The 457,107-nt window shown below is 39.4% G+C and overlaps 1 protein-coding gene and 2 long non-coding RNA genes across 5 annotated transcripts; 1 reads left to right on the plus strand and 2 right to left on the minus strand.

Annotated features, from left to right (window-relative positions):
• The first annotated feature begins 30,976 nt into the window (after window positions 1–30,976).
• On the plus strand, window positions 30,977–85,684 carry LOC142088214 (uncharacterized). Its single transcript, XR_012675772.1, has 5 exons — window positions 30,977–31,063; window positions 33,497–33,622; window positions 37,063–37,166; window positions 43,752–43,864; window positions 85,672–85,684. It is a non-coding gene; the product is annotated as an uncharacterized LOC142088214 (long non-coding RNA).
• Window positions 85,685–132,798: 47,114 nt separating this feature from the next.
• On the minus strand, window positions 132,799–142,100 carry LOC142087990 (uncharacterized). Its single transcript, XR_012675686.1, has 3 exons — window positions 141,927–142,100; window positions 140,227–140,351; window positions 132,799–135,349 (listed from the first exon to the last, which is right to left on the minus strand). It is a non-coding gene; the product is annotated as an uncharacterized LOC142087990 (long non-coding RNA).
• A 14,817-nt stretch (window positions 142,101–156,917) lies between these two features.
• Window positions 156,918–451,203, minus strand: NELL1 (neural EGFL like 1). Of its 3 annotated transcripts, none has more exons than XM_075163306.1 (20): window positions 451,010–451,203; window positions 446,460–446,588; window positions 425,401–425,551; window positions 409,685–409,855; window positions 390,355–390,451; window positions 384,281–384,353; window positions 383,952–384,034; window positions 378,383–378,517; window positions 377,419–377,521; window positions 373,860–373,933; window positions 367,027–367,126; window positions 357,685–357,813; window positions 303,772–303,897; window positions 272,033–272,155; window positions 225,661–225,756; window positions 177,339–177,413; window positions 168,043–168,236; window positions 162,189–162,365; window positions 160,221–160,445; window positions 156,918–158,953 (listed from the first exon to the last, which is right to left on the minus strand). In XM_075163306.1, the coding sequence occupies exons 1-20, from the start codon at window positions 451,056–451,058 to the stop codon at window positions 158,903–158,905; spliced, it is 2,361 nt and encodes a 786-aa protein (XP_075019407.1). In that variant the 5' UTR covers window positions 451,059–451,203; the 3' UTR covers window positions 156,918–158,902. The 3 variants fall into 3 exon arrangements, with proteins under 3 accessions (XP_075019407.1, XP_075019406.1, XP_075019408.1); XM_075163305.1 differs by having other exon boundaries at window positions 177,339–177,479; XM_075163307.1 differs by lacking the exon at window positions 177,339–177,413.
• Window positions 451,204–457,107: the final 5,904 nt, after the last annotated feature.

The raw sequence follows: 457,107 nt of genomic DNA on the forward strand, positions 1-457,107 counted from the left end.
ATTAATTTTTGCTATCTTCAAGTAAAAAATGAGATCCTACCTGATGGTTAGAGTTCTGTTCTGGGAATGATGATTGTACAGATGTATTTCAACTTGTCTGCAGACAGTTAAGTCAAGTTATTTAAGACGAAATTGGTAAATGACTTCTGTTGCTGGGAACCTAACAAGAGATTTCCAGGATTAACAGATTTTCAGAGGTATTAAGAATAGCCACTTGTTTACTATGGCTATGTCTATGTCAGCAAGTGATGCAGACTGCAGGCAGCAGCTCTGTGGAATGGAGGAGCTAATGTCCGTGCTGTATGAATTCCAGGAGGGTTTACTTCACAGTAGTCTAATTCTGGGTCCTGTGGAACGAATGCACATAGGTGGTTCAGTGTCGCTAGGTTTATTTCCACCTGAAGAAGGACCAATTCATGCAGTCCAAAACCACACTGCAGTGAGAATGAAGAAGCAGTAAATGGGGATGTTTCACAGACTGGCATCAAATCTGCTCTCCTGGTGTACTCTAAAATGCTAATGCAGAGGTGCCCTGTTTGTTACATGTTTCTCACCAATAAAAACAGTGCAGTGCAGTATGCTGCTGGTGCAGAACAAGCTGCTGTCTCCTTACATTTAGTGGTGGAGGCTTTTATTTTGGTGCTCAAGGTCTCGTTCTTATAAGGTCGTTACCTGAGGCAACATAAGCTGATTTAGAATGGCAAAATGTTTAAAAACAGATAGCATTTTCATCAGACTAACTGAAAGAGTTAGAAAGCAGAGACATTTTTTGTCATATAGTCCTTTATCAGTTCATATTTGGAGATGTATGTATTCAACCCTAGGGACCTAGGGTTTTGGTAGGTACCATACACTGATAGTTTTCATTGTCTTAAAACGGATTTGTTGGTGCCAATTATTGCTAAAAGGTAGTGCAAAAGCACTTTAGATTGCACCCAAGGCATGAGGGAAGCATTTTGAAGACATGGGTCTAAACACCTTGAGACAGAAGTGCTTCCTACAAAAAACAATTTTGTTGAGCAAAATACTGTAGTTTTGAGCAGCACTTTTCTGTCTTCAGAAAGAATGTGAGCAGCCCAAAATATTCTGTATTATTTATTGTTAATAACAAATGATTGTAATGCACATTTACCAAATCACCATGATTTAAATGAACAATTAATCTAGTTTGATCATCCTTCACCTCAAAGGAAACTTGCAGCCTTCTTAATCAGCAAAAGATTATGTTTATGGTATGACAGTGCACTGTACCAACCAATCAATGAAAACAAATGCAGTGCTATATATATATTAAAAAAAAAAAAAGCAGAGAACATGACTAGTATTTGAACTAATCCCGTTCAAGAATATACAAAGAAATCACAAGTCTCAGTTTTCCTATATAGTTGCAATTACCGCAGTCATAGCAGATGTATAAAACTAAATTGTGGCTCTGAATTACCATAAGCTTAGGGAAAAAAAGGGCATATTAAGTGGAAGCAACATAAGGAATGAAAATGGGGTAAAATAAGTAAGTTGCATGTGGATGTAAAAGAGAACTTAGGGAACCATGTCTGATAATGAGTTAAAATATAGCTAATTTTAATAATGAAACAGAAGGTTACTTGCTCACTTCCAGTACATTTAAATTAGGGTAAGAATGAGAAGTAGCAGGGAAAAAAACCCTACTTTTCATTAATAAAATAATCTGGTAAGATAGGTGGGTGAATTAGAGAATAACCTTGCGTTAACACTAGAAAAAGTTGTCTAGAGGTATAAAATGAGCATGATAGGGTTAAGATGAGATATGCTGAATGGGTAACTCTTTAAATCTCCTGTGTGGTTTGTTGAGGTGAACAGATACTGCTCATGTACAAAAAGCAGTTTGGATTAAATGTGTGATAACAGTATAGATCAGATAGGAAAAAGTTTTGTCAGCTGAAAGTCTATAGTGCTAATTTACCCAAAGAGATGAGCTCCCTATAAACTAGATGAGCTCCTTATTAGTTCTCTTGGCAATGTTTGATTATTTTTGATCAATAACTAAACATTGTCTGTGCAAGTAGCAGGTTTTAAATAGTTTTCAGCTAGGTAGTTCTAGTCAAAGTTATAATTACTGTACTTTGAGCTTCATTCAGGTTGTCTTAAGCTGAAAGTTTTGGATTTGAATGTATTTCTATTTCAGTAATCTCTGAAAACATCAAAATAGCTAAGTCTACAATCCACAATATTTCAGTGGAACACTTCCAGTGTCCATAATTCCTAATAGAATTTGTCATATTGTGTTTGTTGTGTAAAACTTTTAAAAAATATATTGAGTTTACTTTATGATATAATTCTTAATATGGAGAAGCGCAAAGAATATAGGCATTTATCCTGATTTTATCAGTCTCATATTTTTGAGTTTTGGACTTCTATAATCTCTATTTGAATAATAGAAAAGATGTCTCAAAAAAGGGTTTGCCTTTTGTCTATATTAATTATTATTTAAATTATAGTATCACATTTTATATTATCCATTATAGGGATATGTGAAAAAGATACCACTTTGTCTTGAGAGCTTGTATATTGGGATTTATTTCTGGGTTCAGTAAATGCTATTACATTATCAACTTTGTGCATACCATTCCTCATGAGAAAATATATAATACCTTTTATTGCTGTGAGACACTCAAAGTGCTTCGAAGTATGATGCATTGTGCCAAAGTGTAATATTTTTATTACTTAAAGTGTAATAAGGAAAGTGTAAGGAAAACTTATATCAAAAGAAAATCTGAACTGTTTCTTTGATGTTTCTTTATACCAATATTCACAAATAGTCCAGTACAAGATCTTTTTACCTAAAACAGAATGGAAATTAAACAAAGTGACAAGGCTTGGAAACAATCAACAATGAGAACTCTGATTTTTTTTTTTTTTAATTGTATTCTCAGTTTAATATCTTTGTGTTCAGATATCAAACGGAGGAAAATGCAGAACAAGGCCAAGAAGTTCTGTATATCTTTAATGACCATAGACTCCATTAAATTAAATAGGAGCATTATATGGAGCTAGTGGTAGATAAAAATCTAATTACTTTTGGCAATGTGCTCATATCAGTGGAAGGAAATATGAACTCAAAGATAAGACATAAAATACTGAAGTTGATAGAAAGCTGTGATCCTTTTGGGAAGCTCTAATGTTACCTTTATTTATGATGGCTCTCTGATACTTAATAGGGATAGTACCTCAGAAATAAAGTACCACCTTTGTCTTGTCCCATGGAACTCCATGCAGTTCTGCTGCCTTACTGATCATAAGAAATCCCTATTTCCTTTTCTTCCTTGCACCTCTCAGTAGCCGAAATACTAACTGAAGTGGCATATTTTAAAAATCATGGCCCAAATTGCTTACGAATAGTGATAAAAGAAGCAATGGAAGCCCATTTTGTCCTTCAAGCACTTGTAAACTTTTGACACTTACAGCCATGTAGCTGCAACCATGGAGAAATGACATGAACAGAAATAGGCCAGATCAAATCTGAGCTAGATGTAGAATATGGCTCCCAACATTTTAAAAAAATACTATATGGGAATGGAGTTTTCTCAAGTGCTGGAGGAGAAAATGAAGGAAAGGATAAAGCTTGTGCTTCCCTAAACCACCTATTCCATCTTCAGACCTTGCAGAATTTATGGCAGGGAAGAGAAAATGTCTGTATGTGAAAAACAGAAAAGACTCTGTCCCCCCCACACACACTTTTTTTTTTTAATTGCTTTCATTAAATATTATAGTGAGTAAGCCCAGTGGTATCAATAATCATGGAAAGAATTTTGGAATTACACAGAGCACATTAAAAGCTTGCTCAAAGCATTCCTGTGAAAAAAATTGATTCTAAAAATTATGTTCTACTCAGAGAATGGAAGCCTATGCATAAGTTATGTGATCTGTGAATTAATGAATTGCACAGTCCAGGCCAAGAATTTCTCATGAAATGTTGATGAATCATGACTAAAATGGAGAAAATAGCAGTCTTCATATAGACACATGCCAGTAATTTTTGTAACATTACAAACTCTCATATGTCCTGAAATTTTGCCTAAGTCTTCTTGGCCTGTATTTAGCCAAAGTGTGTCATGTTGTACCAGAGAACTATTCCCTGTGGGAGTTTCACCTTCTCACACCAGAGCTGAACTTGTTCCAGTGTCTTCTGAAATTTGATCTTGCATTCTTTTGATTTTCTTTTTAGCAGTCTCAAGCACAGTGCCAAGAGTATTTAGTTTTATCCACCACCATGCTACATTCTACTCCTGCTCAAACTTTTGCAACATATGGCCTGTAAGAATAAATTTCCCATCCAATTTTTTTTCCCCACAGGCTCATTACCTTCCACTTCTCAATGCTGAAATGCTTAGTATGCCCATGCTTCAAGTCATTTTAAGCCATTCCAAATTTTATTGCCCTCCTGCTTTGTACTGACTATTCCTCTCTCTGTTAGACTCATTATCAAATGCAGTTGCCCTCCATGCTTGCTCCTTCCTTCTGAAGTCCAACAGTTTCAGTTGATAATATGTACAAATGTAGTAGTCCGTTTGCTGTAACCTTTTTTCTTTTTTGCTTGGTCAATAATTTATCTATGTTCTTCATCAACAATAATGTACTTGTTAACTTCTCATTTAGTACTCTGTGTTTATTTGTCATTAATACTTTGTGAGTATAATTATAATTCTTTCTCAATTATACCATACTAGCTTGAAATAGAACATCTTTTTGGTTCCATTTTGCTTGTCCTTTTAGTGCTAATGCTAATGCTTACAATAATTTTGCGTGCATGTTTACAGCCTCCGTGGTTAGTGCTTGCTATGGACATAAAGCTTGAAAGTCTGAACTGTCATGTCTTGTTATCCAATTGTTGTATGGGTAGAAAGGAAAATGTAGGTGGAGACTCTATAAGTACAGTGGTAAAATTATTAATATTTAAGATTGAGAGGTCTGGCTAAGAAGTTATCTTTACTAAAAGAACATTCTTTTCTGACTGAAACCTAACAGCCTATGATTGTTTCCAACTCCCCACTTCTGAGCTAAGATAATACTGGGTGTGCCACTCCTGTAGACTCCATCGAGAGCCATCTCTCCATTTTGTCATGTTACTTACTGTGATTCCTTGGCAGTTAGCAAGCTGCTTAAGGAGTCCATCCCTCCCAGGGATGGATACCTGGCTTTGTTAACATTGACGTGATTATTTTTCCTCCTTTCTTTCTTTCTTCTCTGAAACAGTATATGGATAGAGTTTCTGCAATCACTTGGGAGACAACAGGGGAGCAGAGGGGGAGATGCTGTGCAAATGTTCTCTTACTGTGATCATAGTTAATAAAGCTGTCTGACCTGTCCTAAATTGTACTTGCGTTATTATGCACTTGGGATCCTCAGATTCTCCTACATAAGAAAATGATGCTTTATGATTTACTATAGGAACTCTGTTTATATATAGTGCTAGCTGTATGTTGGGGAAATTTTTGTAAGGTATATAGCTCGTGTTACTTTCTTACAGAATTCTTTTTGTATAGGTGATAATACCTACCAGATCTTCTGAGTATCTGAATGAATAATAATTTCAGGGTACTGAATTAGGTGAGATGCTGAAATATAAGGGAAAAGGAGTAGTTTAATTCCAAAATACAGAAATTACCATAAGAGTAATGCTTTTTAAAAAAATATTTATTACAAGATGTTACAGCATTAAGGCTTTTTAATGCTCTAGGTTAGCTGTCCATGCTTAGACCTCTTCTCAGTTATTGAAATCGGTAAGAACTGTTCTTTTCTGGCAATGTTAGCATTAATCCTAAAATTTTTCAGTGTTATGGTTGTATGTTCTGTACTGATGCTGATTTCTTAATAACTTTTTATTGTTCTGTGTACAAACCTATTATCAATTATCTGTTCAATATAATTCATAAATACTTGAAAATACATTTGAATTTTATGGGTAGGTCAAGGATGTGCCATTGAATTGCACATTTTAATCTGATGGAATGATCGTCTTATTATTATCTACATTTATTCATTCAATCTCTATTTTCTTTATGTTCTTAATATTTCTTGATATTCTTACATTAGTGCATTTCAAGATCAGTTTAACGGTTTGTCAATTCCATGTTATATTCCAGATAGCTGTAGGACACTTAAGTGTATAAAGCTTGTATTTTGGAAGAAGCATTCTTCTATTGCTTTAGCTTCAATGGATTGCAATGACTATCACTCCAGTCCTTTGAACAGCTTGGTAAACTAAACTGAAAGCTGTCCTTTTAAATTGTGATCTCTCTTGGTGAAGAAAAAGGTGATAAACTTCTGAGGTTGTGTTGCTTCCTCTTAATTGCATTATTCAGCTGTTAGTAAACTCCAGGAAGCCTAGTATAGAAACTAAGCTGAGAGAGATTAGGAACGCAGCTATGAGACTAATGTTTTAATTTCTTATGGAAACTTGTAATATGCTGTGTTTAAGCAAGGAAGCCTTTGAGGGTTAGCCTGCTGGACAACACTGATAAGGAACTATGGAGCACATGATCACTTCAGGACTTCCTTCACCAATTTATTGTTATTTTGTAAGGTCTTAGTCTAACTCCCTGCAGCTGCCATAAGAATCTGGAACCTCTTCACTGAGTGCTGCATATTAAGTTACCATGTGTGGTGTGGAAATTGCCATAAAAAGTTTAAAAAAGTAACATAGAAATTGTGATTGGTATGGAGAAATTATTTAGTGAGATATGTACGTATTCAGTTTGCTTGACTGGGGAAATGTTAAAAAAAAAAATAATGAAGAAGGAAAAGAAGGTGACTTCCTGGAGTTTCATAATATCGCCAACTTACATTTACATTGCGGGCAATAACAGGAGCCCCTGTTATATAGGTTTAGGCTTAGCCTGTTTTGTCTTACCTATTCACGTTATGCCAGTCCAACACTTCTCACGGTATGCATCATGTTTAACTATCATAGCTGAGTTGATATAATTTGGATGATTGAACAATCAGAATAACTGCATACTTCCTTTATGTCCTTGGTTAGAATATGCTTAATGTAACTGGAAGCTGCCAAACTCGTAGTGATGGTATAGGCCAATATTGCAGAGATCAAGAAAACTATTTGCTTAGTATTTTTAAAAATCATGTTGATTATTATATTGTGTGGTATGTGTAATCTAAATATGGATATCTGCCTGAGGGATGAAAACAGACTAGGGAAAGAGAAATTATTACAAATGTCAAAGTGCTTTCGAAACAGTCTTCAGTGGATGGAAAGTCATCAAAAGTTAGTACTATTCAGCAGAATACAGAGATTTCTTGAGCTCAGCAGAAACACTGAAAGCTGCTTGGCCTTTTTTTTTTTTTTTTTTTAATCACTTACCCTTGTGTAATGGACTTGAATTGACATTGGGGAAATGAAAGATGAATCAAATGCATTTTCTGTCTTTTCATCAAAGCAGTCCTTTGGCAAATCAAGTGTGGGTCTTCCTTGACCCATTTCCACTTGTAAGTTGCATCTTCAGGCAATGAATTCATGCCAGTAATATTTCAATAAATGCCAAGCTGAGAATAACTGTGATAGTCTGGAACGCGATTAAGGACTTTCTTTGATTTCCCTTGTCTTTAACTTCACTGGAATACTGGAAAAGTACCAAACCCAAAAGCTGATGCAGAGCTGACAAAGTAATGAATCACCATTTCCATCTCTATCAAATTTTAAGAATTAAGAATGACTGCTTGATTCCCTCTTCTAGAGAAAATGCAGCATCAGAAGGATATTAAGTCAAGATGGAAATTTGGAGAAGCGATTTCTGTTTAAATAAATTTGTTCTGTGGGAGGAGGACATGAGGACATGGGTAATTTTCTTTCTGTGTAACAGCCTGAAAAATGTCATGATGCTTCATGTTAGCTAGCAGATGAGAGAAATGTGTTATCCTGTTTACCTGTTATAGTACAAGCAATAACACAGCACATTTGAGTACTCCTTAAAGAATATGCCAAACTCTATTGATTCAGTTTAAGAGGACTGGTAACAAATAGCTAAGGTTCTGACATCCAGGCTCTCTTGAATATTCACCACTTGGCAGTAGGTGCTTGTTTTTATTTGGCTTGTGCCTGTGAACATTTGCACAAACCAGAGTTTTATTTGTTATGTATACTGGAGAGTTTCTGTAAATCTTTTAAGTTGCTGTTTATTGATATACTACAGGTTCAAGTACTACTTGCAAATAATAGTACAAATTCCTGATTAATACATTTTTTTTTTATCCCTGAAGTCAATCTCTTCTAGTAGTTAATATATTCTGACCCCAAAAAGATCTTAGGACTCTTTTGATCTTCATAGTTTTGAACATGTAGCTCACAGGGAACAACGTTCTCGTGTTCCACTGCATTCACACTTCTGTACTGGCCAACTCTGCACAGGTATGTCTTGAGGCATTGAGGCCAATCTCCAGAGTCAAGCTGCCAGGTCAACCTCCACAGCCAAGCTTCACAAATCTCTTTTTCATTCTCCAGAAGCAGAGAATGCTCAGCTGTTAACAATCTGTATTTTTAGCTCTGCAATGATTTGGTAATATGTCTTAAAGATCAAATACATATGAAATGATCTAAAAAATAAGAAAAAAAATAGTCTGCAACACCAATAGCATAGATTCAGTTGGTATGATGTTGGGTCATTTGCAAGCAGTTTAATTCCAGGCATGTGAAAAATAAAAATGGCCATTGGTTTGACTAACTTGTGCCTCAACAAAGCCCAAGCAGGAGATATAACTGCTCAGGACTTGAGTTCTCACTGTTTGCATCCTCAGAGCACTGGTGACAGTTACCAGGATTTGATCTCTAGTGTTGGCCCAGTTGGAAAACAAGAGACTTCAATTAACAGATACATGGAAAGACCTGAATTAGGTTTTGTTTTCTTTAAATGCATAGATCAGCAAGCATCATAATTTCCATTATAAGGCCAAGAAATTTTAGCAAAATCTGGCAATTTTTCTCATCTTTATCCATATCAATTTTTGCATGCAAATATAATTTGAGCAAGGACAGACTTGATGATATTCCAACTTAACTTCAGAACAAGGGAACCTGCAAGCAAACATATACTAGCAGTGCAAGTAGTGTGGCAGGACTTTCTGGTTCTTTCAGAAATGAATCATGCTTTCATACTACGTGCTACGTAAGGGTTTGAAAAACGCTCTGATTTATTTCAAAAGCTACATTTACACTTGGAGCAGCAATACAATACCTCAAAGCCGCCTTTATGTAACTTTCCCTGTAATTTAGACTATAGGCATACTTCATACATTGACCATGCTTCCAGAAGGCCCACTAGAGATACTTTCAAGTTTTATGTTTATGTAGGATGCTGTGATTGTGTTTTTACAGGGAGGTAGCTCAAAGACAATTGTAAAATCAGGCTACCCGCTAGGTGGCAGAGAGACAGTGATTTGCAATGTATTTCTGCACATGGGAAAAAGAAGGTGAAAAGCAGCCAACTATAGAGCCAAGTTTACAAAAATATATTGTGTTTTACTGGCCTAGCCTTCTGGAGTGAGACTGAGTTTTAGTAAGTGTGATTCTGAAAGACTGGAAGGAGCAGATTGATTAAGGCAGTCTAGACTAGGGAAGAAAGCTATCTGCATGTAAAGAAAATGATCTAATTTCAGTGTGTCCATTTTAGTAGCCTACTTGAAAGGTGTTTATTTCTCCAACTAATTTCTTACAAATTGTAATATTCAGTGTAGAAGACCGTGATGTTGTGGTCAGCTCAGCTGAATTGCTGAAACAATAAGCTTTTTAAAAAAGTAGTATTTTTAATGAAGAAATTCTACTAGCCACACTACAGAATATTGGAAATATGGGCTATCTCTACTGCAATTATTGGAGTTATTATAGAAATCCATTGCTGCAGGTAAAGCCATATATAATCCGTGCATTTACAGCCCACACCTGCAAGGTACTTCCTTGACCGTGCAAGGTCATACCCCAGGAATGTGAAGTGGAAGCTTTCATAATGAAACCAATTCAAGATTTTGGGGGCTTTTTTTTTTTTTCCATTTTTAGTGTTTTTCTATACCAACTCAAGGCTCAGCTGAGATTTCCGTGGGTTTGGATGTAAGGTGATTGTGACATAATACTTATTATAAAACAGCAGCTATATAGAGCAGTTCAAATTTGTTGTCAGCATTCTTTTTGTTGCACTGTCGAAATAAATTCTTTTCAGGTTTATAAAGAATTGTAACTTTCCTTTGGAATGAAAAGAATGAAAGCTTCATTTGTGGAATGTAAACAAAGCACTACTATTGATATTATTAGAACTGTGTGATTTTTTTTGCAAAATTCAGCTTGTTTTTCGGGTATTCTTCCTCTTTGTAAGGTAACAGAGAAGCTCAAGAGGCTTTATTATAGGTAATGGGAGAAAAACCTTATATTTAGTTTCTCTGTACTTTCAATTATGAAATTCTCTTTGCTTATTTTGAAGAGCTCTAATATCTCAATGAATTTTAATAGGAACTTGAAATTTGGAAGAGCTAAATAATCCTGACACACAGCTAGTCTTTTGTTCAGAAAAAATACCCCTACTTCTCAGGAGAAATTTTGAAGTAGTAAAAAACAAAAAGTGTTTTGCACTTCATATATTTAAGAATATTAGGCTCGTGTTTATAAACTTATTACATAGAGAATGGCAATAGAACATGGTGGGAACAGATAATGGAGAAAGAGAAAACTAGTCTTAAAAGAAGATAATCTTTCCAGTGGAAAATGAAGTCTATTTTATGTATTTTATGGTGAGGCACAGGAATAGATAGTACTTCTCACTATCTATTGAGGAAATTTCTGTGCTAGGAAGTTTTTAAAAAGTGTATTTGATGAGGATCTTGAAAGAACAAAGATAAAAGTACTTTTCTTTTTCTAGGAAAAAGGTTGATAGTTCAAGTGTAAGGAAGCTAGTTACAAGAATGGCAGAGGGGGGAAAAAGGACTATGGAGATAAAGAATATGGAGGATGGCAGTAAGACATGAAAGCTGAGACATTTAAGTCACTAGGTCTACATATAACTTTTCAGATAAATATGAGAAGTTTGATACTGGTATGGGAAGTGTCAGAAAGCCTCGAAGACACTCGGACGAGTCAAGGTGAAAGGATGATTCGATGGGAATGGAAGAGCTGCAATTTGAATAAAATAAGGAAAATAAGTAGCAAAGGCAAGAGGCTTCAGCATTTGACACACAGGAGGATGAAGCTAGATTATAGAATGTGTGCATGGAAGAAGAGGAAGAAACTACTTTTAGAACTGTTGAGGAAAAAAATTAAAATATTTGATAGAAACAGTGCCTGTGTGGGACTAAAATTCAAGGACAAAATTTCACTGTGAAGAAGAAATTGCCTACTGAAAAACTCTCCCATATATTATGCGGAATTAACACAATAGCTTTAATCCTGTTGTGACAAAGAAAATATGGTTTATTATGAAGAGGATTGTTTTGGAAAGGCAGTCTCAATTTTCTTGCTAGATAAGAGAGAAAATGTTCTCTTGGCTTCCCACAGCTATCTGAGCCCCCAACAGAAGTGAACTAATCAAAGAGAAACCTTAAAATAACAAGAATAAAGCTTGTGTGAAAACTCATTGTTCTGTATAAAATATAATAAGATTTGGGGTTTTTTTTGAGGAATAACTATAGAACTGTTAAAAATGTGTATCATCCAACTGGATTCATCACTATTAGATTCAATAGATTTTTTTTCCATAAGGGTACCTTGAAGAAAAAAATCTCTCCCTAAATATGAAGGTATGAACTGCATAATTCACACTTACTCAAAGTTTTCTTATGTCTGGGAGAATAATTTTTGTTCATTTAAAAGCAAATTCTTTGCTTATTTTACAGGCTCTTTCACTTGCTTTCACGTGGCTTGGTTATCTCATTGATGACCGCTTTGTTCAAATGTCAGTCAAGATCTGGAGGAAAAATAAGTTTTTTTATAGTGTGTTTCTTCAGTAGAGAAATTTAAAATGCACAGCCTATTCTCTACACTTCTCTAATGAGGAGATAATCTGAAAAAGTCCAGAAGGATACATAGAGGCATGGTTCTGGAATTTCAGAGGTGCTTTGAATGCTAATTTCTCCTCACGGTGCAGCAGCTCATTGGAGAACCAAATATTCAGGCCAACACAGTCAACAAAACAGTATGCTTTATGCACCTTCACAGAACACATCTAGAGGATAAGCAAGATCCAATTTTTTGAGTGACTGAAGCCCGCTGAAATCACATTCAAATTTGACTTTACATTTCACTTAAACTAAGTTAATTGAACTGTATTTTAAAGTAGGTGGGAAAAGATAACTTTTCCAGTTTGCCAAAGGGTACTCAGGAAAGCTAAGCATGCCAACGTTTGTGAATAACTACCAGGAGACGTCTGATGGTACCTGCTACCTCCGATTTAGTTTTATCGTATGACTAGAACTGTAATTTACAGGGCCTCTTAAAAGCTACTAAAGAGATCTAAAACTTTTCTCTGAAAATGTTCAGTTGACAGAGTCCACTGATACAGCTCCAGATAACGTACAGTATTACAGACATGCTGATAAGTGTTAAAAAATATTGAATAGGACATTTTGGAAAAACAATAAAATAATAAAGAATCCCCCAAAAGCATTGCTTCTAGGTAATATCTATGTGTCACTTAAACATCTATACTCAGCTTACTGTAGAGCTGTGGCTGTAAAAGTCCCATTGATCTCCATGGTACAAATTCTAAAATACTGATACAGATTTTATATATATATGTGACATTATAAATATATTGATATATATTTTTCTAAATATATTTATATTTTAAAATGGTGGTGACATGCTTTCTCTTACGAGACTAACTATATAAATTGAACATCTTAAAACCTAACCTTCATCAAATGAATTTTAAAACAGCTAGCAAAAGAGCTTTTTGGATTGTTAATATTGATTTTTCTATACATATTGGAAAACCACAGACATTTCAAGGATTAGAATCAAGCTAGTACCATGACAGTTTTGTTTGTTTGAGGTTGAGGACAGCCATTTCACGATGTGATCTCTGGAAGAACAATGGATGGATTGATACAGGACTCTATTTATAAAGACTTAAAGGTCAGTAATATAATTAAAGCACAAAATTTGGTAAGAAAAGGATTTTTAGTCAGGCAGAAGAATCCAGGAAAAACAGAAGGCTAAAACTCGAGAGAATTTTGAGAATGTTATTCTGTGTATATTTTAAATGGTGAGGATAATTAAAAACGGGAGCAGTTTACGAAGAGTTCTGATGTATTTTTTCATCATTGGGAAATAGTAAAATCAAGACTGGTTATATTTCTGAAAGAGAGTGTCTTGTTCAAACTCAACTGTTGGACTGTGGGGCTGGAATTAGTGCATGAAAATCAACTAGTGCTAAACAGGAGATTAGAGTACATAGTTAAAATGGGCTTTTCTAGACTTAAAAGGCTGTGTGAAAGAGAAGCATTGCAATACCTAACTGTGAACTCAGTGCATCAATTCCCTTGTACTCTCATAAATATATATATAGTAAGCAACAGTTCTGGCTTCAGCCTCACATTAATTTATTTTCATGACAATACTTTTATGTTGGAGTAAGTTAAATGGTGAAAGTCTGTGTCCCAAGAGGAATGCTCAAAATGTGTGTATGTTTAAAAAAAAAAAAAAAAGTAGCCTGGTGGTCTTTAACTTGTTATATTTAATTTGCAGTGGGAATCCAACTTTTTATTATAGTTGGTACTAAACCAGTGATTTTGTAGAGAGCTGAGATGAATTCCATTGTGTCAAAAATTGCAATTTCAGATTTGGACTGCAAAATTATTATTTGAAGTGGTGCAAGAAGTACAATGAGCACAGGCTGACTTTCAGATCTTGAGGATTCTGTATGCTAGAGATGACATTTAGAAAAATCATTTGTTTTGCAAGCCTATCGGATTTGATGTAGAGTCACTGGGGGGAGAACAAAACACAGAGCCCTATGAAGTAATTTCTGACACAGTGCTTTTCTTACTTGAAACACATTTTAAAACTAGAACTTTGCTTTGTTGTGCTGTTGAAGTACTACTGCCATTCAAATGATGCTAAGCTCTTTATTGTCAGAGCAATAGTCAAAGGCAAAAAGATGCCAGTGTCTCCAGCACGTGCTTAGACATTCTTCAGTCCTGACAGTGCTGAGCAGCTCAGTGCCTTCCTCATCCCTAAGCCTTGCTGGGTTTCACAAGCAGGCATTTCAGTGCCCATCTCAGCGATAGAAAACACTTGATGAAATCTGTTGGAAAAGCTCTGCCAAAAGCATGCCTGGAAGGTGTAGGGGTAAGAGCATTCCTGCTGCGTGTGGGAGACCCAGTTTGATTCCCCTTTGCCAAAGTGGGTGGTAGCCCGTATCTCCAGTCACCCGGGAGAGTGCCCTCCCTCTTGCAGCACAGGATGTTCTGGTTGCTCCTCAGTCTCAGATGACTGGTCATACCTATTACTGGCTTGTGGGTCTCTCTTTCTTTACTTATGGACTAACCCAAGTCAATTGCCCTTCCTGAATTTAAGAAAAAGGAAGAAAGCTCACACGAATGTATGTCCTTCAGTCCTGAAGCTGATTTATGCCCTGCACAGCATTTGTAAACAGCACGTAGAGGGCTGCAGTTGTCATTTTTCAGTCATCCTTGCACAGCTCCTGAGGTGTGTTGTGTCCTGAGTGTGCATTATCACACTTCGCTCAAGCCCCTAATTTTGAAGTCCTCACTGTTTCCATGCATAGTGTAAGGAGAAATAAATACTTTACTCTCTGCTCTGGTTTCCAGTTATTTTAATGGCAATCCCAGCACACGAGTCCTGGTGTGAACCTAGTCCTTCAGGTTGTGAATGCTTTCATCTGATCATCCGTTAAAAGTTGTGACCTGTCATATAAATGCACAGCAAACTGTTTTGGAATAAACATTGTAAGACACGCATTATAACCCAGCAGACCATAACAGTTGCATATCAAACATTACAGTATATCATGAAAACATTTACAACTAATTAGTTTAAAGCAATAGACTACCATAATTATCATCTACTAAATAATTAGTATTAATTACTTAGAGGATTAATTAGTTTGCTTCTGAAGTACTTTGAAGAAGCCAAGCAAAGAATAACTGCCACGTGTCATGACCTGTGTTCCCTTATAACTGAATATAACATATTGTCTAAAATGTGTCGTCTTGTTTATACAAAATTGTGTTTCATTAGGCCAGTGTGTGGCAGCATTATTGACTGGATCTAAAAGGATTTTGTTGCTATGAAACCCATTCAGAAAAGTGGCTCTTTTCTCCAATCTAAATGAGTGATCGCAGCTTTCCTATGGGGAGATCTAAGACTCGGAGGAGAATGCAATTAAGATTCATCATGCATAGGGAGTGAAATTCATCCCCGTGCATTGATCTGTAATATATTTTTATATGCGTACTAGCATTACGAATCTAATTACTACATACTGAGAGCAAAATTCACCCCTGGAAGGATTAGCTAGAACCAGTTCAAAGGTGCTGTTCAAGAATCCTGGGAGCACTTGGGCCTCACAAAGCCCCACATTAAAGTTCCTGATTTTCTAAAGTACCAAATGCTAAGATGTCTTAATGATCTTAGTGGGAACTGTGGCTGCTTTTCAAATCGCTGAATCCAGGGCCCTTTGAGGCATGAGGGACATAGACAACTTTGCATAGGCTCTGAATTTATCTAGTATGAAACAGAAATTTGGGTATGTGAGATACCCATTGGCTTGTCAGTGCTTCTTAGCAGGTACGCAAGACTGTGCAGAACTAAAATAACTGTTTAATTGTGATTTTCTTTTGTATTCCATGTATATAAGAAAGCAGAATGATGGGCAATGCTGAGCGTTAGACATCTGCAAAGGTTTGTATGTTGACCTCTAATCTAAAAGCAGTAGGTTTCTGAAAATTGAAAATAATCTGACTTGTCCCTTCCACAAATGGAAAAAAAATCTAGTAATTAAATCCCATTGTACATGATGGCAAATTTACTGCATTAATATTAAAGGATGATTAATGGAGTTATAAATCTCCAAAACCAAGGAATGATAAGGAAAATCCTGTGACAAATCCGCAACTTCAGCAGCATTGGCAGACAGCATTATATCTGGATATTGCAACAGTCTTGATCAGTTTACTGTCAAGAGACAGAGGCCAACTGCGGTATATTCTTAGACATGAAGGGTCAGCAAGTGACCTTCAGCTCTTTTAAATATTTTTAGAGCAATTATGTTAATACTTGTTCTTAAGCACCAAAACCCTCTATGACAGTTTCATTTATCCTTTCTAAAATTATGTCAAAGTGCGCTTTTTGTATATTAACTACAGACAAGTGATGAGCTATTCAGCAGGATCTTAAACCTCAGTGAAGAAGAGGTTTAATCATCTGAATATGATGTTGGTATTATAATGCCTACAATGCTTAAATATTCCCTATTTCCTTCAGATTTTTGGTGAAGGAGATTAAAAGCACAAGGAAAGGTGTACTGCACATGGCAGGAAGTACTAAGGCCCAGTGTTAACATAGCATGATTCTAACTTCAGTGAGTTATGTATCAGTTGCAACTGTGATTTTTTTTCCAAGTGAAAGCATACTGTTCATTCAGTGGGAGTTCTGATTTTACTTATGGACTTTTTATAACTCTGAGGAATTCATTAAAAATGTTTGTAACCCTTTGATGTTCCACATGTTCTACCATACATAATAACTAATCCATAAATTTATTCTTTTCACTTTCCTACTTTCAAGAAAGGCTGGTTATTTAATCTGGAAGTTTATAAAGACGGTAGACTTAGATGATGAATCACGTAACATAGCTATCAAAAAATAAATGCTGAATACCTGACATAAAGAGTATGTGAGCAGTCACAGTATAAATTCTATGTAGCTAAACCATGTACCACGTACTTTTAAAGTAATTAATACATTAGAATCATAGAATGGTTTGGGTTGGAAGGGACCTTTAAAGGTCAACTAGTCCAACCCACCTGCAATGAGCAGGGACATCTTCAACTAGGTCAGGTTGCTCAGATTAGCAGACATCTGGTTTGGTTTGCAGTTTTCTCCTCAATGTAAGTGTTTGCAGCGCCTTTGTTTGAACCAGCTGTTAAAAGCATAGCTGGTTTTGAAAAATTGACTCGCTTGCACCTTTCTCCCCAATTCTGCTGCCTGTTCTTCCAGGATCAGCTTGGCAAGAGTTTCCTTCTCCTTCTACTCAAACAGGCTTGGATCTGGAAGGTCTTGGCCCCAGGTGAGGGGAAACAGGAAAAAATCCCTGCCAACAACTTGTTCTGACATCTGCCTCATTTTCCTCTCTCTCTCTGAAATCCTCCCACAGCTAGGCTTGGGTAGATCCCCACTCTGACCTAGAGGATGTAGGAGTCTCCTCTTGATCCTGCTTCCTACCACCCCCCACCTACTCTGATTCAAATCTGGAAGCTGCCAGATGGTTTTTAAAGTGCAGTAGATCTCCACTCTAAATGGTAAAGAGACTTGCCCTAAAAGGAGAAGTCACAGCTGAAAGCCCTTACACATTCATTATACGTTCTCACGTGCCTATTCTTGGAGCATTTGCACCATTTTGTTTCAAATGATAGACACTTGTCAAGTTGAGACAAGTTCTAAGGCCTCTGTTCCAATGGCAGCAGCATCTACAGAATTAGGCTGTCTCTAATCAACACATTTGTTGGCAGTTTCTATAGGGAGATCCAGAACTGAATAGGGCTGAAGATGAATACATTCCATCCTTTTCAGAACAGTTGTTTCTGGCCAAGGCTTATTTGCTGTAGCCGGAAAGAAAACTGGTCCAGGTTCTGCCTCTGGTGTGACAATCCTCTGAATAAAATAAATAATCTGTCTTCAAGACCATCAGTTTGATGTCATCGAGAAGCATTTCATTTGCTTTTATAACAGGTAATAAAGAAGGAAACTATTTCTAGTATTAGCAAATTCCCTTTTTTCAGTGAGAGTGATAACAAAGAAACCTGGTCGACAATGGTTTTCAGAGACTGCCTGCTGCTTCTGCTGAGGAGGCAAAGATATTGTACATCATATCTTTGAGTCACATAACTGCTGAATTTAAATCAGCATTACTACCTCATTCATCAACATGATGTCTTTAATTGTGGAGCTGGCAGATTAATTTACAATGCCTGGAAAATGGCCCAATTTTCAGGAGAAGCATTTGTATTAAATTATCAATCCACAATGAAAAAGTGATTGTATGTAACCCTTGAATCTTATTTTGATCCAAGAAAAAAAGCAAAGACCACAGGCATGAATAGCAACTATTTTTATTCCTATAGGTTCCTGGATCCATTAAGATTATCATGCTATTTAAGTGTTACATCATTGCACCTGACATCAAGTTCATTAGTATTAATTTTTGTTGATTGAACAAACCAGAAGAGCAGTATATTAAATATTAAGCTATGTTAAGAGCTGGATAGCATTATTTTCTTTCTTGCCTACAGTCTTACAAATGTAGAAGCTTTGTTCTTAATTATTTAACTGGTACTGAAATTTCTCTTTTCCTTTTGTGAATCCCCAATAGAAACAGGACAAACTCTGAAGATGGATCAACAGTAGGACATACTTTATTTTGACAATTAGTTGCAGTGACTTAATATGGTCCTGGTTGCAGGACCTTCTGTATGTAGTTCTGTAATGGAACTACATTTCCAGAACATACATAATCTGGTATGTTTTACTATGATTAAAGCATATAAAAATAAGAACTGTGTCCACATATGACTGGAGATGAGCATGGGAAAATATTTTCCTTATTTTTTCCCTTTTAGAAAGAATAGATATCAGGATTCACTTGAAAGCCTCTTTCACATGTTTCTTTAGTCATCCAAGCACACATTGTTGCCCCTCTTCCATTTCAGCCCATCTGAAAGCCCGGAAGAGTGGAGAGCAACAAAACACAATTTCCACCATGTAAAATGGAAGCAGAGGGAGGAAGGAAGAGTGAGGTTGTATGAGTAAAGAGCTGTGAAACAAATTGTAGTCAAAGTTGGCACAACCTCCACTGACTGTGAAGTTTCTTATGAGCTCTTTTTTTAAACTGAAATGTTCTGAAATTTCTAGAAGTAGACTGGAAGCCTTTTTCTGTTAGCAAGACCATTAGTGACTATGGAGACACTGGCATAGTGTTTACCAAACAAGAAAGGATGTATCCCTGAAGTTAAATCAGTTAGCTTCCATCTTCCCAGCAGCTAATAGGGTTGCTCCGGGTTTGCATTGCTCCAACCTCACAGGAGGATCACATAAGAGCTGTATGGAGGACTCAGTGACTTGACCCTATGAATCTTGATCTCTTACAGGAGCACAGACCAAGGAGCTACCACCATCAGCAGCACTAGCTTCTCCTCACAGAAAGGAAGGTGTTTGAATGCAGAAGGTAGTCTTCACAATGTAATAGTTATTTTGAACAAAGGAAGATCATGCTGAGAAGTGCTTTCTACGAATCTGAGTCAGGAGAGCCCTTTTCTTATGAAAATGTAGTTCTGCACAGCATGATCTTGTCCTGAATATTTTACTACTATTGGGGAAAAAACCCCAACATGAAAGATTAGATGTATATCTAGTATCTTTTGAGAGCTGGTTACAGTGACTTTGTCCCGGCGGATGGTCCTGTCCAAACCGGAACACAGGAGGTTCCGTCTGAACATCAGGAAATACTTTTTCACTGTGAGGGTGACCGAGCACTGACACAGGTTGTCCAGGGAGGTTGTGGGGTCTCCATCCTTGGAGATATTCAAAAGCTGTATGGCAACGGTCCTGGGCAACTGACTATAGGTGGCCTTGCTTGAGCAGGCGGAGAGACCCAGATGACCTCTGGAGGTCCCTCCCAACCTAAGCCTCTCTGTGATTCTGTGATGTCTTTATCTTTAAAAAACTTTGCACCTTACATGAATGTTTATACAGCAGCAACAGACTTTATTTATTTAATTTGAAGCTTGTTATTGAGAAAAATAATATATTGTTTGTAGCTGATCCTTGCTCATCAAAGTGGCTGTTAGGTATATTACCTGTATCGTTTCAGGAGCTATGCAGTATAAAGAAACAGCAGCAGAAGAGCAGTAGCTGTTCATGAGACCATCCTTCCAATTATCTGCTGGGTGTCTTCATTAGATGGCAGTCTGGTGTGCCATCTTTCCCTTGGCACATTGCTAATGCACTATTTTAACATGCATTCTTCACTTTTAAGCCTTACACTAATAGGAAGGTTCCTGACAACAGCTTGAAAGTTACTTCTTAGTGGTTTCACTAACAAATGGCGCCAGAAAGATCACGCTTGTGTTGGCACCTTCAAGTTATCATTTCAAATGGATGAATGATGTTAGCAGTGAGGATAACATGATCCTAGTGGGTGGTAGGAAGGACAACATCTGTCTTTTTTTTTCCCCCTGTTGCTTGCCAAATGCTGTAAGCACAAAAGGGTTGTGGCAGATTTTATGATGTCCCTGAAGCGTATAGAAAAAGGAGTGCCAATAAGTTTTAACTTCCAGCTTAGGTAACTATTTTAATTGACTTGCTTTCTCTAGTTGACTCAACATTTTTCCACTTTTTGGGTACCAGAAAAGAGGCTTTATAGATATTTGCAAGGAATCCATAATGGATATTCGACACTGCTGAATAATTGTTTGAAGTCTTTTAACGACATTTTTGCAATGGAAATAAGTCGTACTATTTCCTGTAGTTGTACTATTATTACCTGGGGAATTCTAGGTTCAGCTCAGAGAGAAACTGTCAAACTTTACTGTGAGTATGTTTGGATCTTAATATTAGACTACTTATAGGAAGAGAAAAGCACAAAAAGAATTGGAAATCTGGATTGCCTTCTATTTTGTGTTGACATTTTTCTTGATTATTCTTTGCTTTAGACTCTAAATACACATATAATTTTCCCAATGTCATCTCTGTCTAGCAGTGTGGGCTCAAGCCTACGCTTCCATTTCGGTATAGACATACCTTGTATTTCCATCCCACTAACACTGCTGCAGTCATATCAGACATGCTAAATGACATGATACTAAATGATTTGGAAAACCATTAGAGACTTGTTCCCTGCTCTATGATGTTCATATAGGCAAAAAAAAAAAAAGTCTGTAACTCACTCTATCAGTCAACATGCAACAGTGGCTTTTTCCTGCAAAGAACGAAGTACCGGACATGTCAGACTATGTACTGACACCCATCAGTATTTTCTCGAGTACTTTTTTTAGTTTTAGATTAACTGGCTTATATTTTAGTGTAATAGACCTCATTTTGCACTTTGTTTTTTATTCAATTTTAAACTACTCTTTTTTTTCTTTACTAGTTCAGGATTTTATAGACCAGTGGTCCGCTCTAATCTCAATTCTTATCACATTTTTTCACATCTTTCAGTCACCACTTAGCCATGTTTTGTACACTAATTTATCTCAGTTCCCCTTTACAATTCAATCCTCTTAGCTGTATATATTCTTGTTGTGCTAACATTCTCGAGTTCAGTATTGTTTTTCATGTATTGAGACAGAACACTGGAATGTGGCAGACTCTAAAAGAAATTCTTCTTAACTTGTTAAAAATGTTATTTGGCTCAGTTGTGCCTTCCGTGTCTGCAGTCTTCCTTTCTCAGATTTCTCCCATGGCTACATAGAGTCCTTAAGCCAGGTACATTTATTACATTCTCCAAATTCTGAAATCATACAGCTCCCATTTAAATTTTTTTCAAATATTTTCTTAATATGAATACTAGGCATCCTGAGTAACAGCTAACACTGGCTTCATCGTATAAGCTCGTGCACACATCTGGCTTGCAGTGTGTTCCTGACAAGTGTTTTATTTTGTCTCATTTTCCTATGCACATTCTACCTATCTTGTCTTTTTCAGAATTTCTGTTTTGTTTGACTTGCTCAGCAAAAGTTTTAGGGGATTTTTATTTTACCTGGATGTTGTAGAGATTTATAATTATTACAATATAAAGCCACTTTCTGTGTGTCCCAAAAAATATTTTATCTTATCTGTAGTTGTCTGTTAACTATGTTCTTATGTATATATAAAAAACCACTAACATGATGTTCTAGGTAGTGCAAGCATTTGGTCTAAACAGTTACTTTTTTGCTGTAACTGCAAAGAGAATTCTCTAACAGGAGTTAAGAGAATGAATCCTTCGCAATTCCTAACCCTAAAATAATATTAAAACAGTATAAATTTATTTATAACGTTACCAAAAGCTTTTTCTAGAAAGTTCTAATAATTTTTTGAATGTTTAGGGATTTTCCTTCATCTAATAATGTGAATGATGTCTCCATGAGTCATCATCTGCGTTGGGAGAAATTCTAGCTGATGACAGTCCTATCTAGTCAAATATCAAATGAAATAATGAGGTCCTCCTCATACGTATTCTTCTAGGAATGAGTCAGATGTCTGGCCTTTCATAGAGAAAAGGTATATAATGCAAAACGAACAATTATCACCAGATAATCCCATTTCTACAAGGCTCCACCTTTTTGTTTGAAACTTTCATTAGAAGCATATCAGACTTTTTCATTATTGTGATTAACTATCTCCAAGTTTTGGACATAGTCTCTGTGTAGAGTAGATACAACTACTAAAAATACAGAACAAGATTTTATTACCTGACATGAATAGAATAAGACACTTGGAAAGAAAAGGAGCATTAGAGAAAATACAGCTATAATTTACAGGAGGAGGGCTAACCCTTTAAAATTATTTGGCTATTCACTGTAATGAATTATGATAGCCTTTGACAATTAGAGAGGATATCCTTAGTTACTAAGAATGCTGCTATCATTTGACGTTACAAAACTCTCTTCTCTCACTGCAAGATATGAATGCAATTTCCATGACCATCACTGGGAATTACTGTGGGCTGCCATGACAGAGTAAGACCTGCCACTTATGAAATTATATTGTACCTGTGCTGTAATAAGGTCTGAAAGGGTAGCATAAACTCTGATACACCATGAGAACCCCAATAAACTTTTGAGAAAAATAGTTAGCTAGATCCTAGATGCAAGGAAAAGCTGTAAAGTCTGCCTGCTGCCTGAAATACACTTTTTGTTTAAAACCAAATTTACTTTTCCCCATTCCGACTGGATATAGTGCGTGGTACAGGCTGATACAGGCTTACAACAGAGCTATAAGGTGTCATCCACACTGGGGCTAGGGAACTGCCCCAAATCATCCATACTATTAAACTAGTTTATTTAAACTAGTGCAGATATAGCCTGGAAGTATTCACCTGACTTCAGACGGTGAATACGTTGTTTTAAAAGAGTTAAGAAATAGTGAGAGACATACCCAGTAAACTTTGTATCTTTGCGCACTATAAATAATTGCAGCTTAAATGCATTTTCTTGAGTGTTTGCATACTCTCTGGATTTGCATTTTTACCTCAATAAAATCTATCACTTAGACTTAGCAAGCATTTGTCCTGCTTTACATCACCTATAAAGTGTGTTGACTTATTGTAAGCATTCTCCATTGTAGCCGGTACAATTTAACATACTATGAATCAGCCTGGAACTTGTCTTTTGTCTGTCTACAGCCGTAATATTTCTTACTTGATTGTCACCTGCAGTACAATTATTTTATTCAGGGCTTCTCTAGATTTGCTTTTGTTAGGCTCACAAACACAGGTACTGCCTAGTGGAAGGTATATTATCTGTATGATGTATGTGAATCTTTTCCCCAAGCTACTCAGAAAAGCACAGGTTTCTCTGTGTGATATTGTTTTATGTTGGTCAGGTAGTATGTTACAAGATAATGCTAAGTAATTTCCAATTCTATCACTAAAGTTGAAGTAATAGAATGAATGTGTCTAATAATTCGTTGAATTTTTTTAATTATTTATTTCATGGTGATTAGCATATATCATCCAGAATATTTTTACTTCTGTGACATATCGCCCCCATTTTGTTGTTTACTTTTTAAATTTCAGCTACTGTGCCCTGCATTCTTCTGTTTATTTCAGTTCTACCAGGTGAAATGCAGTAAATGAAAAAGTAGACCAAGGATAACTTGTGAACTATGTAAAAATCTTATTTTTGGGGGAGGAAATTTGTTTTGGGAAAATTAATTCCTGTGTACAGTTTGGCATCTTTGCGACAAAGACAGCTGTAGGAAACCAAAAAACCTGCATGCTTTATTGAAGTACTTTAGCTGTCATATGGGCTTCTTTATGTTACACGTCCTTTGATAGTAATGTTAAATGGAAATCATCCTTTAATCATTGGGATGGGTAGATCCAGATTATCTGTATGCCCTATCCATGAAGACCTACATGAAGCCGACATGTTGTGAACCACTATGAAAACTGGGTGAACATAGACTTTTTATGATGTTTTCTCTTGAGTGTTGCAAGGAGGTTATAGAAACACAGTGTTCTGCAGTTGTTTTCTATTGCTGTAATTGTCACAACCAGCAATAAAAAAAATTGTTAACATTGCCATTGAGCAGCAACACATAAAGTTCCAGAAGGCTTTCTAGAGCACCTGCTTAGGATGTAGAAACAATTCTTTTTAGCTCGACAGTTATGGATTTGTAACAAGAATACCACCTTTTTACAGTTCATGCAAGTAAGTTTTCTAAATTCATATTGAAAAGAGCAAGGGAATGTATCTGTGGGTAAACTAGACTTCATCTTATGGCTGTTGCCCTGGTGAAATATTTTCAGTAAATCACAGTCTTTATGTCATCCTTGGATCTTCTGTAATCTCAGCTGCCACTGCTGTATAATGTACATTGATTTCTGTTTGGTATTCAGTCAGAGAGAAAGCTGTTTAATCATTTGGTTTCTGACTTGTTAATAAAAAATCTGTCTTCTTTAATAAGTTTATTTTAGATAAAACTACAGTCTCTGCCACAACTTGACATACTTTCTTATGTCAAATGATGCTGAGGATGAGACAATATCACTGTAATTTCCTCTTACCAAGTGAATGCCTTTGTGATTTGCAGTACTGCTCAACATACAGAGAATGAAAGCTATTTAATCATTCTCTATATGAATTGTAAATAAAGTTTTACAGTTGTCCCACATCGAGAGAAATGAAAGAAGAAAAAGGAGAGAGACCTTTGCTCATTATAAGAAAACCTTTTCTAATAGTGCAGAACGACATGTCTATTCTAGAATGTGAACATCTTTTATATCACTAACAGTTTTCCATCCCATCACGTCTCATTGATATTCTGCTTCATTAAAGTCTCATGATAGAAAAGTTATTAATATGCAGAGGTAATTTTATATCAGATTGGGAGAAAAAACGCAAGTCTAATAATATAATTACTGATGTTATATGATGGTAAATCACTAATATGATTAGAAGTGCCTGACAGATTGTAGTAAGAGATTTGATAAAGTCCACCTGGGTTTGGAGGATTCAATTGATCCAAGTCCCAGCTACTGTAGGGAATAGTGAATGGAGGAAGCAGCAGGGTTGGACTCCAATTAGAAGAGCATAAATCAGTTTGTTTTAATGGGTCTGCAGCTGGTTTGCACTTTGTAGCCGGACTGTTCTCTGCATTAAAGATGTTCCTCCAATTTAGCACTTGGTTCTGTAACAATGATTATGATCTATATGTGTAGATAAAACTTTGGCAATAAGGTAATGAATTATATTTTGAAGTATTCCAGGTTAAAGTTTTCAGTAACATCTACTGTTCCACATTTCTTTGACTGAAGAAGAAAATTTAGTCATAGAGCCAGATAAATCCCTTTTGCACATCTACCAGTGCAAACCTGGGAGATCTATTGTGAAATTGTAGGACAGCAACTGACCCAACTAAGAGGAGTTTCAGACAAAAGGTATTTAAAAGATTTGTTCAGTGTGAAGGCATAAGAATTTTGTTGTTTTAGACATTCAACATGCATCAACTCAATGGACCAGAATTCTTCAGGCACGTATAAGAATAATTTTTAGACAAAGCAGCTCGGAGCGAGCTAATAGCTTCCCAGAGGTACCTTGTGCACAGCTTCTATGTTGCATGATGTGCAACGGCTTGACTGAAAATGCAGAATTTTCTAGATTTTGTGAAATCTCACAGGGAGTGAATTTCTGCTGCTATTGTCATGTAAGTGACAAAATGGTTGCTTACAAATGTCTTAACATATTTTATATTTCTAGCTTAAGGAAGATGCTGTCTGACACTCTATAAACATATTTTGTGTTTCTCAGCTGGAAATTTATAACACAATATGCTTGGCATTGTGGGAAGTTTGTCAGATATGTACAACGAAGTTGCAATAGAAATCAATTAAAGGAGAACCAGGTTTCACAGTATCCATTGAGAACAGATCAGAGAGAGACGTATTAACAGGGAAAAGACAAAATTGAGTGTCAGAATAATATGGCAAGGGAAGAAATTAGATATTGTTCTCTGTAAAAGGCTGAATAACTGGATGGGATTATTTTCTTTATATTATCAGAGCAGATTAAGAACAACTTTTCTCAAATAATTGGAATTATGTCAATATAGTTCAGTTCAAAATAAGATAATATGATCTTTGATCCCTCCATCGCATACCCACCAGTTCAGTGAGAAGTTCACAGGCCTGTACTGATAATGTAGGCCACAATATTTATTAGTATTTTTTTCTCAAGAAAGATTAAGAAAATGGTATATGTTTTGTTATCGTGCATTTATGCACTTAAGCTCAACTGCTTCTTAGTGATAAACAAAATAGTGCCAAGGCATGGTCTTGGACTGTTTCCCACGGTTGCTAATTTATAAGCACAGCTCTTGGCATGGTCTTGTCTTGTGACAACGAGGAATCTCTCAGACAATTACGAGACTCAGCCTGAGGATGAGCATGAGTTAGGGACTATCTACAACAGGTATTTTGGCTACAACCTTTCTGGTTTGGAAGGTAAGAGAAATTAACTATACAGACATGAGACATACTGTGCCAGATAGGTTCTTGTCCATTTTATTTACTAGTGTAGATGAGGCAACACTAGCTATGAGATTTTAAGCAGGAGTAGAACAACGCAGCTTCTTGTAAGCATCCAAGAGTCGTGATTGAAAAACCATTGTCTTCTTTGAAGATCAAAAATAAAACCAAAACCAACTGTTTTTTTGAAAGCAAAAGATTTCAAAAGGTAGCCTTTTGCTTTATAATGGTCTGTGGCTTTTTTTTTCCCCCCACCTTGGCTTAAGTTTCTGGTACTGCATTGATGCAACCTTATAATTATGGACTTACTTATATTAATTATGGAGTAGCTACCAATTATGACATAATATGCATATAGCATACAGAAAGAATAGTATTATACAAAAAAATCATCCACAGCAGTGTTGGACATGTGTTTAAGAGACGCTTGCCTTTGATAAAACCCTCTCCTCTGCAGAGAGTGAATGTACTGTTCCACTTAAGCCCCATTTGCACTTCCTGTCTACAAAAAAGAGTGGATTTAAGCCATCTGATCGAAGAACCCTCTTTTATTTCAGAATTGTGAAATCTAAGTGATATAATGCCTATTATGGTCCTTTATTTAAACATTTACTTCACCCAATTGGTCTTGTCGCAATTGTAGAAGGTAAGTAAAAATCACTAGATTTGTTTTTCCCTGTCCTCTCCTTTTGCTATCACATAACTGTTGTTAAATTCCAAATAATGAAAAGTCTCTACTTGTGCTTTCCTTCTGCTGGTGCCGATTCCACTGTGACTTAATCTCAGATAAGTGGTTCTTTGGATGTAGTGGATATGACCCTAGCTTAACAAACAAACTGAAAATAAGCCTACGTTTTTCCTGCCAAACTCAAGGTGTGAGAAAAAGGGTCAGGGAGTCTCTGAGCTTTGAAATGATTCTGCTTTCTTCTCAAATGTTACAGTTTGCATCTTAACTCTCTCAGCTTGGTGGCTAGTGAAGGAAATGCCCCTTCACAGCTGGAAAACAGTGTAACATGAGCAAGCAAGGACCCAAACCTGAAAGTGAAAATAAAAATTTGCATGCTAATCCTGGAGACCTCAGAGTTTATCTCCTCCCAAAACAGAGATAATTATAAGAAATCAGACTATTTAGGTAAACCTCTGCTGAGAAAGTGTGTGGATGAATGATTCCTAAAACCTGTTTTTGCAAATATTATACTGAGGAAATATGGCATGACTGTGAAGAGCAATTATTTTGCTAAAAAAGTGGTAGTTTATACCACTGTGAGATATCTGTAATAACTGTGGATCATATCCTTACCTAGAGACAAACTTTATGCACTGCAGATTAGGGGACAAGGAAGAAAAAAGTTAAAAAATTTCTTATTCCTTGGGACATCTTCAGCCTGCGGGAGTTCTGTCAGGAATCCCTTGAGTACAGCATTTCGAAATGCATGACAGGTTGTAAAGCGGTGCTAAAGTTTCCTACCCATTCAATAAAACCTGAGGATTAATTCCTTTCACGTTTCCTGCAGAAGCACGTATTCTAGAGTTAATATCATTAGAGACATATACCCATTTCTTTTCATCCTACTGCCATGCACCACTGCAAACAGCCCGGCTCTGTCTTCTTGAGGACCTCTTCTCAGGTATTGGAAAGCTACTGTTCAGTCCTTCAGTAGCTGGCTCTTCTTCAGGCTGAACAAGCCCTGTTCCTCAGTCTCTCCTTGTAGGGCCAGTGCTCCAGCCTCCTGAGTATCGTCATGGCCCTCTGCTGAATTTTCTTCAGTTTGTTGATGTCTTTTCTGAATTGGGAGGCTCAAAACTGGATAGGGTATTCTAGATGCAGTCTAAAATGTTCCAAGTGAAGGGAGATAGCTGATCTACCAGTTGTGCTTCTGCAGCCCAGGATGCTCTTGGCTTTCTTTGCTGTGAGAGCACCCCGCCGACACCTGCTCAGCTTGCTGTTTACATGGAGCCCCAGCTCCTTTTCAGCAGAGATTCTCCCTCAGACATGCTGAATTTCATCATGGTCCTGTTGGCCTGTTCCTCCAGCATGTGTAGGTCCTTCTGAATGGCAGCCGAGCCCACCCTGCCGTTAAGAGTATCAGTTAGTCCCCCGTTTATAGTCATCTGTAAATTAGCTGAGCTCCCTCATGTCTTCTTCATCATTGTGGGAGGTGAGTGAAGATCGATAAAGATGTTGAACAGGAGAGGTCACAATACAGTCCCCTGAGGTATCACTTTGTCAGACCCGTGCCAGGTGGTCTACCCCATACAGGTAGAGAATGACCATTAACTGCTACCCTCTGAACCCAGCCAGCCAGCCAGTTTTTTTTACTCATCTAATTGTTCACCTATGCAGACTATAATGTCCTAACTGGGCTACAAGAGTATAGTGTGAGACAATGTCAAAACTGTTGCTAAAGTCAAGGTAAATGACAACCACAGCTCTCCCCTTGTCCACAAAACTAGACATTTTATCACAGAGGGCAATCAGGTTGGTCAGACATTATTTACCCTTGATAAACCCATGCTGACTGTTCCTGATCACCTTCTTCCTCTTGATGTTCCCAGAAGTGTGCTCCAAAGGACTTGTTCCATGATATGCTGCCTGTGTTCAACATCATCAACTCAGAAATTCTTTATTACAGCCAAAAATGAGGCATATACTTAAAAGATCTAGGTGTCATGTGTTTTATAGCATTTTATAGCAAAATATATTTATTATCCCTCATTTTGTTGATACTTCAATAATGCAGGTGCTTCATGTATGATATTTTCTGGTCTGGTAGTCAGCAATAATGAAAGCTAGGTAATTGAGGCAGGTATAATATGCCACTTGTCACTATCAAAGCTTTATAATTTTGATGCCTGGGAATCTCATATATGGGCTCTCATATCAAACAAGCAGTTGTCTTCCTGCTGGAGACAGGGTCAGAGTTTGCACTGAAATCCTAAAGGTGTATATGGGTGTCCTACTTAGTGCCAGCTGGCTTCTGAATGATGTTTACCTAAGCTCTCTTTTTTATTGATATTTTCCAGACAGCAAACATAACTGAAAGTTCTATTCTTGTGATTCCAAGATATTGTGGGTGATTGTCAGTCTGATGCAGAAATTCTCTGTGCCTCACTGCTTCACTGCTTTTGAAGTACAATACAAATTCTACGGTCTTTGGGGCATGTAATTTCAGTCTCCTGTTTTTGAAATTAATTTCCGTCATTGCAAGAGAAAGAAAGCAGTAATTTTCGTATTGTCTTCCCCAATAAGTATGAAAACACAGTTTAGGCCATTAAGGTTGTGACCAAGTATCCCTAAAAGCCCAAATAATAAAATTTAGCAATCCTTCTCAGGACAAGTCAACCTGAGAGTAAATCCAGATGGTAATTTCGCACTATTTCAGGGATACTGTAAGTTACAGTGGCTGGAATAGTCCCTTGATGCAAGCCCTGTGACAATTACATTTTCCTTTTCATGACATGTTCTTTCACTGTAATTTCCTTTTCCAAATATGATCATTTTCCCCTACATGGGAGAGAGTGAGCTCTAGCATATGGATTTCCCAGTGTTTTTCATTGTCCAAGGGGCAACCATGAGTCATTGCAAGGCTCCAGCCTTTAGTGGCAGAGATTCAGTCTTCAGTATTTTCTTCCTCGCAGATACTGATGGTGGAGTGATCTAAAACATCTGAAGCAAGGTAGACAGGCTTAACGCTTTTTTTCTAAATCACATATAAGGATAATTGTGACATGTATCCATCCATATGCTGTCTGAAACGAGGTGAGGAAAGACGCTGAATGCGGGTACATTGGCAGGGTTTTTTTGAGGAGATTTACACTTAATAGAGCTGTGTCTGACACAATTGCTTTTTTATGCATGTTAAAAATAAAACCTGTGTATCTCAGATTTGCTTAGACCTGTTTTCTGTAGAACATAATCTACTGGTATGTCCTGCCAGAATATTTAAGATACACCACTTTTGCACCTTCCAGAGGCCTAAATTCATGTCTGCCATATATCCCTTACAAATATTAATTGGTGTTACTCCAGGGATGAATTTGGCTGCTCAGTGCTGAAACAAGCCAGTTGTTCATCTGGATGGATATGCTTCCTTGAACACTGGCCAATGCCTAATGTCTGAAAGGTAAATTAAACTTTTCCTTATAAAGCTTTTTAACTCTATCATAATTTTGTGGGGAAAAATAATATATTTTTCTATGCCCATTAGCGTTACTGATGACTTTTTCAGATGCAAAATAGAAGCATAAATTTTCAAAGCAAAATACAAGGTGAGAGTAATTGTTCTGTGTTAAACCCTTTCTGAGAGAAAGACTGGGAGGAATCAGAGGCAGCAATCGTAGAGGCAACAACGAGATGCAGCCACTTGGCCAAGCCCATGTATATCACTTGGACTTGAGGTAAAAAGACTTTGGGAACCCTAGTACAGCCCTCAAAGACCTCTAGGACTTGCTGTGCACCCACAGCATAGTCTGCATAGAAAGGTAATTTGTCTTTATGTGTACCAAACTCAGGAAACTGCTGTTATATCCTTTCAGAACAAAACCACCTCCAGATCTGTGGGTGCACTGGCATCCAGCTAGAAAGAGCTGAGGTTTGATCCCTAAACTCTAGCTCTAATCCCAGTCTCAATGCTAACCACAGCTGTAGTTTATGACCAATCCCAAAATAAAATGCAAGGTAGGGTACTAGCCAATGTCGATGCCATTCTTCTTCCTAACTGTGTAAGCATGTAGAAGTTAACCCAAGTTTTGCTTTTAAGATCTGTTCAGTTTTCCAAACCTTAACCCTGACCATAATTATGACTCAATGCAATTCTCTGAGGAAAAGGAACAAGTCAAGCATTACTTATAATCCCTAAAAATTTGTATTTTGAAGAACCCAAACATAAACTCGATTCTTGAGCATTTAGATTCCTCTAACTTAATTATACCTGTGAGACTCGTTCCTACAGTAAACAATAACATTAGGAATTGGTTACTGCTGACATCATCCTCTTCATAACTTTGTGGACTAAGCAGATTCCAGTCATGTAGACGACTTCTGACATTTTACTTTTTCAAATTCTAATTGTTATCCTGACCTTAATTTTAACCTTAAATATCACAAGGGTATCATTCTTTAGGTTAAAATGGAAAGTAAGATATTGGAGCCTTTTGACTCCAATAGTCTGTCTAACTCTGCTGAATTTTAAGGATCCATCTATTATTCGGTTTAAATTTTAGCTTCCACTGTCCATAACATTATCCATAATTTTAACTTCAGACAGGGAACCAATACTTAGATTAAAATAGATGGATTAATACCCAAGGAAAAATAAGAGAAAAAAAATCATGATATATTAACACCAGGCCTCTTCCTAATTTGTTAACTGTGTACAGGACAAAAGCTTTATCTTTTCCAAACTTTTTCGTCACCCCTGTTCTATCCCAAATTTAAAGAGCCCAAAATCAACAATGAAATAGAAAATGATGTACTGAAAGTTACACGTGCCTTCTTCCTAGTGTTTCAGCCTGTTGCATTCAATCATCGTTTACACTGCTGAAGTCCTAATCTTTAACCTCCACCTTGATTTTAACTTTAAATATAGGCAGAATATCCAGGCAAGCAGTAGAATAAAAAAGAAGTTATTAGGAATTGCTGATAAGAGACATCTTTCTAATTTTCCAAGTTCTGAAAAATCAAGCTATTAAGATTGGCTGTTGTCTTTCATCTCTAAGACTTTACCCTCACCAAATCAAAATTCCAACCTTAAAATGGCCTGGGAAGTACAGGGGAAAAAAATTTTGAGTCTATTAACATCATCCATTTTCCTTATTTTGTGGCACGTGTAGAATCTAAACATTATCTCAGCTGCTGGAGATAGAGTTTTCTAAACTCTGGCTAACTCTAACCCCAAATAATACATGCTGCTAGTATGTCTCTCTCCAAAAGAAGACAAAGCTCAATTAAGTGGCCAGTACACAGGAGTTTATATAAAACAAAACTATTACTTTATTGGTATTTTTTTTTCATAATGTCTTGCTTCTGACTGGCTATATGGTCATTCCTGGATGGACTCCAAGCAAGGACCATCCTCAGACAAGGATGAAATAGTTGGTTTTCTGGATCGTATATGCCTGGGGATGGAGGAAGAGAGCACCTTTGTTTTAGTGGACCAGGTGTGACCAGTTGCCATACCTCAGTGGCTTCTCCAAGGATATATTCACACAGACCCACGCCTGAACTCAGGACCATGCTCCAGCTGCCTTCCTCATGTTTAGATTTTTTTTGTTCAGAATTATGATACAGTCAAAGACACATCCCATATGTAGATAATAGCATTTGGTTTTCTATAATGTGGGACTAGTGGCTGTTTCTCAGCTGAAAATGACTCGAGAATACTCCTCTTCCCAGACCTGTGAAAAAGTTAGATTTACAACAAAACAAGTGAAAAACACCTGAGGAGCACGAGCTCTCAGGTGAGGAGCTACTAACTGTCAGAGCTCCCAGCTGATTCGAATGCTGCCTTCTGTCTAGATACAGCCTCTGCTAACAATCTCCCCTTTCATTTCAGCAGAAAATCAAACAGGTGAGCTTAAATCGCTGAGATGCAACTATTGGATGCAGCACTCTGGATGGAGTGGTAGCTCATCAGCCTGCTATATATAGAAGCAAGCTTTAGGAGAGTCATCTTGTTTCTGAGGTATGTTTAGTTGTGGTTTGTACTGGGTCAGGACTGCTGATGTTAAGGTAAATTTGTCTATTTGAATAGTTTGCTTGTTAAGCATCAAGCAGGAATAGAGTCTTGAATTACATTGTTATCATACCATAAAGTACTTAAAGAAAATTGAACAGTATTGTTATGTGCTAAGAATGTGGAAGTATATAGAGGAGTGGATTTCTTCCAGCTCTATGGCTTCCCAATATATTTTTGGTGGCAACTGACTTGCGGAAAGAACCAGAAACTATTGTGATATTCCCTGAAATCTGAAAGAAGCCATAAAGAAAAGGTTTGTTAGCAGTTCTTTTGGTCTCTGTATGTATTTCAGTTGGTGTAACAGCTGCTAGTCTGTTTTACTTAACAGTAATTGGACAGGTGACCTCTGAAAATTAGAAATGGGAGCTGTTATAACTATTCTGACTGAGGCTGTAGCACATTTCTACTGTCTTTGGTATAGAGAGAAGTCAATAATGTGTCACTTAATGGGGGCTGGAAAGGATTTGTGTTCCTAAAATGTCTGGGACTAGGAAGATATCAACAATTATGATCTGATAAAGGACAGATCATGCCCTTTATGCCTATCAATGTTGACTTATGTGTGTTTATTATTGTTTGCATTGCAGTATTACCTATGTATTTTAGCCCTTAAGACCCACTCAGGCTGTATATCATAGATATAGGCAGTCAAAAGGCAGTCCTTGTTTCAAAGAGCCTAAAATCTGAGTAACTCAATGTAGCAGAGATTAGGTGTGTTCTTTTGGAGAATGTGATGTATTTTTCTCATCTTATGTCCTTATCTCAAATGAACAAAGTATTTGTTTTACAACACTGCAGCTTATGAAATTCCTTTTTGTAGTTAATGATTCATGTAAGTGCTAACATGCAGTAAAAGAAAAAAAAAATTCAGTTCACAGTGTGATTTGACTATTTCATTCTTTCTGCTGTGTAGATCCTATTATGAGACCCTTGATGAGGCACAGAACAAATTTGGAATGTGCAACAGCCCTCCATCAGGGCAGGCTACAAAGATCCTTCTCTTTGAAAGGCTCCTACCCCAGTTATGTTTAGAATAAACAGAACAGTTGAAAGATTGGTATGAAAATAGCTTTGTGGCTGGTTTGTTTCTGATGTAAAGAGCGATGACAGAGGTGATTGTTCTAAAAGAGCAGCGAAATTTGGTATTGTCCCTTTTGATGCATAAAATGCATGCAAAATTGTTTGAAAAGTGCAAGTTGATTAGTAAGAAGAAATTCACAGTAATTGTAGTGAAATAAAAAAAGGAAACAAGGCAAGAGCATTGGAAAGAATATGTTTAATTGTATGTAATTACTTGATGTATATTTCCATCAGGGGAAAGAAAGGGAAAGGAGCACACTGAATAGTGTTAGTGTGACAATTACTCTAAGATGATTTTCTCAAATGACTGAACTTTGCGTGTTGGTTTTAAACTTCAAAAAATAATAAAAAAAAAAAAAAAACACTACAAACCAAAATCAAACAAAACCCGAAGACTATTGTGAGTTCTTTCTATGTACGTCTGAAAATGGTCATAAGAGCTTCTTTGCTGTGATCAGTCAAAATGCTCCCCCATGTCCTTCATCACATGCATTTGTATATGTAGACAAATGAACTTTCTTTTCTGGTAATGCTCTGTAAGCATGTTAGGTAGAAGTAAGTTCAACAAAATTTTAACCATCAGCGTATAAGTAAAATATTGTATGTTGTTATTTGATGTTGCAAGCATTTACATCTCCAAGCACTCTAAGACTGAGCTGCTCAGTTGAACAAGTTTTTGACATATCAGGTTTGCTATCTTTGAACAAATTGCAGTCTGGTTTAAAATAAAAACACATGTATGGCAGGGGGAAAAGTAGAAGCAAACTAGAGGCCAGGCAGGGTTCCTAGCACTAATTCAAATGCTTTTGTCTCTAAAAAAGTAATCAGACTATGCTGAATAATTAATGAATTATTAATCTATGACTTTAATCTGTATTCCCCATAAGCAGTAAAGTTCAGGGTGGAATAACTTATCCTATTTTTTTTCCCACTTTTTATACTGGAGAAATTCATATGAACACTTTCCCTTTTTGGATTTAGGGTTAATGCAAGGGCATAGTTCTACCAGTGACAAGGGCATATGTATGCTGTTGCATGATTTGGGGCAGGGAGGGCAGGTATGGGAATGCACTTTCTGAGTTGCGAGGGGATGTTTTTCTTTCTTTCTGATACCATCTAATAAGCACATTATACACTTCTAAGGTGGTAAAGAAAATGTACAGTACTACTACCCAGAGATGGTGGAATCCAAATGTAGATAGGTGGGTGGTTGCCTAAGCATGGATCTCAGCTTGTGTGTAATCAGGAGACCTCACCAGGGGCAATCGTTAGCGATATTGATTGGAAGGTCTTGTGACTTACCATACCTTCTTCTTCCTTGTGCCTTCTAATTGTATTTAATCTGGAAGAAAAGCTCTCCTGAGACTCGTATTGAAGTTACATTCTGGAGGATAACACTTTGGTCTGTGGACATACTAAGCCTGGCTCTGGCCAGCACAGTAGCAGCAGCTATGTAGGGTTCAAAACGCAGGTCAACTCTCTGGCTGCCTGGTGTGAGCCCTGTAGTGAGCTACTACCCCTCTCCAAGCAGGGAGCAGTTTAAAACTGCCTGGACTGCAGTAGTGCTGTTTACCACAACTGAAATATATTCCAAACCTTGGATGCCTTTTAAAATAGGCATCTGAAAGCCATGTTACCAAACTTAAGCCTAATTGCCAAGCTATTTGCAGATGTGAGATTTTGATGCCTGTCCTGGCTTATGAAGGTTGAAGGGTTGGATGATCAGGTCTAATTCTGCTACGGTTCACCCCCTCCCCACCCACCAAAGGCATGGGTTCTCCAAAAAGGTCCACTGTAAGGAGTTGTTTTCTGCCAATGGACCAAACGTGGCTCACAGCAAAAGCTGAACTAGACTTATTGGGGGACTTAATAGGCAATATATGCAGATTCCCTTTTCTGCAGCAAAAGAGCATATTGAGACTTTCAAAGAGATGAAAAGAGCCCTGGGGGAATACCAGGTGATGCCACCAGAAAGTGTTTTGAGATGCCTGCGGCTACAGGGAAGATGCCTGTTGGTCTCTGCCTCCCCTCTTGCTGGGCCTCTGCAGCCTACAGTGGGCTGCATAAATATACACTTACCAGAGAACTTGGCACGGTATTTAGGTAAAGGTACTTTTATTGCATATCATTTATTTGAAGAAGAAACTTCCAAGTGTTTATATGTTTGAGAGAACACATGGGACTCCAGTGTATTTTTCATTGTCTTAGCTGACCTGGGAAATTTTCCAATAAAAAAAAAGGAAAAATGTTACATAACTTTGTTTCAGTGATATTGAGTCCCTTACAATTGCTGTCTTATTCTCTAGGGAAGCCTTATCTCATCTGAATCTGACACTCCAAAAAAAAATGAAGAGAGCCTACTGGGAGATCCGATAGTTAAATCTGCATTTGTGGAGGATCTGCTGTGCATGTAAGTTTACAAAATGAACGTCTTTCTTTCTCCCAACCTATGAGATGCAGATCTGGAGGAAAACTGAAAATAACAAATCCGTCATGGTGTCATAAAGTATCTTTCTTGTCATCTTTAAGGATGAAACGTCTTAAAGCGATACAACTCGGAAAGAGTTGATTGATGCGTCAGCTTTGAATGGAAGCTGCATGGACAAGTATGTAAATTCTCACACGTATGTTCATATGGTACCTATGTGATTTTTTTCCATAGCGTGATGTTTAGCGTACTTCAGAGTGTGACTTCCTTTCCGCTCTAGGTCACCAGCTTGGCTGTAGCTAAATAGCTGAGAGTGGGTTGCAAGTGAGGGGACCACTGCAGCAGCATGTAACCCTGTGGGAGAACACTGCTGATGGGGTCCTGCACTGTCGGGCTACGCTCCTGCTCCTGTCACGTGCAAGACAGGCTTCACATGGGGCTTCGGAGGGTGGAATTTTACAGTGTAAAACTTGAGTGCAAAACCCATCCATCAGCCTTCAGCAATAAATAGGAATTTGGAATGGACATCTGGTCAAGGTGATTTTTCACGCTCTAGTCCTGTAGTTTTCATAAAAACTGATCTGTTTGCATTGTTAAGGACAAAGGGTTGACTTCAGAAACTGAGCCACATTTCTCAAATTCATCAGTGAAATTGCCTTTGCCCTGAGGTAACAGGCTCAAGTTCCAAGATTTTATTAAAATAATAAACAAGTAAGTAGGAGTTAAATGCCAATGATGCTAAATTACTGCAGCTTTGCAACGATGATTAAGAACAGATCAAATCAACTTCTACCATGGCATTCAAAATTGTTACTGTAAAAAACACTATCAAATTTGACAAAAATGTCTTATTTCAGTATGAAGTCTCAGGTCTTTCTTAGCCTTGCATAAACATGTGGAAGGAATAGTTGTTTTGCTTTTAACCAGGACTTTTATTGATAATCCACCAAGAAGTGGGACATCAGCCCTGCTGGCAAAATAAATGAACGATTTGTTATCGGGGATTGATGGTTAACTTATCTATGTAACTCTTCTTCTTACGGCAAGAGTTAAATTACTTTTTTCAGTTTACCAGATCATACTTTTTCCTTCTATATCACCGCTGTTTAAAAAGCTATTGTTTATGCTTATCTTCTAATATGTAACAGTGTCAAGATTACAAAGATTTAAATAGATCAGTGATTCCCATATCGTAACAGCTTCTGATAATGCCTCACCTTCACTCTGGAGGCTTCCACTAAGGAAAGGACAAATGTGGGTATCTGGGACTTTCCTTCTAAGAAATGTTGGTAATAAAATAACATACCTCAACAAACTTACACTCACGCAATATTCATACAGTAGTGAGGCTGTTCTTCTTGTAAAACTTCAAACTGTCCTCTTTGACACATATAGCTGTACTTTCTGTACCACTAGAACCAAACAATGGAGATTTGCTGAAATGTTAGGTTCCCTGGGTACCCCTTGGGAAGTGATGCACTCGTCTAATGTATGGAACTGATCACACAGAAATAATGAATGAACTAAATACTGTACTTATGGCTCTGCAATGTGTGTGAGATAATTTTGGTAGCTTTCAAAGGAGTATACTTATCTCCTCTGTAGTTGTGAACTTCAAAAAACTTCTTCTTATGCCTCAAAAAACATCTTCCTTCTTTAAGCCCAAGGCAGACAGTCATGCTTTCTGGATTCAGTAAGAAAGCTTGATTCTCCTGTGACTGTCAGATCTTTGGCTGCTATGTCTGTGAATGTCTGTACTCTTGAGATATCTGCTGTTGTAATTGATCTCCAAATTGAAAATAGTAATGGGAAAAGGCTAGATAAGGACAGAGGAAACGGATACCATCCTTCTAAGGAAAGAATTGAACTCATAAATGAACTTGGGACTCTTCCTCAGCATCTTTTAGAAACCTATCGATGTGTCCATTCTCAATCATGGCTATGACTCCTGTGCTGGACAAGAAAATTAGGAGTAAATTCTAAAGGGCAAATATTGAGGAACCAGTCCAAGACTTTTAACATATGAATACAGAATTACTGTTACTTCCCTATCAGAATAAATTTCCTTTATTATAATATTCTTAAAGTTTTCCCAGGCCTACTAATGTGGGTTTATTTCAGTATGAAAACTAGTTATGTTCTAGTCGTGTTTTGTTTGGAAAATTTTGCTCTCTGCTAAACCAGTGTCGGAACAGGTTCATTGGTGGAATTTACTTCGGCGGATGTGTGTTTTCTTCAGGTCTTAATCTGGTGTATTTCTTCCTTGTGACAAGAGTTATCACAGATGGGCATGTAATTGGTAGTATTTTTCTGTTCAAATACAAGCAATGCAAGTATGTTCCTAGAAAAATGGAGGAGTAATTAAAAAAAAGAAGGGGCACAGCAAACTTAGGTCCTCAAAAAAAAAAAGATCTTCTGTGCTGCATCTCTGTAGCCTTTTTTATTTCACTGTGATGGAACATGATGCAACTGAGTGGGGAAATATTATTTAGTTCAGAATGTAATTGAGTAGAATTTGCACACAAAAGTGAGTATAAATCAAGGAATTAACAAGACCAAGAGGAAAGACAACTTTCCAGATCCCAGAATGCCCATGCTGGAAAGTTTATTGTCATAGAATTTCCAGCCAGAATTTACAGACTCAAGAGGTTTAGATATTTTGGATACATTTCAGATCAACAGAGTCTGCTTGGCATGCTGTCTGCTCTTATGGCCGCGTTCAGTTTTATGACAGTGTTTTATACAAGAAACAAGATAGCCTATATCAGGAAACCTCAGCAGCTTTATTTTAGCAGTAACGTTTCCAAGAGGAAGACCCACCACTACTATTGCCTATATCCATGGGTCAGTGTCTACGCTGAAAATGGTTTAGAAGGATGTACAAATTAAAGGCCTATTTTCCATAGGCTGTAGGTGGTGTCAGCTCAGCTGCTGGCCACTTTTAATACGTGTAGTGTTACAAACAGTTTGTTTGTGGTAGTGAACTAGATACTTGATTACTTATCTCTCTGGCTTCTCTTTTTCTTTTTTCTCTTCTTATTGCTCTGAAATCAGCAGTTGAACTATGGGGGCATGCAGCTCACAGAGCCCTGGGGAAGGAATACTATTAGTGGAAGTTCAGCAATTATACTTTATCGTGAGACCTGGAGTGGTTTCTTTGTGGTGGTTATCTTAGGAAGGTGCTCACTAGGGGATCCACATGTTCTTACAGACTTCAGAGGATGACATTTGCTAACAGGGCCAAAAAACCCACAGGTTCAGTGTATGTGAGCAGAATTTTTGAACAGGCGGTGCAACCTGCTATAATTGCATTTCCTTTTGTCTATAATCATCTGCCAGAGTATTTCTTTCCCAGTATTTTGGGTGAGTAGACCCACTCTAAGATCCCACTTCTCTTATCTTTGCAAGGATTCATCCAGCACTGAGTACCTAGCCCTGCATTGCCTGAGAATGACTATCACGAAAGGTACTGTTAAACTTGTGATCTCTTGCCTTCCTACTCCATAAAAGTATTTAGCCATGACAGTACTTCAGTTCATGTCCTAAGAAGTATCCTAAGTGTTAGTTGTGGGGTGGTAGTGCAGAAGCTCTTGACCATACTGTTATTAGATGACCCCTGGCATTCCTCAACTAACTGAGAAGCTAGAGACCATGAATTTCCCATGTGTTGTGAGGTAAAATGCAAAAATCACTGTCAGGAATTACTGCAAAGCTTTCTGCAAAACCTATTACTTAAAGGCAGAGATAAAAATTTGGGTAGTAGTGACTGACTTCCAGCTGAGATAATTTTGCAAGGCTACTGCTAGGGAAGAGGCAAGAGTTCAACCCCCCAACTGGATTTAAAGCAGCCTTGCTGTGAGCAGCTACTGAACCTGGAGAGAAGATCTAGGTACTTGTTAAGCTACTGAAAGGTGGATCTGACAGCTACTCCTCATGAGTATAAAAACATAAAAAGCACGCAGTCTTTTGAGAAACGGATAGTTGAATATTCATTGGTTCTTTCTAAGTGACTTTTAGTGCCAAGGATGCTTGATATGGGATGACATTAGGGTTATAAATAGCAGGAGAGGATTAATTGCATATTGTGGATGAGGAAGGACTATGGTGTTCAAAAATGGTTTCTGCTTGGCTCTTAGCATGCAGAAATGTTAATTTTTCTACCTTGGGTTTACTTCAGGGTGGTGATGCCACTTAAATTTTTTTCTCAAGTCTGAAACTAGTACTATGTTTATCTGTGGCTAATCTTTTGAGTATCTTTTATCAGGTTAGTTTTAACATATATTCTGGGCCTTGGTCTTTTATCCCTAGGAGGAGCTGGTGATTCTATTAAACGCATCAAAATCAATCTCATAATATGTTCTTCCCTTATTAAAATTTTTTCCTGATATGTGAAGTTGCTTTTTCGTTTCTTCTAGTCCCTCAGTGGCATAAGGGGGAAAATTCTTTTTGAATAAATGCCTGTCCTTTTTCTGCTGGACACAATTGCTTTCAATCTTATTTTTACATTCTCTTTTCATGAAGAGGCACTGATGTTGTAAAGCGTGTCCCTTCTCCTAAGAGTCTCATCAGTGAGGAATTTTATTAAAGTAATGAGGCAGAAATTAGCTGGAATTCAAGAGTTATAAAAAGGGAAATTGCTAAAAATGAGGAGGTTTTCTCTGAGCACAAGTATCTAAATACAGTGTTCATATAATAGCAATAAAATATGATCCAGTGATGATAAATCTATAGAAGGAAATGATATGTGGATATATTCCTCATTTTCTTACTGTGATAGAGGAAATTGCAAGAAATTCATCGCTGTCATCACAAAATGATTCATTCTGTTTATGATTGCTCTGCTTAGTATTACTAAAAATTAAAATTGGTTTACTGAAAAAGCCTGCTATGAACTAGTCACAGTTCACTCATCTCCAAAATGGCACTATTACATATCCTTAATCTCGGGAATGTGTGTGAGAAGGTGAAGCAGTGCAGTGAGAATACTTGCTTCGTGTCTGCTCCATCTCCCCATTTTCACATGGAAATAATATAAGACAGTGTTCCTTGCTCTTTCCTTTCCCCTGCAAATGACTCCAATAATTAATAAAATAAATAATAAAACTTGCAGATGACACCAAGTTGGGCGAGAGTGTTGATCTGCTGGAGGGTAGGAAGGCTCTGCAGAGGGACCTGGACAGGCTGGATCGATGGGCCCAGGCCAACTGTATGAGGTTCAACAAGGCCAAGTGCCGGGTCCTGCACTTGGGCCACAACAACCCCAGGCAACGCTACAGGCTTGGGGAAGAGCGGCTGGAAAGCTGCCCAGAGGAAAAGGACCTGGGGGTGCTGGTCGACAGCCGGCTGAACACGAGCTGGCAGTGTGCCCAGGTGGCCAAGAAGGCCAACGGCATCCTGGCCTGTATCAGAAATAGTGTGGCCAGCAGGAGCAGGGAGGTGATCGTGCCCCTGTACTGGGCACTGGTGAGGCCGCACCTCGAATACTGTGTTCAGTTTTGGGCCCCTCAAGACAAGAAGGACATGGAGGTGCTGGCGCATGTCCAGAGAAGGGCAACGAAGCTGGTGAAGGGTCTGGAGCACAAGTCTGATGAGGAGCGGCTGAGGGAACTGGGGTTGTTTAGTCTGGAGAAGAGGAGGCTGAGGGGAGACCTCATCGCGCTCTACAACTACCTGAAAGGAGGTTGTAGCGAGGTGGGGGTTGGTCTCTTCTGCCAAGTAACAAGTGGTAGGACGAGAGGAAATGGCCTCAAGTTGCACCAGGGGAGGTTTAGATTGGATATTAGTAGAAATTTCTTTACTAAAAGAGTGGTCAGGCCTTGGAACAGGCTGCCCAGGGAAGTGGTGGAGTCACCATCCCTGGAAGTATTTAAAAGATGTGTAGATGAGGCGCTTAGGGACATGGCTTAGTGGGCATGGTGTGTTGGGTTGACGGTTGGACACGATGATCTTAGAGGGCTTTTCCAACCTGTATGATTCTATGATTACAGATATTACTGTAATCAAAGCATAGGGTCTTCATAATGACTGTGGATATTAAAATATGTGAGCTAGCTCTGTCTCTTCTTTACAGAAGGGAATGTTTATCCAGTCATTCTTGATCATCTTCAAATTCTATTGCAAAAAGAAGGGCTTGATGAATAGCTCAGAAATCAGCTACTAAAATCCCTGCCTTGCAAACTAAATGGTCATACTTCTACCTTCCTTGTGTTATCTGTAACAGACCTTTGCCTTGCTGCATATTGCAGGCACAAATGCTCATCAAAATAGTTTTAAAGCCTTCATTATTAATATTTATTAATATTACATTTTCTTATGCAAGTGTTTTCTGGAAATAACTGTGAATCTTCCATTAATGCAACAAAAACATAACTATGTGATTTATCTGCCCCGTTGGAATTGGCCATCGAAGGAGGAAGGGTGTATGTTGAAGTGCCAAAACAAATTGGGATATATTAAAGTTGGAAGGCAACTCCAATTTTTGTCCCTGTGAGAGCATAAAAATGACACTTTTCTACATCTATGACCTATAAACTGTATGTATTGTGTGATTATACCTCTGGTCCTCAGATGTGCACCTACCTACACCACAAGATGCGATCTGAACACTCGCTATGCCATCTGGTTTCCCTTGGAATTAAACAGGGCACTCGGAGGGAGGGAGCCTTAATGAAGTCTTACAGGTATCTTGATGTGGATGATTAAGAGATGGTGCCTGCATCTGCACGGTACCTCATGAATGAACCCTTAGTATCAATTTTCACAACTACAGGGAAATTTCTTTTTTTATTCTTGCAAGTTACGAATCAGGCCAGAGTCTCATTTGGGCCTCATTAAATTAGAGCTATCTATACCAAATAAAGAAGTTCAGTAATGTGAATATACATGGAGATGGAGCAGTTCATAGTTCTTGATTTTTTAATTGACTGAAGAGGTATTGTAATGAAAAATGAGTAAGAGGAGTGAAAGGAGTTAAACTACCTGTTTCTGATCCTGGATTTCCTGTAACATATGTGACTAAATTAGAGTGTCTAAGTTAGGCGCAGTGTATTTTAAAGCTACAAATGTGTGGGTAGTGCATTGCCCACCTAGTAGGTTTAACAAAAACTCTGCACACCATTTCCCGAAAGCTCATAATTTAGTCAAATCAAGGCCTTTTTTTCCATAATGCTATGCCTGTTTCTCAGTAGGGACTATCATGGTGACAAATTGGAACTCTTTAAATTTTCAGTTATTTAGGTTAAAATGTTGCCCAGAAAATCTTTGCTTTTTTCTTATAATGCAGAAAGTATTATTTTTATTCTCATCACAACAAAAATGGGTGAAGTATCTTACTCAAGCTATGGAATGGATAACGGTAAATTATTAAATAGAAACCATTCTTGGATAGAGACAGGAAATAGATAATTTTGGATCAAGCAGTGACTGTTTTAGAGGAAACAATTTGGCAACCTCAGTTACAGTAACTGCTGTTACCCTATTATAGCAAATTTATGGAAAGTACACTTTTATAGTGCTACACCTAAATAGGGCCACTGCTTAAACAGAATGAGTCTTACAGGTTAAATGATGGATGTGTTTGGAACAGGGCTGCATTTCTGAATCTATTAAAATACTGTATATTTTATTTCATACTTCCAAATTGTTTTGTTAAAATATGGTATTACAGCATGAGTACCAGTGGCACATCCTTATCACTTTTGCTTGTATTGAACAGTTCCACATAAATGAGGAAAGTCTGTCTTTTGCTCACACTGAATCCTGGTCCGTTGCACTAGAATTTTATTTCCAGTGTGGTTGGGTGTCAAGCCCAGAGTAGTTCTCCACACAAATCATTGTGTCTATCTGTGAGAATGCAGCTGTTGTCTCGTGTTTGTTCTTTTTTTTTTCCAGAGAACTTCAGTCCTAATGTACCTATATGTAAGTGTGTACGCACTCACCTGTGCCTGCACCCTTGCAGAGAATATTCATATGTGTAGGTGAATGTGTGTACATACATAGGCATAAAATATACATAAATGCTTTAGAAATATTTTCATTGTTTTAATATGCATCTGTCTACATGTACCTGAATATATATGGGCAGTATGTGTGAATCTACAGCATGCACATACCTATTCCTACACATGTGACATACTTAGGGCTCTCTAAAACAGGCAGTTGTACCGGGGTACGAATGTCACACTCATCAAAGGAATGCATTCTCAGTTTCACTGTTTGCACTGCCACGTTTGATGTCTTTTTTTGATAATTTAAAGCAGAAGAAGTCTTCTGCATTGCCATGTGACATAGCTGTGCCCTACCACAGGGAGTGAATCTGTAAAGAGACACACAGGGGTAAGAAGCAGCTTTTCTGCCCTGAAGGGACAAGGAGGAGGAAGGCTTGAGCAGCTGCTCTCGGTGGCCCCCTGACTGTGTTTAGCAGCTGGAGCAAGGGGGATGTAATGGGAAGATCCTCCCCTCCGTAGCTGTGTCAGCCTCTCAGCTGAGATGAGATGTTGAAGAACCTGGTGTGAAGAACTAGGAATGAGTGTCTAGGGACGATACTGCTGAATACAATCTTACCTTTATCGCTTCTACACTGTTAAAAACTTATGTTTTAAGTAAACAAATATTCTTTCATTCTTTGATCTTGCCTCATTCAAAATCTGATTGTGTTTAGTTAAGGAAATGGAGCACACCCTTCAGATAAGTAATTCTTGCAGCTTCCTGGTGGACTATTTTTTTCAGACCCCACAATGCTAATGTTAACATGGTTCATTTCTGTGTAATGATGTCTGACTTAGATTCATAACACAGTAAAACAAGTATTTTCTAGTGATAAACAGTGGATAGAAAATTCCCTTGGCAAGTAGCAAGATAATGCAGAGAGCGCTTAAAAACAAATGTTGGTATTAAACAGCTAATAGTAATAGTGGTATTTGTACCTTTACAAATAGCAGTGGTAGTCAAAGGACATAAGCAAGCAGTCTGTAGGTGGAAATAATACAATTTAGTAAGACTTTATTTTATGTGAATAAACATAATTGCAAAATACATGTGCCTATGTATATGTAGATAGATTAATTTTAAGACTAAAATAATTTCCAAAAGCAAAAAGTAAAGTGGCATTTCTATTATACTGACTGACATTTCATTATTTAAATGCCTAATGTGCATTTTGCTTTTGGATAATTAGTTGTCAGTTTGCAAAAGCAATTACATTTTAAATGTTACCAGAGTTTTTCCAAAGGGAAACTTAGCCTTTTTATCTTGTGGCTGAATTGGTATTCGGATCTAAGTAAAGACTTGCACAAAATGCATTTTCCTCAGAGGAATATGTATTGGCAGACAATAGTAACACATGGGCAGGATTCATATGTCTCGGGAAAATAAAAGATAAATAAGGATTTATAATCAAGCTAGCTCATGCTGCCATGCCAAGTACAAAGTGTGGTTCTTCATCTGAATAACCCCATGCTACACAAACACGTTGTTTCTTACATACCTGCAGAACTTCCCCTCTATTACATGGATGCAAACGGTTTTGCTTAGGTTCTTGCACAGTGGTGTCTCCCGCGAGGCTTGAATGTTCCCCCCTGCCATCCCCACCACCCCGGCCAACTATATTTTGTTAAATTATTCTTTTTTTGTCTGTGTTTCATTCATAAGATTATTCTTAACCCTTCAGTGCAGGTTTATACAGAACAGTTCAGCTAGAAGATACAAGCATGAATGAGGGGAGTTAAAACTATTGCAGTAACATTTAGATAATGATAAGCATTTTTGCTGTATAAGACACCTTGTAGGTATAGCTGCCATGCGGTATGTGCGCCCAGTCAAAACATAGTAGAGCCGTAGACCCAGTTATAAGTGTGGGGAAATTCCTGAGAATTTACTTGCAATAGTCTTGGAAAAGCACAAAGCTAAAGCAGCACCACAAGTTTTGTGTTCAATGCTTTTCTGTAAGGCAGAAGTAATTGCATCTCGATTGTCCCCTGCGGAGGGCTTGGTGCGCTGGCAGTAGAGGAGCACACAGGGCTCAGATGCACGCTGCTACAAAGCATGGGAAAATATGCAAAGTCAGAGCTGCAGTACAGGCAAATGCAGCATTCAGTCTAGCATCTAGGGAACAGTTTTCCACATCTGGTGTTTTTTCCTGAGATTTCAGAAGTGGTTCTGTACCACTGTGGGATAAAACTGAGGCTTTTCAAAGCTTTCTGTGAGAAACAAGATGGAAAGAATACCTAATGGTAAAGACCTTCACCTATGATGTCGGATATCCAAGTCCAAATCACATTCCAGTTGGACTTGAATTTGGCTTTTTTGATATGTTTATGCTTTTATCTCTCTTGGAGCTTTTCCATTTACTGCAAATTGATATTCATTGAGAAAGCCCAAGTGAGATTGATAATAGCATTACAAGAGAAGTCTAATATGAACGTTCAATTCCTGCATTCTTCCAGGTATAGAAGATTTCAGGGCTATCCTAATAATCATATGGATTTTATAGTATTTCAAAAAGGCATCGGTTAAATATGAAGGGTCTCTGCCTATCATACTCTTTTTGCTTATCACGGAAGTGGAGTTGAAGACGGTAGCTTTTAAACATCCTGCTGCGCCCCAGACCAGAAAATGGAAGTTTGCCAGTTAAGAATGTTTTGGTTTTGATGAATAAACTACCTGGCAGTGTTGAGGCAGGCTGATGCTAGCTGTTATGTTACCAGGCAAAGTGCAGTGACATTCTTAATGTCCAGATTTGTTAGGACTTTGTGTTTCTTTCTCATTGGAAAGGTGACAGCATTAGCACTATGTACACAATCGGCATTGTTGCTCCTAGATTTTGCTTGGAAACACGTTCCCTAAGGACCTGGTTATGCAGTTGAATCTTGCTGGGCAGAGCTCCGAGCTTCCTTCAGAAGTCTATGCCTGCAATCGAAAATGAAACTTCATGCTTAGGTTTTGTTGCAGGATTTGGTGTCTCTCCTCCTGTTATCTTCCCTTACAGATGTCATAAGAAAATAGGAAAGCAGACAAACATCTAAACCGTTCTTAATTAATATTTATACTGCCTCTGCAAATGATGATTTTAGCTATATTCCCACTTTATAAATGATGTATGTAATTGGGTTAAACAGACTCACACAAAACATTTGTTGGTCAATTACCTCTTAAATTATGTACATTTCTGTAATTAGAAAATGTAATTTTTCTTCCACACATAAAGCTTTTTCTAAATATGTACTTAGTATATCTGAAATTATTACTTGTATTTGTACACAGAAGCTAAATTGAAGAGAGTTTTCCTATTAAGTGTGTATGATTCTATAATCAGCAAAACAACTTTATTTCTGTATGTATGGGGTGTTCTCTGAATTACGGACTGAGGAATCAATGGGTGGTATGATTCCAAGGCAAGGAAATCTTGAAAACCAAATGTGTTCACTCAATCAACAAAGAAATCTGCATATTTATTAAAAGAGCAGAGAATGGATGTTATAAAGTTAATATTATCCGAAGGTTCAATTATTTGTGAATTTACGACAATTCCAGTAAGAATGTTGAATTGTCTAGGAAAATGCATTCTTGCCTGACACCTTTAAATACTCATAACATGAAATCTCATTTTACAAAAATAATTGAGCTCTACCATGAAAACATTAACTAAAGATGTTAATATTTTTACATTTGTTTTCTCAACAAAACAAGGTGAAAACTATCTGACGACAACATCCATGATGTGTGTGATCGCTGTCTACTCCATGAATCTTATCTTTGGATATGTCCTTGAAAAATTTACAGAGCGAAGGTTTGGTTTCTTTGCTTGTGTAAAAGCTGATGTTCTTCCATTAGCACTGCTGTGTTTATAATGAGTTGTACCAGATAATTTAGTATTGGATTTTTATTGTGAACAGCACTGAAACAAATGATTAATTCATCCCTACTGTGAACAGCATTTAAACATGTGCTCAACCTCATACACATTTGAATGTTTTGTCCCAAATTCACATTCAGGCGTGAATCATAACAAACAGCAGTATGAATTGGCAAATAATATTTTTACTTCTTAAACATTAATCATTTTTTTTCCCATCGTTTCCCTTTATAATTATACTTGAGTTGGCGACTTCAATGTCCAAGCCATGTATTTTATTTCTCTTCTGTTTTGGTGCAATCTGTCAGTTTACCAGATTTACAAAAGTATCTGCATTATTATATGGGGCAGAGGATCACCAAGGGAAGGGGAGCTTGTAAATTGCATTGTACAAGCAGGATTCTGAAAATAAAATCAAATGCTGTTTTTTATTACAGGTTGACTCTTTGCCAAGAGCTATGTACTATGGTACATAGTACCATAGAACATATTCATAGTACTATGGTACATGTACCATAGAGATACAATTATCAATATTATAATTGTCTACTAGATAAAATGCTAGAAAAGCTACAGGACGGAGTTCATGACAGATTATGCCAGCATTATGCCAGATTATTTTGAGACGCGCAGGGAGTTTTTGCTGTACGGTTCATACTCAAGTCTATCAATGTGCTGTGTCTAACGCATGCTTTTGTTCAGAGACACTCAAAACTCCCTCCCCAGTCTCTTAATCGCTTCCTCATCCCTGTCTCTTCTCAGTGTCTCTGATAAGCATGGGATTCATCCATTTGAGAGGTTGCGAATAGGAGAATACTGTCTTATATGTTTGCCAGTTGTTTAAAACTCCGTCTTATCAAGTTATTATGCACTTTCATTATCCTTCCTCTATCTTTCCTCTCTAGTATATTAAGTTTTTATGGAGAGAAAAGAGAAAATGCAATGAATTAGTCTTAGCAGTCAATCTCTACTTACTTAAGTGCAAATTAAAATTTATTTCATTGTAGTGCTGTAGATAAGTCTTGTGTCTCTAAATCACAATATCTTGACAGTTATTTCGGTGAAACTAATATCTGAGTAGCCTAACTTTCATTACTTTTACACTGGGGAAACATGCTTAAGTTACAAGGAGTTACCAACATATTCTTGTTTAATGTGGATCTGAAAAACAGCTACGTAAGTGTAAAGCATTTGGATTAACTTTCTTTTCTCCCTCTTTTGGATTTCCTGCTGGCTTCCTTGCTGTACGATATTTTTTGCCCTCAAAGTGGGTTATCTGGTCATTCCACCGAGGCTACCGATTTCCCTTGAGGGATAGAAGATTGTGGTGCTAAATCTGCCCTTGAGTTTACTCCTACCCTGCTGACTGCTATACCTTTAAATTAGATTTCTATTTTCTTTCTTTTTAAAAGCAATATGTTCTCAGGATCTCCCATACCCCTCTCTGCTGGAAGGCTGTGTCATAATCTGACTACACCAAAAATTAAGAAACTTATTCTAATTTCCTGTTGAATTTTATTATGAATGCTCGGTACCTATTTACATTTGTACTAATAGAAATATGTTTAAGCAAGTAAAGATATTACCCCTCAGCCTCCATTTTGATTGACTAATCAGGTCAGTCTTTTTTAGGTTCTCCTCCCAAACAAGCTTTCAATTACCCTCCCAAACCAAGCAGGCCCTTATACTTGTTTCAGTTCACTTTATCTATTTGTAAACCAGTATTCTAGGTGAAATCTCCTCAGTGCTTGAGTTATACTAATGTTTCCAGTTCTATTGTATAGTATCTTTTCTTTACTGTGGGAGTACCAATGATATAAAAGTAATAGGTGGGACATGCTATTCTAAAAGGACAGTACTTTATATTCAGTCTTTACAGCCACTTTTGCATTTCTTGGTAACTTTTGATTATTTAATGGTCATTCTCTTCCTTAGTCATTTCAGATTGATGAGTTCCCAGCTTATAAAAGAAGCTTGGGGTTTTTGCCTAGGAGTTGATCTTGCACATTGTATGTTTGAACTTAATTTCTATTTCGGAGTTTTATAGCATGATATATTAATCCTTTTGAAGATTGGCAATACCTTTTACCTGCTTATTGTCTGCAAATTCTGTTAGGACATTCCTACTTATTGTTTCAGGACGAAGAATGAAAACTTAGTCTTACAAATTCGGTACTTAAGGTCTTCAATTGCAGCCAGATATTCCCCTTTCAGCTCTACCTACTGCATTTCATGTTTATTTTTAGTTCTATCTCTAATCTGTATCATGTCCAACCTTGCGCGGCACTGCAAAATAGTGATATAGACAACTATAGTGTCATTAGTCTGACCTCAACAGAATGCAAGAATTTAAGAGATCTTGAAGGAAGAGATAATGAAAGCAGTTATAGGCTTGTTATAATTGCTGTCATTGAGGGATATGCACCAGACAAGTTGTAATTAAAGAAAGAGAGATAAAGAAAAAAGAGTAGAAAATGAACCAAGGATTTGCCAAAGATAGATTGTGTCTGAATAATCAAACAGCTTTAAGTATGCTAACCGATTTTTCTAAGAAATGCAGTAGATTAAATCTATCTGGTCTTCAAAAGTTTTATGATTCCTCTGTCTAGAAAATCAATTGTCATTTTGAAGTCTGCTGCCATGAAACCCACAAAGCGAGGAGGTTAGAGCAGCTTTCTGCTTCTACCCTCAGGAGTGGTGGAAGAAGAAAATAACTCTAGTTTCTGGCCTCCTTCTTCTGGAGAGGAAGGTTATGTCACTGTCGCTGCTGCTTTGAACGTGTGTAGGGTCCAGAATCAGTCTTAGTTTTTTCTGCTTATAAGTGCACTTTTTCTATTCTGGGGGGACTACTGAGAACATTTTTGGGTATATCAGATAATCTGAAGAAGTAACTTAGTAAATAATTTCTTGGTGCAAGGCATTCAATCATATTCATGACAGAAAGGTCTGCTTTGTACTGAAAAAAAAAAACCTGCTGTTGCTTCACCTTTGTGCTGTTGTCCTAGTCTTTTCTTATTTCTGTGTTAGTCCTCTTTCTTCTGTTCAAGGAAGGAGAGAGTTGCGTAGCCAATGTCCCAAGCCCACCTTCAAAGACTAATCTCATTTTAAATGTTCCTATTACTGAATCATAATCAAAGAAAAAGTGACTGATAAAGGACTACAGGAAGCTAGCTAGTCCTCACTCAGCTCTACATAAAATATTCATGGCTCTGTGTTTCTCTAGTATGGTTTTTTTCAAAACTTCTAGTGGTGGAATCCATTTCCCTTCTCAGTGAAATATTTAAACTTTTACCTACGTTTATGGTTAGAAAGACTTTATGTCTTATGGAGCACGTAATCCAACTGTCTGCATCAATTTGTGTCTATCACTTTTTGGCCTTCTCCAGCTGAATAGGGAGAACAGTTTATTCCCTTCCTCTTTGTGGCAACCTTTTAACAGTTGGTGCTGTCTCCTCAGTTGTCTATAGTCTAGACTAGACTGAGGGTTTTTCCCGTTTTTCTTTGTGTATGTTCCGTCTCTTCTGGAATTTTGATTATTTTGGGGGCTCTTCCATCGATTTTCTTAAACAGATTCCCACATCTTCTAAAGTGAGATGTCCCAGTCTTGACCAGGACTTCAGGTGAGGCCTTATCAGTATTGTGTCCAGTAGAAGGGCTACTTTGACCGTCTCTTATTTATAATGCTACTTTTGTGCCATGTCAGAAGAATTATGCTTTTCTTAAGCACAATACTACTGAAAATAAGTAAATAAAATACAGCTTGCTTACTATGGGACTTTTTCCCAAGCTTTCACAAAGATTTACAAATACCACACTAGCAAAAATGACTAACATGAAATTGCATAGCTCAAATCCTTCAGGTTTACCAAGGACCCCAAACCCTGTTGACAAATGCTATTTACACAGTCCCAGCAATTTATTACTGGTAATGAAACCATAGAGAGGCATAATCTAGTGTCAGACCTCACTAGGCTAAAGTAAGATTAGTTGGCTCAGCATTTCCCTACCTGCCAAATCCTTCATCAGCGTTGCTGTCAATAATTCTATTTGCTGGCATTAAAATGCAAAAAAATCCATGAGGTATCATAGCAATACAGCATAACTTCCCATTAGCAAGTACAATTAAATAATTTTGTTACAACAAAATAAAAAAGCAAATACAGAGGGTGTGATGGCAAAGTGAAATATGCTGTTTTACAGGAGGTCCTAACTAAATATTTTTACTGTGTTCACTCCCTGCTCACCACCACATCTCCCTGTTGTGCTGGCTGCAGATGTAGTAATAAGTAGAAATTGTCTTGATGGATGGTTTATAAGCAGAAACAAAAGGGAAAAAATCAATTTAAGAAAAGTTAGTACTTCTTTGAGGAGGTGTACCAAAGCTGTTGAAAATCTTGTCCTTTTTTCCAGAAGTTAAAAACAATACATTATCTAGAAGCAGTTGTAAATTATCCTTGTACCACCTAAGAGGACAATTTCTCCCAATCCAAGGTATATTTGTAACAAACTGTATCTGTACTAGCCACAGAACTCTTGCAACTTAAAATTTCTTCCCTTCTGTTTTATCCTTTCACGAATTCTCCACTTTGGAGAATAAAAGTTCACCAAACTGTCAGGAGCATTACAGCTTGAAGGTGCTCTGGTTCTTTTGTTGACAATCCCTGTCTTTGCTCAGAGAAGCATATTAGTTTTCCAAGAGAAGCCAATGAAAGTGGTTAAGTCAAGGACTGTCAAGTGCGATCTGACAGACAGATGAGTTTCTGCTCGGGCGTTTGCCCCTGGGAATTTGAGTGAATAAAGTTTGAGCAAAAAGAAAGCAGACTGGAGGATCTGGACCTGCATGATGGCAGCATATCCCTCTAGAACTCATTTATTAAGCTCTTGAGGCTTATTAATTTTATCCTCCTCGCAGACACAATGTTGTTAATGTGGAGGAACTTAACAGAGTTGCTGAGAAATGGTATCTAGGCAGTTCACCCAAATGTCTGAGTCACCCTTGTGACCTTCTCAAAGTCCCCGATCTGCAGACTTCCCATTTAAGCAGCCAGAACCCTAGACACAGAGGACTTCGCAGGATCATTTAACTTTGGTGGCTCTCTCCCATCATCATTCCCTGGAACCTCAAGTGGCACTAGTGATGGAAGTGCTTTACAGAGGAGAAAACGATAGGTTTTAACCTCATCCTCTGAGAGTAACTGCAATGCACAGAGAATATCCGACTTCCATGGATATTCATATTCCATTGAATATGATGAGGGGATGATGTCAGCTGCTGCTTGGGCTACTAGTAATGAGACTATAGTTTTTAAATAGCCTAGTACACCAAACCACACTTAAATGATTGAAAACAGAACAAACCTTTTGAATGGTGTTTCAGTATGAACCAGACTTGAACATATATATATAAAAACTTCCTTAACATGTATTAATTACTAAACTATGGTTGTCCCTTAGAAGCAGACATTAGGCTGTTTGCAAATGTGTACGTTTAACTGAGTTTCTTGTTCTTTCTTACTGATTTTCTTTGTAGATTGCTATGGTTTTGCTATTTTAAGAGCATTGATTTAATGGGGCTCCCTTGACAGCCATGCACCAAGGATGTGAGAGAGAGAGGGGAACATGTAATGAAAATCTAGTACTATTCTCAGGAACACTGTGTGAGGAATATACTTGCTCTCCTGGTAAAAACATTGATCCCAGGGGCGCACAGAGGATGTGCCTACACTGACCATGCAGCCCCTGGGTCACGTAGCCAGGCTAAATGCTTGGACAATGCTGGTATCGGGCAGTTACTGCATCACTGGGTTTCATTTTGCAACTAGGTAGGTTTTTAATCCTATTTGAACAAGGCAAAATATAATCTGTCTGGGAGTGAACTTCCTAACTAAAGTCTATTCTGTAATAAGGTTGTGCCAAAAAATGACAGCTGCGGTTTTACCAGGTGCTGAGCCCACTCCTAGCATAGTTTATGGCTTTCTGTTCCCACTGTAATCAAGACTGAATATATTGATGTATTCATCAGCATTACACAGAAGAGCTGGGCTCCACTGAAATGCAGTTTCAGTCTCAACTCACTTTTGATGGATGGTTTTTGTTTGTAAATAATTCTATTTATTATCCCAAGTCCTTAATAAACACTGCATCTTCATTCATAGCCTCTTAATCTTTCATGAGATTGCATCTTGATGTGATTCTTCAGCCTTGTTCCTTACTATGTTTTATTGTATCTGCTGGATTGTATGTCAACTGGAAATAAAACAAACTCAGTGAGCAAGTTTCAGATAATCATTTGCTATCCAGTCTACAATTTTGGACAGTAGCTTGAAATACATAAGATCTTACTATACTCTTCAGTTCACTTCTCATAGCTGAGCTGAGGTAAATACTTAAAGTGTAAATAAAATGCAGAAAATTACTACCAGACAGATAGAACAATATAACCTCAGAAATTGGAATTTGTTTCCGAGTTCACTGCCTAGCAGTTACAAGAATTCCTCATATGGAAAAAGCATTTGTTCTGTGTTACTTTAATAACTGGCAAGACCCTCTGCAGGGAGTTCATATACTCACTTCATATTAGAATTCTCAAAGCCTTGCCGTATAGTAATATGCTCATATTCTCCCCCAAAACTAGATTAAGTAAATAAAATTTAAGACACTTTTTCTTATCTATTTCTTCAGCAAAATAGTAATGCTGGCAGGCGTGCCTGTTTTGTCGGTATTAATGCAATCTGCCCTTGCTGTGTAATGTTGATGAATAGATCACTAAATGTGTAACAGCATCTATTTACTCTGAATGGCAACATTTTAGTCCAGACAGGAAAGGACTGTTCTTATTTTTTTTTCTTCTCCTACTGACTGAAAATAAATTAATTGTGTTGTGTGTTGCCATTATAGAAATATGTAAAATTACACCTCGCAATAAAGTAGCGGTGTATTTTCTAGTCTCAGTGTGAAAGTATTTAGGTTCTAGTTTGCAAGTAAATGGCTTTTCTCACTTTTGTTGCAGGGTGCCAGGATTGTAACAATTTTGTCAAAACAAGGCCTTTAATTACCACACCTTTGCGATGATAGGTTATTAGTGTCCACAAAATTCTTGACAGATTACATGAGAAGTTCAATAGAATAAAAAGTTTAATCATCATTAAAATGTGAATGAAATGGATTCCAAATCTGATGGACCTGTCATAGGAAAAAAGTTATTAACTTGATTTTTATAGCTTTTGCTTGTCCTTATGTTCTTACTGTACCAGTGACAAATGTATCTGGCGCACCGACTACTATTCTACAGGAATACAAAGGGGAAAAAGAAGGTCTGTTTTACACTGCTTTGAAGTCTATTTAATTTATAGCTGTGCAAGAGTTCCAGAGGAACTCACTGTCTTGCAGCTGTGTGCAAGTTTCTATTGAGTATAGCTGTTTTAATTCCTTACAATGAAGCACCACCATTTTTATTTTTAAAATAAAGGCTAAACAGTACATGATGCGAAATAGAAAATGAATAGCAATGTTAGTTAATTTTCCTTTTCTTCCTCTGCTTATGAATTGGCTAGAAACAGTTATGGCAGTGTTAGGTTTACGGTCAGACTCGATCTTAAAGGTCTTTACCAACCTAAATGATTCTATGATTTCATTATATGAAATTAGTGGTCACAATATTTGAATAATTCTTGATCTGTTTGAAAAAGGTCTTTTATGAATATTGGATACTCGGTTTTCTGGATGTGTAATAGGGTTATATTCTGATCACAGACTTGTACAAGTGTTGGATTCTGTGGACAACTAAGTTTACAAATTTCAATTTCCTGTGATTTATAAACATCAGTTCTGTAATGCACTAAAATATCTCTCATAACAGCTGATTTTTTTTAAGCAACTGGAAATACTGTTCTTCCTTTTGGAAGGACCACTCTGGTTTAATAGCACCTGTGAAAAAGCATAAGATACTTTTTCCCCCCACCTTTCACTTGTCATTTAGTTTTCTTATATAGTAAAAAGGCTGAAAAGGGAAAACAGTTGCAATTTATAGTAAGTAAATTGTCCATGATGAAATTCTAGTTTGTGCTGAGTAAATGAATTCATCCTTACAACATATCTACTTTTTTCCTTGCCATCGGCTCTAGTAAAAATTTTCACCCAGAAGTTTATTATAGAGAGGAATCTCTTAAGGGAAACAGCAGGAAAGCGATGACAGAACAACTGGCCATTACATTTTCAGAGTGCATTACTGTATAAACGTATAGCCGTACAAAACAAGCACACTTAAGTCCATTAAGTCAAGATGCCAAAAAAAACCCCACCTGAAAAGCCGGAAGAAAAACAAAACTTTCATTAAGCATGACATTTGTTGCCAGTGTTACCTGCCATAATGTCTTTCTCCCCGTTACATCATATATTCTGTGAGAATACAGGGAGCATAAGTGGGCTGGCATTATCCAAAATCTTATGCTGTTTGTGGTCTGGGAAAAAAGTTGGGTGGACTTGTGCTTACGCTGGCCGTTGTGGAACGGGGACTAGTTCATAATGACGGTTGACCATGAGCGGGTGGGCTTGCTCACTTTTTTCTTCTCTATTTTGGAGCACCAATTCTTCCGTTGTTTTCAGGCTGCATGTTCCACAGAAGACAAAGTCATCAAAAGTTTCCGTATGGGGAAAAGCTGTGGTGTTTCAGGCAAAGCTTGCTATGCCAGTGATATGTACAGAGGAAATTTCTAGGAGCCTGAGGACGGAACAGATTATTAGAGGGGAGAAGGGTCTAATGGCTTGCAGAAATGGACCTACCAGCTACTTTGATAGACAGACTGGGATTCCTGCTTCATGAAAAATTTACAAGCATTGCCTTCCAGGATTACAGAAAAATTGGGAGAACTTTGATGAAATGCTGAACTAAGCAGAGGGTGATTGATAGCCACAGACTGCCACTAACCCTTCTCCTTGCAAAAGCAGTGCAAGTTTCCCTTGAAAGGACAGAAGAGAGTGGCTAGTAATTGAAGTCTGGGTGTTTTACTGCCAATGACTTGCTTAATTTATGTTCAGAGTGACTTTTATTCATGCCCCAAGGATCTAGGATGTTGGTAGACCTCTTAGAAAAGAGACCACTGGTACCCGGTGTCTGAAGCAGTTAGAATGAAGTCAAACTGATGAGTCCAGTAAAGCGTAAACTCTGATAGTATGGGTATAAATAAAAGCAAGTGCATTCGTGCAACCCATTCACAAATTGCAGGTTATTTGCAGATAGTCGTGCTTGTAAAATGGATGACTCCATCATCGCTGATAATGGTAAAGCTAACACTATGAAACCAGCCATGCTGGTTTTCTTTATTCCTCCTCACACTTGTAAGATGGTTTTGAACACCTGCCAGGTTGGGGAAGTAGGCTTTAGCAGGGGAACTTGATGGGGAAGGGGGAGCAGGCAGCAGGAATATATTATATGCCTTTAACTGAAACTGAACCTGCTTGCAGGAATGTAATGATCTCTTTAACAATGAATGCATTTCATATAATCCAGGAAATCCCCCTCTCTTCAACCCAAAGCTTCCTAAGCAGTGGGCACTGCTTCCTGTGCTACGCTTGTGCCTATGGATTTTGGGGCCAGCCCAGGATTCCTCCTGGCACAGAGGCACCTCAGAGCATGTAACAGGTCTGCTTGGCAGGGTGTTTCTGTCGACATCAGCTGAGATGGACTGGGTATTGTCCACTCTAAGGTGTCTTCTCAAGACTATTTTCTCACTCTATCTAGGTCAGGATCAGAAAACAGGAGGGGTCTTTTGGAGTCATTTGGGTCTGGGTAGTATCAGGAGTGCCTTTCAACCATCTGAATTTCCATTTCCGAACAACTTCTCAGTGTTCTTAATTTTGCTGTGCTGCTTCTGAAGTACATGGTCTGCTCCTGGCATTGGAATTGGATGTCCTGGATGACTGGTTGTGTCAAAATAACTTTGTAATGGTATATGTTATTTCTCCTCTGTTTAAGACAAGATCATTAATTGCATGTATTTATAAGGCTCCCTTACTTCTTTTTGACCATTTAGTAGCACACAAGACTCAAAACTGGTGTTAGGAGTGAGCAGACAATACAGAGGAGGCAAATGATGAACGTAACATAAAGTAACTGAAAAGTGTGGGGAATAGAGGGGAAGGGTGAGTAAGTGGTAGTATGTGGAGGGTAAATGATCTGTGGGAACACCATGGGAAGATTTTTTGTATTTCATTGCAATAATTCAGTACAGCAAAATTTCACATACCGGTCCTTTAAGAGTGTTAATACACTTAGGATAAAAGCTACTCATCTTACTGAAAAGAACACTGACTCATCTGAGAAGGACTATTCACATAAGCAAGATTTATCCACCAATCTCCTTTCTTTGAATAGTAATATTGTACACTATTAAGCCTGAGTAAATGTCAGCTGATGATACTTTTGTATCTCCTTTAGGTAAATATTTCGTGATGTATTCTAGATTCTGTTCCTTTTCTTGGAGGCTTCAGATGTGTTTTTATTTTGCTTTGGTGCTCCATGCTGCTGCTAGCTTCTTCTGGGTTCTCTTTTTTACATTATATCCAAAGAAAATACTAATTCATTTAAGAAAATTACCTCTACAAGCAGACTTTGACAGCAATAGCTGTGAAAATAGTTGCATTCACTGGAGGAAGCACTTCGCAAATTGCCAGACTATTTCAGTAGAGCTCGCACAGCATTTCAGTGAGTGAAACGATAGGGTTCATTTTTTCCTGTGTTTCCAGTGCTGAAGCATGTAGACTACCTGATTTGAACCTTTAGATAATTAATAATAGCCTTATATCATTAATGATTATATGCATGTTTAAGTGCTACTTTCTCTTTCTAAACTGTTGGCCATCTTTAATTAATACAGGTACAGCAGAGAGCACTTTTCTGACATTTGACGAAGCCCCTCAGAGCTGCAGTGATATGCTAGTGTATCTTCTGAGGTTACAGAGTTCATATTAGGACACAGTAGCGCTTGGTAACAATTGATGCTCCGGTTTTGAGGTCCAGTATCTATATAGGGGCTTGGGGGGCAGGATTGTTCTTCTCTTTAATAATGGACTTTGGGTATTACTATCAAAAGAAATGCTTTTCTTCTGTGAATTAGCAGCAATAAGTGCAGCTTTTCAGTGATGGTAACCAGGTGACTCAAAATGGTATTTGTTTAATTGGCAAGTCTGTGATCAAGTTTCAGTATTTTATCTGTATCTCAGACACAGAGATAGTTCTAAGGAATACACGGCGTAAATAGAAGTACAAGTTTATTTGATTCAGAAATGTCTGGTCTCTATTGCTTCACTTTGGCCAGGTTAACAAGTTGAGAGAGAAATGCTCAAGTAAATCTGGTAGTTTAGTCTTCCTCATAAAACTTTTTGCTTTGAACTTCCTTCATTGTGACCAGTCTCTTGGGTTTTCTACCTCTTTCCCCTTGCTTAAGTCTAACAGAAAAGTTCAGGTTTCTATTCTTTCCATTTTTCTCAGAGGTATCACTGAAGTTAAGTAGACTCAGCTCAGCTGAAACTAGTGGAATTACTGCCACAACTCTTCTTAATGGATTGTGTCTGTGCTGTGTACCTTGTTCCACAGACTCACCTTTTCTGAGTAATTCTATGTTGTGCAATACATCACTGCTGGTTTACACTAGCAGTTTCTTATTAACATCCAATTTAAGAAAGATCCACACTTGGAGAACTTATCCTTTGCTTTATGACATAATTATACATAAACCATTTAGTGCAGAAAATAACGGGTTTTTTCCCATCTGGAGCTGAGGTGCTGAGACTGCTAGACTTTGCTTGTAGGGCTTTATGCTTAAAAAGCAAATCCAAAGTAAGCTGAGGCATTTTTCAAAATTTATTCTCTTTAATTTAAAAATAAGCAACCTGATGCTTAATTTAACATTATGTTTTTGATTAAATTAATTGTTGTCTTTGACTATGTCTTATAGATTTATGTTCCTAGTAAGCATGACTAAGCCAAATTCTCTGTTAGCTGAACACCAGTGGCTTCAATTAATTGTATGCATTTGTAGCTTTGCATAGTTGTATTTTAAGGCTAGATAGACTATTTAAAGAAACATCAGGAAATTTCCAATTTAAGGTCCTCATTTTTGCCCCCTTTTAAAAATGTATCATGCTCTAAACATTTGACTTCAGGCTTCATACATATATGTTCTTGTTTTAAGTTCCTAGCCACAAGCAAATAAAAGTGACATTTATAATATCATCTAGTTCACTAAGCAATTGTTTCACAGCAAAGGCACAGGTGTTAATCTTCCACAATCTGAGCACTACATATCACTAACTATTAGAGTAGTGATTGTTGTTGCTCACTATCCGTCTTCAGATACGTATTGAGACTGCTGTTTTCCTGGATGTATTACATGACAGGACCATATGCCTTTTTTGATCAGCAAAACCTCAAGATCCTTCCTGTCCTCAGTTTCTACAGAAAAAGCTGTACTCTTATTAGCTCCTGTGCTTTTCTTCCCTGTTAAACTTTTTGAGTTCATCCTCAATGTTTCCATGCCAGGTAATGCAGCAGTCCCCTATGCAAATTTTGTCTTTGGACCAAAGGCAGCCATACCGTGACAACCAAGCAAGGCCAGCCCGTGCAAAGCAGCAGCAGTGATCTGCGATTTGCTGCTTTCCCCTTTAGAGACTACGTTGGAAGATGGAAGCAGGAAACTGGGATCATTCTGTACCATTCCTGTGCGTAAGATGTACAATGCAAGCATGATTCAGGAAAGGATGGGCGAGAGAAAAAGCTGGTTGAAAGCTTGACCTCCTGTCTAAAAATTAAATAGAGTTTTACAGCCTTAAGAGGGCAAGTGTCTTAGGGTAAAACTTGAGGATTTATAGTATTACAGGAAGGCAGAGAAGAGTTGAATAAGGTTTCATAATGAAGCTTAAGGTCAACATAGTCCAACGCTGATCCTTCCTTACAAGTATCAAATCCCATGTAAACTCCTCCCTTTCCTTGCTGTCTATTTTTAGCTCCATATCCAGACATATGAAAGATATAGCTGACTATGATTCATCTGGAACTGACTAACATTAAAATACAAAGGAAGATAATCTCAAAAAAAAAAAACCTTTTCTGATTATTGTGTTCATCTAAACCACTTCAGTGAAAACTAATAGTGTGCAAATTTCACAGAAAGTATTTAAAAGCTTATAAGAATAATCAATAAATGTCAATTAAATAGGGTTTGGGTAGAGGTTTTTGTCCATATGGTTTGAGTGATCACATCCATGTTCATAAATGTAATAACTGTATGCTCATGACAGTAAAATTTCAGTGGATGTTAATTGCTGTAATTGCCCCTCCATTATTCAAGAATCTTAGATAATGGACTTTCCTTCTGTTAAATTCTCTTTACTAATTTTGTCCTGGACTAATGTTGTAAGGTACTTAACTTTGTTAATTAAAGATACTAGCCATGCATGATGCTTAAGGATGATGCTGCCAATGACATTCTGTATTCTAAAGAACCAGACTAAGGTTTTTAACCAACTGCTCTCTAAATTCTGTGGCCAGTTACTAGGTACTGAGTTATAACAGAGTAGAAGATATAGACCTTGTCTGCATATCTGGATAGTAGCCATGCATAAAAAGCTAGATTAAGAGTTAGCTTGCTCGTTAGAAGCAAAACTATTGTCTAACCGGGGTAGGTTATACTTTGCCCTATTATTTCCTTGTAATCCTCTTTGAATACATGCTATTCAGCACCTAAAATAATTTTCTTTATGTTGATACTTCTGCCTCCAAATTGCTTCACTGTCTTTTTTTAGGGTGAGTCCTACTTGATAGTAGACTCATTGCCGGGTTCATCTTCCTTATCCCTCAGTGTGAAGTCCCAAAATGGCTTGATGAATTTTCACCTTGAACCTTTTTCATCCTTTATTCCTTTGCCATGTATGCCACATCCCTGCTAGTGGCTTGCTGTCTTACTGCACCAGTCTCTGACATTCATCTTGTTTAATCTCCTCAAGATTCAGTGCTGCCAGCTGCCCCAAAGCAGACCCAGACGTAATCTCCTATTGAGGTTATTGTCAGCAATGCTATCTCATTTCATGTTTTTACAGCTCCAAGCACAATTAGCGTTCAATCTTGACTGGAACCTTTGGGCACCACAGAACACATATAATGCACAGTAAGTGAGAGGATGGATATTTCTTCTTTTTTTCTTAATAACTCTTGCACTTCTATCACAGCGTGATCATAAGCTAATGAGAAACACTAGATGACAAAATCCAAAATTGATTTTTTTTCCAACAGAAAAGGGATGCTGCTTTCATAAAAGCTCTACAAATGACCTTCAAATCCTAGTACTTCTAATTTATAAGATAGCTATGAATGGCCCAGTACACTGCCTATGCATACAGCATTATATGATATGAAATATATATGACCTTATTAGTCACTCCATATGGCTAAATGAGTGTTGTATCACAGGATGTTATTTGAGAATGAATTGAAAATGTTATATTCTGCACTGTAGCATATTCCAATGGATTCTTTCCAGAGTCAGTTTTGTGGCAAACATGACTTAATGTGACTTCAAGGTATAATAGATCTTCATGCAAAATTAAGAGCTTCACAGCCCTTTTTTTTTTTTTTGGGGGGGGGACGGGTTTATTTTTAGCTAAAAAATTCTCAGGACTCAGAGATGCGCCTGCTTTCTCTCTCCAGAAGTTTATATCCATCCTGTTCTCTTCCTTTAGCCTTTTTAAAGGTCTCATAATTTCTTGCCTTTAATTGCTTCTTGGTTTTGTAAGTTCCATAGCTTTACCATAAGTCTTCCGGGATGATTGCTCTGCTTGCAAATATGGGCCATCTACTGTCTATGAACTGAGATATTTACAAGGGAGAATACTGAATCCTTATGAGAGTTGAATTCTATAATAAAACAAAAGCTATGTGATAAAAGTAACTGCCATGCATCTTTCAATAGGTCAGCTGTTCTCTGTTCAGTAATATATCTTCGCTGATGGCTTCTGAAACTCTGTAACGCTCTAAGGCACTTCAAACAGCTCACAAATCAGCCTTCTAGTTTTTAATGTTTCCTCCTTTTCCCCACAAATGAGAACTTCCCCCCACTTTTTTCTCTAAAATTTGTCTGAAATTGTGTTTGCATGCAGGCTAGTGTGAGATTGTTTTCAGTATAAGGTAAACTGAATTTCTTTCATGAATCTTTGAGGAAATAGTGCAATTTAAATCTGTTGGAATAATTGGCTTTTAGAGAAGGAAGAAATGCTTGAAAACAGTATATACATGTTACATATACAAATATATGCACACTGACATGTGTAATGAGCAACTCCTCTATAACTGTTACTGGGCTGCCAAAGTAAGATTTCATGATGCATTGAAAGACAAGCCATGAAAGTCAGTTGTTGTGGGGTTTTTGGTTTGGGTTTTTTTTTTTGATTGGTTTTTGTTGGAGTAGGGGGTTTTTTTTGGCAGGACATATAATCAGTTAATAAATTGATATAATGATAAATTTTAATATATCCTTCAAAATAATAATCTCACCTGAGCAAGTGGTAGTGCTGCTTAAGGAGATTGCTGGTTATCACCGTATGAAGAAATGGAAGCTGTTAGAAACAACCTACCTCCTATAGAACAAAAAGAAGAAAACTCCCATTAAATGCATCACCACTCAGAAGTTTCAGTTTATAGGAGCGAGAAATTGTGTCCTTGTGCCACAGAAGACAAAGAAAGGAGAGTGCCATTTTGGAGGGGATATAGGGTAGGAACAAAAAACTGCATAAGCTCTATCAACCAATGTCCACAGCTGTTGATGGGGCTTAGAGCTGCTGTTTACAGAAACATTCTGGTTTAACCCTAATTTCAGGTACCTGTCAGATGTCTAGAGTTCTATTTAAACCATGTATACTGCCTAAAGAAAGAACCCTGCCAAGGTATGAGACTATTTAAACATATACTATTAGCATATGCCTGATGTCAAGGGGCAATTTAAACAACAGCAATACAATTACCTGCACTGGTCAAACCAGGCTACAGGTTGTTGGGTTGAGGAGATTTTGGTTTTTTGTTCTTGGGGGTTTTTTGGTTCTTGGGGTTGTTTTTTACAGGTCTTCCAAAGCTTCCATTTATTTACTAAAATCTAATCTGGAGATATAGAGACAGTGCCAGATAATAGAGGTTTTCTTCTATTAAAAGAAGAGCACAGTAACACATTTTTATACCATTTTGTGATTTGTGTATGTCAGGCGTGCACTCTAGTGCAAACTGTTTCTGGTATTAACCACTATAGGATGCAGGCTGTATTTGTTTTGTCACACAGACATATTCCTGCTATTAACTTTTGGATAAGACCAGTGCCTCATCTAATGAAAAATAATGGCTTAAACAAAGGACTCAAAATAGTTTGCTTCTGGAAGAATCCAACTGTAGAAGAGAAACACATCACACTTGGTTGACCAGTATTTTCTACCTTGCTCTGTTTCATTGTATTCAATCCTTTTTTTTGTAAGGATGAATGAGAGAAAAAATTCTATGAGTACCTTTTTTTTTAACTCCTGCAGTCTCTAAGGATCTAAGCATTTGATATGGTTGATTATAACATTCTATTGGATAAATTAGCCTCCTAGGGTTTGATGGTTCAACTCTGAAATGGATCACTACATAGGCAAATCTAATATGCTAAAGAGAGAATACTCTTTTCAGGGACTTCTCCATTTATTTTCTTTTAAAATAGCCAAACTGGTGAAACTACTACATGTCATTTTGCCTAATATTTCTGCATTTGTATATTTTTAAATCATAATTCTGTGCTGTGATATGCTTCTTGTTAATTGCATAAATACCCTTGTGCTGGCAATTCTATGAAGAGAAAGGGGGGAAGAAGGAAATACCCATTAAAAACTAGCCAAGGAATTCCCTGTTTATTTCTCCCATTCTAAAATTGCAGTTGTTTTAGAAGTGAGACTGTTTATCATTGCTTAAAAATGCTGAAGCCGAAAAATCTGGAGACTGAAATTCTCTCTGCATGAAGTCAGTAAGGTCATTAGCAGCAGTGCTAGTTTCCCTCATGTTGTTCTGCTAATACACCTTAACCTGTCCTGGGGGACCTGAGCTAATAGCCTGAACTTTTCTTGAGGCTGTCAGCAGGGATTTCAGTCCCTACTAGTCCTCTCCTGGTTTCCCCAATTTGGACACTTGTCTTGCTACAATAAAGTCATTAGAAGAACAACATTCATTAAGTTTCTTCATAAATACTTACTATTCTAGATCTAGAGATACCATTGTGAAGTAATCCAGATCTTGATCTGTGTTGCAGGGTGCCTGTAGCAGGAGACACACTGAGTTACTGGACTCGGTGGCTTTGGGTCTCCTCTAATTTATGCTAAGTCATTTCAAGCCTCAACCTATTGAGAACTCACAGAACCTTATTTGCTCTGCTGCTGATTTGCCCCCATCATCGAGGTGAAGGCTTTAGATCTAGGAGCAGTTGGTCTAAGGATTATTCACATTATTTTATCTCAGCTTTAAAAAGGAGCGTCTTCCTATGTGGTGAGATGGGTCTATGCTCCACTGCTCTGCGCCATTTGGATGGTACCAAGCATCTAGAAAGCTCAAGCAAGAATCTGGTCTCATATAAGTAAACAACGACTTTAGCAATGACAAAGTCTTGTATTTTGCCCTAATTTTAAAATAATCCTGATTTTTGAACATTTAGATTTATGCTATTCATAACTGACTTAAAACAAGTATTTTCATGCAAATAAGATAGCAACCTTTTGAATGTTTTTCTAATGCATCTTATGTTAATCATTTTACCACATTTTTTTCAGGTGAGGAATTAGTAGGATTTAATTTATTTACATCAGAAAATATTTGGGATCTTTAGAGTGATGGCAATATCCCACTATGACCAATACCCTTCTAGATGAAGAAAATAGGGCTTTAAGAAAACCATGGTGACTTATCTGAGCTAAGGATCAGGCCCTTTTAGTGCTAGAAACTGACTCCTGAAACATATGTAACCCACAACCCCCAAGCTTATAGGATGTATGATGTTTGTTCTGCTCTGTCCTTCTACAAAAAGATGATAGAACTCAAACAGAATTAACTGCTTCGTGATTTCCCACGTGATGAAGGTATGTGGGGAGGGGGTGGTTGTGCTGCGGAGTTACCATGTCAGTTTGCTTCTTGATTGCTAGATGAGGGATGTGGAAGGAAATGGAGAAATTGCTAGGCTGCCTTGAAATTTTAAGGATTTATTTCTACTGGAATAGCTCCTAAAAACTGTTGACAGAAGTATGCTTCAAGCCTGCTAGTTCCAAATCAAGTAGCTAAAAACACCACAAGATACATTAAAGATGGCTTTGAATTCACCTGCAAATACAGATATGTACTGTAAAAATAAAATCACCTTTGGATGATTTTTAAATTCTCAGATTTGTAGAAGGCTTTGGACTCAGAAGAAAAAGCAGAAATGGTTCATAAGGAATATTCATTTGTTCTTTTGATAATCTCAGAAATAGGCTACACAGCTTGCAAACAGTAAGGAAGGTGCAATCTTTTTTGAAGAATTCCAGTCTAAATGGAAATTCAATCAGGGAATGCAATGTGGGGGAAAAAAGAAAATAAAAAAATCACGTGCTTGAATAGCATCATACTTAGGGCTGACCAGGAAAAACTTGGAGTCTTTCTTTTCAGAAAGAGTGGACTAGAAATGGCTTTTTGGAAGAATTTTCTGAAGCAGCTTTAAGCTATAAGCCCTGGCAAAACGGAGTAAGGGAAACATGGAAGAAGACTAAGGTAAAAGCAAAAGAGACAGTAGAAAGGTTAACTGTATGGGTGAAGCGATTGGCAGCAACTCAGAAGTTCTGTTTGTATTGACAGATGTGAAATTTTACAGCCAGTGTTTCCATACCACTGCGTAATTGATACAATTCTTGTGCAAATTTCTGCTTCTTAGTATGTACATCATTTTAATAAATATCTTATTAGAAAACTTTAGTTTTCTAATAATTTTTAAGATTCACAGCAATTAGAATTAATTTGCCTTTCAAGATGTCTCCCTCAATCTCTCCCTAGCGCCCTAAATAAAGCAACGGACATATGGCTTATGCAGCAGATGGACTGACAGTAACACGTAGACAGCTGTATATATTTGGCACGCAGGTGCCAATTGATTTTGCTAGGAAGCAAAACCTGACTGATGTCTTTGGTTCGTGAGAGTGGTTTTGCATTCTTTCCTTCCTGCACGAGAGGAAATTTCTAATTACTTTCTGTAGCGTCATACTTGATCCTCAGCGTTTTGTACCTTTTCAGATCTGTGAGTTGCTATAAAAATGTTGATGCGCGTGAGAAGTACCTTAATGGGTCAGAGCAAAGGATGGGCTAGTTCCCCAGTCGTCTCTGATGGTGACCACCAGCAGATGCTTAGGAAAAGTGTATCAGAACCAGAACAAATTTATAGTGATCGTGCCTTGTACAGCTTCTCAACTTCCAACAACCACAGTTCAAGAAATTCCTGAGCCAGAAATGTCATCCGGCCTATGGTGTTCAATTGGTCTAACCTTCATGAATTTCTCTCATTGACGTTTTTTTTTTGAGCACGTTTATATTTTCTGGTTTTCATGATAGCTTATGGCAGTGCCCCAATTCATTTGTGTTGTGTGAAAGAAAACATTGTTTGGTTTCTTTTAAGTTGGCTTCTTGATAATCAGGTACTGCTGAATTATGTACTGTGAGAAAAGGCAAATAAGCATACCTCAGTCAGCTTTTCCAGATCATTCATGGTTATATAGATCTCCTCAGCAGTTTGAAAAATCAGTTTAATTGTTCCTCAGAAAAGCCATTCCATACTTTTGAACATTTGTGTTGTCATTTTATGATAGATGTTTCAAAGAACGTATTACAACTAGAAAAACATAAGTAAGATTACGTTCAGTGTAAAGGAAATACAGGCATATATATATAATATATATAAAAAAAATATAAGATAGCATTAACAGTATATTCTGTTTTGTTCTCTATTCCTTTCCTAAAAAATTATATCAAATTTGCCATTTCTTCTGAGCGTTCAGATTGCATATCCAGAGATGTCTTCAAGAATTTTTTTCCACAAGAAATAATTAATTTAGAGCCAGTCATTCAATATATGGAGTTAGCCTCTGATATTTTTTTCCCATATCTACTAATCCAAATTTACTGATGAGCAATTTCATCTGCCAGTTTATTATTAGCCATTCAAGTATCATGAGACCCTTCTGTACTCTTCACAGTCAGCTTTTAGATTTGATTACCTGCAGTAATTTTCTATCATTAGTAAACTTTACCACTGCAACATTCACTCCCTTCAAAGTTTTTTTTCAGGAGATGCCCCCCAAAACCTTGGTTTCTTGGTGATCTCCTTGTTTTGTGAAAACTATTCATTTATTAATTTTATTTTTTGATTCATTTTGACCCCAGTGGCTGTTACGTATGTGTGCTTTCTCTCTTATCCATCGTCCGCTTAAACAGCACTTCATAATAAAACTTCTCAAAAAAGTTTGGCGTTCAAAGTATTCTATTGCAAACTACTCATCTTATTAATATGACTATTGACTCCTTCAAACTTCATGAGATTTGTAGGAAATAACTTTTTTTCCTACAAAAGCTGTGTTCATTCTTTCCCGTTATATCACGTCTATCCACTTGTCTAATAAATACATTTTTACTTATTACCTTCTATTCCTCTGAAACTGAAGATCATTTAATGATGACTTACATACCATAGGTTGTTACTTGGAATTTTCATATTTGGGTTCTGAAGATGAAGACCGTGTAGTAGTCCAGGGGATTTTTTTATTCATTTTGTTGATTTGATCTTGAACCGCTTCTACTGATAGTTCCTGCTTAAGACAGCACTTTTACTAAAGTATCTTTGAAGTCGGTGATAGAGGAATCTCACTGATGGCTTTAGTGAACATTAGTGCAATAAATTAATTTAGCTTTTCTGCTTTTACGTTATTTTTGAGTGCTCCTTTTATGCATTGATCTTCGAATAGCCCCACCTGGGAGACTTCCTTTTTCTGAAGTGTTGTGAGAGAAGGTGGGTATAAAGTAAAGGGGATGCAGCTGTTTATGCTTTGTGCCATTTTGTGCTTTGCTCAACAGCTTTTTTAGTCTGATGTATCTGGTTCCATTTTTAATTAATCAGTCAATCTTCTATTTTTTTTTCATTTTAGCATTACTTATTTTTAATGATTGAAAAGCTCTTTAATTTTCCAGTTTAAGTGTTTTATCTCATTTTTTGTCTTGTTTTACTCATTACTGAAACAAGATATACATTACCGTAACCTGGTGAAACCCCATAACCAACTCCATGCTGCTGTATTTTACCCTTTTAGCTGTTTATTTTTATTGTAACGATCTCATTTTTACATAGCTCTCCTTTTTAAAGCTAGCCCTTAGTTTTAAAGGTAGCTTTTTTCTCTCTCTCCTACAAAAAAAAAAACTATTTAAATATTTCATAGTCATTATTGCAGAATGACTTTTGTAATTTATATCCTACAAGAAGCTTTTGTGTACACTGTATTGGCTGTGCACTAATCACCAGGGGTTGCTCTTCTTCCTATGGGTTCTCTGGCTAGTAGAGTCATTGAAAAAAAGTCATAAAACAAGTGTTGAAGAAAAATTCTTTATGATGTGTAAAAATCTTATGTTACACATTAATATCTGAAGTGATATTTAGGTAGTTTACCTGGAGATGTATTTACTGCCTTCATACCCTTTCCCATGGAAGCCATGTTCCTTTGCGTTTGCTTGTTACTGTCCCGTTATGATTAGGTATTTTAGTTCCACAAGGCTTCTGATTTGGGTACTGATTGGCGGTCCTCACGTGTGTTATATTTTAATACATTCACTATTTATATTACTTGACAATAACTATTCTTTAACTTTTGTTTGTCTTTCTCCTCTGTCAGTATGATCTGTGCTTTCAATTGTACTTAGGTTTTTTCCTGACATTATACCCCTTTTTGTTACAATCCTTCCACTAAATTTCCGATATACTTTTTCCATTAGCATCTTTGTTTAAGGGTTGTTCTTGATTCAAGACCTTTTAGGCTCCTAACATTTATATTAGATATGCTTGGTCTTGGCTTAGATCCCTATTTTTGCATGTCTTGCTTCATTACAATTTCTTAAGTGTTCTTCATTATTTCCTACCTTAGTTGGCTTATTCCATTTGCTTTTTTTTTTTCTGAGATGGAGTTTTTATCACTTCATTACTAGAAAAATACGTCATCTCAACCTATATGCTCCACTTGTCAACTCTTCCAGTCTCTCCCATCTTCCATCTTTATAAAAAAGCAAAACCAAAAAACCCCATCTTCTATAATCTTTTAAATGCTAGTGCTCTGATCTAGTTTTGGCAGCCTGCTCCTTTTGTTTTGCTTTTTTTCTGTTGTTGTTGTTTATATATTTGATCTGTTAGTATTGGAGTGGGAAGGTACCACATTTATTAAACCTAGTTGATAAAACTTAATCCCTGATATTTAAGGATTCGTTAGGGGGTGTGAGCATTTCCATGTACAGCATCAGTAGCAAGTTAATCTCACTAGGAATAGGATAAATTCTTATTATGCTAGGGTACCTGCTTGTAATTTCGTTGTACTGCTGGGAATCAGGAAATAGTATACTTTAATATTAGGCCTGGTAGTGACTGTGGGTCCTAATAATTCAGTTTTTCAGATCGAGATCACTAATAGTAGTGCACTTGCTAGCCAGTGTGTTGGGACAGTCTGTAACCTGATTCATTTTCATCCTCAGCTGGATGAAATATAGCTTAACTTCAAACAACAGAGAGGTGCTGATTTACAGCAGGCAGAAGTGTAGCTATATATTTCAAATGTATTTTGAATACTGAGGCTTTCATAACTGAATGCCTATTTTTTTTTCAGGCCTCCTTAAATGTGCAGAGTCTATAAAAATTCAGGATCATGCAGATTGCAGTATCAGAGAAAGTTGTCCCAGCTGCCTGCTCATTCACTTATTCAACTGTAGTCCATGTTGGATGTAGGACCACAAAACATTATGCCCAGCTTAGGAACTGAGTCTAGGTCTCGTGAATCCCAACCCAATGGTCCAGCCATTACACCTCTGTTTAAGGAAAATTACTTATTTAAAACAAAACAAAACCACAGAAGAAAGAAAAGAGACTTTAAAGGAGACCAATAAGGTCTTATCAAAGGAAATTAACTTATCCTGTTAATGATGACCATGTAGGTGCAATAAGGAAACTTTTTTTTCAAGGCTATATCCTGCCTGGTCTTTCACAGATGTTTTTTGACAGTTGCTTGCACTGTCCGTAAATTTAGAAACCAGCAGCTCCTGGTTCCTGTTCTGAGCCTCTGTGGGAGTGCGTGTGTATCATTGCCCCTGGATGGACGGCCCTCTCCCAGTGCATCTTGGTTTCTTTGCTTTGAGTCGTTATAAAGGATATTTCCTCAGGGAATTATGTGGACACCTGGAAAAAGGAGGGAATATTCTTCTGGTGTATGGTATAACTACCATCTGCCTCAACTTTGTGCTACAATGAGCGAGCTAGCTAGCTTAGAAAACGAAACCATGATAGACAGGAAAAAAAGAGAGGAGGAACCAAAGGAAAATGAATACAAACTAAAACCAGTGCAGAAGTAAACCTGAAAAAGGATTCTTTTGAGGAAAAGCAAAAAAGGAGAAAATACAGGTCAAAAAGAAGGGACAGATGAGACTTGTACATCTGTCCCTTGAGTAGCTGAATTTCCCATAAACTTCCATAGAGATCCGATTACCTCTGCAGGGAGCAATCCAAGTGGGAAAGCATTAGATGTAACTGAACTTGTGATAAATCCTCCTGCAGTCAAGCATTAGTCAGAAATATACTGATCTAATAACACGTCATGATTACAGTTTAATCCTGACTGGGGTACTTTCAGAATTACAGATAAAATGGATCATTTAGTGTTGAAGTTTACAATTCCCCAAGGTAACAGTATGGGGTTCTTATTAACTAAAAGAATTCTTCCATTTGAGGCTGAAGCCATATAACTGCATGCTTTTTACAGGACTGGGATCATTAGTGTTGTCGCAGAGGTGTATGTGAACGACTTCGAAATCAGGTACTAGTCACATCCCATGTAGTAAATTCCGAAGCATCTTACTTAACATTTTTACAGCTGTGATATTAAGTTTTGAAACTTCAGATGGCTTTCTGATGTTCAGTTTGGGAAGAATCCTTCTTGCCCCACCTTCCCAGATGTGATAGGCATTGCTTGACGGCTTGATTCCTCCAGTGCCTGAAAGTAGAGATGCAATATAATGAATCTCTGGTGTTCTTCATGATGTTGGGCGTGATGAATAAGGGGAAGTAATAATTTATATTTATGGTTGTTTGTACGCCTTAAAGAAAGTGCCACTGGTCATTAGAGATAAGATTGCTTCTTTTCTTGTCTTGCGTGTGGGATCTAGACTACATCTCTTTTGATTCACTGTGGTTAAGACCTGTCGTTTTTCATGGCTCAGCAAAAGAGAACATTAGGGAGCCCATTTGCTTGAAAATGGAGATTTAATTGCTCAATTGTCTCTCAGGTAAAGTACTTTTTGAATCAAAATTCACAGTTTTCTCAAAACTCTTGGTTTTCAATTTTTTCTACCAAAAAAATAAGCACTTTCTGGAAGGTATAAGATAAACCAATTCTTCACATATGTGACTTCATGTAATCTTAAGCAGCCTTTAAAATTTAACTGAATTTATTTTGTACTATAAACAGATATTATTGTTGAACGCTTCCTGTGCATATGTTTGATTTCTACAAGAGTTGCATGCAGTATATATTCTAAGATTGTAAAGACACTTAGCATTAAACTTATTAGGAGAAAGATTAACCTGTCACTGACATCTGTTTGGTGGAATCATAGCAAACGGTGCTTGCTTAGTACCTGCTTGGGTGGTGATATATCTTAAATGATATCTAACTAGGATCGTTACAGATACATATTTCTTTTTCCAAAGCTTAGTGCATTCTCTTTTGTCATCGTGATAATTCCTAAGTCATTTTCATTACTGCATGACCAAATAATATATCCCTAATAGGGATATTTCTCATGTGCATATAAGCAAAAGTTTTCAGACCTGGTCTATATTGGGATATGAAAATAAAAGAGACATTGACAGTTTTAAAGCAAAATACTGTTTTGCAGGTATTTTTGTTTTTCAGCTTTCTGAAGTTCTCTACACATCAATAATTTTCAGATTGGAAGTATCCTAATATATTTCATGTCTCCTTTTTTTCTGTTCCCTAAAACGTCTTTTGGTTTTCTTGAAATCTCTCTCAGTATCTCAGAAAATATGGGTTATGATGAGGTGGATGTCTGACTTAATTTTAAAAATGGAATGATTTCTGGGGCAAAGAGGTGAAGAAATCATTTGTTTCGGAAGAAAAAGCACCGACATGGAAACGGAGGGGAGTTAGGGGATCAACTGATCGATGGATAGGTGGTTCTCTCTGCAGCTCTGTTTTGAATCGGGAAGGAGAAGTTAGTGAGTCTTTTGGGGAAGGAGACCAGAAGTGAGGAATCCAAGGTGTAAAAAGATAAGGGAGAAAGAGGAATCTGATCTGTTGTGGGCGCTGAAAGTGCAGCCAAGAAAAGCCTTGAACAGTCTGTCAGTTCAAGCTCAGCACTTGGTTAGGGTTATATAAATGCAATAAAAATATCTTCCCAATTCATTCCTGCAAAAAAATAAACATCCTGTAAACTTGTTTAGTACCGTAAGAACCTCTCATGAGATCCTAATGTAGAGCTTGGTGCTCATTACTGGCTGGGTGGGAGGAGAGGAGGTCCAGCCGCAGTGGTGCAGGAGCCATCTGTTATTACCAAACCTTCCTAACCTGGAAGGAGAACGTGAGGGCCTGAGGTCACCCATCTGCGTTTCTGCTGCCATGTAGAATGGGAGGGCCTGGAGGATGATGGCTGGGAGAGATGTCTGGCTCATACAACCATGAGAGTGGAGAGGGCTAGACTTGATTGAAGAACCAGTTGTTTCTCTCCAGCTGAGGGGTGGCTGCTGAAGACCTGCTCTGGGGAAAGGGGAGAACCTGGGGCCATCTTCACCCAGGATGTGCCACAACCCAATAGGTTAACTGATTTCTTTGCTCCCACTTGGCACCTGGGAACTAATTGACATGCACACATTGAATCTAGTTCATGGGACCAGTGCATCGGAGGAAAAACAGGCCAACAGTACAAAGGGATCCAGACGGGTTGAGGGGTCAGCTGAACTCCTGTCTCATGTCAGTTTGACAGCAGAATTACACTGGCTTCAGTAAATTTAAATTTGTGTAATTTAAAATTGTGTAACTGCAAATTGAACGGCACCCACTGCTGTGATGAATATAGGGGGGGATTTTTTCCGTACAGACATATAAGTGTTTATTTACTTATTTATTGTATAGAATATCACTTACAATATAGTATTTTATTTAATTTCCTAGTGGTGGTGGCTTTCCTGCTGTATCTCACAAGGTAGTCTGTTTTCAACATAAACAGTGTTTAATAACAGAATGCTTAAAATAAGAATACATACAGACCATCATTCCAACTTCTGTGCTTTTCAGTGTTAAGCAACAAATTGTTTTTTAAGATGTACATGGCAACGATTGTGTTGCTACAAATATATGAGCAGATAGAAAGCATAAAACAATTTTTAAGGTACATGTTTGTCTGAAAATCTCTTTGGTGAATAAAAACAAAGCTAAAGGACCTTGAGTCTCCCACATATTGAGGTGATTCATATGTTGCACACTTTGACACATTTGTCACTGTCTAATGAAATGACCCTAGTATCGAAGAAAAGATTTATTTTAAGACACTTTCTTTCATAGCCATAGTTCTGAAAGATGAAAAAAAAACCTAAAGTGCTGAGAATTATAACGTATTAGCCTAACTGCTGAGCAAAATTAAATAATTCTTTCTAGTATGAAGTAACCAGGATTCTGATTTTGTGCGATGATTTACATTCAACTGTGATGTGGCCTGTTGCAAAATTGCTGTAATAAGAGTTGCAAATATTTGTCAAGGAGAAGGGAGGAATTAAAAAATAAAAGCCTGTTTAGGAAAATCCCATGCAGTGTATAAATATGTAGATCCTAGAGTCCAGATAAGCCGCCCCTGAACAGCCTCTCCTGAATGTTCCACCAAGTTCAGGTGCCTAATTAAATAGCAGAAGATTATATCATATCTCTGGAAAGCCAGCTGCTATGTAGCATTATTCAAGGAAACCCCTTTAAGTGTGAAGACATCATAAACATTACTCCAGCAGTGGGCTTCTAGTGATATAGTCTCTCCTTTAGTAGCTAAGGACAATCTTTTAAAGAAAAACCCTGATGTTAGACATTTTGGCAAAAAAAAAAATATTAATTATGTGGGTTTTGTCTGAACTTCACCCTTCTGCTGTAGCAGAGGTTTGTCCTATAGCTTTTTTGAGACTCTTCCAGCAGTATTTTAAGGAATGTTTTAGTAGGAAACAATTTTTGTATTTTCTTATAAATAGAATTATTTTAGGTAATGAAGAATTTTTTTTTTAAAAAAATGAATGAAGCAAACAATAAAAGAGTTGCTGTAATAACAGATATGTTCCTGTTAATTTCCTAAGCACTTCCAGAAACCACCTATCATATGGTCATTTGAGTTGTCTTCTGGAGTAAGTTGCCTTGCTATATATATTCCTACCTGTAGGTATAGCATAAAGAAATAATAATTTAGATTAGACATGTAACTTTTAGACAGCTAAAGCTAAGCCTGACTTTTAATCATTATTTTAAGAGTTGTTGTTGTTCGGAACCCTTGGTTGCTTTGCAATTGCATGTGATAGAAATCTATTTAAATCAACCTCTTTTCATATTCTTGTTTTGGCAGCTGAAGAGTTGCTGTTTGTCAATCCTTTTGACTAGCAGTGTCAGTATAAATTCTTTTATGCCTTTATTGATGCCATCAGAGGAAGGTAGCTGGCAAGCTGATTGGTTTGGAGATGTTAAAACTTCATATGGGATCAAGAGGAAGCTAGAGAGTTTCAGGGAAGAGAAATTCAGGGAAGAGAAATCCACTGAGGGTTTCTATGTATGTAGAGAAGATCTCTTGATCTGGAAATAATTAAAGTACTTGGAAAGTAATACAGTGTGATCGCCTTGTTCTGAAGTCCTTCCCTAGCATCCTCTTTTGGCACCTGTACAGGCAGCATCCTGGGCTAGAGGATCCTTTGTTCTGAAGCACTGTGGCCATATTCATGTTTTTAAAGAAATTTGACGTTGTGAACATAAGAACTAACAGCTCTAGACATGGCTGAGTTCAGTAAAGACAACAAAGTGATTTTTCACCTGAGAGAACTGATTTCTAGAGGATGTGGTGAGGCCAATTCTTGCCAGATTCGTATGGAAATAAATCACATGGGAGGTGTCCATTGCCTTTGGGTAGGCTGCAAGCACCACTCAAGCCATCTGTTCATAAACTGCCTTCTGAGGAGTGCTCTTCATAGTTCTCCCTCCGGCAACCTGTGTATATTCCCTTTTCAGATGGCTGACCTCGTCGTGGCATTTGTGGAAAGCACAGAACAGTGTGTGGAAAATGCCTGGGTTGGCAATGAATTTGTTTCCCCTTTGCTTGGAACCACAGATCAAAGGCTTCTGTAATTTTCACTGGTAGAAATAACTTACTAGTACAGAGATCCACCTAATGAAATCAAGTCAGTGCTTCACAGTGTGTGTTTGCACACACGTGTGCAGACGTACCCCTATACCCAGCACACAGGCATGGATTTTGTTCTTTCCTGTTGTTTTCCCTAAAGCGTTTTGAGGCTGAAATTCTACGGGGCTTTTTGTCTGTCTTGTTTATAGAGAGATGCTAAACATTTTAATGGAACTCTGTGCTTTGTAGACTCCTTTTTAATACATTGTTAAAAAAAATGACCAGTGCAGATTGTTGAAATGACAGAGTTTCAAAACCTGATTTTATTTTATGTCTACAGTTTGCAAGCATAAAATAGAAACAAGTTTAACAAATATGACTTTAATTCAGCTACAAACATTAGTGGTTTTAAATGCTCTTGATGACCTAATAGCCAAATATACAGGGTTCTTAAATCCCTCAGTCTCCTTCAAAAATCCTTGCTCTCATAACACTTGTTACTAAAAAGGTAGTGACTATGTCCTTGACACCAATGGTCTTGATAAGCCTAGGTTGAAAATCAAGTTTATCTTCATGGAATTTCAAGCTAGGATTTAAAATATCCGTAGGTTTCTGTTGTTTACTTAGAGGTTATTAAAGCACTGTCTTTAAGCTTCTGATTTTTCTGACTCTCCCACCAGTTCAACAGATGTGCTTTCATTACCTCCACTAAGCAAGACTGTTCAGGTCAGGTGTTTTGGGTCATCTGGTTCAGTGTATCATATACAAGGTAAAAGTACGTACAAGGTATTAGTGTGCCTATCAGAGAGAAGTCAACAACAGTGAAAAAGCAGAGGAAGTTACGAAAAGAATGTATGCTGCTCTCAACCTGCCACCATCACCTCATTTGAAATTGCTCCTATGAGGAACACCACTAGCAGGGTTTCTGCAGGCAAAACTCTACTTAAAAGGATATCTTAGGTCCCTTAAGGTACAAATCTTAAGAAAAAGACAGCTAAATACTCAGAGACCTGTTAATGAATATCCAATGTGCTGGATAAACAATGATTTGTTGTACTCAAAATTATTCTTAGAATTGTTAGCTAAGATACTTTAAGTTAAGCATCCAACAGTAATGCTCACTGTAAATAAACACTGCAATTTCTGGTACTGGTCTTTTTTAAGGTCTTTTGTAAAGTCATGGATCCTTGCTTGTACAACAGTTACTCATAGGTGGCTCTTAGCTAAAGAGTTCATATCATCATCTCAGTAATCTCCCAGCAGGTAGCTGAACTCAGGGTTTTTTTTCCAAAAAAAAGGTATCGGCCACTACCAACTGGTGCACGCTATTCCGGTATTAAATATTTTTATGTTCCTGTCTTGTCCACAACAGAGAATATTCTTCTTAAACCTCACCGCTGTTCTAGCAGTCAGTTTCCCTGGTAACAAAGCCAATGAAACAAGTTTCTGCTGCAAATTAGACCAGGGTAAATATGGAGCCATATTACTGACTTAATTTAAGGCTATATTCTGATGCACCTGGAAATTGAACTGGTGTTAGTAACATTGCATGATCTCTTATTTAAAGCTTTTTTTGTCTCAGGTAACTAATTCATGACCAGTGAGCCAAATAAAACCCCAACCCCCTCCATGCCTCTTGCTGTCTTTGGACCCCTGTTTCTCTCCCTTGTCAAATAATTAAAATGCAACTCATGTCCAGTAATATGAAAAGATTTGTCTTTGTTCCTAGATCACTGCCCTATCAGTCCCAGAGTAAGGCCTTTTAGCATGTCTGTAAGAGAGGGTATGTGTCTGTTCTTCTGACTAGGATCCATTAGGTGAAGATTTCTCTCAGAAGTATCCTAATTCCCTTCCACATTTTTTCTAGAAAGCCGATCCCCACAATAATTCTATTAAAATTAGAGTTGTAAGACATATCTACCAATGCAATTTAACAAAGTTTCAGTGAGAATTATAGTACCAAAATTTGAGAGACGGGCAAATTAAGTCCTTCTGTCTTGTTACCATATGTACTGGTTTTGGCTGGGATAGAGTTAATTTTCTTCACAGTAGCTGGTATGGGGCTGTGTTTTGGATTTGTGCTGAAACAGTGTTGATAACACAGGGATGTTTTCGTTATTGCTGAGCAGTGCTTACACAGAGTCAAGGCCTTTTCTGCTCCTCACCCCACCCCACCAGCGAGCAGGCTGGGGGTGCACAAGGAGTTGGGAGGGGACACGGCTGGGACAGCTGATCCCAGCTGACCAAAGGGACATTCCATACCATATGATGTCATGCTCAGCAGATAAAGCTGAGGGAAGAAGAAGGAAGGGGGGGCGTTCGGAGTGATGGCGTTTGTCTTCCCAAGTAACCATTACGTGTGATGGAGCCCTGCTGTCCTGGAGATGGCTGAACACCTGCCTGCCAGTGGGAAGGAGTGAATGAATTCCTTGTTTTGCTTTGCTTGCTTGCACGGCTTTTGCTTTACCTATTAAACTGTCTTTATCTCAACCCATGAGTTTTCTCACTTTTACCCTTCTGATTCTCTCCCTCATCCCACCTGGGGGGAGTGAGCGAGCGGCTGGGTGAGGCTTAGTTGCCGGCTGGGGTTAAACCATGGCACCATGCCATCTGGATGTTTACCCAGGCTTCAGGCATGCCTTGTCAATGGACCTTGCCATGTATCAATAAAATGCCTTTATTTAATTCCCTGTCCCTTCCACGTGTAGCAGGCAGTCCTTCGTTTCTTACCCTCCACACTCTCAGCTCCGTCTTAGAGGAACATTGGTACAGGTCTTCGTTTTATGATTCTTTACTTGCTTTTTCATATGCTTTTGTAAGCAGTGGAATACTATTTGGCTTCATGTCAGTAGTTGCTGAATTGAAGTTGCTTTATTCAATACAGACTGCTTAAGAGAGAATAGCCAAATAATAAAACAGCACGTGATGTATGCTTAGCAATTGAATTTGCTCACTTAGTTTGTAATCTGTAGCTGCTTTTGCATAATGCTGCAAATTCAAACATCGGCACTACTTGAGCTTCGTTTCATGGTTTTTTTGATAGGCCAGCTATTTGGAGTTTATGGAATTACTTAACTCAATTTTGTTGTACAAATGTTCAAGTTGCATCTTGACTTAACGCTGCACTGAATAGAAGCCAAAATTAGAAATACTTGTAATTACAATACCGTCGTCATCATCTAAATCACTGCCCTTCTGAATGAATGCAGGCTGAAGTGCATGATACGTAGGTATGCAGAGATACAGTTTCAGACTCTGTGCAAATTCAAGCATTTATGCATCTTTCTCTATCAACTACACTCATTTGATTGTTTAAAGTTTACTTCACCACACTATAACAGCTGGAGACTTGCTTTGCTTTAAAGAACATGCAATAACTGCAAGAAGTATCCAGACCTGACACACATGTGAAATGCTGCCATTCTCTCAAGGCACCAAGCCAACACCAGAATGGCTGCCACAGCATCTCATGCCCTGCTTCTTCCCCTGCTTGCCAAAATTAGGCTTGCATGAGTGCCAACATCTGGTGCAAGCCATACTGTACCCTGGATCTCTGCCTTGCCACCACCTGGAAAAAAGACTGTAGATGAAAGCCTGGAACTGAAAGGCATTTGGTTTTGTGAGCTGTAGGGAACATAACATTTCTGTTTGTGTCTGCTGCTCTTTGTATTTCACATTAGATAATAAACTGAGAGGACTGCATGTATCTAAATCTAAACTAGCTACTTAATGATGAAACTTGTTATAAATTAGTTAACAGCAGCTAGCAGTCAAACCGAACTGCAGCAGATGGACTTCATGGTGCCTATTCCAAACTCTTTGCCACTGTGCTAGTCTCTCCAAATTCCACTCTGGTTGCGACCTCTTTGTTTTAAATACAAGCACAGTTGCTTTCTTTTTCCTAACATTTGCTTGGTTGCTTTACCCAGAGGATTCTATTGCAAGGGATTGCAAAGGCTGCTGGACCAGTATATCCTCTCTGGCTTCATTGTCCTTCCAGTATGCTGGCTTTTAAGCAAGCATCTAGCTTCTCATCTGTTTTCTCAAATTTAATGAAGGATTTTCTCAGTGCTATGCCTGTATTTCTTTTTTGGGAAGTTTCTTATTTGCCCTTTCTAGTTGCATCTACATTGCCACGTGCCCTGCAGTGCTAATCCTCTCATCATCCAGACCTGGCACCCTCCCTGTCTATGAGTCAGGGTCCTTTACAACAGAGTAGGTGATAATAAAAAACAGGCCCTGACATGCAATCATTATTTAGCCTACCCGCAAGTATGAACCATGGAACTCCACAGCTTCTGCTACACCACCTTCACTGTTTGATTTGGGTTTTAGTTTTTTGTTGGCTTTTTTTTTGTTTTGGGGCTTTGGTTTTCTTTTTCTGTGCTAGGGGTTTTGTAAGCTTGCTTGTTGTGTCCGTGCGTTAGTTGTCTGTCCCTTGGCAGCAGTGGTCAGTTATGGTTGGTACTTGCAGCTCCCTGAGCATGACGGTCATTCGGCTGTTGTCTCTGAACTGCTGTTCTACACTTGCTTCTGGCCATACAGTGTCCTGCTGTGCTTAGGACTCCTGCTTTGGCTACTGATTTATGAATCTTTTTGATAGATGGGGAGTGCCTGTTCACCTATGGCCTTGGTGTCTAGTAGCCTGTGATGCCTTCTGTGGTGGGCTGTGTCAGGCTACTGTGGTCTTCGTAACATCTTGCAGTATGCCTCTGTAGTCATTCTGCCACAGATTTACTTGTCCTTGGAAGCAGGGTCTTTGTTAGGTTCATGCATCATGAAGCTTGGTTGCTTATGTTCTTGGGTTAGTTTATTGAAGTCCCTCAGCGATGCCAGGTGGGAGCTTTTCCTGGCTGTCAGACTCTGGATTGTCCTTACTACCAACCCTGCTCTGCTGTTACTTCGTGGGTGAATAAAGGAGGATAGCTGGGAAAGCGGTTCACATTTGTACTCGCTATTTGAATTCTGCTGCTGGGAAGTGGGCTCGTTGCCTGAGCCCAGTATGGTGGGTCTCCTGCATCTTACAGATGGGATTTAGAGTTCCTCTGTTACATTTATTGTCTAACCCAAATCCAGGTGGCCTGAATGCCTCCTTATCTCTGTGCCTTATGACGTTTGTTGAAGAGACAGTGTTAGTAATAAACACAAAGCACATGGAATCAGACAGAAATTGGGCAATCTGAATTTGAGTGCTAGTTTGCTATCTTACAAAATAGACTAATACCATGTAGTTTCTTGTCAAACTATCCCCTAGGCTTTTTGGGGGCATTCCTGGGCAGTGAATACTCTTTTTCTACATAATCTGCTGTTCCTTACATGTGCCAGAACAAATCAGACATGTTATTCCAGAATATCCCAAGAAAGTATTGACTGCACCTGTGAACAATTTCCTGTGGCACTCTGAACAATAGGGCACACCCCTTAAAATCTCAGTGTGTCTCATGGATGAGTATAGCGCAAATTGAATCGTCAAACAGACAGGCGAACCCTCCAAATGCTATACTATTCTTATTCTGTGGGGAGGCCGTTCTCCCTCATAACCAGCTAATGAGGAGTTATCTCTCAAGTAGGTCACTTCAGTTAATGCCATACCATGGACAACTCCAAAGTAGATCAGATACTGAGAGAGAGAGAGATTTAATTTAGTAATTCACTTTGCAAGGCTCTGAAGTAAATGAGTACATTAAAACTGGTTTTAAAAAAGAAAAAAAAAAAAAAAAAAAAAACCAAAACAAAACACAGCATTATCACAGAACTGATTTTGCTAAAATAAATCAAAGTGTAAGAAAACTTAGATAGGATTAAACACGGAAAAGTGCTATGCCCTTTTAAAATTATTTGGTACAACACAGAAAAAAATAACACTGAGATTATTTCTCTTGTTCTTGTAAAAAGTAGATCCACTTCTGTGAGCATCAGACTTGAAACATTCCTAGAGTATCTGATGTAATCAAAGGGATGGGAGTGATTTACTGGTCTTTGCAAGTAGATGTTGTGCTCTCCTCATTTACAAAATCTTCTCAGATGTTGTACTTCAAACCCTCTCTGGATACTTGATTCTGTGAACGGCTGCTGAACATTCAGATTGATTGCTTCTCCTCCACATACTGTTGAAGAGTTCATTTATGTCTCCGAAGTCTGGCGTGGTTTGTATTTGAGTGCCATCCTGAGCCTGTGTTCAAGCCCAAAGCCATTCTGTAGATTCAGGGTGCATCCATGCTGCTCAGACCTCTAAACCTGTGCTCCGCAGCAGGCCTTAGGAGACCCTGAGGGCCCGAGAGAAGAGTACGCTAAGAGCCCTAAATTAAGGTCTTCAGAGCGTAGAGGGGCTGGACAGGGCCTGGCTAAGTCTTCCACCAAATGTCTGTTACAGTTTGGTAGCAACACTAGATGATCGGTGTTAGGGTAGCAAGTTAGGCTTTATCATCCATCAGCATAATATGCAGATGATAACGCAGTCAAATAGGAGGCATGCTTTTGCCAATGAAGTGGACAAATGCACGACTAAGGGTGTGTGCAGTCTTTTAGCACCTCGATCTATGCTCACACAGACATTAGCACATGGCATGGCCCACCTTGGCAGCAGCAGTAGTTGGAGGCACCGCTGTGCCTCTGGATGCCAGGCAAAATATGATGGTAGGGGAAGCATGCTCAGCAGCCCACATGTGTGGAAAATGTGGATTCCTTTAATACCCCCTTCAGAAGCAGCATGCAACAGGCATATCTTCTGCTGGTTCCTTGCTGAGCTCACCTGGCCCAGGTCTTCATGTTGCTTAGCTATTCAGTCTGCTCAGTAATTTAAAAACTGGAAAATAATTCCCAGTACTTTTCCAAAATCTTCATGCTGGCAGGAAGGTTTCTTTTAAAAGTAGTTCTAAAAGAATTAATCTTTTTTTTTTTTTTTTACTGTTTGTTTTTCCTTAGTTTTAAATGTAATGATGCAACATTTAACGAAGGGGCTGGTTGAGAAGATACAGTAAAGAACTTCTTCAGCCCCAGCCACTTGGTGCTTGGTAGTAATATGCAATGCTGGGTTTGGTTTAATGTTAGAGCTGAACAGAAGCCCCTGTAACTTTCCTAGAGACTGGGTTTGAGTCTTAACTGTGGCTTGTATCTCCAGAGTAGTCATGTAAAGGTGCCAGTCTAGATATAAATCATAGGATCATAGAATCATTTAGGTTCAGAAAGACCTTTAAGATCATTGAGTTCAATTGTTAACCTAGCATTGCCAAGTCCACCACTAAACCACATCCCTAAGCACATCTACACGTCTTTTAAATACATTCAGGGATGGTGTCTCAACCGCTTCCCTGGGCAGCCTGTTCCAATGCTTGACAACCCTTTTGGTGAAGAATTTTTTCCTAAAACCCAATCTAAACCTCCCCTGGTGCAACTTGAGGCCATTTCCTCTCGTCCTACCACTTGCTACCTGGGAAAAGAGACCAACCCCCACCTCGCTACAACCTCCTTTCAGTTAGTTGTAGAGCGCGATGAGGTCTCCCCTCAGCCTCCTCTTCTCCAGACTAAACAACCCCAGTTCCCTCAGCTGCTCCTCATAAGACTTGTGCTCCAGGCCCTTCACCAGCTTCGTTGCCCTCCTCTGGACACGCTCCAGCACCTCCATGTCCTTCTTGTAGTGAGGGACCCAAAACTGAACACAGTATTCGAGGTGCGGCCTCACCAGTGCCCAGTACAGGGGCACGATCACCTCCCTGCTCCTGCTGGCCACGCTATTTCTGATACAGGCCAGGATGCCATTGGCCTTCTTGGCCACCTGGGCACACTGCCGGCTCATGTTCAGCCGGCTGTCGACCAGCACCCCCAGGTCCTTTTCCTCTGGGCAGCTTTCCAGCCGCTCTTCCCCAAATCTATACAAACAATGAGGCAGCTAGCATAATAATACATAATTTCCCTTTTCTTGTCACAAACTCTCATCTTCTCAGATGAAGGAAGAAGGTGGATTTCTACCAAGAAAAGTTGAAACGCAGCAAGACCTCAGTGTTGGTACTACCCAATTGCTAGAAGGGCTTGGCTCAGCCATGCTGGCTGGTGCTGGAAATCCCCTGCCTGGGGAGAAGATGAGCACAGTTTGGTCTTTGTCAACTGGTGCCTGCTTGACCAGAGAGCTGCCATCCCTTGGATTGCTGCTCCCCACATCAAGGAAACGGTCTGTGAGGTTGGAGCTTGTGTGGTGGAATATATGTAAGTCCCAGGAGCGCAGGCTGTAGAGAGCTGTAAAAATTGGTAATACAAGTCAAAATAAAAACTGGGAATGCCTCTAAAATTTATTTCGTCAGTCTGAATTTCAATGCTAATTAGTTCTGACAAATTAAAGAAGACTTGGACACCCTAGGTCCACACAATTTCACATTTTATTTCAGGTTTTTTTTTATATTTGCAAGGAATAAGGAAATGTATGTGAAGCTGCAAAATTCTTTTTATTCTTAATTTTTTTTTCCAATTTGGTTGTATCAAAAACAATGCCAGATTAATAGAAACCATTGGAGAGAGATCTGCCCTTCTCCCCAACACCTTTTAGCTAGTGATTTTTTCATATGAGTATTTTCTTTTTTTTTTTTTTCAAAAAAAAAGTAGAATCAAATCAAGATAAGGTGGTTAGAATACTTTTTTCATTTCCTCTTGAAAAACTATAAAAAGTGTCATTAATTTTAGCCAAAATATCATTTTTCCTAAATAATTGTGATAAAAAGCAGATATTTGTGTGGTTATTTTAACTATTGTGATGGTTTGATGGGGCTTTTAGACTCAATCATCAGTATTGCCACACTACTGAAACGGTTCTGGCAGCTAACACAAAACTACACAGTTTTGAAGTCCTTCCTTCACTTTTTCCTATCTTACTTCATATAAAAGATTTTTCAAATCTTTTAATTAGTTAAAATGTTTGCTAACTAGATAATCATTTGGAAATTAATTTTATGGTATGCGAAAGGTAATTAAAAATGTAAATCAATAAAATGCAATTGTGGGTGGCCATTTTATAACTTTAAAAATCAACTAATCAGTATTGAATAGAAGCAGCAATTTTTCATGCATTCAGTATTATTGCAGAGGTTCTCAGGCAGGGCACATTAATTTTCACATTAGAGATGGGCTGTTGGAGAAAATATAACATTTTAAATGTAGCAACACTTTCAAGGAAGGAAGGAAAGTTCGGAATTTTTACTTGACACAATGTTAGGTTACTTTAAAAGTTACATTTTCTACCAACACAGTTCAATATAGGAAAACTTAAGGATAAAATTCTTGGTTTCCTTATGGAATTTGGAAAGTGGAAACAAGCTCTTTTGTAAAGCCTTCTGCAGAGTGGAATCCTGAAATCAATGGACGTCGTTTAAACACAGCAGCCCAGTCAACTGTGGAAGTGGGAGCCTGGTTTGTAATTTTAGCAATGGGACAAAATGTAGTAACAAGTAAGGGGAGAGGCCGGTTGTAGTGATGACTCTATTTTGCAAAATGGCTCCACCGTAGCATACGCTGTGGTTTATTTCATCTGCCTGACTAATATTTTGTACAAAAGCCAGCCAACTGATTTCTCTGCCCAGGTTGGTGTTTGCTGATCCCAGGGACCCTAGGGCTTTGAGATTTAAAGCTATGCGCTCTTAACCTGTTTGTGGAGAGCTCCTGTTCGTAGCCACGTACGGTCAACTTCTCGTATTCTTTTGCCTAAAGCTGTCTTCCGTTACTAAATAGGTATATCTCGAGGTGGATATTCTAGCAAGTCTTTCAGCATATCTTCTAGGTGTATCTTCTACAAAATGTCCTGACGTCCTGTGTTTTGCTGTGAGCCCTTAGTGCCTTTATTTGGCCACTCATTTAAATGCCTGATTCAGAGCACATTGCTGTTACTTATCTCTTTTTTCTTTTTTTTTTTTTTTTTTAACTTCAGACTGTTCTACTGCAGTTTCATGCAATACTGGTAGCAACTTAAAATCCATTCTTTCAGTTGCTTCATTTTCTGACTGTCAGCACTACCAATTTGTTCTCTGATGTAGGCATGTAAGAGAGCTGAGCAAAATATTCACAAACATACTTCCAAATTCATTTAAGTCTTTTCTTCACAAGCAGCTACCCTCACTGACAGTTCTGTTTGAAGATTTTTTAGTTATTATTTGTTGTCCAGTAGCATTAGTGGATCTCGGAGGGAGGTCCATTGCATCAAATACTGAATAAATAAAGATACATTTTGCTCCCTAAAATACACAGTGTAAAGGAAGTCTACATAAAGAAGTCAGGTAGGCCTAGGTTGCTGTCCTGATGGGTTTTTCCAGCGATCTTTCAGTAAGGTGGAAAGCAGTGTGAAATGCAGTGAAATGATCTCCCTGCAGGCATGTTTAGACATATGTTTAACATGCAGAACAGAGTTCAGAAACTGATGTTGATACTGCTCCACCGTCTGGAAAGGGACATCCAGGTATTTGAGATATGAAGAAGTGATGGATCTACGTTTTCCTGGTTTTTCATTTCCGGTTCTGAAAACACCGAATTTTAATATCTCACTAGCCTTTTAATAACCTCCAAAAATCTACTACTACCCTTTAATTAACAGAGAGTTTTTCTCTGGTATAATTGCTCTTCCCAATGAAGCCTGAATAAAGCCTGAATTCTGAATAATGTTGATATATTGGGTCACTTAGAAAAGCATTGTTAGCAACTGATTGCTTATATAATCTCCTTGGCAATTTTTTACATTTAGGTTGTCCTTATTTTGTTACAAGAAAAGAACATAGAGGTTTTTACTTCAATTTGGTCCATTAATTTTCGTAAGTCATTTGGACAGCAAGGTATTTAACCAACCTCCTATGCCGTTTCAATGAGACACTATTTCTAAAGAACCTAAATTGAGTGCTTTTAGTCTAAGGCTTACAGCTTTCATTAGAAACGGGCCACGTTATCCGTGAAAGATTAATGCCCATATGAACAAGAAGGGGTAATGTAATCAGGAACAGTAGTCTTATATCATCATAAAAAATGGGGCCTACTAAAAATCACGGTAAAAAAGATTCAGAGTTTTAAACAAACCTCCATCACTGGTTCTTTTATCATTAACAACAAATTAAAACTAATTACCTTCTAATCACAGAAGAACACAGTCTGATGTTCCAGTCATACTTTGTGGTGATTGTAAAGGCAGGTGTGGACCAATGGGAATGCTCAAGTAACACACGTGAAAGACATGAATGACTCGAATTAGTTCTTTAAATTGTACTAATTTTCTTTTGGGGTTTCCAATCTGTATGGAAGTAGGAGGATTTACACTTTTCTTTCTTTTTCAAAGACGTTCTGTTCAGAGAAGTAGATTTTGGTGATTTGTAGACACACAGCATTTCAGCCAAGCAATTTGAAGATGTATTCAAGCTGGGTACATTTCCCTGAAATTTTAGGAACTGTAATGATAGGGAAGGTAAAGCGCAACTCCAAAATTCCTCATGCCCATTCAGTTTCCTTTTGTTAAATTTTCTAACATTATGTTGGAGAATGAAGAAGCCTTTGAAGCAGCCAAAGAAGCAAAAAATCCAAATCAAAACTTTGATTACAGTTTGCTGCAAAGTCTCTTTTTAATCAGTGTGCTTTTGATTTTGCTCTACGTGGTATATAATATTCTGCTGAATATTTCCTTACTTTTCTCTTCCTCTACTTTTTTCTTTTTTCTGTATGAATGCTCTCGCTGTTATACATGGATATCATGGAACTCAATTCCCATTCATTTTGGTTAATAATCATATCAGTTTTGTTTCGATTTCTTTTTCTTTTCCAGTGTGACTGTTCATCCAAGAAAGGTCAATTTTTCTGGTCAAGCATTATCTTCTTGAATCCCAAATATAAGTGGGGAAACCAGTTCCTAGGGGGAAAAAAAATATTCCAAAGAACAGATTTTTAAAAAGCCACTTTACTAAACTGATCATTAAATATAACAAAATAATGTCAGTAGATACTGTGTTAAAGAAATACGTAAGAGAGAGAATTTTATAAACTTAATGGAAAGGGAAAGTCCTAATGCTGAATATTGTAAGAGGTTGAGACACACTGGTGGGTGGCCAAGTGGTAAGCTGAAAGGAGAGGAGGGTGTCATTGCACCTGCAGGTGGGAACCTCAGCATGGATGGGGGTTCAGTGTCAGAGGAACCCTGCTCCAGGGCAGAGTGCATCTCTGATTATGCGATCACCAATATAAGGCATTTTATTCCAACTACAGTAAATGTATGTAATAATGGGGGTTTTTATTTTTTCCTGGTTGTTTCTAAGCAGTTTAGTTTAACCCTCCTATTGGGTAGTTTCCTAAAACAGTCAGCTCTAAATGTGGAGGTAAAGAGTTAATTCTTCCTACAATCCTTTGCTTAGGCTTTCTTTGCATTCTCCATTCCCTGATATCTCTTTTTGATTTGATTTAAACTAAAATGTTTTACTCATAAAGCCATACATTATAAGCATCTTACTAAACAACCTACAAAAGTGAATTTTCTCTAGTGTTACCTGTGTATATTTCTAATTTATTTTTAGAATACTAACAAATCTCTTGATTTTACATTTTCACAGCTCCTAGCATAACAGAATTGTGGCATATGACTTTGATTTCTAGATATTTCTCAAGATCCACGCTCCTTCCATAGAGAAATATTCTTAACAGATCGTATGACACTTTTACGTGAGTCAAGCTCTCACATTAGATCAAAGCGTGTTTGTGCTATTCATGCAATGCCAAAGATTATAGTTGAAGAGAGGCCTGGATTCTGCCAGGAGCTGTCTGAGGAAGGTGCCAGAAGGATGCGTTAGTGTAGGACCCTCTCTCACCTCAGTATAGGAGGTATGCTGGGAGTGAGTTTAGTTGGCTAAACTGTACTGAGCTTCATTGGTCCTCCAACATCACCTCCACCCTCTGATCTTTTCTTTCATAATCTAAACTTATGGGCAGATATGCAAAGATCAGCTCTGGTAATCCTGTCTTTCCCAGAATTTAGTGGAGCCTAGGTGCAAAAGAGAAATTACCTTGCTATTTTATTTTTGTGTTCTTTGCCCCCGTACTGCATTATTTATGCATAGCAACATTTCATGAATTTTTATATCCTTATTGATCATTAAATAAGTTAGGCTGGAGGGGACCTCTGAGGGTGGACTAGTCCAACCTCGTGATCAAAGCAGGACCAACATTGAAATTAGAGCAGGTTGCTCAGGGCCATGTCCCGGTCAGATTTTAAATATCTCCAGTGGCAGGGTGGGCAACCAGCTCTTCATCAGTCTGACTGTGAAAATATTTTGCCTTACATCTAGTTGGATGCCCTATGCTATAACCTGCGGACGTTGCCTCTTGTCTGTTCACTGTGTGCCTCTGAGAAGAGTCTCGCCCTGCCTTCTCTCTATAACCCTCCTTCTTGCAGTGGAAGACTGCAATTAGATACCCTCTTAGCCTTTTCTTCTCAAGGCTAAGCAAATCCAACTTTCTCGTTGTACCTCATGCACTCTAGCCACCTAACTATCCTCATGGGCTTCTGTTGGACATGTTTTGCTTGTACAGGGACAACTGGAGAATGTACTGTCCTAACTGGAGAATGTTTTACTTGTACTTTTCATTATTTCATTTCTTAACATTCTTGTCAGTCTGTTTCTCCAGTCAAGGTAAACATGATCCACTGTTCTCCTCCCACCCACAAAGCAAGTCATCTCAGAAGGCAATTGGATTGATCAGGCACCAGTTGCCCTTAGTAAATCCATGCTGACTGTCCCCAGTCACCTTCTTGTCTGACAGGCCTGTGGTTCACTTGATCTTCCTTCTTACCTTTTTTAAATATTAGCCTTTTTTTCTCCTTTTTTTCCTGAGTCATCAGGAACCCTTCCAATCTTTAAAATGTGGAACTCATGAAAAAATGTTTAGTCTTTACTGAGCAATGTGCAATTTCAGGCAGAGTAACTGAGTGAATGTATTATTAATAACTCGGGCAATCCTCTAGGTGCAGGGTAACGGTGTTATCTATGCCATGAGGAACACACACACTGGAGCCCAACATCAGATTTTCTGTGTAGTGGATATGTGGAATTGAATGAAACGTGTAGAGTTTGGCATGAAGTTTTCCGCTGTTACTTCCACTGTCTTTTGTACTTCTATTTGCATATCAAGTACTCGGACATTTTGTGAATCAACTGCAAGATCTTTTTTGAGGTTATAGTGTCATAATTTAGGATTTCATAATACCTGAAATGTCATACAGAAGCACCAACTTTGGCAATGCTGGTTTAAGGTAAAAAGGATGGAGAATAGCAAGGATTCTCTGTCACAGCTAAAATCCATAAGAGATTCTTCTCTTTTCAGTTTAAATTTCATGCAGCCTTTCATGCAGTTTTGACTTTTTTAGCTGGGCACTGCTGTAAGTAGCAGATTTAGTTAATGCCATAAACTTGATAAGTTATGACACTCTCGGCGTACCAAATCCCTGTTAAATCCATGTCTTTTAAGCTCTTTTGTAATTTTAAAATTCTCAATAAACAGCACACAATGCAATTACCAATAGACCCTAGTTGGTCTTTTTTGAAATAAACAATTATACTTCAATGTTCGTTTTGTGTCTGGTACTGATAAAAAAAAAAAAAAAAACCCACCACAACAAAAAACTCAAACCACAATCATGATTGGAATTAGTTGTCAGGCAATTATGTATTTAAGTAATTAAAACCATCATCCATTGCATTGAATGCTCTAAAAATTCTCACATAATTGATGTCAGTCTTGTCTAGAGAGTAGGCTTTGTCTCCAATGGAAAAGAATATTATTCCCAGATTTGAAATTTAAGTGCCTGGCTTTTACTGCATCCTCTTCTTAGCACTGCTTCCCCCCACCTCCCAAGCAAGTATGCAAATCCTAAGTGGCTTGAAAATAAATTCTGTGCTTTTAAAGAAATGTAACTTGAAGTTGTCCTGGTTTCGGCTGGGATAGGGTTAAATTTCTTCCTAGTGCTGTGTTTTGGATTTAGTATGAGGGGAATGTTGATAACACACTGATGTTTTCAGTTGTTGCTAAGTGCCCTCCTAGTCCAAGGACAGCTCCCGTGCCTACTGACTGAGCTAGGTACACAAGATGGGAGGGAACATCATCAGGACAGCCAGCCCAGCTGGCCAATGGGGTATTCCATACCATGTGACGTCATGCTCAGTATATGAAGGGTAGGCGTGATCCAGGAAGTACCGATCGCAACTTGGTTATCGGTCAGCGCGGGTGGTGAGCAATTGCATTGTGCATCACTCATTTTGTATATTTTATCATTATCATTATTATTTTCCCTTTTTTTCTGTTCTATTAAACTGTGTTTATCTCAACCCACGAGTTTCTCTCACTCTTACCCTTCCGATTCTCTCCCCATCCCGCTGGGGGTGGGGAGAGTGAGTGAGCGGCTGCGTGGTATTCGGCTGCCTGCCAGGTTAAACCACAACAAAGTATAACAAAGCATTTTCAGATCATGCTTCCCAGATCCTATCCCTGTGTAATATTATAAAGAGCACAATGATATCATTTTCTTGAAAATGCTAGCAGTGGTAGACAAGATTTTACATAAACAAATGAAAGAAATGAAGTTGAATGTCAGAATATAAATGCAAATTTTGACCAAGAAATCAATTTCTTCTTTGTTTGGATTCATGTAAAACATATCAACAGTAGAAAGGTGCTCAATACTAGTTGCAAATAGGAAAACACTGATAGCAAATTTAGTCTTATATGTGTAGCATTGAGCTGTGAGACGTTGAGATGACACTGTTCTGTCAATGTTTTAGAAATGTCATCTGGGGTTGGAACCTGCTTTCAAGTTGACTTGTCAGAGGACTTGCACTCAAAAGGCTTTTGTTAATTGGTTTTATTAATACGCTCTCTCTCTGTATTCCTTGCCTAACTGAGGAGACCCACCTTTCTCCAACACACCATATCTGGCATTGTGCTGATTTAATCATGGTGTATTAGAAACACAGAACCCAAACTCAAGTGAATAACGAAACCCCCGAAGATGTGAAATTCTGCGGAGGATAGTGGAGTTAGTAGCAAAGTATCCCTGTCTTCTATGCTCTTACTGTTCCTCCAAGCAGATGCCATAGTGCTTGCAGCACTAACTGTGTGGGTGAAAAGTTCATGTCCATACAGTATTATGAAGAAGCCTACAGAGACAGTCCTATCTTCCTTAAAGTCAGTAACTCATAACGTGTAGCATTAACTAGCATTACCTACCATCAGTTATTTGTTTTAATTTTTTTGTTTCAAAAATAAATAAAGATTTAGAAAATGAATAAAACCATGGAAACCATTTGCTAGTGAGAAGATATGTTAAAGATGTAAATAGAATTATGAAATTTTCCTGTAGCTTTTGATTTCCATGAAGGACAAAAAAAAAATAGTCCATTGAAATTTCCCCTACTTCTGTATACGAAAACTCAGTAGGAATTTTGATTTCCACATGGCTTCGTTTGATGTTTTGTGAGATAGATATATCTGAATATTAAGACAGTGTATTGAAAGACAAGTGAAGCCTGCTACTGCTGTACTATCAGCAAGGGAACATCATTATTGTTTAATCAGTTTTCAATGTTTCGTATGTGAGTTAGTTTAACTTGGCTCTTCATAACTTTGTTTAAATTAACATTAAGGGAATGGTCTCCCTTTTAAATAGTGTAGAATAACTTGGGATTTCAGTTTCTTCTCTTTAAAAAATCATTAGTGGCAAAATAATCTTGATATGGTGTCGTAACACATATCCCATTAGCAGCTATGTATTTATATATTTAAAACTGCTAATAGCTTACAATGTGATCATTATGGCTAATGCTCTTGAACGGTATCCATCTGATCTTTCATTACCTTTTTCATAAACTCTAACAACCACTCAACTAATATCAGCCCCCATACACAAAAGTACATGTGTACAGTACATTTTCTAGTATTTTTTTCAAGGTGCTTGCTTTCCAAACTTATTTATCCTGCATTCATTAGAACTGTAGTGTAGTTTAAACAGCCTGTAAGCAGCCCTTATCTCCAAGGAGTTTGAATGGCTGAGTAATCTAATTGGACAGTTAAGGATTTTCTGTCTAAGCTGACTGATGTTAATTTTAATAATGCTAGACTTTTTTCCCTTAATGTTTCAGAGAGTCGTTAGCAGAGTTCAGCCTTTTTTTTTGCTCCATTACGAATAACTCTGTATACCTGCTGACCCTTAGGATAAGGAGTTGCCTCGCTTGAAAAAAGAGATGATGATGGTAGTGTAAATGTAGAGGGACGATTTCACACAAGGAATTTTGCTTTTAATGGCGTATCTTCAGTACTGTGCTATCTGTTTCCCAATTGATCAAAAGCATTCTACAAATTCCCTAGGCTAAATTAAAAAAAAAAAAAAAAAAAAAAAGGAAAAAAAGAAAACCAAACAAATTATACGCTACAGTTTATATGCAAGATGAATTTGAAAGCTTTTGTAGACTGGTCACTGCTGTGAAACATGAGATCCAGAACCAACAGGTTCTTATAAGGACATGAACTACATTGATTTGTAGTAACTATGAGTTTATATTCATCTGCCTAAAGAAAGGTAGTTTTCTTTTCTTCAGCATAAATAACACAGACAAGTACTTCTGACAACATTAGTTAGTTACAAGGTTGATATTCCTTGGGATCTTTTTAGGATGAAATTTACTACTTTAGATTCTAGAAATTGGCTCAGATTTCATCCTAATACTCCTGGACTCTAGAATAATTCAGGTAAAAATTCACACTTTATTTCCCTGCCGGCAACAGTATGCGTGTCTTTTAGGACAGTGCAGGCACAAGGGTACGTCTGCAGCCATTCGTCCCTCTTTTGTGCTGATAGGCTTCACAATAATATTAGGTGCAAATTTCTTGCAGGCAATTGCTTGTCTGCCTGCCTTTTTTTTTTTTTAAAAAAAACATAGGTCTATACTTAGGATTGAAAGAGGGATTGCCACAAAAACAGCGTATCCCTAACAGCATATGCATTCAGAGTAATTCTCTGATTCTCAACCATATTTGGCCTGTTTATTGAGTAGTGACTTTACGCTATTTTTCTGGTTGTACTGGTTACTATTGGATCAATTCATCCATTTTAGCCAGTCAACCTTCAAACACAGAAATACCTGATTTTGGAAGACTGAATTAGTTTGTAGATTGGCTCACACATCAAAATTGATAGTTGAATTCAGATTGCAGAGTCGTCTGTGTTATTTATTCATGTTTTCAGAAAGTACCCAGTAAGACTCTAGGCCCCTGAGTGTGTAAACTTTTAAAATGAGTTAACTTGATTTAAGACGTCAAGGGAAAAGTAAAGTACAAATTGTCATAGCCACACACAATAAATTTTTCTCCAAGTACAAACCTAAATGTATATATAGGGACCTGACCTGCACATAAATATTGTCAGCTTTCATGCTACGATACATTATCTATGTCATGAGGATCTAAGAGTTTGTGCTTAACAATATATATCCTCATGATGTTATTTTTTAACATTCATTTTACATTTCTCTTTGGTTGGTTCTAAGCCTGAAATTATGGTTTTATGGAGATATCCTTAGTAGTTATACAGAAGTCATGAACAAGAGGTGTACATGATCCAGTTTTAGAATGATGGGCTTTAGTAGCGCTAAGGATCATAAGTATTAGGAGCAAAAAGTTTTCTCCTATGTTTTAACCTTGACATTCAGTGAGTAGAAATGAGAGTAATGGATCACACAATCTTCTTCAACCTTGTATATTTTTCAAATCCAGGGCTGAAATTACACTTTTTTCATATCTACAAATGGAACTAATTTGATTGTAATTTTTATTTACTTTGTAGGAGGAGGTTGCATTTCTTAATCATATATAGTAAAAACTCATTAGCTAAGAATGAGTTTTTAGCTAAGGATGAATTAGCTAAGAATCCTCTTTTATTCTATCATTGAGAAAGAACAGGTTCTTGGTATTTCTCACACCTGTAAGTGTATTTTCCAATTCCTCATTACTTCTCTAATTACGTTTGATTGTGGGGTAAATTCTCTAAGCTGCATTGGAAGGAAAATCATTGTCTTTTATTCCCCTCTCTGTGGGGAATTCATTCCACTTGTTTACTGATGTGTGTGGCAGACTGAATAAAATGATTCCTAATTAGCATATATGAAATAATCATTGGTCTATCTGGAGTCATAATTAATGCATTAGGAAGAATTTACTGAGTGTCAAGGAGAAAGACATTAGCATAAATGAGCTTATTTTAGATGGGCTGCAATTGAGAGACTACTTTCCAAGTAAGAATGTTTACCAAAATTAAGCAATAATAACATATCAATTTGCTAAGAACCATTAGTGTGCATGATCTGAACTATTAACTTCTGCAAAGAAGCTCCAGCCCCGCTTTGAACACCTTGCTAGCCAGAAGATTTTGTTGGCATCTTAATAAAGTCACAGCAGCACAAAAGGATGTGGGGATGAGGAGCAGAGACAGTCTGTGGATGCACAGAGAGGCTTTCTTTAATATGTTTATGGACCTTAAGAAAAGCAGATGCTGCAGAATCTTATTATTGTCCTACCTGGTAACTCTGAGGCTTTATTGATTAAAGCATGTTCCTACTGAGAGTGTAACCTGTAGACAATAGCGAAATGAAGATTATCCTTATGCAGGCAAAGGTGTTTAAATAACTTTGATTTCTATATTGATACTCTGTGAGTGGGGAAGTGACAAACTGTGATATAAACTTTAACTATTTTCATTCCTTTTTTCCTTAGTCAGTCACCAGGCATCTGATAGCCTGAAAGGAGATTTTAATCTTTAGAGGACTCTGTATGTTGAAGAATGAATGTTTTAACCAGGGAAGAGGCGAGATTCAGGAGACTCAAAAATAGGCTTAGTCTTGTAGGACTTAGGTTTATAGGACTTCTATCTAATATCTTTTAGTATAGTCATCATGACAATGTTGAAAAGACGTGACTGCAGATAGAGCTTGGCAGTGGGTCTGTAAACTATTGGGTCTGGCCTAACTTCAAGTGAGGAACTGACTGAAAACTGTTAAAACTGACTTATTTGACTCCAACGAGAGTCACTTTAGTCAAACTAGGGTCAAGTTAATAGAAGTGGACTCTAGTATTGCACTTGCTTCAAGAAATGGTGATACGTTACAGGATTATAAATTTACGGTAATCCATCAAATTAATATAAAATCTTCCAAGAACAATCTTAACTGCTGTCATTAATTCATGTGGGGAAAGCAACAGTCCAGTTGATATCTCCTTCACTGTCCCCAGCTTCTGTACCACTTCCCTTGTGTATTTCCAGTAAGACAAATCACTGTTATGTACTTTAAATCTTTGCAGCAGTTTTTGCATCATATTCTTTGCTATTGACTTTCAAGTGAAACACCACACATCACCAGTATATTGGCAAGGCTACTGATGGTAAGAAACCCACAAAACACACCTAACCATCTATATAGAAAGCATAGACTTTTTACAGCTAAATTAGAACAGGTAAGTGTTTTGTCGGTCATAATATTTGCGCTTCATTAAGTGGTATGCAAGATGACTGACAGTATGGGAAAATGCCTCTTTTGGTTGATGAGGTCTTTGTTGTTATAGTCAGAACAGCCAGTATATTGATTCATTGTAGTATTGACTTTCGAAAATTAATTGAAAAGCAGCGTTATTGAGGGGGACTCAGGAAAGGAAGAAGGCAGTCTTAATAATGCGCCATGGTTCAGATGAATGCAGCCATTCAGATTATTGAACAAATCATCACAAAGTGTAAGAAAGAAAAAAAAAAGGCAGGGAAACTGTCAGCGTCACAGTACTGGTAGAGAAAACCTATTTAGGCTTTCCTGCTGCCACCTTTATTGCCTTCATAGACATAATATATTTAGCAATAACAATCTTCCCTGACCTTTTTTCTAATCAAGTTGTGTCTTTATACTGGCGAAAAGTGATTGTGATATTCCATTTTGCTTGTGCCCCTTCTGGAGGAAATACCATATCTACCAGCATGTCAGAAGCTCCATTTCCAGAATTACATGCAAGCCATTGTAACAACTGCTGTTAAAAAAACACCATCTACAGTGCTGACATTTTGGCCCCGTGACAAATGTTCTAGCAAAGACTATTTCCTCCAGAAAGGTCAAAGCCGATGGAATCAATTAATGTAGCACCTGCTTAAGGAGGAAAGTTGGTGTGTTGGAATAAAGAATTGTCTTCATTTTTCTTTTATCTTTCCATATAAGAAGATTATTAATTTGTGCTTCCACAAAGTAAGCTAAGAAGGAGGAATGGAAGGAAATCCTTAGGCTTGATCCTGCCCATCTCTGTAACTGTTAAGTCCCAGAAACACCATGGGCTGTATTCCTTCATATCAGTTGGTCTTAGTCCTGCAATGGGGCCAACGTGCCTGTTGATTTCCAGTGTCTACATAAGCTGCTTTCTTAAAATATCTTTAAGAGGCTAATGTATATAGAAGAAGGATTAGAGAGAGTCTTAATTACCAAGAGAAGGGTAACGGCCCTCAAAAAAGATATCTTTGTTCTTTCTCTCCATCTCCTCTTCCCATCTTGGCCAAACAGCTCTCTTCTGCCGTTGTTCTCGCTTCTGAAGGATGTGCTGGTACTATGATGGGAATGGAGCTCTTCTGCCTCATTTTTGCCACTAAAAATGTAGAAATTCATCCTCTGGTTTTGCTGACCTTGAATGTTTGCAATTCAGTAAATAACTATCAAGTTATGAATTTTTAGGCACAGTCTTCCTGATAGGTGGATACAGTCTAACTCCAGGTACTTGGCAGGAGATCAAAAAGTGCCCTTGTACATTTCTGGTTCTCACTGACTTTCTTTTTAATTGCAGTTTTCAGGCACTGCTATTGCTGGGCATTTTCTTAATATTATTTCCTTCCTTTAATGTGTTCTGATGTATTATTCTGAGAATTTTTGACTTTGCTGCCAGAAGCTAGGATGACAGGTGTGGAGAATTATCCTCAGAAAATGTGAGACTTTTACAATAAAAAAAAATTAAGCATTTTATTCAGCATAGTGAAGATGTCACGCCTCAATTGTGGGAGGCTGTTATGGATTCTGTGTGTAAGATTTTCCTGTCCCAAGAGGAGCTTTAATAGATCTTGTCATTACTGCTGTTCTGCATTCAGAGTGATGCCCATATCCTCTCTGCACCGCTTCTCTGATGACTAGCATGAGAGTCCCCCTCCTCTCAGCGACGAGAACATCGCTTTGGTGATTCTGTTCACTCCTCATCTCTGCTCTCTCCTCACGCCAGTTGATCAGAAGAAGATGTCACACAAAAGGCAGGAAACTTTTTAGTTCAGGAGAGAATTAGGACATGATTTTGTTTAGCCTGTGCATGAAAGAGATGGTGAATGAAGGATTCTTGGTGGTGTGAGTAAGGAAGCAGCCATACAGGCAGCCACAAACCTTTGTCGATCGGATACAAAGCAAGTGAATACCTTTTCAAACAGTGGCTGAATTTACCGCTGGCGTTAAGTCAACTTGAAGGAGTTGCACCTGCTTGCAGCTTTTGGCCCTGGTGATGGTATCTTTCTTAAAGATGTATGGATTTCTGCTAATCTGACTTCAAACCCCAGCATTCTCATTTGATTTCACACTCGCTGCGTAATTGCAAAATAAGAATGAAATACTTTTTATAATGTAATTCATAAAGCAGCTTATAGCCTTGCGTAATTAAAATGGCTAAATGGAAACAGCTCACTGCACTTTGAAATGCATACTAAGCTAACCAGAAATTTATCAGTGAGTGTAGTTTCTATGAGATTGTGGAAACTTTGGAAATTTTTTATAACGGTGCAACCTAAATTACTCTAGGAGGTGCATAAAATTAGCAGTAATTATTACATGAGAGTTGTATCACTGTATCATCATAAATGGCATATTAGATCTGGCAAAAAGCCTTTCAGTTTATAAGAAATTGGATTGGTTCTGCATTTTGTTCTCTGGCTCGCAACTGTTTTTAGCTGTATGCATGCGATTCTGCACTTCCAGGCTGTGTTTTTTTAAAAGAAATTCAACAGGGATTGGATTCAGATACCTTATTTTTAAAAGAGGCCTAACCATATACGCAAGTGATGTGAGAAGAATGGCATGATTGACCAGAGCTTCCTCCAGCCCATCATATTCACTTCTCTGCTGCCCAACTAGAAAGACAGAGAAGACACAAAAGCTTTGCTGCTGTGAGTAATTAATTAGGAACCATGTAGAAGTCTGCGAACTGAAACTTAGCAGCATACTTACCATGAGCCAATTAGGCTCTCGTCTTGAAGTGTCAATCTTTGGAGCATACTTTCAATGTATAATGCAGCATTAATTAACACAATTAAATGTGTAATTAATCACTTAAAGTAATCATTTTTCCTACTCCCAATATGAAAACGGAGAAGCTGAGGCATTGACTTAATCAAGTTACAGTGTACCCAGAAATCGGGACCTGCCGTTTCTCAGCCCGGTATTCCCGAGATGCTACGTACCATTCTTCTCCTTCCCCTTCCCAACAGGATGCCACGCAGCATCTCCTGTAGCTTTATACATCACTCTGAGGTTAAACGGCACCAGGGAATACAGTTCTCCGTGGTCTGCCACCATCTCAGGGCTCTCCATGAGGTTTACCAGCCCGCTCAAGAGGCTATCAACAGCATGTTCCCATCTGTGGATCTCCACTCCAGTTTTTACAGGCAGCTGCATTAGTCTTTTTTGAGATATGAAGATTCACAGAGCAGCTGTACTATTAAATCCTGAATAGTGTGATTTTGAACACACAGATTTTTTTTTTTTTTTTTTTTTTTTTTAAATTCAGCCCATTTTCATGGAAATGGGAGGTTTTGTTCTTGGAAAACAAATAAATGGTGTATTGCCCCCCTCTTTACCCCCCTCAGTGTGCTGTCACAATTCATGAAAATTCTTCTTCTTCTGTCCCCCTCCCAGTTAATGGACTCTAATTATCATGCATATGAGGGATATGAACTTCCAGCATAAATGGGTGGATACTGCCAATAAAAATCCTACATTGCTTTCAGTGAATGCTGTGCATGTGTCACCTCCCCCCATCATTAATTTTCAAGCACTGAGATTGCCGTAATTTCTGCTTATAAGTGGCATGTTGATGTGTTTATTACTCCGCAGTTGAGTTCAGGGCTGTTTCTCATGTCTTTTTGCAGTGCTCATCACCACCTCGGTAGCTATAGACTAACAAAGCTGAGGCCCTAACACCCAAAGAAGCTGATGCCTGGGGAATTGTTGATATCAACCTGCTGTTCAAACAAACTTTCTCTGTTACTAATTCTTCAAGCAGTCACAGTCTTTCAGACCTTAATATGAAGGCTGTATCATGGAATTTGAGCTTCCTATTAAGCATTTTTGAGGATTATTCTGTTTCAAACAGTGATTCCTGATTCTATTTTAATTGGGTGTTCTTTGGGAAATACTGCAGTCGTATCCCTGGCTGTCTGAGAGCTCCAAGTGTTCTCATAAATGTGATAGAGAAGATACTGATCCTAAAAACAACGCAGTGAGGCACAGAGAAGGGGGATTATGCTATCTCCCTTGTAACCCTTCACTATTTTCCCAACTATTTGATGCATCATCTCTGTTCATTTCCCAGTAAGCGTTAGCCACTTTTGAGCCAGCATGGGTTCTGTGCAGGCCTCGGGTGCGCAGGACTTCGTAATCGCTGCAATGCTACATTGCCTTCTGCTAGAGTCTTTCTGTTGCAGAGATCTCTCTGCTGGCATTGGCAGAAGAACCTGGCCGAGCTCCATTGCTACCATATGGCAACCGGTTGATACACAGATGCCTCTTAGCCCGTGCTGCAATAGGATGGCGGACTCCTCTGTCAATCCTCCACGTGAGCACATACTGAAAATTTGCTTAAAAACATTGATTCCAAAGGATGCTTAACCTTGATTTGTGAGGGCTGCTTTTAAGTCCAAACCGCTCTCTGGAGAGCCAGGGACTCTCCAAAGCAGAGCCCCTCTGGTAGCGTAACCCTCTGAGTGGGGTCCGTGCCCCTGGCAGGCGAGGCAGCCCCATCAGAGCAGGGAGAGAGCAGGCTGTTCCCGAGGCACCCATCTGGATGGCCGTCAGGCAGATCATGGGGCACGTGGTGCCTGTGAACAGACCTTGAGCTTTTACTGGATGTAGCCGTTGATTTCCAAGGTGATGTATTAACCCTGCACTTCTTTGTTAACGATGAAACCAAAAAGAGCTAAGGTCTGCAGCGGAGAAATCTGAAAGAAAACCTAAGCAGCACATTAGTTTTAGAAGAAACTTCATGCTGTGGCTTTCATTGGGATTTTATTGGAGTTTGAATTGCTAGTAAAAGAAGAATCACAGAATGGGAAGTGGAGTCAGGCACCGGAGCTGGAGCACAGTTCTCACACATGAATTTTATTGCTAGATGTTCAAACAGGACTGATCTGAAAAGTACCAGAAGATCATTACCGTTCACAGATTGTTGATAGCATCTTGGTTTTAGAGACTGATTCTGAATGATCCTTCCCAAGTAAATTGCACGGAACTTATTTTACTGCTCCAAAGGGCTAAAGGACAGAGGCAGCTCTGCCAGGACTTGAAGCAGAATCTTGCAGGGCCCCAGGTGATACAAGCCTCAGGGCGGTGCCAATAAAGCCGTAACGACATTCTTCAGTACTGTACACCTCTCGTGAAAGCTCCCGGTCTGATGGTTTTAGGGGGACAAAGATGTTTCAGTGGTAACAGATAGGATGGGAGCACTTTAAAAACAGTATATCCCATCTCGATGCTTGTCTAAGTTTAAGATTTCCAGGTATAACAGGCAATATTAAAAGTTTACGATTTTCACCTATTATGATTACACATTTCCATCCCAGGATTCTCTACACACAAATGGAAAGTTATTGTGCACTCTGTTTAAAAAGCTGAAAAAAAATACAACAGAGTTTTGGATCATTTTGTAAGCCAAATTAAATAATTTACGTACAGGATCAAACATATATCCGCTTTTACAACACATAAAAACCTTTGAAAGAACAGAAAGATATGATATTGCTATGACTGGCCCGTACAATGTAATTGTTACAATTCTGGCAGTTCTGTGCTGAGAGTGGTACTCCAATATTATCTCACAACACCTGAAATGAACTCATGAGTCTATAAAACTGTTTAGCAAGCAGTGACTGCCTTGAATATGAAGATGAGAGACGATGGTTAATGCTGGACAATTCTGATTTTTGTTACTGTCATGTACCAGTTATTCCCACTCAATTAATGATAGTCAGGTGGTGCTCAGCATGTCTGAAAATTAGTCTGCAAGTGTAATTTCTTTTCCAATTAGAATTAACACATTTCTGGGATTTCTGGGAAAATGGGATTTTAAGATGAGACGCAGCAAAGAACCAGTAGAACAACCATCTTTGTGTACTTTCTCGTGACCCCAGAAACCAGTAAACTTTTGTACCTGACTCTAGGATTAAGTAATTAAGTTATTTTGCAATACTTTTATGATAGTCAGAAAACTTTAACCTTTGCTTATGAATAACAGGCAAATTATTAATGAGGTCTTGAGGTGCTTGAATTAATCACGCTATTTTGTAGCTTTTGGGAACCAAGAATGGAAATGTGTTTGACTTTTGTCCTCTCCTCTCAAACAGCCTCTTCACTTCCCCACCTCCTCCCTCACCCCCAATGCCACAAGACTCAGGAAGAGGAAGGCTTGGGACTTTGTAAATACTCCTTGCATCATCCTAAAGTCAATATTATTGGATACCTTATTGCATACAAGAGTATGACCCCAGTTCTGCCTTCATATCCTAGGTCTACCACAATAAAAAGGTATCCTTGCATTTCACATAGTATCAGGAGAATAGATGGGAGCAAAAAGGTTGAGTCTTACCTTCTCTCTGTCTTCCCTCTCAAAGACTCACAGAGTACAACAGGTTAATGAAAATGCTGGATGGAAGAAGAGAAAGGAGGACTGGTACTCTAATAAAAAAATAATTATGTGAAACATTGTGAGGTTTTTGAGTGGTGGAGTCTTCTGCACAAAGAGTTGTGAGGTTTCTGAGACAGGTGAAGACAGATGAGAAAGAGCAGGTTTGTAAAGAAATTACCTATATAATCTGTGCAGACATAAATGTTATCTAAACCAAATCCAAATTTAGAAAATGGTTTTAATCACCATCTCCTCCACAGAATATGTGTATTTTGAATTTATAGTGAAGTATTGTTTAGCTGTCCTCTTCAGCACTTACTTATATAACTTATATGTAGTAGTCCAAAGTTAAAACCTTGCTGTCCTGTTCCTCTCTGGTTTGGAAAGAATGGAAATTATTCTTCCTTTTCATTTTTATTTTCAGAAGGTTGTCTAAATCTGAGAAGTGAGAACAAGGGGATCTGAGTGCTGTCCTTGATTTTGCCACTGATTTATCATAGTTCTTTGAAAACTTACTCTATTCTGTGCCTCAGTTTCACCATTAAGAGGGGATTCAGTGCTTCTGTACTTCATATTGCAGATAGCGATAGTTTATTAATATTTACTATCACTTTGTGATTCTTAGGTGGAAGGCTGTATTCAGATACAAAATATTACTTCTCTACAATTATTATTTCCATGTTGAAACTTTACAAATAAGCTTTGCGAAGCCAAATCGCGGCCCAGCTTTAGTTAGTACTGCATATCATTGTAGAGAAAAAATTGCACTTCTTGTTCTTCCTCCTACAGAACTCCTGATAAACATTTCAAGTGGCAGTGGTGTAATTATCTTTGATTAGTGACTGTGCTAACTTTAAAATAAAAAAAAAAAAAGTAAAGTAGATGTTGATTACCAAGCACTAATGTAGTGCTTTCATGCACAACTATAATTCTACTCATGAATATACATTAATCTTATGCATCAGATGTTATCTTTATCTATAATCAAAAGACACTACCCAATGCAGCTTCATTCTGTTTTATGAAACGTAAAGGAAGCATAGCAATGACCACAGTGCAGGATATTTCTGGATCATATAAAATCCTTAAACGTCTTTTGAACTTTGCCGTTTGAAATAAACCCTGTATTTTTTTCCACGACCAAAATGTTTCGGAATGAACTGTTGCAGAGAAGGTAGCAACCAGAATAACATTGAGAGAGAGGAGAGTGCAATTGAATGGGAAAACAGAGCCTAGAAGCAGCAGGGCTGGGAAATTATGTGTGATGGAGGAACCAAGTAGTGCATTCCTGTATAGTACGTGAATGCTTAGCAGGAAGAAAATCTCCGAGAGTAATCTGGGGAGGGAGAGATAAAGTGACCTACAGGTGAAAAGGTGTGAAAATAAAGTGCTTTGGTTAGGATTTATATCATATAATGCTGATATATCTATTATTATCAACATCTAAACTAGTTGTCTAAATTTCTTTTCTAGCCAGAGGAAGGAAAAAGCTACTTATGGAGCATGATTCATTTCTTCTTGGAGTGAATACGTAAATACAAGCAGATGAGTTGTGCTCCAGAAATGCTCATTTCTCTCCACTGACTCTCATGTGAGTTTACTTGACTAGTGAAAATGCAGATGCCTACACTGGGGACATCTAACTCTCGTTCTCAGGCTCCTCCCCAGCTCCCACACTATTACTGTAGTTGTTCTAAAGTTAAAAAATAGCAATGAAAAGCTGCAATTAAAATCAGCGGGTTTCAAATAGAACTGTGAGTGACAACAGCTGCCATTCTGCTCTGCTGCCATTTTTCAGTCTTTTACTGTATCCTAGCTCAGCACCGTGCAGGCTGAAATGCTGGGCTTGAAATCATATATGCTGCTCCTGCTAATTTCCAGATCAGATATAATTGTTGCATCCAGTGGCAGGGGCTCCCGAGGGACACGAGTGCTGCGGGGCTCAAAAACCCAGAAGAGCTCGTTGCCATAGTAGCCTCCCGTGGAGCATTTGCTCCTTTGGTTGCTTTTCTGATACATCTCAATCTTGTGCTGCTTCAAAGTTAGTTTTTATTCTGTAGTAGGTTATATCACATTTGATTGAACCTGCCAGATCTCCCTAATCAATTTTTTAAATATCAGGGGTTTTATGCAATGTGTTAGGGCAATCTAAGTGTTTGAATCTAATTGGAAAGGTGCTTTGTTTTTTTTTGCTTTTCCCTTCAAACAGTCCTAGAAGGTAAGAACAAGAGCTCAGTGAAAACCAGTCTGGGAAGAGTAGAGTCAGCAGATTTAAGGGGTCTGTTCTGAGTCTTCATTTTCCACTCTCATTATTCTGACTGATCTTTGGCAAAGCAAGGCAGGCGTGTGGGTTGTATTTCCAACCCAAATTTTTTCGACAGCCATGCAACAGGCTCTAAGATGGCAATTGATTGTAGCGCTGTACAAGTTAAACATGTCTGTGAACTGCAGTAACTGTGCGACTACTCCCCTGGGTTTTCTAAAACAGATCTCAGTTTCCTACATACATTCTGTGTTTTCCTGCGGAGCTGAATCTGACAAAATGCTCTCTTTGCAGTGACGATGCTTAGAGCGCTCATCGTTGCAGCGACGACGCTTATAGTGCTCATTCTTGCAGTAGGGACAAAGACACAGGGGTTCTCTTCTCCTTCAAAGAACAATGCAGAAAGGTGTTTGCATTTCACAGTATATTGCTTCACCACACAATTTGGTCCCATCAAGTTGTTGTATACAATAAATGATCATTTCCATCGCTCTGAAGGAGTAAAGCCAACTGCCTAATCTTTTCGTATGGGTGTTCCTTGTACCTGTCACACTGAAGTGCAAAATGTCATGTTACTGCTTCCCCAAAAGGTACGGTGAGTAATCCTTATTGAAAGCAGAGGGAGGGGAAAATATGGTTTCAAAGCAAGTTCTGCTAGCTGTTCCATGACAATGTAGATTAAAAGGAACTCACAAGAAGAGCAGTGTGATTTCCTCTACTGGCATGATTTGGTGCTGTGGTTTTAAGTGGACTCGGTGTTTTGCAAGAAGAAATAAAATTGTTATGTACTTGTCTTTAAAAAGGGCTAGACCAAGAAAATAATGAGGTAGAACTGGGAAACACAGTGGCTCAAGGTTGCTGGCTGCATATGTTTAATCCATCAAGACGAGCCCAGGAAGCACTTGGTTCTGATTTTTCTTTCAGTAATCTCACATCTATTTGATAACTCTGAGTGCAGTAGTAAGACTCCTATTTTAAATGAATATGAGATGAATTTCAGGTCTTATTCACAATTCTGACTTCACAGCTCAGGCCCGTCACTCCTAAAAGATTGAAGAAACGTACAAGAACGATTCATTCCTAAGAATAAAAGCCCACAATGGAAACCCAAGCCAGCAGGTCTGTAGGATGCTTGAGCCTTGCCCAGCATACTAGGTTATCTTTGAATTCAGCAAAATTACCTTTTTTTCTGGGTGACATCCAGGACACGGCTTTTCAAGGTTAGTGAACTGCTAAAGCTTAGCCAGCCATTCTCTTTTTTAAACATTTTGGGAGATGGGAGGGAGCAAAGGGAAGCTGTTGCATTTGTGACGTTCTCAGTTTGCTAAAGTAGATTCACCATTGTATCTGGCCCCCTTTTTAGACTTCTTTATTCTTCCCAGGCTTCCAATTTAAGCCAGTGACTGAAGGCAGCAAAATGCTAGTTTTACAGCAATGACAAGAGAGCTGAGTTCAGCCGGTTTTTCATTTAAAATCATCCTACGCCCCCAAACTACATTTACATTGGGCCTGAATCCAGTCTGAATAAGACTCTTGACTTTTCTGAGGTTATCATGGTGTGAGATGGACAGGTTTTCTCAAATTCATTGCATTATACATGTAAAAAGAATAAGATACAGATGCTTTGATGGAGTTACTGTTTCTGGGAATGTACTTTTAAACTACTCCTAATCTGATTTAATATTCACGTGGACAATTTCCTTTGCCTGCAAAATACAGTTGTACCCATGCAGCTAATTTGACTTCTAAATATCTTGTAAAACCAGGGAGACTTTTTCTTCCTTCTTCTCATTAACTGAATTCAGTAATTGTTGATATTTTCTACGTGGTGGCAACATGCCTGTAACAATGGGGTTATGACACTAGCTCAGTTGGTTTTAATGTAATGTTTTACAGTCAGTGGCTTTGAAATCAGGAACACAGTGAAAATAAAGAAGATAAAAAACAGTTGGACTTCATTTTTTTCACCAGTTGTCATAATAAAGCCTGATATGCACATTGCAGGCACTGACACAGAGCGCTGCAAAGCCTGACCCCTTGACCTTGCTTCTGTAGGTGCAGAGGACTTTTGGACTCAAGGAAATGGTGCACATTTGCTCCACTATGCAGAACAGAGTGCGTTATCTCCTGGGGGTCTACAGAAAGACCTGCTTTTTTGTATGCCAAAACCAGAACAGAATTAATGTGTCCTCTAGTGTATGGGATGTCAAGTTTTCTCACATAACAATTAGTGCAAACAAAGGGATAAAAATATAAAAGTGAAGATTGCAGGTTCATAAATCGGTGTTTTAAAGCGTATCAGTTAATCATATGCTCAGTGTTAGACCAAGAGTATATATATGAATGCAATTTGACTTGTAACATTAAACAAAGCTTCGTTTTTTATGAGTCAGAGAGGCAAAACTCATAACATAATTGCACTTGCAAAACAAGTGTGCTATTATTTGACATTCATTTAGAGCAACCCTTCCTGAATAAGCAAGTAGAATATTTATACATTCAAGTCTCTTTGTCTAATTGTGTTTGTGCGTGTAGTTACATATTGCAATTACTGTTCATTGACGCTATACATGCATTTTTTAAAATCTAACTCCATAAATTCATATGTCTAATTTTATTGCCTCTCACAGATGTATCTGAGGCTTGTGAATGTATATAGACAAAATGACTTCTAACTAAAGGTGGCACAGTCAGACCCACCAGTTATGTACTGGTTTCTCTTCAAGAAAGTGTCATTTGGTAAATGAATAAACCAAGAGAGAAGTAAGTTTAAGGACTGACCATTGCACAAGGAAGCGACATAAAGAATGCTCACATGAAGAATGTGAAGGAGAGACTGAGCCTTAAAGTTTGGGGTGGTTTTGGTAGTAGCTGGGATTTTTCCTTGACTAATGGCAACTCATTAAGCTCTGAGCATCAGATGACCCTGAGTCTCACCACACAAACATATATGCTCAGGCCTTTCATGTGGGGGTAAAGAAAAAAAACAATTTCCCCTTTAAAATTTAGGTCTTGTTTGACTTACCCATAGTGGAGTTGTAGGTAGTACATAACTAATCTTCATGCTAAAAATTTACCTTTTTTCCCCAAGTGATTACGGTTGGATTTTGATTTAAGAACGCAGATCACTTTAGAGTTACAGTTCAGGGACTGTACAGAATGATATTTGGAGTACAAAATATAGAATAAAAATTAAAATACTACCTGGTAAGATATAGTAAGGCAGAGCACTCTCTAAAATAGCGTTAGTCAAAATATGTTAAACTGTTGAAAATACACTTTAATTCCAGTACTTTAAAAAGTAATCAAGTCCATAAATTAAAGGTGAAGCTATTAAAATTTGGAAAGTGCAGAGTCTGGACAGGCCAAAAGAATAAATGAAAAGTCTTTATGCCAGGTTGTAGCAGATGAAAATGATGTCACCAAAAATCTTCAAGCTTCCTTTTTTCCTTCTTTTCTCTTCTTAACAGATGTATGGCTACAATAATACATATAAGTATCCAAGGAACGTTGGTGTTTGTGAACTCTTTTGAAAGTTATCAATCCTCGGTCACAAATCTACATGAACAAAAATCTGAATTTCTGTTCACATTGTTTTTAAGGTTAGAGAAGGAAAATTTCCAGGGGAAAAAAAAAAGTTAATTTCTTGTCACCTACTGACTTCCCCTTTTGTGACTGAAAGTCTTTAATTCAGGCTTGGACATCTCTATTCACTCATATTATGCTCCTGGAAAGACCTAAATTTTTCATGTGTTTCTGAGCATGAGCATGCCAGTGGGGCTATTTGGATCACAATGTGAAAATTCCTTGATGTCTTTCCAGAATCAAGTTGCAAAGAATAGTCAAAAAGATAATCAGTAGAGCTAGTTAGGGGAAGAGTTTCTGTGGTGTGCTTCACGGGACTAGGGCGAAACCAGCCAACGTTATAAAATTACTGAAAATCCACCAGCAAGCAACCTCTTTGATCCCTTTCCGTCAGGATATGTGCAATCTAGACTACTGCAACCACCTACCTTCACTTTCCTAAAGCACCTGTTACCATAATATTGGGGTAAATGTTATAGTATTTATCAAAACATATTATGATATATGAAATAAATTTCAGAAACGCATCTCATTAGACAGGAGTCAAAATCACTTTACATAATCATTTTAAACGAGTCTAGAAATACAGAGAAAGTCTCTGTTGGTGCATGGGGAACCGCCTTATCAGCATTCAGCAACACAGGGATCCCAATTACTAGAGAAATCCCTGTTGACTCCTTTTGATGTACACACGCGAAGGAGACTGTAGTACTGCAGAAACCGCTGCCTGTAATTGTGGCTAGTGAATTTTCTTGTAACCGCAGAATGCACAAAGCTCGACTGATTTTTTTAACTGGCTAAATCCAAAATATAGATTCTCTGAAGCCTTCCCAGTGACTAGTTAAGCCTGCAGAGGCCTACTTGTCCACTGACCTAGGATACCTCAGTAGTCATCCACCGAGCCAACATATAAGTCTTTTCTTTAGTGAGCAGCATGGTGTTTAATCTCCAGCAGGATTCAGAAATGAAATTTTCCCTTCCCCATAACACCTGCAAAGGCTGATCAAATGAATACTCTTAGAACAGAAAGCCAGGTGAGATTTCATACTGAACACAGGGGAAAGGAAGAGGAAACGTGCTGTGTATTTCCCTTCTTTTTTACTTACAACCTGGTGTTTATAGCTTCCACCCGGAGGATGAGAAACTGAGCTTCAAATCCTCCTATTGTTTGTTTAAAGCAGGAGTCTGCTTCTAGGAGTGTGCGCTTGCACGGTCTGAGATAAAGTTCTTAAAATTTCTGCTATCGACGCCTTCCTGCAGCCCTTTCCTTCTTAGGAGGTGAAACTTAAGCCCATCTCCTTAGGATTCCCTGCCAAGAGTGTAGATAATTGAGAGTGCCAGCTTCTCTGGATTAATACAGTTTTAGCACTTGTATCAGGAAGATTATGGCGTGGACAATAGCAGGGCACGTAGGGTTAGGTGTGGTTAAGCTGTGCCTAGCTCTCTTATGCGGACCTAGTCACTGAGATTGCTTTAGTCCCCCACAGGTAAAAATTCAATTGATGTCTCAAAGATTTTAACTTATACAACAGTTTGTAGTAGGAAATATAGAAAAATGTTTCCAATATAAATTAGAGGTTGAAGGGGGGCAAGCAAAATGCAAAATGAAACTGCTTAGGACACAGCAGTGAACACACCTATTCATGTGTAAATTTTGTATCTTGATGATTGTGAGAATTGGGATGTCTTCAGCACGTGATCGCTTCTAAAAAGATGGAGCTGTCACAGTTGCCTATGACCTGATTCTCTTCTGTTTAAGATGGAGAATGCAGTCAGCTCCTGCATGGCCCGCTTCTGTAATTAAGCATAAGATAGTAATCAAAAGGGGGTGTATATATATATATATAGTAAAAGGTATTAACTCATTGTTTAGTGGAGCCAATAAAACAAATGTATTTCTTGTATAAAAGTCAACTGTACTTAAAACTTGTGCTACAGATGTTTCATGGTATTATGGTACTCATGGTACCATGTTTCATGGTACTCAATATGAGAGTATATTTGGCTTCGAAGCGTTGTTAGGCATGAGAACCAAGTCCTACCTGGTTGTCATGTTAACTTTTTGATGAAGACTGAAATCAGATATTTGAATCAGCCTCTATTTTAGCAAAGTGGTTTGTTACAAAGGCTTCCTTCTTCCTCTTCCTTTATAATAGGCCTCAGGAGTTTTATGAGCAAAAGACAAAATTCTTTCCACGGGGTCCCTGAGCACCTGTAGTTCTGCTGTCCAGATGGACATCAGATAGTATATCCAACAACAAATAAGGTTTAGTTTTAATCATTCAAGAAATTTTTGTGCTGTTTGTAGTAGGAGAATACCAGTTTTCACCCAGATAGTGTGTTTATAATGGTCACAAAAATATGATTATAACTTCCTTTCCATCCACATCCATTTACACGCATGTTCCAGATACTATAACATGCCTTAAAAAATTCATACCTCTTTTAACTGTAGAGCCCATAGTACGTTTTATTTCGTATATGTAGTTTTTATTGGTTTAAAAACTTATGAGGAGAGATGTTTTCTGTTTTGTTTAGGACAAGGCACCGTGTTCAGTTTTTAAGAAATGGTCTAGACTCTTTACATAACTGTCCAGCTTTGGGCTGAACAGTATGCAGAAATATCAACCTCTTGCAGCACCTAAACGTCTTCAGTAGCTTTGTGTGTTCCCAGTTGCTCTGCAGATCAAGTCCTGGCTATGAAACATAGACTCTCGCCGTGGAAATTTGGCCTTTCCACTTATCCCTGTCTAATTTAGGGTTAATAGTACTTACCCAGTTCACATACTGCCTCACGGATTAATCCATCCTGTTAGCTCTTTCAGAAGCCGATGATAATGTTCGTTATTAGTCTAAGCCTTTTTTTGTATTCTGCTGTAGGAGACTGAAGCGTCCTTATATATTTTGGTCATCTTTGATAAACTCGAGAGAACTATGGAGTTTACTCCCGGAGCTTGTTTGCTCTGGGAATCAGTAGGTAGGACTATGCAGGGATGTCTCTAATTTCACCAGATGTGTGAGATGTCCCATGGGATAATGCGAGGTGGTTTGGTTTACCATCCTAAGTGAGTAACTCATAACTCTAGTGCTTTTTTTTAAACAGGTCTAAACAATGTTGTCTCTCATCTCCCCAGTATCCAAGCAAAGATTTTAAAGAGAGCATGTAGAAAAGGCTACATGAATTAAAATGTAATAATTTTTTTTTCCCAGTGAAAATTTTGTCATAGCCAATGAAAACTCTGCCACAGAATGCTACTCTAGTTTTTATCACCAAATGGAAAAACTGTTTTGTTGATGCCTATTATACTTGTTAGCCAGCTGTAATTATAACATTCTAGAAATAGGCGAAGTCTAACAGAGAAAGAGCCCTCCCAATCTTTTCTTGTCTGTAACCTGTAATGCTGGCAAGGCTGTGAACTCTGTAGCCTAGCATAGGTAGGTTGCCTAGGGTAGACAGCAATTGCAATGGCGGGTTTTTGTGATAAACGTGTTCTACTAGAAATGTCTATGCACGGCAAGACACGCTAAAATATAGTGATGAAAAATAATAAATTTCTGGTTACTAGCATCCCTGTCTGAATTTAAGCTAGAATCCTATAGATGAGAGACTTTGTCTCCTACTACCCATCACCTCACTGTCTCAAAGGAAATCTTTGGGTGAAGAAATAAAGACAGAAATAATAGCAGACTTCATTGCTCTAGTCTTAATATGTCAAGAAAATAAGATTGTCAAGAATGCTGAAACAGGAGAGTTTCTTTTGCTGAAATATTGTCGGGGCAAATTGCGCCATTAGCAACTAATTAACAGTTGAATATTGACAGTTCAGTAAGTGTAACTACTGTGTGACCCATACCTATCATTTTGTAAGGCTGCCTTTTGCAAGCAGAGTGAGCTAGAGGTTAATACTATACATCGGCAATGAAAAGAAAAAAAAAAGATGCAAACAGGAAAATCCTCTTGGGCTTCCTTATGACAGCTCATTTTGAGTTTTTAAAACGGCCTGAAAGAGGAGCTCCTTTAGAGAAGAAAGTGTATCAACTTGCACAGATGCTGCTTCTGCTATACAACTTGGTACAAAAGGGCTGAGATCTACTTGGACTGGTGCTTTGAAGTTAATTCTTTAAACAACCATAATCCCAGAAAGAGAATGGACATTATTTTGATTCTCAGCATGGTGAGATATTAGTCATTTTCCATTTTTTAAAAAATTTTATAATATTAGTAAAAGGCAAGGAGAATATATCACATTATTCTCTTTAAGGCTTTTTGCATTATAGTTGGTTTTCTCATTAGTGGATTTTATGATATATTGGGCACACAAGTAGAGAGGGTCAGGAACATAGGGGAGAATGTGAAAGGGGGACTAGTGCTCTCAAACATCATTTATACACTTTGTACTTTATTTGGTGTTCATCACAAACACCACATTATAATCTAAAAGCTACTGTGGTCTTCTCAAAGAATTTGTAGTATCAGAAGAGGAAAGTTTTCCCAGTTTGGGTCTACATTCCCCGCCAGAAAACAGATGTATGGCTTGCACTATGCAGGAAAAGGAATGAGCCCCAACTGAAACTGTGAACAATGTTTGCTTGCCTTTATAATTGTAAGGTGGAACAGATGGTGACAACTTTGTTGAATGCGAACAGTCCATTGAAATAACGTAAATTGTCAAGCTATTCTTCTATAGAAAGTGGTCTGTGCACCATTCGAACAAATTGAAAGTAGCCTTCACGTTATTGAATCAGTTGGAATTGCCTTATGTCGTGAGTTATGCTGGGCTTACAGGGTTTTGCAGAGTGTAAACTGTTTCATTTTGGTAGCTGTGAATGCTCCAAAGCCAGGGAAGAAGTCTCGCAAGTCAACAAAAAATCCATAACCATTCTACTCTCTGACTCATTTTGCTGCAGAAAACTTCTGGGCAGATATCTAATGAGATTAACAGCATTAACAAAAATGTCATGTCTTCAGTTTTAAGCCCAAGGACAGACTGCTCTTATCAATAGGCTCCAGATCTGCAAGGCAAGGCAGTAGCCCAGATCAAAACAAGCTCCATCAAAAATATTGTTTTCTACTTTTGTTAATGTAACGTGTTTACACTCAGCATTTTAAAAGCAGGTGGCTGAATGTCTTTGTGTAGGCATGGCGTGCAGAATGAGAACAGGCTGTTTGGTTTTTGTGACAGATTAAACTTTCGGAGTCTCCATGCACTACTTCAGAAGCAGGTAAGGCACTGACGGCTGCTCACGAAGGCCCCGCTTCACGAGCATACCTCTGTGTAAGGGACCTAGGCTCTCCTATACAAAGCAAAATGAAAATTGTACTTGCAGGACTGATGTGCATGATAAAAAACTCAATTGCTTTGAGCAGAGAGATAGATGAGATAGCCTCTAAAGATTTTAAGGAGAGGCTGTGGCTTAAATCCTACCCAGGAAAGTAAGGAGGGCTTTGAGATATAAGGAGTTACTGGGAGGTAACTGGCTGCCGATGTACTAAAGCAGCTGGTTTTGTGATAAACTTCCATGAGCATGCTCTTTTCCTGTGATAAATTTGGTGAATGCAAGGTAGTTTATTTCTTTTTCGTGCCATTATGCCTCTTTCTGATCAGGGATATGAACACTTAATTTTTTCTGTTATTCTACAGTAGCTGTTTCTATGCCTGTGCCATTTTACTGTCTTGGATTCCTCTCCTGCATAGTTAGGTGTGTAAGTGGCTCCCATCCCTCCTCAAAAATGAGAGAGAAGCCAGTGTTACCCCTCTACCCACATGCCACAATAATCATCTGATATTTTGATATCCCTTTCCTACCTGGTTAGGAGCAGAGATTTGAACCACGTGGTCCAATACTAAAACTGAATGTCCCAACTATGACATTACACATGATTTTGAGCAGAGGACCTTTTGAATATCTCCTTTAGAAATGACTCTACTGAGTATTTAACCAAGTAGCCACTGGAAGCTTAATGCAACATCCAGAGCCAGTGAAGTAACTTCTGTTTTCACCTGCAAATTGCATGTGAACAGAGGAAAAATCTCAAATATTTATTTCATCCCTCTTTAACTAGGAATTGCACATCTGTTTCTTATATGTGAAACTGATAATTTATCAGATGCAAAGAGGGGATGAGTTGGAGATAGAAACCTGTTTTTTCAGTCTTAATCCATTTCTACTTTAGAGCTTTTTCTTTCCTGTATTTCTATGGGAGTGCTGAATACTTGCAAAAATACACTAAGGTTTCAAAGGTGGAAAAGTTTTCCTAAATTACTGCTCAAAAAGAATGAACAAGTATGTTGGCATATTCAGCTATTTTCTAGTCCCAGATAATTAATCCTTCATTCTGAATGGCTAGCAATGGTCTAACATTGCTATTCTTAAAATAACATATAGCATATTCTTAAAGAACTGTAAGGACATATATAAATTTTGCATGTTGCATTCATTTAGCCTATTAAATTGCATTTAGCAGTGGTCAACAGCTGATGTATATAGCATATTTTTTAAAGAATATAACGAATGTAATATTCTTCCTCTTGACACTTTTGACTCTGAGTTAAACGGAAGCAGGAGCAAGCCCCAGAGAAGTAGTTGTTTGTTTAGTACTGTGTGTTTAGAAAAGGGTAAAATTCCTTCCACTGTTGGCATTCATAGTTGGTCTACCCATGCCATGAAGAGTACCTGTTAACAACCCTTGTCTGAGCCTAAACAGATACAAAAGATAACATTCCTATGTTTTGCGTGTGTGGTTGTGCGTGTAAATGAAATTATCTTCAGGCTCTTTCTTTTATCTTGAATATGAAAATGACTGTGTTGCTCAACTGATAAGGTAAAATGCACTTTTAAAATTCACATGCAGAGGTTTTGATAAGGATATCTCAAGAATAAACACACCTCTTTGGCCACTGGATTTAATAAACGTAGGGAAAACATCAGTTTGCTAGCCTGTAGCACATTCTAAGTCTGCATAAAGAAAAGGAAGCTTAACTTATCATTATAATTGCAGTTTCTTGACTTAAAAAAAATTACTGTGAAATGTAACACAAGGGCTTGTTATGAGGACTTTCTTCTTTTAGAAGGGAAGGAAACCCTACTGACTATTATGATTTGTTGTAAATGCCTTTTTGTCATTTGAAGAGCTCTTCTACAGATATTTCAGACATACATTCCCCTGAAAACCCACAAAGTTGTTGTTTTGGTTTTTTTAAAGAAATGCAAGCACTAGAAACAAGACATGCTTTCAGGCACCTTTTTGTTTTGGTGGTGTTACACACAGAGCTCTGTGTGTAACAATAGGGCAAGAATGTTAACATGGATGAGAACAGAGAACAGAAATACAATAAAAATGGAAATTAAATAAAAACAAGATTAGATCTATTTAATGAATGCAAAGCCTGGGTCCCTTCAATCCCGGGAGCCAAAGTAAGGATAGAGAAAGGCAAGTCCTTCAATTATTCATGGATACACATCAGCAGCAAGCAATTACTGCCTTTGGTTATAAGGATTCAGTTGGCATTGAGCACTTAAACCAGATGTCTTTTTCAAAAACAATCTATATAACTTTGACAAGACATTACCACCTATCCCCAATTATCTCCTTATTGGATCCAAGCTGTCATCCAGGAGAACATATGTATTATAGTTGTGATCAAAATAAAATATAGTGAGTTATAGTTGTGTTTATGTGGAATAGTGGTCCCTATACACGTATACCTCCTCTTTGCTATGGTTTAATCATAATTTCATTGCAACAAGATTGAACAAGGCATCATTTTAGGAGAAAACTCCATTTGTCCCTCCCTACTGTGGAGGTCTAATTCAATCATCTTCTTTCTTATAAACTGGATAATTGTAAAGAGGCCAATGATTCAGACTTCTCCGAAGAACATATAAGTATCTTTAAATTGCCACAAAGAGTATTCCATAAATACATGAAGGAAGAGAACAACAAAAAACCTCTCTGCTTATTGAGAGTGATAACAAAAGAAATTAAGTTTAGTTAGTCATTTAAATTCTCCAGTATGTTTTTCTTTCCAATATATTTGCAGGAGATTTGCATTTCTTCCTATCTCGGAGTAGCTTATCTGTCTCTCTAAGCTTTTGTTTTCACCCTCTGTTTTCTTTATATCCAATTTTAGTGTGCTTTGACACTCTTCAAATAAAAATGTAAAACTTTGGATTAATGAATTAGATTAAGTGTTCAGCTTACTATCTGCTCCTGTTTGTTGTGAGTTTAAGACTTTATTGGAATGCAGAACTAAATAGAGATCTTAATGAAGTTTGTACAGAATCATCCTTCCTTTTTCCAGAAGCTGCTCTGTAAAGTCCAGCGGGGCAAGTCTGCCACGTGATACGAGCAAGGTGCTCCCAAAGGCAGGTCTCATTTAGGATTGTGGCGATGACAGATGTACGCTTTCCTGTACTTCAAATTCCCAAACTTTGTAGACAAACATGCAAATGCAAACTTTCTAGACCAATGTGACTTGGGGCCACACGCAGTGTAACAAAGCAACCTTGTTTGCAAGACTTGCAGAATGGAGCTTCAGCTAATACAAACTCTCATGGCTACAGCGACGGTCACTGCTCCTTCTAGGTAAAGGCGGCTCCTCAGTAGAAGACATGAAGGAGCTTATATTATGTTGCGTATGTTTTACTGCCTCTAGAGACAAATTTCACTCAATTTGGCTTTCTCTACTTTGCCGTTTCCAAGTCAGGCCGCTTCCAGAGGACAGAAAGTACATTTTAATATATTCTAACGTGGGGTATGAGGACCCAAAGATAGTTGCTACTGTTTTCTCTTCTCCTCCTTCAATGCTACTGAAATAGTAAAGGTAGGATGTTGAGCAATTATAGGTTATATAGGTTAAGTTATTGCTTTGTAGAATAGAAGAATACGCCTCTCACAGTCAAAAGGATGCATATTTTCAGGCATGTAAGGTTTACCTCTCTCATCCAAAATCATAAGGTTATAGACAAGTGCTGAAGATTGTACTTATGAAACTGTTGAAAAATCAATCTTAGCTTGATAGAGAGATCATTTGGTATAAATTATTTTTCTTTTAATCTTACTTAGGACACAAGGTACACAATATCAGCCAGCCAAAGCAGATATCTAAGCACCTTCAGAGCATCTGATGGTTTGCGTCATGCTGAGTGAAATGGAAAATTGCTACTGCTGAACTAGAGTTCCATAATTCTGTCTAGAGTTTAAAGCCAAGAATATCGAGTTTTTAGATTGACTAATGAAAATGGTGACAGATCACAAATAGCTTGTACTGTCAGTTAAATGACACCCCAAATAGGCCAGGTATGTCAGAGGGATGTTATTCCTGGTTCTCGTGTAATCCTTGTGGACTTTTTCATGGAAGTTTAATTAATACCCCTGATAAACACAGGGCCTGGCAAAGGTCATCTGAAATATTTACTTTTGTTAGCAACTATATTGCAAGGGATGCATGATCAATATATTCTGCCTGAACTATTTCAGAAAAATGTCATTTGGGATTTGGGGATAGACTGCTGCCTCATTAAGGTTAGCGAAAAGGGAAGGCTTGGTTCTCCTGGAGACTGAAGCAAAACAATGCATTTTCTCCCCTCCTGTCCAAAATAGCAGATCTTTAAACCGTAAGAAATTTGAACCTAATGTATTACAAACATACTCCCAGAATTTGATTAGTAAACTCTTATTAAAAAAAAAAAAAACCCAACCAAAACGAACCAACAAATTAAGACCAGTTCAATAAACAATATAGATTAAAATTTTTTCCAAGTAATAAAAATCTACAAATGTAATTGAGAAAACTGTTGGGTTGCAAAAATGCCACAGTAATAAACACTTAAGGATCCCAATGCATTCGTGACTGTGACACCTGGGTGACTCACAGCAGCTGTGAGTAAGTGAAACACAAAGGTTATAATCTGGATCCCTGAGAAAAAGGCGTAGTTAATGTGTCTGGAGTCCCACTTCTTGGAGAACATATATTTACTAGACTAACAAATTCAAATCAGGGGATGCAATAGTATTGTACCTGCCCCAGGAAGTCTATACGCCCAGATAGCCAAGTAATCAAACACAGCTTATAGCCCATACTCCTTCTGCCTCAAGCCATTGTTTGTTTCCTTGGAGAGAATCAGCACAAAGATTGGTTCCTCCTGTACAGACTTCCCAAGTGCATCCTCTCTGCAGCTTGTTTCTACCCCTCTGCTCTGGCACAACAAAGGTAAAAGCACTTTTTTTTTTTTTTTTCTTTTGGAGCATATCTTTTCAAACAGTAACTGAGCATCCAGGAAAGCAACACTACATTTGATATATAAATCTGGAGGGGGGAAAAAAAGCAACAAATTAAATCCTCCTCTTCTCTAGCAAAGAATACTGCTTTTGTCTTAGTGAACATCCTTTATCATTCAGATATGCTGCTGCACACTCAGCCATGCCAAACATCTATTCAGAGGGAATTCCTTTTGATTTTCCTTTTATTTCATACCTCATACAATGTTCCAAGACAGCAATCATTATCTAAATGATTATTCAGCTGGATAGTCCCACCATTATCTTAATTGTTCATCCAACCTTGCTGCAATCCTTGCAACTACCACTGCTTATTTCAAAACTCCATTTTCGGCTACTGGGTGGAAATAAAAAGCTTTAACCTTGGGGTAGAAAAAGGAAAGGAAAAATCTTACATTAAAGATTTAAAGGATATTAAAAAGAGTGGAGAGAAGAGGGAGGAGCAAATGATGTGGTTATTAGTAACCATCTTCAATCAATTTTAACACTGCATGAACCGATGCTGTAAGATGCTGATACACATGCATATTCTCAAGCTAAAGGTTTGGAATCTTTTATCTGAGATCTTCCCTAACTTTTGTAGGAAAGGATATTTCTATTATATATATGTATTATGTATATTTGGTCATGGGTATTGCTGACGGTTTTAAATGTATCTTTTATGAAAGGATCATCTATTAAAAAGAGTATAGTGCTCCCGACAACTTTTTAGTTGTGAGTTGACAGCACATATTGATGAAAAATCCCTCTGCAGGCACATCTGCACCAATTCATAGAAAATAAAATTTGGAGCAAAGAAAAATCTAAGCAAAAACTGGACAATGTGCAGAAAATTGGAACCAGTGGGATTAGCTGATTAAAAAAATATTACTGCTGTAACTGTATCTTATGAGGAGGTTAGGTGTGTTGCTGCTCATCGCTTATAATATGCCAACACTACTACATTCTTCTAAACGTTGTCCTTTATGTTCTTCCAGCTTGTAGGTTGCCTTTGTGAAGGGGCACAAGGGAGGTGACAGCAGGGTGGAGTTTTTTCCTTCTCTGATATACTTTAGTCACAGCTTCAGCAAAACAGCAGTCTGTGGAAGTTTACCCATGTTATTCTGCTGAAGTCGGAGCTTCTGATATCTTCCCCCGCACGCACATACACACCACTCCTAGCAGGACTGCAAAAATGAAAATGTAGTTAGTGTACCTTTCCCGGGGGAGTGCAAGGTGGTAGGTACAGGACAGAGCTGCAGCCCCAGGCCGCTTCATTCTTACTGGTGAAGGGTACCCAGAAACAGGGGTGTCTGGAGCATCTTCCCACCAAGCTGAACGAAGCAGACAAAGAACAGGGAACCTCAGAGGCTGTTTTCTCTTGCAGCAGATGATGATTTAGTCCTGAATAAGGAATGCTTATAGAGAGAATGAAGTCTCCTTTGCATCCCGCTCAGATCACAGGCTGGGTGAAGCTGAGCCAGGCAGAAGGCTATGCCCAAACTACTCTGTTGTTAAGTGGGACTACAGCCGAGCCACCTTGGTGATGATGCTCACACAGGTTTGGTTTTGAAATCAGTGTGAACTGTTTACCAAATGGTTGCAGAGTACAGAATAATGTTTTGCTTACGTTATTGTGTTTCTCTTCCCCAGTTTGTTTCAAGGATTTATCTGGCTGAAAGATTGAGATGTGAATAAGCAAAGCAGTGGTGATGACAGACTGAACGAAACCTACTGATCTCAGTAACAAGCTTAGGGATGCCACACATCTTGTCCCAGAGGTGTGCTCTTACTTTCTCAGAAATTTGTCTAGGCAAAAAAAAAAGAAAAGAAGAATATAGTGATGTACCCAGTTATTCTGAATGTTAGGCAACTCACTTGAGACAGTAGTTTCCACTGAGAATTGCAGAGAAATGCCACACCCCATACCCCGATCAGCGGCTCCATTGAGCTGCACCTATGCAATCATCAGATTTTGGCTGCAAAATATGCATGCAGTTCACTTGCAGGTTTATTGCCAACTAGCATTGCTCTGCATGGGTGCTAAGTCCAGTGCATGTGTTAAGCCATGGTGATGTGCATGCACAGGGCTTGGGCACACCGCGGCATGTGCCTGTATTGCTGTCCCAGTTCTGACAGATAAAGAAATGGAACAGTGCAGATAACGCGTTATGCACCACCGCAGGAAACCAAATCCAGAGACAATTTACTCTTCATTAAAGGAAGATTGCCTCTGCAATGGTGCCGTCTCATTTCTTCGCCCCTTTCCCAACTCACACTTACTTTCTGAACAACTCTGTAGAAAACAATGACTTAAAAGAGGGCAGCATCTATGCATAACATTTTGTCATTTTCTCTAATTTTCTGTCTCTACTTTTCTAATCACTGCCAATGCTGTCTTCAAGTCTCAATTGCTCTCTTTTTTTATCTAAGCCTACTCAAGCTATTTTTATGGTAGTCTTCTGTTCATTTTCCCATTATTTCTTAGCTAAAACTTTCCAATTATTTTGTCTTTAGTTTAAAGACTTCGCTGCTTCAAATTCACCCTGGGCAACTTCATTATTTTCCTTTCCAGCTATCTATCCTGTGTCAATTACGGGCCCATTTTTTGCTATGTTACCAAAGCAAGGATACTCCAGTCCAGTTTTCTAATACAGTGATAACGGTGTTTGACTCACATTTTTTTTTTTAATTGCTCATGGATTTCAATCTAATTTCTGAAATTCATTTGCATTTTCAATGTGATGAAGTGAAAATGTGGTGATCCTTTAAATGAGTGGAGGACATGAATACTGTTATCGTTGCCACCCTACAACTTTGACCTCACTTTGCATGCTGACGAGCTATCTACTCTAAAAAGGCCTCAGTACAAATAGCTGATTTTTATTGATAAATGTGCCTAGTTAGCGGCATTTCTAAGGCACTTGACACCACAGAATCAAAGAGCTGACCTTGATATAAGAATATTGTACCTCATTACAGCGAGAAGAATACTGAGAATAAACACCTATTTTATAGGTGCTTATTTCTCACATTATTTTGTAATTCTTCACATTAACAATGCGAAAGTTATTATTAGAAGCATACCTTAACCAAAAATAACAGCTTCAGATATTTTGGAGATACTTAGGTCTGGAGCTGAAAATTATTTGCATGTAATAATTGCCTCACTGATTAATTAAACCTTGAAGTTCAGGCTTAATTTCCTTGAAATTTAAAGAATTCTTTTAATCTGGAGCCAAAACCGTCGCTGTTCAGTTTCCCCTTGTGGTTTTCATTGTGAGGTGCTATGCTGCGGTGGGATCAACGGTGCCGATTCATGTTCCTTGGTCTGTGTGATGCATTGTAATCAAATTCTCGTTCTTTTCTGTAGGAGCCATTTGTGGCAGTTAACAAGGGTAGAGCAAAGCGGCGTCTTTGGGGAAGGGAAAATGGGAGGGAGACCCAGCCTGTGTTTCCTTGAGTCCCGTGAAAAGGAAGGCAGAGGCATGTCAGTCATGGATGATGCGGCTCCTATGGATAGATGGGACTCCCACCTACCTGCCGTAGACACGATTTCTAAACTCCTGGGGGGCTCAGAAAGCTGGAAGTCTATATGAACTAAACATTTAAAACATTACTTTTTTAAATTTAGAAATTCAGACATTTCCTAAAAATGCTGCCAAAACCTAATGCAAGAGCTGTACGTTTTCTCATATAAATTATACTTGTTCCTTCAACATTTAGAAGGATATACCACCTATACTACAAATACTATATTAGAAATACTATATTAAGATAGCATGAAGTTGCTGCAGGTGACTGGCCTGTTTTCAGTTTGCTTGAGAAATGCTTTTTAGAACAAAAGGTGTTCAGAAGCGGCCTCATCCCAAGGCAAAAGAAAAAACAAATTAAGGGAAAAGAACTGCATTTCGGTCCTTGTGACCCTGTTGTGTCGACAAATGCCTGAAGGAGGAGAAGTATGGCCTTCAGCTTTCCTTGATGGCTCCAGCAGGTTTGACAACGCCCATTCCTCTCTGTCAGAAATTTCATAGCCTGCTTTGAAAGTGCAAGAACTTTGTCTACCACCAGTAAAGCCACAAAGGGGGCCTTTGTTTTAAGCTGTTAGAGGTTTGGATTTGTACTGAAAACACAAATAGGTGTATGTCTTTTGGTGGCGCACGCTGTTTGGAGCTCGTACCAGGCGCACTGCTGCTATCCATTACGTCTATTGTCAGATAGTTGGAAAACATCAACCGATCTGTTAATTAAATTCCAATGGGGTATGAATTGGAACACAGCCTTACCTGCCTCGCACATTTTTGTTTCCTCCGCAGCAGCTCTGTGTGAAATGGTACATGCCAGGAGTCTGTATTACTACTCTTTTTTCCTTTCCCCTCCTTACCTTGCTGTTAGTCATTCAGTGCGTCTTGCAGGGTCTTTTGTAGCTTAATAAAATAAAAGCTTTGCTAGCATGTTTCATAGTAACGTACATGCATAGGTTTTGTGCTTTCTGCAAGCCACCGCTATTAATTTACATCAGGAAACAATTTTGCTTCGCAAATAGACGATAAGAGAAAGTCATTGCTCAAAGTCACTGCGTCCTGAGCAGTCATATTAAGAATCGTCTAAATAGTGAGCTCTCTGGAAATTAAGGAATATGTTTTAAGTATTATTATCCTTTTGATGCAAGTGACTAATGAAAGAATGGTATATTTTGATTAAGTGTAGAAACTGGTGATGGAGTCGGACATCCCTGATGAATTATGTTGAGTCTCAAGAATGTGCTGTTTCAAATGTGAGAGGGATTCAAGCAGCAGCTCTCTGCTCATGGCTGCAACCTGCTTCTGCAGCCAGAACGCCAACCCTGAAGGTGGTTCTTCATTCTCCTCTGAGGTCTTTATGGACATATATATATACACACATATATACATATATCTCGGTGCTCAGAGTCTTCTGAACACATTGAAGCTTTCCCTTCCAATAGTCTTTCTGTTGCTGATTCCCTTTCTGAGCTACTTCTCTCTCTCTTTTTCACTGCAAACCAGTTTCAAGAAGGTTTAGCTCAGAATCTACCAAAGTTGCTCTCTTATTATTTTAAATGGCCAACAGGAGCCATATTTTAGCTCATGTTAAAATAATCTCTCACCAAGAGACTTGAAATAATTTAGGAGAGAGTTGAAGACTCTGTCATTACTCATATCTGGGGGAGTCTGTATTTGAATAATGCCAATTAAAAGTGCCCCTAGAAATAGCTGAAATAGGAATAGCTTCTGAGGCCTGTGTTGCTTTCTATAGCCTGCTCAGAACCCGTAGTCCCATGGCACCCAGCACTAACAGAAGTTAGGAATGGCACGCACTTCTTAGATGACTTTCACTGGGTATTTTTTCTGTCTTGCATTGATTTTCTAGTGGTACCATAAGTTTGCTCCGTCAATGGGCTGCCAGCATTTCCTCTAGGAAAGTTCTGTACACTTACACATTTTTTTTGTCAGAAAGGTTTTCTGCTCCGAAACCTATGCTTCACTGTCTTTTGATATCATTCAGTTGTTTTTAATCTTTTTTCTTTGATGTTTGTATTTTTAGCTGCTGATACCTCATTTAGACCTTACTTAGTCACATTCATTCTGTTTATCCCTTTGTCATTTAATAACTCCAGGTTCCCAACAAGTTTTGCTGCTCTTTGAATAAATGCCAAAGTTTCGGTAGTAGCTTTATTGATGCAGAAGTTGGCAGAGAAGGAGAAGAGAGAGCTATTTTTTGAGTTGGAGATGCCATGGCGTGACTGAATTTTCCACATATTAAAATACTCTTGATAGATCTGAAAGACGTCCCACAACCATAAGAAAATTCTTTTGAAGTCCTATCAAGGCAGGAAAGGAGATGAGTGTTGTCTATGTTACTGGAGTTGTCATCACCAATTCTCATCCTTTGGGATCTTTTGCCAGACGGCAGAGCCTAGGGCAGCCTTTGGGGTGCTCCGAGACCACGTCGAGGCCATAGCAAGGAAGGGAACCGCCAGCTGTATCAGTTCTCCTTCACTTCTTTCAATGCAGCAGCTGGTATTTGCTCAATAGGAGAAAAATCTGCTTTGAATATTCCCACTTCAGTCAGCCAATACATTTAAATAAGAGAGAGTTGCACTCTACTTCTTCAATGAATGTTCTTTCTTTCACAATGTAGCTACGACTTCCCTACAAGTAACACTACAAAGACCCGCTGAATTTGCTTTTCAGCGTATCTTCTATCACCGCTTATTCCTTCAGCCTTGCAACTTCCAGAGGGTTTTATCTGAGGAACTAATTTTAGGGCCCAGCTTCTGGAAGCCGAGGCATCGAGGCCAGAAGGAGCAGCTAGGATTACCAAAACATTAAATTTCAGTAAGACGAGAACTCTATAACCAGACTATATAGGTCACATCATCTACTTGGCTCTATCTGTTGAATAAACACAAATCAGCAGGGAAAAATATTATGTTTAGGGGGATCTATTTTCTTCTCATTCCATTTCCAGCTTACGTGGGTGTCCGTCTTGTACAGGCATGGACAGAGCAGCACTGCTAAGCTCCAGAAGGCAAAGGACTGTTTTGCTGTGTGGTCTTAGTGAGTCAATGGGACAATTCCGAGTGAATTTTATTCTTGGATGCTTGTTATTCAAGAAACTAACTTATGCTGCTGGAAAGGGCTCTGCAACTGCAGTATTTCAGGTATTCCCCCCCAGCACAAACTACACGCACACATGGACACACAGACTTTGGCTTGAAGCATCGGTGTGACGGTGGCATAGCTGCACGGGTGTTACAGCAATACTCCAGGCTAACAGGCAGGTTGCTGGGAGCTGAATGTGACTGCTGATCTGCTGCTGACCGGGTAGGTGTTTGGGTTTGGCTCCATTGCTTTTTCTTTCACAGGTACATGGTTCTCCCAGATGTTTTATTACTGAGTTCTAGTGAAAAAAAAAAAAAAAAATGAAGAAGATCCCAGAGAAAAGCAGAATATTTATAATTTAAGGATAAATAATAATGTTGCTGGAGAGTAAAAATACCATGAAAGTTATTAACTACAGTGGTAATGTCTATTTAAAATGGTGATGAAAAGCAGTCTGCTCTGTAACCAAACTATTAAATAAAGGCCCGAACAACATTTCCGATCCCACCACCACCACTGGTATTACCTAGCTTGCCCAGAGTTTACCTGAGGACTTGGTATTTTGCTTTCCTGCATATTGCGTTCTGAAGAAGTGTCTGTCAGACTCACAGGGTTCATGGACACCACCTGATGCTCTGCTCTGACTACTGGTTTTGTCGGAGTTGCACCAGAATATATTTTTCCTGACAGGATGAGCAGGCCTATTAAATGCAGAGCGGGGACTGAAACTGAAACTGGAAGCTGCTGGTGGTTTATAAAACGGTCGTGTCCTGGTTGCATCAGTGTCGCTATGTGTTTTGCCATTGATTAGAAGGGAGCAGGACGTGGCCTGTGGTACATTTTGTTGCAAGGCATGGCCAAGCACACTGCAGTTTATGGGTCTACTCGTTCTCTAAGGCATCTAAAAAGTGCTGCAACACTATTTGTTGTCTTCAGTAGGGTTGTGTCTCATTTACGCTTGTGGAGGGGTGGGATGGTGCCTTGCCCCGTGCCTGTCCTGTGCTGCCTCGGCTCCCCTGCCCCGCGGGGCAGCCCCTGGGGGTTTGCTAGATCCTTACGGTCTTGTTCTGGTTTTTCAACAGGAAAATGGAAGCATCCTCATCCGTATTTTGGTACCTGGATAGAAGCTGGGTTGTCTTGAGCTTCAGAGTTTTGTTGTCTCCATGCTCTGAGTAACTCCAGCGGGATGTGGCTTACAAAAGAGCAAGGAGAGAAAAGCTGGAAGGAGAGCTCTTCTGGCTGGCGTTAGTGCTGTTCAAAGCCTGGGCGTCTGAACTGAACGTTTGGACTTTGCGTTGTCTGATTTTCCTCCCTGTAGCCAGTCTCCCTCCTCCTCTTTTGGAATAATTTGCATTATGGTCTTTTTTTCCCATTTAATCCCCTCACTGGTTTGGGGATTTTTTTTGTCTTTTATTTTTAATAAGCGCTGATGCAATGTATCTCAAAATACTTGAAGCAAAGATGAATCCAGCTTTAAAGAGCTCGCAGGGGTCTGCCACAGGCAGAGAGCCTCCGAGGAGGCGTTGCTGCTCCTCCTGCAACGCGCATGGATCTCGGGAAATGGATTCCCTTTGCAGCTTCCTCCTAAGAGGCGACCAGTAAGTAAACTGCCATTAACTGGTTTTAGTAGCTGAAACCAGAGAGTGAACGACAGGTTGCTGAACGGACTCAAGCGATGAGTTACAAGAGGCCCAGAGAAGAGAGATGATGGCCTGGAGGCAACTGGAGTCCTTCAGGGAGCGAGACTCTGCAAAAGCTTTACAGACGCTGTACGACGTAAAGAGGTCGCGCGGGTGGAAGCCGCCGTCTCCCTCCCTTGAAATGAGCCACCTCTCACCCTCCCGCCTGAAATAAAGAAGGCCTGGTGCCCGTTCTCCGTGTTTGACAGCAGCCTTGCGTTAAACGGTGCTTTCTGTGGGGGGAAGGTCCCTGTGGGTGCCACCCCTCTCTCTCCTCCCATGGCTCCTCGCAGGCGGCCGTGCCCGAAGGCTGCACTTGAGGGGATCCGGCCCAGGCCGGCTCCCTCCTGCTGCCAGGGGCGCGGGGAGCGGCTGGGGGTTACGCTGCAGCAGGACTGGGCCTTGGATCCCTCCAAGGGACAGAACTGGGACCCGGGTGACCTCAGACGGGGCACGGCAGCTGGTTGTAGGGCCGAACTGGTGAGCCCCAGGTGAGCCCAAAAGTCACTGGGGGACCAAGGTGACCTCAGTGCACGCCCTGAAGCACTTTTGGACCCCCAGGAGACTTGGAGGGACCCCGGGGGCCCCTTGGGACAACCGAGGGGACGTTGGAGCCGCAAGCACAGAAAGGGCGTGGCCTGAGCTGACCTGCAGAGGGAAACGTGGGGGTGGGGGCGCGGGGGGTGCCCCCAAAGTCACACACAGGTGCAGCGCTGGCGGGAGGGCAGCAACCAGAACATGGGGTCATCTGAGGTCACCGATTAGCACAAGGGGTAACTAGAGGTCACTGATTAACATACGGGGTTACTAGAGGTCAACGTTACCCTGAAATCTCATCTCGGGGTCATCCGAGGTCACCAATTAACATGTGGGGTTACTAGAGGTCACTGATTAACATATGGGGTTACTAGAGGTCAACATCACTCCAGAAAATATCATCTCAGGGTCATCCGAGGTCACCAATTAACATGTGGGGTTACTAGAGGTCACCGATTAACATACGGGGTTACTAGAGGTCAACGTCACCCCAAAAAATCTCATCTTGGGGTCATCCGAGGTCACCAATTAACATGTGGGGTTACTAGAGGTCACTGATTAACATACAGGGTTACTAGAGGTCAACATTACACTGAAATCTCATCTCGGGGTCATCCGAGGTCACCAATTAACATGCGGGGTTACTAGAGGTCGCTGATTAACATATGGGGTTACTAGAGGTCACAGTCACTCCAGAAAATATCATCATGGGGTCATCCGAGGTCACCAATTAACATATGGGGTTACCAGAGGTCACCGATTAACATACGGGGTTACTAGAGGTCACTGATTAACATACGGGGTTACTAGAGGTCAACGTCACTCCAGAAAATATCATCTCGGGGTCATCCGAGGTCACCAATTAACATGTGGGGTTACTAGAGGTCACTGATTAACATACGGGGTTACTAGAGGTCAACGTTACCCTGAAATCTCATCTTGGGGTCATCCGAGGTCACCAATTAACATGCGGGGTTACGAGAGGTCGCTGATTAACATATGGGGGTTACTGGAGGTCACAGTCACTCCAGAAAATATCATCTTGGGGTCATCCGAGGTCACCAATTAACATATGGGGTTACCAGAGGTCACCGATTAACATACGGGGTTACTAGAGGTCACTGATTAACATACGGGTTACTAGAGGTCAACGTTACCCTGAAATCTCATCTTGGGGTCATCCGAGGTCACCAATTAACATGCGGGGTTACTAGAGGTCACCGATTAACATACGGGGTTACTAGAGGTCAATGTCACCCCAAAAAATCTCATCTTGGGGTCATCCGAGGTCACCAATTAACATGTGGGGTTACTAGAGGTCACTGATTAACATACAAGGTTACTAGAGGTCAACTTCACCCTGAAATCTCATCTTGGGGTCATCCGAGGTCACCAATTAACATGCGGGGTTACTAGAGGTCGCTGATTAACATATGGGGTTACTAGAGGTCACAGTCACTCCAGAAAATATCATCATGGGGTCATCCGAGGTCACCAATTAACATGTGGGGTTACTAGAGGTCACTGATTAACATACGGGGTTACTAGAGGTCAACGTCACTCCAGAAAATATCATCTCGGGGTCATCCGAGGTCACCAATTAACATGTGGGGTTACTAGAGGTCACTGATTAACATACGAGGTTACTAGAGGTCAACGTTACCCTGAAATCTCATCTTGGGGTCATCCGAGGTCACCAATTAACATGCGGGGTTACTAGAGGTCGCTGATTAACATATGGGGTTACTAGAGGTCACAGTCACTCCAGAAAATATCATCATGGGGTCATCCGAGGTCACCAATTAACATATGGGGTTACTAGAGGTCACCGATTAACATACGGGGTTACTAGAGGTCACCGATTAACATACGGGGTTACTAGAGGTCAATGTCACCCCAAAAAAATCTCATCTTGGGGTCATCCGAGGTCACCGATTAACATGTGGGGTTACTAGAGGTCACTGATTAACATACGAGGTTACTAGAGGTCAACATTACCCTGAAATCTCATCTTGGGGTCATCCGAGGTCACCAATTAACATGCAGGGTTACTAGAGGTCGCTGATTAACATATGGGGTTACTAGAGGTCACCAATTAACATACGGGGTTACTAGAGGTCACTGATTAACATATGGGGTTACTAGAGGTCAACGTTAACCTGAAATCTCATCTCGGGGTCATCCGAGGTCACCAATTAACATGCGGGGTTACTAGAGGTCACTGATTAACATATGGGGTTACTAGAGGTCAACGTCACTCCAGAAAATATCATCTCGGGGTCATCCGAGGTCACCAATTAACATGTGGGGTTACTAGAGGTCACCGATTAACATGTGGGGTTACTAGAGGTCGCTGATTAACATATGGGGTTACTAGAGGTCAACGTCATCCCAAAAAATCTCATCTCGGGGTCATCCGAGGTCACTAATTAACATACGGGGTTACTAGAGGTCGCTGATTAACATACGGGGTTAGTAGAGGTCAACGTTATTCTGAAATCTCATCTTGGGGTCATCCGAGGTCACCAATTAACATGTGGGGTTACTAGAGGTCACTGATTAACATATGGGGTTACTAGAGGTCAACGTCACTCCAGAAAATATCATCTCGGGGTCATCCGAGGTCACCAATTAACATGTGAGGTTACTAGAGGTCACTGATTAACATACGGGGTTACTAGAGGTCGCTGATTAACATATGGGGTTACTAGAGGTCAACTTCACCCAAAAATCTCATCTCGGGGTCATCCGAGGTCACCAATTAACATACGGGGTTACTAGAGGTCACCGATTAACATGTGGGGTTACTAGAGGTCAACGTTATTCTGAAATCTCATCTTGGGGTCATCCGAGGTCACCAATTAACATGTGGGGTTACTAGAGGTCACTGATTAACATATGGGTTACTAGAGGTCAACGTTAACCTGAAATCTCATCTTGGGGTCATCCGAGGTCACCAATTAACATGTGGGGTTACTAGAGGTCAAAGTCACTCCAGAAAATATCATCTCGGGGTCATCCGAGGTCACCAATTAACATACGGGGTTACTAGAGGTCACTGATTAACATACGAGGTTACTAGAGGTCAACATTAACCTGAAATCTCATCTTGGGGTCATCCGAGGTCACCAATTAACATGTGGGGTTACTAGAGGTCACCGATTAACATGTGGGGTTACTAGAGGTCACTGATTAACATACGGGGTTACTTGAGGTCACTGATTAACATATGGGGTTACTAGAGGTCAACGTCATCCCAAAAAATCTCATCTCGGGGTCATCCGAGGTCACCAATTAACATACGGGGTTACTAGAGGTCGCTGATTAACATACGGGGTTACTAGAGGTCAACATCACCCCAAAAAATCTCATCTCATGGTCATCTGAGGTCATCAATTAACATGCGGGGTTACTAGAGGTCAGCAATTAACATGCGGGTTACTAGTGGTCGCTGATTAACATACGGGGTTATTCGAGTTCAATGTTATGCAGAAATTTCAGCTTGGGGTCATCCGAGGTCACCAATTAACAGATGGGGTTACTTGCAGTCACTAATTAACATACAGGGTTACCTGCAGTCACTTATTAACATATGGGGTTACTTGAGGTCAACTTTACCCCAAAATTTTGGCTTGAGGTCATCCAAGGTCACCCATTAGCACTGTGGGTCAGCTGCGGTCAACAAGACATCAACCTTTTTTTTTTTTTTTTTTGGGTTAGGGGGTCACCACTTTGCACTTGGCTTCCCTTGACATCACGCTGATGCCGGCGCGCCCCACACTGGGGTGCTCTGAGGTGACTCTGCTGGGCCATCGGGCTGGAACACGCTGCCTCCATTTTCTTTGCCGCTTCAGCAGGGGTGAGGCACGGTGCCAGTTTGGTGCTTGGTTGGCTTCCGCGTTCCACCTCGGCCCAACCTACGCCACATCTGCCCTCAACACTGAGCTCAAATGCCACTTTTCTGGCAGGCGAGGTGACGAGTACGGTCCCCAGCTCCAGCCCTCGGTCGTGCTTCGCGGCTGCAGCGGTCAGTGAGTGCTGGAGGTGGGCGCTTACACCCACATCTCCGGTCATACACCCTCCTCCCGGTGCTTAGGGCTGGCTGAGGGAAAAAACTATGCCGCAGTCGTGCCCGGCCGGTCCTTGGCTCCCTCTGCTTTAACTCACTCCGGAGGAACCGGCTTTGCTGGCCCTCAGCTCCACATTTGTGGAATCTTTCCCTTCCCGCTCCTTCCCTTCATCTGCGGCTGGCGGTGGGGGTGGGCCGCTGCCTGGTTCCTGAGCCCCCCAGTTCTGCCTCTTTGCTTTCTCCCTGCGGCGTCTTCTCCGCCAGCCGCGGCCCAAAGCCCGCGCCCCGCACCCTGCTTTCGCCACCCCTCGGGGAGCCCCAGCCCTGGTGCTTCCTCTCACCAGCGAGTGCCTCCAATCCTCTTGCATTTCAGGGGTTCACTGGGCCTTTCGTTTTCACCAGTTCAGGTTACCATCCCCTTTCTGCCTTCGGTTCCCATCCGTTATTTGGCTGACTACTTAAAAATGCAGAGAGATCGGTATCGTGCCCAGGGAAAACGGAACAAACCAACCCTGCTCGGACGTGGACTGGTGGCCTGTAGAGAACCTGAGAGGAACCAATTTACACAAAAGCAGGCCGATTAATGAAACCCCAGCAAAAGGACAGTGAAGACCTCTTTGCAGCTGCAGGGATCTCAGATGATGCTAAATAAAAAGACATAATTAGTATTTCTCCTTCCACGGCCATGTCCTCTTCAGAAACGCAAGGCACTAAACTCTAGCTTAATTTATAAAAACAAGGGTCTCTGCTGAGTGTTGTACAAAGGCACAAAGCGGACTCAGTGCTGGGGACAGTGTCAAACACATGATTATAAAAATCACAAAATTTATTTTATTCCATTGTTATTTATTTCAAAACTCTCAGACATTCACTATCTCTCCAGCTGCTCCCATCAGTCACTTTTATTAGGCCTTCCCTTCCACGCATCCAACACTCTTTTAAGGCTGTCTGTGTATTTTCAACTGTGTTGAGAGGTGAAAGCAAATGCCTGATATTTTCTTAAAATACTGAGAGCGAGGGCAGGAAAAGCAGATAGGAATTAATTAGTGCTAATAATCATAGGAAGGATGATTTTTCCCAACCGTCTCACTCCTTAACCATGCTCTGTTTAACAAACTATGGCTTTCTAGACTTCATCGTCTACTGTGCAAATAAGAATGCAAATACTCATACAGGTGTCGTAAATGGTTTTATTCTAAACAGGGGAAATTATGGCAGATATTTGCAATCTGTGTAACATTACATACACAGGTCCTGAAAATTTCAACTTAAACTGCACCTACTTTCATCAGTGTGGGAACCTATGCAAAGCCAACAGAAAATCAAGAGCGTTACAGACTACTGATAATTTCCTCCGAGTACAAACTTCCCCGTATGTAACCGAGCTCGCATGAAGCTGCAATAGAGGCTGCCATCACAGCTCCCAGACACACATTTTGTTGCTAGGTCATCTCTGTAGCACAGAATTCAAAACACATTTTTCAACTGTAAAAAGAAAACCAAACCCTGCTGTGTTGAGATCGCCTTGTCTTTAGCAGATACGTTGGAGATGACTCGATTCCAGTGAAACCGTGTGTCAGGGCAGGGATGCAGAGCAAACAGAAGTCCTCTTTTACTGCCGCGGGGCAGTAATGGCTGCAGCGATGAGAATAACCGTCTGTCTGGAAGGATAAAATTGTTCGATCAGTTCAGCAATATTTTTCGGGAGCCTAAAACTCAGAAGCCAGGGAGCAAAAATACTACTATTTTTTTTTTTAAATCAACCAAAATGTGCTGAGCCTGGCTTGGGTTTTTAAAGAAATGAGTAAGTTGTCAATACTGAGTCAGCTCAGTACTGCAACCAAGACACGAGGTATGATTCCTCCCACTTCAATTAGCCACAGCACGTTCGGTAATGTCAGCTGAGACACAGCTGGGCCTTCAGCCTACAAACTGTAAATCCCATGAGGAACGGTTGCTTAAGTTACTTTAGTGCTGAACTAATTCGTTGTAGGCGGTAACTAACTAATGAAGTAATGCAATGATTTATATCACATTTAAAACCACAGCAAACCTAACACCTACGGTCATGTTGGTCAGATCAGAGTATACACCGATTCAGTGATTCTGGACTTGGTATCTGTTGGCATCCGCAGTCACTGGGATAACGTGACTATTCAGATGACGATACTCTACTCGGCCACCCACATCCCTTTAAGTGGAACCCTACTGCGCAAAGGCAAAGTCTGACATCCCAATTAGAACCCAGCAGCTCACAGAAATGGGGTCTTGCTGCTCATCCAACAAATAAATCCTACCTTCCGCTTGCCCCCTATTTCATTCAGAGCTTCCTCCTTTCTGCACTGTTCTCCAGCTTCTCTGCAAGCTCCTCCACCTCCCCTTCCACTTTGGGCCAGCACATGTCCTGCGCTGGGAACAGGACCACGTACCGAGACCGCACCAGAGCACACGGGCTCTGCAGCCCCTGAGACGTGAAAAAAACAGACCCCCAAAGGAGGCAGCCAGCCGCTGGTGCCGTGCTAACAAAGGGCTGTGGCCGATATCATTGCAATGCTTAAATAAAAGCAGAAAAGGGATGCAACCATGTGCCCAAGGGAAGAGAGTTGCTTTATAGACATAAAGGGAGGGAGGAGATGAATAGGTGAGACAGTCTCTCATTACCAGACATGACTTCACCTATAGGCCCTTCCTCTTGCCTCACAGCAATGACCCTGGCTTTCTTTCACAGCAATTCATGTATTTCAAAGGGCCAGCCGCATAAAAGGAATCTTAAATAGGTTAAAGCCTGAAACCAAAGAGCAGCTGTTTCATTAGCAACAAGAGAAGCAGAAGGGGAAAGAATTGTAGGACAGAGCTCCCTAAGTGTGCCAAGCGACTTGTATTTTATGTATTTTATGCTATCTTACAGAAGTTCTTCTAGTATCTGGACACATTTCAGATGCGCAGTAACTGATATGGCCAGGACCTGCCGTGTGTGTGCTCTTCTCTCCTTACGCTAAGGAAGATTAGTGGGAATCAGGGTCCTGGGACACGGACACATACAGCACTCCATATCAGCAGACATCCTTGCAGGTTCATCTCGCACTGGAAGCTTGCAGAAGCTCAGGTGGTGGCAGGAGGTCACCTGTTGGGGAAAGATCCCGGCGGAAGAGAGACAGATCCTGCTGCGAGTTGCACCGTTGCTGCGCTCTGACGCAACAGCTGGACACGCACTCTGAACTCAGGTTTATAAAGTATCAGTCGCACAAGGTGGATTCTCCGCATCCGACACATCCCTGGACATCTGCACTTCTCCTGTAGAGAAGAAATCCTTTCCATGCAGATCAATGTTCACCCTTTATCCAAAGACCCTGCAATTCATCAAAACGCTGATCCCAACCTTGAAAGAGCCTGTACAGACCAAGTTCTTCAGCTATCTGGGAATGACGGCCTGAAAACAGAACGCAAACGGTGAGCAGAACAAAGTGGCTCAGTGTGCTCAGTCCAGCCAGGATTCACTGTGTTAGCTGGGAAGAGAGCAAGTGGAAACCCATTCTGTGTGTGTGTGAGTACACAGATATTCCAGTTTAGAGCAGGTATTGGATTCAATAAAACTGAGTTTAGGGACGACGGCTCTCAGAGCTCATGATTACACCATCATTAGACAGCTGGTATGGACACGCAGGCCAGGAATGAGATTGAAAAAAAAATATCAAGCAGAGTTTTAGGCCACTAACAACTATACGGTGTGAGAAGGGATGAAACAAGCTGAAGCTAAATCCCTTAGATCACAGAGCAAGGGAAGGAAGCGATGCACCAACATTCAGGCTACAAGCAAGGCTTGGAAACGAGAAGTTCAATCCTAGTTCTATTAGACACCCGAATTTATCCAGAATGCCTCACTCCTCAGTCTCCATACAACCCACCTCTAGGGCCAGCTCGCCCTGAGACCGTCATAACGGAGACCACCACGGGGAGAGCCCGCACCGTTCGGCCAGCTGATCGTTTCGGTGATTTGTGAGGCAGGGCATGGGCAGCTGGCAGCCACCCATGGCTCGTGGTCTGCGGTATCATCCAGGAGCTTGGGCAGTTCCCCATGTAGCCAGAGGCTCAGCGAGGTTCTATGTGTGAATTCTGCCCACATGGTCCTATGTCAGGTTCAGAACAACGATGGAGGATGCCCTTTTTTGTACCAATAAGCAGAGAGCACACGCTATGAGAAGATGATGGTGTGTAAGATGTATCAGTCTTCCACCATCTTTGTACTTTATTCCTATGGATCTGCGTTGCTGCCTACGCCTGACCCCAGGCTGGTTCCTGCACACGGACTACCACTGGGGAATTCCTGCTGTTTTCATCGGCTTAGAAACTCTCGGCATGACCCGGCCTTCCCTCCTGCTGCCTCTTCCAGCCCCCAGCAAGCTCTGCGTCCGCTGCAGGAGGCAGAAGGGGGCGTGGGACACGTGTGGGGGCATGCTGTTGCAGGTCTTGCAGCGGCTGCACTAGTGAAGCGTAGCTGATATTCTTGCCTCTATACCAGGGAGCCTCTTTGCTTAGTTTCAGCAAAAGGTAAAGAAGATCAGCAGCCTCGGAGGAGCCACAGAGAATTGGCAGGTTTGGCTGCATCAGGAGGGGTCAAGACAAAGAGCCATAAGGAAAAGGAGGGCAGAGACAGGGCAAGAGAGAGGGAGGAATTTGTCAACAGAAAAGCAGACGTTTGAGAGGGAAGGCAACTAAAAATCCTTTTCTTTTTCCAGCCGGATGAAGGTTGTACAGATGGAGACTGCATTGCTCCTAGACTAGGACCAACGATACTTTTGACGGTACAAAGTGACCACAGCCAACTCAAGCGTTTGGCTGCCAAAGTCATACCTGAAGAGATGCTGCTATCTGGGAAAAGCAAAGCAAAAAACAGCTTTCTGCACGGCCTCTCTCTCGCTGTTTGCCTCGGCTTTAGCCTTGGAAGATATCTGGTGCTTTAAATACCTTGGCAGACAGGGGTAGAACTGATCCGAATAAATCAATTAAGAGGTCCACATCTGAGCTACCCGAATTAGACTCTCTTTAAAGTTAATGGACATCATATAATTCATCACACACTAAAATAGAGAGCTAAAATAGAACAGGTGAGTCATGCCTAAAAATACCTCATCACCTCCATTATCTAATAAGGGGAGCCTAGAGCGCCCAGTTCAGCTGCAGATGTATATACACCGCAGGTCTCTGAGGGGCTGAGAAGCGAATCCCACCCCAGGTTCCTGTCAGTCACTCTCAGTACCAGGGACGATCCCTTCTTTTCCAACACTGCCTGCAGATCAGCTGGGAGAAATACTTGCGCTGTGCTTTGCTGCCTTCCCCCCCAGATACGTGAGTGCAAAGCCCAGGAACGTGCCAGTCAAGGGGTCCACAGCACAGCTCCTTTCTCTTTTAAGGTACGTTCGAGGTATATGCCACTCCTGGAGATCAGAAGCACTGAAAACTGAGGTTTTCAGCCCTGGCTCCGTATCCGTAACACCGCAGAAGAGCTAAGCGCCACGTGTCAGATGAGTGGGATAAATCCCTCCCCGGCCAGTCCCCTCCCGCTGCAGCGGGCGGCCGCCCCGCCGTTAATCAAGGCTCAGCCCCGCAGCCAGCTCCTGGGGCTAACGCTTTAATGGGATCCGGCGAAGCGGGGGAGAGGAGCGGTCGCGAGAGAGATGTTTGCCTTGTAATTGTCTTCAAGGTAGGTGGGGAAGAAGAAGAAAGAGGGTCCCGGTGCGTCGGGCCAGGAGGGTTTAAAGACAAAACTGCCTGGCCGTGGCCTGCAGGGATCGTTATTGGCAGGAAAGTCAGCTTTGGGGCTGAGAATCACATAGCACTCTTGGAAAGAAAAGCTCTTATAACTGAGAAGAAAAGGCTTTCCCGCGCAGGGCCTGACGATATCAGTGGGAAGACCTGCATGTATTCGAAAGCTTCAGTTATCCACGTTGTTAGCATCACCTCCAGAGAGGCTGCGGTGGGGGACAGAATTCGTTACGTGTGGCAGAGCTGCCAGGAAAGGATGGCAAAATGGTTTGGGCAGCACAGCCCAACCCAGAAACCAGACCCGACTTCTGTGTCAATTCCAAAAATAACAGTTGGGTTTGTTTTCTTTTTTTCATCAAACCTTCTTCCCGCAGCCCCCTAATATCACAGCATATTTCTCATGACCAGTGCTCCTCCATGACTACACTGGTACCCAAGACCTGCTTTCACCACGGCAGACCACGACCTCCAGATCAGGATACACCGGTGCTATTGGATGAGCCCTCAGTTCACGCTCTGGGTTGCCCAGCCCAAATCCTTTTCCTCAGGCACAAGGTGCATGATATTCTTGCCGTGTGCTAAAATTTTATCTTGGGTTACTATGAGCAGTTAGCTTTCCTTCTCAGCACTCCTAGACAACTGGCTGTCAGGGAGCGTGTACGGCTATTGACCGCCTGCCTTCCTGCCCACGGTTCCCTGCTCCCAGCCCGCGGACCCTTCCTATCGCCCGAGATAACCCTTCGCAGAGCATCTCCCAGCACAGCGCTGAACTCACCGTAATAAATCCTGACGCTGGCCAGCAGTCCTCTGCTAGCACGCAGGAACGAAGGAACAACGCTCGCCATTTATGCTTCCAAGGCAACCGCGGGCACGATCGCAGACATTTCCACTTTTAAGAACCTGTTTGTACATACAATATAAAGAATTTAGTCAAAGCTACTTTGGAGTTATCAATAACTTACCGTTGCAAAACTGGATGCCTTTTGGGTGACTATCCCAATACGGGCTGTGCAGATTCTCGGTAATTAGCCCTAAAAACATCATCATTAAACTTTAAACTAATATAAAGAAAATGTGCAACCGAGCATGCTAATAATAGCACCACCAGTTTCTTATACTGAATGTCTCCATAAAGATATTCTTTATAACACCTTTGGCACAACTGGGACCTTGCATAATTAAATTTAATTTCACTTTCTTACAACTCTAAGCATAACTGGAGATTTCTAATTAGTTACAATTCTTCTTCTCAGAAATGTGTTCTGTTTAGTACAATCTTGTTTTTATCTACCCAAATGCCATATGTATTTATTATTATTATTATCTCTTACTGATACCTTTTTGACCCAAGATACGCCTCCCAACACAACTCTTTGTGTGGCATCTGCTTTGGGTGGTAAAATAATTTACTAAGTGAAAAATAGCGGTTTATGAAGATAAGATAATTTTCCATTCTACTATTTTAAGCAGAGATAAAAATGCAGGCTGATTATCTTCTAAATCTAACATTTCCACACTCCACCCCACCAAAAGCTGCTAATAAAGTGGCCTCAAGAGAACTTCTCTCATTAACGAAACTTCCTCACCTAATTGTGTTTCCCTTCTGATAGAAGACAGCAGACAAGTAGGCTACAATTTTCTCTCCATGGCTACAACGCCTGGCTGGCTGGCAAGCCCACGAGCACTCCTCATGCCGCTCAGTGGGACATGCAGGTATTGCAAGGCCAGTAACATCCACGCCCAAGAAGCCCACCCTGGTATCAGCAGAAGGGGTACATTGGCCCGTGTCGGTGCAACGCTCGGCGAGGTGCTCCCAGACACAACCCACGCCCGCGTGCTACCTGTGCTCCTGAAGCCATGTGGTGCCAATTACAAGAGCAACCAGGCAAAAAGTACCTCTACTTTCTGCACAATTATGCCTCGAGCTGAAAAAGCCCAGATGCGGTCTCTCACAGAGTTCACTCAAGCAAGAGGCAGAGGTTGAATTACCAGCTAAAATGGAAATAGACAAAAAGTGATAAATTTGAGAACAAAACACCAGAACTTATTTACTTCCCAAGACATTAATGAACCTCAAGAGCTCACAGGTTGCATAGCAACTTAAACAAACTTTAAAAATCCCCTTATAAAATCTGGGGAATTACAACCGGTGGAATTGGCTTCATGCTCGTCTTCCCTCTAGTTCACTACAGGTACCAACTTGGTGAAATATAGAAGGGAAATGGCAAGAGAAACCTATATCAAAATGAAAACAACATTAAACGAAGGAGTTGGAGCAGGTCAGAAGTAGCGCGTAACTTTACATATAATGTAAGTTATTTTGTCGTAGAGATGCTTACCATTTCTTTAGTGTTTTATATTCACAGATGTAGGACACAGAATGCCTTTGGAGGTGGATTCTACCACACACGAGGCTTTGAAAAGATCCACCAGCAAGTTAAAAGTAATTTAATTTAGAAAAGTATTTGTACTTACCAAATATACCGCAGAGTCTCAATGCTTTCTAGGTCAATGCTGTATCTGACTTAGTTTGCAGTTTTCTCAACACCAAGCATTCAGAAATCCTAAATATAACACCAACGTCATATTACTTAAATATATAATGAGATCATTTTATGCATACAGGTTGTTTATTCTCCATGCTTTCCACGTTTTTTTTTCCTGGACGGGAGCATTAGAAATTTACTTAGGGGATAGGGGCGAAAGAAGCTAAAGTTTTAGGTTACTGTGTTTCAGCTGGGACATCAAGAAGCATACCAACCCCCCCCCCCAGCATTTTTAGGTTAACGATACAATCACAGCAATTAACAATAATTTGAAAATTACCAATTAAATTGGGGTTTGTAGGCTTAGTCTCAGACTCGGTCTCTTCTGTCAAGAAATATACTTGACAAAATTGGTTTAAACAATTCAAAAAGTTAATATATCTAAATTTAGTGTCTACCATGCACACACTTAAAAGACAACCCCCGACTGTATGAAAATTATTTTGGTACCAAAAATTACTGGTTTATGGAATATAGCAGAATCCAGCCCACAATTTTTAATATGCCAATGTCAAATATGATAGATTAAACACGAGGTTTCATGTTCGGCATATAAAGCTCTCTATTCTAGGTCACTGGCAGTAACCCTCCATCGTAAAGCAGTAATGAGCTTTATAGTTTTATTAAAATATTACTTCTCCTTTTGTGTATTACGGATGATTTCTTATCCTGTTCTCTTTATCTGTTTGTATTCGGCACAGCTATTTCATTATTGATGTAAAGAAGCAATTCAAAATTTAATGATTAATTTTCATGTAAGTCTTTCTTGTCTAAATAATTGATGGGAAAGATGAGCGTAGGCATTTGGAGGTTGTTATTCCTTCTGCCTTTTCTTATCTTTGTAGTAGTACTCTCTGTCAAGCCCCCTGGAGAACACACCTTTTGGCAGAGATGGCTCGAATTCCCCAGCCTTGTATCGTTCCAGATGGGGAATTATCTGAATACAAATCTCGGCTCTGTCCTCCAAAATCTATACATTCATCCTGCCTCCCATATGGTTAAGTACCCGATTTTGCATAAAGTCCTCAATCTTCTGCATCATGAGGAGCCTGGAAAGCCACAGACAGCTGATCCTGCAGCTGGCCTGTTTGTCCAAATGCCTATCTAAAAATGCTCAAATTTAGTAAACTAGGCAGAAGGCCAGGCAGCAAAATGCTATTGCCCCACAGCATGATCTGTGCTTGACAGTCAGGATTGAGTCTGCTCTGCTCCTCTGCAAGGATCTTCCCCTGCTGGGTTCATGGATGTTGGTTTCTGGAGATCCCAAACTACTACCACAGCACTGAAAACTACTGCATCTTCATCCAAACTCTTCCAACCCTGCTTGTCATTATTCAGTAATTCCTATTTACATATGTGGCCTAAGCCTGTAAATAAATCTCTGATGGTCCCTTAAACCCCAAGGGAGAAACTATCCGGATAGAGAAACTACCCGGATCTACCAGGGCACCTCCTGGGAGAGAAACAGAGTCTCTTCCACGGTTTGAATACAGCTTGCATTGTATGATTTTCACAGCAATTAATATATTTAAATAAACTCATAGAATGACCTCCTTTCGTAACGTTTAAGTTTAAAATTTCATTACAATCTGAAGAAAATACTCTGGACTAGAAAACAGGCTATTCTGAGGAATATAAGTTAGCGGCTTCCTCTTACTCTGCCCTGCTAACATTTTAATATATAAGTATTTTCTTTAAAAGTTAAATAGAATTGTAAGCTGTAACAGGGAATAAATGTTATAAAGATAGATATCTCTACTGCCATTTACGTGGTAAGTTAAAAAAAGTAACCATCTTTTCATGCTTGGGGGTATTTTTCCCTCAGAAGTCACTTTCTAATCTGATTTAAATCCAATTAAGTCTGAACATCTAAAATGAAGAACAAGTCTTTGAATTTATGTATAACTGATTTAACTAATCACTGTCTCACTGCAGAGCTACTAAGCAAACAAACTATGAAAAATAAATGTGAAATTAGATCCAAATCACAGCCAGCCTTGATTTTGTTTTTAAAATAAATAAATAATCATTCTGCACAAAGCACGGGCCTCTGATTGCTACCAGCAAGTCAAAGCTGCAGTTATTAGATTTAAAAAATAACGGTGAAAAATGATTTTACAGTTCAAAAAAGACACCGCGTTTTTTTACCTTCACGTTTAGGACAGAAAGCACTCGTGTTCCTTGACAAACCCTCCTCCAGACAGACTGGGGACACCGCAGCAACTGGGGAAGCCCCGCTGCTTCAGCAGCTCTACCCCGATTTCGGCCGGCCACGCATTTAAGCATTTGGCTTCTGCAATTTCTTACACCGTCTTTAACCAACCGTGCCGGGACCTTGCCGGCCGGTTGCTCCCAGCCTGGGAGGTGTCCCGCCATCCCTCATGCTCTCCTTATCTCCATACCCGGCTCTGACCCCCTGGGCATCCCCATGCCCCGCAGCCTCCCCGACCCCCGCACCAGTATCACCCGACGTCTCCCGAACAGGCTGCAAGCGCTGCAGAGGGGTTCGTCGGGGAGGAGAGCCGAAGGACAGGAGGGAAGCACCACCCTTTCGTCTTTCTGATGCTCTCTTACTTTCTGTTCTTCCTCGTTTGCCAGCACTGGCACCGAATGCGAATCAGATCGGGCTTTAGCCAGCCTCAGGCTGCCATGTCCAGGTAACTAGTCCAGGTGTCCCACACTTTACTCTGACCCCCTCGTACACCGAGCAACATTGGTAACCCGTGGATATTTCAGAAGCATATCTGAGACCTGGAAATCTCAGTTCCTGCCACATCTTATCTATAAGTTGAAGAAAGAGTGCGTTACTGTCATCGCTGTCGCATGCTGCATGTTACAGAATATCATAATTGTATAACTTACAGGATAATGGAATAACTTGTAAAGCTCCCTGTCATAAAATATCTTCCGTTAAAGTCGCTGTCTGCTTCATACGTGGAAACCGCTCTCTCATCAGAGAGATGACACTGGAATACCGCCAGACAGCGCGTGGCTCAACGCCTGATAAAGCGGCTTCCTCGCTGTGGCTCACGAGCTCCATAGCTGCAGGCCGAGCTCCTCCCAAACTGGTCAGGACCAATTAACTTGTGCATCCAGCTTCCTCGAAGCAACCTCGCTGACATTTTTCCTTCCCCTCTCCCAGGCGTGCTCCCATACATTGGAACCGGGCTCCCGGAGATTGCATCTGGAAAAGCACTACGCAGAAGCAGCTGAAATGCCCATCGGCTGCCTATCACAGTTCATATCCAGCTGCAAATGCCGCTTGCAACAGCTCGGAAACCCTGCAGCTATTCAGCCTGGGCAGTAAAAGCGAAGATGGCAAGGCCAAAACGACAGCTCTTAACTCATTGCCTCATTCTTTTCTATGAAATGAAGTTTTTTCCACTCCTCTTTTGAACTATGTAACAGACCACAGAGCTTTCAAGGGGCAAAAAGTGGGAAATCTCATATATGTGTCTTGGAGATGTGTCTTAGGTGGGCATACAGGGAAAGAAACTTAGATTATTTCTTAAACCCCGGCACAATTGTGTGCATCCAGCTTGGTGCTGTGGCAACAGGCAGCAGTCAGCTTGTGCTGTGATTTGCCAGTGATTTTTCTCAAGGTTTAAGGGAAAGGATTACTCAGCTAGAGGTCATCTCAATTTTTTTATAATACTTGTTTTGATAATCCAAAATTTACCACAGGTTAAAAAAACCAACTTCAATACTTTTTCAGCCACTTGAAGATTCTCCCATTCAGTCCATAACATATAAACGTTCCAATCTCTCATCTTGTTTGCAATCCTTACCTAATAACCCTTGGCACTGAAGAAGATTAAGCAACAGGATGATTTTTACAAATCATATCATACTTGCCAAGCATTAACTGAATGCCATTGAAGGTTGAAGTTGGGGGCGGGGAGGAAAAAAGGCATCTGAGTTGGAATTGCAGGTATTTCTCTTCCTCCGTAAACAGCACGGAGGAGCCCAGAGGCAACAGCAGAAATGCAAGAGGCTGATACGCAAACAAACCCCAGGTTAGCTCCCAAAGTTTGTCAGAGCTGGTTTTCAGTCCTGGACCGCTCCATCACAGGAATCAGCCAGCCATATGAAATTGGATTCCTAAATTGCCATGGTGCACTCCAGCATCGCCGTTTTACCTGGTATCTTTCGGTATATTACATTCCAGTTAGCCCAGGTGTCACGAGGGAACACATTTCTGTCCTTCTTTCCTTGAAGGTTGATATATTGGGACTTTTTTTTCTGGGTAATTTTCTCCCCTAAATATTGACAGCCAGGAAAATTGAAAGAAAAACATACCGTCGAGAGATTTGAACCATTTCCTCTCTGTTCTGGAAAAAGGTGAGTTAGTTAAAAGGTAATAAAAAGCGATGGATTTGTGGGAGAGCAAAATTAGCTATGATATATTTTAAAGCACTTTTGATATATTTATTAAAAGTCAAGATGTGCTTCAAAAGAAATCCCAGTGCACTTTCAAAAAATTGTATGGCTTAAAAAAGATGCACTTGAGAAATGAATCAACATTTTTTTTTTTTTTTAAATTGCATTAGGATTTATCAGTGTAGTACCCGTAGTAGGGAAGGTTTAGCTGCAGCATTCTAATTAGCACAACCAGATCTTCTATAAACTTGAGCACTCCAGATTTACAACAATAGGGAGAGATGGGTTTATGCACAAACCATTTTTACAGTATTTATTATGGAATAGTTTTCCCGTCGCCTGCCTATACTGCAGTCACTGTAGGAAATGCAAAGAAAGGAAAGTAGGATGGACATTGCTGATGGCAATGCACCTTACCGATGAGGCGGCAGTCATTCTCTTCCCCCGCGTAATTGGATTTAGGTATGTCACCATTTTAAATATAGCATAAGCAGTCAATTAAGTTCTATTTCCCACTTATAAGCCCATAAACGGAATAAAGGAAGCCAATGGAGGGGAGGAGGAGGGGCGGGGGAGCGAGGCGGGGAGGGAGGAAGGCACAACTGAGGAATCGCTTGAGCCTGCATTTGATTAAGAAAAACAAGGTATGGCAATTCATACACACGCAAACATGCTCCTATTATTCAAGGCTCAGCAAATCTCCCAGAGGACAGTTTAATGGCCACTATCTACCCTGACCAGATGAAGTCCCTTTTCTTAATCCCCAGTCCTCCTGAACTTTAATCCACTGCTATTTAAATTTGTCATAAAATCTTTTATTTGCTCTTGCCATGTTATTACCCAATCGGTAAGTATATTATGTCCTAATAACTTGTATGCGTTCACTTTGGTACGTGAGTAGAGGCTAGGTTACCGTGCCTTCCTGAGCTGGCTGTGAATAAAACCACCGTATTTAAAAACAGAGAAGAAATCGTACAGCAAGATCGAAAGACGCTGGTCCTCATCCTAGATTAGTATCGTGAAAAGAAAGATCCTCCCTTCTTTTGCAAAAACTTTTTTTTTCTCTTCTCCCCATTATTTACTCAGTGCCACATTAACCCTTTCAATGCCTGTACCAGGCAGAACAAGCCACGCACCTCTCGGACCCAGGAGCCACATCTGGGGATGCTTCAGGGGCTCCGCAGGCGGGGGCGGCGGGGAGAGCCGGGCAGAGGAACTGACGGACCCTGTTCTCTGGCCACCGAACCACCACCGCTACCAGACCACGCTGCTCCCCAGCCCACACCGCGGCCCCCAGGAACGTGCTTTGGGGTAAGGCCGTGGAACAAGTCAACTCACAGGCTGGGATCAGCATCCAGCACGTTTAAGAGACTAACCTGCAAAAGAGGCAATGATCAAAAACTGAATTAAATTGATAGTGAAAAACCTATTAGCGTTCCCATGTCTGCTGCAGGGAGACTCACGGCAGGTGTACGTCACTGACTTGCAAAAAGTCTGTTTTCTTAGAAGAACAACAGCTTGAGTGAAAACAACCTTGCCAAGAGACAACGGTCTCCCTTCCCCCAGCCTGAACTAAGCAGCTATAAAAAGTTACCAGAATACAAGAGGCAAAATATTTACTGCATGTTTATTTAAACATGCTACACAGTCACCTTGAATTATAATATCACTCCTGCTTCTAACCGCATTTTTAACCTTCTACAATCTTCTTCTCTCCAAGCCAAGAGAATAAATTAGGCAGGGAAACAATACTGATCCTAACACTTCACTGTATGCTCAGTGGCTGCTAAAAATCCTGTGACCTCTCTAGTTCTGCTAAAATAGAACATATTTAGTATTTTGCTAAACTAACTGTATGTATTGAAAGTAAATGGTAAAACAACAGGGCTCCGACTATGTTTGGTATTAGGAGAACTGTGAACTTTTGATTTGGAGTTTTTTGGACAGAGGAAGAAGTTATAAATACCAGCAAGTGTTCTGCAGTGCTTCACTGATGTTCCCCCTGTGCAATTTGTTTACTGCTTCAAGATATTAGACAGCCATATATTTTACTTTCCCTGCTAGTAGCCAATTTGCAAGAAAGCAAGTAATATAAAAATGGCTATTTACTCTGTAACAAGCAGTACAGAACATTATCACTCGACATTGATGTTGTTAGAGGATAGCAAATCAATAATCAGTTCTTATTCAGTAACTTTGTAAACCATCTGCTTCTATCATTGCAAAGCATGCTCTGCTGCAGCAAAAACCTTTACTGCCATGCTAACAGTTTCCTTTATAAAGTCTAAGACAATGTCGTATCAAAAGCTTTTTATTTGCCTTACCATTTAAATAAGTGAAATGGTTAGGTTACACAAAAATTCTGCAGAAAGAGATAAATTGTACCTCCCTGTGAAAGCTCACCCTCATCAGAAAATATTTTGTTTACCTTTCAGACTCAGAGTTTGTGATGATATGATATATTACATTATTAGATCCTACACGGTAATTTGATTATTACCATTTATCACCCGATGGGAGCGGGCCCAAGACATGCAGCTGAGAGCACCGCGCACCGACCTCGCTCCAAGGAGTTCCCTCTCTGCACAGCTCTGCCCAGAGGTGACCGCTCAGCTCACCTCCGTGCCTCAATTTGGGCAACCTTGTAGAGGCCCTGAAAGGTATCTACTGCTCTTCACTAGCCATCTAGGACTCATTTCAAGGTACCATTTCGTTAAATATCTAACATCTGAGAACAACTCGGGAAGAACTATACAGTCACTGTAAAGTCTCAGGCATCCCGTAGAATATTTAAGACATTTTCCACCAGGGATGAATGTGGGGATGCGGGATGGGGAGGGCAGAATCGCAAGCAGAACTTAATTTGGAGGTTTACAAAGCTTCAAGCCTCCAGTAATCACATTTAAGCTGCCAATAGAGTCATTAGTTTCCTCAGCGAGTTGACTGCTCATTAGAAAGAAGTGAGCAATGCAGAGACTTGGAATCCCAGTCCTGCTCGATTTTACTCACAGCTCTCTGCTTCAACAATAAATCCTGCCTCTACAACTCCAGCCAGGCAGCTCGGAAATGCCACGCTGCTGGCCGTCTGCTCTGCCTTCCCGTCCCCCTGCCCCGGCACCAGCCCCACTCTCACCGCACTCATCCCAGGCAACTAAACCTCAGACCCTGTTAATCTTATAAAACCGACAGTTTCTTCCCGTCTGTAAATAATTCTGCCCACACATTTACATTAAAAGCCAGCAACCCCTTGCTCCAGCCTCCTGCTCCCACCATGCACAGTGCAGCCGTGGAGGAGCAGAGGGCATCCACGGGCCGTGCCCACCCCCAGCGCATCCTCCCCAGCGCGGGGAAGCCGCAGCTCCAAGACCCACGCTCCTGCTCTTGGACCTTCTCCCAGTCAGTGGCCAGGGTCAGCGGCCACTTGCCACAACCCAGCCACCAGGTGTTGTCAGGATTGATTTTTAAATCAAACCACGGCATAGAAGGCTGAAGCAGTTTCAAGCCTCGAGTGTCCATGTCCCAAAGACAAAGAAAAAAAAATACCTAATCATCTTTTAGTGTATTGACTCCCTTGGACTACTTTTTTTGGTTTCCTTGGCTTAGGAGTCTTTCCTATAAATCACTTCCACATTAGTGTCACCGGCTTCATGAATTCATTTGTCTTCGCTAAAAGCATCATTGCCTGTGTTTATATCACCTGGCTCTTCAACCCAAGAGTTTCTCTTGCACGCTCCTCTTCTAATTTAAACTGCCCAATGACATCACATTTCCAGCATTAAGTAATATTAGTTTGATTTGCTTGATTTCAGCTCCACTCGTCTCTCACACAGAAAGCCAAAAGAATGTTTGTCACTTAGAATATTCAGGGATGTCCCATTACATATTTGATAATGGCTTTCCAGTTTGTGAACTGTTACCTCTTCTTTGGGTCTGGTGCTAGCCTGAGCTTAATAAACCAGTTATTTTTGCTATAGGCAGTACTCTCATGTCATAAAAAAATGCAGAAATCTCATTCTGGAGTTACTGCTCACTTTGACATAATGCTTTATTTCCCTTTTGGTTCTCTCCCTTCCATTTGCAAGCTTTGACATAATGATTTCTTTTGCCTCGGTTACTGAACATCACCCCATATATAGAGAAAATTCCATTAACCAGGATCTTTTTTACTACACTACTCTGCAATTCTTTTGTCCACCTCTGAACTATCCTCATGCAATCTCCCGACCCTCTTCTTATTTTTAAGCTATCACAAATCATTTGGCTGTTTTAAATTAAGACGTAATAATCACACAAGCCAATCACACATGGTGGCTTTTTAAATTTAATGTTTTGCTGATCCATTTATTTCACTTTGATTACACTTGCTGAAAGATACTTTTTGGATAGGCTGTATTTTCCGAGTTGAAAATGTTTCTGCATGCACTTTTATGATATGCCATGGTGCGCAGTTAGACCACACCATGACTTACTGGCACGGTGCTAGATGACTAGTTTTTCTGCATTAAAGCTAGTACTACAAATTTGGCACTGCTACTATACTATGGCATTCCCATTATGAACTAAAATTGCTAAATGTATACACTTCTGGTTTTGTCTGCTCGGTGACAAAGATTTACTGCGTTTCTCCTTAGGCTCTCCTTCTTATTTACTGGGGCTTTGGGGGGAGGGTCTTCGCTCACGGGTTTTTTCTTTTTTTCCCTGCTTACAGTTAGGCACAAGAGTTGGTCACCTTTTGGCATAAATTCAGAGTAAAAACACTGAGAGGAAAGTAGGTCAAGCACAAGCACCGTGTTTCACTCCTTTCCAAACACAGACCCGTCTCCAGCATCAGCTGCCTCCCAAAAGCTCTCAGACGCCCATAAAGGGAGTTAGATACCTCTAGCCCATTATTTTCAGTGAAGGCTCAGATGCGCATTCAGTCTTGGCACATTGAGCTTGGCCTGTACCAGAAGCATCCATCTTTTAGACCAGCGACTGGACCGCGGCCCCTCCTGAAGCTGCCCAAACGCGACGTTCCTCGGAGGGCAGCTGGGCTCGTGGGCCCCCGGCTCAGCCTGCCCCTGACGCCCGCGGCTCTCCGCAGCCTACGCTGCCGACGCGCGGGGAAAGGCACACGCCGTACATCACCTTGTTCTCCTGGCCTATCGCCTCGCTACACGAATCTTCGCTACTCGGGCATCTGCCTTTCTAGTGGCCTCTGTGGCCCAGGGCTGGCTGGAGTCCCACCAACGGTCATAATGCAAGTTCAGCACCGAAACCCCCGGATCACGGAAAAAAGTACATTTTCAAACCACATACTTTTCTAAAGCTTCTCTCTTAATTTTAGCATAGCTGGGGTGAAATTTTTGAACGTGTGGGACTGACATTTCTCATTGCTACCCTTGTGGTGGATCAACTCACCTAAAATAGATGGCATACATTTATTTTCACTTGAAATAGTATTACTTACACTAGACAAGCTTGCTCTGTAAATAGTATCTCAAACATTGACAAGTGACACAGAAGGAGATGGCTACTCAGAGGTGAAAAGGTCATCAGGGATAATTTCTTTTTTCCTCAATTGTAGAGGATATATATGTGCACACCATAATCCCATATAGCTTACAATAATGCTTTAATTCGGGAAGAGAAATAGCTTTGAACTTTCATGCTGAGCAACACTTAGACAATGAAAACCTTCAGCTTAATGCCTCTGAACTTTGCAGCATACAGAACTGCGGCCAACATTCGTGATTTACACTGACCTGCATGTCCCTAAATACTTTCTAGTGATGCCTGAAGTCTTGTTAAGCGTTGATGTGAGACCGCTATCAATTACAGGCTCACCTATCCTCCCTTCTATGGGTCTATCGACTTGGCTTCAGATACAGCCGTGTTCTTGGTTTACCAAATGCATTTTCAGAGATGCTGAGGCAGTTCTGAGAACTCCAGGCAGAAAGAACATGGAACGGACCACGCTCAGGGGCAGTCTGGAGTCATTCTTTCAGATGGCAGATATATAGCTCCCTTGCTCCCCGAGAGAGTAAATATTTAAGTGAGAGGTCTTAAAAAAAAATAAAGGGTGCTACGCCTGCAAGTTAGGTAACTGATTTGGTCAGGTTTCCTTTAATAATAACGTGTTTTTTGAGACAGAGGTCCAGACTACACATTAATTATAGCTATAACCAGTATAAAAAAAAGTGACATTTGAATGAAAAAAAAACAGTTACGGTTCCAAATTTCCTTTTACTATAGGTACGAAAGCAAATATTTCTTTTGCTTAGCTTTCACGTTACCTGCTCAGTCCCTGTTCAGATTATAGGACTGTAGTGATGGGAAGGCCTGAGAGATCAGCAAAAGAATCAATGAAAATGAAGAATAAACTGTAAAGAAGTGAACAGTCACTTTTTGCTTTAAGTAGAATTAAAATACTTCCAAATTCAAAAGACAATTTAGTAATACCTGTTGACATCACTAAGTAGCCCACTGAGATAAGGATTGCGTCATTATGCATTTAATTGCTTCCGTCCTTTCCATCCAGTCCTAGACCCTCCATCCAGTCCTGGGAAGCTCCTCCTTAACCATCCCACATGCTAAGGAAAGCAGATCATTCCTGGCATTTCTGACATTTCCAAGGCACCAGCAGGAGACACCTTCCAAAGATTTTCCCTGATTTTGGTGGAGGGTGGGGAGAGGGGGAGGAATCAAGCTTATTGCTCTGCTTCACCCATTAAGAAGAGACAACACGTGATTGCTGCCATACTGCTGCTAACAGCTTTCTGAGGCCTCCTCCAGACCCTCCAGCTCACCCATCACCATCACTTCCCTCCCTGGTCCCGGCACATCGCACCCACAGCACCTACCTCCTCCCACCACCGCACTTGCAGGCAGTGGTAGCTCACGCATAAGAGAAGGGCCAAAGCGGCATTTAAATAGCATTTTGTCTCAGCAGTCCAAACGCTCTCCAAAGACTTGCTATGCTGTGCCGGTAGAAAAAAAGAAAAAATACGGCAAAAGCGCATTGCCCGGGACCACACAAGAGATATCTGCTTCTCATTTTGAGGAAGCGGTGGCGTTTCTGTCGTAGTTTCATACTATTTTTGCATGAAAACCTGTTCATTGGGATGACTTCATGCAGTAGTCAACCAGTTCTCAAAGCTGTCTTCTACCCTGCAAATCACAGAATAAATGTGTATGGCTAAGGAGTGAACCAATCAGCTAATGTTTTAATACAAATGTGAGTAAATGGCCAAACCTGTGGTCAGGCTGAAAAATCACCTCTACAGCTGCAAAAGTACTTTTCCTTAACCCTTATCTTAACAGCTAAGAGTTACCCTTGAAGTTAGTGCTTACCTGAACATACTTCGGTGATTCTCTGATTCTAATGTCACAGACATTGAGTAAAGAAATGCCTACTTTGAGTCTAGAAGCACAACAGTAGCAAAGCCCGCACATTCTAGCACCCAGATGAGAATTTTGCATAATATTCAGGTAGGAAAACAAATCTGCATATTTAATACTGAAGTGAAAGGGAATCCAGCAAAACTAATATAAAGCAGCACTGGATTAAATCAAATACTTTTGCAGTTCCTGTGACAGAAAAAGTAGATTTAGAGTTAATCAAACAGCAATCAATCAACTGCATTATTAGAAAACAGGATTTTTCAACTCTGGTTGAAACTTTCATGGTAAGCTCCCGGTCTCTGCTTTGTGTTTGAGTGATGGTGTGATCTGCTGCAGAACCTCTAAGCTTGTGTTCACTGAAATGCCAGGTGGATCCACATGTGTACACCTATAGCCACACAGGCATTCAATAATATAGAGCTTTGGGATAGGTAAATATGTTATGGTGTAGGGATGACGTGACTAGTCGTTTGAAAGAAACTACAGAACAGAGAATGGCAACCAAAAGCCACTATCAGAGGGTCTGTGTATCTATTGCTATACCCAGGGTAAATACCATCCCAACCCGGTAAAAGCTCTGGCTGTAACCACAGGTGAGCTGGCTGGGCAGCTCCGTGCCTTTTCCCAAGGTGGTTTCTCCCCATCAGGACAGAGGCACATACAAGAAAGAAGCTTGAATTGCTCCAGATCCCGTTGCAGCTACTTCGACCTCAAAGAGAACAGGATCAGACTTGCTTCCAAACACCGCTCGACTGCAATCAAACCACTTAAATAAGACAATCTCATGTACAAATTTAGGAAGAAAAAGAATTCAAGTGTGAGGTACTGCTCCCAGCCAGAAATCCACTCATCAGAATTCAGGGCATCCCTCGCATTGTGCAGCTGAAGTAGCAGGAAAGAATTTAAATGACACATACATGGCTTTGGGTGCCTTTTTTTTTTTTTTTTGACTGGTCCATGGTTTTTTTTGACTGGCCATGATTTTTTACACTATGCGCCCATGTGTTGTGAATCTCCCGGTGATGGTTTCATTAAAAAAAACTGAATTTGACCTTTTTTATTAGCTTATTGATATACGCCCTTCTCAGGTATACCTAAGCCTACTTATGCAGGACTGGTCACTGGCAGCTAGTAACAAGAAATAATCCTGTTAGCACCTGCAAGCAATATTTGCAGATTAAAAGCAATATCAGCACTTCACTAACACCTCTCTGAGGTCAATGACCAGACGAAACAGAATTATTGCTGATTTCTACCCTTAAGAGGGAAGAATTGAATATGAAGCATTCAGACACCCCAGGTTGGAATTTTTTTTCTTTTAAATTTTTTTTTTTTTAATTTATACCACCATGAGTCTTCCTTACACCAGTTTAAATTTTGATGAGCGCCAAAGATCTACCTTAAGAGAAAGAGCAGCTTGTTGGCAGGTACATATTTCTGATGGCAGAATATGTTCCTCAAACAATTACATCTTATCACAACACTCACTTAAAATTTTACATCAAACTGTATCATGGGGCCCTTTTAAAATCCCCTCATTAATGATGATTATGTAAGTACCATTAGATGTGAGACATTCCCATACTGCTTGTAGGAGTTATGATTTAATTCTATTACAGTCTACTCCACCATTGTGTAATCACTCCTGACACTTTACCTTTTGTTTTGTAAAACATTATTGCCTGCCACAGAAAAAAAACCCAGACGATATTTTGTTTGTCATTGCAATCTGATTGGAAAGGTGTTATTAATTAAATGTTGTACACAGTTATACTTGAAAACTCACTGACAGCTCTGGGGACAAGATATATTACTGGAAGACAGTTGTTATTTGGGTCTCTGAGGCAACACAGAGACACTAATAAATCTCCCACACACTCCTGTGAATTAGGCAGATATTATTCAGCATTTGTGGGGAATAATTTGGATTTTCTTCGGCCTTTAATAGTGACTAGCGTGGCTTCAGCGTGGTCCATGACTCTAGGAGCCACTATAAAGGAACACTTGGACTTGCTTTATCTCGGTAGGTGAGTTTGCAAATACACAGGGAGCAGAACTGAGAAGTCGCTGCCCTCACAAGACACGATACAAAGTTCTGGTTCAGTACCTGGGCTGAGCTTTTTGCCAAAAGGAGGAGGCAAAGATGTTTTACCAGAGCTGGAATGTTCATTTTCTGTTTCTCACTCATTTATTTTTTGCCATCAGAAGTGTTACACGCAGAGAAAATATTCCTTTAGAGGATAAATAAGTAGATACAGCTACGAAATTCCAACTGCCTATAGAGAGAGTTTTGACCAAGTCCCTTAACTAGCGGCCAGTTTCCTTTCACAGAGGTTACACTGGTAGCGCTCCTCACGTCGATACTATTGTTCTTCTCTTCTGAGCAGAGAGAAGGTCCATCTCACAAACAAAGAGGAGATTTTTCAGGAATTATTACAATAAACTTGATTATTATATTTTTTTCAGCATTTTCACTGTAGTGCCCATAGGTTTATAGGGAATAGGGAATTTCATCAAGAAAGAGGTTTTGAAAGTTCTTACCTTGGTCACAGAGGAAGATAGTGAATTAAATTTTCCTCCTCAACGCGTTCTTTGAGCTGGGGCTGTGGCTGCTGAGTACTCTGAAGGTAAATGTGATGTGACTAGCGCTCAAATTGCTTCATAAGGAAAAGTTCATCCCAGGCAGGGTAACTGCTTAAAATGCAACATAAACAAACAGGTCTGTGTCAATATTTTGACTTTGTGTAAACAATTCAAGCTGTATCACTCTGGAGATAATGACACATAATGCTGTATAAAATGCTCTGAAAGGGTTTTACTGAATTAATCTGCATTTGAGTTCTGGAAGAAAATTGGTCTGTGCCGTGGAAAAATGTGAACTTCTGTGCTCCTGTTGAATATGATCCTAACGAGGTCTGGAGCTTCCAGAAAGCTTCCTGGGAAAGGGCTTCGCTACTACAAGGTAAATGGGAGAAGAATGATTTTCAGACCCTGCACTGTCTTTAATCCCATTCTCAGAGCTTCAGAAATTGGTGTGCGCGACAGACTGGAATGATTTTGTCTGAGTAACTATAAACGAAGTATTTCTTACAACTCTGACGCTACGTCTCCGGGCAAACGCTCTTTCTCCTTTTAGCAACATCACGAGTTCAAGTCTGGAAAGGACAGCGATTAGCGTTTTAAAACTCTGCTAATAAAACTAAGGGAAAGCAATCTGTACATAGGAGTTTATTTAGATGCCCACAAGTTTTAAATCATTCCCCTTTATATCTCAGCCCACTGGATATCTCATCCAACTGAATTACCATTGGGTTTTACAATGTGATATACAAAATGAGCTGACATGATTTACAAACATCCTTTGAGTATCATATAAAACACAACTGTTTCCCTTATTATACAATTATTAGGGCAATGCAAATATAGTCAATACATTAGTAGCTGAAAATGATGGGGCATTTTAAGAAAATAAATTCAACTTTACCACACAAACCTGTTAGATAAAACAAATCCTGTTTAAAAAATGAGAATAAAGTAGTCTGAATGATTGCAAGTAACTTTTATATTGTTTTGCCACTGTCCCCTTAGAAGAAACATAATAGTACTTCATTTAAAAGACGACTAATTTTTTCACTGTATAGTCACACTTCATTCTTATTAATCAGTTTCACATTTTCTGCATGAAAGTATGAAAAACTCACAAATGTAGACTTTCCAAACTGTAGCCACTATACTTATTTCTGCACTCTCTTCCATATACTCAGTGTGTTTAATTAAATTAACAAAAAGCAAAAAACACTACACAAATGAGCAGAACAAAACACAACAGCACGTTAAAAAGGTGACATTTAAGCTGTAGATGCCGTCGTTGTAGAAATATATTCTTGTTCTAATGCCACAAACTTTCTAGCCTCATATGAAAAAAATAGACATTAGCTGAAGAGAATCTAAACTCTAACCTCGATATAGGGCTAAGAGTTTTAATTTGAATTTCTGTCTAAACTTAGGTACTAAACAACACCGTGTGCGTGGTAAATTTAACACTGATTTTTTTTGAATGTTACAAAATATGAAAAGAGAAAATCTGTTTCTGAGCTGTTAATTGGGTAAAGTTACCAAGTGTTAAGGTCTCCTGTCCCGCGTGTCGCTGGTACAGGTGCTTCTGCACTTTGTCATTATGGTGGCAGTAACTGAGAATGGCAGACATCACTATTACTGTAAATACAAAAAAGGAAAAATTCTGAATTCATCAATGATGTTATAATTGAAAGCAAATTCTAACCTAGTCAAGTTCAATTGTATCATCTTAAGGCTCTCTGACTGTTTTATCACTGCACAACCCAGAGGGATTGTACCCTTTTCCAGCACTTGCAGTTTCTTTTGCAAAACAGAATACTGATAATAACCGGTGATTCTTTCCTGAATATGTGTTGAACTGGCGGTGGAATGTGGTTTTAGTTCCATTTCTCACTATAGGAGTCTTGCTGCTGCTCCGTGTGTCTGGAGAAGAAAGTGCTTTTTTTGCCATTTCATTAAGTTCATGGCATTTAATTTTATAGATTTTTAAGACAGACTTATTTTGATTACTTCCATTCTGTCCAATCAAATATACCTTTGAATGTTTTAAAACGTTGGACAGCTGTGAAATATAAGTACTATGCAATTTGACTGTACATACATACATATTTTCATAAATACATCTGACAGGGACCTTGGAACTAAGTATGTGGTATCATGGGACAAAATCACAACAGGCTGTCTTATTTGTAAAATCTAGATCCAAAGTAAGAAGAGCTGAATTCTATCATGTGGTCAATACACAAATTAAACCAAAAAATACAGCATTAGTTTACCCATGAAATAATTTAAACGTATTTGCAAATGTCTAGACAGGAAGAGTGTGTCATTTACAACACTGAAAACTTTTAACAACCATCGACTTATATGCGCTGCACTGTAAGTCACCCAGACAAGGCTAGCAAGGATGAGCATAGTGATAGGTCCCAAAGGCAACTCCCAAACATCTTCCTCATGCGGAGACTTTGGTAATTGTCTGTTGTATAAAATGCCAACGCATACGACTTCATTTCAGGTGTTAACTTCGTCCGTTTTCCTCCCTCGGCACAGTCCGGGCTGACTAGGTCAGTTATTGTTGAGACACTCTAAATCCACCGAGCAGCAGACGTTCCCATTCTGCACAGACAAACAAGCAGGTGTCAATCACCTCCGCAGAACAAGTTACAAAGAGCAAAGGGGCTGGTGGCACGCAGAGGCAGATGCATCTCTGACACATCTACCGCATACAAAAATCTGCTTAAGCCATCATCCCAAGGTGTCCTCATCGGTCCCAACCGTGGTGGCTTTTTGAGGCGGTTGGCTTTGCCAAACAGCACTGAACTGGCCCGAACTACACATAAACTACAAACCTGGACGTGACCAGGTGGTCACTATAATAAAATACGGCACAGCAATGGCAACAAAGATGATTTGATTTGTTTTCTCCCATGCAAGAAAATAATGGAGAGAGTTTTGAGGTGATCCATGCAGGGAAGCTTTCTGCTTGTCTGAAATAAGCAGATAGTTCAGATTCTTGATTCATGGCGGATACGTATGGGGTGGGGTGGGGGGACACACAGCTTTGGAGTTTAATCCATTGTTAAACACCTTTCTGCAACATCCAGTCACTTACAAAACTATCTTATGTATTAGAAGCTCAGCAACCACCAGACCCCCAAAGGAGTAATTTTTTTTCCTTTTTAAATCCAACACAAACCAATAGAAAAAACTCTGAGGAACGGCAGAAAAGCCACCTTCAATAATTTAAAGCCCTGGAGCAACAGCTTGGTTTCCCACAGTGAACAGAAGAACATTTTATATATCCCAAACCAACATTTTCATAATTCTGATATTAGCGCAGTGGGGTCATCGCTGCATGGAACAGGAGAGACAGACTGCGCTCCTGCATTAGAGCCACTGGATCAAATACATCTTGATGAGATCAGGGAACAGAAACTGTAACATTCCCTTCCCACTTCTGTTGTCGGAGTGCCTCCAGAGTGAGCTGGAAAGCATTTCTACTTGTATACGTGCTGGTGAAACTTTTATTAGTGTTTTTGCCTCTGCTTACTAGCTCTAAAACACGTTTTCACAAACATCCGCATTAGGCAATTATTAAAATACTAGCCTAGATTCATACTGAGAATGCCTGAAGGGTGCTCTGACAGAACATCTGAAAGTCGCACTAGGGTATCGCATATCTGCGCTCAACATTTTCAACAAGCACAGAATTGTTTTGCTTCCGCCCTGCAAAACACAGAAGGCGAGGGCTTTCTGTAGGCTTCTGCTCCCAGGTCTCATTTACTTCCCTGAGATCTGAATGTGAGCTCCCAAGGGCAGAAAGTGACCCCGATTTTATGCAGCAACATCCATTTCCATTACCATTCCACCTTGCCCATCGTACCTTGCATTTGCAGGTTGTACAAGGAGATCCCACCATTGTCCATACAGCGCCGCTAAGTCTTGTAATTCCGTAACCATCGAGACAGGTTTTCCTGATGTCGTAGGTGATGTTGTCAGCCAGACAGGGGTCACTGACACAGTGGGGACAGCACTCTCCTTCCGAGATGGCTGTGTACTCGCAGTTTAGATTCGGGCACAGAAGAGGCCAACAATCCACCTCTCCCTCCTGTAAAAATTGAAGCAAAGCTCATTGCATTTGTTGCCATTTATTAGCTACCAAGAAACTTTGCATCCTGTTGAATGGCAAAGTTTTATTTTCCCAAAATTGAAATAAACTTACTGGATCAGCTCTCAGTTTGGTTGATCATATAAATGCATGTTTGAATACTGAGCTGAAGTTTCCTAAATGTAGCAGAATATCATTCGGTTGTTTCTTGACTAAACAACAACACTGTCATCATCATTAGAGCAGAATTTGAGTTCTTTCAGATTTTTAAAGGCAGCATTAAATATTGGGTTCCAATACTTTCCATAAACTATAATTTTTGCAGTGATCGCCTTGCTCATGCCCTCTTTCTACATCTGGTCACATAAACATCTCTGCAGGATCACAGCAACTGTTTAAACAGAAAATTAACACTGCAGATAGATGTAGGTTAGCACGTTCGAGAAACACTGCACATCGATCTAACTAGCAACAGCCAAAACTGATTTTACTGTCAACTCCTAAAGGAATTGTCAGAGCAATACCAGCTATGTTCCACTGAGTCATTTTATTACTAAACTTTGTAAAAAAAGCAGTCCAGTGGATAGAAACTTGGAGAAGAGGGAATCAACAGGTCAATTCTGTAGAGTATTGCTGTAGGATCCATGTGTCGAAACTTAACCTGCAAAGGGCTCCAATAACTTGTGTTACGCTACTCTGTAAGCGCTTCAGATGTTGAGAACATCACACACTGCGCAGAACCTTACATGTAGCACTGACTTAGTGCATCACTGTCTTTTGGCTCCGTATGTTTGTTAACCCAATCATAAAATTAGGCAAAGAATTGCTGACCACAAACTCAGCATCCCTTGTAAAACACGTCACATCCAATATTTGCCATTGCTGCCGGCTGCAAATGTTTCTTGCTGTTCTTTTGCAAACATTCAAAAAAAAAAAAAATCTTAGGAGAATATAAAATACAATACTTACTGATGTACATTATGGATAATTATCTCTTAATAGTAACTTAGCTTTGAATGTAATTTGTTTCCTGATGCTCAGACACCTCTTGATTAATATCATATATAAAGACAACGTTATACAGACAGCTGTAAATGGAAAACTGATAATTTTAATGAAGTTCATTGCTGCACTAATTGGTATATCTGTGCAAAAATTAAAGCTTTAGGGAAATAATCTACAGTGCCTAATGAGAAAAGAAATGTTCTTTATTTTGCATGTTTGTCTAGTAAATTTCAGTTTTCTTTATCCTTCTTTTTTTGGTTAATTTTTGCTAATTCGCCATGTGGCACTGGCACTCCATTTTTCCAGCATTTGCTGAACAAAAAAAAATAGAATTGCATTGTCCATTTTGGTAAGACAGGTACACCAGCTGATATAATTAAAAGCTGAAACTCCTCCAACCAAATCCACCGCATGTGAAAAAGATTTTTAAAAGTCATTTGAAGATCAGACGACCTTATAAAAGTTCCCAAAAGTAGTCTAATGCTAAAGTTGATACAGTGTCAAGGTTTCCAAGCTTTTGTCAAGCTTTTCATTTTGTTCATTAGACCTACTTATTCAGCAGTAAGAGGAAAACTGATGGTGTAGCTTTCAGTTCTCCGCTGCTCTGTAAGTGCTTTATCATCATTCCCACTCTGAAAAGCCAGTGAAGAGAGAGCCAAGAGCCTGCTTCCAGGCATGCTTTGCTAAAAATCGTAATCCTTATTATTCTTACTCCCTTCCGAAACGCTTTACCCATACCAGGCAGCGGCACTGCTGACAGCTGTAGGTCCAGTTGTCCCCGCTGCGGTAGAGCTTGTGCCCAGTTTGGTCGAGGCACTGGCTGGTGACACGGGTGTCGCACTCCGGGCAGCAGAAGAGATCCGCGCTGGGGTTCTCGCAGTCGCAGGCTGTCCTCCGGCAGAAAATCCTCCCGTCCTGCAAGGATACATTGCCCCGCCGTCAACCACGAACTGCCAGACAGCAACCCGGATAAGGTCACGGGGTGTATATATCAAAGGGCACGTCTTTGGCACAGCAAGAAATATTAAGTTCTTAATGTATTCGACGTTACCGCCAATAAGGACTGGATCCTGCCAGTTGCGAGTAATACCTCAAATACCAGTGTTGTCCCATTTCTATCAGTGCATGGATCCAACACTGTCTGAATCCGAGAATACTGTTTTCCTGTCTCCAGCTAATTGAATTTAAAAGAAATCATCATCTCAGAAGAAATATAGTGAAGCAATTTCATATCTCATTGGTTACATCAGTGAACTCTTCAAGCAGTTGCCGCTCTAATACATACAATATTTGTTTAGCACTATTTTGACTGACTGTATCACTGTGAAGAAAATAATAATGAATAAATAAACTGAAGTTATGAAGGTGGTCCTTTTAACTTCATAGGACAACAATATAGCAAAATCACAGTGGCACTAATCATTCTTCACTCTGAATTCACCACTGGTTCTGTTCCACATCTGGACCTACAGTACACCACCCTAAAGCTAAATGGACTTATCATCATCCATTATAATTCTGTTCGTGTATTAAAGAGAGCCTGTATTCCACAGGCTCTTCAAAATACGATTTTGCTAAATATTTGCTTACAGTATTGGATGGCCTATTTTGTTAAAGACCATTAAACAGAAATGTTTGAGATAAACAGAAGAATTGCTTCTGCATGTAAAGAGAAAAGGATATATTCTCTTTGCATCAGAGAAAAACAAATTGATTCTAATTCTAGTTATGAAAATTGGACAGACTATTGTGTTTGAAATTACGCCCCTTACTGTAGATGAGCCAACATACTGATATGCCACGCATAGTCTGGGAACTGAAATCACAGTTAACAATGAGGAAATTATTGAAAAGTTTTGACACGAACTTCTTTTGCATTCAATGCTAGCTCTTGGATTAGTCCTTATTCAAGCAAAGCGTCCCCTGCAGCCAATTTGAAGGTAGAGTTGTGAGAGGAATGAAGCTATATTCTGCTTTGGATCACAACTGTACAATTCCTAAAACAACTCCACACTTTTCATTGCAGTTTTTCCATATTCTTGTCAGAATCTTGTTCTAGTCTATAAACCTGTATCTAATGTAAGAAAGAAAAGCTTTTTTCATTGCCACCAAATAAAGGCATACCTATCAAAGCCAGGTAATTTCTTTCCTCTTCATCCTTTTAAAAAGTGATTACTGAAGAGTGACAGCAGCCCAGGATGTCTTTGCCACAGGCAGACAAAATAGCCATAACCACAGCATGTAGCATGGGAGGTTGTTTTATTTATGTTTTGATGTAGGAATCTCTGTTTGGCTCTTGTTTTTAAGCAAAGCCAGTCTTGGCCACAACGCAACATAATACAAAATCAGCATCAGGGAATCACAACACCCACGTCAGTCACCGTCGCTGCTGCATTTCATCTCAGTTTTGAATTGATTAGAATATTACTTTCTGTTGTAAGAATAATTAAAATGATTTCTTATACCTAACAAGGAAAGCTGAAAACAGAATTGTGTAGAAAACATGCTAGGTTAACATGGACCTGAACTGCTTTTGCCAACCACAGGGCATAGGACTAGGTTGCCCTACAGTCTTTATTCAGTTTTGTATCAAATTAAGATAACTAAGGATTCTGTACTTGTGGCTAGTTTGCTGCTTTAGCTGAGGCAGAAGGAATAAACAAGCTTTATTTCCTTACTCAGCAGTTTGAGTACATCATAAGGTAAGGAAGACTGGCAGTGGCCCGCTTCCTCAGCCACAGGTCCAGCCAGGTCCAGATGCAATGCTGGGAATAAACCCTTTCCACAAAAAAAACCAACAAAGAAAGAAATCATCCTCCCCCTTCAGCAAGTGGTGAAAGAAGCAAGCCGAAAGCCTTCCCTGACGGAGAATTGTGACTAAATCTTGCAGGTGGAAAAGCGCAACCATCTCCCACCCCTTGCTGAGGGCAGACATCAAGCGGCAGCGCAGCACAAAGCTCGGCCAGGCTGGCCAGCTCCAGGCTCGTGGGGTCGCGCCAGGCGTCCGGGCAACCCAACGCCCTCGACAATGGCACTCTCTCTCCTCTCCATAATGGAGTGCTGATTAATAATGGCTAACAATAACCTGTCTGCTTCGTTCCAATTCAGTTTCCAAGCTTTCAAGATTAGTTTTCAAATTCCCCTTTCAGCTGGGGACAGTGCTGGTAGTTCTGCGCTTCCCTGAGCTCCCGCGCTGTCACCTCTGGGGAGCAGCTAACCTTTTACGTTGCCTTTACTCTCTGTATTTCAGAACACTGACAAAGCCTGATGATTTTGCCAGAGACCTTTTGGTAATCATAATACACTGCTACTCTCTTTATTCTTTAAGCATCTGTGTTTTATCTACAACCTCATTAGTTCCATGCCTTTCAAAAAACACTTTTATCCCTATACTGAAGTGACACAAAGCTGCTTAAGCTACATCATCTCACTTGCATCTTTGCAGCTCCGTAGTAGCATTGAGAAATTGAGAAATACACAGAAAGCAACTTATTTTCTTTCAGTGGGGAATAACATCTAGCATCTCATTAGTACCTCTCCCTCCCCGCCTTCCTCACTGAATCAGTTCTCCATGCTTCATAAGCATCACCGGTACGAACACAAAATTGTTCTTACCAAAGGGAAAACCGACACACAAGGGAATCGCTGTAAAGGCTGACTCAAGTTTCCACAGAGCCACAAAGCCAATTTGGACAGAAATCACACCCTGCAGAAACCAAACCCTTCTCACCATCAGGAACATGGTTCACCTTGGCACATCGCCCTGTTCCCAGTGCTGTGCTTATGCCCCAGGCTTTTTTCATGCAGGGAATGGAGGGTTGTCTTAATAAGAGGCCAGACTCAAAAGCCCAGATATAGGACACCGTACAGCCAGGCTTAGTTTTTTTCATGGGAGAGTGAAACAGGTCCCCACCCCCCCATCAAATTTCTACCGGTCTTGTGTATTAAATCCACAAGAGTTCAGGAAGATGCCTGTAGAAGACACATCAAATATACTCAAGGTACTGTATTAATTTATAATTTTGAGAATTTGTTTTTGTAAAGTTTGTATTTACTCAGATGAACGAAGATGGTTTGAAAAGACTGGGTCTGATGGAACACTGAAATAATCCCCTGTGCTTCAATAAGGACATTTTGCTTCATTATGTAACTGAAGTAATATAATTTCTCATATTCCATAAGTATCCTACTCCACAAATAACCTTACTTAATGAACTTCAAAGTTAAGTAAGATATTTAATTTCCTTTGCACCAGATTTTAAGGTAAAATATTTTCAAGATGAGATCTATTTACATCCTGCCTGGGATATGAGAGAGCAGGAGCTCTCCCTGTTCTATAGACAAGAATTTGGCTCTTGAAATAAGGCAGCTACTGGAGTGAAATTAAATGCAAGTGTTAATTCACAGAGGAAAAAACTGGAAGTGAGGAGGATATAAAGGAAGAGTCATAGCAACAAACAGTGCCAGGCTTAGTTTAAAATATCTGTGTACTAGTTAATCATTTTGTGTATTTTCATATACTAATAAGACCATTCAACATAAGAAATAAGTGCAATGAGAAATGGCAAATAAAACAAATTACAAGCAATCTAAAATGGGAATACTAATAGTTATAATTCTGCAAAGGCAGACCAGATGTCTTCACATATATTAAACTGTTTATTCTATTGACTGGAAATCCTTTCATAAGCCAGCCAGTTCCCCAAGATTACAATAAAAGCTTGATATATATTCAGTGGTGTTGTACACTTCAGCTTCTGAAGGGAGGAGTTTTAGGGAGCTTGACGCTACTTGAAGTAAAAAATATAGCAACTAACAAGAACATATTCCCTTTTGAGCCCAAAACAGCAGCGTACATTGCGGGTTCAAAGTCTTGATTTTCCCTTCTGCTCTACTATTGCAACACAGAAATGATGAGGCTTTCAGCTTTTTGCAATTAACTTCAAAACAACTCTTCCCCCTTGTCCCCCCCAAACCCTTTAGTGCTTCTCTGGCTTGTCAGCACGGAGACATGGGGACTGTAGGCCACTTCTCATGCTCTACGTTCAGCTTTCCACAGTGGCCAAAATCTCATTTTACTTAGACTTATGCCAGGCCCAATAGTGTTCTGCTGTGTCTAAGGACAGCTTTACCAGTCCTATGAACGCGTCAGGTCAAAGTGGCCATAAAAGACCAACCTTTTCTCAGATTGGTGCATTTCTAAAATTCTTCTAATTTCAATGAAAGCATTCCTCTTTTAACTCGTGAAAATGAAGAAAGCAGAGTCAAATGTTCTTTTAACTTAGTTACCACACTCAGAAATGAGCTAATAATTTCCGGGGGAGAGGGGAAACAAAAAACTGATGTAAGTGTTAACTCTAAAGCAGATCTACTTATACTATGCCTGGCAAAAGTGCAGAGAGCACTGCACTGCTCAAGTGGGAGAGCTGCCAACACAGCCAAGCTGGGATGAGGAGGTGTCCTGGTTTCAGCTGGGATAGGGTTAATTTTCTTCCTAGTAGCTGGTATAGTGCTGTGTTTTGGATTTAGTATGAGAATAATGTTGATAACACACGGATGTTTCAGTTGTTGCTAAGTAGTGCTTATGCTAGTCAAGGACTTTTCAGCTTCCCATGCTCTGCCAGGTGCACAAGAAGCTGGGAGGGAGCATAGCCAGGACAGCTGACCCAGACTGGCCCTCGGGGTATTCCATACCATATGATGTCATGCTCAGCATATAAACTAGGGGGAGTTGGTTGGGGGGCAGTGATCGCTGCTTGGAGATTGGCTGGGCATCGGTCAGCGGGTGGTGAGCAATTGCATTGTGCATCACTTATTTTGTATATTCTATCATCATCATTATTATTATTATCATTATTATTATTATTTTCCCTTCCTTTTCTGTTCTATTAAACAGTCTTTACCTCAATCCACGAATTTTACTTTTTTTCCAATTCTCTCCCCCCTCCCACTGGGGGGGGGCGGGGAGTGAGACAGCAGCTGTGTGGTGTTTGGCTGCCTGTCGGGTTAAACCACAACAGGAGGAGAAAGCTGGCCTTCACCCTTCTTCACTTGAGGAAATAAAGTGCCTGCTGCTAGGTCCTCTAAACTTTGACTCATGCTCAGGCCTTCCTTCTCACCCAGTTAATTCATGTGTATTCCAAGTAAAGAGAAACACCACCAACAGGAAGATGGTTGACTACAGTACTTGTCCCGAGAGATGCATATTCATGTGAAACAGAAACTGAAAACAGTTTTCAACATTTCCAGTGTGCGTGCTGATCGCCTGCACGCTCCGTTAAAGGGTAATGCAAGACCCTCAATCAAGGCACGTTACGAGTGGCTCTGGCCCACGGGGTCACGTGGTAGAAGCTCAGCAGGATTAGCCCTTATTCAGCTGTGTCTGTGGTTGTGCAAAATAAGAAAAAAGGTGACTTCCCAGAAGAATTTCCCCATCACAGCCTCCGTGCCCACAGAAGAGCTTACCTTTTGCCTCAGTGCCTTGGGCTTAGGCTAGTATTTTTGCCAACACCAATGGCAGTGCAATATTGGGTTTCTGACATGAGCCCAGAGAATTAAAGGACTCCTGAAACCCAGACCAGCTGGATCTCACCTTGCAGGAACAAACGGAGCATCTGTCCTCCCTCAGGGTCCACACCTGCCCGTTCCGCTTGAAGCCGCCTTCATGGGGACAGTCTCCAGTGCAAGATGGTCCAGACGGACAAAGGCAATCGAACCCTCCTGCCAGGTTCACACAGGCTGAATCGTTCCAACAGGTGTGGGTCTTTAAGGCACACTCATCGATATCTGCAAAACAGCAGATTTATAATGCTTTGGACATTTTTTTCACAAGACAAATTTTATTTCTGTATTAAGTAGTCATTGCTCATCTGCCTTGCTGGGGGAAGAGGGAGCCTTCTTTCTGATATCTTCCATACTGACTTGCTAGACATTAAACACTGATTTTTTTAGGTTATTCTTCAATCTTTTTTTGGATTCCACCAAGAATTCTTAAACTATCTCCAGCAGGCTTAATTTTAAATACTGAGACTGACATACCTAATGGAACTGTACATCAGTGATGAACTTGAACCTTCAGATAAGGGTGTATAGTGACTTCCCAGTGACTGGAAACCAGCAAACAATCATAATGACTTTCTGTCAATTAGACCACTCTGTTCTGGATTTTACACCAAAATAGAAGTGCGCTATTCTTCATAAGTTCCCATACTAAAAGCAGTCAATGGCATCCTTTTCCCATTGCTGGAAGGTGTAAGTGAATTGGGGGGGGGGGGGGGGGGGGGGGGGGGGGAAAGGAAAAAAAAAGAAAAGGAAATAAAGAAAGAAATCGGAGGCATCTTATACAGGAAAAAAGTCTTAGAATAAAGCTATGCAGGAAAAGTATGATTTGGCAATGACATAAAGAAATAAGTAACAAAAGAAAATCATTATACACTAGAGAAAAGTGAAGTACAGTACCCCATTAAAATTGCTTTTGGAGGGTAAAATATAATTATGCAATATGAATTTATCTAGGGACTCTTTTTCTTACAGCGAAAGCCATGAGGTTTTTAAGCACATTGTGAAAAACAGGTATTTCTTTCAGAAAATAACTTTGGACTGTTCTTAAACAATATATTGACAGATTGTCCAGACAAAATACCAGTAAACTGGTGGGTCCCTCTTGTTGCAACATGAACAATGAAAACTGTAAGCAACAGCGGGAGGAAGGATGGAGAAGAAAATCCTTTAGATGTGTGTGATGGTTTCTATCACGAAAATTCCTGAACGCTATTATATTAATTCAGAAATTACAAGGAAGAATCCTCACACTTACCATTGAAAATTACCTAATTGCTAGTGTGAAATTTATACCTGTTCAATATTACTCACGAGTACTTTTAATTCCTTTCTAAAACAACAAATTTAAAAATTCAATAGAATTTACAAAGAAAATTACCTAAAGTCTAATTTAGGTGGGATGTGATGGCTAGTTGCCCTACTTTTTGGATGACTGCCATGGGTTCACAAGTCATCTCCTCAGAAAATCAGAATTTTAAAAGATGTTAAAAATTCTCTCAATCTGCTGAAGGAAACTCTCTGTAACAATCAAATCACTAAATTCCCTCTGACCTGGTTAGTAAAATTCCTGATTTCAATTCATTAATAGTCCAGGAACAAGTGGAAATGCGGTAGTGCCCTTGGATCTGATCAAATGCAAAATCAGCCTGCACAACTGAGGCAGGGGCCTGGGCCGCCAGAAAACGGCTGCTCCTCTTTCTGCTCGTAGACCCGAAGGGACGCTGGAGGCAATCACACTGCAGAAGGGCTTCACTCCCGCGCTAACCTGTGGGCCAGTCCTTTGTCAGAGATGCTATCAATAACAACTGATAGCACGATTCAATTGCTCGTCGCTCAGATTTCCCTAAAAATTGTGTATTTTGCCGCCCTGACAATCTTAATTGCCAAAAAATAACATTATTGCTCTAATGCATAGCTTAGCACTACTGAGTACTCGCAAGGTCCACTATTAGTGGTGTAAAAGGCGTTTCACTAAGAGAAATTAATACTTGTATTTCGTTGTTTAACAAGTGCCAGAGTATCACAGGAGGTAAAAACCACAAAGAGTGACATGAAGAGAGCTATGAATGAACTGGTATGAAATTAATTATACCCAAACAGCTACTGTAAGACTTAAAATATTCTTAAAAATATGCTATGTTCCTTTCAATAGACTTTGACTTGTATTTTATGTTGAAGACAAAGGTATAAATGAAACATTCACTTTGTCTTTGGTGATTTCGCCAAGCATGGTCAATATTCTCTTCCCGACCATATGAAGGGCTCCTTGAATAGCATATATATAGGATGTAGCAGGATCACAGTGCAGATTAGAAGGGTAGCTTTCACAGTTCAAAACTAAAAGGATTTCACAGATTAATATAAAGCCATATTGCCTACAGAGTTCCATGTAATTGCTTTACTTATGACACAGAAATCTAATTCTGTTTCCATGTAATTTAACAGATTTATGGAAAGCCAGATGTTAGCAATTATAGAAACTAACATTATTCATATTCTCAGTAGTACAGACCTGTTCACGCTGCACAAAGCCAACTTAATCTGTTATACACATCCAAAAGGAAAGAACATCCTATTTACGGACTGCTACTGCTGTTCTCCATTTAGCACACATAAAAAGGATGCTCCCATTAAGAGTAGTCCAAACTGGTAAGTGGGACATTCTTGACAAAGAAACCAATCAAGCAAAGCTGAGTAACATAGCGTGAACATAAATTCCTAATTGCTCCTCAGTTTGCTCACTTTTTTTCGTTCTTTATGCAAATGATGGTTTCTTATTATGTTATGGCATTTATTATTTAAAAGTTTTGGTCATTAATCAAATATAAAAGGCTTGGACACTGCACTCATTTCCAGCTGAACTTTTAATAGAGCTAATTTTCGGAGAACATCCTTTTGGCAGTTTTTTCTTGTTGCTGATTGCATTTCTAAAAGTCAGAACAAACAGCCAATGTTCCCAGTAACTTGAGGAAAAGAAGTTACAAGCGTAACGTGGTTTTGTCCCTTTCACTCTTTCAGCCTCAAACCAGACTGGAGGGTAGGAGGTGGGAAAGGAAAAAATCCCAGACAAATGCTCCCATATTGTTAGCTCAAGAAAATATTTCAGTTTAATGGAGATCAAATGGACTCGCTTATATTGACATGAGATCAGCATGTAGATAGCTATGCAAAACACAGAAGAAAGTACTCATATTTAGTGTGAAATTTCTCCTAACAACAGGAATCAATGTGTCTACGTAGGTGTTGAAAAATTAGCCTAGTTTAAAATTCTGAACATGTCCAAAACAATCTTCTAATGAATACGAAAACTGTATGATAAGACTCTTGCATATAGACTATTTTTATATTATTCAAATCCTTGCTCAGCTCAAATTCCCCACACTCCCCTCAGGTTTCGTTTGCTTTTCCACAACTGTTCTCAGAAGACGTGGACCCAAAACTGGAGCATTTAATGATGGGAAAGGTAAAACTGTACACAAACCTTATTTCCCATTATAACAACACTAGGTAGGAGGAAGATGAAACATTCATTTATAAATCAAGCAACTTTTAAGAACAATGGACAAGTACATATGTGAAACAGCAAGGAGACTCCATAGTCTTTCCCTATATTTGACACAAGAACAAGATGTCTGTCTTGACTTTTGGGAGGATTAGTTCTTTCACGCATCCTGTCAATCTGTAAAAACAATCTCATTTTCACGCCTCAAACAGGCCTTTGCAATCTTATTCATTACATTGAGATGATCCCTGGCATAAGTTACTAATTAACCCAAGTAAAAGTGGCAGAGCTTTACTTCCCCATTCCACGCGGTTCCTTTTCCAGGAAAAGAGGGGATATAGTGGAAATGACCAGCATCAGAAACTTGCTTGTAATGCTAGCCTTATGATATTTTCTATCAACAACATATAGCCAACAGCAAAGTGACTGTTGCCAAGACACGCCACCTCAAACTTTGCACAGGACTATCATAAAACTGATCAAGATCTTTACTCTTCAAACACTCCCAATCTGTGCTTCCTTAAACAAATGTACGGCAACAAGCACCTGATCACATGTGTTTTAGCCTCAGTGCAACCAGTCACGTTCTGTGGATGGGAAAAGAAAGAAAACAAACCACCCAAGACGCGCTCATTTCCCAATATACTCTGAAAGTACATAAAGATAGCTTGGTAACGTGGGCAGCGAAGAAAGCAGAATCAAAATGGAATAGAATAATCCCCTGAGATGCAATTTCCTTTTCCATCCTTTTTGGCTGTAACGAGAAGTAATTTGCCTCAGATATTATGAGAGGTCCCATGGCCACTGTATTTGAATGGGGTAGAAGACAAGCATGACTGTACATATCAACACAAGTTCATTAACTTGGTTTCACTGAAATTTTAAACCAATCCCTAGCTACTTCATTTCTTAGTTTTCCAGGCTATTCAGGTTTCAATAGTATGACTTTTCTATAGTACCTTAATAAATGTGTGCAAGCAAGTCATGCAGCGTGGTGCTCTGTAATATCATGATAAGCTGCTGCAGAAGAAAGAACCCTACTAATGTGCTAATTTTAACTGTTACGGTACATTAAACCATTACAGTATAATGTTAACGTGAAAAATGTATGCTGGGCTCCCAAACCAATGTATGTACAAGTTAACTAAACACTGTTTTGACGTATCATTTTTCACGGGCCACTTGTCACTTAATGTATTTGCCTTCTTTCCAAATCAAAGTGATTTGGACTCGTCCTTGAGAAAAAAAAATCACTAAACATTCATTTTTAGTTAGAAAATATTTTATGATAGTACTTTTATTCTATAGAGACATAATGGTCTATTAAAGAACACCGCATAGTAAATTAGAGTCTGAATATAGGATTTATTAATGCTTTCTAGAAATATAGAACTGACTAAACACAATTACCTTGAAGACATGCGACACAACTGTCTCTCAGAAAACAAGAATCAGAATTTACTAAATGGAAAGCAAGCAATATAATTTTTGTTTTGCAGGATAAAATCCACAGACGCAGACTCTGATATCATGAGCTTTAAGAAATTGTACGAGCAGAACAGAAGAAAGTCGTAAAACAGGAGGTTCTAGAGTTGGCCTTGGATACTCTGTACCACTTCTCTAACGATAGATAGAAAAGCAATTCTCAGGCATATGGGAAGGTTTTCAAAGGATGGGTCTAGTTTTTTGTTCGACACAGAAAGGAGGCAAAATAAACAACGAACAAACCTCCTTTTCTCTTACTTTCTCATCTAGCTAACAGACAACACTGCAGCATACTATGGAATACATGAAAGCTTCAGGAACTGATTTTAAACCCATTCAGACTTGATCCTCAAGCATTGCTGCACCCAACTTTTGTGGGAGCCTAACACGTGGAGTTTTCTCTCACAAGCTGCCGACTCTACCTTTTTCCAGCTTTCATTTCCCCACAGCTACTCTAACCCTGCAGTGAGGTCTAGCTACGCGAGCTTTCAGGATGAAATACATGGTGAATCCTGTGGCTTTTTAGTAGGAGGAAGATCCGTGTCAAGCTTCCCTACAAAATTTGCACTGATTCTTAAAGAAAATAAAAAAATAACCAACAACTGACAGGGACTGATGCCTTGGTTGTTCTTCCTTCTGTGCTTGCAAGTCACAATGTAGATACTCAGAAACACAAAACATCATGAAAAAAATGGAAATCAGGAATTCTGCATGCCAGGGTCTGAACAGCTCTCTACAGACTGGAAGCATCTCACCTAAAGAGAGATGGAGATTAAAAAGTGTAATTCAATTTGCTTTTATCTTTCTGCTGTAAATAGGAGCAAGCTTTGTGCGACATTATTAACTTCCCAGAACACAGCATTTCTTTGCCAGTTTTTCCCTTCTTTTGGTTCTGATAATCTTAAAGGTTATCACTGAAAATTCAGTGGTGAGGGTTTGTTCAATGATTACCTTATGAGGTGGCAGCATTTGGCAACAGGTACTTAGTGCAGGGAAAAAACAATGTATGCCAGTTGCTTCAATATGGTATCAGTAGATAGTTGTTAATACTGGGATATGTATCATATGACAACTCACAGTTCTCTAGAAAGTATTTTTGTTTGTTTACTTAAGGTAGCAAAGCTCCTATTAAAAAAGAAAAAAATCCAACGTAGCAACTACAGCCTACATGTTTTAATTGCCAGGCAAACTTTGGTAGCAACCTAGTATAGCAATTGTCTTTTGTCTGCAAGCAGTATTCTTAATAACATATTGTGAAAGGCCAGTGCCTCGCAAAAACGCTACTGCTGGAAATTAAATGACATTCTCTTAATTTGAGCCTGCTCACCATCACCCTGTGAAGTTGACATCTTTTATAAAAGCATGTCCATGGAAATATATTCCCTTTTCAAAGCTGCCTTCGGTTGATATTTTGAGCAATAAAAGAATTTTTCCAAGCTTGAAGTGGCCTGGTGAAGTCATACATCCTTATTACCCAAGCTCTGGTGCAATATTATGACCTTCCCCGCCACATCCATTGATTTACACATTTGTCCCTTGCCAGGTGACAAACTCCACTGTTTTCTCATAGTCGATGAGAACAAAGCTTTTAGAAGCACTGAGGTATCACAACACTTCCCAAATAGATGTTATTTTTTTAAATGTTCTGCTAGCACTGCAGAGACACTGCAAGCAATGACTCGGCTCCAAGATCACCTACATATAAAGGGAGGGAAAGGGGGTTAACCAATAGATAGACAAATGCACCCAGCAAAAGCAACCGGCTGCCTGGGCTTTGGGCAATCTGTCAGCGCCCAGTGCTCCCTCCCACTACCTTATGATTTTCATATGTTGTTGTTATTATTATTATTTTGTGGGGGAGGGTTTAATCTTTTTTTACTTATGTTCCTAGCCTATTTATTGTTCTCCAAGTTTTGTCCTTCAGGGATGAAGAAGAAACGTTTCAAAACATGCTGAAGGGCAGTGGCCCAAATCCACCTCAGGTACACATTAGGATTTCAGTATACAGTCTGTAAAATATGCCAGGACAAAATGCTGTTGCTAAGCAGATGAACTCCCTTTTAGCTGACATAGAGCGAATGACTCTGGCCCTGACTCTAAATACTCCACTATGCAAATAAGCTCTGTAACGTGATGAACATCAGTGTTCAAGAAACCGAGTTTTAGCTTGAATGGGTAGTGTTATCTATCTGTCATTTTAACCAACTCTTAGTTGCACTTTAAAATAAACATCGTGGTTTGAAATTTCTTTGTCAATATGGGTTAGCAGAATCTTTCAATTAATTTTTAATTGGTTAACCAGTATAATGAAATAAAATAAACTGGTTTATTCTCTTCCTCACTGGTACCCTGCAGCAGATGGTTCGGAAAAACTATTTAGTTAAAATAACCCCGCTACTTTCACATTCTGTTTACAACCTGCGTACGGCAAGAGGAGCACCTCACCTCACCTCACGAACTTCCCGCATGCTGCGCAGGTCAAAACGAGAGCGGTTTGTTTTCAGGAAAACTCATCCCTTCAATCTCCACAGAATACAGAACATTTTGGGCTCTTTTTTGCTGTGAGGTAGCCAAGCGCCCTTCCTTTTGACAGCGATGCAATGCAAGCAATACTGACCTTATCAGCAACTGAGCCTAGCTCCGGGCTGTTCAAAACCGCAGTCTTGCCTACGCACCGGTCTTCTCCTGAGAGCGGCCTGAGCCTTAGACTTCTTCGTCCCAAAACATCTAAAAGGTCAGGCTGACAAGGGGTGGGGTTCTCCATGCAAGCACTACATCAGGAATGCTACAAATGCCCCCTACCCTCATTGCCTCAGGGCTTTTTGAAGGTTATGTCATGTTGCTTGGACTTCTCACAAAGCAAGTATTTTTAACGTTGCGCTCTCTGCCATTCCTTTTACAGTATTTAAATAAACCAGAGGAGAACTCTTAACATTTGGGAATCTGTTTAGAAATATATGACTTTCATGTGGTGTTTTATTTATTAAGTCACAAAATGCTGTAAAATTTGCCATTTTTTTTTACACAGCCACCCCAATGAAGTTCACTGCTGTGATTTTATTGAGCTCCCCCCGTCAGCTTAGGACAATGTGTAAAAAGCTAATATAGCTGGACAATCTACAAAATATTGGTTTTGAAAATAATTATTGTTCCTCTGCATTTTTAAATCACAATGCTATCTTATCCCAAAGACTTCTAAAAGCCAAAATTTGTAAAAGATGGGAATGTTTGTTACAAGTAAATTTACATGTTTTTATTACAAAATTTTATTTTAACTTTTACTTTAATTGCATACGTTAAATCTTAGAAAGAGCCCTTTGCACCTATGGACATGATAAATGAAATTTACAGTGTTAAAAAAAAAAAAGTCTTTCACAGAAGAAGCAGAAAAGCTTTTATAGAAAATCCATAGAACTGAGTAGAGATGAAGTAACCGAAATTCCAAAGAAAGGACATAGAACTATGAGAAGCTGATATGTATCTCTATAGAAGTCAAATTGGGATCCTTTCTAAGTAGTTTTAAACTCATCTGATAAAATAGCGTATAAAAATTATGTGTAAGGCTTCTGAGAATAAGTAAAAAGGTGGAAAAATCATCAGGCAGAGATAAGCCACAATTACCACCTTCACTACAATTTTATTACCGCTTACTTGCTGTAGTGGCACACAAAGTCTTACGGCCGGGCAAGGGCACCCAGATTGCAAGAACCAGCAGTAATTGTGCACGCACTAATTGTGTGTCGCCACATCCTCATGGAGCCTCATCCTTTGTCCTCCCATAGAAACAACTGACAAACTCTTCTGCACCCTTTAAAAATTCCTCTCCGGTCGTGCTCTCAGGGCTTTATTCTGCAAATATGGTGCATACAGTGATTGACGCTATTTGCATAATTCTAAAAGTAAAATGGTGAAGATGCCAAAACAAGCAAAACAAACAAATCAAAGCAACACAGACATACCCCAAATGTGTTCTCATATCGCTCTGCTGAAATCTGAAAATGGAAAACAACTCTTCTCCTTTTGTGGCCTATTATGCTCCCCAGAAAGCCTACTTTCACTTCAGGTTTTACAGCAACTTATGATGATAAATGGCAAAGCGCAGTAAGTCACGCTTTGGATCTCTGACTGCCTCCCTCCTGTAATCACCATTCCAAAACGTGACGCGTCTCAAACTAGCACCCACGCTGCGTGGCTGGGGATGCTGACAAACACAGCCACGCTCGCTTGCATTCTCATTTTAGCCTTCAACACAGTAACTGCTCAGGACAGTGTCTCAATAGTCACTTTATAACACCATGCAGAAGGAGGAAAAAAAAAGCGCTATGCTGATCATTGCTTACCAACACAGGACTCCCCGGAAAGAGAATAGCTTCCATTGTCATGGAAACCGCTTCTGCACTCACAGTGGTACCACCCTGGGAGGTTAACACAGCGTGAATGGTTGTGACACTCAATGATCCCCTCTGCACACTCATCAATATCTGCCTCAGAGAAAAACACAAGCCAGCCAGGAAATTAATTTCCTTTGACACCAATGCTTTAGGTTTGTTGTTTTTTTTTTTTGTTTTTTTTTTTTTTTTTTTTATGTTGTTGGTGTTTGGGTTTTGGGTTTTGTTTGTTTGTTTGTTTTTTGTTTTTTTAAATCTTCCTTTAATAGATGGATCAAGTTTTATTACGGTTCCAAACAACAGACACTTAAAACATGAGTCACATAACAACAATAAAAAATAATAATAATACATCATGGAATTTGATACATAAGACATTTGTTTACACCACGATTTGTTTAAAATGCCAAGCAAACATGCAGACTTTTTTGTTCTTTGTTTTTTTTTTTTTTTTAACTCCAAAGTTACATTTGTCTGTGCATATAAAGCATTGCAGAGCATTTCTCCACTGAAAAGGCAGCTTCAGCAATATTCCTGCTTTACAAACTGCATGTCCCAGGACACCTTGGAAAGAAAAAGCATTTTCTTCAGGATTTGTGTCTCTAGTGTTCAGCTGTGATATTGGCAGCTATTACCACTTAAGGTGCTCGGAGTGCTTTGCAAACAATAGTTAATCTCTTTTGTTTATACGATCAAAATGAACACCTACTAGATGTATGACACTGTGTGACAAACAGAAAAAGCAGTCCACGTTTCAGCTGCAATAAAACATTTAGCTGGAAAAGAGTGAGGCAAATGACAGCAAGCCTGTAGCAATGGGAACATACAGCGAGATGAATACCCTGCTAAGTTTCAGTAAATGTGCTGGTTTTATAAAGGGGTTTTTTAAATTTCTGTAACATGGTTAATAGAGACCTCATAATTGCTAGTACCCTTGGTTAATCACGGCTGGCACCTGGCTGCTTCTCCCCTTTGAGCATTTTTCAGCACATTTTGTAGGGTTGTAATTAAAATTAGCAAATTAATTATATGTTAACCTTGCAGTAATTTAAGAAGCTATCATATTTTCATTCCTCTGTTTAGCTCAAGCTTTTTTTTTTTTTTTTAAATCTTGGACAGTTTTCAGCTGGGTACCTTATCAATTAGAATGAATCTCAAATTATTCACAAATATTAGCCATTTTCACCCACTGAGATTTTTTTCTTGGCACATTTAAAATATGCATAAAATTGTGTACACCAAGCACACAAATCTGGGGAAAATATGTTCTGAAACTGCATGTAGTTCTGCAAGCATCGAAGTACAAATGTCTCATGAACCTGACACAAGACTGAGTTAAGGTTATTAAGTAACCACAGAGCGTAGCTTTTATCTCCATTTACAAAGTACATACACCACTATGGTTCCATGGACTGCAGTGGAGTCATGTTGATGTATGTTGAAATTGATGTGAATGAAGCATCCTTCAATACAATTCCATTTTCTTACATCTTACAAGCAATACCATAGAAAAGTTTGATTTTTCCTCATTTAAGTAACAATATGTACTGTTGTTGAAATACGGCTGAAAAACCTAAACAAATGCCTTTTCCCAGTTTTGTGTGCACCCTGACTCAAGAATGAAGCAAGTTATCTACATAGCAGGGTTATAACCACTACTTATTTCTAGCTTTATTTGGCTTCCATCTAACAATAAAGTTAATTGTTTTATGCTTTAAAATCTGTCACTGCTGCCATCTTTTCTGTACTTTTTATTTTGTAGAAGCTAATTTTAGTGTTAAAACACTGCACAAATCTAGCTGTCCATCAACGATGAGTGCTGCTTGCAAACTCAGACACTTTCAATTCATTACAGCAAATGGAATTTATAACCATGATCTTTTCACATGTCATGGCTGATGGAACAAGTTTAATCCTATTTGGGAAGTGAATGACTTTGCTACTGCAGGTCAACTGCAAATGAATCCTTCTTCTTGCTTTCTTCTCTTTCCCAGTGTTGAATCAGAGAATGTTCCTGTTTGAAGATTGCTTCCTCGGGTCAGTCCTGTACCGGACCTCTATCCATTCAATTTTACATTTTTAATTTACAAAATCAATAGTTTTCCTGAAGTTCATTTCTAAACTTGAGCCCTTTTGAAAGCGTATTTGATTTAGGCTCATGGTGTAGGATACTAATTGACCGGTAGATTACTTTTCAGAAAGCCTGGCTGCCAGGATACCAAAACTAAGCAGCAGTTTACTTAATGGAAGAAGAGGAGCATCAGTGTATGAGTCTCTCTAGATTATGTCAGAAAAGTAAAATAATAAATAGAACTATTTCAAGACCAGATGACTTTATTGTGGCAGTACCATACCTGTCTGCAGCTTTTGTCCACTGATGTTTAGGGAGACACAAACCAATTTCTTAAATCAGCAGACCTGGGAAAACGGGACTCGCTTTCCTTCGTATAGGTTCTTCCTTTACTTCCTTGATCTCCTTAAACCAGTGGACTTACACCAGCACTGCCCTACCCATGCCAGGGGCAGAGGGCAAGGGAAAAGGAGATGGTGCGGGGGCTGCTTTGGGAAAATCTGCCACGAAAGACACAGATTGATGCAGAAGCAACTAGTAAAAAAATCTTTCAAGCTCTGCTCCCTACCGCTACCTCTCCTCTCCCGGCTTCCAGCTTACGGGAGGTGCTCTGCTCCGCTCCTCTCCAGGTTAAACTCAGCACTCCTCCTTGCTGCTCAGCCCAGCCTTCTCCTGCATGCGTGTGTGCTGGAGATGGGCTGGGCTGATGGTGCAGGGAGGGGAACGGGGAAGCAACCCTTCCCCTGCTTCTGCAGCAAGTTAGTATTCCTCTGGCGACACGTCATTAGCAGCGCCATGTCATACAATATGCATGAAGAGCGGTATAAACAGGGAAAACCATTAGCGGCTTCTCCATTTGTCTAATACGTTGCAGTTTCTTACTCCCATGCTTAAAATGATGTACGTAAAGAGCAAAAGGGGGGAAAATATTATGATTAGGTCTGTAAGCTTCTCCTGTGGTCTTGTGCATTATTTGTAGCAGATGTATAAACATCTCTCTGCAGGTATAGGAAAATATTATGGATTTGTTTTAGAAATTCAGAATGATTTAAGATGCTCGTAGTACCAAGAGACAACTGCAAATAACAGCTTTATAAAATGGTGTATCATATCCCGTGACATTACTTAGCTCACCTAATAGATCATTTTCACCTGGACATACTATGGCTTTTGAAAACACCTCTTTGAGGACTTTTTCTGCATAGGAAGATGTTGCTATACACAATGGCCAGTTCAGGGAATGAGAATCAATCCCCCTTTCTTCATCTTTGCTTTTCCATCTGTAGATCCTAGCACTATATTTGCATACTTGCCTCAGGATGAATATCTTTCTATCAAAGTCTGGTTTTGGGTTTTGCTATAGAATTTGAGATATATATATGCACTGTTTGTGTGTGTGCCTGTGTGTGTGTGTGTTTTGGGGGTGCAGATGCTCAGCAGAATATGCTAGATAAACTTTCTTCATAAAGTTACGTTAAGCTGAAATGAAAGTGTATACTTCTGACCTGAGAGTGAGAACAGTACAAAAATTATAATCATTCTTCAAAGGAGCACAGAAAAACCTGTTCAGAAATTCTGTAATGACACAGGCCAGAGAAAACAACGGGTGGCCATTTTCTGGCTGTGTTCCCACGCTTTAGTCTTGCCTGCCCTCAGTGCCCCTGGCAGCAGAGCGAGCCCACGGCTCCCGGGGCTCCAGGCTCTGCCCTCTCGCAGCGTCGCAGCACCCCGCCATGGGCGGAGGAGCCCGAGTCTTTACACGCACATCTTCGCCTTGTCATCCCACACGGCTAAGCCACGCTCACAAAAGTCAGTGAAAACCCATTCACCAACTCGGAAATTTGTACGGGCATTAATAGCTAGATAGAGTGCTTGTGAGAAAGGGCAAATTCAGTATTTCCCTGGGAACTGAAAATTTCCCATAACCTTAATTTGCTTCTGTAGTCTTCGGCTAAATATCTGCACTACCTTTGCATTAAGTGTAATATTTTTCATTTCTAGCTGTAATTCAACATATGACATCGCTGCTCTTACCCCCGTGGAACTATTTTTGCAGTTTTTTCATTCAAGCTTTCTTACAGCGTCCATGTAAAAGGAAATCCCGTACAGACCATTCCATTGCCTGCCTTTACCCCACTCAGTTATTTAACTGTCATTAGTACAGAATTGTTAATGGATCCGGCAACACTCCACTATAACAGCTTTGCAAAAGCTCAAAAATGGCACATTTTTGTATTGTAGAATAAAGGCACCGGTTGGTTTTGAATAAGCTCTTGCAGGATGTTAATCTTGTCCTTTAAGGACAGGTCTGTAATTTTTACTTTTATCATCCCAGCTTCTCACGTTATTCATAAAGGTATTTATGCAGACAAGATAAATAGGATAATTTACCTCAAAATAAAACTCAATGGCTTCAAAACCCAGTGAAAAAGTAAAATTAAAATAATTCAATCTTTTCTAATGCCTCATCACATTTAAGTCACTGTGTGATAATACTGAAAGGAAAACTGTTCAGTGTCATGTAATAGCTAGCAATCTACAGTTTCAATGAGACAGAAGAGGTTTTTTATAAAAGTGTCTGTTCATCAAACTCTTACTGTGCTCTTTTTCATGCAAAAAATATAAGATCCTTATCTTTAGCTCTCTGTTGATCAGGAGACCTAAAAGCAGGAAAAGCATGTACTAACAAGAAAGGATCACACATGGTCTCAGGCTTCCTGAATTAAAATCGTACCCAGAGTATTACAGCTTTGTTTTCCACCTTAGAGTATTTTTCTTCAACATAAAAACACCAGAAAAATGCACCCAGCCAACCGAGGCATAAGTTCTACATAAAATACAGCCTCTTCTCATCTCTTACTCTCGCATGAGCCTCACCTCCACGAGACAGAGATAGCAAGAAAGGGATGTCACTGACAGCACTATGCAAACAGCTTCCCGCTGTAAAGGAGTCATTTGACTACTTCAAATAAACCCTGAAAGCAAAGACAACTACTTTGGATGAGCAGAGATGAAAAATTCTCTCTCTAAAAAAAAAAAAAAAAAATCTCCCACCTGCCTACCTTTATGCCAAATTTAGTTGATGTAAGCAAATAATAATTCTACTGTTTTACAGAAACTTATATAGAGGCTGAATTTTATCTTTTATTATTAACTCTTATATTGGCTATGCTATTAAATCTCTACATTAGCTTTGACAGTTCGCTACAGTTATCAAGAAGGGCCTGCATTTATTTTTAAACATGTGCAATACAAAGCAGAAATACATCGACAACAGCCACCCTTAAAGTCTGCTAGATTTTCCCCGTGCAAAGTAGAAGAGGCTACAACACTCCGACCTTGTGGCAGGTTTACAACCCAGCGTGCCTGGAATACCGACGGTACAGCAATGGTACAACAATTTAGCTATGAAGCAAATGGTAACTTAGAAGAACACAGATAACTCTATAATTTAGAGATATTTGAATAATGACTCATGGCTGTCACTCAATCTCATGGGGCCACTTCATTCTTAAGGCTACAGAGATACTAAAAATCAGGAAGGACAGGAAAGGCGTCTGTCTGAGCCCTACCTGTTGACATTTTTAATCACCAGTTTCTTCTCTCAAAGCTTTAAGTGCCTCAGGCAATACAGATTCCCCCTCTCTCTGACTGAAGCCAGTAGCAGGCTTTGGAATAGTTGCTCAGGAAATTTTTCCTTGACATTTAGCCTCTTTTTTTAATTACTTTCGTTTTAACTCATTAGGAGATTTTGGGCAAACAATCAGCACCAAATAACGTACTTCTCTCTCCTCGGCATTCATGGCTGTTTTCACAGACTGATTTTAATTGCATTATATTTATATTGGCCTTTGCAGTTCCTTCTCAGGCAGGAATAGTTTTGCCTGAATAAATGGTACAGGCTTTGGTCCATTTTTCTATTTTAAGGACACACCAGTAAACCATAAAACTTTAAATTTGTTGAGACAGGGAATACAACTCAAATTCATGAATAATCAAACCCACGCAACAGTTTAATGGTACTAAATGGCTTTCAGGGGTGAAAGGTGTGCCCACCACTCATCATAATTAAAGAACAGCTGTAATATGCTTTATTGTGTAATTCTGGATTGGTGTTATCAAGAGTTTTAATCATCTGAAACTCATGTGCAAATTTAGAATGATGAGTTTAACAATAATAAATGGAATTAAATTGGTATCAGAATAATAACACTGACTAGTTGTACCAGCAATTTTTAAGATTAATTCTTTTATTATATAACATCTAATTTACTGAAATTCATTTTTAATACACACTCCGAGATGATGTCTTTATCAGTTCAGTGCACGTCTGTCTCACACCCTCATATTCGTCTATTTGTATGCTAAATATGTAGCACGCTTGGAGTATGCAATCTAAAGGTCCTGGATGGTCCAAATAAATGTCACCTCACAACAGTGGAGCTGGAACAAAAGGGTTTTATTCTCATATTTAAAGATTGCTGGGTGATGTAGGAAATAAGAATTGCAGCCAGACCGCTCAGTGGAAAGCATGGCAGGAATATACTAGGCAGGGTGAAGAACTATTTCATATTTAGTATTGCACTTGAGTTTCCATTACAAACAGGATTTTAATTATCACTCTACAAGGCAGAAACACACTGACTTCACAATTAGTAGGTTAAGTTTCAAACTGAGGCAGAGACCTTCTGTCAAATTTGAGGCCTATGGTCAACATGTCTTTCAAATTACATCGTCCTGAAAACAGCAGGGCTATTAGCCCAACGTTTATTGCATTTGGCCTCTTCCCATGTCTTGTAAGGATACTGCCATCATGCTTGATGTAGCTGGCTTGGAGGGAGGTATGGGGAACACATAGTTCAAAAGACCCTGCTTGCAAACTCCAACCATTGCCGGACTGATGCCTCACAACTTCAGGACAAAAGTTTAGCTCGCTGCCTACTAGCGCCTTGCACCTGCAGTCCTCCAGGAATGCTCCTCTCATACTCTCATGACATCATGCCAGAGCACTTTGTCAGGACCCTGAATTTATTCTTTTTCTACCTGCTTAGGTAGAAATAGTGTGTGATCTCCATGCTAAGGTTACCCATGTAACTCAATCTGGTAGCATTTCTGTACAGAAACTCAACTTCAGACCACTAGTATAGTGGTATTTATTTGTTTATAACATTTTCTACAGTAGAATAGAGAGATATCATGTGCAATTTACAGGTGAGATAACTAAGGCAGAGAGGTACAGTGAATTGTCCAGAGTCAGCCAAACCAATGTGTGAGAAGCTCCTCAATTTTGTAATTCCAGCCCACTGCCCTGTCATTTAGGTCACCGTTTCTCTATTCCCTATAAAGATGTTCTCAAATAACCAGATAGAGGCAAGGCCAACCTCCACTCCCCTCATAACTCATGAACATGGGCTTTATTTTTGAAGAATGTTCAGTATCGTCATCCCTGATTACCAATTCAATTAAATTGTGATACTGGAGTTGTATCTGCATATATTATAAATGAGCAGCTATTCAGAATATTAGATACACATACTAGAATAAAATGAGAGAACAAGATCTACAGGAGAGGTCTATTGTGTCAATAGACTGTAATCAATGAAGCCCTCAGCATACTTTACACAGCTAGGATTATGTAGATTTTAAAAAAGAAGTTTAAATCCATCCTTAACAGCACAGTATTTTTACGCACAAAGCTGCTTGAAGCCAGTTCAAAGCGTAACTGCTGTAAATTCAGATTCATTTAATTTACAATGACTGGTAAGATTACACTAAAAACATTACAGATTGCAGAATTACATTTCAGAAAATCTGCGTGGCAAAATACATTAAATACCTGATAAAAAGATTGATATATCGACCAGAATAAAAAAAATATTTTTGACAATTGATTTTGGCATGCTGCAATTAAAGAGTTTCACATTTTTTGCCAAGATCACAAAATTTGAGAAGAATTACCTAATGGGGATATACGTGGACACCAAGTTGAACACGAACCAGCAAGGTGACCCTGCTGCAAAGGCGGCGAATGGTATCTTCAGCTGCATTAGACAACGTATTGCCAGCAGGTCGAGGGAAGTGACCCTTCCCCTCTACTCGGCGCTAGTGAGGTCACACCTGGAGTGCCGGTTTTGGCCTCCCCAGTACAAGAGAGACATGGTCATACTGGAGAGAGTTCAATGGAGGGCCACAAAGATGATTAAGGGTCTAGAGCATGCCACATATGAGGAAAGGCTGAGAGAGCTGGGACTGTTTAGCCTGGAGAAGAGAAGGCTCAACGTGGATATTACCAATGGCATATAAATACCCAAAGGGAGGTGCAAAGAGGACGGGGCCAGGCTGTTTTCAGCGGTGCCCAGTGACAGGGCCGGAGGCAATGGATACAAACTGAAACACAGGAGGTTCCCTCTGAACATCAGGAAACACTTTTTTACCGTAAGAGTGACGGAGCACAAGTTGCCCAGAGAAGTTGTGGAGCCTCCATCCTTGGAGACAGCTTTAAAAGCTGTCTGGACATGGTTCTGGGCAACTGGCGCTAGATGGCTTTGCCTGAGAGCGGGGTTGGACAAGACGATGTCCAGAGATCCCTTCCAACCTCAACCATTCCCTCATTCTGTGATTCTGTCTCAGAAGGAATGCTCACTCCAAAGAAAACTGCTGAAGTAAACTGGATGCAGGCTGCAAATTGGTTCATCAGAGCTACAAAAGAGGAACGTAATCTCTTATAAAACAGGACACTGACAAACAGCATTCTCTACTCAACGTACCAGTTATCTGCGATCCAGTGCACTGCACAAAAAGAACCACTCAAATGACACTGGCTTTATGTGCAAAAGCTTCATTGATGAGCCTTAGCGTTATTATCCAATGCTAGCAGACTACTTCATGCGCAGTCTTTAGGTACAATGCATAACCAATATATCACTCTATCTAGCACTTGAAATGCTAAAGTTCAACATCAAAAAGTCATAGAAATAGCCTATTATCTTATCTAGCACATGCTGTGACAGAGAATAAATGCTCCCTACCATATATTCTTCGGTGATTTGCCTCAACCAATTTTAAAATGATTCACATGATGAGTCTTCCTCCACTTCATTGGGAAGATTATACTGCAGCCCAATAGTCCACAATGTTAGGAAGTTCTTTTGATTGCTTTGAGCCCCTTCCATAATAGAATATGGTTCAGACAAAATAACACTTGTCAAAACAATTTCACTGCTAACAGGAAGCAGCAGCTGATGAGAAAATGATAAAAAGTACATTTTCTTCAGTGTGGGGGAGTGTCCGCCGATCTCCTTAAAATTCCCGTGTATACCACTGTGCCGAAGGGCACAAGAAGCAAAGCCAAATTGCAGGTTTAGATTATAATAGTGTGCACGCCCTATAGCATCCCTGAGATTTTAATAATAATGGGAAATATTCTCAATTAGTTTTCTTAAATCTTGAAATGATTAGCAACTTCAGAAAAACATTTTCATTCATACAGTAATAAACTCTCCCAAGGAAGCAAATCCCCAAACAAGCAGTGTAAAAAGAGCTCTTGAGATCGCAAGCGGCATAATGTAAAGCTCTCTGCATCCTTAATTAGGGAAGAAAATGGTTCAAGAAGTGCTGATCAATACAGTGAAAATGATAATAATGCGTACTTTTGGAGAATGTATGAACACAGTTTCATAAAAAGGATGAAATTTGTTGTAGGTCTGCTACACAGCGCACTAGATTGCAACTGCTCTCGTTCAATGGAAGATCCCCATCCATCTTGGAATATGTATATTTATTTCTGATAATAAGAAGGGTACACAAAAAGACCCTATGCAAAAGGTATCAAATAACAAAAGACTGGAAGGGTTGTTTAAGAAAAGAAATCAAGACTCTTGCATCACTTAGCCCATCTCCTTTTGTTCCTAATACAAGTAAAAACCATCCTCTATTTTGGTCTGCCTGAACTTCCTCCAGTCCCACCACCTTCCATCTGTTCCCTGCCCCCCAGCGCAGTTAAATTTTCCCAGGTTCCAAATTCCGTCACGCCATGCGCACAGTCATAAAAAGCAGTTTGCTGTTGTCATTTCCCATGCAGAATCCAGTAAGTTTGAGAAACATGAAAAAAGTGTGTTTTCCCAGTTAACTTGGACAGTACCATATTTCATGGCACTAAATAATCAGAGTCAAAATGTTGCAAAAAAATCTAGTAAAATTCGCTAAACAAACACAATAGTCCAAACATCTCACTGACACATTCAGATTGAAGGCAAGGATTCATCCCACCTGACTAGAGATGCTCGACTGAGCCGAGATACAGACTTTCAAAAAGTAATACTGACTACTTAATAGCTTCTGTGGTTTTTTTATCAACTGGAAACAGAATTCATTTTAATGTTAAACTTTTTTGTTCTATATAACACATTTAAAAATTGTAAACATTTATATGAACTTTCAATCAAGCTAAAAAGATTCCCCCATGGAAAAATCAAAATTCTTGGTTTCCATTACAAAAAAAAATTTCAAAAAATCTTGAAACCCATCTTATAATGACCTTCCCATTTTACATGCAGTTCTAAATATAACTAAAGAGAATAAAGTATACTGGCTGGTATGAAAGCACAGTGTTGCATCCAGTAAAATCTTCAAGGTGAGAAACTCAACAAATACTCAGAATTAAAAACTTCAGTCATTACTGTTACCCCTTCTTTTTAAATACTGCAATGAGTATTTCCAAATAAATAAGTGACTGTTTCCTTAGCATAAAATGGTGCTTTGAAAGCACACGCTCTCTCTTTCATTTTTTAATTACAGACTGAATTTTTAACTTCACTAAACCGTTAGTTGCAGACTTTGATCAGACCCCGGTTTTCCCAGCCTGGCTGCTGCTTCAGACATCAATAATTCCAATTAAACCAACTCTGAGATATGACTACATCATTTCACTAAGTAATTAAAAAATGTGCAACTGAAATAAGTAGAAAATCCCAAAAGAAAAGCCAGGGGACTCATCAAATGTTAATAATAATAAATACATTGCTCTTCTAGACCATCTTTCATCCTGTGATCTCAAAACACTCCCTAAGTATTATGTAATATTACAATACTTTGTAAAAACGTAAAAATAAAAAAAAAAACTTTTGTTTATTTGATTATCTGAAAGGGGGTTGATTATTCAGGATGAAGATACAGTCACCACTGCTTATTGCACGAATGAGACCTCTACTCATTAAAAAAACCACGTTTATCCAAATTGGTTTTGTGCCCCCCACTTCATTGAATTAACTAAGTTTTATTATATGTAAGTTGAATGTAATTGCTTTTCAACAGCATTCCCAAAGTTAGGAGTTTCTCGTAATAGTTGATTTTATTATTTGAATACCACAATGTAACTTACTCTCTTAAAATGCACTAACCTATACCACTGTTCTGAAAAAATATATATATATGCAAAAGCTGGCATATAAAACTAGATTTTATTAGGCTAGAAGGATCATTTTGAACTTTGTTGAATCTCAGACTGCTACATGACCTAAATATTAGTGCTTGGGGTTTTGGGGCAGTTCCAAAGACTCAATAAATCTAGCTAGAGGAGTAAATTGAGGATTAGAAGCAACAGCTACCTGAGGTTTAACACTGGTGCTATTGCCCCTGTGTTCGATCTTGAAAAATTTCTCTGCACTTCTGTTTATTTGTAAGCAAAAATTTTTGATACTACAGAAACCTTTAGTAGCTCTTCAGTATATACTTCAGATAGTATGTAGATTAATGAATGCATGAACGAACATACAATATGTTACCATTTTACAAAGAGTTCTTATATATGCATATATGTGTATGCAGAATCTCTGTTTCAGAGTTTCATTATCAGTGAAATTTTGATCTATTGCACACAGGATACCAGAACATCAAGAATCCAAAAAATGGAGCATCTCTGAAAAAAGCTGTCCTATATGTATTTATGCATTTAGGAGGAAGACTACTTCTGGGGGGTGGGTGCTGGTTTTGGCTGGGATAGAGTTAATTTTCTTCACAGTAGCTGGTATGGGGCTGTGTTTTGGATTTGTGCTGAAACAGTGTTGATAACACAGGGATGTTTTCGTTATTGCTGAGCAGTGCTTACACAGAGTCAAGGCCTTTTCTGCTCCTCACCCCACCCCACCAGCGAGCAGGCTGGGGGTGCACAAGAAGCTGGGAGGGGACACGGCTGGGACAGCTGACCCCAACTGACCAAAGGGATATCCCATACCATATGACGTCATGCTCAGCATATAAAGCTGGGGGAAGAAGGAGGAAGGGGGGGACGTTCAGAGTGGTGGCATTTGTCTTCCCAAGTAACCATTAGATGTGATGGAGCCCAGCTGTCCTGGAGATGGCTGAACACCTGCCTGCCAGTGGGAAGTAGTGAATGAATTCCTTGTTTTGCTTTGCTTGCGTGTGCGGCTTTTGCTTTACCTGTTGAACTGTCTTTACCTCAACTCACGAGTTTTCTCACTTTTACCCTTCCGATTCTCTCCCCCATTCTTTGTCACAAGATGTTGTCTTCATTTGGTTTAAACCAGTAGACCTGTATTCTATCAAGCAGCTCCTGCAGAACCATCCTGCTGGATTGACAAACACAGTGTACCCAAGAAAAGGGAAAGGAGAAAGGGGAAAGCTACTAGCAGACAAGAAGGAACGGGAATAATAAGAGAATATTTACAGTCCTCTTCCACTTCAGCCAGCCCTGCCTCTCTAAAGCATAGTAGGAAAGAACCAGTGTTACTGAGCAAACATGTTTAAGTGTATTTTACTTCGGCAACGACTGTATTTCATTAGTGTACCTCAGCTTTTATCGGCCAGAATTAGAAATAAAAGGGCTGAGTCACCAGCAGCTAGTTCAAGACTGGAAGCCTTACCTGTGCCAAACTGAAAATGTTTGTTGGGCAGAGCAACCAACAGGCGAGGGACACAGTGCCTGCGGGGAACGTATTCAGAGTAAGGGCAGGCTCACCCCGGCATCTGGGATGGCACTACTGCCCTTCCTGTGTTTCACAAGAATTTCAGAAGGAGCTCACAGGAACCTAATTAACCAAATTCACAATTCCTTCTTCTTCTTCTTCAGTTACTTTGACTTTCACCTTACAATGAAGCACCTGCATACACAGTACACCGCTACCTACCTTTTAATGACATTTCCTTCCTACGGCAAGGTGAACATTAAACTGAGAGTTAGCTATTTTATTACAGTGCCATTGGCTGGCAGTCAGATACCAAATTGTACGCATGGCCCTTTTTGCCTTCAAAAAAAAAAAAAAAGAAAAAAGATCAAAATTACATTATCCTGCTGTCCTTTATTTACAGCAGAAGAAAATCTGTTCCTGATTTTTGAAATAACTTCTACAGGTCTGAGTTTCCAACAGGTGACAATCATCTGTTGCTGATCCTGTACATTTGATGTAAGCTGTAGAGGGCTAATTGATTCCCATATTTCCACAAGAATCTTAATTCCCACAAAAGACATCGAAACCCCTTCAAGCAAAATTATTACAGAGCAAGATCCATCTCACTTAGCTTTAGATGTCTAGCACGTCTGTGTATTACAGACAGCTATCTGGTCCCCATTTATCATCAGTGGGGAGTTGGGTGCTTTTAGGCTACAATTCATCTAACATCTACTTCAGATGCCTCCTTAGGAGAAGCTGCATCATGCATTAGAAATACCTATTTCTCTCTGCTGACTATAACAAGAAGTTTAGCTGACTACCTCAAAGGCACACAGCCATAACCTCTCCCATTAAAACAGGGTAAGACAAATTCTATTTCTCTTGGCAATGTATGCATCTACATGAAAAGGAATCAGTGACAACTGCGCTGAAGGGGTTCGTAAATCCAAGGTATCCATCAGAATCTCAGACTAATTCAGGCTGGCTTGGACGTCAGGAGGTCTCTGGTCCAAGCTGCTGCACCCAGCTGGGCCCACCACGAGGGCAGACCAGGCTGCTCAGAGCTGCCTCCAGGCAGGTCTTGAAAACCTCCAAGGACAGAGACTGCACAGCCTCCCTGGGCTTCTTCCACATGGGGAAAAAGTTGGTACCTCTCTTGTTCCAATTTGTCTGTTGTCTTTTGTCTCCCCTCGCTGCATCCCTGTAAAAAGCCCATCTCCAACTTCTCGGTAACTCCCCACAGGTGCTGGGGAGCTGCTGTTAGGTCCCCATGAAGCTGTGTCTTCTCCAGGTTGAACAAGCCCCGTTCCTCAGCCTCCCTGCACAGGGCAAGTGCTCCAGCGCTGATCATCCTGATGGCTTTCTGCTGATTAAGCTGCAGGTTATTGATGGGTTTTTTGGTTGTTTTCTTTTTTTTTTTTTTTGGGGGGGTGGGGGTGGGGCAAAACAGGACACAATATTCCAGATGTGGCCTCATGAGTACTGAGTAAAGGGGGATAATCGCTGCCCTCCGTCTCCTGGTCATGGTCCTGTTAATATAGCCCCGGCTTGAGCAATTCCTCCTTTTGTGTCTGCTAAGCTGCCCACGGAGCGGGCTGTCTCCCTCTGATTGATTTTCTCCAGGCAACTGCCTCCTCCCTGGCCACCGTAGGTATTTTAAAGGCCTGTTTTGTGCTTCCTTCACTTTTCCCTCTGCTTGCTGCTCTGTGGACACTGGCCTCCTGTTTACATCTGCCCTCTTGAGACGTCCTGTGGTCGGCTGATGCACTTTTGCACCAGCAGCAATAACAACCGTAACAGACCGCACTGGCTATGAGGAAGGGCTCCGCAGGACCAATGTGAGGTCATTTGCTCAGCAAGCGGAAGGTGAAGTAGAAGAGATCATCTTCAGGGCGGTGGTGTTTGGCTGGCATGTAGGCAAAGTAAGCTACTGGGGCCGTTTTGGCCTCTTTAATGGTCCAGTGGGGGACACTGGATGGAGGAAACAGTTTGAAAGATATGAAAACAATGCTTTAAGGGAGATATATTTTACAATAAGCCCTTGACTGCTTTTTATTGTTCTGTTACCCATTTTCATACCTTCCTGTTTTCTTTGCCTTTTTTTTTTTTTTTTTTTCCCCCTGGTATATAATAAAAAGTTCAGGTTACAGTATAAAGAAAAGTTTAAAAAGCTGCCAATCTTAGGACAAGGAAGTATTCGATACACTGAGCAACACAACAGCTTCCTTTTTGTCGGACATGCTTTGAGGTTTTTTCCTAGGTTAGGTGTTTTTTGATTGCTCTGAGTATTTCAGAAAAGTATTGCTACGCTTTCAAAGCCAAACAACCCACACATGCTCTGCTGGCAAATGCATGAACAAGCTCCGTACCTTCTTGCACATGCCAGAGATCATTCATCCCTCGTTTGAATTCTTCTTTTTAAAAGATTTCCGCAACAGGGAGTTTTTGGCATTAGGACTCATAGAACATTTCTCCATTTCTGAGGTGGGACTAGAATCTTCTAAATTGCTTTAATAGCTTTCATATTTTATAACCTTTCTCATCAAAGTTTAAATTTTTGTCTTCATTTTTTATTGCTTTTAGTCAAAAGTGCCCCTTTTTAAGTTGTTAGAATTATACCAAAGGCATGAGGTAAGAATTAGGCTTCCTGGGAAGAACTGAATATTTATGTATTTATTTTTCAGGTTAACGGTGATTCTTAGGTTCAAAAATCTTAAAAAAAAAAAAAAAACACATTGCTTCCTCCATTAAAAGCCATTAAAAATAGGAGACAGTATACAAAGAAATCCCTTTACCAATCACTGGCAGCCCTGGAGCTATCTACAGCAGCTATTTTATGGCATATAGTTATGCAGGCAAGGACAAAGAGAAAGCGGCCTTGACCACAGACGTTAGATTTCCTTTGTGAAGTGTAATTTTCCAGAAAGGAATTTTTCAAGACCCCAACCCTGGCTGTGTCAATACCATAGACCATACTGTGGCGAAAAAAAGTTCAGCTTCCCATCTCAAATCTGCTGTGCTTTCACCTTGGCGTAACAACTGTAAAAGTACTGTGTCCCCTAACGCAGTGCCCACCCTGGGGTGGATATACAGGGCCATGCTTGAGCTTCATGGACTGCACTTGCAGCAAGGAGACGTGATACCACAGATGGAGCACTACCTTCCATATATTCCATGTCATAAAAAATAAATTAAAAAAAAAAAGCCAGGATGGAAAAGTTAGTTCTGAATGAAATTTCCATTTTTTTTTACTACATCAAAGTGTGTCCTGTTTGTTGCGAAGGAGCAGTTCGGCACTTAGATCAAAGCATCTCCTGGCTGTGTTGTACTGAAACTGAAGCGTCAAACTTTCACTGCAACACTAATAAGAAACGCTTTGATGTACGTGTGTGTGTAAAGCACTTCAGTCATTACTTAGTAGCTACCCATAATATTTTAGAAATAGATTACCCAAACTGTAATTTCACATTATAATATGTCACTGGAAGTAACCCACATCATTACATTACTGTTACATGTTATTAAGCAAGATGGAAATGAACACTAAAGCAACCTTTTGAAAAGTAGACATTTCCTGTGGAAGGGTATTTGGTGCGTCCGTGGGAGAACGCTGTGCAAGGGAACAATGACAGGGCTAAAGAACATCACTCAGAAACCCTCTGATTCAATTACGGCCAAGGGACACGCACATCCTGAGCCAAACATCAACGGAGACAACAAAAAGTGTGTAAAGAATTGGTCTGAAGCCTGTCCCCAGATATGTCCATCAGAATAACTCCACAGTACTGTCTTCTACCCTTGGTAAATAGTGCCTCCACAGGTGAATATCAAATCATATCTGACCTCGTTCCAAAATAAGTACTCACAAAAGCTTACTAAAAAACCGTGGACCCCAACTGCCTCATCGGATAGCAGAGACGTGCCTCTTGGCAGAGCCTCCACTCCACAGCACCGAGAGCAGCTCCTGCATCCGTAAGGGAAGAGCGCAACATCCCTCTCGGAGCACCGTACTTCTTCCCAGCCCTTCCCAGCTCAAGGAGGCAATGAGCCTCCCCGTCAGCACTCAGGGACAGCGCACATATTCCACTACAGCGGGATGTAGAAAAAGGGAAATGGAAACGTTCACCTGAACATGAGCCAGCCTTGCATCTCTGGGGAGAACAGTTCCCAAATATGTGCAGTCAGATATCTTTTTCTTTTGTGTGCAAAATATTAGAAAGTCAATTTCACTAACACTCCTGAAAATTTAATTAAAAGTAAATCCAATGTTATAATAATTCTCCTGCTTTTTTACTACTGCTTTATAGTTCCAATACAATGACTATAAGCGAGGGAGAGTAGAGCGCGTTATCATTTCAGCTCTACAGAGCACCCAGCTCTGAAACTGCTGAGAAACACAGATCATGCTGCCAGTTGCTCCTTTTAAGTTGAAACAGTTTTTGTCATTTCCAAGAAAACTGAGAAGACTTTCATATGCAATTAACCAGTTGGATCGCTCAGATTCACATTAATTATGCTTCTTATTATTCACCACCTTCTTATTTGTCTACACTACTCTTTTTAGCATGAGAACATCACATATTTTTCTTTTGATTTTAAAAGTCCCCTTCAACTCCACAGATCATAAAATTCTGCCTCTTGAACAGCATAATGTTATTATTTTGTCTTTTTCTCTACCACTGCATAGCTTATCTCTAAAGCTTGTGGTCTTCATTGATTTATAATTACCTACCAATTACTATATTGATAATTAGGGATGATTTACTGATATGCATTAGCAAGAGGACAGCAAAACAGTTGTCTGTTTCAATAACTTATTGAAAATATATCTGAAGAGTATCAGAAAATACCTGATCCATACTCTGTAGTATTGATTGTCAAATGCTGTTTTCTCTTACATCAAAAAACCTTTAATAAATCATATATTCCATCATTGTCTTGAAAAGCCATTTGAAATTTTATTTTATGAGGATTTAAAACTTCATATTTTTCTTGTTTTATATTCCTTCATAACACAGTATGCAGCCCTAGTGCTGACACAGAGTATTTTATTTAATTTCTTTTTTTTAAAGAGAATTTGGGCAGTTGCTACTTGTTACCGTTTCTCCAATTTGTACTATAATTAAATGGCTTAACAGATACACTGGTATCACTGGCAAGCCATGAAAAGCCAACAAGAAAAACAAGATATAATATACAAACAGCAATACCGAGAATGACATTTTATATTCTCACTCCTGAAGAGTTTCCAAAAATGTTTTTAGATTCACAGGACAAAATACCTCAAATCATATCAAAACTTAGGTTTTGACACATTAACATTTTCTGGAAAAGCAAATTTCAACTTCTCAGTTGCATCAACAACTTGAGTTAAGTCATTCACCCAACATGTTATAGGTACTTGTCATGATATATGTTCCACAGAGAGAGAAAAATGAGCCTGGAGAAATGAGGGAAGCACCTCCAGTCACTTAAGTTAGTGGCCTAGTCAGAAATATGATCTATAGTCTATGAATTTATTTCCTGACAGTAGACACTCAATTACACCCCTGCATGCAGCAACATTTTGTAAATGTGATAGTTTGGATCCCACTTCATATTTAATATAGAACTTGAAACTATATTAAGCAGCCTGAACAAAATTTGCAGTCCAGCAAAGACTGTACAGTTTCATAGATAGACAGTGGAGTAATTTTCATTCCTGCTATTTCATACTAAATGAAATGGCTTGTCTTTTCTAGATATAAATCATTTCCTATTTGCATTCTAATTAAACTGTGTGACACTTTCTGTGAATAATGAAAGAACTTTAGGGTGCAGCATTTTGTACCTTTAATCTTTTGAGAAGCAAAGAGATGGAAGCAAGGTGGCCAGAGAAAGAAAACAAGAAAGAGAGAACAACTAGTGAAGTAAGAGAAAGTACGTGTGAAATGATGATCAGCCCCAAATAGCCTATCATTATAAAGATATATTTCCATGTGTTGGTACGTCTAATAAAGAAGAAATTTCTACTCTGAAATGAGCCTAACTGTAAAACTTTGTTCAAAGACTGTTCCGTGCCTCACTCCTTCAGCTCCAACAGCAGCAAGCTAATCCACCTACAAAGAAAGGGGGATGCTTCGAAATAACAAGGAACATCCTTGCACTCCTTCCCCAGCCTACTGGGGATTTTGCCAACTTTAAAAGGGGCGGGGGGGGGGGGAGCAAAAAGGAAAGCACTGCAGTGCTCGAGCCCTACTGCTGGCTGTGCCACTGATCTGCTGGGTAATGATGGGCATATTAAGTTATTTGCATTTATATCCCCAACGTCTGTTTGGGGATGAGGAGAGGCAGAGCCAGAGTGCAAACAGGAGCATAGTTCTTAATCCTCAGGCAGCACATAAGACACAAGGAGAGATGAGCAGAGAGAAACATGGATGTGTAACCATCCCTGGATTAAAAAATTATTGCTTCTGGAGGCCAGCAGAGTCACCTAACTATTCTCCTAGGAAACTATGTCCATGTTTATTACCCTGGACAAATCAGTCTTTATTAGTTTCTGCAGTGTGGAACACCATCAGGAGACTTTACAAGGGACAGACACTTCCCTGGGAGGAGAAAGAGATGTGCAATGCCTCAAGTACAGCAAGTCATCTTAAATAAAAAATTTGATGTTAAAAATATCATTAGGCCACTCTGCAAGCCACGTACACCCACAAATAGAAATGCTCTGCCTAACGTCTCTGACCAAAAGCAGCGGCTACTGTCGAGTCAAGAGTGTGTTTTATCAAGAACCCAACCCCAGGGCCGTATTCCTGGAGCACTCTGGGTTAGTGTGTTGGGTCTCAATAAGCTTATTTTGGGGTTTTAATTACAATGGTTTGGGCATGAAGCAAGTGTAGGGCTGGGCATCCCTGATAAGATACGTAAATCGGATACATACAGAAGTAGAGCTTACGGCCTCTAGGACATTTTAGCTGTGAAAAGAGGAGCGTTCATAGATAACTAATTACAGAATTTAATGAAGGACTGCACAGTAGGACATCTAACTTTACTTTGTCACAGCCCCATTACAAGTGACTAAACTGCCTTAGAGATCTAGGCTTTTCCAACTACGCCACCTCAGTTACTCGCCAATAAAAATGAAATAACTGTACCCTTAAAGTGCCTGGAAGTCTATTGATAAAAAAAAAAGGGCACTGGAGAAGGTAATTTCTTCAAATATTTGTCTTGGAGTTCATCTCAGTTTCAGCAAAGACACAAAAAAGGGGGCACAACTTTGGTCGGTACAACTGGTACAACTTTGGAAAGCACTGCCAATGCCAGGGAATACTGGAATTTCATCCTGAAAGAAGAGAAAGGCCATAAGGACTTGCCTAATAGCAATGGAATGAAAAGTAATGACAAAGTGCCTTGTGATTCTACTTGAGAGCCTACTAGTAAGCACTTCTGCTAAAAGATGGGAAATTATTAGTGAGAAATGACTGGGGAAGATAAAGACCATATTAATCAATCAGAGGCTCATAGGATAAGGAGGCTTAGCTTTGTTGAAAAAGGCAAAAGCTATCTAGAATTTATCAACAAAAGCATTAATAATACACAAAAAATACACAAAAGTATTAATGCCATAAAAGAAGGCATAAAGACATCTTACCTCAATACAATTTTTTTCAACTCTGCCACTAGGACATACAGGTGAAATAATAATATATTTTATAAAATGTAGTGTTCCTCACTTATTTCACCTAGCACATTCAAAGCCAAGAGGAGATACTATTCCTTTGTGTAAGCTCATTAGGGGCAAATAATACAAAGATTTTTTTTTTTTATTTAAGACAAAGAATGACAAGTGGCAGAACACCAATGCAAGTGAGTATTAACTGTCAGGAATAAGTCTAGGCTGGATGACAGTGGAAGGTTCCTAGTCATGGGATCAGCAATGTCTGGAATATCTTTGCAGACTGAGCAAGATATTTACCTTTTTTTTTTAAAAAAAAAAAAAAGAAACAGCTAATTTTAGGACAAATCTATAAAGAGGATTACGTGACACAGTCACCCATGGCAAGTGGGAACTAAGTTAGATCATCTGAAAGTCCCTTGTGCTGTATAAAAACCTAGGGACTTTATTATTTTGTTAATAATAATTGTTAAGATATGATAAAATTCTAAAGAAGACAGCACTGGTTTTTCTTCGTAATACCAGATATCACAGGGTAAACCTGTGATCTACTTTCCCTTCTCTGTGTAAACAGAACTTGCCTGATTTCCATTATAATTTTGTTCTGTCAGCTATCAAGAACTAGCCATCACGTACTAAGAACACTTGTTTATTCCTAGACTAGCCTAACAGCGCTTTGAATACAAAACATGGGTTTCTTTGAGACAGGAAAAGACAGGAAGGACTGGGGAAAGGAAAGCTATTGATGTTTCAATATATACTTTTCAAAAATGTTTGTTAAGTTTGCAACTTCTCCTACAAAGTTCCTGGGCATCAGCCAGGTCTATCTATATATAAACCACACAGCTTACAAGTAACTATCTTCTCCTCCACATAAGGCCCAATAGATCGTAAGAGCTAATTTAAAAACATTACGATTTCTTGTTCAAATGTGCAATTAAGAAGAGAAATGAAGATTGAGATTAGCAGTGGCAGAAGATCTCTAAACTTTATATTACACAATTAACATTTTAAGTAGAGCGGGTCAAAATAACTAGGCTTTTTACTTGCTTGCAACATTGGCAAGTGAAACAATCATGCTTCAGGTCAAATAATGCTTCATTTATTTTTTAGCATTATTTTAATGTTTTCAAGGGTTTGTGAAAGCCATTTCACATTTAAAATTGGAAACATTTACAGGGGTTTTCAATGCTGCTCATAGGCTTACAAACATACAAAAGTATATTGGACCTTTACACCTGGAATAGCCATAGAATCATAGAATCATTAAGCTTGGAAAAGACCTCTAAGATCATCAAGTCCAACCGTCAACCCAACACCACCATGCCCACTAAACCATGTCCCTAAGGGCCTCATCTACACGTCTTTTAAATACTTCCAGGGATGGTGACTCCACCACTTCCCTGGGCAGCCTGTTCCAAGGCCTGACCACTCTTTCAGTAAAGAAATTTTTCCTAAGGTCCAGTCTAAACCTCCCTTGGCGCAACTTGAGGCCATTTCCTCTCGTCCTATCGCTTGTTACTTGGGAGAAGAGACCAACACCTACCTCGCTACAACCTCCTTTCAGGTAGTTGTAGAGCGCGATGAGGTCTCCCCTCAGCCTCCTCTTCTCCAGGCTAAACAACCCCGGTTCCCTCAGCCGCTCCTCATAAGACTTGTGCTCCAGGCCCTTCACCAGCTTCGTTGCCCTCCTCTGGACACGCTCCAGCACCTCCATGTCCTTCTTGTAGTGAGGGGCCCAAACCTGAACACAGTATTCGAGGTGCGGCCTCACCAGTGCCCAGTACAGGGGCACGATCACCTCCCTGCTCCTGCTGGCCACACTAGTTCTGATACAGGCCAGGATGCCGTTGGCCACCTTGGCCACCTGGGCACACTGCCGGCTCATGTTCAGCCGGTTGTCGACCAGCACCCCCAGGTCCTTTTCCTCTGGGCAGCTTTCCAGCCGCTCTTCCCCAAGCCTGTAGCGTTGCCTGGGGTTGTTGTGGCCGAAGTGCAGGACCCGGCACTTGGCCTTGTTGAACCTCATACAGTTGGCCTGGGCCCATCGATCCAGCCTGTCCAGATCCCTCTGCAGAGCCTTCCTACCCTCGAGCAGCTCAACGCTCCCGCCCAACTTGGTGTCATCTGCAAACTTACTGAGGGAGCACTCGATCTCCTCATCCAGATCATTGATAAAGATATTGAACAAGACCAGCCCCAAAACTGAGCCCTGGGGAACGCCGCTTGTGACCGGCCACCAACTGGATTTAACTCCGTTCACATACATGAAATCTTGGTGTGTGTTAAATAAGTGCAGAGAGAGTAAAGATAATTCTGCTGGAAAATCTAAACAGTTCATTTAACCAGACATTGGTCCCTCTGACTATTGAAATAAATGGAAGTTAAAGGCTCAGGATTACAAATTATCATCTTGCAATGCTCATTAAGAGTACTGCTAAGCAGCAATGTCATACAGAAATGTCCTGATTTACCTAGCAGAAAATGGGTAAATAATGCAGGCCAATTTTCAGGAAATTAATAGAGATGACATAGAGGTGAGTCACTGTGCTCAGGCTGTTCTACCTTGAACATCGCTGCTGGCACAACCCCTCTTCCCTGACCACCCTCGCAAGGGGAACAACGCCGCAGAGCAAGACCTGGAACAGATCATGACCTGAACATGATGCCATACCAAAATGAAGTCAAGGCCATCACCACCTTGGAAGGAATGAAAAAACATCCTGTGTATCCCTCCCTTCTGCTCAGCACTCTTGATAGGGTCTTAGCTGCAGTAGTATGTCCACCAAAGAGCAGATAACGAGCTTAATGGCAGATATGGACCAACTGAAGATCCAGAGGAGAGGATAAACAAGAATAAGAGATGTCTAGAAAACATGACTTCAAGGGAATACTGGGGGAAAAGAAGACAAAAATAATATACAGATTAATATGAATTGGAGATATGAAAATAGGTCTTAATTCTGAAGAGGACTGTAGTAGTATGCTTTAATTATAACAAAATAGATTTAAGACATTAAGAAAATTATAGTGAAGACAGAGAAACACATGAACAGGCTATCCAGGACAGCTGTGCAATCTCTGCTGATGAAGTTTTTTAAGAACACATTACATTGATGTGTGAAGAAAAGGTGCAGCTCATCCTGCAACAGGTCAAAAAGACATAAAGTCCCTCCATGCTTATTTTCCAAGTTTAGTTTTGTCCTTTGACCAGCATACTTGGCCCCAAGTCATTCTCTTATGTTCTCCTTAGCCAGTTACCGATTTCAGTGACCTCAATACCAGGGAGCGAGAAAATATTCATTTCCTTATGCCACTTTCATCACTTTAGAGTTCTGCAAAATGCAGCTAACTGGGGAAGAAGAATAAGAGATAACAGATTCCTGAATTCAGATCTTGGCATTGAAGAAAAGAAGGAGCCAAATGTCCCAGATATTGGGTTTAAAATTCTTTCTGGCCCATTAAGAGATACATTTATATATTCTACTATGAACTTCAGCACAGTATTTGGTATTTCTAAAAGCGCTCCTAGTCCTCTTCCTCTTATAGCCTCCCCCAGCGGCAAGAACTCAGTAGCTTGCTTTTGTTACTAGCCCATCAAATCCAACTTGGCAGGATTCTTTTCTATTTCAGCTTTTTACCTTGGTTTTCCTATAGCATCTCACAGATCACAAAGTGTCTGGGATTTTGCAGAAGACTCCCATTAAAGAGTTTTACCTCAGAGAACTGGAGTTTGCCAGCTCCCTAGAACCAGGATCTAACAACCTCCTGAGCAGAGGATGGCACTTGTGTTCAGCCAGGTTCACAGAGTCGTGTCAAGGAGAAACACCAACAGAAGGATGAAAAAAAGGAAGTCACAACTTCCAAGAAAATTTACTTCACTGGAATTCATTCCTGCCAACCAACTCACTGAAAGTTACAATAGTAAAAAACCAGTTTAAGTCAGAATAAAATCAAATACTTTTCCTCAAAGGGAGAAATATATTTGATCATATTTTAAGGCAGTTATCTGCATTCTTTATTTGGTAAATATCAATTTTAAGAGTGTTAAATGCCAAGTGCCACAAACCATACATACATAAAATGGTATTTATAAATTACATTACAAGATATTGAAGGGTATCACCATGACATTTTCACTGAAGAAGCCAACAGCTCTGTTATTGTCTAGAATGGTGTCTGTTAACTCCTAGATGACATCTGATTCTTAATTAAAATAACACAAGCATATTCAGTTTACATTTTTTTATGTCTTTCCAAATATACTTTGGACTTCAGCTAGCAAGGTAATATTGTGGGTGGAAAGAAATACAAGCTCTTTTACATGAGTAGCAATGAGAGAGAAGAATCAGAACTGAAAAGAGAGAAGTTTAACCACAAACCTAGCCAACACGGAGGCACGGTGTGGAAAAAGGTAAAAGACAAATCCACTCCCCACACCTCCGCACACATTCCTCGACTGCTAGAAGGCAACTTGGTTTCTGGAGTGGAGTGATACCGTAAAGATGGTGTTAAGCCTGAGTTTATGCCCTTTCACACCTCACTCCCCAGTCAAAGCGTTTAAGCCATGACATGCCTTGCCAAGCAGTGCTAGGCTCTAAAGGGGATGGCCATTTCTGAGAGGGGGTTTAGGAAATGCCTCTTACTGCTTCTCTGCTATTATTTGCCTCTTCCGAGTTGTGCCGGGAAAGGAATTCAGAAGCCCTCCCCCTCTCTCCCATCTCAGAGAGGCAACAGATACCTCGCTCGGCTGCGAAAGGCCCTGCCTCTCAGCAGGGGCACGGCCGGGAGGAGCAGCCCCGCGGCGGGGTCCCGCAGCGGCAGACAGCAGCGCATCGCCGCAGAGGCTGGCGGCAGCGGGGCCCAGGCCCTGCTCCTGGGAGGGGAATATCAGGAGTGCTCCCCCCTCCCCGGAGCAACCCCCAGACCAGTGAAGCCCCAGACTGGCTCTCTGCACGGCGAGGAAGTCAACCCTGCTGAGGTATCGCCTCCCCGCCGGGCTCGGCCTTACAACGGCAGGTACACAGGCAGGCAGGGATAAAATCCAGCGTAAATCCAGCCTGAGGCATGACCAGCCGTTTGGGCCGCTCCTGTAAAAGAAGAAACGCTACTTTGTTCTAACCATCAAAACTGCTGGTTAAAAGTTAGCAGTAGTTGGGTTATGAGAAGGTGATGTCTCAAAAACCAATATATTTTCTTCTTTTATTACAGAGGTAAAAAATAGTAAGGTATATCTTTTGAACTTTTGTATTAAGGAAAGAAAAAAGGGCTCTCCGGCAGAGACCTTGAATGTCAAGTGATTTTTATGGCTATGTAATAGACCCTGAAAAACAGAGCGTTTTAATAGAAGTGTCAGTCACAGTCTGTAACTACTTCCACGCAAAATTATGACATTGGTGCTTAGTGAGATTTTTAAAGCAACATATGCAACACCACCAGGCAGCTCCTCTGCAGGTTCCTAGGACCAAGAAAATTCTCTCAGGAACTTTGCATATTGCCAGCATTCACGGGCCTCCTACTGTTCATGAGGTCAGCTGAACGTATGGCAAGGTAGGCTCTCATTTGGGCTTATTTTAATAATTTCTAAATTGGATATGGTTCTCTCCATCTCATACTTGTACAGTATTACCCAATCTCCCAAAAATCATGACAAATCACCTGTGAAGGTTGGTCACTAGGGTTCTTTCAAGAATAAGGCTAATAACTCATAAACCCTGCCAAAATGAACACACTGGAGGGGGTGGTATTTTGAATTGGAAAATAATAATTGCCTTTTAATTACAAGGCATTTTCTAAGCAACTTTTTTACATGAAAGAACAATGCTGTCGTATGAATTAACAGCTGGAGTCGTTATCACGTCACTCCACGTGCATTTTGTCAACAGAGCTACATTTTTCTCCAGCCCATACATTACCCTAAATGACAGCAAAAGACCCCTGGTCTTCCCCTGGCAAGATCAAAGGACTGTGAAGGTGAGCTTTCATGAATCATCTCCATGGGTAACTGGTCATACTAGATTTTGCAATAGCAAAATTGGATGTAGGGTACCTTGTGGAGATATTAATTTTTAACAGCAGTAATGATATTACTGCATTATTCTGTACAGTAAAGAAGTACTTCTGACCTTGCTGACTGTGACATCTAAAACGCATCAACACATTGTTCGAAGCAGATAGTTTTTAAATACACACAAAATCACAACTGACCCAATTCTTGTAATTAAAGAAAGAAAAAATATTGTCCAACACCGCCCTGTTTCCAAGCCTCAGACCATGTCAGACCTGCAGAACCTGTAAGCTTTGCAACCTGCCCAGAAAGCAGCTCTGCCCTTCCCCACCACTTGTCAAACCCATCCAGAGACTGCCGGCTTGCTCACACACAGCCTGACCGGCACTGCGAAGCAGGAGCAGGGCAGTCTTTGGAACAAAACCTTGCTTAGTCAGTGGCTGCGCATTCTGCACCAAGTGACATTTCTGTAGAATTTTCAAGTTAAAAATACGCAGATAACACACTAACCAGTGACAACATGTACTTGCCAAGTCTCTACTATCATTAGCATACTTAATATCCTATCATCCGGCTAAACTTCCTGTGTTGACCGTGGTTTTCTAAGGGACTATTTGTGCCAGTTTTCTAGCACTGGAGTAGATGAGGTTTAAACCTGAGCTAGTACCGATACGCCCACTCCACACATGACCCTCCAGGTTATTTCTTCAGCAGCTTGTCCATACTGAGCTTTCCTTCAAATTTGTGGGTCAGATGGAAAGAAGATACAGAATGTAAAACTGCACACTGAAGATAAAGAATGTAAAACTGCTGTAAAAATGGCAGCACATCTTATGCCATTTCTTTAGCTCTTCTGGTGCCCGAGTGGTTTGGTTAGACTTCACTAGACTGAAAGATCTCCCAAAAATAGAAAAATACAGTGTTTCAGAGAAAAGCTTAAATCACCCTATGTGTTCTGTATTCTGGGTGAGAAAACTATGCAAAAATAATCCATACCTGCCATGAACAAGTACAATAGTAATAACTGAATAATAACATTTCAGGTCCAAAATTTTCTAATTCAAAGCACCAGGAGAAATGATCTGATATTCAGGAGATTACATATGGCTCTTGATTAGCACAGCCAGTACTCTTGTTTTGGATCCTTGAATAGAAAGACCAAATGAGCATAGTCGTATAGGATACATACATAAGCTTGTGGGTTTTTACGTATAGAGATTCAAGTTTAAGCCTTCCATAAATCTGAGATTATTCTCCTTCCTAAAAAATATCTATATAACAGACAATGATAGAGTAATTTGGCATGGCAAAATACAGCCTTCTTTTCTTTGGAAGAAAGGAATTCATCTGGAATGATAATCAACAAGGAGGAGAGTGCTTTCTGAAACTCAGGACGTACAAATCTCCTTGATATGGCCATGCTTTTTCATTATTTCTCTGTTACATGGTCTCAGACCAGATGAGAGAAGATCAACAGACAACCTGGGGCGGCCAGGGAAGCAGACAATAATCTTGTTTTCAGCTGAGGATCAAAACAAGCTTTGAGGAAACTAACTCTGGATGTTATTTTCTTATAGAAGAAATGCATTTGTTTCCCAGTGTGCTTGAGCAGCAGATCTACGAGCGACCAAAATAGCACGTACCTCAAGCCCAAAAGAGCCATAATTTATTTTAGTCACAGAGCACAAGAAGCTGTCTTCACAAAGGGGCCTCCTCCCACCCTTCCACAGACTACTCACTGCATTTTAAGAACTGACACACAAAAACACATGGAGGATCACATCTAATTAGTGTTTGTTGAAGTGCATGTAGAATTCCCTGAGCATTATATAGACTTGAAACAATCTAAGCCTCTAGTTCAGCTGTCTGTTAAAGTAAAAAATGTTTAAGTTAAGGTCTCCCTCCCTTTTTTCCCCTTCTATTTTGATTCCATAAGATAAGACAAATGCCAAAGAAATCCACTGTTTAGCTGCAGAGATTAACAACAGTCAAGGGCAGAGGAAATGGGTAAGAGAATCAGAAACAGCTCAAATGCCCTGGCTCACCCCGAATGAAGCACACATAAAATGAAGCAAAAAGAGCAGTAGATAAGAGTCATCGTTGCAACATTCCTAATCCAGACCCAAGCAGGCTCCACTACAGTTGAAAGTTGTCAATCACAGAGTGCTTAAAACTGATGAGGCTGCCTCCTTTTATCAGTTACACGCCAATACATTCAATCCTCTTTTCTAAACCTGGAGAAAGCATCTCTCTTCTTTCCGCCCTGGGCAAATCAGCCTTTTCGCACCGAGACAACAGCCCGCAGAAGAGTGAGCCACAATGAAGATTATGTTTTCGTCAGGACCGTGAAGAGCCTGCCCAACTCTGCTAACAACCTCCTTTCAGTAAAAAGAACAATTTCGAACAACAACAGCCATGAAATTCACAATTTTCAGTAGCACGAACACCACACTCTCACGGAGAAGCTAACTGCCATCAGATTTATGAGATGCTTTATTTTCAGATATGCCCTGCAAAATCTAACACAAAGTTTGCAGTAGGAAAAAACAGGGATAGGAGTTAAGAGACCTTTGTTGACAAAGCAAATCGCACAGTCTCTTTTCAATTATAGGACCATTTTTCATCTTCTACTCACAGAGGAAAGGAGGAGGTGGCAAAGAAGAAAGAAAAATTATAGTTTATAACTCGTATCAAAGGGTTTTGTATAATCCGTGTTTCAGCACCGTTTTTCTTTCAGTCCACCAAAAAAAAAAAAAAAAAATCAATAAAGCAGCTAAACGTATGAAGCTGAGTTTAATTTGAAGCCAGGAAAAGAAACATCACAGGTGGGGTACGACAGTTCTTCATTTTGCATGGCTTTTGTAGAAGACAAATGATGATTTTAGAGGAGTCGCTTCCATAGTACTCATGGAGGTGAACAATCTGGTTTCAAAGAATTGAAACCATGAGGACAGTTTCAAACAGTTCTTGCTCAGACTTCCAGCAGTCAAACCACTCCTATACTTTCTTCCTCAAGGCATCCTGTTGTAAGTTAAAAACAGATACTAACATCTATCTTTCACACAATAAAATAGGGGTTAGAAAGCAGTACACGTTGTTGGAGAAATACATCCCACAGTTTCAATTTCAAGAAAACATCCTAGCACTCTCACTGCTATTCTGTATGAGGAGGCTTCTCTGTTTTTATCTCCATTATATCTTGCTCACACACACAAAACCCAGACCAGATAATAACGGGCTTCAATGAACATGTCTGAATTTTACCGCCCTTAACACAGCATTGCTTATCTACCTGTAATATCAGAATAATTGAACAACCAACGAAGACACTTCTCTACCAGTATGGTGGAAACAAAAGGTCACAAGAGTGTTCTTTTGGAGAGAAGTTCAAAATCATTACGTTCATAATCCGACAGCTGGTTCCACCCTCTGTCTGTGGACTGGCCATTTAAAATTCCTCCCCTTTTGAACAGAGACACGTGTTCAAGCCTTGCTTCAGACAGGTCACATTGAGCAGCGTATGGGCGAGCCGCAGCCAGCCTTTGGCCCCAGTGGACAAAAACGACCAGTACAAAGCGTGGCGTGAAAGAGCATCAAGGAAGTCTGATGGCTCAAGTAACAAGAACTGTATGCAGGATGTTTACCTGCCACTTGTGTGCATTAGATTAAGTCCTAACTATTTCTACAGGTATTCTGCTGTCAGAAACTTCAGATCTACTCAAAATGATAACACAAAGGTCTCCAGAATACCGAAGAATAAAGAAAATAAATCTAGGCAACTGCCTGCGTTCTCTGAAATAAGAGATGTAAAACAAGGTGGTTTCTTCCCCTCATAAAAATTTTGGGTCACAAGACTACACTGTTTTCTATGCAAAAATGTATTTTTTTCAGAAGCCTTGAAAGTCAATTATACAATATAGTTTAATATTAGAAACAATATATAGCATTTGAAAGCATGATTTAATAGTAATATATGTCAAGAGCAAATTAGAGTGAGTAAGAAAGTCTGCCGAAACAGCTTGAAGTTAATGGAAAGGCTAATCAAAGGAAATACACATTTTCAAACCTTGAACACTCATTGCAGAAGTATCTTTAGCCAAATATTCCTCTCTTGGTTGTAGTGCAAGTAAGTAATATGGGTAGTGTAATACAAGGGCCTAAAAGGTCACACACAGATATACATGGGACAAAATTAGCGGCTTTTGTTCTGAGATGATTTTCCATGATATTAAATTCTTCATTATTCATATACTTCTGATGTAAGCCAATTTCAGTAATAAAACCACTAAAATGAAGGCAAGTTGCAGGCTAGTGCTCTATCTATCTCTTAGAATGAGGGACCGATGAGAATCATATTCAATAACATAAATTGCATTACAGTGTAAACAAAATTTAACCCAGGTGAAATGAATAAAACAGAAAATGACTGTATTAAATGAAGATGACAGGGTGGAAATGTTTTCTATAAAGATATAGTTCTATAATATATTCATAGCCAGCGGCATTAGGACAGTTCCACACCAGCAGACAATTTCTCATTTTTAAACCTCTCTGCTAAAACAAATAATTACATCTAGTCATTGATTTTAGAGAAAAGACTCTCCTTTTAAATATTAATAAGCTGGGTTTTATACTGAATTCTAAATTACAGTAAGAAGTCCAATATATGAGTTGTTTGGGGTTTTTAAAATCCAAAATATTTTCACAGTATTATTCACTTGATAATTCTTACATGTTTACAATACATGTTTACAGTCTGAAGCCAAATTTGCAGTACATCATTTTAGAAATCCTCACATCTAAATGCTGTAATACTCTCAGTATCACTGCTCAGAGCAAACGAACAATGAAATCAAAAGCTTGACCTATGAAGCACCACAGGGATAGAATTATCTATGCTACATTATCTACCCATATGACCACGTAATCCACCTAAGCAAAGATGCAAAAAATTAAAAAAAAAAAAAAAAAAATCACAATTCAAGAGCATCTTAATTCTTTTCACCACTCAGTTACTATTCTTCAAGCATTGCATTCACCCTCCTCAACTCGACAGAAAAGGACTTCACAGTTCTTTCTAATGTAAGCCTACCCAACATGCACATTTAGCCATTTATACAGTCATCTAAAGGGATTTTATATTCTCATTATCCTCATCTGGGTGAAATAATAAATCATGGAGAGAAGGTTAAATACATAACTAGAAACTGTTTTGCACCATACTAGCACATTGTTTTCTTGTGGAGCTGACTTTACAGCTATGACGCTGCTATTAGAGAAACAACATTTTGGAAAGATGCCACACGTCTTGGAAAAATCATGACATTGCTGTTGCAACTAACGGTGCTGCCTCTGACACCAATGCATATGAATGGCCAGATGAAAAATACCATGAGTTCTCTTTTCCTCACTTATTTTTACTCGATGGTGTAGCCCTTATGTCCTTTGTCAGCCATTCTCTCCCACCTAAGCCATTCTAAATGTATATACGTGCACAAAGCTATACCACAGGTAAAACCCAGACCTAGAATAATGAAAATATTTTTATCCCACTTCTTCACCACTATATAAGAACCCCTCCCCATGAAGGCTAGCCAGACTCACCTGCCTAATTCTACAGATCTAGGATATGTTGTTTCAGCATAGGTATAGATTATTAGAAAACACAAGAAAAATATATCGGAAGTGGTTAACTATGTAGTATTTTGTTTATACTGATCTCCAAAGAGCAAATGTATATAAAAATCGCAAATTATGGTTTAGAATTAGTCGTGTACAACTTAGACACAGAAATCCTTGTTTTCTGAAAACAAGAAACGACCTACACCCCACAGTATACATATAATCCTATGTTAGTCTTGAAAGCATATTTTAGCAGTATTTCTATTTACACTGAATTTAGATTAGATTATCTCACTTTCAAATTAATTTCTGGAAGTAACAGAATGCTCACAACAACACTGGGTATTTTTGAGAGGGAAGTAGAAGAAAAATAAATGAGAATTCATGAATGCTGTGATTATCTAGCAACATCTACACGCAATTTTTGCACTCCTTTCTCAGGAGTTCTTAAAAGACACATCGCTTCAGTCAAATACAAGCTGTATTATACATACATCACATATTCACTAAATATATAGGTGCAACTAAAGGGGTTGCTTATGATTTTCTTTCTGAAAGTAGGAGGAACCATGTACAGTCAAGTCAGCTCTTAATAGCAGAGTAATCAATTCATCTTTCCAGTATAAACTTTTCTTTTAAGGAGGCTTTACCTTGGCTTTTAAAATGCCAACGAAAAAAAAAATCTTCTGTCTGGCTGTCTTAAGACACCTGTGTTCTTGAAGATAACCTCGCCAAATTCTCAGGATCTTTACTCATGGAAGGGAACCCAAGACTTGTGATGGCTTGATACCAGGTCTTTGTTCATCCCTTGCCTTGCAGTGTGTGTGCCTGCTGTCTTAGGAGAACCGCTGCAGGGAATTTCATAAAATAGCTGATTATTAAGATCAATAAACAACTATGATCCTCCACCCTTTTTATATGACAAATTCATTACTGTTTTTTTCCGAAGAGGAAATAATCTCTATGTCCATAAATCGCCATGGTCCCTCATATTAGTGCTATTTTATACGGTACAACAAAAAACATGGTGGTTTAAATTAACAACATGATAATCGAGTTATGGCTGACCTGCTCAAAATTGGAATCTACTGCTGAAGTCTGCTTGAAATATATAACTTGTCAATATAATTTTTCTTGTTTATAGCCCCTAAATGGGATTATAAACAGACTATATAGTCATATCTGATGCAATGCACTTTACAAAACACATTCTACGCTAACTTCTCTAGCAACTTTCAGGAATGTCAAGGCGTTCTTTTTTTCCCCCCTTCTTCTATCCTCCTTCTATGCTGTAAAAATAAACTAATAACACTCCAAACATATTTGAAGACAGTATGCTTTTCTACACAATCTAGATAAAAGATGCTCTGTGCTTAGTAAGCTTCTGCCGCCTTATAGTAGCATTCCCGAACAGTACAAATATTCACATAATGTGCCAATATATATAATATATACAAGACAGAAAGACTAGAATTAGACCCTTAATTCTTAGGTTTTGCTTCTGTGCTTACTTTCCTCAAATAAGAATAACTTGTTTTCTGTGTGCGCGTGATCTGATATGTCAGAACACCAACATTACAGGGCATTCATTCTCTCTTTACATCTCCACCTTAAATGCTTTAGAACACTGTACACTAATACAAGTTTTTTTGTGTAAAGATTAAAATTCATCCAGCCAAAATCTTCACAGCCATGAAAAAAAGCTATCCAGTGCCTCCTGTTCCAGTCGGTACTTATTCATTCACTAGAACAATTTGAACTTTGACGATCAAACAATCGCTTCATCTTGAGTCCAGAAATTTAGAATCATCTACTGACCTGGGACCAAGTATAATTCTTAAGTGTTATACAAATTGTCTTAAAAAAGGAAAAAAAAAAAAGAAAAAAAAAAGGACAAACCACAACCTTACAATATAGCTCAATATTTATAAAGCTTGATGTTTATAATGTCAGATAAATGACTCAGATATTCTGAATAAAATGTTACTTTCAAAATGTTGTTATGAATACATATTACCATTTTATATTCCTTCTATTAATTATGCTTTTTTGGATTAATTTATCCTTGGCTAGCATTTTCAGCCACCTGCTCTTACACTGAGCTGTGCTTTACATCATTACTAGACAACTGAAATCAATATGACTCCTCACGAGACTGTCATGAGACAACTCAGTGGGGTAAAGACTGACAAAGCCTTTTATGACTCCGTCAGATAGACTAGGTTTTTATAAAATTCTCTTCACCAAATTTAATAGGTCAAGACTCTCAGCCCGTTTCAATACAATTGACAATATAAACCAAAAGGTTATGGAAACCATAAAGCCTGTAAGGTTTTATATCTTCACAAAGTATTTTGACTCAAAAGCAACATATTCTAATAGGTAAAAGAAAAAAAATTAAGCAGTTGCTTGGACCCTTTTTTTCATGTCTACCTATCTTCAGTACTACCCTTCAGCAGAAAACTGAAATTTGTTGTTGCTCATACAGGCAGTTCATGAAATTTGTCATTTTTAGCTTTGATTGACACAAAATTCTTCCCTTAATTCCTTCCTGATTTTATTTCTCAATTTGGCTTAGAAAAACTGTCTATGCCCTTTGAGTCTGGTGCTTAATATACAGCAATGTAAAGAGTGAAACATGAAATCTAGAAACGCGAATATACTATACATAAGTTTCTTCAGCTAGATTGAATTTAGCATTCATGAAAAATATCACATTAAATGCAATGAAGTGAGGTGTCTTCCACTCTTCCACAAGAGTCAATACCGTAGCAATGTCAAAGGTATTACATTTCCCATTTTGGATGTTCCTTCCCCCTGGAAGAATTTCCTTCAAAGGAGCTATTGCAATTTATTTTTACAACGAATGAGTTCGCTGTTGAAACTATGCAGCAAATTAACTAATAAGTGACCAATTTCATTTTGCTGATGATAGCAAGAAGTTATAATAATGGACTTAACACACCAGTTAGTTTATTTAACACCCAGTAAGGAAACTGTTACTAGTACTAGGACAACCTACAACTTCAACAGAGAGATATGTCTTTTTGTAGTGGTTGGACAAATGAGTAGTGGACTACCTCCTTCTTGTGTAATTTTGTATTTAATTCTTTTTACATTTGTAAACTATATATCATGGAGGGATCTGAAGAAATCCCCCACAGTCAATTCAGTCAGACAGACATTAGGTATCAGGAAATTCTGGTCATTATTGATCAGATTCTGTATCCTCAGTGACCTACCACCATCCACCTATACAGGCAACTTTCTTTCATCTTATTCAGTAATGAATACATCTAATAAAGCCTGCTGAGAAAAGATGGGGGAGGGAAACGGGGGGAAAAAAAAAATCAAAGCTCTCTTCAAAAAGAAACATATGACTCAGCCATCTCACAAGGGAGGCCTTAGGAATAGCTAGGCATTATCACACTGTATCTGACTCCTTAGCCTATAAATGATTAATGGGACCGCTGAGGAGTTGTTATGCTATCAGCACACACATCTCTCAAACTTGCATCGGCTGTGGACTCTATAAAAGTTGGAGGAGAACCAAGACTTCAGATGAGAAAATGGAAGAAAATTTCTGACGTATGAATTAAATCTCTACTTTCCCCACGCAGTTAACGGAAAGAATTGAAAAATTCTGTGTTGGACATTCCAAGGGTGAGAAACAAAACAATTAAAGGTGGGGGACAGAAAGATAGGCTTTAGCAGGCAATGAAAGTCCCATCCCAAAAAGCAGTTTCCATTAACTGTAGGATTTACAATCTTCCTGGGTTGTAACAGACACAAAACAAAAATCCCTTGTGGTATGCAGAGGGTTTTTTTTCCCCCCCTGTTTTTAATTCATTTTGGACAGACTGATAGGCTTTTCAGAGCTAGGGTTGTCACAAGAGGGGGACAGGACAGCTGTTGTAGAAAGGGACAGAATGAGTATTTGGCAGAAAAAAAAAAAAGAAACTGTCCTGTCACACTACTAAACTTACTTTCTGCAGGGGCTGACACAGCTCATGGAACATTCATTACTCACTCTACGGTAAAGAGAAAAAAACGAAGCAAAGAAAACCAAACCAGAGAAATCACTCGGCCTCCTTCTACGAAATGTAATCACAAAGAATTGCCAGAGAGAATTTTTCCCTTACATAAACCATTACCGATAACTACACATCACTCCCATACCGTAGTACCACCTGTGCTCCAAAGCATGAAACGGGAACCTAGGAGATCTTCATAAAACACCTCTTCGCAGGAATTCAGTCTTCATAACTGGTCATGTAAGCAAGCAAAATACATGCACTGGCCACACCTTCTGACTGGTCAACAGCAGACCAGCTTCAATCTTTTGGTAACACCCAAGAGAAGAACCAACCTTCTCTTCATGGCTACAAAGCTATTTTGCTCTGAGCCTAAAAACTTTCATTGGTTTTCAAGGTCAGTGGCTCAAGTGCAAAAGGAAGGACAGACCCATCCTGGCTACATGTTAAAATACTATCTTGGAAATGAGAACGATCTATTTAATCTCTCTTAAACTGAGGAGTAACTACAGCCTAAGCTGGCAATAAACTAGTAGTCTATTATTAAGAAGCTGGGTGACTGCAGCACACGCAAGGGTGATGCATGGGATCCTAAGTAGAGTTTAAGTGTCCCTCTGCTTTTCTCAGCTCAAAGAGCCCCACTGCCTACCAGCTTACAACAAGAAGATGCAGCAGGTGTGCAAGAACCTCTAACCGGCCCTGGTGAACTCCGCCGTCCAGATCAGAGATATCACTACTTCCAAGACAGTGCGAGGAGAAGGACAGTGGATGAGCTGAGCTCACCCTCACACACCTACGTGATTGTACTCCACTAAGATTCATTCACATTTAAAACCATGTAATTGCCATCAAAAGCTCTAAGGATCTGTAACCTACCACAGAAATGTAGCCGTCTATGAAGTTGAGGCATGGGTGCCACTCCATGCTAGCCAGACAGCTGTTGCAAATGAGTAATTTCTGACTGACATTGCTCAAGACAGCAGAATATAATTACCTGAGCTGAAATAGGATACAGGTTCAACTGGATCTTTAATGACCAGAAGTGTTTAAGGCTTTCATTTCATGTCTCATTCAAAAGATAAATGAGCACCATTCCAAAGATTAGATTGCCGGCATACAGAGAATGTCTCTTCAGAAAAAAAATCAAGTAAGAAAGGGGATTTCACTCTTTCACATAAAAACTCCACCGTTTATGTTTGTCTCTGAAATGACTGATCTACTTAGTAGATATTACATGTTGAAAGAAATAATTCAGATGTTACACAGCTTAAGTAGTAGAAAACTCCAGCTATTGAACTGCCTGAGTTGCTAAATCAGAGGTTCTCCTTTTAAAAGCAAAACAATGACTGATGTATTTAGGAAGAGCTCCATTTCTGCCAATGTGAAGGACTGAACAGATTTTTATCATAACATTATAAAAAGTTTGAAAATCACTTTGACATGTAGTTCCTTGAGATTGAGTACGACTGTTAGTTTAAAGCTACTTCAATCATAAGGGAACTAGCAAAGAAAACATTCAACCAGAATAATCCAAGTTACTTTTATGCTTCATATGTACCTTACATTAAGCACAGTATTACATATACATCTTGCATATTCTTCCTCTGTGACTACAGGTATGAACAAAAGCAATAGGAATCTGCACAGTGAGTTAGTGAGCTCTGAATCTGAAACAGGTTTTAATGCCACACTTTCTAGGAGATGGATTCATAGGCCTTTTTCACACCCAACAGGTGTTACTCTCTTGATTTTTTCATATTTCACCAGGCATGATATGCTGGATTGTCCATAAAAACTCCATTGTGAAGAGGAGACTTCGGGTACATCATGTACTTTCTGCAGCAGAACAGACACATCACTATCGAACAGACTACAGACAATAAAAATATTTCACCTGATACAGAAAAAGCCTTGGAAGGGGATAAAAAAGTTTGTAAGGTTCCATATCAGCAAAATTTCTTATTTCTTTTCTTCTCTGCACATACACGAGTACAATCCTGAAGACGACAGACTTGTTTTCTTGAGTCCACGCACGATTTTAGTTCAGCAGATTTTGCAGAGAGCCACCTCCTTCTGTAGTAGGCTTTTCTTTACTGTAGTGTTGTATAACAACAACCCAATTCTGCAGTCTTCCGGGAGCAGACTGTTGAAAACCATGGGTGTTACTCTTACAAAAACAGATACTAAAAAGGACTGGAATTCAACGCAACTGCAGATGTTACAGAGGCTACCTCAGTTAATAAAGAAAGGATGACACTCCCTTCCTCAAGGGTTTAACTCATTTTCACCCTGACCCCTGAAGCAAAATAATTGGATTAGTTATCCTCATTGTGCATAAGCTGCTATCTACGTAAGTCACACAAGAGAGTAAGTGATTTATGCCATTTTATTCGCCTTCCAAGGATTATATGAATGGGGACATGATTTCTTCCTCTGAATGTCAGCCCAGTGAAAGCAAGTAGAAGTGGATATTGCTTTTGTGGTGATGGATTCCAACACGGGAGAAGATCTTGCTGGTTACACCTACTTTTTTTTCTTGTTGCATCACTTCCATCAGCTTAAAGTGTTCTTCTCATACCATAATTTTTCAGGGGAAAAGAAGTCTTAAATTAAAAAAGAAAAAATGCAGGAAAACTGACTTTCTGTCAGAATTAAACACACAATACCTCTAAAACACGAGCGTGTTGTTTTGCTCCATTCCTTTCACTTGACATGTTATTTCTCAAAAGAAATTGTTTTCTGATGCTGGTTCTGATGACTGAGGCACATTTGCTCTCACTACACCTTGATAATTTCCAGGAGATCACTCATGAAATACGTTAGCATTCACTGTATTAAACTTCAGCAGAAACGTGGCTCTTTATAGTAAAATTCTCAGAGTGGTACAAATTTTCTAAAGAGACTGAATTCCTACTCAGTCTGATTAGGACCCTACTCCTAGATGAGCTAGTTAGATTTGTACCATAGATCAATGAGTTAAAGATGGCATATTTATCATTGGTAACTGCAACTAACACAGCTTGTTCCACATAAAAACCCCACTCTGAATGCTCTTTTATTTCACTAGAGCCATTTATTTTTCATTTCACCTAATTCAATTGCACCAGATCCTAAGGCTTCCACTCAGGTGAAATTCCCACTGAAACCAAGAGGATTTCTGTCTTAAAAACCACAAGTTCCTCTTTGCACCTGCTCTGCACATCTCGAGTTATATTTCTAGGTTATCAGCAAATTTAAATACTCATGGTTGATTCTCCAGTCCAGAGCAGGCTATTAATAAGAAAAAGTAAGGTGGCAAAGAGCTTATTAAACTCAGTAATGTCCCCTAAATACTGCCTGTAGTCGGACAGACTGAGGTAGTTTTTATTTAATATTTAGTTAGGCCACTACCTATTCTGGTATTTCTCCTTAGAATTATTCTGTTTTTCACTGACGTAGGCATCTGCCTGGAAGAACCAAAAAAGGGGGTCAGAACGTCCTGACAAACTAGGTTATAAAATTAGCATTACTGCACTGCACTCAAAGCAGACTTGTTGGATTTTTTTAAATATAGTAAAATGAGATATGGCTTGTAGTTAATTCATCATGAAGTAGGTATTTTAAAGGAACTGTCTTTTCTGTACAGCGCACATCACAAGAAATGCTTCATATATGGAAACTTCTTAGTTGCAAAATGGAAATTTCATTAACATATGAATATATCTATTTGCTCAAATATAAGTATTTGCTCACATTTTTGAGTGCTTTGTAGTTCTCTGTTTTCTTTAACATATTCAACGCTGATTCCGTCACTTGAAACAAATTTAAATCCCATTGTCTGGGTCCTCAGAAACCAAGAGGAACCTGAAGCAGATATGACTGCACAGAAGGTGTGGGAGATGTTCCTGGTGCTAAACTGGCTGAACGCTAAGTCAGAGACTGAGCACTTCAAGAAAGGACCAAAGCAACACGGCCTCTAGCGGGGAGCGAATTCCAACACCTCCGTTTGAGCACGGCTTTTGCACAAAATTCGGCTATGTAGGCTGAGGGCTGTAGGAAGTTCAGAGGGAATACGGGGCTTTTATATTTAGAGCTTAGGAGCTTGCTACTGCTTAGTTTACCTGTCTCTTTCTAAACACGATATTCCTCCTGTAGTACATAATTAGAACTTATGGATGAACACACATCTAACGCTCTGTGCTTAGCAGCAGCCAAAACAAACAAAGAAAACAGGAACAAACAAACCTCCCTTTCCCCCAGCGATTTCCAGGTGCTAAGTAGAGGGCAAAGAGAGGCCCTAACATTTTTTACCTCTTTAGCTAGAATAGTCTATATTCTTTACAGCGTGCTCTTCTCCCACCTAGGAAAGACAGGCACCTCCGTTTTGCCTGTGAATACTGCCTTCACCCCCTGCCCTGTGCTCTGCGTCTTCCATATGATGGAAACAAACCATATGAGCATCCCTCTATCTGCATAGTTACATTCAACCTGAGGAAAAGCACTGTGTCCTTTCGACACACACCTCTACCACGGAAAGTCAAGTTCTCCTTCACAAAGGTATGCTGCTGTGCGACTGTGCCCAAGTAGCGTAAGGCACAACTCCAGGAGAGTTGTCTTTGCTGAGAGGCTCCCTAAGGAATAGGGCTTGCAGCCAGCTCAGCCCCAGGGAAACACAAGGACTACCACTTTACTTCCCCCTTCGCTTCGCTCTGGAAGTTACTCCAAGCCAGACGATGGCTGGTTGGCTCCACTGGTTGCCACAGGCAGCTGTGACATGGGAATGGGGACACATGGGGGCTCACAGAACATGCTCGGGGGAAGGACTTGTCTTGCAGAGACACTCCAACCGGTATAGCTCACATAAGCATTCATCTGAACGGTGCTCTTATACTCCTGAATTTTCTTGAACTTCACAGAGCTTACGCAGCCTTGTTCTGTGAAGGGCCTTTCAAAAGTTCAACCCAACTGCGGCAGTGGATGTTTCTCATGTAGAACTTGATTGAATCAATCACTAAATTCTGATGCACTAAAGAGCCATGTTGTTCTCAAATGGTTCTATGAAAGCTATGTTTATTAGTCTTCGCCACATCAAAAACTCAATTTTTAATATAAATTCAGTCAGTTCGCCCCATACTGCTAGAAGGACCACTCATCTCATTTCAAGACAATTGCTAACAGCTTTTTAAAAGATTGAACACAAGTTACTATCCAACACTTTGGCAGGGTACCTGAATCTAAAGGAGATGGCATAATTTGTTTGGAGTTTCTCCTTCTATTAACTGCTTCTCTGTCACTGGAGGTCTAGGCGAGTCATCAATCTCCTCCTAAATTTTCCTGCTGTTTTCCTTCCCTTCCAAAGCACTTACTGTCATTTTCTTTTTAGATTTTTCATTACCTGCTTTTCAGCGAGGAAGACACAGTGAAGGAGTCAAATCTATTGCTCCATTACAAAAGGAAGATGCAAAGCCACTGACTCCATGAAGTCACATCCCTTCAGTTCATTAAATATCACATGTATTTCACCACTAAGGTACTAAAGAATAATAAAACATCAAAGTTATTTTCATAAGCTCTGTATTAAGTTCTAGAATGGGTCTTCACAAGATATTAATCCAAGAACATCCAGAACAGGAACACAAAGAAAGATGGCATGCCAAGACACTATCTAAAGGTATTTTTCTTGTGTTTAAGGCAAGAGAATAAAGATTTTAGAATCTGGGTTTGGATCTTATGTGCACTATAAAGTTTGATCAACAAAATTACCTCTTGTTTTGCATGAATCTAAATGCAAACTAAATGTCAACTAGCTAAATCCTGTCTTCCTCTTCTACAGATAAAACTGCATCCTTCATTAATACTTGACATGTCCAGCTAGCACATAGACATTGGTCAGGGTGAATAAAGTGGAATTTGAAAGCAGAAATTCAAATTGAAGGAACCTAGAATAGCAAGCATAACCCCAGCCAGGAAAAGCAATATAATACTACCCAATTTCTAAGTGCAAGCTTTGGGGACCAAAGGGAAAAAAAACCCACCCCAAACAATTTTCTTTGACTTAAAAAAACCCCAAACAACTATGTCCCTCACAAAGTCAGAAGACTATGAAAGAGATATTTTATGACCACAAGTCACACAAATAATAAAACATTAGAATATTAGAACCATTTGTTAGCTGGAATGTCAAGATATCATCTCAGCTAACATAAAAGATTAATATAGCAGATATTCCTTTCATTACAAACAAACAAAAATGTATAGATCCAGATACCTGAACATAACAAATAAACTACAGCAATACAAAAATATCCCTTAAAAAAAAAAAAAAAAAAAAAAAACAAAAACAAAAACCCAAACCCAGTGTCGGCTTAGTGTTTTTCCTGGCTTTCAAAACTAAACTTTTACAGTACATGAGACAGTGAAAGCAGTACAAAAATGAGTCCAGTCTTCTCATGCTATGGTCAGCTGGGGGGGTGAATGATGTTCTTGGTCTGGGAGATTTCACTTTTCTTTGGCTTGGCAGTGTGAGACAGTACAACTTCTTTCTTCCACCGAGAGTTATTTGTTGATTTGCAGACAGATGTCCCCTTGATCCTCAGAGACTGTCTTAATCAGATTTTTCTAGTAGATATTCTTTGATCTATTCCCTGATATCTTTACAAATGACAGCTTTGTTTCTTCTATCACATTAAGATATCACCCCTTGCCATTTTGCAATAAGCCCCACTGGGGCAAATGCCGTAAACAGCTTGGCAGCAAATGGAGCAGGGTAACCTCAGCCACCTGGAGCATCTGCCTTCTCTGGATCTGTCACACCCTCAGGAGTGTCATATCAACCACAGCCACCGTTTTCCGTAATAAGCTAAGCATCATTCACTTCACACCTCCTACCTCGCACTATACTGGCTTTGCCTCACCTTGAAATGAGAGGCTTTAGAAAGAATCTCATGCAAAGACTTGTGCCCACGGCTGCACAGCTGGTTTGTTTCCCAAAATAAACCTTGCTTCGTATTTTACAAAAGATCTTACCTAAAGAAAGGTAGGGAGTTTTGACATTTAGCTTACCGTACTCACTGAAAAATCTTTCTCTGCTTCGCTTTGGTTTTTGTTTGCCTTTTTTTTTTTTTAAACCAGTTTCCTCAACTGAAGTGTCTTTGATAGCTACACACCTAAAGATTGATCCAGCTCAGAAATCAAAGAAATAGCACACAGAAATACAATTCTCACATTTTTTTCTATCTCCAGCATCCAAAGGAATTCAGACTGTAGGGAGTTTTACCCAAAGGACTGCAAAGATTCCAGAAGAAGCAATTTAAGAGACGAGTACACAAAGTAGCATGCAACTTCTTAGACAACAATGCCAGATACTGCCAACTATTACGAAACAAATCAGCTAAAGGCCTCCTCCTTTTCATGACGTATACACGACACATCCAACTTCAAGTATAAGCATAGCAATATTTCATAGCACAGCCGTGAAATCTGTGCCTGCACTGAAGAATGCACATGTAACTAATGCAATACTGCAAGTATTGATTCCCCCCCCTCCCCCCGCAAAGTAATTATTGGGATTCAAAGAACATCTCTCAGCCACGGTAGATACTGAAAAATGATCTCTCACCCCAATATCAGACCATGTTTTGTACACACAGCCCAAAACAACACAGAAAAACAATCCAGTAATTATCACATCCAGATGCTTCAGTGCCATGTCTTACCCTTGCTTCTGACTGTTTACAATTAGCAAGTAATTCTTTGACAGCATTCTACCATTCTGTGAGAAAACCATTCTCCGGTGCTTTAAAAAGACTAGAAATACACATGTAGCTACCACAAAAATATTCACCTCTCTGAGCTCCAGCCTACGCAACGCCCTTCTAATCTACCAGAATCATATTCCCCATTCATTGTGTACCAGCTCAGACAGCAGCTTTCGTGAGCCAGGGGAGCAAAGATGTGGTGCAATTGTTTTGAATCCCTTTTGGAAGTGATGCCCCACCCCTGCCAAAAGCCTCCCCGCAGCTTTTGGAAAAATACTGCACTTTTCTTGACTTACCCCTAGCTAGGAACCCACTGCTTCAAACCTTCTGCTGTTTCCTGCTCATTGCCCAAAGTTATAATTTGTACAGACAGATACTGTAACTAACTTTCCTAGCTGAAATTTCTGCCGCCACTGGTCCCCATCCCACAGCTGTATAGACGTTGGTATGTATTTCTGAGGCCCACGCACAGGACTACCACAGGCAGGTAGGTGTTCAAGGAATGCCTGCAACTTCTAGGCACTCAATCATCTGTTTACTCCTGCCTTTAATATCGTAGATTGTCCTGCCTATCTCATCCTCACCACTTCATCAGTGGCAGTAGTGACTAACATCTGTATTCCACAAATACAGAATAATGGTGAGCCCTGTCTACAAAAACAGCATTAAAACTCCACTGACCTGTGGCTCGTCCACAGAGGGAGAAAAGCAGCTCAAGGAATGATGGGAATTTTTTTTTTTAATGTTGCTAAAATAGAAGATGGAGAAAATATCACTGGATGGAAAATTAGGTCATTTGAGTCCATGCTGCCAACAACTGTGTTTGCATACTCTCTGCACACCAAAATGTCTCTCAGAAGCCTTTAACAGGGATCCCTGCCAAGGATGCACCTGGGCTTAAGCCAACAGTGTTACATACAGTTAAGGATGCACATCTCCAGCTCAGCCATCAGGCACATACATGCTGGAACCTTTCCTTGCTGGAACATACAGCAGTGTCAGCAAAAATTCTAACATAAAAAGTTTCTAGTACCGGTATCACAACTGTGTTAAATATGATCACAAATGGTAATGATCACAGACAGCACTTATTTCAGCCCTGGCCAGCTAAACACAAAACAAGTAAACAAAAAATTGATTAGAAGATAGAATCAGATCCTAAATAGAAAACGACAAAAATTCTGTAAGAAGCATCAAGCACATACTTAAAGAAACAGCATTATAAAGAATGGATGGAAGGAGAAATTAATTACCTGACAGTATCTCTGGACATCAATTTGCAGTTCCCCTTCAAAAACAAAAGGCAGCCCCACAACTGTTACGATGATTCCTCATTTCAGGCAAAGCAACTGGCAACAGGTAATTCTTCTTAGCAGCATGTTGAATTATGTATTTGTACCATAAGCCTTAAATGTGTATTTTAATTTCAGCTGAGTAAATTACCAACATAAATCCTACCCTCCTCAAATATCTGTGAATTTTTAATTAACCTAATATCATCATTTCAACCAGGCAGTCAGAAACGATGAGTAACATATGATTGATATTCAGAAGTAAACACACCTGCTTTTCAACAACTTTTCTATTTCCTGGTTCATTTTACCCTTTACATGATGTTGAAGGCAATTTGGGTCATATTGTGACGAGTCCTTCCAGCTCACAAATAATGTATAAGGAATTGCTCTGTTGTCCGTTTGAAGGACATTTTTAAATGCACCGTGGCGAATAGAATACATTACCAAAACACATCATTTTACTTCTGATATGCATCAGTTCACCATGAGCTTCCATCAGACAAGATTTTACCAAGGAACATTTAAGCTTTGATTTAAAGCGATGTCCCACCATTTCACCATCTTAGGTCTACATCATAATGATTGAGGGAGTGCTACCACACGTTAAATATAACTAAGTGCTTATTTCTAATGTTACAGGGAAAAAAAACCCCAAATAAACATGGTTTCTGAATACTTTAGATGTCCTCTAAAAATGTTGCAGCAAACTGCAGTGAGACTATGAGGGAAGTCTTTACTGACCTGCCTCCTCTTCCGTCTTCGAGGAGTAAGCAGGTGAGCAAAGGGAAGCCTGCTTCAAAGGTGGTTCATCACCTTTCTACTCTGAACATTTAGTTGTTCCAGGACATGCACCTTCAGATGGCTGAAGCTGTTCTCACATAGATCCGACAGGCACTCAGCCACTGAAACATGCACATGACATAAGGTATATCTGCTGAAGTTTTCAAACCCTCTAACACAACTAAAATGTGGCAGCTTCTCACATGCAAAGCCCTATTCATTCTCAAATCAGTTTGCACATCGGATTTCTCAAAGTTACCATCATTAGCTTGACTTGTAGCATACTGGTAAATCCTATACATCTTCAAAGAAAAAAAATAAACTTCCTTCTGCTTCAAGTCATATAGATTTTACACAGAGAAGCTAGCTCCTTCTGACATCTACCTCTAAATTTCTTGATATAATGAGAGTACCGTGCCTGCCATGTTTCCTTTACTTGGTGTGCTAACTCATATTTTAGATCAAAGCAATACAAAAGACATGAAAAACATAGGAGTCAACAACGGTTATGCCATCCATTTATCAATTTTAAACCATCACTTCAACAGTTTAAAGCCTCTGTGTTCTAGTTATGAAAGTCCCTTTACAGCTATAAGAAAAAAGATAGTTTTAAGATTCATGGGTGAAAGAAACATAGGCAGTCGAGCTGAAAGCTGGCCTAAAGCCACTGGCTCCCTGGGAAGGCAGGGCACCCTTGGGCAATGCAGGTACTGGTTTTGCAGTGCCGTATTTTCACATACATAGGACCCATTTCTGGTATCCTGCATCCCTCTGAATGTACTCTTCCCTCTGAATAATAGATGTTTTAGAAAGGAGTGAGCAAACTATACGTGGAGGAGGATAACTAGCAGGATTAGAGGCTGGGAAGCTATGGTAGGTGGGGCTCTAGGGCAGGTACTTCTTGTATTATTCCCCCACGTGTATTGCCGGCACTTACTGCTGAATGTCAGGGGGCTTGAGAGCTTATTTCTGTTTAAAACAAATAACCCAAAGACTACAGGAAAAAAAAGAAAAAACATGCAGTACTCAAATTAATTCAAGATGATATGAAAATATTAACGTCCTAGTTCATTCCCAAATAATTAGAAACAATGCTGACAACTAGAAACTGTGGGATTTCAGTACGCAGTGATTTGAGTACATCCATAAAAAGCTTTAGCAGTTTTCAGAAGCTACTCAAAGCAGATTTTTTGACAACTGGGTTTAAATTACTTTGTATTACAGTAGAACAGCCATGTATTAAACTGCTACACACGAATTACTGAACAATCTCTGGGTAACAAGCGGTTCCAGTGATTTAACTTAACAGTTACTTCTTGGTTTTCTTTTTTTTTTTCTTCCTTAAAAAAATCTCATCCATTATAATCTCATCCATACTAACATCATGCAACCTGCATTAACAATCCACTTTATTTCCACCAGTAAAGGCAAGTGCAAAAGGTTTATAAACACACAAGGCAAAAAACCTCTATCATTGGGTTATTTAAGTGAAATAGAACCTCAATGAATACAGACCACAATAAAACCCCAAGTCTGCTGTATAAAGAATCTAGTAGGAGTCCTCCATGGAATTCTGTAAGATCCCTTCCTTCTCATTTAAGGTAGACAAGGAACCAGATCTTTGTGAAACAAACAGGAAGGTAGGCCTATGAGGCTGTCAGAAGCAAATCTTGAAATGGAAAAAATCTGGGAAAAGGCAGAATCAAATCATCACTAGTAAGATGTATTTTAACGCGCTGTGATTCTATGAAAATTGGTGGCCTTAGCCGCTTAGAAACAAATCAAATCTTAATAATTCAATAAGTTTAAGTGAAAAGGAAGCATCCAAATTCTGGTCTAATTTGCACAACAGAACCAGAAAAAGCAGAAGGTGACCTTGAGTTTGCACCAAAGAAGCTCAGTGGAGTAAATATTTTTCATTTGCCGTCCCCTCTAATTAGCTAAAAGTGTTCACTGGAAGCAAAAGCAGATACACCCCTGATTGTCTAAAACTTTCCATGCTTAATTTAAGACTAGCTTTCAGTTAGGAAAAGGCAGCTATGGAGCAGTCATATTCTCAATGAAGAGAAAACATCAAGCAAGTGAATGGAAAGTAATTATTTCTTAATTCAGCATACGATATTTCTCATTACCGAAGAAGAAGGTGTGTTTCAGTAAAGCTTTACCTTTCTCACAGTGACTTCCTGTGAATCCAGAAGGGCAGACGCATTTGTTAGGGGCTACACAAGTTCCACCATATCTGCACCCCTCTTCACAGAATGCTGAAAAATAGAAGGAATATGTGGGTACTACTTGATTTTTTTAAAATTTATTATACATTTTCAAGATACTAAGAAAAACATCTAAATTCTAAGCAATTAACAGAATCCAACATATTAAAATTCAGTCCACCTGCAAACACAAAGAGAAGTTACACACTTAAATGACATGAGGAAAAATCTCAGATTACACCGTAGGCAAATCACCTCACCAATAAAAGATTAATAACCATCTGGAAGAAGAGAGGGAAAAATACAACGTACAATTTTAATGGGGCTGATCTCCTTTCAATTATACCCAATATAAGTATTACAATTACAGTGCTCTGGTGATCCACAGAAAACAGGCTGGTCAGATTGGTGTTAACTACTTTGTTTCTCACTTCTATCAAATACACATTACTGAAATGTCTGTAACCACATAATATTTCATAGAATCATAGAATCATACAGGTTGGAAAAGACCTCTAAGATCATCGTGTCCAACCGTCAACCCAACACACCATGCCCACTACACCATGTCCCTAAGCGCCTCATCTACACGTCTTTTAAATACCTCCAGGGATGGTGACTCCACCACTTCCCTGGGCAGCCTGTTCCAAGGCCTGACCACTCTTTCAGTAAAGAAATTTTTCCTAATGTTCAATCTAAACCTCCCTTGGCGCAACTTGAGGCCATTTCCTTTTGTCCTATCGCTAGTTACTTGGGAGAAGAGACCAACACCCACCTCGCTCCAACCTCCTTTCAGGTAGTTGTAGAGCGCGATGAGGTCTCCCCTCAGCCTCCTCTTCTCCAGGCTAAACAACCCCGGTTCCCTCAGCCGCTCCTCATCAGACTTGTGCTCCAGGCCCTTCACCAGCTTCGTTGCCCTCCTCTGGACACGCTCCAGCACCTCCATGTCCTTCTTGTAGTGAGGGGCCCAAAACTGAACACAATATTCCTATTTTTTATTTCTAAGTGTAAAGTACATTTTGTGGAATCAAGAAATGAAATAGGGTGAGGCTCATGACTGAAAACAGAAGAAAAGGGATCAACCACAAGATAATACCTCTTACCGAGGTGTGATTCTTGACAGAGCAACGCACAAATACTTTAGAAGTGCATTTGTCCAATAACTAGGATTTGAAACAAATGATGGATCTTGCATCTTTTCGTGCGAGCACTGTGTGGTGGTCCTCTCACTTACAACTGTGCAAGAAATATGCCTGCAGTTTAACGTTATTCTTTTTTTTTCTGTTTGCTGTGTGTGTACAAGGAGGGGAACTGAGGTAAGAGAAGGAACGGAAACAGCAAGCATCGCGACATGATCTGTTTTGCACTGTTAACTCGAGTAAGACCTTGCTAAGATTAAGAGCAGACCCTACCCACAACACTCTCCACCCTCTCCCAGTTATTTATTGAACTTCACAAGTTACTCAGTGGGTTTGACGGCACTTATGAGGGAAGTTACAATTAATATTTAAACAGCAGCTCTCTGCATCTAAGCTAATAACAGAATTGCAAAGTGTCTCCTGCAAGCTAAAATCACAGATGGAGTGTTGGCAAAGAGATGTTACAAATGCTATGAAAGGCTTAAAGTGCTAGATAACAGAAGAAATGTTTAAGATTTATTTTCCAATGCATTAAAAAGAAAAATAAAGTGAATAAAGTACTAAGCATTAAAAAGAATCTTTTGCAATTGTTAACCACTTAGAGGCAAAAAAGCACAACATCATATCTCTTGACTGAATTCATAGACAGATCTGCCTTACTCTAAACATATAATTCCCAGCATGCCATACTGTTTTATGGAGGATAACATGGGGAGAAGAACGCTAAAGTCATTTAGAGAAGATGGCAGTAGAACACCATAAGTGCTCCTGTGACTGGCGCAAGGCAGTGGGGTGGAGAAAGCATGGTTCTCGCCCAGTAAGACTTCCTTCTCATCAATGCACACACTCCATACGGGAATCTTTTGAAATATATTTATTTTGAAACCATTTCTACTGTATAGGAAAAAGAGAAATATGGTTTAAGAGTAGAATTTTGTGATCTTTTGCATATAAATACTTGTAGAAAAGTGTAACTGTGCAGAAAGCTGAAAGTACTAGTACGAAATACAGCTGGAAAATATAGGAAAAACATGATGAGACTCAAAAAATTCTCTCCGTAGCTCTTGAAAGAATATTTGCTCATTTCTAGTCTCAGCATTCTCAGAGAAAATTCAAGTTAAATTCTTCATCCACATTTTTTCTGGTTTGAAATTGAGAGCAAGCAGAGACTTTCGTGAAGTAGTAATACATTTCTGCATGACATCAAAAGAACTAGAATTTGTGGCAGAGCAAATATAAAGGGCAAAAAAAGGAAAATATTGGCAAAAAGGCAAATAGTTCATCCACAATATATGCCACATTGCATTGGGAAAGAATGCAAGACAGGGGTCTTAAAATAAAAGAAGTCATAAAGGGCATTAAAAAAAGAAAATGTTTGTTGTCTGTAACAATCATGCGTGTCCCTAGAAAGTTGTTAGAGCTGATAGGGATCGGTAGGTAGGAGGGCTTCAGCTGTAGCTCTCGCACACTTTCTTTGCCACCGTAACCGATACTACCAACTTACTAATGTGAAATGTGTGCTTCTTACGATAAATCCTATTCCTAGGTCTGCTCAGTAAGGTAGTGTTTTCTTCTGTTCTTTAAGATTACTAACAGAGAAAGGCTTATGAGACAGGGCTGGTCATGTAAAAGATTTTCCCATCAGTGCAAAAACTGTGTTATGTCAGTGCAGCAGCCAGGTCTTGACACCTACAGGCAGAGCCGAGCATGCTATTCCCATCTGGGAGAGAAAGACTGGGATGCCTGCCATGGGTCAAAACTCTCTCTCTCTTTCTATTCCTTCCTACACATCCGTACCAAAACATGCCTCCTGTACGCGTATCCAAAAGTGCTAGCACTGACTTGTCAAGCGTTTTGAAATTCCCCTATCCTTTACGTGTCACGTCTCAGCAACTTCTAAAACCCAATATCCGTACAGGGACACCCTGAGGAATTGCTGTACTACAGGATCCTGTAAGAAGGGACTCTGTACTTGCCCAGTGCACGAGGAGTCACCCAGGCACTAACTTGGTATATGGATGTCGGAGGGAGGATGGAGCTGGGGAAGAAGCTGGGCTACAGCTGCAGAAGGAAAGAATTCAACTCCCATTTTCAATTTTTGCAGAAGCTGAAAAGTCCTCTGCAATACAGACTAACTGTGCCTGTCTTAGTTGCTCAGGCTTTGGTGGATTTGGGGGAGGTGGTTCATTCTTATATTTTTATGCAAGAAAAGAAAATGCCAAGGAAGAGCGCCAGAATTATCCTGCTGTTCCCCAGATGGTGGTTCTACAAACCCTGTAATTCCTGCATTGTAGGTTTGCAGGAAGTGGGAACATCAAAACCACAAATCTCAGAATGTAGTTACAAAATCAAAATGTTTTTCTAAAGGCTACTTTTCTTAACTGCTAGAAAAAGAGCTCACAGTATTATATGCAGTACTGATAGCACTACTCTGAATTTTAAGAATGCTCAATATCTCTAATAATAGGAACTCGGTTTCAATTGCTAGCAATTTTACCAATAGTTCTGCCTCTGGCTGAAGCCTTTTAGAACATTTTATCAAAATTCATTCATTTCCAACAATAAGATTTTTGCTTTACACCCTTAGCAGAAGAGATTAATTAAGCAACGTCTTTACATCGCTTCTGTACCTATGGCTTATGGACAAGAGGACCCAACAGGGACCAGCTCAGTGACTGAACAGTAAATCAGCTAGAGTGCCCATGCTCTCATGAAACTACCTGCTTTGGTGCTTCTGCTTTGTTCTATGTCTTATGGGCTGTGGGACCTAGACTTCCACTGTGGTTTAGACCTCCCAAAATCCAGACTCTATCTAGGAGGGGGATGAGGACCCACCAGTACCACAGAACTAGCAGTTGTAAACTTTGATTGCAGACTTCCTCCTACTCAAAGAAAGTTAACACAAGAAAGATAAATTGTGGCTGGATCGTATTTTGCTAATGTATTCCCATAAATAGATCCTGTCTCTGAAATTATTTGCAGGCTGGCAATCTTGTTAAAAAGGAGAATAGTTACTCAATTTGCAATAAAGGTTTTATGAGGAAAATTAAGCGAAGATGCCATTAGGGTAAAGTCTACAAGGGTAAACCTCCATTGTTAAGAGTCTTATTCAGTATTCCGTATGTAAAAGAAACAGAATCTATTGATTTCAGGAGGCTTCTGCCAAGGTGAACAGATCTCTCTAACAGATTTCTTCCTCTGAAATAAAAGCCTTTATCATAGAAAGACCTTTCTTAAATAGCCATAATTTCTCTGCAGAAGAGGAGTTTTATTTTTGATGCATGACCTCCTTGATGATGGATCTGTAGATAATGGAAAGAGCCAAAATTATAAATCTGCTGGATATGTCATGTTTGTGATAATGTTGGAGGGACAGGGGAGTCTCGCTGCGAAGCTCCACGAAGAGCAGCATGAGAGGACCCACAAACTTGGTACCGTGCTCCTGGACATGCACAAGCTGCATACCCACTGCCTATGTATTTATGGGTACATTTTCTTTTCCCCTGTCCAGCTAGAGTCATCTCCTCTCCCAATGAGGCTACTTCCCAGGAAGGAAAAGAAGAAGTTAGCAGAGCTAGAGCCTCTTTGAGTGCAAGGTGTGGAATCTGTCTGACATTTTTGTGAATTCCTTTTGTTCTTCCCTAGATCCAGGCTGTAATGCACAAGAGAGCCCGTGTGAGGGAGGCATGCCAACAGTGGCTTCAAATATTTTGTACTGTCTGTTACTGAAAATTGTAGTCTCTTTTTAGCCCCTCGGCTTACAAGACTCAGGGAAAGCTGGACAGTTTGGGTTCCAGCCTTCTTTCCTAAAGAGCTGAAGGAATTGCCTTGATTATTCTAATTGTATGGTAGCACAGTCCAATACTTCACTGTTCTACTACAGGAAAGCGGGTACTGCAGCATGGAACCCTCATGTTGAGCAAATACCTCTTATTTCCAAGTATAAGTTCCAGTAGTTATTATAAAATAAAATAAAAATATTTATATTTATAAATATATAAAAATACTTTTATTAAAAAAACCACAAATAAAAGAAAAAAGTAATTAACCTACAAATTTAAAGGGACTATGAAGAGATACAAAAATCACCTTCCCAAACAAATCAGACTTATATTAAATATTATTTCTCGATATACCCCAAAATTAAATTTTCTATAAAGCTATAATAAAATATCACAATATTAATATTACTGTTGCATTCGTATTTTATAATATTTCATATACTGAGATACATTTATTAAATGCACCTTTTAATAGGCCAATTTCTTGATGTTGCCCTATGGTACAGCATAATCCCCACTTTTACAGCTAAATAGAACACCCACGACAATGTTACCATATGCGTATAAAATGACCGACTATAACGGAACCATAGGTATAATATACTGTACTCCCTTCTTCTTCCTTTATCCTATCTGTCCATTAGTTTTCAAAAAAGGAAACTCAATAAAAACAGAAGCACCTCATTTATTTAGGGTTCATCTTCTCCTATCTGAGAATGAGCAAATTCTCAAATTCTGAGAATTTGAACTCAGAAGCAACTGATTAGAACTCTATCAAGTGGATAATCCCTGTTTCCTCTTCAGCTTAACACCACCAATAAGTAACAAACACCAATGTTTTAAGAACATCTGTTCCACTTGTTTACTAAGCAGCTGACCTCTTCAACTTGACAGGACAAAGAGATGGAAGAGGTTCAAAAGTGAGTGCCTTAGCAGTGGGTACTTTTGGCTTCTTCCACTGCTTTTCTCTCCCTCGTGATTTTCCCTGCTTCTTCTTTAGTCAAGAAAAAAAAAAAAAACAGCGTTGAAAAATATAGTTCCATTAGTACCAAAAGGAACACCGCTGCAGAAAAAGATAAAAATGTACCATAGCTTGCATAAAAGGAAAGAATACAGCAATACCAAAAATGCAAACTCCTGCCCCCCATCTCACAGGGAAGAGCAGCTCTTAATTAAAGAAAGCAAACACAGTTTTGGTCAACAGGGTATACCGTATGTGTTTATATGAGCCAAAACCACACCTACTCCTGTATTACGTTAGGTTTATCACAGATAAAGCCAACCACTGGCTTGTTTCCATAAGCAAGCTACTCCACAGCTTGTCAAGACGACTGCAGTGCAGAGTAGCCATTAGCCTAGTTTGCAGCGGCAACTGCAACGCAGCTCAAGGTGAGACCACGTCCTTCAGACAGCATGCAAGACAGCAGCTCCTACTGTGTGGCAGCGATACAGTAACCTGCAGCTTTTCTGCATTTTGGCCCAAAGTATTGGGTGCTCACATTCATCCCAAACTAGCTGGTAGCTAGCATCAGCTTCAGTGGGTGTTAAATACCTAGGGCAAAGAACGTAAATTGTACTTCATGATCAAATACAGCAGCAGGTATACTGCCAATGCTGCCCTATATTTAAACCTACAGCAGTTTTCTAGAAGACTGGAATTCAAAGAGACTTCAACCTGACACCTTTACTTGCTCAAAGATTATGTACTGGCACAGGGAGCTAGGGGAAAAAAAAAAGAAGGTGGACAAATCCATCCTTTACAGATGCTCACTGCAGGCACTTTGCTCTGTGCTGTGTTCCCTACCCGAAACGCAAACCACAGCTCCTCCTGGTCACCGCCCGGGCAAGCGCCGTCCTCTCTTGACATCATCTTTGTTCACCTCGTGAATCAGCAGGTCTGGGACTGCTACACTGGGCAGCATAAGAGAAAGTCATACATACAAGCTTCTCTTGTACTTCTGAAATGCTTTTTTACTGCTTTATTTTCAACAGAGTGGTCAGTAAAAAAATGACCATGAAGTCCATCGGTATTTGGCCAGACTCAAAGACTACAGGCATGTCAAGTGAAAAAAGGGACATCAGGAAAGGCAAGGAAGGGGTCAGGCACAGACTGCCTGGGTAAAAAAAATGTGCAGCTTTGGAAAAGAGATGGGCTAGCGGAACTATACAAGCAATTTGATAATCAATTGATGGAAAGACCACAATTTCATTAGCTGATTGAATTTACTCAGCCAAGTGCGCACAAGGTCGCAGTTGATAACAATCCAGCTATGTAAGCCAAATACCAGAATAATCAGATGATACCAGGAGCTGAGGCGGGTTTAGAGGACAGCTGAGAAAGTAAGGAGAAAGCACACAAACAAAAGAAGGGAGCAGCAGAGGTTCTGCTCTTTTTCTCTGTACTCAAGTGTGACGCTATCATCTATAAAAGTACAAAACTCTTCTTGGTTCAGTGAACTACATCCACTGGATACAGGGTGCGACTTATTTAACACAAAGTCTGCCAAATGCCACTGGAGTCCTTTTACAGCTGGCTGGAGGCAGAGAAGGACAAATCTGGCAGGAATGAACTTTGGGCAAAAGAACTGTCCTGGAAAATTTTCATCCCACGTGTTGGCGCAGGAAGGGGAGTGCGGGTCAGTCTGGCAATCAGGATGCGAACACACTTGAGACTGGAAGACAAATCCTTAGCTGGGCAGTTCATCACCTTTGTGAGTGGCTTCCAAGTTAATTTATGCTTCAGATTTTATGTGTGGTATGTATGAGGGTTAGTTCAGTTCAGGAAGAGCCTATAAATCTCAGGTCTTCTAACAGCCGATTGTAAAGTTATTATTCCTGATTTATATTTCTAGAGATTTCACATATAAGAGGTACTTTACAAATGTAATTAGCATAATGGCTGCCTAGCGTAGTCAAAATTCCAAATCCTGGTAGTACAAAACTACTACTTAGACCTAAGTCTGAACAAAGATCAATGAACTCAGAATTAAGGTTTGGAGATGGGGTTTTTTCAAAGCACTCAGAAAAGCATGAAGGAATACTTTCAAATTTGGGAGGCAACACACAGTGAGAGTAAAGAAAGAAAAAGGGCAAAACAGAAAAGTACCTGGAAGGATTATAAAGAACAATGAATAGATCAGGAAGAAACTACGTCAAAGATATGGGATACAGGCATACACACATACCGTGTGAGTTTGTGTGTGTGTGTGTATGTATTTGCATACTATATAGTATTTATCAAAGCGGTGAACTAATATTGCAGAGATTGTCACTAGGCTATTTTAGCTGATGTAGCAGTGAATCTTTTCAAGTACTCAGTGCTCTGTCACACAGCCCTTGCAGAATTAAGATTAAGGTGAATTTGGAAGGCTGAGCATATCTCTCAGAAGGCACTGAACTCTTAGCAGTGGGCCCTTTCTCTTTGCTGTTATATGATGTCAAATTCTCCCGGTGCTTGGTGTTTCGCTTGACTGATGTGCAATCAGGTTGTGGCCGTTTGTACTCAAGCAGCAGGCCGTTCATCTGGGTGCTTTCAAGGTGGGCTCAAGTGCTGTTTGGCTGGAGATGCTGGATTTTTTGAAAAATGAAGCATCATCTCCTTAAAATTAGTACAATGAATCACAGTGATAAATACCAATAATTTCCTTTGTATTACCCCCCAATAATGGAACTTACTTTTGAATGTGTAAATTATCCACCTTCATTATTACATTTTCATCTAAAATCTTTTCTAATGAACAAGCTATATTTTATTAAATGAATTCAGAAAGCATACTGAACGGACAGAATCTGTCCATTCTACTTTATTGGTAAAAAGACATATATGAAACACTTATTGATGTCAAGCCTATTTTATGGCTCTGAGGACAGATATGTGACAATTTTCTAAAATGTATATGAAAAAGATCAATAGAAGCAGTAAGAGACAAAAGTAATATAATAAAATTTGTCCTGTGATATATTACGCTTTTGAAAGCATCTTTCACAACCCCAGATGATTCTGTGCTAAATAAATATTCTTGTTGCCATTTTACAGCCCTGCTTCCTCAAGGCTAGACTCTTCAATATTTTTAGTGCACCATTTTAAGGCAACTGCAGCTGTCTCTCTAGTAACCTAATACTAGGCATGACAAAACACAGCAGAATACTTCTACAAACCAGCTGAACATCATCTTTCAAAATTCAAGTCAACAGTTAAAACAGTAAAACCAAACTGAAATGTGCTTTGAGAAATGACATTGGAGGTTTTCTTCGCACCACAGCAATGGCTTATTATACTCCCATTTTCTTTTTTTTTTTTTTTTTTTAACAAATGGATATAGAATCATTTATATTTACAAATATAACACAAATTATAATTTTATATATTTTAATTTAAAGTTCAGTGGAGTTATCAAAAGAAATCAGACAGAATACTTTACTAAAAACTGCAATCATTACAAAGCAGGAAAGAGAGGATGTGAAACTTCTGACCTGCTTCCACTTTGGCTGCGATACTGTGGCTCACAGTTTCTTAAGAAATCAGTTATGCTTAATCAATCTTAATTTAAGGATAAAGCAGCATGTTCCAGAAGCACAACAGAAGCATCTTCCCTTGCCTGATCTATTATCACAACTTCAGAAAGACCTTGATTCAAATCCCACTGAACTCACTGAAAAAAAAACCTGAATTCAATAAACAATGGATGCAATCTTAGGCCTGTTTCACCTTAGCACAGTATATGGAATATTTAGACAACATAAAAATAGTTTTCGAGCTGCGTGTGTTTTACAGTTCTCTGATCTTAGCCTTCCAGTCCATATAAATGCATCCAGACGCGTTCAGCACAAGACTAGCTGGATTCTACCCTAGCGTAACAGGTATACAGCCTTTAAATACACTCCTCTCGCTTTACCCTGCAGCACTGATAGGCGCCTTCACCAATAAAACACAAGTCTATTTACCTGTAAGAAACATTCTGTCTCAGTGTGAAAGATTTACTCTATATTGCTCAACGAAAAGCTACCTAGCATCCTCAAATAATCATATGTTATTAAAAACACTGGAATGTTGAATAAGCTGTAACAATAACACGTCTAACAAGTCAATAAAACACCATTTTGTCATAATTCTCTGTATGAGGAACACTTTTTTTCCTGTAAAGGAACTTTAGAAAGCATTTTTAGTTGTGGCTGGAAGCGAGCATGTTGCTTGGGTGCAATCATAGCCTCTAGAGTGTTACACTCAGTAGTAGTATTTTGAAGGTTGCTATTACCTTATTGCAAACATAACAATTGGAACTGAAAACAAATACTTGTTTTGACAGCAGCACAAAATATGCGATAGTAAATCAAGGAATTATTGATAGCATTTAGCTACCTGAAGGTGACATTACTGGGAGGGAGAAGAAGAAAATACAAAATAAAATAGTAACGGGTTTTTCTGGTCTGGATCAAGGATGTGTAAAGACAAATAACTTATAAAGACATTAAAGACCTTAAGCAGTGTATCTTTAAACAACCACACTAAAATTTAGGTGTTCTCTCTCATTGTCTTAATATTATACTTCTGGCATGCTGCAGGTAACGGCTACAGTGGTATCTCTGAAAACATCTTCTAATGGGCTTTTGCATCGTCTTTTAAATCTCGCTTACTCTGCCAAGACACTCCACTCAAAATAAAAAGCCTTTTTCAAAGTACAATTGCATTCTATTGACCAACACCAGAAGGATGGGAGTTGTCAGTTCCAGAGATCAGAGTCCTCTGGCTACACAACAGGAAGGACTTGAGCTTTCAGAGCTCATCCACAATACCCATCCAGCCTTTACTCTTTATCAAGAAAGATGCCATGTTAGATACAGACGTTTCCCCATTAAGGAACAGAATTAAGAGTTAATCTCAATTTACAGAATCTAGTTTACCTTGCAGTCTCTAACAGATAAAGGTTTGAATTCACTAAAGACTCTGCCAAGAAGGCAATCAAGAGACGAAAAGCCCTGCATCCCATCAGCGATGCCCCTGGGCATTCTGTCTCATTCAAATCAAGTTTATATAAGGAAAAGAAAGAATAAAAAACAAAACAATGAAGGGGGGGTTGGAGAGGTGGGGGAAGAGAGATTCAAACACACTGCTAAAACATCCCACACTGAATAATGGATTCTTTTAGGTCTGGATAACTTTTGCACTCTTCTACCCTCCTTCCAACCTTTGCTTTTGTTGGATTAAAAAGAGAATGCACATAACTATTAATAGGACACAATTAATCTGAGTGCTTATCTGCATTTTAAATCAGCAAGTTTTTCAGTAGCTAAAATATTACTACAAAAGCAGAGTTTTCTCAAAAAAAAAAAAAGTAGATTTTTAGCAATTGTTTGAATTTTCCCAGTGGCAAAAGACACGTTCATCTCAACATATGGATTTACCTAAAATAATCTCACCAAATAAGTTTTATCCTGAAGTGTAAGGCTCATCCAGAAGAAAAGAGAATAAACTTAAATATTTTGACTTATCCGAGAGAGCCACCAGATTCTTCAATGGGGGAAAAAGAAACACTGAAAAGTGATATTGTTCTCACCATTACACAGAAATTTCAGTCTAAAGGCAGAGATTGCTTTCGCTCAAGCTGGTGTGACAGCAGGTGTGATATGCATCACCATCAGCCTTATAATCATCATAATACGTTGTTTTCACATAAATCCTTTCATCTCAAGCTTTTACACATTATAAACAATCAAGCCTTACAACCCCCCCAGCGAGGAAGACGCATTAAGACCCTGAACCTGCCAGGCACCTTTTCAGAACACAGTTAACTACAGAAATATAATTTAATAAAGTACGCATTTAACAAGTACGAGCAGAAAAGCAAATATAATCTTTGTGTGTATAATCTTTGGCTGAGCCAAGAGCATTTTAGAAACCCAAGGGGCCACACTCTCTGCTAGTGTCAATTAGTAAATCTGTATCAATTTACACAGTGACTAAGAATTTACCCCCTAAATTCTTAAGCTACAAGACTCTAAGGAGTACATCTCTGTCACAATTTATAAGACCACACTGCTGACTTGTGTCCTTACGTATACACATCATCACACAAACATTCTAGCTAATATCTAGAAAGTATGCACAACGTTGCCATTTCTTCCCTCTCTCTGCTATTCTTCTGTAGAAAACTCGCTGGGTAGTAACAGGTAGGGGAATGGTAAAGGGAAAGGAAGATGAAATATAGATCCTCAGTTGCTTCTTACAGAGCAATGCCACTGTGGTCACAAATCTAACTTCAACGACTCTGCGCCCGTGCGCTCTGTATTTTGCCGCATGGGCCCCATCACAATGTCGTGTGCTTCAAGAAATCAAAGTAATGAAAAATCTCTACAACTGGCTTGAGTGTGCCTTAAAGGTGCTGGGACTTTTCAAAAGTGCAGTACTTAAAGCTTGGTGTGTCTGGGCAAAATTTTCTTTCCTGATGCATGCAAAATGTTCCAGATAGTGTTTGTTTGCCTCACAACCTGATAATAGCGCTTCAGTAGCATATGCCGTATAGATTTTTTTAGTACTTTGGATTCATTTAGAATGGTAAGGTTCAACATAAATGTGAAATATCCTTCTTTCGCTTTAGTCTGCTAATGGTACACAGTATATTCGGAATGTAGAAAAAAATAAAGCACCATAAATGGCAGCTATAATCCTTCCATCAAGTACAGTGTGTGTTCCTAATGGAATATGTTTTCAAAACAGATTTCCAGTACCACCTTCTTACAATATCATATTACAATGTTTAGTTTGCAAAAATTGACTACAGGAATACTTGCTATATTGCTTGGCAATGCAACATTTAATTTTATGCTGCATAGAATGCAATTCTCTTAACAGACGTATCAGTTCCCTGATATCGTGACTAAACTGCTTCATACACATTAAATGCTGTGTGGGAAACTAGCAAAACGATGGTGTTTATTTTTGTTGTTGCAGCACACGCTTCTACTTGCTCATAACATCACGCTTCCCAGAATAACAACAAATAGTTTTGCTGGCTCTCAGCAGACTTGACATATGCATACCGTATATATTCTTACATACATTTGGTTGTTATGCACAAAAAATGTCCCAGCTACGCATCCTAAAGCACATAAGAATTACAAGACTGTTTGTTGATAAGAAATTACTAAAAAATAAATGTCGGAACATGAAAAAATTTTCCACAAAACAAAATTCAGTCTTTGGCTTGGGAGATGTTAGCCTCCTTCCCAAGTGTGGGTTAAACATCCCATTTAATCACTTCCTGACAAAAAAAAAATTTTGCTCTGTGTTGAAAGATTTTAGAAGAGAGAGAACCTAATTTATTGCAATATTCCCTGACTAAATTTTGGAAAAACCACGTTCGTAGTTCTTTGAGACGAATGGCTTTGGGGATCTACCACAGCCACACAGCAGTCGTACCACCGCGCAGTCCCTGGCAGACATCATACTAACAATAAGACTTAAGAAGCGATGTGGAAGAAGACAAAGTCACAACTATATGACCTGGTTCCTGGAAATTCTTCCCTTCATAAGTTGTGACATGAGAGAAGGTAAGGTTCACTTAATTATTAGCTTTTCCAGCTGCCTGCTGTGACTGGCTTCTATAAAAGAGAGCGAGGCTCTTTTGAAAACAGTTACTCCTTCTGCACGTGCATGTTTCTGTGGTCAGTATCCCTCATACCAAGGGTTTCTGCAAGCCGGTAACAGCAGAGTTATCAGATGGCAGATGATGAGCTCCCGACTTTATAAAGCACAAGCAATCTTAACCTCCTCACGTCATGCCCTTCAATGCAGCTTACTGGAGCTTCCATAGGTTTCACTAAAATCTTTGTTGTAAAAATAGTTTCAGAAAACATATTCTTTGAATCTACAAGTACCATCTTAAAAGAACAAGCAAATGAGCTCCACAAAGCATGTGTTCTTTGAAACAAGTCACAAACAGTAGGAATGACTTATGTGAGAATTAACTCGTTTAAAATACCGGGATTCACACATCAACAGACAGCTACAGAGGAAATATGTGAAGATGAAAAGAAAATTATTAGATTTATCCACTGATGCAAAGGCATCTTCAAATATTTCAACGCTGTGAGCAATCAGAATCTGAACTAGAAAGGAAACTACTTCAGGTCATGTTTATTTTATCTATCCAATGTAAATGATGCTAAAGGAGAATATACTTTGCAATGCAATGGCACAGTATTTTGGTACTCACGACCATATTAAAATGTCACTCATCAGGTATGAGAAATATAGCAACGCTACATCATGATTCATAAAATCAACACAATACACTGTAGTATATTCTCTCATGTAGTACCTAGTCTTCATATATCCAACTGGAAATCAGTGTATCCGAAGCATAATTCTAAACGACAGTTCGCTTAACACCAAAGCATATTATTCGAGCCAAGAATGAGATATAGATGTGTAGCATGGAGACACAACAGTTTTGTTTATTTTGAAGGCATTCACATTTCCAATTACACATGTGCTAAACTGAAAAAACAACTAATAATGCCTGGTAGAAAATAAAATCAAAGCAGCAGCACCGCAAGTGCTTAAATATCCTATTGCTTCACTAATACTAACTCCAGTAGAGTAAAGAAACCTTCTGAAATCGCTCCATCTCCATTCAAGTGAAAACAAAAGTCCTGAAATTTTAAACTTAGAATGTTCTGACAGAATTGGCCGAGTACAGAAGTCATTTCTGTTTAAAGACACTTCTCAAGTCAAATAAGGTTTGACCTTTTAAAAAAAAAAAACCAAACAAAAAGTATGGTTTCATTGAGCAGCATCTCTAACGTACACTGACAAAACAAGTCAAATTGTGGGGAAAATATGCTCTCTGAACAGCTTTGTGAAACTTCATGCACACTATTGTTATGTTGTTGCTGTTTTCTCTTTTTCCCAAAAAAAACTCTCAGTAAAATTACTAGGTGTGTTCTACACTATGAATAATACCACATATCAAAAGGAAATAAATCTCTTGCAGTGTATATGCGGACTCGAAGATCTTGAAGATCTTTTCCAACCTAAATGAGTCTATATAATCAGTCATTAATAGCAAACAAATATTACTGCTGCTGGATAATATCAGAATAGTGGTGTCCTGTTGTTACATAAACAGAAAACTTTAAATAAAAATATACACCGGACAGCAAGCAAGCTTCTAGTTAAAATGAGTATCGTTCCTGCGTGCACTACAGCTGACCTGTCAAGATTTCAAGAGCTGACACATCTTTATGAAGCCGGAGTTCTGGTGATCGTACAGGCACCAAACGGGCTCAAGGAAAGTAACGGACAGCAGCACCGAACCTTCACAGAGAGAACTCTCTGCGCACACAGCCCGACAGGTTTGTGGTTCCTCTCTCCTGAAGGGCAACCCAGAGCCTGAAGTCATCTATTTATCCACAGAATAGTTAGTGTCAGCAACAGGGCAAGATTCCTCAGACTGCCATGCCTGTGGCGTACTGCCATAGACTATTACATCTATCTAAAATAAGCGTTTTAAACTGTGGTCTATACGGCAAGTTAGCCTGCACAGTAATTCTCAAGCTCTAGGGGGTTGGCAGAACATCAAAAACTATAGGGTAAGATAAAGACAGTGCATTTCTTACTGTGGAGTATGAGATACAAATAATACTGGGATTTTGCTATTTCCATTAAAAAGCTCTGCTTTTTCAGGATCCACAACCACATTTACTTAATTGACCGGTATCAGGACATTTAAATACACATTTAAGACATTAAGGAGCTGAACAAAGATACTTAAGGGAGTATTGATTTTTGTTGTTGCCAAAAGAAGCAAAAAGGAATAACATACTTATGTATCAGTTAGACACTCAAGGGAATTCAGCCTTGGTCATTCACCTATTGCTTTGTATTTTGTTATTGTAGAATAAATCAACAAATCCAGCATCACAACACAACTTTTACAGTGACTTATATCTACCTTGATCTGTATTGAGCCACTAAGAAGGTACTTCAGTGAAATGGGAGTATTTCTCAGAGCTGCATATGAAGTTTGGTGAAGCAAATGAGATTACAAGGCTCGCCATGCGCAAACTTGTGAGCAATCTGCGTCAAACTAAAAATGTTGTGACAGACCAGAAGCAAGACAAATAAAGAAGGTATCCCATGGGAACAATAAACACTCAAAACATCGAGGCAAAACGTGATACTGTTCACTCATGAAAAAGCAGAAGATCACAGTGCGATAACACAATATAACAACCTCTAAAATAATTTTGCAGCAAAGATAAATAGTGGTAGTTTCTCCAAGTTGAATCATCTTAATCATATTCTCTGGCAGATACAATTCACGTACTGCACCTTGGTACTTCAGTGATGTATATGTCCCAAATAAAACTGTAGCAAGCATTGCTTTACATTAATAACTACAATTCGATGCTGCCAATAATCTTGAGCAGAGGGCAAGCACAAGTATTAGGTATTAGGACCTGAAACTATACCAGATATACCCTATTGTATTTGAAAAGTGTTGTAATAAAATTCATGTCTCACATTTTACAGGAAGCGCTTCTCTAAAACAAAAATGAAACTCAAAATTTAGAACAACTTTGATCCCCTTTTATGACATCCAGTAGGTCACAGAGATCCAATGAAGCGGAAATCTAACACAGTAGCATTTTGATTATGCGCCAAGTAAGATCACGCAGCTCGGGTTTGGAGAGGTTGCCGTCTCTACTGTCCTAATCCCTGGGTGTTTTAATCTCCAAGAAGAAAATGTAAAGACGCTTACTGACGGAAGGAAAGCTGAATGTATTCTCAACTGCTTCATAACAGCATTGCCATCACATCAGGAAGTCTTTCCAAATCCTTGCAGTTTTGAAGAGGTCTTTTTTTTTTTCTTTTTTTGCTGAACATTCTGTGGCTCTACCTCTATTATTATTAACTTGTGTGTATTCTTGTTAAATACAGTCTTCATGAGAATATGCCTGTTGTGGGGAGGGAAATCCTGAAGCCAAGATGTTGCTAGAAGAAGTGGTTTGAGAAGTCATTAGAGTGAGAAAATAGATCTACTGGACAGTTACTCAACATAGAATTTTGGTTTCCACTTGGCCAGTCTCTGAGATTTGCCATTTTGACTAATCAGAGTCTTTGGAGGAACTCCAGATTCTTTAATAGACTGAAAATCCATCCTGTTGTTTCTCTTGTTTTAAATAGGCAGAGGCAAATAGTGCGTTATCATCAAGTGCACTAATTGATCCAAATGCAGTGTAAACTAAATTAATGGGGCTGGAAATGCTGGAAAAATTAAACACAGCATTCTTAATAAACTGAAAATAGCTTAATAAAGCTGAAAATAGGATCCAAGCATCCTAAGGCATGTTTCTTTCTGTTCAAATAGATGTCTTCCTGTAGACTGTTATCAGCTCAGCAGGAGCCTTACAAGAGAGGCATTTTTCTCATTCTGTGCATTTTAAGTTAGGTTTCTATGAAGTTCAGCCTGCCTGTAAAAGCTGCTGCCGATCCATATGAAAACCGTAACTGTGGCAAAGTAACGCTAATATCCCGAGAGCAAGTGAGCTGCCATACTGAGCGGCAAATTCAATCTAAACCTTTACCTCAAAAATGGAAATTTGCTGACCCATCTTCCAGATAGTGAGTTACTGCACACAAAAGAAAGAACGCACCTAAAGGAACAAGAAGGAATCAATCCTTGTTAGGAAGATTTTCCTTTATATAAATGGACTGTAGAAGTCCTTGGCTGGCAACAAGGCACTGATTCCACTTTTCTTCTCTGTTGCTGAGAAGGGCCCATCAGCATCGGCAGGTGTCACAACAGATGGGGCTGAATAGAGCTCTTCTTGGTAAGCACACGCTAAATGAGATGTGAGGACAAAGCACCCCAGAACCAAGTGAGAAATGGCCGAGGGGCTTCTTTGAATAACATTCTGAATACAAGTTCTTGAGCTACTTCTGAAGAGCAGGAATGCCAGCTGGGCTTCAAGAGGAATGAGAATCTCCAGCAGCAACTTGGAGCTTTGCTCAAACTCCGTGCAAGAGAAGGGATAGATGTATTGTACTGCTCTTTTCCAAAAGCTTCAGGAAGTAACACAAAGCAGAAAGGAGCAGGGGAAGAAGAAAGCAAATGAAACAAAAAACACTGGGATGTGTGAAAGTGTGCAAGAAGTGAGAAACTGAAAATACACACAGAAAAAATGGAGCACCCCTTGATGCCTTAAATCTGATTGACAACCAGTCACCGGATAAATGGAATACTGTTGGCTACACATGAGTTCTGGCCACATCTTTTAATATTTAAATTTTAAAAATCAAAGACAAGTGCCTGCTGACTTTGAAAGGCAGAAGAATCCCAAACAGGAAAGAACTAACCAGCAACAGCTAAAACTGTCCAGAAATTAAAAGAAAAAGTCACCGCGTCATTATGCATGTGGTGCGCAATAAGACATGTCTGAAAGCAGATTCTATATTATGACTAAAAGGTGACCAGAACAGATATAAAACAATGGTCCCGACTCTGTTTAGAATTATAATTCTCAACTGTATAGATTATGTAAGGCTTTTACCTGGAAAATTAAGGGTAAAGATACTGTCCCACTGCTTCTAGCACTTACAAATTAATCATTCACTCTAGTGATTACGGCTCTTCAAGACATTTTGTAGCAAAGACGTTACATGTACAGGAACTTCATAAACTGTCAGTGGAGATGCACCACAAGTAACTGAAAAAGAGCATTCTGCAGGTGTGGTGAGAATAAGAAATATCAGCTCCAGTGACTGCTCTCCCAAATAAGCATCTGAGTTGGCAGATCAGTCTAAGGCATAATGCTTTTGAGTCCAGAAGGCTATTGCATGCTGTTGTCTTCGCTGTTTATGCCACTGGCACGTCCCCAACACAGATACAGTACTGCTTAGTTACAGCTTGGCCTTTTGCACGTTTAATGATGGCCACAGATGTAAGGGGTGGCAATTTGAGTGGTACAGTCCTGTAATAAAGCTAACATCATCTATTTCTAATAGGCATCATAGCTTTTCCCCAAAGCCTACTGCAGCTTTGATACGTACACGTACCACTGATGGACAAAATTTAACCTCTAAATTAAGTTTCAAGTGAGATATGAACACCAAAATATTTAAGTTGAAAGGAGAAAGGCTAAATGTTAACTACAGGAATCTACAGTCCACCTTATTCTCTCCTAGAAGAGCTGAGAAAATAAAAAAATCACCAGCCATTAGAGGAAAATCTTTAGAAGTGGAAAAAAAAAAAAGGCTTGCACAGAAGCCTGCTTGTTAGGGACTTTTAAGGTCATGCCTAGACTAGCCTTGCCTGCCTGCCACAGCACGTAACATACCTGTCGGTGACCAGGAGGCCACCTCGCGCATGGAGTCACCTATCCACAGGCAACCCTGTGGACATAAGGAGGGCAGAGAGCATGACACCTTTGCCTGTTCAGAGGCTGTCTTCTCAGTGTCAAAATACATAAGCCTCAGAAGAATTAAACTGAGGAATTAAACAGAAGAAAATTCTGTACGGGATAATATGAAATGGCCCCTAAAATACTGAAACAAACAAAAAACCTTACAGCAAGATGAAGTTTAATGAAGCTGAGCAAAAGGCTCAGTGAGAGTAAAGCAAAGTACAAACCGGTACACATCTAGGCTGGTTTCTGGTATAACCTTTTAAAAGTAGGAAAGCAGTCACAAATATCACGGCTCAGCTAGTTCTAACGAGTCTGGTCTATCTGTATCCAGAACCTCTTCTGCTGCTTCCACTCTGACCCTATTCGATAAGTAAGTCTTTCTAATAGGGACTATCCTCATTTAAAGGAGGATTTCCTTTCCTCCAGGACACAGCTGCTGCCTGAACAAGTCAATCATTCACTGTCAGGAGAAGCGTGAACTAAAAGCCTGGCTGCAGCAGTAAATCCAAACCTGGAAGATGTAGGAGCTGAAAAGAGGCTGAAAGGGTATCTGTGGGACATTCATTAACTAAAGAAGTTTCAACAAATTTAGAGCACATCATCTTGTTGGTGTTTCTGTTGAGGTTACCAGCTGCTATGAAAATAAGAGGAATAACTGGGAAGTAGCCAGAGCACTGACAAAATGCTTCAGTTCCTCTCCAAGACCAAAATACCCCAGCAACACTTCTGGACAGGCATCATCTCCCAGCAGAAGTTTTCAATCTTGGTATTGACTAAGATGATCAACAAGCATATTAAAAAGGGGCTTCAAAAATGGAATAATTTTTTTCCGAGGGTCCTACTCATTTGCTGCTCTGAAGTCTTTTAGGCAGCTACATTTTCTTTACCAAAGTAGTACAGAAAGTACACAGAAGCTTCAGAAATAGTCAGATGGACATAAAGCTTCAACTTACTGCCATGGAATCAAAGTGGAATAAAGGACAGTATAATCACTGAGTCTTACTGAATAGGTGTCTGAAGAACTTCTACATTTCACTTCTATGGTTTGTCTAGCCTTGATTACATTTGTATCTTTTGAGAAAATGACACCTGTAAATATAAGCTAATAGTGTAAGGCAATCCCCAGGAGTTGCTGTTTCCACATGCGATCCCTCATGCAAAGGTGCACTCACACTAATCATAGAATCACAGAATCGTTAGGTTGGAAAAGATCCTTAAGGTCATCGAGTCCAACCATTAACCGAGCACTGCCAAGTCCACCACTACCCCATGTCCCTAAGCGCCTCATCTACCCGTCTTTTAAATACAGGGATGGTGACTCCACCACTTCCCTGGGCAGCCTGTTCCAAGGCCTGACAACCCTTTCAGTACAGAAATTTTTCCTAATGTCCAATCTAAACCTCCCCTGGCACAACTTGAGGCCATTTCCTCTCGTCCTATCGCTTGTTACTTGGGAGAAGAGACCAACCCCCACCTCGCTACAACCTCCTTTCAGGTCTCCCCTCAGCCTCCTCTTCTCCAGACTAAACAGTCCCAGTTCCCTCAGCCGCTCCTCATCAGACTTGTGCTCTGGACTCTTCTAAGATCTACGCTGTCTTGTTCATTTGGTATCACAAGAACAGATATAAACATTTTGATCAAGAGGAAAAATAATAGGATACCATTGTGATACACTCACTAGAAAGTGCACTGCTGGATTTCTGAGAATTTCAGAGCCTCTAATAGCAGAAGTACTTAAGCTCTGACAAGGTAGCTCAAAAAGGATAAGCAAAGAAACTGCAACTTAGCTTTCACACACCATGTTTTGCTGTTCAGTTTATTGAAGCCAAAAATCTATTTTACATCGTAATTCACAACTTCTTAGCTGAGATCATAAGCCAAGGTCCTATTCCTCCTCAGCAGCCATGATGACAAATATTGTGCTTGCCTAAATACCAAGCTCCCGCTGAAAAGATACAAAAACCAGCGAGGAAGAAGAAACTCTCAATAACCATACACAGCAGTATTTTTGAAAGCAGAAGTAATTCTTCCTTTGAAATTGTTACATTTGATTAGTGGTAGACAGCCAGAGAAGTGAGAGGGAGGAAATTGTCTGATGCTGTATAATAAAGGTGCAAACTACAGGACTTGGACAACTTCCAATAAGCCCAGACACAAGAGGAAAACTCCAACGGCTACTCTTACAAGCCCTTGAACTTGTAAATACTGCAACAACAAAAATACAATCAACCCTCAGAAACTATTTCTATCATAAAATACTCCTAGTAATATTGCAGAAGGAATGCTTGTCATCTTCTGAAGTCCAGATCTGAGACTTAAGGTTTTCCTCATGGTCCAAAGAGAAACTGCAGGGAGGAAATGTGACTGTTTCAGTCCCAAATTTGTGACCTCTTTGCAGGGTTGGTGGTGGAGGAGAGGAGAGGACGGGAGGAACTTCTATGGTCTTTACAGGTACTGGCCAATTCCCTTTTGCCTCCTGGCTCAGCCCTGCTTTTTCTGCTGCTTGCCTGCCCATCTGCTTCAGAGCACCGTGCACTCAAGCGCTCATATCCCTTCTGCCCAGATCCACGTTTGAGCTGATGTGACACTGTGTGAAGCAGAAAGCAAATCTTTCTCTAAGATAGATACTGTGTTAGCATGCTTTTAGCCCTGGAAGAGTAACTGCGTATTTAGAATGCTGACTGGAATTAGACAAAATATAATAGATATGGCTTAGCCAGTCTCTTAAATAGCAAAAATGCATTTTCCTGAAATATTGACAGCATTTCTTCCAAAAAGACGCTGGAATCCTGTTTGTTAACCCGACTGCAGCTGCAGAAAATGCTGTTGGCTTTTGGGATTTCTGCACAATAATTCTGAATTCTCCTTTCTTGTCACTCTGCCCCAGCAACATTCTATTTAGCAGATATTCACTTTTTAGTCTCTTTTGCAACAGACATTCATTTACATCTATTTTACATGAACTAAATTTGGCATTAACTGTAGTAGACCAGATGCTTAAATGATACAAGAGCTGACTGCAGTGCTCATCTTTATTTACTGCTCTGGCTTGAGCTGTATTGATTTCTGAACATTTGCATATGTGCTGGTGAGATCTGATTTTTTTTTTTCCCCCAGTAACTTTTATCCCTTGAATTTCGTTTTTCCTCATTCAGGTCAGGTCACTGACTTTTGATTTCTGGTTTTAGCTTCTCTTGACATAGTTCAGAATAAATGTAGCCATGGACAAGCATCAATTTAATCTATACCGTCAATATATTTTTCAGGGAAGAACAGGATGGGTGTGGGGGGATGTTCTGGTTGATTGACTTTTTAAGCTCCACCTCAGTTAGGCCACTTTTCCCCATTTCTCTCTTTAAAGACTGTTGCATGTGACATTGAATGACACTTCATCAGTAGAGGTTTTTTTAATTGAGAGTTTTCTTTCAATGAAAGAATAGGGTAAGCATTTTTTTGCAATTTTTTTTCCTCCCCCCCCCCCGCTTTTTCACATATCTACTTACATACTGAGATCCACGTATGTACCACAGATACACGAGCGGTAACAGCCATGTAAAACAGCAAGATAAACTAGCCTCTTAACCACAACTACCATCACATTGATCACATGTAAGTTAACACATGGAACATATTCTGAGGAGAGAGTCAGATTTCTGTTACATGCATCCTCTGTAACTCATCCAAACAGTTATTTGTGCCACAAAAACAAACCTTCTGTTTCTCTAAACTTCTAGTTTCTGCCTGAAATAAGATATAAATGTGCTCATCTCTTCATTTACTGCTTCCCCCAAATACTTTCATTCACATTTTTGGTTCAATGCATTTAACTGTTAGGTTAGATTTCTTATTCAATAATCCAATTATTAAACATACACAGAGATTTCCTCTTTTTGATCCTTTCCATTGAAATGCAAACCACGTCTTCATTATGTCTTTTTAACACCTTAAAATAGCACAGTTCACCTAAAAAGCACTTGTCATTTTACACCTCCTCATTAGCAAAAGACCTTGACCTAGTAAATACGTCATAACTTACCACTGTCAGAAAACTGTTTATTCCCTGTGTTTTAGAATCATGTTCATGGTCTGACAGATACTTGGCATTGTCGTGGTCTGGCAGATCAATCACCCCACCACCTTATTTGTCATCAAGTACAAAATAGCACGTCCCAGTCATGGAGAACTTACATGTGCAGGGCTGGATCCAGTCACGGTGCCTATGAACAGGACCCGAGATCGTTCCCATCCCCAAACCACCCCAACTATTGCCACCAAGCAAGGGCACCAACAAGCAGGACGGCACCACAGCTGGTTTCATTCCTTCTGTGGTGCCAGGGGACACGGCTGGGCCGGAGGAGCTGCTGTAAGATGTCAGCAGACATCATCCCTCATGCAGATGATGTCCCACCCCTCTCCTCCAGGTACACACAGAAGTAGTAAACCACTAAGACCTTACCGATAAACATTTTTCATAAACATTACCATGGTGACTTTTAATGATAACCACCCCCTTTCATTCATACAGACAACTAACAGTGAAGCAGAGCATGTAAAGTTCTGCTCAGAAGTGCTGCTCCAGCTCCAACTACAGCAGTGTAAGAAATTACCAAATCCTTACAGCCCATCTCTGCCCTTTCCCGTCCCAAGGCTATTCCCCCTTCAGATTTGTCAATGGAAGAACCATATATAGAATCAGTCATTAACAAAATTCTGGCATCTTTACTCCTTGAATGGTCAGAAACCTTCTTCTAAGTTCCAAGCTGAATTTGTTCTTTAAAATTTTGTATCATTTGCTCTTGTAACAATAGTGTCCTTTAAAATTTTCTTCTTCTTGATGTTTATCTCTCACTGAATTTGTACTTGGTATGAATAACTCTTCACAAGCTTCATTCTGCTAGCCTAAAAAAAGCAATTCTCTTTAATCCATTTTTATCAGATGGATTCTGCATTTCTGCACACATCCCTGCAGCCATTGCTGAACATGTTCCCAGTTTAAAACGATCTTTTTGGAATAAACATGAGAGAACTACACACAATGTCTACAGTGAGGTCCTACATGATTTCTTGTACAACATTAAAGCTTCCTTGCTTCCAGTAAAAATACCTCGCCTTTCTCTCAGCTGCATCACAGTAGCAGCTCACTCTCACTTCCCAATCACGCAAAAGACCAATACCACCTCGCTTTCTACGTTACTTCAAAATGAGAAGCCCCAGTTCTACAGAAAAATTCCCTATAATCAGCTTCTAGGAGTTCTTAGCCTATTATAGTATTTAAAGTGGACAATTACCCTAATCCTCAAGGTCATATAATTCTTCCTGGAGGAGAACTCAGGGTGAAAGTCTTCACAAAACCCCATAAGTGATCATTAATATATTAATTGTTAAGATTAATGAGGCATTTTTGGTATTTTGAATGGCGACCTATCTACTAGCTTTCACACCATGCTCTCAATACTACTACGACTTATCAAGTGACACCCTGCAACAGATCTAGATCCATCCTCACTAATTCAGTCCAAAGGCTCCTCCTGAATTTCAAAGACTTGAATGAGGCCCGTAGCAGCTGTGGCACAGCTAACATTGCTGAAAGAAGCACTCTACTTTTTGGTGTATAGAAGTATCAACATTCCCCGGAAGGATTTTGCATTTAGAGACCACTTAGACCTACAAGGATCAATAATTTCATAGACCTCAACAGACTTTGCTCAATGGTCATTCCAACAACCACAATAAAGAACTTGACCCAAAGACAAGTGTTCACAAGGTAGCAAATGTCAGAAGTCAAGATGCCTGTAAAACCTTCTGGGAATCAGGCTGCTAAAATATAAGCAGCAGACACTGAGCATACGTGTTTTTCCAATGCCAAATGTAAACAGTTTTTATTCAGGGCAGACATAAACGTATCTCCGAAACAAGGCAACACACTTTTATGTTGCAAGTCCCTGCCTCAAAGTTCAGGAGCACTTGAGCTTTCATAACAAAGTTCTCTGTACTTGTTTATTTTATGCCGAAGTTGCAGTAATGAGGAAGCCTACTGAGTGCAAGGTTTTCTTTCTACAGCATCATTTGTCGGCAGAGATTGCTTTTTAAGATTACTGTCATGCTGCCGATAGACAACAAAAGTCTACTATTCTTTTTCAATTCCATATGCAATTTGCCACCAACAAAAAAATGCTGCAGTCTTTCAAAAATCAATCTTTCCAATTCATGTGTATCAGCATGCAGCAATACCTAAGTAAATTTCAAGGCAAAAATCTGTTCATAGGGAAATTTATTAAATATTCAATTCTTTGGATTTTATAATCTCCAATAAACACAGCTACTAACATGTAAAACCACTATAATGGATGACTAAGCAAAACAGGCCATGCAAAAACAGGAGAGAAAAGGGGTAGTTCAACTTGAAAGTTCCAACAGACCGAGCAGTACTTCTAGTCAAGAAAAAAAAATTACTTAGGATAAGGTAATATAGAACTGATAGATTCCTGCACTACAACTCTGGCTACTCTATCTTTATGTTCATTGTACTAATTAATTCATTAACAACATCTTCAAATAAGGTATTGTTTTTGCACCGGCCTTTCTGATAATAAAAAGAGATGGATAGGAGATCTGTAAACCTGTCCAAGACTCAGATCCTACAAATGGGAATCGTTTCTCTAGTGATACGGTATTATTAGAAGAAAGCTGTGAATTATGGACATTACAGAGGACAAAGTTTTAACCTTGCTGTAACCCATTTAAGTCACCGTAGGATACAATGATCGAGTTTTTTAAAAAGAAACATCTGCTGTACTACAGCGGGTGGTGCTGTCACAACCATTTGTAAGTTTTTCTACCAATTTTTGCGCTTGAGACCAATTTTTTTATGTAATGCAAGCAATAATAAATTATTCCCCATTTACAATTGCTAGAAATACCCAACATGAAGACATTCTGCACGGGTAAAGATGCCAAGAAGGAATCTAAAACAAAGCCCAGATCCATGCAGGTATTTTTAAAAAAACTGCAAGAATTGCAAGCCTCTCGTTAAAAAACGTTCTCTAGCTCCAACTTCTGTGAAACCCCAGACCTTACTCTTTAGGTGATTGGTGCAACAGGAGGACGTAGAAACCATTACGCTCTATAAACATGTCACTGTCATAAAGTCAAATGGGTTTCAGTCCTTTTTTCCCCACAAGCTTCTGACCGCTATCACTGTTCTATGATATTTAACTGTGCAATTTAAACCAAGACACCACAAGAAGCAGTAAGGTCCCAAAGTTACAGTTTATGTCATTATCACTAAAATCCAGAGTTTACAAGTCTTGGCTCTACTTATTTTTCAGCAGTCATCTACAAAACAATACCTGCGCTTCCAAACAATAACCTGCGCTGCTCCCCAGACACGCGCAAGCAGCCTGCCCATACACCGAACCCAAAGAGAGAGACTGAACAGAACAAAACTACCAATTCACTGCCACTCACCCAGGAGGATCTTACTTTTGTCCTCAGGCATTTAGTCTCTTCTCATATGTTCCTATAACACGTAGGCTTTTAATCCAACACAAGTTTTATCAGCATATTGCCTCTATGGAGCATATTAACTCTTAGGTACTTGCAATTAAGAATGGCATTTCATGGCCCTGGGGAGAGGGCCATAATGAAAATAATAGTGCAGAGACTTCAGTAGCAGCGCAGAGATCCCTGGAATACACCAGGGCATTAGGGCTTACCAGTTTCCCCCAGTAGTGCAGGGCTCTCTTCCACGTGTTTCCCGCAACTGAAGAAAGCCCCTCAGAACCCTACAAGTACATCAGCCGTTCCTCATAACCTGCTTACAGCTTGTATTTGCTTGCCTCCTCCGCGCTTCAGTGTCCTGTCCAACTCCACAAGGTACATTAATGCAGCTCAAACGCTTACACCCCACCTCATGCCCTGTTTCTGGATCCTTTTGCTGAACGAAAGATGTATTAGCACCTACATTCAACTTCAAATCCTTACCTGTGCTAAATATAGACCTTCTGTCACTTGAAGGTCAGAAACAGAAAAAAGAACAAGCTGAACTTAGTTTATGTGAGGAGTTACTATATTTGTGCCATTTCCATCTAGACTCCAAGGAGGAATAAACACGGTCTCTCACAACATAAAACAAAAGCATCACTTGAGAGAGAAAATCTGCTGAGATACAACACAAACCCCAGGGAGATATATCCCAGCGGTCTAAGCGCCACAGATGAGTGAGTAGAGCTGTCAAGACAGAGAGAATTGCTGAAACGGTCTGCATCTATCACCACCGTCAGCTATGTCTGAGTGGTGGATCACTCCCTTTCAGGGCAGATTAAAATGTAAGAAGTAACTCTGAGGCCGATCACTTAAGTTCATATTGTAGCGGCTATCATTTTCATTACTATATTTTGATATCAGGAGTAATTAGAGTAACCTTAGCAGTGCTTTCATCAATGTAAGCGTGCATTTCCCTATACTACTTCATCCTTCTCATTTTTAATTTGTGTGCTTTAAATTGCATGCTTTATCTCACACAGCATCTTACTCGGTTACACTCCTAAACCTGAAACCATGCTGTAAAAATCTAGCGGAGGAATGGTTTTATCCGCTGCCGAGATACAGACTTCTGGAGCTCATCGATGCTGAACAGCAACGGGGATTTCCCCAGGGCACGCGCGGATTGCATTTGCATGATTGTAAATGCTCTCCATTTTGGATCTTCGATGTTTATGTTTCACATCAAAGATGGGACAATCAACAGCATAGCGTGACCCCATGACAACACAGAATAGGATGAACTGCCACATATCGCATCACACAGCTATCGGCTGGAGTTCTGCTAAGAAGCCTAACTTTGTACACTATTATAATTCATTTCATTTCTTACAGGTCAGATATCCAAGCCCATCTTTTTTCCACCTTCCTCAGCTTTTACCACTGTTATTTTTTTAATATGGCGTAATGTAGACAAGGAAGCTTCTTCTTGCTCTTGGTCTGCCCAGGCTGTAAGATTTAGAAGTTTTGCTTCTTAAATTCATACATTTTAATTAAAAGAAAAAGTGTAAAATACTAGACTTCCAGACATAATTAAACCTAATACATTGTTCCAGATCAGGAACTCTAATTAAGTTTCAGTATCTCCTATTGCTAATAATCACCCAGTCAGCAAATACCACTGACAAATTCCTCCCCCCTCTTGCCCTTCTGCCCCCAAGGCATTGCTGCCCCAATACTTAATTGGAAATTAAACATTTTCTCGCTGTACAAGCTGGCCACACTTGTACTCCTATTTAAAGTTCACAATTAGAGATGCTTCTAATGTTGGAAAAGAAATAATTGGCGTGAGAAAAATGTCTTTCTTGAAATGTGCAAAATTGACATTCTGTGACCAACTTTTTGTGGCAAAGAACTCTGAAACGTAAGTTTCCCACCAGAATATTCACAAGTTTCTTGCTTGGGAAGAGGAAACAGAAGGTGAAGAACCACAGATGAAGATGCATGAGAAAGACATAAAGGCTCATGCAGATAGGAAGATAAAGATTCTAACACTAAAACAGATTGTAAAAAGAAAGTAATCCTTTTAGTGGTGGCCCAATAACAAAGCCTAATAAAAATAATTGACCGTATTATACAAGTTTGCTGCCGGTCTTTGAAGACTAGGCCTCCTGGAGTTTATAGGCTGCCCCTCGCCAAGGGAATGGCAGTGTTCCTTCTTACTGTCGGTGTCACACTATATATAAATTGAGTTGAGGACTTCTGCCTTTAGGACTGTCAATCTAGATTTCATTCACACTAAGTCAACTAGCAAAGAAAAAAACATTTTAAAATAATTGTTTGTTTGGTCTGTGGTGGTATGCTGAATTTCAAATGGGAAGTATTTGTCTTGATAAATTCTAACCTAAAAGACACTAAAGGGGCATTTCTTCCTAACAGTTTAGTATTTAACTATCCATTTAATTTCACAGCATGTATTTTTCAAAAATCAATAAACCAAATACACTGAGGTATCCTTCTACCCAATCAGCTAAAAAGCCAGGCTAACCCCCAGCACCACGTGACAGCGAAAGAAATGCCGTCCCGGTGGCGAAGCAACATTTTATGTTGCCAGCTGGGAGACTCGGGAGAAAAAATGACCTTAATATACTCCTTTACTGGAGCTAGTGGAAAATAAATGCACTGAAACAGTTAATACGCTTCATTCTGTGGAAGAGCAAACCTAAAGCCTTTGCTCTACAACTCAGTTAGCTGTTGTTCTATGAACACCCTCAGGACAGTCCACAGGTCCTGCCCTTTCAGCAGAGGCTCCTGGGCAATGATGGCAGCAATTTGGAAGTCAGAAAGAAATGAAAGAAAAAAGAAAAGAGAGAAAAAAAAAATCAAAGACAATTGAAAATAACTCCAAGGACTAGAGTCTGTCCACTGGCTGTCTGACACTGGCTGTGTCATTAAAATCAGAAACGAAAATATGAGACAAGAAGGGAAACAGACAATTGCGTTACGCTGCTTCCTTGGATTTCCCTGTCTTCTGTTTCTCACCAGTCCACACGCTGCAGCGATGGCTGCGGGCAGGGACAGGCATTAGTAACAGACTTGTTTCCATGCCCTTATTAACTGGTGTTCTACAACACCGACAATAACATGTACAAAACACAGTCTCCATTTGTTCCGTGTACAGAAGCATTGAACAACTGGGTAAGTTGGGGCTCCTGCAGGGGAGAGGAGACAATTTAGACCTGACCGATCCGATTGACTCGATGAGCACCGAGAGGAGCGTGGATGAGGTTTCCATATCTGTCTCACAGAGCTACTGAACTTGCTCGATTCTCCCTCCCCCTATATATTTATCAAGTCAATATTGATCACATGACACGAAAGCATACAGGGACCCAAATCAGCAGTACGCCACAGCAGCGCAGAACTCGCACAACCTGCATTTGAAGGGATCACACGAAAAAGGCTGATGAAAGCAAAGACAGCCCATCCATATAGCCTGCATCCAACATGCCAGGTTTGGTACCGCCCTCGTCTGACCACCGCAACCACTGACAGTTGGACTCAATGATTTTAAGGCTGTTTTCCAACCTAAATGATTCTGATTCTACAAACACCACCACAAAGGCTGGTATCAGTTTCAGAAAATTTGTTCTAACGCAGAAATTCCATAGAATATGTTATCAATATGTCAAATCTATGCAGCATAGCAAATGCCTCAGTCAAAAAAGAAGACATTACTAAATCACTCTTTTCCCTTGTCCCAAAATCCAAGTAATCGCTGTCGCAATCACACACAACTCAGTGCAACAACACTGCGGTATTGGGCCTTACAGGCTTCCTAATAGATAATTTTGTGATTTATTCTTACAGCTATAGACAAAGTAGAAGCTATTCAAGTGATACAAGCCACGAAACTGCTCCACATTTTAAGAATTGATCACGGTACGTATTTAACTAGACAATGAAAACAGTTTCATGTCAAAAAAAGCTAGAGTCAACTCTCTTTTTGATTTGTGGGTTATATAGTTCTCATTTCTTTTAAAGCAATTGACCAGCTCAACAAATTATTATTGTTTTGCACTGAAATATACTTGAATTTCCTACATTTCATTCAACAATACAAATTCTGACTTCTAACATACATTTTTGAAGAAGCAGACTTGCAATAAAACCGTATTTTGGCAACGCAGCAGTCACGACTCAAACATAAAAAGAATATTGCAATTGTGTTGCACAAAGACTTCTTTCAGCATTGTTTAAATGCACAATTACATAGCGAGATTAATAAATATGATCTGCAGCTGTTGAGGATCAGATCTGAACCTTCCAAACGTCTGCACTGATTTTGGGCTTGGAAAACAAAAATCACATTAAGCTTGGTTCAAACTTACAAGATCTACGTGTCTTCACGTTGTTTTATACCCAGTACTCACTTCCCTGCATCCTTGAAATAACGCAATAAAAAGAAAAGAGATTTCATGTCAGCTAGTCGACATCGCAAGTGAAATGCAAATAACCCTGCTGGCAGAAGATATTTTTATACGATCTACCACCAATATAATTATCATACATTCATGAGAAAGTCTCACCTGACTTACTGGAAGACTTCTCAAATTATTACAGTTTAATGAGAAATACCTAACATGACTGAATAAGGTTGATTATTTAACTGGGGACTTTCATGAAAAGGCGGGTAGGCTGGGTTCAACAATAACTCTGGTAATTATATTAGCATCTTAATTACATAAAAATAATAGTGGAAAAATGACAGAAAATATTAAATTGACTTCAGATTACTAAATACAAAGAAAAAAACCAGACCTCGCACAATGCTCCCGAGATACCTGAGGTAGCACTGAGCAAGCAGCAAGATACGACGCCGGAGGCAGCGAAGCAGCCGCCGCGCTTTGCTCCGCGGGCACGGCTGAGCTGGGCAGCTCGGCACAGCCCCCGCACGCAGGGCTCAGCGCATCCTCGGCTGTCGGCACCCAGTGCCCTTCGCGCGCTCTGGCCATCACGGCACAATCAGAGCTGCCCACGATACTGGGCCACGCTCCACTGCACAACGTGGAGATGCTCTCCCTTTGCTAAGTGTAAGCGGAATTCAAATATCATTGCATGAAAGTTTCTACTTTCCTCTTTTCTAGTAAGACCATTTACTTTTCTGACATTTCCACATCTACAGCCATTTATCACTGCACACACCAAAAAGGCCTCTGAATGTGTGTTCAACAGTCCTCATGAACAAATGTCACCGTCCACATAAATGTGAATAACTGCCTGCGTCGGCACCAACTTCAGCATCCTCTATCTACTGCACATTTTGTAAACCAGCTGTAGGGTTAAAATAATTTCCCTTAAATTAGAATTATTTTCCTCCTTGCACAGCAGAGTCAGTCTGTGGATGAGAGGAGTGCTTAAGCAGCCCAGCTAAGTGGAGATAAATGTTGCTTTTGCAGTACGCTGAAGTCGCCAATATGAGACACATGAATGCAGCCTATGACACTTCAGAGCAATCCGTCCTGCAGAGCGTTTCAGCATTGCAGTATGCTACAAATAAACAGTGGTGTCATAGAGCATGTATTCTTTAAATGGCATGAACAAATTCTTAAAGAAAATGCTTTTTCTCACAATACCTGCACAATTTCATGAGAAGTAACGGCTTAAGCTCTTGCAGCAGTTTGAAATAGTATTTGTCAAATGTAATTTTCAAGGCAAGAACAGACTACCTGTCCTCTCATATATTACCTCATATATTACCTCATGTGCCTAGCAGGCCTCCCTAGAACAGATGGGGACCTGACTGGACCTGTCTGGTATGACCTAGGAGACAGTTTACAACGTTTATCAGAGTCGCAGTGTCAGAAAGAACATTAAGTTTTAAATAACAATTAAATAACTATATTCAGACGCAAATACACTATGCCAGGTTTGCTAACATTAAGCTCACTCACATTCTACAGCACAGTTTATTTGCACTGAAGGCCAGCATATTTCTCACTGACTGCTGGAACATAGCAACATAAGAGATTTTGAAGCCTATACAAAAATCACAGTTCAGAGCTTAGAAACACATACCTGAAATTATATTTCAAGATGTATCTCATACTTCTGCTTAATGTGCAGTCTTCAGTTTTAAGTACTCGGCACAAAGAAACACTGCTTACAAATTTCTGGTATCTACCTTTACCAGTGACAGTTAATTACGCTTGTTTTCATGCATCTGATTTTATGCATTAGGTATAATTTACTGTATCGCTAGGTGTAACTCTCCCAGTAGACATCCAGACCAACACGAACAGTAATATAAGCAATAGATAAAGGGAAAACACATAGGGAAAGATCAAAAAAAGCACTCACGTACCTCAAATGCAATGTGGACAGAATTTAGGTAACGACATCTAAAAACACCATGCAGCACTCTTCCTCAGCTCTTCTCTCCAGCCTACTCACTGAGCCCCAAGAGAGATCAGAGAGTCATAGAATATCTCAAGTTGGAAGGGACTCAATAAGGCTCATCGAGTCCAACTCGCTGCCCCTTGCAGGACTACCTAAAACTAATGTATATGACTAAGAGCATCATCCAGATGCTCCTTGAACTCTTGACAGGCACCTGCTTTTTGCACAGAAACCTTGAGACACCGCATAAACCTTTGGCACAGAATGAGGTGCTGTCAGCTGGAATAAGCAGAAAAAAAGCTGCCTCAGTCTGTGTGGGACTCCCAATCCCACTGACCTCATGCCCGAGTCCCCTAAGAGCCTGCCAGGGAGTCCCACAGAAAGCACCGACTTCCACAAAGAGCCTGCGACCTGAAGCCACGCAGGTCCGTGCAACCAGGGCGAGGGGGACATGTCATCACCAATGCCCTGCATAACTGTCTGCTGCTGCAGCACTTCTCCAGGAGTTGGGGAAGCGTGAGGGTTAACTCTCCCTCGATCTAAAAGAAATGAAACCCAGAGCTCCGCTTCTTTCCGAAAAAAAAGCACTGTGGCAAGGGAAGCAAGAGAGGTTTCCCATCTTTATCCCTCTCATTGCACAACTGAACACATGGGAAACATGGGAGCAGAAAAGCAAGCGCAAGGATGCATAAGTCCCTGCGTTAGTGGTTACAGCAAGCAGCCATAAGTATATCGCCTGTCCCCTACGCCAGCTGCCTGCAGGTGCTTTTTTGTTTCTTTTTCTTTCACCTGATGCACATTTAAAGCAACGGGTCCAAGTACTCAGTGGATCAAACCTTAACATCTGAACTATTTCTGAATTCCAGTGCTTTTAAAGTAGTACAAGAATAAATAAATAATGGAGCACTCAAAACCACTTGGCAATAACCATTAGCAACCACTTACAGATCCCCACTCATTTTTATTTTGGCTCCAACTACTCCTCTGTGATGTCACTGAAAATTAGTTTCTAAATCTTCTTCTAAGCCCACTCTATTTGCCAAGGATTCAGAGCTACGCGATAGGTGGGTTTGGCTATTCAGTTATCGTTTCTTCAGATACGAGGAATTCAACCTCCCCTTGACACCCACAGCAAAAGATGAATGCTTACTGTCTGTGTTTATCCTACCCTGTGTGATATAAACACAGCAAAGCATATTCAGCATGAAACTAAAAAACTAAGTGCCTAATTATGTAAGTAGTCTCATTGGAGTCAATCACTTACTTTTAGTTAGACACATACCTTGCTCAGTCAGGTCTAAAATTACCACATTAAGAATTTTCTCACTTGCCTCTCTCCGAAGGCTAAGGGAATACTGCGCCGTGCATGCAGGACTGATTTGATTACCTCAATCTTTTATTGGGAAATAATGTATGTCATGGCAATGTCAGACGACTATTGTTTCCTTTGTTCTGTTCAGAGGGAGGAAATAATAGGTGTCAGGAAAGCAGTACAACCATGTGTCTCAGTAATAAAAGTGGCATATTAATGAGCATCCGTAAACCATTATAATTAATGCAGGGGAATGGATATTGCCTACTTAAACTCTGCAAGCGTTCTAGTAGCTCCGCGCCCAACTGCCATTTTATTCCGTCCCAGGGCTTTCCACTCACAGCAGCTCCTTCGCAAAGCCATCAGACACTGTGAAATCATATGCTCCAGGGAATGGGTGGATACATTTTAATAGTACAAGTGACAGTTGAGAACAGTTATCCAGTCTGTTCATCAGTGGCAGCAAATGCATCCCATAATCTATGGGAGGCATCTACTTATACCCTTGAGGCTACAACACAATTAACAGGCTACAGAGGAAGATGGATAAGATGGATGTGCACAAAGATATGGATGTGTATTGCTTTTATTTTTTTAAACAAAGGTACATTTGTGAATTTTACATAATTTCAAAATTTCAAGCCCTGCTTGATGTGCCTGTGTAGCATGTAGCCTTCAAATAAATAGTCAATTTTGAAGTTTAGCTTCAAAAATCCAGCCTGACAATTTCTATCTTTAGGCGCACAACAACAACAAAAAAAAAAAAAAAGAGAGAGAGAGAACTGCAAGCACCATCAAGGTGACACACCAAGATGCTTGAGTATTTATCGGCAGAATAACTACATAGGTCACGCAGCTCTGGTCCTTCAGGAATACCTAAATAAAAACTCTTAGTTTTTATGACATACAAATTGTTCATTTTTAGTCTTGGATGACTAAATTTTAAATCATGTTGAAAAGTGGGACCCCTTCAATTCCCACCTCTACTTGGTTTACTTTAACTTCTAATTCCCTCTGCACTTAATGTGTTCTAAGCTATTTTAATTCACATTCTTCTTGTAGTTCGTGTACCTAATTCACCTAATAATTCATTTTGATGATAGAATCTTCAAAGCACCATTTGTTTTGTTTTTTTTTTTTTTAAGTAGGTTCTGGAATAGATTCTTTTTCACTGCAACATTTCTTTCAGGTACCATTAGCAGTATACTGTTTAAGCTTGCCATTAGTCTTGTACTTAGCATATGCTCACTTAGCATAGCCACATTTATTATTTTTATCGTTGAACACTTTAGATAAGAACTCTACACACACACAGGGGTGCCTCAACTTTTCAGCATGTTGCAGAGGTTAAAACACCAGCACGATTGTGAAACAGTTGAACTGGAAAATCTCCAGATAAAAATATGCAAATTGTCCCATCAAACATCCTGCATCCTTCCAGATTTACCATTCCCAGTGCTCAACAGAAAAATGCAACCTCCAAAACTAGTAAGCCAAAAATGTAACTCATGCAAACAAAGTAAGCAATATCTACGGGCAGGGCAATCCAAGTTTTCCTTACTATAAAATACCATTTTCAGTAATGTGGTCAAGTAAACCATTTGTGATTAAGTTTTTCCTGTGCTGGCATCTACCAGAAGCTGCATTGTAGCAAAAAACCCATCCATTTCTCAAAATAATTAACAGGTAGATTTTTTTAGACTCTCTCCTGTCCCTGGGCCCCCACTTTGACACAGAGATTTGAAGGATATGCCTTTTGCCATGTCTCTGAATCATCTCAGTTTGTAAATATTTAATCACATCCACTTAATATTCTTCCAACATTCATCACGTGTCAGAATGGTGCCCGAGCCAGACCAAGGCAGGAGAGGACAAAGCCACAGAGGAAGGATGCAGCTGGGGAACAGAGGGAACGGGAAGACACCGAGGACTGCAGGAGCTGCAGAGAGGAAAGTCAACTGTAACACGCTTGCCCGGGAACCTGGAACTGAACCCCTTTCCCCACATCCTCCTCCAATGGCAAGACCACGAAGAGTAACATCATCCTCCTCAAGCCATGGCAAAACATAAGACAGAGAGAGAGCTACAGGCCCTTCCTGAAAACCTGGACAAACGCTTGAACAACTAAACCGCCATGCTACACTGACACCGGAGAGCTAATGTAAAAGCAGCTAAGGTATATTTTCACTCCATTGCAATCATTTGATAAGAACAATATAGATTGGCTTCTGAAGGACCTGGTAACATCCTAAATTCAGTACAGATACTGGGACAGTAGCTAATAGTAACGGGGCACACAATGAACGACAAAAATAATAAACACTGAATACCTACTTTCAGGACTTCATCTCTTTCTCTGATTGATGCGTCTATACTGTGCACTAAATGAGGCAGAGGGATCAAAAAAACCCCACACCACCTGTGATTTTATCAGTAAGGACTGTATTTCAGCAATGGATGCAAGTGACTTAAGGTTGAATAGGTGACCTAAATTTTAAATATCCTCAAATGCTCGATTTTGGAGTCTTAATGTTTCTTTTGGTTTGATTCCTTAGGTATTTTTAAAATACTTTCGATAGTTTCTGTGGAGAAATCACAGCCCAATGGTTTAGGAACAGACCTGTCAGTCTGGGAACAGAGTCTGAATCCTGGATCAGGTACTGACTGCATGTGTCACGTTTGACAAATCACTTAATGTTTTTACCTTGGTTTACTGTAGTGTGGGAAATTCACAGGAACAGGAGCCTGAAAGAAGTGTTCTGGCTGGAGTCTATGCCACTGCTATGGTAAAGAATAGCCCCACAAACCACCTTTGAAAATCTCAGTGACCCCTTTGTACAAATAAAAAATACATAAATAAATGGCTAATACTATCCTTAACCAAAAGGGATTGCTGCAATAATAATCTCGGCCAGAAGAACATAAAAATAAATCAACTACGTCATTCCAGAGGACCTACCAGCCCAGCAACCTCCCTCTGACTACAGCCCGTAACAGGAAAGAACACGGGAAAGAACAGGGCAAGGACGTGGTGACACTTCCTAAGGATCCCACGACCTTCCTCAAACCAAAGAGTATGCACCCACCGGTTGGGATTTTCTTCTGTTATGACGTGCAGCAGCTTTTTCGATCTGTCGAGCCTCCTCACCACCCTGTGACCAAGGGCTGTCCAGATGAATTATGTGCTGCGTGAAAAAGTATTTCCTTCCGCATTGGGGTGACAGTGCAACAGTACTACTGTTGCCAAAAACAATAACTGCAATGCTCTTATTTTATATTTGGGCAAGGTATTTATAGTCAGTTTTCAATATTGTTTGGTTATTTTCTACAGGGAATAGAAAGAATTTCATGGGTTTGGCATCCTCTTGCCTTTTAATGTGCCTGTTCCATATACGTTAATCCTGAAATGGTTGCACACTAACTGATTTCACAAGAGAGCCAGCTCTGGGCTGCTACTGCTATTGTGCTCCTATTGCAGCACAGTCAAGCCCACGCTGCAATAGGCTTTGTGCAGTGATATAATCAAGATGTTCTTACTGAACTGATTTTTCCCACCCACCATGAAAAAATAAGTACTCTGTTCCAAATAATTGCATGGCAAGCTCCCAGGGCAGGCCAGGAGAGTCACAGCTCTAAATAAACTGGGTTTCACGCATCATAAGGATTACAAGTTTAAAGCAGACAGTACTGCAGACCAAATGACTGACCATGATGACTATTGCTCTACTGTCAAAAAAGCAGTAGAGCATAGCAAATGAGTTCCTTGAATGAAGGGCATGTTTGAGGACTTGGTAAGTTTTGTTCAAATTTTAGATACTACAGGAAGAAAGAAAAAAGTACATGGGTAACATGTACATTTTAATGTAATAAAAGCACATTGGATGTAACATGTAATAAAAGTACACTGCGTAACATGAATGAACCATTCTAGTAGCACTAGAAAGTTTCTTCTTGACTTTAGGAGACTCTGGATTGGGCTTCTCAAGGGGTTCTGTGATAAAGACCTGGGAGGTGATAAACGGGCTGCAAACAGGAGTTCCTGATTGAGATGGCCTCAAACAGAGTGTAGAAAATAAATACAATGTATGGTGCAGACATTAAATATAAAGAAAAACCTTCACCTTTTTGCTTTTAACAACTACTCTTTTAAAAGAGAAAGCAATGAATATTGAAGTAGTCCCATGTTCCTACACAACCCAGTTTTACATGGGGAACATACCTGTTAACTTGTCATCAACCTTACAATTCTTTCATATATGCCGTACAGTACCTTGATCCTAGAGTGAACTGCTGATTCTAAACGAACCAATGTAAACCAAAGCAACAGGAGACACTAAGCAACTGAGTCAATGAGAGGATCTCTGGTTCAGAATCTGAACCTAGGAACCCTTATAAATATTTAGAAGTAGGTCTGCTGAGCCCTTTGGACTTACTCATACAAGCAGAAAAACCTGTCAGATCAAGTTTTAAAATATTTCACTTGCAGATAACTACAGCATATCCTTCCTTTTATACAGATACAACAGTTGCTCTGGACTGGACTGCTTCCTCAGCAAGCACAAATCAGTGCTACAGTCTCTTTAAATTAGCTATAAATCTAGAGCAGTGAGACAATCTGCGACAGCAAAGACATCAAGATCTGGATTCCGACAAGTTAAATTAATCATGGTTTTTAAATGATCTATTTCCATAACTGATGTGCATTCTAAATCACCTTGAACAATCTCACACATAGAACAGGATCCAATCAGAAGAAAATATTGTGCCTTTAGAGAGGCTGTAAAATTGGACTGAATAGTGGTGGGTATGTATAGCTTAGCTCTTAATACAAAAATAATTACGCCTGAATTTCAACATCTCGCATGACTAAATCTAGGTGATGACATTTTAAGGGCAAGAAAAAGTTATCATAAATCATCTTAATTTCATCAAAATTATTTTAAATCATTACAACCCAAAACCACACCAAGAACACCATTAGAACTGAAGGAGCTTAAAAACTATATGGCAAATAATTTACAAAGGGAGTTTATAGAACTCAAAAACCAATACACAAACATAACAATTATAATGAATGTACCACATGTGATAAGTATCTAATCATGAACAAAAATACAAAGATTCTTACATTAAAACTTCAAATTTTCATTTTTATTAATACAGTGGATTTAGGAATATAGAAAATTTACTGGCTTCAATCATATTGTCTCGATTCTGAGTCCAACCATGCTAGTTTTAAAATGAAAAATGTCTAAGAATTCTAATTGCACTGTTGTATATTTGTATATTGGTTTTAAATTATTAAATCAGCTACATCTAGAATGCTTCACCCAAAAAGTATGACTATCCAGTGTCTTATACTTGCCATGGCATTTTCCACATGTGCTGTGACACCAAAATGCATGTGAATGTATCTATCTGCTTTTGCAGTGATTTATTCACTACGTATTAGGTATAAAAAACTACACAAGAGTGAAGATGAGAATTTCAATATGAGTCGAAACTCCTATATTCTTTCATGACACTTACGAATATTACACCAAAACCGCAATTAAACCTGTGATAAGGCATATCAACCACTCAAAGCCTTACAGCTACAAAAATCAGAGGCTATGGGGAGAGTTGTTTGTTCCTTTCCACTTTAGTCTTGGCCTACATATTATTCATAACGCGCTCCAATGCTCCATAAAGGCTTTCAACTCCACCTCCAACAGACACACACACACACATACAAAAAATATAAACCTAAGTGGCACTTAGTTACCTTACGGCGATCTGATATGCTTTAATATCAAGATATCAGCATGTCTGACTGTCTCACATTGCTGGCATTTAAAGTTAATCTACCTTAGCATTGCTGATGTCAATGTAAAAGGGACACAAAAAAAGCAGACAACCTAGCACAGAAATAACCAAGAGACTGATTTTTTTTCCTCTTTCCTTCTTTAGCTCTTACTAGAAATACTTTTGAGTATTTTTTATAGCAGGTGAAATTTCATAACAGATGAAAATTTCTTTGTCTTTAGTCGTCTATTTACTACATCACCACTATACTGCCTACACATTGGAAGATACACAATTTCTTTCATGGACACGTCTTTCAGATTATTAAATATATTTCAGACTAAGAATTACTTTTAAAAATACCTGCTTGGAAACAAAGAAGAAAACCGCAATGAAAGAAAGCTCTCAGACTGCCATTTGTTAAAACATCCAATTATCATTTGTGTTTAAAACAGTGTAAAAAAGGCCAACTTGCTGATTTATATCAAACAGATGCAATTTTCAAGCCTGTGATGTACTCTGGTCATCAGTAAACATTCCGAGTGTATTATGAATAAAGACTCCATATGATTATTCCCATTACCTTATAGAAGATAAGAGTATCTGTTCAAAATCTGGTCACTTTTCATATCAGGTTCCCAATAGGTTATTCATGAAGTGACCAGTAAGTTTATCAGTAACAACCGCACCCCCAAACACACCTTCCAAGGCAAATATATACAAAGAACCACAGTACAATTAAGAAACAATCTAGACTTCCAGATTACACCAGAAGAACTGAGCCACTTCAAAATAATGGCTTTCATCTTTAAGATTCCACCATACACCAAGTTGTAATCCCTTAAGTGTCTCCTCTGAAATGCTGCAGAAGAATATAAGGGGGGGATGGGGAAATCATATTCTATACTCTGGCAGAAATAAACCGTTCTACAGCCTGAACACTAATTAGAATAAACAGTGTTTTGATTTTTATTTCACAATACCTGATGCTTCTCTGCCCAGGCATCAGTCATATTGCACACATTTGTTTTAAGGTTTGACTGTAACTAGATCCACCTCATTTAAATCTGCAACTCAGTAGAAACCACTGAATGAGATATTAACAGTACACTAAATATATCTGTTAGGCAGACTATACAAGTAAAATATAGAAGTACAACAAAAAATATCTGCACTTGTTTAAGTCTAGACTTTTATTCATTCCCCAATACAGAGATATACGAAAAAAACATTAGCAAACACACCTTGTCCATGTTTTGGCAGAACTGCCCTTGTTCACCATCTGAGTATATTCAAGGCCACTTCGACTTTTTCTGATGATATATAAGGACTTCTGTGGACAGAATTTATACTTTAAAACAAACATTTGGAACAAAATACCAAGAGCGAGGACAAGGCTTGTATACGACATCTAGGTCTCCTTGTACAAAAGAAAACAACTGATTGCAACAAAACCTCAATGGCGACTCGGACCTTGTTCATGCTGAAAAGCCAGACCTATAGCCCCTACAAAATCTGGTGGGTGTTGTTTTGTTTGTTTGTTTTAAGGCATTTAATCCCAAATGTCATCAACTATTTTGGGAAACCTGCTGATGTTTCAATATACCTTGGCTCCTTTCTTTGACTTCAGTCAGTGGTACAAGGCACAAGCACTCTAACAAACTTCTGCTAGACCGTAGGACTGTACATCCTACAGCAAATATTCTCTAGCTTCCACCTCGCTAAGGTAAAGTAGATGGTGGAGCACGAGGTCCTTTATGTTTTAACAAATGGCACATCCCACATCAACATGTCACTTCCACAGCACGTGGTGCAAGGCTGCCAGGTGGAACTGGAACTAGAACTTATCAGGACAAAAAGCAGAGAAAGACGTTTTCCCTGTACGCATTTTCCAGCCTCCCAGATTCAAGCCCTGCCAAGATTTCCCACAGAAACACTGCAATAGTACACAGATCAAAAGCCTCTGTAGTCCAAATGTGGTATTTATCTCTGTATTCAATATCCCTGGTTCTTCACCTAGAGTCATGACAGTGAGTTTTACTCATTTTATACATGACAGAGTTTTACTCTCGCACACACAACCTTGTCTACGGGTGACAGGTTATTCATAAACCTGGTTGTCCTAGGAAACTAAGACTTCTTTCATCTAACCATTGCCACTAAGCACTGATTTCCCACAAGGCCCATCCCGACAGGCACACTGCAAAGTGCCATGCCGTACCAGGTAGTCATTTGCCCACCACACCTTTTTTTTTTTTTAAAACTAGAACATTCAGTTGCTAAACCAATTTTTATCACCTTTCCCTTCTACCCTAAGTTAATTGCCTTTATGCTGCACTATTAAATCCTACCCTGAAGTTTAGTGAAATTGTTACAATTGTCGCTATTTCACACCCTCACCTACAAATTCAGTAATTAATTTACAGAATTCCAGTAAACAGGCATGGCATGAATCTCCCGTTACCCACCTATAACTTCTTCTATTTCCTGAATCACTCTTAGTTCTTTTGAATTTTTTCAAAGTTTCCTTCATAGAAAAGAGCAACTTAACAAATGTGTAGATTCAGAATCTCTCTCTATTCAACTAGTTATACCGCTGTCCTCTGCCTTTAACGCTGTAATTTCTTCAGCAAGGAGTTCCCTATTTTACTTCTCATTTTCTGAAGAAATCCTAAGATATAATCTGTCTGATTCTGGGTCCAGCACTCTGTCAAATTTACTAATGGTGATGGCACAGCATTGTCCTGCCTTGTCATTTCAGCTCACCTCAGCCTCATTCTGTTCTGATCTATTGTCAAAATTTCAGAGTCTTTCTGAGGTGCTAAAGCCCGCTTCTTACGGTGAAATTGAGAGCATCCATAGGAAATAAGTCATATTTGTTTCTACTCTATTATATGGTCTCACTTATATTGGTAACTATGTATTTGTAAAGATTTTCTTGTGTTCATCTCCACTTCTCCTTCCATTTTTATGTCACTTCAACTATGGCAGTAGCTATTTTAATGCAGAAGTGCATTTGGTCTCAGTCTGTGCCCTTTTCCACCACCTTCCTTTGTGACTGTTTCCACATCTACTTTGACACAATCCAGTCCTTAATTACATAATCTAGTCTACCACATTTACAGTAAAGCAATTCCTTTATGCATGAAATTTATTTTTCTACTCAAGAAGCATGACAGCCTGATTATACAGATTTTTTTAAAAAAATATTTGCTTTCCTCTTCAACATTTGTTTTTTGTTTTTATTTCTAAATCCCCAGCAATCATAATATTAACATCCAGATTATGTCTGTCCTTTTTATTTCTCCATACTTTTCACAAAAAATGCAAACATCACAAATCCCTGCCAGAGTAATTTTATTATATTTACTAGTAGTTCACCATGCAACTACACGTATGTTTTCTTTTCTAAAATATAAATAACAGTATTCTGGTTTTTTTATAAAGACTATCACAGTGTTATCCAGTAAAGTCAAAGAAGAACATTACTCTGATTTTATTTTTTATAACATTGCTAAAATAGATTGTTGAAATAGATTGTAGAATCAGGCACGAAGCCAGTCCTTTTCTCTCATTATAAAATTATCATTTCTCTATTTATGGTTTTGCTGGACAATATTAATAAGATTTCTTATTGAACTACAGAGATGTTATTTCAGTAGTAGCTGGAACAACTGTTTTGTGTATGTGCACATCTATAACATGTAAACATTTATAAAGCACTTAGAGATGACTGAAGGAGAAGAGAAATGTTTATTATGTCTTTGGAAGGTATTACACTAAACTTATCACCTTGGCTTATATCTATTTTTTCCGATTTATATTGCCTAGAGATAAAGCCCCAAAATTACTACAAGACAACACAAGCAGTTTATAGTTGTCCGGACACGTTCGCACCTCTCTTCCCTCATGCCAACCCTAGCACATGTGCCATGAAACTTATGTGACTGGGAACCGATCGTTTTTCTGTTACCTGTTCATTTTTAGCCAGATTCCACTCACAACGTATCACCATTAAACTTGCTAAAAAAAAAAAAAGGGGGCAAAAGTGATGTTTCTGGTGCTACCATGGGTGGAACGGGAACATTACTTAAATTAGCCATCCAAACTTGTAAAAATCTCAGCGACCACAGAACCACAGGCTGAGAAACTCAGACCATTACTTTACATGGAGTGTTTTATCACTTACTAAAATGCACACAATTCTAATATTAGCTGGTTTGCAGTAGTAACTATTCCATGTAGTGACAGGTTATTCTTATCCCTAGTGACTTTAATAATTATTAGACTGCAAACCACTTTCCTATAATCTCCAGTTTTCTTTCCAATTTATGCTTCCCAGTCAGAATATAAGGCGGCACTTTGTTTCCTCTCTTTCCATGTACACCTATCTCAAAAAGGCAACTCTAACTACATTCATGTGTGCAATTCAAGGCATACTAAAAAATATACATAATATATATTTTATCAACAACCCAGATTTCAACAGAACTTTGAACGTAAAAACATTATTGCATTTCTCCAGTGCAATTTCATTACTTCAACATTACTAGATTAATAAATACGCAGTAGGAGTTTCGCTTTGAGTTTTTGGCACATTAAACCAAATATCCAGGTGTGCAAATGAAGAAAACCAGTGGGAAAACACGATTTTTATGAACTAATCCAAACATCCCTATTTCAAAGAAATATGATTAAGGGTTTGTCTTGTTGTATTACCCTCAGGGGGAAAAAAAAAAAGGGCAAAAAAAAAAAAAATCCAGTCCAACAGAGACAGGCTGTTCACTCAGGCTTCCCTGAAACTATAGTTGCCTACACTGCAATTTACATTCACTGTCATCAGAGACTGAAAACATACCCCAATGAGTTCTCCCCAGTACCACCTCTCCATCTTCACCATGGACAACTTGCCCACTATTTTCATAACATTTTTGTATTCCTTCTTAAATCCTTACAGTTTTAAATACAGGGATGGTCTTGTGCATATGGACAGTAGCCAAAGAAAGTCATATCAAGAAGCAATCAGATGGTATACGCTAATTGAGCGGATGACAGGCTAAACTTGGTGAAGAACTTTAGCTTGAAACAAGAATGACATCAATCTTCATTCTCCTTCAAGGAATTGCTTGGCCAATTTACAACATTCTGGAAAATTAATATCCAGCCTCTTGTGCCCCCAGACTAAGTATAGAATGTTTTACCCAGTACAGTCCTCAATTTCAATAGTTGTCATTTCAAAAAAATTAAAAGTTAGTTTTCTATTACCGCAATTCTGTTTAGAAAGTCAAAGTATACAATCCCAGACAAGACAAAAAACAGCTTTCTATGAGACAAATGTAATTCATAAATGCATGAGTTACAACTCAACAGTACTTCATGACACAGCCCTCACTAAGCCAACTAGTTAACATATTTCCTCCTCTGTCTTCATATAACGTATTTGCTTTTCTTTCTCTACAAGAACAAAAAAAAAAACACACCCTCAATAAATGACTTACCACTTCCCAGAAAGCATGGCTGGCTAAAAGTACTTCTTGTTTACATAACTGAGAATTCTTCAAAATACATGTTTAAAGGTAAAGATAAAAAAAAAATCCCTTTTCTGATGTGAGTAGTCAAAGGACAACCATATGATGTTAGCATAAAAGGCAATTATCCTAATTCAAAAGGCATCTGATTAAATTTTGAAAGCCAAAGGTGATAGCACATACCATCCACAGTTTATAAAACAATGAACATCACTTAAAGGCTGAATGATACTAGCTCAAATGACAGTATTTGGTGACCGTAAATGAAAAGTATGTTTCTTCCAGCATTCCAAAAGTATTTCCTTCTTGCCAAGATGTTATGCACAAACCAATTCCCATCATCTCCATGCATACTCCGTTTGCCAGATTATAAATCTTACAGCGAATCATTGACCGAATCCAGCCACCACAAGTTACCAGAACGTAGGTGACTGTCAGAAAATATTAATAGATTCTGCCACTTTGACGGTGTTTCTAGAGTAACAGACTTACCTCGGCAGATGGTCCCGTTCCCCACATATCCAGGTTTGCAGGTGCAGCTATGTCCCCTGACGGTGTTAGTACAGATTGCGTTCTCATCACAGTTACGCTGTTCGCTGCCACACTCATCATGCTCTACAAGGGCGGGGAAAAAAAAAATAAAAATTACAAGAGAGACTGAGCTTTTCAGTGTGATGATGTGCCATTTGAAAACCAAATGGAGTAACAAGGGTGCCACAATGGCTGAACGCTGGGAGTTTGGTGTGGGAGTCGGCTAGGGCTCTGCTTCAATTATGAGACTCAACGTGTGCATTATAACAGTAGATTATTTAGGTATAAAAAGAATCAGTGAGGAGGCAAAGTATGGCTATGACAAAAACCCATGAAGAAGATTATCACAGAAGAATCTCTGCTGTGAAGACTAACCTTTACATCACCGTCCAGCAGCAACAAGCATGAATGCAAGGTAAGCGAACAGGAGAGCGGCCCTAACAGCAGACCCTTTACATACACAGTTCAGTTGTCACAGCCACTTGCTCTAATCCATGCTGAGCTGAATCTTTCTCTAATAGCGTGTAATAACATTTTACATTTTTAGAGTACCATTCATACCACTGAACCCCAAAGAGACTTCCAGACAAATGGGCCGTATTTTGCTTTCATCCTGCAACTCTAACTGCTGCCACTGAGCCTAATTTGCTGCAGCTCCTGCACTTTACTGTCCTGCTACATTTTGTTCTAGTAAAGCATCAGTTAGAGGTGGCCAGCTACCTGACCCTGAAGTTTCTCGCTTCTTGCAATTACTAGGAGCTTCCCTCATGCAGTAGAATGCCAAAAGAAAACCTGAATATTTTAAACCTTTGCACTGGTGGATTTACAGTTTTGTTCAGTGGAATCAAGAGGGTGCAATGAAATTTCTTAAAACCAAAGGACAACAGACATAATCAAAAATCAGTATCTGGAATCCTTCTCAGTAGTCTTCATTTATGCAACTACAATCAGCAGGCTAGTATCCATATACTGAGAGGTAAAAGGTATCCCCTTTCCGGAACCAGGGATTTGCTTAAATATACCAGTGAATAAGGGGTGTTCAAAGGACTACGGACTAAATTTAGCCTTCTATAGACCACACGGAGAGGTAGGGTCCCTAAACATGAGCAAAATGCCCATTTTTACAGACGCTGAATTAACCCCTTCGGAAGATCCTCTCCACCGAGAACAACAGGATCACAGCCTTCACCAGGCTAAAGTTAACCTCTGCCATGCCCTCACTTTACCTCACATATTATAGAACGACAGCCAATTTCAAGATAACTCAAGACACATGTAGATTTGAATGGATTCCAAGGAACCCACCAAACCAAATACTTCCGGAACACCATTGATAACTATTTGCAGAACATATATCCGACATATGTCTTCTATTTTTCAAATTTATTTGACAGCAAAATTATATGGATTGCAACCATTTTCTTTTAAAGAGCATCAAGCGATATATCACTCGCTCACTCTTTGCTTTTAGCAAGAATCTCTCATACACACACACTCAAACGTGCCTGGCTTTAGCTGATAAATTCAGGCTTACATTTACACTTGGTTTATGTTGGTCCCTAGCTCTGCCTAGTAATGCACTTCAGCTCCTTTCCAATTTTCAGATGCTTTACATATTCTGAATGCTAGGCTTCTTCAAGGGCTGCCTGTTCTCCTTCATCTTTTAAAAAACCGTACCACAGCCTGATTCTTGCCACTCCGGTCTCATGGTGCTCAGACTGCTGGGCCAGACACAAAAAGTGTCGAGCTAGCCTCCAAGGAAGTGCTTGGCAGGCAGCTGAAGTTGAATGATGCTTTCTTTTCAAAAAGACACCCTCTCCATAATCTCTCGCTCCTCTTACTACTTTTATTAGTTATTGCCATTAGCTTTCGTGTGTTCGTATTCAAACTATAATGAGAATGCCTTTGTGATAGGCTCGTGTACACACAAGAACATTCCTACTCAAACAACTGCCAAAATTAGTTGATTACCTTCTCAGCACTTCACGTATAAGCAAAAGATTTCCCAGTGGTAACATATGCGTTTGGCCAAAATACACAAGAGATTATACTCTGCTATGTTGTTCTGGGACTTTGACAATGTAAATCATTGTATTTACCACTCCTGCAGATGTACAGGTGCTGGCAATATTGAAAGACTTAGCACTGACAAAGCTGCATTCCCACAGTCATACTTAAAACAGAGGTCATTTGTTTCTAAGGAGAGATAATTTGACAAGTTAGCAACAAACCTGATCATGGGAACCTGCCCTTCATGAGGCATCCTGGTGCTGCTAGCACAAGGAGGACTAAGGGAACCTCATCTGCATGAGGAATCCCAAGATTTCTTAGCAGCAGTATGGCTGCAATGATGGGAACTTTAAATGAAATTTTCCCTGGTGTAGAGATGTCTACAGGTGATGTTGTTACAGGCCTAATAAGAATGAGAAAGCATTGATTTTCTGTCAAGCTACAAAAATCTTTTATTCCAGATGGAAAAATCCTTAAGATTCTGTCAGTAGTGAGTTATCTTGAGTTTCCTTCTCCCTCACAAGAGTACTTGGTGTTCACATCGGGAACTGAGTGTAGAAGGTGGGCTCATGTTTTGTTTAAACTCAGAGGAGATGAGGACTAATTTGCAAAGAACATATCCTTCTTTCACACATCACTTTCCAAAATCTCCCATTCAAGCACATCAGACAGAACCGGCTTTTGCTTTAATGTTATGGTAAATACTATAGGACTAGATAGTAATCAAAGACTGGAAGAGGAGGACACTGAGAAACAAGTGAAGGGAGTCACAAAGTATCATTCCAAAGCACCAAAAAGGGGAGAGCTGAGACAAAAATCTTGAAGTCGTATTGGGTTTTTTTGTTGGTGTTTTTTGTTTGGGGTTTTTTGTGGGGTTGTTTGGGTTTTTGGTTTGAGGTTTTTTTTGTACACACACACACATATATATGTATGTGTGGATATAAATAAATATGCTGCCGTGCTCAGGAATGAAACTGTCATCATTAAGTTTGACTGAAGTCATCCATCTCTCTGTGACTTCTATCTTATATAATATCCACAAAAGGAGCTTATGAACAAAAACAAAACGAACTGGCAGGCTTACTGAGGAGAGTACTGTAGGATGCAATTCCCTGACCCACACTGATTCCCCTGGATTATTAATATCCATTTCAAGAAACAGGTACCATTTCAGAAGAACAGTTACAACAGCAGCACCATTCTTTGCTTACAGACAAGTTAGTTTATTTATGAAATCTCTGTAAGTTATCTTCAGCATTAGATACTGGAATCCTGGTTACTGCCGCCTCTATTCCATGCTTTGTCTTTGATAAAGCCAGAGAGATCAGTTACTTTTTTGTGCCTCCATTTCCCTCTATAAAATGAGAATATTACAAGATCCTTTTTTTTTTTAGTGCTTGTCATACTTCTGAAATGCTCAAATACTAAAGATTTTACAGAAAATTAAAGGATATCAATCTTCTGTTGCAAAAAAGGAAGAATCAAATATCAACTGCTGGTTTACCTTCTACTTAATTTATTTTTCCTGCAAGCAGAGACAAGGCATGAAAGGACACATCATCTCTGAAGCTTCAGCTCACCTGTCCGTGTTTCTTAGCCACCAAGCTACAGCTAAGGCCAGCAAACTACACATTTAAACCTAATGTTTTCCTTCTGGATAAAAACCTTCTAGAATTTCCAAAAGCTTTCATGAACATTTCCAAATTCCTCAAGAGTTTCTTATTTTCTGAGTTCACACCTGAACCAGCTTTGAAGCAACGACTATGAAGTTCATTCTTTTCTCAGCCTTTATGTAAGGATGGCCATCAGCCTCCAAAAGCACTTGAAAGATCACTGGTAAGAAATTAGGCATCCCTTTACAAACACATCTGCCACCTGTGTTGTATGACTCTATGGAATCATGACACATACCAGCTGTGGGTGTCCCCTCTGCATACATTAAGCAATGCTTCAGTTTTGAAAAACTAAGGCCTTTAAAACAAAATCTCTACAGAAAACTTCTATTTGAAAAAGCTGTCACTGGAAAATCAGCCCTGGTTAACTACTTGCCTCAGGCAACTGAAATTTCATCAACTTGAACAGAAGTCCACTCCGAGAGCACTACAGGTCTGGGACACTGGTGTTTATATGTGAGTAGTGTTACGTGACGGCACGTGCACTGTGGTTGAAGATAAGTATTATAGTTATCTCTGCTTTGTTCACAGGCGACCTAATAAAAATAAGTTTATCTTGATGGTTAGAATACTCAGGAGCTGTCTGACAGAATTCATTTCAATATTACGTGGCCTAACAGAGATAACAATCACATAAAAAGCAAAGTTAATTCACCAGAAAATAGTTTCAAGTAGATGGTTAGTTGCACATCCTATTATAAGAAGCACCAATGCATCCTACAAATCGCAGCAAACCACCTTTTACCAAAACCCAGGCTGGTCTGTAAGCACATTGATATTAGGGTACACACAGTATCTCCTTTCTCCTGAAATCCCAGAGAAGAAACTAGTTACGGTACAATGGAAAACACAGACCATTTCCTGTTCAAGTCTCAATAACACAAAATGAATAATAAACTGCTGAAATAAGCACATTTACCAGACTGCCACAGAGAGAGCTGTGACCACACTGCACCCCCCTGTACTGGTGTGCGTGCTCAAGGCAGACGGACCCCAACCAAGCAAAAAGCACACCACACCACACCAACATCTGCAACATCAGCAGCCAACATCTACTGTACCTATGTAAAAAACAACAGTCGAATAATACCTGAGGCAAGGAGACCAGGAACACAACTCAACTCCACGCCTACCAACAGAATATTCACTACAAAAGGTCAAGCCTCTGCTAATAGCTGTATTAGCTACACCTTCAGCAACAGCAGAATCATCAATCATGATGCATTTCAGCTGTGAAGCCACTGGCTTAAATTTTAAAGAGACCTTTAGCTTTCTTCAGAACACAGGTACCTATTTAGGCTAATGAAGTTAACGCATCTGCAGGTTGTAGCAGCTCCTGCACACCTCAAATGAGCATCCCAGCTGCTCCACCATTAAAATGTCACCCTGCTAATGGCTGATCACCTCAGTGTGAAGTATAAATAAGAATATTCAAACAAGGACAAAAAAGTCAGTAACCTTCAGGCACCCATGTTTCTGTCAAATCTTCCATATCCCCATTTTTCGGGCCTAATCCTACTGAGGAATCACATAACTACTTTTGTTTTGTGATACTTGAAAAATACCTTCTGTTCTGGGCTAAACTGGAAGAATGCAGTAGGAAAAGCGCTGGGGGCCGGGGGGGAGATGCCATACCAAGATTTTGTCTGTCTGAGGTAACGTATTCTGCATAAAGCCACCCACACCATATTGCAAAATTGTTTGTAAGTAAAAACCACCACATAAAAATCCACCACGTAAAAAGGATTTACTTGTCATGTATTTATAAATACAGAGGCATGCATACCTAAACGTATAAATAAACAATTATAAATACCAATTTTCTCCATTCATATGTACATGAAATGTAGTGTTTGTGAAAGGTTCTAGGCAGCTCTGACAATTAGCTCAGAAGAACTGCCAGTAATAAAAAATGGCATATTTCTACACTCTTGGAGTTTTGGGTATTATAAATATCCACATTTTTACTAAAGAGATCTTTTCAATAAAATCTTTTTCTATTCATTATACAAGAGGAAGTTGGCCTTTGCTTATATTTTATGTGTATATTTTTTTAAATGCATTTTTCAGAGGTACTACAGAATTTCTAGGATGCTTCTGCTTTCCCATGCTGAAAGAGACCCCGTTAGACTTACTGGATTTGTGTGGGCTCTAAAGGCACCATCTACTTTGCTTTGGCGTTCTCTTTCTGTTTTCTTTTCTGTACATACTTGGAATAACTCAAGTATTTGTTTTGTTATACTCTTTGTCTAAAATATTTAATAGAAAATTAGAACCATAGATTGAAAACATATAGCAAACAACACATAGTAAAGCTAAGAACCTTTTGGTCAAGAGTCATAACTAACTGTAAGGCCAGAATAGCTTTCCCTGGCACAGTTCAAAAGCCCATAATGGATTTCAAACTTATAATTTCTAAAAGGTGCATTTGACACAGGATTTATTTTTCAGGAAGAGTGTCGACCTTTTTATCTTTATTTTCTTTAAATAAGGATGCTTTTTGAAAAAGGACCGACACTGGAATGCAATTACTGGAGACATATCCCATTGAATGGTCTTTCACCATAGCTACTCTCACTTCTCTCTACAAGAAAAGGCCCCAATTTAAACTTGCTTTCAAGATGGAAACAATTTTCTTATTGTAAGGATTTTCTTCCATTAGTTCCCCAAAGCCTTCATACTTTAATAATAAAACATTCATCTTTGGAAAACATTGTGCAAAGATTCTGACTATTTCTATTTATTCTTATTTTTACAACATTGAAAGGTAATCTTAGTTGTTCTCTAAATTGTTGAGATGACAGTCTGCTTCTGGGGTATGTAACCACAAACGCAGCAAACATTTCTATATACCAAGAGACTTACAATAGAGAGACAACTCAATTAGGGAATAGCAAGGTCATCAGATGCCACCATTGTTTATTAATACAGAGGCCATTTGTATAGAATACATGCCCTAACGTAAAATTGCTATCTGGCAACAGTTAAGCAATGGCCTTTGAAAACTCAGAAAGGAGAAAGCCATCTCTCCAAATACTTTTAAAAAGAAGCAACACTTTTTTGCATGGCATTAGGATTCAAATGTCTATGTAATAACTAAGGCTTTAAAAATGAGAGATTAAAAAACTGAATTTAGGAAGAATTGTGGACTTACTGGAATCAGGATTTCAGCTCATAAGAAGTTCTGATGATACTAAAGGGATAGCTTTTAAATAGACCGAATAAAAGGAAACATTCTGAACACACAGGAAGAATCTCCCCCAGAAAACCAGGGCAATTAGAAACAAGATGCATACATCGAACAAGAAATTACATTGCAGATGGTAAGCTGGTGAAAAATAACAACTAATTACGAATCCAGACAACCCTGAAATAAAAAAAAAAACCCCACACCTGTATTTTTCTCTGCTCATGAGAATTAAAGAAACAAAGTCAAGTTTATCTATGCCCATTCTGAACTTCAGTCATCCAAGCTCACCCTGTCCATTTCCGCAAGGAAACAGGAAGGAGGAACCGGGCGCAGATCAGAAAAACCCCACTGTTCCTTAACATAAGGATATGCTGCAACTTTATCCTTATGCGCAGTTAAACATACAAAATACTGGCAGAAATATCAGATTTGCAGTTCTTTTAATAAGAAACTAAAATGCTATTGTAATTTACGACACAGCGAACAGCTTCTGGTGTTAAACATGAAATTATTTAGACTGCATTCTAAAAGAGTAGACATATGCTACTCTTGGGTAATTAGGAAGAAATAGTGGGATTTAATTTTAATATAAAATTCTGCATGTGCATGCAGTTGCCTCTCGGAATAAAACCTCTTGAATGTTTCCTTTTGAATTATAAACTAAAATTCTTTCTTTGGCTTTCTGGCACCTGGTCACATTCGCCCATCTACAATCAAGTTTATAAAATAAACTACTAATGTAAGCCATGCTTATTCTTTTTATTCTATTTTGTTCTAATTTATTCTAATAAAATAATCTGCCTAGAACTGTCTAGAAACCAATGTGACAAAATAATAAGATTCATGTTCCTAAACTGGTATTTAGAGAGAATCCCTGAGATTTGTCTCAGTGATTCAATTTTAACTTTAATTATTAGTTGGTTTAGTTTAGATTATCACACCACAATGAAATCTTCTTTGTACTCATGTATTAGAAGATCATAAACAAAACCAATGTAATCTTATTCATGCACTTAATATGTATCATAACTAACATGAAATATGGATATATCTAGGGGAAAACGGATTAAAACTACTATCTCATCCTAAAGAGGCCAGTACGCAAACGTGGTCAATAATGACACCTGTACATCAGTTGGTATGATTTCAATGTTCGGTGGGTGAAGTCTTCACAGCTTATGCCTTCTGCACTGAGATGCTCAGCCTTCTTTTTTCCCCCTCAGCAAGAAGCAAAAAGCAGAGATGAATGCAAAGGTCTGTATTCTGTTCCAGTATATAGAGATTTCATTATTTATTGCCAAAAAATTGACCTCACTAATGATCCTTATTCCTATAAATCCCATAAGTTCCACTCTTATGTTGTATATATGGACAGAAATAAGAAGAATTGTTGATGACAAAAAGATATACTATAAAAAAAGAGGACGTAAATTTTTCCAAAAACATTTGTAGTACACAAACCATTTCATAAGCCAATGTTTTTCACAAGGAGCTTTTGGTTTTTGTTTTACGCTTACCTTAAATTAACATACAGAAACCTAAAGTATATTGATTTGAAACTAGTTTTGAATAGCCAAGGAGGAAGCATTTGCTATTAAGTATGAGTGATCTACCCTCTTCAGTATTCAACTTTCAGTCTTTGCCTTCACAGAGTCATGTTTTTCACATTATACTCTTAAATATGTGAATAAACCGAATGCATAACAGCAAAGTCAGGTTCTCTTGGAAATTACTAAAATATCAGATACACTTCAAATTTTCTTTTGTATCAACACAAGACCTTTTGCTGGCAGCTATTCACATCATAAGCATCCTAAAGAGCGTGTGTGCAAGCATACATACGATGCACCAGTTCTACAGTCTGAAGGAGTTCTGCTCTACCTCGTCCCCTCTTGCATTGAAGGTCTCCATGTCACCCCCTCAGTTTTTGAGACGGACAGACCAGAAGTGCACACAGGATTCAAGACACCAGAACATCATGGATTTATACAATAGCATAATAATATTTTTCATTTTGTTCTCAATGCCTTTCCCAAAGGATCTCGCTGTTCTGCTCATCTTTGACCACGGCTGAGCAGTGAGCTGACATTTTCAGAGAAATATCTGCAATAATTCCAGTATCTCTTCTCTGAATGGTAATGTCTAATTTAGAGTATTTGTATATATACCTATCTTCTTTTTCTTTTTCTTTTCTTTTTACCCAAGGGAAAGGTACTTCATACTCTGATCCTCTGTTCTGCCTCACTACTTCATAAAAACAACTACCAATAGTACCCATTTGAATTGCCATGAGATGAGTTCACTGAGCAGTGATAGGAAATTCTAAATTGTTACAATAAAAATGTTTCTTTTTGGCTAAATCAAGATGAATAATAGGTAGCCGTGCTGACAGTAACATTGCATTTGTTTTCTGCAAGAGAAGAAGAAAAAAGAAGTGGATCTCTTGCTAGCACAGTATAAAATATTTGCACATATATCTTAAATGCCTATATAACATTTGTTAGGAAGTGGGAAGACAGACATTTGTTTTTATCATTTTCTGAACACAATACTAAAAAAGAAAACAAGAAAGCAAAGGAAAAAGAGGAAAATCTGAAAAACTGAAATCCTGAAAAACTGCGTTTAAGGCTTGGGCACATTGCACACTGATAAGAAGTTCCCAAGGTTAAAGAAGAACAGCATTGAACAAACTAAGTCAAACATTTGAAAATTCAAGAATCACTGGAAGTGTACATCATTGTTTCCTTTACATTTAAATTTTATTTCCCTAACCTTTTAAAGTGTGTTTGAGTTGACATGTCAAATTAGTAAAAAATATTAAAATCATTTTATTAATACAGAAGAATGGCTACTAGATTATTAGTGTGAAGAGTCACAGTATCAAGGGGTTTTTGAGATTGAATTTCCATGTCATATATACCAGGGAAATATTAACAATGTTGACATATACAGAAATTCCAGAATGTATCCTTAACAAACAAGCAGGCTGATAAGAAAATGGCAATCCACCTGACATACTCTCAATTTAAACTGGACACTTCGCTGCAGTTTTGTGGACTTCTTTTTGAAAGCCAGATTATTCATGTTTGGATGCAGTATTGTCTTGTTTTCTAAATGCTGAAAAGTGATCTTAAGAAAAAAAATCAGTATGTAAACACTACACACTAGGAGAGCTTGTATGATTGTGCTAGAGAATTAATAATCCATTACAGTTTCGACATCTTCCATCTCAACATAGTTCTCACATAACAAAAATATGCGAGGCAACTATGTCATTAGCAATGTGTATCTTAAATTCTAAAACTTGCCAACAAACTTTGAGCGCAATTATGGAGACAGGCGTCAATTCAATTCAGACCAGATCTAGACAAGAAACTCATTACAAGAGTTTGGAGAAGGCTGCATATTGCAGATTTAGAGATGCAAACGAAAAAATTCCACTAAGGAAGAAACCACACTTCATTGTCAAAAAAGCTCTTTTGTTATTTTGATGCTTTGAAGAACTGGCAAATTCATACCATCCAAAGAATGAACTCTTTTGCAAGTACAGTTTCTCACTGAGCAAAGAGATGGCATATCCATACCACTCATAGTCTTCAGGACTGAGGCTGAACTCCATGAAGATCAGACAATCTTTCAGAGCTAAAACTAAGCAGTAAGGATTGCCTATTTTCAATCTTACAGACTCGGAGTAATTCCTAAATTTAATGGTAATAGGAGCTTCATTTCTGGTCCTACAGCTCAGAATGAATCTCTGATTATCCAAACTTTTGCACAGGGTGAAGGGAGCGTACAGCATATTGCTAACGAAACATAGCCCAATATAAACCTGGTTTTTAAGACTAAGGGATATCAATGATTAAGTAAAAGTCTCAGAGGAACAAAGAGTTATCAAAAATGTAATATTGTACACATGGGAAACATGTGGTCTTGAAGAGCAAAGAGCTACACCCTCATCTGCAAGAACAAAAACATCTTAAAAGTGTTTCTCCTTATTGGATTTATAAACCAGAATGACCAGTTTATGCACTGTATGTCTAGACGTTTGCAGTAACCTGGTCTGCATGCCAGTCTCTTATCTATTTATTTATTCATTTCTTTTAGGAAGCCAGAAGAAATTCCAGATTTTGTCAAAGATACAGTATGGCCTTGAGGTGCAATGGTCAGAGCACAGGTCCATATGCTGGAAACTCATTCTGTTCTGAGCTCTGTCAAACACGCAGTACTGCACACAAGTCGTTACCATGCCTGAAGTATAATGCGTACCAACGTTTTTTAATGGGGACACACTAAGCAATATGATTGTCTTGATTATTATTCTTCTAATACAATACCTATCTTTTCCACAAACCAGTTAAGCATCAAGGCATTGGACTTTTATGAGGCACCTTCTATGACCTTTACCTGATCCCAAACGGTCAATGTGATTTTTACAATTAACTTTAGTGGAATCAGGAGTTAGCCCCACAAAACCAAAAGCCCAGGCCCAGACCCACAAATTGATTGTGTATATTGATTTGTGTATTTGTAAACCACTAGTTATTCCAAATTTCTCTAAGTAGTTATTGCTTTTCTTGACATAGTTACAAAGCAGAGAATTTCATACAGAGAGCAAATAAAGCTTTGAACTCAATGGGATGTACCACACTGAAAGAGAAGAACTACACAGTTCCAGCTAGACTGGAGCAGTGACATTAATATTCAGAGATGAATGGTAAAAAAACAGTCCTATGAAGTTCTCAGCTTCTCTAAATCATAGGACATTCACTTAGGAAACTAAAGAAATCACCCATAACGACATAATCTGAAAAACTGAGACTTTGTCTAGCAGTTGCCTTTGCCTAATTTACGGTTTTCAAGAGAGATGGCTGTTACCACTACATCTTAAGATACAGTTTTATTTTGCCTCTGTGTTGCTAAAAGCTGAATATGGTCCAAGTACCTGCACTGTGTCGGAAAAGAAACCCTAAAGCAATATGGTACTGATTTATTTATATAGCAATATAACTTAATCTAAAAGGACAGGCTGCTTCTTATCCATAAAATTGTGATACCTGCATATTTTATGAAGTTGGTATCAGTATCTCATCTTTCAGGTATTTTCAGTTCAACAATAGCTGCAAGCTTTATTTTGCGGAAATCTCAAAATCACTAATACAAAAAGTATGAAATAGACCTTTGGATGCAATTTTTTGCCAACATTTCATCATGGCTTGATGAACTTATGTTGGTGATAAAAGTTAAGAGAGCTTCGGATTTCAGCACTCTATGATGCTTTAACTTCCACGTAAAAAAAAAACTACAAAAAGCAATACATATCCCATTTCAAACTTGCACGAAAGTCTATTAGTGTCATTGCAAAATAGTAAGGAGGAATTGTTTCTAAACGAACCCACGTGTGTGACAGATGTGTCAATCTGCTGATTCAAGAAGACATAAAATCACAGGTAAGGTTTTGTAGCAGAGTTCAAGTATAATGAGGACAGGACACTTATTTCTTTGCACCTATCAGAGATGCAGTGAGAAGGCTTGCAGAGTGTTGGAGTGTGTATTACAGGTGATACAAAAGTCGCAAAGACTTACCATACTTTTCTCAATTTTCTATTTACAAAGTTAGACCGAGTCGAGCCGTTAGGTTCCCCTGCAGACTTAGCACTTTTATGTTTTATGTACAAGTTTCTAATTAAGCAAATGCTGCAAAAAGGAGGGACTCCAGTCTTTTTAAGCTTTTGACAGAGCAGAAATGGACTGTTGCTTCTTACTGAAAGTAAACAGAATATTTGCCTCGTTGCAGCTCACCTAACAAAACCAGTGAGTGCTGACTGAGATTCTTAAACATGGATGTCTAAAAACCGGCTTCTAAGACATATTTAGGCATCTAAATTACTAAATGGTTTGCTCTCTCAGAGTGCTGAAAACCTAACTTCCCCCAATGAGTTTAAGAAAGACAAATGGGTTCTTGGCACTTAAAAAAAAAAAAAAGAAAAAGTTCTTTATGTCACTCCTGTGTATTAGTTCTCAGTTTACTCCTTTAGCCTCACAAAAATACCATGGAATTTCTACACGGAAGGAAGTGATCAAATCATTTTACCCCTCAAAGAGTGCAACTTCAGCATTATACTTACTCTCGACGCACGGAATCAATTTGGATTTGAAAGCAGAAATGGCAACTAGTGCATCATCATTTCTTAAGGCACCTATGTTTTCCCCTGGAGATATTCTACCATAATAGTGATCACAATCGACCACGCTTGTTTTATGAGATCTGACAAGATCACAACCTAAGTTCCTTTGGCTGCAACTGCACTGTCTTATATCAGCAAAACACTGCACAGTATGAAGATCCCACTGCTGAGACAAAAGCTAGATCAAACAGAAGTTATACGCTGCGCATTGCTCAGGCTTTCACAACTAACTTACCAAAGGATAATGACAGTACAAGTTTATTTTGCACTTTCATCACTTAAGTAAAAATTAATTAAAATTACTTAGATATGCAAACATATCATCCATGAGACTGAAAAAAACGCATGCGTGGTTGATGTTCCTTCAAACAGGAAATTCTTTTCTAAAAGACTTCTGCTCCAAATGCGTTAAAAAAGCCACAGACAGTCACAGAAAAGTAATAACAAATAGTACGTATTACTATCCAAGAAAAACAGGGATTTAAGTACAGGATTATCCAAGAAAACTAATGACGCAAGAAAAGTGTCTTTTCTCCAAAAAAACTTAGAACATAATTTTAGGGAGGATAGAGGCAGTAACCTGAAGTACCTAAAATCAAACGCCACGGAAAGCACTGCAGGAATACACTGGAGATTCAGAGCAGCGGTCCCTAGGGGTTGAAGTCACATTCATTTTCTGGCTCCCTTTTCAGTGTTAACCAGTGACTGACTCACAAAGTGCTACCCGAAGTCTCTCTGCTGTGGGTACTAGGACACTGCATTCGGCCTTTCGCAAAGCATGCGCTAATTAAGAAGGAAAGCTAAACACCAGGTGTGAGGAATGTCTGCAAAAATCAATTTACAGAAGGCATAATGAAACTCCGTACTTAGCTTGAGTACCTAATACTGACAAGACAAATCCATATATATGCACCCATGAGACAGAGAAAGTGGGGTTAAATGACCACAAATCATGAAGGAAGCATGAAACTTCAGGAGGAGGATTAGATCATTTCACTAGAAAAAGTGAGACAGAAGTCAAACGAGAGAGAAAATGAGAAATGAGAATCAAGCAACAGTGAACTCGGAAAGAACAAGTTTCTTGCTCACAAGAAACAACCTCCACAAAACACGTGTAGCTGTGCCTATTACATGCTGTTGTGTTGCTTAAAATTTAATTCCAGCATATATTCCAGGAAGAAAAGCAGGATTACAAAGAGCACTCCAGCTCAGAAAACGGAGCAACGATGCTGTTAGCTAAACTGAGCACAGATCTTCCTGCAGAACATGCCCAGAGGAGACAGCACAATCCAGGGGTGAGAACATCTGGCACAATCTGAATTCCACCCCTCTCTCTCTCATTAACTGACTACATGACTTGGTGACTGAGCTACTTTTGCTACCTCTTTTGTAAAGTAATGGTTAGAAAGGTTCTATGTCAGTGCAAAACTCATCTAATATAATGAATTTTTTTTACCAACAGACAAGAATGGGAAAGAGACTGCATTTGAAACAAAAAGGTAAGAATCTAACCAAAACCTGACATCTGTCACTGTTAGGTGACAGGTAAATATTATGACATGCTGGAACACCACTGACATTTCAGGGATAGCTCATACGTACAAGAGCTAGCAAATAATCAAGAGACAATGTGAAGAGAGTTGCTCGTAATCACGTAATGATACACGGAAAGGCTGAAACAAGTCTGACAAAAGCCCATTGGGAGAATGATAGATGTAAACTTACTGTCATAGGTTAAACAATAGACAGACAACCACCGTAAATTTATTTGGAGGAAGGTGTCAGGAGGTACATACTCAGACATTACCTTCACAGAATTTGAAGAAATAAAAAAAATCAAATGCTTTCATTATTTAAATGAAAACATACTTTACACATCAAATAATATTCCTGCTCTAGATACTCTCTCTAAGTCCTGCAAAGGTATTTCGTATCTTCATTGACTGTTTCCTAGAAGAACACCCCTACACGGAGAGGAAAAGACAAGGTTCCTGGTTCCCCCGCCTCCCGCCCCCCACATCCTACAGCCAGGGGAAGGAAAGGAAGTGATCTAAGTACACAGTTTTGATAAAGACTATGATTTCAGTCCTTTTAACATCTTCCATTTAAGGGGCTCAAACCCAATTACAATCATTAACAATCGGCGTCTCATGTGTCACTTCTGTGACACGTGACAAATATCTGTGAACAACAGAAACTACTGCCGCAGAGAAGAGGTATATGCCGTCCCAAAGGACCCCAGAGCTATGTTGCACAAGTGCTGAAACCAGCACTAAATTAGCATTAGAGTAATTAAGTAACTTTTTCCCAGAGAAGACTATGGAGCTTTTGATTTTAACTACTCCTCGGAAAACCTGAACACACAGACAGGGCCTGCAGCATCCCGGTGATAAATTCCCTGGAGGAAATCTCCTGCCACAAGCTCCCACACGTACAGATCGGATGCCAGCTCGGAGCCCTCCATCTAATCTCCATCTTACAGCGACAGAAGCAGGATCCTTATGCGTAACAGTCACAAGTACTCCAATGCCACAGAAAGAGATCGGTGAATTAAGATGTTAAAAATTAATAGTAATATGAATAGTTAAATATTAATGGTTTAATTTGGAAAGAGAAAAAAAGGATTTCTTTTGATACTAATTTGACCCTGCATCCTAGGTGACCGCGCAATGAAGATGACAGGTGAAACAAATTAGTGTGACAAAACAATTGCCTGGAACCACAAACTGAATTTCAATGGGATACCTCATGCCGCTACAACCCAAGGAAGTCATCTTGTGGGGCACACCTCACTGGGTTCACACGCAGTTTAGAAAACTAATAGGATAAAAATGTGTTTCAAATATTTAACAAGAGGCAAGGTAAGATCAACCAGGAATAATCTTATAGCTGAAAAATTATACATATACAGTATTGATTCTTTTAACTCTCCTGTAATGAGAGGAAAGTAATCTTTTTCAACCAGAAAGAGCTTTTCTAATTGATACATGTTTGGCATTCTAAAAAGTATTCACACTGGGAAAGATGAATGATATGTCACTAGTCCTGTCAGCAGTGACCATACCAACACTGGCAAAACTGTTGTATTTCCAAAGAGCTTACAAAAAGCAGCCATGCAAAGTAGGAAGAAAAGTTCAGCGGAGTTAACCCTATGAGAGACCTGAATGATAACGGATAAAGCCGCCCAGTATTAAATTCTTAATTCCAACAAGAATTGTGTCCAGGCGTGGGCCTTCGGAAACAGTCCGACACAGCTCAGCAGATCCCTGCTGGAGGAGTGACAATGAGGGAATATAAGGAGAAAACAAGAGATCCCTCCTTTCCTTTTCACCAAAAAATGTAAATAAATAACCGTGGTACAATAAAGCGGAAATATGTCTTAAAAATTGAGTACGTTTAACATGGACAAATGATGGCTTAAGATAAGCCTGTAGCACCCTGTAGTGAAGAGGCAGCTATACCAGGCATTTTCTAACTTCAGTGTTCCTGTGGAACTTCACTAGCCCAAGCACCCCGGGGGAGTGGTACATTTGCACTTGGTGAACTAATGGTTAGTTCCAGACCCAAAATAATTTCCATCTTTTGTTTCTAACATAAAGAACAGTGATAATTTTTGGCTCATGATCCTATTTTCCATTCTTTTTCTGAACAATTCATGGGGAAGATTCATATTTTAGGCTTATTCTCTTTGAAATACTTACTTGGCATTATTACAGCCTGTGACTTTGTGTTCCAAGGTTTTCAAAAACCCTTTCAAAAAGAAACATTTGTTATTCTGTGATGCTCACTGAGTGCCATTTCTTGCTTGAGAAGGCACAATGTAGGTTGTATAATAATAACAGAGCTATCAAAAGAAGATCATTAACTACAGCAGGATTACCACCTCATCTTGGGAGAGGCTTTTCTTATTTTCTGTGTAGGATGGAAGCGATCACCACATCTCTGATCAATGCTGGTATGATAACCATTGGGCCAGCCATAGAAATATAACAGATTAAAAGACAATAAACAGCACTAAAGGAAAAAAACCTTGAAATGGGGTGGTCCTGAGCTACATGTACAAAGGAGGAAACCTCATAACTCAGATTTCTATCAGCTGTACACAGAAAGAGGAGGCGGCATAGGAATAAGACACAAACTAGTTTCATTTGCCAGTAAGAAAAGATACAGGAGGACAAAGCCATGGAATGTAATATAATAGAATGCAAATAGCTTTAGATTCTCTGAAAAAAAATAAGCTAAAAGTAACAAATGCAACTCAGTACTAAAAAAAAAAAAAAAAAAAGGTTAATATTGAGGCTCCAGAAGAATAAACTCAAATGAAAATGAATTGAAATGAACGAGAACAGAATATTTAACAGTATTTTCTGTAAAGCAAAACCAAAGTGTATACTTCGTATGCTAACTGAAAACATCAAAAAATGCAAGAATGTGTCTCTAGAAGAACAACTGTAATTCTTACAAAGTTTTGCACATTCTTTCCAGTTATTATAAAAGAAAGGTGAGATAGCATTTAAAAAGCAGAGGAGAATCGGGAGCATCACTGCCCGCACCAATTCACAAATGTCAAGAAACTAGAGAAAAAAAATGTAGACGTCATCATCATACAATGTCTGAAATTGATTTTTTCACTAAGGCTAAACTTTCCTGCCCTCCCACTGCAGTTATATGCAGTTTAAGGGTTATCACTTGAACAGTTACACAGAGAAAATAAAAAAAGAGAAGTTTACAGATACTTACAGAAGCAAAAAATCCCTGCAGTAGGATTTTGTGGGTAATCTGTGCTTCATTGTAAAGCTAAGGTAGCTGATTCACAAAAATACTAAAATACTCAATGCACTCTTGTTTTGAAGGGTCTGGAATTATTCAGATGGAAACGTCTTAGGACTATAATTATTGTTGTTGTTGTTGAATAGTCTGTAGTTGTTATTCTCCTTTGACTGTTGCTTCTAAGAGATTGGTTTAAATCACATCAAGTTCACCTAATCTAATTAGATTAGATATTTCATAATAACCTGACTGCCTTTCCAGACACAATTTTACTTTTATCATCTGTTAAGTAGTCACATTTTTATATCAGATCTTAAAATACAAGGACATTGAAAACAATATATTGTGGCCAATTGAAATTATACCAACAAACAGCATTTGAAGGATTTAAACAGATAGCAGCAATTATCCTCCTCTTTGTGGAGCATGAAAGTGATAAAAATGATTATTTTTCCAAGATCACTACAATATTCATGTATCTACTTAACTTTCTTCCTTGGAAGGTCCCATTTGTTTTCTTTAAAGAAATGAATAAAAAAGTTTAAAAGATTATGATTGCTCAGTACTTATGAGAAAATGAATAGCATCTACGACAAAGGTACGTAAAATGAGTATCAGAATGTAGAAAACTCTCTTACCCAATATTAATAAAAAAGGCTCTCTTGCTTGGTGAAATTAAAGGGGAAGAAAATCAGGGTGGACAGACAGAAACAGTAACTTTACAGAACAGGTCTAACTGATAAAATACTTCAGACGGTATTGAGTTTAAGTCCAATAATATTCAAAATAGCATCCCTTTAGCAGGAGTAGTTTCGCTAGCTAGTATTTAATTATGAAACTATTGCTTGTTACAGTTCAAGGCACAAAATGATCATTAGATGGAACCAAGGAAAGAGATTCCTTCTATGATATATTATAGTTGCAGGGAGGCCTACATTTTCTCTGAGGCAACCAACTTTGCTGCCAGAGAATAAATACTAGGTCAACCGCAGTTCAAGATGCCAGGTTCTAATAAAAAGGCAATTAATTTTATCTAAAAAAAAGAAACAATCGTGGATTTTAGGCTGCTATCTGACGAGATCTCGGGTAGGAAGTTATCCAGGAGTATTGTATACAACAATGGGCCTTCCAGCTTACACCACTTTAATTTGTTCTTCAGGAGTGCAGCTGACAGACAACCAAGTTTACACTCAGTTTGGTTGTGGGAAGGAGGAAGAGTGGGAGGTTGGCCACCTTGCCTTCATCTGAGGCTAGTTGAACCACTTCACGCAGCAGTACAGGACTACTCAAATTCAGTCAAGCAGGTGTTACATGAGAGGAAACTGAACGTGCACTCCATGCTCTCCTTCCTGCTGATTCTTAGCTAACATAGAAAGGGCAGGCAGTGCGGTTACCTATGAACCATGCAAATATAGACATCATTAAAGGCAAAAGGATAGCATGCACTTCAAAGATTAGATTTGCATTTTTCTTTGTCAGGAGGCATTGAGTAAAAGGAATTTTCTGATTGCTTTGCATTAGAACAGGCTAATGTGTTCAGTCACACTATATAAAGATTTAACATACTCAATGAACAAAAATTATAATCTCATTTTAGGCAAAGCCCGCAATTGGGCAGAAATTATTAAAACTTTCCTAACAGTGGAGAGGACTTTTAGTTTTAGTTTCTGCAATGCTGATCTTAAAGAGCTTACACAAAAGTTTTGAGAAGCAATGTCATTTTGCCTGTTCAGGGTGCTGGACTAATTCAGTACTTCTGTATCATTTTCAGGCTACCCTGTGCCATACCCTAGTTTGGGTTTATTCCTCCTATGGTGCTTATTGGGTCTTATCTTTACAACGTTTGTTTCTAAAAGGTAACGTCATATTGAATTGTGAATAACCAGAGAGCGAAAAAACTATCACGGGATCTTCAGACCACCATTGCTTATATGGCAAATCTCATTTCTGTAAAAATGCACATCTAATACTAGGAATTAATAACAATAATAATGAATAGAAATACGGTAAGAAACACCACCTGTGTAAATTTCATAGCTTAAAAAAGGGACTCTAGCTTTATATTCCTAAGACTTAATTGAATAATATAAAAAAATGATTCTGAGACGATCACCCAAAGTGCTATTTTCAGAAGATATAAAAGAAAAGATAAGGTCAGAAGACCTTTCTCTGCACAGAATTATTGTGGTCGTAGAGCTGTCAACAAGGAGAAACACAAGCAGGATACATTAAAGAAATCAGTGGAAAAAGTCCTCCATGCTAGCAATTTACTTTTTTTTTTTTAACATCGTAAAAGAGATGTGGGTTGTTTTTTTTTATAAGCAGCCTCTGTTCAGAAAGTAGCCTGCACTCTTAACTTAAATCCATTTAGAGAAATAAAACGGTCTGAGATATTAACAGACTGAAATAATAATAGCCCAAGGTCCAGCTGTTTACAGAGTTAATGCCCTCAATCGCTACCTAAACTTGCTTAATTTCTATTCCCATGCAGCACATAGTATGGAGAGAGAGAAAAGTTCATCAAAGCAGAGTCCAAAATATATATAGTATGGAGTCCTTTCAGAGATTTGCTGACAATCCATTACCCACATTAACATTCACAAGGGAAGGAACTTAAAATTTTGCAGCAGATGCTTAATACTTCACAGGCTCAGATCCAGCTTGACAAGTTTTACTTTTGACTGGAAAGCCAACACATGCCTGCAGTAGCATCCAGCAGCAACCAGCAGCTCAGCACCTGGCAAAATCTTTCCAGTAACTTCAGTAGTTCTTAAGTCTTATCCTGACTTTCTGTCAGAGAGAGACCAGATCTGGGCAGAGAAGAGTCACTTGGACTGATGGATTTTGAATCTTCACTGATGAGTAGAATAAACCTAGTTTCCTAAGTGTGGAGTGAAGCAATCAAAAGATTGTCGTGATTTTAGCCTGCCAGGCAGAGAAACAGGGAAATGAATATGCTTTTAATACATTTAGCTAGAGAGAAAGGATAAACCCCCATGCCTAAGACAGACCCCCAAGCTAGGCGGGGCCATGGTAGTAATGAAAGACATTGAGCCTATTGACATCCACGCCTACAGTGCCATGTTCCTCAAAAGGCACACTCTGGTCCAAGCTCACATCATAAATGTGATTTTTTCTGGGATTTCATCACGGTCCCAGAAATGTGACATTCCCTGCACTGTTGCTGAAGATCTCACATATCCCCTGAGCCTTCCAGCACGCGGGAGCCGGTACAGCATGCTGCCGCTCGCAGAGGGGCTCACACAGGGGTGCCAGTCAGCACACAGCTACCTGCTCCATTAGGTCACAGAAAGCCTGCAAGACATTTCCATTGCAGGACTCCGCATGTGCAAGCTCTTTTTCCCAAAGGTGAAAGAGTACTGATGATGCAATGAGGGCAAGGAGTGAAGGGACCTACACAGAAGAGAAGGATGTACAACAGCAGAGCAAGATTAGATGGAGTCTACCTTCTTGCTTTTCCCCATTCTGTTTTGAAGGGCATCCAGATGCTGCAAAGCCAGGCAAGATAACTATTTACCTTTTCTATGCATAAGTCACTTCTAATTGATGATTTCGCATAGGATCCTGAAAACATGGAAACTTTTCTGCGCCATAAATAAATAGGAAAAAAATCTTTTACCCTTACAGGTCATTAAGCTGTCTCTCCATGGAGAGAGACAGGCTCTCACGATTAGCAAGACTAGGTCATTCATTTGTCTAGCTCTGTCCCACTTCTACGACAATGAAGAATAAGAGTTATTTCCGGGGGAGTCAGAAGAATCCCCAGTTTGAGCAATTATTACATACAATCATGAACTAAATAGGAAGTTTCATACTAGGAGGCAAAAAGCCTACAGTAGAAAGCATGAAAATATTAACTACAAAGTGATAGATCAAAGCACCTCTCTTTCTCCCCCTCCCTGCACTATTCCCAAAGGCTGTATTTCTTAAGGACCAAGCAAGTCTGCTTGCCAGTGGCAGCTCCTCTACACCCTTTAAAATTATTCCACAAACATTTCGGAAAGGCAACACTACCAAATTTATGGTTATTCACTGATATTTACAAATCCAGAAATAAATTTAGGATAGCTAGGTTATCAGACATGCTAGTATTCACCTGCAGATATTACCCATAATATATCTTTATATTCTTGTTCATAGACAGAACATAAAGGTCCTCCAAAACCAGAATGAGACCACCCAAAAGGACAAACCACAGTGCACACCTTCAGAGCAATAGAAACTCTGCCCCGTCCCCCTAGCACACACGTTTCTGCTGAAAAAAAAAATTTTAAGTTATCTGGGAAGCTGCAGAACCAGCAAAGCAAGCGTTGCACAATTTACAATGTACGTCTAAACAGGGCTTACACAAAACCCCAGCCACTTCAAACAAATAACAGATGTCCATCGTTGAACCAGGGTCCTAAGGTCTTTTCGGTATCAAAGATTGCTCGAAGGTGATTCTTTGATCACTTGTATATAGTAATTGATACTCAAGAATCAATAGTTGTTAATAAAATACTAGCTTTCTCCCAATCAATATGCACACTTCTATGAAATACTCAGCACAGGTATAAAAATGAGATCATAGCAAAGTAAGAAATATTAATATATTATTTCCTTGTGTACAAAATACACCTTTAGGTTAAAAAAGGAAAAACCAAGGCCTGCAAAAGCCTTTGTCACACATATTTCTCACTGTCAGAAAAGCCCATCAGACATAAGCACCATGAACTTTATGGAAAATTTTCTGTTGAGTTTAACAAGCTTTATATAATTCCTTTGTTTCAGAAATAAAGGCCTTACTCAGGAAATCTTAAATCCAAGCAGCAAATACAAAGATACAAGAGCAGAGCAGCAAAGTGCTGCGCATTTCACAGATATGCCAGTTGTTCCTTGGCAGACGAGTCTCATCCGCCTCGACACGCTGCCTCGCAGGAGGAAATCCCCAAGTTGCACACTTGTCAAATCCAAGTTAACACACTGCAAGTTCCAGGCCTTTCTAAAGGTCCAGTGATTGCACCCCTGATCATTTCCACCATTCCTTAAATCGAAGTGGTAGGAATTGGGCACTCCCATGTTCCAATGCGAATGGGCTCCTCTTCCTCTGTATGGGATTTCTTTGGAAGAAATGCATATGTATGTGCCATACACCGTACAGATTTCGGTCACAGCAGACTCCAGATACTACACACTGCAAGATATACACATGCATATCGGAGGAGCATTTGAGGCTTTTTTCCTAATATTTTCCAACAGTAATGTGCTCATTATTACTGAAATCAAACGAGCCCTATAACCCATTCAAGCACCAAAAGCAAACACTATAGAGAATCTGCATCTGGCCATTAGTCACCCATCTGACATTTCTTCTTTGTCTAGCTGAACAATGTGTTTGGACAGAAAAAGAGGATATAGCAGGGAAAACAGAGAATTCCTATCCAGCGTGGCCAGCGTTGTGCCTGGCTAACCAGTCTTTGGCAGCAGACATTAACACAACCCAGGGCTCTGAAAATCAATCTGGGAGGTTTAGGCCACATCTGTCTGACTTGCCGACCCCATGCACACTGCACCTCTCACCTGGGATCATTTGTTAGAGCATCTTCCAATAACCTTGCAGCTGAATGCAAAAAAAAAACTTTTGTGAGATACCAAAAGTTTGGGGGCACAGGCCCAGAATTTTCTGAAGGGAAAACATCAAGTTATGACAAAAACCCCCTCAGAATATTTTTGTACTGTTCAGCCATAAACCTAAAAATAGGCTTTTAGGTTACAGATGAGAAGAATAAAGCATATTCATGAAAAGAGATTTTAAATATTAAAAAGGGCTGCAAATAGAAAGGTCAAAGCATTCTCTGTGTTCACGGAGAATATGACAAGAGGTGATAGGCTTAAATTGCAGCAAGGGAGATTTAAGGTAGCCACTAAGCGAACCTTTCTAAATGGCTGAGCAAGTACTGGGTGGGGGGAACAAAAAGGGTATTAAGGAATTTCCCTCACTGAAGTTGTGTGGGTTTTTTTAAGAACGGATAAGGCACAGGATGTTTGAGGGTCCGTGGATCCTGCGTTGAGGAGGAGTGGTGAACCAGATGCCCTTCTCTATGATTCAGTTACTTCGATGATTTAGCAGGAGAGTTCAATTCTGTGTCTGAATAACAAAGAGTTTGTTACAAATGGTTTCTAGAAACAGAATACAGCATGGGGAAACTTTTTGCTTGTTTGGACAGAGAAGATGACAAACCCTGGTTGTTAGACCTCCAAAAAAGATCAGAACTTGATTGAATAAACTTTTTCCCAAAAGCAAGTTACACGCCTGCAAGCACTAACACTTACTGTGGAAGCAGATGACTAAAACATGAGAGCTTTTTGCTTCCAGCCACTGACATCGATCCGGCAGCCGCTGCATGTTTTCAAGATAGCATGTTCCCACTAAGAAATTAGCGTGGTGGCTCTCATTCCATCTCTCACCTCATGGACTGTTTGTAGCAATTGCTAGATTTAGGAAAGAGATCAAGAATTCGTGGGCCACAGAAATGGGTTTAGTCCTATCGTATCGATGAGAAATCCTGCCGTAAGAGAGCTCAGGGCGAATGCTGACCAGGTGACACGGAAAGGCTTGCCCTTTGCTTGTTCTTTAGATAGACAGCTTCATTCATGGGTCCTGAATGAGTATTAAATCAATATTATTATTTTTAAGCATGAGCTTAATGCTTAAGTTTATGCATAAGCATGAACATGCATATGCAAAAGAATCTGAAATACTAAATTTTTGTGATAGCATATACACCAAAGGCTGCAGCTTAGAAATCATGTAGAAATGCTAATTATGCCTAAGTCAAGAAATACAACTATCAGCATGATTTGCGGTCAGCTGTTTAATTAATTTTAGTATTAATAAAGTTACAGAAAATCAATGTGTCAAAAGGACTTGAAAGGATTACCAACTGCTCTGGACAAATTAGCAACACTTCCATGCCTAGAGCACAGGAAAGCACAAAGATGTTTAATTAAACTATTTACCAGTGAGGAATTTAAATCACTATAAATATTACATTTTTAGTACATTTTTTCCTCAGACTGAAAGCACTTAGGAGCAAATCATATGCAGTTTCCCAACGGCATTTTTTTAAAGGAAGGAATGTAAAAAATGTTGCAGTTAAATCCAGTAAATGAAGGTGAAGTCAGGAACAAAAGAACGTAACATGGCATTTAAAATTAAAGGACTGGGGAATAATTCAACTCCAAAGCAACAAAAGATGTTACAAAACTGCATGGAAAGAGGAAGGAGAAGATTTATAACATGAAGGTCACGTGGTTACTCAGGGCCCACGCACACTGTGCTTCAATGAACAGCTATTGCTTCTTGTGAAAATATCAATACCCATAAAAATAAACCTCACTATTCACTGAATCCCTGTTGGTATAAGTCTGTGTTTTTCCCACGTCTAATTTTTCTGACTCTGTTTACTAGACTCTCCAATGCTGCCACTGTCTCAGCATGAATTTCGGCAAGATGCTCCACTTCTCTGTGCCTCAGCTTCCCCTTTTCCAAAACAGCAATTAAATACTCATCAGCCTTCTAGGGATGCACCGAGAAGCTACCTTATCCACGTTAGTACAGCATTCTCTGACAATACAAAAGAAACATCCTTTTTAGTATTATTATAAACAGACCTTCCCTATGGCAAGAGTGCACTAGTTATCTTTCTATGGGACTTATCTAAAGCCAAAACGAATGCGACTGAAAGCTTTCTGTTGAGTTAATGGGTTTTGAGTCAAGACCTGTGTGAGTATCAGTCATCTGCCGTGGAGTCACTCCGTTTTTGTTTTGCTGGACTGACTCAATACTCTTCGAGTCTTCTGTTGACTTGTCCTGCAGAGCAAAGAAATGCCCTCTGATGCAGGCAATACCCACTGGTGCTTAGATTACCTGCTGCTGAACTTGGCCAACAGCCCACTGAGGGATTTGAAACAAATGTTTCTGCGTTTCAAGGCACTAAACAACATTTCCCTTCACAGTTCTGGGAACAGAGATGCTATTGACTGCAGTTCAAAGAAAAGAATACTATTTAACACTAGGAGTTAGGTCCTGTCCTGCCTTTTAGCACCTGACACATAAGGATTTCAGGAAAGGAGAGACCAGCGTAAGAGTATTTTGTGCCTGCTGAGTTAATACAATCATAGTGTCATCCATTCAGGTTGGCTTAAGACCAAGTTCCAGATGCATTTGGAAATGCCCGAGTGTTGCCCTGAAGACACAGTGCAGGGAGAAGACGAGCACACAAATCAAGATGCAGCTCGTAGAAGGACGATAGGCCGTCCTCAGCGTTTAGAGGACAGTGTGGACTCTGAAGCAGGGAATACTTCAGAGAAGTATATATTAGTGCCAAGTAAAATCAGGAGGGTCCAGATCTGCCTGAGGTCCTTATCCCCAGTCATACCCATTGTGCTGAACCTGATCTATAAATGGTGACACATAACTATGATCCCAACCCAATTAATATTTTCATAATGTTTCTTTTAAAATTATGTAGTGCTAGGCAAAATACTCACTAATGATATTCTTTAGAACGGCAAGATTTAAAGAGGGCTCTTCCCCAAAACATACCTGAAAACTCTTCCACCACAGCCCTACCTTCACTGCTTACTGACCCGGACTTGGGTTTTCCGCTAGCAGACACATCTATCAATTCACCAACTCCGGGCCATCGTGTGAACAGCGGTAACATTTGACCTCTGTGAACATCCAAGACCCTGCACAGTACTTTGAAAGTTCAAGAGCCACACCAAAAATATTAATGTTTCTTTCCTGAATGCTAATTTAGTTCACTGAAAACGAAAAAGGGGAAAAGAGGGTCGGTAGATTAGATTGCAGAAATAGCACAGTCTTTCAAAGAGTGACTGTACTGTCAATTGGCTGCCTAAAACCTTCCATTCAGGTCTTTTTCAAACACACGCAGTGGTTCTGGATGAGAGGCCAGTAACCTGCCCTTTGAGATTACCACTTCACCATTCTGAAACTTGCGGCGTTATTAGTATTATCATGGGGTCAACTACACCACCTTGAACCTGACAGGTAAACTCCAGCAACAAAAATCTAAAGGCATCAATTTTAGCGATAGCAAACAATTTGAACAACGTTTGTTCTAACCATAGCAGGAAATTTCCGCGGTTGAGTTGCCTTTCACAGATAGGGGAGGGGAAGAAGGGAAGAGCAGGAGAAGGGGGCTGCTGTTTTTTTTCCCTTGAAATTGAGATTTCTCAGAACTCTACATTTTTCTATGCTTTAGGCACAACTTTTCCAATAACATGCTGCAGAAGGGCTTGTTCTAAAAGGTGCATTAGATTCAAAACTGAATGCTACTCCAGAAACCACATAGGATAGAAGTGAAGGGGCTTATGGGATAACCTGTCAAAATCATTAGGTTTTCTTACTTCTTCTTCTCTACCCACACTGTCAATCAAATTAGCATACAAACTACACACTACCATTTAAATTCTAAGACTTCTTCTAAACAATTCTATTGTTCTATTGTTCTCTTCTTCTATTTCTATATAACATCATTTTTTCCACAGAATTAAAATACTGAACGATGTATTTTGAAAATACTCCGTTTCTGCAGTAGATAAGGGCTTGCTTTTTGCAAGTAACACGTAATTATTTTAGTAACTCATTGCTTAGAGAAGCCAAAGGTAAAAGAAGTTCTGTGAACATTATCACACAAAATGAGGACTGGAAAAGGATTAAAAGCACAGTCCAGTATTCAAACATCTTGCAGAACTGCACAACTCCACAGTAAAATCTGGAGATGGATTCCTTTCACAGAGGAACAACATCTGTCAGCATAGCTTGGTGCATGAAGAGGAGGATGTTTGCATATAGGTCGCACCACATTTTGGCAGAACGTGCTGCTGACACATGCTGGGTGGCCAGACAACTTTCCATACTATTTCTTGAAAAGATGCCCCTAGAGCAAAATGGGCCAAGTCATTCTCAAGTCCAAAGGAAGTTTCTTCATTTTGCAAAAGGGCCATGAGTAATACATGCAAATAGAGGAATAAAAATCTCTTGGCACTCTCATTTTTAAAGGTCTTTTTTAAGCTTTAGTGCATAATTAGCGAATATTTCTAGGAAATAAAAAAAATTAAAACCCCAAAAGACAGCATCCAAGCCCAGTAGTAACTACACAAAATGAGACAGACAATGTATTCTTTGAATGACCGCAGGATTTTAGGAAGTTTTCAGTGTCCCATGCAGCCCCAAGGAAAACATTGCAAAATGAGGGTATATTTTTTTAAATGGGTATCATAGATGTTCAAGGCCAGGAATCTTTATCGTGATTACTGTGATTGTCTTCATAGAAAATACCAGTACTATGCAAAGACAGATGAAACCCACCTACACTGTTACCTTGCCATATCAGCATCATATATGTAATTATTACAGATAACTTATAGCCTATTAAGATGAAACAGCATTTATTTACTTGATTGAATGGCGGTGGGACATAGAAACTGGATATTGTAGTTTCAAACTACAGAAAATCAGACATATGCATGCATTTTCAAAATCATACCAGAGAACAGATGCAGCCCATCAAAAATAAAATTACAGGATTTTTATTATGTAATTTATAATGCTTCAAAAAGCATGAAACTAAATAATGCACTTTTGAAGCAAACTCCCAAACTGGTATGTTAGAAGAAAGCAACCCAAGAAAACTTATTTTTCAACAAGCAAGCAGGGTAAAAACCTTGTGGAAGTCAATAAAATGTTTTAAACCAGTACATTCCAGTAAATGAGAGCATCTGGAGCAGCAAATCTCGCTGCCATTTTCAGAATGGGCAAGACTGTGATTTACTTGAGAACAGACAAACAACTTGTCAGTGTCACAAGAAGCTTCCTATTCAAGGGTAACTTTTCTTAATAAAACTGCCTTTCACTCACAACTTAATTAACATTCAGAGCTCAAAGCTCTAAGAATGGATGAGCAGAACAACACTAATGTACCTTTCTTGGTGAACGTAGGTTAGTTATCGTTAGGCTGACTAACCTGTCACAAAATACCATGGGATTAACCTCCACACACCAGGTCTTTTGCTTATGAGAGACTGAATATTGATTATTTATTAAAATAGCCACTACTTAATTTTAAATCATAGTTCAGAATTTAATATAATTGTAGACTTCATACAGAATATTATTTTAGTCACTCTGTCTCTGTGACTGCATTTTCTATGCAATCAGCACAGTTTCCAACACAGTAGCTTCTTACTGATCACCACGGGAAGCCCCTATTCCACAGTTCTCATGATCAGAAATGGGAAATATTATTCAAAAATTGTTTTGGGGAAAAAAGTTTCATCAACACCAAAACAGTACAAATTAGCTGAATTTAAGAAAGATGCAGAGTTATAACAAAACACACTGGAAGCTGCATATTTAAAATTCAGCAATATCCAAATCAATTTAATTTTGCTCAATTCAAACTTGACCGAGCACTTCAATATTTGCCTCATTTCTTTTTATAAAGATAAAACCCTCAATATAAAATTGAAATGTTTCATTCAGCTCAAAATTTTTTCTGACTGCTTTCCACCTTTTGAAAGCCGCCAGCGCGCAGGGGCCAGCTACCAAGGCCACCAAGCACAGGCATGCCCAGCAACGCACAGAACCTGCTCCACAGCACGTGATGACTTTGTACCTTGATGAATTAGACTCCGACTTCCCAAAACATGATACCTCCTGCTCTATGGAATAACTCTGCTTTCAGCTCAACAACGTATAAAATACATGCAATGCTGTGCACGTGCCTTACGCACTTACATTTGAAACTTCTTAACCCTTATCCTGAACCCATTAGAGCCCCACCCCACATACACAAAATCCAGTCATAACCAGAATGCCAACCCATCTCAGGCTTTCAGATTTGTCCCCAAATGCATGGTTCAATAACAAGATAACTTCTCATTTATTTTGTTCAAATAAAGAGGAATAAATTTTAAAAACTTAGTTACAGCCACAATCTATTTTGCTCGTGCCTGTTATACATTGGTGGCAGCATGAGGGGGAACAAATTATGTATTTGCTGCCTGATTTTATTAGATTTTTAAGATTCATGAGAGAAAAAGTCTGTATAAACATAACGCAAGATACAAAAACAGGGTTAGTGCTTCTGTTGTACAACACTTATTTTAAATATATTTATTATTACAACATACAATTATTTCTAGATGCAACAGACAACGAACCAAGTTTCTCCTCATCTATATTACATACTTTCTGTGCTTTTTAACTGTGATGTCAAAAAAGAAGTCATTTTAGCAAGATAATAAACCTGCAAGAAATAGTTATTTCTCTCAATTTATTATTTCATTCTTATACCGGTTCTGGATTTTTTGTGCGCATGCACTTTAAATGATTGTTCGCACATTACTGTCAAGCAACTTGTCTTACTACTTCACACTTTTTCTGTAAATCACAAATACCCTGCTTTCTAAACCATTTGCATGCCTAATGATAGTGCCTTGCTGGAAGGAAAGAAACATCAGGAAATTAGAAGTGCATATAAGAAAAGGAAGTGTCAGATTATCAAAACCACTTTCCCCGTCACTGTGAAGGCTGCTACCTCACACAGCACACACATTTGCAACAAAATTTAAGGTCTGAAACTTTTCTGACATGGAAGATTGTAAAAGATCAAGAAAAACTCAAAAGTTTACTCAAAATCACAGATTCTATAGAAATAATGATTCTCTGGGTAAAATAAAAATCAGTTTCCCGACAGCTATTTAGTATCAGCCTCTCTCAAGAGGTGGGCAGGACTTTCCTACAGTTTTTACAAACTACATAATCTTAGCTACAAGACATGCTGTCATCATGAAAGTCAACATTTCCCATGACCTTCCCTAAGGACAACATGTGCATTGCAACGTAACTATTCCAGGCTGGAAATCATTCTCATATTGAATACTCCTGTGCCATCTTTTCACTTGAGAAAATAGCTCACGCGACACAATTCTAAACGTGGTATTGTGTCAAGCTGACTTATTTCCATTTCAATAAATCTGCCTGATATTTTCCTCTTTTGCCAGACAGGTGCACCATCAAAATAATCCTGAGATGAGCCTTTCTGGAGGGCTGTGATTGAAAGATGTTATCCAGTTAGGTATAGTTGGGCCGAGCGTTTCAGCAGCTTCTCATATATTTCCCAGAGATTGCCAGGGAAGGTTCCTTAAAAGCCTCTAGATGGAAATGAGACCTACCTACTTTCCGCTAACAGTATTTAGCACTTATTTTGCTGACAGGTATTAAAAAAGAATCACTGGATTTATTGTCTAATGTTATCACACTTGTTCTCTTTTCTAAAGAACATGTGTGATAGTCCTGGATAGATTAATTCTCAGCATTAATAATAATTTCCAAACCATCTAACACTGTATTTCGAGGACCTTATACATTTTCAATTTTGCTTTTATATATTTGCCTTAGCTCTGTCCAGAAAGCTTCTCCTCCTGCATAATTTCTCATGTTTCAATCCACTGACCAGTTTCAAACCACAGGTAATAAAAAGGTATTTCTTCTCACTACCCATGCGATCTGATCTCAGCCTTCGCACCTCGCACACAAACCAGCCATGGGACATGAAGGGACCGTGTCCTGATTGACAACAGCACTCACTGTGTGCACCACAGGGCTGCTTGAGTCACCTTCCAAGTTAATCCCAAAGGCCCCATACGTAGGAAAGGTACCTCATACCACATTTCCACAGCTAGTATGTGGCATTTGGTATGGCACAGGGGCTAACTGGAAGCTAAGCAATACACACAACAGAGTGTAACACCGCTATTGCTCTATACCGAAGAGCTCACCTGTACAGGAGAAATCATCCACACGGACATATCCCATGACACAGTCACAACGATAGGATCCAGGCAAGTTAACACACACAGTATTGGCATGACAATAATGCATCTTGGCAGCACACTCATCAATATCTGCAGGGAAGAAGAACCAAGAAAAGTCACAGTCAGGCTTAGTGAAATGAGTAACATGCCACAATATTAGAATAAGAGAAAATAATTTCCATTTACAACTCCAAAGGCAATCTGGTTTAACTCTTAGCCTTAAAGAACAAGGCAAATTTAGTAGAAAAGTATTCCTTAAAATAAAGCTAAAACTCCTGTTATCATAGTAATGGGTTCCTTCCACTGCTCTTCATGAAATCCTGAATTTTTTTAATTCTAGAAAAGTAACACATACATTTGGCTTTTTTCCTACGACAATGTTAAAAGACAAAAACTGATGCATATTTTTCAAACACATGAAACAGCACCAGAAATATGCAACACTGAAAATCCTAACTCTGTCTCATTGGTAAACTAAAGCATGTACAGCATGGTATCCGTTGCAGTGCTGGATAGATACGGCTTGGCGATGTTTGTCAGGGCAATGTAGCAGATTCACCTGCAGAGCTGGTCAGCAAGTATTCCAGCCCTCCAGATTCACCCAAGTGCTCTGACAGTGCCCCGTCCCCAAAACACTCTTCTGCTGCAGGTTACTGAACAGAGCTCTGTGCCACTTCCACATCTTGCACAAGCAGATTGAGCCAGGCACCTAAGCCCATGTTAAGCCTGCTTTACATCATTCCAATGGAAAAAAAAAGGAGTGGTAGCAGCTTGACCCCATATCTCTGTTTGCTTGAGCAATCTCTACTGCTGCAAATCCAAAATTCAAAACTGTTTTCACAATAGTCAATCAAACCTATCATTTCCTTGCCTGTTTAAATATCCCAAAGCTCTGTGATATTGTAAACTGTAAAATCTTCCTCCTTCCTTCCCCACAAAACCAGATATTATAGTGAAGAATTCTCTCTATTTTTTTCTCAGCAGGATAGATTTTCCGCTTAGTAGCAGAGTTTTTACATGAAGTAATTCATGGTTTTCAAAAGATTAATTCTAGTGTTAGATATGTCCACACAAAGAAAGATGAATCAGACTCATTTTTTCCCCCATTACTTTCTCCTTGTTATTGATTGCTCACACTCAAGAAAGGTATTAATTGACAACACAGCTGAAGAACTTCGTCAGTCGGTGGGGTACAGACGAGTTGGTCACCCCATAATGTGGTCTCCTACCACATCCCTCCGCACAGCTGCCTGTGGAGACCTTTCTCCCTCACACGGTGCTATGGAGACACAATGGAAGCGCAACAAGGGGTGAGTACCGTAACATCAGGATTTAACCCCAGAAGATGGGGAAGTTTAATTGTGCACATACCGAGTTCTTGGTTGCCTAAACTCGATCGAATGTTTAACCTCCCTAAACCGAAGCAGCTGCAGCTGAGATACACCCACACTTTGCAGTCTCTCAAAATGAAACACATGCCAGCTATACTCACACTTTCTATACTACAGACATCTGTCCAGTAGGAACGACTAGCTAAATCACTTCATGTTGGCCACCAAACAGCTGTCAGTTGGCAGTGATTTCTGACTGCTGCCAACTTGGGCTGAATTAGAAATGATGGCCTGGAGGCAAAAGACTTTGTATACCACTGCAAACACCTTGAACTATCTCGTTGCCGCACTTCTGTTGTTTCTGTTGCAGTGCCACTTGATGAAATGAATTTTAAAAAGTCAGGAGCATCAATATATGGAAGATAAAAGCCAAGAAAAATCCTCCCACATGTCTTGTTATCACACCACTGAGTGCTAGAGCCACTTGGGAAACACTCAGGTGTTGACGTGCATTCACACTGTTCTGCTTGCAGCCTCTTTTTAATAGGATTTTGGAGCGTAGCTTTGAGGAATTTTGTTCTTGCATATCTAATAATTTTCTAGAATAAAAGGGAAAGGAACGAAAAAATGTCTGAGAAGAAAGTAAGAATGTCAAAACAGCAACCAATTCACCTGAAAATTAACCTTATGCGCTACCCTCTACCTCCAGCTTCCTCACTGAATTCACTAGACAACACTCCTCCTCTTTCTTCGCCCAAAGGGAAGCGAGAGGATTAAAAGTCTCAAAGGTGAAGGAATCTGAACTTTGATTCATTGCAAGCAAAGCCCACATCACCATAACACAAAATATGAGAATACCCAGAGATAAAAAGAATATTCACAACCTATATGAAAATATCGCTGTGGAAGAATTTCTCAAAAGGACACTAAGGACTTCAAGTGATGACTTGACTATAAATAGGGGAATTGAGAACAATTGACACTGGGTTGGTGCAGAAGTCCTTGAGTCCAGGAAGAAAAAGGCTGGGCCTAACAAAGGAAGCAGAAGGAACAAAAGATCCCTCTCTTCAAAATTTGTTCATTTATTTAACTCTCTTCTCAATCTTTCTCGGTGCATTTTCCATAAAACCTTTCAGTATTTCACATTTCCTTTTACCTTTGCAGTAGTAGCCTTCTACTAATACACGCATTTCCTTCACAGAGAATAATATTGAGAGGTCAAAACTGGCAATAGTATTTTCTTATTAAAGCCTGTAGGGCAATGCTAAAGCTCTTGTTCTGGACCACAATTCTACAAATTCTTGTAAAAGGTTAGGTATTCATCACAAAAAGCTTTGGGTTTTTACTTAATATTGTTAGAGTAAAATCCATAAAGCACACAGTGGTATATATCAGCTCAGTTGTAATGGAACTCAAATTGTGATTCATGTGTATAGATTGCTTGTCGCATTTGAAATATTAGAGCTCATCTTCTAGTGGTCTTTTGAGGTGATAAAAATACATGATTTATGTTTCTCTCTAGACTGGTGAAGTAGTTTGTTTTTCTTTTGAAAAGGTATACTTATGGTCTTTAAAATGAGACTTGACACAGCATAATGATCATTCACATATCACCAGCTTCCATCTACATAAGCTAGCTCTTTACAACAACAAAGACATTTGGGCTTCAGCTTTCAGTAAGGACGATTACGTTACAGGGTGGGTTAGTCTGGGAAGCGAGTGCTATTCTACTGGGTTTAAGTGTTTCCTTAACAGGTAGCAAAATAGGGTTCAGTGCCTATGCAGAGCTCCCTTTACCACAGTGCTCACCTACCCTATAGCGGATCAATTATCACCATTACTCCTTACAGTTCTGAAGAGTGTTTGTGAACTTATGGGGACATATACACATATTATCTTTTATTATTTGTGCCAGTGCACTCAGCAATGCTATGAGTACACTGAGACAAAACATAAGAAAAGTATCTCAGTGGAGCTACCTGCTTCGCACCTGACATGCTTTTTGCCTCATGTCAGGCACTCATCATCTCATCCCAACCAACCAACCAACCAAGCAAAACAAGATGGGATGGAAAGACAATACAAATGGTGTTCAACCCATGGCCAGAGGTTTTCTCATCTGCAAATGTACTTTACAAACTTTACAAACCACTTAATTCTTTTCATACCCAACTTGGAATCCTATTGCTAAATAATTAAAATATTTAAATATGACAATGAGACAACAAATCACAACCAGAGCATCTTTTTACTGTTTGTCCCCTCCAACAAAAGTCACATCAAACCAAATTAACCTCTGCTGTAAAGAGGGCATAGTTCCTGTTAATGGCAACGGGAGTTTTGTCCATTCACCCAAAAGGTGAAATGGACCTACTATTTTTTCCACTGTTAGTCCTGTAATAACCACGAGCGAACAATCTTAAAACAAAGCACTCTCTGCCTCTGGAATTGCAGACCACTGTTTGCATGCATTTAATAACAATCCATTTGGACATTAGCACTATCATCACCTGTTGTTTGGGCTTCATAGCTTAACTACTGGAAGACAATAACATTCAAATCAAACCAAAATGAAACAAACAATGAATTGCTCCAGAGCCCCAACAGATGATGTATTTGGAAATCTGCTAAGTATCAGAATCAATTACTCCATTTGCAACTATCTCCCAATTACTCGCTTGCTGGTTGGGGAGCATATTTTCCCAAACTTAATTCTAATTTTCAAGCACTCTGTAAGGAAGCAAAGGCAGAAAAGAAAATACAGGGGAAAAAAAGGACAGCTTTGAAGAAAGCTCTGATCTCTAACTCACGACTCCCAACTAGAAAACGTTATTGATGAGGGGGGTAAGTTCCCCTCCCCCCTTTTTATTCAAGTTAATACTATGCCTTGACTTGAACTGTATTAAATCCTGGTCTAAATAATCTGGATTTTTAAAAATGTAAAACCAACCTGTGTTGTTATTTAAATAATATCAAACCTTAAAATATGTTCACAAGCTGACGGAATCATACAAATTTTCCAAAACAATGGAGCACAACGGTAGCGGAACATAAGAGAGGTCCTAAAATTTCAGTCACCCTACATGCTATTTTCACGCCACTGACTTAGCAGCTCCTTGTTCGTTATACTTCCTTTTTGTGCTCCAAATTCTCCCTGATTCTGTCCTCCCCTGCTCTTACCTCCTTTCCACTGCCAGACTCACTTGACTTCAGCTCTGCTTGCCTTCTTTTTTTCCCCCTCCCATTGTCTGCTTTTTCACTTATGTCTAACATTCCCCATACCTGCTTTTTACCTTCAGCACGGGGTTGGTTTCTCAAATTGGGCAATACAACCCTCGGGGAGCCATAAAGCACTAGACAACAGCAGTCAGCAGTTCCCTGTGAGCTGGCAGCAGCTCAGCTTTCCCCAGTTGCCTGAGTAAGAAAAGACTAATTATTGGCTGCAAATGTTTAGGCTAGCCTTAAAACTGTTTATCAACTTGGACTTCTTGAAAGCAATTCATCTCCTCCAAGGCAGAGCAGCAGTGCAAACGCAGGCGACCCTCGCCATTCCTCTGCCTTGGAGGGACGGAGCTGCTGCCCAGTCAGAGGCAGGGAAACAACCCAAAACACAAGCAGATAAGCCAAAGGAAAATTTCCCTTTCAATAAGGCTGAGAAACATTACCCTAATGTCGTTAAGTAACTAACTAGCTAAAAATGCCTTCATAAATTAGGGCTGGTGTAGCATCACCTGGGAATCCATAAGCAATAAAATAACTATCAATATAATAACATCAGGAAGTACTATCACTTTGACTTTTAGAGCATCATTAAAATGGTGCAGCCTCTTCCTCTGGGCACAGTGTAAAAGTGCTTTACATTGATATACCTACTTTATGATCAGGACAAGAGTACCAATATTCCAAATCTGCTTTCTACCAATTTAACTGCCCCTCTAGGGATGACAACCATATAACTATCAGGTTAAACAAACAAAGAAATAAATAAATACTTAAAAACACACACTCATATGCAAGTCACACTTGAACAGTCATACTTTCCAGTGCAGACCAGCCCTGAACTAATGGAACATTCCTGAGAAGGAAAAAAGAAAATTCAAGTGAATTTACCTTCCTCCTCTTTATTTCAATGCTGCTAGGCTTAAATTCTTTTACCAATCACACTCCATAAAGCAACTGACCATTCTCAAATCAAGATCACAACATTAGCACTCCTTTGCTACCTATTTCTCAGCTACATTAGTGAACAGCCCACCCAGCAGTAATACAGGAAAGTGGTCGCTTCCTAAAATCTGCTCTGGTGAAATTCAGCCTTAGACATTCAAATATTGCGTAGGCACAAGATGAGCTCCTCTTCTCCATCCTTGTTAATGCTTACAATAATACACAAATTTTTAGTCTCTTTAAGTTACGATTTTTTGCCTTAAAAAATGAAAATAAAAAATAGAGCTTTTCATAACCCGAGCCTCCAATAATCTGACCAACTCTTTGGAGCCAGGATATTTCAGCTACAGTCATTTTGCTCATCATTCCTCAAAATATCACAATCCTATCATGAAAGACAGCACCAGACTCTTTAAAGTTTGCTGTCCAGACTATCTAGTGTCCCTCCCTCTAAGAAGATTTTCCTTTTATTACTCTACTAAATTCTGCTCTTCTCTAAGGAAAACTGAAAATTTGCAGTGCCACTCTCCCTTGTGCTTTCCATCATTACGCTGGCAATTTACGATGCATTATTAAATGTCTGTGTGGTTGGTTTGGGGGGGATGGTCCTCAAGAGCCTTGAAATCTCTTAGGATAAAAGCAGTTTATTTAAATTGAACTTTTCATAAAAACACATTTAAATCAGTTAGAAAGCTGCCACGGTTAGCATTAAAGAAAATACAAGTAATGTGGTGTTGTTTTTAACAGAAAGGAGCTGTTTTCTTAACCCTAAGTGAATGACTGCATTCATTTGATAAATACATTAATAGAAAATGTTCACAGACTTATAAATATTACTTTTTTAAAAATGTTTGCAGCTATAGCTCTTAGGGATGGTTGATAACTTATTCATAAGGTATCTCTGACAGTTGCAAATAAGTTATTTTAAAAAATACGCAGCCAGAATTCACATATGATAATGCAGCTTAGAGAACACAGATTAAAAATAATCACAAAAAGCAGAATGAAACATTTGGGGGAACAGCTTTTGGCTAACGGCAGCAGCTCAGTCATTTGCTCAAACATGCCAAAGCAACTAGCAAAAACAAGTCAAGATTTTTCTTGTATAATAGCGGGCGCTATGATGTTTAGAACTTAGCTGAAATTCAGATTGCTTGAACCAGGATTATGCAAGCCTTTTAATTTTTTCTTTCTAATTATTCTTTGAGAATATACTGATATTTGTATTTAGAATGCATAGCAGCAGAACGGGCTACTAAGCAGTGTGCCTGAGTGGGTGTAAAGACTTTTCTTTAAAGATGCTGCTTAATTTGCTCTTCCACTAAGTGGTTTATGGGAGGCTATGTAACGAGCAAGCTACTTTTCTGTTTCGGAGTGTCTGGCCAGCAGGATTCAGAACTTTTACCCAAGTCAGTGCCACGGTCCCTGCTCTCCAGCTCTGTCCTCTTGGACTCAATCAAAGCAGATCAATGTCTTTGAGGACAGTCTGCTATAAGGGATTCATGGATTCTGAGGAACATTCATTACGTCCTCTCATGGACGTTATGGCAGAGAGGTTCTTCGTCACCCCCAGGTATTTTAACATACTCAGGAACACCAGCAGCTACTTCAAGAAAGAATTCTGTATTTCAGGGAAATGACCTGGTGCCTATCAGAAAAAAGCAAAGAACACTTTTATGTCCTCTCGAGCTGTATTCAGCCCTCTGAAGAATAAAGAGTAAGATGTCACTGCGTCTGATTATAATGAGACCACTTCAACTAAAATGGAGTTAACCCCAAATAAGCTGGTGCTGGCCCTACAGGAGTTGTTGGCTCTGAGAACTTTGCAGGAGCAAGCCTACAACAAAAGCTGTCCGCTCTTTGGTTGAGAGTACCCAGGGGATTTCATGGGTTACAGAACTATCGCTGTATCCCTCGAGAACAGGACTACATAATGAACAAGCAGGGATCTGTGCTATCTTGATCTACAGTCAGAGTAATATTCTTGACAATATTGCCAAGAACACTGCAATGGTGGTGTTGGGTTGATGGTTGGACTCGATGATCTTAGAGGTCTTTTCCAACCTTAATAATTCTATGATTCTATGATTCTATAATAAGTAAGAGTTACATGCACAGAAAGATAAAAGATAGGATAGGATAGGATAGGATAGGATAGGATAGGATAGGATAGGATATTTCAGTTGGAAGGGACCTACAACGATCATCTAGTCCAACTGCCTGACCAATTCAGGGCTGACCAAAAGTTAAAGCATGTTATTAAGGGCATTGTCCAAATGCCTCTTAAACACTGACAGGCTTGGGGCATCAACCACCTCTCTAGGAAGCCTGTTCCAGTGTTTGACCACACTCTCGGTAAAGAAATGCTTCCTAATGTCCAGTCTAAACCTCCCCTGGCACAGTGCTGAACCATTCCCACGCATCCTATCACTGGATACCAGGGAGAAGAGATCAGCACATCCCTCTCCACGTCCCCTCCTCATGAAGCTGTAGAGAGCAATGAGGTCGCCCCCCAGCCTCCTTTGCTCCAAACTAGACAAACCCAAAGTCCTTAGCCGCTCCTCACAGAACATTCCTTCCAGCCCTTTCACCAGCTTTGTTGCCCTCCTCTGGACACATTTAAGGACCTTCACATCCTTCTTAAACTGTGGGGCCCAGAACTGCACACAGCACTCAAGGTGAGGCCGCAGCAATGCTGAACACAGCAGGATAATCACCTCTTTTGACTGGTTAGTTATACCGTGTTTGATGCACCCCAGGATGCGGGTTGCCCTCTTGGTTGCCAGGGCACACTGCTGACTCATATGAGCCTCCTGTTGACCAGCACCCCCAGATCCCTTTCTGCAAGGCTGCTCTCCAGTCACTCCTCTCCCAATTTATACTTGTGCCCGGTGTTACTCCATCCTAGGTGCAGAATCTGGCATTTTGACTTGTTAAATGTCATCCCATTAATCATTGCCCAATGCTCCGATCTATCTAGATCCATCTACAAGGCCTCTTGTTCCTCAAGAGAGTCAACAGCACCTCCCAGTTTGGTATCATCAGCAAACTTGCTAGTGCTGCATTCAACTCCTGCATCCAGATCATTGATAAATATATTGGACAGAACTGGCCCTAGAATTGAACCCTGAGGAATGCCGCTGGTGACCGGTCACCAGCCAGATGTAGCCCCATTCAATACAACCCTTTCAGCTCTGCCCTTCAGCCAGTTCTTCACCCAGCGCACCGTGAACCTGCTCATCCCACAGTTGGACAACTTTTCCAGAAGGATGCTGTGAGCGACAGTATCAAAAGCCTTACTAAAATCCAGAAAAACTACATCCACCGCCTTCCCTTCATCCACTAGATGGGTGACCTTATCATAGAAGGATATCAAATTAGTTAAACAGGACTTTCACTCTGTGAACCCCTGTTGACCGTGCCTGATGATTGCATTATTCTTTAAATGCCTTTCAATAGTACCCAGTATAATCTCCTCCATAATTCTTCCAAGAACTGCGGTTAAACTAACAGGCCTGTAGTTCCCTGGGTCTTCCCTCACACCCTTTTTGTAGATTGGAGTAACACTGGCTAGCTTCCAGTCAGCAGGGACCTCCCCAGACTCCCAAGACCTTTGGTAGATGATCGAGAGGGGTCCTACCATAACATCCACTAGCTCCTTCAGTACTCTGGGATGAATCCCATCAGGCCCTATGGACTTGTGAACATTCAGCTGATACAGCTGGTCCCTTACAATTTCAGTGTCCACAAATGGAAAGTCACTGTTCCCACACTTGTGGTCCTCAGACTCAGGGGATGAGGCAGCCCAAGGTCTATCAATATTATTAAAGACGTATTGAATGCCTCCGCTTTTTCTTCATCCCTATTAGTCAGATGACCATATTCAACAAGTATCAGCCCAAAGTTTTCTTTAGGCCTCCTCTTGCTATTAACATACTTAAAAAAGCCCTTGTTATCTGAAACAACACTGGCCAGTTTCAACTCTAATTGAGCTTTGGTCTTTATCTTCTCCTTACATTTACGAACCACGGCTCTGTACCTGCGAAGCCTGACCTCGCTTCCAGAGATCATACAATTTCTTTTTCCTCTTGCGCTCCATGAGGAGTTCCCTGTTCAGCCAAGCTGGTCTTCTGCCCCTCTTGCTGGGCTTACAACACAGTGGAATTGCCTGCTCCTGTGCTTCTAAAAGGTGGTTCTTAAAGACTGACCAGCACTCATGGACTCCTAAGCCCTCACAAACAGATTCCCAGGGTAAACTCAGAAAAAGGATGCAATTCAAATATGATGCATTTTGAAAACTTCTCTTATAAAAATGTGAAATTAGAAATAAGCCCATGTGCCTGTAAGTCCCATGATAGCGTTAGCTTGTTCTTTCATATCAGTTTTGTCTTAAAAACAGATCAAAAACTGTTTGCTGTTCTTTTTTATTATTTCCTGTTCTTTATTATTTTTATCTTATTTATAATTTTTATTATTTATATTTACAGAATATTTTTATTATTATATTATTATTATAGATAAATATCTATTTATTATAGATATGGTATGTTCGGTAGTTCACATTATAAATTCTTTCATCCATCACCCATACTTATTCAAAGTTAGGAAATAATCGTATTTGTACAGGCTACCTTTCTCAGAATAGAAGTTTTCTTAAAGCTTCACTCCAAATGCTAATTCTGGAAGAAATAAAAATTCCTACAGATGTGATAAGTAAAACGCTGGTGTACCCAAGGTTCATCCTTGTAAACATAATAAATGCCTGCATGGGTACAGCGACATGTATCCCAATAAAGAAAATATTGCTTAATTTCACCACAGTAATGATGTTTGGCAGTTCATCAGAAATGAAACAGTACAGAAAACATGAAAAGCCACTGGCTCTTTCCATCCTGCAGCAGGCAACAGACTGTGAAAAAATTATGAGATTCCTCCCCAGGTATCCTATGAGTCTTTCCCTAAAGCAGGAGACATTTTGGGAATCTCCTAGCTGTTGAGGAGAAGACAGTGAAAAAGAAAGACTCGTCACAAGGCGTATGTGGGACAAATTCTTGCCACCAAAGATGATTTGATAAGCCAAACCGTAAATTGTGAGCTATACTGCCACAGTCTGCCAGCACAGCACACCTCCGGGCAACTTCAAGCTTTAAAGACTGGAATCAGCAATTTGACACTGTTCTCCATTACTCCCTTGCTAAAACCCTGAGTATGATGACAAGGGTCTGATCTGCGCCATACTTCTCCAATGAATCCATACAGATCAACAAAAATGTGAATACCTGTAAAGTCTATCCCCTTACATAAATGGTGCTCAGCAGTGCAATACAATTTGCCTATCCGGGACACAGAGGGAGCTAACCGCTTTCCCCTGGCTAGAACCCACAATAGAAACCTCAACAAATTACTACAGGGACAGGAGAAGGAAGAGTTATATATAATAAATCTAACTGGACTACTCTCCTTTAGTATTTAGTACCACTGTTTCACCCATTTTTCTTCTTCAAAGGCTCTTAATGCATGAGATTTCATTCTAAATCTAACTACTTCATGCTTGGCTGTAAGAGTTACCATTACATAAGTCTACGTCAAATAAAAGGTTATGCTACTGCTGTTCCCAAATATATTACAGCCCATTAGAAAACAAAGCAATATAATCACCTCATTTTTATAAAAATAGCTCTGTTCCCTAGAAAGATTGCCTCTAGTTTACTGATTACATAAATGTACTCCCAAAGCCCTGCTTGCTTTGGCTTTGATTTCACTTATGAAAGAAATTCCTTTTGGATCTCAGTAAGCATTGATGAAATAAATACTGCTGTTGGAAAAGGAATGTCAGATTCCTGTAATAGATTCACCTCCTTATTTATCGTTATTTTTTTAATTTTCCTAAACATTCTTTGAGATACCAGTGGATGCTTATATGGGGGAAGAGGGGAAGGGGAGAGGTGAGGGGAGCGCTGTTTTTCTCTAATCTTCTGTTCACCTACATTAGCCAAGCAATATGATACACTGAAATAACTATATCCATTTTCATTCAGCTAATACCTTACCTTTTCAATCCCTTCTATCTGTTTTTACTAATGGCTAAGGGTGAACAATGGATTACTGTATCAAAATGAACAATTCTTTCTTCGTGCCGCTATACTGAGAGCAATTACATTAAATACCTGGTTCCATCAGCACTTGTCTTATAGGGTCATCCCCAATTTTTGCTTCACTGTTCTATTTTTATCCCTAATACTCTTACCCAGTTTGTCTCCTTCTATCTATGTCCCGTGATATTGACTGGCTTACTCTTTCAAATCCACACAGATGCTATCTTCAAATGATAAATTGTAGAAGGCTACCCATATAATTGATCTAGAATCCCTGTGCCCACGGCAACCTTTTACTGTGGCATTTTGAAGGACACTGTATCTCTCTGAAAAATTAAATGCTGATGGAAACTGTATGGTTTAGGGGGGGTGGGGGGGAGGGGTGTCTTTACCATGTGTAAAAAAACCTATAGTCCCTGGAAAATAACTGGTCTTGCATTTTATCATGACTTTTAATATATACTGTTATAATAAATGACATATGTGATATGTTAGTAACAGAAAATCATACAAAGTTAATACACCATCATTTTCACACTAAAGTAATTTGTTCACGCAACGATCATTTCTGCAGTGCAAAGCAGCACACAGGTAATGGAAAAATATTGTCCCATGTTGGTAAACACTCACTGTGCCTTATCTTCTCTATTTATGGCCTTCACAGCACTATTTGCATTTTCCTGAATGCTCTCCCTTAACATCTTTTCCACCATTCATTATTCATCTGTTTCCATCACATCTTGTTCCTCTATCCAATTCTGCTGAAAAATCCATCTGAACTTGAACTGGCAGACTCATCACCGTTGCTAAGTTGGCAACTGTGCCTCTTCAATGCCACACAGCCAAACCAGGTGGTTTCACATGATAGAGGATTTACTGATTATATTTTCATGGGTCCAGACTATTCCCTGTTAATCAGGTTCCACAGAGGGTTAGAGCCAAATATCTTATTCAGATAATAAAATTATAGATCATTGCGAAACAGTTCCTTTCCTAGTATCCCTCTAAGCCATGCTCAACACCTTTCTTTGTTCTACGTCCTTGCTACACTATCTAGTTTTATTGTTTGTGCCTTTTTAAATTTAATCTATAATGTAAAAATAAATAAATAAGCTAACATCAGCAGAAGAAAAACCTTTAATTTTAGATATTATAAGTAGTTTTTCCCTATAAACATTACCTTAATTGACATAACTGAAAAGTGCAAGATGCATTTCTTATCCCAGCAAATAGGTAATCAGGTGTGATTTATAGCACTAGTTACTGAAAGAAGGCATTTCTGGTTTGGAGATTGCAACAATACTGCATTCCTTAGGCATAACCTGAGGCGAGCTAAACAAGAGGAACAGTAAGAGGGGGCGGAGGGGGGGGAATCCAACAGATGATCATAAAAATATTCTTTACCTGCAACCCTAATTCCTGCCTCAACACTTAGTATGAAACTTTATTTTGACTGCTTTGCTTTTGGCTATGAAATTGAACTGAATGCTTTCCGCTTTGATAACATAGTCAAAGTTCAGCTGCAGTTAAAAAAAATGAAATTGGGACACTCAAGTCCTTACTATTTAAATTCTAACAGCTGCATCCGAATCACTATATCCACTATCATCATAGTGAGTCAATGATGTCTTTACTCACGTTTCCTTTATCAGTATTAGATACTGAGGAATTCATTCACACAGATTCCCTCAAGTTCTATCAAGAACTTGGTGATCAGAGCACAAATAAAGGAGGGACCCGAGAGATGCTGACCCAACCCTCCCCGGCCATGAAAGCTAGCTGCGAGCATGTCTGTTGATGTTTTAATGGAAGATCTCGAATGGGCACGTGCCCTCCTGAAAAGAGCCTAACCACAAACAAGCTTTCTGAGACTCTTCCAGAAGCAGGATTTTAATTTGTAGTACACAGCTCCCTGACTTTGGGAGTGGACGTCAGGAACAGAGGCAGCATTATATTGTTATTCATTATACTAAATTACTATTTTATTACCAGCAACATTACATATGCTTCAGAGCACGTTACCAGCAATAAGTCCCAATTCAGCATGAGCAAGACAGGCTTTTACTGACTATAACCAGTTCTCTCAAAACCCAGCAAAATTCTCTGTGAAATACAGGACTGTCCGGAAGGGCAGTAGCAGAAGCCAGGCTGAAGTAATCCTTGCGAAAGTTAAGAGAATTCATCGAGTTCAATAGGCTTTGAACCAACCTCCTGAACAGCGTGTCTATAAGTATGCATGTGTGTGTATACACATATTTGCGCACTGCAGAGGGAGGTGAATCAACAAAGATCTCACACTGAACAAGGAGAAAGAACAGGAGAGTTGAACCAGCATTACTGGTTTCAAACGCTCTGCTGTGTCTCAATTTTTTAAGCTAGATTAAGTTTTATTTAAAAGCAAAATAGTAACTCTTAGATTGCTGCTGCTGAAAGCTTCATGGTTTTTGTCCCTGGAGAGAACCGTTATGAAAACAATGTGAGCTTCCACAATCGCTATAAGGATGGAGACTTCTACAGATATCTAAAATGCATTTTCACCATCTCTATTAAGAAGCAAAATTCTAGCCTGATTTCATTGATCATTCTACATTAGTTGTAAATAAACTATGAAAAAAATAGAGACAGCAGAACTAGACAAGCTGTGGATAGAAAGTATCAAAAAATCAGTGTAAAAGAATCCTCATCTCAATGGCTTCCAATACTCTCTCTTCCCTCCACATACATTTCAAGCTATTGTTCTTTTTTTATTAACAGCAATGTCATCTAGTCACATTGTAACAAACAGCATGAAGTCACCCACACAGCACAGCCGGACAGGACACCATCTGCTTTATGAAAACATACTACCATTGCTAGAGACTTCTGAAAACACGAAAGGTGATGATTGTCAAAGTAAAGGTACCCCACATACAATTCATGAAATTACAAAGGCCCTACTTTGAAGTGTCTCTGAGATTTTTTTTCTTAACACAAGTTTCTCATTTTTGTTATTGAAAAAAATTCTGAGAATACAAAGCCCATGTCAATTAAAATCAACCATGTCTATACCAGCATACAGTAGGGAATACCAATTTGTAGCTGCCAAGAACAGAGAAGAGAGCTAGCAGGAACTGGTGTGACTTGGCTGCTGCAAATTACTACATGACCCTGGAGTCCTAGACAAAAGGGTTTTTAGGAAAAAAAAAAAAGAAAAAAAAAAAAAAACACACTTCTTACCTTAGCAAGTTCCTGGATTAAGGTACACTGTGCCACTAATCGGTGTTCTGTTCATGTGTCCCTGTCCTGGGCATCCTTTGCTTTCCTAAACTGCTATCTTGTCTAGCTGCTATTGCTAGCATAACAGCCGTCAAAAAATGTCTCTTACCAGCTAGTCTACAGGAGAACCTATACTTGCAATGAGCTTTCAGTAAAAGAGTAAACAGACTGACAGGTGGTTAATTCGCCAGCATCTAGCAAAACTGAGCAGAAAGGCAGGCACTGGAGTAGAGGACGTACCCTCTAATACACATGCATCCCTACATAGCAGCACAGAATGGCCTCCATGAAGGCAAAGGCAAAGAGCATGAAAACCTCCTCTTTACTCACGAGAGAAATAACAGCCCTTTTAGGATTGGTGTAAAGAGGAGTGAAAGGAGAAGGCACCGTCCGTATTTCCATTCTTAATGTGTGCCCTTTGATGGAAAGCAGAAGGAGCATCTCAAAATAGGTTCAGAGTAACAATATCAACAAAAGGAGAAATTTCCTTAATGTTTGCGAAAAGACAAAAAAAGAGATGAAACTAAGCTAGAGAGGGAACTTAAGAGTCTAGATGTTAGGATAACAAGTCCAAGGAGTACATACGTGAAAACCGCTAAGGAACAAAGGGGACAGACTACAGCTCCTGGGGTGATGGGCTGTAAAACAAGACTGAGATGGCTGAAAGGAGACGAACACAAAACATTCCATTTCCACAACAGTCAAAGCCCTTGTATCATGATCCAAGGGTGTTTTTCCTTCTCAAAACCTCTCCTTCTGCTGAGAAACCGTAGAAAGAGAACAATTTCAGAAGTTATGTTGTGATCACTTAGACCACATGAGCTTCTGCAGAAAAAAACTCTCCTATTTTACTGTATTGTGTTTGCGTGGCAAGGTTTTGGTAGTGGGGGGGGCTGAAGGGCGGCTTCTGTGAGAAGATGCCAGAAGCTGCCCCCGCGCTCCAAGACGGACCCGCCACTGGCCAAAGCTGAGCCCATCAGCGACGGTGGTAGCGCCTCTGGGATAACATACTTAAGAAAAGGTAAAAAACTGTGCAACAGCAGCTGGGAGAGAGGAGTGAGAATCTGTGAGAGAAACAGCCCTGCAGACACCAAGGTCAGTGAAGAACAAGGGGGAGGAGGTGCTCCAGGCGCCAGAGCAGAGATTCCCCTGCAGCCCATGGAGGTCCAGGTGGAGCAGATGTCCACCTGCAGCCCATGGAGGTCCACAGTGGAGCAGACGTCCACCTGCAGCCCATGGAGGACTCCACGCTGGAACAGGTGGATGCCCAAAGGAGGCTGTGACCCTTTGGAGAGCCCATGCTGGAGCAGGCTCCTGGCAGGACCTGTGGCCCCACGGAGAGAGGAGCCCAAGCTGGAGCAGGTTTGCTGGCAGGACTTGTGACCCCGTGGGGGACCCACGCTGGAGCAGTCTGTTCCTGAAGGACTGCACCCCGTGGAAGGGACCCACGCTGGAGCAGTTCGTGAAGAACTGCAGCCCGTGGGAAGGACCCACATTGGAGAAGTTCATGAAGGACCGTCTCCTGTGAATGGGACTCCACGCGGGAGCAGGGGAAGAGTGAGAGGAGGAAGGAGCAGCAGAGACAATGCATAATGAACTGACCGTAACCCCCATTCCCCGTCCCCCTGTGCCGCTGCGGGGGAGGAGGTAGAGAAAATCGGGAGTGAGGTTGAGCCCACGAAGAATGGAGGAGTGGGAGGAAGGTGTTTTAAGATTTGGTTTTATTTCTCATTACCCTACTCTGATTTGATTGGTAATAAACTAAATTCATTTCCTCAAGTCGAGTCTGTTTTGCCCGTGACGGTAACTGGTGAATGATCTCCCTGTCCTTATTTCCACCCACGAGCTTTTCATTTTATGTTCTCCCCCCCTTCTTGTTGAGGAGGGGAGTGACAGAGCAGCTTGGTAGGCACCTGGCAGCTAGCCAAGGTCAACACACTTCATTTACTTATCATTTTAAACTAAGAATTTTATTTCCTTTAGCCTGTGAAAAAGTAAGCTAAGCAATCATATCACCACGTTTAATATCTCTTAAGTACTAAAGAATGAAGAATCAGAGACCCATTTAAGATGGAAAGGCAAAATCAAGATTTTTCAAGTTTCCACTCTACTTAAGTCCTGTAAGAATGATGCTAATAACTGTAATTTTAACAGCTGATAGATGCAATTTTAATTAGTCAGGCATTGTTTTTCATTAAGGTGAGTGATGTACTGAAACCCTACTGAGTCATAAAACCATCATTTAACACAACTGCCAGCCTTTTTGAGGCAATTCACTTGACATTCTATTAAATCAAAGGAAAGGTGTGACTACTCTAACTAGACTGCATCCATATTTCTGGGTATAATAAACGTCAAGGAAAAATTAGTAATGCATACACAGAGCACATGCTGCTTTCTCACAAAACATTGATATTCAAGATAAAAAAAAGAGTTGTTTTTTTTTAGTCATCCACCTTCTTCCAATAAAGAACAGCTTCTCATCCTCCTGTAGCGCTTTCACAAACCCAAATATAAATAAGTGAAATAATCTATCGACACAATAGACTGATAAATCCTATGAAATTTCTCCTTAACAATCAGTTTCTATTTACCTTCCAGTTTTTCAGAAATCTTAACAACTTTGTTCCTTAGTTCTACCTTCTCATTATCTTGGCAGCCCTAAAACACTTCTTTTGTCTAGTCCACAATCCTGAATTCACAAAAAGCTGCTCTCTGACTGTTCGTGCACATATTTGAAGACAATTATGTTCATTCTACCCTTCAACCAAGCTATACATATCTAACTTCTGGTCTTGCCTCATAAATCAGTTCCTATAACCCCTTCATCATTTTTACAGTCCTTTCTGAATAGCTTTCTATTTATTAATTTTAAATTATCTAACTGCATGTGCCATTTGCCTCAACATGTCACATGCTCTGAACTCTGCTTCTGAATCTTACAAAGATTTTGGAAGGATAAAATCATATGCTGCTTTGACCTTGGAAAATGATCCCAGAACCAGATTCTGTTAAAACAGTTTTAGAGAAAACATGAAGGAAAAAAATTATACAGGAATAGTGAAATTGCTGTGGTTAAACTATTCTGAGGTTTACACAGTGGCATAAAGACCTTCTAACCAAAGGAAGACTGATAGGAATTTCTTATAAATGCAATTATATAGCATATAATTTGCACTGATTCTAGCCTATACAGATCTTCTTGCTGTTTTCCAACTAGGTACTAGACTCTTGTACTCTGATAAATCCCCCATAAATCTGCTATTACTTAAAATACAAGGAAGACACATCATCCCAAGGATGATGGGTAGAGGATGTTCCCTTTGGCTCAAGGACAAGACTCAGCTCATGAGGTGCACTAGAATGTCTGCACGCCAAATCTTCAGCTGATAAAACCAGATAGCTGACATCTGTACTATTTAAAAAATCAGTGTACACACACATATTCATATATATGTGAATTAAAACAATCCTCAGTCCCCCCAGGCAGATGCAGGAGGGACTACATTCCCTGTGCATGCTGTGTTCATCTTAAATAAAGGCATCTTTTCACACTTTAAAACCCTGAAGTCTCTACCTGGACATCCTAAGCACAGGCATATAACTAAAGGGACATCACATACTGCAATTTGTTCAGGAATCAGCAACAAAAGATAAGTGCTAACACAAAGTAGATAAAAATTCAAAAGCATCCATCTTCATTCAGTCACAGAAAGTTTTTAAGACTTGGCTAGTAAATACTAAGAGCTAAAATCCGTACTTGGTTCTATGTCAGTAAATTAATTTGTTGCAATATCACATATTAAAACACCTGATTAGCCATGTTGTTGATATAATAATAATAAAATATTTGAATAATAATACAAATATCTACCAACGGATGAACAGCTTGTTTCCGAGGTGACCAAAGTGAATCATATTCCCTACCAAATTTCCCTTAGGTATAGCCAACTTATTATACCTTGAAAAAATAAATTCTTCCTCTACTCACAGCATCTCTCAATCGCCACTCCTTTTTTTTTTTTTTTTGAGCTTTCTTGCTGTTTTCTCTGATGGGAAAACTGTTCCTATTTTTGAGTACAAATCTCACCAGTTTATATTTTTGCAGTGTTGCAGTTTATCAATCTTACCTTAACCTGTCATTTTATCTAGTGTCCATATAAATAAATACTGATAGTCGATGTGTTACAATCAATCCAAAAGGCCCAAACATCTTGAAAGCATAAAGGAATTGGTTTGACAATAGCTACTGATGCAAGCTGATGTACAATATACAGAAACATGTATTACAGCTCAAAACAAAAGTGTCTCTGATTGCTAGACTTCTGAATTAGCCATAAACCACAGAAGACACATTTCTGAACTCAAAAGCATTTTTGGACAGATGTAATTCTATTAATTTCAGCGGAAATAATTGTAAGCAGTTTTGTCTGTGCAGGTAAAAAGAGCAGGGGGCAAAAAAAATCAAGCCTGCCATGGCAAGGCTACACAGATAGCTGCAGACCAAAGCTACGATCTCCTTCAGAAAGAGACAGGCTCTCCAGCCTGGCATCTTCCATCCAGTTGGACTAGACTATCCATCCAACTATAGATGTCAGCGTGGCATTGTACCTGGACAACTATCCTCTGCAGTGTATTATGCAGAAAAAGGAGAATCCTGGTGTCCACAGTCTGGGTTTTGATGTCTTAGTTATGCTATTAAACATAAAATCATCTCATTGCATTGTTAGAGAGAAAAATTACACAATTCAAAGATTATTTGGTTCTCTGCTATGAGCCTACTGTTTGCCCCAAACAGCAAAGACTTACAGCGAAACACAAGGGAACATAAGACAGTGTGATAACAAACCCACGGGAGTCAACAACCACATTCCCACAACAAATAAGAGAGCTGTCAATTTGACTGCCATTACCTCCTAGGTTGGTCACAGCAGTGCAGAGGCTGGATCATATACCACTTCAATACATTTCAGCCTTGCAAATTGTAATAAAAGTTTTTGTGCAAAAAACTTCTATAATTGACACAGGAGAGGCCCTCCTAGATATGGATTTGACGGGGCGCCTAGACTACCAGACATGCGGTGACAGGCTGAGTCCGAACTCAACGGGCTTCACCAGCAGAAGTTGGCTGTGATGTTCTGTTCAGCCTGAAAGGAGAGGAGGAACACGGCCACATCTGCCCTTCCTCATTCCTCACCTCACGATGGCAGGAGGCTGCAGACCATCAGCTTCCTTTGAAAACAAATCACCAGGAACAGCCCAAGTCAATGTGGTGCCTCACGCAATTCAGGAGAAAGTTAGGCTAATTCTTTCAAATTTGAGAGAAAGAATAGGCAACCTACACATGATCATATAGTCACTCCAGAAATCAGTTCATAAGTTTCCCTGATTTCTGACAACAGCCTAGCCTATCATCATGGCTTGTAAAATCAGTCTGTCATCACCCCTATGTCTCAAACCTGGAGCTCAAAGAGATACACTACCTGCGATCTCTCCGAGTAAGTGACAACTTCTGAAAGCCCATCAACAAATGGGTTTTTTACACTGTGAAACTATTTCACATGCAATGAACAGCCCTTTGGTAAAGTTATTTGCCTCAGTGTTCAGATGCCATTTCCCCTTAAGCCTCTGAAAGAAAAAAAACCACTCATTTATAGAAAAAGAGGGAGGTTAAGACTAAAAGATTCAACATTGTCCAGTCCGTCACACTCGCTCACTGCTGTTGTTGCTTTTTCTCAGTGGGCAAAGGCAGATGGGGGGCGATTTTTCTCTTCGCTAGTGGCAAGTTCTCAAATTTTTGAAATGATAGCCATGTGTTTAAAATGCAGATTTAGTCTTGGATCTTAATCAGGCTGCAATTTTTTTTAAATAAATGCCATTATTCACGTATTACAGTGACACTTACTGCAAGGCAGCAGCAATATCTTGCTTTATTTCTCCAACTGCACATTCCCATAGCTTTTTTCAGGGGTCGTAAGGTTCACAGTATACTGTAGCACGTGTTATTATAGCTATGGCAAGTAAGCGTGAAACGATCATTATACTAGACCTATTTCTCCTCACCAGCTAGTTATGCCAAAAGTATCCATTTAAAAAAAAAAAAAAGTGTACGGACTAAATACAGGCACAATGAAAAAGTGTAATATTTATTCCCTACCAACCTGATATCCTCAGTTTGTACTGTTAGGAACAGAGAGATTGTCAATCATTTTCAGACTCCTAAATACTTTAGAGAGTTTTCCAAAGACCACAGACACAACCTGGAGTTTCTCCCTGAGGAATGGAAGCAGACAAATTTGGTACAAGAACAAGCAGGGGATAAATATGGACTGTCTGTATGGGGAATGCAGAATAAGCAGCTTTTCAGGAACACAGAGTGCACAGAACCTGAATTCATCTCTCACAAACTGAAAAGAGCAACGAAGTCCAGTACTAGAAATTATGTATTTGGTTTCTGGGAAGTATTTAGAAGAGTTGAATGACTTATTTTTAGTAAATGGGTCACATGTCAAAAATACAGTTTCAGTTTACCAGAAATCATTCACGAATTTAGGACAAATTAAGAAAGCAGAGCTCAGTAATACAAATAAACTATTTTTTGGAGAGTGTGTTTCAGTCTCGCAAGGGAACGAGTACCACACACAGAAGAGGATGTCGAGAGGTTTGAGCAAGGGTCTCTCCCACCAGGAGACCATCCCAACCACAGTTCAGAGAAGCATAAATACAGGCAATATCAAAAGGTCTTCCTGTTTCGGGTTGGGAGTTTACTCTCTTGGGATTTTTTTCTTTGTTTTACAACACACTCCAACTATTTGCAATTCTTCATCCCATTTCTACACATTTATTAACATCTTAATACTTGTTAATTACTCTATAAAAGCTGAAACATTTGCTACTGATTCTGTAGAATAACTTTAAGAGTAATAACTTCAGATACATTTTCTGATACCTATTTCAGAGATATTAATGCCTATACAAATCTAAGGAGTCCCAACTGGTTTTATACAAGCAAACAAACGTAATTCAAATACTCAAAAAAATTTGTAACCTCCATTACGAGAAGAATTGGAAGTTTGTCCTTCTCGTGACACCAAATTATAACCTTTAAAAGGCACACGTTATTCAGGTCACATTTTAGTTGTTATTCCTCTCCCAAGAGCAGACCTGTTTAGGTTTTTCTGAGCCCACAGGCTCTCCCAGCATTCCAGCCTCTCTGATCCCTCCATCCTGGGCATTACATTGCTTGCTACATTTGTGGGTTTTACTAATTTTGACAATGATTTCTCTTAAAGACAAATCTTTATGAATTATGAATTGTCCCTTTCTTCCCTTCAACCTGAGCCTGTCTGCAAAGGTAATCTTGGCCCTATATTCTTCTCTTTCTCGCCCAATTTATGGATATGAACATTGCTTAAAGATGTAGGACATTCCATAAATCTAATGCCTAAAATCCAAATGTTTAAATTCCTTTGAGTAGGCCAAATCTAGGACACCTAAGCAATTTCTGTGACCAGATATTTCTCTTGAATGCTTACTTCCTTATGTATTTAATTTACAAATATATTTTAAGATCTAGAGTTTGTCACTAACTCAGTCTTCAAAATATGATTTAAGCCGAAAGACTATGGCAAATTTACATAGAAAAAGCCTTTGCACATATGCCTATGAAGTTGTCAGATTTCACAATCTCAGTCAGGAAAGTCTGGGTCAGAATTTACACAGAAAACTTCCAAAAAACTGGGTAGAATGGATCTTGAATGGAACAATATGTTGAATCACCAGTATGCAACGCCTGCCCATGTGAAAAAGAGCTGTTCTGGTTCTGGGAATGAGCTCTCTTAGACAGGCCATTAATTCAAAACGTTAATAAGAACCAATGGATTTCTTTCCTTTTGCCATACTTCTATTGCAGCAAATTACATCTAATTTTCAAACTGTATTTTAGTGGGGTTTAGCATGTTTTACAATAGGAAACAAAAAGAATGATGCAGCATAGCCATAGAGTTGTTACACTCTAACTAGCTATGGCCTTCCACAGAAGTGAGAGAATTGTAGCAACAAGTGAAATAATTTGATGTGGATACAATAATTATACAGAAAGACCCCATTATAATTTTTTTCTGCTTGTAACAGTGCATAAAATAAGTCTGTATACCATTTGTTCTCACTTCGCTTGTTACCCCATTTTTAATTATGTGTTTTAGTACTAAAAAGTATGCCCACTGCCCAGATAATGTTTTCCTTTAAAACTACAGGTGGGTCAAACAGAGGTTCTTCTGAATGCCTGAATTTTAAAAATTCATAATCTCATTACTAAAAACTATTTCAAAGTGAATTAACGTGCAACAGAATTTGATTAACTGCAGTTATAAATCTGAAACTAAAACTAAGACAGTTCTAAATCAAATAAAATACCTTACTAAAAGATATAACTTCAGATATTTATCAATCTCCAAAAATTAAGAGTAGAAAACAGAAAACTATACAATGCATATGAAGCTGGGAGTAATCCTGTCATCACATCCTATTGACTGAGAGTAAATTAAAAGACAAGGACAGACTGAAAACATCTTTTTTTAGTAATTTTTTTGGTGGCAGTTTGCAATTTTTTAACCCACAATGTGAAGTCTTCAGGCTTGTTCTTTACCTCTAATCACAGCTGAGCCTCACTGGGGACAACATCAGGGTGAAGAATGTAAAATCGGCAATAATCCCATAGAAAAGCTGGCTAAAGAAAGAAATGGATCAAATGATTGTGTACTGACTCGTCTTTTGACGAGTTAATTGATATATAATAGGATATATAAAAATAAGTCTACAAAGAAGGTTTGGGATTTAACAAGGCCAACTCTGAGTGCCTAAGAAAGTTAACACCACTGATTGGACTGCACTGAGCCCAAGAATATAGAGAAATAACTTTAATAAAAGGAATGAAAGTGAGAAAAACACAGCAAGGATGAAAAGCACTTCAAACGAGATATCAGGAGTAAGCAAAAAACTGACAAGGATGGAAAGAAGAGAGATAGATTAAGGTAAGCCATGTCTCCTAAGTTAGCCACACAGTAAAAATAGTACCTGAGCTCAATCTTTCAAAGGAAAACAGAATGAACAGTGAAAGGCTTTTTTCACCTAAGCAGAAGAGAATGAGGAAAATAAAGAGAATGACTAGTTACAGATTCTCTTATTCTCATATAGATTCAATGAAAAGCTAACTCTGTGTAGCCCCAAACCTGGGCAAATGTCCCATTTTCTCATAAGAATAATGACACACAGACAGGAGCATCTCCGGCATACTGAAAGAACCAGAAGATGAAAATACAAATTCAGTGGCAAATTTTTTACTTAAATCTATAAACCAATGAGAACTAAAGTTTTCTCATTATACCAGTTAGTTTCATAAACCTTTACCTGAAAAATTTGTTCTTTGTGCATCCCAGATCATTCTTGCTAAAGCAAAAATAATACTGGAAAATACTAAACATAGGACCTGTGTTCCAAGAAAGGAGAAGTGATAAACACATATTCACGTGATTTTGACACTGAATACTGCAGACTTTGGCAGAGGCAGTAATCGAGGGTATGGAGGTAGACTTGAAGTGGGATAAAAAGAAATATATTCTCATTACTAGTAGATCACCTGAGAAAAACAATGCGTTTTCTTAGTAAGATAGCTGACTACTTAGACAAGGGAAATATAGTGCAACTAATACATCTAGATTTAAATTGAGCATCTGATAGTGTCCTATAAGAAATTATTGTTTAAAAGGCAGACAATGAGGAATAATATAAGAATACATCATAATATGGATCGAAAACTGTCTATGGGAGGTGCTACAAGAGGCTGTACTGAAAAAAGCAGTTCTCAAGATGGAGAAATGTTACTAATGGTATTCCTCAGGAATCACTCTTGGGATTGATCCTGCTTAATATATTCATTAGCAACCTTAGTTCAAGGACTAGATTATGAAATGCAAAGATGACAGTTATCAGCATGGAAGAGGACAAGATCGTCACACAGGAAGAATGAGATGACCTTGTGAGCTAGAAGACTGAGTGGGATGAAATTTAAAAGCAAAAAGTGCAACATCATGACAAGAAAAAATAATGACAAGGATTTCTGCTTTAAACTGGAGGTTCATCAATTGTAAGAAATGGAGGAGAAGAAAGCTGGTCGATAGAATGATTATGAGGTACCAATGTGTTGCAGCTGCAAAAAGGTCTAATGAATTCCTGGGATGTGTAAGACATTTTCAGTCGACTCACAGAAGGACTAGTCAGATCTCATACAAAATAGTGTGGAGATTCCTGATCGCCTGTTTTCAAAACAAAACCTGTGAATGTGTCCAGAAAAGGGTTTCTAAGGTGATTATGAGAGTGGGAAAATAACTATGAAAAGAAGCAAGGAAACCTTGGCCCTTTCAGCCTAGTTAAACAAAGACTGAGCATATATATAATTTTTTTTATTATTATTATATTTTTTTTTATTATCATATATATGCTTACTACGCTTAGCTTTTTCTCGTGGCTAGCTCTAAATACAGACAGAATGCAAAAGTATTAAATAGCCATGTGGAAGCCAGGTCTAATCCATCAGGGCAGAGAAGACCTCGGACAGGACCCAGCAGTGCCTGTCACTGACTGCATACAGAGTCAGGATCTAGCTTTTACTCTTGAGCCCAAGTGTCTACCTGCCAACTACTGTGAAATCAAATAGTGCACACCTGCAGACTCTGGTCTGAAGCTGGCTCCAAGTGGGAGTAAGGCAGGAGAGAGCACCAACTGAGCAAATAACAATCATTCATATACATATATAATAACAATAAGGGTCTCACAGCAGCTGAAGAGTCACTGAGCCCAAAATGGGAACCCCTCACCTTTATATGATTTTTAGTGAAACACATTCCTGTAAGCAACAGCTTGGATCATGTGATGCAACAAAACCCTTTCACATAGAAACATATATCCCCTCTATAGCTAAGACGAGATTTGTCTTAGTAACCTGTTCACCCATCAAGTGTCACCTCTTTGGCTAATGGTTTAGATCGAAGGAAAGAACACACCTCATAATGTACATAACCACCTGTGTAATGCTGCTCAGCGGGGAAATATCCCTCCTGTAACACTGCAGTGATTACCTTATGCCTTGAAGCGTGAGAGCTCATGATCTTTATCTTACCTTTCATAACTACAAATGTTACTATTGGTCATAAAATTATCCAAGCACTTCAAAAATTCAGCCACAATATTTGATTTGATGACCCTCTGCACTAGGGACTAGCACAAGCTCATTGCTTTCAATGTCTGGCAAGTCATTTATTTTAAATTACACTTTTATTTTCACATTGCGGAACAGGATTAGAATAACCTTCTGAATAAGTTTCACTACAGCCATCATAAAAAATTGTGAGCAGCTAAATCAAACCTTGCTTAAGGGCTTGACTGTGACTTCAACTTATGCTATATGTCACAATAAATCCATTCTTGCAGTAGATGCCAACACCTTCCCACCCAGAACAGGTGGACTAGAAATGTGGAGAATAGAGACAATATCCCACTTCCCGAGCTTTCCACATATGAGCCAGCACAACCCTCAAAATTTGCTGCAGGTGTGCCACTACTTCCCTGCTGCTTGCAAAACCCTGCAACACAGGAACAAGGTCTCCGGGAAAGAGAGGTTCCTGGGCCACAACACCACCTGTGATAATCCTTTGCTATTCAGTTTAAGTAGCACTTCTTGTTCAGACAAGTGCCAAAAGGTACAGTTTAGCCTTAAGTCCCTTCCTTTTAATTCCACTACCTTGGATTTAGGTGTGAAGAATACCAATATCTTCATTTTCAGAAGAAATCCTCACATCGTTTTCTTTGCTTATTAAGACACAATACTACCAAGACTCTCATCTGAAGAAAACACCTCCAACAACTTTTTTTCAGGCATCTCAGCAGACAAAAACAAAAAAACCAGACTCAGTTATAAAACAGCAATGTAGCTCACTCGACCTCCTACCCACCCTCCCCACACACACACAAGAGCACACATGCACGCGCACACAGGCTGTTCTTCTGCTTTACATCCCGAACTTAACGAGGGAAAAAGGACAGATTGCAAACAAAATTAAAGCAGGTATTCTCAACAAGCAAATCACATGTCTGAAAATTCATTTCTCAGTAAGATTATGTAAGCGAAGCCAGCTTGGCTCAATCACACTTGCATACCAGTTACCAAAACAGCTTCTAAAAAGGAGGAAGACTGGGGGAGAGTGGATAGGAGGTTTGTACATTTTTTGAATTAAAAAAAAAGTGAAGCTAACTCAGAAACTTATTTATTCAAAAGTAATGACCTTTCAGAAAAAAAGGATGTTTTATCCCCAAAATCAAACCATTCAGTGTAGAATATTCTATAAAATGAGCATCTATCAAAGCGATCAAAAGACACCATTTCTTTACCAGTAGTAACATATTTAAGAGGTTGCTTGCTAGCAAACTGCCATGGCAACCGCAATAGCACCTGGGGTACAGTGTTCCCCTGAGAAACAAAATACCTTCTTCCCTTGAGAAATAAAATAATTTTGCAAAGGTGCAACAGAAAAGTAGTTTTTAAACAAGATGAGTAACTTCAGTGACTGTAGAGTCACTGAACTCCAGAATCGGGCCCCCATCAACTCTATTTCTTTACCCAACAACATCCATACTAAGCCCAGCCGTGATTATACAGCACAGCAGAACGCATGCTTTCAACATAATACCAAGCATTCTCCACTTCTGCATCTAATTTCATGCAGAATGGCACAGCTGTGCCATTGGACAACCCAATGCTTTTTGGAAAGAAGTCAGTAATACTAGATGCTGTTTTAGTTTCAAAAGCAGAGTAAAAATGGGCCACAATGAAATGTTCAAAACCAGTTTCTAGCCAAGGCACTGAGGCTAACACTCCTTAAAAAAACAGCCAGGAGGGGGCATGTGGCTCACTTCCTACCTGCAAATGTAGCTTAAATTGAAAAATGTAAGCTGGTACCAAGACTTCTTCCTGCTATTTAGAAATATTACACCCAGAAATAGCCTAACTCAATCTAATTATCAAGGGACAGAGGAAGGAAGAGAAAAAGCAAAATATCAGCTATGTAAGAATATTTTTTCGCAACAGAAAAAGTAAATATACTGGAAATAGAGTTTTTGATGTCAAATTGACCAACAGTCTCTTCTGCAGCAGACTGCACGTAGTGATTAAGTCCACTTTTGAGAAAAAGCGATTCAAAACTCTTGTTATTCTGAAAACTAACTTTATATAATGCATTATTTTTGAGTGCATTCTATCTCAACTCTCATTTTTAGGAGACATATTATTATAGTATTATACACCACCACCGGCAGGGGAGGAGGGGAGAGGGTTGAAACACATCACTCTCAGAAAGCTTCCCTTCCCTTGCTTTTCTGGCTTTCCTTCTGTTCTCCATTCTCAAGGCTAAGGGAGAAAGAAATTACACAGATCATCTCAAGCAACAAAAGGGAAAATACTGAAGATAAATGATACTGCTGACAACGGCAGACACCAATTACTTTCTTTTTCTGATACCAGAGAAGCTTCCAGTGCTTTTAGCTCGCAATTTATGAGTGTCACTGACTGACATTCAACTTTTGTGTTTCTAGCAGATTCACTTATTGTCATGCTAACGTTTTATTAAGCTTCTTTTTTTCTTCCCCCCCCCTCTTTTACCTTAACTTTAAAACCTTGCCTGGAATCACTGTGCAGGCTGATGCCATTAATAACAAAGACAAGCTGGAACCAAAGAGATTAAACATTATTAGTGATCCCCACCCTCCACTTTATTTTATAGGAGGTTTTTGTTTGTTTGTTTTGAAAAGGTGAAACAACAATTTGTTCTAACCACGTATTCAGGAATAACATTCACTTACAATGGGTAAAATACTTCTTGGTCTTTTTTTCCTCCCTTGGTCTTCAACTTACTTTAAAACCACAGTATTACATACTATTAGACACTTGCTATTAACAGGTACCATACATGAAAGATTATTAATATACATAATTAATGTGTTGACTGATTCTCTTATCACTGTGTCAAAAACCTACAATTAAATAAAATGTTTTCTTTCAACCATACTTTAGTATGCAATTCTTGAATCAAGCATTCATCAATGCTTCGAATTTTTCATTTAATTTATAAATGGAAAAAGCTTAAGTCACACAAGATGATGAACACTGAACTGGTGCAAAAAAACATATTTAAATCAACTGCTTTTTAGGCATTCTGAACAAAGATTTTTTTTTTCCCACACATAGCCCAACTCTGAGAATATTCGTTATCTGAACTTCTGTTTAACTTGCAACTGCGCTATCTGCCTCACACATTATTAAAAGTGCATGGCATCTACAATAAATAGCACTTGCTTATATAGAAGATGTAAGATCTTTTTTTTTATTTCAACAATGCAGTGCAGGGAAGCTCCAAATGTAAACCAACCGCCGTAAGGACCTCCTCTGAGACCGACAGCCACAAGTGACAGTTCAGTCCAGTCAGGCTTCAATATGCAGAAGGATCTTTAACCATCTTCACCAGTCTCTATAATTAATTTACTTTAATTCCTCTTAGACAATGCTTTAAATTTCAAACTGCCTACAGGTGTGAACTTGTTTAAGCTAAAAAGTGACAATGCTGGTGACAAATGCAACATTGTTCAACAATGACTGCAAGCGCACAAGGGAAGTAAATTAAGATACAGCTTCTTCATAGTATAAAGATGGCTCCAGTTTTCTCTACACCACTACAAAAGGAGGTTTAATAGTAAGAGCTACAGCAGCTAGAAGGAGTTGCAAGCTATTTAGTTTCATGTACAAAAGAGTTTTCTAATGCCAGAAGTTCAGAAAGTCATGATCCCACCAAGCTGAAAATTTTGAAGATAATATCTTTATTCAACAGAAACACCTTCAAAGTGTTTAACAATCATAAAGTGCAAAGGTACAGACTGGCGAAGCACTTCACCGTGAATTCATCTTTAAGCACCTGAGTAGTTCCAGCTAACTCAATGGGACTATTCACAGGATTAAAAGCTAAACCGAGGCTGACTTAACTGGCTGAACTGGGACATAGGAGTCAGACGCTGAAGCAATGATTCAGCTATGTCGGCTGAGCATCCACCTTCGTAACTCCCAAAGGATGCAGCGACCACCTGGAGCATTTACACAGCAATGGACATAGTCAATACAAAAATATATTTTGAGGTGAGAATGAACAGTATCTGGAAGCCCTAGCATAGACATTACTTTATTCATGACGGGATGCAGGACATTTTAGCTCTTTTCCTCTTTCATTTGTCACTGAAGACTCCAGAGTTATTTCAAGACAGTAACAGATGAGCTAAGACTCTAAGGATTTCTTGTGACATACATTGTGTTCTAAAAGAATTTCTGAACTGTGTGTGAAGCTTGTATTTGCTTTACTAATCAAACTCAATATTATTAAGCACTGTTTCCACAGGGTTTGTCCCAACTCTCATATTATTCAGTGCTTTCACCTGGATGATGAAATAAAAGAGTTCACAGACAAAATTTGCCAACAATGTTAACCTGGCAGGAATTACAAGAATGTTGGTGGACATAAGAATTCAAAGCTGTCTTGACAAATTGGAGAAACAATTCTTTAAAAATAGAATGCAATTCAAAAAGGGCAAGGTTATACACCTACACAGAAATAATAAACTACACTGATACTGGGTGGGAGCAACAAATGAGATAGCTGTTTTGCAGGAAAAAAACAAACAAACAAACAAAAGAACCCAAGAGTTAAAAAGGACTATATCATACTTCATTGCAGCAGCCTTTTATGTATTTGAAGATAGCTACAATGTGTCCTCCTCATCAATAGCCTAACACTACCAGCTCTTTCAGTGAAGATTATGTTAGCTTAACATCTGCTTATTCCCTGGAGTTTTTGCAGTAAATCCAAACCTGACATGTAGTGTCCAGATCTGGAGGCAATGCTCTAAGTGATGTGTTTCAATGCTGAGGGGAGCAAAAAGATTTATTACATTTCATACTTCTTTCATGATGGAGCTTGACAAATTTTGCAACAATATGATACTGACTCATTGGACCCTCAGATGTAACACTGACTCTCTAGACCCTCATTTTTTTTTCTATCCTATTAAATTACGATTGAGACTGCAGCATAGATTAGGTATTAGAAAAGGTCTTCCAATGGTAAGAGCACCAAAGCACTGGAACGGATTTCCAAGTGGAAGCTGTAGAGTTTCCATCTCTGATTTGTGCTGGTTTTGGCTGGGATAGAGTTAATTTTCTTCACAGTAGCTAATATGGGGCTATGTTTTGGATTTGTGCTGGAAACAGTGTTGATAACACAGGGATGTTTTCATTATTGCTGAGCAGTGCTTACACAGAGTCAAGGCCTTTTCTGCTCCTCACCCCACCCCACCAGTGAGGAGGCTGGGGGTGCACAACGAGTTGGGAGGAGACACAGCCAGGACAGCTGACCCCAACTGGCCAATGGGGTATTCCATACCATATGATGTCATGCTGAGCATGGGGGGAAGAAGAAGGAAGAGAGGGACGTTTGGAGCGGTGGCGTTTGCCTTCCTAAGTAACCGTTACGCGTGATGGAGCCCTGCTGCCCGGGAGGTGGCTGAACACCTGCCTGCCAGGGGGGAGTAGTGAATGGATTCCTTGTTTTGCTTTGCTTGCGTGCGCGGCTTTTGCTTTACCTGTTAAACTGTCTTTATCTCAACCCACAAGTTTTCTCACTTTTACTCTTCCGACTCTCTCCCCCATCCCACTGGCGGCCAGTGAGCGAGCGGCTGGGTGGGGCCGAGTTGCCAGCTGGGGTTAAACTACGACAAGAGGTTTTTTAAGGCAAGGTTAGGCAAACATCTGTCAGGAACTGTTTTTGTTAAGCTAATCCATTGCTTAGCAAGCAAAATGTACTATACTGATCTCTCAGACCAGCTTCCTATGTTTCAGCACTGGCTTTTCCTGTAAAAGCGTAAGGGGAGATACAAAAATATAGGAAGGAAATGACAAGTGAGACTGATTAATATTATTTCACTCTTACAGCTACACGGCTCTGCCAATGCATCTGAGCGTTCTCAGCCTAAACAGGGGATGATCACACTCACAATCAGCTCTTGAAATTTTGTACAACTCATGAAAAGCTAACCTGAACATACTAAAGGGTAAGCAAAAAGGGAAGTAGCAGCATGGACCTGTAAAGACAGTGTATTTATATAACATTAAAATACTGACAAACAGTCTTTTTTTCCCCTTCCACACAAAATTCTCTCTTTAAATTCCCCTTGAAGAAAATCCGCAAATAGCCTTTTGAGGTAATAATTACGAGAAATTATGAGGAACTGTATTCAGTTCCTCAGGACCTGACTTCAACAGCAAGAGAACTTTGATGTGTGGGTGGAACATCTACTGGCATTTTCACAAATCTCAGATCTCATTATGGAGGTGAGGCCACATGGAGTAGGTGCTAATTTGTGAGAACAGGTACAAAATCTTAGGTACTGGTGTGGATTCTGCTTAGACATTGTTGTAATGGGTAAAACATGGTATAGACAAGAACTCTCGTGCTGTGAAATTGTCCCCAATATTCTATTTCATATCATCCGCAAAAAACTGGAAGGACTTCTAAAAGACCTTGGATCTCTGTAGGTGGTAAAGAATAGCACTTTTAAATCCAGCTCTTGAAACTTGGCATTAAGAAAAGAGTATTCTGTTCTCAAAGGGAATAAAAGAACTCAAACGACCAAGCTTATAAATGCTCCGAGCCAAACAATTTTCAATTTTACTTTTGGAATTTTTTTCAAGTTAGGATATAAAGTTACTCAGCCTTTAATGAAGACAGTAAATGAAGCCATGAGCCATAAAACAGCTGAATATTATAGAAGACTGATGAAATTCAAAATCTTTCTTTCTAACATTACACCACATTCCAGTGTCTTCTATTTCAAAATGAAGTTTCTACTTTCTGTTGTTTGCTGCTTCTAATACCACCAATCAGAAAACTCATTTACCCACATTTGTACTATCAAAGCAGGTAATTAAAATATCACCTTTTCAGATAAGAAATGCCAGGACACCCATAGATACAAATTTCTAGTTTTCTGTCAACTGTTTGGTTTTTTTTCTGGGTGGGCCTTGTACTTAAAATTGATCTAAATTTTACAGCAAATTCTACAAGAAATTATGCTGTAACTTTTAGAATGCCAGGATCTTACATTGTGCACCTAATTTAAGATTGTAAACTTGGGACTGTTCTCAAGTTACCTTCATCTCTCATGTGGAGAAAATTGTCTGTGCATCAGCTCATAATATAAATATAAACAGAAATCTCACCTATTGAATTTATTTGTTGATATATATGTTAATGAAATCTTTTTGCTGGATTGAGTGACTTGTTCAGTAGACAACATACCTCAGAAAAGGCTTGGCTTGCTTCAGCTTAGTTTTCTCATCTTTAAGGATACAGACACTTATTTACTTTCCTAAACTAGTACCCACATTTTTTTCTTTGTGCTGAGCTGGCCAAGAGGAGTGCTACACTGTCTATCTTCAGATAATTATTGCAAGTGTTTACTCCTTAGGCTATTAATAAGGACAACTCATTGCATATGCACACAATAAATATTAAAATTATTCAGTCAAATAACATAGAGATAGACATAACAAATGCTTGGGTCCAAACTGCTATTTTAGAGGTCATAACTCCCACTTAACTATTACTAGCTCCCCAAGATGTACAGGTGTCTGGTTTCTAGACCAAAATCTCTAACCCTGAGGTAGATACCCAGGGTCCATCTATAAGAGGGTGACTCACAGCATGGGATTCACATCAGTGAGCCTGCTGAGCAGAAGCTGCCCATGTTAGTTGACAAAAAAAATGTAATGGTAAGGGTTTAGCTCAAATCACACCTCTCCTCCAGGCTTAGAGGCCTCACTCCATTTGACAGGGAGACACTTACTCCACCTCACATTTTCCTGAGAACATAGGCACAAGGGGCCAAAGTGTGTAGGCTCCTAATTCCTACTTAAGCACTTAAAACACCCATTGAAGTCATGAGAATTTAAGGATTTAAATTGAAGATTAAGAGCTGAAGTATCTTTAGGGATTGATCCTCTCTCTTTCTCTCTCAAAAGGCAGCAACCTTCTTTTTTGCTTTTTTCTTTTTTTTTTCTCCCCCCAATAGACAGAGGAAAAAGAAGCAGCTTCTTTCCTTTATGCAACAGCCCAACCATTAAATGCGTGCAGACACATTGAGTGTCCAGGTCACTCCTCCACTTTAGAGGATTCACACTGCCATTTCCCTGGCCACCATCCCAACAATCAGAGCAAACTCGTCTGCAGGTGAAGTTCGAACTGTTTTATGTTTGCTCATAAATAGATTCAACAGGAGAGAATGAAATTTCCCTTGTAAGGCCAATGGTCAAGGCACTTACCAAGGCAAGCGAAAAGGACTGACAGCTGGTCTCTAACATGAGAATTGTACATTTTCTTTACGCTGCACTCGTTTTCATCACATGCTGTAACTGGTGCACTATTTGTACACATGAAAAACTCAACTATTTTCTCCTCCCTCATATAGCATATTCTTATCTAACTATACCACGGCATTTACTGGATCCAAAAAGTTTGGTCCTAAGAGGGCCAAGGGCTAAGTGAGCCCTTTCATCCCCATGAGAAACAAAAACAGAGAGATTGCTTAGCTGAGGATCCTAAAAAAACTTTTGTAGAAGTGTTTTTAAAAATCCGGACCCACGTGTTTCAAAACACTAGAATAACGCACTGATGACGAGAGAAATAAACATGTAACAGAACAGAGAATGACTGCCACATCAAGAAACTGTCAGTAGACAAGCCCTGTTATGATTTTAATAATGGTTTCTTATTATATATTGCATTCCCACAAAAAACTCATTTGCTGACCTTAAAAGCAGTATCTCATGTGACTTTTAAGTTCAATCAAATTAACATTCAATGACCCAGGCTGTCACCTGAGATGTGCAGATTACTGTTATTTGAAGTGTCATGATAAATCTTAGATAACTTGATTCAAGTCTGTCTTACTGACTCAACAGAGCCATGCTGGGGTTTTTTAATCATGCCAAACAGCTCATGGAGTGTTTGCTTAATTTTTTGTGAGGAAAAAAATGTCTACAGTGGCCAATTATATTCGTAAGTATAGTTTTCTTTTGTGAGAACGTATCGTTTATTCTGCACATACTGCACTTCATCTGCTTTGCAAACAGCAGAGACGGGATTTTTTTATCTGTTGGTTGCGAGCACTGCTCCTGTCCCTATGGCAATTGGCCAGTCGCTGTATCGTTACTGCTTTGTGAAGTCGACTCCAGGTACCCTGGGAGACGCGTTCTTGGGATCCAGCATGTAGGGAACTGCGGCAACACAACAATGCTGGGCCCCGGCAATCAGCTGCCGCTTTTGTGGGAATACATGGAGCTCTGGTTCCACTGGAAGTGGAATTTAAGGAACCCATGGAGAGACTAGGAAGCCTTTTCAGTAACTTTGAAAAATAAGACATTAGAAAAATAATGTCAGTGCACAGACAGTGGAAAAAATAATGATAAAAGGCTTGGGAAAGTATCTGTATTCTGCTTAAACCACTTGTAAATAGCTCTTCAACTCTCACACCAGGCCCACCTAGAGGCAGTAAGGGAAGCACAGTTAAAAGCAGAATGTTTAACTATTCAATTCTAGTTCTAGGGCCAGTGACTAAAACTGCTGGCCTAAGCTTCAGAGGAAATATATGCTGATCACAGGATACAGCAAAGTTCTCAGAAATCTCAGCTAAAATCAAGAAGCCTATCAAAAAAATAAAAAAATGATGGAGAGTCTAACCTGTCCAAACAAATAAAAAAAGTCAATCACACAGTGAGAGCCTGGGGTTCGCATCAAGTTTGATGAGACCATTAGAAAAAAACACAACTGGCCCCTTTTGAAAGGAAAGATACCATTTGCAGTAAATGAGAATTTAGTAAACAATGTAATGAAAGCAGCTGGGGAGTAACTAGGCTTTGCTCAAAAGTGACAAATGCAGCCTCTTAGTACAACAAAATACTGGAAAGGAACAAACAAGAAAACCCAAATGTGTCCTGTATCAGTAAGTTCCACGCAGTTCAAGTGTACTTAGTGCCTCCTCAACACACAGTTTGGTTAGCGCACAGTTTTGATAGCATTCCCGTTGTATGCTTTTCATGCAAAAATTAATTACTTCTATCTGTCAGGCATCATAAGCTCTATTACACTAAAATGAGGTTTTGTTTGTTTGTTTCTCTGATGTTTTAATTATTGCAACATGATTACAACAGACGAAACAACAGCCTAAAGGTACAGATGTAGCTAACATCTAAATATACTAGTGTATAAATATGTATGAGTATGCATGCAGCTATGGACGATGCTTCTTTTCATAAATAAGGAACTCACATAATCAAAGCTTAGAATGCTTTTTCTGGTACCTTCATATTTAGTTTATTAACATCCTTTAAAATTGCTCCTCATCACAACAAAGTGATTTTGAGGTAATGAATAAACATCACTCATTCTTTTACAGGGGTAAAAAAGGAGATGGACGGAAACATGTGAATCTTGGTGTGAGATACTGGTAGTCATTAAATGGAAGTGCGCAACACACACACTGTGAAGTACGTAACGATTTGATCATACACTAACATTTATCCTCATGCTTACATCTCACCATTCACGTCACTCAAGCCAACCTTGATGGTTAAATATTAAAAGAGTTGGCTTTTAAGTGCAGAGGAACATGAGAACAGAACACTGCATTTAAGACAAAATTAATCTAAACTCTTTAGGCAATGTTCAGTTCAATACTTCATAGCTGCAACCCCAGCATAATCCCTGCCTCATTATTTATTGAGGACTCTGTTCTTTGGTTCTCTTGCACTACAGTGCTAGATAAAGGAAAAAGCTCTTAAAACTTTTAATAAGTCATACGTCATCTATGCATAGACTATCATATCAGCACACAATTATGACAAGGCATCTCATGAGCAACAAAGCTAACCAGCATACGAACTGCTGAGCTGAACGCCAGAGCCCAAAAATGCTACAGGAATCAAGAAGCTGGGTCCTGCAGAGAAGTCCTCCCAAATCTAACCAATGCTACTTCTTGTATCAGAAAAGTCAGAAGTGTAACGTGGAACAGCTTTCAGCTCTAGCTTCTTCCCCAGTGGCCAACAGGGGAGAAGCAAAACGTGGAAAGGATGCACCATACAGCATTTACTCTCAGCGGTTTTTTCAGTTCTATCATGTGAAGCTACACAAGTCAATGTGTGAGTCCAAGTTCACATTATTTAGATTCAATAAAAGATTTATTCATACCTTCTTCATACTTTCCTTGACTGATTTGCCATTTTCTATCAAGTTTGTCTTCAATTTCAAGGGCTATCATGTACCCTTCCCATTTTACCTATACTCACTCATTCGGTGTCAAGAGGTTGACTCCCAACCAGAATCAAATCACGACAGTCACCTTTGACAATTCATTCCTTTTTTTTTTTTTTTAAAAAAAAAGCACAGTCATTTATTCTCTCACATTGCACTCAAGATAAGTTTTGCATTAACAGTATCTCCCCAAGCATATCATTCCCTTCAAAACCTCCTTGGAATAATCTTTTTCCGTGGTGCCTAAAAGCCCTGGTTCAGCTAGAGGTCTACTCCAACCAGTTCCACATTTTTGCATTTTTCCAGCTGTCTGTGGTTTCCTGTTGTTATCTCCTAAAGTGTTTGACACGGAGCAGTATGCCACACTGCAGCTCTCCCTTGGGTGGAAATGAGCCACTGCTACCTTCAAGCGGCTGCCAGCCCTGTGGAGCCGGGCAGAGAGGAAACCCTGGCTGAGATCTGATCTTAAGCTGGGCATCGCGGACTTCTTCACTTGGGGGCAAAGTCTGTTATAGAGGCTGACAGCTCTCGCTGAAGTAAGAACTTACTGCAACTTCCTACTTTTCGGAGAGAGATGCCTTTGCCTTACTTTCATCACCACAATCAATGCATGTCAACAGAATTATTCTAGGTTTACAAGAATAAATTTTAAAGCAGAAACTATTCACTTAAAAAAGCAGGATTTTACATAAGCAAAAGGAAGATGTTCTAGGATTTCGGCTTCAAACCACATTCCCACATTTTTTTCTTCCCACCTGAAACACGGTCTCTTGTCTTATATTTAGGTTATAAAGCCTCCTGGAAAACGAATCCTATTTTTATCACACATCTGAATAACACCTACCACAGTCATAGCCTGTGTTCAAAAATGTAAGTCCTAGACACTGTAGAAATAAAAGCAGTTATAAGCATATGTAACTCCTCTATCTTTAGATCTTCCCATGCCATGTGATATATACAGCCACTTACTGATATATTTAATCATGAGTAAGAAAAAACCCCAAGACTACAATGGCATCCTATAGCTACCCTAAAACTTCAACGGCATCTCTTAAGGAAGGCTAACTATAAAACTAGCAAAAACTTCAGCGGCAAACCACAAGCACATTGATTCAGGTTAAGTTAATTTTATATATATATATATATACTTATATACATAAAAAGGCTATTTCCTGTCTATATGCCTACCACAACATCACATTATTCCTGCAATTCAGCTAAGCATTACACAGCAGTTCAGTTCTGCTGTTGGTTAAACAACTGCAACAAAAATATATTCTCAACTTTTTCAAGAAGCAAAGCATTTTTTCCCTTGCTATAGCCAAGCAACAATCTAATATGCCCCGCTACATAAAACCAACCTATGATAAGACATACAACTGACGTATGTTCAAACAAAATTCCCTTAGGGTTTAAATGTACCCCTGATCAGGAATATCAAAGAATAGCATCTGATGCTGCTGCAGTTAAAACAGCCCTAACTCAGTTTATCCCCTGTAGCTCCAAAGAGATTAACAGATGATACAGTCTTTCCACCTACAGGCCAAAATACCTCCTACTGCTATATATATATTTCAAGGAATAACAGTGCCAGCTTTTATGCTAGTTGCTGGATACTTATTTTTATGTCACAACAAAAAAATTTCAGAATCGTCTCTTCAACTTAAGTAATATTCTTTTCCAAGACTTAAGTCAAAGAAATTGCACCAATCAGGTGCAATCTCTCTAACCAACCAGGTTATAGATTCAAAAATCTTTTTTCAACTCATTCAATTTAAAAGGGAATAGGCAGCTCACGTCCCCTGTATCCTTAAATCAGAATGAGGGTATAAAGCCCACATCCCAACTCTCCAGTCCCAGAAGGACCATCTCAGTTCTCCTTTAAGTTCTTCTTTTGAAGGATAGGGAGTTATCAACTGTAACAGAAACTCACACAAGTTAAAATGAAGAAAATACTTTACTGCAAATGGGTTGCTTTTCCCTAAAGATTTTGGATTTTCTTGCAGTTTCTAACTTTGACACTTTCTGGCTTTCTCAGGTTTTCTCAGCATCACCAATTCTTGAGAATTCAATATGCCTACTGATTTCACAGGGGTCAGATTAAGGCTGTGCGGAAAACAAGGGATAATTTCTCTGTTTTAGTAATAACGTTAAAGGAAGAGTCCTCATGCCGGTCACTTTAGAATTAATTAAAATACAGGAGAAACTACCAGGGAATGATTTATATTCAAAGGGGATTATGGCTAACGCTAAAATGTTTATAAAAATCAATGGGAACCTAGCACAAAACAGATATAGCTCAGGGGAATTCACATTGATTAGATTCCCGTGTAGTCCAAGATACAGTTCTCTCTTCCATGTTCCTCATTAGTTCACTTCAAGATTTACGTGAATTGCAAAATAGATGTAACCGAGCTCCAGTTATTTATATTGTGTTAACTAAGAAAAAAAGAATTCTACTCACCTGAAACAGAAATTCATTTGTTTCCAAATGTTTAGTGAGAGAGGATGATTCAGTCCACCTCCACATTCATCTTCTGTTGCACATTAATGAATATCCAATAATGCCAATACTAACCAAGAAACAACTGACAGAATCTGTTAGCACTCAGACTGAGTTGCCACTTTCCCCGTATACCCACCACAAAACCAAGTACTCCTGGCAACTGAAACAGTGTATGGCAAAAGCTGTACGTCTTTGTAACGTTTTGTAGCCTTTTATGTAGGATAGCATTGACAGTAAAACCAGCAAGGTGCTAATTACTAAAAGGTATGTTGGTGCACTGCAGCTGTTGTGTTGTCAAGCATCAGCTGCCCTACCAGCCACAAAGGCGTTTCATGTTTTAGCCAAATTTGATATTACTGTTTGTACAGAAAAATTGTTAGATGAAAACCACAGTGGCAGTGCCAGGCTCTGAATTGATTCTCGTAGAAAAGAAAGACTGGAAATTGTACCTTACATTCTTTCACAAACTGAATGCACTTCAGATTGCTGCTGACCTTTTCACAATAGCACTGATTCAGCCAGCTAGACTGAAAGCCAAAAAGCAAATAAAGTCACCTAAGGGGTAACAGGTTAAAGCAAGCTCCAGAACGGAGTAGAAGGCCTGACCTTCAAAGGTTAATGTCACTTGTGCCCAAGTAAATGGAGGAAACTTTTCATCACCAGCATAGTGGTTCTTAAATAGAAATTAAAATTCCAGTAAAACAGTGCTTAATTGAAAGATGATTCACGTGCATGAACTAGTGTCTAAAGAGTCTGAATCAGCCTAAATGTTGGTTATACAGATTCTAATATCTAGCAATTATCTTGATCCTCCCAGTATGCTTGCTCAATTTTCCATTTTGTCAGTTAAGTTACCGTACAAGTCCATGTAAGTACTGCAAAATTCTTCCTGTGTTTTGCCTAAGAAACTCATAATGGAAAACAATGCCCATATTCTAGTGTTAAGGAAGAGCTTCAGAGAGAGAAAATAATCAGGATCATTCCTACTCCTGGAAACGGGAATGCATTAGCAACAATTTCAGGTTGCCATAGGATCCCTACTGCCCAGATGTTGCACTGTGGTCTTTGAAAAAGTCTGGAGAAGAAGCAATGTAAGCCAACGAACAGCATAGTCACGACATCACAAAGCACTGAATCAACTCTGCACAAAATAGAGTTTTACTGCCTTATGGACTTATGGGCAAGGAAACAAAGACCCGAGCGATCTGCCCCTGAGGAAACAGAAAAAGCGGGAATGGCAACAGCTACTTCCTGAACATCCACCATGATGATAGGCCTTACTTTATAATCTCTCCCCTGGAGAGAGCACCACTAAGCCCTGCATCTTAGGCTCCAACACATGGAAAGCAGAGACTAAGCGCGTGGTCAGCCTGCCATAATGGAGTTCTGTGCCCCGGGAAACTGCTTGCTTTGCCTATGCCTAGAGCCAGCCCTGAGGCAACTGGTAATTTTTCAGTGCAAACTCTTTGCAAATTAGATCTTCTCTCTTTTTGCAAAACACAGCGTGTCTCTGAGCTAACACTAACTCACATTCATGTCTGAAGGTGCTACTGTGTATTCATATAATTATCTCAGCAGTAATAGCTACCAATATGTACAGATGCATTCTCTGGTGAAAGCTTGAAGGGAAAATATGAGTCATAAGAATTAGGGAGACAAAATAATGAAAATGAAGATGAGAGGTAAACAATCCTAAGGAAGATGAGAGATAAAAAGGAGTTTGCATTTCACGGGAAAGGGTTTGTTTTGTTTGTTTTTACTGCACATTAAGCACAACAATAACATATTTAAAGAAGACATATCAAGGGAAAAAACAGAATTAGAACTGAGAATATTTAAACCTAACTTACATTTAATATAGCCAATTTCATCCTAATCATTTTCAAGCACTTTCTTAAGCCTGTAAGTAGAGAGAAATTCATTTTCTACTATTGAAACACAGTGATCCCCGCAATATATCCCTCATACAACTGGTATGAGGCGTATACAGCTTCAGTGAGGGAGTTCTGGACAAGATATAAACACAGCAACATCTTCAACAGAACCAATTAAAAAAAATTAGGTTAATAAAATGCAATTAATCAGAAACTACCAATAGTGAGAAGGAAAACTGAGATGTCTAATCTAGAAATGAAAGGAAGAAATTAAAAGAAAGTGCTAAGAAGAACAGACAGTGAAAAAATTTCTAGAATGCCCAAAGGGTATTTTTAAATTTAAATCTTTAGATATGAAGAACAGATACACTAACTGGAAAAATGGTAAGGTATCTTTTTGGAAAAAAATTTGAATACTAAAAATATTGTAAGAGCCAGCAAATCAATAGGAAACTAACATCAATATAACAGTTACCTTTGTAGATGCTGTACATACTTTTGTACTAATTTCAATTACTTGAATCAAAATCTCTAACTTTTTTTTAACTCTCCACTCCAGCCTCCAAAAAGATTCAGGTACAAAGAAGCAGATTATTAAACAGAGGTAGGGGTCTTAGAAAAATGCACTTTTTGAGAGATTTTTCACAGGCAGCTACCTACCTAATTGAAATTTATTTGTCTGTCAAAAATCTTACAGACTAAGAGGAATTATCTTTCTAAAAATTAAATACGTACATGAATATCTTACAGAATGCCTTTCCTCAGATGTCAGTAACATTTAGTAAATAAAAATGAAGAAAAAAAAACAAAACCAAACAAAACTTATTTCTTACTATATAAGCAGTTTGCTTACTTTTCTACACTTACTTCAGTCTATTTTCTGGTGTTATTGTGCTGTCCCTTATCAATTACCTTCATCCCGTAAACCTCACAATACCCCAGCAAGACAAAAAAGGATTTTGTGAACACTATTATCCCAGTTTCCAGACAGTAAACCAAAACAGAGAAACCTGCGCAGATATATACCAGGAAACGGACAGATCCTATGCCCATGAAGGCCCAGGTAAAGCTTCCTTTTCTTACTAGGACAGTGCAATTGGACAAAGCAGTCTTATTTTTAGTTTCAGTGCAAATATAGCTCCTCATGCGATACAACAAGAAAATATTATGTTGCTCTTTTTCTTCACTAAATTTATAAATGTGTTTCCATAAATGAATTGCACTGAAAAAACACGGAATTGATTTATTATTTGAAAATAAAACTTAATAAAAATATATAAAACAAATATGTCTCAATTTCAGTGGTGAGCAGAAACAGATATATTAAAATTGCTATACGCCAATGTAACCCTACTACATCTGGATTATGTCAAAAGCTCAATGCCTCTTAATAAATTCAGAATGGTTTGCACTTAATACAGACACACCCTCTACAATCAGCATACAACTCTATTCTCAATTAATCTGAACAAAAGCCGTAAGGAGAAATGCCAGAAAAGGATGCAAAATATGCATCCTGAAATCCTAAAAAGAAAGTAGAGAGTTAACCATATAGCAAAGCCCTAGGTTAGCAATAACGTCTTTTCCAATGATTTCTTAACTTTTGTGCTTTATTTTTTATATGCACATTAGCTTTGAATACCCAGAACCATATCAGTAAGTCACTTACTAAATCTTGCAGGAAAAAAATGTGTCATTATAACTGACATTTGTCATGGATTTAGAGACTCTTGTACTTTTAGAACCAATTTTGTTTTTCCATCTACTGGAAACAAAATAAGGAAAAAGGCAATAGATAATATTTAATGGAACAGCCCCCAGTTATGCTATTACCAAGGCCAAAACACATTTTCTATTAAAGATAATAAAAAAATAAATATTTTTAGGAGAAACCAGATGATTTTTCCATTTAGTTGGGGTTTTTTTGACTGAAGGATAAAAACTTAATTTTATTCAGTAGTTTCCCAAAAAAATTAACAGTTATGGAGAGAAGGGGGTGGTTGTTTGGTTTGTTGCCTTTTTTTTGTTTTTCTTTTGCAACTAACTTTAGGTAGAACAAAGCCTTTAATTTTAATCATACAAGTGGTCAACACAAAACAACTGCTAGATGTCCTTCTCTGGATGCAGCACAGCTGCTGTATTTGTGACCTACATTACAGACCCTGGGCACCGTACGTTTCCTGGCTCCCCAAAGCCCTAGCCTTTCACTTTCACCTTCTTTGTAGCAACGCTCATCTCTGTTACCTTCTCCCAAGATGGGGTGCTGTGGCTTCGTGGCCAGGCAAAGTGCCACTGTGTCCCGCAGGGTCCCTACCCGCTTATGGCTCAGCATCTGTTCAAGAAGCACCAGAGCCTCAGATTCACTTGTACAGAAGCAGCTAAAGCTGCTTAAAAGGGTTAAAAAAAATTTTTAAAAAATTTCTTTGACACACCACAGCAATAAGAACAGTTCCTGAGGAGTTTAATGCTATTTTTCCCCAAGATCCCTAATATCTACATACAAACCTGAACAAAATTATTTTCTACACGTACTTCACTGCGTCCATTACCTCAGGACTCGACACTCTCTAGGCTGAGATCAGAGTCCTCTAAGTCCTTCACATGGGTCCTCTAGTGAATCAAGTTTTTTCCCATGTTCCCAAAATTGATGGGGGGTGGGGGGTGTTCATTTCAGTTTGTAATAGATCTTGCTGTAGGACAAGTGCATATCCTTCCCTCTTCCGACCTGACCATGGCAACCTTACAGTTACATTTAGACAGCCTCAAAATTGGATCTGTTGTTCTACTAGCATATTGCCAGCACCGACCTTGAAGCAGCTAGATGATATTTACAACATGCATTTTCACACGGTCACAGTCAAGCCCAATCCAACAGGTTATCTACAAACTGGCTGCGAGAACTTCCATTTGGACCAGGGACTCCATGCCCTCCAAAGCCATTCTTTAAAGAGCAATGGAGAGACAGCTTGAGCATCAAAACTGCACATCAAGTTTCTTTCAAGTAGCTGGAAAAAAGTTTACAAGTACTAGCATTTAAAAGAGATTATCTTTTTCTCATTTCAAGACTTTCGACTATGCAAAACAGTTGCCCTCTCTGCACTCCCAAGTGCTGCAAAAGGTAACCATATAGAGTCAACAGCATCTAATGTCCCTCCAGTGCTCTCAATGCAAAACACAGTACAGGATAAAAGATAATAGAATCACAAAAAAATTTAGGTTGGAAGTTATCTCTGGAGGTTTTCTATTCCAACCCCCTTTTGAACATCACAGGCCCTTGAGAAAGTTGCTATTCTGTCAGATTCTGGGTAAGTAAAGGCTTTTGCGCTGCAGTAGGAAACACCGGTTTGCATATATGCATACACACATATCACAGATACATAAGCACACATGTCATTTTTTGAACTATTCTAGTTATGCTCCAGATTTTAAAAAAGGCAAAACCTCAACACCTCAACCTCTAAGTTTTAAGAGCTAAGCGCACAATTTTTAGCAACTTATACAAAAGTACTGGTAAGTGGCTTCCACTCAATTCCAAGCAAAACTTCCTCATTATATACAAATATTTCTCAGCATTTTACAGTCCAGCTCAACCACAAGCAAACTTCTGATCATCATTACAAGAACAACTCAGATTTTTTTTTCTTTGCTTTGCTGCCAAATATTTGATGCAAGCACTTACCTAGTCTAAACTGCCACAGCTCCACTAAAAACTCTTTCAAATTTTTCCCTTCTTCATTAATGCCAGCAGAAACGTGACAGGAGCTATACTGTGTCATAATTTGAAGAAAGAATTTTGGCAATATCAGGATGAATACAAGGGCTTAATGGGTAAAGAGCAGTAAGAGCTCTTTCTGCTCACAAGGGTTAGTACACACATATCATGTCACCATTTATTGCATGGATTTCTTTCTCTTTCAGTGCAAGAACATGCAATAGGGACAATTTGCTATAAGGATCATTATAGTGTAAAGATAATGATGCTGACCCAGCAGGAACATACAATATTTTTTTTTCTCCTACTGGTCAGCTTTTAAGTCAGATTCCGCTACAATTAGTAGCCAATAACATGACACCAGGATTTTCTTTAACCCATCTAAAAATGAGACAAAGTTCTATTTTTAAAAAGTCATTAGAAGTGAAGGCTGTGAAAGTGCAGTTTATGAAGCACTCATAAACTCTAGGCCACCTCCTAGAGAGGCTGTCCTAAAGAGAGGCAGCCCGTTCCATCTCTGCTCTTACACGCCCACCCTCCACAAACTCAAAAATACACTAATGCACCCCTGCCCCCAAACCTGGGATGTGGGCACACAAAGAGATCTTGGAGGCTGAATGCAAATATAGATTGGAAAAACAGTGAAGCGCTTAAAGACAGACAGTGAACTAGACCAGTATTGTTTGATTCAGTAATAGAAATTATCAGCCTATTCTTGGCAAATAACAGAAGGTAAAAAGCAAAGCTTTATATACGAGGTATCAAATTATTTCCAATACAATTCAGAAGAATGCAACCCTAACATGTAAGAGCATTTGTTGATGGGGAGACAGCATCCCCAATCCCTCCAGGTGAACAAAAATCTCAACAGCCTCAGAGCAGGATTTTCGTTGCCATTCTGAAGGGGTGAAGAGGTTTGTTTCCTTTAATAGCAATGATTGTAATCTACTCAAATGCAAGTTACTAACATAAGAACTGACAGTTGCAAGGCTGAATTTCTTTGGAGCCATAATTATTTATGACACTTTATTACAACAACTCCAAAACATATGGTTACCTTATTAGAAATTAAAATTTATTTTCATATAAATCTCAGCATGACATTACACCAAAAGAACTAAAGTTACTCCAGGGGATGGCAAATAATTTCACTTTCCAAGGTTTAGTAGTTGGAATATGAATTCAAACTAATTCACTTGTAAATATAAAAGCAGTTTTGATAACACAAATAATACATCTGGAGCCATATAAGGCATAAATATCATTTTCCAACAAGCTCCTGAATCTTCTTAGTATAAAAATTTTAACATTTTGTTTGAAAACTTTCTGTCCACACAGCAAGTGTATCATCTCTATACGCTTTAGAACGTATGCATTTACTTGGCAGGGGGGAGGGTCTATTTTGTTTTTTTATTCAGTCTCCTCCACTAGCAGCTCATAGCACAAGGAAACTGCAGTCTCATTTATTAAAGTCCATAAACCCACAAATGCAGGAGATTGACTGACGAGTGCCTGCCTTTTGATCATATTATAAAAGATGAATTTGAGTTCATGCAATGGTTAAGATTATCATTTAAAATAAAAGTCTTTCTCTAGGAAAACAGTAGCAAGGACAAATGTATTATTTGCATTATATCACCAAGAGAAGGGACTTTCAGTAAAGTGAAATAGGATTACATACATGAGTGGAAGTTTAAAATTTACACTGTCAGGTAACTGAAGTCTTAAAAAGCAGGTTAACAAGTGTCTTTCAAAGAAACTGTGAACTTTTAAAAAAACAACTTGGCAAAGTCACATGTTTATAAAAAAGGGGGGTGGGTGGTTTTGTTTGTTTGGGGTTTTTCGCATGGGGGGGTGGTTTGGGGTTTTTTCTTGTTTTGTTGTGGTGGGGTTTTTTTTAAGTCTCCATGTGAGGACTTGGTTCCAGCTGAAACACTGCCATTGAGGCAGTCTTTGCGGCAGAGATGATGATCTTGACTGTAACATTTTTAGATTCTTCTCTTGCCCTTCTCCTCTTTGCTACAGTTTCAGCGCAGAGAAAAATTCAGTGCATTTGCAACGAACATAGTCATTTGCCATCAACATTTGTTCCATTTTCTTAACTTTAGGTAATTTCATGAAGTATCCGGTATGTACAGTTATGCATATATGTACACCTATGCAGCACAGAACATAAGTTTACTATAGTATACAGTCAATATCGACTGCAGGAAAAACAGACGTCTTGTGAGGCAGGTTTTTTGAGAGTACAACAACAGAAGGATTACCATTAAAAGCTGACCCAGAAGTCAAGTCAACGGACACTATCCAAAACCACAGTCATACATCACTGCCACACAGAAGGTTTGTATGATACCACAAAATGTTAATGTCACCTCCCAAGCCACAATGCAGTGAAATTAGAACAGCTGCAATGAAATCACTACAGAGGAGGAGGGGAAAATTCAACAAAATTCAACTTATTTTATAGAGCAAGAAAAACATCAGCTGTGGAAACTCAGTGGATTGCCAGCAGACTTTTAGTCTGAAGGCCATATGCAGGACTGGATTTATTCTTTTTCAGTTTAAACTGCTCATGAAAAGTTCTGCACACTAATCAGCTATTTACATACAGGGTGTGATGAGTCAAAGGATCAAAACATTAGAGGTAAGCTTTACGAAGCTCTCTCCAGAACCATAACAGAAGCCACATTGTATGACAAAAGATTTTCTTGTTCCTCTGTGTTTTGCAACAGAAGTAAACTTCTATTTTCTTTTTTCATTAAAGCATGCTGATAGAGAGGTCTTTGCATTTGGAACTAAATCATTAATCTTAAAAGGCTTATTTTTCCTGATTTCTGTGACAATGGGAAAAAACTCCTTTTTCCTCTGCATTTTGCAATTATTTTTTCTGTATGACTTTCAGAAAACAAACCTACATTAATGTGAGTATCTTCAGAACAGAATTTTTCAACATATTTACATATCTATCCTTCTGTAGAGAATTTCCTGACTACATCTGACATCATCAAGCTCAAAGGAAAAGAAACAGAAAGCAGTAAAGACCACTGTATATGTCTGGAACATACTTACAAATTACAAGGAAATTAAATGTGTTTTTATTTTTAAAATAACTAGCAGCAGAATCCTGAGGTTCCAAGCTTACTCTCTCTCAGGTTGAGAGCTTGATAGCCTTATGTACGTAAGTTAAACAACACTCCTGTGTTGGGAAATAATATTGCTCTACAAGCCTACGATAAGTAAGAATGGGATCTCTTGCTTACAAGCTCAAATACTGAGACAACTAACTTGCAGAGCTCTAAATCAAAATACCTAAAACAGAACAAAAAAAAAAAAGGGAAAACAAATATTAGCCTTTGAATTTTATTGTCAAGTGAGTGAGATATAAAGCTTTATCTAACCTGTCCTCAGAGGTCTTGGCCTGAAAGCAGAGCTCCCAGCCTGTACTGGAGATGTCTCTAGCCCTAACCACACCGCCTGCCCGCTGCTCTCCTGGTGCCATGTGCAATATCAGGCTGTTGTAGAAGGGAGACTGGATGCCTAGCAAGGGAGCAGAAGCTACAGGAGACCACCGCACGGTGGTGTGGCACATCAGGCGGACAATTTGCCTGGTCTGTCCATGCTTCATGCTTGGGGTCCATGCTTCGGGCCAAATGAGCACTCAGTTTTCTCCCAAGGTTTTCACTCATCTTTATGCCATCTCCCCAATATCTGCCAGCCCAGTAAAATCATCATAACTCTTCCCCACGCTACAAAATGAGTGGGTTTTCTGAATTTGGCTGGTATGTCATAGCTTACATGACATTTTTTGAAATGAACGATAATTTGTTAACAACAAATTAAGATAACATGTTTGAAGAACAGAAGGGAAAGAGTGACTTAGTCAAGTTCCTTCTGAATGAAAGTCACAAGGGGTTCTAGAGCATTCTATCCGGACAAAAAATGGGAAGAGTTTTCACAAATATTAAGGCATTTAATTCATTAACTCTGTAAGCTGAGGTAACAGCACTAAGATGACCTTGAAGGTCAGGTCATCTAAGGAAACTAACTATACTGCCTGAATTAATCTCACAGAAATCTAGTCTTCACAGATCTTCTCCTGTCACTATTAACCCATGCAACTTTACCAGTAAAGGAGAAAAAAGTAAAAATAAAGCCAATATGAGGCATTCTCACCACTACAATTGGCCTCAGAACTTTTGGCCTCTTCTATAAGGGCAAAGGAGACTCACCTCAGATATCCTGTCTAACCACTGCCTAACAGGCTGCTTCTGCCAGAAAAGGTGTTTTGTTTTTTTTTATATTCTTGTAAAATAGCTTTATTTTGTTACCTGTTCCGAAAAGACCAACTCAGATTCACACTGCTTGTTTACACTCTTTACACCAACAGCTGGAAGACATCCTAGAGAGCACGTGTCATCCTAGTTAGGTATATAGGGAAAGCACACCCTACAATATAGTCATAAAATGAGAATATTAATCTTGTAGGTCCACTCTAGTCAATGGATCCTTTCTTATCTTATACCCATTATCACAGGAACATTCTCTGGTGACACTGCTTAAGCACATGCTGTGCAACATGACAAGACATCTTGTGGTATGCTACTGTTATCACTTTTACTGGATGTTTCTTGGGTGCATTAGTAGCTGTCCATGAAGGACAGAAGGTTGATACTAGTTTTCTTGTTTCATGCACTCTTGTCAGTGAGAAGAGGCATGCATTTATCCTAACTGGGAGATTCATCCCACTTCAGATTTAAACAGCTCTCACAATGAGTCAGAGCTCAACAGCAATTAGGTAATAATCACTTTTGCACCAACATAACAACTTTGCAGGTAGAAAAGGGCTGTTAATGTTTCAAGCTAAGAAGGTAATAAAGAATGCAGAACTGAAATGTGGTGGGAAAAAATGATTCTGCTTTTGCTCTTCACTGTGAAACATACAGCAGAAAATCACCAAATTCTTTTCAGAAGAGATGGCTCTTAGCATCTAGAAAGTGAGGATAATCATGCTAGCAACAAGCCTGAGTTTCACCTGATTTGGCTTGATTTTTCTTACTTCATCTCTGAGCTTCAGATTCTCCATTTGCTGACACTTTCCTGCCTCTTAGTTGCATTATGCGGACTGTCCTATTAATATTTGTGAAGTACTCACAGACCGCGGAGTTTTCTGGCTTTGAAGAAGTACAGAGTATTTGCAGGTCTGCTGTACACATCACATAACGTGTCTGGAAGAATCAGCGTGAGACATACTCAAATGAATTCCCCACTTTGGTCCTGGTTTTGCCACTGAACTGCTGTGCCGTCTGTAACTAACTCATGCATGCAACTTTCAGCCCTCAACACATGTACTCTTAGGTCATGTGCTAAAAAGTCATAGCTGCAAGTGTGCACATGCTGCTACAATTTGAATGCTTGCCTCCTGCAGACATCGGACTCCCTAGCTACTTGTGCGATTCCCAGAATTTATCCATGCATATGTGACAGAGATAAATGGACACTGGTTCAACACTTGTGCCTAAGTATCCCCATCAGTAGTTAAACCTCAGTCAACATGATTAATAGAAGTATCTCTATACGTCTCTCCGCAAATGATGAATGCTCTAATTACGTCTCATATATGCAAGACAAGTAGGCAGATGTCAAAAAAAACCCCAAACTTTTCTGTTTTTAAGTGAAATACATTGCTTTTACAGAACACGGAGAATCTCCACTTAGCTCCTTCATTCATTACAAGCTTCATTTACGTGTTTGTTTTCAGAAACTGTCTTCCCTAAACACATCTATGTTATTTCAAAAAATGGAATACATATAGTGAGTGGTTATCCTACATGTATATTTTGACATGAGGAACTGCTAACTACTTGAAAAGTAGTTACTGAGAATGAATAGTAAAAGCCTCTTGGGTTTTTGTAATTTATTTTACAAATTTGCTGGTGCCAATTCTCTGACAAACATTTGAATATATTTAATTTTTTCCGCTGTACTGCAAATGTGAATATGGAATGTTAAAAAAAAAGACACAGATACATGTGAAAAAGCGAAGCAGACTCAGACACAATTCTTTGGAGATCTTACAGGACCAAAATGACACCATAAGGACCAGCAGGACAAAACTGTGTGAATAAGAGTGAGCCGAAATAACAGTAAAAACACAAATAAGGTAAAATAATACCATACATCAGAATTCACATGCACAAGTATTTCAAATACATTGGAAGAGATGAGAAATCTGGAAAGCTCCAAGTTAATGATGTGGAGCACTCTGAACTAAGGTGCCACTTACCAGCACATGTCACAAGTATGAAATAGTTTAACCTTACCATCTCAGAGGAAACAGTAATCTTACACGTCTTTTAAGTGTAAAGGCTTAGGAATGATGAAGACAAATTCAGAACTACAGCTGAGAATGGTATCTTCTTTGCTTCCACAGGTGTTTTTTATATTTACTACTTGTTGTTCAGGTGTTTTGCACATTTAATTCTTACACAGTACACGCACAAATCCAAAACTCCACAAAAAAAAATCCACCCCTATACTATACCAACAAACTGTCAAATTGTACCTTCAGATACATGCCTTTGACCTCATTTATTTAAATCCTAGCTTCATCATGCATTTGAGAACATGATACAATCAGCTACGAAATGATTCTATTTAGCAGATTGAACACATAGATGAGAGAAATGGGGTTAGAGAGGCATATAAAGAAATTTTGCAGAAAGCTGTTCTGAGGAGTAAAAGGAAGCTCTTCACAGGGCCGAAAGGAGTTACCTCTTGGCTAATCGATTCCTCAGTCTGTAGTTCCCCTTGCTAAAGAGCCTGCTCTTCTCTGCGTTACTTCCTAAGAACTACTCTCCTTCTAGCAAATTTATAATTCCGTAACATGCAGAAAGCCTCTCTCGTATATCCCATGGTCTCAGGCAGCAAAAGCAGCTGTGTTTGTTCTGTTGCCTCCTGTTTCACCCACATGCACAAGCGTCAGGGATTTGATTTGCCCTTCCGAAATTTAACGCAACATAGACCAGATATGTTGTAATTCCTGCGAATTTGTTCAAAAAGCTCTTTCTTTCCCCACTGCTACCACTAAGGCCCTGCCAACATCTCCAAAATTATTTCAGTCAAGATGTTTAAATTTTTTCCCATAGAGGAAAAAAGGTACAGTCTGCTACTAGGTAAATAAATACACTAAGCACTGATTTTATTTAAAAGAGCAAAAAAGAACAAATACTGGATTCTGTATCACAGCTGATAGCGAGCCTTGTTACTGTCTGATTTCTGAGTAGTCCTTGCAGTACTTATAAAGCAGCTCTTCTCCCAGTTTTTTTGTACAAAAAAGTTTCTCTATATAAAGTATATCTGCTGCCTACCTTTAAAAAGAAATGTGTACTGTTTTCCCAATCACTGAAAGTGCATATATAGGACCATTCAAACTTTTCTTTGTACAGAACTGACTAAATACCGTAAGATTTATAGTTGCAATTTACTGAATAGCTTTATAAACTGCTATTTAAAGCAGTCCTGTTCACTTACATACACTAAAAAGTCTTTTTATGAAAGTGGGATCATTTAAGCCCAGTCCATGCACGTCTTTTTTATTCTTTCATCCCATCTTCCAATTCTTACAGTATATTTTAACAGCTTGTCAAAAATGCCATCTCCCTTCCATCACCAGTACTATTGGAAAAAGAATCTAGGGAAATATTTTTTACGAAGTAGTTCAAAAACTTCCTATCATGGCCAAAAGATTAAATATTGCAGCCTGCCATACAAGGGCATTAAAAAAAAAAAAACCACAATGCAAAAGGCAAGAAGGAATGTGGTATATGTTGATTCATCAATTTAGTTTTTAATAAGTACATCATAGCTGTGAATAACTGCAAGCTCTAGAAAACACTGAGAAACAAAAAGGAGAATAATGCCCCATTGCATTCGTTCCTGTGATAGAATAATACATCAACAGAAGTACCTCAGCTACACTCTTCTAAGAAATAGGTCTCTTCTGTATCACAGGAAAACCATTTCAGTAAAGCACTTGGCCCACAGAAGTACTTCAGGAAGGACTGCAGATCATCATTTCTATATTCAAGCCTCAGTACACCTTCACACTTACCTTTCTCACAAATGTCAGCAGAATTCCCACTTCCTAAACTAATGCATCTTATAAAGATGATGTTCGCTAAAAAACATTTTAGAAGGTAGGTGCTATTGTCTGAAAAACGGTATTTTAAAAATTTTAATGACAGCGTGACCATGGTGTGCCAAGGCACAACTGCAACAACAAAGTATGCCCATAGATAGGTAATCTGAATGGTTCAGCACCACTTATAATCTTCAATCCATATATATGAACGCAAAAAGGGCCCTTGTGATATTCACCATCATGAAACCAAACTTTGCAATGAAATTCATTCGTCAACCATTTATTTAATACTGTGTTTCTGAGAAGGTTGTTAAGGGGATAGGTCTTTGAATATTTTGTTTACCTTCACAATACGCAGAGTCCCCTTGGACAGAGAGATAACCATTCTTGCATTCACAAGTAGCTTTTGTGTTCCAGTTTTTGCACTCTGAATTTTCACCACATCTGTGTCCCTCTGCACAGAAGTTATGGCCTGAAATACAAGGAACATGCAACCTGGTATTAAAACATGTTTATTTCAGATATTCAGGTTTAATATTTACATTGACTGTATTACTCTGAAAAACTTTGGCATGCTACATTCCAGAAATTCTCTCTATAAACCTATCTGGTGCACACAGGCTTTTTGGATTCCTTCATCAATTCATTCTCAGTAAAACCATTTTGTTCAAAAATGTATTTGTAAGACTTGTTTTAGCCAGGAGAAAAGACAACTTCAGAGCAGGAAGCCATGACAATACATTAGTCTTCTACTGAACCCAGGCAGGATAAAATGCCACCTTATCTCCAAGTGCCAAGAATTTACACCAAAAGGATAATAAAGTGTAATATTAAAAAAAAATCCCTCACAGTTCTCTTATTATGCATAATAAAGCATGCTTTTAGAAGAGCAAAAATGAGACGTTGCATTAGAACACAAAACTATATTGGTAGTCAAAACAACCTCACGCACTGCCTTGTAATTCTGTCATCAAAAACTAGCAGGATTATTTCTACAGTTTATCCATGCATCATTTTTTGTAGGGGAGAATTTTTATTAATCTCTCCTTTTTCCTTGACACAAATTCTGAGTAGCTTCTTTGTGAACAGTTTCTTTAATTCCATACAAAGTCATTTCTACAAACATGATGAACTTTCCCACTTTCTTCTATAAAGGCACACTGGCTGAAATTTTGTCCTCGTGATTTTCAGTATTTCTCAAAGATGTGTCAAAATCTCTCTCTGCTGAAGTCTAAAATGAAAGTAATTGCAACTTTATCTCTTTAAAGGCACTCCACTGGAAGTACTGTAAGAGATAACTAAATACCTTACAGAATTTGACAACAGGAATTTTTTTCCCCCATTGGTTTATTTTTGATGGATTTTTCTCTATTAATATCCAAGAGTCAATTTCTATTTCCCTGAGATAAATAAACAGTCATTTTGGTAATTCTTATTTTTTCTGGATTTTCTCTCCTGGAAGGACGGAAATCAGAAACCCAGACATACCATCAGCCACTTGTATTCCAACTTGCGCTTATACAAACACAAGAACAATTTCTGCCAATTCTGTCTCGTCATAAAGGAGCAAACTAAAAGTTCTAGTTCACTGATCCTAAACTTTCCTAACATCCCCTAAAGACAGCCAAGAAAAAGACGACCTGGACCTCTAAGATCTAAACACCAGATTCAGATCTTTGTTCGCATCCCTTGCTTTGATATTCTTTAAGGAACTTCGGAAGACTTTAGCTTATACTAAATATAGTTTTCACCTACAGTAAGCAAATTTTCATTGGGCTATCCTGAAGCTGTGGTTCATTAAGGGTTTTTTAATTTGTTTTTAAACATGCACTTCAGTCATCTACTAATTTAAAACTCAGGTTTTGTCATTTTAGTGCACTCCAACTTTATGAGTCTGATCGTCTAACATTGGGTTGTGAGGTCTTTTTTAAAAAAATGTAACACTTGTTAGCAAGGAGGACACTTTCTCAGTGTCAACGTCCAACTCTACAATCAAACTTCAGATTAATTTTATTAACAACCAAGGTATTTTCCTTGGGCTCAGTTAGCGCGTTCTTTCATTGCAATCCAACTTGTGAAAAAGAACCAACTCCATTAATGAAAACTGTGGATATCCCTTCTAGTCCTCATTCATTTCACAGTCTGTTAAAAACCACTCAAGTATTCCAGATACAGCCTTGTCAAGCCTGGGTACATTTTATACTGGTAAAAAAGGGCGCAGTTACACTGCCTTTAGCCATTTATACAATCATAGTCTTTGACTTCTCATTTTTGCCTTTATAATTATAATTGAAACTAAACACTGGAACCCATCTCCCCAAACTTATCCATTCAGCATCTAATTTATACTCCCCAAGCAGGATTACTATTCTGTTGGCATCCTCGATAATATCCAAGAGACAACAAGTTTTATAACGGTTTCTTTATCACTGTTTCCCCTAAGACTATGACATCCCAGTATATTCCTTTAGAATAATAATTCTCCTTTGAACTCATACACAGTATTAGTTTTATATGTTATTATTATTGGTAGACACTACTACTCAGAATCAATGTAACATATCAGTGTGTTAACCTAGGCACTATAAAAATACCACATTTTCATTTAGTGTGGATTGTTACTACTGTCTTAGGATATTTAAAATTTATTTCTTTGTTTACTTATTTTTCCCTCTCATCCATGTTTCTCAGCATGTTTTAGTTACAATAGTCCTTATACAACTTTTTGCACCAAAAAAATCTTTGATTCTGGGCGCTCTTTATCCCAGTGAATCAACATTTTACGCTGTGATTAGTTCATGGCAAATTTAAAACTTACAATTAGCCAAAGGGATGGCTTCTCAGGGTTAACCTTCATCACAAGTCCCGAGTTCCAGATCAGCCGCTCTTCTCTAACAGCACTTTCTCCCAAGCACAAGCCGCTGATTAGTTTTCAGTATCACATCATAGCCCTAAGAATTCTTCACTTTATTTGCCACCTCTGAAATTCATCAGTAGATCTGATGACTACTCTAACTACCCATTTTGTACCACTAGAGCTGTCACCTTTTGTTAAAAATTCTCTGGAAAAACCTGTATTGCTTTTGTTCCCTTATTATCAACTCAAATATGAACTGTCTCCATTCAGAATCAGACTCTTTCTTATGTTTTCAAGCTTGAAGGCTGTTAAAAGAGCATAGAAGAAAAAAAGTAATGCTCCAGTTCTGTGACTTATGTAATTAAAGTCTCTAAAGAACTTTTCATTGTTCTCCTCTCATTAGGAATACACTAGGATAGAACACCTACTACATCTCTCAAGGTTGCCTTGGCATTTATTATTATAAAAGACCTGTCAAACACTGTTTCCTACCTTTTAAAAATGCTGACTAAAAGTGACTTAACTTCAGTTTCCCATAGCATTTCAGAAAACTTGTTCAATATCTCTGTAAGTGGAAAATGGAAGCCATTCCTATTAAGACCATGCATGGTGCTATGACACTGTATGTTACCAAGCTTTCACAAACCAAATGTAATTTAAGGTTAACCAACAGGGGGAAAAAAAATATGTACTTGATGGTATAGAAGAGTCAGGGTTCACTGTGCCTCTTTCAGAGTAGGCATACCATTGATTGGATCAGAGGCTTTTCCAAGTACTCTTCTTTTGTAGTGAAGATGCACATTTAGCACTTCAAAAGAGTAAGAGGTGCATACCAAGGTGCAGTTCTTACATTTCTTAGACCCTGGTCGGTATTCTCCCCAGCTGGGGTTTTGGAGGCAAGAAAGGAATACAATGCTATCTACTTTATCTTAGTTCATATTCGGCCTGAGTGCTTTTCCTGCTCTTCTGGCAAATAACGGCCACCTCAAGTTTGGACTGTAATGTGCAAAAATAAGCTAGCTGTGTTCTTCTCACCTTTAACAATCCCAATTCAATGTCTAATTTAGCGAAATATTTCAATTCTTTCTTATTCAGCAAAACAGTCAGGAACATACACAGGGCCACTGACTGCAACGACCACACTTATATTCCTGACTAATCGGGGAAGGACCTAAGCACTGACTTAAACCTCGATCTATTCATGGCCAAGCTATTCATAGGAGCAATTACTTATCCCCAAGCAAGCAGAATGGAAAAGAATGCAAACACTTGATTTTTATTAATTCTTTGGTGTGAAATGGATTATAGGGTTCCTTTAAAATACCTACGCAGACGACAAAACCACCCGTTGATACTGCAGTAGGATCTCTGAATCTCAACCAGGGGTGGCAGCTAGCAGAGGGCATGCATTCCGATTGCCCAGGTGAAAATAACTGAATTACTGAGACTTCAGAATATTCAGCAAAGTCTTATCTGAGACAGTCAGCTCCTCTCTAAATATAAGAAATGGCTTAAAATAGAAACATCACATCCGAGCAAGCAGGCAATTGGAGAGGATTTGACAGAAGCACACAAAATCTTAAACAGTTCTGATAATCTAAACTAATTTCAGGCCAACACAGACAACAAGGCAAGTGAGCATGAATTAAAATTACAGATAAACACATTCAGAACAGATGTCAGAAACCATTTTCCCCACACATACACACACAGTCATAAATGTGCACAACAGCCCTTCAAAGTCATTCAAGACATTCAAGATACAATTAGATACTACCAACAGGGGAATTAAATATTGAAGAGTGTGTTTAGATTTTTGATGGGCCTGATGACCTCTGTTGCTTCTCCAAACATTTCTCTCTTCCTTTATCAAAGCTGCTGAATGGGTGCTCCAATTTTTCTTAAGAATGTATTTGCATCTTTCTACTTCTTTCTTCTGACTGTAGAATGACCATTAATAAATGTACTAAGACAATTATGAAAAAGATCAGGTTTCACGCTAGCAGACATAAAACTGTCACTTCTGCAGCATTAGGAACTGCACAACTGGCTAGGGCTTAATTAAACATTTATTCCATTAATTAAACATTTTTTTTAATTAAACATTTTTTTAATTAAACATTTATTCCATTTTGGGACACCTGAACTATTTTTCCAAGTTTCTCAACATCTTCAGGTTCCAGTCCCCAGAATCCTAAAATCTGCTTTTCCAGAGCAGCATGCTAAGCTGTTTTGTGCTATCATCCAGTTTTGTAAGTACCTAACATATATGGTAATGTGGCTTAATTATTGATTGAAGAATGCAAGAACTCATTCAAAACTACTGCGGGAATCAATATCTCTTATATCCATATCTCTTCCTACTTTTGTTATGGGCAACACGAACATGCCTCTCATTTTTCTGAGGGTTTCCTTCTAAGATCTGTAATACTTTCTGTACTACTTACAATACCCCTAGCTGTTCACTTCAAAAACTGTAAAACCCCTGTTCTCTTGCTGTTCAAGAAGCTACCTTCAGCAATCCACATTTCACTGCTTCACATTTCAGAGGCTTCTAAAAAGAATGCTGACAATGCTTCCATTAATAGCATTAGCAATGCTCAAAAGGTCCAAGGTAATTTCAACCTCATAATCTTTACTATTGTTATGATTTAACCCCACAGTTACTACATAAATGTGTAAAGTAAATCTGGGGGACAACTCATAGGAAGAGTCCTAAAATTTGCACTAGCAATTATGCCCTTTCATGATCTGAATCACTGTTTAATGAGTCGTGAGCAATGAAGCACTTTGAACAGCAGTTTTTACGCCTTCAGAGACTGTGGTCCCAGAACTCAGTGGTCTGACATAAAACAGTAACCTCATACCTTCTTTCAAGCTGCTATATCAATGCAGACCTTATTACGTACTGCTTATTTGTGTGCATTAGAATAATGGTACTGCACAGCCTAACAAGCTTATAAAGATTTTTTTTTTCAGATATAAAGCTCTTGTAAATCCTAAGTAACATTATAACCATGTTTAGAAAGAAACTAATTTCATATTTATCAACATCCATTAAATCTTAATAAAACTAAAACCTTGAAATAACTCATACCTCACAGCAATGAATGAGAAACATTCAATTTCTGGAAAAGCAAAACTCAGTTTCACGACTAGACACGGAGAGATGAGAAACATGCTAACTGAAGAGCCTTCTCGTCCTCTAATTGAAAGAATCAAAACCCCCTTGAAACAAAACAAAGCAATACAAGTAAGAGTGGCAGCCAAGCCATATTACAGGATAGCAAATAAAAATTACTTTCTCCAGAAACCAAACAACTCTCACTACTTCATTATTTCCTCACACACTCTCTTTTAAGGAGAGCATGACTGAAGTTGGTAGGGCTTTTAAGGCTCTTCTTACATACTGAAATTGTGAGCATAACAACATAAAAATTCTCTCATGAAACTTTATTTGAATCACTCATTCAAAAGAGGAAAAATCCACTCTTTCAAAATTATACACTGTCTTTGGCAAGGAGAAAAACAGCTAAAGGGAACAATAAAACACTTTTATGACACTATTTTTTGTATTAGATTTGTCCCTGGGCTATAAAAAAATGTAGCAGGCACGCTGTAAGAAAAATGACTGATCCTCAAAAAAGTAGTAAAAAATATCTTTTATTACACAATGATTCTTTGTAAAATTTTAAAATTAACTAAAATTTCTGGAAGCCTAAAAAGAGAGTTTAATAATACCACATTGTCCTGCTCAAAAATATAAAGTAGCCACATAGTTTAAGCAGACATTTATATTAAAGCACACAGATGAAGAGCAAAACTAGGTATACTATACATAACATTCAAGGATAGATCCTATATACAGATCCAATGAGGCTCATTTTTGCATTCAGGTACATCAAATCGCAAAAATAAGCTGTCATTGTATAGCAGAGTTCTTCCATACTACGCCTGCCTTGCTGCACACCTTATACAATCATTTTACTGGAATCTAGAAATTGGCTTTTAGCAATATATTAGCTTTTGCTACACTATAAACTCATGTAGCAAACCTGAGGAAGAAAAGATATTATTTGCAGTCTTTACTTTTCTAACCATTTACAAACAATAATGACCCTCTAGGAAGCCCACCAGCTGTGTACATTATAGTATTCAACTCGGACCTTTGCTGAGTCACAATTTCCATCACCATAAACACCACAGATTTATTTTTTTTCTTGCATACCCTATTTTATTTTAGGCACTTATCTATTATTGTAAATATTACAGAGATCCCTGAAGAGGGTACAGTCTCATACCACAGCATCATGAAGTTTCCATATTTCTCTGTGTTTTTTTTCCTTCTGTTGATCCCCCACATTTATCCTTTCATTAAATGGAAATTTCTTTGCTGCAGCCAGAAAAGCACAAGCTACAAACCTCCCACCCTTGCCCAATTCAGTAAAGATATTCTATAATTCTACAGCACGTGAAATTCAGTAGAAGTTTTCTGTTTCCACAACTAGATACTAAAGAAAGCACAAACTGATACAAAAACAGAACCTACCAGTCACTAGTACGCACTAAGCTTTACATAGAATTATGGTTCTCATTTAACATTACCAGTAAATGCTTACTAATCATCCTGTTGACTAACTAAAGGTCTAGCTAAGGGCTGATGCAAAGAATTAGCTGTATCACCATACATATAATGTGAAATTTGCACATGATGTGCATATGATCCATGTGGGCTTCCAATAAACGCTGTGATTACCCAGGACTGTATTTACTACAATATTTCTTTCTCACTACTTTTGTTTGGACAATAAAAGCTGAATAGGTCTCTGAAAGAGGTCGTTATTGCAAAACAGAGAAGCACTATCCTTTCCCCGTAAAGGACATGTTGGCACAGGACAGGACCAGAAACTATGGCCTCTGCCATATCAGAGGGCACCTGTTTGCATGATAAAACCCATACCAAATATATGGAATTCTTAATAAATATCCATTTTTAACACCAGCACTCTACATATGATAAAATGATATACTACCACTTTGGGTTGCATGCAACTGAAGCAAAACTGTCAAGCAGCATATATTCTACTTCAAGACATAAAAAGCAATTTAGGAGTGATAACTTCAATTTATGCCTTTGTAAAGTTGACAAAATTAATCATATCTTTAAGTATAATTTTCAAAAGAATTTTAAAAGGCAAAGATGAAATACAAAAGGGGGTGGCACTGTTTTAGCAGTCAGCTAAAGCAGAAATGAAGTGGAAGTTTAATGTATCAATTTGAAAGGACCATGTATCAGAATTCATAGGAAGTGAACGTACAATTCCTTCCTTTGCTTGTAGAGACCATCACATAAGTATATATATTCATGCTATTTTATAAATAATAAAACCAGTTTTGGGATGAATATCTAAAAAGAGTACCTACCATTAACAATAGTATAGAACTGAATAATTACAGAACTTATCTTTCATCAACTTTGAAGCTTTCAGATTTCTAATGCTTTTAAGTAATGAAGATAATTTTTTCAGTACTGCACTACATCAAACTGGGCCATCTGTTAAGAACTACCATTAAGACATCGAGCCCTCTGAGGGACAAAGAAGCTACATTTACTGCTTGCTTAAATAGTTACAGATGTTTCTAGAAACTGTTTAAAAAAATTAATGCGTATATTCTTAGACCATGATCCAGCAAGCAGTCTCAAACACGCTGGCCCCCACAACCACATGCATATGCTTGCAAGTTCAAGGCCTTAGTAAATATTTAACTATGCATATTTATTAATATTTACCTATTAAGGGAGAGATTCAGAGCCCCTTCATTGGCCTCTACAATCACACTGGAGGAATTTACATACAGGCAAGACAAGTAGTCCAGCAGGTCCCAATAACCATCTAAGCCTGGACATGTCTAGTGCTCACTTAGCAGACCTCTCGCTTGAAATTTCTGAGGTGCGTCACTAAAGGCTGACACGCAAGTCCTGCTCTGATAGACCAGGCTCCTTTTAAGCTCAGCTGAGACTCAGCACCAAGGGAGAGGTGTGGAACAGAGGTACAACACAGACACACACAGGGAATGATTATTCTAACACCTTTCACCCAACAGCTCACTAATTACAACATACTTTAAGAGGAAAGCTTGTTCGAGTTCTCTAGCCTTGGGATACCTGCATTTTCCTCATTTAAGGAGATTTCTCAACTAACATTTCAGCTATGATTTGTTCAGTCTAGTCCAGCATACAACTTGGATTCACCAGGGCTGAAAGGGAACAAGCAAGAGGAACCTATATCTCAACACCCCACTGCAAGGAGGAAAAATGAGGTTCTGGGCTCTAGGCTTATTTTTTCATTTTTATTCTGTAATTGTCCAGCTTAATTCATAAATGAGTCCTGAGAGAGCTCAGATCTAAATCAACCTCCAAACACTGGAATCGTAACATTGTTCTTGTGATTTTAAAATAGAGAGCTTAAAAGCCCATTTCCAAAACCCTGTCAGTGCAGTTGCAAGTTTAAGCAACATAAAATATCTCTTTTTCAAACATAACTTCCTCCTAATGAGAATTCTTAAGAGATACTGGGCCCTTTCTCCCTCAACTCTTCCTTTTCTCCTGTCCCTCTCTAATTCAGAGCAATTACAGCTTTGTATCTGGTAAGTCTTCTACCCAAAGGAATATCACAGACTGGTTTTACGTGAAGGCTAATTATAGACTCGGGTTTATAGAGGTACCTAATATCTCATTAAAAAGGAATTGCTCTTTCCAGTGTAACCCTGCCCCGCATTGAATCAACAACTTACATTCTTTCCAAGCATGCATAATGTCTGGCTTACCTCTACAAACACTGCAACATTGGTTCTCTGGAAGAACATGATCTTTTTCTGAGCAGTTCAATGGCGGACAAGTCTCTATTACTTTTACTAAAACTCCATTCTGAAAATAAACAACATTTTAAAAAATGACATTGATAAAAACATGTGCAATGGCAAGGATCACATAATTTTCAATCTATAATTCTGGTAATCTCTAGCAACAACACTGGTAAACTAGCAGGCAGCAAGTTAAATTCATTCTTTACACCGTAACATCAAAACTAAAGCAATCTACTTGGACATTTCTTTGCCCAGAGTTGAAAGAAAAGAAAAGGTGGGGGGCGGGGGAAGGCAACTTAAGTTGAAAATTCTGTAGTAGTTTTTCCAAATGCGTTATCTCCAAGCATAGTTGTTTTCCTTCCAAGTATTTGAAGGAATTAAAGAATTTCACTCCAGATTTTTGTTAAAGACAGTCTTTTCACTTTATGCAAGTCCGAGTTTTACTCCTCTTATTTCATGTTCTACACAACTCACTGATATGTCATTCAACTCTAACAAACACAGCAGATAGAAGACCAACATTTTCAAGTGTCATGTGTTGTTCTGCTGTGTCCAATTAAAAGTGTCTATTCTTTAGAATTACTGATCACCTAATTTCCAAAAATTGGGTCCTTCAAAGGTATGGCAAAGTAGAAATTCCCATCTTGAGGTATCCATATAGAAATTGCTGTATAGAATGTAAATCAAGGTCAAGATATTTCTATGATTTTGATTTCTGCGAGATTTAGAGTAAGACTGTACATAGGAGGTCTAGCTGCTGGCAGAAGTTTTCTAAAACAATAGAGACAGAGCCTTTCTGGGGATATTTTACACCAAATTTTACTCCATCTTCTTCCCATCCAGGAAATCAGCTTCACCATATCTCCAGACCAAACAGCTGTCCTGCTCTTCAGTTGGTTGTTTCTTAACATCTTGTCCCAAAATAGCTTCCTCTTTTCCCTTATCCCCCTCCAGCCTTCCCCATACCATAACTTACTTCTTCAGCATCCCTTCTGCAGCTATGCCATCACTGTGAACTGGCAAGTGGAGCAGAGATTAACAACCAGGATTTTTGCTCAGTAGGAGCTACAATAACTATCCCACAGGACTGTCCACACCTGAGTAATCCCATTTTCCAAAGGGCTGTGAAACTCCACTAAGAAAGCAGGCAGCCTGGTATATTACCAATACACCTTTTTAATATGAATCTAGTCCCCACTCCTCCCAAAATTTTTTTCATGATGCCTCAGATGGTGGAACGAAAACATGGAATGAGAATTTCTGCTTTCTTCAAAAAATAAATTACATTTTCTAGCTATCATGATTGCAGAGAGAAGTTTAAAAATATGATCAAACACACTTAGGGCTAAGAAAGCAGAGGAAAACTAATGCCAAAAAAGACAAAATATGTTATTAAAGCCACCATTCTCATAACCTGAGGGATCAAATACATTACTTTGAACAGAGAATATTGACAATACCTCTGTATCTACCCTGTATGAAGAAACACCCCTATATAGAGACACCCCTGCTAGCCAGAAGCTTGCTTTCATACCTACAAGACACTGTGCCACACCGTGCCAAAAGACTAGCTCAGGTGCCAGAACCAGTACAGGTAAAACTCTTTGCTGGTAGTTAGCTTCACCAGCCATGCCACACTGATTCAGCTATGTTGCTTCAGGCTCCAGAATTAGCTCCCACAGCATCAAGCTGCCCTACACAGTTATGAACGCAGAAATGCCTGCTGAGGCTACAAGGTGCAAATGATGCACAAGGTGCCTGGCAGCTAGTAGGACTTACAACTGAGAAGTGCAGCAGACCTAGGGAATGCAAAACTGGCCATTCCACAAGCGCTTCTAGTCAATGCCCTTGAGATGGCAATCTTAAGGCTGAGCAGGGCCAAGTCCTTTTTCTTGCTTCCGAATTGTCTTTACTGGCAAGTTGCATCAGTTGCTGTCACGAAAAATAAAATTAAAAGAACCCCACAGGCATCAGTTTTCCTTTTTTTTTTTCTTTAAAAAAAAGCAGTTCCCTACAGTATCACATACACCATGCATCATTGAAGCAAGTGCCCACACAAGAACAGTGAAGTTAATGGAGATATTAGGTCTCCTTCTGATCTCACTTCCATAAGTGAGAGGGAGGAATCCCCCATGGTTGCCTGTGCAACTACAGCAGCAAAGGTGATAAAAGAACCAGACACACTGAGCCGTCATTTACTATCATGTTATCAAACTACCAGCTGGAAAAGCTCTGGCTATAACTCATTGCTTATTCAAGATCAGACAAGACAATTGCAGCAAAAAGGGTACGGTATGTCAACAGGCGGACAAAAAGCTGTTGACTGACAATAAATCTGGTCAAAAAGATGGCAAGAAATCAAGAAATTGTATGAAAGTCAAATCAGTGATCAGGTTGAGTCAAAAAGCTAGAGACAAATTCAATCCAAGCTCACACTCACACCTTCTTTAGTGAATTATAAGGAGATAAAAAAAAACCACAAATTGAGAATTCCATTAATTTAATGACAGTAAGATTTTATTTCCCTAAGTTTCTCATTTTCTGCAGAATTTGTGTCTTGGGAAAGCAAATCGAACATATCTATAATTAAGTTTTAAAACAATTAAAATGTTTCCATGTTGAGTATTCTTTGGATTAAAATCAATTTGTTATAAACTAGTACAGATCCAATTATAAGAATTATCATCATTAGATTTCAGATTTTATCCACTGAGATAAGTAGGAATAGTTCACACTTCAGAATTATTGCTTCAGGCAACCTTAGAAAAACTACTAACTTTTTATACTCAATTCACATATGTAGTCATAGAATCTGGCCAGAAATAGATATCAAAAAAGACATTCTTCTGGAATAAATAGGTCAAGCTCCAATTGTGACATACAATCCACAAAGCATGAGATCTGGAGTCAAATATTTACCACAAGGTAATTAAATTTCTTGTAATTACAAAGGTAAGTACATAAAAAAAGAATTGGCTATAAGCCTGATCAGTGACGTGCAGTGAAAATCTGAACCACAAACAGCTCATCTCAGATGATCAGCTTTGGAAAATAATAGCAAGATTTCAGATAAGGTTATTTTGATTTGTTGTTGTTGTTTGGGGTTTTTTTCCCCCCTCTTGTTTTAGCTGTTATTGATCAGCCTTTCAGGAGATAGTTCTAAATAACATCCTTAGCTGTCACTCTAGGAACCACATTGTTCTTTATGAAAAACTTTTTAGTCAAGCTTCCCGAAAATCAGTGGAGCCCTGTCCATCTTTCTAGCATTTGTACGGCACACTCTGACTGCCCACTCCCAGCATTAATGAAGAGGAATTTCTTCTTGTACCCTTCGCTGTCAAATACGTCATCTGGTTATGAATAGGCATCGTGTCATTCACAGGCATTAACCCAGAAATTAGCTCATCATCAGCAAACTCCCGATCCAACAGAAGTTACAGAATTCTTTCCATTGACTTGTAATGAGCCATGTCACCATATTGGTGAAATCCACAAACCAAAATAACCACTTATGGAATGCAGAAAGGTGCAGTTTTCTAAAGCACAAACACTTGCATTTTTTAGAGGGACCTCAACAGGCTGGAGAAATGGGCTGACAGGAACCTCAAGGAGTTTAACAAAGAGAAGCGCAAAGTCCTGCACCTGGGAAGGAACAACCCCATGTGCCAGTGCATGCTGGGGCCACCCTGATGGAAAGCAGCTTTGCAGAAAAGGACCCTAAGGGTCCTAGTGGACACCAAGTTGAACACGAACCAGCAAGATGACCCTGCTGCAAAGAAGGCAAATGGTAACTTGGGCTGCATTAGACAATGTATTGCCAGCAGGTCTAGGGAGGTGATCCTTCCCCCATGCTCAGCGCTGGTGAGGCCACACCTGGAGCGCTGGGTCCAGTTCTGGCCTCCCCAGTACAAGAGACATGGACATACTGGAGAGAGACCAGCCATGGGCCACAAGGATAAGTGAGGGACTGGAGCATCTATCACAGGAGGAAAGGCTGAGAGAGCTGGGACTGTTTAGCCTAGAGAAGAGAAGGCTCAGCGTGGATCTTACCAATGGCATACAAATACCCAAAGGGAGGGTACAAAGACGATGGAGCCAGGCTCTTTTTAGTGCTGCCCAGTGACAGGACCAGAGGCAATGGAGACAAACTGAAACACAGGAGGTTCCCTCTGAACATCATGAAACGCTTTTTCACTGTGAGCGTGACCAAGCACTGGCACAGGTTACCCAGGGAGGTTGTGGAGTCTCCATCCTTGCAGACAGCTTCAAAAGCTGTCTGGACTTGGTCCTGGGCAACTGGCTCTAGGTGGCCCTGCTCAAGCAGGTGAGTTGGACAAGGTGACCTCCAGAGGTCCCTTCCAACCTAAACTATTCTGTGATTCTTAGAAACACCTGTGCACTAATTTTGTCATTGTAGATTAATCTAGAGCGTGTTTGCGGGCAGGATTCCAGCTGAGAATGGCTGTCCATCAGTAACATCTGTGCTTATGGTTAAGAGGATGTGCATCATAAACACATTTTTAGTCCGGATTAGTTTTCAGAAATAAAAAAAAACTGCTCACAACCTGATAAAGAAAATCTTTGATCTATCTGGATCCATCAGTAGTATTATTATTTTTGTTAGATGGAAAAAATATAAAAGTTAAAAGCCTCTTATGCTTGGATCAGTACCTACGCAAAGAATAAGATAACTATCTTCAAATAAAAATAGAAATGTGAAATTTTAACTTTATCCTCTTGACGGTACCCCACCTACAACTACATCCTCCTTTATAGGCACAAGAGCTACTCCCCATGATTTTAAAGTCATTTTCATCAACACTAATAAATTGACAGTTGATGTGTGCCCTCTACTGCATTCCTTCACGGATCAACAGCTTTTCAAACTTCTTGTCTGTTATTCAAGTCTGGAAAATTAAACCATATTAGATTTTTTATAGTCCTTCCCCTAGAACAAAGGCCCTCCTTTATTCATACAACACCTTGTCCAGCAGTAGGCCCGCACAGGATAGAAAATGATGAGTACAGCCACAGCTTGACTCATTGCCATTCATCCTACATCTAGTAAGCATTCCTAATTGAGGCAGTAAATAAGTAGCTGTTTTGCTTACAGCTTTTAAGAGGTCATGCTGAAGACACATTGAATGAACTTCTTGTCTGGAGACATATCATCTCATAGAAGCAGAGGTAAGCACCCACTTAAAAACTCTGCCGAGTCAGAATGACAAGCCAGTGAGGTTTAATGTCTTCTTGAAACAGAGCTTTCCACACATGGAAATACCGTTTTTTTTCCCCCAAAATGGACTCCTTTTTTTTCATGGTATTGCATTCACATATGCTGTTTCAAATACTTACCAACACTCTCCATTAAGATGTAAATAATACAGACTGCAATGTTACTGCAATTAGCATTGCCATATCAATTTCCTTTAACAATAAGTAGAATGTAAAAGCTCTTTTCATCATTATTTTAGTCACTTCAAATATGACAGATATTTGATGGTATTTGCTTTTAATCTTTATGAATGTATTATCATACTCATAACAATGAATATAACGCTCTTATTTATAGCACAGAGAAGTTCCACTGACATAATTCAGATCACTCTCTCTGGTTTCACTTTAATGTGAAAATCCTCCTGTTCTCATCTTATTTCATAGGGGCACTTTCCCTCTCAAATAAACATTCTATGTGGTATTATAAATAACAGGCACCTTAGTCTGTCTTCAAGGCAACAACCTTGCCCACGTATTTGTATATACAATGTTGAGCATCCCTATACAGCTAAACACTAACAGCAGCAAAGTAATTCTGCATAACAAGCTACTTTCACAACATCTGCAACCAGTCATTGTCCGTTTCCATTACTGAACATAAAATTGCTACTCTGAACACTCAGCTACAAGCACAACAATAACCAGATCATTGTAATCTTTTCCAAATGTTTTTCATAATTGTTCTAGCATACTGATCTGTCAATAACATTTGTAAGCCTCCTCTTTATCACCCTTCCCTCTCTACAAATTCAACAAGATGTAAAAACAAAAATACTTGAAAATTACACACGAGCAAATGTGTTTAAAATAGCTGTGCCTTTCTGAAGTGATAAATTATATTTAAAACACACGCATAGTCACAACAATTACGTCTCAGCAGAGCAATAGGTCTTTTACAATCATCTACTACTACTCTCGTCTTCTAAGGCTAGTCTAGACAACAATTGGTTTCTGCCACACTTGCACACCATGTAGCACTCTTATTTCACTAACACTCCCTGAACGCTCCTATCTAACACAGCCTCCATTTACCTGTGTTCTTAAATACTGACTGTAGCTGACTGTTATGAAGTTGCCAAGAAGACCCCAGTCCAGTCCAACACTTAGTAATTTACCTCAATTATTAGCAGGGCTACATATAATTTAAATAATACTAGGGTATATCTAGAGTAACTCAAACAATATAACCCAGGTTGCTTCAAATTTTAGCAGTTTGGCTGAAATTAGTAACTGGCTCAAGATGCTGCCGTCTTTTTCTAGAGCTCGGGAAGGCAGGAGATAAAAGAGAAAATATCCCTCCAAGTCATTTTGCCCATGTTTTTATTACCCTGCAAGGGTCATATTCCTGCCTTGTTTTCGTATTTGTGGCTTTCACTGACTTCAAGGTCACCTTTTCAAGACAACAGATGTCACATTTGCATGAAGGAAGCCTAAAGAAATGCACTAACTTATCATTGTCACTTTTGAACACCACATATACATTTAAAATGAGGAATGTTTATACAACTGAAACTTACTCGACATTCCCTGCAGCTCTTGGTTAATACTCGTTGACCTTCTGCTAGCACTTTGCCTCCATAGATACACTTTGCTGTAATTTGAGAGGAGGAGGGAGAGTAAAAGTAAATAAATTAAATCAGTATTTAAATAGTAAAAAAATGCAAAGTATAACACAGAAGTAAAACAAGTAGTCACATACACTGAAAAAATATGGATATGTTAAGAATATGATGCATTTTGCTTTCATCAGAAGTCAGTATTGTACATAACTACAAATAATGTAGCTAACAATAAATTCATTTTAAGAGCAAGTAGCATCTTTACCCAAACTAAAGAGGAGGAATAAAAGCATAAGACAATATGTACTGGATCAAATTCATTAGTATTTGATAGAAAATATTTTCATTACTGACATTCTGTAGATTAGTTCCTGTATTTGTGTTACTAGAGGTCTTCATGACTCACTTCAAGAATCGGAGACATTTATTACTGTACTGTTCATCAAGACAATAATATAAGCACAGATTTCAATTAAACCTTCAGATTTTTTGTGGGCACAAAGGTGAACTCTTCAACTTGCTGGCGCACTGCAAAAATGGATTAGATGCAGTGAATGACTCTACCGAATCAAACAATTGTAAAAATCCGTTTCAGAAAAACATTCTTAAAACACACGTGAAATAAGCAGATTTCCCAGGAAACTAAAAGCTCCTACTAAAAAATCCTTTTCTGAAGTTTTGACCCTTCTGTTAAATATAACCAGCTCCACAACCGAACCAACAGACTAGAACACGTGAGCACTCCTCATTCATTTCAAGGCAGAGACAACTAGCTTAGCTTAGGACTATTGCCACCGTGAAGAAGGTAACCTCCAGCAAGGCCACAGTAGCATACAGCGCAGTCAATTATTACCATAACTATGGAACTAGCTGTCTAAATTTCAATTCCAGAGGACGATAGTAAATCCATTAATTAAAGAGAACCATTGGACTATTATGATCTTACACAAATCAAGTATCCATCATAAAGGCACTCTACATTCCTAACAAGATCAATGCTAAACACTGATAAAATAACTTTGTTGTGGTGTTTCAGCGCTCTCTGCACTTGACCGGTAATAGTCTGACCTATGACACTGAAAGAAGAGCTAAAAGGTACGAATCCTATGTTGCAATTTGAACAAAGCCTTAAAGGTTTCCTGAATCAAGGCGCACGCACAGTGAAAGCGTTCAAAGTGCTTGGTTCTTAAAAAACAAGAAGTCACAGACTACCTAGTAACTGTTTTACCTTCAAGTTCTCTCCTGAACACCAAGGTAAGGGAACCAAGCATTTACAGGTGTGTACCCCTTACGGGTGACACCAATAGGAGTATTCCACAGCAGCAACTGTCATAGCCAGTTTGATTCCCAAATTTTAAACAAAAAGGACTGCTAGATCAATCTTCATAAACTTTCAGACATAAATTTGCTTCTAAGGACTTTTTGTTTAAACTTACACTCTTGAAAATGCTCATTTCTTTTTTTTAAAAAAAAAAAACCAAACAACAACAACAAAAAACACAACAAAAAACCACAAGCACACAAGATTTTCAGAACAACTCGGTTTCCATCATCAACAATGCATTTAAAAAACAGGCTTCTTCCTTTTGGTACCCTAGTTTGCTTCATTCATCTAAAGCTGCCCTAGTTTTTATGCCTGAGGAGTTGTAATCTCACTTATGAGGAAAACTTCAGGAAGCTTCGTTTAAATTAGGAATTCCAGTAACTATTTTTGGGAGAAGATTAATTAGAGAAATTTCCTTCTTCTTTCTGTCTATTCTCCTGACATGACTGCTTTTAACAAAAGAATGAACACACCAGAAAGCAAGTTAATGCACAACTCGGAAAAATGATGAGATTTCAGATAAAATTATGTCTTTTGTCAAATATTAGTTGGAAGGCTAACACAAGATGGCAGGGATCAAAACAGAACCGCCTCATTTTTAAAACCCTTAACATATCAGACATTAGAGCTACTTTGTTCGTTAACCCTCAGCTAAGACAGGAAACTGTTCAATAATCCAGCCATTCAATAATCCCTAGAGACAGCAAATTACAACTGATAATTCTATCATAGTTAAATAGGAAAAGCACAGAGAAATTAACACCTGCAGTGCAGCTCTTCGGAAAGCCTCAGCAATTACTACTATCTACCTAAAAGTGATTGACTGTGGCCCTAGCGCATCATTCTGTCAAGGAGCTGGCATTTACAATCAATTTTAATCAACTTCCATACATCTCTTCCCATTGACTGACATGCTGAGTTCTTGTCAGAATAACGAGTCAAGTTTGTGCCAATCACTGACAAAAGGCAAGTTTGATTGTTCATCTTTCCATTACAAATAAGAGGAACACAGTTTATTCATGGGGATTTACATTGAATCTACAATTTTGTGCCTTGCAATTCCTTTGCGTCAGATTTTGACCGTTGTGCATACATGCATGTCAGCAAAAGCGTGTGAAGAGAAGTATCCGGCTTCATGAAAGAACTTCCTAGACTCTCAATGTTACAAATAAAAATATTTTGAGACAAAAAATACAGGCCAGCATAGCCACTTTACCACCCAAGTACTCTGTTCATAAATATCTTTTAGTAAGCAGAATACTCATGCCAACATATAGCTGAGATAAATGAGATGACATGAGTAAACAAGAGCAAGCGCAAGATCACAGCTAAAGGACGTTTGTCCAAGGGACTAATGAATTCAGTGACTGAAGAAAGGTGAGAATGCTAAAAAAAGTGTTATTATTTTCCTAATAAATCTAAAAATAATTCAACACCCCTGTCTTATGAATTATTGAAAAACTCATGCATGAAGTTTACTCGTCTCCAAGAATAGAGGGGGAAAATAAAAAAAGATAATATTTGCTTCTTAAGGTAAGACTGGCATCAGCATTCAGCTAAAATATCTATATATAAATTGTCTTTGTCCCTTGTACTACCATTAAGGCAACAAATATTGAATATTCTTTCCAGGAATGTTACTTACAGCTTTCATTTTCAGAAGAAGGAACTGAAAGCTGACAATAACACTCATCACAAAATGTACTTTTTTTTTCCCCCTTTCTTCTCATAAATTTATTTTGAAATTAATTACAGCAAACTATCACTCCACACAGTGATATTAACTCAAGCTCTGAAATTCTGCCATGTTTATTTTAACGAACAACCCAAAATAAAAGATAGGCAAAAAGATAACAGCTCAGTTTATTACTCATCGTTACAGAAAGTTCAGACTATAGGCTTGATGCTCCTCAACATCAACAGGAGATACAAGCTGAAGCCAAGCAAGGCTTACCAGCCCCAAACAAATAGATGAATAATTTTACACTGACAACAGGTAAAAAGAGATTCGTAGAAATTTGTTCATTTCTCAGCAATTATTTATTTTCTTCTTAAATCAAGTTTGCCACTGTGGCTCATGTTATCTGAATTACCAGGACCTATGAAAGTCATTATAAAATGCGCCTGCTTTCAGGACAAGGTTAACTCTGCTTACATAGAGGGTGAAACTAAAGGTCCGTGTGATGTACTTACCCTTGCATATTTTGCAGCACTGGCTTTCCACATGCACTGGGAGAGCATCAGGAGGACAATCAAGAGGGGGACAGGACATCCTTCGGCACTCCACAACTCCACTCTAAGCAAAGGTTTTTAAGACAAAATTCAACTACGACCATTGTAATTAGCGAGTATTTTATACAAATCACAGAAGACAAAACTATTTAAGTAAATGAAAATAGCATTGTGGATTACAGACCCATCCTTCAGTAAGAAGTTTAATCCTATCCAGCTATAAACTTGAATCAAAAAGCATCTGAAGGTGAAACACCCCATTTTGATATCTATTACTGGTTTTACCCCACTTTACTTTTTTACCCCTGAACAAAGCGCATTAAGTGGAAAACCCACGCCCATCTTTACAAGAACATAAGCATCACATTCTGTAGGCTGTGCCAATCATTCTGAGATTTTTAACAATCAAGTTTTTATTTTCTTGAGCAAACACAGACTTTCTTCAGATATTTATCAAGTAATTTCAATGACACAAGATTTACATACTAATTCTCTTCTGTTCCTCGATTTTGCAGTGATAAACACTGAAAACAGAATCTGCATGTTGTTACCATGCAAGATGCAACTAAGCATCTATGAATACTATTAAGATAATGCTTCCTTTTTGAAAAAACCACTGCAGTGAAAACAATTCCAAACCAAACACAAACAATGCCACGCTTTCACACCAAAACCATAAAGTCCTCTCAGATATAAGTAGAACAAATAAGACAGTGTTGTCAAGGGAGAGCAGATTTTATTTATGAAGCTTGCACATAAGCAATGTCAAATTTTTATTTATTTTACCATCTCCCTCCCTATTGTTCATACTGCCACTAGATGCATACAAAAACCATCATAGTTCTCAGAGTTAACACTATGTATTCAAGGACCATTTTCACATTTTAATTAGGTCCTACTCCTTAAACTCTTTAAAAATTCTTACTTTGCAAGTGCAATTCCTGCAGTGATCATCTTCAACCCAAGAGTCTTTGTCTCTATAGATCAATCCATTTACTTGACAAGTCTTCTCACAATGACAGTCTTCCAATTGACTCAGTCTTGTTTCTGCATAATTTAACTATAAATGAAAGTAACTTGATGAGTTTTCTGCAATTCAAACACATGATTTAAAAAAGCAAATATGAGAAAGCAGTATACTTATTTTTAGCTGGACCAAGTTTGACTACAACCTCTGAAACACTGAACCAGGATGTCAGCAAGTATAAACTAACGCTACTCCTCGGACTTTGACGGAGCTATCCATGCCAACTGACAACAGTTTATGACTCATGCAACTGTCTCTTGTACTGTAACAAACCCCACTAAGATCCCCTGAGGAATGTCCGCGCACTACCAAAAGTACACAAACTACAATTGTTTTTAAAAAAAATTTATTAATTGCTCATCAATCTGATTACAAGTCAAAAGTCAAAATGAAGACCTGCAGACTGACTTTCCTAATCATCCCCATTGTTAAGCATCAGCATCAGCCAGACTAATACTTTCTGACTTTTAGAAAGGTCTTAACCTTATAATAGCAAGTGAGATTTAAAGGGGAAAGAAAGCATTTTAATTCAGTGTAGTACAAAATATTCCCAGTCTGTGATTAATGGAGAAGCCATGCTCCTGGAGGAAACCCTGGGCTGGTGGCTAGCTCTTAACACTCCTTGCTGTTCCCATTACCTCCTCAATTCCAGCTACTAAAATGCCTACCAAGAAGCTAAAACTGATGCATCTTTTCCAAGTATTACATCTGCATGCTAGCAATTGCTATGTTCACTGATGAGATACTATGCAATAATAAGTGGGGACAATGCTCATTCATGTAGCAGCAGCAAAGGAAAAGGTTTTTTGAACCTTTCTCTCCTAAGCCATATCACAGACCCCCCCTTCACACAAAGTACCATCTTACCGTCCTCCAGAGAGGAACAACCCCCGTTTATGCACACCTTGTACCTAGTGCCATCATCTCTAATCCCTAAGAGCACTCAAAATTACTTTCCCATTTACTAATATTATAGATAAATAAATAAATACATAATATTTAGCAGTAAATATGTGCATTCTCCAGGCCTCAGACTGCCACTGCTCTAAAAATTATCCTGGTGCCAGTTGGATGAGAGTTGCTCAAGGTCTTGATTTTTTTACATTCACATTTGTCTTACGCATATAAGCCATCACACTGAAGCCACTGCAAATAGCACGGCTACCTAAACCTGGCACGAAAGAAGATGAATGCATACTCTATTCTGTTATAAATATGATGCTATTAAACTACGTTATAGGTTGCTACATTTTAATAGTAGCAAATTTTATAAAAAAAGGAATGCACAGTGCCATAGTATTTTTTACATAATATAGGCATATACCTGATTTTCATATATTTCCATCCTCTAAAATTCCATCCACTTTAAATGAAAGTATTCTAATATATCCTTTTTCACTCCTGCTAGTAGAAGAGCAAAATATTTAGGGGGAAGGAAAAAAAAAAAAGAAATATTAGGCAAATTTCTGTGATTTTTTTTTCTCTGCAGTCCTTGTCAGAGAAAGCCCTGAATAAAAGTTTTTTATTTCTTAAGTTGTTATTGTGGGATAATAGGGGATTGATACTCATCTCCCCCAGACTCAGCACTCCGATCTGGTGACTTCAAAACTCTTTTCACATTTTAGAGGCAAAACTATCCTCTTACTGAGCTGCTTGTTTTCAGGAGAAACCCTTTCCAGGTCATTATAGTTAGTCATTATATTTAGAGTATATAAAATATATTCATTTTTGTTAAAAAGGTGTTTGATTTGTCTTACACTTCTACTTTATTTACATATCTTGTATTTTTTTTTTTTTAAATGACCACTCCATAAGTGCGCTACACAAATTTGGAAAGAAAGGATTTTAGAAATGCCCAGATTTGATAGTGATACTTGATATTGTCCTTTGTGCTAGAAATTATTCCCTAGAAAAAGAAGAAAACTTTAAGAGAATAAATATTTTCAATTTATTACCTTCTTCTGTCATTTGTATTATCTTGCTAAGTTTTATTTACTTAAATATCATTTACCTCCTGTTCTAAGAAATATCTTTAAACATAGCAGATCAATCAAGTAGATCACCAGAAGGCAGGCATGCAACAACAAACCCTCCAATACACAGAAGTGAATGAATGTATCGCAGCCCACAGAATCTGTTCAGAAACAACATTTAACTGTGACTTGCTAGAGTAACCAGAAACATTCCATTTATTTCTAAACTTCAAGTCTTAACTGAAGAATTTCTCTTGAGCTCAATAAAACAATGAATTCCTTAAAATTAGCCGAAATATCCTTCCAAATGCTGCCAAATGTATTTGTTGAACATTTAAAACATCAGTAGAAAATTCTCAAGCTTCAAACATTTTTTAGGTTATGAATAGAAATAAACTAATGAGGGGGAAGAAGCCCACATCATACCAAATATATATTTTCCATATACTAGCCAAATCTTAAGTTCTTAACATTCAGGAATATTTGGCTAGCTATTATTCACAAAACTTATTTAACACTTTCCTTGCGTCTCCTCTGCCCATAAAAATAACTGAAAGACAACAGACTTCCGTTAAAAATGTAAAAATTGTTTCTGGCAAAATTAATAACAAAAATATAAAAAAAACCCCAAAACTATCAAAATTTACATGGAAAATTTTGTTAATCATGAAAGTATTCATGGCCATATAAATCCATCATGCAAACAAACCAGATTAACTAGTCCAATTCAAGCACTTGATTTTTCTTGGGTTTTAATCAAACTCAAGCTTTAACCTTTCTGACCTCAACCAAGCAAAGATTCAGTGGAAAGTTTTGTGCTGGAAGTCGTCATGTAACAAAGCACATCCTAGTGTGAGCCCATAATTTACCAAAAAGAAATTATATTCCACTCAAAAAAATGCAGGAGGTGCCCAGACTGATTTCAGTAGATTGTTAAAGTTGCATGAATTATTTTAGCCATTACATTTAAAGAGGAACTAACAGCGTTCCAGCAGGGCAGTTGGGAATGCTGAAACATAACACAATCCTTTTCTCCTGCTGCAAATCAACATTTTAGCCAGATTTCTAACACTCTGACCTACGGTGTCTCTCTATTTAAGGACACAAGATTAAATCAATTAAACATATATACTGGAAAGATTCAGAATTAATTCAAATGATGACAAAAATAAAATGGGCTTTAAAAGCTAGCATTTATTCATCTTTAAAAGCTATGTCCTTACAAGACATAGGTAGGAAGAGGACATAATGGTGGCTAGCTTGTTGCATGATCAAATGCTCCTGTACACAGCACTCCATGACAATCTGCTATAGACAATGCTCTGCTGGGCCCCTTATATAGCCCGCATGTCCTGTCCTGAGCCAGCACTAACCTCATGGAACCCTGAGGTAAAACCCAAGCAAGAGGATACTCCCCTCCTCCGTACGTACTGCATAATTTGCACTGCTACCAAAATTATTGGAGCCTGAAGCCACTAGTCTGATGTTTTCTTTCCAGACAAGCCCTGGTCTGAGTCTTTACAGTTTTACATTATATCAACTGCACATACACATTCATTGCAAACAATGCTTACTGCTCTATTCAATACTGTAATACAGCTGTAACCAAACAGAGATTGAGGGAGAAACTGAAATCTTAGACATAGTGGAGTCTAAAAGCAACAACTGGACATCAAACCACGGGGCCCGCTTTTCCAAAACGTTGTGTTCGTGTTCCACATCTCTTGGTGCAGGACCAGGTGCTGGGGTTCATGGCTCATGTACATCAGCAAGCCGTTCTCTGACCACCTGCCCTGCTAAACAGGATCTCTGCAGGCAACTGCACAGCCCTTCTAAGCCTTGCTCTTTGCCTTATAAGTATATCAGATGGGGATGATGTATGGCATCTACATAGTACCATTTGGGGCTGTTGTGGCTAGAACTGAAAAGGCAGATACAAACCTTAATGCTTCCCTCAAGTCCCTCCATTTTTAACTTGCATTTGTCTTCCAAATTAACTACCTTTCCTGCTGCATGCATTTTTCCTGGACAACAATATTTCTGTAACAACTGCAATGAAACAGTCAGTGCACTGCTATAACAGAACAGGAACTCGCAATGAAGGATTATCCCAGCACCACTTTATGGAAGCACAGAGTCTTTGCAGTACAAATACTGTGTTATTTGCTTCCCCTCATAAAGTACTAGGAAGCAAAAATACAATTAACAGCAGAGAAAGCAAGTTACTCAGTACAGTGCATAATTGGAACTTGCTCATACCACCAGCAGGGCTCAAAATAATTGCCTCTCTTTCACAGTACAAGCAGCAAACTGAACTAAAAGCTTCACATTTCACATTCGGAGTCAGCCTGTCCAAAGCATGTCAGCTGAGTAAGTGGATTGTCAGTACAATGCGCACACTCTCTAAAAACAAGGTCTCCCCTTTCCTATTAGGAAGGAAAAGAACACTTAAAGGCAGCGCAGTAAAAAGTATAATGCTTTTATGTTAGTAGCACTACTATGCAAATACTATTTTTGAAATTCCTGTTCAGTAACTACCTTGAGATTAAAGGCATCTACAGGTTGGTTGTAGTTGCACTTAAATCTATAAGTAATTAACGCGTAAGTGCTGTTTCAGATGAGACAATTAATTGCCCTTCACCACAGACCAGATGGTTCATCAATATTAACCTCAAAAAGTGTTCACAGATTGGTCTTTAACACACATCAGGGGTTCAGTCACCTCTAAAACACAGCTTCCTACCCCAAAACTTCACCACAGCCTTAGCTGAAGGGCCTTGGCTAACACAGAGGTTGTGGGAGCAGAGCCTAAAGAAAATCTCCAATATCCCGAACAAAAAAAACACTATAGCTTCCCATTCATCCTATTCCCAATCCAAACCAGGAGGGGAAAAAAAGAAACAAACAAACAAAACAAAAAAAAAAAACACCAAACCCAAGCACACACCACACCACACCACCTGGAGCTGGGTTAACTTTTACACTGGTAAAAACCATTGATCAAAGGTGATGTCAAGATCAGCACAGCTGGCAGCTTCACAAGCATTTCCATTTTGGGGCCTCATTTCCATTCCCAGGAAGGAGACTATGCCAGTCCCGAAGACTTCACAGGACTTCCCACAGGCAAACACACACCCTCTGACAGCATCACTTGGTGAGGAAATTGTTGAGGGATTTCACTCCTTTGTTTCTGCATTTATCCCTCAGCGTGAAAAAGGAAATCAGGCTAAGGCTTCTTACAAAAAAATCAGACCCTGGGCATTTTGTCACTATCTTACAAATAATAAGGCAGACAACAGAAACCATATAAGGCGTAAGTGACATCTGTGAAGCTACATCCATAACTCCACTGCAGACAGGGCTACTAGCAGAAGGAGGAAAAAAAAATGGCTGTACCATGAAAATGTAGAATAATTGCAACAGGAATAAATACTTTCATGTTGCTCTTAACACAGAAGGAAATGGGCACTCGACAAAGAAGCTTAGGTACCTACTTTTGCAGTCATTTTTGCCAGGAGTTCTTGCAAATCCATGATTCCTTGCACCAGACTTAAGAAATCACTGCAGGTCGGGCATGCTCAATAAAGGAAGAGTAAAAAGAAAAGGAAAGGAAGAGAAGGAAAGACACAATAACCCATAAATAAATCAAGTCTGATATACTGCCGGTTATCTGAATATAAAGTACAATCTGTTTACACAGAATTTTCGCCTTCTGGAAATCAGCACATGCAAAAATGACAAGCCTGAAAATATTATTTTTAAAACAAAGAAATAATATGTATGAAAAATCTAAAATAGAGAGAATAAAGAAATTGCTACTTACTGCGATTCAGATTAGGACACTGTGTTATATATCCATTAGGTATAAAGATGACTTTCACGTCTTGAATAACACCCTTTGTAAAAGAAGAGAAAACTGGTAATACAGATTACAAGCATTTACTTAGATCTGTAAAAGCTGTTTCACAAGTCATTTAAGTGGGTGCAAAAAAATTGACCAGCTCAGTCTTCTCATGAGGAGAATATTTTGTCCAACTGAAGATGGACAAAATATAACAACTACTCCTCTCTATTTTCCTGAGTGTTTGGATATTAATTTTCATAAAACACAGAAATAATACTGCTTTGCCTTTTGCAATTGCCAAATATAAGCTGCTTAAATGTCTTAGAATGGGATAAGACTGGTGAAAAAGCAGTGAAATAATATCCATTATTCAAGCCTATGACACACTTTGCCAAAAGACAAAAAGAAAACACAGCAGTACTCTTTAGTGATTTAGCCAAATAAGACTGTAAAATCAAACATTATGAAAAGAAAAGTAGATAGTGCAAGAGGTAAGTAAGAGTCTACACTTCAGCTGTTTGGTTTAGTTTAGCCTAGTAGCTTTGTACCTCAACAGGCAGTTCATGTAATCGTGCCATCAGTTAGAATTAAATCCTCTCTCTAACCCAGACAGATGGAAAGATCCCCTACGCAGGACTGGCAGAAATCAGGACGCCAAGGTCAGAGCAGCTAGTGCAGGCTGTATGAGGCCCAGAAACTGAACCAGGCAGAACAGGAGAGAGGAAGGACCAAAAGGGCCAGTGCCAGCTGCATCCTCTATTGTCCCTGACTTGCAAGGATATCCCCGACGGCAGCAGCAGACACGAAGGGTTGCCAGTATCCCCGCACACCTGGCTCCTGACAAACTCGAAACCCTTCAAATAGCCTAGACAATGCTGAAGCTTGTGTTTGCTCTTTTGAGCTCAGCACAAAGCTCTTGCTCCATCTTTGACTGAGTAACATACTTACTCCACAAGATCCACTAGCTTTAATAACGTCATGGTCACTAAGGGGGGGAGCAAGGGAAAACAAGGGACTTCTTGTGCTGCTATTTGCACTTCCCCTGACTGCTAATCAAATGTAGTGACGTGGCTCTATCTCCTCCCAGATACAGAAGAATTTCTTTAATTTGAAAGGAAATTTATCATCACAGCAGTTATTATCTAATTAAATTACTGATTTGTAAGACTATGTTTCAATTTTCAGTTAAATTGCAATAGAGTGAATTTTGCAGACCGAGGATATAGTCGCTTGCTCAAAACATTGAACTCCATCCGTAAATAAAATATAGGCCTCAGATAGCCCTTGAAGCCTGGTGAATACAGTAATTAACACTTAACATCTACGTGTTCATTTGCTAAAACAGCAGAAGGTAATCAGCAAGCACCGTTTCCTGCTTACTGTTTCATGATCAAATATTAACTGAAAATACTAATAGACATAATCAGACCACACTGTCTTTCTTGCAGAAGTGTAGACATTTATTAACCTTTTCATCTATGAGAAAAATGAAACCATCATAATAATGAGAAGTAATACTGTCACTGGAAAAGGAACATCCTGAAAGCCATTTTATATACTTTCTGCTAGCACTCATCAGTGAGAAATTAGAAGGTGAGGTACAAAAATATATTTCAATGCTCATGCCTCTCCAGTGAAAAGCTTAACCAAGAGTAAATGAGATTACAAAGTTTCACCAGACCATATTGCACAGCTAACAAGACATCATCCATAGAAAAGTGATAAGAAGGTTTCCTCAGCCTTTTTTTAAAAAGCACATATTGAACTTCAAATGTGTTTGTTGCATCAGAGCCCCACCGCTCAATCGTCTTTTGGATAGACTTGCATTTAAATACAACCTGAAGAGGAAACACAACTATTTTTTGTGTCTTAATTTCTGGCTACATGAAAGCATGTTACCATGGAAAATGTATGAACTTCAGTTCACCAGTATAGAGCCTTCTAAGTCTATAAACCCTCTGAAACAGAATTAATACGATCAAATATAGAAGTGAACCTTCAAAGAGCAGAAATTTCACTGATGTATTTTTTTAATAGAAAGACTTCACTATAAGCAAACACTTATTACAGCCATAATTATTGTAACACATATGAACAAACGTGGACTATTCCTCCTTCAGCATTAAGTCTAGGTTGCCGAGAGCTTTCTACAGCCACAGCCAGAAGGAGAATTAGGCATGCACAGCTCCCCAGAGGAAGCCAAGGGGGTGGAGTTCTTCAGTCCACATTCTGTGAAAGGACATCAGGATTTGGCCTTGACAGGGAGGTGTCAGTGGTCAAAATATTCCCGGTTTTGCGTTTCCCAAGCAGACATCACCTTTATGTTATCACTAAAGCATTCGGCTAATTACAACCAAAGCTTCAGTTCAGTATCAGGACTCACTAGCTTGAAGAACCTTCATCTGTGCAGGCAGATGATCACTACAAGATTAAATTCAGGCCTGCAGCGCTAAATATCAAGCCCATCCCATGAGGATGTAATACAAAAGCCCTGTTTATTGCACTTCTCATGTCTCTATTAAAGGGAGGACTTCTCCCACATTCCGTGAAAAGGCTCATATATTCCATGAGCTCTCCACTTCTGCATTTTCATTTCCTCCATTGTGTTCACCCTCTTTAAAACCTGTTGCTCCCACAGAGACAACGCGTGCCACACAGCTGTGCAAGTTGCATCGGCCAGGGCTGGTGAAAGGCTCTGCACGGAGGCATCAGCAGATGTGCCCAAAACCCTGTGCCTAGGCAATGCTACACCAGCACCACTAGACCTCCGCTAGATCAGCACTGTGCTCCCCTACACAGGGCAGGCATGCCCCCTGCCCGGCGCCTGAACAGCTGCCCTTGGCACTGTATTTACCTCACCTTCATCGGTACGGCTCCGGGACCCAAAAGACTACAAGAGGCTGAAGTACGCATACGATGCCGTGCAGTAAAAATACCAACACACTTCTCAAGCACCTACTACACAATCCCCAGACAGAGCAGCAGGATCAATAGAGCCTGCTATAGCAGATATGAAAATTACTGTCTTTCGACATGAATCACCTAGTCAGCAATGCATTAATAAGCTCATTTCTGCAGCAGCTCTTTAGAGGGAGCCTTTGGGGGGGGGGGGGAAGGGTTCTCCCCAGCGATAAAATAAATTTTGCACATAATTCTGATCCTGACAGCAATCAGATTCATCCTAGAGTGAGGGTTCCCTGAATGTCTGATATCACTCTCTTCCTCCTGTCAGCTGCATTTACTTTGGTTTCCTAATCTTTATAATGGTATTCGCTAGCCCTAAAACAAATCTTCCTTTTGGGCCACACAAAGAAACCTGAAGGGTCAGCATGTATTTTTCGAAGGAATTCTTGAGATTCCCTTCAAAGCAAACAGATAAAGCTATCTTAAGCTTGCTCCGCATTTGCTCCCGACACTGCTGTGCTAAAACCATTCCGTCTTGTCTGAACTCCAAATGCTTGGTCATAGCAGGTAAGTTACAACTAGTCAGAGATACTGGTTTAAGGGGCAAGACTTCAAGTCCCTTGATTATGCCATAGAGCACTTCACTCCCCAGCAAGGCCACGGGCACAGCAGGGCTACTCGTGGAGTAATCATTGTAAGGAAGGATGTGGAAAAAAAGCACAAATAAGAAAAATGGCAACAACTGGCGACAGTGACTTATGAATAGCATATCCTCTTCTTCCTCTTCTGATATACTGAAGAATTATGATCTAAAATAGGCATGAGGATATGGCCCAAAATGTGCTTTAATGCTATTCATTTATGGAGAGACACAACAATTAACTAACTATCTTTAAAGTAAGAAAATTTTTGGAACAGCAAAGATGATACTCAGAACAGTATCCAGTGCTTTTTGTTACATACATTACCATGGCTCCACCACACATACAAAAATGCTAATTCTTTTTTAACGCTCTTATTTCCCTGCAGATCTCTGTTTACATTAAGGAAAATAGATCTGTTTTTTTATATGCTAAAACAGTGAAACAAATTGCTCTGAAAAAGAAAGGGAGGTCCTGCTGAGCATGTAAATATATGGAAAGAGATGTGTACTCTTTACAAACTGGCAAAATCCCAAGTTTTTGCAACGAGTAACATTAAAAAAAAGTAAGATTTCTGAAACTCTCAAGCAGGATTAAAAAAATACAACCAATTATATTTCTGCCCTGAAGAAAGTTAGTAAAATATTCAAGCATGCATAAAGCAAAGTAAGGCACTTGTCGGCTTTCATTATGATCAATAAAAACTGTCAGCTCATTAGCATATCATTAGCTATCCTGCTGTTTCCAAAGTGTTAACGCATAGAAATATTAATTTACAAACATATAATATCCCAGAGTTCTGAGGCTCTGACTGCCTACATAAAATAAGAATTTAAGATGGGCGAATCCAATATAACTTTTTTTTCCTACGTAGCTATAAACATATGTTTACCATCTGTGGAATTATGGGAAGCAGCTGAGGTAAAAAAACAACAGCTGTAGAATAAAATAATACTATCAATTTCACTTCACAGTGACAGCTCAGCTGCTGGAGGATGAAATGTACTCTAGGTTCAGAGCAACTCTCGGACCGTCATTTAAGTTAAAAGTTAGCTTTTATCTCTGTTTCACAATTCAAATAGTTAGTTGCTACGCTTAACTATTTTTAGCATAAAATAATTGTCCTAGCTTGTTGAAATCTGGGGACTTCCAGGAGAGGTCCTCAGAAAAACAGCAACTTGTAAAATTGTCTTATGAACTGCCAGCTTCAAAGGGAAACTGCGTGGGTGGTAAATCACCTTGGCAACAAATCCATGCCAGTATCGAGGATAGGCAGATTCGCCTATCGCTGCACTATAGACTCTTTCACTGATAAACACTTGCACCGTGGCTTGCTATTCAAAACTGGAAGATCAGAAACTTTTCTGTAGCTTGCCTACAAATTAAAAGAATTAATTTTCAGGTGGAGGGGGTGGTTTTTGTTTGTTGGTGGATTTTGTTTGTTGGTTGGTTCAGCAATTCAGCCTTGAGCAGAAAAATCATATAGCCTCACCAGGGGCCAAATAAAGCTGAAAGAAAACATACAGGAGAGGGCTTTTCAAGTTGTAGGTCATTTCTCTGCCCTGTGCAATTTTGGAAATATATTGCCATTAATTGAATCTGGAATATACTGCCATTACTTGAAACCTCTTTTTCCTCTGAAAAGTTCCTCATGCCCATTCTGGCCTACTCAATGATGATGTCTTGGGGAGCCTCAGAAATGGAAAAAGACAGGCTTTCCAGCTAGAAGGTAGGAGCAGCCTGAGTCCTGCCAGCTAGCCAACCTTTCAGCCTGGGCTGTTTGGCAGCAATGGAAGCTCCGAAGGACAAAGCAGCTCATGAACAAAACTCGGTGACTATTCACTCTCTGTCGAGAAACACAATGACACACTTAGTTGAAAAAAAATAGAAGGAAAGGAAAGGAAAGTACTCCCGGAACAGAAAAATCTACTGTTTTGCAGCAAGGCAAATGCACTGTACAAAGCTGGTATCTGCCAAAGCCGGAAGGATCGCAGGCCAGAAGACCTTCTCTGCTCTAGAAGTCAATGCTGACAGGGGCAAACAAGGAAGAGTCGCCTGACGCAAACAACAGAAGGGTGAGGGTATTCTGCACGTGAAATCGAGGAGGAAACGGCTTCCGGGAGTGATTAAGACCACCACTGTCTGGCCAGGAGACCACAGCAAAGCTGTTGTTTCGTGAAGGTTTAAAGATGAAAGCCAAGAATAGACTCTCACCCTGCCTACAGTCTCGTTCTGTCCCCACGAGTGGCAAGGCAGAGCACAGCAGGTAGGCGAAACCTAAAGTAAGGAACCCAGACAAATCCCCCAAATACTGCGCATGCAGTCAGTGACTATGATACTCCACCTTGCAGGAAGAGACCCTTTTCTCTAAGTGTTGGACCTACCTCAAATCCAAAGTCCACAGTTTCTAGTAAAATTCATACACAGGAGTGTAAGACAACTCATCAGAAATATCTTGTTGACTATTTATTACTTTCCTTCTTCATAAGCCATTTCATATCTGCTTACCTTAAAGAAACCATGTTTCCTGTTTCTCTGTCCGAGCCATAAATTGCTTTCAGGTGTCAAATTCATTTCTGGGGGATCAATGATGCGTTCATAAATCCTGTAGAGGGAATACATTGCCATTACTTGAATCCTCTTTTTCCTCTGAAAAGTTCCTAGTAGAAATCAGTTAACGATAAAATGTGGAAAGTAGAACACAAAAAAAAAATATTTTTCATTAAACACAATATTTATCATTCATAGTTTTGAAGGTATACTACAACTTTAAAAGCAAAAAAACAAGCAGGGAAAAAACCTATTTAAATCACTAACATAGCATAAAATTGCAACTCTCCTTGTGCAACTGTGCAGCACTAGGCTGAAGAACCACAATGCCAGAAGCCACCATAGTAGGAAAAACAATAAAATGGGACCATCCTAGCCTAGGGGTCTCCATCAACCTCAACCCATTCTGGAGAAAAAGTGCAGTCACAAACAAGATCCAGCCAGAGAAACAACCCTTTGGGATTTTCAAACTGTACAGAATTTTGAGTAGACTTCACGAAGAAACTTGGTTCCACCTCTACTCCCATGGCCTTTTTTGTCTCTACATTTGTGTTATTCATCCCTGCACCTGAACCTTTCGTTTTATCCACTTCGCCCCTGTTTGCTGCTGTTCTTGAATTCACTGGGCCTGGGTGCTCACGTGTGCTGCCACTACTGCCCGTGTCACTGGCACAGGTCCTGTACACAATGGGACCTCTTTGTATATAGTATATAGTTTGGTACCTAGCACTACAGGGACATTTTCTTGGTTATTCTTCAAGGAACTAGAAATAATAGCAATAAGAAATAACAATGACAACAAGTAACATGAGGTCCATAAGCAAACTTTATGTACTGCATAAACTTGCACATGAATGCAGTAATCTACATACCAAATTTCTAAAATTAATTAATGAAAACTTGCTGTTACACAGCATTTTTAAATTCACAAAAATCTAGAGTTTTAAAAAGGTTTTGCTTGGGTTTTTTATTTGTTTATTTTTAGGAAAACTGTTAAGAAGTTTCCATAACACCTTTTTCAGGAACTCACACCACTACAACAATGATATCATCGTTTTAGAATATGAAAAATTCAAGAACAAAGTTACTGACCCGGGATTCTCATACTGCCATGTCACATCGGTGGGAGCCATGAACTTACTGCTTCATAACAAAACCAGCATGCTTAATAAGGATTATTGAGAAGATGATGAAATATATTTCCATTACTATCCAGCTCACAGGGAGTATGTATTGCTGTGTAATCACACCAGCGTTGACAACCAATAGAAAAAGACTCTGAATGTGTCAAGACCTGTAGCTTAAAGGGGTGAAATTATTTGTGTGTTTAAAAGGAGTGAAATTATTTTTCTTCTTTCTTTAAAGCTATGGCTTTAAAATGAACATGAAAAATGAACACCAAAGAAAAATACAAGTCAATCAACACAACTCATGGCACAGTTATCTTCCCATTTACACTCCAAGTGTTTCTAGCACAGGCTCACCAAGCGTAATCATTGATTTTCGTGTTGTAAGTTGCCACACGTATTGGGTTTGCGTGGCAAGATTTTGGTGGGGGCGGGAGCTACAGGGGTGGCTTCTGTGAGAAGCTGCTAGAAGCTTCCCCTATATCCGACAGAGCCAATGCCAGCCGGCCCCAAGATGGACCTGCTGCTGGCCAAGGCCGAGCCCATGAGCGACGGTGGTATCGTCTCTGAGATAACATATTTAAGAAGGGGGAGAAAAACTGCTGCGCAACAGTAGCTGGAGGAGAGGAGTGAGAATCTGTGAGAGAAACAGCCCTGCAGACACCAAGGTCAGTGAAGAAGGAGGGGGAGGAGGTGCTCCAGGCGCCAGAGCAGAGATTCCCCTGCAGCCCATGATGAAGACCATGGTGAGGCAGGCTGTCCCCCTGCAGCCCATGGAGGTCCACAGTGGAGCAGACGTCCACCTGCAGCCCATGGAGGACCCCACGCTGGAGCAGGTGGATGCCCAAAGGAGGCTGTGACCCTTTGGAGAGCCCATGCTGGAGCAGGCTTCCTGGCAGGACCTGTGGCCCCACGGAGAGAGGAGCCCAAGCTGGAGCAGGTTTGCTGGCAGGACTTGTGACCCCGTGGGGGACCCACGCTGGAGCAGTCTGTTCCTGAAGGACTGCATCCCGTGGAAGGGACCCACGCTGGAGCAGTTCGTGAAGAACTGCAGCCCCTGGAAAGGACCCACATTGGAGAAGTTCGTGGAGGACTGTCTCCTGTGGGAGGGATCCCACACTGGAGCAGGGGAAGAGTGTGAGGAGTCCTCCCCCTGCGAAGAAAGGAGCAGCAGAGACAATGTGTGATGAACTGACCGCAAGCCCCATTCCCCATCCCCCTGTGCCGTTCACGGGGAGGAGGTAGAAAAAATCAGGAGTGAAGTTGAGCCCAGGAAGAAGGGAAGGGTGGGAGGAAGGTGTGTTTTAAGATTTGGTTTTATTTCTCATTACCCTACTCCGATTTGATTGGTAATAAATTAAATTAATTTCCCCATGTCGAGTCTGTTTTGCCTGTGACAGTAACTGCCAGGTGATCTCCCTGTCCTTACCTCAACCCACGAGTCTTTTGTTATATTTTTCTCTCCCCTGCCCAGTTGAGGAAAGGGAGTGATAGAGCGGCTTTGGTGGGCACCTGGCGTCCAGCCAAGGTCAAACCCACCATACCACATCATTGAAAAATTCATCCATTCGCAGAGGCCTAGAACAACCTCCCAGTATTAAAGAACTTCAAGAAAGGTCTATAAAGTTTTTTATGTCAAACTACGAGTCATATATTCTACCCACTTTTGCTTATTCAGAAAAGAAGGAAAGCATTTGTCAAAACCAAATGGAAGCAATCTAAAAAAATAGAGGCAAACTTACTATTTCCTTAAAAAGAAACAACAACAAAAATCTAAGAACAAAATAATGACATGAAAATTCCAGCTTAAGAATGTGAGTACAGGAGTCAGAAGACTACTTCTAATACTCATGATTTTATTGCTCAAGTTTCTTATAATTATCACCAGCCCTAATTCATCACATTTCATCAACATGATACGTTCAAAGCTCTAGGAAAGTTTTGCCTCTACTAGTTAATTACTTCTCACTATCTGAAAAATTACCATGCTGAGCCATTTTACTTGTTCAAACAGCAAAACAAGATGATATTCTTTTAAACCACGTTTTGAGAATTATAGGAATTTTGCATGCACCACCTCTATCAATATTTTAAAGTGTGTAAGCAGACCCCTTCTCCATACCTCATGCAAAATTGAAGATTACTCAAACGCAAAACTGCTGCAAAATGCTGAACGAGGAACAAAGAACTGACGTGCTCCTTGAGAAAACCAATCACTGAACTACAGTATCATAGTAAGAATTTCTCTTTGGATATATAACACATCTTTATTAATGACTTAGGTTAATAACGTCCTCACCAGAAAATTTCTAATCTCATAAAAAGACTAGTCGATATTCCATAAAGAACTCCGTTTCTGCTAACAGATAAAATCCCAATGCTGACTTATTGAAGAATATTTGATTTTTATTCACCTGGCCTAGTTAAAGTTTATAAAGGAACTCTACAATATCTGTCTGCAATTACGTATTAAAAAAACAAAACCTAACTGACATTCTTATATGACAGTTCAACAACAGCAAGTAAGGAAGACAAATCAGAGATAGGCTAAAGTGGTTTATCTTGTCTTTTCTGATGATTTAACAAAGACTTTCAACCCATGTGGAAAAAGCTGTAGCGACCTTCCTTCCAGAGTCTCTTCAGAAAGTGCCATTCATAAGACACGTGCTCAAGATTCCCCATATTCCTCTACTGTTCTACTCTAATTCCAATTCTGAAGCAGGTATTTACCTTAAATTAAGGGATTAATTAAAGGTTGGTTTGTGCCTTATTCCATATATGTCTAAGAGACTGGTTGGTTTTCTTCTCCCATGGAGATCTGCCCATGGAGCAACAGGCTTAGGATTCAAGAGAAGGCATGAGATGTAGATCAGTCCTTGCTTATCTCCCTATGTAAAAAGATGTTTTGGTTGACACTATTTGGTTTGTGAAAAATGTGAGCTTACTTTATTACTGCATACTGTTAAACATCAGCAAAAAAGCCCCAGCAAGCATACACACAGCTTATCGCTATCCTCTATAGCGATAATACTCTTGGGAAATGAAAAGGTCAAAAAGCACATCTGAATTCATAACAGTTAAAAAAAAAAGGAACACGGTTCACCATATACTACTTCTCTAATGAAGAAGAAGAATTAAAATTGAAAAAAAAAACCCAACCCAAACAAGAGTCTTGCAACTCCTAACAAAAGGCAGAGTGATGCAAAAAAATCCAAGGGACTTTTCCAGCAAGACTGGAAGCTGCTACACAAAGGTAAAACAGTTACACGAATGAAAACTGGAACTACCTGAAAGAAGCTTTTGAATCAATATGAGCAAAGAAACATGATAGCATTACTAACTCTCAATCAGTGGATTTAATAAAGATGAAAACAAATATTTTCAAATATCATGCTACACACATTGGCAGCTGATAGCCAGCAGGGCTGACTGATGTGCAGCTGGAGTAAAGCCAGGAATGGGCATGTGTCCTGGCTGCCACGTTCATGTTCTAAGTCACAAGAACATCGTAAGCGATGCAACATTCCTAGAGTAGGTTTTTGAGAAAGAGAGAGACTTCATGGGTATTGAAGACACCCTGTCCATACAAAATTATTAAGGTGGCACTTGCGTAAGTAGTTGGGAATAGGGTTTCACGCAGACATTAGGATTACCCACATATGTACGCCACTTACAAATCTATCAAATATTACTGATTATCCAGGTGATTTTTCAGGGATTTTCTACACTTAGACAAACCCATAAAGCACAAACATTTTGTAACATATCTCAAAGTGTAATGAGAAAAGTTACTACTTAAAGGTGAAAGTCTCTTATAACTATTGCTTGGGAAGTGGAAAAAAACCTTGCTCTGCTCCCCTTCCTGTATTGGTTTTCTTTTGGAAGAAAAGAGGTGTTTTTCAGGCTGAAAAACTACTGTTGCTGAACAGACACAAAAGGATCCTTCATTTTTTACAGCTACATTAAGCTTCCACATCATTCTCATTCCCTTGCTTGATTTTCTGGGCTGAGGTGTGTCACCTTCTATGGCTTTATCCACGCTTGACCAATACTTTGTATTTGGCATATGAATAGCTAAATTATATCTACTACACTTCCAGTTTATGAAGTGCTGGTCTAGAGCTCCTTGGAGATCAGTTTCCAACACATTTGGCTTTGATACCCACACAGAGAAATGCGCAATACACTTCACAAGAACAGGAATGCTTAGAAAGAGGACTCCAGGGAACTGTGGTCTCTAAAATTACTGCAGACTGAATAGTCCCTGCAGCATGAGGAGACCCAGGTCTCTAGGTTAATGGAAGCTCTACTCCATACTTCAGACTTTCAGATTTACGATTACTGCGTTCACTTTCCAAGAGAAAGCTTGATTTGTCCCTACTTTATGCTGACATATTTCAAAGGAGCTAAACCATAAGCCTGGAGTAATACAACTGTGAACCAATCCTTCTTTCTTGAAATGTTCATGCTCAGAATACATTCACTAACCAGTCCATTTAGCTAAACGTAGTAAGAAAACACCTGTTAATTGACAAAGACCCACGATAGCCTTGTGTTTTGTATCTGTATCTCTACTCTATCTGCACACTTCGGTTTATTAAGTATTCTTATGCAATCCTCAGAAACGTCTCAAGGACGCATTCCAAGCAGGCGCCTGTGACATAATGAATACAATATACAGAAAACAGAAAATCTATAAAATAATCAGTGGATTCCTGAAAGGAAGTGTATCTAAAATATTTGCATGCAAATACACATACACACACCTTTCTCTGCATAGAGGAAGACCCTCTCTAGAAATTAAGCTCTGTTGGACAAGGAGACAGTTCCCTTCCACACACTCAATCTAAAATTATTTTTATCATCTTTGTAACGTTCTGGTAAAATAGGCAAATATTGTCATTTTACATGCGTGCAAACTGAAACACAGAAAGACTAACTCGTTAACCACAATCACAAAGACTGAGTCGGGGAGGGACACTGACCAAGATCTAAGCCATCAGACTGGGCGTGACTGAGGTGTAACTACCTCACACACCGAGCCATGTTCCCTCTGGAAAAATCGTGACATGGAATTGTCTCTTGCAGTGAAGAAGATTCTTACACGCAACTTTAACAAGCAAAAGTTAACACCTGCAGAGTATTTCCACTTCTGTGGAGATGCAGTTCTACTTCATACATATAATATTTGCCATGCCAGAAGCATTTTGGACATAGCTGAAATATTTAGAAGAACATGAAAATAAACTTTGTGTCTGTTCGCGTTAGAATACATCAGACTGATCAGGAGATGCAACGGCCTAAAATTCTGAACAATAAAATAGAATACAACTCCAACAGTTGCTACAAGTAGCACAGCAAACATGAAATTTCCAAATTCTTTCAGGTCTGAAATATGAGTAGGCTACTAAAACTGGAACATGCCTTCTCAAATTTGCGGGCTAGATACAAACCACTGAGATTTATTTTACTAGTAGTATAATTAAGAAACAAATAGCTGCAGTCTTCTTATGGCTGAGGCACGGCAGGAACCTCATTTCTTAGTCCCTGGTCTCTATTAATCCAAGAACAGGCTTTTTTGTTCCTGATATGGCTGCCACACTCACCCTCTTGAAGCTATAAATTTCCATGTAGCAACCAGGTGTCAAATTCATCACATCCAATTTTAGATGTGTCAAAAGTTTACACCTACAGTGGAGTTAGTCCTCTAGTCTCACTTATTTAATGAAGAGACATAAGTGTTTCTAGCATGTGATTCATCTTACAGTAAATTAATCCCTCTCTGAGGGCCCCTCCAATGACTGCACAGGAGCCCTTGCTGACATCATCAAAACAGATTTTTGCAATTCAAAACCTGATCCTCAAAATTGACATTCTCTTGCAACCATTTGTTACCTTGTAATGAATCTGGATCCTCGGATCCTTTAAATAAACTGAAGGGTATGGAGAAGTCACACAAAATAATGCACTGTTCATGGAAGAGTCTTTGAAATAGCACTCTCAGCTTTTGTAACAAAGTCAGAGGAGAGAGGGAGGTTTTCCCATGTTTTGCATCAGTCTTCCTCTTAATCTAATTTGCAGAGGTGTTGACCACCTTGACCATTGTTACCATCTCCAGCTGAGGCTGCAAAACTCAGTACATCTGAAATAGCAAATGTCAGGCCTCCTAACACAGCCCATTGTATAAAAATAACCAGCCGCTGCAAAAAGTTTGCCCAACGTGTTTTCTGAATCCCAACTGTGTAAAGAAACTGATGATTGTATCAGTCTCTAGCTTTAAGATACAATATTGGCATTTGTCTTTATGTCTATTCTTCTGAAGAGATTAAGAACTGATTTTGAAAATAAATACTACAATATCTTTACATATTTCTCTTTCAACCCATTTTCTATATGCTTCCTAATGAAAATGTGTCAATACCAACGTGATTGAATTGTCTTGATAGTGTTTACAGATAGGATGCATTATTTGACACGCATTCAGTTCTGGAGCAAATTTAACTGAATTATTCATTCAGTTTCCAGTGTTCTGTTTCAGAAAAATAATCTTCCTGAGGAAAATTTTGATTTTTCGGGCTATCTCCTCTGCCATAGTATAGGAGTTCACAATCACTTAACAGAGGAAAGCAATTTAGATTAAAATCTCAGGTTTTGAGGGAAGCCTTTTGTATTAAATTTTGAATATACGATAGTAACTGCCAACTATTTAATCAAAAGTTATTGTTCAGCTCTGGGAGAAAAAAATAGGAGATGTCCAGTAGCAGTATATGTTAGGTAAAAGACTCAAGTGCGCATACCCAGTTTTTAACTTCTCTTCAAACTCTGTCACCCAAACGATTTCATTGATTTTCCTGTATAATCACAGAGATAAAGTGAATGTACTCTACTTTTCAGTTTAATTATTCCAACCACAAATCTAAATTTAAAAATAAACATGTATCTAAATAAAACTCTATAAGCAATCTTTTTTTTCATTCAAGAGAAATGCAAATTAATTTTCAAGACCCTCTAACAAACAGAAGAAAATTAAACAAATGCAAGTAAAGATGGTTAGAAGAGCACGTTTCACTGTCAGGTTTGGGGGTTTATACTCCACACATAAATTGAATAAGGGTAACTTCACAGAGATATTATCTGCCCGTGTGGGGCTTTCCTTACAAAACACATTAGGCTTTTCAGTTTCCTACAAACTTATAGATTAATTTTAGCAGTATTTTTTGGGCATTAAACTAAAACCAATCATTGTTATTGATTCAAAGTAGAGGACTGGACCCACTAAATGATATGATATTGGCCACATGAAGGGCAGAAATCCGTCTTTCTCAGAATACTACACTGTATCTTTCATCTGGAAATCCTGAGGTGAATTCAAACACCTTTACAAACAAGGTCCATATTATTAACTTTACTTTGCAAATGACAAAATAGATACAACTGGTTCCTGACAATAACAGTCTTAACAGTGTCTAAGCCCTAGGCTAACAGCCTGTCTACAAGGCTGCAGTGTTTACCCATCTTCATCCAGGAAACAGAGCACTCCTGAAAGTGCAAGAAACCCACAAAACAGTTTGAGTCAGACTCTAGGCAGAAATAGAAATTTGGCTATTTGCTTAGGATTTTCAAGAGTTGTGGAAAAAAAAATTACGACAAACTACGAGGTTAACTGTTACATGTGATGTATCCAGAGCCCTTTGCACTTCACTGCACATGCACTATCCATAATTTTTCAGACAGAAATACAGGATTTTCAGTATCAAGCCAGCTAGTTCGATACTCAAATGCTTATTGCACATTTCAACTTTGGCAACTGTACTGCTTTTGGCTAGGATAGAGTTAATTTTCTTCAAAGCAGCTGGTATGGTGCTATGTTTTGGATTTCTGTCTAAGACAGTGTTGATAACACACCCATGTCTTAGCTAATGCTGAGCAGTGCTTGCACAGAGTCAAGGCCTTTTCTGTTTCTCAGGCTGCCCCGCCAGCGAGCAGGCTGGGGGTGTGCGAGAAGCTGGGAGGGGACACAGCCGGGACAGCTGACCCCAGCTGACCTAAGGGATATCCCGTGCCGTATGACACCATGCTCAGCAATACAAGCTGGGGGAAAGGAGAAGGGGGGGGGGGGGGGGGGGGGGGGGGGCGGCACATTTGGAGTCAGGGCATTTGGCTTCCCAAGTAACCGTTACATGAGATAAAGCCCTGTTTTTCCTGGAAACAGCTAAACACCTGCTGGCCGATGGGAGGTAGTGAATGAATTCCATATTTTGCTTTGCTTGTGCACACAGCTTTTGCTTTACCTATTAAACTGTCTTTATCTCAACTCACTTTTCCCCCCCCTCGCTTTCATCCTTCCAATTCTCTTCCCCATCCCACTGTGGAGGCAGCGGCTGTGTGGTGCTTAGCTGCCTACCAGCATTAAATCACAACGGCAACATTTTTCTTTTAATAGCGTTCCTGAAAGTTAATTTTGACCTGGTAAGTCTGAGGTAAATAGCATGTGGGTCATGGTCCTGCCATTGCCCGTAAAACTTGCACGTAATCTACAGGTAGAAGAAGCACAAGAGGAATGTACTTGTCACTGTTTCTGGTCAAGATGCCAACTTTTACCATATTCAGCCTGCTTGACTACAGCAGTGCTTAAGGTGGTGCCTGGGTCAAAAGAATGCCTCACCTTAAGTGCTGGGGGAGATGTCATCTACATATGCAGACTTTTCTTATAAAAATCAACGTCTACAACTCTTATAAATTAATGTGAATTTAGGTAACTTATCTTTAAACATCTCAATATAGCGCTGAGAGCCACATAGCTCAAATACCACTTTTCAAATAAATATCTGACTCACCAAAGGTATTTTGGCATCTTTTTACCACTCGTGAGCAACTATCGCTATCCGAGTACCAGAGCACAAAGCATGTAGCAGTAGGGTGTTTTTATGATGCACACAAGTATCCACTACGGACAAGGAGGCAAATCCACTTACAAATGAAGACAACACTAAAACTCACAGGGTCACTAAAAGACACCCTTTAACCTCAGCAAGCTTTGAATCAGGTTCTAAACCAGAACACTGAATAAAGCAAACTGTTAACAAGAAAGCTAAAAGCACAGCACTCTCATTTGTTACCATACCAAACATCATACCAAAAGCCTATCTCAGATGAACCAAATGTTCAGAGTACATCCCAGATGCCAAATATCAGTAAACCAAGACCGAGCAATTAAAAACAGATTCTAGAAATAAGAAGGATAAATGAATTCAATGGGTTCTCCAAGTTATAAAAGGAAGAAAAGCTCCTCTCCCACAAATTAAACAAGAAGCCCTTAGAGTGAGGTGGATATGAGATTAAAAAAACTACATTAAAGTATCTATAAAACAACAAATAAACAATTAAGCCTATCTTACATCAGAAAGCAATGTAAAAATGTACATCATAACAATGGCACAAAGCAGCACTGGTACTTCACGTCTTGCAGCAAAATTAACCCCAAAATAAAATTCTACCAGGACAAAGAGCTAAAACCATGGCTTATGTCATCTCCATTTCGTCATGGGAAAAAACCAACAAACAAAAAAAAACCCCACCTAAGATTACCGTTGGTGTTTCTCACAAGACATTTGTTGAGTGAGAACTGGCAGTGCTGAAACTTTGCTTCTATTACATCTGCCTGCATTATACAGAGACATGCCAGTCCCCGGCCCAAGATCTGTAGCACACGGGTCTTCGCAACTGGCAATTACAGCAGAACCTGAAACACAGCTTAGAAATAGCCCTTCTTCACAAAATATATGCAGCCTTCCTCTTTTCTGTCTCATGCCACTCCCAACCTCAAAGTCGCTTTACCTCGTACAGTAAGACAGGTGCAACCGCAAGAAGAATCAGGCTTTTGATTCCAACTCCTTTCTGCACTGCTACAAAAATAAATTTAAAAGGAAGCCAGCCACAAGCAACCTTTCTACTAAACAGCTTCTCTCCCCCCTCCAAAAAATCTTCTGCTGAGAAGTTAATTGCCTTACAGTGTATCTTGTCACAGGATCATCTCATCAAGGGGTTCATGTCATCACTAAATGATTTGTGTATAATCATAAAATAATCTCATCCATATTCCAGAACCAATTTCCTTTCATAACTGAAGGTAACTGCAGGCTGAGGACCACGGGCTTTGCTTGTTAACACCCTGGCTTTGCTGCCACACTCCTGCCAGAGCCCTCCCGTTAGTGTTGTCTCAGCACCGTGCAATGGCACTCGGCTCTCCCCGGAGCTGCCACTCCTCCCCATTAGCCGCTGTCCCTGTCACCCCACAGAGGGCCAATTCATTCCACGTTCCTCAGTTCTTACCACAGGTTCATCGGATAACCCACATCTCCATTTTCCCATGGTATTTTTCAACTGCCCGTTTTAGCCTCGGTGGTTTGAAAGATAACATTGCGCTCTCTCCATAATAACTAATTGGCCATGACTGAGGAGGTGTATGAAACATACAGTAAACATAGAACAAGCCATTATATTGGTTCTAAAATTAAGTTTTGATGGAAACTGCCAGGCAGACAGACAGGAAAGCACTCTCCAGGGACAGCACTCGGGTTTGGAGCTCATTTCTCACAACATCTGACATGCTCGGGAGGTGAAAGCATGGCTCAGCTGAAGTCAATGAGAGTTTTCACTGCAGACTTCACTGGGGCCAGGATTTCGCCCCAGGGATATTGCACAGCACATCTTTCAGTCGGGTTTAAAGGTAAGTGGCTGGCGTGACACAGAAAGATTCAGCTAGGGCTGAGGAAGTCCTTCTAGTTGCATGAGTTGACACAGTGCTAGTTACTTGCTTTCACTTTTGACATGCTGAAGGGAATGCCACTAAAATTGCAGCTCAATTAAGTAATGCAGCTTCCGCTGATTCTTTCATTACTGACCGGTCTCAGATATGAAAACAACTTACAGGACTGGAAATTGCATGTTACCTTACTCCTATCCTGAGGATCAAACCAGCGTTTTTTACCTTACTGCTCCTTCAATGTATCATTACATTGGTAATACAGATCACAACAATAGTTCTTCATATCACTGAAATATTTAAACTAGAAGCACTGGCCAATATCTGATTTTTTTTTTAAAAAAAAACAACAACAACAACAACAAAAAACCCACAACAACCAGCTAACTAAACACTTATCTGTGTAGAAATGGAGTACTTCCTCAACTCCCAGAAATACCTTACCTTCTGAAGCGTGAGACTGGACTGCCTTTGCCGTTCTCTCAATTAGCATATGTGCAAAGCAGCTCTCACCCCACGGCACAGAACCAGAAACTCAGTTGTGCCCACACTCAGTACGGAGCCCACTTGACCTCCTTACATGCTGCAGGGCCATCCAAACATAATGGAGGCCCGGATAGAGCTCTCCCACACACAGGTAAGTCTGCAAATACGCCAAGTGGCTCTGCATGACACGTGAAGTGAGAGAGGACACTACACCGCTGCTGCAGCGAGATCTGTGCCACCGCCTCACTCCCCAGCGCCGTGACAGCCACACCCACAGCGTTTCCAAGCCTTGACACCTTCCACCTCTTAGCACCCCACATGCCCCCAGCTCCCCCGACCCAAGGCACAAACGTGACTCCTCCTGCACCACCACCATTACAGTGTTACCGGTTTACTCTGTCACCAAGTGGTGCAATGATGCAGACTGCCAGGTTTTGGGTAGTAATAAATGCAGTCAAGCAGTCTCCACCACCCTGCAGTCAACTGGAGGATTTTGACAAGATCAGATTTCCAAAAAGAATTACCTTTTGGGAATTATTGCTGTTCTAAATTGTCAAAGACAGACTCCCCAAGCACTAAACCACTTCATAAAACTCTGGGCTGGTTTCACAGACTTCAGCAGTCTCAGTCCTGTTTGCTCAGTTGCCCTCTCACACCCCACAGCACTCAGGAGGTTTCAGATCATTTGGAAAGACTCTGTACTATTTGCTGTATGGAGATTCAGATCTCAAGTCAGCTTCTGAACAGTTCAGAGGGGTTCTCAAGTGCTCATTGGCAAAGGTCGAATGCTTTTATAAAAGTATTTAACTAAAATTATCCTACCATTTTTCTATTCCGCTCCAGTATTACCCTATGTGACTTCCAGTTCTAAACTCCAGAGTTTAGCTAACCACTTCAAATGGAAGAGTTCATTTATGTTTTGGATCTCAGTTAATCTGCCTGGCTGGAGCAAGATAATTGTTTTTATAATCTGAAAGGAAAAAACCCAAAACATTTGCTCTATCTGGTTGATTCTCAAATTACCATGATCGCCTCTGTCTGTATGACCCCCATCAGCACTGCAACAAATGAAAAGAAAATAGAACTAAGTAACAGGAGATTTCCCCTGAAAAAACTCCATTGAAACAAATATCCAGACACATTTCAAACTATGCAGGCTAAATTTTCAGAGACTGCTCTTGTAAGTAAATCACCCCAATTTAAGGGTTTATTGCTTTGACATTAAAAAAAAAACAACACTAAATGTATATTGGACCAATGCAAAAAATGTTTCAGAATGGGATAATACACCTATTCACACACTTTCGGAAATCACTAAATCATTTGAGGTTTGCCGGTCTCGATTTCCCCTACCATTATCCGTCCTCTCTCTCAGACACACCCATAGCGTACAAATACAATGAATGCAAGATGCCAATGGTAAAGCATAACACATTATTCCTGCCCTGCTGAAGTCATCAACTTGTCTATCAGCATTTTCAATTCACTGGAAAGCACCGCAAGTACCCAGTTCTAAACTAGCAAAAAAAGAAACAACACTGTTAAGTCTACATCCAGCAGAGTTGGGCTTTGCAGCTACCAAACTCTGGCTCCACAGGTCCCTAAAACTCAGGAGAGTGCCACAAGCTCCCATTCAAGACCCTGAACCCCCGGAGGCTGAATTCTACTCTTCAGTAACTGACATTGGCAGGACGTCGATCAAGTCCTGGAAGAAACCAAAGCAGATGCCTGCTCCGCTCTGAGCAGGAGCTATGTGAGGCCTCCCTGCTGCAGCACAGTGCCCCAGGTACTTGTACTGACAGTCTCAGTGGTTGCTGCCTTCTAGGGGTGGTCAAAAGATCTAAGACAGCCAGGCACAGGTACAGATTGTTATCATCTGTTTTCTATAGTACTTTTTCAGCACTTCCATAAATACTCATGGCCTTCTCCCAATTCTATCAATGTAGTATACCAAAAAAGTTCAACTGATTCATCTAGGATGAAAAAAATAAATTTTCCTCGTAATTAGGGACTGGGTTAAGATGTGTCATCATTCAGTCTTTGGTCACACCCATACTACCATTCTAGTGATGTGTTAGCTATTTGATGAAAAACCCTGGCTATTAAAAAACTTCTTTAAAAAAAATATTTTCTCAAGTAATGCTGAATGCATCCTGAACACTTCCTTGCAGCTTAACTACAATAACTATAACAATGCAGGCCTGACAGCAGCTGACGTGATATGCCAGCTGGAGATCTCTCTTACGTGAAAAAGTTTATAGCCTTTCTGTCAAACAAAAGGGGCAATCGGTAGGTGAAAATTAACTTCCAGTCCACAAAACCACAGATCTGAAGTTGGGTGCATCTGTAATGCACAATTATAGCACTCTACCCAAGTAACCATTTCTCTGACAGCTTCTGCTACAGCTTAAAGAGCAGACAAGCAATCTGGGTCACAAAATCATATTCAAATATTGAGAGTAAGTTACCTAGCTGCATAACACTGCCACCATGCCATCTTCTCTCTGAAGAGAAAGTGTTTTACATTAAGTAGAGCAGTGAATCCCTCTTATAAATACATCCCTTAACCTTCTTTAAATTTGTTACATTTTAATTAAAGTCATAGGACTTCGTTTAGATAAGATGAAAACCTCAGGTTGGCAGCCAGAATATCTTATTTATAAGAACTCAGACGTCTTGGATTCCCATATTTGGATTATGTTGCTTTAATTTATTTATTTTTCCAATTAAAAAGTTCTCACTGCTCATGCATTTTTTACTCCCTAATGCTCTGTTCTATCAGGAGAAACATAAAAGAAGCAGACAACATGTTTTTTCAGTTGGAGACTACTTCCTAGCCCGCTCCAGTTTTATAATCTATTCTCTTATGCTCTTACCAACCGCCTCCATCAAACAGCTAAGAGTAGCCATCAAAACCACAGGCTTTATTCATAGTAAAAGGCACTCCAGCACGTATTTTCACTGGAAAGCATTAATTTTTGCAGCAAAGTGCCTTTCTCCCTTTTACGCCTGCAGACAGGCTGATACTGCCTGAACAGATGAGTACCTTTGTAGCAATATGGTTAATGAGAAAGAAAACAATAAAAATATAAAGCAAGCAGCCTTCAAGCTTATCTCCCCAGACTAATTAGCCACACTGAGAACAATTTGGAATTTATATTTCTTAAATAAATTGTCAATAAATACATTTTGATACAGTACCTACGACCTCTTAAATTGTAGGCTCCATGCTATTCCCTCACTCTTTTCTTAACGCTATTAAACATAACATTTTTCTGTGTTGTTACTGTTGTAGGGGGCAAGCATCGCAGTGGACAGCCAGGTACCACGGGCAACATTACAGACTCTACAGCTGAAACTAATTCCCAGTAAAATGAAGACAAACGCCAGCTCTTGTAGGACTACGACAGTGTCCTGGGATTGCAAATCTCCCAACAATGCAGGTATGTACAGCAGGATCCTTTACCTCTGCTCCCCTAAGAGGCCAAATTTGGGAAGGTGCATGGCAGAGTTTATTTCATTATATATTAACCCTTTAGTGTCACAGGTTAAGGACCCTCTGACAATGACACAGTTGCTCTAGCTTAACTGAAACACTCACCAGAAAGCCCCTGACAACCCCCTTTTCCCTAGAGTAGGGGAGCACAGATCCTACACATAACCAATATTTTGAAACAAGATCTGTTTGCCGCTAGTGGACTCAGCATTGGAGATGCAAGAAAATTAACAGCAGCGTACTTCATTTCCATGTTACTTTCAGCACAGGTTTTACTTGCGCATCAGTTGTACATTCATAATTAATATAGTCTTTTCATTTTTCTAAGCTTTCTGAACCTTACTAGAATTTTAAAAGCACGTTAGCAAGTACACCCGCTGCTTATTAAGCCAGCTGTCTCAGACGTGTCCCTGGCTAGAGGTTACTGCCTAGGCCCGGCACAAAGGCTCTCCAAGTCAGTGAGAAGAGTCCAGCGACATTCAACAGGTTTTTAGTCTGGACTCTGATGTATCTTCCTGTGTCAGCAGCTCAAGCTCTAGCATCAAACTCAGCTACAATTCTTACTCCTTGTTCTTGAAGGAACACCAAAAGGAGCAAGAAAGATGCAGCAGGAGCTGATTTCAAAAGGACATGTACTTGAGTAAATATACCTCCTTTGATACGTATGCCTCCCCCACCATATTCCATCTCATTAGAACAGAGGCAATTACACTGTTTTAAAGATGACTTTTAAAAGCACTAAAGGCTTTTACCAGTTCTCAAGTACTTTTCCCTAACCTATCCAGGTTTGAAAAACAAAGTCAACTTTGAATTGAATCCAAAAGACAATCAAGTACCAAATGTCAAAGCAATTTTACTAATCAGAGTAATGTGGGTGATAAGGCTGGGAAGAATAAAAGTAGACTCAACTATCTGTTTACAAATGAAAAGTTTCATCTCCGATGCTTTCTGATCTACTGCAGTTTTTGGAGGCCAGAGACTAGCTTTGGGTATCAATACAAACCCTGCCGCAAAATTAGGTTGTGGCTGGATATTTTTCCCAGGGCAAACACTTTCAACGCACTCTCAGATACAGGTTAACTTTAATAACATTGCAGACACAAATCACTCAGAATAGCCTTCCAAATGTAAAACATATTACCATAGCCCTAAACAAAAGTAGTAATGCATTTATACAAATTCACGCATATCTGTAAGGAAGCAGTGTTGCAATCCGCTTAAAGAAATCCAGTAGGAATCCAAGGGATTAATTTTGTTGGTCAATTTTTTTCCTTTTTGCTTTGTTTTTATTTTTTACAGGGGAAAGAACAGTAAGTAAAAAGCACAGAGTTGCAGCTTTCCTAACACTAACATGAGGAAGGCTTAGGATTTTCCGTAGTGCTCAGAAGTACCCCCGATAGGTTTGCTCTTCATTTTCATATCTTTTTACATTTATTGCAGTGTCATCAGGAAATGCTACTGCAAAGATGAACAAGATGGTGACTCCTGAGTGCAAAGAGGTAGGGGGTTAAGATGTAATAAAGGGAACTGTAACACCAACATTCACAAAATTCTCTAATTATCTGAATAGAGATGCTACAGCTGAGTCAGGAACTTAAAGACTTTCCTTCCCCCTCTCCCCCCCATTTAAACTTCTGCTATGATCTGCCCTCAAGTCATGCTTTCAAAACTATTCCCATTACTTTTCCACAGGAGTTGTCATAAACTACCACAAATTCACAGCCAAAGAGAGGCATTTAGGTATGGATTTATGCTGGGAGCAGCCTTGAGATGTACCACCTTAAGGGAAACTCTTAGATGGATCAGCCCTGTTTAGGACTACCTGACAGAGACAGCTATACACATTTATCACCTCGTACGACAGCACAGCTCATTCTGTAATTGTATTTATCTGTTGCTGCCTGTTGCTGTCAAGAAAATCAGGTCACAACCATGACTCTGTGCAGCTCTCCGGTCCCTGGATAGACTTCTCCACCAGGCAGGCTTTTTGTGTTGTCTTCCTTTCACATAGTGTGCAAGAAGACAGCCGGCAAAACAATCTGCTAAAAAGGGTCTTCCTAAAACATAATTGCTGTTCATAAAAAAAAAAAACAAACATAGGAGATAATGAAGAACCTGTCCCAAAACCCAGTATGTCAATAAACAAACAAAAAAGTATATTGTTGTAAGCAAAGAAATAATATAACAGAAACAAATAACGCTAAGATAAATAAATCAGATGACTGAAATGAAGATGATCTTAAAAATTGTAGATGTCATGCCTCAATGAAATTAAAATTGCTCTAAGCATTTAATTGCTTTTAGGGTCCAAAAAAAGGATTCAATAAGTAACCTTCCTTCAGATTAGATTTTTACTGTCAGTAGTTTATGCAGTTGCAGGAAATGGTTGTAACTTTCTTCTCAAAACAGTATTTCATAATTACTTTGATCAAAATTAAAACTTTTCCAAATGTTCCCATACCGCATACTCCCATAATACTCACATAACTTTATTCTACCTGTCTGAACAAAATGAAGGATTTAGAAAGAAATATCTGCTACCATCACCCTATCCATTTAAGTGCCACAATTCCAAAATACATATGCTCATCTCACTGAAGGCAAAGGATACTTTTATATTAATTTCAGTGCAAGAACAACAAAAATAGTGGATCATTTTCCTCATTCCTAAAGACTATTTTGAAGGTCCCAATTTCAAGTTTTCTGAGTTCCCTCATCAACCACTAAGTTAGCAAAAGCCTAAGTCTTCAATACATTGTGAGATCAAGTCGCAAGGGAAGAGAGATTCTAGCGAAGAGAGAGTCTAGGTTTGCTGCTTTTTATTCCTTGAAATCCTGACAATCTGCCATCTTGCACTCCTCACAACATTTAAAGGAAAAAAAGTGCAATGACAGACAGAATACCCTTCATAAAATAAAAAGCACCAGTTCCAGACACACAAAAAGAGGTTTCCAGGTTTCTCAGAAGTTTCCAAGGGGGGCAGCAGGTGGAAAAAACAGTAGAAAGCGCATTGCTTGATTATGTAAAATAAAATTAAAATGCCTCTGACACATCTATCTATTCTTCAAGTTTTCAGGTATGCTGAGTGAAGCAGTTCACAACATAACAGACTGCACACCAATCTATCACACGTAAATGCAATCACAGTCAAACATAACATCAGCTAGTGCCTAAACTACAGGGATGCATTTAATAGTCCCCAGTCAGCAATCAACCTTTTCCACATTTGTTCATAATCACAATGAATTGTTTCATTTTAATGCTTTGTTTTCCTTTTCTTATCCCATGGCAGTTTACCATGCTTTTTAAATTAGGTTATTTTTTTTAAAAAATTCTCCTTTTCAAATTTTATTCCTGTGTGTAAGTAGAGAGCATTTTTTAAAGAAATATAAATTACTGAACATATTTTCTTACCTGTTGCAGTCCACATGGAGCAGAAGGTGGGATGCACTAAGTGACACGGCAATCTTGTGCCACTGTCCATCTGCCAGACGGTACGGGAACACCTCTGTTCTTGACTTCCCATTAAATCTGTAGTGATATCTGATCTCGTCCCGTAGGCCACTGCTCTCCAGTTCAAAATAGCTGTATTTAAAACATCAAGAAGAATCAGTTCCATTTTTGGTTTATTCATTGCTTCTGTCACCTTCTTCTTAATTCACAGACTTCTTTAAGCAAACACCACATGGAAGGTCACAATCTAAAGAGGTTACTCAGCATGGATTAGTTACTAGTTAATTTTTTAAAAGAGGTAGAGAGACAAGACTATACATTCAGTGCATTACAAAAATAGCAATACCATTTATGCGAAAACAGCTCAAATTCAAAACACCATTTCATAGTCCTGGAAATTGAGGTCCTCTTTTTACCGATAGAACAGATTAAACTACAAGAAAATATCCTTATTCTTTTCACCAAAATGTTTTGTATGAACGCAGGATTTGTAGGAAATGCAAAAATAAAGAACTGAACATATCATTACCAATAAACAAACAAAAAACCATTAAGGTAAGAAAGCACCAGGTAATCATTAAATTTGTATTTAGTATTTGCAAATCCACTTTTTAAAAAACTGTTTACTTTTAGGACTCCCCTACATGCAATTGTGCTTAACTCCTTTTCTGACTTTTATTGTTACAGCTGTAATTGTTCTGCTTTACAAGGGAACAAAACCTCCTGGCTAGATTAGGTGCCTCAAAACCTGGCATACACAATCAAAACCTTCAGACAGTTGTCACCAGAGAACAGTCATAGGAGAGCTGACAAAGTACGGCTACGAACTGGCTTCATGCCGGCGGGAGGAGCCAATTCTTCTTCTAGGGTGAATTTAGCCCTTACAGGTGGTAGCACATTGACAGTGTAAATAGTGAAGCCTTCTCTTGGACCTCAGATCACACAGAGTATTTACAGCATATCAAATCAAGGCTCTCTTTTTCCTGCTAAAATGAAGCACTGGATATAGAAAGAAGGAGATGCAGACCTCCTTTTGTAGTAGAAATATCTCTACAACTAAGTGCAGATGTTAGGTTGTCCAGCTAGTCCCTATCCACATCTACCTCCACAGCATCATGTTCTTCCCTGCTGGACAACGCCAATTGAACATGGCAGTTGAAAGATGGGTGCTAGTTTGGGGTAAAAAAAAAAAAAAAATTACAGTAATGAAATCCACTTCCAAAAAATAAACGCAACACAAAAAAGTAAGTATCCAGGTGCCTATTTTCATTTTCGCACAAGCCTTTTACACTGCTCAGCTGTACACAGACCTTAATAGCCAGTGTGCACAAACGTTACATGAGGTGTGTGCACTTCATCAAGAATAGCTCTTAGCGGGGAAGTGAAGGGTTTTTAGAACATAAAAACTGAAAAACAGAGTTCTTGGGGAGGAACTTACTTATGAGATAAAATGCTAGCTGGGAATCTGTGCAGAAGATCGCAACAGCCCGGGAAGGGGAACACCAAGACAATAAATCTTGACCAAAACAGAAACTCAAATCCTCCTCCATCCTGCCAATGCCTTGCCATTACATTTTTCATGCGACATATGAGCATTATCAGGTCACCCGAATCAAACACTCAAGTGGCAAAGTAAAAACAGTCACAGGCAGCTAAAGGCAAAGCCAAAACAGAATGAAAACACAGCAGGCATACGTACAAATAAAATACATGGAGTACAGAGCGGAAAAAATAAGAAAGGCTGTATGGCCTGCTTCATACACATAAAGGCACAAAGAGGGCAGAAAAACAGGAGTTTTCTAAATGGGAGAGCAGAATGTTGATTAATAACTACCACCACCACCACCTAAATTACATTCATAAGAGATCTGGAGAGGATTTTTTTCTTATTTTATTTTGATGCTCAGTAAGAAAACACAGTGAATATACAGAACATACTGCTGCTGGTGTTTCCAAGCCAGGAAAGCACTAGGACAAGTACTGTCAGTGAAGTCATACTTACAAAGTTAAATGTTTCATAATTGCCATCTGCTGCCAAAGCACAAGAGGAAGTCTTTAAAGAGACTTTCTTTCTCTCTTGTTCAGATAATCAGCAGTGAGGCAGAAAACTTCAAAAAATGAGGGAGAGCTACATTACATTCTAGTATCTCTCACACAGCCAAAGTATTTGTATAAATATATATATTTACATGGTTGATCATAGAAGCTTAAGAGCCTGAGAGCAAGACAAGCTCCTGTTGCAGGAAGCACATCGCTTCCTGCAGTCATTCTTCATAATCTCTTATAGCCACAGAATTAATCGCTTGCTACACAATGTTTTGTTTGTTAATAAAAAGGCAACAGTCCAGCCCTGGAAAGGTCAGTCAGATACTGTACTTAATCACATCTCTGCTCTACTATTTGAACAGCATAGGGAATGGCAAAGCGATGTAGTTTCTCATCTGACAAGCTTTAGTATCAATAGTTACTTCAGGAATAAAAACAGCTTGTTGCTTATGCACCGAGTTTGTGGTCAATCTCCTGACTAATTTATATAATACAGAAGTGACTAATTAAAATTTACTGTAATAGCCAGTACCAACTTTTTTATATATGTACACCTAATGTACTGCTAAGTGCCACAGGACTGTATAAAACGCCACGTTTTACCTCTTGAGAGGAAAGGAGGTTGACAGTAGACAAATTCTGCACCTATTTTTCTCCACCCTTCAAGAAGTGTAAATCAGAAGCAGTTATGTTCAGACAAACATCAGTAAACAACAGTCAACAAAATCCCAACAGTGGAAACTGGCTGGATTTGCCCAACATATATCTAGCTCAAGTATTTAAAAAACGCAAGGCAATGTAAACCAACACTCTTGCATTGATTTTTTTTTTGAAGATTGTCCTGGTTTTGGCTGGGATGGAGTTGATTTTCTTCCTATTAACTGGTATAGTGCTGTGTTTTGGATGTAGTGTGAGAATAATGTTGATGACACGCTGATGTTTTGGTTGTTGCTAGGTATTGTTTACGCTAGTCAAGGACTTTTCATCTTCCCATGCCCTGCCAGATGTGCAGGGGGCTGGGAGGGAGTGTGGCCAGGGCAGCTGGCCCAGCTGGCCAATAGGCTATTCCATACCATATGACGTCATGCTCAGCATATAAGGCTGGGTGAAGAAGAAGGAGGGGGGGCGTTCGGAGTGATAGCGTTTGTCTTCCCAAGTCACCGTTACGCGTGATGGAGCCCTGCTTTCCTGGCGATGGCTGAGCACCTGCCTGCCGATGGGAAGGAGTGAATGAATTCCTTGTTTTGCTTTGCTTGCGTGCGTGGCTTTTGCTTTCCCTATTAAACTATCTTTATCTCAACCCACGAGTTTTTCTCACTCTTACCCTTCCGATTCTCTCCCCGTCCCGCTGGGGGTGGGGGGAGTGAGTGAGCGGCTGCGTGGTATTTGGCTGCTGCCAGGTTAAACCACGACAAAGATGCACAAATTCACATCGAGATCCGGACTTCACCATGTTCATAGTTCAGAAGATGCAGTTGTCTTTTCTCTACCAGGATATAATTCATGTGCAAATAGCTTTCTCAATAGCAAACATCAGCTTTTCTTTCCTCCTCCCACCAGACTCTGGAGGAAAGCCTCTTCAAAAGCAATGACATAAAGGCCATTCACTCCTGGAAATAAATGCGCCTGCTCTGTGTTCAAGTTCTAATCTGCAAATTGTGGAATGGAAGACAAATGAGTGGGAAAACATAGATTTCTTAGGCAAGAAATCATCAACCTGTGAGAAAATAATTAGTAAAGCCAGAGAAAATAAATGGATTTTTTTTTTTAATATCTATCTCATCTTTGACTCAAAATGCCACTGCACAAGTTTTTGTCTACTATAAACCAATAGGTAAACAACAAGGGGAAATTAACAGAAGCTGCTATACAAGAGGCCAGAAAATGAACTAAACTCTAACAGGTGTTTTGTAGGTACTTCCCAGTATTTTGCGAAGAAGAAGAAAACATAGGAACAGTATGACTCAGGGTTTCTGAAAGGATTGCAGCATCGGAGACCACCTGAATAAATGTATCATCAGTAGGCACATGTGAACTTTCAATGTTGCCAGGAGATCCCTATCAAAAGCCCAAGGGAGATGCCCGAGTATTACAACTAGTTCTGCTTCTGCAGCACACCTACCTGTGTGTCAACTTGCCGCGACAGTTAGCCCCCCGCTACCCTTCCTCAAGACCTTTTCCAAGAAAGAGAGATGTGAAACAGTAATCCACTTGTCAACTTGTTAGCACTGAGTGATGGTTTCTTCTTTTATTTGTTATTTCTCGATGAGGATTTATTTTCTTGTATCTTTTAAACAGGCACGATCAAAAGTAACATGCATTTTGCCAGATGAAGTTCTCAGAACACACCGATTAAGAAAGCTCGCTCTTTATGGAACAGCAACACAATATGACCTTGGCTGAAATTTTCCCACTACTAAAATTTCCGTATTTGCTAAGCGCATAAGCTACTGCTGGCTTCTTTGATACAATTATAAATTCAAATGCTTTTTATAGGTTTGTCTGCAGTCTCTCATTCAAATCCCAATGTGTAAGAGAAAAACATGTTGCTAAATTCAGAGTTATTTTATGCACATCAAAAAAGTTGGGATATTTTAAGATCATGCAATGTGCTTTACAGAAGGACAGTATTATTCCACGATCAACTCAAGATGCTTTACAATTCTTTCTGACAACTTTTGCAACCCCTATATACCTCACACACAAATATTGTTATGAGAGGATAAAGCCTGACTTGGTGATGTTTAATGCTTCTTTTTTTTTTTTTTTTTTTTTCTTCTTTTAGTTACAACCATAGTGAATATTTAACCGTGCATTTGACAGCTCATTTCACTTGCAGATCAGGAGAAAAAAGGTGCCTAAAAGTTACTTTAAGTTGGAAACAGCTGCTGTGGATGTAATGACCAACAAAATTGGAAAAGTCATTATCAACATTAAGTAAGAACGTGTAAGACACCTGAAGCAGAAAAAAAAAAGTATTTCTATAAGGTGAGTTGGCTTAATCCACCATCTGCATTAAAGAAATATATTCATCTATTCATCATATCAACCACAGCAGTCATCTTAACCTGTGACAAACAACACCACGTTTCATTCAAAGATTTAACTGCTGTCAGGTTGTAGAAGTGGCCAAAGGAGGGAGGGCTCACAGCCTCCAAATAAGATACGACCCCAAGAAGAGCTCTGGGATACATGTCCTTCTGAATATCCTTAGTGTATACAGCACTTTTTTTCTGATCTTTATGAAGCTAACACCTATCACAAGACACTAAAATATCCCACAATTAAGACAGGGCACCATACGGTAAGCACAATATCGATTAAATGCTCTGATAAGAGCTCTAAGAACTAAAGCAAAACTACTTTTTGCATTCAGTTCTGGAAATCTTCCCCTTCATCACGCTCAAACATAAACAAAGCAGAGTTATTATTCCGACTTTACAACTTCCATCATCCCTGATCAAGTGCCAAATGAAGCCCCACAGCCTCTTTCAAGGAGCAGCACCAGCACTTACAGCAGATGCTCTTAGAGCTACTGAACAGATGTCCCAGGGCAAGGCAGCAGGCACAGATGGCATCCCTGCAAATATGTACAAACTTGGGGTTGCCATCTAGTCAAAACACTTGTGCATCTGCTTAACATTGTGTGGGAAAAGGTCACAAAACCACAGGAGTTCAAGGATGGAAGCACCATTCACCTCGTACATGCTGCAGCAACACTACGATGTCAGGTCTCTCAACTGCTGGAAGAAATCACTGCCGTAGTAAGAATCAGGCTATTATTGAACAGAAGCTTCTGGAAAGTTCTGCCAGTCTGGTCAAGGCACAATTTCTTATATTTTTTAATAGCAAAGCAAATCCAAGGAAAGTTCGGAGACCAGCCCATTTGATGTCATTAGCTAGAAGTTCGGGAAGCTTCTGCACAAATTTGCCTATTTGGACATATTTGCGCACATAGCTTTTTAATTTCACAATAGCATCGTGCCACGCAGAATATCAGAACATTTAATGATTTTTAATGATAAAAATGGCTTCAGGCAAGACTGTGTTTTAGCATCTTTGCAGAAACACTTCTTGATGTATTCAGAGACAAACAGCCAACGAATCTGTATCCATTATCACGCAGATTTCAGGATTTTCAATCCACAGAGATTCTGTGATGAATCACAGATCATTACACTTTTGGCCTTCACCGTTCCTTACCAGTGATTGAGTCTGTGTGCACAGTGGTACACACAGCACGTTGTCATTTCGGTTGTGCTGCCAAGTGGCTCAGCCTGGACAGCAACAAAGAAGAAACTGAGATCTTGTTCTAACGCTCCCCGGTGGAAAGCAAGTCAGGCCAAGAGCATGCACTGGGTATACTACGCTGCAGATAAGCTGGCAAGACCATCGCCACTGCCAATGAAACCATATAGAGCAAAAGCAGTGCCTCTGAAACAAGAGAGGCATCTGACTTCAAACAGAAGTAAACACTCACCTTGCAGTTGTCACCACGGTTCTGTATGGATGCAAAACTAGAACAAGTTACAGCTGTCAAGGCAAATATTTCAGTCGCTGTTGTTGTACCCTAGTTACTACAAAATGACAGGGTGAGATCCCAAGCTCTGAAGCATTACACATTGTCAGACATTGGATTTTGAAGAAATGCTCTCACACGGTCAAGTGTACAGCTCTAGACCTCTGCTACATACGCATACCTACAAACCATACAAAGCTACTTGTTACAGCTAGTTTAAATATGGACAGATTGAGAGGCTGCACAGCAAAACCATACGTGGCAAATCTTCACTTATGTGGTGTTAAAGACTTACTACTGTGGCAGAGATTACATACTGATATCATCAAAGCTTATGAGCAAAATCAGACTGACATCAGGTAGCACAAAAGGTGCCGTGAATAGAAGAAGGATCATCTGTGACAATGAAGGTATCTTGCTGAAAAACCAGATTAACTTTCTACAAAAGAAAATGCAAAAGCTGAATCCTGTATGTTGCACAGACAAAGACTCTATCATCACCTACTGCATTCCAAAAGTATTCCTCCTATACAAGCAAATCCAAAATAAGCCAAAACTTAATACTAAATTCTTTCAAATCTCTGAAGTAAAAGCCTGAAAATTCAACTTCACTGTGCTCTTGGCTACCTAAATAGGATTCTTTCAAACATTTGTATCCTTTCATTTCAAATAAAAGGCGCTAAATCCAGTCAATTAAACAACTTTATTTTTCCATTCAGACCACTCCGAGGACAACGGGAACCATGTTATATCAGCCTAGCCTGAAACTTTTAGCAATAAAAACCCCCACACTGACATTTTCTATAATAAACATTTTGTCTTTTGTTCTACAAATCTTCTACATGGCAGCTGGGCATGCAAGCTGCAAGGCATTAAACATTTATGATGCTCAAAATATGCATTTGTGTATCTGCAACCAGGCAAAGGTCATCCAAACACAAATTTACTTTCTTCTTTGATCACTTGAAGAAAAAAAGTAACCCCAACTTCTGCCTGCCAGCTAAAAGACAGCTTGAGTCAGAGCTGATACAAAGCAGCTACTCATTTTCATGGCATGTGTTGTAAGGATTGACCTTAACCATTTTTTGTTTCCATTTCATATGTCTAAAAATCTGTCTCCATTGTGGCTGCTACCTGCCTACTATCTGAAAAGGACCTCGTCTCTCCCCCATTCAGAGTAAACCAAGCAGGTAGTACCACACTGCACCTAAAAATAGTACTGCATCTTGGCAGGCTTCAGAGCTAACACAGTCAGCAGGACAGAAAAGATTCTATCATTTGAAGTAAGGTGAAGTCATGACTCCTTAGCGGCTACCTCTAAAAAAAAAAATAAAAAACCACCCAAAAAAACAACCAAAACACAACCACAAAAAAAAATCCCCAACACATATATATGTGTATGCCCTCATACACATATAGACACAAACACCTACAAGAATCAAGACATCTCTACTAAAGGTAGGTATCTGCAAGAAGTGGCCAAGTAATGGGAGAAATTTGATTTTATTCCCTCACAAAAAGCAGAGGTTGGCCTTGCAGTAAGGGATGCAGTCTAGTGTAACCACTCCTGAAAGATGGCCTCACTCTCCTGCCTGCTTATTCCCACCTCGTCCTTTGCATCAGATTTAGCCGTTCAGTTGCAATAAGGCACGTCAACCCAACGAACTAGCCTGACAGCAAAGTAATCTGACAAAAGAAAAGAATCATTTCTTTACATATCACCCCTCCAAAACCAAGTCACCTTGTACTCACACTGTCCCTGTAACACTAGCAAGGAACGCAATCCACAGTTACACTCTGAAGTAGTCCTTGAAGAGCTCATCACCCACAATCCTTGACCAAAGGTTAGTTTCCCCAGCGCACCAGTGGACCATTTGCAGTCCACGAGATATTTGTATCTGAGGGCTTTCTGAATGGGGGCTGTCGATTTTTTAAGGCTAACCTGGGACTCTGAGCTGGCATTAACTCAGAGATCATTGTGGGTATGCAGAAGCCTGGAGCTGCCAGTGTGACCAGAGAACTCCCAGCAGAGCTGTAACCAAAGCAGAGCATAGCCCCGGTTCCCCCACCTTGCTCATCACTGCAGCAAGAATTCAGCTCAGGGGATCCCCAAATCCATAATCTCTAAATACCAGACTTTAATAAAACAAAAGAGGATAACCTAGCCTTTTAAACTAATGAGGTCTGCCACCTGAGTCAAACTACAATATTTGAAAACAAATTACCCTAATTGCTGTGTCCTTACAAGTAAGGTTCTTCCGTCTGATCTTGCTCTCAAATTCAGCAGCTTTTCAGTGATTTCTTATGTTATGACAAATTCCACACATTTCTGCTAGATTCTCAGCAAAAAATCTTTTCCTTTCCACTGTGTCAAGGCCCAGCCATGTGCCTACTCCCTGCTGCTCTCTGGATGCCCTCAGACTTCGCCTGCCCTGCAGGCCTCCTCCTTCCCTCCCCACTGCCACCTGAGCACTGGCAGCTTTCCACAGCCGGCAGTCATTAGGGCAGGCACTGCGACCCTCCTCCCTTTCAGAAGGCAGTACAGGGCAAGAAAAGCACACAGGCATGTTACTAAACTGCAAACAAAAACCAAAAACCAGACACATCACCAGCCTCATGTCCAACCAAGCAAATGACCATCTATGAATAGAATGTTGTGAACATCTAACTATCTCATCAACTAGGAGACTTACACTCTTAACGTAACTAGCGTGAGTACAAGCCCAAATTCAGTGGACAGTTTTCAGAAAGTTGCCTTCAGTGCAAGTTTGAGACATTTCAGTGCAAGTTTGAGACATTTCAGTGCTTTGCCTATATCAGAGGGTCATAAAACAAGCCAACAGAATCACTCAGCATGTTGGGGAAGACTCCTGGGGGACCCACACATCCTGCTCCTGGCTGACCACAACATTTCTGCACTGTCCAAATTCAGTTTTAGAGTTTCAAACTGTGAGCCATTCTGCTCCAATTGCCAACAAGGCCCAATCAATGTGTTTCAACAGCTGGTTATCAGCAGCATGTTAATGCTTCAGAGAGACAACAATCTTCAGCCTAGTGTACATAAAACACCTGCTCTCAGCAGGGAGCCACAAGATGGACGGTAGCTCCTCAAGCAGTAACTCCTCTTTCACAACATTTAAATCAGCGGTAGATGTATAGAATGTAACAATTCTGCCTCACTTTCCTCTTTTGTATACTTTAACCCGGAGCACAGAAACAAATGGGCCCAATTCTATTTCCATTTGCATCTCTAAAGACCTTTTTTTTTTGGGGGGGGGGGGGGGGATGGGGGAGGGAGAAAAAATTCTGGAAGAAAAAAAGCTCACCTGCTTGTTCCACTATGACAAAAAAAAAAAAAAAGAGATGTGTAGATGCCTCACATATTTCACATGGAAGTAAGGCTGGATCTTTATATTCTCTGTACAGCTTTCCAGTTCAGCAATTCTACATATAAATATTAATGAAGATGAGACCTTTGCCCTAAAAGAAAAAGGTTAATGGATATATTTGCAGAGTTTTTCCTTCCTTTTTTGAATACTGGGCATCTCGGAATCCAATATGCATATACAGATCTTGCAGAGAATAATCTAAAATAATCTAAAATGCAGCATGGAATAAAGCCAATCTTTCAGGATTACAACTAGGGTCAGAAGTCAATTGCATAGGTTTCTTTTCATTAATTAGGTTTCAGTATTTAATTTAACTAGCTTGTTACCCTTTTATGTTTTTAATCAAACATATTATGGCCTCGTAGCCTTCCAACTGTCATTTGTGAACATACAGCCTTCTACCTGCTCCTCAACAGTCTCTGGCGTTGTTCATGGTGTCACTGGGGGGAAGTATTCAACAATGTACTAGAGAGTCCCATGCCTGTTTCCCCTCCCCACCCAAAACCGACTTGCTAGGAATAAAAATCTTTCACTATGAGCCTAACAAATTTATCAGAATCCCCTTGAATATTTATGCTAATACAGCTTGCTGTTACATAGTGAAGGGCCAACTTCTCCACTCAATAAATCCATTTCACTATAGTAGTACAATTTGCTTGCAAGTTCCCAAATATCTGGCGTGGCAGAAATTTTCTGAAGTTCAGGTCCTAGGCATAGGTTATAAGCATAAAAACAAAGAAAAAAGAAAAAAAACTTAGCAAATTTAGAAAACAATAAAGTTTTTAGTGCTCTGTGTAAGAAAATCTTAGAAACATTAATCTTATGGCTCACTCCCTAGTTCTATCATGGTGGGATCTCCCATTTTGAAAAACTCTTCCGAAAGAATGACAACACACGGATAGAAAGTTAGTACTAATAAACACGAAGGAAACAGAGAAGAGAGACACGGGACACACACAAAATAGTTCGGAGGAATAAGCAACTTGGCATTTTACAAAACTGCTAGTTTTTCACCCTGCTTCTCTAGTAACCAAAGCAACGACTTCTTTGGGAAGGCAAGGGGAGGGGAGAAACAACACACAAGACTCAGGGACCTTGAAAAATGCACATAAGACGACCTTGAGAAGAGGGTCAATAAGGGTATTATCCTATTTCTTATGGGTAATTCAAGGGTAATGGCTCCTCTGCTTACTAGTTTAGTTTTCAATATTCTGCATTACAATGCCCAATTTCTCTGTTCTCCACAAAAATAAACCAATGGTTAAGAAGAAAATCTTTCTTTGGAGGAAGGCTTGTTACAGAGCAAGTAAATACCCAACAAGTTACTTTCAAAAAGTCAAAGGGAATTTTGCCGATGAAAGATTAGAAAACCTGATCCAGAGTTATTACCTCACACATCACGACCAGAGGATGGCTTGGCGGCCAGCTGCTGGTTATGTGTAACATACCGTAAAGATTGTCTTTCCTCTTATTTCCTTTCAGGCAAGTACCAGAGTCCCAGGTGCTGTGTACTTGTGCTACTCGTCTGATTTCAGGAGGTTCAGATTTGTACCTTAGCAGAAAAATCACTCTGGACTCAATAATTCATAATACTTAGGCCTACCATGGTCAGACACGAGTAGTGGTTCAATGGTGGCTACCTCCAAAAAAATCCCCAGCAATTAAAAAGTCATTATTGAAAGTTTGGGCAGTAAATGATTTGAAAGTGTTATAAGCTAGTCAGTGGGGTGATCACTCACCAAAAGAATGCTCGTCACTCTTTTCCAGGTGCCTTACCCATTGTTTTCCAGGCACCAAAACCTTTAGAATGCATTCGAAGTACACAAACACTTTCCCACTCACCGTAATTCATTATTTTTATAGACAAAGTATAGGAAGAGTTTATGGATTTTTTTTTTTTTGGGGGGGGGGGAGGTGGAGGGCACAATTTTCACATCAACAAGAAAAGAAAATATTACAGCAGTCAGTTGCCTTTAAACTGTGCCCCAGAGTAGTCGGGAAATCATAATCAGCTCCTTTGCTGAAAGCCAGAATTTCAAAGAATGTTAGCCTGGGTACCTGAACATCCCTGACAGATTTCTCCAGATACTGATCTTGGCCAGTGGTGGGAAGGAACCATCAATATACCTCCAACCCAGCGAGTAAACAGCACAAAGGCAATGCTGACTGCATCTATTTATGTTCTTGGGTTTTGGACAATGCAAGGCCAGAAAAGCAGGCAGACAACTTCAGATGAAACTGTATTAAAACACTGTTGAAATAAGGATTCATTATGGGTGGGATTTTAAATATCTTGATGGCCTTTTCCAAGTGTCTTGGTGGTCTGAAGAGTCAAAGGTTGTGAGCAAAATAGCTCACAAAGATCTTCTAGGAAGAACTGGCTAGCATAATTCTCCAATAAAGAAAACAGTTTACACCTTCTGCATCCCCAAGTAACATGTTTGTCCCTCCTATATTACATTTTGTTATCTATAATTTAGAAAAAAAAATCATAATCTTCAGATTTACCACTGTATTCCAGATAACTATGTACGGTCTGCACATACTATCAGACTGTTCAATTAGACTTAATCTGTGTTAATTAAGCCTTCCATTTTCCAAGCTGTATTTTAATACATTTGGATCATGAAAACAAAGTCTTTATCATCATTAAGCTGATTCAACAAAATAAAATATTAACAAAGGTGCATTTATCATCACTGTAGTATAAATCCTGTCCATCAAATGATGATACAAATTAACAACAAATCTCTAATTGTAGCGAAATATCCATTTAGTATGACAAAACAGCATATCTGAATTACTGACTTCAAGAAAAGTTATATTCATCTTATTTTAATACCTTTAGTTTCAGAGTTCCATGCTATTCATGGAAAATAACATCCTGTTCAAACTTACTAGAGAAATGAAATAGAAAGCAAGCATTCTTTGTATTAGTACCTTATGGCAATCATCTCCACTATACACATCATGCAAAACTGTCTTTTGAACTAGTTATGCTGTTATGCTGGCGTATGTAACTTAGAAAATATATAATATTTGTTGCTTGGAATAAAACCTATTCGTCAACTATTAAATCTGTCCGCAACAAAAAAAGACATCTCCTATAAAGGTATAAACTCTTGTACCAACTACTAACACAACTTCTTTTATTCAGGTTTTGTTGACCTGCTGCATGTTCTGAAGTCTCGAACTTTTAACTTTGCCACTTTTGGTATGCTGATAAGTTAAAAAAATATTATGCCCTTAACTACAGTATCTCCTATTTTGTGCATAAGGGAAGAAAAGCCATTTTGACTATGGCTTTTCCATAGTCAAAAAATATACTGGTTAGGTAATAAATGTATCCTTATACTTAACAGTCCCATAGGTCTTAATCAAGCTGAAACATAATGATGTTTCTTACTATTCTCTTTGCATTGTCTATTGCCATAGACACATGGAAGGTTGAAAAAATCGTGGCAAAAAAAACGGGAGGTCATGATAATTATCAAAACAGAACCATGAAATTATCAAAAGCTTAGTAGGATCAACAATTTAAAAAAGGCTTCCCCTGTGTCAAGGGCCTGCACCCATTTCAGTTCACATGCAAAGACAAAGACTAGAGTGACCTGAGGAGTCAGAGCAACATCAAGAAAATATCAAGCTGAAAGTTCTGCTATTATATTGATCATAACGTAAGCAGGACCCTCTTCAGCAGTGCCCCAAATCTTTGCTCTCTACTCCTCATCAATGTTAAAAAGTATTGTCTCCACTGTCATCACAGACCTAAGGGTTTGAAAGCACTATCCTTATCAAGGTCCAAGTAGCAACTTAAGAAACTAGAGAAACAAACAGTGACTCATTTTAACTGACACACAATGAGTCCAGAAAAGGAGGATAATTGCAGTAATCCATCTGACATTCAGAATATAACAGCAGTCATTAGCAACACTGGACATGCCTTTTTCGACTCTTACATAGAACTACACAGACTGAAATTACCTCAGTTTCTACACAGAACTACAAAGGTTTAAGTGAGACTAGCACCCAATCCTTCAACTATATATATTTTTAAACAGATGTCTATTAATTTGAAATACTAGAGAGAACCTCAGCGCCAAGAAGGGCATCAGCAGCACATTTTGTTCAATCCAGATTACTCCTGCATAGCACATCTCTCTATGAGCCTCTGTCTCTGCCCGTCAAGATAGAGGAGTTAAGTAGCTAAATTCAGAAGAGGCCATATCTAAAAATCCACATGCCTTGCACTGTATAATCATCACTGCCTGTCTAGTTTGACCTTGGATTTTGCTGAGTACATGCATGTGTCCCTACGTGTGACAGTGTTCCTCTGTTTATGGCTCTCCTCAAATAAAATATTTTCTCAAATAAAAAAAAAATCCCTTAACATGGCAAACTGATCCTGTTATCCATGACTTCAGAGACCTACAATGGCCTGGAAAAGCCTGGAGGAATTAAAAAGTAATGACAAAAGGAACAGAGACAGAGAACAGACAGAGCGAGAGAAGGAAAACAGGAAGAGTTGGAGAGAGGGATCCTTGTGTAATGTAAAACAATATTCTTACATATTGAGACAATGGCCTGGAAAATGAAAGAAGGAATAAAGTAAGAGAAAGAGACTAACAAGAAAGTAGAGGTGGCAGAAAAGTATGATGATAGAATAAGGAAGTAGCAGAGTCCTCCCCTTAGCTATCCTCATCCGGGCATCTCTGCTGTTGCACTGGCAAAAGCCATCATTGATGATTTGGTCATAATAAAGCCACTGCCTTCTCCTTTATACACTTTCTCAACAAAAGGCAAGAAATTGGGCTACACAGTTGTGTACCGTGTACATGATTAACAAAATTAAATATCAATAGGATTTTTTTTCCTAAAAGAAATGCCACAGAATGGCTGGTATAAGATTTGAAATGGGAGCACTAAAGAACGTGCTATTACTTGTATTAAAACAAAAGTCAGACTAGATACACAGGTCCTTCAAGCCCTACGAAATTATGACAAAAAGCATTCACAAAGTTACAAGTACAATACTATTTGATGCAACGCACACTTTGAACGTCATCAAAACATCACTGGAATTGTATTATGGGCCATAATACAAGGTACACTTTTTTTTTTAATAAACTGATGTCTGCCACTATAATAGCTAATGAAAAAGACCTATTTTTTCCTCCTACACTGACACGAAAAAGGAAAAAAAAGACACACACGTGAAATAAGAATATACTGTACTTATGCCAGGAAGAAAACATACACATCACCATACGGAAGCACAAGTAGCTTAATGGCTTAATAGCTTAATTGCTGAATCTCAAAAAAGAAAACATATTATTTTAAAATGTTATAAAACATAGTGAAGCGGGAAACATGTAAGTTTAACTTTTATGAAAAAGCAACTCCAAAGTGCGTATGATAAACTAGTAAGGGAAATTGCATTACAAGGTTTGTAACTTCCAAAGTGCATTGTGTTAATACTACATTGGTTTTGATCTTTCTGTTTAAGCTAATTTAAGTTATTTTACAGACCAGGATGCATAAACCATGCATTCCTCCTGTACCAAAAAACAACTAGCAAAAATGTAGCAAATTGCAAACTATGAAGAAAGGCGTTAATGTCAGATTGTACATCTACCATTTCAACACATTGTCAAAATGAACCACCGAGTGCTCAGTATCTTTAATGTCGCTACTGCTACAAGAGAGAAACAATTTCCTCTTACCTGTGCTCTAACTCTCGGATGGACAATATAACTCCAGAAGTCGATGCTTTCTGTTGCAGCGTGGCCAGAAACGTGAACTCGCTTTTATTCCGGAAGAGCTGAATTAACTTCTCACTCACATGGGGTGCTGCATGGATTTCTCTTTCTATATCTAAGAATTTTATTTAAAAAAGAAAAAAAGAGGGAAACAACAGTCCAGTAAAAATGCTAAGTCAGAAAGATTCAGATTACATTTTTCATTTTCCCATCAATATTTTTCATTTTTGAGAGTCATCTACCATGCTCCACCACTACATTTGTTCCATGAAAAAACCTAACTGCCACCTCTGTCAGCATGCCCACTTGTCACTTTGACAAGTTCACAACTGGTCAGCTACTGATTTTCTGACAGAATTTTTAACGGGATGCTGAGCCATTTGTGTCTGCTGTGAGCAGATTAAGTTGCTGTAAATAAGGTGTGCTGCAGTCAGATAAATAGGCTCCTAAATTCTGAGAAATCTCAGGCACTGCCTCTCCCAACACAATTCACCAAGCTCCAATTTCAGTTTTTACCACCGACTCCGTTACCTCCTCTCCGTCATACATCAGAGGAAACCTGTCCTTGCACTGTGTAAGGCAGAGATGTATTATTGCTAATAATGCTATTCGGCTGTGCTTCTGCCCGAGAAATAAATACAAGACACGCTTGCAATCCACTATCGTTTCAGGGATTTCTCAGTTTAAACAAGCAAAGCGTGACAGCTCATACAATATTTATTAAACTACAGTCTGACCAGGCAGATCCAGAAATATTTGTCTCACTAATCCTGCTGTCCAAGCGGCAGCATGCCTTCTTATATTTGATCTTCTAAGATTCAAATGTGTTGTCTCCCACCACATTCATTTTTATCTCATCCTTTTATTTGCAATATATCATCACTACGAAAGATGATTAATGACAAAAGGGAGAAATCACGGCGTTTCACCTTCCCACCCCTTGCCATGTCTCTCTTGCCGGGCCTTTGTCACACATTTGCGAGACCTGTGCCACTTGCGGTTCCTGGATGTCACAACCAATTAGAAGCCCGGTGCGCTTCCTTTTGAAAGGTTTACTTTGAAGGCAGAAATGCCGGCACAAATTCTCAGCTGGTAGAAAACCATATACCTCTACTGAATCCTGAGAATCCGGCCCAGCATGAATGCTGTAACACACAAAGGAGTGATGAGATTTACAATTCAGAATTTCACTGCAGGAAAAAAAAAACATTGTGTCATTAAATGAGGCTTTGCAGACAGAAAGAGGAGAGACTGGCTTGAAAAACAACCTGAAACTCAGAAATGCAACTACTGAGGGAATGCCATGGACTGAAACCAAACTCCAAGGAAAAAGTATTCAAGCATGTTTTGTAATTGGGTGTCTCAATTTTTCCTGTGCAGCTTAAAGCCCTTCAAATGAGCCTACACTCTCAGAATCCATAACACACTTGCACTCTGAAAAGCTCACCTCTGAAAAGTACTGCAAATTAAAGATCAAAAATCACTAGTCATCATTTAAAATTCTTTGCTAGAGGTTCAAATTCACCTGAAAATAAATATAATGCCCACTTTACAGCATCAAACTATTTGTCTGTCCACACCACTTTTATCATAGCAGAGGATAAAGCTTCAAAGAACAGATATCGTTTCCACTGCCATCAGAAAGGGGAATGGAGGAATAAACAATCCCGCACAGAAGACGAGATTTCGTCTTTATCTATAAGATTTCATTATCTGTATCATTATCTTCACCTAGCAGGTGTTATTACCGGTTATAAATACTATCTAGTTTCTTTTAAAAAAGCTGATGCAGGAGACTCAAAACTATGTGCCCCATATACCAGTAAGTTCTCCGATATCCAGTTTGCTATCTAGGCAGACAGACAATCCACTGGTACTAAGTTCCAAGGCACAAGTAAGACTCAGAGATAAAATGTCCAAGAGCTGACAGTTGAAGATAATTATCCTTGTTTCAAAGCTTAAGAACCTTAGTATCTTACAAAATTTTGTATTTTTTTTTCTTAAAGGTGCCACAATTGCCAGAAATAAAACACAACTTACCAAAGCTTTCAAAAATGCTTTCACATGAAAGCATAGGCAGTGCTATCAGTGGAACATATATGTTAAAACTTCAGCCAAGCCTTGCGAAGTCCAACATTTTCTCATTATAGGGGGACTCAGACATAAAGCCACATCCTGCCATCTATCCACCAAATGTTATACAAAAATATAGGATTCTTTAGTTGGAATCATGAATGAATAATCAATACGCTGCCTGCTCCAGTTAGAAACATAATTTGAAACAGTGTTATACTCTACCACCTCTTCATAGTCCTGAACACAGCGAAAACACATGCAACACCTTACATTCATTCTCTGTTGATTAAAATCAATATATGCCATAGATAATGAAATTATGAAATTCCAGAATCTTGGGTTCAAACTACTAGATAACAAACAGTATTTACGTACTGCTTTGCAACACACGTACAATTCGTACGAAGGAAGTTATGTAACTAGGCTTTTCAAAATTAACACACGTTTAAGTATGGTGCTGTTTCTTTGGAGTAGGTCTACTCATTACCGGGCCGAGAAGGTACCAGTGCCCAGAACACCCCCTACCACTAGACAACTGAAAACGTACTTGCAGATGCAAAAATGTCTACAGAAATGCTCTTCTTCACAACTCAACCTCAGTAGGGGATTTTCCCAGCAATTCCATGGGAGACAGCAAATGCGACCCGATAGCCTGCGACTGGACTCGCAAGCTGAGGAGCCCACCGAGGCTCGTGAGGATCCAGGGGGCACGCGACCTGGCATTACGGAGATGATAAACCTGTCAGGGTGCTGAGCGCAGCCCTGGGCTCACAATCTGGGGCCCGACTGCTGGGAAGGAGCCGCATGAGGCCTCGCTGAGGGCATAGCCCAGCCGGCACTGCATCACCCCAGTTCCCGTGTCCCATGGGACAGCCCCCTGCACCTCTCTGGCAGTGCCCCTCCTCACGCCGCACGATCACCGGGCATGTCATCTGTCTGTGTTTTGCTCGATTTCTGCAGAAAGTACCGCACAAATGAACTGGGAGTACGATCCATTTAGAATAAGAGCTTTCCATTTTCAGGTTGATTTTCACACTTCAAAAAAAGAAAAATTGAGAATACATACACCCCCTCACCACAGGTGCCTGAAAGGGAAAATACTTTTTATGCTCTCTATAAAAATAACTGTCTGCTCGTAATGAAATGTCATATTTCCTACATAATATAGAACAATATAGGTTTATACAGTAATCTTCAGTGAGACATCGCTCCATGCTTGAATGATAATGCAATCTCAGCAAAATAAATAAATAAATAAACATAGATACGACTTTCATATGCCCTTCTATGTGATTATATTTTCTTAATTTGAAATACTGACTGTCTGGAGAGTTTCTTTAAACATACCAGAGTGTTTCTAAAATAAAACAAGCAAAAAAAGCAAACATATACAGTTATTTGAAAATACAACAGATACAAATCATCTCAGAACATCAAGTAAAGGCAACATTTTACCTTCAGCAAAACAGAGAAGCGGAAGACACATCTATGTCAGAGAGATAGCATATTTGTGACTTGATTTTAATTCCTTTTTTTCAAGCTGCAGGTCCAAGGAAGAAGTGCCAAACACAAAGCAATGGTGCAGTTTGCCAGGACAGCCAAACCATTTAGCCCCTGCTATCCCGCACTTCCCTGCCCGGCGCCATCTCCCCCATTCCCAGGGACACCACCTTGCCTTCTCCTGGCTGCTTCGTCCCACATGAGCCCGTCCAGCCCCCGATCAGCACAGCCCTACCAAGCCAAAAGAAGCTATGAGAGGAACCGGCACCCAGGGCTACACTTAGGCTCAGCAGCTGCAGCACGACTCTGGCCAGGCTCTGCAGAGGAAGACCACAGCACCCTGCTTAGCTGCAGCAAGCTCTTACACGCTCAGCCACCTTGATGAATCTTCCCTGCAACTGCAATTACTCACGATACTCATTTCTAGCACCTTCAAAATAAATCTCAAATTTTTATTTTAGCATGGGTTTGTTTTAATTTCGTAAGACTGGTCCAGATGAAAGGTGATGCTGCACTGGGGCCAATGATGTCAGGGCAAGCTTTACCTCGCACATATGAAATGTACAGGTATTTCAGTACACACTAACCCTACATGACAAATGGAATTAAGAAGGCACAATAACTCAGGATCAGGATCAGTCCTTACAAACCTGATTTAGGCCCTCAAGTCACATCTTCCTGTGTGGATCCACTGCTCTATGCATCACCAGCTCTGGCAACTAAAAATTAAAACCTCAGGCTTTTGCCACCTGTAGCCCAGAACATACGAGAGGCCCCAAATAAGAGAAAGGGAGAAGGTGGCTTCAGCTCCATTAGAAACAGTTTAAGAAAATTATCACCACACAGAAATAGACAAAATGAGTTAGAGAAATAAAAGAATAGTGCTAGGAAAGCAGACAAAGTTCTTGCCAAACTTACTTTGATGACATCCATCGTACAAAGGGCAGTACATGATCGTTTAGGCTGGAATTTTAAGCAATGAAAAATGTGCACCAGTTCTTACAAGCTGAATCCCAATCCATTAATAGATGCTTCCATTAGAGAGAAATACTAAAATTCAGTTCTAAATCAACTCATGTTTTCTGAAGCAACAGATACATTTCATCATTCACAAGTCTGCTTGAATACCTTTTCCTTTACTTCCTTACTTTGGTAGGGAACACACTGCAGAACAAATTGCTTTATTGGTACCTTCAACCATTTTAAAGCTATTTGTTTCAACATGCTTTCAGGAGAACCTTTGCACAGTCACTCTGGACAAGCAAGTAGAAATTAACCCTGCAATAACAGAGAATCTGGATTTCAGCTAGAGAAATTAAAGAATCGAATATTGCAGCATATTGGATTTTATTTTGCTATGGGCAAAATCCAATAAAACCGAAATCTCTATTAAAAAAAACAAACAAACAAAAAACAGTGCCCCTTTTTTTTAAGCCACCAGCTTTCCAAAAATGGAACCAAGAGTAGGAGGAGGATCCAAAACCAGGAACTCTCAGTGTAGACAGTTTCTAAAAGTTGCTCAGGATGAAAACACATGACAGCATCACAAAACCCTTCTTGCTTGCTGAAGGCAGGTGCTTCATCAAAGCCTCTGAGTCCAAGTGGGTTCCAGGGCACAGACTCCTTTCTCCACATTGGTCCCACAAATCATCTTTCAAAGAACTGGTCAAAAAAAAAAAAAAAAATCCCCAACCACCCAAAACACTACTGGTGATAGATGCCCGCTCCTTCCTACCCCTCTAAAACCATTCCTCAGCCCACAGGAGCCACAAACAGATCCAAAAGGTCACAGAAGGATGCTAACACCAACCATGGGGATCTCCTCCAGAAAGAAGTCATTTCCCTGCCAAGCAGGGAAACACTTCAGGTAGTTGTCCCTCCCCACCTAGCAAGGGCAAAAGGTAGTTATCTGCAGCTAGCACCGATTTTTTGTGTTAAGCTGTGGGGAGAAAATTCACACAAATTTCTCCTTACATGCAAACAAAAAAAAAAAAAGACTTTGCAATATGCTCCTGTCACAGGAATAGGCACAGAGCCATGTATATCCCTCAGAGCACTTTGGGTGCTCAATTCAGCTATCAGCACTAAGGCTCAAGACAGCCCACACGGTGCTGCAGAGACCCACCAGCCAAGTAGCAGCATACCTAGACATCACCTAGCCATCACAGACCCAAATTCATCCACCATGCCTGCCACTCGCCTACACTGCTTCCAAGCCAGGCTAACGCATGAGTTTTAGCAAGCTGTGGGCTAGTGCCAAGGGAAAATAAATGCAAGCTTACGTTAAGGTCCTGAGCAGGCACCATGCTGCTCTCGGGGGGCCCCTGCACTGGGCACAGTGGGGACCAGCACTGCCTGTCCTACCCGCCAGCAACCCAGAGAAAAGGATGAAAACGCCTCTCCCTTCTCTTTAAAACTATGCTACCAGAGAGGACTAAAGAAGGTGCGATGTTTTCTCATGAGTACATCTCTGCTTTTAGGTATTCTCACCAGTACGAAAAGACATTGTAAATGCTTTTGCCTTGCTAGCTCCACTCGGAGTCAGTAATAAACAGTTGGAAATCACGTTCAACAGCACAGTTTTCTAAATTACGATTATTCATTATAAATCACTTTTTACATGTTGCTTCAAACACTGTTTCTCAAGAATAAGATCCGTCTGCAGTGAAATGCTTGGTGATTTTAATATGCAAACCTCCTACAGAGATGATGTCTCATTTTAATTATTGTTTCGGTTTAATGGGTTTTCATTAAATTAGAGGATGGAGCAATTACCAGGGTGAATAGCTAATGTTACAAAGGTAAGTTCCCATGACTATACAGCAAAAGCAGTTCTCCTAGAGAAGGTGGAAAAATAGTATAATTCAATGCAAACTCTCCTTTTGCATGATGCAAAACTACCCTGGCAATAAGGGTTCATATATTGCTGTCATTTTGATGTACATGTTTGTGAACTAGTTTACGACTAGGTCTCTCCTAACAAAATTAATCTAGCATTTAAAATTATATATATATTTCATTCCTTTCAGGAAACTATTGCAAACCCAATCCTAAAACTCCAGATGCCAGGGACAGCAGAATTTTGAGTCACTAAAGAAATCAAACAGAGACTACTTATCAAATCACAGGTTCTCCCCAACCAATAATTTAGTTGATTTAGTGGCTTAATGTCAGGCTCTGCACTTCTTGAAAATTAGCCCGACTTGAGCACTAGCTAGAATGACCACACTCATATTAATTAAGTAGTTGTCAGAGAGTCTAAGTCCTTTGTTTGCTTTATCAGCATTTCAAACTGAACCATGGAAATTGAGTACTCTGGAACAAACAGAGCAGCAGATATTGCACAAGACTTGGAAATGAATACATGCCAAGAGAGAAGGCGGCCACCTACGTTTCTCAAGCCCCAGTCAGAAAAAGGTCCCCTTAGTGACAGAGAAAGCACAGCGGCAGAAAGCTGTAGCAAAGCCTGCATTGAGAGACTGCCCCTTTTTCGCTGCATGTGGGTTTCTTATCTCCAGGGCCCTTCCTTGTCTTTTCCACCCAAATGGAGAGAACGACCAAGGAAAGAGCTGGAGTCATCTCTCCAGTGGCAGAAGGATGAGCGGCAGGCCTGGGCACATATATAGTACAGCGACTGATGCCATCTTCAAACCATTTGGCCATTTTGGAGCAAAATCAGAAAACTGGAGTAAGCCAAATGGCTTTGCAAAAAGCTTCCTGCCGAGAACAACGCTGCTCGCCTTGCTGAGCGCTACGTATCACCTGTTGCTACTTAGGCAGCCACTTTTCCTTGTTTAAATTATTTTAAGCAGCTACTGAGCTCAGGTTCACCTTCTCAAGTAGGCTCTGTCGTTTCCTCTAGAGACTCGTGCTGAAATCAAGACTATTTACAAATGGATGATCCTTTAAATTAAATCCTTGGTAGAAATGCTCCAGAAGTTACACTACCACTAAAAGCACATAATCTGCATTTAAACCATGTGAGTTAATCAAATTACATGCATTGTTAGTTAATTAGTTCAGGAGTCACTGATTATAACATCTTTTCCACTGTTTATCTATATTAGTTAAGGTATCACATCACTGTGACTCTGAAGACTGCTATTTGCAAATTTAGAAAATAATAACAACATTTCAACAGAAAGAGCATGGACTACACTAGCAACACTGTCGTGTTTGAACAGAGCCAGTGGCAATGCATGCAACGTTGGGAAAAGGCAGTAATTGCTAAGAATCATTACCAATATGCCGTTCGTTTTGCAGGAGTACTGTCCACTTCAGGGATCTATTTTAGAGTATGTTAAATGCTAATGTCACACAAAATAATGAGCCACCCAAAAATACTGTTTCTGTTCTGGCTTCATGCAAAAGCAAGCTAAGCAATTTTTTCTTCCCCTTCTACAAAACATTTTCAGGTATGCTCAAAGTCACAGACCCCCAAAATTAGAAATTACTTTTAAAACATGATAACGTATACTGAACTTGACAAAAGATGTTCTTCAGTTGCATTTGTTTAAAAGAAACTTAAGATGGTACCAGAAGGTGAGGAGCATCTAGAACCAAAAATCAGATATAGAAGCCAAGGTTTGCAAATAACTACTAATTGTAGTTTGGACTTATTTCCTTCCACCCTTAGTGTGTTTGTAATCTAGAAACAAAATTTAAACTTTTTCAATAGAGCACGCAGAGAGATTGATCCTTTTGTACTTTCAAGCTATTACGTAGTAATTCTGATTTCTCATTTAGCGCTCTTCCTTCTTACAGGTAATAATAAATGCTGCTCATGCTTTATGGCAACAGTATTAAAAATAAATAGTAGTACCAAGTACTTCTGAAGTGCTTTAGGATTCCTAAGTTTAACATGAATATGACAGATACAGTCAACAAGTAAGCCATAACCTGGATTTTCAAAGAAATTTTCAGTACCAGATCCCACTGAAGCAGGAGAGAAGCTGAATGCCTAAACTATTTTGACCCTGTTGAAAATCCCAGTCTAACATCAGCAGAGCCACACAGAAATCAGAATTTGCCCCCTGGTGAAAACCTGCATTCTTAAACATGTAAATCAAAATACCAGTTTTAAATAGTTCATTAACAGGGAAGTTTCAGGAAAACAGAAACCCCCGACTCAGATTCTTTTGCAAAGAGAGGTTATAATGCTTAATGCTACTTATGGCAGCTAACAGACTTGGCTACACCCACACAAAGGTTTTAATTTCCAGTCCAGTAAAGCCTTTTATCACATGAATAATCCAACTAAAGGCAATGAAATTATCCGTAAAGTTCAAAGTAAGCATATGCTGAAGTGCTCTCTTGGTTCAAAAACTCCCAATGATTTGAGACTCTAAATAGTTTTTTAATTACTTTTAAAGCATTTAGCTCATTTATTACTAAAATCTTATGTTTTTTCTTTATTCTCTAAATATGATTCATACAAGCATTAAACAGATGTGTTTCATGAACTAATTCTCCCTTCTGTTTTCTTTCTCTCAGAAAAATCACTTCCCTGTTATTGCTAAAGCAAATTAAATCCTGGGTGTCTGTTTTATTTATTAACTGCATGATAATAACATGAGGCTCAATACATTTGTCCAAGCCCTTCTCTACTGAAGTATAATTTCTGCCGTCAGCCTCTTTACGTTTATATTCAATATTCTAGTTGTCTTTGTTTCTTGGAACACACATAAGCACACATTTATATATTCTCCCAAAATATGTATAAATTCTATTTGTGAAGTGTTGCACACCCCACCCCAACAAAGAATCATAAATACAGCTAACATACTTAGTCATTCTCCGCAAGTTTTATATGAACTATTTGAGAGATTTAAGAATTTTCAAAAATGTCACAATAATAACTGTTTTATCTTTTTACACCATAATTATGATTTGGAGCATTGCTTTTCTTATTTCACCCAAGCATACCACAACTCATGAATAAAATATGACAACTTTGATAGCATCCATTGCTGTGGGTTCATCCATAACAGCAAACGTGCTTGGGGTACTAAGTGGTCCCTTTTGCTCCATAAGCCTTTGTTTCTGAAAATAAGCTTTTATTTAAATAGAATTGCCACATGTGTCCCCCTTTTTTTGCATTTCTTGCCGTTAGCAATAACACCAGCAATAATGTTTACTTTTTTTTTAATGACTACATTTTGAAACAATTAGGATGGCATTAAGCTAGAAAGGCAGAATATCCCATCTGAAAGCTAGTAACTCGCAAGACATCAAAAAACATTAAAAGCACTGCCAGCATCAGAGAACAAAAGGCTAACCATGACTTTTAAATGTGTGGGCAATACTATTACAAAAAAGAAACTTAATTTTTTCCGGCTTCATAATTAATTAGAATGAAGTAAACCTAAACAACTTCCACCATTTCTCTAATAAGATTACTGTACCTAATACTGCACAGAGCCCTCCTACCACAACTTGTCAGTAGATTCCCTTAAAAGGAAGACTCGAGCTAAAGTGCAGTACATGAGGTTTCCAAATCATTGGCGTTTACCAAATTATTCTACAAATATCATGTTTTAAGGCTGTGCTGCTTCATTTTCCAAACAGCATGATGAACATCCGTCGAGACCTCCACAGAACAAGAAAAACCATGACACACACACAAACCCCACTCTCCTCCCACACATCTTGGCTTTGTTATTTTCCCCAGTCCCTAAGAATAGGCTTTAAAATTTCAACATTGTTATGCACAATGAGCCAAAGTGGAGAGAGAGAAGCAGAGGCAGGTCTGTATGCCATCTGTGGATAGTCTTTCATCATAGAAGCAATGAGTATTTAACCTTCAAGATCCAGTTTTATGCATGTGGCACTCCCAGACCATTTTTGCTACCTTCCAGTTTACAAAAGATAAAAAAAAAGAAAAAAAAAAAGAAAAGAAGGGGGGACACAACACAGAATAAGCTTTACAACACAAACTTGTCCGCTGTAGGAGGTGGCTGTTCCCACTGATGCCAAATGGAAAACTCACAGCTTCAGAAGGAGGAGTCACCCATATGTGCAAGGGCAGGACAGACTCAGTAAAATAATCCGTGCAGCTGCAGTGATCCTATACTATTTTTTCCTATTTATAGCACAGAGGACCAATGGGAAACTCAGCTGTAACTCTGTAAGAAATGTTATCGCACAAGGAGGGAGGATGGGGGACAGAAAGATTGCAATGAGAGATTTTTAGGAAGCCAAAACATCAGTGCTCAGCTACAGTATTTATCGCTCCAAAATAATGATTCACAGATCCCTGTTGTCAGAATTACAGAACCAACTTTGCTCTTTTAGGAGATATGCAACTGACATAACTACTGATTTAGATGAAGGTTTAGTGGACATCAGGTGCCAAAACCAATTTTTTTGTCTGTTCTATATAAAAAAAAAAAAAATTCTAACGTTCTGCATTTTGTTTCATTGAATAGGCCACAAAAGGCAAGGCAATCACATGATATAATGCCATAAACCAGCACAGTATGACATGATTACTTCACACCATTTATGTGGCAAAAATGAAAAAGAAGAGAAAAAATGTCCCCCTCATGTCATTTATACACCCACGCTGCAGGTGGCAAGATTAATCTACAATTTGGCATAGAAGAAGTAGGTTGAGGCTTCAAGTAGCATCTAATTTTTATTCTTGATAGGTAGTTCAAGGCAGCAGGGTTTTTCACCACAGGAAATGGTCCATGCCTGGCTCCTGCATTAGGTCTGATTATAACTGCCTTTGTGTACTTTTTAAAGGTACAAAATCTTAAAAAAAAGGAAAAAAAATCATTGTATGTGTTTAAATGTGTGTGATAGTAATTTCAAATAACACCACTTCTTTTTAGGCAAAAGATGTAGCTCTGTTTAGAATTTAATCAAGTAGGATAAGTGTAAATATTCTTATCAAATGGATACGAACACATTTCTACTAAAATTGTTTAGAAAATTACGAGATCCCTCTTGGGGTCAAAACCAACCATAACGGGCCACTTTGTTTCATTGCCTACAGGGAGAACCCCATTCTTCCACGTTGCTTCTCCCTCTGCATTTCAAGCAGTTTTAATTCAGCAGTGCCAACTAATGCTCCGATTCTGCTCTCTTTTACCCCGGCACCTGTCCGGCAACCCAGACCTGCAGTATCAGGTGCAGGGACTTGCCCTGAACTTGGGCAGGATTCTCCACCCAGGGATACCCAGCGCTGTGCAGGGACTTGCCTCAAGGCGGCACAACCCAGGTACCGACTCTTCTTCACCTCAACTTCCCAGGGCTCTGACTAGCACATGGGCCTGTTTGACAAGACATTATAGAACGATATTCTTAGTCCGGTTTAATATTAGTTTACTTAACAAGTAGTTAATAAAACCTGATTACATGCAGCATGATATGACTTAAGAGTATCAGTCTGCCAAAATCCTTTGCAGGAAAAAGACAATTTTTGTTGTATTTCTGTTCTGATGAAGATAAAAGAAACTCAAACTGTTATTCTTACTTTTATCTAAATTGATTTACTTTCACCGTGAGGACCTAGATGCTCATGCAGTGTGGAAGCATGCAACACTAGCAGTATCAGAAGCTAATTTCTGCATCCCCTTCTCTGCCCACTGAAGAGCAGAGACCTTTTGTTTCTTTTCTACTCATCTTCATTACAGGACTTTGTCAACAGGTTGCCAGAAGCATTCGAGGCTTTTAGCATACTGCAGAAATACTGAAGTGCTTATGCCACTTCCCCTCTGTACTTACCACTGTGGCAATGAAGATAGACAAGTAGCACAATTATCGTCTCCCAGGAAAGCAAAAATAACTGCCAAGGACAGAAGCAATGTGTGCTCAGAATTCTTTCCTAATCATTACAGACATGATGGGAAACCCAAAAAATGTCAAGTAACAGAAGGCAGCATGACAACATTCAGGATGAAGAGAAAAAAAAAAAGAAAAGTAGAAATTGGTCACTGTCATTTAATGTGACTAGGTTTCTATTTTAGTCTACGCTTACTTTGGGGGGGGGTCAGGGTGTTTGAAACAAGAGGATATGGAACAAGAAACTCCGCGAGGATTTACAAGTTATACCTTTATATCAATATGCTGGATAAATTTTACTCCTAGACAGGGTTCTAACATAATTCAAATGTTAAACAAGAGTGGAAACAGTCAACACTGGATGGGTATATACGAGTATTTTAAAAACTACTTCTGGGAACTGACAAAGTTAACAGTAGTTTATGTATCTTCAAAGCCTCAAAGCATTGTTCAATAATTATGTCTCAAGTGATCTTTAATTTCTTCCATTGAAAATGATTCATCTCACTCATCCCCTCCTAGCTCATTGTATTCCAACTCCAGATCATTTCTGTTCTGAAAATGGTCAGTTTTGCAAAGGAAAAAAACCACTTAGCCTAATGATTTCATTGCCAAAAAAAAAAAAATTACATTGTATATACAATGTATACAAAACACATTAAAACATTAGCTATATTAAAAAACAAACATAAATGAGAAGTTAGACAGATGTTAGGGTTAAAGTCTCACAGGCAAACCTTGCTCAACCCTCCCGGGATGCACATTCCAACACCGTTCTTAATTACAGGATCACACACCGCTTTCCAGAGGGCCCCTGTCTCAGTCAGTGCACAAAGTAAAGAACAAAGAGCAAGAAACATTTATTTAACAAACAAGGATCTGAAGTTTTGCTTTATTTTTATTGTTCAAGGCTCACCTTGAACAGTAGATCTACTGTATTCAAATCCTTCTCTGAGGACAGAACAGACCATGACCAAGTTAATTATGCCAGCACAGTATCTGAGACATCTACAAATATTAATGAATGCTTTTCACACCACTGTTGTTAGAGGAAAGGGCATTAGCACCTCAACTTTACAGGTGAACAACCAAAGCACAGCAAAATTAAGGTTCTAAATCACTAATAAAAAAAACACATTATCCACATTATATACTCCAAAAACATTTGTTAAAAATTTGCACACATCACAGACACTTTACAGCACTACCAAATCTGAACTTTCAGTGCTTTTCCCTATTATGCTGCCCTAATGCTGCCTCTGCCGTAAGCACACCTTTACCCAGTCCTACCCACGAGTCTAAGACTGCCTTTCCCATCCAGGCCCTAGCCCTTTGCCTCTCTCTCCAGGCTGCGTCTCCCAACTGCTGTCCATGACTCCCTTCAGCATGCTCTTCACCCCTGCACCTCACTCCCTTCCCCTCAAGTCAGAGTCCTTCTATTGTCCTTGGCACAGCTTCTCTGCCCGGCCATCGCCCGCTTCCTTCCTGGCCTCCCCACCACAGCTGTTTCTCTTCTCTGCCCCCCACCCCCCCGTCTGAGGCCCAGTTTCCTTGCCCTGCCTGTCACAGTCAATCTCACCCGACTGCTTCCCACACCCACCGCCCAGCACCAGCCTGTATCCCTCCTGGCTCTCAGGGGAGCCCCTTCATCCCAACTGTATTATTGTCACTTCACATACCCAGTCCTTGCCCCTAAATAGCCAGCTTTATTTCCCTCTCCTTTCCAGCTCCCACAGAGGTCTGGGAAGGAAGGGGGGGGAAAGCAGGAGAAGCACCCGAGATCCCAAAAAGAGATCAAGACCTTGCTCTCCGTCCTGCTGATGGACACAAGCCCAGAAACCATCCCCGCCACAGAGAAGTCACACTTTCCTCCATCCTCTTGGGTGCAGCCAGCCCAGCTGTTGATATCTCATTTTAACTCTTATTTTAGCAGTGCTTTAAAAAGCAGCTTTGACAAAGGGCTGAAAGCACTGAGGGAACTTTCTGGCAACATCTGCAAGGATGGCAGGCAGCTGCCACAGCTCCTAAGGGCCAGGCTGGAGCTCGTAAAAGCAAGTGGACATCCCAAGGGATGAGTGCGGAGGGCGGGTGAGGATCCCACTCCTGAGGGATGGGCCGGGCCCTATTTCTCACCACCCCACAAACCTCTCTCATGGGGGAAGACACATGCTGGCCTGGTCCCCACCACCTCCATGCAGACGCAGGTCCCGAGCCGCCGCCACAGGCGAGCAGAGGGGCCCGCCGCTGCCTTCAGAGCCAGTGAGCCCTGAAAGTGGTTCGGCGTCGAGTAAACCGTCAATTCTGCTGTCCCCCGGTGAGAGGAGGACCTCAGAAGGGAGATCTCAGCGGAAAAAGGGAAACGGTCACAATTTAGCACCGAAAAAGCAGCAATGCCAGAAATGTTACCACACAATCGGGGCAAGGGGCTGACCCGCACCTCAGGTGTAGGTACTGTTTTTGTTTACACATACAAAAGTTTTTTACTTGACGACAGCCGCCTTTCCCTCCTGAGGAACCCGGGACAGGTGCCCCACAGAGAACAAGAGGTAAAACCCCAAATTCACCTCACCCCTGTGGAAACCAGCACAGCCCTGCACAATAGGGCACGTAACGGGGAAAAAAACTCACTCTTCCCTTGTAAAAAAAAAAAAAAAAAAAAAAATTTGTTCACAAGTTTGAGGAGCTTGCAGAGTTTCCATGAAGAGATACCTGTAGCGGGCGGTGAGGTACAGGGCACGTCTGTGAGGGGAGGCCCGCGCCGGACACGGCGGGTTCCAGCCGCCCCCCCGCAGGGCACAGCCCGGCCCCTCGCCCTGGCTGGTGGCACCTGAGGCAAAGCGTATTTTAGAAGGGAAAAAACCTCATCTGGCTGGAGGGAAGCAATGAGCGAGCAGCTGCGCAGGCACTGCGCGCCCGGGCGGGCAGTGGGCAGTATCTGGTTTTAAAAAAAAAAAAAAAAAAAAAAAGGATTTCGAGCCGTGTTGTGCCTTCCTAATTTTTCTGGTAAGATTTCTGTTCTGCAAAAATGATACTGCTTATACTTAATATTTGCTATAAACATACCAGGAGAGATCACACAGAAAGAAATTACTCTCATTGCATTATCTCGTGTAAAGAAGGACCAACGTCCTGAACTCCGAAATTAAAGTTTATCTCTCCTACTCACTGCAGACCTCCCTGCCGTCCACCTCAGGAAGAGTAATTGCAAGTTTCCTCCTCCAGCCATTATCTGCTTCCTCTCATTCCGTCCCTGGCTCTTTTCCGAGCTCTGCAGCTCGCACACCTTGCACATTAACTGGCATAACTGAGCTTTAACACTTGAAGTGGATTAAAACCTCGGCCATAGCACGCAGGTCACCGAGACTCGGGTGAGAAGACGTTCACACGTGGGTGAATGAAGGCAGCAGCCTACTCACCCGGCCTTTGAATTTACTGGCCCCACACACATAGCCAGGGCATAACAAGTGTACCCTGAAGACTGTCCTAGCAGAAGCGGAGCTAACGTTCCTGATATAACGGGTATGTGCCCGCTCCTGACGACAAGATCAACTTATGCAGTTTTCCTTATCCACCAATCTCAAAGCGTAGCAAAGCTGCCTAGCAATCAAACCCCGTCGACTTTGGCACCGCAAAAGCTGACTTTTAGGACTCAGGCTCCTAGAGCAGGATCTGGAAACACCTCTACTCTCCAAGTGAGGAATTAGCAAGTCAAGGAGGAAGGTGTCTAAAAAAAAAAATCAGGATCCATAACACACTGAGAGGAAATGCCGACAGAGAGGGTTGTACGGCATCTGGAAGCTCAAGCGAGTCTGCTGGGAGGCACCTCTACCCCCCTTGGGACTGCAGCTTTGCTCTCTCCTATGGCCTGAAGCAGGACGGCTCTTTTGTTTCAGGAACCCAACAAGATTCACTCTTTTCTCACAAAAACATTGCCTTTCTCTGTGCTTTAAGGTACTTGCCATTCTTTCACCTTTCCTGTTGGAGCCACGACTGTACAGAAAAGAACTCGGCAGTCACCGGTACAAAGTGGGAAGAAAGAGCGTGACTGAACTCTGTGCCGCGGGAGCTGCGGGCCAGGTGTTTCTCTTATAAATCCAGTCATTGTTTAATACAAGCAAAGAAACGGTCAAGGAAGAAAGGACTTTTAACAGTACTTGGTGGTTTATTTTACTGAATGCTATACATAGCATACATAGTAAAAAGACGATTCCTAATTTAAAGACTAAGTTGGAAAATACTGCCAGATTGCTAGGAAAGGAAACAGCAAAGCTGTAATAAACTTCTTGGGGGAACTGCTTTGTAAGTAAAGGCTTTAAGCCCCTGTTAGTTCAAAAGAGATGTTGAGAGGAGAAGAATTAAAAAGAAAGGGGCATAGCTGACAGGTTGTGAAAGGAATAAAATTTTCCTTCCCCAATGAGAACTGAGCACAGAACAAAATCAGACTGGTTAAGGTAATCACATAATGTAACAGCTACACTAAAAATTGGGCTCAGTCTACCTAGAAACAGGACAACCAGTTAAGCACCTCCTCTTGCCTTATTTATAATGAGAGTCTTTCTCTGCCACTGAGCTCAAGATCCTGCTTTCCTGGTTTTCACCTACGGGGTCAAAACAAGCCCTGCTTCCCTGCTATCTGAAACATAGAACAGGTCTGAGCCCCACTAAGCGAGCCATGGCTCAGTGTCTCTTAATGTACTAAAATTTATACTATAATCTTCTTCTAGGAATTTCAGTATCATTTTGTCATGTTTGTAAGATGCTATTTAGAGATGTCTTTCACGCAATGTTTATAAGTTGTAATGCATTAGGTGGATGATTAATGTTTTCAATACATTTCTTTGAGGTAAATTTCCCACCCATCCCCAGAACTGTTTCCTTGAATTCTTTGGACTCCTGGTTGGAGGCAAGGAGATGTGGGATCAGACACCAGGATCTTGGGTGCCCCATTCCCCAAGAGCACTCTAGTCAAGAATCTCCACTCACCCTTCTTTGTCCCTTCGTGCTAGAACAACCCACCTGGACACAAAGACTTTTTTCCCCACTCTTGTTTGTATAAATAAATAAAGGGTAAATAATTAAGACACCATAATGTCAGGGATCTTAACAGTCAGACTGTTTGCAGAATTGCAGTTACAAGTTAGATATCTACATTTCATCTAATTCCCAATGTCAGCACTTACACTGCTTTTTGGATTCCCTCGTCCCCATTTCAGAGAGAAGGGAACTGAAACACACAAATAATTGAACTGATCAATCAAAAATCCAGCTGAAATACTCTGATAATTTAAGTCCATGCCCAACAGGACCACTCAGATGACTACACTTAATTATAGGTTTCTATGCTTTTCTGAATTAGGAACAGATTTGCTTGCCCAAAGGCAACCCACATCTCTCAATTGCCACTTTGGTTCTATCATGCTGTCACACAATTTGCAACGGAGCTGAATTTGTTTCTTTGCCTGTAAAGCTGCTTCACACGGAAATCTGAGTTTCAGTTCAGATTACTACCAATATTATTATAAAATTAGAATATTCCACTGGCTTCACTGAGGTTGTCTTGGACTGAAATCGCTATCTCTCCAGGGAAAAGAGTTCTTCTACATTTTCTCTAGGATAAATCAAATCATGACATCACTCCCCAGAAACTTTGTAACAAACAGTATGTCACTTACTGTAAGGGACCTAACATCACTGATCAAAAATCTAATTGTTTCTCTTTCTTTTGTGCATGTCTTCCCATCACCCCCCTTCTTCATTTCTTCTTTTTGCCTCTAAATGCAACAGAAAGAATTCCCAAAACTTTTAAAGCTTTCTGTTTCAAAGAGTTTAATTCACAGAAGAATCATCTCGCTTAAGAGAACAATCCATATTTTCACTATAGCTATACACAGACCTGTCTGTGTTGAGGAAAAATTACCATTTCTCTACCTCAAAGAAGTAGACTTCCAGGGACACACAAAGGAACACTCTCAGTTTGAACAGCTCTAGTAAAGCCATTTTAGGAAGTAAATCTTACAAGACAGAAAATAATCCACAGGGAACCTTTTTGTAAGCTCAGAGCCCTGTTACATTGCTGTAAGGACACTGCCAAAGGCGGCGGGCAAAACTGTCCCTATGAAAACTGCACACCAGAGAACATACTCACAAACTCTTCTCATTTCCTGAACTAGGAAATCCTCAGCGGTGAAAGCCTGCGAGCGAAGAGGTCTTCTAATGTGGCTCCATGTTCAGCAATCAGCCTGCCAGGTGAAGCAGGTCCTCCCCTGCCCAGAGCCCCAGAGACAACACTGGAGCAGCGTGGCGCAGCGAGGCACAGCGTGCATTAACTACTCACGTACGGTAAGAACTAATCAAAGCAAAGCTTTGCTGAAAGGATGACGTCTTGGAGACTGGAATAGCTGGTCCAAGAGGATACAGTAATTTTAAAACTAAGCACTAACTTCCAGTCTTTTCTCTCCTCTGGGAGTTGTCACGTTGGCTGGATTTTTTTGTGAACCTCTGTGAGAAAAAGTATTACTTCTAACTTAGACATAGCAGTTGCCCATACATTGCCCTGAGTTCTATATCGGTTTTACTGTATGGCAAGATAAAAATCAAAATTAAGTATCTCCTGGTTCCAGCCAAAGGACCTGGCACACAGCCAAACTGTAGTTGTAAAGTAAGTCACCTCTGTTAGTAAAAGGCAATTCATACAGCTGCCGACATACTGCTGACATTTAACAAATAACAGATATGAAGAAGAAGGGAAGCAGCCAACAGGGCAGCCTCGGACTTCCATCCCATCTGACAGCAGCAGCAAAAGACCCCTCGCGGATCTCTCTTGGGTTGGAGTAATAGACCAAAGGTGTTCAGTCTTCTCCCAGCCCAAGTGCTGCTGAGTTTAACTGAAGAGAATAATTTTCCCGAGCCATCTTCTGAGAAGTTTTATACTAGAGGCAATATCCAAGCACAGCAAGTGCATTAGCAAGAAGAATTTCTGTTTTGGGAAATAAAAAAAGCTTTATTTACCTACCTACAGACTTCGAATTGTTTATTCACTTCGTAGAGTGAATTTTTGTTCATTGTTTCCCATGAACATCTATCTTCCAATTTATCCGCTCATGTGAATTTTACAAGCTCTACCTTTTTTACACTAGTCTTCTCCAAGTTTGTAAACTACAGTTGGGGTCCTCCAAGGCAAAAAGAACTGAATATCCATAACATCTTCACCATTAGCCTTTCAAAGCTACTTTCAGTATCAATGGTTTCAATCGGTATCCTGAAAAACACATCTCAGTCTTCCTCCCTGCAGCTCTGACCAGCAGTCTGTGAAAACTCACCATGACAGTTCGTCAGTGTGGTTGCGATTAGCTGCATGGAACAGCAAGTGGAAATACTAAAATATTTTAAGTCAGTCAGGCCATTGTAGTCCTTAGAGGAATGACTGTACTTTAATATTGTTTGGCCATAATACACAACCCTGGAGTCAGGGTATCGGAAGAAAAACAATCGATATCTTTAAATGAATAAATTAATGCTCTTCTTCTGGACGTTAACCTGGGAATCAGTGAAAATTATGCTACTCATTGTATCATAAAAGACTGGAAATATGACTAACAAATTCTGAGAAGGTCTCCAGAAGTCTCTCTGCTCTGGCTCCTAAACTGGCCTTGGCCAGGTAAAGGATGAACTAAGATTACAGACCCACTTCTTTTATTACTTACAATACAGTCAGTTAGCATTGCAAATCCAGAACTAAAGCTAAAAGAGATCATAATTTGCCTCTGAAAACAGCTGCAGAGGACAGATATCAAAAAGTGAGACACTAACTTGCACACTTCAACACAGAGTAAAGCACAGTAAAGAAAAAAACAAACATAGGAAGTCTCCACAATAAAAATGTTCCCAACTGTGCTTTAATATGCATGTTAATCTCAAGTGATATAAATGTCTTTCTCGCCTAATAAGCATATTGTAGCAAGTCAGTGCTTCCACCCCATGGGACATTGGTCTCTTAATCTGGACCTTACTTAAGTTCATGGCAAAAATTCTTAATTCATCCAGAATTTCACTCACTAAAAAAAACAAACAAAAAAAAAACCAACACCACTGTTTTAAAACACTTCACAAGCATTATCTTAGAATACTGAATGAAAAAAATCGCAATTCAAAGTGACTTATTCTGTACCTGGTACTCAGCTTGGGCAGTTAATTGCAATACTATTCCATTTTCTCACTTCGACAGTTTCCACAAAATTGATGGAAGACTTGTTACACGTTACTAATCAGTGTCAACATATTAAAGGCTTTCTCATAGTTACAGCTGTGTGTGCCTCTGCATGTGTACAATCATAGAGAGCAAGTATACAAGAATACAACCAAGTCCATGCCTTGGAACCACTGTGACATATTTAGTTAGAAATAAATACTGGGGAGTGTTGAAAACCTACTCAAAAATACTTCCCTAAAGATCTCTAACCTTAACCCCCTGACAGCACACTAAAAAAAAAAGAAGGCATATATATTTCAGGAAAGTAACAAGGACTATTTCCAAAAAATAAAAATAAAAGAAAGCGACAGTTAAGTAAGACCACCATTACAGGGAATCAGTTAGGCATCAAAGCTCTTACGAGCTCACGCAGACAGAAGTGAGATAAGAGAATTAAGGATGTTTGTCTTACCTTGGAATAAAAATGCTTTGCTGGCATTGTGTAGTCCTGACACTTGTGTTACCCCAAGAGTTGTATTCACAAGATCCAGTTCTGTGATGATATCAATTTGTAAGTCAGGATCCATTCCAAATCCTACAGCTGTTGGAGGCACAGAGAGAGAGGGGGGAAGAGTGAGAGGGGGGAAGAGCGAGAGGGACACAGTTAGATCAATTTTTATTTCAAATCAGGTAATGAACAGAACGAGAAAAATATCTAGTGCAGACGTTTCTAGTACCTTCACACTCACAGACACATACACACACGCTGTATACGGCAATTACTTATAAGGCAGTGACTCTGCTGCAGGAAAGAGAAGATACTTTTTTCCAATTCTTTCAATTAAACTATTACCTTTCCACAGATTTTACCACACCAAGTTAAAACATTGTAAGACTGATACATTAATCCAGTATCTTCATAAGGCTAAAGAGTAATAAATAAACAAAAGCATAACCACCTATGCAAAAAGATGAAAGAGATTTGCAGCCTTCATCTATTGGCCACACTACAACCAGGGAGACGCGAGGACTGAAAATTACTCACATTTCCTACCTAGCTGCGACTAACAGATCAGGCCCCACAGCTCATAGTCTAAACATAATCTGTTTTCCCAACTGGACAAAATGACCCTGGCGGAGATACGGTAGCAAGGCAAAGGAGGCCATCCTGTAATCCAAGAGCCCTGGGTGACTCACAAAACTGTTTGATATTGCTTTGGAAGCGCATCTCCCTATTTCAGCACAGCCGGTGCCTGTAAAGCGTGCCAAAGCCTACCTACAAATAGCAGACATTCATTCACCTAAACCAGCAGTAGCACCTTCTGGACTGCAGGAGTACCTACTGGAGAAGCACAAATCTAAACCTAAAATTTAGAAATGGCTTATGCGCAGGAAAAGACTGGGCACTCCTTGAACTAGTAGGGACCCGATGGGATTGACAGAAGAGACACACCCTCAAGCAGTTTGAAACTGCTATGTTCAAAAGTTCAGGGCAACTTGGCCAAGTTCATTAAACACGTCTCCTTTTTCTAGGGATGGGAAGAGGCCAGCCTGACCACAGTGGCTCTCTCATCATGGCAATAAGTGTGGCATAAGATCTGTGCCTTGACATAGGTCAAATATCTCGTGTGGGATCCAAGCACTTTCCTAATTAAATTTTTCACTAACATCATTAGTAACGAGAACAGGCTCCAAGAATGAAATCCTGACACAGCTGAAGTCAATGGTAAAAGTCCCACTGACTTTCGTGGAGCAAGGACGTTACGTGTAAAGCACATCCAGATTGATTTCCACTGAGTGGACTTTACGTTCAGGTCTAAATTGATTCATTTGTTATTCCAGGACTGTGCTTCTGGATCAGTTAAGCAGCAAATATTCTAGTTTAATTCTTTGAAAGGCTCTAAGAAATTACTGAGGTGTACGGAACGAACAAGAAGTTACGTATTCTACTCATAAATCATCTGCACCACAGCACTTTCTCCTTTCCTTTACTCCAGGATTAAAATTTGTTGGAATAATGTGTTGTGCTAATGCAGAGGATACCACTGCACAAAGGGCAGAGTAGTAAAAAATACTGAAAAGACAGCCTTAGGAGGTCTCTAGCAACTTTACAAGGAAAATTAAGATCTAGAAGCATCTGGCAGAACTGAAGCTCCAAGAGTGCTGACATATCCAAGTGAGCACATACACAGTGCTTTCATGAGGATGTGGGGATAAGTACCTTTTTGTAGAAAATTAAAATTAGAGAATATGAACCCAGATAAACTTCTCCAAAGGTAAAAACTTCCAACATAATCAGCAACATCATCAGGCTTTTAGTACTATCTTTGACTTCACCTACCCTATACGCTCAGGCACTGAACGGCCACAACTGACACTGTGCACGCTGACGGACCAAGAACACCTTCCCCTCCTGGAAGAAACACCAGCATCAAAAACACAGCCCGCCAGCTCTTCTGGTCCCAAACCACTCACACACAGACAAGATGCTGCTGAAGAAATGTACCCATCCTGCTACAGCCAACATTTGCCAGCGACTGCTTTCCTTTAGTGTACCTGCCTCTGATCAACAGGAGAGAACTTATCGACCTATTGATTCCCAACCTACAACAACTCTTCCAGTGCAAGGGCTGCAACCTACAAACTGCAGACACAAACACATATGTAAATACAGGGAGCAGCCTTTCCGGGCAAAAAAAACCCATAAAAGCAAAGATTGTTTTAGAAGAAAAACAGAACAACTTATTATTTCTTCTAAGGTTTTCATTCAGAAGAAAAGCAGTATACAGTAAATTGTGTGAACATACCTATTCGGAAAGATAGTATCTGCTGTCCCTGCCAAGAACAGAGTATGCTGTTCCTCATTTGAAAGGGGTTAGATCTATTAAGATCAGCAAAAACCTACTAATATGAAGAGAGGTCAAGTAGAGACTGCAACTTGCTCAACGGAAAGGACAGACTATGTTCAATAAGACAAATCTTGACCCCATTAAAGTCAGTGAAAGCTCTGCCACAGACATCAACAGGGTGAGGACAGAAACCACATCTAGCAAGTATAGGCACTCCCATAAATCACAGTAGCTCCACTGCTCTATTAAAGCTGTTTATTCCAGCCTGAATACCTGAGGCTCAACAAGTATAGATCACTGTAGCTCCACAGGCTTCGATTTATGCCAGTGAAGGATCTTGTGTGACAACTTCAGTGTGCTCCCTTCCAGCTTTTAAAAATGCTTTCAAAAACAGAGATTATTTCTAATGTCACAGCAACTATTTAGCAAGAGCATACGCTGCTTTAAATACCTAGTCCTTTTCCTGTGCTGGCTCTTCAAACTGCAGCAGGCACTCAAAAGCCTGGTTAATAATTAATAAACAACAAATCAGCAGCTTCAGTATGATAACCAAGTCTCCTTTTCCCCTGTGGTCTCCCACAGTCTATCAGAAAGATACCACAGGCATATCAACCGCATACTTGCATCTAGTATTTTATGCTGCCTCTCTTCAGTGGAACAAGAAGCTGGAAATACCATTTCTTTCTGAAGTAAAAATTAACCATCAAGCTGTCTGCTCTCACTGGAGAACTGTGCAAAGCTTGGGCCCGATCCTGACGTTGCTTTCAATTCCTATTTCAAGTAATTGGGCCATTCCCCTTAAATCAGTGGTTTCTGCAAGCAAAACTCCAAATGATTCAGTCAGGTGGGCGGGAATAGAAATCATCTCGGGACTCGGTGGATTTGGCCAAATGTGAACTGAAGGCACTACAGCAGATTAGAGGATTAAGCCATATAATTATGAATGATGTCAGTAGGAAATCCCTAAAAGAAATTAATTCTGCCTTACAGCTCCGACAGCTTGTATTCTCTGCTTGCGCCTTTATCACCTACACCCAAGCACTAGCAATCATGCCACGCTCCATCTAGCTAATGTGCAGCCATGCAACGGATGCAGCGCATTTATAATTTCCTCGACATGTGTAACATGCTATTTGGGGATGGAAAAACTTTAAGTAAAAGCACACTCAACACAACCAAGTCATTTCCACGTACCCATGTGCAATCATTCGAATGGTAAAGAGCAGGCTCTAGGAGAGGCATTTTGCTCTTTCCTCGCACAGCTTCAGCGGCAATTGTTGCACACAAAGAACTTTCCGAGTGGCTTCGCAATTCCAAGTAGTAGAGTTTCGGGTCCTAGTGACCATTTCAAACGTCTGCGTGCGCTACTGGTGGTAACACCACTACCAAAGGGACAGGGAGTATCTTCTTCCAACTGTTTTTATGTCACACCTCTCAAGATCTATAGATTTTGATGAGGTAATAATTACCGTAAGAATAATTACAATTTCAAAACATGGATTCCTTTGCACTTCTGATAATTGTGCTGGGTAATTTCCTTGAGAATAGCTACAAGCACCATCGAGAAACGTCCCCCTCGTGAGCTCCAACCGAGCAAGAGCGGTACCCGGGGCAAGGGGAAAAAGAACAAAGCCTCCACAAGGAACAAGAAACGGTACTTCGGTCGCGCAGCGCTGTAGGAATAACGTAGCGGGCACAGCATCGGCAGGAATAACGCGCTTGCAGCCCGCCTCCCGCCTGTACCGCGGCTTCCCCCAGCCCGCTACCGCGGCAGCACCGCGCACCGCCCGGCCGGACCCCCGGCGCGGCCAGCCCGCTCCGCCCGCACCCCGCTCCGCCCGGCGCAGCGCGCACGCCGCTTTCGGGAAAACTTTCCCTCGCCCACCCCACGGCACCCGCGGAGCGGTCGCCCCCCGGGGCTCCCCGCTGGGGACAAGCCAGGCTGCGCCCCGCGGAGACTCGCGCCCGCTCCGCTCCGCGTAGCGAGGGACGCCCGGCCCCACCGCGGCGGCAGAGCCGCGGCCGCTCCCGGTCCCCGCAGCGGGCACAGCCCGCCCGCCCCGCAAAGTTTCCGCACGCCGCCAACGCACGCCGGGCGGCGGCCCCGGCCCTCGCTCCGAGGGGAGGCGGCGGGGGCGACAAGCGGCCCCGCAGCCCCGGCCCGGCCCCTCACCTGCCCCGGCGGCGGCCGCACACGCCCAGAGGAGCAGGAGGAGACCCATCGGCGCGGCGCGGGCGGCGGCGCCCGCCTCCCTCCCGGCAGCTGCTGCGGAGCCGCGCCGAGCCCAGCGGAGCCGAGCGCAGCCTCCGACGCGCGGAGCGGCTCCGGCGGCTCCGCCCGCTGCCCAGGCGCGGCCCCGACGCCCCCGCAGCGGGGGCTCCCCGCCCGCCCCCCGCCGTGACGCGCGGCCCCCCCCCGGGCCTCGCCAGCGCCGCCGCCCGGCCACGGACACGGCCACGCCACGGAGCGTGGGGAGCCCCCCGGCCGCCCTCCCTCCTCGCTCTCTAAACGCGGGGAGCGGGGGCTAGCGGAGCGGACCCGGCCCTTCTCCCCCGAAAGATGAATTCCCCGCGGACGAGAGGTCCCCGCCGCCCGCAGCGGTGCAGGCGGCACGTCCCGCGGTCCCGGATGGGTGCGCGGTGCGGCCACGCAGCTCTGCCGGGGGTTGCGGGAGCGCGGGCCGGCGGCGTGCACTTTCACCACCTCCTCCTCGCTCTCGGCATAAAAATAGTAAGAATCAACCCTTATTAACTATTTAGTCTTAGTAATAATTCATGCCTGGTATGAATAAACAAAAAGAAGTTCTGAGATATAGTACGGAAATCTGTACCGTTCCAACGGGCTTCTTGCACATCCTTGCTCAACTCACTTAATTGCTCTTTCATGCCTCTAAAGTGTAAAAGGGAGGTAAAGTATTTAAAGATACTTGTGAGTCATCTGAGAATCTGCTCTGATGGCTGTTTTAAAACCTGTCTTCCAATATTTCTTCCCTCCAGCCTTGAATTTGGCTCAATGCTTGGCAAGAAACAGACCACATGCATTGATTCTATGCAATGACTCTCCCCCATAGAACACCTGATTTAAATTTGAAGTAGAGATTACAGGCCCCAGATCAAGTTCCCATCCCACTGAATAGGAGCAGAGTGAGATTTCCAGCTGATCTAGCTTTGCTACCATTCAAATCAATCTATTTCAGCTGTAAAGCCAGAAGATCCTCCTCTCTGCTGCCTCCCGTCATCACACTGTGGTTTGGTTCTGCACCACGCAAATTCCAGCCATCTTAAATGTAAAATAATAAGCAGTACATTTGGATAAAGTTAGGATGACACAAAAAAAATCATGCCCATCTTAAGGGGCAGTTGCATTCACACACCTTTACATTAGCAAGAGCAAAGAGTATGACTTGGTTGCCTAATTGCTTAATTAGTAGGATCTCTGAAAACAGCTGTTCCTGGCTGCAAGCAAGATAATGCAATGCACTCCAGAAAATCGCTGGGGTGGTCATTCCAAAAGCATCTCAGTGATTTATCTCCAGTGTATCAGAAGAGCTTTTACTCAAATATAAGTTTGCACCTTCTTACTTTTGTTTAGGGTGACGTGTTATTAGCACCACTCTTACACATGGGGCATGGGGAAAAGTATATACATGGTATACAAGTATATGTGTGTATACATAGATATATATCCATAGCAACGAGAAAAAGATGCAATGGTACATCAGCAGGTGAAGATGCACCCTTCTATCCCATCCTGATAAAATCATTTTTCTGCGTAGTATTTACTCTCTGATGTAAGAGGAGATTTCTTTCTATGAAATAGGTCTGTACATCCAATTCATGTGTTTGTGCTTATCTGGTAGTAAAACCAGGGTCTATCTACAGGTAAAATTGAATCTAATTCAACTCAAGTTATCCATTTTCAACTTAGTGCACAGTCTTTAGTGGGTATATAATTTAAACTGGTCATAGATTCTTAAACAGACCTGTTATTAGCTTAACCTAAATCTGGATTAAATGCTATTTTAAAAAATTACTGTGGGTACATACAAAAATTTGCACTGAGTTATTAGCTTTAAAGCACAGCTTCAAACACATCCTGAACAATCTCACAGATACAGACTGCCCTAATCATTCCTGACTTGTTCTTCTGTTGATCAGAAACATCCAAAGAGCCCACAGGTACTGCAAAAAGTAACACAAGCAACTTGGTAGGAAGCGCTCTGGACAGAGCTGGTCTCACAAATGTGGGTCCTCCTATAGTCCAGCTCAGTCCCAAATGATCACACATTGGAAGAGCATTAGTAATCTTAAAAGCATTTTCAACTGTTTGTATTAGAAAAGGATAGAATAAATGGATGGACACAAAAAAAAAAACCCCAAAACACCACATTCTCCCAGCCAACACTATTCTTGCACCTCCTCTAATGGCAACAAATCATCTTTCTTTATCACTGAAAAATCTGATATTCTGATGTGATCTTGGTGGAAGTATAAATAGCTGAAAGGCATAACATTCAGATAAGAATTAAAACTGCATTCCTGAACATACTTAGCAATTAAAAAAAAAAAAAAAAAAAAAAACTGATGGCACTTTTGCAAGAGTAAAGCGTTAGTCCTGGCAAGCTAGCCGATTTCAGCTCAGATACTATTCCTGTGAAAGATTGTTCTTGCATTCTCAGTTGGACATTGAATGCTTCTTGATTTTGACCTAAATTATTGTGATGTTGCTAACTGTGTGGTGTTAAACTGTTAGTCCTGTCAGCCACAAAGCTTGTGGCATTTTGTAGTTTGATGAAGTATTTTTGACTAGGCCCAGTATCTCTCAGAGCATTTGTAAGGTTGGTCGCATTCCTTGGTTGAAAAGCAATTAAAAGTGCTAAGTATTACTTTAAGCGTAGCTGAACGTGTGGACTCAGTTGCCAGCTGAACTGCAAACGCTGGAAAACAACAGTGCTTCCACCTGGAAAAAAAACCACCTCGGAGCTCATGGGATAGAAAATCTCCTCGATTCACAAATAAGGCTCGCATCCCTGGAAAGCCTGGCTCCAGAGGGATACTTGCACTCCATGTGGACAAAGTTTCCTTTGCAGCCAGTAGAGGGCAAGAACTAACAACAGCACTTGCACCTAAATACTAAGAAAAGGAGCAGATGTAAAGGGAGGGGGGGAATACTGTATGCCATACCTGTCCTACCAGCTGATATATAGTTGTCAAGGACTATATAATATCAGTCCAATAGGCTGAAAGCATCCACGTTAAGGTTTATGGTTACATAAATAACTAACAAATGCACCAGAATGAGGCATTACAAAGAGAAATCATTTGTCTACTTCTGTACTCAGTCATGGAGCAATACCTACCGCTTTTTTTTTTTTAATTCTCAAATGCATGGTTAGCTAATGGTTGAAGACTGCAAAGTCCAATTAAATTTTACAACTGATTAAGCTATTAGGTTGGTATAAGGTGTGCCCTTTGTTCTACACCCTGACCGTAGGAATTTCAATACCTGAAAGAGTAAAATGATTTCAAACTAAACGCATCTGCTAGCACTGCAATAGAAGATGTGCTTATCTTCTAGTCGTTTCAGTAACATACATTGGTTTAAAGCATGGCCTGGGTGAATCCATACAACCAAGTTAAAAGGACATGGATTTTTATCTGTTCCCATGAGTTTAAAGATTTAAAGCAGTAGTGCCTAATGGTGACAGCAAAGGACTGTCTTTTACTCCAAAATCAATGTGTTGTATCATTGACTCACATTGGTTGACTCTGGAGATTTGACAAATTCCATGCGCCTCAGTTTTTCCTCCTGAAAAGGGGACTATGACACTTACCTGCCTCTCGGGATGCTTATGATGCTCGCTGGTAACTTCAGACTTCTCCAAGATGAAATCTGCTTTACACGTGCAAAGAATTACTGTAGTCTTCCATCGTTAGGACCTGCCATCTCCTTCATCTGCACATACACATCTCAGAGAAATGCAAGTTTAGAGACAGAACAAAGTACTTTTTTTGGGGGGGGGAACTGGTTACCAGAACTGCTGAAACAGTCCTGCCACATAGTTATTGAGCTGTCTTCAGGATTAGGCCCTTGCCTGGAAATGCTGTCACGCTCTTGGCACCACGTTAGTCTCTCTTCTGTTACCACATTTGATGCCACATTGTGATCAGACATCGTACTTCAGCTATTGAATTTGGGGAAAGCTTGTCAAAAGCTCTAGTCTGCCAACAGTGAAACTGGTTGGATCAGTACCATTTCCATAGCAGGCTGCTGGGAAGGGAAGAACCTGCTTAGCCCATCGCTACTGTGGCACACTCGCTGCCTTGCGTTGCCCTCACCACACCGCAGGAATTGAGCTTTAAACAAAAGGTACAAGAACATCAGGAACGGTGTCCTCACACTTTCCTTCTTCACTTGCTCTTCCCTTACATCTCACATTTCCGTCCCCAGCTGATATGAACCTCTATTGTTTTTAACGGTTCAACAACTTTTGGGATGATTGAATTGATAGGATAGGAAGGATTTAAGCAAATCCAGTTGGTCCTCTGATAACCAATCAATTATTCCACAAGCTACAGAGCACTCAAATAGTTAAGAATCCAACCATTTAATTGATACTTGTTTCTGCAGCTGTGCAGTATCTCCATTTCCCAAGAGGGCTGTTTCCAGTTGCTGCTCAAGGTTTCTAACAATCAAATGGATCAATTCTGCAGATACCTTAAGGCTGTGTGTTAAGTAAGAATGATGTTTGTGGTGTGTGTTGGGCGGGGAAGGAGGCGGTGGAAAAAGAGACATTTCATTCACCAGAAAAATGTCGACGTATTTTCTGTTTTAAACACTGGACATTTATTTAGAGTCTTTAGAGCCCATACATTATTGAATAATTTTAATTTATCACATCCAAATATAATAGGCAAATATATAATACAATAAATTGCATTTGTACACATAAATACAAAATTTGAGGTAGGGCCTCAAGAATAATGATTTCTTAAATTAATAACATACAGCATTATAATGTGCACTACATGAGATATATATGATGCATCCTTTGTAACATAATATATCTTCTCCACGTATAGCTAATGAAAAAATTATAATGACCTGGTTAGGGTACAAATCTTTATCCATAGGCAGCAGTACCCCATAGAATGCCTGTAAATATATATATATATTTATATATGACATTACGCAAGTAATTAAGATTTAACCCATCAGCGATGGGTCCGTAATAAAGTGCCATAGGACACAGGGCGCAAATTCTCAGCTGGTGTAAATTGTCACAGCTCCAAACAAAGCTGTGACAATTTATACCAGCTAAGCATCTACCTTACAAGGTAATACTACATAATATAAATGACAGATAACAACATGTTTTAGTCGATCAATAATTTTCCTAACAATGGAAGACAGCTATAAGGCAAATGGTTACCTGAAGATGTATTTAAACATTATGGGCAAATAATAATATTGCAAGCAGTAAGGTCCAGCCCGGTTCTCACATTATGCTAAACCCATCAGGAAAACCTTCTCTCTTTGGCGATAGGCTGCCTGAGGGTGACAAAGGCAGAAACCCCAAATACCCCTACCCTCCCCCCTCGAGTCATCAACCTGAGTCCCTCGAGAATATCAAGCTCTGACCATTTTACAGATATCTTGTGTGCACACCATTTAACTACAAACTAAGAAACAAGTGTCTCTTACAACAGTGTTACTAGCAAACGGAGACACTTTCTGGGATGCCACTTGCCGAAGCTCCGCAGCCTGCAACCCACAAGCCCTCCAAGTCTTTCTTCGATTGCAAGAAGTGGGGCTGCAGAATATGAAACCAATAGGAAACCAATGTCTGCCATAAATAAGCAATTGCTTTGTCACAGGCAACAAGAAATCATATTATCCATACAACTCTACATATATTCAAAAACAATAAAGGTATTTAAAATAAATCAGGCGTTGGAATTTCATGGTAAGAGAGAGCCACACAGTGTATCGGAAGCAATGATCTTCAGTGCTGAGGCACATCTAATGCGGTCAGTGGAGCAGAACCTAATCAAAAGACTACTTTGACCCAATTGAAACATCATATAAAGACGATCCAAGTCTTTCTCAATTAAAGGTCATTTTGTTAAACCCTTCTTTTGGAAACAAAGTGCTGCCATGTCTAACTGAAACACAGGTTTTGATGCATATTAAAAACACTAGGAAGACCCCAAAGAATTTGAAGATGGCAAGCATTTGCATTAGGTATAATCTTTAATGCATACAATAAT

This window comes from Calonectris borealis, chromosome 14 (assembly GCF_964195595.1).
Source record: "Calonectris borealis chromosome 14, bCalBor7.hap1.2, whole genome shotgun sequence".
NCBI lineage: Eukaryota > Metazoa > Chordata > Aves > Procellariiformes > Procellariidae > Calonectris > Calonectris borealis.

Excerpts from the sequence above, each read along its gene's own strand:
- NELL1 (XM_075163305.1), bottom strand. The coding sequence starts at position 451,058 with ATGGGTCTCCTCCTGCTCCTCTGGGCGTGTGCGGCCGCCGCCGGGGCA. Across the intron at positions 377,522-378,382 it reads GCAGGAATTGCACTTGCAAA|AGTGGAGTTGTGGAGTGCCG; the intron begins GTAAGAATTTTT and ends ACCTTTGCTTAG. Across the intron at positions 357,814-367,026 it reads ATGTTGCAGTGTTTGTAGAG|GCCATAACTTCTGTGCAGAG; the intron begins GTAAGCCAGACA and ends CTTGTATTTCAG.